The sequence below is a fragment of the Pteronotus mesoamericanus genome, unplaced genomic scaffold (assembly GCF_021234165.1).
Source record: "Pteronotus mesoamericanus isolate MK-2021 breed Mesoamerican mustached bat unplaced genomic scaffold, CSHL_Meso_final contig_230, whole genome shotgun sequence".
Taxonomy (NCBI): domain Eukaryota; kingdom Metazoa; phylum Chordata; class Mammalia; order Chiroptera; family Mormoopidae; genus Pteronotus; species Pteronotus mesoamericanus.
The window spans coordinates 1,205,972-1,782,687 of NW_026555096.1; the positions used below are offsets into that span (position 1 = coordinate 1,205,972).

A 576,716-nucleotide genomic window follows, 5' to 3' on the forward strand; every position below is an offset into this window, starting at 1 on the left:
AAAATGTTCAAATTAAAACTATAAATTATTACACCAATATTATTACCCTACCAACCACACTCAAGCAGGCGTTACTTCTGCTGGACTCTGTATAGAAGGGCAAATAGAAATGGAAGCTGTGAAGGATAACACATTGACTGGGGAATGTGATATCTCAAAGTGAGCCCAGGTAGGAAGCTCAGGGGTGGGGAAAAGACATGAGTCCCATCAAAGATGGTGGACTCCTGACTGGCATCCATGGGAGTCAGCAGCCTCTGAGTGCTCTGTAATGAATGCTGTTTAGAGCTGAATTGTGCCCTCCCCCCAACCATATATTGAAGCCCTAAACCCCAGGACCTCAGGATATGGCTGCTCTGGGACATGGGGCTCTTAATGAGGTAATTAAAGTAAAACAAGGTCATTACACTGGTCTCTAATCCAATATCTGGTGTCCTTATAAGAAAAGGAGATTAGGACACACACACACAAAAGGAAGACTGTGTGAAGGCACAGGAAGAAGATGGCCATCTACAAGCCAAGGAGAGGACTCAGAAGAAACCAGCCCTGCTGAGACCTTGATACCGAACTTTCAGCCTCCAGACTGAAACAATAAGTGTCTGCTCTCTAAGCATCCCCATCTGCAGGGTGTTGTTATGGAAGCCCTAGCAAATGAATTCAGCTGCTGGAGGGATGAACTGGAGGTAGGCAGGCAGCAGCCAGCAAGGCTGGAATGCATTCATGCTTTTGGTGAGGAGCCTTCCTGGCCTCTGATCCTTAAGACAGTGAGTACACAGTGAGTTCCCAAGTAATGTTTGTTGATTTAAATGCCTGGAAAGGCATAAGTACATTTGGGAACAAGCCCTGACTTTTGGCAAATACTGAGTCATCTATTGGCCCCGAGCACTCAGAGTGGTTTGGACAACTGTAGAGGAATCTGGTGTATGAGTTCATGATAGCATTGGGTTGGTTAAGAGAACACAGTATGTTCTCTTTGATTCTTTTCTAAGTCTCTAATGCTTGTCCTCCCAGTGAGACTGACCTGAAGGCCTCACTGAAAAATGAACTGACCACAGGGATAAGGAGAGCCTGGATTTTCTGAGTTGAAGGAAAAATGGTACAAGCAGTTCATGAAAATACCATGTCTAAAGGTCAAAGCCTGGCACCAGGAGCAGCCCCTGTGTGTACACACACACACACACACACACACACACACACACGTGTTTGTGAGTGCATCTAAGTGTGTGTGCATGTGTGGTACATGATGCTCTGCCCTGGATCCTGGCTTGGAGCAGAGAACAAAAATCTGGAGAGCAGGTCCATGAATGATGCTTGTGGATGCTCTGCTGTTGGATTTTCTCAGCCCTTCCCAGTGCACACTCAGGACCTGCCAAGCTGAGGTACCATCAGTCTCAGGAGAAGAGAGTGAGAATTCCCCATAGCAGTGTTTTGCAAACCTGAGTATTATCCTTTCAAAAGCCAAGAACATTCTTTTAGGGCTTGTGTTGACAAGTTAATGCTGATTAAACAAAGACTTAACACAAATACAAGCTTATAAGTTGTTTAATAAACATAAAATAAAAACAAATTTATAAATAAAATACAAACACAATTACAACAGCAATAAAACTTAAACTAACAACTTTGATTTTATATGACTATTGAGTCTGGTGTTTGGAAAACCAAGTTCTTGTCTAAGGGAATGTGGGACTAAATGTGAGGCAGATTCTTCTGGGCTGGTGGGTCCTCACTGCCCTGTGTGGAAATGACATAATCTCCCAGTATGGACAGTATGGGCGCATAAAGCCATACCAATTGAGGTTACCCTGATTGCTAACTGAAATTCAAACAAGGGCACAGAAATCAGGTGCCACCAGGGGTTTATATGGTGCATATCCAGGCAATTCATATACTTTAAAACTTTTTCCAGATCTTCCTAAAGGGTTAAGAATTCCATTAGGGAGTGTGAAGAGCTCTGGGGTTGCTCATGGGATCCCTGTTTGGGAAACATAACCTGGGAGCACCCATGTGGAACATCCTTCATTTTTTTCCACATTCACCTGCCACTTCCTCCATGCCCGGGGCCTGGGCTTAAGCAGGAGGGGCACAGAGATGACTGATAGCCCTGACCTTGGGGATCGGGCAGTAGGGGCATTTATTGAAGTTTCAACAATGCTGTATATAGAGGTTTGTATAGGAAACTGGGGAGGTGGGGCTCAGAAGAGGGGACATAACTCAGCCTTTTGGGGCCTGGAAGCCTTCCTGGGAGAGGTGATGTCTCTCTAAGATGAATCTTGAAGGATAGAAACCTACCAATCCCCTAGAGGGAGGGACAGTTAGCCTAGACATCACAATCTGAGCTAGGGCTGGGACTCTGCATTTTTAGAATAGAAGCTACACTTATGAGTAGGGGAAAGAAAATTTATTTGTCCTCTAGAGAGCTCACCCCATGTCACCACAATCTTTTCTTGAGTAGTTAATGGTTTGGCAATTCCATCATCACACAGCCATTTATTGACAAAAATTTGTCCTCTATTTTAATAATAATATCCTTGGGAAGTTCATATGATAAGACAATATCAAGATTTTCCATTTTAGCATGAATTAATTCATCTGTTAGATATAGGTTCAGAGAAAGTTCTCAAGGAAATGAAAACGGGTAGGATTACGAAAGAGAAGTTGGGCCAGATCGTGAAGCTTATCTTCCCAGGAGTGAGTGCCAAGAAGAGAGCAACATAATTGAAGATGTCTCATCCCTCATCCTTCCAGGTATAGAGTGAGTGCTTCTGTGTGTGTAAGTAGGGGAACAAGAGATTGGGTAGAATGAGATATTTTCCACTCACTGGGTACCTTCAGCTTTCTGTCCTACACAAAGGACTAGCTCCCTGCATCCTGCCCTTAACCAGCCCAGAAGGCTGGGAGGAGCAACCCATGATGGCGGCCTGAGCTTTGGCCTAGAAGCTGCCAGGACTCCGGAAGCCACCAGCCCAGCTTCCCCTTTGGCTTGCCCTGGCTGCATTTGGGCCAGTGTTTGTGAGGAGCCTGAACAGACCTCAATTTGATTTGATGTAGTCTCTCTCGGTCCCAGGTAGCTGAGAGCAGAACTCAGCTGGATCCAGAGGGAAAAGCAACCCCTGAAGCAACAGAGTAGATGCCAGAGGAAAGCCAAGCCAGCAGTGGGGGCCTCAGCCTGAAGATGCCTAATTTGAGAGCAGGGTAATGGCATGAAAGGGGCTCCCAGCTCCAGATCGCCCAGGCCCAATAAAGGTCTTTATTTAGAAATACCTGGAATGCATGGGAGAGGTGTCTCTTCCCAGAAATCTTTTCTGTTTTGCAATTTCAGTTCAGAATAAGAGAATTGGGAGTTTTATTGGTTCTCTTGTTGCATCATGTTTTGGGACTAGTCTTCTTTCTCTTTCTCTGTTTTGGTTTTGTTTATTTTAATTTTATTTTTTAAATACAGCTGACATTCAACATTATTCAATATTAATTTCAGATGCACGGCATAGGGGTTGGGCAATTTATCTAATTTACACAGTGACCCCCCCTGATAATTCAAGTACCTACCTGGCACCATGCCTAGTTATTATAATATTATTAACTATATTTCCTATGCTAACTTTACATCCCCGTGACTATTTTGTAACTACCAATTTGTAGTTCTTAATCCCTTTACCTTTTTCACCCAGCCCCCTAGAACTTCCTCCCCTCTGGGAACCATCAGTTTTTACTCTGCATCTATGAGTCTTTCTGTTTCATTTATTTTGATATTTAGATTTAACATATAAGTAATATAATATGGTATTTGTCTTTCTCTGTCCTATTAGAATAATATCATCTAGGTCCATCTATGCTGTTGCAAATGGTAAAATTTCATTCTTTTTTATGGCCAAGTGATATTCCATTATATATATGTACCAAAACTTTTTTATCCACTTGTCTATTGATACATGTTTCAGTTGCTTCCACATCTTGGTTAAAATAAATAACACTGCAATAAACACAGGAGTGCATATATCCTTCCAAATTAGAAGTGGAATTGCTGGGTCATAAAGCAGTCCAATTTCTAATTTTTTGAGGAAACTTCATACTGTTTTCCATAGTGGTTGCACCAATATGCATTCCCACCAATAGTTCACTAGTGTTCTCTTTTCTCCATATTTCATCAGGACTTGTTAGTTGATTTATTGATGATAGCCATTCTGACAGGTGTGAGATGATAGTGCTTTGTGGTTTTAATTTGCATTTCTCTGATTATTAGTGATGTAGAGCATCTTTTCATATGTCTATTGGCCATTTGTATGTCCTCTTTGGGCAAGTGTCTCTTTGGGTCCTCTGCCGATTTTTTAATTGGAGGGTTTGTTTTTTTTTTTGGTGTTGAGTTGTTTATAAAGTTTGAATATTAGCCCTTTATCATGTGTCATTGGCGAATATGTTCTTTCATTTAGTAGGTTTTCTTTGCATGTTGTTGATGGTTTCTTTTGTTGTGCAACAACTTTTTAATAAGATGCAGTCCCACTTATTTGTTTTTTCTTTCTTTTTTCTTTTTTTTTTGCCCAATGAGATGTATCTTAAAAAATATATTGCTAAGAGAAATGTCAGAGAGTTTAAGCCCTATGTCTTTTCTAGGAGTTTTACTTTTTGAGTCTTACCATGAAGTCTTTAATCCATTTTGAGTTCATTCTTGTTATATGGAATAAAAAGTGGTCTTGTTTCATTTTTTTTTCATGTATCTCTTCTATCTTCCCAAGATCAGTTATTGAATAGACTATCTTAACTTATTGTATGTTCTTGCCTTCTTTGTCATATATTAATTGGCCACAAAATAGTGGGGTTTTTAATAAGTTCCCTATTATGTTTCATAAGTTTGTGTGTCTGTTTTCATACCAGTACCATGCTGCTTTGATTAGTATAGACTTGTAGTATAGTTTGATATCAGGTAGTGTAATACTTTCAACTTTATTCTTTTCTCAAGATTACTGTTGCTACTCATGGTTTTATATGGGTCTGTATACATTTGGATTATTTGTTCTAGTTCTAGTCTTGTGAAAATTCCACTGGTATTTTGATGGGGATTGCATTGAATTGATAGATTTCTTAGGGTGGCATGGAGATTTTAATTATGTTAATTCTTCCTATGCATGAGCACAGTACATGCTTCCATTTATTTGTATCTTCTTTGATTTCCTTCTTTAGCACCATGCTATTCTAAGTAGAAGTCTTACCTTGGTGACATTTATTTCTAGGTATTTTATTTTTTATGCAATTTTAAATATAATTGTTTTTTTAGTTTCTCTTTCTGATAATTCATTATTGGTGTATAAAAATGCAACCAATTTATGAATATTTTTTTATGTCCTGCTATTTTTCTGAATTCATTTATTAGTTCTAGTGATTTCTTTTTGTGCAATCTTTAGGGTTCTCTATATTTAATAACATGGCATTTGCAAAAAATAGACAGTTTTAGTTCTTTCTTTCCAATTTGGGTGCTTTTCATTTCTTCTTGTCTGATTCCTGTGGCTAGGACTTCCAATACTGTGTTGAATATAATTTGTAAAATTAGGTATCCTTGTCTTGTTCTTAATCTCGAAGAAAACACTTTTAGCTTTTTCTCATTGAGTATGATGTTAGTTGTGGGTTGTCATGTATGGCCTTTATTACTTTGGGTTATCTGTCTTTTATTCCCACTGTCCTGAGAGTTTCTATGATAAATGGATACTGGTTGTTGTCAAAGGCTTTTTCTGAACCTCTCAATATTATCATATAATTTTTAGTCTTCATTTTGTTTGTAGTGTATCCCATTAATTGATTTGCAGATTTTAAATCAATCTTGCTTCCCAGAAATAAATTCCATTTGATCATAATCTTTTTAATGTATTGCTGAATTTAGTTTGCTAGTATTTTGTTGAGGATTTTGCATATGTGGCCTCATAAAATGAGCTTGAAAGCTTTCCCACCTCTTGATGTTTTGGGAAGTTTGAGAAAGACAGGTGCTAATTCTTGTTTAAATGTTTGGTAACATTCACCTGTGAAGCCATCTAGTCTAGGACTTTTGTTTTGGGAGAGTTTTTTGATAATTAAATAGATTTCATTGGTTGTAATTGGTCCATTCAGATTTTCTCTTTGTCTTGCTTTATTCTGGGAAGAGCGCACATTTCTAGCAATACCTCCAGCCTGTCCAATTTATTGGCATATAGTTGTTCTTAGTATTTTCTTATAATCCTTTGTACTCTTGTAGTATTAAATGTTACTTTCCCTCTTTTATTTCTGATTTTACCTATTTGGGTCCTTTCCCTTTTCTTTTGATGGGTCTGGTTAAAGGTTTATCAATCTTGTTTATTTTTTTTTTAAACCAATTCTTTGTTTCATTGAATGTTGTGGAGTTTTTTTTTTAGACTGTTTTATTTATCTCCACTCTGATCTCTATTATTTTTCTTTCTATTCATTTTGGGCTTTGTTTTTGTAGCTCTTTTAGGTATAAACTAAGATTATTTATTTGAAATTATTTTTGTTTCTTTTATTTATTTATTTTTATTTATTTTTTCAAATACATTTGTCTCTGCCTACCCCCCACTACTTTCCCTTGCCCCCTCTCTCCCTCTCTCCCTCTCTCCCTCAACTCTTCCCCTTTGGTTTTGTCCATGAGTCCTTGTTATATGTTCCTTGACTTTCCCCTTCCTTTCCTTTCCCCCCGGCCTCCTTCCTCCTTCCCTCTTGTCTCTGTTGGTTTCTTTTCCTTTCAGTGTTGCTGGTCTTATTTTCCTTGCATCTTTGTATTGTTGGTTAGGTTCCACTTATAGGTGAGATCATATGGTATTTGTCTCTCGTCCCCTGGCTTATTTCACTTAGCATAATGCTCTCTATGGAACTGCCTTTTGATCCAGTGATTCCCCTGCTGGGACTATACCCTAAGAATCCCAAAACGCCAATTCAAAAGAACCTATGCACCCCAATGTTCATAGCAGCACAATTTACAATAGCCAAGTGTTGGAAGCAACCTAAATGCCCATCAGTAGATGATTGGATCAAAAAACTATGGTACATTTACACAATGGAATACTACGTAGCAGAAAGAAAAAAAAGAACCACTAAACTTTGTGACAGCATGGATGGAACTAGAGAATATTTTTGTTTCTTGAAGTAGGCCTGTATTGCTGTGAATTTCTTCTTAGGTCTACTTTCACTTTGTCCCATACATTTTGAGTTGTTGTTTATTTATTTTAATTTGTCTCAAGGTATCTTTTGATTTCCTCCTCTATCTGTTGTTAACCCATTTATTGTTTTCTAACACATTATTTAGTCTTTATGTATTTGTATGTTTTTCAGTTATTTTCTAGTAATTGAGTCCTAGTTTCATAGCATTGTGGTTGGAGAAGATGCTTGATATTATTTCAATCTTCTTAAATTTATTGAGGTTGTTTTGTGACCTAACAGATGGTCTATCCTGAAAAACATTCCATGTGCACTTAAGAAGAATGTGTATTCTGCTGCTTTATAATGAAATGCTCTAAAAATTTTAGTTAAATTCATCTGGTCTAATTTGTCTTTTAAGACCACATTTTCCTTGATAATTTGTCTAAAAGGTCTACCCATTGATGTCAATGGGGTATTAAAGTTTCCTACTATGTGATATTATTGATTTCTCCCTTCATGTCCATATCAAGATTTACTTTAGCTCTGGCTGGCGCAGCTCAGTGGATTAAGTGCTGGCCTGCAAAGCAAAATGTTGCTGGTTCAATTCCTAGTCAAGGTTACAGACTGGGTTACAGACCAGTTCCCTAGTTAGGGGTGTGAGAAAGGCAACTTGTCAAGATATTTCTTGCACATTGAGGTTTCTCACCCTCTCTTTCTACGTCCCTTCCCATCTCTCTAAAAATAAATAAATAAAGTATTTAAAATAAGATTTACTTTATATATTTACATGCTCTTATGTTGACTACATAAATCTTCACAAGAATTATATTTTCTTGTTGAATTGATCTCATCATTATGTAATGTTGTTCTTTGTCTCTTATAATATACTTTGTTTTAAAGTCTATTTTGAGAATCAAGATAGCAGAGGAGTGAGTGGAAGTCACACAGACCTCCTCCCAGGACCAATCTGGAATTACAACTAAATTGTGGAGAAATCACTTGGAACAAACAACTGAACAGTAGCGAGAGAGGAGCCTTATAACCTAGGAGACAGAAGAATCAGCTTTGGTGCAATCTAACTGGTAAGCAGTGCACTAGAGACTCAAGAAGTTGGGCAGGGCACCCATGAATGGCAGCACCAGAAGGATATTGAAAAGGCCAGTTGGGTCCCCCTGAGAAAAGTGGGGTCTAAATCAAAAGTGGGGATCTCCAGCCTACAGCACCAGAGCCCAAAAAGTACACAGAAAACAGCCAGCTGCGAAAAGCGGCAGGGTTGCTCTCTAACAGAGACAGGCAGATGGAAATGCAAAGAGCCATTTAAAGGGCCAATGCATAAATTTTTATTTGCAGCCACTTACCCTGGTTTCCAGAAAAGGCGGGGGCAGAGTGGGCTAGAGATGCCTGAGGAGAGACTGGGGAAGGAGGCTTTGGGGAGAAAACAGAGAGAGTATCCAGCAGGATCTTGGTGCTGACTCCTCCTCCATATGGCACCAGCTGTCTTCCTCAGGCAGAGGCCATACCCCTGAGCAGTAGCAGTATGAGAGGACCCATAACCTTGCCCCCAAGAGGGACTCTGCCATTCCCTAGGCTGTCTAAGCCCGCCTGCAGAGTGCAGAGTGACTAGATTAACAGCTGAAGGAGACAGCCACAGACAGTAGATTCCTGGAAGTCTCAAACAGACTGCCTAAGGTCAGACAGGAATAACATTTGACAACATCAGAGGCAGATCTAGAAAGTAAAAACAGTGATTTCCTACCATATAAGTTCACACCACAAAGTCAGGAAATCAAGACAGATCAATTTGAGAAGTAGAAGCAAAAAAGAAGAGTCTCACACATAATGGGGAGACAAAGAAATACTCCCACCCCACTCGAAGGGAAATAAAGAATCCCTAAAAAGAGAACTAAATGAAATAGAAGCAAGTAAAGTGTGAGATTCTGAGTTCCAAACAATGGTTCTAAGGAAGCTCAATGAGTTCAGTGAGCTCAGAGTGAATTACAAAAAATACAGAGAAACTATGAGGAATTTACTGCAAACTACATCAGCATAAAAAAAGGACATAGAAACCATCAATAAGAGACAAGAGGAAATGAAGAATACAATTTCTGAATTGAAGAACACAATAGAAGGAATCAAAGGCAGGCTGAATGAAGCTGAGGAGCGAATCAGCGAGCAGGAGGACAAGGCAGAGAAAAGCTCCCAGAAAGAGCAAGAATATGAAAAAAGACTCAAAAAGAAAGAAGAGGCATTTAGGGAAATACAGGACAACCTGAAATGTAATTATAAATGTATAATAGGGATACCAGAAGGAGAAGAGGAGGATCAAGGGATAGAGAATCTGTTTGAAAAAGTCATGATGGAAAACTTCACTAATTGGAGGAGAGAAAAAGTCACTCAAGTCCAGGAAACACAGAGGGTCCCATTCAAGAGGAACCCAGTGAGACCCACTCCAAGACACATCATCATTAAAATGGCAAACGTCAAAGACAAACAGAGAATCCTAAAGCAAGCAAGACAGAAAGAGGTAGTAACATATAAGAGAGCTCCGATATAGCTAGCAGCTGACTTCTCAACAGAAACACTGCAAGCCAGAAGAGAGTGGCAAGAAATATTCCTAGTAATGAAAAGCAAAGGCCTGCAACCAAGACTGCTCTACCCAGCAAGACTCTCAATTAAAAGGGAAGACAAAATAAGGAGTTTCCCAGACAAAAGAAGGCTAAAAGAATACACCTCCACCAAACCAGCACTGCAAAATATGCTAAAGGGACTGCTTTAAGATGAAGAAAAAGAGTCTATGAATACCCAGTTCCTTTCAGAGTTGCCAATACTTGATATTACCAATATTTCTAAATTCAATTAATATGATTGTGACAATGATAGATTATTTTAATTGTTCCTTTATTATTTGTTGAAACAAAACCTGTTTTTGTCTATTTCTTGCCTATTTCTATTATTTTTAAAAAGCTTTAAATGACTTTTTGCTATTTATCCATTTATTGATTAAAGGTTTGTAGAATTTTTTTCCCTAAAAACAAGCAAACAAACAAAAAAAAACTATTAACCCTCTTTTAGATGTGTTCAAATACTTTTCCATTCTATTACTTGTCCTTTAACATGTTTATATGTATGTTACTATGTAGTCTTAAATATTTAATAAAGTCATATTGTCAATATTTTACTTTATAGCTTCTGGGGTGAATATTTTACATCAGGGTAAGAAAAACATTAGTTTGTATTTTCTCCTAAAACTTCTTGGATTCTACATATTGATTTTTAACTCACCTGAATATTTCTTGTATATTCTGTGAAATAGGGCTCTATATTTGTTTTATTTCAAGTAATAGTGGTCCATGTACCTTATTTGTTGAATAAGCCTTATTTTACCCATTGATTTGAAATATCAATTTAATCATAGATTACATTGTTAGATATATACATTTGTTTCTAGAATGCTGATTTTATTTCATTGATCTACTTGATTATTTCTGTGCTGTGCCATGTCGTTTTAATTGCTGAGAATTTATAATGGTTTTAAATTTTTAATATTTTATAATTGACTGACATTTAAAAAATAAATAAAATTAATCTGCATTAAAGAAAGAAAGAAAGGAAGGAAAGATGGAACTCCTACCTTTTGTGACAACTTGGATGGAACTGGAGTATATTATTCTAAGTGAAATAAGCCAGTTGGTGAAAGACAAATACCATATGATCTCACCTATAAGTGGAATCTATTCAACAAAATAAACTAATGAACAAAATAAACCACAGGCATGGAAACATGGAGCAGAGTGAAAGTGACCAGAGGGGAGGAGGAAAGAGGACAATGGTGGAAAGAAGGGCAAGGGACTAGACAAAGGACCTGCATGAATGACCCATGGACATGAACAACAGAGTGGGAATTGACTGTGGGAGCAGGGATGGGGTGGGGATGAGGGATGGGTGGAGGAGGGGAAAGGGGGAAAAATTGAGACAACTGTAGTAGAAATGTGACTTAAAAATTAAAAAAATAAAATTAAAAAAATTAAAAAATTTTGACATAGAAAGAAAATAAAGTTTATTTTGTTTAAACAGACTTTACCCCACTTTTTTGTTTGTTTCCTTTTGCATGAAATATTTTTTTCCATCCCTTTATCTTCAGTCTTTGTGTGTCTTTCAATCTGAATTTTGTCTCTTGTAGACAGAATATGCATGGGTCTTGTTTTTTAAAAATCCACTCAGCTACCCTATGTCTATTATTAGGAGGGTATGATTCATTTACATTTAAAGTGATTTATTGATAGGTGCATATTTATTGTCATTTTATATTCATATTTATGTTCCCTTTTTCATTCTTCTTCTTCTTAAAGAAGTCCCCATATAATTTCTTTTTTTAAATATTTTATTTATTTATTTTTAGAGAGAGGGAAGGGCAGGAGAAAAAGAGGGTGAGAAACATTGATGTGAGAGAGAAGCATTGATCAGTTCCCTTTTGTACACACCCTGACTGGGGACCAAACTGCAACCCAGGCATGTGCCCTGATTGTGAATTGAAACGGTGACCTTTCTTTTGTTGGGATGATGCCTAACCAACTGAGCCACACTGCTGATCTGGTGGTGATGAACTTTTATTTTTTTTCTTGTCTGGGAAGCTTTGTCTTGCCTTCAGTTTTGAATGATAACCTTACTGGGTAGTTTAGTCTGTGTTGTAAGCCCTTGATTTTCATCACTTTGAATATTTCATGCCAATCCCTTGTGGCCTGAAAAATTTCTGTTGAGAAAATCACTGAAAGTCTTATGGAGCTCTCTTGTAGGTAACTGTTTTTCTCTTGCTGCTTTTAAGGTTCTCTCTTATCTTTAGTCTTTGTATTTTAATTATGATATGTCTTGGTGTGGGTGTCTTTGGATTCATCTCTTTTGGGACTGTACGTTCCTGGATTTCTGTATCTTTTTCTTTTACCAAGTTAAGGAAGCTTTCCATCATTTTTTCTTCAAATAGGTTCCCAATACCTTGCTCTTTTTCTTCTTCTTCTGGTACTCCTGTGATGCAAATGTTGTTACTCTTCATGTTTTTGCTGATGTCCCTTAAACTTTCCTCATTTAAAAAAATTCACTTTTCTTTTTGTTGCTTCTATTTGGTGTTTACTGCTACCTTGTCTTTCAAATTGCTTATTAAATCTTCTGCTTCATTTAATCTGCTGTTGATTCCTTCTAGTGTATTCTTCCTTTCACTTAATGTATTTCTCATTTCTGACTGGTTCTTTTTTTATGGTTTCTGTGTCCTGTTATATGTGTAATATATTTTTGTTGAAATTCTCACTGAGTCCCTCTGTTCTTCCTCTAAGTTCCTTGAACATCCTTACAACTATTGTTTTGAACTCTGTATCTGGTAATTTGTCTCTGTTTTATTTAGTTCTTATTCTGGATGTTTCTCCTTTTTTTTTTCATTTGGGGCATGTTTGTTTGTCTTCCCATTTTGGCTGCCCCTCTGTGTTTATTTCTGTGTATTAGGTATACATACTATATCTCCCAGTCTTGATAAGGTAGACTCATGCAACAGGTGTCCTGTTGGGCCCAGGGCAGTCCCCCTGATCACCTGAGCCTAAACACAAAGGTGCCTCCAGAGTATCCCTCATGTTGGGTGCATGTGCCCTCTTGATTATTGTTGACATGTACACAGGTGGGTTTAACCCTCAGGCTGGCTGGTTGTGCAGACTGGCCACAATCACAGTGTATTAGTTTCTGTGCAGGGCTTACCCCCACATAGTAGAATTTTTCCCATCAGGTCTGATGCCTGCTAAGACCTCATTTTGTATGTGCTGCTTGTGAACTAATTGGGTGGTACTCTGTTGTTGCCTGAAACAAGCCCACAGGTGTGTTGATTCTATGGCTACTTGGGAGGGACTGCAGTACAGGTCAATGTCAGCCATTGCCTGTGACTGGCCATGGGCTACCTCTTAGGAGGTACAAAGATATACACCATTTTTTGCTGCCTCTGCTAGAGTGTACATTGGAGGGGACAAGCCGTGAACCTAGGCTGACTTCCACCAGTACCTGGCCTGGGGCAGGTCATCAAAGGCCCAAGGTGCCCCAAGACCTGCTGCCACCTTCCAGCTGCCTATTAAGTTCAGTTGCTGAAAGAGCTTCAGGTGGTATGTGAGTTGTATGAGGCAGGTAGGGGTGAATGGTATTTACCAGGTTAACACAGTTTCAATCTTAGCACTACTGTTGGGTCTAAGGCCACTCAGCAAAATTCTCAGAGTAAATGAAGGCCAGCTGCCATCTATCTGGGACCATTGTGGTGGGGCAGCTCTCAGGGAGTCATTAGGGCAAAGCTACTAGAGTTCAGCGGTGTAAAGCAGATTAAGATTTGGCAGTGTGAAGGAGGGCTTAACACAGTAAAATGGGCCATGCAGGAGGACAACACTCATCCTGATGCCACACAACTCAGTTTCTGCCTGTGTGTATCTGGCATCCCTCAAATTTGACCAGAATTTTTTGACAGCTTCTCAAAGACTACAATGTGGGCCCAGGCTGGCTGCTGCTGACAGAACCCCAGCCTTGTGTGAATCATCAAAACGAAGCTAGTGTATCTCACTAAGCTAATTCTGTGTGGGGAGTAGTACTTAACCCAGGAAAGACAATACCTGTAGGCTGTGCTGTAGGAGGACTCAACATAGAGGCATCAGAAGCTGTCCCTCCAGCCCTTGTTCTGAAGCCATATATCTCAGTCTCTCCCTTTATATGACTCTGGCACCCTCCAAACTGCTGTCCCTCCACTGTAGCCCAGACTGAGTGCCTGCGAGTGAGAATTTGTGCACTGACATTTTAAAAGAATGCCTGGGCTTCCAGCAGCCTCTGTCTCAACTGGGCAGATGGAATACCTGTTGATTTCCACAGCCAGATGTTATGTGGGCTCCTCTTCCTGGCACTGATGTTCTGTGCTAGGGAGCCCAGCCTGGGGCTGAGCCTCCTCACTTCCCTGAGGGACCTCTGCAGCTGAGATACCCTTCCATATTCCATATCCTTCCACATGTCGGTGTGAGGCCAGCCTGTTCAAATTTCCACTCCTCCTACCAGTCTCAATGTGACTTCTTCTGATTATTTCTCTTTAGCTAGTCTTCAGTTGCTTATCCAATTTGATTGTTCTATAATTTAGTTGTAATTTTGTTGTCGCCATAGGAGGAGGTGATCACAACTTCTACCTAATCTGCGATCTTGGACCTCTCCTTGCCCCTTTCTTTGATAGGTGACCTTGGTGACTTGGCCTCCAGGGGACAGCAGTCTCTTGGCTCCCCACCTACATCTCCATTTGCCAACTCCATATTAACTCTCAAATAATATCTGCCTTCTTTTTCCCTCCTCTCCCTTCCTTTTTCCCTCCAGTTGTGAACTGAATTGTGTCCCCATACGTTGAAGTCTTAATACCCACTGACTCAGAAAGTGACTATTTGGGGATGGGGCCTTCAACGAGATAATTAAGTTAAAGTGGGTTTGTTAGAGTGAGTCCTAATTTCATATGACCAGTGTCCTTACCAGAAGAAATTAGGACACAGACACCCACAGAAGTAAGACCATGTACAAATCCACGGAAAAGACAAGCATCCATACACCAGGGAAAGAGACACCAGAAGAAACCAACCCTAACATGAAGATCTTAGACTTCTAGTCTTCACAACTGTAAGAATATATTTCTGTTTTTAAGCACTCAGTTTGTGGTATCTTGTTATGGCAGCCCCGGCAAACTCATACACCTTCCTTTCTTTCTTCATTTACTAATTCACTGATACACTCCTGAAATATTTATTGATAACCTTATCATGTGCTGAGCACTGAGTAGGAATGGATTTTCTAGGGCTCAGTACTCAGCCTTTCTCTCATCTCAAAGGACTGGCTCTGGACAATAGCAATTGTTCTCATGGAATCCCATATAGGTTTGAGAATGAGCCAGTTGTCTTTCTCTGGCTCTGCCTCACAGACTTAAAAATTTGACATTGTAAATAGAAGTTTGTCCCACCGTACAGATGGGTCAAAAGAGATTATCTCTGATAATTTGTTGTCATGGGCAAGGCCCCTAATTCAAGTTTTTCCAGGTAGTAGAAGGGAGGAAAAGGAGTTTCTCTTGAGTTAAGTTGTCCATAACTCAAAATCAATCCACAGACCACTGAAACACATCTTAGGGCAACTAGCTCTGAATAGCACTTTGTGACATCGCCTCTCTTTCAGTGGCACCCACCCTCATTGGGATGAAGGGCAAACTTCTTGGTCAAGTATTTGAAGGCCTCTAGGAAAGAGACCCTTTGTTCATATTTGTCCCTCCATTCATTTTGTTACCAGTAAGTGGACCAGGCCTGGAGCACGTCTACCTAGGACCAGCCAGTAGTGTGTGGGTTCTTGACTTCATGCAGGAAAAATTTCACAACATGAGCCAGGTGATTTTGAGAAAAGTTTATTAAAACTGGAGATAGTGAAACAATGAAGGGCTCAGCATAGAAGAAGAAACAGGGAAGAGACTAGGCAAGGCTGCTTTGGCTCTCTAAAGATATTATGGGAAAGAAGGGAGCCAAGGTGTGGCTGCTGTCAGCTCACTGGGAAGTCAGACAAAAAGAGGCCCTCAGGGACAGGTTCAGGGGATTAGCCAGGGATGAGCGGGCACTGTCCATTGCTCCCCTTGTTGCAAGTCTCATGGGGTCCCTTAAAGTTTAAGAGATGCATGCCTGTGGGGGAAGAAGAGGGAGAAGGGAAAGGTGTGGGCATGGTTCCTCTGTTTTGAGAGTTTCAAAAGCTGGGCTTTAGGGGAGCTCTTAGGGTAGGATCTCAATAGAGTACTCACCAATTTTTCCAGGTGTGCCCTTTCAGGATAATGGGCTCCACTGATTTAGGTCGGTGCCAGGGCAGGGGATCCTTAGTCATTGCAACTGGTCTTGGCATTGCCCACCTGGTTTTGCTGCTTTTCTGGGCCTGGGACTAAAATACAACTGAGGCCTAGAAGTTACCCCTAAGAAGGAAAGGTCAGGGGGTCTAAACCTCTTGAGCAGTGATATGCCAGGGGAGGAAAGGCCATCCAGGGGATGAGGTTTAGCACCATTTTTGCCTCTTGCTAGGCACCTGGGGCTTTCCATCCTGGTGACTTTCTGTATCTGGCTATAAATTGCTTGGCCAGTTTTTTTAGTCAGCTATCTATTTCAGTTTCCCTATTCCACTTGCCAAAGAATTTTTCTAGCTTCTTATTTTCCTGCCTCAATTTCTACCCACTGAACACAACTGGTCTTCTAGGATCCCAGAAGCCACCCACAGGACTTGAAAGTCCTGCATCCTTTAGCCTCTGTGCTTTGATACATGCTACTTCCTTGCCTGGAACAAGCTCCTCACTCTGCTTTCAGGATTTCCCCAGTACCCTTTAAGGTTCTCTTCAAGGGCTATCTTCACTGCTAATGTTCCCATCATTAGGAAGAGGAAGTGGGCATGGCCTTCACTGTGGTCTCTGATTTAGATAACCTGTTCAGTTCTTAATTTCTCCCTCATTTTACACCCTTCCTTCTGCAGCCTTCTAGAATTTGGAGGCCATTTCTTTCTGCATCCAGCCAGCCTGCTGAGTCCCTGATACCAAGCTCACAATCACTGCAAAGTTTGTGGAATGACCCCAATTTATCAGGGTCACCAGTGTGGTTGGTTTGGAGAAGCTATTTCTATGTAGATATATGGGAAGGCTTATAGCTTCACATTTCCTTACCTATAAAGGAAAAACCAGTGCACTCTACTCACCTTCCCCAGTTGTGCATTAAAAAGATGCTGCAGGTTTTCAGGAAAGGTCTGCCACTGGTGGATCATGACTTTCCTAATTGGATGGGCATGTCCTCGGTAACTGTGATCTCTTCTTTCTCATCCTCCCCCATCAGTCAGAGCTGAAACCCCTTTTATCCAGAGTCACTCTTTGTTCAGTCTCTTTAGTGAAAACACAGGCGTACAACTAACTTATTTTCATGGTAAAATGCTTGTGAGCTGTATGGAGGAAGAAACCTTAATCATTACTTATATAAATCCAGATTGCAGAAGCAACACAGAAATGTACTGAACACCTTAGAAGAGAAGTTTTTACTTTCTCTTTGTGGTTTTAGTTTAGGAATCTATTTCCTGTACACAAAATCAAGCTAATTACAAAACTATGCCATACTTTCATCTTGGACCCAGGTTTTAGCAAACAACTGAATAATGAAAAAGGAAAAGGAGACTCCCACTTCCTAGCTGCCATGTGACAGCAGGATGCAGTTATTTTGAAGTAATTTGGATTTCTAAGATTCTTTCAGTGCTGACTGGTAGAATCCAGATTAGCTGAGTGGAGCCTGCATGCAGCTTAGTGTCCACAGGGATCTGGATCAACTTGAGAACAGTCTGAATGCTCTCCCAGAAACCCCAGACAGCGGGGTTTTTTTTAAGAGTTAAGTTTTAGAATATAAAATTAGATTGTGTTATTCTAATTCAGAACAAGTCAGCCCTGATAGAGGGGATAGACAAATAAGCCAGTGGAGGGTTTTCAAATCATCCTAAGCTTGTGTGTCAGGGCAGGGCAAAGCCCTTTGCCATTGCAGTTCACATCAACTAAAATACTGAGTCTCACCTTGCTCCTTGGATGTGTCTCCCCTGGGGACTGGGTATATTCTTCTGTTCCTGTGTCATGCAACAGAGGTCTTACCAATGTTTGGTAGATTATTTGGGAAGCTGAAGAGTACTGAGACTCTTCACGGCTACATATGAAGAGTATTGAGCTACAAACAGAACAATGTTCTGTATTGCAGAACTGCAAGAAAAACACTTTCCAGCCCCAAATCTTTAGCACTGCACCTGTTTGGCAAAGAAAAAAGCAAGGGAAAGGCTGAGTGTTTAGGTCCAATGCTGAGTTGAGTGTGTGCTCAGTTGTGCAAGGAGAGGTGGATATTAAGAAGTGACGCAATGGCCGAAGCAGGAATTCGCTCCTCAAAGTATGGCCAACATGTGTAAGGGGCCCCTTCTACTTTCTACCAACTAGGAGAGTAAACTATAAGCACAAGTGTTGAGGTGGGAGGTCATGAAGGACACCAAACAGCCCTGTCGTTTCCTTAGCTCCTTGCCCAGGTGTAGTTATTTTGATATTCCATTTTACACATTGTCACCTTAATCAGGAAAATAAAGTTTAGGAAAAACAGTTGACCTACAACTGTTCAGATGGGACACTAGCTTACTTTCAGAACCAGTGCTCCTCTTTTGCCACAAATCCCAGTTCCTAGTTCAGATACTCCTTGGCCCACAGAACCCTGAACGAGTCTCAGATCCTCTTCAATCCTGAGTTTACTGATCTGTAAACTGAAGCCTGGGACCTCACAGAATTAGTTGGTTTCCAGGCTCTGGTCTAGAAGTCTCCAAGGTATGTTCCATGTCCATACCTTGGATCCAGTTTAACTCTTGTCTTCACTTGTCCTTGCAGTCAGATCCAGGGACCTTGCAGCCAGCGTTCACCATGGACTCCTCAGGTCCTTTCACTAGCCTGGCTGAGTGGTGGGGCCACTCCCCAGTCTGATTGCCTTCTTGATCAGCCCAGTCCCTGCAGGACCCTGGTCCGTGTAAAGGTGTCTCAGCTAGAAGAGCCCTATAAGGACCACTGGCCCCCGGACCTCGGGAAGTGCCTGAGATTTGAAGAGATCACCAAGGCTTGCACCCATTGACCTGTGCTGCTGTGGTAGATGGTCCCTCTGGGACATGATAGTAGCCGTGGGCAAGACCACCTCTCTCTCTCTGTTTTCCCCACTCCCCTCACTGCCCTTAGGGAGAAGGACATGGGGGCCCTGTTTTCCTCCTTCTCCATGGACCCAGTCCCAAGCAGAGCCTACCACTTCTGGAACCCCTCAAAGACCTTCCCTTATACACACACACAAAATATACCTAACATACACTGTTCAGTCTCTGGAGATTCTGGACTAACATATCAGTTGGACTCAGACCCCAAGTTTGGAACCATGATGAAGAGACCAGGTGTTGACTCAGAGTCAACCTGTGCTGAGTGGCCTTGTCACCACTCCCTGGCTGTGTGACTTGGGTCAGTTCTTTCATCTCCCTGCCTCCATTTCCTTATCTATGATAATAATACTAAGGATAGCTGACAGTCATGGGCCTTAACTGGGGCTTTCTAACTTGATCCTCTTAAACACCTGGTGAGGAACATGTCTATTTCCCCATTGTACAGATGTAGGAAACTGAGACATATGGAGATTAAGGAGGTCTCCCAGGAGTCTCATGTTGCCAGGATTCAATGACATGGTACCAAGTGCCTAGCCTGGCTGTGGCTGAAGAAGGCCTATGTGGTCTTTATTTGTAATAGTGTCCATATGGACCCTCTCATTTTGCAAGGGTCCCCGTGCCTGACAGCCCCATACTCAGTTCAGGGGGGCAAAAGAGGGCTTCTCCCGCGGTGGCTCTGCTCCTCGGCTCACAAATGTTTCTGTGGAGCGTGGGCAGCAGGTTAGCCTCACATAGATGCATTTGGTACTTCTCCCTACCCCACCCCAGCTGCAAGCTCCAAGACTCCCTCCCTTAGAAATAACTGTCTGTGAAGCTAACAGACTGAGACTCCCATTGCAGCTGCATATTTCCTCTGTCCACCTGTCAGCTCTCAGAATCTCAGTTTTCTCGTCTGTGAAATGGGAGTACTGGAAACGAAACACTCATAGGTCTCCCCAGAGTGATTGCGGGGGGCTCGCCTCGCCCAGGGCGGCCCCAGGCACCCTGAAGCCTGGCCCAGCAGGGCGGGCCGCCCAGGGGCGGGCCGGGAATTGCCGGGGCTGGGACCAGGGTTGGGGGCGGGAGCGGGGCGGGCTAGGCGGCGAGGCCGGGCGGGCGGCGGCGCTGCTCCTCGTCATAGCGCGGGGCGGCGGCGGAGAGGAGATGCGGCTGCTGGCGCTGGCGGCGGCCGTGTTGCTGGCGCGGGCTCCGGCCCCGGGTAAGCACGGCGGACGGGAGGCGGCTTCGGGGCGGCCGGCAGCTTCGGGATGGCCGAGGATCGGGGCTCGGGCCTGGCGAGGAGGCGCTGCCGACTCCAGGCCTCCCCTTCCCTGTGCGCACTGGCGGCCGGGTCTGCGCTGTCCCTGTCGCTGCGCGGATGCCTGCCAGAGGGCACGGGTGGTGCTCTTCACCCCCCCCCACCCCCACCTTCCCTTTCATTCCCTCCTCAGCGAGGACCATGGCCCTCCACAGAGAGATTCAGAACAACCCCCTTCCAAGGGCCAGGTCTCCCAGTGGAAGATTTAAACCGGAAAGCGCGAGCCCTAGTTGTTGGTTTGTTTTCTTTTTTTCTCCACAGTCAGTACGGACAACTGTTAGCAGGTTAATCTGGGCAACAACTTCCCTTTAACTCTTTTTGGACGTTCCTTGGCAGGCCCAATCAAAAGGGGCTGGACCTCCCTAGTTGACATTGGGTCAGGGGACATGGCATACTTGGGCCATTTGCGATGACCAGACCTGGCGATATAGGGTATCCGCAGTTGGATGAAGTGGGGCTATTTACATAGCACCCTGCCTTAAGGGAATCCTCTACCTGCACTGCTGGCTTTCATTTTGGGGTCTGTGCCCTCCTAAGTTGATGAAGAATTTTCTCTCTTTATTCCTCAGGGCCCTGCCTGCGTGCCTCAGAGATGACAGAGCCATATTGGCTAGAATAATAGTAAAAAGTGTTTCAATGGCTGTCAGGTTTCCTGGGAGCCTACTGGGTTCCAAGTGTTGTGCTACACAGATATCTCACTTAATCACAGCACTACTTCAAAGTAATGACAGGAGCAAATATTTATATATCCAGGTACAAACGTTAACTCAGTTAAACTTACCAGTAATCTTTGAGGGAGGTGCTATTATTGTCCCCAGTTTGCAGATGAGGAAAGTGAGGCACAGGCCCCTGAGTTGACTTGCCTTAAGTCATAAGACTTGTAAGTGGTAGAGTTGAGTTTTGAACCCACGAAGCCAGGCTATAGACTCTGCTCATACTGGCTAACCTGTGCTGCCGTTGTTTTGTAAACAGGAAGGCTGATGCTCAGAGTTAAGTAATTTTCCAGGGGTGACCCAGCTACCAAGTGGTAGAGCTGGCCTTTGAGCTAGCCAGCACAGATCAGAATCTGAGGAGTGACTTGGATCATCCCAGTGGGAAGAAATTCACCCATTGTCCTCTAGCTACCAGAACAATGGGGTTTCTAGTGAACCTGAAATCAGCACTGTGGGAAATGTTCCTTTTAGGGCTGCCATCATCTTGACTGACAACAACTGCAGGTTTGACTGTGATGGTTGGGCCTGCCCAGCTCTGGTGGCCTGTGTGGAGTAGCCAGCAGCTAATGGGATGCAAGAGGGCACAGGGGTCTTTGTCCCCAGGCTCCATGACCACCTTCCTAATCTTGGGTGCTGTCAGAGAGGGCACCCCCCAGAGAGGTCTTTTGGGGGTCAAGGACATTCTCATGTTCCAGGAGACCTCAGCTGGAATTCAGGATTCTTTAGAGCCCACTCTGGCTGTAACCAACGCCAGATAACATAGCTCAAATAAGGATGATCGTGATGACAGCTACTGCTTGGCCGCACTCATCATGTGCTACCCACTCTTCTAAGTGTTTCACCCACGACTCCTTGTACCCGTTCCCGAAGGAAGAGCCTGTCAGAGCCACTTAATATGTAAGTCTGGACTCTTAACCCTTGAACTTTTCTACCTCTCTGTTTTTGGGCAGAGCAGGACCTTAGCAGTCACCTGGTCCCACCTTTTATTTTACAGCAAACCAAGGGGCAAAGTATTTTATTTAGTAGAAGCCAAGCTGTGGTGCACAGTGGTGGTTGAGAGTTGGCTCTGAAGCCAATGACCTAGGTTCATATTCTAGCTCCACCACGTTCTATGTGAATTTGAGCAAGCAGCTTAGCCTCTCTGGGCCTCACCCTTTTTGTCTGTAAAATGGGGATAAACATAGTATGAGGCTAAATTGGGAAAATACATCTGAAGTGCTTAGAGCAGTGCTTGGCATGGAGTTCACCTGCAGCAAATGTTATGTTAGCCTCTATTACTGGTCAAAGTCATATTTGACCTGGATCAGAGCTGTGGTAGGCTTATTATGAATGCATCAGCCTGTGCACCTGTGCTTGGTGCTCAGTAAGTGCTTCATCCTAGTGCCATGGGATTTCAAGGAATACAGTTGTATTGTTTTCAGAGATTTATTTGTCATGAATTCAGACAAACCATTTAATAAGAATGAGGTTTTTGCTGTTGAGTGGTACACACAATTTGCATTACTTATAAACATAGAGGCTCCTGGCTCTCTGGAATGAGTGGGGCAGTTCTCCTCAGGACAGAAAAGAAGTATAGGGCACAGAGCCACTAGCACATTGCTGGCAAACTCGGAAGAGAAGGACTCAGGCTATGCCCACCTCTGCTCCCAGTCAAGGCCAGCGCCCTGTTTCTGCCAGAAGTCATATATTCTCCTGTACCTGGAAGTTGCTATCCTCCCCTTATGAGGAGAGAGTGTGTGCTAGAAGAGTAGGTTGTGCACTGTTTGACACACTGGTGTCCTTTAGACTTTTTCTGAGCTGTTAGAAAACATTATCCAAACAGGAAGAAAAGGGTTAGACCCCATCAATCTTACCCACAGGAATTCAGTGTTTGCTTATAGCCAGAACCAGATAATTTGTGGGATCCAGTACAAAATGAAAATATGGGGCCCCTTACTAAAAAATTATTAAAACTTCCAGAGAATGACAGAAGAGATTAAACCAAATGGGGGGTGGGGGGCTCTCCCAGCATAGGGCCCTGTGTAACTGCAGGTCACACACCCAGGAAACCCACCCTTCTCATGGGTCAGCATGTGTGTCACTTTTTATTGTCTCCCCCTGTTCAGTTTTCAGGGCATGCAAACTATTATCAATATGTTAAAGTTAAGTTTCCCATTGAAGCTTTATACTCACCATATAAGGAATTATCTTCCCATTTTTCAGATGAAGAAATTGAGGTTCTGAGGGAATTACTCCTAATAGAACCAGGTTTCCAACTTGGCTTTGTTGAATGCCAACCCTAACCCTCTGCCCAGCCCCAGCAAGCCACTAGGAAGTCCCAGAGCCATGGGCAGCCTAGTGCCCAGACTACATGGGGTAACCGGGGCTCCCAAGTAATGGAGCCTGTGCTTATTGAAGGAACAAAGTTCCCTGCAGCAGTATGCTGCCCCTCTTTGTTTGTATCAGTCTCTTCCCTGCCCCCATTCAGAACTGGCCTTGGAGGTCCTGACTGCGGCGGGAAATCCTCTCTTGAAACCCATCTGCAGACACAAGTGGCCGCATGGGCCATGGGGCAGTGGACTTCACCAGAGGACGCTGGTCTTTCTATCTCCAGCTTGCTCTAGGTGGCTCCTGCCTCAGGGTCTTTGCACAGGTGGGGCCTTCTCCCAGGAAAGGGGTTCCTTCAGCTGCCCTGAATTTTGTGTCATTAAGTCCAACTCATCCTTCAGCTCATGGTCACCTTCTCAGGTTCTCTTCCCTGACCCCTAGACTATATCAGGATCATGCCCTGATTTGTGTAAGCTCGGGATATTGTCTCTGCAGTGTGTGATACTGTTTGTTGTCACATACTCCTGTGTTTTTCCTGATGACAGCAGCCTTTCCCACTGGACTGAAGGCTCCACGAAGTTAGGAATGCTATCTTCTTCACACAGTCCACTCAACACATACTTGCTGAGCACATGGCTGTTGCTCAGCAAAGATGAGTTGAGTGCTTAAGTGAACAAAGTATATTCTGGGGCATAGGCTAGGGGAAATGGGAACTCTGAATGTAGAGGTTACCCAGGGAGGGGGAACATGGGAGGGTCTTCCTGTCACCTCAGTTTCCTGCAATGCAGGGTCACAAAGCAAGAAATTTAGTTCGTAGTTCTTTCTGGGCCAGGCTTTGACAGTTCTCCCTCCTAGGCCAGAAAAGGGAGACTCTGCCCTGCCCAGGACTGCTCCCTTACCTTACTGGGTGGAGGAGGGTCTGGTGATGCCCATCCTCCCCTGTCCTATATCTGGCTTGGCCCAGGATTGCTGGGCTTGCTCCATGCGCTGCAGGGTGTGTATGCTCTGTTCTACAGACTGAGATCCAGAAGGGAAAGGCCTAGATTCCTGCAGACACTGCCTCACTCCGTATCAGTTTTGCCTTTGCTCCCTGTGGTCCTGCCCGCCGCTGCTGTGTTATTTCCTGAGCCAGACGAGTCCTTGTGACTGCGGTGGGGTAGAAACTGTGTATGGCTCTCACCTAGTATGTAACTAAGCATCCAGTTCAGCTAACCTTGGCCAGGCACCGGCTCCCCCCCTGCATCTTCTCGCCTCCTTCCTATGGTGCCTCCTGACAGCCACACACATGTGAGTTGTGTCTCCTGGGTTTAAGTGAAGCATTTCTGCACCTAGGGGAGCATGTGACCCTGGGGCACCTGGTCTTCTGAGCAAGCTGGTCCAAGGCTTGGGGTTCCCCCACAACCTGAGAGCCTGTGTTCTTTAGCAAAGCTTTAAGACTTGAAGGGCCTCTTGACCATCACAGTTTCAGTCACACCACCCAAACGTCTTATTGAGAGTGAGTGTCATTGTCCAGCTGGTGGCAAATAGGGCTGAAATGAGCCTTCCTGTGAACAAAGTTACATTGGTTTACTAGGGTGACCATAACAAAGTACCATAGAATGGTGGCTTAAACAACAGAAATGTATTTCTCATGGTCCTTGAGGGGAGGTCTGAAATCAAGGTGCTGGCAAAGGTGATTTCTTCTGAGGCCTTTCTCCCTGGTTTATAGATGATCACTTTCTCTCTGTCTCCACATGGTCTGCCCGCTGTGCGCGTCTGTGTCCTAATGTCCTCTTTCTATAAGGACACCAATCATGTAGGATTAGGGTCTACCCTAGTGGTCTCATTTTAACTTAATCACTTTTTAAAGACCCTTTCTCCAAGTACAATCACATTCTGAGGTCCTGGGATTCAGTATATGAATTTGGAGGGGACGCAATTCAGCCCATATCAGAAATCTTTGCACTTTGCTGGGAGAATTTTGCTTGAGCCATTTGTGAGAGAATATGGGGATGAATGAAGACAGAGAGACACACAGATAAAGAGCAGGGGAGGGCTCGTGTTGGGAAGATGGCTCAGTCCGTTCCATTCATGGGAGCTGCTGACTCCTAGCCTGAGCTGTGGAAGTGGAAGGGTTACTAGTTCTTCCAGGATGGAATCTGGCCTCCCTGGGGACCAGAGCACTTGGCACGTTCTCCTGGTTTCAGTCACCATAAAAATCCCTCCTTCATGCAGTGTTAACAGGAGGAGACTGGAGTGTGGGGGCCCCGCTTTGCCCTCATCCCACCCATATTGTTTCGATTTCCTGCCTTCCCCTTCTCCTTGCCTCTAGTGGGAAGCCTGCCCTTGGGGGCGGGTGGAGCTGGACTTCAAGTCTGGAAGTCAGCTGCTGCCTCTCTTCTGCTCTCTGCCTCTAGGACCCCCAAGTAGCTGTTGGAATGGGGGCAGTTTGGTGTTCTGGCTGTGTGGCTGCTCACCAGGAACTCCTAACATGGGGGTCTTTAGACAGGACCTTCGGAGTCAGGGGAAATGCTCTTGGACTAATTTAATATGGCATATGGGCAAGGTACAGGCCAGGTGGGTAAGATGCAGGGGAGACATTGGGGGCAGTTTCCCCCTTTTGTCCTGTGTCAGTGACTTTTGTCAGCAGTGAGATTATTAGAGATTGTTACTAGAGAGCACGTGCATTCCCCGAGTAACTCCCTGGGCTACTTTGTCCTTTGTCACTGTAGATACAGGTGACCTCATTCTTGTCTACAAGCTACTTGGAGTCCATCTGAACATCAGTCTTTTTCTTCTGAATTTACTTCCATCTATTTTTTAAGGTAACAAAAGATTATTATAGTGTGGTAAACCAAATAGCAACTCCCAAAAATGTCTGTGTCCTAACCCCTGAACCTGTGAATGTTACCTTATGTGGCAAAAGACACTTAATCATGTGTTTAAGTTAGGGGTCTTGAAGTATCCTGAAGTATCCTGGTGAGCCTAACTTCTAAGAGATGAGAAAGAAAATGAAAGAACACTGACCTTCAAGTCATATCTCTCAAAATGTTCAGTTTGTTAAATCAGTAATGGAAACCATACCAGAGGATGAACTTCTTGGCTGATTTTTACAATGAAGAATATGTATATAATTTTTAATCCTCACCCAAGAGTATATTTATTGATTTTAGAGAGAGATGAAGGGAAGGAGGGAGGGAGGGAGAGAGAGACAGCGAGAAACAAACATCGATGTGAGAGAAACATTGATTAGTTGCCTCCCATATGCTCCCTGATATCAAGCCTGCAACCTAGGTATGTGCCCTGACTGGGAATCAAACCTGGTGCATAGGATGACACTCCAAACAACTGAGCCATCTGGCCAGGGAAGGAATATTTTTTACATGACACCCCCAACCCACCCTGGCACACACAGGGGCCTCACCATGCTGACTCACAGCCTCTTCACAGCATAAGATTCAGATCTCTGATCTCTTTGTTATCCTTCCTCCTTGCCTACCTGCAGCACTGACCTGAGTTCAGAGATTTTGGTGATTCTGATCTCAGGGCCCTAACCCCTTCAGATGACCAGATAACATTGAGGGGGCATCTGTGGCTTAGGATGACCTGCTTAGGCAGTGGGTTGGGCAGGAAATGGTGTTTCCTGGAGCTGTGCACTGGGCTCCACAGGGGTGAGAACATATCTCCTGGGGAGAAAACAGCCCTACTTGGACAGAGGAGGTTCTGGGCACCCTTCATATTTTCTGGGTCCTGCTGGCCAGAGGAAGGGGCCACGCAGAAGCTTCATGGCAGCCGGCTCACCCTGCACAATCTGGAGGGGCAGTCCTTGAGGTGGATGTAACTAAGAAACCAAAGGACAGGAAGCAGTCGACCGGGCCTGCAATTCTGTAGCATCTTTTGGGAGACTGGGAGGTTCTCTCACCCCTCCTAGTTCCTGGGCTCATTCGTCTTTATTCCTTCATATGTCAGCTCTGAGTCCAAAGGGATTTAGAGCAAGAAATAGAGAAACCTCTGTGGTTCTAGCTCTTGGTACTAGTTTAATACATGCCTGACTGGTGCTGATAATCTGTCTTGGTGACAGTTGAAATGGACGGAACAGTGAAAGGTGCTCAGAAGGGCAGCCCCTGAACCCACAGCATCGCCCACTCATGCAGGTGGTGGAATGGGTCCAAGCAGGCCTTGGGGAGGTGAGTGGGGAGGGATTGATAAGGGCTGGAAATTTTTAAGAGATTCCAAAAATCCAAATTTGATGTGAAATACCATATTCTAAATTTTAAGCATCAGCAACTAATTTAAACAAATTAAAAAAAAAAAAACCCCACCAAAACCTTTGGTCCTGGTGGTCAGTGGCATTCTGTGTGGATGGGACCATCTCATAGAGGAGGACATGTGCTCCCACAGAGGGTGTCCCCAAAGGCCCTCTTTCTGGCCATCCTGGGGGCAAAAAGTGAGCACGGAGGGGCTGGGGCAGCCTAGCTCTGTCCATGCAGATCACATTGGCTCCTGGAGAAAAGACACACTGTGTCTGCCTGTGGAAACACAGTGGCCTTCCTCACTACCTTCCTTCCTTTTTTCTCTGCAGAGGTCTGTGGGGCCCTCAATGTTACTGTGTCTCCAGGGCCCGTGGTTAACTACTTGGAGGGGGAAAATGCCACTCTTCTCTGCCACATCTCCCAGAAGAGGCGGAAGGACAGCTTGTTGGCCGTGCGCTGGTTTTTTGCGCGTCCCAATTCCCAAGAGGCCTTGATGGTTAAGATGACCAAGCTCAGGATTGTGCAGTACTATGGGAATTTCAGCCGCAGCTCCTACAGGCAGCGGCTGCGCCTCCTGGAGGAGAGGCGCGGAGTGCTGTACAAGCTCTCTGTTTTGACTCTCCAACCAGCGGATCAAGGGCATTACGTCTGCAAAGTTCAGGAAATCAGTAAGTACAAGAATAAGTGGACAGCCTGGTCCAACGGCTCCTCAGAGACAGAAATGAGAGGTAAGCACATCCACTCTCTTAGGAGAGGCATGGGGGCAGGTCAGTGGTCCTCCCTGCAGGGGCCAGGCAGCTTCCAGGATGAGTTTGCTGGGCTAGAGCACATCTTCTCAGCCTCTAAGAGTTGCTGCCACAAGGAGCCAGATCATGCGCTGAGGTAGATTGTTTTGTGGGCTGATGTGTTTGGTAGATGTGAAAGCTAGGACGGAAAGAAGGAAGACCCCTACGCTGCTCAGCCTGCCCTGGAGGAAAACCTCCTTTACATTTAAAAGCTGGAACTGACTGGATGCTCTGCCTTAAGCTCAGGTCTGGAAGCCTGGGTTGTTTTGGCCTTTGAGTGCCAGGCATCCACAGAAGAGGCACATGTTGAGACGTCCTGATGTCAGTTGCCAGGCCTCAAAACAGGGAAGACTGGTGACTCTGATCTGTTGCCCAAAGCTCATTGAGAAATTCACCTGAAAGTGGGCAAAGGACCAGAGGTAGCCCTTCCTTCTGGAGACAGACTGTCTCCAGACAAGTGTGGGCCTTGTTCTTGCACATCTTAGCTGCCAAGTGCCATGCCGGAGGGTTATCATTTTTTTATCACAAATGTTCTATTCAAGACACCTTTCACAATTTTAATAAGATTTTCTATTGGTTGCTAAAATTACATCTTAGATTACTTTGAATTTGATCTAGCACAGGAGTAAGGGGATCATAAAGTAAAGCTGATAGTCCTGAATATGAAAAATGAATCTAATTTTATTATATACATGTAGTACAATATTAAAGGCATTAGTGATCTTTTGATAAGCTTTTTCAAGGGATAAAACTCAGTTGTGAAAGGTATTTTTACTATCCTATATGAATAAGGGGTATGTTAATGTAAATAATTTATGTGGATAGTCTTTAAACAGCCTACCTTTGTCCTTGGAAATGTTCTTAAGCACAGAATGATGTATTATCCAAAATGTTATCATTTTTTCTTTTAAGCAACTTAATTCAAGAGAATAAATGACTATTAGTATAAATATACTCATATATTTTGGCACAGAAAACAGAAGCCTGGGGAGGGAATCCACTCTGTATATAACTTGGCTCTGAAACATAAGATTGTATATATGTCCTTTTTATTTTTACATCATAGTGTATTCTGGAGCTGTATACTTAGTGTCCTGGCAGTAAGTCTGCTAATTAGAATAGATAAAAAGGTTCCTTACATTCAAGTGAGTGCAGTCACCTAGTTTACTAAAGTGAATCCACTTCCAGGGAGTGAAGTGGGTTCCTTTCAGAACATTTGCGTGTACTTGCCCCGAGGGAGTTCATAAGCGTTCAGGGGGATTAAAAATCTGCCCCTACTCCTTTTCTCCTCTCCACCTTATTCCCTTCTCTTTGCCCTTCCTCCATTTTCTTCATCTTCCCCCTTTCTCAAAATTCCCTTTCTCTTTTTACTTTTCTTTCCCTCCCATCCCCTGACCCTCCCCTTTCTCTCTTCCCTCCTCCTCTCCCTTCCCTCACTCACTGTCTCTTTCCCTCTTCCTCTTTCCTCTGTCTCTAGCTCAGACTCATTTCCCCAACCTGTTCTGGCTTTTCCACTGGAGGTGGTTCTAACTCTCCAAGGAGCTAAGCTTCCATTGCTGTACCTCCCCTGCCTCAGGGCTTCCTGTTTTTCACAATTCCTCAGCTTCTGGGCTGGGCCATGAGTTTCTGATGAGAAGGTTCAAAATTTAGGAATCAATGATCATACCTCTAGAAGGATCCACTTAGGCTTCCAGGAATCTACTATAAGGGATTAAGGAGCGGTAACTCCAAGTGAATGGCATGAAAGCAGACAGACTTGTTTAGATTGGAACCTGTCTGCACAGGGCTGAGGGGAGTGTGTGGAGTCTCGGCTCCGTCCTTTCTGAAACAGGCTGGGGAAAGGCCTATGGCCCCAACCTTCCAGGGTACCTTTCCCCAGGCTCTTTGCCTCACTCATCTCCAAGGGCCTTGTTTTCCTAAATCTGCAACTGAGTAGTTGTTACATGGAAAATAGGAGCAAAAAATAACAATACATGAAAAGTTCTGTGGGAAGATGCATTTGGCCTGGAATATTAAGTAGAAACTCTGAGCGTGAAACAGGAAAAGTTGGTGTTTGTGCTGCCTTTCCTACTAGAACTAGTAAGTAAAGACAGGAATTGAATCTTTAGGGGCACTTTATTCAAATAGTTGGCGCCCTGAGAAGACAGCGGGTTATGTTCTCTGAAAGACTGGCTTATATTTCATTTCAAACTGACCTTTTTTGTAAGTAGAAAAAGGTGTAGGTAAGGAAATTCAGGAAAAAGTTAATCAGATGAAAGCTGCAGTCCAGCAATTTTCCTAGCACCCTTTCGTTTGTTGACCTTGGTGGACATCTCTCCCTTGAGTACAATGGCTCAGATACCATCTTGATTGCTTGCAGTCCTCCTGGGCCACAAAGGTTGAATTGCTTGTGGTCTTCTGGAGTCAGGGTGGGTCAAACCTTCAAGCTCCTGAAACAATAGCTTTTTATATGCATTAATTACCAAGCTCATTAACTATAGAACTTAAAACTAAACTTTTTTCATAATCTTGAATCCCCCCATCAAGAGGTATTTCTGAATTGAATGCCTTTGCCCCTTGGGCCCCATGGCTCATCTTTTCTGCTTGCTCACTCTGCACTCCTTCCCACTCCTTAAGCCGTTCTCTGAGAGAGGAACTAGCTTTTCTTGGGAATTCTTTCTAACACTCCCCACCCCCTGCCCCTTGACCATGGACTATTCTGTTGTCCTTGCAATGTTCTTAATGTGAGGTCAAATTACTTGTCTTTCCCTATAAACTTCCAGAAAGACTGATGGTCTCTTTTGGCTGTTGCAAACAGAGGTTGACTCCTGCTGACTCAACTAAGTGATGGTTCTTGGCATGGCAAGTGTCAGAGGAGGGTTGGCTCTTCTGATTACCACATATTGATTGTTTTCTTATTGCAAAAATAATATAGTCCAATTAGAGAAAACATGGGGGAAAAAACGACTTGCAATATCTCCACCCAGTCATAATTTACCATTTCATTGTAAATCCTTTCAGACATTTTTATGCATATAAAAATTAAAAACCTAATTCCACTCATACCATAAATACTGTTTTGGGACTCCCTTTTCTCACATTACTGAATAATGTGCACATTTCCCTATGTTGTTAAATATGCTTCCATAACATTATTTTAATGGTGGAATAGTATTCCATGATGTAGATGTACCACAATTTAGCTTCCTAGTTACTGTCACTAAAGTAGTTGTACTACCTTGTCACTAAATCTATGCTAGCGTTTCTGTCCTTAGAATGAAGTCCTAGAAATAAGATTGCGGGGCAAATGGTATACTCAATTTAAAGGCTGATACAATTTAAAGAGTTGAATTGGCTTCTATAGTAGTTAATGAATTTATATCCCCACCAACATTGAAAATGCCTTTTTCACATGGATTGGTCTACACAATATATATTTTTGGGGGATGATGATGATGATGATAATGGTGACTATGAATGTCTGGAACCGTATCTGTACACAGCAGACTCTCAACAAATAGTCAACGAATAAATGAAATGCTCTTCACTTGGTGGATAACATCACCCTCTCTCGGAGACTATACCCCTTTTCCCCTTGGCCTATTCCGATTGTACATCTTATTCAAGGTCCCTTATCCACACTTCCTCTTTCATGAGGCCTTCTTGGTGTGTGCCAGCTCTTGGAGATCTCTTCCACCTACAGTATTGTGTAACTTCTATTTTTAGTACTGTTTACACAAAATTGTATAGTTACACCAATGTTTTTGTAATCTGCTATGACACAGGCATTATGTAAAAAAGTTATATGTACAAGATTCAAACACTGTCAAAACTAAAATGTGAGATTCTGTCTTTCCCCTGCTTATACCCTAATATCCCACTTCCACTGTCATCCCCAAAGATAATCATCGTCAGTTATTTAGTTTAGATCTTTCAAGTCCCTCTTCTATTGGCATCCATACACACCCACACATATATTTTAACGACCTACACTTAATGCTTTATAAGCATTGTTGAAGATACTATATGCACTTTTTTGTCATTGTTATTACATAGCGAAGCAATACCAAACTACATCCTGTCATTCCTCAGTGATGAAAACTTAGGAAAATTCCCATATTACATTAACACAACCGTGCTTCAGTGAACATCCTTATATACATTTCCAAGTGTTTCTGTTGGTTAGGTTTCTGGAAAGAGAATTGCTGGGCCTAAGGCTATGCATATTTAAATTTTTAATAGACAATGCCAAGATGCTTTCCTAAAAGACTTTATAAATTTATACTCTGACCATCAATGCATGATGTATCTGTTTCCCTGAAGCTTCATTAACAATGAATATTATTAATCTTTTCCATTATTTATCACAATGATGGAAAAATAATAGTTCATTGTTTTAATTTCAATTATTATACTCAATAACATACAATTTAATTTAAATTATTGTGTTCAGTTAGTAGTGAGGTTGTACATCTCATCATATGTTTATTGACTATTGTTTGGGGAAAGCCCCAAAAGTCTAAATTCAGGATCAATTCCAAATAAATGACACATAGCCTTATTCAAATTCATAAGAGCTTAATATGAGAACTTTATATATACAGACATAGCAGCTGCTTGCTCCCAGTGGTAGCTGGCTGAGAAGAAATCCACACCCTTGCTAGGATAGGGTCTCTGTTTTATAGGAGGTTAATAGAAAACCATATGGTGAGTACTCACATAAACCCGTAGTGCCTAACCTTTTTGGCATCAGGGACCAGTTTTGTGGAAGACAGTTTTTCTACAGATGGGGTTGAGGATAGGGTAGGGGGGACAGGAGGTGGAGCTCAGGCAGTAATGTGAGTGAAGCCTGCCACTTACCTCCTGTGCAGCCGGTGGGGGCGGGCGGGGGGAGTTGTGCCAGGGGTTGGAGACCCCTGACATAGACCACCAGAAAGAACAACGCATTTCTTTTAAAGAACATTTTTTATACTTATTGATTTGAGAGAGAGAGAGAGGAAAGGGGGGAGACAGAGAGAGAGGGAGGGAAACGTTGATTTGTTGTTCCGCTTATTGATGCATTCATTGGTTGCTTCTTGTACGTGCCCTCATTGGAGACTGAACTTGCAACCTTGGTATATCAGGACGATGCTCTAACCAACTGAGCTACCCAGCCAGGACAAGAGTGCATTTCTAAGGTAACAGATAACATCAGACAGTTATCCATACTCTATTCATTCATTAACCTCCTTCCTGTGGGTAAGACATTTATCTTTGGGTGGCATTCTGGTTTTCTGGGTATTTAGCCAAGCCTTAAGCTACAGAGGTTTAAACAGTCACAGAAGGTTAAACAGAGAGCCCAGCATTTCCCAGACACCATTACTCCTGAAGCAACATTGCATCTCTGAATTCCCCTACAGCTGTTTAAAATTTTTCTTCTGTCAACTTCCTGTCCATAACCTTTGCCTATTTTTCAACTGGTTGCTCTCTTTGTGTATATGTTTCTTTTCTGATTATTAATTTGTTAGCTGATACATATGGTGCAAAATTTTCTTATTTGTTACTTGTCTTTACACTTTATTTTTTGTCATGTAAGATATTTTACATTTTCAGGATATTTATGCAGTCAAATTTGCCATTTTTTATTATTTGCTATTCTTTTTTTTTTTCTAGTTGTATTTTATTATTGAGATGTAATTTATTTTCAACAAATTGCACATGGTACCTTGGTTTTATATCTTATCTAGGAGGGTATTTCCCACCAAACTTATAAAAGTTTTTCCATATTTATCTTTAATATTTTTAAAGGATTAAAAGAAAGTTCTACTCCTTTACCTATTTGGAGTCCATTTTTATATAAGACGTGGAGTAGCTGATTTACTTTTTGTTACCAAATGGCTGTTCTGTTGTTCCTATGTTAGCTATCGATCAAATATGATTTCCCTGTTTTGAAATGCTACATTCTTTGAAAGCTAAATTCCTGCATTCAAATGTAAACTCTGTCTACCTCACCAGTATAGCACTATTTTAATTATTATAGAATTGGACAAGTCTCATTATTATTCTTTAAATAAATGTCCTACCTATTCATATACATTTAATTTTTCCTTCATGTAATCTTACCTAGTTTTGTAAAAATCATGTTAGCATTTGATTTTATTGGGATTTAATTGACTTTATATATTACCTTGGGTAGATATATACATCTTATATATCTTTATGATTTTAAATGTTCCTATCCAGAGACCTGTTGTGTTCCTTCATGCATTCAGGGTTTTTTTGTTTTGTTTTATTTTCTGCAAATATATTTAAGTAAATATTTCTTCACATAAGCCTTACACATTTTTATTGTTTATTTCTAGTTTATTATACTTGTAATTAGGATCTATCCCTTCTCCTTACATACACACATGCACACACAGAAACACACACGTCTCTTTTAAATTGATTATTCCAGGTGTATAGAAAAGTTGTTGACTTTTATTTAGCAACATAATGAGTTATCTTACTTTTTAAAAAATTGAGCCCTGGCTGGTGTGGCTCAGTGGATTGAGCACCGGCCTGTGAACCAAAGGGTCACTGCTTTGATTTCCACTCAGGTCACATGCCTGGGTTGCAGGCCAGGTCCCCAGCAGGGGCATGCGACATGCAACCACACATTGATATTTCTCTCCCTCTCTTTCTCTCTCCCTTCCCTTCTCTAAAAGTAAATAAAATCTTTAAAAATATTTAATGTATTAGGATGACATTGGTTAATAAAATTATGTAGGTGAAACCCTTCTAATACATTATCTATATATTGTATTACATGTTCACCATCCTAAGTCGTGTCTTTCCATGACCATTTATTCTCCTTTTACCCTTTCCTACCTCCTCTTAACACCCTTTCCCTCCAATAATCACCATACTATCATCTTTGAGGATTTTTTTTTTTGCTTAATTCCTTCATCCTTTTTACCCAGCACCCCCCCTACACCCTCACCTCTTACAGCTGTCAGCCTGTTCATTTCCCTATGAGTCTTTCTATTTTGTTAGTTTATTTTATTCATTAGATTCCACATGTAAGTGAAACTATGCTACAATATTTGTCTTTCTCTGACTGGCTTACTGAGCATAATACTCTCCAGGTCCATCCATGCTGTCCCAAAAGTTAAGATTATCTTCTTTTTTACAGCTGACTAGGATTCCATTATGCAAATGTACTGCAGTTTTTTTATCCACTCATCTACTGATGGGCACATGGACTACTTCCAAATCTTGGCTATTGTAAATAAGGCTGCAGTGAACATAAGGGTGCATTTCTTTCAAATTAGTATTTTAGATTTCTTTGGATATACTCCCAGAAGTGGGATTGCTGGGTCACAAGGAAGTTCCATTTTTAGTTTTTTGAGGAAACTCCACAGTGGAGCTTTCCGCAGTGGCTGCACCGATCTGCATTCCCGCCAACAGTGAACTAGAGTTCCCTTGTCTCTATAACCTCACCAATACTTGATTTTTGATTTATTTGTGATAGCCATTCTGGCAGGTGTGAGATGATATCTCATTGTGGTTTATATTCACATTCCTCTGATGATTAGTGACATTGCACATCTTTTTATTTTTCTATTGGCCATCTATATGTCCCCTTTGGAGAAGTATGTGTTCAGGTTGTTTATCCATTTTAAAATTGGAATTGTTTTTAATTCTCACCCAAAGATATCTTTATTGATTTTAGGGCGAGAGGAAGAGAGACAGATAGAGACATAGAGAAAGAGAGAGAGATGCGAGAGACAAACATCCACTGGTTGCCTCCCATATACACCTCAACTGGGGATTGAATGCACAACCTAAGTGTGTGTCCTGACCAGGGATTGAACTCATAGCCTTGAGGTACACAGGACAATGCTTCAACGAACTTGAATCACTGGGCAGGGTGGATTGTTTGTTTTATTGGTGTTGAGTTTTATAAGTTCTACATAAATTTTGAATATTAAACCCATTTCAGATGTATCAGTGAATATGTTCTACCATTCAGTGTTGTCTTTTCATTGTGTTGATGGTTTTCTTTGCTGTACAAAAACTTTTTAGTTTGATGTAGTCCCATTTATTTTATTTTCTTTGGTTTTCCTTGCCCAAGGAGTTACATCAGAAAAAAATATTGCTATGAGAAATTCTGAGATTTTACTGCCTATGTTTTCTTCTAGGATTTTTATGGTTTTAAGTCTAATATTTAAATCTTTTTTTTGTTAAATTACTTTATTTATTTTTTCAAATACATTTCTCTCTGCCCACCCCCCACCACTTTCCCTTGCCCCCTCTCTCCCTCAACTCTTCCCCTTTGGTTTTGTCCATGAGTCCTTGTTATATGTTCCTTGACTTTCCCCTTCCCTTCCTTCCCCCCCGCCGGCCTCCTTCCTCCTTCCCTCTTGTCTCTGTTGGTTTCTTTTCCTTTCAGTGTTGCTGGTCTTATTTTCCTTGCATCTTTGTATTGTTGGTTAGGTTCCACTTATAGGTGAGATCATATGGTATTTGTCTTTTGCCCCCTGGCTTATTTTGCTTAGGCTGTTGTGGAGTTTAGTAGTTCTTTTTTTCTATCTGCTGTGTAGTATTCCACTGTGTAAATGTACCATAGTTTTTTGATCCAATCATCTACTGATGGGCATTTAGGTTGCTTCCAACACTTGGCTATTGTAAACTGTGCTGCTATGAACATTAGGGTGCATAGGTGCTTTTGAATTGGCGTTTTAGGATCCAGTGAGTCCCAGCAGGGGACTCACTGGATCAAAAGGCAGTCCCATTTTCAGCTTTTTGAGGAAATTCCACACTGCTTTCCACAATGGCTGCACCAGTCTGCATTCCCACCAACAGTGTACTAGTTTCCCTTTTCTCCACAGCCTCGCCAGCACCTGTTGTTTGTTGATCTGTTTATGATGGCCATTCTGACCGGTGTAAGGTGGTACCTCAAGGTGGTTTTGATCCGCATTTCTCTGATGGCTAGTGATGCCGAGCATCCTTTCAAATGTCTCTGGACCCTCTGTATCTCCTCCTTGGAAAAGCGTCTGCCCAGGTCCTTTGCCCATTTTTTGATTGGATCTTTTGTCTTCTTGGAGTGGAGTCGAGTGAGTTCTTTATATATCTTGGAGATCAAACCTCTATCTGATGTACCATTAGCAAACATATTTTCCCATAGAATTGGATCCCTTTGTATTTTGCAGATGTTTTCTTTAGCTGTGCAGAAGCTTCTTATTTTGATGAGGTCCCACTTGTTTATTCTTTCCTTTATGTCCCTTGCTTTAGGAGACATATCAGTGAAAAAATTGCTGCTTGGGATATCTGAGAGTTTCCTGCCAATGTTCTCCTCTAGGACTTTTATGGCGTTGCGACTTACATTTAAGTCTTTTATCCATCTTGAGTTTATTTTTGTGTGTTGTGTCAGCTGATGATCCAATTTTAATTTTTTGCATGTAGCCGTCCAGCTCTCCCAACAGCATTTGTTGAAGAGGCTCTTATTGCTCCATTTTATGCTTCTGCCCCCTTTGTCAAATATTATATGCCCATAGAGACCTGAGCTTATTTCTGGGCTTTCTATTCTGTTCCACTGGTCTATGGGTCTGTTCTTGTGCCAGTACCAGATTGTTTTGAGTATGGTGGCTTTGTAGTAGAGTTTGATGTCCCGTATTGTGATCCTTCCTACTTTGTGTTTCTTTCTCAAAATTGCTGTGGCTATTCGGGGTCATTTATGGTTCCATATAAATTTTTGAAATGTCTATTCTGTTTCTGTGAAATATGTCATTGGTATTTTAATAGGGATTGCGTTGAATCTATAAATTGCTTTGGGTAGTATGGACATTTTGAGGATATTAATTCTTCCAATCCATGAGCACGGTATACACTTCCATTTATTTGTGTCTTCCTTAATTTCTTTTTTCAATGTTGTATAGTTTTCTGCATACAGGTCTTTTACGTCTTTGGTTAAATTTAGGCCTAGGTACTTTATTTTTCTTCTTGCTATATCGAATGGTACTTTTTTTCTGATTTCTCTTCTTCTATTGCATTGCTGGTGTACAAAAATGCCTTTGATTTTTGAATATTGACTTTGTATCCTGCTGTTTTTCCAGATTCACTTATTAGGTTGAGGAGTTTTTTGGTAGAGTCTACAGGGTTTTCTATTTACAATATCATGTCATCTGCAAACAATGATAACTTTCCTTCCTCCTTTCCTATTTGGATGCCTTTTATCTCTTTCTCTTGTCTGACCGCTGTGGCTAGGACTTCCAATACGATGTTGAAAAGAAGCGGTGAGAGCGGACCTCCTTGTCGTGTTCCCGATCTTAGTGGGAAAGCTTTCAGTTTTTGCCCGTTGAGTATGATATTAGCTGTAGGTTTTTCATATATGGCCTTTATTACGCTGAGGAATGCCCCATTTATTCCCATTTTGCTGAGTGTTTTGATCATAAATGGGTGCTGTACCTTGTCAAATGCTTTTTCTGCATCTATCGAGATGATCATGTGGTTTTTGTCTTTTCTTTTATTTATGTGATATATCATGTTTACTGATTTGCGTATATTGAACCATCCCTGCATCCCTGGGATGAATCCCACTTGATCGTGGTGGATAATCTTTTTAATGTATTGCTGGATGCGGTTTGCCAATATTTTGTTGAGGATTTTAGCATCTATGTTCATCAGCGAAATTGGCCTGTAGTTTTCTTTCTTTGTAGGGTCTTTATCTGGTTTTGGGATTTGGCCTCATAGAAGGAGTCTGGGAGTCTTCCCTCCTCTTGGATTTTTTGGAATAGTCTGAGAAGCACAGGGGTTAGCTCTTCCTTAAATGTTTTGTAAAATTCTCCTGTGAAACCGTCCGGCCCTGGTCTTTTGTGTGCCGGGAGTTTCTTGATCACTGCTTCAACTTCCCCAGCTGTTAGCGGTCTGTTCAAGCTTTCTGTTTCTTCCTCCTTCAGTGTTGGAAGATTATACTTTTCTAAAAATTTGTCCATTTCATCAAGGTTTTCAAATTTCTTGGCATATAATTGTTCATAGTAGTTTCTGACAATCCTTTGTATTTCTGTGGTATCAGTTGTTATTTCTCCTCTTTCATTTCTGATATTATTAATTTGGGTCCTCTCCTTTTTTTTCTTGTTGAGTCTACTTAACAGCTTGTCAATTTTATTTATCTTTTCAAAGAACCAGCTTCTGGATTGGTTGATCCTTTGAATTGTTCTTTTTGTCTCTATGTCATTCATTTCTGCTCTAATCTTGACTATTTCCTTCTTTCTACTTGCTCTGGGATTTATTTGTTGTTGTTTCTCCAGTTCTTGAAGTTGTAGTGTTAGGTTTTTTATTTGAAATGTTTCTATCTTTTTTAGGTAGGCCTGTATTGCTATGAACTTCCCTCTCAGGACCACCTTTGCTGTGTCCCGTAGGTTTTGGACTGTTGTCTGTTCATTTTCATTTGTTTCCAGAAATTTTTTGATTTCTTCTCTTATCTCATTATTGGCCCATTCATTGTTTAATAGTGTACTGTTCAGTCTCCATGAGTTTGCAAGTTTTTGAAGTTTCTTTTTGAGGTCGATTTCCAGTTTCAAGCCCTTGTGGTCTGAGAAAAAGTTTGGTATTATTTCAATTTTCCTGAATTTGCTGAGGTTTGCTTTGTGTCCTATCATGCGGTCTATCTTTGAAAAACTGCCATGAGTATTTGAAAAGAATGTGTGTTTTTCTTCTTTGGGATGTAAGGTTCTATATATGTCAGTTAAGTTTATTTGATTCAGTGCTTCATTCAGCTCCACAATATCTTTATTAATGTTTCGTTTGGAAGATGTGTCCAGTTTTGACAGTGGGGTGTTGAAATCCCCTACTATCAGTGTGTTGCGTCTATATCTTTTTTGAAGTCGTCCAACAATTTCCTTGTATACTTGGGGGCTCCTATATTGGGAGCATATAAGTTTACAATGTTCATGTCTTCCTGATACAGTCTTCCTTTAAGTATTATAAAGTGTCATTATGGGTCTCTTTTTATGGCCTTTGTTTTGAAATCTACTTTGTCTGATACAAGTATGGCAACCCTGGCCTTTTTCTCTTGCCCATTTGCTTGAAATATTTTTTTCCATCCCTTTACTTTCAATATGTGTAGGTCTTTTGCTCTGAGGTGGGTCTCTTGTAGGCAGCATATATGTGGGTTATGTTTTCTTATCCATTCAGCTACCCTGTGTCTTTTGATTGGGGCATTTAGTCTATTTACATTGAGAGTTATTACTGATAGAAACTTATTCATTTTTTCTCTTTGTACCTGTGTTTTTCTCTTTATCACTCTTTTATTTCATCTTAAACCAGTCCCTTTAGCATATCTTGGAGTGCTGGTTTGGTAGATATTTATTCTTTTAGCCTTCTTTTGTCTGGGAAACTCCATATTTCCCCTTCTATTTTAATTGAGAGCCTTGCTGGGTAGAGCAGCCTTGCTTGTAGGCCTTGCTTTTCATGACTTGGAACATTTGTTGCCATTCCCTTCTGGCTTGTAGAGTTGCTGTGGAGAAGTCAGCTCCTAGGTGTATCGGGGCCCCCTTGTATGTTACTTTCTCCTTCTCCCTTGCTGCCTTGAGGATTCTCTCTTTGCCTTGATCGTTGCCATTTTAATGATGATGTGTCTTGGAGTGGAGCTCCTTGAGTCCCTCTTGAGTGGGGTCCTCTGTGCCTCCTGGATCCATGAGACCCTTTCTCTCCTCAAATTGGGGAAATTTTCCATCATTACTTTTTCAAGGATGTTCTCTATCCCTTGCTCCTCTTCTTCTCCTGGGATCCCTATTATGCGGATATTATTGCGTTTCAGGTTGTGCTGCATTTCCCTAAATGCCTCTTCATTCTTTTTGAGCCATTTTTCCATTTCTTGTTCTTTCTGGGAGCTTTTTTCTACCTTATCCTCCATCTCACTGATTCGATCCTTGGCTTCATCCAGCCTGCTTCGGATTCCTTCTACTGTGTTCTTCAATTCAGAAATGGTATTCTTCATATCCTCTTGTGTCTTCTTGATAGTTTCTATGTCCTTTTCCAGGTTGATATAGTTTGTTGTAAGATCCTGATAGTTTCTCTGCAGTTTCTCATAGTTATCTTTTAGCTCGCTGAGCTCATTGAGCTTCCTTAGAAACATTGTTTTGAATTCAATATCTGATAGTTCCCTTTCCTCTGTTTCATTTAGCTCTCTCTGTTGGGAGTCCCTTTTTCTACTCATTTGGGAGGAACTTCTTTTTCTTCCTATTTTTGTGAGAATCTGTTAAGTAATTTATTTATTTATTTATTTTTGCTTCTGCTTCAATTTGGCCGTCTAGATTTCCTGACTTTGTGGATTAAACTTCTATGGTAGTAGGCGGGTCTTTTTATTTATTTATTTATTTTTTAAATTTTTTCCCTTTACTTTTCTTTCTCGGCCTACCTCTGATGATGCCAGTTGTTTACCCTATATGACCTTGGGTTGTTTGTTTGAGCCTTCCACGAGTCTACTATATGTGTCTGACTCCTGCTTTAGGCAGCTCTGTGACCTCTTTGGCCAGGGATCCACTATTTCTGTGGATCACTCTGCTTTCCCCTGCTGGCTCCTTGAGCATGGTCCCCAGCCCCGTGGGATCCCCCGCCCACCTGGTCTCGTGTGTCTTGCCCCACCCCAGGGGGCTTATTTGCAAACTGGCGCACTCGTCTGGCCCCCCAGGCCGTTGGGCACCCCACACTGGTCCGTTTAGGGTCTTCTATTGTGTGCTTTCCCCGCTTTTGGCTCTTTGGATGTGTTGCCTGGCCTCCCCAAATGGAGACTACGGAAATGGGAGGCAGTTCAACTCCAGGACACTCGGGTTAATCCTGTCTCCAGTCTTTTCTCCAGGGACTCTGGGCAGCTCTGTGACCCCTTTGGCCGGTATCCACTATTTTTGCCGCCTGCTCTGCACTCGCGGCCCCCGTGGGTCGATTTACACCTGCCCTCGCCGATCTGCACAGTCCCTCGCAGGCCCAATGGTGCCAACCTGTGGGAGGCCTTGCCAGCCCGCGCGGGTTCACACACACGCTCGCCAACCCTCGCCGGCCACTTGGCTCAAGTGTGTGCACCTGCACTGGGTGGTTTTGGGGTGTCTATTGTGTGCTTTTTGGCCTTTGGCTCTTTGGGGGTGTGTCCTCTTCCCGCACTATGGAGACTAGGGCAAGGAGAAGGAGTCGGGACTCCCCGGTTCCTCCTCCCGTTCTTTCCCCAATGCCTCCGTTTCCAGTCTCTTCTCAGGGGTCTCTGGACAGTTCTGTGACCCCTTCGCCAAGGACCCACCACCTTTGCGGACTGCGTTTCAATCACGGGCAGTCTGGTTTGTCACATTTAAATCTTTATTTTGAGTGTATTTTTGTGTATGGTATATGAAAGTGGTCTAGTTTCAGTTTATTTTTTTTCAGTTTATTGTTTTTTGGTCCAATTTTCCCAACCCCATTTATTGAATAGGCAGTCTTTACCTTACTGTATGTTCTTGCCTCCTTTGCCAAATATTAATTCACCATAATCATGTCAATTTATTTCTGGGCTCTCTATTCTGTTCCATTGATCTTTATGTCTGTTTTTATGTCAATACCATGCTGCTTAGATTACTATAGGCTTGTAATTTAGTTTGATATCAGGTAGCATGATTTTTCCAACTTTGTTCTTCTTTCTCAAGATTACTATTGCTATTCGGGGCCTTTTGTGGTTCCATATACACTTTTTTGAATATCTCTTCTAGTACTGTGAAAAATACCATTGGTATCGTGATAGAAATTGCATTGAATCTATAGGTTACTTTGTGTAGGATGGACATTTTTAATGAGGCTAATTCTTCCTATCCATGAACACAGTATGTGCTTCCAGTTATTTGTATCTTGTTCAGTTTCTTTCCTCAGTGTCTTATAATTTTCTGAGTATAGTCCTTTTATATCTTCGGTTAAATTTATTCCCAGGGTTTTTCTTTTTTTGATGCAATTGTAAATGAAATTGTTTCCTTAGTTTTTCTTTCTGAGAGGGTCTCTGAATATAGTATTAGTCATTTGCAAATAATGACAGTCTTACTTCCTCCTTTCCATTTTGGATGCCTTTTATTTCTTCTTCTTGTCTGATTGCTGTGACTAGGACTTCCAGTACACTGTTGAATAAGAATGGTGAAAGCAGACATCCTTTTCTTTAGGGAAATGTTTGTAGTTTATGCCCACTGAGTATGATGTTGGCTTTGGGTTTGTCATAAGTGGCCTTTATTGTGTTGAGATACATTTCCGTTTATTCCCCGTTTGCTGAGAGTTTTTATCATAAATGGGTGCTGGATTTCATTGGATGTTTTTTCTGCATCTATTAATATAATCGTGTGATTTTTACCTTTCATTTTCTATATGGCACATCACATTTATTGATTTGTAGATATACCACCTTTGCTTACTGGGAATAAATTTCACCGGATCATAGTGTATGATCATTTTAGTGTATTACTAGACCTGGTGTGCTAATATTTTGTTGAGGATTTTAGCATATATGTTCAACAGGGATATTTATGACCTAATGTGTGATTTAAGGCTGCTTTTCCTTTGTTTATTTTCTGTCTGGAAGACCTATCCATTGATGACAATGGGGTGTTAGTTTCCTACTATGACAGTATTACTCTTGATCTCTCTCTTTATTTCCATCAAGATTTACTTTAGATATTTAGGTTCTCCTATGTTGGGTACATAAATGTTTACAAGGGTTATATCATCTTATTGGATTGCTCCTCTTATTATTATGTAGTGTCCTTCTTTATATCTTACTATAGCCTTGTTTTAAAGACTATTTTGTTAGATGTAAGCATTGTTACCCCAGCTTTTTAAAATTACTATTTGCATAAAATATCTTTTTCTATCCCTTTACTTTTGGTCTGTGTATATCTTTCATTCTGAGATAAGTCTCTTGTAGACAGCATGTGTATGGTTTTTGTTTTCTTATCCATTCTCATACCCTACGTCTTTTGATTGGAGCATTTATGCCATTTACATTTAAAGTGATTATTAATCGGTATGTATTTATTGCCATTTTATTCTTTTAACTCTGTTCCTCTGTTTTTTTCCTTCTTTCTTCTTAAAGCAGACCCTTTAACATTTCTCGTAATACTGGTTTGGTGGTAATGAACTCCTTCAACTTTTTCTTGTCTGGGAAGCTCTTTATTTCTTTTTCAGTTTTTGAATGGTAGCCTTGCTGGGTAAAGCAGTCTTAGTTGTAGGGCCTTACTTTTCATCTCTTTAAATATTTCATGCCAATTCCTTCTGGTGTGAAATGTTTCCACTGTGAAATCAACTGACCATCTTATGGGAGCTCCTTTTTAGGCAACTAACTGTTTTTCTCTTGCTGCTCTTACGATTCCCTCTGTGTCTTTAGCCTTTGTTATTTTAATTATGACGTGTCTTGGTGTGGGCCTCTTTGGGATCATCTTGTTTATGACTACTTGCTCTTCCTGGACTTGTGTGTCTTTTAGGGAAGTTTTTAGTCATTATTTCTTCAAATAGTTTCTTGATTGTTTGCTTGCTCTCTTCTCCTTCTGGTACCCCTATAATATGAATGTTGACTGACTTCATGTTGTCCTAAATGTCCTTAAACTGTCCTCATTTAAAAAAATTATTGTTTTTTTTTTTTTTGCTCCTCTGATTGGGTATTTTTTCTACTTTCTACATTGGTGACTCAGTCCTTTGCTTCACCCAACTTACTGTTTATTCCTTCTAGTACACTCTTCATTTCAGATATTGTATTATTAATTTTTGACTTTTTTAATGCTTTCTTTTTTCTTATTCATGTTGTAGTTCTCTAAGTTCCTTGTAGTTCTCACTAAATTCCTTGAGTATCGTTATAACCAATCTTACGAAAGCTTTGGTAAATTTTTGTCTTCATTTTATTTAGCTCTTTTTCTGGAGATTTTTCCTCTTAATTCCTTATGGGCATGTTTGTTTGTCTCCTTATTTAGGCTGCCTTTTGTTTCTATGTATTAGGTAGATCTGCTATGACTCCCATTCTTGGTATGGTGGCCTTATGTCATTGGTGTCCTGTGGGACCCGGTGATGCAATCTCCTTTATCACCTGTGCTGGTTGCTCCAGGGATGACATTTGTGTGGGTTATATGGGTCCTCTTGTTATAATTGAGTCCTAATTGCTATTTTTCTATTCCTGTGTGGTGTCAATCCTCAGGCTGTATGACTGTGAGCATCAATTTCAACCACACTGTACAAGCTACTGTACAGGTGTTTACCACAGGAGTAGAGTTCTCCTCAGCAGGGTCTGGTGCCTTCTGAGATCTTCCTTTGGATATGCTACTTGTGAAGCTTATTGAATCCTGCTCTGATTTTATCTGAAGCTGACCACGGGGTATAAGTTCTGGGGCTTTTGGGGAGGGACCTTTGTGTAGACCAATGTCAAAAGCTGCCTGTGACTGGCCCTGAGCAACCTGTTTGGAGCTACAAAGCAATCCACAGTTTATGGCTGCTTCTGCTGGGCCTGGGTATGTGTGGAAAGGATCTGGCTATGCACCAAAGCCAGCTTTTACCAGCACCAGGCCCTGGGGCAGGCCAGCAAAAGTCCCAAGAGTCCTGAGATCCAGCTTTACCTACCTCAATCTTCTGGCTGCTTGTTAGGCTCAGCCACTGAAAGGGCTTCTGGCAGTACTTGAGTTGCATGAGATAGGTTCTTAGTGAGTCAGCAGGTAGGGATGACTGGTTTTCTTCAGATTGACACAGGTTCACACTTGATGCCAGTGCTTGTTCTGGGACAAATCAGCAAATGTATCAGGATATAACAAGTATAGGTGCCACCTGCTGAGTGCTTGCATACCATTGTGGTATAGCAGGGTCTCAGGGAGTTGTCAGGGTAAAGCCAGCAGAGTTTATCAGTCCCTAACAGACCAAGATTTGGCTGTGCAAAGGGATGGCTCTGCATCTGTCTAAGATGTGGGGGGAAAATTTCTTCCATCCTAGAGCTATACTTCTCAGTATGTTCCAAAGTCTGTAAGGAACTTGATCTCCATAGGGAGTTCTGGGGGGTTGTTGATCAGGCTTGGGGCAATGTTGCAGGCGGAGAGGTGGCCCCAGCTCCAGAGCCACACAACCAAGTCTGTCCTGGGTTTTCCATGATTTTTGCAGGGCAGACCCACCAAGAATTGAGATGGTAGGACCTCCAGGAGTCCAGAGGGTATAGCTAGTGAATCTCCCATGATGGAGAGGTGCCAATCAGTTTCACAGGAAAGTTCGAGGGGAGAGCCTTCACTCCAAAGCCACACAGCTCAGTCACTGACACCTCCTGAGCCTTCCCAGAATTCTACACCTCAATCCAGGTAGCTGACTCCTCAGTAGGGTGAGGTGGTTGCTTTCCCCCAGACTGATGCCCTAGGAAGGGGAGTGCTCCACCCAAGAAAGATGGTGTCCATGGTGCAATAGAGTGACTCAGCACAGGGGGTGCTGGCATCTCTCCCTTCAGCTCTTTCCCCAGAGCCATAAACCCCATATACTCCTCACTCGATCTAGTCTACACCACCCTCCCTCTGCTGGACCCCAGGGTGAGTGGATGTGAATGAATTTTTTTTGTGATGGCCCTTAAAGAGGGCCCCCGAGTCTCTAGCAGACTCTTGACTGTTCCTGGTGGACAGAAACCCTACTAATTTTCACGTCCAGATGTTATGTGGGTGCCTTTTCCCAGCTCTGGTGCTTTGGGCTGGGGAACCTGGTTTGTGGTTGTGACCCCAACCTTCTTGGGGTGACCTTTACAGCTGATATATCCCTCCAGCAACTCAGCTGTCACCTGTGGGAGTGGAGTCAGTCCTTTTTGCATATCAGCTGTTCCTACCAGTCTCAATGCAAAGCTTCTTCTGCCAGTCCTTGGTGAGAAGACTCCTCTTTAGCCAGTTTTCAGGGTAATTACTTTATATTTTTGTTGTAATACCAGTTTTGTCTTGGGAGGAGGTGAGTATCTCTTCCACCTATTCTGAGGCCATCTTGGATCTCCTCTATCTTACTTTTTGGATATAGCCTTTTTTAATTGTTTCTCAATGATATCTGCAAATTTACATCTCATTACTTTTTCTTACCTTATTAAATTGGCTGGCACTTTAGAGGTAGTGAGTCATCTACTCATACTCTTCTTGTTGAAGTACTAGGAATTTTAACTTTAGCACTTGAGCTTTTATCTTGATCACATTTTTCCATCTAGCTCATGTGGCTACTGTTAGAAACTGTCAATTACTTTGCTAAAAAACCAGCTTTGAGATATCCATGACGTTTTCATGATCCCCACTAGTAAATCAGAAAAGCAATTGGGTTTGGCCTGACAATGTCTCTTAGTAATATACTTTTTCCTCTTTTTATTTCTTAAAACCTTTATTTAAAAATCTATTCTAAAGAAATGAACTATTGAGCCATAAAAAAGATATTGAGGAAACTTAAATGCATATTACTAAGTGAAAGAAGCCAAAGTGGAAAGGCTTTCATACTGCATGATAACAACTCTATGGCATTCTAGAAAAGGCAGAACTTTGGAGACAGTAAAAACATTAGTGGTTGCCATGGTTAGGTAGGAGGGAGAAATGAATAGGTGGGAAGCACAGATGATTTTTACAGCAGAGATAACACTCTGTATGGTACTATAATGGTGCACACATGTCATTATTAACTTGTCCAAATCCAGGGACTGTTCAACACAAAGAATGGACCCTATTGTAAACTATGGACCTTAAGTGATGTGGATGTGTTAGTGTAGGGTAATTGAGGATAACAGTTGTACCATTCTGGTGGGGGATGATGATAGTTGGGGGAGGCTATGCATTTTTAGGGTATATGGGATATCTCGGTACCTTTCCCTCAATTTTTCTCTGAACCTAAAACTGCTTTTAAAAAAATGAAGTCTTAATAATAAAGAAAATCCATTCTAGAAACCTGTCATAGATAGATGAAAAGTCCTATAGCCTATAGTTTTAAAACCTATTTTTCCACTTCTTTGTTAAATCAAGAAACTGGCATGCCTCTTGCTGTTTGGCACTTTTTGCATTTTCCAGGACATCCCACTTTTCTTTAGCTGGAGTTCTTTTTGACCTGTGAATGATCACTTCAGAAAGGTCACAAGTTCTTCTTCTCTGAGGAGGGAAGGGATGAGAATGTCAGTGAGCCCACCAACTGCAAAGGTCATTACTGGGAAAGCTCCCTTGCCTGGCTGTTGAGTGAATTAAACTCATGAATATTATTGGGGTGCCACAACTAAATTATCATGAACATTGATTACAGTTTAGCATCTTTAGATTGTTTGTATATATTACTATGGAGTCAAATCTATTACTATAACACCAGTCCATTTTACTTATACTTTGCTTTGCTCTTTGGGGTGGGAGGGAAAGGGACGAGTTAAAGGGGTGTCCAGGGATTTGAGCATAACCTGCAGCCTGTCACATTTGTGCTGCATACCTAACGTGCAGCCTGTTACATCCATGCTGTGTAACTCAGATGGTGGCTGCTAACAAATCCAGCTCATTAGTTCTATGTTTGTAAAATGCTTTGCCAACGTCATGCAAAGTAAAAGCAATGAACAAAAACCTAAGAACAAAACAAGTAAGTGGCCCACCCCAATATCAACAGTATTATTTGCTTTACTTTGCTCTTTAAATTTTTGAGTTTCCTCCCAAATAGGGTTAGACTTAAGCATGTGTGTACGGTGATAAAGGAAAATAAGTAACGAATTACTGGGGGAAAAACGTATACTAATAAATGAATTTGTCTTGGCTTTTTCCTGGGGATACCCCTGAAAGTGTTTGGCTAAGAAACACAGGCTGTATCAATTTGGAGTAAAACGTATATTGTCATTTTATGTGTTAAATACAAAAGTTATTAAAATATGATGGAAAATGGGGATGTATTAAATTGGGGTTCATCTGCAATCCATATATGTGTGAGATCGGGGCGGGAGAGTTTTGGCTACAGTTATTGGTGCTGGTTGTCATAAAATGAAATGACAAATAATGAAGAATGTAAATATATGACCTTCTAGATGACAATGGAGTCATATTTGCTTACTTTAGAGAGTCTGTCATGCCAAGTGAACTTGTCAATGTCATTTTTATTACTGAAAGTAGAGGAAAAGGCACAGAATGTCACACAGTTCTTTCTTTGCTTGTGCCATGCTTCTCTCACTGAGTGAAAGCTCTGCCTGCAGGGAAAATGGGTTGACATGTCCTAAGTGAGACATGGCATTGAACCCTCAGGAGAGATTTCCAGTGGAAACCAGGAAGGTCAATGTTGGGTTTGATTTCATTTAATTGTTTTATCAATGACATTGAAAAAGGAGCACATTGCACCCTAATGAACTTTACAGAAAATACAAAATTGGCAAATGTTCTTAATGTCAGTGAGTAGCAAAACATAATAAAAATGAATCCAGAGAGGTAAGAAATATGGGCAGGAAATAACAGAATGAGATTCAATTTGGAAAATGGCAAAGTAATACATGTGGGGAAAATGGATCACAGACACTGTAGGATAGTCAACAGGAGGCTAAGAGGCTGTCTCTGTGAAGGGACTTCGGTGATGATGATGGTGAATTAGATGTGTATCTGCAATGTGATATGGCAGCACAAACAGCCAGTGTCATTTCCTTCCATGTACAAATTGTCCTGGTGTCCCTGAGAAGAAAAGCAGTTGTGTCATGTGTACTGTGCTGGTGAGACTGTAATGCAGAATATACAGTCCGTTTTGGGAACCTCATTTCTAAAAAGATACATTCAAACTACAGAAGAATGGCAAAAATGGTAAGGAAATGAGTGGCAGCCTTCAGAGACATGATAAGTTCAGCCAAGGAAATTTTGCTGGGCTCAGTGAAGAAATTGCACTGGAAAACAATATTGCCTACAGAGTTCAGCAGTTCTTGGTAGATTCATTTGCTCCTTCAATCAGTGGGCATTTATCAAGCACCTGCTCTGCTCTGGCCCTTGCTATGCTGGAAACTTGGGGACATATGCACGGATTTGTCCGTAGAGGTAGCAGGTGCATAAACAGATATAATGTCACAGTGTAAGTGCAATGATAAATGTGCAAACATTGTGGGATCACATAGGAAGACCCCTAGGCTGAAGGAGAAGGCAGTGCTTACACTGACACTGGCTTTTACGTAGGGCAGGGAATGGGAAGGAGAGGCATCTCAGTATGCTCAGTATGTGGGGACCCTACAGCAGTGGGTCAAGACTCCTGGAGCCTAAGCTGGGGTTCAGGGACAGCTATGGATAACTAGGGGAAGGAGGCAGGGTTGATGGTGGAAGGGCTTGCACCAAATATGAAGGAATTTACACTGGAGTAGGTCAGTATTCTCAGCCTAGCCTACTGATAAGCATCACCAGGGCCACTGTAACATGAAGACTCCCAAACCTCTGCCCAAGAGATTCTGGTCTGTTTGGTCTAGGATGGAATTTGAATGTTTAACATGCAGTCCAGGTGATTTTATCATTAAGAAGTTTGAGGAATCTTTGCTTTAGGCTGCAAAGTATTTAAAGTCTTTGGCTAGATCCCTCTCTTGGCTGTGTGGAACATGGATTTGGAGGGACCAGACTAGGGGGTGAGGAGGGAATGTTTTTCGTAGTTGTTCAGGCTTGACATGATGGAGGACTAAATTTGGAGGTAGGAATAGAGACATTAAGAGGTCAAATGAGAAGACTTTAGAATTGACTGGATGTGGGAAAGGGAGAGAGATTTGGGATAACAGCCAGGGTGATACCCACAGCTGACAGAGGGACAACAAGAGATGGAGCTGCTCCAGAGGGGACGTTTAGGATTGAGAGTGACATGGCAGGAGGCCATCCTGCACTGATGTCTAGTTGGCACATAGACACATGGGATGATGCTTCTGTCTGATCTGGCTAGTGAGAGCTGATTTCTGAGTCAGAAAGATGAAAGCATGGGGCTGTGTGAGATCCCCAATGGGTGGGGCCAAGGAGGGAGCCCTGGGAAGCACCAACATTTGGGGCAGCAGGAGGAGTGACTCCTCCTGGCCAGCCCATTGACCATGTAGAGAAGGTGGAGTGTCCTCAGCAGAAGAGCATCCTTGGAGAGTGAGGATACAGCAGCTCTTTCCCAGGATCCCAGAAAGTCAATCTGTACAAAATCCAGAGTAGCATAGTGGTTCAGGTGGGAGTGAGGGGTACTCACCTCTATCTCAGTAGCCTAGTAGCCTAGTGAGCCCTGTGTCCTCAGCTCTAGTGCCAACCAACCTGAGGTAACTGCTTCTAGTTCCTTTTTCATGAGCAGGTGAGATGCAGGTATGGGCCTCACTGCAGGTAACACATGGTGAAGGAACCCACCCAATCCCATGAATAACAGGGAGGTGGGTCCTTAGTGCCCCGCACCCAACACTGGAGGCACAGCAAGGCTGGAGTTGGTGGAACAAGGAAGTCAGAATGGAAATAAGGGGAGTATGAACAGATATTTGTGTACTTTCCAACAGGGAGACGAAGCTGCTCAGAGAACTCTCTCTTTTTCAGGGTGACTTATTTGTTTTGGGAGTGTTCAGGAGTTTCTGAATTGAAGATATCATACATAGACTAGTGCAGAGATTTCCATGTGTTCTTGGTTCTTGGTAGCCTTAGGCCAAAAGAAATAGCTAACAAGTTTTGCTTTTTAAGTAGTGGGGTCCAACAACATAGTATGTGTTTCTGTCTTAAAATATGGGAGCATAATATGTCCCTAGAGACTGAGATAAGCTGTTCTCTTTTGAATAAATTCCAAGGTCACTTTGAAGTGAGGGAAAGATTTGACATGTAGGGACCCAAATCTCTCCAATAAGTGCAAAATAATGTATCACTAGGTGTGGTAATTTTTTTTTTGTAATTAATTGAAAATGGTTGTTATACTCTGTCCCTGCAAGCACATAGGAGTGTCCAACCTGTGGCTGTTCTCCACACTTAGTGTTGGCAGGTCACTTGCTGTGCATCTGTTGGTGTACAGATTATAAATGAAGCTGGCTGTCTTCCCATTACTGGGGATCAGGATCCCCATTGCCCTCTACATGCCTTTCCCCGTCTCCACTCAGTGTCCCTACATCCAGGCAGTTCTGTCTGTGTTCTGTCTCTGCTTTTTAGTAATCCCTTGACTCTGTTCCCTAAGCTTTGGAAGTCTTGTAGCCTGTGTGCCTTTTCCATTCTGCTTGATAGCCCAGTGATCCTTACTTGTGTTCTCCTTGTCTTCTCCTGTCTCCTGTGATTTAATCAGTATTTCAGTCTAACCCCAAATAACATTTTAATAAGCCAAATTGTTATTTGACTTACGATCATATAAGTAAGCTTTAAATATGAGGAGTAGACAAAGCAAATGGAAGACTGTTACCTAAAAATATTTGAGGGCAAAGATGAAATTATAAAATAAGATTAGAGAGAATTTAATAATTGGATCTGAAAGTACTACCACAGGGAACTGATGTTTCAAGTTTCAGTGGAAGAAAGTAAATAATTCCTTTCTCTCCAGAGACATGGAGGAGATAATTAGGAATGAGATTAACTAAACATTGAGTGATACTGCTTAATTAAACAAGTGCACATCATGATGTTTAAAGTGTCAACAGGTCCAAATACTCAAATGGAACAAATTGACAACTGGAGTGTAATTTAAATACCACTTAAAACCTTTCTTCATTGTACCTACCCCCATTCTAACTGCTGTTGTTTAGGAAGAACTGAAGAGATTGAAAATAAACTGAGCAAATGTTTGGTAACCTGCCCTGGTTGATAAGCCTGTGGGCACTGTGCCTTGCCCCAAAAGAGGTAAGAGTGAAGAGGTTCGGTTTCCGCCCTCCTGGGGTGCCAGCCTCACAGTCTAGAGGAGGACATGTATGTAAATATGGGTATAAACAGATTGGACAGACATTATCAAGGTAGTTAATAGAATAAGAGTGAGAAAGGACTGTATAAGAAGGTGACTCTGGCAAGAGAGTTAGAGAGACAAGGGTGCATTCTTGGGGGAATATGAGAAGGTCGCCTGGGAGGATGTGGGATTTTGTTGGGGCCCCAGGGCAAGAAGGGCTATGACAGTTATTGGCCATGCCATGTCAGGAAACCAACTAGCCTGAGCAAAGATGTGGACAGGGGAGAAGAGGAATTTGCAAATGACTGGATGGAGTTGGATACGTATTTGTGGTTACTGAAGGCCAGGGTAGACTATGATAAAAGGAAGTTTTGGCATGGTGGACCTGGCCAGGGAACTTGACTCCAGAGACCCTGCCAGATTCTTCTTAAATGCATCCTCACCCCTGACACAGTGCATGGCACACAAAAGAACTCAATAACAGTTTCTCTGGATGAAAGAATGAATGACTGATCTAAACCCTTTGGTAAAATACCATTTTAATTAATGGCAACAAGGAGTGGAAGGTAATAGCAAGGAAAAATATAGCCCCATCATGGAGTTGTATCTGGAGAGGGCCAGTTACCAAGCCCTAAGTATCAAGTTTCTTAACCACTGGTTGGGGACACACCAATGGCCTTGGTATTCTGTTGCTGATTGCACTTCAGAATGCAGATTTCTTTTGCAACTGTCTCATCACCGTGGGAAGTCTATTAAATCTGTTTTTTGTTTGTTCTTTTTGTTTGTTTTTTAGAATTTGTCTTAGAGTGAATGCAAAGGAAAGAATGTCTTGAAATAGACAAAGCTAGAGCTTTTCTGTTTCTCATCAGCTGCTCTATCAGTGCAGGACTTTGTTTGGGCCCCAAGAGAGAGCTGCCTTTGGCCTGAGTCTTGGAGAGCAAGAGTGAATGAAAGCTACAGGCAAACTTCCGAGAGCAGAAATAGAGAAGGTCTCTGTGTCTCTGGCGCTTCAGTTACCTTCCTGGAGAATGCTGTCCCAGTAAATAGTGGGGCTACAGCTACATTTGGTATTTTCCCTGGGAACCATCACTGAATAAGAAGGGCCAGTGAACTGAGTACATCAATTTTTTAAAAATTTGGAGCAAAGGTTTTGACTCATCTTTATTTTATTTAAGGGTCTTTCCCTGTGCATATTTCATGCCACCAACCTCTTCCGTTTCCCATAGATTTTTCTCTCCAATTGATCTGTGTAAAACACTGCCTGAGGAAACTGAGGCAGGATGGTGTTTACTCTCTAGATTTGTATATCCTTGGATGAAAATTAGCAAGATCTACAAGCCAGGGATTAGGGCCTTAAATTCTGCCTCTATCCTTTTAACTAGAAAGAATTTAAGAATCACCTTCTGCTTAAGGTTTGAGAAATTCCTCCATTCTGTAAGAAGCTAAGAACTCAGAGGCTATAAAGTGAATCATAACAGACTCAAAGCATGTAATGCCAAAGCTAAAACATTGCATAGAAAGCTATCTCAATGGCCTCGTGTGCTGATATGCCCCCATCACTACTGAGGCATGCCTTCCAAGGGAGGAAGGGTGGTTGGGTAGGATGGGGCTCCTTGCCCTGGCATCTCTTTCCTCTCCCAGAATGTCATAATGTCGTGGTTCCAGCACTTTGACCCACCAATATAGTATAATGTTCGTTCCATTCACTCTTTCATTCAAAGTAACTGTGACTTGTTATAGCTGGGAAGGATTCTAGGAAGTGAAGAAAAGATATAATCCCTACACTTCAACTGGAGAGGTAGGTAAGAAATAAGATAAATAAGTAAAACAGGGTGAGACATTCTAAGGCAACACATTGAGCAGAGAGGGAGTGTGTGAAGCATTATTAAGATGATAATTGGAGAAGACCTTTCTGACTCAGATTTTCTCCAGTTTCCCAGTTTGAGTCAGCTACATGGGAAGACACATGGATCCTTTATACATGCCTGCCCTTTTCAAAAGAATGTCTAAAGCCATGCTCTTTACTTTGTATTTGCTGCACTGAAATATTACTATTTAAAGGGGCCCTTTGGAGTTCTTTGTAAATGACACTTGTGTGATTGGCTTAGTGCTTAGGTTTTGTCGTTAGTCTTGTTTTTCCTGGATTGAACTGAAGAGGCATTGGTTTAGTTTCTAGCCCTGGACCCTGCCCTAGGCTGTACAGAAGATTGAGGCCCAGGGTCTTGCTCCTTATGACTCGAATTCCCTGTCCCATGTCTCTGTAGACATGGTGCCCACTTTCACTAGGAGTGTGTGACGCAGGGCTTCTCTAAGTAGGGCCCAGGGACCTCAAGTTTCAGAATTTTCTTAAAGGTGTGCTCCCTAAGTATACAGATTCCTGAGCTCTCCCCAGATTTCTCAGACCAGAAGCTCAGGGCAATGCTTGGAAATCTCCATTTTAACCAGAATCACAATTACTTCTCCTAACACTAAAATTTTAGAAATCTTAGGCTTTGGTCGCTAAATGAATATCTGGAGAATATGGAGAATACTTTAGCTCAGACTGGCCAGCAGTAAGAAGAGAAAAATGAAGGCATGTCTCCCAGTCTCTGGGTGTTCCCTCATATCTTTGCCACTGCTCCCTCGGGCCTCCTTACTCCTACATTTGTGCTGGGCCCTCTTTACTCTCCTCTCCATTAACACCTGCATTCTGGAAGGCTTTCTGTGTCAGAAATGTGCACCCAACTTTGGATATAACCTATGGATGCAAATTGAGCTTCTTTAATTGTAGGATTCTTTACGAAAGAAATTTGGGCATAGGTGAATAGGTGGGAAAGAATAGTAGGGAAAAAGAGAGCCTTCCCAGGGCTTCTAAAAATCATTGTCCATCTATTCCATGAATGACAAGGTCAGTCCTTCAACACAGGCCCAGACAAAGATGTCAGTATCATCAGTGAACAGAGGCCAGGAAGGGAAATGGAGGCCCCTTGGCCCTGGGCATTGTCATTGTCACAGGGTCTTGGCATGAATTCAGGGGACATAATCTTCCGCAGCCTGTGAAACATGACTTCCCCAAGAGATTCAGGAATTCTGTTCAAGTTAGGAATCAAGGCTCTCAGTTTTCACACCTCTCAGAATGATGGTGTTCCCATAGGCCCCATTAAAGGGGACTTGACTAAGAGTCTTTCTTTCTACTCTGCTTCCTCCAGACATAAGACTGATATGATCTGTGTGTCTCGCTACCTCTGCACTGCATTCTTCTAGACTGTTTGATCATGGGCCACTTTTAACCAGTTCTTCCCAGAGGAGGCAAGACGTGGTGTCTGTCACAGCATGGCTCTCCTCTTGGGGAGGGGCCCCAGCACTACCTTCAGCTCTGGTATCTGGGCCACTGCCTCACCAGAAGGGCAGATGGGCTATGCCCTGGGTGCCAGGGTCCCAAGGATATTACAAAGCCATCAGTAGATCAGTTGAAGACAGCTTTGGAGTGTTCTTTAGTCCCTTCCCCACTGTGAGCTCCATGCAATATTTAAGTGGGCATGGGAGTCAAACAGAAACCAAATGCCTACTCTATGTTTTGTAAAGTTGTACTGAGAAAAGTGGTTTGACACTGAGGCCAAATGAACTTCCTTCTGCTTCCCTGATCAGTTGCACTACCCTCCTCCCTACCCTCTTCCAGGCCCTGAACCTGTGGGAGGAGGGGTTCCCAATACTGCCCACCTTCCTGGGACCTCTGGATCCAGGAAGCATGGAAAAGAAGAGTGCACCTGAGTGGCCTCAAGTAGGGCTCCCTGGGAAACAGGGCTAGTGACTCTCCCAGCAACTGAGGTGATGAGACATTCCCAAGGGGCATACACTGTCCACTCCCATGTTAGTTATTTGCTGAAAGGCCCGTCTCAGAGCACATGGAAAGACAGAGGTCACCCGGAGCAGGATGTTGACCACATTCCTCTTACTTGGAGAGGGGCAACTTGTCAGAAGCTCTCCTGGATCAGGGGTAAGGAGGAGGGTGAGTGAAGATGCAAGTGGGGGAGAGTCATGCAGTTTACTCCTTCCTGTCCTGCCTGCTCTTGGCCAGGGACTTAAATCCCATTACTCCATTACACAAAGGGGTGTGGCTCCCACCCACCATCAAAACCTTATAATACAACTCATTGGTTAAAAAGGCTGGCAGCATATGACCCCTAATCTTAGAGGGATTAAGCTGAGAACTGCCCCAGTCATAGGTAGCTGCAGAAGGTAAGGACTTCCAGCTCACCTAAGCTTGTGCTTAGGAAGAACTAGGACTTGGGTTATGAAGGGCTGCTGTTGCCTTCTTCCCAATTGTCTAGAGAAGTCTGGCTATCTCACAAGGTGAGGCAAACACAGTTGAAAGTGATGGGCTGTCACCTACTGATGGCTAGTCATTATAAACCACGGCACATGCTCCTTGATCAAGAGATTGCATTTTATCTCATGGAGTTTTTGACCAACATTTGTAATCTGTGATTGGAAAATTTGCCAGTCTTTCCTTGGTCAAACAAAATGTTTCCTCAAAAGACTTCATTCTCTGCTGTCCCATCTAGTCTTCGGTGGCCTCTTCCACTCAGCTTCCAGGTTAAATGTGGAGGGAGGTCTGCTAATAAAGTCAGTGGACCCACTGCTTGTCCACTACAAAGCCCTGCTATTATGTCGGCCTAGCTCTATCCAGGTGTGCCCTCATGGTTTGTGGTCTCAGACACGTGGTTTGACTGTATCAAATTCACTCTGAGATAGCAGGGGATTAGCAGCTGAAACAAGACAGTTATACAGAAACTTGAGAAAATTTCTGAAACTCTGGCAGAGTTTATGCATTATTTTTCTTTCTTGTAGGAACAGATAAGAGTATGACCAATGTTACTGATCAAAGTTTCTGCACTGTCACATAAAGTAGCTGCCCTGGGGGAGATGAGCATCCCTGAATTCCTCTCTTAGAGCCCCATCAGCTTAGAACCCCATCAGCTTAGAACCCTGGCTTGCTGGCTCTTTCTGCACACATCTCCATGTGTCAATTACAGAGATCTTACCTTCTGTCCCAAATAAGGCAAAGAGAGTTGTAATTGGACTAGATAAAGGGCCAAAAAATTTGAAAAGGAAAAAATGAAAGATGAATAAAAAGTGGTGTAAAGGTACTTGCCTTTGCTAGAATGGTAACAGCCTGTTTGAGCTGCAGACATTTAGCTACAAGGACAGGGAGCTCTTTCTTATGGACCATTTGAACAATTGAAGATTCACAGTTTGAGGCAAAGGGCTGACAGCAAAGGTCCATGCTGGAATTAGGTGTGGGAGTTAGAGCCAGGGATAAAATAGACTAAAATCCTGGTCTTAGAGAGCTAATGTCCTTGTGAATAGAGATTGCTCACTAGCACTGTTCTGAGCACGTCATATGTTTTAATACATTTGATACTCACACCCTGAGAGTAAGGATTTATCCCTGCATAACAAGGGGAGAAACTAAAGCACTGGGAAGTAAAGTGACTTTACCAAAGTCATACAGCCAGCAAATGACAACCTAGTGTTTCAACCCAGTGTACATCAGTTCACATCAAACTTTAAAGTGCATATGATTCACCCAGGGAATCTGGGTTTAGAAGCAGATCCTGATCCAGTAGCTCTGGTTTAGAACCCTAGTGATTCTGCACTTTTGACCGGTCCCCAGTTAACACTGAAACTGCTAGTCCGTGGAGCACACTTGAAGTGGTGAGGCTCTGGACCATGATGGTCTGAAAATGTAAGCAACTTGGAGATACATTTCTTTCTCATTTCAGTATTGTCTTCATTAAGACTCTTTGTAGTTAGCCTAACCTAGCCTAGGCTGTATTAGTTGAAGCTATAAAAACCCATTCAAGCTAATTCAAAAGAGAGGAAGGGGTAGTATAAGTGCATAGAGCTCATGGAATGCAAGGATAGCAAATGCAATACATCAGCCCTGTTGGAACCCAAAGTGCCATCAAGATCAAGCCTCTCAGCCCCATAGGGCCACTCACCTCTGCCTTTCCCTTACAGGTTCTGCCTTCTACGCTTTTCTGCTTGGCTGTTTTTCAGACACAACTTCCTGCCTTGTAGTCCATAGGTTCTTTCAGCCCCAGGGTTCACACAACCATATGTACTCTGTTTTTCAGTTTAAATTCTTGAAGGGGGTCTGATTGGTTGCTCTGGTAGTCAATGATTACAGGGCCTGTGGGTGGGGCAAATTAAGTAGGGAAGATGGAGGATAAATTGTATCTAATATCTCATGCAAGACCAAATAGCCACTGAGTTCATTCCTAGACTTACAGATTGCTTACCTTGTGGCGCTGTTAGAAAGAAATAGATCATTTATTTACTAGACACCTACCAGCTGTGAGGCAGTGTGCCAAATGATGGGGATATAGAGGTAGAAGATATGGCTTATGGTTTTAGGGAATTTAGGTTCCAATGGGAGAGGAGTTCTTCTCCAGTAATGACAGACTAACATAGCAGACCAAAACCCTCCTTCTGAGAACAATTAGAAAAGCTGAAAACATCTGTATTTCAGCTTTCCTAATTATATATTTATATTTCATAAATATGTTTGTATTATATAATTATACAATTATATATGTGCATATATATTTCAGCTATCCTAATTATTCTCTGAAGACCAACATAGACGATAGATGATAGACAGATAAGGTAGGTAGACAGGTAGATAAAATAGGCAGATAGATAAGTAGATTTCTTTTTATTTGAGCCCTAAAGTCTCTTCTCTAGAGCTCTTCAATTTGGTAGCCACTGATCACATGTGGCTGTTTAAAATTAAATTAATGAAAATGAAATACATTTAAAAATTCACTTTCTCAGTTCCATGTAAAAGACTAGCTTCAAAGCCACATGTGGCCAGTGGCTGCTGCTGTATGCACAGTCTGTTTCCATGACTATTGAAAGCAGGTACAGTGAATTCAGTGATTAACCACTGATTGAAAAGTGACAAGACAATGTAATCTGAGAATCAGATTCCCGCTGCTTTGTGTGACTGTCTTGCATGGAGAATGGTGCTCAGAGCACTAACCCTGAGTCATCAGGTGATCTCAGGCTTCTCTGTCTTGGGATATCAAATGTAAAATAAATAATGTTTTGGTTCTTGGAATTCCCATTGGGGAACTCTTTATTTTGCAAAAATTTGGGGCAATTGGGACTTCTACTGAACTGTGTCCCAGCTTTGCCATTTAATGACTTTAAATAGAAATCTTAATACCCCTCCAGTGCATCAGCTCTTTTAGTTGTTACGTGTAAGTCATTGCACCTCTCCATGGCCGGTGAATCTTGACAATTAAATGTGGTTTTGCAAAAGTGAAAATTACTTATAAAAAGTGCCATATATGCCATATAGCATTGTTTTGGATTGCAATGTGGGCCTGGTCCATTGCTATTCTACTTCATGCTATGCTGTTTCTCTTTGTCTTACAGTGATTTCCCTCAAAGCTTCGGAAGATTCATCCTTTGAAAGGAAGAAAAAGACTTGGGCATTTTTTGAAGGTAAAACTTACTTTTTTTATTATAAGATGCTACCTCACTTTTAGATAATAGGAAAGGAATAGAATAGGAGGAACTTCTTAGTTTTGCCATGTCAAGTTGTTTGCTAGCCCTAAACTTACTCAAGAGTAGGACAGGGATTTCTGTGGGTATCAGCCAAAAGGTTTTGAAAAAGTAGAGGTAAAAGCTCCAAACTGCATAATTTGGGGTTGCTTTATTTGTTTTGCTCCAGAATTCCTAATCTCAGGTGATATTAGGGTGGGGTCTTAAAGTAATATAAAAATGGAAAGTACATCCACTGAACTAATTTTATCTCAGATTCTTAAGAAATTTGTGATTCTAGAAACAGTTTGAAACCCTTAAGCAAGTGATTTTTGACCCATTTTAGAATCACCAGGGGATCTTTGAAAACACTGCTGCCTGCACTACATTTCTGGAGATTCTGGTGGTGGTAGAACTTGTTGGAAACTCTCCAAGTGATTCCAGCTTGCAGTTGGGCCTCAGAACAATGGTTCTACGCTGGTCTTGGACTAGCAGCATAAGCATCAGTATCACTTGGGAGCCTGTTGCAGATGTAATTGTTGGGCACTGCCCTCACTGAATGAGGAACTCTGGGTTGGTGCCCAGCCATTGGTGGGAGGGGTTCTGATATAAGCTCCTGCTTGAGCCTTGGGGGCAATGATTCTCAACATGAGGAATTTTGTCTCTCCAGGGGACATTTGTCAACACATGAACCTATTTCTGATTGCCACAGCTAGCATTTTGGTGCTACTGGCATCTAGTGGGTCGGTGCACAGCCTACAGTGCACAGGGAAGCTTCCCGCAACAGAGTGATCTGGCCCATAATGACAAGCCTGTCAAGCTTGAGAAACCTTGCCTTCAAGTAAGGAAAGCCACAGAAATATCACAAAATGGTTGAGGACTGTGACCACAAACAACGAAAGAAAGGGTTTTGTGAGTTCTCAGGCAGAGGCTTTGATCAGTACAAAACTGATTAACATTAAGAGGTGATTAGGAAATTGAGAAGGAAATTGAGAGGTGAGAAGGATCTAGTGAATGCAGGGCAGTTATTGATGAGAATGACCTTGTGAAAAGGACCTTAGGAGATGTGTGTGCCTTGGGGCTTCACCATTCTCTTTTGTTAACAGGTGTGGTGGAAGCAAAGCTTGCCCTAGGAGAGAACACTTGGAGTTAAACCCACCTGCCAAAAGATAGATAAAAGCAGTGGATTGAGGTGCTTTCTCTTAGAAAAATGTAACCATAATTATGAAGTTAGTTTGCCAACCCTAAACTGTCACCCAGGTAGGCCAGGAGGATTTACTGTTTTGTGCTGAAGTCATAAATACACATTGTGTTCCTCAGATTGCACTTCACTGTCACAGTGATTCTTTGTATGCCCTGCTTTTCTTCTGCATGTACTGTAGTTGCCTTTCTTTATTTGATGACTTTCTGGAAAAATAACCCCAAATTTCCTCCCTTAGCCCTTCATTCAGTGTGAATGTCTGTCCATTAGCAAAAACACAAAAGTGACTTGACTCCTCACAGGAGAAAAAGCGATTGATTTAGCTCCTTTTTCTGTGATGCAGGCACTGCGATGGGGGGCAGTGTTGGAGGCCCTAAGGCAGGTCGCTGGCAGCCGTGAGGGGGGAGCCCTCTTTATCATCAGATATATAAGAATCTCTGTGGGTTTCTTAGTAGTAACCCAGACTCTGTGCTCCCTCCTGAGAGTCTGATTATTACATTTAGAAAGAGATCCAATAATTTCCACTTTATCAGGGCTGGAGGTATTTTCAAAGACCAACACTATATATTTGGAAGGATTGTAACAGTTTAGTCTCCATACACCTTGCCACATAATCAGCATCTCTAAAACACCTTGTCTGATTAATAATATTTGATAATTCATGTGTGGCTACAGAACCTTTACTCTCTACCTCTCTACACCATGTCCATAGCTCAGTATGCCCTCTCATCGTGACACAGAAAACTAGGTCCCTCTGAAAAGCAGACTAGGCATTCTCACTCTGCATGACGCGTCTGTGCAGCTGTTTCCACAGTGCTTTTTTCTGATGATTTCGGCATCACTTTCCCTGGGTTTTGCTTTTTGAACCCAGGCACAGTGTTGGTGAGGTCAGGGGCACAACTGAAGTTCCCTGGCGCCTGCTCCCAGCCCTTTGCCCTTTTGTTCCTGGACGGGAGAACTGCAGTAGGGCTTGTCGGAGGATATCCATCCATCCTCCTGGGCTTAGTTGGGCCAGGTTGTGCACCTCAGCACAAAGAAAGGCATTGTCAGGCCTCTCGGAAGTTTCTGGAGGGAGTTAAATTCCCTCTGGGCTGTTGCTCAGGTATTTTGCCCCAAGCAAGATGATATTATAGGCTGGATAAAAAATAGCAGAAGTACACAGTTTTCACCACAGAGCTGTGATCTCCTAGGCATTGGCATTTGCTCTGGAAATGTAGAGGACTGACATTAACTTTCTAGATTCAGAGGTTTGGGAGCATTGTGTTCCTTCATTGTGCTGAGGAATGCTGGGATCACCAGATTTCAGAGCAGCTCTGAATACCCCAGCAGGTCTCAGGTTGCCCAGCAACAGGTGCTGTCTGCCTTTTTGGGGGTGTACTCTTCCTGGCCTGTTGTGGCTTGGCTTTCTGGAAGGGTGGGAGTTGGCACACAGATACTGTGCACCCCATCTCAGCCTCCCAGCCTTGTGATCATCACTCTAGCCTGCCGGCCCCACCATCTGCTTCAGGGAGGCCTGTGCTGGGGGCTATGGGAGACATTTTCTGTGTGGCAGCTTGCAGTTGAGCCTAAAAATGACAGTGGTGCCTTTGGAAGTCCGATGGCAAAAAACAAATGTGCAAATGAATTTGGGGAATATAATAAGATTTTTAGAATTATTTTGAATATGCGGGTAGATGTGGTATTTTAAAGGGGAATCCCAGATATAGTTACATGCAGATGTTTTGTTAAATTTGGACCTGAAGGCTTGGATTCAATCTCTGGACAAGCATTGTTCGGCTGGGTCTCTTTGAAAACCTTTGAGCCAACATTTATAATTAGAGAGGTTTTTACCTAGAAGTTAAAGGCATCAGACTGGCTTTCCAGCCAAAGAATGGCTGCCTGTCAGGCAAGTCAGATTTGCCTGTCAAAATTGGCCCTGAAATCTTAGGAGATTGTGACACTGGCTTAAATGGCTCAGGACTTAACCTTTTTTTTTTTTTTTTTTTTTTTTTTTGCATAGTCTCTATGCAGCAAAAGGAAAGCTGGGAACAGAGGGGAAATAAGAACTTTTACAGAGGATAATGTTTGCTGCCCAACCTAGGGAAACTCAGGTTTTGGGTTTTATTATTTTTTTAAAATTTATTTTATTTTATTTTTTAGCTTTTCTTTTCCTGCAAGGCCACACTTTAAGGTTCACGTAGCTTCAAGAACACAACAGAGCACAGGCACAATTCATCTAAGGCCTGTGGGGACTCACACATGGACGGCTGGTGCCTGCTGGCCAGTGTCCACTGCCTGGACGGCCTATGTGCTTGGCGGTTAGCTGAGCCTTCCAGACTGGCCAGATGTTTTATGATTTTGTATCTACAGCTGCCTGTGGGGAGCCTCCTTTGTGCCACGTTGAGGAGGCTGTGATCTAAAACCCCAACATCGGCCTGTGGGAGCCTCTGGCCTCCTGCCACAGATGTCTGCATTATGCTTCTGGGGACACGTGGGAGATTCTCCCATGGCCTTGTCCCTTCTGGGTTTCTGCAGTCCCAGAACCAAGGAAAGAGTTTGGATGAGGTGAGCCTGTGGATCATGTCGTTCTGCTCCAGTGGCACAGAGTAGGACAGTTTTTCTCCATTCCAAGAATGAGACTGAAGCCAAATTTTCCTTCCTTTTAGTCTAGGGGCCTACCTCTCCAGAATTCTTTTGAGGCAGATGTTTGTCCACCTAGCCCACATCTGTCTGCCTGGCACTGTGAGAACACTCTTCCCCATCCTCTTGTTCCAAACATGACCCTACAACCCTGTTCCCAGAGAGTCTGTCCGATGGGGTAGAATCCAGGACTGGTCACATGTTCTGCATATTCTGGCCTAGCCTGTATCCTGTCATGTAGCCTGCTCTGTGACCTCTGCTCTGTCCCTCAGAGTTTCATGTGTTTAAATGGAGGCCCAAGCCTCCCTCCTAACTCTGACTACTTGCAAGGTGCTCTACCGTATTAATCTATAAATCTGAGACACAGGAATCTCTATGGAAAGGCTGTTTTAATTTTGATTATAGGAAAGAGTTTTCTCTCTTTCTGTCTCAAACTCCTCACATACCATCGACCAGTTTGAATCTTTTAATCTGTTTTTGCCCTTACTATCCCCTGAATTAGCTTTATCCCAGGACTTTTCTAGTAGCTTCCTAGTGGGAAAACCAATGGGTTTCTTCCTGTAGTTCCTAATGCTGTTAAAGAATCTCTACTCAACGTTCTACTCTCTTGGCTTCTAATATCTCACCCATCTCTGCTTCTAGGGCTGGCTCTCAGCTCCCTCTGTAGAAAACACTACCCTGCTCCCTTAAATATTAGTGCAGGTACTCTCTTCACTTGCAACCTTCTCCTGTTATGCTTTCCACTTTTTTTTTTTTTTTTGCCCAGGCCCCTAAGTTTCCAGGAACAGAACCCCACTCAAAGTAGCATAGGCAAAAAAAAAAAAAAAAAAAGCTGACTGAGCCTAATACCATGGGAGGTATTAGCTCAAGGCCTCAGTTGCACTGGGCTTTCCTGGGGCAGGAGCTGTGGAGGGAGAGTCAGAAGGAAGCTGAGATGTCTGATTCCATCCCATTCTCCCTCCTTCTTTCTCACTGACCATAGGAAGCCTTACCTGCTTCTCCAGGCTCACCATGGAAGCCTGCCATCCTGCCACTCCTAACATGCTTGCTTTTTTAGTTAAGCACTTACCTAACTGCTCCTCCAAGTCCCAAGGGCTTTGCAAAGGTGAGTTCCTGCTGACCAAGCAATTTTACTTCTAGGAACTTAATCTTAAGAATATGTGAGAGATGCATTACAATTTAAGCTTATAAATGCTAATCATAGAATCATTTCCTATATAGAACTGTTAGAAACACTTTGAGTAGCCAATAATGAAGATATCAAGTCACTCATATTAATATGATAAACTTTTATCATTTTTTAAAAAACAGTTCAGAATCATTTTTTGAAGAGAGCTTAATGAGAAAATGAGATTAAACAAAAATCAATATGTGAAACTATAGGATTTTAATTTACCATTATACACATATACATCTTAATGGACACCAAATGTTAGCAGTGCTTACTTCAGGGTGATGGAGGCTGAATACTTTTTTTCTCTCTCTCTATATTATTTTCTCTACATATTTCTGCATTTTTCTGTGATATTTTAAATATGATCAGAGCAGAATCCCAGTCCTCTGGGAATCCCGTCTCAGCCCTTGCAGACTGGGTTGTGTCCCTTCTCTGCCTGTTCCTAGTATTGGGCACACATTCCTATTGTTGTCGGTACCAAGTGGCCTCTGATTTCCTGATGAGAGGACCTCTGTATGTTCATTGTTATATTTCTCATATCTAGGATTGTGTTGAACATGGCTGATTAATGTCTATTGGCTAAAGAAATTTAAGTCAGCAGAGAAACATTTTTGCTACGTTCAGTCATTTTCCAAGTCTAACCATCTGTGGCATTTTGCTGAAAAGAAGGTTAAAATAAAGGTTTTGGCTTTCTTTTCCATTTTCTGAGCGTTTTATCAGTCAGATTGGTGATAAAGTTGATCATTGGAGTTTCAGAAATGGATATGTATTGTTATGGGCTGAATGTTTGTGTCATCCAAAATTCATGTTGAAATCCTATCCCGTAATATGATGGTGTTTGGATGTAGAACCTTTGGAAGGACATTGTCATGAGAAGGAAATGCCAAGTGTGACATTAGTCTCCTTATAAGAAGAGACCCCATGAGAGCTTGCTTGCTGTTGCTCTGTTCTCCACCATTTGAGGATACCAAGAGATGTTTCTAAATGAGGAAGAGAGCTCTCACCAGACAGCCAGTCTGCCAGCACCTTGATCTTCTGAGAAATAAGTGTCTGTCACTTAAGCCACCCAGTCTATATTTTGTTATAGTAGCCCAAACTGATTAAGACATATATGAACATGTTCTAACTATTTGAACTTAAAATTTATTTTGTTCATGATTAGCATGTATTTCTAAGAAATGATACAAACATAGATCTTTTGTATTGTTTTGTACTCTGTACCTAATTTCTCCCAATGGTAACATCTTGAAAAACTCTAGTACGATATCACAACCAGGATGTTGACATTGATACAGCCCAAACACAGAACATTCCCATCACTACAGGGCTCCTTGTAGCGAAACCCATTTTCCTCCCAATTCCTCCATAAAATCATACAGTATGTAACCTTTTGGGATTATTTTTTACTTAGCATAATTCTCTAGATATTCATCCAGGTAACTGCATGTGTCAGTGGTTTGTTCCTCTTTATTGCTGAGTAGTATTCCCTGGTGTGAATGCACCTTAGTTTGTTTAACCAGGCACCCACTGAAGGACCTCTGTACTGTTTTTCAGTTTTGGCTATTATGAATAAAGCTGCTATAAACATGCTTGTACAGGTTTCTGTGTGAAAGTAAATTTTCATTTCTCTGAAACAAATGCCCTGGAATATAACTACAAGGTCAAATTCTAGCTAGTTGTAGGTGTGTCTTTTAAGAGACTGTGGCGGTAGCATTTTATATTTTCACCAGCAATGACTGCCTGACCTAGTTTACCTATATCCTTGCTAGAATTTGGTATTGTCACTATATTTATTTTACCTGTTCTGATAGTTGTGGTATATTTCACTGAGGTTTAACTTTGCATTCTTCTAATGGCTAAGGAAGTTGAACGTCTTCCCATGTGCTTATTTGCCACTTGTATATTCTCTTTGGTTAAGTGTGTCTGTACGTTTCTGCCCATTTTCTAATAGGATTGTTTATTTTTTACTGTTGAGCTTTGAGTGTTCTTTATATTCTAGATACCAGTTCTTTGTTTAGTTTGTGGTTTGCAGATAGTTTCTCTCAGTCTGTAGCCTGTTTTTTCATTCTATTCATATGGGCTTTTATAAAGCAAAATATTATAATTTGATGAATCAAATGTAGTCACTTTTTCTTTTATGGATGATCCTTTTGGTGTCAAGTCTAAAAATTCTTTGCTTAGTCCTAGATCCCAAAGGTTTTTCTTCTAGGTTTTCTCCAAAAGTTTTCTAGTTTATATTTTACATTTGGGTTTGTGGTTCATTTTGATTTGATTTTTGTAAAGTATGTGAAGTTTATTTTATTTGGCACATCTCCTCTGATGCACATCATCTTGGTAATCACCACTGTGTCCTTGCTTTCAGATCTCTACGTGTATGCTGTGCTCGTGTGCTGCGTTGGGATCCTCAGTGTTCTGCTCTTCACCCTGACCATTGTCTGGCAGTCTGTGTTTAGCAAGAGGAAGTCCAGAGGTAATAGAACAGAAAGGTCATGTCTGGAATGAGAGCACAGCCAAACCACAGACAGCAGAAGAGCGCTGAGCAAAGTACCACCTTGGCTGAAAAAGGCATCATGAGTCAGGAATTATGTACCTATGGCTGGTGAGCCAAATGAGCAGGACTTGCCTCCCTTGCACTCTGCTAAAATCAACTGTGACCACTGTTGACATCTCTTAAATCCTCTTTTTTTCTTAAATCCCTTCCTTCTTCTGTTTTAAGGGCCCTTGCTTCTGCCATTCTCCCAGAAGAGGCTGCAGGTCAGATGAGCCTGGGTTTGATTCTGGCTCTGCCACTTAAGACAGTTTTGAGAACATTTTCTTAGCCACTCTCAACTTCAGATTCCTCATTATGATTTTTAGTGGGATTGATACCACCTTACTTAGTTTGAATGTTGTTGGAGTGTTTATAATTTAAGTATAATGCGTGGTGTTGTGCCTGACAAGTGGGTGGGATTATTAGAGCTTTCTCTTCCCTTTCGTCCCACCTAGTCTGAGGGTTTTCTTGTTCTTTTTGGTGTCCCTGTTCCCCTGGACTGTCCTTTCCCTTCTCTCTTCACTCTTTTTTCTTTGTGACTCTTTTTCTCCCCATGACTACTGTTTGCTTTCTGTCTCTAGCCTTCCTCTCACCAAGCCCCAGTATCACATTTCCACCAGCTCCTGTACCTTTCTTCTGAGGAACCCTCCCTGCAACCCCTTTTAGAATTTATGAAACAGATGAGGACCCTGTAGTTCCCCAAGATGATCTGGGTAAGAGCTGGGCTTGAACAATACACCATTTTGGTTCAAATGGTGACTCTTTACTTGGCAGCTGATGACTTACCCACCGTGCCTTACTCTTCCCATCTAAATAATGGGGAAAAGAGTAATATACCAGTCTCAGAGGATTATTGTGAGAATTAGGTTTAAAAACTAACAAAAAGAAACCCTTAACACATTCTGGCTCCTTGTAAGTGTCTTGTATTTATGATGACACATAGTTATAGTTATACATAGTTACTCTTAGCCTAAGGTCATAAAGTTGGGAAGCATTAGACTTGGTGATCATGGCTTAAGGGGACAGTCAAACAGGGAAACTGAATAGTGTTTCCAGAGGGAACTCTCCTTAGAGGTTCAAGCTGGGTTAAGGGAACCAGGGAGGGAGGGAGGGGCAGGCACTCATGGATCAGTGCCTGCAGGATGCTGTTTCTACCCTAGACCTCGGGGGATGTGGGAGTAGAGGTTTCTGGAACTTGTAATAACTGCAGCTGTGGAAGAAGAGTCACCAAGAGGAGCCTTAGAAGAGGCACTCAGGCAGTGACAAGCCAGGAGGCAGCAGGGAGGGAGCTAGCAGCATACATTCCTCAACCCCTCCCTATCTTTTCCTCCAGATGTTCCACTGTTGCTTCAGTCCCATCAACCAGAATCCATAGAGCGGTGCCTAGAAGACAGCCCCCAGGGGCCAGAGCATGGTGGAGAAGGGTGGACAGGGACCCAGAGAGGTGTCTCGGGACACCCAGCACACTGAGCACCTGTAGATGGAGTGAGGGCTGTAACCAGATCCTTCTCCTCCCCAGCCTGTGCCCTTCCCACCAGGCTCTGTGTGTGACTCTGCACTGTGCTCTGAGAGCTGTTCTCCATGGTATCTTCCCCCCTCACCAGCAATTCCCGAGCTTTCCACCTGCCCCAAACCCTTGACTCCTGAGAGCTCATGTCCCATGTTGTATATGTCCCTTCAGAAGGACTGTGTGTGAGGCACAGACCATGTGTCTGATCCATTTTCCTGTAAATTGGCTCATGACAGCTGCTCAACAAGTGGTGGACAAATGGGTTTGGTTTCCACGTGCTTGGCTCCGATCTCTGGGAGTTGGGAAGCCACACAGGCAGACTCCAAGTCTGTTTTGCTCTAAAGACATGCCCTCCTGGGCTCAAGGGCATGATAGAGTATCTGCTGTGAAGTGCAGGCCATATTAGTGCTTAGGTAGAAGGAGGAAAACAAAGCAAGGCAGTTCAGGAGACAACTTTCTCCTCCAAAGCCAGCAAGGGCAGATCAGGCCTCGCCCATAGCAACTGAGAACCCAGCTCCTAGCTGCCCTTGTCTATGCCCCATGAGTGGGCTCCAGATGGCTTTGTGTGCACAGTGCCCAAGGCCCCATGCTGCCTAGTGCTTTGCCTGAACAGCTGCTGTGGGCCAGATCCCTGGCTGGCTCCTCCACATTTTGTTCTCATGTAATCCTCACCACCAGTCTGAGATCACAGCCCAGATCACTTCCATTTGACAGACAACACAGCTGAGGAGCTTGAGGAAGTCTTGAAACAGGGAGTGCCCAAGCCTAAGCCAGCCTGCTCCCTAGCCCCCCACATTTCTATTTAAGAAAACCTCAGCCCTCTGGGGGCTTCCCTTGTGAAGGAGTTTACCTTCAGCCTTCCATGGTGATTGTTGCTGAGGTCCTTCCCAAAGAACAATTCATCGCTCCTGCAGTCCCTTGGCGGCTTGGCTTTGGTTTGGTGTAGCTGCCTCCAGCAGGCTGACATCCTGTAGCCCAAGCAGGATAGGTCCTGTCCCATGGACCTTTAAGAGCCAAGCCCTAGGTCCCAGCTACATCCTGGGTTCATGGACCGAGTGTGAACGGCGGCCCAGTATTCACCCCCACTACACCCCTTAAAGCAGCACGCTGTCCCAACGTTCAGAAGCAGCCCGTTCACCTGGGAACCTGCTCAAATGTAGATTCTGATTTGGTATGTCTGGGCAAGCCTCAGAGTCTCCATTTCCACTCAGATCCCAGGTGGTGCCACCACTGCTGGTTTGGGCCCGTACTTCGAGTGGCAAGACCTTAGAGCAAGTTCTTTGTAACTTTATGATGCCCAGAACTCCCTTTGTACCAAATATATTGAAATGATCCTATTGCTATTTTGAAATGAAAGTCATAGATAAGATATGCTACCTGTAGCCACAAAAATCAATTTAATGTTCTAACTATAACATTGGTTTGGCCAAAAGGTCTGTTCAGTTTTTTCCATAAAATAAAAAACATTTTTCATTTTCATCAAAAACTTTATTGATTTGGATATTTTGAGTATGTCAGCTATGTTCTGCTATTGGCTTCTAGTGGGTAGAAGCCAGGGGTGCTGCTAAACGTCTTCCAGTGGATAGGTCAGCCCCATAGCCAAGAATTATTTGGCCAAAATGTCAATAGTACCAAGAAACTTCACAAACCACTTTGGCAACTTTTGATCAGTCACAGTGCCTCTTCATACACAGCACAAATCTTTTTTTGTGTTTCAGTTGTATTTTTACCTTTCTTGAAATAATGAAGCATAATATGCCAAAAATGTTGCATATTTTCCATCTTTAATATTAAAATGGCTGCACAGAAATTCACCAATTTTGGTAAGTGCTTTTAAATGCATGCTGATATGACAACTGTCACAATACAATCTAACAAAATTGTTTCAAATGAAATTAAAGACAACTAAGCACTACTAGAGTCATCATACAGAAAAAACACGAACTTTTTGGCCAACCCAATATAAAGGAGAAATAAATGTAAAATAATTTATAGCACAATAAAACATTTTAGTGTTACGCCTCTTTTTTTGAATGTTGAAGACAATTATCTCCAATCCAGTTGCTTTCAGAGGCAGGACCTTGGATTTTGAGAAGGCTTTTCCCAGGTCTGATGCTTCATCCCTTTAGTTGAAAACGAGGCCTCCAGGAACCCCTGGGGACAGGCCCAGTGGAGGTCTGCCTTCCTCCTAATACTCTCTCTGGCATGGAAGTCATTTTATTAGGTCCCCTTTTCACATCTGAGAAATAGGGGCATGCAGAGCGCAGGTGAATTGCTCACATACTGCACAGAGCCCCAACACTGCCCTTTCCAGTTCCAAGTCATGTGCTGACCTCGGCAGGGCCTCTGCAGCAGCCACCCTCATGGAGATCGGTCCCCATTGCAGACAGGTGTGGGAAGGTGCGGATACCTTTGTGGTGCTCAGGATGGCAGCCCCCTGGCTCAGAATCTATCGAGTTTCAGGAGCGGTTTGGTAGGTAGATTTATAGTGAGGAGCCCCAAACCTCCTTTGAAGCCTGGATTATAGGACCCTTCACAGATGGTTTTCTCAATGAAATTTAAAAAGCAACAAAGTGATCTGGATGGAGGGAGGGGATCTGATAATTATGACCTTATTTCAGGTTGGTTCTAAAGATGTAACTAGAGCAGCTGCCTTTCTTGTCATTGAATGGGCTCTTACCCAGAGCACATACTCTGCTAATCCCAAAATGTTGCAGGTATCTATTGCTGCATAAGAAACCATCCCAAACACAGTGGCTTCAAACATTTATTTCCCGAAGATTCTGCTCTCTGAGCTGGGCTCAGCTAGGCAGTTCTGCTGGTAGTCACCTAGAGTTTTCAGGTGGCCTCAGTCATCTGGAGTGGAATGGGGCCGAGATCCAGGATGGTGCCCCCCTCATCCTTGGGACCCACCTCTGACACATAGGGGACAGCAGGGCCAATAACACTGCTCTTTCTCTCTGTCTCTCCCTCTGGTCTCACCAGCAGGGTGGGTGTCCAGATCACCCTACTTGGTGACTCTGGGGTCCCAATCATGTCTAGACTGGACCCTGGCACAGTGCTCACTCTGCCATATTCTTTTGGGTAAAGCAAGTCCTGATGGCAGCCCAGACTCAAGGGGATGAGAGTCCACAGTTTTGTGGGAAGGGCATCAAAGATTTTGTGGTCACCTTTAAATCACCACACAAGGAAAACTTGGTTGCTGTCTTTTGCACTGACAGACCCAGTGGGAAGCTCCCATCTCAGGATGAATAAGGGATACACCTCGGTCCCTCAGGTGGCCAGGGCACAACTGTGACCACTTTGGGCCCTGAGAGCTGGTGGTGCTTGGGCGTTCTCCAGGCGAGCAACTAGTTCCCTGGGAGCAGAGCAAGTAGAGAACTAGTGCCCAAGTATTTGTGCCCAAGTAGGGGAGGTCGGGGCAGCAAATCAAAAGTGGCAGATTCCAGCAGGTACTGGAGTAAGACCTGGGACAGGGTACATCTCTTATGCTGGGCTCTACCCCAGATGGCTGCTCCTTTTATTGGCTGTCTGTGGGTGATCATGGCTCTCATTGGGTCAGTTGTATATTTGTGGGCCAAACCACATGTGTCCCAATAAAAACTAATAACACTCTTATAACTCAGATACAGCATATTCTTACATTCAATGCATTATAACAAACTTGCATCATCTTGATTAAAACTATTAATATATATAAAGTGCTTAGAACAGTCTTTGACATGTGGAGGGCCCAGACCTTACTAGCAGTACAGACCCCCTTGTTATATTGGTGGTTTCTGAGGTTCCTATACAAGTGTGGGTTTGGTGGGCCTTCTGCATCCTGAACAGGAAAGCTGGCTCCTGCTGCCTATGTGGGAGCCACAGAGCTTCCAGGTTCTCAGGCTGCTCACATACCGCTGGAAAACAGAGGTGAACCCAGCAGTGGGTCTCCCACTCCCTCAGTAATATCAGTCTGGAAGGGGACATCAGAGTAGCTGTTGCCTCTCCTGCTGCAATCCCACCATTGAACGCTGAGATAAAGGAAGCCCATTCCAGAAGCCAGGCACTAGAGGGTGAGCCCCCTTCATTCTCAGCCTTCCTGCTTCTCTGCCCTCAGTCCTGGTCTTTCATTGGATTCTTTTCCTGGGGTGCCCATTGTTCCCAGGAGATGGAGTTAATGGCATCCCTGTGTTGCTTGCCAAGCACAAAGATGTTTTCTTCTCCCCTCCTGAGTTGTGACTCTGTCCCTGTTTTTCATTAGTGCCAGCAGCCTGGAACTGCATCATAGGGCCTTTGCAGCTTGGAGTCACCCGAAAACACCAGCCCTGCTGGCCTGGGGCTGAGCCCCAAGTTATTCTAGTAGTTCCCCAAGCACACTGTTTTCCAAAGGTCTTTCTTCCTTGGGAAATTAGTCCAGATTCACTGCTTTGGCGTGGTCCCAAAATCTGTCAACCTTTTGTATCTAAACTTTTAAAATAACTGTTTTAAAGGCACACTAGAACCACATAGGGAGCAGCCTAACCCCTTTGTCTCTATGCTCCATATTAACCTGGACTCCATGTGGCTTGTGTTAGCACCATAGCCAGGCCTTCCTAGGGCCTGCTAGACAGCCGCAGCCCCCTGCTGTAAGTGGCTTTCAGCTGCTCCTCCATGGCCATAGGATCAAAGGGCCTGTGATCTTTTCTCCCAGAGCTATGAAAAAGATGGAGCTGGGGAGCTCTCTCCCATTTACAGGCACACTCATGGGGTAAGGCTGCAAAACAAAGAACAGGGTGACTGTGGATGAAGAGTAGAAGGGTGACCCAGGCTTTGAGAAGAAGGAGAGCTCACCAGCCTGGAGTCAAGAGACACTCAGTGACCCAAGCAGGAGCTCTCCTCTCCAGGCACTCCTGCGATGAAAACTTGTCTGCAGAGAGTGTGAACAGGCTCTCTGGCTCTGCTGCCTTCAGTGTGGGGGCTTGTTTCCTCCCCAGGAGCGGAATAAACACAGTGCTAGACCTCAAGCCTGGATTCAAGCTCCTGCACTTAAAAACCCTGGCTTCTTTTTTTTTTTTAATTTAATTTTTAGGTGTATTTTATTGATTATGCTATTACAGTTGTCCCATTTTTTTTCTCCTCTTTATCCCCCCTCTGCTCTGCACCCACCCTCCCTCCCTCCAGCATTCCCCTACCTTAGTTCATGTCCATGGGTTTTTTGGCCTCTCCATATCCTATACTATTCTTAACCCCTCTCTCCCAGTCTACTTTGTACCTTCCAATTATGCTTCTTATTCCTTGTACCTTTTTTGCCCCATTCTTCTCCACCCCCTCTCTGCTGATAACCCTCCATTTGATCTCCATTTCTGTGATTCTGTTTCTGTTGTAATTGTTTGCTTAGTTTGTTTGTTTGTTTGTTTAGGTTTAATTGTTGATAGTTGTGAGTTTGTTGTCATTGTAATGTTCATAGTTTTGATTTTCTTTTTTTTTTAGATAAGTCCCTTTAACATTTCATATAATAAAGACTTGGTGATGATGAACTCCTTTAACTACCTTATCTGGAAAACACTTTATCTGCCCTTCCATTTTAAATGATAACTTTTCTGGATAGAGTAATTATGGATTTAGGTCCTTGCTTTTCATGACTTTGAATATTTCTTTCTAGCCCCTTCTTGCCTGTCAGGTTTCTTTTGAGAAAACAGCTGATAGCCTTATGGGAACTACTTTGTAGGTAACTGTCTCCTTTCTTCTTGCTGCTTTTAAGATTCTCTCTTTATCTTTAATATTGGGTAATTTAATTGTGATGTGTCTTGGTGTGTTCCTGCTTGGATCCAACTTTTTTGGGACTCTGAGCTTCCTACACTTGCATGTCTATTTCCTTTGCCAGATTGGAGAAGTTTTCCTTCATCATTTGTTCAAATAGGTTTTCAATTTCTTGTTCTTCCTCTTTTCTTTCTGGCACCCCTATGATTTGAATGTTGGAACATTAAAAGTTGTCCCCGAGGTTCCTCAGCCTCTCCTCACTTTTTTGAATTCTTGTTTCTTCATTCTGTTCTGGTTAAATGTTTATTTCTTCCTTCTGTTCCAAATCATTGATTTGAGTCTCAGTTTCCTTCTCTTCACTGTTGCTTCCCTGTGTATTTTTCTTTATTTCACTTTGTATAGCCTTCATGTCTTCCTTTGTTTTGAGAACATACTCAATCATTTCTGTGAGCATCCTGATTATCAGTGTTTTGAACTCTGCATTTGATAGGTTGGCTATCTCCTTGACACTTAGTTCCTTTTCTGGAGTTTTGATGTGTTCTTTCATTTGGGCCATATTTCTTTGTCTTGATGCTCCTGTTATGTGGTAAGGGGCGGAGCTTTAGGTATTTGCCAGGACTGGGCAACCCACTTTGCTGCATATATAGGAGAAGGTTCAGAGAGGGAATAACGGCATTTGCTTGGCTCTTGCTCTGCTTTCAGTCACTTTCCCCGTTTCCCACAAGTGGATTGTTCCCTTTCAGGTGCTGCCCTTGTGCTGATTCCCAGGTAGATGAGCTTGTATATGTTCTAGGATCCCATGGGCCCCTCCAGTGGACTCTTCTGTGGGACTGGGAGTTTCTTCCACTGCCACAATCCCCATAGGTTTTTATAGCCAGAGGTTTTGAGGCTTTGGTTTCTTGAACTGGAACCCTGTTGAGCAGTCTGTCTCACTCCCCATTTGTTCCTCCTGGCTTATCCTCATGCGAATGTGGGACTGCCCCATCTACCCACTGCCTCCTCGTGTGCCTGGTCTGCCAGCCTCTTTGCCATGGGTCTTCTCTGCCCTGGTTTCCTGTCTCCACCCCCTTACCAGTCTGGATCAGTGTCTCTTCTTTAACTCCTTGTTTGTCAGACTTCCATATAGTTTGATTTTCTTGTAGTTCTGGTTGTTTTATTGTTTAAAATTGGTTGTTATCCTCCTTTTGATTGCACGAGGAAGCAAAGCATATCTACATACACCTCCATCTTGGCCGGAAGCCTCCAAAGCATGGCTTCTCAGGCCACAGGTGTCCCCACTGTAAGATGGGGATGAGAGATCCTCTTACCTCACAGAGCTTTGGGCACACTTTTCCATGTGCCATGTGGTAGCCAGTCCTGGGCATTGGCGGCTCCAGGGAGCACCTTCTTCCACAGGCTGTTCACCTTTCCAGGTTGCAACCCTCTGTCCTGGGCACAAGGACTGTGGGATCAGTCATCCCTGCCACCATGGCAGATGAAATGTCTGGAGTGAGCCATGCGTGTAACTGGACATTTTTTTACTATTTCATTTAAAAAGGGATAAAGAAACAGGGAAATTAATTCTATTTAATCCAATATATCCAAAATATAATTTCAATAAGTAACAATATGAAGACTCCAGATGACATATTTTATGTCCCCTTCTTCACACTAATGCTGAAATTCAGCATGATCTGAAAGGGCAGAACCTTTTTTTGTGACATCTCATTTTGGATTAGTCATATTTTCAGTGCCTGATAGCCATGTGGGTTCATGACTCCATGTAGCACAGCATAACTTTAGATAGACAACTTTATGTGCTGGTACTTTTCACTGAATGACTGTGGTCACAAAGTGGCTCTTTGTACCAATAGGACAGGAGGTAGAAAGCTTAGCTCACCTCAGCTTTTCACTTGGTGACCTAGAGAGACAGTCCCACCTGTCCTTTTACCTGTGCTGGCCTGGAAACACTGCTGAGACAGGATGCTTCCAGAAGGGATCTAGGCTCCTGAGCATGGTGTGATAGAAGCCCGCTCCTTGGCAAGGGAAAGGGCTAACAGAAGGAAGGGCACACACAGGTCCTGTCTGTCCCTCCAGGCTGCAGGGCTCCCTGCCTGTACTGGGCTGGAAGAGGCCAGAGTTATGCAAATACCTAGGGCCCTGTGCTGGGCTGCCACAGTACTCACAATGAGTAAAGAACGTTCAAGTAAACAGAACACAAATATCCACAAGTCTTGTCTCAGGGTCACTGTAAGGCCAGAGGGTCTGCAGAGAATGCAGGTGGGGTGTGGGGAGAATGGTATGAGAATGTCAACCACCATTGGAGGCCCCAACACTGCTACAAGGCTGCTGCCACCCCAATCAGCTACTAGGGGGTGATTGTGATGATAGGGACATGCTCAGGTGGAGATGAGAAAGCCTTCAAGCCTAGACATGGCACCTGGGAGGTTGGCCATGCGGTGGGGGCTGGGAGCGGTGTGACCACAGCTGAGGAGGCAGAGATCAGATTGCCCATGGCCTGGGACTCACAGGTATCTTCCTCTCAGGGGAGGTGAGAACAACAGTCCTTCCTTTTAGAGTCTCCAAAGTCCTAAAGGTCATAAGATCACCATTACATGGAACTGCATCCTGCATGTTCATTTCTGTGCACAATGGTTCTTTTGCTTAGAGCCGAGGACTTTGGAGCCAAGTGCACTAGGTGCCAGGCTATGGGTTATGGTGAACACTGGCTCCAGGATCACCCCTTCATTGGCTTTCTTCTTCTTTTGGTCTCATCTCCCACTCTCCAGTGGGTTTCCTGGGATTGCCTCCTGCATAGATGGTTTGCACTTGAATCATGGTCCTGCGGGCTCTGCTTCTGGAGGAACCCAATCTAAGACAGGTTAATACATATATGTAATCAGCACTGATTATGCTGTGTATACCTAGGAGCAATTGTGGTCAAGGCCTATGGCTCAGATGCCTGAAAGTCTCACCTTTGGCATTCAGGATTACTTTTGGTCCTGTGAGCGGTCTTTTTCATTAAAGGCACAGACTCTACATTCATCTAGTTGAGAACTTAGGAGCAAGTTCAGGCGGAGGTGCATTTTCTGTGTCTGGCCCTGACTATCCTTACCAGGGTCATAGTCCTTCTGAGTCAGTCCCAAAGGCCAACTATTACGGGAACCCCTCTGTTGCTTCCTGGGTTCCTGCTCTGTATACTGCTCCTATCACAGCTGCTGTAGTGGCCTTCCCAAAACACAGGTCAGCCAGTGCATGGCATTCTGTGGGGTCCAGTCCCAGCTCCACTCTGTGCCAGCTGTGACAGAGTGGGCCAGCATTTCTCTGTGAGAGTCAGTTTCTTCATCTGGTGGAACCCTACCCCCAGCTACCCAGTGTCTCTGAGAACGGCGAGGAGTAGTTACAGGCTCTGGAGTCAGTTTTGTCCCATCCCAGGTGTGTTAGTTGCTCAGGCTGCCAATGCAAAGCTTATATGTGGCCATCCTCTTGTGTCTTCATGTGGTCTTTCTTCTGTGCATGTTTCCTTCTCAGTCTTCTCATAAGGACACCAGTCATATTGGATTAGGACCCATTTTAACTTCATCACATTTTTAAAGGCCCTATCTCCAAATGTAGTCACATTCTGAGGTATGAATTGAGGAATGGCATAGCTCAGCCCCTAACAGTAGCTATGTGACCTTGGGCAAGGTGGTAACCTCTCTGTACCTCAGTGTCTTGCTGTAAAACAGGTATAATGACAAGGTTATTGTGAATATTAGACTACAAAGTTGAGGTGTCAAACATTTTTGCTTGCCTAGTTCCTAAATCATTTAAAAAGCTGCACTCTTGAATGTGTTTTGTTGACATCTAAACTTTTTCATCATAAATGTAAAATATTGCAAAAGTTGTAATTTTCAGAGCATCACAAATATTGCCATCTTAAAATGAAATGGTTAAATCTTTCTTTTACATCTAAGTGTCATGAGCTTAGTAACTACCTATGTTGATTTTAAAAGATTCCATAAACAAGCTTTAGTTGTTAGAAATTTCATATTGTTCCTTTTTCTCCTTGAGCTTTTATATTCAAATCACTTATCCAACAAAATTTTATCCTATGTTAGTACAGTTTTTTTGTTTTGAAAGTCCTTTATTGATCACCCTGTTAATTCTCTGTGAAATAATGTGTACAAAATTTAAATTAAATTTTTTATTTTCTTATTTCATAAGTCTTTAGGTTTAAAATTTTTTTTGGATTAAGTCATCAATATTGTACAATTAGTAATATTTGGAAAATGGGTATAAAATTAATCAAAACCACATAAATATAAAATTTAGATAAATAATTAATAACCATATGAAATAAAATTTTATTAGAAATGTATTTTATTAAAATGGATTTTTATTTTACTTCATATACCCTTGTATAAATTTGATTAGTGATAGACTTCATCCTCACTTTTATTCCTATTTTTTCTAGTAGATGTTAGCTTTGAAACACCTTATCCAATATAAAAAGAGGCAGGGATGGATGAAGTTTTCTTATGCCACTCAGTACTTTAAACTGCTTCCAGTTATGAGCCAAAAGTCACAGAGTGATTTATTGTGGAAAATGATTTTTAATACTCTTACCAGCTGACACCTGGGTTAGGTTATGTTAAATCCCTGTTAAAAGCAAAATATTAGAAACCTCCTCCTCATGAAAAGTTTAGTGACCCAGTCATGTTATTCACCTTCTCAACACTGGCACCAATATTTCAAACCATCTCTTTTTTGGTGCCTACTGGTTTTTGTCCCCAGTACAGGTCTCCATATTATTGCTACAAGTCAGGGTATGTGAAGGCTATGCCTGAATTTTCTGAAGTTAAAAAGGGTGATGTGACAGGGGAGGGAGGAAAGGAATAGAGCCTGACCTCAGCTATGTTTCAGAAGAAGAATTCTTAGTAAAGAATACCATGGAAGGTGAAAATCTAGAAATAGATTTCCTTAAAACTGCCCTCTCTAAGAGTGCCTAAGGCCTGTAAGCCCCAGGATATGCAAAGCACTGATCTATATAATAAGCTTAGAATAGTGCCAGGAATTTAGGAAGTGCTCAACAAATATTAATTATGACTTTATTACTGTTGTACCTATAAACTCTCTGATACATAGTACTGGAATGGAATACTGTAAGTGAAATGTAGAGAGAGTTTAGGTACTAAGAGGTGGTTGGGCCAGATAAACTTCAAAAAAAGCTCCCTTTAAAGCTGAGATTATCTCATCCTGGTCTGGAACCTGAACTGGTCACCTGCTTGACAGATCACTCCAAATGTGTAGCTTGAAACATTCTATTTGCTCACAATTTTGCAAGTCAGCTATTTGGGCTGGGCTCAGCTGAGCATTTCTGGACTCAGCTGGAGCCACTCACTCATGCAGCTGCAGTCCAATGGTCAATAAGCTGGGGCCCATTTTGGGTCCTTAGCTGAGATGACTTGCAGCTGTTCCATGTGGTCTTATCTTCCAGTAGGCTAGCCAGGCTTGTGGTAGCAGAAGAATTCCTTACAAGAAGGGACAGAGAGAGGGAAGAAGAAGAGGAGGCGGAGGAAGGGGGGTGTTGGGAGTAGGGAGTGGAGGAAAAGGCAGGGCAGTGTTGGCGAGGAGAAGGGAAGGGGGAGAGAGAAAGAGTGCACACTTGTGGGCAAACCTCAGGACACAGGCACCTTTTATGTCTCTGCTTGGCTAATGTTTCATCGGCCACAGAATGCCATATGGCCAAGCCCAGAGTCAGTGTTATACGTGGATGTGGGTAGGTACAGGGAGATGTGATGACACAATGTATCACACAACTCTAGGGCCCTGTGGCTGCTTCAGTTCTACTTCTGTCTGAGGTGAACTCAACTGTGAGCTTAGATTGGGCACGTGTTAGGATAACTGCCTAGGTATTATTTTTCAACTGCAAGTAGAATCTTGTTTTTCTTAAGGAGACCTACTGTGGAGGGTATGTTGCCCTAAGACTGTTTTTCCAAGGGCATCTGTTAGTCCTGGAAGAGCATTGATCAGAGAATGGAAACCCATTTTAGAGAGAAGAGAGTCGAAGTGGAAACAGGTGATCCCAAGAAGGCTTTTTCAACATTAAGCCTGAATTCATAAGTTGCATGATTGTTACTCCTGGATCCTTCAAGTTAGAAGCCAACTCAACCTAGAAAAACAAACAAACAAACAAACAAACAAAAACAAAAACACACACACAGCCAAAAAACAACGAGTATTTTGGGTAATGTAACCAGGGAGTCTGGGGTGTATGGCTTCATACCTGGCTTGATGCAGGTGTGGAACAGTATCAAGTCCCTATGGTGTCCATGCTCTGGCTCTGCTGTCCTCATCCAAAGAGAAGTATGAAGCCCTGAGGGGTGGCTTAAACAAACATCTGGTCAACACCTGAGCACCTATGTCTCCTACTGGAGCATCTATGTCTAAAGTAGCATTTATTTACTATCTTTTATTTCTTTTTCCTTTCACAGCAAGACATTATTTGGTGAAATGCCCTCAGAACAGGTAGGAATATTTTTCCTCTTTCAAAAGAAACAATTTGGTATTTTACTTTCTTTTGATGTTACCAAGATATTGGTTACATTTGTATCTTTACTTAAAGGTCTGCACATTAGTCCACAAATTGACCTAAAAATGTGTGCTACTCTTGCATGCATTTTCATATATCCAGACTCCATGCTCTGGCTATCATCCCTAGAGGATCCAGAAAACATGTGGTTAATGCTGGCCCAACATGCATGCTGGAGGGGGCTTGGCACCTGCTCCTGGAGGACGGTTTCCCTTTTCAGAAAGGGGCTGGCAACTAGACTGAACCACTTTGATGCCTCGTGTCCACAATCACTCGCAATGTTTTCCCAGCAATGCTTGCTTATCCTATGCCCCTCTGCAAAATGCAGCCATTAGTAATATATGTGCTAAGATGCTAGCCTTTTAGCTCATAGGATATACCTCACAGGTAAAATAATAGTTATAGTAAATATTGAAAACTCATTGTGTTTAAAAATGTGAGACTTTTGATCCAGACAAGACAATTTAGGTCAGTTTGCTCTTCCCTGCTAAACACAACTATAAACCTTGGAAATAGTATAAGAGACAATGAAAGGAGGACTCTGAAAATTGGTTAACAGAAAATTATGAATGACAAAGACAAAGAAAAAAATCTCAAAAACAACCAAGGAGAAGCAATGTATTACCTACAGGGAAACACAAATTTGAATGACAGTGAATTTTTTATCTGAATTTATGGAGGGCAGAAAGAAATCGAACCACTTTTTCAAATAGAAAAAAAAGCCTTGCCAACCACAAATTCTTTATCCAGAAAAACTATCCTTTAAGAAAAAGTGGAAATAAAGACATTCTCAGATGAAGGGAAGATAAAAGAATTTGTCACTATCAGGTCTATTTTAAAATAAATTATTGAAATAACAGAGAAAACCCTGGCGCATTGGGGAGGAAAAAGGAATAATAGGACATAAATACGGGTACATAAGTAGACTATTCTTTTCCTCATGGGTTTAAAAAATATATATGATGATTGAAACAGAAATTATAGAATTATCTCATACTCAAGAAGAACATTGTTATTTAAAAGTGGGGAAGGTAAAGTAACCTACATAGGAGGTTTACACATTTCACTCAAAGTGATGAAATGTTAGTCACCAGTGGACTGTGTAAGGCACATACATATAAGGTGACTTGAATATCCCACTTCTTCAGAAAGATATGTCTGAAAGAGAACATCATAGTAGCTGTTCCTCCTCATGTGATCCCACATTGAACCCCAAGACAAGGAAAGCCCATCCCAGACACCAGGCATCAGAGAGTGAGCCCCCTTCTTTCTCTGCCTTTCTGATGCTTTGTCCCCACCCCTGGCCTTACATTGCCTTCTTTTCCTGGGATGCTCATTTTTCCTATGAGCTGGAGTTAATGGCACCCATATGTTGCTTGGTCATGGTTGGGGAAAGCATAATTCTGGCTGAGGCAACATGCATTTGCAATAAATGGACATCATCCAAAGGATAAAAAAAGATATATTGTGAAACAGTAATCATAAGAGAGGTTATAGCTAAATTATATAATTTAAGAAAAAATATTATAAGAGACAAAGAAGGAGATTTCATAATTATAAAGGGTCTAAATGTCAGGCAAATATAACAATTAAAAGTCTGTACGGACCTAACAGCAGAACCTCAGACACATGAAGCAAAAACAAAAAAACTGAAAGATAAAATAGGTGATTCTAGAATAATAGCTGATTTCAATGCTTCACTCTCAATTAATTGATAGAATACCTAGACAGAAAATCAATAAGGGGACAGGAGAAAAAGCAATTTAACCTGACACATAAGAATACTCCACCCAATGACTATATGAGACATTCTTTTCAAGTGTACTTGGAATATTCTCCAGGATAGACCATATGCTAGGCCATATGCTAAAAAAAAACTTAAGAATTTTATGTATGTAAGAAATCATATGAAGTCTGTTCTTTGACAACAGCAGAATTAAGTAGAAATTAATGACAGATAGGAGCCTGGGGAATTCCTACATGTTTTGAAATTTTGTACAACATACTTCTAAATAATACCTGGCTCAAAAAGAAATCACAAGAGAAATTAGAAAATATTTTTAATTAAATGAAAATAAACCGCAACATACCAAAACTTGAAGAATGCAGTTAAAGCAGTGCTTACAGAGGAAAAAAAATGTGGCTTTAAATGCCTATTTTAGACAAGAAGAAAGGTTTCAAATCAATAACCTAAGCTTTCACCATAAGAAAATAGAAAAAGAAGTGCAAGTGAAATCCAGAGTAAGCAACATAAAGGATATAATGAAGATCAGAATAGAAATCAATGATGTGGAAAACACACACACACATACAGAAATATAGTGAAGCCAAAAGTTGGTTCTTTGAAAAGATCAACCGAACTTATAAACCTTAAGTTAGACTGTCCATGAAAATGAAAAGAGAGAGAGAGAGAGAGAGAGAAATGCAATTACCAAAATTGGGAAGGAAAATGGAAACAGACTACAGAAATTAGAAGGATTATAAGGAAATGACAAAATTCCTAGAAAGACACAAATTACCAAAACTGATTTAAAAAGAGCTATAATTTGAGTAAATCTGTAGTAAGTCAAGAAATTGAATTGTTAGCTGAAAACTTTCCAACCAAGAGAAGCCCAAGTCCACATTGCGTTACTGGCGAAGTATATCAAGCATTAAAGAAAAGAAAACAGTAATGCCAACCCTTCACAAACTCTTTAAAAAAATTGAGAAAACATAGTCTATCTAGCAAATGGTGCTGGGACAAAATATATAAAGAACTCTTTACAACTCAATAATAAGAAGACAAATACAATTTAAAATGAACAAAATATTTGAATAGATATTTTCCAAAAGAATATAAACAAATTACTAACAAGTTCATGAAAATATGTTCAATATCATTAGTCATTAGAGAAATGCAAATAAAATGCCACTGTGTTGACACTACACACCCATTACGATGGCTATAATAGAAAAGACAGGCGTTGTCAAGTCTGAGCAAGAATATGGAAAACCAGGAGCTCTGTAGATTGCTGGTAGGAATGTTAAATGATGTAACCACTTTGGAAAACAGTTTGTTGGTTTCTCAAAACATTAAAGATAAACTTATCATATGACCTAGCAATTCCACTCAGAAATCTATCCCAGAGAAATGAGAGCATATGTCCGTATAAAGACATATGTGCAGTTGTTCATAGCTGCTTTATTCGTAATAACCAGAAGCTGGAAAATGCCTAAATATATTCATCAACTGATGTATAGATGAACAAAATTTAGTATATTCAGTCAATGACATACTATTTGATAATAAAAAGGAACAAACTGCTGATATGCTACACCCTGTGTTGACCTCAAAAACATGAAGCTAAGTGAAAGAATCCAGATGCAAAAAAGTACGTATTGTATGATTCTGTTTGTTTGAAATGTCCATAAAAGGTACATATGTAGAGACAGAAAGCAGATTAGTACTTGGTTAGGGCTGAAGGTGGAAATAGCGATTAACTATAAATGAGCAAGAGAGAACTTTTTGAGGATGACAGAAACATTCTAAAACTGTATCGTAGTGATGATTGCACAATTTTATAAATACACTAAAAAATTGAATACACTAATTCAAATTATTGAATTGTACACTTATGATCAGTCAATTTTATAGTAAATAAGTTATGCCCCAATAGAGCTACTTGTTTGCTTTTTAGAGCATATGCCCCCATAAGGCATTTCAGATGGGGGAAAGGTGATGGCTGTATGGTCAGAGGCTGTGAAGAGTCAGCCTGCACTGTTTCTCAGGATTTGCTTGCTGTGATCTAGTGTCTGGCCTCTCTACAGTAGCATGCAGTGCCAGGTGTTTGGGCCTGCTTCCCTCCCCTCCCAGGCTTTCCCTTCACTTGCCCTACTCTGAGCTGGTGCTGACCAAAGCTAGATGTACAGGAGATGGTGTCATCCCAGCCTGGAAGGCATTGGAGTTGGGTCTCCCCTAGTCCTGGGATGCCTAGCAGAGGTCAGATATGGCTGCGGTTCTGCTGAAGTGCTGCCCTCTCTGTGAGCTAGTGCTGTCAACAAGACTGGCTGGATTTCTGAATTGAGCTTTCCCTGTGGGCATGTCTTCTGTTGGGCCAGCCTATAGATCTGGCTCTGGAAAGCCTGCCTTTACTCCATGGTACCCAGAACCCTGAAGGGGCCAGGCCTGCTCCCACATACCTGGAAATGGTCAACTTGCTGACTTTCATTTATCTTTCAGAATAGAATCTCATGCCAGTTTGATTAGATGCAGCCCAGATTTCTTGTCATGGTACCTCACTAGTGAACACTAGACTATCCTTAGCCTTTGAACTATTTTTTATTTGTGTGCTCTGTCTCTGTAGCCAAGGCAGATCCTCCCATCCCTGTCCTGCCAGGGGGCTCCCAGATCCTGGCTCATTCATCTGTGCTACATCAGCGGGCAGCTGGGCCCCTGGAGTCCCAATGCATGGTGAAGAAAATTGTCCTCCTCTGTCCTCAGACCACTTCCTCCTGAGGAAGAATGGGCAAAGAGCACAGGACTAGGACAAGGTGCCAGGAATGGAAACAGGCAGGGGAGGGACCCTCATGAAGAAGTCACATGCTAGCACTGAGACTGCAGTCACTGAATGGGGATGTTGTCATATACCTCGGCAGGGCCTGAAGACTCTGGAGTATCCAATGACTTCTTGAGAGAAGTTCAAACAGAAGAAAACAAGTCTCATCTTGAACTTGTGTCATCCAATGAAGATGGAAATAACCCTGACCTTCAGGGATAGTATATTGATTTTTCTTCCCATGGCAAAGTGCTATTGTGGAGCAAAAAGCTGGACTCAAGCAGGCCTCTCAGGGTCCTGCAAGCTTTGAGACAGCCCTCCCGAGAGAAAACAGCTTTGAGAGCAGCTCAACTGCATGACATTTCTCCAAATGAAATGCCGCCAATTACATATAGGTGTGATGGGCTCCCACACCATGACACACCTCTTCAGTGAGTTCAGATGCCTTCCTTCCTGTAGGTCATGTTCAAGAAAGCTGCCAAGGAAATGGGCAAGGGCACAGGAAAGGTAGGCCCTGCCACTGATTGCTGTGTGCCTTTGAGTAGTTTTTCAATTTCTCTGTTAAGATGGGGACAATGACAGCCCTAGCACATAATGTTGTTGGAAGGATTGAACGAGTAAGTCTTTGGTAAATGGTGAGATCTATGCAAATGGTTCTATTATCATTCAGTCAATACTTATGAGTGAATCTTCTATGTAGAACAGTTTATAAGGCCCATAGAGCAAGGATGAAGTAACACAAAACCCATGCCTTTGAAGTCTGCATCAAATGGGAGACCCAGAGAGGCAAAATTGTGGCAGCACCCTTGGGATGCCTACAGAGCCGTTGCAGGCACCCAGCGGAAATGTTCCGAACTCTACCTTAGTGGTCTGTGGATGGTAGGGCAGGCTTACTGGAGGTGAATGTGGGCAAAGGCATGAAGGATGAGTAAGCATGTTCTAGGAAAAGATGACTGGGGAGGGCAGACACAGAAATGGGGGAAAGAAGCATAGCAGATAAAAGGCTGGGGGCTGGAGGTATTTGGTTCATGGAAATGAGGAGCCCTGGAGATTCAAGGTAATGTAAGCGTCACCTCACTTTTAGTTATGAAAGTGCGGTGTGGCTGGGTGGTGAGTTTTGGTTATCACGTATTCTTTGGTAGGATCAGCTCGTGTGTGCTGTCTTATTTATTTTTTTCTACTCCCCAACACTAAGCCCAACAAGAGTAGAGGCAGATTTCAACAAGGCTGGCCTGCCTTTGTCCACCTCCATTTTTGTCGCTGGCATCACTTATTCCAGAATTTCCAGCAACAGGAACATGCTCCCCTCCTCCTCAGCCCACTCTCAGGCCAGACTGTCCTATGGTCTTGGGCCGCAGCCATAGCTCCTGCCCCCAAGATTCCAACACTTGGGTTGGTTTCTTCTCCTCCTACCAGGGCAGGGGTTAGAGCAGCTGTAGTGGTCCCAGGAGCCCCCTACTCTGAATTTAGTACATACTTAAAATTCAGTGGGGTGCTGATATCTCCTTCCAGTACCTTCTCTTTAGGGAGCTGATTTAAGCATGGAGCAGATATTGTGAATCTGACTTGATTTCCATGCTTCCTGTACTAGTTTCCTTGTTCTCTGTAGTCTGGTCAGGGCCCAGAGTCCTTGCTTCAGGGCCAAAGAGGCAGGCTAACCTCCATCAGATCCTATGTCTCCTGCCCAGACCTCTAAGGCTTAGTTTCTCACATCTAGGGGAGAGACTGTGGGTATCAAGCACTTTCCACAGTGCCTTGCATTGGATAGAGACAAACATAGCTTTTGTCAACTTCAGCTTCTGCAAAATGTGGTTGCTCACAATTTAGTCAGTGCCTGGTGAGATCAAGTGTGCCTGCTTTACTTGATGTCCCAGGGCAGCTGTTCCTTGTTCAGGGTGCAGCCTCCCCCTCCTTCTTTCCTACCTGCTCTGTCCTATGCTGGTGTATGCATACTAACGGGAGGGCATTCTGTACTATCTTGAGCAGACTTTCTGATCAAGATTTAGGTTGAAACTTTCAGCCCTCCTCTCGGGGCCAAGACATCTCACCATGAGAGACCCAGGTAGCAACACTGTTCTCCCTGAGTAGCACCATTACATGCCCTGCCTGCACAGTACCCACATGACAGATTTGGGGATCAGTGCTATTTAGTCATTTCATGCTCCATATAATTAAGGCTATGCTATCTCATCTAACCCTCATAATAATCCTGTGAGATAGATAGCAAGGTTACATCTCCCCTTTTTATGGATTGTGAGATGAAGCTCAGTGAAGTGAGTAACTTGTCCAATGTCATCTCTCTGCCACTGGTCCAGTGCCCATTCACTAAATCTGGCCACCATGTGCCATGAAGCAGAGATGCCCAGCTGGTGTGGGGGAGGGGCTTCTATGAGAAACAGCCAGGCTGGAACATTATACATGTTCCATGCATGTGCCTCCTGCTCCACCCTTGTTTGAGCCAGAAAGACAGTGCTGTTTCCCACAAATAGTACTTCCCTTCAGTCACGCAACTCTCTAATTTAATCAGAGCTTCTGGCCTGTTTCCTATCTTCTTTGGTTTGACTGGCCCCAACAATACTCAATCCCTTGTGTCAGAGAAAAAATACTGTCCTGTTCCAACCAAGATAGAGAATAAGTCTCTTTTAAGTAAATTGTAAACTAGGCTCTCTTAGTCAAAAATTCTTACCAGCCTTGCTGGCTCAATGGGAGATGTAAGAATCTGAGGGAAATACTGTCTATCGCATGTCATTGTGGTATCCTATTGGGTGAGTTTTCATTGTTGAAACATGAATTAGAGCTAAATTTAGTTTAGTGCAGTTTGGAAGGAAAACAGTGATGACAAAGCAGATCTTTTCCAGTTTACTAAGCCCTGGGCATGACAGCCTAAGTTCACAGCAATGATGTCCTACAGCTTTCCTTTTTATTTTTTTAATTTATTTATTTTTTCAAATACATTTGTCTCCGCCTACCTCCCAAAGCTTTCCTTTTTATTAAAGAGCTAAAGAATTATAGCCAAGGGAAGAGAAGAGTAAGGGCAACTGTTTTGTATTCTGCAGGGTGTGAGGTGCAGTTGGGGAGGAAGATCTGACTCAGAGGTGATAGACAAAAAGAAAATATTGAATGATTTTGGCAAACAAGAACAAAATTATTGTGTGTTTAATAAAAAGCCAAAATTCAGAGGGAATTGGAGGAAATGTCTGAAATAAACATGTCAGACTGATGTGAAAGATGCATACAAATCTGTAAGAAAAACTTCAAGATCCTAATAAATAAGAGCAGAAGATGCCCATACATCATTCACAAATGAGGCTACACAATAGACAAACTAGAGAGTACTCATCCTCACTAGCAATCAGAGAAATGCAAGGAAAAGGGGAATTGTGTTTTTCTTCATGAAGTCAGTAATTTTTTAAGCTGATACACCTGGTTTTAATGAGGATGAAAACAAGAACAACAAGAAGAATGGGGTGAAAACATAAACAGCTTTGTCTGTTGACAGAGTGGCCATAAAGTAGTACCAACTTGACACAAGTCATTTTGACAGTAGCTATTAAAGAGAGTTGAAAATGGTCTGTGAACTGGTAAGTTCAGCTTTAATAATCCAACATAAAAACAAAAGTCTAAGAATGGAAAACAATTATGCACTAATACGTTTATAGCGTTATTATTTCTATGTCAAACTGGGAAACAAACTAGATGTTAAGAAGTCAGGGAATGGCTAAGTAAACTTCAGCATATCTTCTCACTGGAATAGTATGAGGATGTAACCATAAGAGAGATGTACATTAAATAAAAAGAAGGGTGCAAAATTGAAATACAGTATGATAAAAAAAAAAAAAAGTATGAAAACCAAGGAAGAGTTGGAGACTTCTGTCTACCCAAAAACCTGAATGTGGATGTTTATGGAAACTTTATTCTTAATTGCCAAAACTTGGAAGCGCACAAGATGTCCTTCAGTAGGTGAATGGACAAATAAACCCTGGTAGATCCAGATAATAGAATATTTTTCAGCACTAAAAATAAGTGAGCTAACAAGCCATGAAAAGACATGAAGGAAATTTAAATCCACATTACTAAGAGAAAGAAGCCAATCTGAAAAGGCTGTACACTGTATGATTCCAAACATATGACATTCTGGAAAAGGCAAAACTGTGGAGAGAATAAATAGACAAGTGATTGGCAGGAGTTGAGGTGCGATGGGATCTAAGCACAGAGGATTTTTGTGGCAGCGAAACTACTCTGTATAACGCTGTAGTAGTGGTCACATTATACTATATTTGTCTAAACTCAGAATTTACAATGCCAAGAATGAACCCTAAGGTAAATGTTGTACTTTAGGTGATAATGATGTGTCAATGTAGTTTTATCAATTGTAACAAATGTACCACTCTGGTGAAGGATATTGATAATGGGGGAGACTATGCATCTGGGAAGGTGGCAGGGGTATGTGGGAAATCTCTGTACCTTCCCCTCAACTTTGCTGTGAACCAAAATCTTCTCTAAAGAATGAAGTCTATTAGGAAAAATGCAAGAGGAAAAATACTGGAAATGAAGGTCTGTGTTATGTATTTATAAAGGTTATATTTTAGTTATGATAGACTTATTTTCTTTTGTCCCCATGCCTGTAATTGCCATTTTAAAACACGAACTTAAATTAATTTATAACTTAAAGTGGAAAGGAAAAAGTAAACATTTTTGGAGTTTAAAAACTATGAAATAAAGCTGGGCATGTGGTTGTATATTTAAGAGATTCTGAGAGTTTCTGATCACTTGTTTTTCTCTTAGCATTCAGAGCTTTGTAAATACACATTCTTTTTTTGGCTACTTGTGAATTTACATAATTGACCATGTACACTAAAAGGGTGGCCAGTTAGAATTTCTGCTCCCTGTAAAAAATAAGCTATCTTTGGGGAAACTCAGTGTGAACTGTATTCTTGGAATTTTTCCCACAATGTGTATGATTCAATCTTTGTTTATTTTTAAAATTTTAGGACTACATTAGAATAGCATATTTTCTTTTATTAAGTATATCTAGATATTTATTTGTGCTTAATTTACTGTTTTGCAAAGATTAAACAATCAAGTGGTTTAATAATTAAAATTAAAAAGCTAAATAATCTAAAATATATATAGTAACTACCCTCCCCATCCAGTTTCCTCTCTGTTTAGCTCCTAAGCACCCCCATTCTAAGGAACCACTATTTTTAAATTCTTATGAATGCTTCCATGGTTTCTTTATGCATGCATATAGAAATACTAATAAACAGATTTTTTTCTTATTTTCCCCTATTTTTATTCAGAAAGTTTCACATTTTACATTTTCCAACACCTAGATTTTTCACTTAACAATGTATCTTTTCTTATCAGTACACAGATAGATTCTTCATCTCTCTTTACAGCGGCAGAGGACTCCCTGTGTGGATTTACCATAATATCCTAAATCAGTTCCCTGCTGATGGACAGCTGGGTTGTTTTCCATCTATTGCTATTACCAATAGCACTGTAATGACTCATGCACACATTTTCATACACATGCAAGAATATCCACAGAATTAAGTTCCTGGAAATGAAATTGCCAGGTCAAAAAGAATAAGCCTCTGTAATTCTGATAGCCCAAGTTATTCTGATTTCCAGGTTTTTCTTCACCAGGAAGGGTTTGTACTCATACTGGCGATACATCTAAGTGCCTAATTCCTCACACATTTGTTAAAGAGTGTTTTGCCTTAAGTTTGATGGCTGCTATTCTGATATTCATCATATAATCACTAGATGGAGAAATGAAGAACAGTATGTTTTAATTTGGAGTCCTTGTATGAGAAGTTTTAGCATGTTTTAATAGGTAAGAGCCTTTCTTCTTGTGTGAAAACTATTTACCATCTTCATTCATTTCAATTACAAGGCAGGCAGTCATATTCTTATGGATTTCAAGAAATTCTTCATGTTTTAGGAAGAGAGTCTCTCTTGATACCTATCTCTCTGGCTGGAAAATGTGCCCAAAGACAAGAGATTCTAAAAGGGGCCTTTCCTCTTGGTTGCTGGAGCCAATAGGATGCATTTAAAAAAGTGTAATGGCCATTCAGGGAAGTATGTGGACTCCACCCCATATGTGGTATCAAGAACAGGTTTCACTTCAGGACAGTCTGTGTTTACAGCTTTCATGGAGGCTGCTTACTAACATTGTCACTTAGAGAAAGTTATTTAGTACCTTTAAGTCTTGGGTTTTTTTTACCTGTAATAAAAGGCTTATCAGCCTCATCACTTCGTGTTATTGTGGATAACACAAAGAAAGGATCTGACACTACAGTCAGTAATTGAGAACAACACTCCTGGAGTTGCACTCACTTAGCCTGTACTGAAGGTAAAGTTACAGCAGGAAAAGAAAGCATGAACAATCATGGGGACCTTTGGGACTTCCAGGTGCAACTCCCCAAGGTCCTTTCTCACTTGCACAGGAGCTGCTCTGTTTTCAGCTGTGAATCACAAAGATATGTGCAAAGAATCTTGGTTTTAGAAGAGCTCAAGCAGAAGTTTCTAGTGATATCTTAATACTCTACTGATATATAGGAAGCCAGACTGTGACCAATGAAACCTGGTATAAAACCATAAATCTATACATCCCTAGGAGATATAGATAGGCTGGCCCTGGGGGTCTCCAGGACTTTTAAACTTTGAACAACACATTGTAAGTCACTAACTAGCTCATCTAATTGGCCTTATCTCAGCCAAGTGTCAGTACCAGACGTCCAGACATCCTTGGAGATAAGCAAAGAGCAATCAATCCCAGTTCAGCTGTAAGGTAACCCTATCTTAAAAAGGGTACACAGGGAACAATTGGAAACTCTTGCTTCCTTTCCTTTTCCCTGGAACAAACCTGCTGTTCCTTCATCAGTACCCCTTTCTTCTACAGCTCAGGGGAGACTGTCACCAGCGTGACCAGCTTGGCCCCATTGCAGCCCAAGAAGGGCAAGCGGCGGAAGGAAAAGGCTGACGTTCCTCCTGCAGTCCCTGCCAAAGGTAGGAAGCCAGCCTGCAGTTATCCATGAGGAAAGCACCATGACTGCTCCAGAAGTGGACGAGGGGTTTGATGTGGAGTCAGGACAGGGGGAGCAGACAGATGGATGATGTGCCATCTAGTTGTCACATGGTCCAGAGAACCCCACCTAGTTTGTGGTCTAAACTGAGCCCCATTCCTGGGGTGCTGCTGGGGGTGGTGCCATTGGCCCAGCACGGCTTTAGCGGGGACATAGGAGGTTAACATCCCGGATTGATTTCATAGTATATTTTACTTTGAGCTATCAATATGCTCTGCACATAGTGGGGAGGGTCATGAGGATGTCACATCTTCTTGGTTCATTCAAGGGAAAGAAGGGTCTTTGCTTTTTCTATTAGATGTAAACCAGGTATGTAATTTATTTTATATTTGTTCTGAGGATAAAACCAGGGTTATCCTTTGATTCCAGTTATGACTTAGAGGAATGAAAATGAGGAGGAAGGGTATTTATGGAGGAGAGAACTGCACATGTCTTAGGAGAATTAAGACCATCTATAGATAGTTTCTAAAATAACTGTGGCCAATTTAAGAGAACGTCATACCTCAAAAATTTTAAATATAGTTGGAAGTACTAGGATTGTCCAGGCAAACAATTTAATAGTGAGGCAAAATACATTTTATCCCTCAATTAAGGCTTCACAGGATGTTCCCTAGGGATACTTGGAGCCCTGCAGTGAAGTCCAGTTGTGCTAAGGCTGAACATAGGTAGGGTGGGTAGGGGGGCTAGATGGCATGGTGTTCTGTGAGGTATGACAAGTGCAGATCTGGCTAGGAAATGGGGCAGAGAGCCCCTGCCTGGGTCAGACACATGCTGCTCTAATGTCCCATCAATCACAGTAGATAGTACCCTCCCTTCAAAAAGGTGAAAGTGCACCTCAGAGAGCTAAGTAGTAGAGCCTGGCTTTGAAGTAAGGTCTGTCTGACTTTCAAGGCCAAGTTCAAGTCTCAAATAATCTAAATACTAGTTATGTCATGTTAGGGGAAGGTCCTTAGTTTCCTTCTTTTTAAGGGCCTTGGTTTCTTTCTCAGTTTCCAGCCTCCCTGATGACCAATGAGGGCTGCTGTGAAGGTCAAAGGTCATTGATGTCAGCATTAGTGTGCAGTTAGGACCACAGGGAAGGTACCAGCCTCAGCCTTTACCAATCCCACCTGTTTCTTACCTGCACACCTGACCTCATTGCAGGGGACAGAGCTTTATACAGAGTGTTTTGTTGAACTTGATGAGGGCAGAGGCTGACACGTCCAAGGACTAAGATGGGCATCCACTGATACCTAGATGAGAAATGAGAGTTCTTCCATGGGGGTAGGAAGGAGTCCCTGCATCTCCATAGAGTATGTCTGTGATGCTCATGACATATGGGTGGTTGAGTCCTGGGGGGAATTACAAGCTGAACCCTTGACATATTTCCACAGCACCCATAGCCGCTACCTTCCACAAACCAAAGCTGCTGAAACCACAGAGGAAAGCCACCCTGGTGAGTAATTAAATTCTGTATCGTTGTCCCCTCACACCTTGAACATAATTCCAGGTCCAAGTGGTACTTTTATTGACTCAAAACATGATGAAGGTTCCTGGTGTTTTCATCCTACGCAGGGGCATTCTGTCTTCTTGGTGCAGCTTTTGAACGAACTTTTCTACATACTTAGTTCCGTCAAGGCTTTTCTACAATCCTAGTGGAATTCTTTTTCATTATAAATGCTGCTTTCAAAAAGAAGAAAAAAGTCACACTCAGGAATGTATAAAACAGAAAGTGGGCCTGCATGCATAAATTTATCTGATAATCACAGTGAAGAACTTTAAAAGAAATTCATTATAGCTTTTTATTTTGAAACAATTTTAGGTTTACAGAAGAGTTGTAAAGCTAGTATAGTTTCTGTTCACACTTCACCCAGCTTCTCCTAATGTTAACATCTTGTGTAGCCATGGAATATTGTCAAAACTAAGAAATTTCCATCAGCACATTAGTGTTAACTACACTTCTAACTTTGACCACATTTCAGCAGTTTTCCACTAACATTTTTTTTCTGTTTCAGGATTCCATCCAGGAGATCACTTTGCACTTAGTCTCTCAATCTGTAACAGTCCCTCCATCCTGTCATTTTCTTTCATGGCATTGAGATTTTCGAAAAGTAGGAGCCACTTATTTTTTAGAATATCCCTTAATTTGGGCTCCTCTGAGTTTTTCTGATTGGAGGGGTTATAGATTTGGGGGAAGAACAACACAAATTTGGCACTTCTTGTTGCATCGTATCAGAGGTACATGATGTCAGTATATCTGGTTATGGTGGTATGAATCTTTATTATTTGGTTAGGTGGTGTCTGCCAGACTTACTCAGTATCAAGGTACCATTTTTCCCTTGCCATACTCTACTCATTAGAAGTCAGTCTCTAAGTCCAGTTCACACTCAAGGCAGGAAGAATGGAGAATTTGTGGACATGGGTCAAAACCACATAGTAATTAATAGATACTTTAGGGAAGAAACATCAAGACTCTGCAAATATTCTGTTTTTTATTAAACTTTGCCTACTACTTTTACCATTCATCAGTGGATTTTGCTATGGTATATTAATAGTCATTTGTTATTTTCCTCAATCTGTCTACATTTACTATTTAAAGTTCTTTTGTAAGGAAAATATAGACCCCTTCCCTGAATTGTTTACTCACTAAATTTTTATATCAGTATGGATACATGGATATTTAATTTTTCTAGTTTCTAATCATATTGCTGCTTTTTTTGGTGTTAATATTGTTCATCAGTTGTGTGAGAGAGAGGGGGGAAAGAAACTGGCAAACTTATACTAAAATATACTAAAATGTGCCTGTACTAAGAAGGGCCAAAATATTCTTGAAGGAAAAGAACAAAGTGAAGACTTTATATACCAACTCCAGAGATTTACATTAATGCCACAGTAATTAATTCAGTATGGAAAGGGCACAAAGGTAAACAAATCGACCAAAGGAACAGAAAAAAACCCCCCGAACCAATCTACAAATGTATTGTCACTTGACTTATTACAAAAGTGACATTACAATGTAATGAAGAGCATATCTTTTCAATTTATGGTAATGGGTCTATTGCATATCCAGCTGAAAAACAATAATCCAGAACCCATACATCACACCACACACAAAAATTAGAGAAGGATCATAGACTGGAGTAGAAAAAGGTAAAAATAAAGCCTCCTAAAGATAGCATATCACCCTAATTTCAGGGTAGGTAAACATTTTCTTAAAAACAAGACGCAAAAAGTACCAACCATAAAAGAAAAGATTGAAAAATTTAGATGACATTGAAATTTAGAAGGTCTCTTCTGATTAAAGTTATCAATACAGGAATGAAAAGGCAGATCAGAAATTGGGTGAACATATCTGTCATGCATATATTTGACAAAGGATTATCTATATGAATATCTAGAAATCAATGAGAAATGACAACATTACAGAAAATGAGAAGATGTCTTAAACATGCACTTTATAAAAGAAGTAAGGTCATAAAAATTATTTAACCCCATCGGAATCATGGAAATGTAAGTTAAAAGCATAAAACCAGTTCACATCTACCAGGATGGCTAAAATACTTGTATGGGTTTTTTTAATGCCTTTTTTTCTCTGATCCATTTGAAATTTAGGTATAGATCCAGTTGTATCTGTTTGTCAGATTCTTTTTAATTTTATTTTGCTTTATATTTCAATAGACATTACTTCCATTTATCTTATCACTACATTCTCAATAATTATTTAAACTTAACTTTTACTAGTATTATTATATTTCTTAAGTTCATTGTCTTCCCCTTCAAATATCTTTTTTTATGAATTGCAAAAATGAAATATATGCTTGATGTTGGGGTGCTGCCCCATACTTCACCAGGAACATTACAATATGTAATATTTGTGCCAAATTTCTTTTCTGAAATCCCAAAATTTCTTTTTTTTAAATTAATTAATTTATTTTTCCAAATACATTTGTCTCTGCCTTCCAAATATCTTTATTTGCCTTTACATTTAAACAGTTTATCTATGAATGGAAATGTAGTTTAATAAACTTTCCCTGACTATGTTCTGGGAAGTATGCCACGAGCTTTATGTGCATATTTGTTTACTTTACATATTGTTCAAGTAAACACCCAGCTCCACACTGTGACCTATAACACCCAATATCATGCCAGCCACGTACGTCATTTAAATTTTTTAGCAGCCAGCATAAGGGTGTGAAAAAAAAAAACCAGATGAAACCAATTTAATAATATGGTTTATTTAACCCAATATATCAAAAATACTATTATGTAAACATATAATCAATATTAAATTATTAATGAAATATTTCACACGCTTTTGTTCTACTAAATCTTCAAAATCCAATATATCTGTTACTCTTACTGCACACTTCATTTCAGAACTACATCTCAAGCGCTTAAGAGCCACATTTGTCGGGTGGCTTCCACGTTGGACAGTACAGTCCTCTGTGGTCTAGACCCCAATATCTCTTTGACATCATTTTTACTGCCACCCCCATTTCTCCTTTCCCTCTGGCCACACTGGCCTCCCTGCCAGTCCTTAAACCAAAAGGTCTGCAGGGGTCTTTGCCCCAGCTGTCCAAACACATCCTGTGACTTATCACCTACCCACAGAGTCTGTATTCAAACATCGCCTCAATGTAGAAGCTTTCTGAAGTCCTACATAAAACATGCCCACCCTCTGATGGCACTCCCCATCAGAGGCACCTTCATATACTTTATATTCACCTATTAACCGCCTCTCTCTTATACCAGGATACCAGGTCTATGAAGGCAAGGAACGTGTCTGCTCTTGTCATGCCTGTATTCCCCTAGCCCAGATGAGAGTCTAGCGGGATGGAAATTTGTTAATGATTCCACATACCAGCTCTGTGGAGTAGGTTCTATCACTCTGCTTTTGCAGGTGGTGACAGTGAGACTGAGAGTCAGTAAGATGGGTGACTTATGCAAACAAGGTCAGGTAACTTGTGGGTTGCAGTCAGGACTTGAACAAGGGTCTTTCTGAACCAAAGCATAAAGTGTTAACCAGCTCATTCAAAAATTTGCCTCTGTGTGGAGCCTGGGTCTCTCTGAGCATAGTTCTAATGTCCTGTCATGGCTCAGCCTTGCCCTCATCCCTGCTGCTCTGTGCCCAGATTTCTTACCCTTGTGTTGGAAAGCTGGCTTATTTTTTTTCCAAAGGGAGCTTTCTTTTGCTACAGTGAATTGTGAATTCATATAGTGCGATTCCATTTAGTTCGTATCATCAAAAATTATTCATTAGTTCTGCTCTGTTGACTACACTCATCCTTAAATGCAACAGCAGAGTTAGTTTTTGCTGATTTGAATAGGTCTTTGGTCACTCAGGAGGTTTTTGGAAACTGAATTAAACACAAAAGCTAAAACCACCAATTTTCCATGCCTTTGAGCTTCCTGCATCCCACCTGTGAGACTCAGTCTCCCCATGCAGACAGGCTGGACTCACTTTCCTTTCAACTGTGCATTCCACTGCACATCAGCATGAGTATGTATGCATTGTGTTTAGATCCTTTTATCTTTAATTCTGATATTTATCAGCAACCTCAAGAGTAACTATGACTTGTAAATTTCTCCACCTTACATTCTCTCTAAGTTGTCCAAGGACCCATTGTTTCCAATCCATTCTCTTATCCCTGATATAACAGAAACAGCTACTTTTTGAAGTTCTGTTGATATACCAGGGGGATACAACTCAAAAAGTGCTTTTTGCACACCATCATATTTAATTCTCACAGTAAGCCCTTCTCCATCCCTACATTTGTATGTGAGAACATACTGTTTAAGAAAAGTGAGTTCCCATTACCCACAGGAATAAAATGCCTTCTCCTGTGCTGCCCCCTCTGTGAATGGCCCCTTCAAAGTGTCATCAGTCTTGAATGGATAAGTTTTTGTAGTCCACAGCCAGGTGGGCCCCACTTTTCATTTATCCATCAAATAAAAGTCAGCTGTACACCTACCTCTTGGGTACAAAATGCTGCCATAAGCAGTTTTGGCCGCCTACAAACCAGTCAACAGTGTCTTCAAAAATAGCTCCTGTCCTAATCACAAGTTTCTGTTGTTGACGTTTTTTGTTTGTGTGTGTGTTTGCTCTGGCATGCTCCTCCGTGTGGAGATTCAACACAGGAAATTCTTAATTTTCACAGAAAGTAAGTCCTGGGCAGTTACATGCATTTCAAAAGGATTCTTTGTTTTATGGAAGTACTCTTAATAATAGTTTTTTAAATACCAAATTGTCCCCTGATCATTTAAGGTATGAAAAAACTTGAAAATTTCTATACAAGCAAGAAACAAGTTAATTTGGAAACCAGTTAGTACAATACACAAAAAAGAAAAGAGCTGACTTGAAATGGGTCTCTGTCTGACTACCAGTTTAGAGTCAAAAATACCAGGCCTAATGTCTGCAGGTTTTATTTAATATTAAGATGTATTTTCCCAGGAGGCCAGTATTGACCTCAGTCTCAATTTGGTCAATATTTTTCTCTCAAATCAATAAGTCTTTATGGTCCCTGAATCTAAAGTCAATAGCTACTTGTTGGCTCACGTAATCTTTGGTAGGTAATTTAGAAAATAACTTGGAGACATCTTTTCTTTGGGGCCTGGTACCAGTTCAGGTGTTTAATTCTGTGATTTTTCAATTTTGCCACAATCTCTTTAAAACTAGGTCCTGGAGTAGTTGCAAGCCTCAGAGTTTCAGAGACCTTTTTTCCAGAGTGATGTTGACATGTGCTCACCCCAAGAAACCAACCTTCCTGCTCCCTCCACTGACTCATTGACCAGATGGGAGAATCTCCATCTGTTGAGCACCTGCTATGTGCCAGCACCTCTGCCTGGTGCTTTATGGGCTCTATTTCTCATCTGAACTGTATATATCAACTCTTGGTGATCCCTCCAGGCTCCAAGCAAAAATGACAAGTGTGTGTCCTTGTGTTTTCACCCTCAAAGCATTAACAAGTGAGCATCTTCTCTTTAGTTTCCAAGATAACATAGTGTTTTGCAAGAAGTATGTATACCAGAGACTAACAGTGGCTGGAAGATTTTTTTAAAAAATGAGAGTATTAAAGAAGAAAAAAAGAGGCAATAAAGACATTTTAAACATTTTATAATGAAGTCTTGAGAACTGCCCTCCCCTTTTTTTAACAACCATCAAACACAACCACCTGTTTTCAAAGTTAGCTAGTGAGATAATGAGTTCACAATGAGCATAGAGGTTCTTTCTGATGGAGAAAGTAATTAGTTTGTCTAATAACCTTTACACATTGACAATGAGTTACTATACCAATATACAAGTGGTTCTTCAACCTTTTGTGGGCCAAGGAGCACTTTCACAAAATTCAAAATGTGCGGTTTCCTTTAAATTGGGAGTGGGGATGGACACTGGCTCAAAGACCCTTTGGAGCCTCCTAGAGACCTGCATTTAATCCCCTTGGTTGTGACCCTGCTGCAGAGCTCCCAGCATCCTTTGAGCTAATTCACGAACTTCCAGGAAAAGCTGCCACTGCTTCCTTGTTTCAAAAGAAAAAGTGGAGCCAGGAGCGCATTAGATTTATTTTTATTGCATTAAGTCAGTTATTGATTTAGAGGCCCAGTGGAGGAGGAGAAAAACACAGTTTCTGTGACAGGGAGGCAAGACCTCAGTGTAGAAAGGAAAATAGCAACAGGAAGTGTGAGTTTAAGAGGATGGTAGCAGCATACCTAAACTGCCTAAAAGAGAAGAGAATATCACCCTCTAGGCTAAGTGAACTTTTATACCCTCCTCTGCCTCAGTCAGAGTCCACCCCTGCTCCGACCACCTCACCCTCTCTGCCATTAAGTCACTCATACATAGCACTCCATAGCTGGGAGGGGTCAGGCCACCCTTGTTCTCTAAGGAGAAGATGATTTTTTTGAGCAAAACAATGAAGACAGAAATTTCAGGAGCATCATGGGCTTAACTACCACATATTTCCATGGGGGCCCCTTGTGTCCTGTCTCCCTTGTTCCCATACATCTTCCACATTGCTACCTAAGGATTTATCTAAAACAATCCCACTTAGACTATTCCTGTCATTTCCCACTTAAAATACTCTCATGGATGAAGCACGGCTTCATGTGAGTGGCATGGGGCATGCAGGCAATTACCTTGTCTCCTGCTCCACCTGGTACCCCATTGATCTAGGCCCTTTTACCAGTGGCCCCATGGGCTCTACCCTGTCCACCCATAGAGCTGCCATGCACCTGCAAGATGAGGCTCACCACCTTCTTTTGGAGGCCTCCTGACCCTTCAGCCTCACTGTTTTACAAATCAAGGTTTTTTAGTGGCCTTCCCATTGTCAACTCTCATGGCACTTCTCAGTTAATCTGTTATTCCTCACCCCTGGATGCATCGATGCCCTTGTCCCTGGAGGCAGACATGAGTCACCTGCCATTGTGCCACCTAACTGCTTCGCTCCTGCTGTTGCTACTCTCCTATGGTCAGGCTGGCTTCCCTTCTCCACCTCTCCAGAGTGTTGGCTGGCTCTGGGCTTTTTTCCCTTGAACATATTGCGTGAGAGAGTCAGCACTCTCACAGGGGCAGCAGTCACCTGTGCAGTCCATTTTCCCCCCAACAGGTCTTCAAGCCAATTCCGGACTGCTCCTGACTATTTATAGGACATTACCCTAGAGGCTTCATACATACCCCAAATTTACCCCAGCACACAACAAATTCGTTCCCTTCTCCTAGTCCTGTTCCAACTGGGAAATCCCTGCCTCAGGGATTGGCTGTCTTATCCAGAGTCTAGGTGCCTCCTCCCCCACCCCCATGTCCACTGGTGACTTAAGCCTGGCGTTTACTTTTTGGTGTGCCCAGGCTTATCCCTTTCCTCCTACCTGCTGCCACAGCTGGCTCACACGCTGCTCACCACCTCCCTGTCCATCTGATATCAGGGCCTTTCCTTGGGGCTCCCCAGCACCTGGCCTTACCTGTATTTTTACACTTCCCACTCCACGTTCAAATCCTGTTTACTTGCTTGACTTGACTTTCTTCTCCACTGGAACCATGTGGTTCCTTCCTACAAAGTGACCTTTATGGTTCGTATACTATGAAGGCTATATACACTGTAGACACCTCAGGTAGTAGACAGTGGGAACTGTTCTCTTTTAGTTGTGCTAAAATACACATAACATTTACTATTCTATTTATCAGTGTACATTTCAGAAGTGTTAAGTATATTTACACCGTTGCGCAGTCTCCAGAAATATTCCATTATGCAAAATCTGTACTCATTAAACAACCCTTCATTCTCCCCTCCTCAGCCCTGCAAACCATCCTTGTACTTTGAGTCTCTAGGACTCTGACTACCCATGAGGTATATCATGTAAGTAGAATCATTCAGTATTTGTCTTTTCGTAACTCGTTTATTTCACTTAGCGTAATGTTGTCAAGGATCATCCATTTTGCAACATGTGTCAGAATTCCTTTCTTGTTAAAGCTGAGTAATATTTCATTGCAGGTGTACACCACATTTTGCTTATCCATTCATCTGTAGTGGACACTTGGGTTGCTTCCACATGTTAACTCTTGGGAATAATGCTGCTGTGAATATGAATGCACAAATGTCTTTTGAGTCCCTGCTTTCAATTCTTTTGTATATACACCTAGAAAAGAAATTGCTGAAGTGAAATCATCTGGTAATTCTATTTTTAATTTTTTGAGGAAATGAAATAATATTGTTTTCCATAGCAGCTCTATTTTTACATTCCCACCAACATGGGAATGTTGGTGCATACAGGTTCCAATTTTTCTACATTCTTTCCAACACTTATTTTCAGTTTTTTCATAATAGCCATGTTAATAGTTGTGGGGTGGTAAATCATTGTGATTTTGATTGGTGTTTCCGTGATGATCAGTGATGTTGTTTTTGTTGTTGAATTGTAAGAGGTCTTTATACATTGGACATTAACCTCATAAGATATATAACTTGCGAATATTTTCACCCATTCTGTAGGTTGCCTTCTTCCTCTCTTGATTATGTCCTTTGATGCACAGAAGTGAGAGTTTTTATTAGCACTAGTTTTAAAGACATTGAGGACCTGTCTTCCTCATTTATAGATGCCCAGTAGAGAGCCTGGGATTTGAGGATTGTATGGGAAGTAACTGAATGATCAAGGGCAGATATCTGAGATTGGAGCTCCAAGTCTTCACTGCTCCACGTGTGGTCCCTGGACCAGCAGCCTGGGAAGCACCTAGAAGCTGTAGGTCCGACCCTAAACTTACTGAATTCTAATCTGCAGTTCAACAAGATCCCAGATAAATCTGAGGAACGCTGAAGTGCAGAGAAGTACAGCTCTGAATAACTTACCCAACTGAATAGCCAGCTCTGTTCAGGTCACTGACAATAGGCCAGTCATTGCCGGTCACCTCCAGAGAGGACTGAAATCTTACTGAGAGTTCAGTCCACTTGGGGAAATGGTGGCTCTTCTTACTTCTTACCAATCAAAAAATAAAAACTTAAATGTGAGAAGGTGCTTCTAAAGGGTATTATGACTCTCTTTCCTTCCTGAAAACTTTTTTTGAGAGTTGTTCACATCTCAGCTGAGGATAGCTCTGTCCAGTGATCCCCTAGGTCTCTCACAGGTGGATTTCTGACTAGTAGGGAATGTGTGACCCAGACCTGCTTTTCTGGAATGCCCTTGGGTTTCAAGTCTTCACTGAAATGGTTGAAAGAATGGACATAAGAAAGGTGGTGTACTTTATGGTAATCGAGAGGGAGCCTGTCTTAGGAACCAGCCTTTGAGCTTGCGGTCAGCTCAGGACCAAGACGCCATGCTCTGTTCATTGTTGGCCTGAGTCAGAAAACAAGCCCCTGCTCTCAGCCCAGTTTTCATGATCAAGAATGTACTACCAAGACCAATGAGAGTGTTTTATCTGATTAGTAGCAGAGAAGGCTTTGAGGCACACTAGACACCAGTGATAGAATTCTGAGAGGATTTTAATAATAACCCAAATCCCAGCAAAATTATTTCCAGAGGACATGCATTTCAGGTTTCTTGAAGGATGTTTATAATAAGCCAGAGAATTTCTCTTGTTGTTGTTAATGTGCTAGATAGAACTAGTTTCAGTTAAATTTTACATGAAAAGGATATATTAACCTGCATAAAATATGTTCATAATCTCGATTTAAAATTAAAAAGAAGGAAAAAACCTACAACCACATGTACAATATATTGCCCCAAGTAAAAGCCTTGGGAAAAAAACAAAAACTTTGCTTATACCACGCTAGTGCCATTTTTACGGAGATAAAAATTCTATGCTCCCCTCGGTACACATGCACATCCCATTATTGTCACAGGGAGTTATGTATGTTGACTGGAGGGAAGAGTAGATGCTGAAGCTTTGGAAGGGATGCGAGGGGAAAACGGAAGTCATTGGTTTCATGAGCTTCCTGTGGTCTGGAGAAGTGGGGGCCCATTCATGAGTGAGATGCGGTCGTCAGGGAGAAGGGATCAGACCTCCAGAAGTGGAAGTCAAAACTTGTCTGAGGGACTTCTGCCAGCATTTCCTGGCTAGCAGGAGGTTGACACCAAGGGCCCTGAGGCCTCACACTGTCTTTAAATGGCTACCAGGCTGGATGCTTCTCGGCCATGTCAGAGGTCAGTGGGGCTTGGCTGAGGCTCCAATTTTATTAACAACAGGCCTAGTGAAGCCGTTATTTCCAGGTAGTCTTTTAACACTGGTAGTACCTTAATTAGTCATTAGGAACCCCTTTACAGAGATGACAGGAATCATACTGCCCACGGAGTTGCCTCACCCTGTTCTAGAAGGGTAGCATGGTGTTTTGCTATGAGGAGGAAGGCAACTTTGAAATTGGATACCTCAATATCATGGGGGAGTGCCATGCGGGGTGCTCCTGGATCTGAGAGTTACTGTCCAGAGTCAGCTGAGGAGGGAGCAGGGCTCTGAACAGATGCAGGGAATAAACATGAGTCATCGCAAACACCTCTGTTTGCCAGGAGAGGGGACATGGCTCTTCCCTCTAGTGGAGAAGGCCTCGAGCCCCCATGTCCAAAGGCTTTTACTGAGAACCATATGCACAGGGGTATGGATGCAAAGCTCATCAATCAATGTCAAAAGGCTATGTTTACAGAAAACAGATAGAGATCATAGATAACAATAAGGATCACAAGAGATCTGCCTCAGGTCAGGGTCTATGAATAATGTAAATCTCTTTCCCAGTATGAGCCGGTTACCAATAGCGTTTGAGGGAAGAACAAAGCATGCTTAGAGGAACTTACTTCTTGGCCTGATTGTCCCCAGGAACCTGCCTTTAGTATTGTTTCAAGCCTGAGCAGGTGGGCAGGGCAGAGCCACCAAGAGATAAGGAGACTTCTTTCTGATAGAATGAGGACTCTGGTCATGTCCAAGCTGAACTGAGGGGTGCAGGCCTTTTTGCCCTTTCTCCATGTCCCCCAAGTCCTTTTCCTGCTGCTCATACTGGCCAAGGTCTGTCTTAGGTAGTCTCTCCTCATGAAAGAAAAGAACTTACCTGTCATCAACAACCAACCATCACAGGGGCAAGCAGGGCGATGTGAGGGAGGCAGGGGCTGTGCTCCTGCCAGGGGTACAGGTTTTGTCTTTTCAGTGGCCTGTTTTCCCAAGGCCTCCTTAATTATTTCTGGCCTTGGGGCCCTCTTGCCTGTCAGCGAGGCTACAGTCCCTGAAACCAGGCGGGACAGTTCCCAACACCTCAAGACTGTGTTTCCCCTGTTCTGCATCGCTGATTCATGCCAACCATTTTCAGTCATCCACTTATTCCTTCTTCAGGCATTTACTGAGTGCCAGCAGGCAGTGTGCAAGGTGCTGCGGGGACAGGAGGAAGCATGATCCTTGCAGCTCCTAACAAATGTGAATAGGTAGCAGAGAGGCAAGCCAGGCCTGAAGGTCCAGCAGGCGCAGCCCCATGAGTGACCCACATGAGTGGCTGCACAGGCCTTCCCTGGGTCCCTGGGGGGGGCTCTGGTCTGGGCATGCTGTTCCCTGCGTGTCTGCGGGTGTTGTCCCTGTGGAGCAGTAGCTTTTTTTCCATCTCAGCTCAGCTGATTTGCTGTCTTTATTGGGCACCTCATTGCTGCAATCATTGCACTGCTGGGAAATTTTTTTTAACTTTTCACTCTATTTTATTTTAGTAATCTCAGAGAACAATATCATTTGTGCTAACATTTGATTTTAAAAAACTTATTTCATTTAAAACCTCAGTTTTGAATGCAGAGCACTTCAGAGGTGTTATTAAAAGACTTTTTCAATCTCAAATTGAGAATACTAGAAATGAAGTGCCATTTCTGAAAAAAAAGAAATTATCATTGTATTTGTTACATCAAGCTATGCATTTAAAATATCAAAAAGAAAATCTCTGTATAAAATTCTGAGTTTGTGACAAACTAATAATACATTTAAGGGGATTTGTTTCCTTGGCCAAATTCATTTCTAATTTATTACTATGACTTTCTCAAGCTGAATTTATAAATTCCAATGAGCACATGTGACATCCAAAAGACAAAAACAGCCTTATGAATTTATGATTAGAGCATGCATAGAAAGATGAAGAAAACAAAATATTAATTCAATCATATGTGCCCATTGCTCGCATTACATATGAATTCAACAAATGAGATAGCATAGCTACCGCTATTTATATCTGGTCTTTTTTATTGAATTTATTGGGGTGGCATCAGTCAAATAAACATAAAGACCCCAGGCACACAGTTCTATAATACATCATCACCGTTTATCCCCCAGCTTTCTACCTCTCCCCATCCCCCTCCTTCTGGCAATCACCACACTGTTGCCTGTGTCCATGAGTCTTTCTTTTTCTTTTTCTTTTTTTTTTTTTTTTCCTTAATCCATTCACCCTCTCCACCCTTTTTACCCAACCCCTAACCACTCCCCGTCACTGATAGCTGTCAGTCAGTTCTCTTGGTTTGGTCCCTGTACTTTGTCTATACCATAATGCTAGTGGTAATGATGGTGATAATGATGATGAAGATGATGATTGCAGTGATGGTGGTGATGATGGCACTTCCCTATGCAGGCACTGTCCCATTGTTCACATTGGGACAACCCTGACCTAAGCATTCTTAGTATCTCCATCTCATAGATAAAGCATGAAGGCATAGGGAGGAAGTACCAGCACAAGCTCCTGCACCAGAAAGTGGCAGATCTGGGTCTGGCCAGGCACTTGGCTCCAGGTTGCTGTTCCTCCCCACTGGATGCAGGCTCTGCTGCCTTTCATCAAAAACACTCAGTAAAGTCCTAGTCCTCTGAGTCTTAGGGTGCTTTCCATCCTGACTTTACTGCATGGATTTTTACATGATGAAAGCTACGGTGGTGACTCTTAAGTTGGGTGCAGGAGTGGGACTGGCAATTCAGAATCTCTACTTCTTAGAATACAAAGTGAAAGTCCTTCCATAGACTTACTTTGAGATAAGTTCTTAGGAATTTGGCTTATATTCTTCTGAGTATTTTTCTATATGTATACAAAACTATATCCATATCTATATGTATATTCCCAAAGTACACATCCAGCCAGCCCACAATCAGAATAGGTCATTTCTAGGTGCAGATTTCCCTAAAAATGAGAATGATGCTAAACAAAATGTTCACACATTGAATTGTTTTTCATTAATAATGTATCAGGCTCATATTTCTATATCAGTGTATATAGATCCCCCCATTCTTTTAATGGGTACTAAGTGTTATAGGTATCTATCTACCTATTTATCATATGTCTACATTTTAACCTGTTAAGTTGAAAGCCACATGTTGATTTTGCATGATTCCAAGCAGTAGAACCCAGGTAAGCTACTTCTCGGTAGAGTGTCCTTATGGAAACCCTAGACAGGCTGAAAGAGAAAAGGGTTCATGGTTTTTCTGCTCATGATTCCTGAGAGCATCCCCTTCCTACATTCTTAAGGCCAAGGATATCTACAAGAGGGTTTTTAATGACTGTGTCAGACTGTTTTTCTCCTATTTTGTCTTAAATTCACTCAAACATTTATTTTAAAATGTGTGCTATTTTTTACGTTCCAGGTCATATTTGAGCAAGTATCTTCCTAGGAGCTAAGTTATATCAATGATATGCTCCAACCCACTCCTCTCCAGTAGAGAGAGCAAATCTCTTGGCAACTTGAAATCAGCCATTGTGGGAGGATTTACATATGTAATCAGCAAATGCTGCAAATTAGAGCATTTTTTCTTGGAGAGCCATTTACTCAACAATTAGCAACACACCACTAGCTGCAGCAATGAATAAGTCTGACAAAGTCACTGCTTGTGTGGAGCTGAATGTTGTTAGAGTCCACCTCTAGCACCAGCTTTGCTACCTATTAGCTGGTGACATCAAGCTTATTTTTTCTGTGCCTTTGTTTCCATGTGTTCAAATAAGGATTACAATGAGAGTACTTTCTGCATAGAGTCCTTGGTACACTAAGTAAATATTAGGTGCTATAACTGCATTCCGTTGGGAGAAGGTAACGAAATGGACCATATATTACAATGCTGAGGTGTGATACATCCTCTGCAGGCCAACAGAGCAGAGTTAGGGAGCTCCAGAGGGACTGTGTTTGATGGAGAGGGAGTTGCCTTGGAGTAAAGGTCTGATAAAGTGAGGGGGCAAGCCACACTGCTATGTGGGGGAAGAACATTCCAGGCAGAGAGCACAGCCCAGTTAAACACTCTTAGGTGGGCCCTGAATAACAAATATTGTCCTGGTGTCTGGTCAGCAAGCGGATGTGTGGTGTGATCTGAGGTTGGAGGCGTGTCGTGGCAAGGTCATGATGGGTCAGGATCTTGATAGGGACTCTGGATTTAATTCTAAGGGTGATGAGAAACCACTGGAAGATTTGTGTAGAGCAGTGAGGGGCATGGTATGACCTATCTTTTTAGAAGAATTATCTTTCTCACTATCACTGGATTTTTTGGCACTGTCCTGAGGCCCAGTGGCATCCATCAGAGCCTGACACATGATATTTTCCAAATGATTTCTGAGTGTCTTTTTCTCTCTGCCTCTAAGTATTGCAATATTTCAAAGGGACTAATTGTCAAAACAACAATTAATTTTATTTTATAATAAATATTATAGTAATAATAATAGTAGTTTAACACTTATTTAGCATTTACTATTTGTTTACTAGGTAATTTTCTAATTACATTCCATGTGCGAATGCATTTCATCTTCAGAATAACCCTGTGAAATAGGTACTATTTTAAGTCTAACTTTACAATGTGACAGTAGAGGCACAGAGAGGCTAAGTAAGTTGCCCAAGATCACACAGCTTATAAATGTAAGCCTTTCTGTCTCTGAGAGTCCATGGTCTTTGGTACCACTAGACAGACCCTGGCACAATCCGATGAATCTAGGAGAGTGTTACAGTTTGCAGATGATTAGAGGAATGAGAGTGTTCAAGATTGAAGATTCTCAGAGTGAGCTCTTTTTCTAAGCATAAACATTCTCTTCAATAATACTGCCAGTAAAACTACTTTTGGAAGGTCCATGGGGAAGAGAAAATGAGTGACTGTATTTGATCATGAAGCGATCACTGTGCCACTATGAAAGTTTCATGTATCAGGATCCTCCCTAAGAGCATTATCTATAATAACATTTTAGCTTCCCAAACATACATTGGTTAAATCTAGAGACATTCATCTGTCTAATGATTTGCAAAGCCTCAGGCCTTTCTGTGCATGGCTTTAACAATTTCTGTGGGTCACCTCCTTCTGTCCTGAGAGCACTTAGCCAAGGGCATGTGACTTTCTGTCCTGTCAGATTCATTCTGGGAATGCCCTTTGCTAAGCATTCTTTGATTTTTCCAAACTTAAGAGCATGATGTGAATTTGCTCCGCTCAAGATTTCCAAGTGACTTCATGCAACCTAAGGTGCCAACAAGCCTGGATAAGTCTTTGAAATCTTCATCTGCATCCAAGACCTCTCCTGAATCCCAGATCCTTTCTAATCTATCCAAAGTCCTAGAGAGCACTAGGTTATTTATTGGCTATTAGTCACTGAATAACCATGTGGAAGCTGGATGTGGGGTAGGAGTCTGGGAAGATATAAACTAAGGTTTATAGATGTCTGAAGCAATGGAGAGATCGCATTTTGGGCCAGAGAGCACCTGTGTCCCCATGTGCAATGGCCAGGACTCCTGGTCTGTAGACCCTGGCTCAGATTGTCAAGTCATGCCTAGTCAGCAGTCAGTCTTAGTCACTTGTAAGGGCTGGACACCTGTGATGAGCAGAGTATGAATCCTGGTCAGGACTGCCTTATTCTGAGTCCAGACTCCAATGAGCAACAGCTGCATGAGCTCATTCACCTGTGAAGTGAGCAGGACCACTGGACCCACTTTGCAGGGTTGGTGAGAGATAATGAACATTAGGTAACATTTGTTGAGTTATGATCTCAGAAGGACTGATTCTCAACCACCATACACTGCCACCTCCCAAAGTCACTTTTGGATTGTGTCCTTTGTGTTACTATTTAACATCTCTGTCTGGGAAAGGTGTCTCTTTTGTTGATTTTGGTTCTATATTTTCCTTTAATTTGCCCCTCAGGAAACTCAACTTCTCTTTATAGTGTATTGAAACATAAAAAAGTATGCCAGTCAGCAAGCCTGTGGAACTCAAAATTAAGTCAAGTTCATATCCAAGGCATATTGATTCTAACAGGACCAATAGGGACCACAACATAGTTTTCTCTCCTGAGTTTGGGCCCGAATAGAGCCTCACTAAATACCCAGCCTCCCCCTTCTCAGTGGCCATAGTTCTATAGTTCATAGAACATAGTTCTCCTCATATAGTTGACATTGTGAGGAGAGTTTGTTTTACCAGGTACTACTCTGTTGAATAAAAAATGAGCACTTATCTTTAAAGGGGGAAGAGGAAGTCTGCCCTCACTCATATGTAACTCTCTCTTGGGTAAATAGATTCCTGATAGTGCAACTCTAGTAGAACTGCAATCACATTTTTTAATTCCAAGGTGATGTTAGCATAAACATCCCATGTCCTAGTTATTGATCTGTTGCTGTGATAATGGTATTACCCAATTGAACTTCTGACATTGGAGAACTTGCAGTGGCTGCAAATGCATTTTTCTTTTATTCCTGCAACTTAATTCAACTTGTGTATCTAGTTGTGATCCCTATGAAAACTGTTGTTTTTCTGGAGTCTGCATGGAATGTGAAATCTCTCTTTCTCTCCTGGTAGACACACAGCTACAAAATGAAATACTCAGAAGCTACTAGTTAAGAGCTTAAAAATGGGATGTTCCCAAGAGGTCCACAAATTCTGAATCTTTTGGGTTGACTTTTCTAGTTTTCGCCCCATGAAGTAAATCCTTCCTGTAGACATACTGTCCATACTCTAAACTGAGGGAAAGAAGAGTTTAAACTAGAAAAGGGAGGTCCAGTCCAGAGGCTGAAATCTGCTGCTGTATGTCTCATCTCTGGCAGAACAGGCACATGGGAGACAGAAGACATGGCATTCCCGAAACTTAGTAGGATCCAAAGGTTCCATTGCTACATTAGAAAACTCTTTATGATCACCTTTTCCTGATTCTTCTGAGAGGATGTTGTGCTTTGTGGGGATTTAATGTGACTCAGTGGCCATCAGTGAGCGCTTGAGTTTAAGTTTAAGACCAGTGATGTCCTTAAGGAAAATAAAAGATAATTTCTAGACTGCTAGCACCTACTAGAATAACCAAAATAAAAAATACTGACAATACCAGGTGCCTACAAGTACACAGAGCAATTAAAACTCTCAGACATTGCTGGTGAGAGGGAAGAATGGTGCATTACTGTGGACAAATAGTGTGGCAGTTTCTTATGAACTTAAACATATACTTTTCATATCACCCAGAAAATCCACTCCTGAGTATTTACCCCAAGTAATGAAAATGTCTGGTAAAAATCTACACATGATTATTTGTAGCAGTTCATTCACAACTGCCAAAAACTTGAAACAATCCAAATGACCTCAGCAGGTAAATGGATAAGCAAGCTGTATGAATGGTATACCACAGAATACTCTTTAACAATCAAAAGGAACAGACCATTAACGTACACAACAATTTGAATGAATTGAGGGAATTATGCTGAGAGAAAAAGCCAGTCTCAAAAGGTTATACACTGTATGATTCCATTCATATGACATCCTCTAAGAGACAAAACTATGGTGATAGAAAATAGATCGGGGGCCAAAAGGGGTAAAGGTGTAGGGAAGACATGACCACAGAGGGTAGCATGAGGGAGTGTGATGTAACTAACTGTTCTGTGCCCTGTCATGGAGGTGGCCAATAATCTGTGTGTTAAAATGCATTCACTGTCCACCTGAAAAAAATCACCTTTACTGCATGGCATTTAAGAAAATGAAATTTAAAAATTGTGAAAAATCCTCTTTGTGTTACTGGAAGACATAGCAGGAGGCTCTAGTAGAAGTGCAATCTTAGGGCTGTGGTGCAGAGTCAAGCCAAGCCGTGGGGGGACAGGGCAACTGCGGGTGAGAGGCGTATGTGTTGGAGGTTACTGTCTGAGAGCTCTTAGAGTGCTCTAGTCTCGATCCTTGCTGAATATGAGGGTAAGCGCATCAAACTATAGCCTTCTCCCTCTGGCGTTGACATAAAATGGGTTGATCTATTGTGTGCACCCATCCTGATCAGGTAGTTCATTTTCTCTTCCCCAAGGAAAGACTATTCCCTTTTCTTCCCTTCTCTTCTAATATATCAGTTTGTTCAAGCTGATACAACAAAATACCACAGGCTGGACAGCTCAAACAACAGGAATTTATTTCTCACAGTCCTGGAGACAAGAAGTCTGAGGTCAAGTGTTGGAAGGGTTGCCTTTTTTGATCCTTCTCCTTACCTTCTCCCTGTGTCCTTACATGGTCTTCTTTCTATATGTATCTGTGTCCTTAATGTCCTTTTTTTTATATGGGCACTAGTCATATTAGACTAGGTCTCACTCTAATGACCTCATTTTACCTTAATTACCTATTTAAAAAACTTGTCTCCAGATACAGTCATATTCTGAGGTTCTGGGAGTTAGGGTTTCCACATAAGAATTTTGCTGAGACACACTTTAGCCCATAACAACAAATTTTCCAAAATCTATTCCTTATCTGTCAAGAGCTATCCAGGGCTATTTAGTTCACGTATTATTGGTAACTCATACATAATTCAGAACATAGACAAATGGATGATATTTTAACTGACTCTAGTGAAAAAGTGATGACATCAAAACATTTATTTATTCAGCACACAGGTGTTTTAGCATCTTCTATAAGGTAGGCAGTGGGTACCAAAACCATTACATGCATCATTTCATTTAAATCCCAATTTACACGAACAAAATGGATCCCTGAAGGCCATTGATGGAGCTGGCCCAAGATCACACAGCTGACATTTGAATTGAGGTCAAAATTTCACTTGTACTGATTCTCTAAAGTCAGGTACAGGATGGTAGCCCCAGGGCCTCTCTCCTCACCTGCTCTTCATGAACACTTCATTGAACTGAGAGTTACAAAAACTTTCTTTTATTTCAGCCTTTCTCTGACACATCACCATGTGTCTATATCTGAGCTCCTACCCTCTCTTGCTCATAGAACCCCCTGCAAACTAAGGAGTGGGTTCTCCCTGGCCAGGAGGAAACATGAAAAGTGAGATTAAAGGTACATAAAACAGTGGGGTTTAAAATATATCAAGCAGTTGAACACAAATATCGGGCCTTTATTGGAGGGACAAAAAGAGAAACTGTCCAAGAATGTCTGCAGGATGGTAAAAAGGACAAGAAAGTAAACTGAACAGTCCTGGGAAAGAGAAAATGGCGCAGTTGCTTCTCACATGTTTAGGAAGTTCTAAGCTTGTTCTAAAGGACCCTACCAGGACTTCCAGCAGTTGGTCCATTTCTGCTGTCTGTTCCTCCTACCTCCTGCCTTCCAGTAAATATAACAACATCAACTACAGGTGTCAAAGTACAAGTACAGATCCTATTTTCAGCAGTTTCCTTTGTGTTTCAGTGGAACCTAAAGTGTGAATAACCAGTTCAAGAGTACTTAAGTTTATAGTCTTAAGTACTAATGCCCCATACACTTCTGTACTTCCTGCACCCCCAAAACAGGACAGGGGTTTGAAGAGAGTCATTTTGAGGGCTAGTAGATGGCAGGGAACTAACAAAAGAGCTTCTTGATTGATCTCTAGAGACTCGTTGCACTACAGTCTTTGAATTGCCATAGGCAGCAGTAGGGATTCTTTAGCTGAAACCCAGGACTGGCTTGAATTGGCAAGTTTGCATTCCTCACCTGAAATACATGCAGGGTTCTGCAGCAGGCTCTCACCCTGGCTCCGCCCCACTGCAATTACTTTGACATTTACATTCTGCTCCTGACTTCTGGCTTTATTACCAGCCCTAGAGTCTTACCCAGTATCTTATTGGTATGCTGATAATTTTCTTTAAGCTACTACTCAATCACCCAAACCCTCCACTGAAACATGGGTGTGAAGAAAGGTAGCATGGCAAAGACTCGTGAGGAGTCCACACTTGCCCCTTTCCCTGGCCTTCAGGAATTTATTTCCAGCTAAACAAGATGGGAGATGTAATTAACACATGGTTGATTGTGACAATCAAGAGTGCATGCCAGAAAAACAGTAGGTTCTTTAAAGGTGCCAAGGACTGATATTATGCATCTTTTGTTGGAAACTGTATACACTTCACAATTTGGAGCCTCCTGTGTGCTGCCTCATATCTTCAATCAAATTATTATATCCCAGAAATATGCATAAGGGAAATGATTCTACACACTTCATGGGGAGGGGGTTGGTGCTTGTAGCAGTAATTGAAGTACCTTTCCACTTATGAAAGTACTAATTTTATTTGTTTTTATTGCTTTTCTAGATGCAATTATTTATTTAGTGTGCTTTGGCTTTATTAAATTATGTTTACTATAGGAACATCATAAAAATGTATGAATACAACACACCAGCCAAGCCAGCCTGGTGACCTGTATTGAGAAAGCTAGTGTTATTTTTCATATCCAAACATAATGGAATAACTTAAGAATAAACAGATAATCTACACTAGAAAACAATGCAATTTCAAGGTAACATAATAAAACACCTGGACAATATGATTTCATAAATCTTGGTTCTAAAATTTACATGAGGTGGGTTTTGAGTGCTTATTTGAGGATACATGGCATTTCTAAATGGAATCATAATGTGAAATATAATTAAACCGAAGGCAAGATGTAAACAGGAGTTTTGTTGGCTTGTAAGATATGGACGACTTAAAAGCAATGTAGAGTTTTGGTGTCAAAAAACAAGCAGGAGGTTTTCATCCCTATAAATGTTCTTAACTTTGAAATTTAAAAATGTCCAATTTGTGGAGGTAACTTGGCAGTTGGCCCTGACCAGTACATACTGGCCGTAAGGAGTTCTTGACATACTCTCTTTGACCCTTGCTCCCTGTTTCTATTAATGTTTCATTGAGAAGAAAAGGGGCTTTCTGCTTTTGACATTCTTTTAAGAAACTTAAATTGTATGCAAACAGTTTATTTGTCCTGAATTTTGGCAAGATAAATGAGATCTAAGCGCAGAAGAACAAAAATCAAGACTAAACAACAGCACAACCAAAGCCAAAACCAAAAACAAAAATATGACTGCTTAAATGAGTCGTATGCCTTTTATGACTGTGAGTCAATGACATATTTCTCTAATTATGAGTTAAATTAATTAACATGTTTTTTGAATACATGTGCCTACCAGAAAATTCAAAAGGTATAAACAAATGTATGCAATAAAGGGGGGGTGTCCCTTTGGTCATCCAGTTTACTTCCTCAGAGAGAACCATGGATACCAGGTTCTTGATTTTTCAAGCAGGTTCCAAGGATTTTCTAAGCATATAAATATATGCACATACATTTACTCACTTACACACATATTTACACAAATAATAGTAGAACACACCGTACACATATAATTCCATTATTCCTCGTAAAGACTGCAGCATATACTCCATTGTAGGAATGCACCAGTCTTCTATTGATGTTCATGTAAATGTTTCCAGATTTTTGCTTGTATCAATAAGTACTTTCACCACCAACAACATACAAGAGGACTTGTTTCTTTCTGTTTCTTTTAGCAACCTATTGTTTATTTTATTTTTATTGTTACACTATTACATTATTGTTTACACTATTACATGGGGACAAAGGTGTCCCCATTTTATCCCCCTTCGCCCACCTCCTCCCTGTACTCACCCCCACCCCCTTCTCTGGCCATCACCACACTGTTGTCTGTGTTATGGTTTATGCATATATGTTCTTTGGCTAATCCTTTCACCTTCTTTTAATTTTATTAAAGTATAGGTGGCATGCATATTATATTAATGTCAGATATACAACATAGTGGTTCGATATATTTGTATTCCTTACAATACCATCACCACAATAAGTCTAGTAACCATCTGCCACCATGCAAAGTTATTACAAAATTATTGACTATGTTCCCTGTGCTGTACGTTACAACATTATGCCTTACTTATTTTATAACTGGAAGTTTGTACTTATGTTCCTTCACCTTTTTTACCCGTTCCCCCACCCCCTCCCTTCTGACAACATCAGTTTGTTCTCCTAAAATACAAAACTGATGTATAAGTGTGATTTTAAATCACACTTCTTTTATTAGGAGGGATATGGAATCTCATTTCATATGTGTGAGAGTCATTTGTATTTCCTCTCCTGTGGACTCTTGAGTCCTGTCTGTTATTCTTTGCTCAATTTTCTGAAGGACTGTTGGCCATTATCTGTGTTGAATTGTAAACCCCCTTGATATAAATTACAAATATTTCTCCCATTTTTAAAATTCTTCTTTGACTTTATTTAGAGAATATTTTGCCATATATAGCATGAAGACATCCATATCTTTTCTCTATTGCTTCTGGATTTTGTATCATACTTTAAAATACATTTCATATGCTGAGATTATTTACACATTCTTCTAGCACTTTTATGAGTTTATTTTCCACATTAAAAATGTTTAATTCATCTGGGATTTCTCTGGTATAAAGCCTGATATAGGGATATAATTATTTTTTCAAAAGTCTATCCAAGTATCCCCCCATCATTTATTGAAAATATTTGGGTCAATTTCTGGAACTTCTCACCTGTTCCATTGATATTATGTCTTTTCATTTGCCAGTACCACAGTATTTTAATGATGGCAGCTTTATATTTTAATATTGCTAGAGTTGGATCGCCAAGTATTTATTTCAATAATGTTCCTTAAACATGGTAAATACACACACACACCAGTGACTACTTCATTCAAAAATTGTTTTTAACAAAAATATTTCTAAATTTTATTAGATGACTTTCTAATATCTATAAAGATAACAAAGTGGTTTTTTATCTATTACTGTGAACTATATTAATAGATTTTTCTAATATTAAAGTATCTTTGCATTCCTGAAATAAAATCAACTTAACTTGATTATGTAACTTTTAATATACTTCTTCATTCTCTCTGAGTAAATTTTATTTAAAATTTATATCAATAAATGAGATTGTTCTAAAAATATGTGAATTTCTTTTTTTTTAATGCACTGGATCATTTTAATTACATTGGATTTATTTGTTTCATAAAGAAATTTTTTTTAAAGAAATTCTTGTATAAAACTGCCTGGACCTGGTGTTCTTGAGAGAGTTTTTGACAATGTTTTTTTTTTTTCTCCTTTCCTCCTTCCTTTTCTTCTTTCACTTTCTTTTCTATTTTTTTATGATAATTAGTACACTCATTTTTTTGGAGTTAATGCTTATAATTTATATTTTTCTAGAACATTACCCATTTTATCCTGTATTTCAAAAATTTCTTGCAATAAATTGAGAAGTCATTTTATTAATTTTAAAATGTTTCTTTATTTACATTATATACCCTTATTTCCTATTCTATTTATTTACATTTTTCCCTTTTTATCTTGATTAATGTATTTTTTCAGTTTGTTTATTTTATTGGTGTTTTCCAAACACAAGCTTTTGGATATTTTTATTAATTCTACTGGGTTTCTGTGTGTGTGTGTGTGTGTGTTTTATCTTCCTTTGGTTCACACAGTCTGGTTTTAATTTTGTTGGTCCTTCTTTCTGCTTTTCTTTCATTTATTTTGTTCTTTTTCCAACTTATTCGGTTGAAGGCTTAGTCCATTTAATTCATATTGTTTAATATAAATATTTAACTCTGTGATTTTTCTCTGACACTCTTTTTTTAGGTCCTGGCAAGTAATGTTTTCTTTATTATTTTAAAGATATTCTTAAATTTTAGTTTTATACAGTTTAAGTCATTTAAGAAAATTACTAGATGGTAACATTCTAGTTTTGTTATTAATTTCTAAGATTTTTGTTTCTGTCTCTATCTTTATTTTTTTATTTTGATCAGAGACTGTTAGTTATGTTACTTTTACTTTTCAGAATTAAAGTTTACTTTGGCCTAATGTTTAATTAGGCCAAACACAAAAAAAACACTTTTTTGTTACTGTTCTGTGTTGACTTGAAAACAAGTCACAGTGTTCTCTTTGCAGGGCATAGTGTTCTATATGAGACATGAGATCGATCTTATTATGTTATTTAGGTTTTATATATACTTCTTCGTATTTTTGTTCATTTGTTGCTCTTTGAATCCCCAAAATGCAATGAAAAAGCATGCCTGATGAACAAATGTATGATGTGAAACTTCCTGTGGTCAGCCAGAATTGTGTTGTGTTTTGTCTTACAGCCAAAGATTGCTGAGGAGAACTTGACCTATGCTGAGCTGGAGCTGATCAAGCCCCATCAGGCTGCCAGAGGCATCCCCACCAGCACTGTGTATGCCCAGATCCTCTTTGAGGAGAACAAGCTGTAATTCCATGTTCTGTCCCGTGGTCCTATTTAATACCTGCCACCCCAGTTATTTATGAAAACTTGGAAACAAAGTCCTTATTTTTGTATTTTCACTTGTGCCACTGTGTGGTGGGGAACCCCTTTCTTATGGTATGCCAGGTGCCTTTACAGAGGTACAAGATTCCTCTCCTCAAAGAGCAGGGGCCACTGCCCTTGGACAAATCTTCTGGGACAAGTTTTTTCTGGGTCTGAGCCCTGAGGGGTGAGGACTCTGTTTCTGAGAGCATCCAAGGAGATTCTCTGCTGAGCCAAACCCCTTCATGATTTCATCATCTTTCTCTGGATTTTAATCTTTTAATATTAATCTTCTATTCTTCCTGCATCCGTGATATCAAGCTCATAGTATATAGAGAAAGGAAAATGTCATTATAGGCCAAAGCATGAGATGATACATATGTACTAGTTGGTCTTGAAAAGATCAGATAACTTGCTAGGGCACTCAGAGCAGAGCAAACTGCTTATTACAAGCTGTACTCAAGATAGCATCTCTTGTTCTAAATAGATGCACTGACCCTGACAATTGAAGGGCAGAGAGGCCCATTGTAGGGAGGTCTGAGGCCTAACAGAAAATGAGCTGTCTCTGAGAACCCCAGTGCCCGTTACCCCATCCATGATCACCCACAACCACCATGCTAAAGGCTATCACCCCCTTGGCAGCATGGGCCTTTACCAATATAGAGACTTTATCTTCCAAGAAGTTCTTCATCATTTCCAGAGGAGTGGGAGAGTTTCCCATCAGTGACAAACTGGAAGAAGTGGACCTCTTGGAAGTGTGCCAAAGTTACCAAGTCTGATTGAATGTCTACTCATGTGAATGCAAAGCCTTTTACCTGAGGCCCCCAGACTGAGAGTAAGAAGTACAAGCCACACTGGAAAAGTGTGTCCTTAAGGACCCTACTGTTGGAAAGTGCCTTGCCCAATTCAATTTTGCATGCAGCTTCTGATAGGTTTGGGTGGGGGTCAGGCAGGAATGTGTGGCATATGCACACATGGGGAAGTTGCTCTGTAGACTCCCACAGCATCCAGGACCTCACTGAAGACAGATCCATTCTTGGAGAGGGCCATCCTGTCAACTGTGTTATTAAGGATACTTCTTTCTGTGTGAGTGCACTACAGAAATTGTTTGATTTTTGTAATGGACCATGTATATGTGGTAAAGTATATATTTTAAACACAGCCTTGAGTGTGATTTGTGCCCTTCTGTGTAATTATGTAATTTGAACTTGGTCAAGTTTCTTATCCTTTAATTGTCCCATACTCACATATATAAAGGTGACTTAATTCTCATAGAATTCTTAAAATGGGTTAATGAATATTGCAAGATTCTGGACACTAAATTGCTACACAAATACACTGTGTTAGCATTCATCCTGAAGCCAGTTTGCATTTTGAATATGAAATTTCCTGTACTATTTAAGGCTCTCATTGCAGTAACTTTAATGTAAATATTTGCCAATGAACTTAGTTCTACAGCGACAACCCCAAAGGCTCATAATGGCTTGTGAGTCCCTCTTGTGGTTTATTGGAAAGCGTCCGCACTGAGAGCAGGAAATGATTTTCCAGAAGCAAAGTAGCCTGACTTTACAAAGAGAAAGTCATTCTCTGTGGCTACAACTGCATCTTATTCCCTCCCTTTCTGCCAGATTCAAAGGTAGCGAATAGACCATGCATCTTTTGAGGAAGAAAGACCGTTTGGAAGAACTCACTGGAACTTCCTAGAGCATCTCATTAGGGAGAAGGATATATGATTAGCACATCATTCACATAATTATCATAGGCATCTATCATATTTCCTCATGGCAGTGTACCAGCAGAACAGGGCTATATAATGTTTTGTGGAAGTAAGGTGATTTCCTGATTTGCACAAAGAACCGTATGAGCTAATGGGGCCCTGGCAGTGCCAGGTGGGAGTGGCAAGTGGAGCATATGGAGAGGAAATGGTGGCAGAGGGCAATGGAGCAGGAATCCCCCAGGCCTCTGTAGAACTGAATTGCGCTTCAATCACCCCAAACCTAGCCCCTCAAATTTAGTAGGAGCTTAGGACTATCACACATGGAAATTAATATATCCTACCAGGAAGAACACAGCTTTTACAAGCTGGTAGGTGCAAGTTGGTCAAACAAGTCATTGTGATAAATTCAATTGAGGCTCTACCTCCAAAACTCTGGTCATAGCTGCACAAATGCACACTAACGTGTGCAATGGGGGACCTGCTACCATAGAGTATAACAGGCAGCTGTAAGACCATCTCCTACGGAAAATGCTTCTCAAGGGAACTGTAGAAGCTATTGGCAACATCTTAACAGAACTTGTCCCACTGTTATTGCCAGAAGCAAACCGTTCAAGTTCTGCTCAGACTGGAAGCAATGGATGATTTTACCTGGTGTTCCTTTAGAGTGAAAAATCTCAATGTTTCTGTCATAGTAAGCATAAAAAATAACTCCACTCATTCTCTATCAAATATACCACTAAACATGTGATAGCATTTCTAAGTAGACATAAGAAGAAACATGCAAATAGAAAGTAGGAAAAGTTCTTCAATTTGGTTTTTTTTTAATTTTTTTTTGTTCCAATACAGTTGTCTCCATTTAACTGCCACCGCTCTCCCCTGCTGCACCCAGCCACCCACCCACACCTCCTCCCTTCCCCACTTTGGCTTCTTCCATGTGTCCTTCACACCTGTTCCTTGATCTGACCCTTCCCCTTCCCCTCCCTGCTACCACTCTCCCTTCCTCCCTCCCATCCCCATTGGTTTCTTCTTTTTTTCAATGTTGATGGTCATATTTTCCTTGCCTGCTGGCTTTGATGATTAAGTTCCACATATAGGTGAGATCATATGGTATTTGTCTTTCACCGCCTGGCTTATGTCTCTTAGCATAATGTTCTCCAGTTCCATCCATGCTGTTTTACTATAAGACATCTATCAGAACAAATATATATAAGGAGTTTTCAACATGCACAATTGCTTGTACATTTAAGTGAAGTTACAACAAATAAGATGCTTTTGCTCAGAATGCAGTGGTTCTTGCAGGCAGAGTGCAGATACTTTCAGATTTGGTGGTGAGTTTTGGCCTAGGTCATGTGTGGCATGCAGTCATCATAGGAAGCAAGGAGGTAAAAAGAGGTTTCCCCAAACACTGAACTAAACATCTGTTAGAGGAAGGGGGTGGGGATTTTTTTAGGATCACCTCTTCATTAAAGCATCATGATGCTGTTAGCTTACAGGGCAAGTAACAATCAGCCTGACCTATGCACTCTTAATACTTGTTGGAATGACAATAACATGGGACACTATATTTTTAGTGCATAGTTACCTGGGTCATCGCACACATCAATAAGCCCCAAGACTCATTTGTGATGAGAACACTAAGTCACTTGATGCTCTTACAGACTATCAATGGGCTTCTTCATCACTTAGCCCTGAGATGCTTAGGTTAGCTGGACTGAGGATGGGGTTCATGCCACAAAAAATGGTCCAGAGTATGCATGAGACCCAGTCTGGCTAACCAGAGTACCTGGAAGAAAGCAAACTCTCTCCTACCTTGCATAGCTCAGCTGGAATGCCACATGTCAGATCTGGCTACAGCAATGTCCTTTGTGAAGTGGGAAGCCTGGGAGAGTAAAGGAGATTCTGAGAGAGAAGCAGGAAGGAGAATGTTCTGGAAGCACAGATTCAGCTCTCAGCTCCTGAAATCCCTCAGACTCCTCCCTCCTTCAGATCTTTTGAGTCAACAATCTATCCTATTTACCTATGACCTAATCCCTGGTTTTATTCAAGCTAGTCAGGTTGCAACAGAGAGACTTCTGCCTAATACAGTTTGCATCAGAGCCCACTTACATCATATCCAAGAGTTGAACTTGCAGCCATGAACCCAGCTACATCTGCACTTAATGGGCCTCTCAGGGTTCTGAAGGCACCTTGTTGATGAGCAGAGAGACCATCAAGCTTTGGAACTTATGCTCTCCCAACATAGGGCCCTCAGGTTTGGAGTAGGGACAGCAACAGGCCTGAGACAGTATCGAGCAGCTCTGGCCACAGCAGGGGAAGGCACCAGGTGGAGACTCAAATGAGCCCTGTCACAAGAATGTAGGGGCTTTCTGTCCTGGCCCTAACATTTAGGTTGCCTTCCACATAGAACATGATGTCTCCCCAGTATCCTGGCCGAGGAGACCAGGGTCTGGTGGCCCAGCTCTGGGACATTTGCAGCCTATTATAAGGTGTGGCAGCCATATGGTGGGAATATTGATTCCCCCAGCTCACATCCACCCTGTACACTAGACAGAAGCTGTTCACTGCGACGGAAAATGGAGAAGAAATCCATAGTTTGGAGAAAGGGTCTGCCTTCAGTGTGGACATGTTGAGCTTGAGCTATAGTGGGGTGCCCAGATGGCTAGAAGAGACCAGTGGTCCCTAACCTTCAGTGTGTACATGAATCACTGGCGTCTTATTAAAGTGGATTTTGGTTTAGGATGTCTGGGCCCTGGCAGTCTGTGTTTCTAATAAGCTCCCAGGCATTACCCATGCTATTAGTCCCTGGACCAGTTTGAATGGCAAGGATGTAAACTGTTGGGAAATGTGAAAATGGAACCCCTGGGAAAATGGGAGTGTCTTCAGAACATAGGTCACAGCTGAAGCCCTGACTGGGCAAAATCCCCAGGGAGAGGTGCCCCATAGATAGGAGGGTAGGTGCCTAGGTCTGCATGGTGGGGAGCACCCTGTTGGCAGATCCAGAAGCAGGTGGGGAGCCTAAGGACCAGAAGAGAAAGCGAGGACAAGAAGGTGGAGAGGCCCAGAGAAAGCTCCCATATTTGGGAGCTTCTCTAAGGAAGAAAAGTTCGGCTATGTGAACTGTGCAGAGGTCAAGTACAATAGAGGGTGAGCCTCTGCTTATTCTGAATTAATTATACATTTCACATTTTAAAAAATAGTTGGTTTTTGCTGGAGAAAACAATTCTCAAAGTGCGCAAGCCTAACTCTTCGGTGTTGAACCGTGGCTGCTCTGCTCAGCATATTTTCTTCAGAGCAATCAGTGTCTTTCCATAGGGTAGTGATTTGGAGGAGATTCTTAATTAATGCATAGGGCAGGATGTGACGGTGGCCAGGGTAGTTTCCTGCTCCTTCTGTTGTCGTTGATAAAAGATGACTTGGTGCCTGCATTCTAATAATCACAGCTCGATTAGCTTCACACCAATTTAGTGTGTGATTGTTAAATGTTAATGTACTGCACCCTATAGTTTTAAATAGAATTAGAGATGTTTACAGCTTTGGTTAAATGCACCTTGTTCTTCCACATTAAACTTTATTGCAAGTGTCCTCCATCATCAAATGGGAGAAAAACTCATTAGCAGCTGGCCTGTGTGGGGGCCGTGGCTGCTGCTGAAAGAACCTGCGTTCTAGTTTCCTTTATTACAGTTTTCCAGCTGATGGGGTGGATGGGAGTGATTGCTTCCTATTTATGAGTATGATTAGAACCTTGGAATCAAAAACGCATAGGAATTGTTCTGCAAAAGTTTGTGTTGTGTGTATGAGGGTCTGATGGTCACCTCAGTTTCCTAAAGATAGAAATTTTAGATACCTGTGCCAGAGTCCTAATTGCAAGGTCTTTTAGGAGCATCATGATGAAGACTGTGACTTTACTGTGGGGGAAACTAAGGAGATAGAAAGTGACCTGCTTCCCTTGGGTGCTGACCACATGGGGGCAGAACCCAGCTGGAACATGCTCTCAAACTCCCTGCCTGGTGGCTCTCCATGCATCCCAAATCTCATCCTCTCTCTTCTTCCCCTGGCTGTGTGAACCCTGGCCTTTTGGAGGCCTGATCTGTGACTGCAGGGAAAAGGACTAGAGGTTGCCTGGTAAGTGAGATGAGCCACGGGCCTTTTAACTGGGATTTCAACAGCAAACAAGCAGAGAGAGATTCTGGCCTCTCACACTTTTCCTTACCACCTGTGCTTGGGACTGCTTTATTTTATCATGAGGAAACTGAGGTTACTCAAAGTTAGGTGAAAAGTCGTAGTGAAAGAATCATTTAGTACGCTCAGCAGATGGCAGAGAGAACAAGATACATTGCAGAGAGAATTTTTTTTACCTTTAACTTTCTAAAATTCTGGAATTATTCTCACTCCCAGCCCCGATGAAGAGAGCTTGGTGGCTTGGTTATGTTGTCTGATTTTTCTCTCTTGATTTTGACAGATTGGGAATTTACGCAAATAACTGCCCACATGATTTATTCCAGATATGTTAGTAAAAAGGAGACCTCTGCTAATTTACACACTCCTGGTGAGAGCTGGCTTGACCACTGAGAGCATCTGACTAGCAAGAATGATTGCCAGTAGAGAATTCATCCAGGGTTTTAGACTTCCTAAGTTAACAGATAGAGTTATAGTGGCCACACACTGTTTTCTTGCCCCTCCCCAGTCCACTACCACTTCTGTCACCCTTTGGCCAACGCTGGACAGAAGCTCTACTACTCACAGTTGAAAGCACCCCCTGGTGGCCATCACCTAGAATTTGAGGACCTCTTTTGCTTCTACCCATCCTTCTTCACAGGGACCTCTCTCTTTCCCTCCCCCTCACAGCTAGTTCCTTCTGCCTTTTCTGTACATTCCCATACATTCTCTTCCCAATTCAATCGTGGTCCACATCTTATTCTTTCTCTTTTTGTATTCTCTCTCATTTCTTCTTTCCCTGTCCCTTTATTCCATTTGCTAGTAAAGTGGTTATTTGTACTGTGTGCCAAAAGCAGGGTACCAACTAAGCAAGTATTGGGTTGGCCAAAAAAGTCTTTTGGTTTATTCCATAAAGTGGCTCTAGTAGCGCTTAGTTGTCTTTAACTTTATTCAAAACAATTTTGTTAGACTGTATTGTGACAGCTGTCATATAAAGTGTGCATTAAAAAAATACATCAAAATTGATAAATTTTTGTGTAGCCCTTTTAATATTGCAGATGGAAGAAAATAAGCAACATTTTCAGTATATTATGCTTTATTATTTCAAGAAAGGTAAAACCACAAGTGAAACGTGAAAAAGCATTTGTGCAGCGTATGGAGAAGGTTCTGTGACTGATCAAATGTGTTGAAAGTGGTTAGTGAAGTTTCGTGCAGGGGATTTGTCTCTAGACAATGCTCCACAGTCGGGTAGATCAGTTGAAGTTGAGAGTGGTCAAATCAAGAGATTAATTGAGAATAATCAATGTTATACAGCACAGGAGATAGCTGACATACTCAAGATATCCAAAATCAATAAAGTTATTGGTGAAAATGAAATATGTGTCTTTTATTTTATGGAAAAAAACACATAAACTTCTTGGCCAACCCAATACATCCAAGCCATTCTCTCAGATACCAGAGTCAGGATCAGAGACTGGCATTATTTCTCTTTACATATAGTTTGTTTTCTTTTGCTGTTGTTCTGGTTTTTCTCATTCAGTAACATGAGCAAAAGGATTTAGAACCAGAATATCTGATCCAAATCCTGGGTCTGCCTTTTAATTGCTGTATGTCTCTGAGAAGCTCATTGAGCTCTCTGACCTGCAGTGTCCTCATGTGAAAAATGGCCAGTGCCAACAAGATTTAGAGTTACCTTCTTGTGTGGAGCCAGCTCCGCTTGTGGCATTAAGGGCAATGATGTGCTCCTAATTCCCAGCTCTGGACATGAGCCTCAGAAGAAATCAGGGGAGGAACAGGCATGTGGACAGCTTCCAGTATGGGGGGGTATGGTGCCCTGTCCCCCGCTCCTCTGGGAGGAGCCACCTCACAAGCTCAGGACTGAGAGAGCTTATGCTGAGAGGTCTAGCCCTCAGGACTGGCTCTCCCATAAGCTTGTTCTCAGCTTACCTGGGGATAAAACATCTGCTGGTATTTATATGGCCTTTGTGAACACATAGAGTGTTGAGCCTGGTGTAAAGAAAACTCCCTAGGACCTTCCCTGAGCCCTGCAACCAGTCTCCAGATCTGGTTCTTCTTCTCTAGCACGTGTCATCTCTTTCAGGCAGCTCTTTTTGGGGGAACAAGGCAATTAAATGATGAATTTGTTTTTCCATAGAGACAGTGAGTCTCACTGAGGGTAGAACCTTTTCAGCTTTGTCACCATGCTGTGCCTACAGACTGCCACACAGCCTAATACTCACCTGCTTCTCAATTCTTAGAACAAAAGTGAAGAAGGCTGGGAAGGTGCTTTGAAAACTGAAAAAACCCACAACCCACAACCCACATGGCAGGTATTTTTTTTCCTACAGATTTTGTCCCTCCCTAAAGGCTCCAAATCTTCTGCCTCAAACCACATTATCCAGAGCTTCCACAGACAGCAAAAAGACATTGCTGTATTTATCCTGTTGCCAGTCCCTCTGCCACTTTATATCAAAGACCAGCCTGAAATAACACCCTTGTCTGAGGGTGACAAGGCCACAGTGACTGGCAGCACCCTCTGGCTGTGGTCAGGCTTGGCAGGGAGGTTTGATGGGAATCATGGGATGTCTACCACTTCAGGGGCCTGCGGAGGTTCCTCTCTGGGGACAAGAAGGAGCAGTTCTGAGCAGCACTGTATGGTGGGACACCTGGATCCTGGCCAGGGCTGGCCTTACAGGCTCGAACTCACAACTGCATCTGAAACCACCACAGTCAGAAGACCACAGCTGAGGTCTGAGGTCTGCAGAACAGTTACTGACCTCCAAGAAAAGTACCTGAACACAGTATCTAGGCATTTCCAGGCCCATCTGTAGAAACTGAAACAATATTTTATTTCCCCAGGTAAATTCCCAGCTCTGGAATTGGTAGTTAGAGTGGCTTACATTTGTAAGTTGCTTACATGTTGCAATGGGTGTTTGTGGTGCATTATTTTTCTCCCCCTAATTCAATACATTTTTTCAGTACTCTCTGAGGAACAGCCACAGATCATTCTAATTTCCTACTACTTCAGCCTTTCCCCATTATTTAAGAAAATCAGGGTGTCTCCCACTGTCTCCCTGCACCCTCGACCCACTCATCTCTCTCATGTTCTTTGTCTTTGTCAAGTTGCCTTTCATACCCCAGTGATGCCACATCACCATCTACCGAGCTGCCTCTTGTGTTCAGCCAGGCTCGGTTCTCCTCGGAGTAGCTCAGTGTGACTCTACAGCTCACACAATGACATCTTGCAACAGAAAGAATAGAATATTTAGCCAAAGATAAGCCCAAGTGGACAAACATAAAATGAATTAGTTTGTGTCTCATCATTTGAGCTGTCATGTGTCATTTGCAGTATGGATCATCCCCAGTAGAATGCACATTTCTTTGCTTTTTACAATTGTGGTAAAATATGCATTACATAAAATATGCATAACATAAAATTTTAACCATAAAAAATGGTTAAAAACTTAACCATTTTTAAGTGTACATTTCAGTAGCATTAAGTAGATCACAGTGTTATGCAAACATCATCACTATCTCCAGAGCTTTTTCATCTTCCCAAACTGAAACTCTGTAATTGTTAAATAGTAACTCCCCAATACTCTCATCCTCCAGCCCCTTAGAAACCACCATTTTACTTTTTGTGTCTCTGAATTTGACTAGGTACATCACATAAATGGAATTATACAGTATTTGTCTTTTTGTGACTGTCTAACTGCACTTAGCATAATGTCCTCAAGTTTCACACATGTTGTAGCATATATCAAAATTTCTTTCCTTTTTGAGGCTGGTTAATATTCCATTGTATGTAGATATCCAATTTTGCTTATCCATATATCTGTCAATGGACGCTGGGTTGTTTTTACCTTTTGACTATTGTGAATAGTGCTGCAACGAATGTGGTGTGCAAATTCCTGTTGAAAAAGCATTTGATAAAATCAAGCGTCTATGATAAAAACTCTTAGCAAACTGGGAATAGAGGGAACATGCCCAAATATAATAAAGGCCATATGTGACAGACCCACTGCCAGCATCATTCTCAATGGGCAAAAACAACAAGAGTTCCCCTTAAGATCCGGAACAAGACAAGGGTGTCTGCTTTCACCTCTCTTCTTCAACATAGAATTAGAAGTCCTAGCCATAGTAATCAGACAAGAAGAAAAAATAAAAGACATCCAAATTGGAAAGAGAGAAGTAAAACTGTCTTTATTTACAGATGACATGATACTATACATAGAAAACCTTAAAAGTTTCCATGAAGAAGCTCTACTGGAGCTCATAAATGAATTCAGTGAAGTAGCAGGATACAAAATTAATATCCAGAAATCAGTTGCATTTTTATATGCCAATAATGAACTATCAGAAAGGGAGATTAAGAAAACAGTTCCATTCACAATTACTTCAAAAAGAATAAAATACTGAGGAATAAACCTAACCAACGATGGAAAAGACCTGTACTCAGAAATTTATAAGAAACTGAAGAAAGAAATTGAAGAAGTTACAAATAAGTGGAAGCACATACTGTGTTCATGGATGGGAAGAATTAACATCATTAAAATGTCCATACTACCCAAAGCAATTTATAGATTCAATGCAATTCCTATCAAGACACCAAAGACATATTCCACAGAACTAGAACTAATATTTCAAAAATTTATATGGAACCATTAAAGACCCCACATAGCAACAGCAGTCCTGAGAAAAAAAGAACAAAGTTGGACGAATCATGCTACCTAATATCAAACAATACTATAAATCCATAGTAATCTAAACAGTATGGTATTGGCATAAAAACAGGCACACTATCAATGGAAAAGAATAGAGAGCCCAGAAAAAAAACCCCACACATTTATAGCCAATTAATCTTTTACAGAGGAAACAAGCACATACAATGAACCAAAGATAGTTTTTTCAATAAACTGTGTTGGGAAAATTGGTCAAATGCATGGAGAAAAATGAAACTAGACCACCTTTTTATGCTGCATGCAAGAATAAATAAAAAAATAGATTAAAGACTTAAATGTTAGATCCAAAACCACAAAAATCCTAGAAGAAAACATAGGCAGTAAAATCTTGGGCATTGCTCATAGCAATATTTTTTTCCCCTCAGGCATAGAAACAAAAGAAAACATAAATAAATGGGACTATATCAAACTTAAAAGTTTTTTCCCGGTAAAGGAAACCATCAACAAAATCAAAAAAAAAAACCCATAGAATGAGAGAATATATTCACTGATATATCTGCTAAGGGGTTACTATCCAAAATTTATAAAGAACTAACAAAACTCAACACCAAAAAAAATCAAACAACCCAATTAAAAAATGAGCAAAGGACCTGAATAGATGCACTTCCTTTAAGGACATACAGATGGCCAAAAGACATATGAAAAGATGCTCAATGTCACTAATCATCAGAGAAAAGCAAATTAAAACCACAATGAGATACAATCTCACAACTGTCAGAATGTCTATCACCAATAAATCAACAAACAAAAAGTGCTGGTGAGGATGTGGAGAAAGAGGAACCCTAGTGCTCTGTTGATAGCAGTACACAGATTGGTGCAGGAACTATGGAAAGCAGTATGGAGATATCTCAAAAAACTAGAAGTGGAACTGCCTTATGACCTAGTGATTCCACTTTTGGGAATTTATCTGAAGAAACATGAAACACTAATTTAAAAGAATATAAGCACCCCTATGTTCATTGCAGTGTTATTTACAATCACCAAGATATGGAAGCAGCCCAAGTGTCCATGAGTAGATGAGTGGATAAAGCAAGTATGGGATATTTACACAATGGAATACTACTCGGCCATAAAAAAGAAGAAAATTTTAGTATGGATGGACCTGGAGAATATTATGCTAAGTGAAATAAACCAGTCAGAGAAAGACAAATGTTTTATGATTTCATTCGCGTGTAGAATCTAATGAGCAATCTGGACTAACAAGCAAAATAGAAACAGACTCAGACACCTCTGGCATGGGAGGGGGCAGTTAAGGGGTAGAAAAATAGAGCAAAAAAGGAAAAAGGACTCATGGACATGGACAACAGTGTGCTGATTGTGGGGCTGGAGGAAGTATATAAAGGGGACAAATGATAATGGAAAAAATACAATAAAAAAAGACTTTGCTTTCAAAGGAAGGTGGCCAGCCTTCCAGGCCCACCAGCCACAGCTCCTGCTCCTTCACTTCAGGTGGCCTCAGTTCTGCATCTTCAAGGTCCTGCCATCACTGGTGTCCTGGAAGACCTTTTGTGAAAATGAGACAAAATTGCGCAGAAAGCTGCTGTGCCAGGAAAGGTGGAAAGTAGGTGCCGAGTTTATGGTGATGGCTCTCTCAGGACTGGCAGTGATTATGGGTGACACAGGCTTTCCTTTGCTTTCCTCGCACTCCATGTGTCTTAATGGCTACCTTGGGCCTCTGGCGGGGGTTGCCGGTGGGAGTCCCCAGCAGGTCTCTGCTCAAGCGATACTAATTGTGCCAGGGAGAACGGCTCACTAGAGTGGAAAATAGTCCTCATATATCTAACTGAAGATGATAATGACCTTTTAAATAACAGAAGCAATTTTATTTCAATACCTCAATTACTCTGAACTCTCAAATGTCAAAGTGCTCGGCACTTTCAAAACAGCTTAATATAGACATTTATAGCACTTAGACACAGCTAGTTTCTTATCTAACCTAATTATGTGTTGTACAGGAAATAGCAAGTTTTGCCATCTGTGTGATTTCTCATAGTGAGCTCCACGCTTGGCCTGGAGCCTGGCAACTGGGATTTCTCCCCAGCTGAGGATGTGCTGTACTGGGAGAAGAAGAGTGGGTCCCTGTCAGGACCTGACTTCAGCCAAATGGGAAAGGAGGTTTGATGAGGGCCTCCCAGTTTGGTTCATGTCCACCGCACTGTGCCTGGACCTTGAGGACAGCTCCTGCATGTGTGAGATGCCAGGGCCACTGGGACTGGAAGGAATGGCCAAAACATGGGTCAGTGTGAGCTGTGGCAAGGGCAGCACTCTGCCTACTAGGGCGAAGCCAGGATGTGCGTGGTGTGAGGCCAGGATCACTTGGCTTGGTCAGACTGGTACATTCTGTTGCTATTTAGTATTTTTTATTGTTATTTTAAAAAATTTTATCCTCACCCAAGGACATGCCTATTGATTTTAGAGAGAGGGAAAGGGAGGGAGAGAGAAACATTGCTTGGTTACCTCCCACACGCACCTTGACTGGTGACCAAACTTACAACCTAGGCATGTGTCCTGACCAAGAATCGAACCCGTGACCTTGCAGTTTATAGGACAATGCTCCAACCAACTGAGTCACACCAACCAGGGCCTGTTGCTGTATTTTAGGAGTTGCCGTCCCTTCTCCATGCCTGCAGTTCGCAGACCCTGGGGCTCCCTATGATTCTCCTCCCATTTCTGCTCTGATCTTTCCCCTGCTCTTCTCCATCACTCTGCCCCACTCAGTCACCTCTCTGTTGTTTCTCAGGGCTGCATGCTCCTGCTTCAGGGACCTGCCCTTGGTCATACCTATGCTGGAATTTTCTGCCCTAACACCCACGTGGCTCACTCCCTCACATGCTTCAGCTCTCATGTCACCTTACTGGGGACGCTGTCCTGGGCACTCTGTCACACATTTCTCCTCCTCGTACGTTCTCATTTCCTCCCAGATTTTGTTTTGTGTTTTTTTTTTTCTTTTTTCTTTTTCTTTTCTTTCTCCTTAGAGTGGTACATTATTTGCTAGGTATTTTTTTCTTATGTATCTATTGTTTATCTCCTTTCATAGAATGCAAGCTTCTTACAGGCTGGGGTTTTTGTTTATTGGTCACCACCCTGTCTCCAGTGCCTTGATCAGGGCTGGACACACTCAATCACTTAATGAATGGTGTTCTACATATGATGAATGCATGAGTGAGTGGAGAGCCAGGTAGACAGGACCAGCTCCAGGTGAGAAGTCCATAGAGGGGGTGGGCTAGGCTGGTTGACAAGAATGCTCTGAAAGGCCAGCTTTGCCATTTAACACCATGCCAGGAGGCTGGTTAAGGGAATGCATGTTTTGTACATTATGCATTTTAACCCCCAACAGGATTGGTATGATCATTGACATTCTGCACATTTGGAAGTTAAGACTTTGAGAGGTTATGCGAGATTCCTGGCGTTCCTCAGATGGGCACAGAACTGGGGCGTGAGTCGCAACCTGTTCTACTCTAAAGACACACCTTGACCAGTTCAGCATCCCCACAGATGGCAGCTGCAATGAGACTTCAGAAGGTCCAACTCTGTTTAGCTGATTACCATGCATTCTGCTCCCTGTCCAGGCCCTGTCTCAAAGAGGGAGCCTGATGCATATGCCCAGTAGGCAACCCCACGCACCCAGTGTATCCTGTTTTGCTCTTTGTTTCTCCAAGTCTCCACTTTTCTTCTTTTTGCTTATGCATCTCTAGCTCCTGCTTTCTTAGTCACAAGCCAAGCACCTGCTGGCCCCAGGCGGGGCAACCCCAGGCGGGGCAGCACATGGAAGGCAGGCCGGCCATACTCTTGCCCTTCCACCACAGTGTGCTCTCTACACCGTTTATTATGCTCTTGGCAAGACATTCACGAAGCACCTTTGCAGATTTTTTGAGGTCTCCTTTCAGTTCATCCTTCCTTCATTTATCCACTTACTCACTCATTTGTCATGTCTTCATGGAGTACGCATGGGGGACCAGCTCCTCTAAGCAGTACAGAAAGACATAAATAAACAAAAACTTGTCTCTGATCTTGAAGTCCCCACAAGAGCTTAGGGGACTGTCTGGGAAATGGGAAATTTCCATTCAAAATGTTGGTCTGGCATAGGGGCAGCACAGGGTAAGAGGAGCCAGGAAGGAGTCTAGCCATGGGCTGGTTGGTACTTTGGCACAGGGTCTCCTCTTTCTGGAATCTTCTTATCTTGCAACCAAGACGGAATAAGAGTCGTCCTTGGGGTCCTCATAGGAAAAGGAGGGGCAGATTTATATGCTCCACCCCTGCTTAGAAGATGATGCCTCTCCCAGCTGACAAGGCACTCAGAGCAAGCCTGGGCCCTTTCACAGCAGGTCTTGCGCTGCAACAGGCTGTGGGCTTGGCACTAGTGCTCAGACAGGAAGTAGTAAGGATCTCCTGTCTTGTTGATTGCACAGAACAAGGGCAAGCAAACAGAAAATAAAAAGGTGTTCCCTGTTGGCAGGGCTCAGTGCTGTTGGCAGATTTATGGACAAGAGGTCCTGCAGCAATTCCTGTAGTGCAGTGTGGGGCAGTGAGAGAGACTCGGCTGAATCCTGCAGCTGGACTGGCCCTCAGCCTCTCTGAGCATTTCCTTAACGATAACACATGAGGATTACATTAGATAACATGGACCTGGATCCCTCTCAGCACTGATTCTCTGGAGTGTCCCTCACTACCGCTACCTCGAGCATCTCCTGATGTCCCATCTCACAGGACACAGCTCCTCGTCAGCTGTGGTCTTCTTATTTTTTGTTGCCTATCTCCATGAGTAGACTATAAAACTCCCTGAGGTCAGAGATCTTATCTGTCTCTTTCACTGTTGTATCCTGACACGTAGAAGTGTTATAAGTAAATGTGGAATGACTTGGAAGGTGCCTGGCAGAGAGAATTGCCCCGGAAAGCTGTTTAGAAATCCTTGCAAACCACTTAGTGACTTGAATAGGCTTGGCTCTGGGGGCAGTGGGCTGTGCACAGCAGGCTGGAGGCTCCTGCACATTTCCCAAGCCCTGGCTCTGCCCCACGATGCTGGCTCAGTGGCCATAAATTAAAATGAGTCTGGGACCCGTCTACAATGTGAATGTCTGAAGCAGCAGGCAAAACAAAACAATAGGACACAGTGGGGTCTGCTGCAAACTGAAAGGCTAAACCTGCCCCTCCAAGGCAGTCAAATGATTAGCAGTGCATGGCCTGAACAGAAGACACCTACAGGCTCTACCTGATCCCCTAAATCATCAGTCTGTGGCTCTATTTTGACCCCAGTGTAGAGACTAGGAGGTCAGATGCCCCCTCACCAAGACTGATGTAGGTAATCACAAGTCACTGAGGGACGAGGTGTACCACTAGCATGCCGTTTGATTATTACACATTCTTGAAGAGTTGAGGTCCCTAACACCGGAGAGGCAGGCTTTGCTCACTCTGCATCTTGGGACATGAATGTCCCCAGGTTTCTCCAGCCTGTGGTTCATGTGAAACGTAGCAATGCCCCATCTTTGTGGGCAGTGTTCCCCACTGCAAAATGGCAGGTCATTTAGATGAGAAACCTCAGGTATTTCAGGAAGTCACCCTAAGATACACCGTGCCCACAGGACTGGATCTCCCAGAAAGTCCCTGCTTCAGCTTCCCTGTGGTCACCTCCAACCCTTTGAGGGCTGCTTCCTTCCCTACTGGCCTTGCTGCCTGAATGCCCTGTGCTGTGCCCCTCTGCTTCTTGACCTCAATCACACTGAGTCTCATGCAGAAATAGGGAGAGGATGTCCTTCCAACTTGGGACCAGATTGCTGCCTTGGTCTCCCAGCAGGGGCCTTATGCTGAGGTCTCTCCTGCTCCTCACAAACTAACTGCCCCAGCTGCTTATCCAAGAGCAGAGCAGCAGACTGCAGGCTTGTTTTGTGCAGCCAGCAAGTTAAGAATGACTTGAATATCTTAAACTGTTTGAAAAAAATTGAAAGAAGAAAAATATTCTGTGATGTGAAAATTATATGAAACTGACATCTCAGTGTCCATAAATAAAGTTGTATTAGCACAAAGCCATACTATTCATTTTTGTATTTTTATATTGTACATGGCTGGTTTCACACTATAACTGAAAGTTTATATTTCTAGACAAGCCAAACTGTTTTCCAAATACTCAAAGATGTCTCAAAGGGTTTTGGCCTGAGCTACTAGTAGGATAGTGTCCCATCCATGATGCTGGCCAAGAAGAGACTTGTTGTTAATAAACATATAATGTTTTTTTTTTTATCACTATTATATTGCTGAGAACGTTCGATGTTCCAGGTACTGGATTTCTTACCTTGCATAAATACTTTTAAAAAATTCTTACAACAATCCTATGTGGTAGGTTCTATAACATGATTCCTATTTTAGAAGAAGACACCAAGATACGAGAGCATTAGCCAGCTTCTCCAAAGTTACCCAGAATGTGGAAGCCAGGCCTTGAACTCAGAGGTCTACCTGCAGATGGGAACCGCAGCCTTGTGCCTTCTCCTCTCAGGGTGCAATAAAAGGCACTCTTGGAGGGGATGAGAGTTGGGCCCTCTCCATTTTACTAACCCAGGGTGGGTGAGCATACCTAGGGCCTCTCTGGGCCAGCTACTCCCCAGGCAAAACACAGTGTCTGCCCCAGGACCTTGGGTAAGAACAGTGTCTCCTAAAATGTGACTCAGGGACCTCAGGACCATGAGGTGACTGTAGGGGGTGCAAGGACAGGAGCTGTTTTTTTCCATATATTTTTATGTACTTAGAAAAATAGAGACTGTACATCAAACCTGTGGTTTCAAAGGCATTACAACAAATGAGTGAAATGAAATACAATATTAAGATCCTTGTAATTGATACAAATGAGGTAGAAAAATCATGAAAGTGGTAAGGGATTGAGGAAACTCAGAAAATAAATGAATGAGAGGATAATTCCTCAGAGAGGAGAGCAGAGAAAAGAGAATGAAATTCATTATTCCCTTATCAGGTCCATTGTGAGAAACCACATTTTTATCATCATCATCATAATTAGCATTTGTGGAGCACCTGCTCTGTGCTAGGAACTGTGCACACATTATCTCATTTAATCTTCACAACAACCTGTGAGGTCAGTAGTTATTACTCCAATTTTACCAAGCAGCAGCAAGAAGATGTGAGAACAACTGAGGCTGACGGACAAAAGCCAGAGGCTGCAGAGGAGCGTCCTGAAGTGTGGACCTCTGCTCCAAGGAGCTCAGGGGCATCGCATGACCTGTGCTCCAAGGAGGAAGGATGATCCTCAAAGTCAGGGGGCGTTGCCTTCTGCAGCAGTGAGCTTCTTGTCACAGGAGGTACTTAAGCTAGTCTCCTCCAACACAAAGATGCTAACTCTTTTTTCTGTTTTTATTCCTCCAAAAGCATCCTTTGTGTTTTGTGGTGAGATGGGGGGGGAGCAGCTGCTCTTTGAAACCCAGGCATTGGTGAGCAGGGAAGGGCACTGAGACTCTAGGGCCTAAGAGGCAGGCTACTTAGACCTCAATCTGCCTGTGGAGCCCCAAGGAATATGAGGCTGCATTGTATTGCAGAGGGTGTGCTCTGGCCTAGAACTTCAACCAGGTTCTGTTGCTGACCTTAGACAAGTGCCTTTTCTGGGCTCCTATCTGTTACAAAGCTGATTTAGAGGGTATGTGTCCATGAGCTCTTAGGAGTTAAGTTTCAGACACCTGTGTCCAGGCTTAGCCTCTCTCCATCGAGCCCCAGCCTGGCTTGGAACATACACTCAGAGAACCTTGGGGCAATGCTAGTGAGTGAATGAATGAATGAATGAATGAACAAACAATTGCATGGATTGATAGTTAACATAAGCCATTCACTCTGATGTCAGTGCCTGACGCCACTGTGATGACAGCAGGGCTGCCATGTGTGCTCTGCACAGCACTGGGGTACTGAGCACTATGAGTCTTTTGCAGAGTGATTTATTTATGACAATGCATTTCTGGCAAGTGGTAGTGAAGGGTCTTTGACCAGAATTGTCTCTGTATCAACTAGTTTGGGGGCAGAAAAAGGTGTTAGTGTGAAGGACACACAGAGTATTCTCTGAGCTTTCAGAAATGTGGGGGAGGGGGGCAATTTGAAGAATACTGTTTATTAAAAATGGCTATAAAGGTGCTGCAGTAGCAGCCTGCAAGAGTGAAATGGAAACAACACACTCTTATGTGAGTGTGCGCGTGCACACACACACCCACACACACCCACATCCCAGCCTGTCATGTGTACCCAGAACTTACCAAAGCAAAACTGATTTGGACTTAGAGAGATTTGATTTTATGCTAAACAAATTTCATCAGGATTTTCATATGAAGAGTCTATTTCTCCCCAAATGTACTCTGCTTGGCTGCATGTTAATGTGCTCAAATTTAATCTCAAGTTCTCTGCGTCGTCCGGGGAGGCAGTTGTCCTGAGTGGCTTCCAGGGTCCTTGGTTTCTCTCCCTGGAGCTCAGAGCACAAAGAGAGGACAGGGTGAGCATTGCTATGATCAATGGGTGGGAAAGAAGCACTTGTTTGGATGAAGAGAGCTGAAACTTTCTCAGGGTAGAAGCAATATCTATGGCATTGCTGGTGGAGGCAGGAGTAGAGGCTCTCAGCAATCCCAGTGGTGGGGCTGGGATGGGGGCTGGCCTCACAGTTATTAAGAAGTTATGATGGGATAAGCTCAGCTGGGAGAGAGGTAGGCCCGGCTGCTGTCTCAGGCTGAGCTCGTAGAAGTGAGTGGAGTTGGGGATGCCTGTTCCTTGAAGCCAAGGAAGCCCCTCACAAGCGAGCTGAGACTGTAGGGCGAGCAGCAGTGGGCAAACACCTCCATCCTCACTCTGTCCTGTCACTGTCCACTCCAGAGTATCTCCAAGTGGGAACCCTGGAGCCCTGCATCAGCACCCCCTGGGAGATGGTTTAACATACAGACTGTGGCTTCTGCTCTTGCCAGGGGGTCCAGAGTCTGGGGGACCTGGAGTCTGAGGCCGGACGTGTATTCTAGATGTCCCCAAAGCAATGCCATCTCTGTGCGAACATTCCTGTTCCAGCCTTGTATAGGTCTGAGCACAAGAGCCTACCTACCTCCTGTCATGTTTTCTCTGCACCTCTCCCCAGCCCAGGCAGGGAACTTCTCCAGGCACAGGCACATGTTTCTCTGTCCCCAGGGCCTGCCACAGGGCTTGAATCAGCAAGAAAAAACACTGGCAAGTGAATGAGTAAGTAATATGTTGAAAGACTGCATCGTGTCAAGGATAGGCAGTTTGTCATTGGCTTTATCCCTCCATAAAATAAATAAGATAAATAAATAAATAAAGATATGATTTTAATCTTATGACAAGTCATCAGGTAGACACTGGGATCCAATTTTATGTAGAAACTGATTTTGGCAGGAAATAGGGACACTGGGAATGGGGCACAGGCTACCTGGCCCTCGGGCCCTGCTCTCATCCATAACCTTCACTGCACACACCTGTCTTGACATATGCTCTCTAGGTACCAAGCCATGGTTAGACAGCTTGGTACTGCTCCTGCTATAGGTTCTCCTTGTACCCACTGGATTTGGGATTCTGGCAGGGCTGGATTCACATGGCCCCTGTACCTTGGTCCAGGAAGCCAGAGCTCCTGGCCTTTTATCCAGTCTATTCTTTTGCTGGAGGCCTTGGTGTAGAGGCTGCTCTCTGCCTCCCCTCCGTAACCCTCAGGCCTCTGCCTTGGACTTCTCTCCATCACTGATAACCATCAAGGACTCCTGTCCTGGCTGGCCAGCTTCTGAAACACTGAGACCAGCAGGAACTAACTCTTCCCTTAGTTGCCAAGTGCCTTTAGTCTCTGGCTCTACCCCCGGGCCTTCTCTCTGTGCCCCCATCCCAGGCCTGTGCTGTTTGTCTCCCTAGCAGACTCTGTTTCTAACCCTGCTGGAGCCTAAGGTGTGACCAGGTCTGCAGTGAAGGTCCTGGGCATCCCTGTTCCCTCTGGATTTGTGTGTAAAGCAGCTTCCCTCCTCCAGGTATCAGAGAACTGGCCCTAGAGGAGTGCATCAGAAGCCCTAGTGAAATGCCAGGCTCTCACTTTAGTGCCATAAGGAAAGAGGCTACTCCCAGGCAGTCACCCGAATCTTACCTGACAGATGCAGCAGGTCCCTAACAGTGAGTCTGGCACTCTTCCTTTACCTCCTCCTTGGAGTACATTCTGCCCAATGCCTTCTCCTCTTCCCATGGGTGCCTATTCTGCTCCCAGCTCCACGGATGGAACTACAACATCCTGGTCCCAGACTGTGACATCCCACAAGTTCCCTTGAGTCTCTTCCTACCTCCTTCACTCCATTTTGCTCTACCCCACCTATGAAAGGGCTGCTCCCTGGAGCTACCATCACTCAGAGATACTTTTTTACTCCCAGAACCACCAGCTTTGAAATGTCTGCCACCATGGCTCATTCATTCATCTGCACGTTCATATACTTAAGCAATACTTGCGGAGCATTTTCTATGAGATGAGCACTGGGAATATAGCTCTATGGGGTGGATGGCCCATCTCTGCCCATCACTCCCACTCACCTGGCAGCCCCAGAGCAACAGACTCTCCTGCTCCCAGCTTCCACCTGGTCCTCCATCTTTGCTCATTTGTTCATTCTACCTCTAGCCCCTTGTGCCCTGTGTCTTTGTCAATGCTGTCCCTTCTTCCTGTAATACCCTACTCTTCATACCAACAAGGCCAAGTCATATCTGCCCTCCCAGATCTTACCCTAGGGCCACCTCCTTCAGCCAATGTTATAAAGTGAATTGTGTCCCACTAAAATTCCTATGTTGATGTCCTAATCCTCAATACCTCAGAATGTTGACTGTATTTGGAAATGTATCCTTATGGAGGTAAGTTAAAATGACATCATTATGGTGGGACTCAATCCATTCTGACTGGTGTCCTTATAAAAAGAAGAAATTTGGACACAGTTACAAAGGAAGACCATGTGAGGACACAGGGAAAAGACAAAGACAGAGAAAAAAATCAACCATGCTGACACCTTGATCTTAGGCATCTAGCCTCCAGAGTAGTGAGATAACTTTGTTGTTTAAACTACCCAGCCTGCAGTCTTTCATTATGGCAACGAAGTGAAGGAAGACAGCCAGAATGCCACCTGTGCCCTCTTAGGGCATCAGATATCTCTCCCTTTAGCTCTCCTGCCTCAAGTCAAGTCTGTTTGCACAGACCCCTACAAGACCCAACACTGTCGCCCCATTTTCCCCATGGCATTGGGAAGCAAAAGGCAGTGCTCAGGAAATGTTTGTTGAATGAATGTGCCCATGAGAAGCTTTGGATGAGCAGATCATTCAGCCTTGGACATATGCTAGGCATAGTGTTTTGAAACATGATAGTGGGCCCGGCCTTGATATTTATGACCCTGCTTCTTGGCCTTTCTGGGAGTTGTGCTCTCTACTCTTCAATTTTCGGACCTCCAGTGCAGTCCCAGATGGACAAGGGATTGCAAATGGCTTTTCAGCTAGTAATGCAGGTCGGCAGTGCAGGGGGTGGCTGTCCTAGGCCTGGGGTCAGCCCTTCTCACTCAGGGTAAGTGCCCTGAACCTGAGATGTGTCTCCTCCTCCACTTTCTCCTTTGAAAATACTTCAAAGTTTACAGATAGATCCCTATTTTCTAACCATCCCTTATTCACTATTTTAGACATAGTTACTTTCTATTTTTTCTGTAAATTAACCCCAGTCAAAGACACTGAGTCTATTTTTTTCCATCCCCAGGCCCATGCTAAATTGAGTGGTGTCAGCCTGTGGGACCTCTGCAAGGCTAGAGGAATATGGGAATGATTAGGATTCCCTAGAAGGAAAATCTCAGGGAGGGTAGATGACACTAAGGAGCTTAGCAGCCCAAGTCCCTATGCACCCACCTGGGCTTGATATTGAGGCAGGTGAATTTCCTCCAAGGAGTTCTGAGGGCTGGGTTGGGAAGAAGACATCAGAGTGAGGGTGAGGCCATAAATGCCCAGCAACTGAGCTGAGAGTGACCCAGACACCAGAAGATACTGAATTCTGCAGAGGGGCTAACTACCTGCCAAGTATTTACATGGAGAACAAAAGTCATATAGCTGTCAGATTTCCCCAGGATGAGCTCTAGCTCAAAATCAGCATGCGGACTGTGGGCCTTGATCTCCATGTAAGAATGGGACCTGGGAAGATCCTGCCAAGCCAGGGCCTGGCCAGGACCCACCACCTGTTGTGGGGTACAGATGAGGCAGGCAGGCCCAGGTGGGGTGTCCCTCCAGGCTGACTTCCCTATGCTTGCAGTGGGCAGCATCATGTCTGTGTCCTGTGTCTCAGTCACAGCAACCTGTTGAGTGTGGTCCATCACTCCCCATGAGGGTCTGCATGGCAGGCAAAGCCACAACGGAGGAGCCCAACTCCAAGGGGAGAGACAGGAGGACTGAAGAACACTGAAGAAGGGTCATGTTTCCCTGAGGCCTTCCTGTCTATCTCAGAATGGAGATGCAAATACCTAAGTGGAAAAGGGTGGCAACTTTAAGCTCAAAAGCTCTTTATATTGGAAAAGAGTTGTTTTAATAAAATAAAGACAATACAATATTTCTCCTTGGTTTCCAGTAAGCAACCCATTTTTTTTTCCGTGCACTAAGCTCTTTGAAAAGGTAAGACCTATGTGATTTGGTGTGCAGGTGACATCAGAGAGTGTGGGCTTCCAGTATGCAACTCCCAGGAACCCCATGTGAGCTCTCATGTGTTTGTAAAATCACATCCTGTGCCATACAAGGCCACAGTACACAGGCCCTTCCTCAGCGGCAGTGTGGAGTGAAAACCCTGAGGTTTTCCTTGAGCCCAGGCACTGCATCATCCCAGCAGCTGGGATGCCAGGGCTGCCAGGCCAGGGCCACCACCATCTCCTTCTTCTACCCTTCTGAAGACCAGCAGAATATTCTCCCCTTCTCGTCACCTACAAGGAGTTTGGTCTGGTTTCTGGGGAAGGAAAAGAAGAGGCAGGAGTGTTAGAGTCAAGCCTGTGGTCCCACTCATCCCAGTAGTCAATCAGGAAATTGCCAACATGAAGTTTTCAGTCAGGGACACCTGGAGCTTGCACCTGGCCTCCACCGGAGGCAGGGGAAGGAGTGGGAGGACTGGAGAATGTTTTGACCCTGGGGAGTCGGGGGGCATACTTTTGAACTATGAGGTTCTGGCTCTCAAAGCACTGGGAGATTTTACAAGAAGCCTGGGCCCCACGGAGCAGGGGGAGGCCCTGGCTTTTTCTTTCTAGCACTCCTAGCTGCCTCCAGTCCTATCCCATGAGAGGTGTAGCCAGGGCCCTGTGGAGCATCTGACATTGGCTGTCCTACATCTTTTTAGAGCCCCTGAAAGGCATTTTCTATAATGTAGGATAACCATCACCTCAAATATTACAAATGGTGACCCTCAGGAAAAAGTTTCTCTTTAGTATAAAATTACAAAGCTTCCATGTAAGCTTTGGATTTCTTTATGAATTCATGGATATTCAATGAGAGAGGACAGAAACAGGTGTATGTTAAGAAACAGTTCCTAGGGCCTTACATGGCCACCTGGCTTGAATCCCGTGCATGGTGGGCCCACCTGAGGGCCTGTCCTGTGGCTACTTCTCAGGGTTCAGCTCCTGAGCAGAGGCACAGACTTCCCTAGGGTGGCTACAGCACCCTCTGCTGGAGGCCTGGAGGAGCCAAGCTGTGGTTACCTGGACATGGCCAGAGCAGTCACTGCAGGGCTGGTCTTGCTGGGCTTCCCTGTCAAAGCAATGCTGACGTCCAGCTCTCTGCACAGGGCAAGATTCTTCTCCCACCTGTGGCCTGTGGGAAGCGTGTGAGAGTGTAGTTAGAAAACACAAGTGGCTTCACACACATGCGCATGTACATCCACACAGAGGACCATAAATACATACACACGTATTTATATTTGTGGTCAGCAACTTGTTAAATTGAGGGGGAAAATATACTTAATCTTGGCCTGTGCCGTTGCAGAAAGGGCCGCCCCAATTTAATTTGCAGGCTGTGATAGTTACATGTGCTGACGTGCTGCGGTATCCATTGTGTACCAAATTGGATTTGTGTATTATTGCTTTCTAAATTGCATGCCTAGTTCAGCAAAATTGTTCATCAGTGTTTACTGGCTTTATGCTTAATAACGTGCCCCACAATACCTTGCTGTCAGGAGGTAATGCAGCCCATAATTGCCTAGTAAAAATAAATTACATAAAGTTGGCTTTATCAACTTATCTAAATCTTCTCACACCACAACCAATAATTAAATGCTGAGAATGTTTTTTCAAAAATATAACTCAATGATTGTTACTTCACTCATTTTAATGACTGTATTTGGGGGCAGACAGTAATTCCTTCAATGTGGATGGTGAGATGGTGAGACAAGGGCTGGGTCTGTCCCTGTGAAGTCACTCTGCAGGAGTCAGGGAGGGACTGATGCAGCTGCCCCAGCTGTCCCCAGGGCGGGGTAGGGGTGGGAGCTCCTTGTGCAGGCAGACAGGCCTGTGTACTAGGAAATGCATATGTATTTTGTGTTTGTGGAAAAGTCCAAACAACAACCATCTCTCCCCAAGTGCTTTTTATATACCAGATTAAATCTAAATCTATGCGGTGATCCCTAAAATAAATTGTACTCAACTGGGTTGGTCCTGCTGCCAATGACAAAGAAATGAATTCCAGACAAAAGTTAGATTACATGTGCACATAAGTATAGTACCTCTAATATCTTCAAGGATCTCCTTTTTTTGTCCCTTATGACATTTGAGGAATGTAGTAATATATGCAACAAGATGACACATATGCAAATATCCATGTGTCATGCCCAGTACTGGTCCTTTCCAACAAAACAGTTTTTGAGCAATGTTATGAGAACAACAAGATCTCCATTGGCTTAGGTTTGTACATTTTCACATAGATATGCTAACTCTAAACTGTGGCTCAGCCTGATTTTTATGACTATTTCTGTGCCCTCCTGTCATTTTATCCTAATCCTCCTGTGAACTGTAACCACACCCTGGCACTTAAATCTATAAGGCAGTGCTGACCACAGGTCAAGACAAACAATAAGAAAAGGATGTGGACATGCTGGCCTGAGCCATCTTCCCTAATGTCACCAGCTAGTATATTATGGGAACAGTTTCTTAGAAGTTTGAGAAAATGATAGTAATTATCTACATGTTGTTGAGTAGATTCTTGTCTATGTCGATAATTTTTTTCTGTCATCAGCTCTATGCAAGTTAGAATATATAGAAAATACCCTACTTGACAGAGCGGGAAATTGAGGGCCAGAGAAAGCTAGGTCTAGAACCTTATTCCCTGCTTCTCCTCTCAGTAGACCTCACTACCAATGAACACAGCTTCACCACAGCTCTTGATCCTGAATAGAAACCTGTGAATCCACCAGCACTTCCCGAACCAACGTAGTGCCTCTGAGGTGCCTTTTGTTCATCTGTCCCTCCATGTATCCAGCAACTCATCCAGCCAGCATTCTTCTCAGACATCCATTTATCAACCATCAGCTGAGCTAATGCCTTTACCTTACTGGACCTTAATAGCTTCAGAAGAGGTCAGTTGAGCTCTAGACTAGAGTTATATGTTCTCATCCAGGTATACCACAGAACTGCTTCTTAAGCAGCCTGGAGAATAAGAACCCTGCACTCTATCTCTTCCAAACAGGTGGGAAAGCAGAGGGTGTTTGGTGCCTGCTCTTTAAAGAAGAGCAGTGAGTTCCTTGCATAAGCCTCACCTGCCTTTCTTGAGATAGGCTGATTCCTTGTGGCCCTAAATGGCTTTAGTGATACTAGGACTAGTGAACCAGATGTGGTTGTAGATCCTTGTGAGGTCACTGCTCTGGGTCAGCCCAGATTGTTGATGAGGGCTCCCATATGGTATTATTTTGAGGAAAGATTTCCCATGTACACCCTAGAATCTAGAAGGAGCTGAGCAGTATCTGTGAACTTGTGTGAAGAAAGAATTCATAAACCTATGACTAAATGAATCAAGGAGGTATGGAGTTCATTTTAGAAATAAGCTAACTGAATATGGCTATTCTTTTCCAAAGGCAGCCCTCAGCAATCTGAAAAATTCTCTCCAGTGGTTGATTATGGGTCTGGGGATGCAGAACAAACCAGCAGGCCTCATAATGACAGAATTCTCACTTGCTAGTAGAATGTCTCCTTCCATCACAGGCACCAAGAAATATGTCTCTGTTCTTGGCCAGAGTCTTTGATGAAGATGGTACTAGGAAAGGTAGGCTGCATTGGAGAAGGTGGTGGTAGAGCCATTGGGAGGTGAGAAAAGGAGGTGATAGCTGTGACAGTGAGGTCTGTGCCTGTGCTTCTGGTGGAGGAGATGGTCTGGTGGTGGTCATGATGGTGATTACGTGGTGCTCACTACCTGTGTTGAGGTTACCTGGCAGAGGCCACATCTGCTCTTGTGGCAGCACAAGTGAGAATGATAGCAGTCATATGCTTCTGGGTAACTTTAGGCAAGTTACTGAACCCCTCTCTGCCTCAGTTTCCTTATCTCTCATATGGCTGTCATAGTGATATCTGCCTCATAGGGCTGCCATGAGAAATGAGAGATTGCATGGCAAGTATGCACCATGGGACTGCTCACAGTCAGCTCTCTCTCTCATAGCTCTGTAATGATGGTGGCAACAGAGCCAGTGGTCATGACAGCAGAAGGCAGAGCAGATTTTCTTACTTCAGTCACCTCTACCACAACCCAAAGAGGTTCTCTCGCTTTGGTGCATTTTGGGGACTTAATAGATATGGAAATTCTAACTCCAATCTTTTCTCCCCAGGAGTTGGGTTGAGAACAGGACTTGGATCTACATTTTAATAAACCTCTTGGGCAATGTTGATGCAGATGACCCTCAGAGCCAAACTGAAGAATTTGCCACGTGGATCTGGGTGGGTTGAACCAGAATTAACAGGGCAGGCTGGGGCCTATGGAACCACTTCCTTTCCTTGTGGATAAGGCAAGGCTCCTCCCTGCTCCTCTCTGTAGCTTGGCTCTCCAGACAAGTAGCCAGCTAGACCCAGGCCCTGGCGGGGAGTTTGACTTTGAAGAGTCATCCAGGCACATGGAGATCATCAAATCAAGCTCTCCAAGTTGTGTCCCTCTCCTGATGCTCAGGAGGCCCTGACAACCACCACCACCACTGTTGACATGTCCAAGCAGCACCCCAGAGCTCACTGGTCCCCGCAGAATGATGCTGGAACTCAACAGAGGTCCTCCATGCAGCTCCACTTTCCACCAGCATCTCATAGTAAACTCTGCTTCTTTCACCCCAACACCTGGTAATGGATTCCCTGGGCTCTGAAAGCCTGACTGGAGCCACAGCCATTGGGCTGAGGAAGGGAGGGGAGAAGGATGCCTGAACAAGGCAAAGGCACCTTGCCTGCACCCATAGCAGGGCAGTTACCTCTCAGGCTGGCAGGCTGGGCCGAAGGCTCCTCTGCAGCTGCCAGCCCAGGAGCAGACATCTTCACATCCTCAGTCTTCCAGATCTGTCCAGAAAACAGAGAACACCATAAGCTGGGGAAATGATCCTGTCTGCAGGCTCAGGACTTATCCCATCTTCTCATACCTGGGGATCCCTCAGGGAAGGGGCAACAGCATGATGCATTTTAATATCTGATAGTAATGTATTCTTGGGGAAAAGGCTGCTTAGATTCCAGCTTCCTTGCGCAAAGGGTTAGCCAAACAGCTGCAGCCTGGACAATTTTACTCTCCACCTCCTGTGCATAGATATGTCTCCTCTCAACACTTTGCTTGCTGGGATGAGACTCAGCAACCAATTTATTGTCATTTTACTTAGTTAATGCCATCTTATCCCTCTGCCACTATCTCTGGGGTCCTCCTTCACCACTCAGCCACTGGGCTGTCCTCTGTGTCTGGTCCTTGGTCCCAAGGTGTGTTGCCTGACTCTTGGTTCCTCAGGCTGACCACATATGGCTCCTCATTTTGCTGAGTCTGGACTTTCTGTCCCTGAAGGACAAGGACCAGCTTCCATTTAAATGCTGCTGGGCCATACCAAGAGCTCAGTTACCAAGCTGAATGAGTGGTGGGCCCATGGAAGAAATGCATTTGATGCTCAACCAGCCAGGTTCCTCTGACTGGCCCATGGTGTGGACCATACTCTACTGCACATTCTAGCCAGCTCAGGACACCCTGCTTTCTGCAGAGACTGTGCCCCTCACAGCCCATAGGTGGAGTCCTATAGGGGGACTTCTCAAGGAGCCCTCCTCAGCCTTGTCTCCTGTTCATGCACGCTGGTCCCTCAGCCAGCATGGCTTTCTCCATATTCACTGACTTTTCCTTATCCTCAGAAATTGGTTGAAATGCCACCTTCTCTGATGTCTCTGTTGAAGATAAATCATTCTCCTCTTGGCATATACACCATATTATCCACTCTGCTTCTTGAAGCATCATCTCCATGATTACTCTGAGACTGAGTGTGGAGGGTCCTAGAGGGCAAGGTCAAGTTGGCACACAGCAAACTCTCATAAATGCTTGTAGAATTCAATGAGTATTTTGTTGAATACCTTGTAGTATTTGATTAATATTTCCTTTCATAAACTGTTAAATTAAATTGAGAGTTTTTTGAGTAAGCCTCTTAGTTGCTTATCTTTACTCATTTCTTCATCTTTCCTGTCAGTCTCAGAAAAATCACCTATATTTTGTTTTTCCCATCCTAATGTTTCCACCTTAATGTTTCTCTTTCCTTCTCTTCTTAGTTTCTTGATGGCCTCCCTCTTCATGACCCTCCTCAGAGGATCCACAGCATATTCTGATTATCCTAATCATAGGATGAACCACATACATGTATTTTTTTCCCTACTCTTCTAGAATATGAGTATTTTGAAGACAGTGACATGTTTAACAGTACTCTCTATGTGCCCTATGGCTTGCAATGGACCTAGAGCCAGAGTTCAGTGACTGTTATGTGGATGGATGGGTGGATGGATGGATGGATGACTAGTTGGACAAATAGTTGAGTGGGTAGATAGATTCATGGATGTATGGATGGAAGGCTAATTTGGAGGATACATGGATGGATAGAAAAAGAGATGGATGCAAGAAAGGAATGAAGGAAGGAAGGAAGGAAGGAAGGAAGGAAGGAAGGAGGGGAGAGATAAGTAGGTAGGTAGGTGGGTGGATCTTTTATTAGATGAATGGATGGATGGATAGATGGATAGATGGGTAAGTGGAGAGATAAATAGTTGGATGGGTTAGATGAATTAGTGTATGGATGGGCAACTGAGTAAATGGATTAATAGATAGTCCAATATCTCTTTTAAGCACTGGGCTTTGTTCTTGTGCACCTAACCATTCAACTTTAACATTTTGTATAAGAATTTTTGTATAAAAGTTGTATAAAAACTTAAAAAATTTATTTAACTTTTGGCCTGGAAAGAGCCTTGTCCTTGCCCTCACTTGCTACAGGGACCTGATCCAGAATGGTCTCAAATGCAGCCTGCAGATTCAGACCCTTGGAGGAAGTGAGCAGAATAAAGATGAACCCATTTCTTTTACCATGCCCTCATTCTTCCCAAGACACACCTACCCGGACTATGCCATCTCGACTTCCAGTGATGATAACATGGCTTGAGTCCCATGCTGGCCCCTCCACCATGCAGCAGCAGGTTATGGCTCCTTCTGGGCCCCAGGCTGTAGTGATGTTGGCCAGGGGCTGTCCATTGACATTCCACAGGGACAAATGGGCTCCAGCACAGGAGACAATGGTGCCCTGCAGCAGTGAGATCCTGATGTCACTCCAAGCTGGATTACTGCCTGCCCACCAGCCACTTGCTCAGCTGCTAGGTTTGTACACCCAAGCACTCTCACCCTGCTGTCCTCTGAAGACTAACCAAGGGACTCTAAGACCTGATAAGGCACTCACTTCTCCACAGTTGACTCACAGGCCTGTTCTGCTTTCACACAGGTATAAATTCCTAGTTTTTTACATACTGTAACCATATGATTGGGTAATGCCTTCCCTGCACCGCTGACTGGTTCACCCTTTGGGCTCCTCTCACAATGCTCTCCCTGGCAGTGTCTACCCCTGGCTCTGGACACAGGGCTTACACCTCATTGGCCATCCCTATCCCCAAGAAGCTTTGGACATTACCTGGGATAGGGCAGAATACAGATGTTCAAATTACTGCATGTGGCTCATAAAACTGAACAATATCCCTCTGGAGGGAATTTCTGAGGAGAAATTTTCTCATTGCCATTTCTAAAATGTTTCTTTCCAGAGTGTTTGCTCCTCCAGTTCTTGTCTACTTTTGTGTCCAGTACAGCAGTCACAGGAACTCAAAGAGTCATACTTTTGAGCCTTGCATTACCCACAGAAAGAATGCAGGCAGCTCTGTGCCCTCCATAGCCTTCCTGGGCTGGGCTCCATTGTGCCCCTGCTCAGTGGTTTGCTATACTCTGCCTGAGGCTAGGGGCCATGCATGCCCAGCATTGAGCAGTGGGACCAGCAGGTACTTAGTAAATTAAGTTGGCTCATGGACAAGTTAAGTTCAATAAGTTGTCCTGATAAGTCTTCTCTGATGTCTGGGACATCACTCGTTATGAGTTTTATGTTCTCAGAGATCCAGGCTTTGTGCCTTCCAAATACATCCACCCATTCAGCTATTCACCCAGTGTTCTTCCATCTTTCTATCCATCCATTCCATCCATTCCATCCATTCCTTCCATCCACCCATCCATCCATCCACCTGTCTATCCATCTGTCCATTCTCCATTCATCCATTCATCTATCCATCCTCCATCTGCCCATGTAACATTTATTTTGGATTCAAGCCTATTTGGAGCACCATTTTCAGCCAAAGTTGGCACCAGGAAGCTCCTCCAGCATCTCCCCTCCACTATGTTCTCCTTTCCTATTGTACCCATGTCCTGGGACCCTGGGGCTTTCTACAGTAGATGTAAAGCCTCTGTATTTTCAGGGAACTCCATACCCTATGATGGGACTTCTAGTTTGGGAGAAACTCCCCACTGAGATTTATATATGTATTTATCTAACTCTGTCACACACACACACACACACACACACATACACACACACACACACACACACACACACATAAGCTTCTGAGAGGCTTGTCTTGGTGGTCAGCATAGAGAGACAATCAGAAGCACTTCCTGCCACGGAGACCAGGGGCACCTGCTGAGTCAATACTGATCTTCGGTCGATAAGCTGAACTAGTTAAGCCCAGTGGATCCCTCACCAAAGGCAACTTCTTGCCCCAATTCCCTGGTGCTAATGCAAGAACAGAAACCTCCCAATACCCACACCATGCCGAGGGAGAAAAATAAGAAAGCAAAAATATAAACTCTAGACTCAGATGCTGCACACGTTAATGCTTCCATTTCTGCCTGTGTAGAGAATGTTCTACATATTTGGGGCCCTGTCAGCATTCTGGAGTGGTCAGCATCTCTCTGCCCCTGGGTTTTTTCTAGGGGAACCATCTTCCATGCAAGCACCCAGGCTCACAGACATGTCAAAGACAAAGGGCACAGACATTATGAAGGAGGGGTCTCACCGAGATGTCACTGATAGCCATGGCAGAAATGGCCTCCTGGTGGGCAGGCAGGCGGGTCACGTGGGTGAGGTGGTCTAGGTCCCACAGGATACAAGTGCAGTCTTGGGAGCCACTCACCAGGACACTGAAGGTGACTGATGCTGCCAAGCAAGTGACAGCCTGTGTGTGTCCGTATAATGCCTGGGGGCGCAAGGTAGAACCACAGATTATGAAAGGGACCAGCAATCCAGCTACTTGGTGAGATACTCCACGCTCTCTTTTACTATTGGGTCCTAGATAAGGAAACAGTTTTGTAATGATTTAGTGATTCCAAAGCCTGTAGGATGTGTGTGCATGTGTATACGTGTGTGCATGTGTGTGTGTGTGTGTATGTGTGTGTACATGCGTCCATGGCTGCCCTCTCAGTTCCATCCATCTCCAGGGTTGAAGTCCTGCCAGGAGGACTGGTGTCCTTTTATCATAACCCAAGCAGACACCAGCAGCACCCTTATTCTTTGTATCCCCTATATTTGTCTTTCATCTTGAAGCAGCACATGCTACTACTAACACATAAGGGTGCTGATATATAATGTGTGCATCCCAAACAGCAGCGTAAACATCACCTGGGAACTTGTTAGAAATGCAGATTCTTGGATCCTAACTCAGAACTACTGAATTAGAAAGTCTGGGGGTGGAGCCCCATTAACCCAGGTTTTAACAAACCTTCTGGGGAATTTTCACACATACTCAAGTTTGCATGGGAAAAAAAAGGGACCTCAGGAACACATGCAACCTTGGAAACTAAACTGAGAAGAAAGCAGGGAGCTCAGGTCATAGTTAAAAGGACATGACTTGTCAAGTTCAATGGATCCAGGTTCATAGCCAGTCTAGCCATGTGGCAGCAGATGACTCAGAGCCTCAATTTCAGCCCCTGAGGTTGGCCTGTGCAGGGTCTGGCCTGGATCATGGATGGTTTGTGTCCATATCTGGCCAGAGGGCTTGTTCCCTAAGAGACCCATTCCTGAGGGCTTGGAAGCTGCCACTGGCAATGGTGTGTTTGCCATCAGAACAATCCTAGAGGCTCCTGGTAAGCCTGATGTGAACTGTTTTTTACGCACATACCTTCTGCCCTCTAAAATCAGAGAAGTATGGAGATGGCCATCTGAAATATATTAAACCTCCATCTACTGAACAGACCACCACTCACTCACTCACTTGGATCAAAGCTGTCGCTTTGCCAGGTCACAACAATTACAAGTTCTGCTTCAGACTTCTGTTTGTCCTCAGTGGAACCTAACAAGGCACCAAACAGATGGTACTGGCAAGGTTTTGGGCATAACCCACAGAAGAAGATTTGGGTCATCTTGGGAAAATAGAAACTGTCTAAATGAACAGAGGAAAGCAGAGGGTTTGACAGAAGGTTTCTGGTTGTCTTTTCAGAATGAGCTAAATATGACTCAGTGTAACCACAGGGGACACAGTGACTCCAAAGAGTAAAGGCCATTAGGCCCCAGAATAAGGGCTGGGGATTCAGAGAGAGGAGCTATGAACCCCTGCGCCTATGCCTGCTGTTTGTTAATAGAGCCACATCTGCTGCTCTATGCAGGAAAGCTGTGGAGTGGAGGACCAGCCTGCATACAGGGGCACCACACACCTACACAAGGTTTGTTGCTTAAACTGAAACACCAGGAGGCGGCCAGCCTCCTGGAAAGGCCTGGGAAATCAGAAAAGGGGGACAGCAGTTTTAAACGTGTCCTCAGTAAGTTCTGTTATTCCTCAGAATAATACCTCTCTACATGGTCAGTTAAAATAACTTTATTATATCATCATATACAGAACTAAAGTAGCAAAAATTAAATAAAATAAAAACCTCTTAAAATAATTCTCCATGTTGGATTTTGTCTGGTGAGATGGGTCCTCCTAATTAAGGGTTGATGGCACCATAAATCTATAGAACCACTGTAGAAAGCCTTATGTTGCTGCTTACTAATTTTGCTTCTTAAAATTATTTTAAGGAAAAAATCAGAAGCAAATAGCAATCTACAAAGGATGTTTTCTGTGGCACTGTTCAAAATAGTTCAAAATAGTTAAAGGTTGGAAACAACGTAATTGTTAGTTTTAGAAGAAATGGTTTGTGGAACTATGATGCCACATTGACATAAAACAATTGAAATGTATTATGGAAATAAAGTAATATGGAATAAATGAAATGTAAATTATAGAGACTGTAGAAAAGCAGAAATGATTTGACAGGCTAGGTAAAAATGGAATAAACATAGCTACACAATGGTATACACAGAATGTTATGAATGTGTGTATCTGGGGTGGTAGTATGCAACAATGAAAGCTTTTACAGAGATTATAGAAAATTGTTCTACTTGGAAGTAAATTTGAAATTTATCTTTAATGGTGCAATATCTTTAAAATGAAACACTTTCAAAAACTGTTTATGAAGCTATTTAATGATGACTTCTCTGTTTATACATTGGGGACAGACCTCCACTGCTCAGCAGCTGGCAGTCTGGGGGATCCCTCATGACATGTCAGCTTCTGTAGGCAAATGATAAAGGGTTTTGTTTTGCCTGGGAAACAGGAGCATGCAGGATTCCCATAACTTTTTCTCTTGACTTAGGACATGGAGAGGATGATAAATTACATTTTATTCTGTCAATGCCAGGCTTTTACAGTGCATCTTCATTACTGAACAAGACCTCGGAGCAATGGTGGGAGGGAGGGTTCCTTCCTGGCTCCCAGGGCTCCACAGACTGATTCCTGGGAGAGGGGGACAGTCTACAAAGCGATGAATGCACAGTGTCTTTGCTTAGGTCTGGAATAAAAACCCAGACCTCTGACACAGCAGTTGATAGAAAGGAGTAACATGAAAACATGAAATGGCAGAAGCTCCAAGGTTGCCTTTGGGAGGTTCCTCTGAGAGTCAGGGGATGGTGACCTGCACTTGACCTGCACAGTTGTCTCTCAGCAGGTACTATCACCTCTGCAGGGCTGATTAACTCCCTTGTGGTTACTGCATGCCCACTGAGCCCCACACATGTGCTGAGGTGGCCTGAGAACACCCAGAGAAACCCAGGATTAGTTCCAGTGAAATGTTCACTTTAGGAAATCTAGCTAGTGGTCTGTTTTTTACGATTAATTTTGGTTTTTGTTACTTTAGGGCTATATGGCTACTACAAAACAGATGTCAAAAGACATTGCATTTTAGAGTTGGAAGTGTCCCCTAGTGATATTCTTGGGCAGGTTCAAGAGTACACAGGGAGAAAGCGTGGATTTAGAGTTAGACAAACCTAGATTAAAATGTAAAATTGACCTTTCTGAGTGTCAGTTCTGAAAGTAGAATAATAATACCTGCTTTACAAAACAGATTACTGTGTGGAGTCTTCGGTACACAGTGAGCAGAACTCTGCTTTTCACGAGGAGTAGTGTTGTTTGTGAGGTGAGACCCCCTGCCCCTGACTGCTTTGCTCTCCTCCAGCCACACCATTACTCTTGCTTTTCATTTCCTGGCTCTGTGATTTTGGATGAGTCATATCACTTCCTTGCACCAATTTTTTTCCCTGCTAGTAATGTAGGGATGATAACAGTACCTACTTTACAAAGCTGTTGAGAGGATAAACTGAGGCTACCAACATAAAAGTGCCCATGGCAAATGCTCAAACAGGTCCTCTAGTGCAAGGAAACCAATTTCACAGGCACTGAGGTATGGAGGCACCTGCCCTGTGCACTTGTCAAATCCACCCACGGGCATGAAATGGTGCTTCTGACAACACAGAGCTGTATGCCACCCTCAGCACCACACTATGTCCTCTGCTTTTGAGGTCAGGAAGTTGGGGCATGTGAGGACACTGCACCAGCCCAAGGTTCACTTGCCCTATGTACTACACTTGCACAAGCCACCACACCTGCCAAGGCACTGTACCTGCTTGAGGTTCAGGCCTCTTGGGCGGCCTTTGACCATACTGAGCTCCCATACACACACCACAGCATTGGCCCCCGAGGTGATGATTGTTGTGGGGGACGGGCACACCGCACACAGACAGCGGCCCCAGGCAGCCAGGTTCTCGAAAGTCATCAGGATCTGTGGAAGACAAGTACGATAGACTCCTTGGAATGGGGTTAGAGGCTCGGCCCATAGGGGCCCTTGTACGCTCTCACCCTCGGAGACAGAGCCACGTGGAAGATATGGGCCATGGGTGACTGTGCCCACTTTAGGCTCACCCATCTCCTGACCACCTCGGCCCCAACCAGAAGGAGACTGAAGCCTGCAGTTGCCGTGGTCCCCTGCCCTACTCACCTTGTCAGAGCCATAGTTCCCCAGGCAGCAGCTGAAGTCATCAAAGCCCCAGCTGAAGGTCCTGTTCCAGAGAGGAGGCAGCAGTATCTTGTTCTTCTCCACGGCCAGGATCGTCTTCTCAGTGGGGACAATGTAGCCAATGGCACCTTTGGGGGACTCAGAGCCTAGAGAGAAGAGGTACATATCTGCTCCCCAGTTAGTATAGTGGGGTTCACAGTCAAAGGACAACACTCCCTTTAGCTGGGCCCAGAAAGGAGCCAGGAACAGGCAACCTTGACTCAGCAAAGAAGAAACCTGGGCAGGAATGACTAGCCAAGGCACCTCATTCCCAGGCCTTGCTCAAGGGCCTATGTTAGACCCTGTCCCCCAGCAAGCCCCATGGCCCCAAGGCTATCCCCAACTCCAGGTTCCATCCTTGACTTAGCAAATATGTTCAATGTGTGGCCATGCAGGTCTTCAGTGTCTCTTAAAGGATGATGGTAGGGGAGGAGGAGCCAAGCTTATTGGGGCAGATGGCACAAAACCATAGGAGCCTTGGGGGGTTCTGTCCCTCCCGTCCTTTCCAGGTGCCATGTCTAGCAGGGCTGGATGTGCCAAGGACACTGTTCTTGGACTTCAAAGGCAAAAACTACAACAAGCCTGACCTTATACTCCTTGGGACCAGAATGTCCCATGCAGTGAGATTTCCCAAAATCAGTGTATGCCCCAGGGTGGCACAGACATCAGGCTTTACCCACACACAGCTTCTCTAGAAAGTGACAGGGCTGGAACTCACACCCAGGCCATCCGCCTAAGGGCACATGCTCTTGTTAACTGGCTACAGGCCCACCTGGGTGCTCAGGAGCAGAAGTGACTGCAGGTACCAAGGACAGGAGGCTGCAGCCCTCCCTCAATAAATATGGGGCTTGACCATTCAGCTTCAAAGGTGTGGAGGGGTGAATATGTGCATGAAATCGAGAAAAAGAGAGAGGGGGGTATGTGTGTGTACATGAAAGAGAGAGAGGTGTGTGTCTCAGATAGACAGACACACCGGGCCTGAGAGAGTTTGTCCTGGACACTGTCAGAGCAGAGGCCTCCCCAGATTCCTGCTATGACTTGAGACACAGTTGGACCCCAAGCCCCTGCCGAAGTCTGTGTCCCCAAATCTCCAGAGGAATGCCAGTCTCTGATGGGAAAACTCTGGAACAGAGAACCAAACTAAGCAGGGCCAGATATTCACCTTTGACTGTGACCTGGGAGGGCCGCAGTGACTGCAGGCTGTAGGAGAAGGGCTGTGGGTGGCCAGGCAGGCTCGAAGGAGTGGAGACATCCTTTCCAGATGAAGGCTTCCCTGCAGCTGTCCTGGCTGGGTGGGGTTTAGTAAAGAGCTGGAGAGACAAGGGGACAGGCTCACATGCACAGAGCGTTGGGGCAGACAGGCAGATATGCAGAGGAGAAGTTGTCTTGCGTACAAATTGCAGCTGTCCCTTTGCCCTGGGTGCTGCCTGGGCTGGGCTTGTTCCTGACATGGGTGGGCATAATTAGCATAAACAGAATCATCTGGTTAAACCCTCCTATGTTAGAGACAAAAGGGAGGGGCAACTACTTGCTGAAGGTCACAGTGTAGGACTGGCAGACATAACTTTCCTGGCTGCCAAATTTGTCTCCTTCACCAAGCTGCTGGGAAAAGGATGACCTCACTGAGGAGCCCCTGGTCCCGAGGACAGCTGCTTTTTATATTATGGGGTCAGAATGGCCCTCTCCCCATCCCAGATCAACGTCTCTCTTCATTTGCTGGTGCTGATCCTCCCATTTTCCCTTCTACACACTCTCTGCAGCTGTGTCCATCTGGACACAGTATTCTTTAATAGCTTCTATTCAAGTATTTCAAAGAGCACAGGCAAACCCCATTAAAGGCCTTTCTTATTTTTATTTTTCATAGATCTCTGTTGTCAGGTTGTCCCTAATGCCAAACTTTTTGCATAACCAGACAAAGGAGGAAGTGCAAGACTGTGCTGCCTGGCAGAATCCTTACTGCTGGGCTAGAGAGGGTGGCGGAGGCCAGCTCTAGACCTTCACATCCCCTCCCTCCATGGCTGAATTCCTGATGGGCTTCTTCTTCAGCCAGCAGGCACATGCCTGGGTGCCACAATGGAGGGGCTGACGTGGGAGCTGGCCTCAGCTGGGCACACAGGAAGAAGCGGGGCTCTGTGGGCAGCTGGGAGCCTCCGAGAAGCCTTGGCTCAGTTATAGCCCTCCATCACATGCTGACTACCTAGTAAAGCTAGGCAGGTAGCAATAAACACAGAAATCAGAGTGATGATTTTTAAATAAGCATTAGATAAAGAACACTCTTCCTTGCATAGCAGAATGACTAAAGCACCAGGTCACTGCCACAGCTTGGGCAAGAACAGCCCCTTGATGGAATAGTGCACAGTCTTGAACCATTTTAACCTTGTCTTCAGGCTGGGGCCACATGAAGAATTCTAATTCTGATAATTATTTATAAATATTTTAAAATAATTTTTAAGTGAAAGCTCACATGATATGTCATTACATAAAATCAGAATCTAAAATTGTGTGTACTTCATGGTCACATGATGTGAAAATATTTTTCCTTATGAACAAGGATTATGAGTACATAACACAGTACACAGATGGCGGTGACTATTGTTTTGAATTATTTAATTGCTTTATCTGTATTATTCTACTTTTTAAATGAAATAAATAAAACCATTAGGTTACCCAAGCTTCTTTCCTGAAATTCTCTCTTTGCTATCAAGCTTTCCCTGAGAAAATGTACATTTGGATGTGCCATCCATTCTTCAAGTCACCCTTAGGACTTGGACCTTCCATAGTCTACTTACTGAGAGCTAAGTAAACCAATCAGGTCACCTAAGACCAGGCAAAAAAGATGTTATTAATTTTGCATTAACTGAGTTGATCCCATCCACTTCTCATGCGAGGAAGGCTATTGCATAAGATGGTCCTGGAATTGGCTCGTTTTATGCATTCATTTCTCAGTGTGACTGACTCCTGATTGCCCAGGCTGGGACCCCAGCTGGGGGTCCATGGTTCTAAACCGAGATGGTTGCATCAGGGATAAAATTATTTTACACTGAACTAAAATGTGAGGATCAACAGAGACAAAATGAATTAAATAAACAACCAACTCCCCGGAACACCATTCATCAGAGTGTCAACATGCATGCACAGCCTCACATTGCCACATGACTATCCTAACAGGAGTAGAGCCAGCAGAGAAAAAGGCTCATGGGATATTCCTGCAATTTCACCAGGGGCCCTGAGGTCAGAACTGAGGTGCTCTCACATGGTGGCAACATGACATGGATTTGGGAATCAGACAGGTGAGGCTAGAGCTCTACCTCTGTCCCCTGCTAATGGTCAGGTTATTTATTGAGCTTCTTTGAGCCTCATTTATAAAAGAGTAATTCCTTTTACACAGAGTTTATGAGAGAATTCAATGAGGTAACCACACTAGTAACTAACATTTGTTGAGTGCTAGTCACATTTTCAGGTACTTTCAAGCACCTCATGTCTTAACACATTGGATCTCCACAACAACTCTAGAGGATGGATACATATAAAGAATTAAAACCTCTGGACTTATCATAGTGTCATCAAATACATCAGAGATAAATGTAATCTTTATCATTATCATTAATAATGTCATCAGTTTCTGCATTTAACCCTCAGATGGTATTTGAGGATTAGCCTTGATATTGAAGGCATAGATAGATGATCAGAGACCATTTTGCCTGTTCAGTCCTCTTGCTTGCTCCCATCCTAGGAGCAAGTGTTCTCTCTCTCTCTCCCACATCTCCCTCGCCACCTCCAGCTGCGCCCCTCCCCAACTTCTTGCTGTGCACACTTACTTGATAAAGGAAGAAAGAGGACATGGCATGCTGTACCTGTTTGGGAACCTGTCCAAAGTTGCTGACAAACCCCAAGATTGTGTTCCTGATCAAGGGGTCACCGATGCTGCTGAGGTCCATTTTGTCACCGTAGAAGTAGGGGTGGAAGGTATTAACAGCCTCCACTGCAGCTGACCCCTGCTGCTTGTAGCCAAAAATGAGATCTATCCAGTGGTGGAGGTTGGCACTGACGAAGTCACTTTCCAAAGCCTAGAACCAAAACCCAAAGAGCATGTCAAATGCAGGCCTCAGAGACTCACCGCCCACATCAGGAAGGGCAAATGGTTCCTCCTTCTGCACAGGAAATGAGTGAATACTCCCTGGACTTGATGAGTTCTAAGTGGGCAGATATGCAGGCCACACAAGGACCACCCAGTTCCTGCCTTCAGCTGAGTGTTCCCACCACCCTAGCTCATCTACTCCATAAAATAACCATGAGGACCAGAATATCTGAAAGTGACAGCCAAATGGAAGAGTGCAGACTGAAAATAAAGTCCTGGGGTCCTGTTGAGATTTGACACAAGAAAGGAGAGCTGACTCTGACCTGAGAATGTTGGCAGGCTGAGACAGTGTTACAGTTAGGAGAACATGCTCTGGAGAGGATTGGACTCCAGCACTGCCACTTATGTTCTTTAACATCTCTGTTCCTCAGTTTCTTCATCTGAGAACGAGGGACAATAATTGTATCTTCTTTATGGGTTTGCAGGCAGATTAGTTTGTGTTTGTGCCTGTTGCATGGTTATCTCCATGCAGTATTAGCTACGATGATTACACTGAGAACTCTCTAGGTACTGGGCATGGCTTGAGGTTTTATGTGTGCTATCTCTGCTCATTAGCACCACTTTTTGCTGGCATGAAAAATGCGACATTCTTAGTGATTTCAATCTCTCACTTCTCAGTTCCTCAAGCTTCATTTTTCCAATAACTTTTACCTCCATTCAACCTAGTTACCCACTCTCATAGACACACCTTAACCCATGCCAGTATCTGTAACTGCTCTATCTTCAAAATCACTCGTTCAGTCATCTTGTTGGTGAAAGTCACATCTTAACCTTGCTGGTTATTTAACTACTTTCTAAAGTTATTCTTATTCCACCTTGTCAGTACATATAGTCCCTTGCCCCTCTACTTATTTTAGTTGTTAACCTATCAACACTCTCCATTCTTTAGTCACATGTTGATCAGGCTCAAATTTAGTGGGACAATATTTCAATAACACTATGGCCAATATCTCCTGTTTTTTGAATCATATGTACTTCTGTTTTTTCATAGCAGTCTGAGTAAATTCAAATATTTTCTGTCTTCATGCCTAGATCAGAGTATCTGAAGAATATCAAGCAAATGGGAACATTGATCAACCTGTAATTGTTGCTCACCAATCTCAAATGGACAATGAGTATTTGCCAGATAACCCAGATATGTTTCTCTGCTCAACTCATGCTAAATCATTTCACATGACTATTTCCCATTTCCTGTAACCTCCACAGTTCTGACCCTCACAGCTGTCCGCTTTCAGCAGTTAACCATACCTCCCACTTTCCAGAGATAAATAGAAGCCAATTAGGAACCCATACATCTTCCTGAAATCACATAAATCTACCCTCATCTGCTACCTGCTGACTTCCATCCCTCCTGTTTAAGTCAAGAAGTGGTCCCACCCCTTACATAAAGCTAGCCCTCTACCTTTGATTTGAATTCCAAATCCTCCTGCTTTCTCATGAAGTTATTAATCCTTCTCTTTTATATTCAACATCCCTTTCCCACTGTCTCTTAAATATGCTTATTAAAAATTTAAATATAAAGCCTTAACATTTCCTTAAACTTTCATCTTATCCAGGTATTTTCTCTCCCTTTATTCTCTCCTTCACAACCAGAATTTTTGTTACCCATCTCCACCATCTCCATTTCCTTATCATCATTCACTTCCTTTATTTTTATATCTTTTTGACTTATTGTCTAGTGCCCTTTTATTTCAGGATGAATAGCTGCCTTTAATATTTCTCACATAGCAGGCCTGCTAGTGATGAATTCTCTGTTTTATTTATCTGGGAATGTCTTAATAAATTTCTTCTTCAGTTTTTGAAGAATATTTTTGCTGGATATAGAATTTATGTTTGAGTCTTTTAGCACTTTGAATATGTCATGCTACTGCCTTCTAGACTCCATGGTTTCTAAAACAATATTAACTCTTAATCTTATTGAAGATAAATCTTAGATGATGACTTCACTCTTGTTGCTTTCAAAATTCTTCTTTTGACTTTATCTCTTTTGAAATTTTATTTTTCAATTACAGATTACATTTAATATTATTTTATATTGCATTCATGTGTACAGCATATTGGTTAGACAATCATACCTTGCAAGGTATTCCCCCAATATTTCAAGTACCCACCTGGCATCACACATAGTTATTACAATACTATTGACTATATCCCCTCTGTTGTCTATACTTTACACCCCTGTGACTATTTTGTGACTATGAATTTTTAGTTCTTAATCCCTTCACCTTTGTCACCCAGCCTCCCAACCTCTCTCTCCTCTGGCAATCATCAAAATGTTCTCAGAATCTATGAGTCTGTTTTTATTTTGGTTTTTCATTTTGCTCTTTAGATTACACATACAGGGTCCATCACAAATGCCCATTTTTATTACAAACTCTTCTATTACAAAATCATAAGCATGTAATTCTGTAACATAACGATATCACACTCCAGCACACTATATGACATTTTAGGTGAAATGTTCAAATTAAAACTATAAATTGTTACACCCATATTATTACCCTACCAACCACATGCAAGCAGGTGTTACTTCTGCAGGAACTTGTATATTCAAAATCATGAGGTATTTGCCTTTTTCCATCTGACTTCATTCAGCCTGAAACACTCTAGGTCCATCCATACTGTTACAAATGGTAAAATTTCATTTTTTTTTATGGTGGAGTAATATCCCATTGTATATATGTACTACAGGGTTTTGGGGATTTTTTTCCCATTTGTCTATTGACAGGCATTTGGGTTGCTTCCATAATTTGGCTGTTGTAAATAACACTGCAGTGAACATAAGGGTGCATATACCCTTTCAAATTAGTGTTTTGGATTTCTTCAAATATATACCCAGAACTGGACTGCTGGTTTATAAGGAAGTTCTATTTTTAATTTTTTGAGGGACCTCCATATTGCTTTCCATAGTGGCTGCACCAATCCGTGTTATAACAGGGCACAAAGCTTCCCTTTTCGCTGCAGTATTGTAAACGTTTGTTGCTAGTTGATTTATTGATGATAGCCATTCTGACAGGTGTGAGGTTATATCTCAATGTGGCCTTAATTTGCATTTCTATGATGATTAGTGACTTTGAGCATCTTTCATATGTCTATTGGCCCATCTTTATGTCCTCTTTGGAGAAGGATCTATTCAAATTTTTGCCTACTTTTAAATTAGATTGTTTGCCTTTTGGTGTTGAATTGTTTATAAATTTTGGGTATTAACCTCCATTATCAGATGTATCATTATTGAATATGTTCTCCCATTCAGTAGGTTATCTTTTCATTTTGCTGATGGCTTCCTCTGTTGTGCAAAAATTTTTTAGTTTGAGTTCTGACTGATGTAGTTCAGTTGGTTGGGTGTCATCCTATAAAGTGAAAGGTCACTGGTTCAATTCCCATTCAGGTCATGGGCCTGGGTTGTGGGCCTGTTCCTCTGTCATGGCATGCGTGAGAGGCAAGCAAATGATGTTTCTCTCTCACACTGATGTTTCTCTCCCTCTCTTTCTCCCCACCTTCTCCTCTCTCTAAGTAAATTTTAGAAGTCTTTAAAAAATAAAATAAAACTTTTTAGTTTGTTATAGTCCCATATGTTTATCTTTTCTATTGTTTCCCATTCCCATGGGGATATTTCAGAAAAACATTGCTAAGAAAAATGTCAGAGATTTTACTACATAAGTTTTCTTGTAGGAGTTTTATAGTTCAAGTTGCTTACATGTAAGTTTTCTATTTATTTTGAGTTTAGTCTTGTGTATGGTATAAGAAGGTGGCCTAGTTTTACTTTTTGCATGTATGTGTCTAATTTTTCCCAACACCATTTATTGACTGGTCTATGTTTACCTCATTGTATGTCCTTGTCTCCTTTGTTATATATTAATTGACCAAATAGGTATGGATTTATTTCTGGGCTCTTTATTTTGTTCCATGGATCTGTGTGTCTGTTTTTATGCCAGAACCATGATGGTTTGCTTATTATAACCTTGTAGTATAGTTTGATATCAGGTAGCATGATACCTCCCAATTTGTACTTCTTCCTCAAGATTGCTATGGCCATTAGGGTCTTTTGTAATTCTCTATAAATTTATGGATTATTAGTTCCAGTTCTGTAAATAAAGCCTTTGGTATTTTAATTAGAATTTTGTTGAATCTATAGATTGCTTTGGGTAGTATGGACATTTTAATGATGTTAATTCTTCCTATTCATGAGCAAAGTATATGCTTTCTCTTATTTGTATCTTCTATAGTTTCTTTCTTCAGTGTTTTAATTTCCTGAGTACAGGTCTTTTAATTTGGTGAAATATATTCCTAGGTATTTTTTTGGATGCAATTTTAAAGGAGATTGTTTTCTTAGTTTCCCTTTCTGATGTTCATTATTGGTGTATAAAAGCACAACAGTTTCTGAATATTTATCCTGCTATTTTGAATTCATTTACCTATTCTAGTAATTTTTTGTGAACTCTTTAGGGCTCTCTATGTATGTCATCTGCAAGTAATGACAGTTTTACTTCTTTATTTCCAATTTAGATAATTTTTATTTCTTCTTATCTGATAGCTGTGGCTAGTACTTTCTGTTCTATGTTAAGAATGGTGAAAATGGACATCCCCGTATTGTTCCTTATCTTAAGGGAAACACTTTTAGTTTTTTCCCACTGAGTATGATGTTGGCTGTGGGTTTGTCACATATGGCCTTTATTATGTTAAGGGTTTTTCCTTTTATTCCTACTTTGCTACGAGTTTTTATCATAAATAGGTGCTTAATTTTGTCAAATGTTTTTTTCTGAATTGATTGATTTATCATATGATTTTTAGCCTTAATTTTGTGTATGTGGTGTATCACATAAAGTGATTTGCAGATATTGAAACAATGGTGCATCCCATGAATAAATTCCACCTGATCATGGTGTATAATCTTATTAATGCATTGGCGAATTTGGTTTTCTAATATTTTGCTGAGAATTTTTGCATCTATGTTCATCAGGGACACTGGCCTATAATTTCATTTGTTTGTGGTATCTTTATCTGGTTTGGTATCAGGATAATGCTGGCTTCATAAAATGATCTTGGAAGTTTTTCTTCCTCTTCACTTTTTAAGAAAGTCTTGAGAAAAATAGGTGCTTATTCTTCTTTGAACGCTTGGTAAAATTATCCATGTTAAACCATCTAATCCCAGACTTTTGTTCGATAGGAGTTTCTTCTTCTTCTTCTTCTTCTTTTTTTTTTTTTATTGTTCAACTACATTTGTCTCCATTTTTCTGCCACCATTTTCCCCTGCCACCCCCACCCCCACCTCCCACCCTCAATCCTTTCCCACTTCAGTTTTGTCCATGGGTCCTTCATACATGTTCCGTGATTTGACCCTTCCATTTCTTTTCCTCCTTGATGGGAATTTTTTGATTAGTGAACCAATTTCATTGGTTATAATTGGTATGTTAAGATTTTCTGTTTCTTCTTGATTCACTCTTGGAAGAGTATATGCTTCTATAAATGTATCCATTTCTTTAAGCTTTTCCAATTTGTTGGGTATAGTTCCTCATAATATTTTTTTATAATCCTGTGTATTTCTGTGGTGTCATTTGTTACTTCTTATCGTCATTTCTGATTTTATTTATTTGTGTCCTCTCTTGTTTTTTCTTGATGAGTCTGGATAAAGTTTTATCAATCTTGCTTATCTTTTCAAAAAACAAGCTCTTGGTTCAATTGAACTATGTGGGTTTTTTTGACTTTATTTATTTCTAATCTGATTTTATATTTCCTTTCTTCCACTCACTTTAGGCCTTTTGTAGTTGTTCTTTTTCTACGTCCTTGGGTATAAGGAAAGATTGTGTACTTGAGATTTTCCTCATGTCTTTTTTTAAATCAAAAAACAGGTTTAGTTTCAACAAATAATAAAGGAACAATTAAAATAATTAAAATAACACATCATTGTCACAATCAGATTAATATGTATTAAAAATATTGGTAATATCAAATATTGGCAACTCAGAAAGGAATTGAGTATTCATAGACTCTTTTTCTTCATCTTAAAGCAGTCCCTTTAACATATTTTGCAGTGCTGGTTTGGTGGAGGTGTATTCTTTTAGCCTTCTTTTGTCTGGGAAACTCTATATTTCGCCTTCCATTTTAATTGAGAGCTTTGCTGGGTCTTGGTTGCAGGCTTTTACTTTTCATGACTTGGAATATTTCTTGCCATTCCCTTCTGGCTTGCAGTGTTTTTGTTGAGAAGTCAGATGCTAGCCATATTGGGGCTCCCTTATATGTTACTACTTCTTTCTCTGTTGCTGTCTTTAGGATTCTCTGTTTGTCTTTGATATTTGCCATTTTAATGATGATGTGTCTTGGAGTGGGCCTCACTGGGTTCCTCTTGAATGGGACCCTCTGTGCTTCCTGGACTTGTGTGACTTTTTCTCTCCTCCAATTAGGGAAGTTTTCCATCCTTACTTTTTCAAACAAGTTCTCTATTCCTTCCTCATCGTCTTCTCCTTCTGGTATCCCTATTATATGGATTTTATTACGTTTCAGGTTGTCCTGCATTTCCCTAAATGCTTCTTCATTCTTTTTGAGTCTTTTTTCATTTTCTTGTTCTTTCTGGGAGCTTTTTTCTACCTTGTCCTCCAGCTCACTGATTTGATCCTTGGCTTCATCTGGCCTGCTTTTGATTCCTTCTACTGTGTTCTTCAATTCAGAAATTGTATTCTTCCTTTTTTCTTGTCTCTTATTGATGGTTTCTATATCCTTTTTCATGCTGATATAGTTTGCAGTAAGTTCCTCATAGTTTCCCTGTAGTTTTTTTGTAATTCTCTCTGAGCTCACTAAGCTCATTGAGCTTCCTTGGAACCATTGTTTGGAACTCAATATCTGGTAGTTTACCTGCCTCTATTTCATTTAATTTTCTTTCTGAGGATTCCTCTTTTCCCTTTGAGTAGGGGGTATTACTTTGTCTTCCCATTATTTGTGAGACTCTTCTTTTTTTCTTCTGATTCTTAAGTTGATGTGTCTTGATATCCTGACTTTGTGGTGTGAACTTCTATGGTTGGAGACTGCTGTTTTTACTTTCTGGATCTGCCCTCTGATGATGTCAGATGTTGACCCTGTTTGACCTTAGGCAATCTGTTTGAGACTTCTAGTAATCTACTGTCTGTGGCTGTCTCCTTCAGCTGTTAATCTATTCACTCTGCACTCGGCAGGCTGTCTTAGACAGCTCAGGGTGGGGCAGAGTCCCTCCTGGGGGCAGGGTTATTGGGTCCTCTGACTCTGGTGCATATGGGGGAGGAGTCCACACTGGGGTCCACTGGCTACTCTCTCCATTCTCTCCCCAAAGCCTCCATCCCCAGTCTCTCCTCAAGTGTTGCCAGATCTCTCTGTGCCCCCTTTAGCAAGGGATCTACTGTCTGTGGTTGCCTCTCTGCTCTCAGCAGGTAGCTTAGAACAGGGCAGGGTGGAATCCAACCTGGGGGTGGGGCTATTGGGTCCTTTGACACTGGTGGTGCTCAGGGGCATGGTCTCTGCCTGAGCAAGATGGCTGCTGCTGCATGGGGGGATGAGTCAGCACCAAGGTCCCGCTGGCTACTCCCTCAGTTCTCTCCCCAAAGCCTCCTTCCCCAGTCTCTCCTCAGGTGTCTCTAGCCTACTCTGCCTCCGACTTTGCTGGAGGCCAGGGTAGTGGCTGCAAATAAAAATTTATACGTTGGCCCTTTAAACAGTTCTTTGCTGTCTTCAGCTGTCTGTCTCTGGCAGAGAGCAACCCTGCTGCTTTTCTCAGCTGGCTGTATTCTGTGTACTTTTTGGGCTCTGGTGCTGTAGGCTAGAGATCACCACTTTTGTTTAGACCCCACTCTTCTCAGGGAGATCCAACTGGCTCTTTCAATATCCTTCTGATGCTGCCACCCATGGGTGCCCTACCTGCCTTCTCAAGTCTCTACTGCACTCCTTACCAATTAGATTGCACTAAAGCTGATTCTTCTGTCTCTGAGGTTACAAGACTTCTCTCTAGCTATTGTTCAGTTGTTTGTTCCAGGTGATTTCTCCCCAATAGTTGTAATTCCAAGTTGGTCTTAGGGGGAGGTCAGTGTGACTTCCACTCACTCCTCTGCCATCTTGATTCTCCTCATTTCTTGATGTAAGCCTGTATAGCATGAATCCCCCTCATAGGACTGCTTTCACTGTGTCCCATAGACTTTGGGGCTGTGTTTTCATTTTCATTTGTCCCATGGTATCTCTTGATTTCTATCTTGATATCATTGTTAACCTATTCATTGTTTTAGTAACATGTTTTTTAGCCTCTGTGTATTTAAAATTTTTTTTCTTATAAATGATTTTTTTGTTTCATATCATTATGGTCAGAGGAGATGTTTGATATTATTTCAGTCTTTTTAAATTCATTCATACATGTTCTATATTGGAAAGTGTTCTATGTGCACTTGAAAAGAATGTATATTTGCTGCTTTGGAGTGAAATGCTCTTAAAATATTAATGAAATCCATTGGTATAGCATGTCACTTAGGGCCACTGTTTCTTTGTTGATTTTCTGTCTAGAAATCCTATCCATTGATGTCAACAGAATGTTAAAGGCCTTTATTATGACTGTATTATTGTTGATCTCTCCCTTTATTAATATTTGCTTTTGTGTATTTAGGTGATTCTATCTTGGGTGCATAAATGTTTATGAGGGTTATGTTCTTTTGTTGAATTGGTCCCTTTATCATTATGTAATATTTTCTTCTCTTATTATAGTCTTTATTTTAAAGTTTATTTTGTCTGATTTAAGTATTGCTACCCCAGCATTTTTGTTTGTTTCCAATTCCATGAAATATCTTTTTCCATTCCTTTAACTTCAGTCTGTGTGTTTCTTTCGATCTGAATGGATCTGATCTTTTGTAGACAAAATAGTATATGGATCTTCTTTTCTTATATATTCAGCTATTATGCCTTTTGATCAGAACATTTAATCCTTTTACACTTAAAGTGATTATTGATTGGTACATATTTATTACCATTATATATTTTAGGTTTCTCTTTTTCTTATTTCTCCTCATTTTAATATTTCTTTTAATCCTGGGTTGGTGGTAATGAACTTCTTTAGTTTTTGTTACCTAGGAAGCTTTTTATTTCTCCTTTGATTTTAAATGGCAGCATTCCTGGTTAGAGTAGTCTTGGTTGTTTGTCCTTGATTTCATCACCTTGTAATTTTGTACCAGTCTCTTCTGGCCTGAAATGTTTCTGTTGAAAGTGAGTTGACTGTTTTATGTGATCTTCCTGTCTTTAACTAACCACCTTGCTCTTGCTGTTTAAGATTCTTTTTTTTTGGTTGTTGTTGTTGTTTTTGTTGTTGTTGTTTTTAACCATTGCCATTTTAATTACAACTTGTCTTAATGTGGGCCTCTTTGTGTTCATCTTCTTTGGGGCTATTGGTGCTTCCTGGACTTGTGTGTCTTTTTTCTTCACCAGGAAAGGAAGCTTTTCAGTCATTAGGTTCTCAATCTCTTGCTCTTTCTTTTCTCCTTGTACCTGTATGATGGGGATGTTGTTATGCTTGATGTGTCCCCCGAGACCCCTTAAACCATCCTTATTTTTTAAATTGTTTTCTCTTCTGCTGCTCTGATTGGGTGTTTTCTGCTATCTTGTCTTCTAAATCATTAATTTAATCATATGTTTTATCTAATTTATTTTGATTCCTTCTAGGGTATTCTTCACTTCAGGTATTGAATTTTTCATTTCTGATTAATTCTTTGTTATGATTTCTATGTCCTCCCTTATGTTTGCTATCTTTTTTTTTAAAGTTCTAAGTTCATGCACTCCTTTCTTAAGTTTCTTGAACTTCTTATGACCACTGTTCTGAACTCTCAATCTGGTAGATTCTTTGCCTTCATTTCACTGATTTCTTTTCTTTTTTTAATTTCTCCTGTTCTTCATTTGGAACCTGTTTCTTTGTCTTTCAACTTTGGCTGCCTTTCTGTATTTGTTTCTGAGTACTGGGTATATCTGCTATGTCTCCCAGTCTTGTTAAGACGGCCCTACGGCAACCTGTACTGTCCAGAGGAGCAGTTACCTGATCACCTGATTTAGGTGCTCCAGGAATGCCTCTTGTGTGGGTTATGTGAGCATGCACATTCTAGATGAATCTTGAATGCTGTTGGCCAATCCATGGATGGGATTGACTCTTAGACTGGCTGACTGTGAGAACTGCCCCCTACCACAGTGTAGAAGTTCTTATGCAGGGGCTGACCCCACAAAATGAAATTTCCCCTGAAAGGTCTGGTGTGTGCCAAAACCTCACTTGAGTATGCCATTTGGGGAGCTAATTGGGTCATGCTCTGATGTGGCCTGAACTCAGCCACCAGGTGTGTTGGTCCTAGAGCCTCTTGGAAGGGACTCTGGTGCAAATGAATGTCAGACACTGCCTGTGACTGGCCCTAGGCTACCTGTTAGGATCTATAAAGCAATCTATGCTTGGTGGCTGCCTCTGCTGAGCCTGGGTGTGTATGGGAGGAGCCAAGCTAGGTAACAAGCTCAGCTTCCACCAGTACCCAGCCTGGAGCAGTATAACAAAAGGCCCAAAATACACTGAGATCCATCTCTGCCTGCTGTCTCTCTGTTAGGCTTAGCCACTAAAAGTGTTACCTGAGGTAAGTTCTCAGTGTGTCATCTGGCAGGTGAGGGTGATGTTAATTAGACTGATACAGATTCAAACTTGGCACCAGTGCTGGATTTGAGGCCAATTAGCAAATGACTCAGAGTTAGTTCATCAGGGCCAGCTGTCACCTGCCTGGGGCCTGTGAAACTTTGAGGCTGGGTCTCAGTGAGTCATCAGGGTGAGGCCAATAAAATTCATCAAGCAAAAAAGATTAAGACTTGGCCTGGCCCTGTGAGCAGAGGGCTTTGCATAGGAATGGTTGTGCCAGTTGGGTCACACAGAGGAAAAATGGCCCTTGCCCAAAAGCCATACAACTCAGCCTCTCCTTTTGTGTCTTCCACAGCTCCTGAGTCTGCCCAGACTTCTTTGAGAGCCTTCTAAGAAAGACTGCCTGGGCCGTCTGGCTGCACTTGGGAGACTCCTCTGAATCGTGCAAGTTTGGCAAGGTGGAGCCACAGGTAGTAGCAAAGATGGGGCTAGCGCATCTCCCCAGGCCAGTACTGTGGGGAAGGGGGTATGGTGCCCACTGGGCACTGTGAAAGGAGGGGGAACAGCCCTCATCCAAAAGCCATTCCACTCAGTTTCTTCCTATGCATCTCTGAAAACCCCTGAGTCTTCTTGGACCTCCTCAAGAACATTCCAAGAAAGACTGCAGCAAGCCCAGCCTTGCTGCAACTAGCTGATTCCTCTGCAGGACACAAGTATTGCAGGCAGGGCAACTGGTAGTAAAGATGGTGGGGCTAGTGCATGCATGCTGAATTCATATAGAGGAGAGTGGACAACTCAGGATTGATGGTATCTGTGGGCAGTAAGGGAGAGGGTCTCAACACAGGGACAATGGTGGCTATCCTTCCAGCTCTACCTCCAGAGAAAACACTACCCATTCTTTTCCTGCATGACTCCAGTCTACTCTGAGCTTCCTTCCCTGGGCTGGGGCCCAGGATGAGTGCCTGCAAACACAGTTTTGTGTGTTAGGCTTTTAAAAGGGTGTCTGAGTTTCTAGCACTCTCTGCCTTACCCTGGCAGACAGAATCTTCACTCACACATTCAGACAGAATTTCCACAGCAAGATGTTATGTGTGCTTCTCTTCCTAGCACGGGTGTTTTGGTTTGGAGGACTCTGTATGGAGTTGAGGCATCTTGCTTCTTAGGGGCAATTTTTGTAGCTGAGATATTCCTACAGATTCTCAACTGCTGCATGTAATTGTGGGGCCAGCCCTTTTTGCATCTCTGCCTTTTCTATCAGTCTTGACATAGCTTCTTTTGTATATCTTTAGTTTTAAGACTTCTGTTCACCTAGTGTTTAGTTGGTTATTCAGGTAGATTGTTTTATCATTTAATTGTCATTCTGATTTTGTTCTGGGAGGAGGTGAGTATAACTTCCATCACCAGCTTGAATCTTTTGACTTTATCCTTTGACAGTTTATGTTACATCTGAGTGTGGATTTCTGACTTTATCCTTCTTGGAGTTTCTTTAGTGTCATGGATGTGTAAATAAATGCTTTGCAACAAATTTAGGATATTTTGGACATTATTTTTTCAAATATTTTTCTTGCCCCTTTCTCTCCTCTCTTTTTGGTACTTCCTTATGCGTATGCTTGATGGTGTTACACAGGTCTCTAGGCTCTGTTTATTTTTCTTCATTAATTTTTCTTTTTTTCCTTAGACTTGATCTTCTCAATTGATTTATCTTTCAAGTTAGCTGATTCTCTCTTCCACCTGCTCAAACCTGCTATTAATTTCCTTTACCAAATTTTTCATTTTCGTTACTGTACCTTTCAACTTCACAATTTCTGTTTGGCTCCTTTCTACAATTTTTATCTTTTTCTTGATGTTTTCTATTGGTGGCATGTAATTATCACACTGTCCTTTAATACTTTGGACATGGTTTTATTTAGTTCTTGAAAACATTTACAGTAGCTGTTATAAAGTCTTTGTCTAGCAAGTTTAGGCTTCCTCAGGTATAGTTTTTTTTGACTGCTTCCTTCCCCCCACACCCCTGTATGGTCCATACTTTCTTTTCCTTTGCATGCCTTATAACTTTTATGGAACATTGAGCATTTTAGGTAATATGATGTGGCAATTCTGGAAATCAGTTTCTTCCATCTCCCCAGGATTTGTTGTGGTTGTTTGTCTAGGTAACTTCTGAACTAGTTCTATAATGTCTGTATTTTTTGTTGTACATGGCCACTGAAGTCTCTGCTCTGTTAGCTTAATGATCAGCTGATAACTGGGTGAAGATTTCTTTGAATGCTTGAAACCATAAGTTTCTCAGTCTTTGCCAAACAGCTTTCTGTCCATGATAGGTCATAGTTTCTATGTTCAGCCAGGCAATTAGAAACTCTCCCTTTACCTTCAAATCATACCTGCCTTGAGCTTCAATGTCAGCTAAAAGTGAGAGCTTATGGCCTTTTTGTGTCTTTTGGGAGCATGAGCACAGCCTTGTACATAAAACAGCCCTTCAGATGTTTGTCCTTCTAGGTTCCCAGGAATATTTTTAAGTGTTCCAAAGACCACATTCCCCAGTTTTTCCTTAAGCTTTATAGTTAGCCAAAAAATATTGTTTGCCAATTATTATCTACTGCCTCTAGCAGCCACTGTGTTATCTTTTTCTGATTGTTTTTGACAAATTCTGCAAAAGGGTGGGCTGTTTGGACTGGGTAGGCTCAAAGTGAGGTCTTTCAGGGAACCACCAAACAAGTCAAATAATGACAGTTCTCTGGGTATGGGCCTTTGAAGAAGTTCCAACCCCATTCATCTCCCTCCAATGATTGCCAGGCTGTTGGTTTTTATGTGATTGTAGGCTGTTGGTTTTCAACACTACTGTGGAGCTGGAAAGAAGAATTGGAAATAGTGCAAATTAAAACACCACAAGTCTTGCAATTCTTACTAAGATTCAGCCATTTTCCTTGAAGGGACATTCCACTGTTATAAGACTTTGGCTAATTTCCAGTTCTGAAAAGTGTGTTATGACAATTTTTCCATTATTTTTATTGATTTCATGGAGTAGAGGATTTTCAGAAGTATATACTTTGATGTTTTCACCGACATTGCTCATCAACATCTTAATTCACTCCAATTCAATCTTCATTCCTCCAGAAAAGTTCTCCCCATTGTTATTATCACTACCCAGTTTCTTTGGATCACATCTCTAGCCTATATTTCATGGCACTCTCTGTCTAACCTTTGTAGCATTTTCAGATAGAGTTTCCCTATTATTTCTGTGGTTATTTGGTTACTTGGCTCCCCACTACCCCACTGGCATCTGCAGTCCTGCCTGTAGAGTGAGCTTTCTCACTCACCCCAGGCCAAGAACTTATCTGAGAACATCTGGGGAGAGGGCTGCTTCCACCTGAAGGTCAAGTTCTTCTCTGGACCAAGTGCTCAACACCAGTGGACTGTATGAAGGATGACTGCTGTTACTGGGTTTTCAGAGGCAAAGCAGAGGTAAACCAGGGAAGAATGTTCTTTTTGCAAAGAAATAAGGACAGAGAAAAGGTACTGCTTTGTTGTTAGTGGCCAGGCCTTCCCTAGCTTGTTTTTGAGATACGATACAATAAAATTCACCTTTATTAAATATACAGTTCAATGTATTCTGACAAATGTATGCAGTCATGTACCCAAGATCATAATCAAGATACAGGACATCTACATAAACTCAGAAGTTCTCCTGTACTCCTTTGCTGTCACTCCTACTCCAGACCTGAGTAACTACTGACCTGAGCTCTGTCTCTACAGTTTTACTTCTTACAGAATATCATAAATATAATTTCATAGAATGTAGCTTTGGTTTCATGCTTTTTTTTTATTTTTTATTTTTTTGCTTAAAACACTGCTTTTGAGAGTCATCATGTTGCTCCATGTATTAGTAATCTGCTCCTTTTTATTGTTAAGTACTGTTCCATTGGTGTATATGTATTATTTGTTTATCTTCTACCGGTTGATAAACATTTGTGTTGTGTTCAGTTTTTTGACTAATATGTATAAAACTGATGAATTTTTATGTACATACTTCCTATGGGCACATTTTCATTTCTCTTGGGAAAATAGTTAACAAGTGGAATTTCTGGGTGATACGGTAAATGCATCTTCAACTTTATACGAAACTACTAAGGTTTTGTTTTTGTTTTGTTTTTTTCAAAGTGGCCATGTTATTTTGCTTTTCCTGCCAGCAATATATGATGAATTCTGGTTGCTCCGTGTTCTTACTTACTCTTTGTTTTATTTATATTTTAAATTTTAGTCATTCTTTTTGAGTGTATAATAGCATTTCATTGTACTTTTAACGTATGTTTCCCTAATGACTCATGATATTGAACATATTTTCATGTGTTTGTGTTAACCCAGGTACTAGATCCAGCATATGTATCCAAACATGGATTCTGCTCTCCATCCACATGAGCCTTTCTGTGTAATAAGCCAAGTCTTCCCCAGGCCTGGTAAGTCCTTTGGCCACTGGGGACCTCTTGTGGGCTGGAGTCCAGGGTATGGCCCAGGGTATGGCCCAGGTTATGGCTCTGCCTGCAAGGCTGCCTTCAATTACACAGAAAGTCTCCCTGGAGATTGATGAGATGCTGAGGTCTTCACTTAGGATTCTAGGCACTTTGTCATGACTCTGTTCAACTTACCTGTCTGTGCAGGCTGATGAATTTTTGAGGGTCCCCATCAGCCCAGGGAGGGAGTTGCACGTCCCCCAATGCTGTCCCATCCTGCATGCAGCCTGAGAAGGGTAAGAAACAGCAGGGCTTTGGGTAAATGGAAGCCAAAACTGGGCTAGGAATTAGGGCATGTGACAATGTGCTGTCCAGGACTACTGATTCCATGCAGATCAGGCTGTGGGTTGCAACCTGCATGGGCCACATCCTGTGTGGGGCCTCACTGCTTCCTGCTTCCTATACCTGCAATGTCCTACCCTCTAAACCTCTAAGCTTCAGACCCCTCCATAAAGCACCCCCTTGCTTCCTAGGCCGTATCTGTGCTTGATTTGCAAGTTGTATAAAAATGATTGCAGTGTCATTATTGCTTATGCTTCTTCTTTCCCACCTCTCTATGCCTTCTTATCAAGGTGCTTTCCATACAGTGCTAAAAGAAGGAGATAATAACAATACCAATGAAAGCTATTGTGTTTTGAGCACTTAAATTTATGCCAGGTCACTATACTAGGTGCTTGGCACACACAGTCTTATTGAATCTTCATTCAATTCTATAATTTATGCATTCTCTCTCCGTTTTTAGAGTGAAGACAACTTGGTTTTCAGAGAAAAACTCCAGACGCAGAGGTATCCAATCTACGGCCCATGGGTCATATGTGGCCCAGAATGGCTATGACTGTGGCCCAATGAAAAATTGTAAATTTACTTAAAACATTATTAGATTTTTTTTTGTGATTACATGCTTCAATATATTTAATGTGTGGCCAAAGATATCTCTTCTTCCATTGTGGCCCAAAGTTGCCAAAATGTTGGACACCCCTGCTTAATAAGAGGAGGCTAGATTCAAGCCCTAGTCTCTCTCCTACCCATTAACTGCACAACGTTGAGCAAGTTACTTAATGATTTTGGGATTCACTTTCCTAACCTATTATCTCCCATGGCTGGTATAAGTATTAAGAGAGAAAAATACATATAACATGTTTAGAATAATTCCAGGCATATGAAAGTTGCTCAATAAACATCAGCTATAGTTTTGCTTAAACCTTCCAGTGCCTCCATGGTACAACTGAAGTAAACCCTTTCCTTTCTCTCTGTGGCCTACAGGGTTATGCCTGGCCTGGCTTTTCTTATCGTTCAGTCTCAGCTCTCCTGTCACCTCCTTAGGCAGGTCCTTCCTGGGAATCAGAGTTAACACAGGGCCCTCTGAGTGACTCTCAAACCATTTTCCTACCTTCTCAGCATCAAACAGCATTTAATTTATTTATTTGTATGTATTTTCTACCCCTTCCCCCCATTTCTGCACAGAATATAAACACCTTCAGGGAAATCTGTTCTAGGGGACCCAACTAAATCCCCAATGCCTTAAAAAGTTCCTTCATAAATTAGGTTCTCAATAACCCCTTGTTTCTTTGACCTTTCTGGGGTACCTGGTCTTTGGCATGTGCACCATTTTTGCAGATAAGTCCCTCCCATTTCTGCACAGAGCCCCACATTCATGGCAGAGTGGATACTCTCCCTCCAGCATCCCTATTATACTAGACTGGCAGGCTGCCCCTCTTTTGGCTTCTACCGTTTTCTGGTTCCCTTACTCTTTTCTTGGACCCCCGCCCCCCACCATGCCTCTTGGGAATTGGCCTTTGCATTTGTCCATTCTTATCCCTGGTGTACATGAATATCTGAGAACCTGAACATGGACAAGGGCACCAAGTTCCATGGGATCAGACTCAATGGGCATAGGCCTGGGAACAGGCATGTTCTAAATGTTCCACAGGTATTTTGGCTGCAAACAAGAGGTCAGTGCCTGGGGCAGGGGCTGGATCATCCCACCTGTGTCCCTTAGGCTTATATCTTGCCTTATTAGAGGTACATGACAAAATGTGCTATTTGGAGGAAGAATAACACTGAGAAAGCGGAGCTCTGGGGTCCCAGCTGTGTGCTGGCAACTCTCATGAGTGTCCTTTACAGGACAGGTGATCCCATCCCTCTGTCTTGGGTAGAGAGTGGCCCATGCCCTGCTTCGGGCTCTACCAATAACTCCTCCACAAGCCACCCTGGCATTTGCAGTTGAGGCTCCTGAGGTATACACACAGTCACCAGGGGAACTGCTCACTGGGCCTCCTATGATATGAGCCTCTAGCAATCAGTGAAAAGGTATGGTTCATTCTGGGATGAGGCCTGGAGAAAAAGGAGGAGTCACCAGGGTGCCCACACAACTGCCCTTGGATGCCACTTAGCAACCTATCTTGACAGCATCTCTGTGCCCCGCTCACTGAGTCCAAGTTAACCCATATGTGGGACATAGAAGAAAACGGGGCTGGAGATGGTCAGGGTCTTGCCCAAAGTCACACAGTAGAGCAGTGCCAGACCTGGCTGTTAGCAAGGTCTGCTGCTTTGCAACCACCCCTCACTTCAGATGAAGGCCTGGAGAGGTCATGGGTGGGACTGTGGCTCAGAGCAGTTCTAATAGCCTGGGCTCAGCCTCCTTCCTCAGCTCCCACCTTTTTGTTGGGTGCTGCCACCCAGTGGAGGCCTCTCACAACTGCACAGGTCTGGTGAGGTGCCTGTGTGATTGCTCAGCCAAGATACTGACAGTTAGTTCTCAACTGTGGGAAAGAGATCCCATGCTGGCCTCGCCCAGGGCTCCACTCACCAAACTCCACCGCATTGCAGTTGGTTAAGAACTCAGGCAGGTAGAAGAACTCCGGGGTCAGCTCCCTGACATCGCTCATGTTCTCTCTGGAGGCTGACTCCCATGCATTCTTCACGCTGTGGAACATTCTATCTGCCACATCGAAACTTCCACCCTGAGAGGAAAAAGGACCAATGTGATCAGCTGCACGTGGTGAGGACTCAGACTGTGTGGCACCTGAGTTCAGGCTTGTATGGACCTCCATTTGTTCATTCAGTCACTGAGAGAAGGGTCCTCCCATTAGGGTCTCTTCATTCATTCCCCCCCCCCACACACAGACACATGTTCATTCATCAGCACATGCATGCGTGTGATGGTTTCTTCACACATCTATTTGTTCACTCAACCATTCTCTGGAAACTTGCACTGGGAGCTTCCACAGAGGATGCATAAATAATCACTGCAATACAAGGGTCATATCAGAGAGAAAAGCCATGGTCATTTGTCTGACCACTCCCTACATTTGCTAAGGGCCAGCTCTGAATCAGGAACAAAGACAGGATCCAAAGAACCAACTGCAGGACCAAGAATGGCTCAAACATTCTATGTGGAGGTCAGAAGTTTCCTAAAGAAGTGGCCCCATGGTGAATCCGCAAGCCTGGTGGCAGAGAAGAAGGTAGAGTATTCTAAGCAGATGGCAAGGAAGAGAGGTGGAGGAAAGCAGGTTAGGTCAGGGTCATCTAACCTAGCATGGCGACACTTAACATAGCAGCCTTGAGAAGACAGGTCAGGGGACAGAGAGCTGGAGGCATGCCAGCCTTCCTGGGAAGGGGCGCTGTTGTATGAAGATGTCTATAGCACTAGCCAAGGGCAGACCTGGTTCCAATGACCATTTCCATATACCTTGATACAGTCCTAAATGTGGCAGCTTCAATTGGAACAGTAAGACAAGGCACATTTTTTGATTCCTTGCTCTACTCATTCATCAAGTGGTCTTGGGGATCAGAGGAGGCAGAGAGGTTCCAGTTGGAGTAAAGAAGATGCTGGGGGCAGAGCGGCTCCAGGAAAGAGTTTCTGAAACTGGGCTTGGGTCTACTTAAGCTCAGGAATACTCTTGGAAAACCTTCGTGTACCATGAAGGCTGGGCCTTTGTTCAACCAAGACTCGTTTTCCTTCTGTCCACTTCTGCAGAGTGCACATGTGGCTTTAAGAACGGAGGGGTAGAAGCCAGAAAGTCAGTCCCTCCTTTACTCCTCTCAGCTCCCTTCTCCTTTTAGTGGTCTGAGGTTTCCTCTCAGCGTACAGGGTGGGACAAAAGTAGGTTTACAGGTGTGAGTACACAAAACAGTTTATTCTGGTATTATTACTGATTAATTATTGTATTTTATTTTCCATATGAACAACTGTAAACCTACGTTTTCCTTGCCCTATATACCTAAGTAAAATGTGGGCACGCGCACATGGATGAAGGGTAAGGAAGGCAGGAGCCTTCTCTATGTTGACACATTGTACACAGAGAAATACTTCCTCTTAGTCCTCGCAGCAGGTGCCTTAGGAAAGAATTAATACTGTCATTTTGAGGACCAGAAAACAGGCTCCTCAAAGTTTACTGACAAAGCAGTGAGTGGCATAACTGGGGTTGAGTCCATGGTTGTAACTCGAAAGGCCATACTTTGCCTTGTTCCAGTTTATTGGAGGAACTCCTGAGCCTGGACAAACAATCTATTATATGTGGGTCAAGGGGACTCGGCTGCTTTTGAAAAGGGAGAATTTGCCACACACCTGAGGTGGGCCACTCCTGGGCATCATGGAGGCTGGTCAATTTTTCAAGTCAGACTTGAGGATCCAGTAAGATCCATGGGCACTCTCTGCATAGGGACAGGGACACCAAGAGACCCAGTTATCCCTCCCTGGTCTCCCAACCAAACGCAGTATGTGGGCAGCCTAAAGATGTGGCTTTTCTCTAAGATCACTTTGCTCTTGGTTGACATTAGAGGGATGGTGTCCACCATTTGATTCAAATTGAAATGGAAACAAAATGGAGGTAGAGTGTTTTAAAATAAATCTGCACCTAACAAGTCACTCATTGAAACATATTAAGAGCTTTGTGTATTTAATCTGCAGCTCAAGCCTCACATCGGCAGGAGATTGATGCCTCCTCGTCGTCCCATATTCCTTTTGCAGCTTTTATGAGTGCTGATGGTAATCTCCTGAGACACAATATGATTTGGTAATAAAAAGATTACCTGTATTAAATAAAAATAATATATACATAGGAAATATTGTTAGTGCTACAAATCTGGTTAAAGATATTACCACAAAGAAAAATGTTATTTTTTCACAGCTGTCTAATGCATTTTAGCAAAAGTAATATCTTTAAAACTTAAACCTGTATTATTTATAAAGGAAGCAATAACTGATTTTCCTATTTCCTATATTAATAAATGCATTTGCATACATCTGTTTCAAAATTAATGGGTTTTCTCACTTCTGCAATACAAAAGAAACACCAATTCCCTGGAACAAAAAAGTGGAGCTGCTTTGTTACGGGTATTGTAAGTCTGTGGGTTGACACAAACTCTGATGGCTGCTGGCAGTGAATCCCCACCAGGATTTGAGTCTGAGGAAGGGAAGAAAGAAAAAAGGGAGAGAAGGAGTGAGGCAGAGAAGCACAATGAAGGTTTATAAAGTGCTTTTGCACAGAAAGCCCAAAACAAAAGAAAATAAAACAGCAAAATGAAGTCTAGAGATTAGATGGAAACAAAATGATCAGAGAGAATTTCTGAACCAAGATCTACCCCTAAATCTATTCTGCAGATACTCTTGATTATCGAGAATAATGAAACCTATGTGTATCCAAATAGACCAAAAAAATAATAGCAAGATTATTTTCATCAGTAAAGGAACAGCTTGTTCTTAGCCACAGACTTTTCTCAAGTGACACTGAAACCAGGAGCCAAGGGAGCCAAGGCTGGAAGTTCCAAGGCAAAGGCCAGTGTGGATTGCATGGTTGTCTGGCTAAGACCTTGCTCATATGTGAAGACTCCAGAAACATATTTTGAATATTTAAGGGTTCAGATCTAGACCACCTTCTTATATAACACACAAGAATAAACTCGGAATGTACTAAAGGCTTAAATGTTAGACTCAGATCATAAAAATCCTAGAAGAAAACATAGGCAGTAAAATCTCAGACATTGCTCATAGCAATGTTTGTTTTTTTTTTTCCTGATATATCTCCTAGGGGAAGGGAAACAAAATAAAAAAATAAACAAATGGGACTACATCAAACTAAAATGTTTTTGTACAGAAGAGGAAACCATCAACAAAATGAAAAGGCAACCCACTGAATGGGAGAACATATTTACCAATGATACATCTGATAAGGGGTTAATATCCAAAATTTATAAAGAACATATAAAACTCAACACCAAAAACAACAAACAATCCAATTAAAAAATGGGCAAAGGCCATAAACAGATATCTTTCCAAAGAGGACATACAAATGGCCCATAAGCATATGAAAAGATGATCAACGTCACAGATATATCATTGGTGAATATGTTCTCCCATTCAGTGGGCTGTCTTCATTTTGTTGATGGTTTCCTCTGCTGTGCAATGTCATCAGAGAAATGCAATGAGATATTACCTCATACCCCTCAGAATAGCTATATCAATAAATCAACAAACAAATGTTGGCAAGGTTGTGGAGAAAAGGGGAGGAACCCTCATACACTGTTGGTAGGAATGCAGACTAGCACAGCCACTGTGGAAAGCAGTATTAGTTTCCTCAAAATTAAAAATGGAACTGCCTTATGACCCAGTGATGCCATTTCTGGGAATATAGGTGAAAAAACCTGAAACACTGTTTCAAAAGAATATATGCATACCTATGTTTATTGCAGTGTAATTTACAACAGCCAAGATTTGGAAACAGTCCAAGTGCCCATCAGTAGATGAGTGAATAAAAAAGCTCATTTTTGTGGTGAGCTTTTGCTGTGGTGCATTTACACAATGGAATACTACTCAACCACAAATAAGAATGAAATCTTATCTTTTGCGACAGCATGGATAGACCTGGAGAGCATTATGCTAAATGATATAATCCAGTCAAAGAAAGAAAAGTACCATTTGATTTCACTGGTATGTGGAATCTAATGAAAGAAATAAACTAACAAACAAAATAGAAACAGACTCATAGATAGAAGACAGGCTGACAGCTGTCAGAGTGGGGAAAGGTTGTAGGGCTGGGTGAAAAAGATGAAGGGATTAAGCAAGACAAAACAAACTCATAGGCACAGACAACGGCATGGTAGTTACAAGAGGGAAAGAGGGGTAGGCAGACAGGCATATAGAGGGGATAAAAATTTATGGAAAGAAACTTGACTTGGGGTGGTGAACACAATACAATATATAGATGATGAATTGTAGAATTGTACACCTAAAATCTACATAATTTTATCAACAAGTGTAACCCCAATACATTAAGAAAAAGCAATAATGTAACCCTAGGTATCCTCCCTCAATTAAAATACTTTAAGAGGTGCTTGATTTTACTAAGATGAAACAAAATTAAAAGCAAAATAATGACTGAAGATGTGACCAACAAAGTCTGTTGTTGAACATTGACTTTAGTTAAAAATCAGAGGACATTCTGTAATTATGGAACATTGATTAAAATAGGAAACATTCTTGAAATAAGTGTTTTATAAGAAAGACACTACTCTTATGTGGATAAAGTCTATGTGCACCTATGTCCCTGGGAAAGCATTTCAATTGTGACATTCTTAAACCCTGATCCAATACGGGTAGACAAACTATATTGAAAAAAAGACATTCAATTTTTAATCTATACGCACAAGAATATCATAACTTCATGTGCTGAGGACACTTAAACACACACATGTATTTTTATAATACATGCTGGAAAGTCTATTCCTTATTCCAGGTAGTATTGCCCAAATCAGCCCACTGCCACATCTACATAATGGGATTGCTTGTGTGAGATGGCTGACAGCCTGCTCTCTTACCAGGTATTTTTTCTAGCCATTTAAAAACACCCTGTGTGGACAATATACTTACAGCACTCTATGGGTACATCAGCCGATCTCAGCTGCCATTCTTTTTCCATAGAGACAGTGTGTGGTGGAAAGCACCTTAGCTTTGGAACCAAGCCAACTTGGGTGGGAATTTTAGCATTCACTACAGTGTAAATTTGAGGGAGTTCCTCAATCCCTTTATAATTTCCCATGGTCTCGTCTTCAAACCTGGATGATTGTTGCAGGTGTGAAAACAATGTGTGTGTGAATGTGTGAGAGTGTGAGTGAGTGAAAATGTCAGTGTGGGTGAGTGTCAGTGTATATCAGTGTGCAGGTCAGTGTAAAGTGTCTAAGAGTGAGCATGAGTGCATGTGTATGCCCATGTATGTGATGTACCTTAGGCAGTGCCAGGCTCGCAGGAGGAGGTGTGGGATGAGTCTAGCTCCTACGTTCCTTTCCCATCACAGACTAGAACTGGGGAGCAATCCTGAGCATGGGCTCCAATCTCACTGTACACAGGAAAGGTAACCAGAGGCTCAAAAAAGAAAAAGGACTAAGAAGTTTTTGAAAATAGAAGGTGGAGTGTGAGGGAAGTGAGGAGGGGTAGGGTCCTGGGTGGGGTTGGGGGCAGGGAAGACTAAATGCCTACGGGATGGGAATGGAAAATGGCTTATGCATCATCAGGGCAGTTTTGCAGCAAAGAGTAGGATTCGGCTTTCTGTCAGCTTTCTCAGAAAATGCAGGCTCCAATACCCCACTCAGGAAGCTAAGAGCTCTGGGTCCTACATCAGATCTTTGAAGCCCATGGACCAGTTCAGCTACCTTATCAGTCTTGCTCTTCTTGACTGAGGACAGCTGACTCCAGAGTAGCCATCAGCTTTCCTTCCTGTAGGGTATGGCCTTTTACTCAACGAATAAAACCCATAAAGGCACTTTGAAAAACTGCTACCTACTCTTAAGGGGCAGAGAGCAGACATAGATGGAGCACTTAAAAACAGCCAAGCAGTTCTCATGCTTTGTCTCACTTACCACTCACTGAGTCAGAAGAAACTGAGGATCAGTTATTCAACACTATACCAACTGGAAAATTCTAGAGCCAAGACTTCATCTCTGGTCTGCCTGACTCTACTACAGTGCATTTTCTAATACTTCTTATTAAGTCTAATTATTATTATACCTCTATTTTCGACATAACTCTGCCAAGACCCGGGGCCGGGACAACAAAGGCTCCCAGGTGAACAGCCTGGGCTGGCCAAGAGCTACCTGTGGCCATCAGCTTTCTCTGCAGCTAACATATGTCTTACGTAAAAAACAGCCACCTCACCTCAGGTGGTTCAAAAAACCCTTCCCCACTGCTGATAACAGCTGACTTCACACAGGCTGTGACTTAATTAACACAGCACTTTATTTCAGCTTCTTATTAAATGCAGCAGCACCGCCCCCACTGTGCCCTCACTGGAGCACTGGCTGCCTGACTCTGCCCTGCCCAGGCTGAGTCTGAGGTCAGGCCAGAAAGTATCTGGAGCTCTCACTGGGGCAGAAACAGGGATCCAGCAGCAGCATGGGCTCACAGTTGCTCCCAGACACCAGCTCTTCCAGGCAGGTGAGGTTCCCGAGGGTTAGAGTATCCTGCAGGCAAGCCCTCAGTCCAGCAGACAGTAGTCTCACACCTCCAAGGGAATGGGGCCAACAGAGCACAGATGACTCCTGCCTGGGTCACCCTGCCTGCATGTGTTACCTGCTCAGGTCACACTGCACATAACTGTATTTTCTAGATTTAAGAGTCTATCCTTATAATAACTGGTTTGGGGCAGAAAAACAAACACACACAGCATCAACTCTAGGACCTGCTCAAACTTAACAAGACATAAATGTGAAGGGAATAAAGCACAGCTGACACCCAGGAGTAAGAATATGCCTCACTGCAATTCTTAGGCTGCCTGTGATGGCCCTTGTGCTGGCCACATCTCTGCATGGTACCATTGGGCAGTGTTCTTTGAACACTGTGCCTGCCTCTCAGTGCATCAACCCACACTGGGTGTACTACCTAGGCACACAACTCTTCACATAGAAGGTACCTCCATGGCCAAGCCATTCTTCAGGGAAATAACTCTAGCTCACTCATAATAGTCAAGAGGCAGAGCTTGTTTACTGCAGAATGGAAAAGCAGGCACTTTCTTATGCTGATGCATGCAAGTACACCTGGCTGTAGAACCACCCGACATTCTCACTTTGCCACTCCCCAGATAAATGAGGAAGATCTCAATGCCTGGATTCAGCACCCTCTCTACCATTTTTATTCTTTCCTTCTCCACAATCCATGCTGAGATTGGAAGTACCAGGCTGCTGAGAACATAGAGGTTTTTTTCCTTATCACCACACAAGTGTGAAGCAAAGGTCTCTTGAAAAGAAATGGACCTGTCCACTAGAAGAGAAGACCCTGAGTTCAGGAAGATGCCAGAACATTCCTAAGGTCTGTGCAGTCCCCAGATCTTCAGAGGAGACCTGGGCATGTTCCCCCCAGATGTATCCTTTGTACCCATTCCCTTAGGAGCTAAAATTCATCTTTTATCTAAGCAAAAAAAGCAAATGGTTTTTTCTGCTAGTTCCAAAGGCTTGAACCAGTTATGACCCACTAGAAAAACCAGTTAAAAAATTTTGAAAGCAATTTAGAAGTACATGTGGAGAGCCCAGTGTGACTCAGATGGGTCAATATGCCACAGATAGATTTGAATCCAGAAAAACCAGAGTCACATCAGACTTCAACATGGGAGACAAAAGCTCAAGCTAATTAATGGCTCAAATGGGCCATTATAAAAGCATAGAATATTGGCTCTGACATTCTCATACTGGTTTATACCATCTCAAACAAGTTTGGTCTGGTCACCAGTGGACCAAACTGGCTAAAATAAGATCAAACTAGCTGTGACTAGCTTCAAAGTGGCCTTAACCCAATATCTTTCTGGATTCACAGCATACCTATTTCTTCTGGCTTAAGTGGCCTAGCAATGTTCTGACACCTTCTAGACTGTCTTGGATTTGCTTAAAAGGGGGTGGGGAGGGAGGGACAACTAGAACAAGTTTAGGCCTGCTCAGATTAGGCCTGCCCTGACTGCAGAGGGAAGAAGGAAACTAACAATGCTTGATCACTGTGTAACGTACAGCTCTCAGCTAGGGACTTTACCGACAATTTGTCATTTAATCTCAAAAGCCTGATGAGATGTGCATAAACTCCTATTTCCTGAAGTATTACAACAACTTACGGAATATTTTCTATCTATTGAGCAGCAGAGCTGGGGTGCAAATCTCATGGCTGACACTGTTTCTACTTCACTCTGCCCTCTCTCCATGTGAAAGACCTTGAGTAACAGGTAGAAATGGGCTTTAATGCATTAGATTGCAGGGCAAGGGGAAAACTTAAGGCTCCAGAACTCCCTAAATGGAAAGTCATAACAAAATGCATCACCCTCATCAACAGTGATCATCATTTCTTGTGGATTAATGAGCAAAAGTTGGATGGGATTCCTGGCATGGGGTATAGCTCTGGGACCAACTGTGTTCCAAAACAAACTTACTTAAAATGCTGGTTGCCTGAGAAAGGCTCAGGGGGAGCACACTTATTATTTTGGAGTGAATTTCCAGGGAGAGGGCTTATACAATGTCTAGACAAGCTTTTCTGTCAAGAAGGGAGAAGACTGCCACAAAACAGAACACAGAAAGGTTTTTGCCCATTGGAGAAAGCACCTTGACCTTGCCTACCCATTTCTGCCTGGGATAAAGGAAGTGGCTTCAGTGCTGATCTTGACTTACTCAGATGACTGACCACAAAGAGTGACCTTGCTGGTGAGGCAGACCAAAAAGCACAAATCCTGGGACACCCTTGCTTTCCTTTGGTGAGGCTTTGTTGTCAGAACAAGCCCATGCATGTTCCACAGCCTATTACTCACTGCAGTCATGCCTTGCTCTCCGCAGGACCCTGCCAAGGCCTGAATTGGGTCAGGTTCTAAACTGGGGCTTGCACTGTATTTGCTGTGGAGTTGGCCAAGCCTGTGGGCTACAGCTGGGCAACTCGATGATCCTCCCCAGTCAAAAGCTGTGCCCCTGGGACAACCAGAGAAACAGAATCCCAGTGATGAGGTCAGAAGGAGATGAGAGGAAAAAAAAATCTCTGCTTTTCCCAAGGGACTGTCCAGCAATCCCATGTGCCTTGGATACCATGGACCACTCAGACTTGCTCACTTCCTGCTCATATAAGATGGCCTAGGAAAACACAGGAGTCCAAGCTACCCTTGAATTTCAGATAAATATAATTTTTTAGTATAAATCATTGTTTATCTGAAATTCAAATGTACCTGAACAACCTGTAGTTTTATTTGCAAAACTTAGCAACCCTAAGATGGCATGTGGTCTGTTAGTTCATGGGTGAGCAAGGTGATTAGTTTCTTTATCTGGTTTAGCTGTTCATTTCAGTATCCAAATATTTTGCTTGTCCCTTTAATCCTCTAGGCTTGTATTTAATGTAGTTTTAAGCATTCTGATATCATGAGTGATATGTTTTTTAGTCTTCCTTCTTTGTGCTTATTTTAATAATCTTTGACCAACTACCTTTAAGAAAGTCTTTAAGCTTCGTGCTTTTCCTTTTCTATTAAAATCTGTTTAAATTTACCCCGCATATCTCTCATTCCTTATATTGCAGTCTCTTTGCGAGACTGTTGGGCAGACATACAAGTGCAACTGACAAAGAGTGGTGTACCTACCAGACAGCCAGGAGACTGAAACCAGTCAAGCAGGGATCACTGGCTGGAGACCAGAATTCTAGCGGAGTGGGTTCCTGCCCCATCCAAGCCCAGCTCTTAGTCCATGAGAATGACTCTGTGAGTATGTATGTGTGGAGGGGCATGGGGGAGCTCACCTGCAGAGAGCAAAAGGCCTGGGTAAAGGGTGGCATCCGGACCAGGTAGGAGGCAACGATGATGGCTGAGGAGTAGTGAGTACAGTAGTGGCACTGGACAGTCATGTCTCCTGCAATGAAAGGATATGCCTGGGTGTCTTTCCATCTGTGCTGCAGACACATAGACTGTATGGTGCTCAAGGATGAGCAGCAAACATGAGTCCTGCTTCAGAGAAAATCTTCAGCCCAATAGAGCCTTGGAGTTCTGCTCACAGATGCTATAATTTGGCCAGTGGCCACCACTGGTGAAAAGCACATTCAAGATTTGGCTGCATGATCCCCCATGTCAAACACATGATAGAAACGTTTATTATTAAAATATATTTATTAAAGTTTAAGTGAATAGACCTAAAAAAATAAAGGCAATAAAGTACAGTGGCACATGAATAGGCAAAATTTCTAAAGGTGGTGGGCAGATGACCAAGTTTGGGCCCTAACATTCAAAAGTTGAATGAGTTGCTTGAACTCTCTGAGTTTCAGTGTCTTTTTTGAAATGGTCCATTGTCTGCATGATTGCAGGTTGGCCTGTGCCTAGAATACAGAAAGCACTGCACAAATGTTCATTTCCTCTGCCATTCCCCCCCTTTGGATGGAGGTATGAGCTCTAAGCACAGTAGTTCTCAATCCTGGCTGCACTTCACCACAGACTTATTCCAATCAGAATTGCTAGAGATGGAGCCAGATCATCAGTATCTTTTAAAAGCTCTCCAAGTGATTCTTAAAGGCAGCCAGGGTGCAGACCACTATATTAAAGAGTTCTCTGGTCAAGTATAATTATTTGTAGGCTAAGTAATGGTCTAAATAATTATCAATCATCATTTTTTCAAGTCATTCAGATGAAGAACATTGCAGGAAAAAAAATCAAGCTGTTATCTACCTACCTTCAGTCTTCTCAACTTCTTTAAACCTCTGGATAAATTTCATCTTTCTTTCCTTGGTCTGGGCTCCCATGGGCTTTGAAAGGTCCCGAAAAGTCTTGGGATTTGTCAGGTTCAATGTCTAAAAGGCACATGTGCAGCTGGAGTTAACTCCCCTAGACCCTCATGTGCCCCAGTGAGACTGCAGGAGCCATACTCTTTAGTTTTATGGTTCTCTTTATTGGTTTAGTATCATTTGGTCTGACCCTTCTGGTGATTAGCAGGTGTGCTGGGGTTTTATGGCCCTAGACCCAGTGATCCACAAAGACTTCATAGGAGGGACACAGAAAATGAGAGGAGGGGAAGATTGAGTTCACACTGAACCTGTTCCAAGCTGACCCAAATCAGAACATCTCTACCAGTTACTGAAAAGATACGTTCAAAAGAATTCCTGTTGTCTATGAGGCACTTGACACAGCCCTCCTGGAGCAGTTTGCTTCCATAGTTGAAAGTCTTTGTTTAGAATTAAACTGATTTTCTAGGAAGTGAGAAATCATCTAGTTGGGGAGGAAACTAGAGGGGCAGCCTCATTTCTCAGGAAACCCACTACCTTCTGGGCAAAGAAGGCATAAAACGTCACCCCTTCCTCTACCCTTAGGAATACACAACAGTGGTGACCTGAAGAGTTTTCAGGCCAGGTGTCCTCAATGTTTTATTTTAGCAGAGATGTTCTGTGCATTGGCAGAGGGGCTGCATGCACCCCAGGTTTGCATGTCTGTACAGAAGGAGGTGTTTATACCCCACTTCCTTGTCACCAGCAATTCCCCAGGGGTAAGCTCCTGTTACCACTTCACACGTGCAGAAGCCAGGTGGGGGAAAGATGCAAGTAGGCTCTCTAAGACCCCCAGGTGCTGCCATACATGGATACCCACACTCAGCCACGGCCAGGGCAGAATGAGGCTTCACAGCTGCAAGATCTCCTGATTCTCCAAAAGATATTGGAAATCCAGATTTAGGGGAGAAATCTCTGTTTTTAAATGCCAATAAGTTATCAGAATTTGGGGCTAAACCAAAGAGGCCGGTAAGCCAGCACTTTGTAAAATGTGAGTTAAAGCTGCAATTTGCAAGTTTCATTTTTTAAATACCTCAGCCTCAGATGATCTTTAAGGCAATAAGAAGCAATATATGGCTGGTGAGAAAAGTTGTTGTGTTAACTGCCTTAAGTTGAGATGGGAGGTTGTAAAAACCTGAGGCCCCCTCTCCAAAATCCTGAGGGTTAGCCATCCAAACAGCCCCAAGCAGGACTGGCTGGGACTGGTCTGAACCAGGACCCAGACATCTTCTGCCCCATACACACACACCTTCTGACAGCCAGAGCCAGATGGCGGGGGCACTGCTCCACAGTCTGGTCTTCCCTGTGTGACACCAGCATGGTCCAACTGTGTCAACTCCCCTTCTTATCCCTCCCCTGCCTGCTGAGGTCCAGGACTAGAAATCAAAAAAGTAAATTTTCTGGTCTTGCCATCAGCATCTCCTATCACTACATGTCTCAGTCCAGACACTGAGTGAAGTGCACAGACCAATCAGCCAGGCTGAAGTTGGGCTACAGTAGAGTAGTTTGTTTTTTCTTTGTCTCTGTGTCTCTTTCTTGCTCTCTTCTTTCCTTTCCCCAACACCCCACCCCAACGCACACATACCATTGGTTTTAGGAACAAATTCCATGGCTCACTTCATGTGAAGGACCATGTTGGTCCACAACATTGCCTCAGCAGATGAGTGTCCTTTGCCCTCAGTGTAGTGAGTAAGCCAGGAAGTCCTCTGGGGTTGCTATTGTCCTAGTCATGTTGATAAGCTCACAGGTAGGGTCACCTTCCCATGGGTGAGGCTGGACAGGAACCCAGGCTGCTGGACTCACAGACCTCCCCTAGGGTAAGGGGCTGACACACAGCAGCCTTGGGCCCAGGTGGACTGAACCTTGCAGCTGTGTGCTGATTTAGGAAGCTTTGGGAGTCAGGGTCAGAAAGCCTCAGGAAACCTACACATGAATGCCATGTGAATGCCATACCTGTGAGGTGTAGTCAGCCAGGACCCAGGGAAACACTGGATACTGCATATAGTCATTGTAGGTCCTCCCAGCCAGAGTGTTGAGGTGCATGAGATACTCAAAATTGCTGATGTCCCTTTTCTACCAGAGGAGACAAAGAGAAGATAAAGCTAACACCGCTGGCATCTTCCTGAGGACCACAGGGTCTAACTCCCAGCCCTCTGCAGGAGACTCTTGCTGTGTAGGTGAGAGCGGGCAGCATGCACTGCCGTTGTTCACCATGCACCTATGCATTAGCCACATCAGCTCAGGGAGGCTATGATCATTCCAACATGAAGTGAAGCAAATATAGTCTGGAAGCAGAGCCTGTCCAAAAGGGGTTAGAGCTCAGCAGCCCAAAGCCAAGGATAAAGCATTCTTTTGCATTAACTGTTGAGTGGGATACTCAAAAGTTAGTTAAAATAATAGCATAAATGCTGTGTGTGTGGACTTACCGCTGACCTCATTATGATTTGAAAAATAAGTGGAGGGGACTTTGCAGTCACAGGGGAAGAGGATCTGACCAGTGGGCTAACTGATCTGTCCTTCTCTGGAACTTTCAAAACTTTCTTTTCCTTGTCCTTTGAGATAACATTCATTCTTAGGGCCCTAAGATGTATAGTCACAGATTGAGAATGGGGCTGCGTTTAGGAAAAGTTCACCAGGGGCCACTGGTGAATGAGCAGTCCATTATAGTTCTATATCATCTCTGACATGGAACCTGCATGCTGTGGCCTCTTTCCTTGGCCTGCTTCTGAGTGACAAAGAATTACTTTCTTGTTGCGATGTGACCTCTAGGGTGGGTCCTCTTGGGGTCTCTTCTTTTCACTGAGAACCCTAGGCTCAAGTCAACTCATCAAGGCTGGGAGTCATGTACAGTGCCCCAGGACAAGAAGTGAATGATGTGTGCTCCTGAGCTATGTCCATTGATACATTTATATACACCTTCATGGACAGAGTATACATGTGCACATAGGACATGTACATGTGCACACACATACAAAGCACACATAAACATACGCAATAGCTCTGACTCTAAGGCTCAAGAATCACCTTTAATCACTGAGATATTTTCAGGAAATTATTTGGAACACTTTGGTAAATTAGAAAAACAAGATCCCTTCTGATTCATCCACATACTTTTTCTGTCCATCACTGGGGCCTGAACTACTTTCTGATTTGCAGTCCTAGAGAGTTTACTTAAACCCAAAGTCCTCTGAGGGGGTCACTATACCTGCCACCTCTGCAGCATGGTCCTGTCAGAGCCAGGGTATCTCCTGTGGGACAGAAAACAATGGTGGTAACCAAATATCCTAAGGCATAAGCATCAGAAGAGGTAGGACTTCTGGGGTTTAGTGGGGCCAGGACATGCAGGAGAGGACAGACTTCTAGAGCACATAGCAGCTCTCCTGGCCAAGGCAACATGTTATTATCCAAACCCTTTATGGCATCAAAGGTAAGGTTCTTGCAGTCACTGTCACACTTATGTGGCACTTATGCCAGAATATGCCATTGCCTTAAGTGGCCCATGTAGAGTCCCAGGAACATGCAGAAGCAAGCTTGGGGCCTCGTGCCCCACATCAGTTTCCCACAGACACATCTCAGCCTTCTTTGCTGTTGTGAATATAACATAGATCACATATATTGTTTTCATAATATATGCAAGTGGTGAAAAATACAAACAATATAAAATATGAACATAAAATAAGAGTTTCCAAACTACCTCTCCCATTTAAGGAGTAGCCACAGTTAACAGTTTTTAGAAAAGTCTTTCCCACAGGCCTGTCTATATGCTCATGTAGTTTTTAACTGATGATGAATAGGGTTGTCTTGTCTGTGCAGGCCTCCACCTGCTTTATGGGCTAAGAGCACCATGGGGCATGTTGACTCCTCTAGCAGCAGATGCCACCATACAGGCAGATCAGAACTGGGTAAGTCTGCCTCTGTAATTGGCTTTGTCCTTGCAAATCATGTTTCCATGACCACTGTCTGAATACTTTGTGTCTCCATGAGATAAATTTCTGGCTAGGGTACCACTGGCCTAAAAAGTCTGAGCATTTTTGTTTTACACATATTGTCAAATTGTCATCTTGAAAGTCTCTACTGACTTATGTTTATACAAATACAATTAAGAAATACAAATTAAACCAAAGAAATACCACCTTTGACCAATCTGGCAGTGAAGATTTAGAAGTGTTTCGAGATCCAGTATTGGGAGCATGTGGGGAGGAACCTTCTACCTGTGAAGTGTCCCTCCTGCTCAGCAGGGACTTGTACAGCCCAGTTCCTTGGCCTCTATTTTGTCCTTTGGCTCCTTTTCCATTTTGCTTCTTTTCCCTCTATGTCCTTGAGACTCTCTTTATTCCCAAAACCAGGTCTTTGCTCAGATGTTCCACCAAACCAAACCAAACCAAACCAAAAACCAAATCATATCTCTTTCCAGCCATGTCCTCTGCCTCGGTGCTGTTCAGGCACCCATGGACCCCTCCCCATGTGAATTCTATGTCCACCCACATGGACTGAATCAGGATCCTCAGGCCTCTGCCTAGACAAGCCTGGCTGCCCAAGTTCCCCAGCAGGGGCAGTGCCTCATGTCCCCGCACAGCATGGCTGTCACATCACCCATCCTAGGCTCCCCAGCCTTCCTTATTCAGCTCTTCCTAACAGGTTTTCTAGAAACAGAAAGCAACTCTCAGGCTGGGATTCACCCTTTCCCCCCAAAATAGAAATGACCTATTTGGTCCTTCTTATCCAGGTAAAGAACAGAAGCAAAACTTTTTCTTCAGTTTGCAAAGGTTTGAGTAAACATCTGGTTCTCCTGCTCTGCTTGTGAGCATGCTTCCTATCCAATCCTGAATGGCAGGGCACTTTGAGGGCTATAAATAAGAGTAGAGTTGAGGCTGGAGGCAGTGGGTTCAACTCCTTAAAAAGGATGTGTGCTGAGCCTTCCCAAGGAGGTGGAGCTGAGCTCCAAGGAGGTGGAGCTGGTATGGCATATACTAACTGCTCATCTTGCTACTTTATTTTAGAAGTTTGAGAGTGGTGAGGGGGGAGGGGAATAAAATCTGCCTCTTAAGGTCCAAGAAATGAGAGATAGCTTCTGTCATTTTCCCTTTCAGAAAGGGTTCTAGAATTTTACTTGTGGTCTTTTGTGACACTGACACCAGGTGGAATGGTGTGCAGAAGATAAAGGCATTTTACCATCCCATTCCTCATTTCATTGGCTATGAGCTCCAAGGAAGATCTATCACTTCGTTACCATCAAAAAAAGGACGTCATTGCCAGCAGTGCCAAGACCCTTAACTGAAGGTGAGCTCAATTAAAAAAAAAATAATAATACTAATCTGAAGGCAATCACAGAACTATTAGGATGGTCTATGTAAATTTTGTAAATACCTGGTAATTAAAGTATTTCTTTAACAATGGCTAAACTACATTATTTCATCAATATAGTGTAAGTTTTAGATTAACCAAGGTGCCAAAGATGGCTCTTGACTTCTCAAAGCCCTCCTACAGTCCAGGGCAGGCAGTGTGGGAAAGAGCACTAGCTTTGGCATCAGCAGGACCTGGGCCCAAGTCCTGTCCCACCACTTCACTACTCTGAACTGCTTTTACCTGGTCCTTTGAACATGCAGATCACATCTGTCACACCTGAGTGTTGGGGATGGGGGTCAAGTGTGATCATGGCACTGGAAAAGACTATCACAAGTCACAAGTATGGGCACACCTCAATGGGCAGAGCTCCAGTGGCTATTGATGCTATTTCAGAGCAGGGTTAATCATTTCCTACTTTGGGAGGAAGAAGAGTGTGATGTAAGAGTGAAGACTTACGTCTAGTCAAGACCTGTCTGGTTCTGCCAATAGCTTTCTAAATGATCTTAGACTTATCGTGCCACCTGTAAATCAGATACTATTATGTGGCCTTGAGGCACTTCTTATTCCTGTGCCCATGGTTTGCCTCATCATCTTGCCACTGACTCCTCCACGCTGGAGTAGCTCCACCTGTCTCATATCTCCACTCCACCCTCCACTTCACTGTGAGCCTGACCCCCAGACAGAGACAGAGGTATGGCCCAAAAACTCACCTCCTCCCTAGAAAGGCTGGCAGAGAACCCTGGAGGGGCCTTCAGAGGGTGGGTTAGCCTAGGCCAAAGGGTCTCTGCCAAGGGATTCATCTGGTTGGAGACTATACCCTCTCAGTCCAGGAAGCGACAGGATCTGGGACCTCTGCTTATATTCCTTATCTCTGGGACTAGGGGACTAGGGGTAATCCTAAGGCACTGAGAAAAAATAACAACAACAACAGACCTTCAAAGAGGGCCCACCAGGTAACTGGGGCACCTGAGCTAAAGTGGACACATTTGAAATTCCTGCCTTCTCTCCAAATTTTTCTGTGTGTCTCCCATTTATGAGACAGCTATAAGGACACAGTGAAATGGACTAGTGAAGGACTGAAAGGGGTCAAGAAAACATAAACCATATGAGAAGAAGAGCCACTCAATTGGGCAAACTGGAAACACTTGCCTGCTAAGGGGTTTGGCTTCTGCCCCAGGACAGAACAAGAGTCTAGGGTGTTCTGTCCAGCCTATCACCTGCATAAGGATACAGGATAGGGAGCACATTTGCTTTGCTGAGTGATGCTGGGGAGGCAGTCTGTGGCACAAGAAAAGTTTTCCATTAGCAGTCAAAAGACTAGTCATGGAGATATACTCCTACTCTTCTTCTTCTGAGAAGCAAATGTGGGTTAGCCTAATTTTCAGATCCATGTTATAGGTCAATAGAAATCCATGAAAAGAAAGACATTTTTGCAAACCAGAGATTTTCCCTGGTATTCAAAGGATATTTATCCTTTCTGTTACAGCTTCCTAACTTTCTTCATTTCCCTAACATGCAGAAATCTTGCATACAATCCTAGACATAATAATAACAACAATTGTCTAACGCATTACAGATTGCAATCTCTTTTTGCTTGTTGTCTAAGTTTTACAAAGACCCATGCAGTAGCATTTTCCCCATTTACAGATGAGGAAATGGAACGAAGGCGAGGGAGTGTTGTGGACTAGGGAAGTCTGCGATGGCTGGCTGGAGCCACCCCAAAGCCTGGTGCAGAGCTGGTGCCCATAAACTCCCAACATCTCAGGCTGTGCAGGGCACCTGCTGGAACCAAACGTTGACCCAGGGCCCTGACTCCAAAGACAAGCTCTTTCCTCTGAAGAAGAAAAAGTAAATAAAAGCAAATAAAAAATGACAACACAAAAATCTGAATTTTAGAGTTACCTGACAAACTTTTAATTTGTGTATATTTGACCTTAAAAAACGTAACCAAATTATTATTGTACATCTGAGCCATAAACATGATATTGTGCATGAATTGAAAGTCTGGAAGGTTATACAACATGAAGTTTCCTCTAGATGCTAAAACTGAGTTGCTTTAATTTTTTATTAGGTTTTACATATCTTTAATTTAAAATGTATTTATTGTTTTATGTATTTTCTTCCTGAAAATATTAACTTATCTTTGGTTATCTGTGTTTTATAATCTTTATAATATTTATTTTCTAATTTAAATTATGTACTTTTATGAGTATTCTAATTAGAAATACACTATGTCTTAGGATTTCAGGTAATTAGAAATTATGTACTTATCTTAACTTGCTAATTATTTTAAATTCATTTATGGTTTAAATTAAGTGAACTATTTTATTTTAGTTTTGCATTAAACAAAACAGTAGTAGGGTCATATGCATAAATTTTTATGTATTTAAAATTCATGCTTTTAAAATTTTTGTTTAAAAATTTTCTGTATTTCTAATTTAATGATTTATTTTATTTTTTAATTTAAATGATTTCACTTGCTTTTTGTACACTTTAAAATTTTTATTGCTTAGATTAATTTTGCATTCCAAATTATTTATTTGATAATTGTTTTCCTAATTCTGTCTAGGTAGTATAATTTAGAGTATTTTTATTTTTATTTGTATATATGAATTTTCTAATATTTCTACAATGTTATTCTATTATTTGCATAATAATTTTCATATTTATCCTTTTAACCAATTTTCTCAATTTCTAGAAATTTAATTCAAAGAAAAAATCTGAACAGAAGACTATACATGCACAAATATATTCATTACAGCCTTAGTCATGGTAGCGTTAAACTGGAAACAACAAGGAAGCAAAATCCACCAGATTCTGTATTATACATTCATTCAAAATGTAGATTTCATGGTGTAAAAAGGGTGCAAAGAGGAACCAGCAAAAAATAATTAAATTTAAATAAATGCGCAGATAAAAGACACCTTTCTCAAAAACCAAAGAACAGAAAAAAAAAAAAAACTATCTGGACAAATTACAAGGAAGTGTGATGATATTTCATGGGACTCGATGCTATAGAAGTAAGCTACTTGTCCCTTAAAAGAGACAAATGTGTCTTTTTCCCTCTTTTAGCCACTCCCACTTGGGTTGTCACCATGGAAGGCTGCTCTGTCCTGGAGCTGTACACCTCCCACTGTACTGTGGGGTTGGGGCAGGAGTAACCCCATTGCGGGAATCCTTTCAGCCCCAGCCCTGGAAGGGAAGTTTGGGTGTCCTGGAGACCCTTTCTTTCAGCCATTGCATTCTTCCACTTTGCAGACTGGTGTCAAGACTATGCTAATTAACTTCAGAGGAGTGTCCTGTTGCCTGGTGATGAAGTTGCACAATTGAGGAGGAAGAACTGGGACAACAAGGTATGTTTATCTCTGGTAGTGGCCTTGCATTTATAGATTTACTTTACCAAAAGCTTCAAACTCCACTTTTTTTCTCCTTTGAGTAGTCAGCTTTGGAAATGCTGGTTTTCCCTGTGTGCTTTATTTACAAACCCGAGATGTGAGCTCATTTGTTATTTAGGAGATGGAGAAGCTAGCCCTGAACACTGGGCAGGCAAAGCAGCTAACTGAGGACCCAGCTGGGTTCTCAGGTGTCCATCTGTTGGGCTGGCTTGGGGAGGGTGGGATACGAGTCCATTGGGCTTTGGGGTCACGCCTGCTTCTTTTTCCAGTCAGTCTCCTTGAGCATTTTGTGGTTATACAAGCAGGTAGAGACTAGTGTTTGAACTGCGTCTTCCCCCAACCAGTTACCCCTTTAAGGAAACTGTAGTGTGGATATGGATTCACTCAGGAGGCTTGAGCCTGGTAAGGTAACTTTAGCAGACCTCACTTTATCACTTTATTGTGAGCTTTGGAGCACAATTCGTTTTTTAAGAAATCTGGAGGCAAACCCCTTCCACAAGCTATCCTGAACACTGGAACTTACTAACAAGTGGTTAGTCTGAGGCTTGGCCAGACCTTGCAAAGATAGACTCTTCATGGGACATAGTAGAACACACACCTCATGACCCTATTTCCACAGCAGGTAAAATGGGAAAAGGTAGGAGCCCCTCTTTCAAGTCTGCATGATTTGGGACACGCTACTTGGCCTCTCTGTGCCTATGTTGCTATATTTGGCCACTGGAGATGAAAATTAATACATCAGGTGGTTATGAGAATTACTTATAATATCTGGACCTGAGCCTCAGGCTGGAGGGGAAGAAGGGAGGTGCTAAGACTGCCACTGTCTTCTCTGCCGAGCGCCTGGACCTCACAGTTGTCTAAAGACTGATTTTTAGGGCCTAGTGCTTGATGGCTCCAGCTTTCTCTTATCCAATGCTCCACGACTGGCAATGCTGAGGAGAGGTGAGGGTGCCCATGCTCTTTTCTGCACTCATCATCTGGGTGATTGGAGAGTCAAAGATAGATGTTTCCTGGTCCCTGGTATCCTGAGAACACAAGGTGTGCAACTGAACCACACCTCCCCAAATGGGCATGGTGGGCTACTCTCCTGTACAGTCCATCGCCAGCTTTTAGTTCATTGCCAATTCAGTTCATTACCAATTTTCAATTTTCAAGCTCTCTACCAGTTTGACGTTAATAGAATTCATCTCAACCCCCAGAGATGAGTCTGATAACACATGAATGTTTTCTTTCCTGTGAGAAATGAGTCTTAAAAATGGGGCTTGACCTGGACCCCCTAAAGATTAGAGTTCCCTTAGGATCCAGCTCAGTTTAGGTTAGTGTTTAGAAAACATGATGAATCAGGAGCTTCCTTGTCAGCCCAGAGGGACAAATTTATCACAGGATTTGTAACGTCAAACTTTTACGGAAAAGCCCAATGGCAGTTAAACCCACAGACAAGGGAACTGAGCTGATGCTGGCTCTGCTTGTCTAGTGTGTGACTTTGACAAGGGACATGCTCTGGAGGCTTGGTGCTTTATCTGTAAAGTGAGCTTAATACAAAATATATAGATGACACCAGACCCACTAGAAATTGCCTGCTCTGGCATTTTGTCTGACCCATATATGCAACCAGAAGGCTGTTCAATCAATTCTGCTTCAGCCACATATCTTATGTACTATGGTCCTCTGCCTCCCTTGCCCCCTCCCCCCCACTGCTTAGTACATGCTCCCTTCCTTTCCTGCTTGAAACCAACCTGTCTTCATCTACCCTCCCCTCCCTATCTCTATTGCCTTAACTGCAGCCAGGGTAACCATTCTAAACTTCACCCCAACTCTCTGCCCACATCTTCTACCCTCTCTCTCCTTGCAGCCCCTGATCTAACCACCACCCAACACCTCATCTCCTTTTAAAAAAAAACACTTTAGGCATCTCCCCACTTTGAGGACTTTGCACTGGGTATGCCTCCTTCCTGGGGTGCTCTTCCCCAGATCCTCCTGTGTGGCTCAAAGGCCACCTCAGAGAGGACTTCCTCAACCATCTCAGGCTAAATTAGCTCCCCACAACTAGTTTCTTCCTGACACTTAATATTCTTTTCCATATTGCCAGATTCTATTTTCTGAAATTTTGAGTCTTTTTGTTTTGTTTTTATTGTTTTATTTGCTTTCTCCTAAAATAGGAGTTTCATGAGAAATATGACAATATTTGTGTTGTTCACTGCATATCTTCTGACTGAACCTGACCTACAGAATGACACAAATACCAATTGTTGAATGAATGCATGCATGAATGAGTGAATGAGCAAGTGAATAGCTTGGGCTGCAGCAAGCTTTAGAGGTTAAAAGTGAATAAAGGTATGAACATATCTACAAGTTATTATCATTATATTTATATTTATTATTATTAATCTTATAATAATTTGTGTTTAAAAGGTGGCAAAGACTTTTGTGCTTGGGAATCAGCAAAGGTTGTTCCACATACCCTACATCTGGGATTAATGGCCAGTGGGGAGTGTCCTGGGCTGCTAATTTGAGGGAGGCAATCAGTACAGTGTTGTTTGATGAATCTACCAGCATTATTTACCATCCAAAGGCAATGACCGCAGGAGCCAGATCACTGAGTACTCAGTACACACTAGTCGCTTAACACACAGTCATCACCTCAATTACTCTTCATAACAACTTGCAATTTCCTAACTCATTTTTCAGATCTGTAAATTGAGTCCATCATTAAAACCTGGTTGGCAGTGAATGTGGTGGTGAAGCACAGTTCCATTGGCCTCAAAAGCTGTTTGTTCCCTGCTGGCCGTGTGCTTGCCTTCTACTAAGCACTTTTATACACAACAGGAAATGAACCGACTTCACAGAATTCATCTAATCAAAAAGGAAATGGAACTGTGAGTGTGAATGCATGATTGTAACTAGGGGAGATCACCAAGGTATCAAGTGTAGATCAGCAAGGCAAGTATAGACAGAAGAGGGACAAGTGGGTTGGCCATGACCTCAGGGAGTACATGGCAGAGGCTATTTCCAATCCAGCCTGGTCTACTCCTTTGCATGTCTGGGCTACCTCCACTTCCACCAGGTACAGCCACTCAGTGGGCTGAATTAGGAGGCAAGCACATGGTAGCTTCCTGGTGGACTCCAGACCCTATTTGAGAGTGCACAGCTCAGAGAAGAGAAGGACCAGCCCAACACAATGCTATGGCTGATGCTAGCCTCAGGGCTGGGTTTTCTCCTACCTCAGGTAGAAATCAGAAGAGGGAGGTCGTAGTCCTCTCTATGATCACCTCGGGAGAAGTGTATGTGTTGGCCTTCTCTCCTTGCTTTGACATGTCCTGGGGATTCTTCTCATAACAGTTAGAGGATCACTTGAAAAATAAGCCAGACCATATCTGCCCTCATTTTGTTTTTCTAATTTGTGCTCTGGCCTTCCTTTCTTCCTCTCGTTATTCTTTACCTCCATCCTTCTCTCCTTCCTTCCATCTTCTTGCCTCCTTCTCCTCTTCTACTGGTTGTCTCTCCCTTCCTCTCTGCCTTTCCATCTGATGTTTCCTCTATCTGGAACACCCTCTCCAGCTCCCTGAATCTTTACTTCCTTTAGTCTGCTCAGCTGTCTTTCCTGATCAGCTTCCCCTAAGAAGCACATCACCCCAATGCCACTATTTCTTTTGTCTCCCTTCTTTCCCTAGTACTGATTGCCATCTGGCCTTATATATTTGTTGTTTTTGTTCATTTTCTTCCAGAATGTGAGCAGGGCCTTCATTTTCCAAAGAGCCATGGGAAGTTAAGTTGTTCTCTTATAGGCAATCCTCAGGGATTCCCTTCAGCTCTCTCTCAACTTTATCATCTCTCAACTTTACAGGTTGTTGGGTTTACAGAAAAGCCCTCCTCAGAGCTGGGAGCTACCTAACAGCAGAGGAGTACCACACCTGTGTACCTGCCAGTGTACACCAGGGTGTGTACCAGGTCTACCCTCAATAAGTTCTCAATGGGGTTAAATGGGGTTGTAGGCAGAATACTTATGCCTCAGGGCACTTGTAAAGAACTGCCCCCCACTCCCCTTGAGTGGCACAGGTGTCAAAGGACCCCGTAGCCCTGCCCCCAGGTGGGATTCCACCCCACCCTGTGCTGTCTAAGCTGCCTTCTGAGTGGCAGCCACAGACAGTAGATCCCTGCCTAAAAGGGGCGCAGAGAGGTCTGGCGACACTTGAGGAGAGACTGGGGATGGAGGTTGGGGAGAGAATTGAGAGTAGCTGGTGGGATCCCAGTGCAGACTCCTCCATCTTAAGGCAGCAGTACAAAAGGACCCAATGACCCTGCCCCCAGGAGGGATTCCTCCCCACTCAGAGCTGTATAAGGTCCCCTGCTGAGTGCAGAGTGAATAGATTAACAGCTAAAGGAGACAGACACAAACAGCAGATTCCTGGAAGTCTTGAACAAACTGCCTAAGGTCAGACAGGGTCAACATCTGACATCATCAGAGGCAGATCCAGAAAGTAAAAACAGTGGTCCCCAACCATAGAAGTTCACACCACAAAGTCAGGATATCAAGACAGATCAACTTAAGAAGCAGAAGCAAAAAAGAAGAGTCACAAATAATGGGAAGACAAAGAAATACACTCCACTCGAAGGAAAAGGAGGAATCCCCACAAAGAGAACTAAATGAAATAGAGGGAAATAAACTATCAGATACTGAGTTCCAAACAACGGTTGTAAGAAAGCTCAGTGAGCTCAGTGAGCTGAGAATTACCAAAAACTACAGGGAAACTATAAGGAACTTACTGCAAACTACATCAGCATGAAAAAGGACATAGAAACCATCAATAAGAGACAAGAGGAAATGAAGAATACAATTTCTGAATTGAAGAACACAGTAGAAGATATCAAAACCAGGCTAGATGAAGCTGAGGACCGAATCAGTGAGCTGGAGGACAAGGTAGAAAAAAGCTCCCAGAAAGAGCAAGAAAATGAAAAACAAAAGGCTGAAAAAGAATGAAGAGGAATTTAGGGAAATGCAGGACAACCTGAAATGTAATAATATTCATATAAAAGGGATACCAGAAGGAGAAGAAGATGAGGAAGGGATAGAGAACCTGTTTGAGAAAGTCATGATGGAAAACTTCCCTACTAGGAGGAGACAAAAAGTCACACGAGTCCAGGAAGCACAGAGGGTCCCATTCAAGAGGAACCCGTTGAGGCCCACTCCAAGACACATCATCATTAAAATGGCAAATATCAAAGACAGAGAATCCTGAAGGCAGCAAGGGAGAAAGTGGTAGTAACATATAAGGCAGCCCTGATACAGCTAGCATCTGACTTCTCAACAGAAACACTGCAAGCCAGAAGGGAATGGCAAGAAATATTCCAAGTCATGAAAAGCAAAGGCCTGCAACCAAGACTGCTCTACCCAGCAAGGCTCTCAATTAAAAGGGAAGACAAAATAAGGAGTTTCCCAGACAAAAGAAGGCTAAAAGAATATACCTCCACCAAACCAGCACTGCAAAGTATGCTAAAGGGACTGCTTTAAGATGAAGAAAAAGTGTCTAAGAATATCCAGTTCCTTTCAGAGTTGCCAATACTTGATATTACCAATATTTTTAATACTCATTAATCTGTGAAAATGATCTTATTTTTAATTGTTCCTTTACTATTTGTTGAAACTCAACCTGTTTTTGTATATTTCTTGCTTATTTCTATCATTTTTTTTTAAAAAAGCTTTAAATGCTTTTTTGGTATTCTTTATCCATTTATTGATTAAAAGTTTGTAGAACTTTTTTCCCTAAAAACAAACAAACAAAAAAAGAACAAAAGAACCCCTATGAACTATGTTTTAGATGTGTTGCAAATATTTTTCTATTCTATTCCCTGTCCTTTAACTTTTTTTATGTGTATATTACTATATAGTAAAATGTTTAATTTAGTCATATTGTCAATATTTACTTTATAGCTTCTGGGTTTGAATATTTTACTTCAGGTCATGAAAAATATTTGCTCTATTTTCTTCTAAAACTCCATAGATTCCACATATTGATTTTTAACTCACCTGAATATTTCTTGTACAATGTGTGAAATAGGGCTCTATATTTGTTTTATTTCAAGTAATAGTGGTCCATGCTCCTTATTTGTGGAATAAGCCTTACTTTCCCCATTGATTTGAAATGTCAACTTAATCATATATTATATTGTTAGATATATACATTTGTCTCTAGAATGCTCATTATATTTCATTGATCTACTTGATTGTTTCTGTGCTGGTGTCATGTTGGCTTAATTGCTGAGACTTTATAATGGTTTTAATTTTTTTTGAATATTTTATAATTAACTTTGACATTTAAAAAATAAATAAATAAAATTAATCTACATTTAAGAAAGAAAGATAGAAAGAGAGAGAGAGATGGTACTCCTGCTTTTTTGCGACAGCATGGATGGAACTGGAGAATATTAAGCTAAGTGAAACAAGCCAGTTGATGAAAGACAATTACCATAGGATCTCACCTATAAGTAGACTCTATTCAACAAATTAAACTAATGAACAAAATAAACCATAGGCATGGAAACATGGAGCAGATTGAAAGTGACCAGAGGGGAGGAGGAAAGAGGACTATGGTGGAAAGAAGGGGAAGGGACTAGACAAAGAACATGTATGAATGACCCATGGACATGGACAGCAGAGTGGGAGTTGACTGTGGGAACAGGGATGGGGGTGGGAAGGGTGGAGGGGGGTAAAGGAGGAAAAATTGAGACAACTATAATAGAATTAACATGATTTGTAAATAAAATAATAATAACAACAATAAAAAGAACTGCCCCCACTCTGAGATTCTAGGGGGCCTGTGCCTCAAAGAAGCTATGACCCCTTGTCCTCCAGGATAAAGTAATCCAAAGACTGCACAGAGGAGTGAGGGACACCCTGGTAAACAAGGACACAGGGCTGTGGAGTCTGAACCTTGTTTCTGTATGGTGGAATCCCTAAGTCTGGCTTCACTGTGGATCAGCTATGCCATAGCTCCTCCCCCACCTCCCCTAACACAAAGTCAAAACAGAGATTTCTGAGCCCCTCACTGACCCTCACCTTGCCCTTCAGAAGCAGCTGCTTCTAGTACCCTACCTACAGAAGTGGACCTGAAGCCCACTGAGGTCACAAGGCTGTCCAGGGTCCCCTGGATGGTGCTTAGGGAGCTGACAGCAACCCATGTGAGTCAAAACTCCATGCTTTCCCCCTGCCAGGCAGTTCTCTGAACTCCAGTTTCCTTATCTGTAAGAGAGGTCATGGCTGTGAGGAGAAAGTACAGTGATGTCTGTCTGGTTTAAGTACCAACACTTAAACCATGTTGTTGAAATTGGATGATTGCTCTCCTCATGGAGCTTAAAGATGCCAGGACTGACTGTGGTTTCTCCACTTTCCTCTGTGTCGAGGTTTGTTTGTGTGTTTTGAACATGCCAGTTGATGAACAGGACACTCCTAATCTGTTAAATTAATAATCTTAATATTTTATTTTAATTGCAAGGCACCTATTCCCTTTTGTTCCTTTATGAAATGCAATTAAAATAGAACACATTCAGAATTACAAAATGGATGCTATTAAACCAATAAGAAATTATCATATTTGTTATTGAGCCATGTGACCCCTGGGAACGTTTTTTCCAAATAAAAGTTACATTTTTATTCTCAGCTGGGGTGAAGGGGTAGTTCAACAGATAACAGCTTCCCTGGCAGCCCCTGTACAGCGCCCCACTGGTGATGGAAAAGTAAATAATGTTAGGGGTAGAAAAAGCTACACACAATATTCTCCAGGAAGGTGCTCAAGATCCATGTTGATCAAATTAGCCTGATAATTGCCAAAGGATGTGAACCCAACGATTTCCATATAGAGAGCCTGCTTGCTGAGGCAGTGATGCCTTGAGAAATGTTCTGTCCAGAAATTCTGGGACAAAGCAAGCTGTGTGAGTGCATAACTCGCTCTCCTCGCCACAGCACACCAGCCTCCTTATCTCTGTGTGGAGGAACTAGTACTGCCTCAAAGAAGAGCTGTGGTGACAGAATGAAATGGTAAGTGGGAGGTTGCCCTGTGAAGAGAAGGCTTGAGGTACCTCCAAGGGGTGGTGTTAAGAATGTGTGTGGGGGCAGAGGGCAAAAGGCAGGCAATAGCATCAAAGGACAGACACATGGAGGAGGCCATTGTTTAAGAATAATGGAAGTGTGTGGTGTAGCAGTTAGAATGTGAAGGGAGCCTACAAGGTGAATGTCGAACTTCTGGTGGCCTGCATGCAGCCTCTCAAGGCCACCACACAGCCCAAAGCTCCCCAGGGAAGAGGAGGGCCCTGCTGCTCTGTGCACCCAGTGGGCTAATGTTCCAAGCCAGGCTGCATGAAAAACCTATATCTTTACATTCACCGTGGGGCCCATGGGGACTGGAAGGGCTAAACAACAACAGACATCTGTCTCCATCACTGCCCACTTAAGGCAGGTGCCTATTTAATGAACTGACCAGTGGTATGATGTGATAATGTGTTCCTTTTAAACTATTTCCCCCTCTCTGCCTCGGTCTGTCTGTCTGTCTCTTTCTCTCCCCCTCCCTTACTCCCTTTCACTGGTGATCTCCAAGCTCTTACAGTTAAATGACTCTATTAATGCTATTAAAATATCTTTAAAATTCACATTATATAGATATATTTAAATATATGCATGCGTATATGTTTCTATAAAAACAAGCTCCCCACACATTGGCCCTTAGGCAGTGGAGCGAACAGGTAATGGGTCCAGCAGAAATTATTTCTTTGGGGACCCTGATTTTGATGTGGTCCCTTCAAAAAGCCAATGGGACATCTACATTTCTTACCCCTGCAGGGATTTTGGACAGAGATCACATATCCGTCTTCTCAGAGTCCATCAGGTTGGCCGGCTACTTCAACTGAGGACACTCCAGTTTCCTTTAGACAGTCTGTGGTGACCACCACCTCAGGTCCCTGGCTAGCCCATGCCAAACTACAATGGACCTGAGTGAGTGACTAGTCACTCAGAGAACTCGGTGATACTTCTTGGTTCCAATGTCAGAGAGCCCATGGGTGACCCAAAACAGGACACACCTTTTTAGGCATATGTGGTACAGGCAGCCATAATTTTTTGTTGGAGAGGTAGCACTTGCCCTGGGAGTACTATTGCTCCTGAATACTTGTGGCTCCTTGGAGTCCTGGGGGCCAGCATGATGTCCCTCAGGCTGAGGCATTTTCTACTGCTTGGGCAACAGCAACAGAAGGAAGAAAAGAGAGAGGTAGCAGAATGTATTGAAAGATCATAACTTTGGTATCAGACACATCCGTGGCTGTGCTGTGTTGTCTGTGTGACCTCCAGGAAGTCACTTGACTTCTCAGAGCCTCAATTCTCTTATTAAAAAAAAAGGATTAATGCTTGATATACTTGCTATGGAGATTAGAGATACAGGAGGAGCCCAGAAGCATGCTTGCAACAGTTACTTTGGTACATGTCACCTGACTGAGTGATGGTAAGTGGCTCTTGACATTAGGTAGCATATCTGAAATTGATGTTGGGAGACCCTTATCAGGTGTGGACTCCACTTCTGCTGTCTGCATCTCTTTCCAGCCCATTATTGTCATCTCCATCAATTCTGCCAAGTGTGTCTGGTGCAGCTATCCTGGGAGTGCCACAGAAATCTTTCTGCCTCTTGGCTGTCCCTGTCCTGGCAGTCTCTCCTTCTGACCACAGAAGGAGGGGCCTAACATAATACAGTGGGGCATAAGTAGAAAAAAAATAAAAATACTTCATGTTTACATTCCCAGTGAGTCTATATTCCAAACACCATATAACACCGCAAAGCAAGTTGCAGAGCACACAGCTCCTAGCCCAAAGTGGACACCAAATGGTCATTCTTTCCCTCCATGCAGGCTCTGCCTTAGTTAAACATTAATGCCTATTTTAGAGGCCTGGCCGGAGGTTCCAAATACACCCACTCCATAGATGGCCCCACAGTAACCATTCCACATCTCCACCTGCCACGTGGCTTCACGTGTGAGCATACAGCTCATTCCAGGGAGGGGTAGAGGACACAAGAAATGATGTGGAACCACAAGGGAAGTCACAGCAGAGGTGAGGCTGGCCTGTTACATGTCTAGTGAATGAATCTCTTGAGAGGTGTGGGAGAGAATAAATGCAATGACTTTTGAATGAGGGACTTCATAGAGGGAAGTTTGCATCATTTTCCTTTGAAGAATGGCCCAAAAGCAAAAGATATTTCTCATCCATATGGCATGAACCTTGCTATGAAGTTAGTCCCAAATATTGACCATGGAAAAAAAAGCTGTTTGGGGGTTTCACTTCTACAGTGTGTCTATTCTGTGCCTCAATGCATCAGTCGAAAGAATGAAATGATTATTTTGACATCATTTTAGCAAGATGTTTAAAATATTAGATATATCCAAAGTTGTTTTACTTAAAAATAAAAGATACATGAGCATAAAGTATCACATAAATTCTATTATCATAGTGATGATAATGATCTTACAACTGAAATGCTTGCAATATTTTGATGACATTAAAATATAGGTTTCTATTACATTTTTAATTTAGATATCCATGGGGTGTCCCACCATGCTGTTTGATTCACAATGACTAGATAAAAAAATTAATGAGAAATTAAAGTTAAACCAACTGGTTCAGTTTTTTCAAAGTATAAAAAAAAATGTACAAGACAAGAAGATGTAGTACATTTAGAAACTTCTCATATTTGGCCTCCTGAGCTGTTTATGTGAAATGTTACCTATTATTTGTCTATTCATCCTTTTAACTGTCCTTTGATCTGTCCATCCATTAATCTGGCAATCTGTTTACATCTCTTTCTGTTTATAATCACCAGCTTCCCTTGGGTGGGTTGGTCCCACTCTTAAGGGTTCTATAAATTGATAGCAGGCCATCTAACTAGTTTCAGTTGTATCAAAAGATCATTTATTTCATACTTCTTTTGCCAGCAGCCCTGTGCAGGATGCTGACCATTCAGAGTTGAATGAGAGAAGGGATGTCCTGCCAGTGGTCTGCTTCTCATAATGTTCAGTAGCTTAGGGGTCCAGGATGGACACTGAGCAACACAACATACCTTGCCCTCCATAACCCAAAGCAAGAGGCCCAGCCAGGTAAGGTGGCCCTTAGGAGAAGCATGGAGGGATGGGCACTGATCATGCTCTACCTGATCTGGGGCTTTCTGAAGACCCAAACACATTGGGGAGGAAGTAAAGTGCATTATCCTAGCCAGCCCTTACTTAGTTGTGCAAATGATTAATGAGCAGGCTCAGAGCCAAAGCTCTTGCGGGCGAGAAGCTCCTTAATGGAGAAGTACTCTGCAGATAGCTCCATGCTGCTTCCTCCCTATCATTCATCAGAGCTGGGAGGTCTTCTTATCATGGTGCTGATGGGCTGTGGGGAGCAGGCTCAGCTAGGCTAAACTGGCTGGATCTCCAGTCTCCTGGAAGCAGCCTTCCCATACATGGCCCCTCTAACCATTGCTTGGTGTGCGTGGCCTCCGTAATCTGAACTTTGGCTAAATGCAAGAGACACAAAAGACAGCCTAGCCTTTGAGTGCTCAGGGAATCTAATGGCCAGAATCAGTAACAATCTAGATTTTAGCTCTTTGAGCTTGGGGACTGGCCATGTTTATTGCCCACCTGTGCAACAGTCTTGATGCATAGTAGACTCTCCATATATTGACTGAATGGATGAACAAACAAAGGAATGCAGGAATAAGCATTGACTTGGCTTAAATTAGTTCCAAAGGACTAATTAGGATCATGGACAAAGGAAACTTTACCAGTTGTTCAGGCCTATGGGACAGAGTTGCCAAATATTGTAAAATATGGAGCTAAGCAATGTGTGGGACATATGCATACTAATAACTACCTACTGCTTATCTCGAGTTCAAATGTAACTGGAATTTTGTAATTTTATTTGCTAAATCTGGCAACCCACCATGAGGAGAAGTCGTTGATAAATATATGACCACAACACAGGCTCCCCCAATCAATCCATCTTATTTTAAATTAAATTTTAACTCAAGTGTAGTAGGATAGTTTTTCTGACACACCACGTGTGCAGCTGTTTCCTACAGCATGCACGTGTGCATACATTTGGTAGACATGCATACATACCATGGCAGAGTCCACATGGTGTACATTTGGATGACCTTTATAAGGCACAAACAGGGCTAAAGGAAATGGGCATAAAAAAGTCACAGACTTCCACATTGGGCTGACCAAGCAATTGAGGTATGAGAGACAGAAATAGAATATAGAGTTCCAAATATTTTTAAGTTTTTTTTAAAACTTAAATTTACTTACAATAAAATTGCCTTGTTTTATGTAGACAGTTCTTTGAGCTCTAACATATGTACAGCTTTGCCTACCCACCACCACAGTCAGGACATAGGTAGTACCAGCACTCCAGTTACTCACAATAGCTGCTTCCTTCCCCTCAAACCTTCCCCATCCCCATTCCTGACAACCACTCATCTGTCATCTGTATCTATAGTTGTGGCTTTTCCCTTGTCACATAAATACAATTATCTCTTATGTGCACTTTTGAGATTGGTTTCTTTGCCAAAGTGAAATGCTTTTCAGATTCATCCACGTTGTTGCATGTATCAGTAGATTTGTCCTGTTTATGCTTCATAGTATACCATTACAAGACGTGCCACAATTTCTTTATCCATCCATCCACTGAAAGATCTCTCAATTTTTTTCCTGTTTTTGCAATTATGACTGGAGCAGCTATAAACATAGATGAACACATTTTTGTGTGAACATAAGCTTTTGTTTTTCTAGGGTAAATACCTAGTTGGGGAAATGCTGGGTTTTAAGTATACGGTTAATTTTATAAGAAATTGCCACTGCTTTATCAAAGTGAATGTGCTGTTTCAAATTCTCAACAACAATCTATGAGCACTCTTAGTTGTTCTACATCCCTGTCAAATCTTTGTACCACTGGTCTTTATGTTTTTTTTTTTTAATTTTAGAAATTCTAATAACTATACTGGTATCTGATTGTGATTTTTAATTAGCACTTTCCTGGTAACTAATAAGGCTGCGCAACTCTCTGTGGGCTCATTTGCCAACCATATAACTTCTATGGTAAAATGTTTTATTAAATCTTTTGGGCATTTTTTAATTGCACTGTTTGCTTTTTTTACTGTTGACCTTGAGTTCTTATCGATTCTGAATACTAGTACTTTGTTGGATATGTGGTTTGCAAATATTTTCTTCTAGCCTATAGCTTGTTTTTCATTATCAACAGTTTTTTTAAATAGAGTAAAAATTTTAAATTTTGTTGACGTCCAGTTTGTAAATATTTCCTTCAAGAATTGTACTTTTGCCTAACTCAAAGTCATAAAGATCTTCGCCTACATTTTCTTTGAAAAGTTTTATGGTTTTAAATTTTACATTCATAACTATCATTAATTTTGAGTTAATCTCAGGTAATTTCACTAGGTTGAGATTCAATTTTGTTTGCATATGGGTAACCAATTGCCCCAGCAACATTTGTTGAAAGTTTATTGTTTCTCCATTGAATTTTCTCTGAACTTTTGTCAAAAACTGATAGACTATATTGGTCATAGTTATGTGGATCTATTTCTGGATTCTACTTTCTGTTTCACTGATCTAGATATCTGTCCCTTTGCCAATATCACATATTTTAATTACATGGTAAGTTTTAAAATTGGGAAGCATGAATCCTTCAATTTTTTCTTTTTAAAAGTTGTTATGGATTTATAGTCCCTTTCCTTTTCAATATAAATTTTAGAATCTGTTCATTCATATATATATACATAATCCTGTTGGAATTTTTATTGGAATTGCATTGATCTTTAGACCAATTTGGGATGAGCTGAAATCTTATCTATACTGACTCTTCCAACTCACGGTCACGGTATGTTTAACTATATTTTTACTTTCTTTCACCAATATTTTGTAACTTTTACCCTAGTAATCCTGCATATTTTTGTAACTTAGGTGAAATACACAAGTGTTTTAATTTCTAAATCGTTATCATTTTTCAAATTTCAGCTTTCAGTTCTTTATTACTAGGATACAAAAATTCAGTGGGGATTTTGTGTGTTAACGTTATGTTAACCAGCGACCTTGTTAAACCCATTAATTAGTTTCAAGAGTGTTTCTTTAAATTCTCTCTGTGGACAAACCAGGTCATCTGTGAGTAGGGTCAGTTTTATTTAATTTTTCTTATCTGTATGTCTTTTATTTTTCTTGCATTATTGCACTGGCTACAATTTCCATTATAATATTAAATAGGAATAGCAATAGTTTACCTTCTTGACTTGTTTCTAAACATAGAGGGAAAAGCATTTACTCTGTCTTCAAGTAAGATTTGGTTGTAGGGTGTGTGTGTGTGTGTGTGTGTGTGTGTGTGTGTGTGTGTGTGTGAAAGCCCTTTATCGGGTTAAGAAAAAGCCTTTATATTACTGGTTTGCTGAAAGTTTTTGTCATGAATAAATGTTAAATTTTGTCACGTTTTTCAGCATCAGTTGATATAATCATGTACTTTTTTCTTTTGAACCTAATATGCTATATTACATTGATCACTGAATAATCAATCAATTTGCATACCCACTTTGTTATTGTGGGGTTTTTTTTCAATATATTGCTGTATTCAATTTACCAATTTTGTTGAAGTGTTTTGTGTCTATGTTCATCAGGAATATTGACCTATAGTTTTCTTTCTTTACATTATCTATATGTTATTTTAGTATCAGGGTAAGCTGGTCTCAGAAAATAAGTTAGGAATTGCTCCTTCTTCTATTTCCTGGAAAAGGTCATGTAAAATTGTTATTGTCATCTTTAAATGTTTGGTAAAATTTGCCAATAAAACCATTTGGGCCTAGGGTTGTGGTGGGGGGAGCTCTTCAACTATAAATTCAGTCTTTTTAAAGTATAGGTCTTTATGGGTTGTCTATTTCTTCATGAGTGAGATTTTAGTTTGTGACAGCTTTATAGTTAGATAATCCCCACTCTCTTGGAACTCTATAAGAGGGGTGCTTCCACAAATGAGTAAACTAAAGCACTGAAAACCTAGAACATTGTGTGTGGTAGAGCTGGACTTCTAAGTCAGCATCTGAGGCCAAAATCCACCCCTCACTCTGTGCATTCTACTTCTTTGTATGGTAACAGCCATAACCATCAGCATACTTTCAGTGTACAGGTGTCTACAGTTAAATTTCACTGTGAAGAATGGGGCAGTGAAGGGGACAGGAGTTAAAAAGGGCAGTATTCTCTTTTAAGTTCTGCCAGTCACTTAAGTTCAGCCCTGGCCCCTTCTTGCTAACAGGAATGGTACAAGCAGATCCTCTTTCTTGTGGGCAGAGCAGAAGACTTTTCTGTGCCGTTCCCATTGCATGGCAGTTAGAGTAACCACAACTTGACTAGTTCCCCTGGGTACTTAAGGTGAAGAAAAGACATAAGTACAGAAACTGCAGGGCAGTTAAGTCATTCTTAACTCTCTCCTTATCCCCTCATATCCAGGCTATGATATCTCTGAGAACTCAGCAGTCCCACTCTAGGAATCTTGAGATAACTCTAAGTAAAGGCTAGATTTATATGAGGGTCTAGGAAATGGCAAATATCCAAGAAAGCACACATACACACATACATGTACCCTGAGCAGAGAGACAGGGGTTATTTGAAAGTTCAGGACAATAGAGAGATTCATAATAAATCAGGAAATAACACAGCCAAATGGGCACCGAGCATCTTTCAGGCCAACTTGCACCTCTCACTTTACATCTGGAAACACTGAAAAGAGGGCATTCAATTTGCTGAAGGTCTTTTTCTAGGTTACTTCTGTTGGTGCCCTATTCTCTCCACTCTCCTCTTTCTCTTATTTTAAGTTATTAGAGAGAAAAGCATTATGATTTGGGGGGAATCCAGTATCTTCATGTCATCTCCTAACTTGATATTTTTTCTTCTTATCAGAGTATATTTTCTAATAGTTTCATGTGATCTTTTCCTCAAACTGATCACCAACCAACCAGAACAAAACACTTCATACATGCTCCTTTACTAAAGAATATGGCCAAGAGTGGAAAAGGCCCCAAGGGCAAGAAGATCACCCTCAAGGTGGCTAAGAATTGTATCAAAATCACATTTGATGGGAGAAAACGTCTTGACTTGAGCAAAATGGGAATTACCAACTTCCCCAAGTGTATTCTGAGACTCAGTGATATAGATGAGCTTGATCTTAGCCGAAATTTGATCAAGAAGATCCCTGATTCAATCTCCAAGTTCCAGAACCTACGGTGGCTGGACCTGCACAGCAACTACATTGACAAGCTCCCTGAGTCCATTGGGCAGATGACTTCTCTGCTCTACCTCAATGTCAGCAACAACAGGCTGACCACCAACGGGCTGCCTGTGGAACTCAACCAACTCAAGAACATCCGCACTGTGAATTTAGGCTTAAACCACCTGGACAGTGTTCCGACCACGCTGGGTGCCTTGAAGGAGCTCCATGAGGTAGGACTCCATGACAACCTGCTCAACAGCATCCCCAACAGCATCTCCAAGCTGCCCAAGCTAAAAAAGCTCAACATAAAGCGAAACCCCTTCCCCATGGCAGAGGAGTCTGACATATTCATAGACTCCATCAAGAGGCTGGAAAACTTATATCTGGTGGAGGCCAAGGATCTGTGTGGGCCTTGCCTGAGAAAATGCCAACAGGCCCGAGACAAGCTGAACAGAATCAAGAGCATGGCTATGACACCAAGAAAGGCCATCTTCGGCAGTTTGGTCTCACCCAACTCCACGGCCAAGGAGTCCCAGGAAGATTGGAGGTGACCTTGGACCCTGACCCTGAGGCATAAAGGGGAAAGGGAGGGAGGGGAGATGGCAATGGGCTGTATCAACAGAAAATTGAGAGATTGCCCCATTAACTGCAATATTTCTTCCGGCCAAGCCCATAAAACACCTTTCCCTACCATCTTGGTTTGTGATTTTGTTGACCAAAGGGCTTTAGTTCTTTGCCATTGTCTCCTCTGCATGGCATGTGCACATTCACCCATACAGGTTCATGAGTAAGGAAAAGGCTTTTCATCTTCTGTTCCAGAACTCTCCTGCCTACTGTCGCATGGCCTGGGCAGCTAATGGTGGTAGCACACTCTCAGTGTCATTATCATAGAGTTCAGGACTACCCACCAGCTTCCGAATGCAGAGCTTGTTCTATGGAGCTGTTTTGGGTCAGAGCTTCAAACATCAGGGATCTCAGAGCATGGGTTGCTAGAAGCAGATGGACATTTAGCCTTGGAAGGGAACAAAACTAGGGCACAGAGATGGGCAGGTTTTATCATTTAGTACTGACTGATAATATCTTGGGCTCAAGGCAGTGTCATCTTTTTCTCTTATCTGTGTTTGCATAATTTGCTCTAGGAACTCTCTGTAGACTAAACCTCAAGCCCCTGACTATGAATGAAAGAGGTTTCACTCCCATCTTATTCTGTCCAGTTCTTTTCCAGGCTCTTGTGGAAGTAAGAAAAGAAAGGCTATATTTGGTGTATTCAACAAATAAGTAACCTTACTAGGCACTGTGTTTGGTGCAGGGTCTGTGTTCAATGGGGGAAAAGCTTGGCTTACCCTGTGCAACTTGTGCAACCTTTCAGTGGGAAAACCCACTGAAAGTGGACAGACAGAAATGCCATTAGCTGAGGAAGTTAGGAGAGCAAGACCATGTAGTATGCAGGGTTGGCTTGGCAGAGAGAAAGTCAAAGACTCAGCAGTTGGCCAGATCTAGGTTCTGGGAAGCTCTTCATCTTGCCATTTCCTTGGGCATCTTACTTAGATTTGGTTTCCTCATCTGCATGATGGGAATAATACGACCCCAGTTCCAAGGGTCGTTGTGCATCTAAAGCAAATAACACACAAAGTACTCAATAGAAGTCAGTTTTCTCTAAGAACTGAAGCTTTGTAAATCTCAAAACTGAAATACTGTTTTGGACACTGTCCCTCTCTATACTAGATCTTTTGGCAGAAATGACAGGGGTAGAGTCAGTCTTCACAATAGCAGAGAACTTTCGCTGCACCACTCACTCACACATTCATACTGCATAAAAGGATTAAGAAAGATATCTTTAGGAAAGCTTTCTTTAAAAAAAATTAATGAAGAATTTTCTGTGTTGGCACAAGTTCTGTCAAATGAAAGCACTGAGAGATATGCTGGGTTCAGTAGGACTAGCTTCTTTCTTTTTTCACATTATAAACCAGAGTAGACAGTGTACTTCATTTCTTCAACCCTCATTGCTTATTTTCCTTTATAATGCTTAGCCATTGCCTTTCTAAGACATAGATTAACAATTTCCTTTTCAGTGTTCCCTTTATTAAATATTTTCCATTATAAAAGTGAAAAACCACATCATAATTTTGAATGTAGCAGCTTTAAATTATATACAATTCTATAGTGTAAGCCAACAATATTATTGAGAGAGTTCCTTATTAGTTATTTTTCTGTGCATATTTTTATGTAGTTAAAATTACAGCATTCATCTTATTTTCATCTTTCTTTGAAACCTGTGTTGTTACATGGTCTTAATAACCATAACTTCAAATATCCACAAGATAAACATAGATACACATCATTATAAGTTACTGTTGAGCATTTAATTTGTTCCCAGTTTTTCACTAATAGAAACAGTTTTGTGATGAAAGCCTGAATGATTAAGATTTTTGAAATATGTTGCATTATTTCCTTGGTATAGCACCATTATTGCAAATATTGTGTTAAAGGGTGTGTTTTTAAAAATAATGTTTTATACATGATATCAACTACCTTATAAAAAGTTTATGTACATTCATGTATCTACCAGTAATATTTTAGAGAATCCATTTTACTGTATCCTTGCCAGCATTAAGTATCATCCTTTACATATTTCCCTTTGTTTAATGTTGGAAATAATTAGAAGCCCTTCTGAAGATGAATGAAGCAGTTGTGTCTATGATGTGCCTGGTGAGATGTCATGCCAGGAGCCACTACTAGTATGTTGGGCTTTGAACATGTCTTTAAGGTAGACTCCCTGCTATTTAAGCTATTTCATCTCTGAGCCAAGAAATATAGAATCACCTTAGAATTAGAGTTCCCTTCTTATTCATTCAAAAGGATCAACAAAGAACCAGGAATTTTAAAAAAAAAGATCTCCCTTTGCCCCTAGGAAGGATCTTGGCCTGCACCCTGGATTTGTCTCTCTACTCACTGACTCATCTTTGTTGATCTGCCTCATCATAGCACAGTTCTCTCACTTCAGCCATCCTCAAAATCTTTCTCCAAAGCAATGCTCCTGATTTTCTGCCAACTGAGTGGTTGGCATGCAAGATGACATTTATTTGCCAGCCTTGATCTAGGTGATTTTTTATGCTTTCTTCTTTTACAGCCATGTTTTAGGAAGGTTTTTTTTTCTTTAATTGTCATACAAGGATACATTTAGATTTTAGAGAGAGAGGGAGGATGAGACAGAAGGAAAGAGATAGAAACACCAATGTGAGAAACATCAATTAGTTGTCTCCCATACATATCCTGACCAGGGACTGAACCCACAAACCTAGGTATGTGCCCTGACTGGGAATTGAATTCATAACCTTTTGATGTATGAGACAACACTCCAACCTGGCTGAGCAACCCAGCCAGGGCAGGAAGGGGTTTTAAGTGCATTTAACTTCACCAGGATTGAGATATCAATGGGCAGAGGGCTTTGGTTTTCCATAGGGATATATTCACATAGATATCTTGTTAGCCAGGAAATTCTGGTAGTAAGGATGAAGCAAAGAATGGAGATAGAAATCATTTAGGAGTCATTTTTTATGTTTTGTTTCTTCTCTGTCAAAGAAAACATTTGGTGTTGAAGTTTCTTCATGCTCTAAAATACCTCGTGCATCTTTAGTTCCTGGAAATTGTGGTAAGCCTAAAAATACTTGCTAGGAAAACTGTGGGGTTTCACTTTCCTCAAAAAAAAAAATGAAACCCTATACTACTAACCCAGTCACCATCCTCTCTAAAAGCCAGGCATAACCTAGGTGACCCATGTGTGTGACCTCTGCCCTTGTGTTTTGCCTCTGTGATTTGGAGTAATTACCTCCACCTCTTGTGTCTCCATTCCCAGGGTAAGTTCAGCATCTCCTTAGAGTAGTTTATTGCAAAAACTTGAAGACTGATCAGCTACCAAGAATAATCAACTCTGAAGAAGAGCTCGCAGGAGGAGAGAGTGAAGGGGAACATTCTGGAAGCCAAGCTCCCCAGTGCTGGCCAAGCTACTGACTTGCTTCTTAAATTCATTTTGCCTCTTTTTACTTTAGATCATCTGTGTGTGAAAATGACTTCGGAAAATATTTTCCAAATATTTTTTTCATGTATATAAAGAAAATAATAGATATAAATCATAGACAATTAAAAATTTTAAAGATACTAAGACTTAAAAGGCTTATGGTCTCTACACTCACTCAGCCTGGTAAAATCTCAACACCAGTTGCCTGTCATGAGTTATGTGCATATAATGTAATACCCCAAGCAACTAAAATTATACAAAAAATTCATACAGATAAATATACTAAAATACTATAGATAAATCAAAGTAGAACTTTAACAAATATTTCAGTAATGCACAGGTAGGAAGGGAAAATAAAACATGAAAAACAGGGAAAAGAATAAGGTACAAAAAAATAAACGACAGACTTCTGTCCTAACATTTTAATAGTTACATTAAATATAAATAGTCTTCTTTATTTGTAATGGCTCCAAACTAGAAACAACTAAATTTCCCTGAATAGGCAAATGGTTAAACACTATGGTATATCCATACCATAGAATACTAGTCAGCAATAAAAAGGAATATAGTATTGACACATTCAAGAACTTGGATGGATCTCAATGACAGTATTCTGATGTAAAAAGGCCCACCTCCAGAAGTCACACATTCTATGATTCCATATGGAGAACATTTTCTAAATGACAAAAATGATAGATGAAAAACAAATCAGAGATTGCCAGGCTTTAGAGTTGATGAGGTATGGTAGAGGGTGGGCTTGACCACAAAATGATATTACAAGAGATAGCTTTACAGCAATAAAAATAATTGCATACATTGGGAGTGGTGGTGGTTACACAAAACTATACATATGATAAATGAAAAAAGAACTGTGCACACATATAGTACCAATGTCAATTTACCAGTTTTTAAATTGTACTATAGTTACAATATGCAACTATTGGCAGAAATCAAATGAAGGCTGCATAGGGACTCTAGGTATTATATTTGCAACTTCCTGTGAATCTGTAGTTAATTTAAAATAAAAAATAAAATCAATCTCATAACCTAGATGCAGAAATAAACAGGGCTTTGTACATGTGTCAAGTGCTAATTTATGAGTAACCATGGGGAAGATTAAAGCCCCCTAAGAGCATCCCAAAGAGTTAAGGCATTTCAGGACAAAGAGCACCTTCACTTCAGTTCACCAAACTAATCCAAATTATCCATCATCCATTGTGATTCCTGAGAAAGATGCCGAAATAAAAGAAAACACCTGGCTTCTTTACTCATGCTCCAGGCTTTTTGGAAGAGCTAGGGCCCAAAGATCAAGTGGGTGAGGGGACTTTGAACCAGTAAGTTTCTTTCTGCCTTCACAGTTCTGGGTTTCTGTACCCCTTTAGATAAGCTGTCATGGTCACTGGAATTCTAGACAAATCTCTGGTACTCAGAGGCTCTGGTTCTATGTGTGGGGGATGGCCTCCAGAGGGGCTAAATAAGTCACCACAAGCTGGAGGCTGGAGGTATGAAAACCTATAGAACAGGCCAAGCATCTTAGGCCAGTTGAAAACTCTCAGAATGGACCAGGTACCTTCTTCAGTGATGAGAAGCCAGTGGTCACTAGAGTGTCCAAAATACAGCTGGGCATTTCTAAAGACTAATTATATAGACTGGGTATTGCCCTTGAAAATTTTTAAAAAGTACAGGAACAATGTCCAACCTAAGGCTGGGAGCTACCATTGCCTCCTCGTCCTGAAGTCCTGAAGGCACACTGGGGCTGTTGAGTGAGGACAAGAAGGAGGAGGGCCAAAGAGGAAACAACATAAAAGCTGCCTTTTTTAAATTAATCACTCCATAAACATGCCCTCAAAAGACAGTGGGTGATTCTAAAGCTAAGCAAAGAAATTACAATTTATTAAGTACGTATTCTGAGCCAAAATTGGTTTGATCCCAAAGACCATGGCTGGCTGTTGCCGGACAGCCTCTCCATGTGCCCAGGTTGCCTGCATGGTCTCAGAGCCCAGCACCAATAATCTGGCTGGAGCTTCCTCATTTTGTCAAAGCTCCTCTTCTGTTAGCTTAGGAAGCATTTCTTGGAACACTACGCACTGTTCCCAAATGACCTCAGCAGCTTACCCATTTTATATTTTCCAAGGGTCTCCATGCTTGGAGCTGTGTTGTGGTTCTGCTAAGCAAGTACAGAATGGCCCTGAAACATCCTGTTCCAATGGGCTCAGGTGGCCATAATGGAAAAAAATTAACACAGTGGAAATAAAATCCACACACTGTCCAGCTGTCCTGCTGGTACAAAGTGGTACACAGGTTGTGTAGGGTTATCCCTATGGATGAGTGAGAAGTAATTTCTGCACATTTGACTCATCCCAAGGGCAAGAAAGATCTCTCTCCCTTGGCAGTCATTTTTGCACAGACAACCAACATAGTGGCCATAGCCACATTGGGCTCTTCTGCCCCTCATCTATCTATTCCCTGTCTACCTGAGGCAGAAATTTATATCCTTACCTGTGTGGATAAAGGTATATATTGCTGGGGCAAAGCACCTCTAAGACCCTGAGAACAATAAAATAGAAATAGATAGGGAACTGCTCACAGCCGTAGGGACAGCTAGATGATCACTGAGTGATATTACACATGTAATACATTTATAAGAAAATGAGCTGCAGAGACAAATGGGGTTCAGTGAAGTGACCTGTATCAAATTGATGCAAAAAGAGGGAAGTTTCAGGGAGTGAGAAAATGGACATCCAGCCCCTGAGTGCTGTGGTCCCTGGGGGAGCTTTCTGGCTGGAGCCGTGTACAGCCATCTGCTTTTGTTGACACTTCACTATTCACCCCTCTTGTGATAACAGAACCTGGATCTTCTTGGGAAGCTGCCATCTCCTCAGTGTGGTCTGTATTGTTGGTCAGGATTGACTCCCCAAGCTGAGTAGGCACAAGCTCCTGAACTGGCTCATGAAAGCACTTGATTAGTTCTGGAATGAGTGCTAACCTAACTTGGACAGATGAAAATCACTTTTGGGGATTTTTGCTAACATTACTAGTGCTGTTAGGGGAAGTGATGCCCTTCTGCTAAGAGAGCTTGTTGAGAACTGAGCCAACCCAGGGGAAATTCTCATTGTGAGATGGAGAGTCACAGTGTCCCTTAGGACTTATTTAGCCCAGAGAATTCACAAGCTTGGAGCCAGACCTATTTTGGCCTTGAGGTATGTGAAGTGATGAATCTTCTTTTTTGCTTCAGTTAGTTTGAAATGGCTTTCTAGCCCTTACATTGAAACACTGCAGAGTAATCCAAGTGTGGAGATTAAGGATTATACGAAATATAATATGAAATCACTAAGGCTAATATTCAATTCATATGTACAATTAGGGTTCTACTATTATTGAACTATTAAAATACATCCAGTCCAGTTAGTAAATAGCTACTCCACCCCTGGTGGACCCCTGCTATCCAGGCCTCCTAGACCATTGCAGGGTATGTCCTGGATTCCCCCGTAATCTACCAAGTAAAGGGGTATTGCCCAAAACAACAGGGAGCTTCTGCTGGCAGCCAAAAGATGATGACCATCTTTTGAAGGTCATCAATGACCCCATGTTGCAATCAATGGCCATTTCTCAGTTCTTATCTTACATGGCCTACCAACAACACTTGATGAACAGCACAGTTGATCACTCCGTCCTTGAAACACAACCTGACTCTCAGGACATATCCCGCACCTGCAGTTCTTCCTATCTTTCTGGCTGCACCTTCTCAGTTTCTCTGCTTATTCATCCCTAGGTTCTAAACTCCTAAAGGTTGATGTGCCCCAGGACACAATCATTAAACCTCTTGTCCATGTGCACTCATTCTCTTGGTGATCTTATCCAGTCTCATGTTTTAAATACTATTCCAAACTTACCTCTCACCTGGACCTCTTCATAAACTCCAAAGTCATTTATCCAATGGCCAACATGACATATCCGCCTGGATGTCTGGCACATATCTCAAGTTAATATGTCTAAAACAGGGCTCCTGAGGTTAAGTAGTTCTTCCTGTGTTCTTCCCTATCTCATTTTCCATCTCAAACCTAAATCTACGGGCTTATCCTTAAGTCCTTTCTCTCACAGACACACAGTCCACACTTGATTTGTCAACAAATGCCATCAGAGGTACCTTCAAATCATGTCAATAATCTGAGCACTTCACCTCATTTTTGTGGTCACCCCGTTTCCAAGCTATTGTCTCTCACCTGGATCATAGCAAAGTCTCTTAACTGGCCTCCCAGCTCTGCCTTTATACCACTGTGGTCTGTTCTCCACACAGCAGCCAGGTGAGTCTTTTAAAATGTAAGTTGGTCACACCATTCCTCCAATATGCCAATACCATTAATGTGAGCCCCAAGGTTGACATGAACCGGCTCTCCCCTCTCTTCCCACTGACTCCCTGCTGCCAACCCCTCTGGCCCCAGTCATGACACCATGCTGTCCCTGCTTGGCCCTTCCATTGGCCTGAAATGCTTTTTTCCCCAGTTATCTGCATACCTTGTTTCCCCACTTTGTGCAGGTCTTAATTTAAATATTGCTTCTTGCTGAGACCTTCCTTTACCACCCTAAGATTTCAATCCCTACTTCTATCTACTCTATATTTTATACTTATTCTTATTATCTAGTATGCTTTATATTTAATTTATTTAAATTATTTTCTGTCTATCTTCCTCAAGAAAGTTTAAGGACAGAGAAGATTTTGAGTATTTTGTTTGCTGTTCTCTCAAGCAGCAAACATCACACATAACAAACTATTGATAAATACTTTTGAATTACTTGGTGGTCCCCATTCCATAGTCAGTACAGATACTTTGAATACCACTTCTGGGGGCATCCCATCCCTCCCCTACCCCCACACACTCCTGAAGGAAACCAGCAACCAACTTCCTTTTTCTTTATTCTCATTCCTAAATGAAATAAAAGCACCCACTGATTCCCAGTTGGCTTTCTGGAAAACTGAGTACCTGTAAAGGGTGCTTTGGGAAGGGGATGTAAGCATTTCATTCCCTGGGAAAGATGCTCCCAACCATAGATTCGTAAATTAAATCTGATTCCCATACCAGCATATATTAATTTAGCTTCTGAGCTTTCTGAGGGTCTCATATAGAAGGGACAGACCTGGGTCTTCTCACAGCCCCACCTGAGAGCCTGACGCTAAAGCTGGCCTGGGTTGGCATCTCTGGGCAGGTTGCCCCCACCCAACACAGGCAGAGGTCTGTTTCCTGCCACTTTGGTCTGAAAAACCCACAGGGCACGCGGGACATCCCGTCTGTTTTTGAGGTTTAATTAGCAGAGGGAACTTCAGGAACAGGATAAGGGGGTGTGTGGTGGGAGAGAGAAAAATAGAGGGGAGGGAGGGTTGGCATGCTTTTTTGCATGACAACTTTACAGTAAGATCAGGCAAATGAAATCAAAGCAAGCCCAGCACCATGCCCAGAGAGCATAACTGGAACTCTCCCCACACCATTACCTTAGATTAAGGTGTTCCTCCATAATGCCTTTCCCCTTCAAGCTGGGTTGAAAAGAGCAGAAGCTAAACAAGCAAACAAACAAAAGGATCATTGTATGAGCAGAGGCGAGACCCTTCCACCACCAGGGAGACATTTTCAGAGCTAGGCAAGAGCTTGGGTGCTTGACCTTCCAGCCCCATCCTGCCTCCAGGTCGTGAGCACCAAGCACCAGACCTGAGTGTATCTCTGAAGCACCCAAGCACAGCACCTTCTGGCATTAATCTCACAAGTCTTGATAATACCAATCATAACAATAAAACAACAGTTGCAATTTAAAAAATACATGTTTTAGATACCTCCTCTGGTCCAGGCACTTTAGATTTCCATTGTCAATTTCACAAAACACTGCTGTGCTCTGGGGATAAGTGCAGTCTTCATTTAAAGCTCCTTGAGTAGGGTGGGGTGCAGGTGGGCAATATTCACTACCTGGTCTATGGATGCATGACTTCTGTACTAACTGTGAAAAACTTTAATATGCAGAAATCACAAGGGAAAATGAATGTGACATTGAACATCACATGTCTACTCCTTTAGTGTAGTCTAATATGTAACTTGAAGAAAATTTTATAAGGCAATACAACAGTAGTCCTTGGAAGAACCTCAAAGGGAGGTTCATAGCTAATGGAGATGTGCCCAGACTGGCACACACAGACTCTCTGCAGGAGTTTTCCCCACTGCGGTCCTGCCTTGTGCACACTGTCCTGTGCACTGGTCCTGTGGCCAGTGACTAGCCAGGGCCAATGAGAAGGCAAGGTTAGGACCTCTAAGCATAAAGTGGCCTGAGACATTGAGGTCAGTGATGACAAATTTCACCTCACAACTTCCAGCCCAAAATGGAGCCAAACGTCACCACCCCAACTTCTGTGTGGTCTGCTTATGGCTAGGAACCTACTTTCTCTTCTGTTCCTTCTGGATTCTTTCTACCAATCTCTATTTATGAATTCAAGAGTAATAAAAATAAGTAAATATTAGTATTAAATGTTTTAGCTTAAATTTCTTAAGATTGATTAATCTATTTGGAGAAAGAAAAACTAAACTAAAACAGCAGGCTTCTGTCTTTAAGAAAAAAGATATTTATGCAGAAGTGGAAAATCAGTACTTGGAATTCTTTCCAATGAAATATAAAGTTAGAACAACCTAAAATTGGCAACTGGAATCAAAAGAAAAATTAAGCCAAAAAAATTACTTGGAAAATTACAATACAAAGCCAGGAAATTCTGGAAGGCCCACTAAACAGCCAGTTTCTTAAATCTGTTGTGTCTGTACAATTTTTTTCTCTCTTTTGGGATTACTCTCCTAAAGTACTGTATTTTGTCATATATAACGTGCACTCAAGTTTTTGGCCCAAACTTTTAGGGAAAAAAATCTTTTGTTTTAATTTGATTATTTATTTATTTATATTTAGAACCAAAACCAATTATTGTATTTCAGGGTATTATTTTGCACACAGATATTATTGCTTTCTAGAGTTATACTTTCAATGAATTAACATAAATAAAAGAATTAAAACATTTTATATAGATACAGAATTAGTCCTACTGATGTATAATACACATCCTTATTTTTCCCTCAAAAATTTGAGCAAAAAAAGTGCACATTATACATGGCAAAATACTGTACTTCAGTCCATAAAATGGAGCCTGTTTCCCAGGACTCAGAAAAGGCAATTCTATAGCTTTCTATATACTTTGTTCCACAGTTCAAGAGTTCTGTGGGTTAGTAATTTCTTCCTTGTGTCTAAACTAAATCCCCCTTACTGTGGGTTCAAAGAGTTCTCCTGAGAATAGAGGCGAGTAAACTCTGTTCCTCTGCTTTCAGCTCTGGATCAGTTTCTGCAGAGGATTTTCAAAAACTTACCTTTTGAAGACTTTAATCCGATCACTGTTGTGGAAGACAAAAAACTTGGAATATCCATTTTGGAAAAAGATCTCCAGGGCAATGTCCTATAAAGAGAAACCCATTTACTGATCCTGAAGTTTCCTGAATGGTGATACCCCCTGTCAACAGAGTCACTGGCAATAGGTCATTTGGTCTCTGTGTCAGGTATAAAAAGATTTCAATCTAAAATGGAACCAGAGAATATGAAATGGAGACTCTCATGCATGCACCTTCAGAAAAATGGAACTTTAGAATTGAGAGACTGATTTCCCATAAATGCCTGATTTACAGAAAATTGAGACTTATCTCCTGAACACCCACCAGATGCAGTGGGACAGGGTCAGACTCAGAGATGGGGTGCTGCATCCAACAACACAGTCTGGTCCTGCCTCTGCCTGGCTGCAACTGAGTTCTCAAAGTTCAGCTCACTGGGCTCCTGAGCAGAGGGAAAATGTTTGTAATGATTAGGCAAACCCCTGTCCTCCTCAGGTGCACATAAGAGCCTTGGTTTTTGTTTTGTTTTGTTTTTTTCTGTAAACAGAAATATAAATAATGTGCAAATCAATGATGAATATAGAATCTCTAGAGGTCATAGCTTGCCCAGCATCTGGAAACAGTCACCGTTTACTCAGTGCAGGGGGGTGGGGGGGGGGGGGGGGCGGGGGGGAAGAAACTCACTTACTGATACCTATTTGCTCTATGTATTGCCTATAAGGTAGACAAATAGTCATTAAAAAATAATTTTGATACTTAGTATGTGACTCCAAAATGTGCTAGGTCCTATACAAATAATGGTAGAAAAGACAAGATATGGTCCCCTGCTTACTAGAGGGAAACAGGAGCCCAGAGAGCTGCCAAATTGTTCCAAGGTGACAGAGCTGTGGTCAGGACTAGGTCCATGCTGGCCTCACTGCCCACAGGACCTTCAGAGCTCATCCCCTTCTCATTCAACTCCTTGCAAAGAAGTGAAATATCAGGCAAAATAAGAACCAATCCTTTGTGGGCAAAAGCAGTGTAGTGGCAGGAGAGAGAGAGATGGCCAGATGCCAGCAGCTTGCTGGATCTTTGTCATTTCTGATACTTTTTTAAATGAGCCCAAAAGAAAGGCCTCCCTGAGTTGCAGCTTCAGAGAATAATAAGGATGCTTCAAGAGGATCACAGGCTAAATTACACAACCAAAGAAATTTATGAATGAAAGGCATTCTTATTCCATCCTTAGGGCAAAGCATTGGCCCTTGTTAGCCTTTGCAGAACAAACACCCACAGAGAGGGTAGGGGGTGAGGATCTGGTCCCTCTTCCCTTGAAGGGTGGATCCTGATCTTCCTCTGCCTGCTGCCTGGCAAACCCCTGGGCATGAGTGCAGCTTTGCTATTACACAGATTAGGCTGGTGAAGGTCAGAGTTCGTCCTCCCTTTGCCACTGAGCTGATGCTTCTAAACTTTCTAAACCAAGTGATTTATACTCTAGGTGGGTCCAGAACATAGGTTGTGACTAGCTGACAGCAGAGCTCTGCCTTTGGAAGGAATCTGCTCTGTTTAGTACCTAGATGAGACCTTCAAAGACCTGAGCAATGCTCTGGGACCCTTGCTGGAAGGGACAATCAGTAGATCTCTAAACCGATTGGTCAAGGAAATTAACAAGAGCTTATAGATAGGTGAGACTGTGGGGAGGGTGAACAGAGGGTGGCAGGCAGCTGAGGGAGGGGTCCATGGGATCAGAACAAGGCCAGACAGACTCAGTCAACTCTCAGGCACCAGCTCTGCCCTGGTGCAATGGAGCTGCCCTGTCCTGTATTCCCGAATGTCCCAGGGCATGTCAAGGGGAAAATAAAGCAAAGAGGCTGGATCCTAAATGACACAGAACAAGTATCTCCTGACAGCCAAATTTCAGGAACTGGAGAGAGAGTGAAGAAGTGAGAACCCTGAGCCAGGGGACCAGACTCAACACAAGCCAGGGGAATGAGCAGTTATATTCCATAGGTCACTGGGTTATGCCCAAGCAGGAACGGGGTCATGGGCATGTGTCCCTCACACTCAGATGGGGCATTGATGGCACCTGGACCACCAGTCTAATGACAAGATGGTCCTTCCCCTTTCCCCTCCCTGAGGCATACCTGCAGGAGAAAGCGTGCCTGCCGGAGCTCCCTGAGATCACCGTAGCTATGGCGCTGGCATGAGTAATGGTCAGAGGACCTGTCTTTGCTGCACAGGTTGAAAATGAATGGATCACTGACACTGAAAAGAAAATAAGACATGCAGTGAGAGGGTATCTAGTGGGATTGTCCCCGTTCTGTCCCACAGCCCTGCCTGAGTTTCTGGGACACACGGGGGGTGCTACAGTCACTGCCAACAAGGGTGTCAGCATCCACTGACCTGATAAACCCTGAGCACCTGCCCTCATTAGCCCTGCCCTCAGGAGTAGGATGGGGCATCAGCCTCACCAGGTAAGGGGACAGCAAGGGGGCAACCTCTAGGACTGATGGTAGCACTGAGTGAGAAGCATGCATGTAAGAAGTTTCTCTCAGTACAGTGGTCCAAGTGGATTGAGGGGGTGGGAGGAAGACTGAAGGAGGTACCCTAGTCATAATTTGGGAAAATTCAGGCTCTGGAAATAGGACAGAAAGAAGACAAAGCTACATAAGAAAGCCCAAGCTAGGCATGGCCTCAGGTGGTGTGGGGCCTGGGCAGGGGGACCACCACAGGGGGACGCCATCTAGTGTAGCATGGGAGAAAATGGCAGAGAACACCAAGGCTCCACAAGAGTGTGCAGCAGGTCTGAGATGCCAGTGGGCTGGGAAACAATGACCACGGCCTCAACAACGCCCTCCAGAGCACATGCCCAGAGCCAGGGAACAGGCACATGGCAGCAGAGGCCAGGCCAAGGCTGCTTCCAGAATTGAATGACTCCCCATGGAAAGAAAGGAAGAAGAGAGATAAGGAGAATCATAAGTTTGATTAGTATTTATTCCAAAGAGAACAATTTCTGTATTGGAAGTAACTGAAATGCCTTTATACAACCACACAAATCTTTTATCACCAATACAAAGGGGACTTGAGAAATAAAGTGATTTCAGTTATGGACAGTTTCCTTTCTGAACATCTGAGTTATGTGGTAAGTTTAGATTATGGACATGACCATAGAAACTCTGATAGAATGCTGTTTTAGAACCTGAGAAATGAAAGGCCTCTCAATCCCCTCAGCCCCCAAGAAGCATGTGTGCCAATCGCAGACCCAAAGAATCAAGAGCCGAAAGACCCCCACACCAATGTAGTGGCAAAATGGGTGAGAAGATTATGATTCACCCCTTCCCCATCCCAACTCCAACTGCAGCACTCACTGGCTAGCCTATAGGCCATACTTCCAGGGGAAACGGAGAAAAGGATCAGGCCCTCAGGCCAGGCCAGCAGGACTTCTTCACTCAGTGGTCAGGGGTGGTGGTCCAGTACTTGTCATGCTAAGAGCTTGGACTTACTACTGTGCTGAATGGTCACTGTTAGGCAGAAGGGAAGGCTGCCCTTCCCTTCTGAGCTATTGTTTAGCCTCCTGCACAGCCAAACCTCAAGGGTATGGATTCCAGCCCTCTGCAGCTACTCCTGCCTCTTATTGGAACAATCCTCTCAGGCCTCCAGCTCAGAGCCATGTTGTTATAGGACTGATCAAATACAAGTGTGGCTCTTATTCTGGATGCCTCTGCCTAAAGGCTTTAATTCAAACCTACTGCTGGTCGAGGCCCTTTGTTCACTTTCAATTTATCCATCTAGGGCTACTACGATCAGCTTCCCCTAAACTTATCTGACTCCAAATGAGGCCATCGAGGTAATTCTAGTTCCCACTCTTGGCTTAGGTCAAACAGCATCACAGGCCAATGCTTTGGTGAGAATGACAATGAAAACTCCATTATCCAATTATTATTATCATCCAACATTCAATTATTGTCAGAATGTATACCTAAAATTCATACCCAGAATCATTCACTAGATCACAAACTCTTTACCAGAGTCAGTGCACATCTGACTCACTTCTTTCTATCTTTGGAGTCTATCACAGTGCCTGGAACAAGACAGATTTTCAATAAATATTTGATGAATTGAACTAAACAGAGAAAAAATTCCTTAAACTGCTGACTGATAGAGAGGTATTATCTGATTAAAAGCATCCTCTTACAAAGAGCTAATTGGATAGTTTGAATATCCACCAAATGAACTTTTGAACTTGACTGACACTATTAAGGTTTAAATTGTTTTCCCCCAAAGAGGTAGGTTGAAGCCCTACCCCCCAAATACCTTACTATGATACTTTACTTAGAAATTGGTGAATACCAGAGGTAATAAAATTAAAGTGAAATTATTAAAATAGACCCTCATCCAACATGACTAGTCTCCTTATGAAAATGGGAAACTTGGACACAGAGATAGTCACACATGGAGGGAAGATCATGTGAAGACACACAGAGAGAAGACGGCCATGTGACTGGAATGATGTATCGACAAGCAAATGAACACCAAGCATGGCCTGGAAACACCAGAGGCTAGAAGAGGCAAGGAATGATCCTCCTCTAGAGCTGTAGAAGTAGAGTAGAGTTGTAGAAGCCCCGCCCACATCTCTAACCAACTTCTCACCTCCAGGACTCTGAGACAATAAATAAATATCTGTTTTTTTAAAGCCACACAGCTTTGGTACTTTGTTACAGTAGCACTAGAAACCTAGTGCAGCCACCTGATTCAGGTAAAAAGGGATACTATCAAAGCAAAATAAAACCTTCTAGAAAGGGTCTTAGTTTCTAAGAAAAGTTCCAAAGTACAAAGTCCAGCCTCTGCTGGAGGATGTGCAGTGTTCCTGAGTTTATTTCAATATTTTTATGGTACATCAGAGAGTCTCTTTCAAGGTCTAATGCTCAACTGCACTCAATTTGATGTAAGTGTTTTAGAGAAACATTTCAGGGTTGACTTAGCTTTATTTTTAACTGGCTAATTTATGTATCTTCTTTAGTCTCCATGGTCAAAACAAGACTTGATCCCCATTGATCTGACATGATCTAATAGCCTCTCTGTCTCTGAGAACTGCCTCTACATGAGTGCCAGCAGTTTCTTAGAGCAGTAACCAAGACCTCAGAGAGAAAGCACTGTCTGGTTAACAAATACTTCTTTGAGGTATGGTGACTAAAATTACCTATGAAATCCCCAAATGATATTCCAGGGCATAATTTGTTCTCACTATATTCCTACATGCATTCTAGAAAAGTACATTTCCAGACACAGGAGTCTCCCTTTTCATTCCAAATCAAGTGAGTATATACAATCTGACAACTGGGCTTCTATTAAAAGCACAGATAGAGTCAATTTGATCATTATTAGATGTACCTCATAAACACAATTTTCCCAATCAATAATATCTTCTCTAACACTGACTAGATATAAACCAGAGGTGAAGAGGGAAGCAATGGATTGTGCCAGTTATTACATGGGCACACCATGAATATAGGTACAGTAGAAAGCTTTCATCAGCTTTCAGAAAGGCAAGTCTGCGGACCCATTGTCCATATTGATTAGTATCAATAAAACATGAGCAATAAGATGAGATGTGTGTGCCAAGTATTAATTATGCGCTCCTGCTTTGGAAAAGCACAGAGGACTCCCAGCAATCGGTAAACGTTTGGTATGAATAAAAGATGAAAATTAGCAGAGAGAAAAATGCCAAGCATTTTAAAGCAAATCTAAATCAAAGAAGGGTGGGCTGACATCTACTTTTCCACACTCCTTAAACTTCCTGACATAGGCTGGAAATAATATGGCAACTGAGAATAAAAATTATTAGTTATTGGCAGGTAATATTCTGACTCCTCTGTCAATAGTCTAAAATATTTCTCCAAGTGTGGTCTCCAGACTAGTAGCATCATCATCAACAAAGAACTTGTTAAAATATCAGTCCCTACCCCAGGCCTGCCAAATTAGAAACTGGGGTAAAGGTGGGTCCCAAAAGTCTACTTTAACAAGCCTTCCAGGTGATTCAATGTAAGTTAATTTGAGAAACACTGGGCTAAGAGGTCATCATTTGAGCTTGGCTAAACAGAAAAGTCCAAGCTTACCTCTGGATGAAGAATTCCTCATCCAAATCCTTCCAAAAACAATGATCAACTGAAAACATACAACTGAACAACCAAACTTCTAGCAAAAGTGCAAATGGTTAATTTGATTTTGAATGGCTGTAAGCATAAGAGAATTAATCAACAAGGGCTTGATTGAACCAAATTAGACCAAATACATTTGATCCTAAAAAGGAACCTTGGAATTTCCTGCTAGAGACCTCTGGTATTATTTGCTATAAAGTGGCTCTTCAAATTTCTACCCAACTCTTTCAAGATCCAGATCTTAGCCCACTTCCTTATGCTCTCTCTCCAAGTGACAACTCTGAAGAATTCTCCCATAACACGTATTTTGCCCTATTATGCTAGTGTGCTCCAAACTCTTTCCAAAGGAACCTCTTAGGCTGCTTTTTGTACTTGCTGGGCATGGAAGGGCAGTGCCTGATGTCTTATGTAAGAATGAGTAATCAACAAGTCGTTGAATGAGTAAGCTGATGGGACTGGATTCTATTACCCAAATAACCTAAGGAGTGACCCCTTTGTCCTGTAGAGGACTCCACATCAGGAGAGGCACGAGGAGCTGCCACACTGTTATCCATTCCAGATTTTAGCTTTGGGGAACCAGAGTTAAGGGTGTCTGTGCCTTAAGGTTCCTCTGTTTTATTTCATGGTTCAGTTTCAGGCCCAAACCTAAGCTCACAGTATGAGCAAGGTGGGAAGGATAGGAGTGAAGGTAGCTAAGAAGGGAGATTGGGGCTCAGGGGAGAATCTTCTGGAGGAGGTGGAGACTTACTTGGATAAGCAGTGGCGGGTGCAGTAGATGTCACCCACAGGAGAGAGTGTGAAGTTCTCGCAGATGTAGAAGTGATGCTGGCCAAAGAGCAGGAGCCCTTCAGAGACTAGGTGGCCCTGCACAATCACCAGGGAGAACTTCTGTGTCACCTGGAGGGAGAGAACACCAGAGTCAGGCCATGGGCAAGTGAAGCATGTCTCATTTTTATGGAGGACAGCAGGGCAGTGACTGGTTGCCCACTGGGTTCTTGGAGTTAAGAGTAGCACCTGTAGAATAGCAGCCATTGCCCCAGAGCTGCACTGTTCTTCACAGGGTAAGTGGCATTTCTATACCCAACATCCTCTTTAGTTACTCTATCCACTACCTATGGCCACCCCCATCCTCATCAGAGACTTCTGCAGAGACTTTATCACAGCACCACCTCTCCCTCTGCCCAGTCCTATAACCCTAAATCTCAATAAGCTTCCTGGTTCAGAGTTGGCTTTCCAGGGAGCCTGACCTGGGACCATGTCTTAGTGTGACCCAAACATGAAGTAAAGATTTAGTGGGTCCTTACATGGAATAAATTTCTGAAAAAATAAGTGTGGAAATAAACAAATTCTGGATGATAGCCCAAGTGGACCAAGAATAGGGCAAAGGCCAACATTTTCTCAGGGTAATGATGAGCTAATTCCTGTTACACTAAAGAGGAAGTGACATTTTTTTGGCTAACTACCATATGATGACTGTAAACATTTTACAAATAAACCGATATAATTTTTACAATTGGACAAGGGAGGTTTTACTACTCTAATTTGAAAATAAAATTTAAAAAGAGGTCCCAGAGTAAGACTCTCACCAAAGATTGAAGCTGTTTTCTTCTCACTGTTGGGAGCAAGGATCGAGACACAGCAGTGAAACCTGGAGAGCAGGCTCCGAGTGAGCGGTCTAGCTTCCATGTCAAATGGGATTAGTCAAAGTGAGGGCCAGGGTCACCAAGGGTTTTTCCGAGATAAGCATTCACCCCTACTAGTCATTACAGAACTACTTTTTCTAATTATGGATAAGCCAATGGTCTTATTAGTTCCTATAACCCAACCTGCTGCAGGCATTAGGCTCCTTGGCCTCTCCTGGTATCTCCTGGTGCTGGTCCTAAAACCACCTTCAGGGCCACTTTCAACATGGACTCATTTACAATTTCATCCATTCAGTTAGAGGTTTATCAGTTCAACAGTTATGGATTCAGCACCTACTACATGCCAGGCCCTGAGCCAGGCTTTGGGGATAGAGGGAGGAACAAGGTAAGCAAGAATCCTACTCTCATGGGACTTAATGTCCAGTAGAGGTAGATGAATAGTAGGCAAACATGTCAATCAATAAATGATTATAAAGTGTGATGTGTGCTGAGAGGAAAAAGAAAAACAGGGTGATTATAAAGCAGAGAGAAACTTGGGGGCACTACTTTAGAAAACCCCTGAGAATTGAAGGGTGGAAATAGGGGAGCGTGGAAAACTGGGAGAAAAGATTCTAGGGAAAAGGAGATTGGTTTGAAGCCTAGAGGCAGGGAAGGCAGAGAAGAGATCAGTAGGGCTGACACAAAGTTGAAAAGTAGTAGTACTCAGAACAAGTAGTACCTTAGATGCCTTGGTAGGGCCTCTGGGTTTTATTCTGGTTACAACAGAAAGCAAAGTAAGGGTCATTTATGAAAGATGATACTGGCTGCTGACTGGAGAGCAGGTTAGAAAGAGCCAAGAGTGGGAGGAGGGTGATCAGTCATGTGGCCACGTCAGTGGTCCTGTCGAGTGGTGATGGCTTTAAAGGATGAGGTGGCAAAAGGAAGTAGGAGGACAGGGAGATATGGTTGAATCTAAACAAGAAGAGGTAGAATTGACAGGAACTACTACCAGACAAGCTGTGGAAAATAAAAATTTTTTTAAAAAGGAGAATCAAGATGGCAGAGGAATGAGTGGAAATCACACTGACCTCCTCCCAGCCAACCTGGAATTACACCTAAATTGTGGAGAAATCACCTGGAATGAACAACTGAACAATAGCGAGAGAGGAGTCTTGTAATCTCGGAGACAGAAGAATCAGCTTTAATGCAATTTAACTGGTAAGGAGTGTGGTACAGACTCGAGAAGGTGGGTGGGGTACGCATGGGCAGCAACACCAGAAAGATATTGAAACAGCCAGTTGGATCCCCCTGAGAAGAGTGGGGTCTAAACCAAAAGTGGGGATCTCCAGCCTACAGCATCAGAGCCCAAAAAGTACACAGAAAACAGTCAGCTGAGAAAGCAGCAGGGTTGCTCGCTGCCAGAGACAGGCGGCTGGAGACACAAAGAAATGTTAAAAGGGCCAATGCATAAATTTTTTTTCTGCATCCACTTACCCTGGTCTCTGGAAAAGTCGGGGGCAGAGTGGGCTAGAGACGCCTGAGGAAAGACTGGGAAAGGAGGCTTTGGGGAGAGAACTGAGAGAGTATCTAGCAGGATCTCGGTGCTGACTCATCCCCCATGTGGCAGCAGCCATCTCGCTCAGGCAGAGACCACTGCCCCTGAGCAGCACTAGCATCAGAGGACCCAATAGCTCCGCCCCCACGTGGTATTCCACTGCACCCTGTGCTGTCTAAGTTGCCTGCTGAGTGCAGAGTGGCAGCCACAGACAGTAGATCCTTGGCTAAAGTGGGTGCAGAGAGGTCTGGAGACACCTGAGGAGAGACTGGGGATGGAGGCTTTGGGGAGAGAACTGAGAGAGTAGCTGGTGGGATCCCAGTGCAGACTCCACCCCCATATGGCAGCAGCATGAGAGGACCCAATGACCCTGCCCCTAGGAGGTACTCTGCCCCACCCTGAGCTGTCTAAGATGGCCTGCTGAGTGCAGAGTGAATAGAGTAACAGGTGAAGGAGACAGCCACAAACAGCAGATTCCTGGAAGTCTCGAATAGACTGTGTAAGGTCAGACAGGGACGACATCTAACATCATCAGAGGCAGATCCAGAAAGTAAAAACAGCGGTCCCCAACCACAGAAGTTCACACCACAAAGTCAGGATATCAAGACAGATCAACTTAAGAAGCAGAATCAAAAAAGAAGAGTCACAAATAATGGGAAGACAAAGAAATACACTCCACTTGAAGGAAAAGGAGGAATCCCCACAAAGAGAACTAAATGAAATAGAGGGAAATAAACTATCAGATACTGAGTTCCAAACAATGGTCTAAGGAAGCTCGATGAACTCAGTGAGCTCACAGAGAATTACCAAAAACTACAAGGAAACTATGAGAAACTTACTGCAAACTACATCAGCATGAAAAAGGACATAGAAACTATCAATAAGAGACAAGAGGAAATGAAGAATACAATTTCCGAATTGAAGAACACAGTAGAAGATATCAAAACCGGGCTAGATGAAGCTGAGGACCGAATCAGCGTGCAGGAGGACAAGGTAGAAAAAGGCTCCCAGAAAGAGCAAGAAAATGAAAAAAGACTCAGAAAGAACCAAGAGGCATTTAGGGAAATGCAGGACAACCTGAAATGTAATAATATCTGTATAATAGGGATACCAGGAGAAGAGGATGAGGAAAGGATAGAGAACCTGTTTGAGAAAGTCATGATGGAAAACTTCCCTAATTGGAGGAGAGAAAAAGTCACACAAGTCCAGGAAGCACGGAGGGTCCCAGTCAAGAGGAACCCAATGAGGCCCACTTCAAGATACATCATCATTAAAATGGCAAGTATCAAAGATAAACAGAGAACCCTAAAGACAGCAAAGGAGAAAGCGATAGTAATATATAAGGCAGCCCCGATACAGTTAGCATCTGACTTCTCAACAGAAACACTGCAAGCCAGAAGGGAATGGCAAGAAATATTCCAAGTCATGAAAAGCAAAGGCCTGCAACCAAGACTGCTCTACCCAGCAAGGCTCTCAACTTAAAGGGAAGACAAAATAAGGAGTTTCCCAGACAAAAGAAGGCTAAAAGAACCAAGCCAAACCAGCACTGCAAAATATGCTAAAGGGACTGCTTTAAGATGAAGAAAAAGTGTCTAAGAATATACAGTTCCTTTCAGTTGCCAATACCTGATATTATCAATATTTTAATACTTATTAATCTGATTGTGAGAATGATGTTATTTTAATTGTTCCTTTACTATTTGTTGAAACTCAACCTGTTTTTGTATATTTCTTGCCTATTTCTATTATTTTTAAGAAGCTTTAAATGCCTTTTTTTGTATTCTTTATCCATTTATTGATTAAAGGTTTGTAAAACTTTTTCCCCTAAAAAAAAAAAAAAAAAAACAAAGTCCTATTAACCATTTTTTAGATGTGTTGCAAATACTTTCCTATTGTATTCCCTGTCGTTTAACTATTTTATATTTATATTACTATATACTCTTAAATGTTTAGTATAGTCTGATTGTCAATATTTACTTTATAGCTTCTGGGTTTGAATATTTTACTTCAGGTCATGAAAATATTACTTCTATTTTCTTCTAAAACTCCTTAGTTTCTACATATTGATTTTTTGTTTCGTATGGACCACATTTTCTTTTTTTTTAATTTTCTTAAATTTATTTTTTAAATACATTTCTCTCTGCGTGCCCCCCACCACTTTCCCTTGCCCCCTCCCTCTTCCCCTCCATCAGCTCTTCCCCTTTGGTTTTGTCCATGAGTCCTTGCTATATGTTCCTTGACTTTCCTCTTCCCTTCCCTTTCCCTGCCCCCCCTTCCCTCTTGTCTCTGTTGATTTCCTTTCAGCGTTGCTGGTCATATTTTCCTTGCATCTTTGTATTGTTGGTTAGGTTCCGCTTATAGGTGAGATCATATGGTATTTGTCTTTTGCCCCCTGGCTTATTTCGCTTAGCATAATGCTCTCCATTTCCACCCATGCTGTCGCGAAGTTTAGTAGTTTTTTTCTTTCTGCTGCGTAGTATTCCATTGTGTATATGTACCATTACTTTTTGATCCAATCATCTACTGGGCATTTAGGTTGTTTCCAACATTTGGCTATTGTAAATTGTGCTGCTATGAACATTGGGGTGCATAGGTTCTTTTGTATTGGCGTTTTGGTGTTCTCAGGGTATAGTCCCAGCAGGGGAATCGCTGGATCAAAAGGCAGTTCCATTTTCAGCTTTTTGAGGAAATTCCACACTGCTTTCCACAGTGGCTGCACCAGTCTGCATTCCCACCAACAGTGTACTAGGGTTCCCTTTTCTCCACAGCCTCACCAGCACCTGTTGTTTGTGGATCTGTTTATGATGGCCATTCTGACCGGTGTGAGGTGGCACCTCATGGTGGTTTTGATCTGCATTTCTCTGATGGCTAGTGATGCTGAGCATCTTTTCAAATGCCTCTGGGCCCTCTGTATCTCCTCCTTGGAAAAGCGTCTGCCCAGGTCCTTTGCCCATTTTTGGATTGGATCGTTTGTCTTCTTGGAGTGGAGTCGAGTGAGTTCTTTATATATCTTGGAGATCAAACCTCTATCTGATGTATCATTAGCGAATATATTTTCCCATATGGTTGGCTCCCTTTTCATTTTGCTGATGTTTTCTTTTGCCATGCAGAAGCTTTTATTTTGATGAGGTCCCACTTGTTTATTCTTTCTTATATGTCCCTTGCTTTAGGAGACATATCAGTGAAAAAATTACTGTGTGGGATATCTGAGAGTTTCCTGCCAATGTTCTCCTCTAGGACTTTTATGGCGTTGCGACTTATATTTAAGTCTTTTATCCATCTTGAGTTTATTTTTGTGTATGGTGTCAGCTGATGATCCAATTTCAATTTTTTTGCATGTAGCCATCCAGCTCTCCCAACACCATTTGTTGAAGAGGCTATTATTGCTCCATTTTATGCTTCTGCCCCCTTTGTCGAATATTATATGTCCATAGAGACCTGGGCTTATTTCTGGGCTTTCTATTCTGTTCCACTGGTCTATGGGTCTGTTCTTGTGCCAGTACCAGATTGTTTTGAGGATAGTGGCTTTGTAGTAGAGTTTGATGTCCAGTATTGTGATCCTTCCTACTTTGTGTTTCTTTCTCAAAATTGCTGCGGCTATTCGGGGTCGTTTATGGTTCCATATAAATTTTTGAAATGTCTGTTCTATTTCTGTGAAATACATCATTGGTATCTTAATAGGGATTGCGTTGAATCTATAAATTGCTTTGGGGAGTATGGCCATTTTGATGATATTAATTCTTCCAATCCATGAGCACGGTATATGCTTCCATTTACTTGTGTCTTCCTTAATTTCTTTTTTCAATGTTGTATAGATTTCTGCATACAGGTCTTTTACATCTTTGGTTAAATTTATGCCTAGGCACTTTATTTTTCTCCTTGCTATATCGAATGGTATTTTTTCTCTGATTTCTTCTTCTTCTATTGCATTGCTGGTGTACAAAATGCCTTTGATTTCTGAATGTTGACTTCGTATCCTGCTGTTTTGCGAAATTCACTGATTAGGTTGAGGAGTTTTTTGGTAGAGTCTACAGGGTTCTCTATGTACACTATCATGTCATCTGCAAACAATGATACCTTTACTTCCTCCTTTCCTATTTGGATGCCTTTTATCTCTTTCTCTTGTCTGACTGCTGTGGCTAGGACTTCCAATACGATGTTGAAAAGAAGCGGTGAGAGCGGACATCCTTGTCGTGTTCCCGATCGTAGTGGGAAAGCTTTCAGTTTTTGCCCGTTGAGTATGATATTGGCTGTAGGTTTTTCATATATGGCCTTTATTACATTGAAGAATGCCCCATTTATTCCCATTTTGCGAGTGTTTTTTATCGTAAATGGGTGCTGTACCTTATCGAATGCTTTTTCTGCATCTATCATGATGATCATGTGGTTTTTGTCTTTTCTTTTATTTATGTGATGTATCACGTTTACTGATTTGCATATATTGAACCATCACTGCATGCCAGGGATGAATCCCACTTGATGGTGGTGGATAATCTTTTTAATGTGTTGCTGGATGCAGTTTGCCAATATTTTTTTGAGGATTTTAGCATCTATGTTCATGAGCGAAATTGGTCTGTAGTTTTCTTTCTTTGTAGGGTCTTTATCTAGTTTTGGGATTAGGGTGATGCTGGCCTCATGAAACAAATCTGGGAGTCTTCCCTCCTCTTGATTTTTTGGAATAGTCTGAGAAGGACAGGGGTTAGCTCTTCCTTAAATGTTTTGTAAAATTCTCCTGGGAAACCATCCAGACCTGGCCTTTTGTGTGCTGGGAGTTTCTTGATGACTGCTTCAATTTCCCCAGCTGTTAGCGGTCTGTTCAAGCTTTCTGTTTCTTCCTCCTTCAGTGTTGGAAGATTATACCTTTCTAAAAATTTGTCCATTTCATCAAGATTTTCAAATTTCTTGGCATATAATTGTTCATAATAGTTTCTGATGATCATTTGTATTTCTGTGGTATCAGTTGTTATTTCTCCTCTTTCATTTCTGATATTATTAATTTGGGTCCTCTCCCTTTTTTTCTTGATGAATCTGCTTAAAGGCTTGTCGATTTTATTTATATTTTCAAAGAACCAGCTTCTGGATTGGTTGATCCTCTGAATTGTTCTTTTTGTCTCTATGTCATTCAGTTCTGCTCTAATCTTGACTATTTCCTTCCTTCTACTTGCCCTGGGATTTATTTGTTGTTGTTTCTCCATTTCTTGAAGTTGTAGTGTTAGGTCTTTTATTTGAAATGTTTCTATCTTTTTTAGGTAAGCCTGTATTGCTATGAACTTCCGTCTCAGGACTGCCTTTGCTGTGCCCCATAGGTTTTGGACTGTTGTCTGTTCATTTTCATTTGTTTCCACAAATTTTTTTATTCCTTCTCTTATCTCATTATTGACCTATTCATTGTTTAATAGTCTACACTTCAGTGTCCATGAGTTTGCACATTTTTGTAGTTTCTCTTTGAGGTTGATTTCGAGTTTCAAGGCATTTTGGTCTGGGAAAAAGTTTGGTATTATTTCAATTTTCCTGAATTTGCTGAGGCTTGCTTTGTGTCCTATCATGCGGTTTATCTTTGAAAAACTGCCATAAGCATTTGAAAAGAATGTGTATTTTTCTTCTTTGGGATGTAAGGTTCTATATATGTCAGTTAAGTCTATTTGATCCAGTGCGTCATTCAGCTCCACAATATCCTTATTGATGTTTTGTTTGGAAGATCTGTCCATTTTTGACAGTGGGGTGTTGAAATCCCCTACTATCAGTGTGTTGCTGTGTATATCTTTTTTGAAGTCAACCAACAATTTCCTTATACACTTGGGGGCTCCTATATTGGGAGCATATAAGTTTGCAATGTTGATGTCTTCTTGATAGGTTCTTCCTTTAAGTATTATAAAGTGCCCCTCTGGGTCTCTCTTTATGGAGTTTGTTTTGGAATCTACTTTGTCTGATATAAGTATGACAACCACGGCCTTTTTCTCATGCCCATTTGCTTGTAATATTTTTTACCATCCCTTTACTTTCAATCTGTGTAGGTCTCTGGCTCTGAGGTGGGTCTCTTGTAGGCAGCATATGTGTGGTCATGTTTTCTTATCCATTCAGCTACCCTGTGTCTTTTGATTGGGGCATTTAGTCCATTCACATTGAGAGATATTACTGATAGAAACTTACTCACCTTTTCTCTTTGTACCTGTGTTCCTCTCTCTCTCATTCTTTTCCTTCATCTGCTTAAACCAGTCCCCCTTAGCATATCTTGGAGTGCTGGTTTGGTAGAGATGTATTCTTTTAGTCTTCTCTTGTCTGGGAAACTCTATATTTCCCCTTCTATTTTAATGGAGAGCCTAGCTGGGTAGAGTAGTCTTGGCTGTAGGCCCTTGCTTTTCATGGCTTGGAATATTTGTTGCCATTCCCTTCTGGCTTGTAGTGTTTCTGTTGAGAAGTCAGCTCCTAGGCATATTGGGGCCACGTTGTATGTTACTTTCTCCTTCTCCCTTGCTGCCTTGAGGATTCTCTCTTTGTCTTTGACATTTGCCATTTTAATGATGATGTGTCTTGGAGTGGACCTCTTTGAGTCCCTCTTGAGTGGGGTCCTCTGTGCCTCCTGGATCCATGAGAGCCTTTTTTTCCTCAAATTAGGGAAATTTTCCATCATTACTTTTTTGAGGAGGTTCTCTATCCCTTGCTCCTCTTCTTCTCTTTCTGGTATCCCTATTATACAGATATTATTGCGTTTCAGGTTGTCCTGCATTTCCCTAAATGCTTCTTCATTCTTTTTGAGCCGTTTTTCCATTTCTTGTTCTTTCTGGGAGCTTCTTTTTACCTTGTCCTCCATCTCACTGATTCGATCCTTGGCTTCATCCAGGCTGCTTTGGATTCCTTCTACTGTGTTCTTCAATTCAGAAATGGTATTCTTCATATCCTCTTGTGTCTTCTTGATAGTTTCTATGTCCTTTTCCAGGCTGATATAGTTTATTGTAAGATCATGATAGTTTCTCTGCAGTTTCTCATAGTTATCTTTGAGCTGGCTGAGCTCATTGAGCTTCCTTAGAACCATTGCTTTGAATTCAGTATCTGATAGTTCCCTTGCTCTATTTCATTTAGCTCTCTGTGTGGGGAGTCCCCTTTTCCACTCATTTGGGGGGAACTTCTTTTTCTTCCCATTTTTGTGAGAGTCTGTTAAGTATTTTTGTCTTTTACTTTTCTTTCTGGGCCTGCCTCTGATGATGTCAGTTGTTGACCCTATAGGGCCTTGGGTTGTTTGTTTGAGCCTTCCAAGAGTGTAATGTCTGTGTCTGACTCCTGCTTGGAGCAGCTCTGTGACCCCTTCGGTCAGGGCTGGGCTATTTTTTGGGATCTCTCTACACTCTCATGGGGGCTCCTTGAGCGCTCCCAGCATGGCAGGATCCCGCGCCTGCCTGGGCTCGCATGTGCTTGCCCCAGACCAGGGGACTTATTTGCAACCTCGTGTACTCATCTGGCCCCCCCACCGACCGGAGAGCTCCGGGGCACTGGTCAGTTTAGAGTCTTCTATTGTGTATTTTCCCCGCTTTTGGCTCTTTGGGTGCGTTGCTTGCCCTCGCTAAATGGGGACTATGGAAATGGGAGGAAGTCAGCTCCAGGACTCTCCAGTTAATCCTCTCTCTGGTCTCTCCTCCAGGAACTCTGGGCAGCTCTACTAATTTTGTGGGCCGCTCCGCAATCGCGGGCGGGCGGGTCAATTTACACCTCCCCTTGCCGCTCTGAGCACTCCCTCGCAGGCTGTATTGGTTCCAGTCTGTGGGAGGCCTTGCTGGCTGGTGTAAGCGTTCTCCCTCCCGCGTGGGTTACATACACGCTCGCCAACCCTCGCTGGTCACTCGGCGCAAGTGTGCGCGCCTGCACTGGTTGTTTTGGGGGTGTCTATGTGTGTTTTTCGGCTTTGGCTCTTTGGGGGTGTGGCCTGTTCCCGCGCAATGGAGACTACGGCAAGGAGAAGGAGTCGGGACTCCCCGGTTCCTCCTCCCGTTCTTTCCCCAACGCCTCAGTTTCTATTCTCTCCTCAGGGGTCTCTGGGCAGTTCTGTGACCCCTTCGGCCAAGGATCCACCCCCTGTGCAGACTGCGTTTCAATCACAGGCAGTCTGTTTCATTCACGCCCAGCTTCTGCATCTTTGGGGTCGTGTCTTTCCAGCCCACAATGGAGACTACAGAAAGGGGAGGGAGTTGGGACTCCCCGGTTCCTCCTACCATTCTTTCCCCAACGCCTCCGTCTCCAGTCTCTCCTCAACGCCTCCGTCTCCAGTCTCTCCTCAAGTCTCTCCCAGCCAGTCTGCACTCAGCCCTGCAGCTCACATGCGTACAAGCTGTGTGCCAAGTGCACAGAAGGCAGGTTAATTGATTCCCTTATGCCTGAGCGAGATGGTAGCTGCAGAGTGGGAGGTGAGTTATCACCGGGGCTCCACGGGCTCCCCTCTGAGTTCTCTTCACAAAGTTTTCCTCACCAGTCTTTTCCCAGGCACCAGCCCACCCTGCTGCCGCCTCTACCCAGCAATCAAGGAGGGTGGCTGCCACTGCAGCTTTTGTGTTTGCCCTTTAAATGTCTCTTTGCATCCCCAGCCACCTCTCTCTGGCAGAGAGCGCCCCTATGCTTTTTGGGGTTGCGTTTTGTCTGTATTTTCTTGGTTTTAGCTGCTGTAGTTTAGGGGTCCCTGTTTATGATTCAGACCCCGTTCTTCTCAGGGGAAGCTAACTGGCCGTTTCAATGTCCCTCTGGTGCCAGTGCCTGTGGGCACCCAGCCCGCCCTCTCGAGCCTCCATCGCACTTCTCACCCGTTGGAATGTGTGAGAGTAGAATCCACTGTCCGTGGCACCAAGGCTCCTCTCCCACTATTGCTCCACTGCTTTCCAGGTGATTACTCCATTATTTAGTTGCAATTCCAGTTTGGTTTTGGGAGGAGGTCAGCGTGACTCCCATTCACTCCTCCGCCATCTTCTCTCCACATTTTCTTTATCTACATATTGATTTTTAACTCACCTGAATATTTCTTGTACAATGTGTGAAATAGGGCTCTATATTTGTTTTATTTCAAGTAATAGTGGTCCATGCTCCTTATTTGTTGAATAAGCCTATTTTACCCATTGATTTGAAGTATGAACTTAATCATATATTATATTGTTAGATATATATGTTTGTCTCTAGAATTCTCATTATATTTCATTGATCTATAGATTATTTCTGTTCTGGTGTCATGTTGGTTTAATTGCTGAGACTTTATAATGGTTTTAAATTTTTTAATATTTTCTAATTAACTTTGACATTTAAAAAATAAATAAAATCAATCTGCATTTAAAAAAGAAAGAAAGAAAGAAAGAAAGAAAGAAAGAAAGAAAGAAAGAAAGAAAGAAAGAAAGAAACAGATGGAACTCCTACCTTCTGTGACAACATGGATGGAACTGGAGAATATTAAGCTAAGTGAAATAAGCCAGTTGATGAAAGACAAATACCATATGATCTCACCTATAAGTGGACTTTATTCAACAAAATAAACTAATGAAAAAAATGAACCACAGGCACGGAAACATAGAGCAGACTGAAAGTGATCAGAGAGGATGGGGAAAGAGGACTATGGTGAAAAGAAGGGGAAGGGACTAGACAAAGAACATGTATGAATGACCCATGGACATGGACAACTGAGTGGGAACTGACTGTGGGAGCAGGGGGTGGGGGTGGGATGGGTAAAGGGGGGTAAAGGGGTAAAATTTGAGACAACTATAATAGAATAAACATAATTTATAAGTTTAAAAAATAAAAATGTAAAAAAGTTTTAAAAAAAGAAGCATTGAGGAAGCTGTGGAAAATTTTAGAAAAAAAAATTAAAAAGAAGCATTGAGGATAAAGGAAACATTAAACATTGAGAATGAGGCATTGAGTGAAGTCCCCCAGCTTCCCTAGAAGCTTTGCCCAGAGGCAACCACCATAGCTATGCTCTTGTATTGAGGGGTTCCAGATACACACTCCCAAACATGCCATCTTAGCATGGGAAGTATTTTGAGTTAAAGAAACTTGAAAAATAATGAAGAAGTAGGGTACTCTGCCCTTTCATTTTCTTTCTTAAAGCAGGATATAAAACTCCCACATGAAAGATGCCCACCCTATGTCAGGAGGAAAAGAACATTCTTATCACTATATATATGGAGTCAAGGCTGAGAAAAATCTGTACAAACAAACCTTAGTAAAGTAACCTTTATCTTCCTTTAGCTTCCCTATATATTTTAGTTCCTTTTTCATATTTACTACTCTTTGTTAAACCTAGTATATAAACACTTAAGCCTAACCACTTTTAAGGTCTTCATTTTCCTGTGAAGGCTACCATGTACATGTGAAAATAAAATCTGTTTGTTTTTTTCCTGTTAATTTGTATTCTGTCAACTCAATTCTCAGGCCTAGCTGGACATTCTAATAAGAGGGCAGAGGGGAAACTTTGCTTCTCCTATAATACATCCTTCTGAAGAGATTCTATGAATAATGCATAAGCATGTTTTATACATAGTCTCTTTTTTTTTACACAAACAGCATATTTATACACTGACAGTTCTGAATCTAGTGTTTTCCTTTAACAGTCTATCTTGAAGACCCTTCCAAGTCACTTCTTATAGAATTGTCCCACCTTTTTTAATAGATGCGACTGTTCACTTGCACAGTGTCACTATGAGTTCCCGGAGTAATCCCCTCTCAATCAGGATTGTTTTTAAATGTTTTGACATGACAAATGATGCTGCAGTGACCATCCTGGACGTATGTCTCTTTGAATACAGGAGTAAATCTATGAGTTAAATTTCTAGAAATAGAATTTCTAGTCCAGGGCATTTTAAACTTTGATGACTGTTGCCAGATTGCCCTCCCGCAGAGGGCAGCCGGTCACACTCTAAGCAGCACTGTCAGGAGGGCTACGCCAGGCTGTTTCAGGTACTTTTCAAGTCCACATGGTGAGATGTGGAACGGCAGCACCAGCCCTGGCCTATGTACCTTCAAAACCTCTCCCTCCACAGGGTGTCCCACCTTCACCCAACCCCTGGGGTCCCAACAGCAGGGGCTAGAGCACATTCCCAGAATGTTCTAGTGCTTTCCTTTGGGAAGAACTAAGTAACAATGAGAACAAACAAAACCACAAGAAAAATGTCTGGTGAAGGCAGCGTTAATATCTTAAACATGGATTCTGCTAGAAAAGAATGGCATTTTAAAAATTGGCAAATAAACCCAAGTGAACTACTACCTACTCTACCATCTAAATCAGCCCTGGGAAGGCCACACCCCTAGTTTACTCATGCTTAAGAAATCGCTTATGCTCTGAGTCTATTGATCATTTTAGAAAGAGTAGAATTTCTGCTTCACAAGTAGAATTTCTTTAAGATCAGCTAGATGAGACATTATCACTTCTGACTAGGAAAATAACTAAGTTGTGTCCACACCTGGTCCTATGTGTAAGGAACAGTTTGTCTGGAAATCCAAAATGCTAGAGCTGAAGTTAGAGGGGTGTTCCATGGAAGCCCATGGCAGCAGGTCCTGCAGGAGTCAGGCCTCGAGGTATACATCTGCAAAAGGGGGACGTCAGCTACAGGTGCTCAAAGTTTTTTCCCATGCTATTCACCTGCAAGTTAGTGCAACACCCTGATATCATTGGTGAGAATATGGAGATGCAGAGCTGTCATATGAGGTACCCAGGACAGAGTTAATATGTCCATTCACTTATATTTGTTTATTTGTGCAAAATCTACCACAGAGAATGCTTTAGCCTGCTCACATGTAGCATGTATGCCTTCTTGCATATCTCTTGCTTGCCTATACCTTGCTATCAATATAGTCTCCTACACTGGTATATGTAATGAGTATGCTTAATTTTTCAAAAAGGCACAGATTGCTGAGGAAAAGTTAGGTATCAAAAAGGAGAGAAACTATATGAATTACATTTATATTGGCTACCTATGCAGTGTGTCATCCACTCTTGCTACCTTGATTATTTTTAGATGAGGCATTCAGTCACACTAGTAATCAATGAAAGTATATTAAACCAATAAGGACACACTATGTTTTATATGCCAGTCTGACAAATCTGAGAAGAAATACAGTGTGAGGATCTCTTTGCATCGGCTCATCTCTTCCAACAGAGACAGAGCAGGAAAGCCCCCTGCCTGCCTGCTTGTGTCACTGCCACAAGCAAGCCCATGATCAGGCATGCCTCTCGCCCTGCCACGCAGAGGACACTAGGTGGGAAAAGGTGGGAACTACACTAGCTCACAGCGGATGTATTACAGGTTTTTTAAATTATTTTTTATTTTTTATTTTTTTATTGTTCAAATACATTTGCCTCCATTTTCCTGTATTACATTTTTGAAGACTGTTCAAAGCACAGTGTCTAACCCAAGTTGCATTTACTAAGGATTTGCTGGATGGTGACTAACTGAAACTGAAGCACGTTTCTAGCTGGGGCAGCTCTGAATATTGTAAAACTTGGACTTGTGGACCTCAGGTGCTTATTCAAAGAGTTGATATGTATAATAATCACCTGGATGTTTGTTGAAGTTCATATTCCCAGGCCACATCCCTAGAGGTTCCCATTTAACAGGTGCAGAGCAGGCCCGGGAATCTGCATTTTAATAAGCAGCCCAGATGATTTGGATCTTTTATCTTGGATGATTTATCTGACGACTATATTTTGAGAAACTGACCGATGGACACCCATGAAACCATAGTTCTCATAACTCGTTCATTTGTTCATGCACCCCTTTAACAGATAATTATTGAATATTTGCTGTGTGCCCCACACACTGTTAAGCATAAAGGGAGATAAAGCCTTCATGGTGCTCGTGGTGTAACAGGAGAGATGGAAGAGTATAGACTGTCCCGGCACAGCATGCCAGCGATGCTGTGGGTCCTCTGGGGATACAGAGAAGGGAGCGTGGTCGGACGAGGGTGAGAGAAGGGGCAGACATCAGAGAATTGGTTCCCAAGGTGGGGTAAGGAGCTAAGAAGACAAAAACAGGGAGAAGAAGTTCAAGCCATCAAGTCTAGAGCCAGTTGGACATGTTTGGAGATTACAAGTAATTTTGTATAGAGTATAAAACCTGGGTATGTGTATTTGTGTGCATGAGTACGTGAACAGGGCCAGTCCAGACAAGGGCAGGGCCAGCTCAGAAGTCGTCTTGTGCATAAAATATGCCAAAGAGAGTCTCAGAAGTTAAGTAGGGATGACATGTAGAGCTCTATGTTTTAGAAAGTCAGTCATGGCAATTCACACAGAGGGAAAGTAAAAACCTGGAAAGCTTAACAAACTTCTTTACCTGCTACACATGCTCTCCATGAAAAATGCCCGGGAAGAGTTTGGCATTGTGCTCTTCTGTCCAGAGCAAAACTCTCCTTTTGAGCTGATTCCTTTCCACCAAGGCCTAACTAATATTTTACACCAAGTTTGTATAAAAAATAATTACTGTTTAGTTTTTAATGTAATTAATGTGAACAGCAGTAGTGAAAACAACCCTTACTCAAGTTCGGACTAGACTGGGTCTGAGCCTTACCTTTCAGAGCCTCTGCATAGGAGGCACAAGGGACCTTCCCCAACAGCACAGTGGCTGACTCAGGCTCACCATGAACATGCATTAAATAAACCACTCTCCACATAAAGTGGAGCTGTTGGGAGAGAAATGTGTTTGCGGTTCTGGGAATCATTAATCAATGACACCAAGGTGACACAAAATAATTACTGTCCTAGGTACATCAATGGGGCAATCAGAGCGCCCCTGTGCACACAGAAAAGTGAGTTAAGCTACTGCCATCCTGCAGCTCCAGGCCCTGTTTCTGCCATCTTTGAAATGGAAATGGAAAACCACTCTCACAGGACCATGGTGAGGTAAAATGACATGCTGTACAAAGAGCACACAGAGCAGGGGCTCCAGGTGTCTGGCTATTGACATTTTTGCCAATGATGGCAACAAACAGAGCAGAATGATACTTTCAGTCTGTCTGAGCACCTTCCCAGTGCCAAGCCACCCCCTGGCACTAACTGCTGGCAACTGCCTCCCTGGTGGCAGTGGTGGTAAAGTTGCCATGGTGAACAGCCTTGGCCAAGCTATGTCCCACCTGCCCACAGAGAGGCTCCCTTTAGAGACAGGTCGACCCTGCCCAGTGCATTCTGCGCCTTGACCAGCGTCCCCAGGCACTCAAGGGAAGGCCCAGGTTGCAGCTGCAAGCAGGATGCCCACTCTTTGAGCCCCCACCCTGCCCCTCTGCAAACCCGCTGGCTCCCTGCACATGGCCTCCTGACCTGGTTACTCTTTCCAGAGGACAAATGCTATATGTCATGAAAAAGAGAGACAAGGATGAACTGAAGCCTGTCCCTGCCTTTAAAGAAATTATAAGCAGACTCGGAAATAATTACAGGGCCATGTGATGAGAGAGATGCTGGCAGCAGAGTGAGCAGCGCGCTGAGGGAGGTCCAGGGTTCTGTGAGCGGCCCAGGGCTCTGAGTGCATTGTGCCACCAGGAGAGGCTCACTCAGCAGGAGGCCTCAGCTTCAGGGGTGTGGTTAGCAGGTGGGCATCAGGCTGTGAGGAGATGTACAGGGCCTGGTCACAGAGGCCTCATCTACCCACCAGCCAGCTGGGGATGATCCACAAAGAGTTCTCTAGTCTAGATCTGACTCATCTCTTCTGACTCAAGGATGTTCTTGAGCTCTGGGGCCTACCTCCATGTGTTACTTCCTACCTTATCTTTTAAGTTGAAGAGCCTCCTCGGTTTAACCACACATCAGTCCAGGCCCGAAACCCAGCATCTTCCTTCTTTTCCACAAAATGTTGCATTTTGTAGGGAGCATAGAACTCCTACAAGGGCCCCATCCTTGCAGGTCAGGCCTCTCATGGGCTCTTCTCTGACCCACTGTCTCATCACCCACCATCTCAGAGGGACAACAGACCATTTAGATCCTCGAGTCCCCCATTCTGCCCAAGCTCTCACCACAGCATTTCCTTAACCCCTGAAGTTCCCTGCCTCACAGGAGCACCGAGAGCCTGGCTGGGGACAGGTTTGAATTAAAGCAATTCATTGTTTGCACTGACAAGTCTTTTCCTACTTTCTCAGAGCCATGGCCTAGATACCAGGGTTCATACCCCACTCCTCTTTCCTTCTTGGGGTGAGAGAACAAATCCTAAGGGACAATTAAAAGAAGAGCAACAACCACAGTGACAACAGCAGACACAACCCACTGAGCTCTCACCCAACACTGGGCAGAGTTTTGGACAGGAACATATAGCATCTCTTCACTCTTTGACACAAGCTGATGAGTCAAGGAATATAGTCCCGTTTTAAAGATAAATGAAATGAGACTCAGGAGTGGGTCTTTACTTACCCAAAGTCACTGGGCGTATTAGTGGCGGAGGTGCCATTAGGTAGGTGGGGTCTGTATAGCATTTGCCCATGGCATCTGCACACCCTACCCCTAGGGAACCTGTCCCCTGTGGCCCTGGCCTTTCTCTTTCCAAATATACTTCTTCAGGGAGCTGATGTATCTGGTGGTTTAGTTCCCCTGACACTGGAGGAACTCAGGCAGAATCAGGAAACAATCTCTCCTACAATTTACCAGGAAATCAGAGGTAACAAGTACAACCCAATGAAAGAAATGAAAACAACTCATGAAAAGAACACAGGTCCAGACAATAGCAAAACTCATCTTGCCCATACAGCAGAGATATTGGAAAGGTAAGGAGGACTCCACCTGCTGCAGCTGGCTTGGAACATGGAGGGAGGGGTCCACAAGGCAAGGGATGTGTGCAGCCTCTAGAACCTAAGCATGAGCTCGGTCTGGCAGCAGGCAAAGAAACTGGGAGCTCAGTCCTACAGAAATATGGACCTGAATTCTGTCAACACATAAATGAACTTGAAAACAAATTCATTCCCAGAGCCTCTAGAAAGAAGTGCATCCCTGCCAACACTTCAGCTTCAGCCCTGTAAGACCCTAAGCAGAGAACCAGCTGAGACATGTCGTGTCCAGACTTCTAAGACTATACATGTATGTTGTTTTAAGATATAATATTACTTCCATAATCAAAATAAAATGCATATGAATTTAATAAACCTTCATTCATTAGCATTAAATGACTTCTCCAGGCATTCCTGAGACTAGGCACCCATAGATCCCTCTGTTAAGGAGCATCAATGCAGTGAGAGAGGCAGACAGATGTAGTGATGGTTAGCCTATGTACTGAGATCATGGATAGGAGGTGATGCAGAAGGCAGTGGAGACAGCAACAGAGAGACCAGTTTTCCAGGTCTCAGAGCAGTCAGTGGTCAAGATCAACATCCCAAGTACCCATCGATAGATGAGTAGATAAAAAAGCTGTGGTACATATATACAATGAAATATTATTCGGCCATAAAAGAGTGAAATCTTACCATTTGTAACAGCATCAATGGACCTAGAGGGTATTATGCTAAGTGAATAAGTCAATCAGAGAAAGACAAATAGCATATGATTTTACTTTCATGTAGAGTCTAAATAAAAAAATAAATAAACAAACAAAATTGAAACAGACTCAGATACAGACAACATAGTGATGATAGCCATGGATAGGGGGAATTTGGGTGAAAATGATGAATGGATTAAAAAGTACAAATTGGTAGTTAATAAATAGTCATGTGGATGTAAAGTACAGTATATAATATAATCAATAATATTTTTTGGTAACTATGTATGGTGCCAAGTATGTCTGGAAATATCGAGGGGAACACTTAAAAAGTATATAGTTGTCTGACCACTATGTTGTACACCTTACGCCAATGCAAAATAATATGGAATGTAAATTGTAATTGAAAAATAAAATTTAAAAATATCAGCTTCATATTGTCAGATGCTGGGAGTCTAGTGGGAAGGGCACTATACATAGATGAACCAGTGTGAGCAAAGACATGGTGAAAGGTATGAGGAAGACCTGCCAATGTGCTCTATGCCTGAAAACTTTGGGTTAAGCAGGTATAAGAAGGACATGTTGTTGTCACAGGACTGTATTGCTTGAACTGTTATCAAAATCTGAAAGTAGCTAAGCAATTTGCTGAAAATTTTGCAGCAGTCCATTTGGCAAGTGTACTTTAGGCCAGCTCTTCTTTCCAACCCCTTCAAGCAGTAAGTCCCTGCTTAACACCCTCCAGGATTCTCTTCAAGAAAGCTGCCCCTAGAAAGGACATGCTTTAGTTTCTGTACCTTGCTCATGCTCATCACAGGCTCTCTGAGCTTGTGTCCTGCTCCTGGAAATCCAAGCTGCTTACTCTGTAGCCCTTAGTTCAGATCTAGTTCTATCCACCCTGAGGCCCAGCTGGCCCTCAGCTCTCAGGCACACACCTCTGTATGGCTACTGCATGGCTTGCTGATTTCTGTTTTACTGAGGCATCTCCTTCACCTATATTCCATACAGAGGAGTTGATGGATAAAACCCTAATGTCCACCTAGCCCTTAAAACCAATCAACCCTTGGAAAGGGAAGAGATAGCCTTCAATGGGCAACCTCACATGTGTCTAGCTTTGAGCTAGTCTCTTTATTCCATTTAAGCCTTACAAGAATCTTGTGATGTGGTTGGTATAAACTCCATATTGAAAATAAGAAAAATTAGGGCTCCCAAATGTTAGGAGATATGCCATGTATGTAGTATGTGGCTAATTTGGGATTTGAGCTCAGGTCTTTTCTGCTCTAAGCCACATGCTTCACAATTCCCCTACCTTTCTCAGACTTGGGAAAGAGGAACCCTGCACTGGGTCCACATTTCAGGGAGACCCCTCTGGCCCTCCTGCAGTCATACCAAAGAAACATGTCCCCCAAGCCAGCTCCAGGCATCCCAAATTGTAGACTTCCCTGCTAATTGCTCCAGCCTGCCTCCTGGCCCTGTGCATTGTATCTCCAAATTCACACTTCTGAGGGCTGACGGTGCCAGAAGTATCCTTATACCCTGAGGCCTGAGAGGTGCAGGGTGTGGGAGCAGCTGGGCATATGGGTCTGGGTGTCCAAAAGCCCCTCAAGATAGGAGCACTTATGGAAGCACTATTTTTTATTGTACTCCTCAGGGTGGTCAGGCTGCAGGCAGGAGCCGAGGTGTTGAACTACAAGAAGGTCAAGAATTCTACATTTAAAACTGGTCTCCCAGGTATTATAAAGGTTAGAGCATATTTCACTTAACAGTTTATTAACTTGATTTTCACCTTTAAAATATTTTGAGGCAGGGAGGGTAGTTCCATTTGCATGCCTGCCCTGGGCACATGCATTCAGGAGCATGTGTATTGATTTTTTTTTTTATAGTGGAGGGAGCTATTCCCTTCCTTATGAGTGAAGAAAGCTTAGGTGTCTCATATCTGATCACCCTGAAAAAACTGTCATGATGGGCTGCATTACCTTTTCATGATCAAGAAGCTCTTGTAAAATAACTTGTCTTTCCTGACACAGTTCCAAGAAATCTTCAGAATGCTGACTTTCATGTAAGGCAGGGAAGAAGGTAAGCTGGGTGCAGTCTGCTGCTACCTCGCCTCTCTCGCTCTCAGCTTCCTTCGGTGTCAGATCATCTGCAGTGGCATAAAGTGACACACAATTTTGGCACGCGTTACCTGACATCACAAAGGGTGGTGTGCAGTCTGGGCCTGAATCACTGTGGGGAACAACAAGATTTCAGGGAAGACATGAGTGGTGTGTATCTCAGCTTGTCCCTAGCTGTTTCTGAAAGTGTACACCACCCCTCTGACCCTGTGGTGTGGTCAACACACCCTCCAGTTGATTCCCTCTAGATGGCGTGTCCAGGCCTGGCTGCTCCACCAGGGTTTGCTTTATCTGAATTTCACTTTGTTCACTCTTTGAAAAGAATGTTTTTTGTTGTTTTTTTTTAAATTATGGAAACACTATCTTCTTATTGTACAATAAAAAAAAACTTGGAAAAACCATAAAATTGTGAAAAATAAAACAAATACTCATATACCCAGAGGTAGTGTTAATAATAGCAGATCCAATTTAGTAAGCACATTCTCTGTGCTGGGTACTTTTAATGACACTTTTATTCTAGTCCTATCAGTTGTAGATTCTACTTATCCTCAGTTTACAAATGGGAAAATTGAAAGCAGCTAAATACTTTGCTCAAGGTAATATGGCTGCTATAATAGAGGCAGAACCTGAACCATGTCCCTCTGAGTCCAGAGTCTGAGCTTTTCAGCTCTAAGCTGTTTGTCCTCACTGTCTACACCTCATTGTTTGTCCTCACTGTCCACCAATAAACCACTGTCCACTGGTTTATTTACTTCTGATATCTTCTCTGTATGTATATGTATAAGCACACACATATGTAATTTTTGACATTATAGGAATTATACTGCTTTTATAGTTTTTTCTAATTTTTTTTTTTTACTCAAGATTGTATCATGAGTACTCATCTAATCTATTAGAAGTTCTTTGAAAACAATATTCTATTGTGTGGATTTTTCATAATCGCCTAACCCATCTCTTATATTTTTGAGATACAGGTGGTTTGTGTTTCTGTACTTCCGTGAATGTACTATGCTGAAGTCATTTGTGTCCTAAGGACACATTCCTGGGCATGGGTGTTTGGGTACCAGTTAAGAACATACCTATGTGACTTTCTAGATTCTACTCCTCCACCCTTTCCTGGGTGTCCACCTGCCTGGAGCAGGCACACTCCACATGACTGTGAAGTCAAAGAGTTAGCAGATCTTTTTTTTTAATGCCAAGATGCTCACCTCTGTGACCTCATTCTCACCTGGGACTCTCACATATGGATAAACAAAAGTGTCTGCTTCAGGCTTTCCCCAGCAGGGAGAATGCTATGTAGTTACAGGTACCCAGAAAGTCATGGTGGAGACCCACAGGCCTTTTCTTCTCCACTGATTGAGCTCCCAAAGGACCAGAGGAGTCAGCAACCCACGACCATAGTTTAATAAATCAGTACATACTTTCCACAACTGCACTCTCTGTAGCCATCCCCTCTGAAAGAGAGAGCAGGCAGATTCTCATTCTGATCTTAAGTTGTGGGCCTTTAGGTGGAGGAAGAGAAACAAATGGATATTACAATGTTATCATAACATTGTAATCACAGTGGGGTCCCCATATCAAATTGGGATTCAGAGCCCAGGATCTCCACTTTTGGGAAATGCTACAGGCTGGCAAGATAGCCGGCTCAATAGAAAATCCAGCACTAAGATCTTAAATGGGACAACACGATCAACACTAAGAAGCTGTCATTTGGTTAAAACAATGACACTAGTTGCAGCCTAGGATACAGTGAAAGTCACAGACAGGGATGCCTGAGCAAAAGGCAGAGTCTGGTAGAACACACAAACCCTGAAATACAGTGTGTACATCTGTGTGTCCACGTGTATCAATGTGTTCTTGCCAAAATGACCTCTGAAAATAAAGCCTACATTTTCAGCAAATCAACTTAATCAAATTCCTCCATGAAAATGATAAAAATAAACAGTTAATATAAGCATAAAATATGATTCAAAGTATTTTTTAGCTTGGGAAGTACTAAACTTATCTGTGGTTTCACTTGCCCTGGTTTTAGTTCCCTGCAGTTAAACACAGTCCAAAAATATTAAATAGAAAATTCCATAAATAAACAATTCATAAGTTTTAAATTGTGTGCTGTTCTGAGTAGCATAATGAAACTCCAGCAATCCTGCTCCATCCCATCCAGAAAGTGCTTCTCCCTCCATCCAGTGTCTCCACTCCATGTATGGTCCCCATCTGTTAGTCACTTAGTGGCACCTCAGTTATCTGATTGACTGTCATGGTATCAGAGGGTTTGTGCTCATTTTACTTAATAATTATCCCAAAGCATCAGAGTGCTTCCTTTAAGTGGAGAGGGGTGAATGTATAGGAAAAACATAGCATATGGTCTTGCAATGTATCCCCCATGTATAAAGGGGGACTACTATAATAATGACTATTTTATCTGTCATATTTATAATCAGAGAGTTCAGTGTAAGGACTATTAAATATCTGTTCTACCCATGTTTACTCTAAAACAGTCTGTTTTTTTTTCTTCCTATGTGTTTTTTTTTAAGATTTTTAAATTTATTTTTAGAGAAGGGAAGGGAGGGAGAGAAACATCAATGTGTGGTTGCTACTCACAAGTCCCCTCCTGGGGACCTGGCCCACAACCCAGGCATTTGCCCTGACTGGGAATCGAACTGGCGATCCTTTGCTTTGCAGGCTGGCACTCAATCCACTGAGCCATACCAGCCAGGGCAACTTCCTATGTGTTTTGTGTCATATACTATTGAACATGTATTTGTACTGTTTGGGGCACTTTTAAGGCTTCCCTGATAGAGCAAATTGACAAGATAGTTTCCCTGAAAAAAATTTGTATTGTTTCAATGTTAATATAAAATTCTCCCCCTAAGAGGGTTCTGAGGTCTGGAGTAGGTTTCTCTTAATTCTGGGGAGCATAGTAATGAAGAGAGTCTTAGCACTATGTACCCTAGACCTGCAGTATTTTCTTACTCCAAAATATTGATTTCATCTCTTTAATGAGATATTAAATAAAACAAAAAATTAGTTTAATTTTTAAATAAAAAAAATAGGTAAATTGATAAACTAAATACCTTTGTTTTCAGCATTTGTTTGAGAAATATCACCATTTCTCTCTTGACTTTCCTGAAATAAAATGAGAGAAAAGAGAAATTAAATCTTGGGTACTGCCTATATGCAACCCCTCATTCCACAAATTCATATACACAAGCATGTGACTCCTTCAAATAAATCACATACTCCAGACTCAGACGCCAGGAGAGAAAATGCTAAATCCTAAAGGACCACAATAAAATGCAAGTATTAATGTTCTTGAGTCAAAGGGGAAAAACCCACTATCTTCCATTAAGTAGGATTACAGTAATCACCAAAAATGATGCCAAAATGAGATTAGATCACATCCTGGATCTGTGGTGTGGGCCCCCCTGAAGCGGGGTCAGGGTCAGAGACTTGGATTCGCAGCCAGCCTCTCTCTTGGTCACCAGCACAATGTGTGGGCTACTTATTTCTCCTGCCTCTATTTCCTAAGAAATATATTGAGGGAAATATACTATATACCACAAGATGTTCATTGACAATACATTAAAATTTAAAGTATATACTGAATAAATGAATTATAATTTTTCCATTAGGTTTTATAAAGGATTTAATGTGAATAAAAGATTCTGAGGTTACAGACTAGAAAATAGACAAACATTGTCTTGCATTGTCCTGCCCAGTGTTTGCAGGGCTTGCTTTTAGACTTTCTTAAATCATGAATTGTTCAATGAAGAAATAAAAAGCTATTAACAGATTTTTTTTTAGATCCACTACCAATCCAACTGGTTCTCAGCTCCTTAAAAAGTCAAAAGTGTAAGTCTGATGACACAGAGTTCAAGCTTCATTACAGTAAGCCCCTGAGGCCTGCCTAGATTCCATTGATTAGGAATTCAGTGCAGCTTCAATGTCACTTAAACTAAGTTGGTCACTGGCTTGAGCTTGCAGAAATAGCCGAATTCCAGATGTTCCCATTGTAAAACTTGCCATGGGATTTGCTTGTACAATTATGCCCAGAGCAGTGCTGGTCATGACTGCTCCACAACAAGTAACTTGGGCAAGCTGACAGTGATCACATGGCTCTTTCTCAACAATGGCAATCAGATTATTCCACTGGACTTTTGTGGATGTAAGTGTGGTTTGGGTCAGTGGTGTAGATATGAACCACTTACCTATTCATTCACTCACTCATTGGTTTGTTTATTTAGGCTGTGGTTATAGCATCCTTCCTCTCTTACCTGGGAGGGTTAGTGATTTTTTTTCTGTTAAACAGCATTGAGAATAGATTAGAGCAACCCTGCTTTAACTGCATACATTTTCTCTCCTACCTGCCTATATCAAAGCTCTTGCAAAGCACACCAGGAAGAGTCCTGATGAAAACAACATGAGATGCAAAAGCTAAGGAAACTATACCCTACTCTTCCTGCATTGAAGCATCATTGTCTTGCTGCATGGGACTCTTACCTTGAGTTTTTCTGCACCCAGGGCCTCCAGCAGAGAAAAGCATCTGAGGCGTTTCCTCATGCGAGCAGGTCCTTCTCTCCAGTCCAGTTCCCACCGGGAACAGGGTGTGGCTTGTGCTGGCTGGTGCCACAACCCCAGCTCCCCAAAAAGCTGCTCCTGGATCTGGGCCCAGGCTTTGGCTGCCTTGATATTGCCACATCTCCGTCTCTGGAAAACAGAAGTGTGGCATTACCCCTGGACATTTTACTCTCAAGCCTGACTCCAAACTTCTTGGGGCAAACAGACCAAGTCCCTCATGATTGAGAAAACTGTCCCTCTAACAGGTATCCCCAAGTGCCCACAGAGTGTTTAGTATATCTAAGACTTGTCCTGGAGAAGAAATTGGTTTCTCAGTTTTGAGACCATTTAATATTGGGTAGGGGAGGAAAAAACCATCAGCTGTTTGGAATTCAGAGCCATGTGACTGTTGGGTGTTGGATAGAGAGCAACAGGTCACAAAGGTCTTGCTGCTAATCATTAGAGTGGATTGGACAGCTACATTATAAAATGGATATAGAATTTTACCTGACCTCTATCATTCAAAATGGACAGGAAATTTTACCACAACTCTAGCCTTCTAAAACGATGCTGAAAATATTTCTTTTGGTCCTCTGGAGTGGCAGTGTGGTGGGAATTAGCCAACTAACCAGCAATGGGTTGAGTTAAGCAAGTTATTTCTGTCCCTGAACATCTCTAACTATGAAATGAGAGGTTTGGCCTGGGTGATATCAAAAGGTCTTTTAAATCCTAATATATGTTTCTAGAATGTTCAAGGATTCTAGAATGTTCTCAGAAGTTAAAACCTTTAATATTAATGAAACCCTCATAGTTTGTGCCTGTAGTACTTGACTATTACACTTTCTGCTAGGGTATAACTCAAACCTTCCACATCAACACCCTTAAACTGCTTTCATATGCTACATTCAAGTTTTGTACATCACCTGTCAAAGGAACATTTCAATTCAGTTTGGGCAGTAGAATCAACTTTGCCTGAAGGGCAAACTTTTACAATTATTCAAATAGTTTATGATATTTGCCCTAAATTTTAATTTTAATTTTTCAGAAATTGAAAGGTGAAACAAGAAGCACAGGTCACATAAACTTAATGTAAAAAGGAAAGAAACTCATTATCATGTGTTAAGCTGAGCCCCTCATGTACTATATCTCATTTCCTCTTCCCAGTGGCTCCATGAGTGAAACTTACACAAGTAAGGCTTCTATTATCCTCATAAGGAAACCAAGTCTAGGAGCGAAGAAGCAATTCCTCCAAGGACCTCCAGGTGACAGCTGAAATTTAAACCCACTCTGTCTGATTCGAGAGCCTTTGCTTGAGCCTGTGGAGTAGATTGTTTTCCTGGGAGCCAGGTTTCATTTTATTAATTCATGGTTTCTGCCAGTATTACTTCAAAGACCATTTTTAACAGGTCAATTATTCTCAGAACTTGAAAACTTGCATGAAAATATAAGAGACAGAATAATGTGTAGCACATGGTCTTCAGCATCAGATAAACCTGGGGTGTCATCATGTTTCTGCAATTCATGAGCTGTTTAACCTGAAGGAACTTTAGCTCCCTCATCAGTCAAATTTAGTTAATACTTTATCATAATAATAAAACCATGAAATTATGTAGGGAATAAATCAAAAGTTTTATATAGTGCCTCACCCATTTTAATCAGTTAGTATTATTGTGAATAAACCAAATCCTATTTTGAAACAAGATTATTTTGTTTCTCCACAGTTCTTACATTCATATCTAAAACAGTTTAAGTATTTTATACTATACTCCAACTACTTAATAAAGAACTCCAGAAAAATAATGACTATGCAAAGCCTTTTACAGGGATTTAGTTAAATGAAATGAACTCTTATTTGGGGAAAATATTTTAGCTCCCTGGAAATTTTTGCTGTGTTTGCAGTATCGTACTGCACTTCATAGAAGATGAACAATCCAGAGCTATTGCATTGTCTACCCTGGGCTTCGAATTAGTCTTTTAAGATCATCCTCTCTACCTCAAGCCTCCGCCAATGTAACTGTAGCTCCCTGAGTCTTCATCACAGGCAAACTGAATTGTCTTGAGTACCTGCAGTCACACAGCTGTGTGTCAGTGGTTAGACCCCTCAGAGATGAATGACTGCTAGACCACAATAGAAAGCTTCATGTGGTCCCGGGACAGAGGACATGAGGTAACTAAATAGCAAGAGCCCTGAGTTCCCACATCTGCAAAGTGCTCTGTCATGCCCATGTTTCTGTACAGTGCAAGGTTCTCTTTCAGTTCAAAGCTCAAGTGAGCCCAATGCCATACCAGAGACTCAAAGGCAGGGGTTCTGATATGTTAGAGGCAGCTATGAGTTTTAGCTGAAAAGAAACTCTTGGATAGCATCATTAAGACTTTCCTCTGGGCAACCTTCCCTGCTTTCAGTCTCCGGTGCTTTGGTAGGGCTGAATCTAGCCCTGGCTTTGGGGAATCCAAGTGGTGGTGAGTGGTTATTGATGGACTGGTGTGCATCATTCCCCAGGGTTGGCAATGGTGCCATGGAGCCCATACAGAGGAGACAGTGCAGACAGGTAAATGTGCAGGTACATATCTAGGGCCACTCACCACAGTCCCAGGACACCTTTATGTGCATCAGGAAAAGTGTCCCTCAGACAGATATAGCGTAGAGCCTTGCAACTTGGTAAGGATACAGTGGGCTTTGAACAAGTTATAAAATGGTTTTCCATGAACCCAGCTTCATTGTAGGATGTGCAGCCCAGGGAACAGAATGTGAGTTCTCTTCATACTCACATGCTCTCTCATTCATGTGCTCTGGTGCCTCAAAAACATTAGTAACTCATACATTTGCATGCATTTATGTGAACATGTGTGTGTAAGAGAGAGAGGGGAGAAAGGGAGAGAGAGAAAATAGATTCATTACAGTAGAGCTTGAATGCCTGGACCCTGAAGCCTGTGGTTCTCCTGGATTTTTAATAGCACAGAACATTTCATCTGTTGCCAAGTCACTTTGAGTTGACTAAATACTTACATCTGAAAGAGCTATGACAAAATTTAATGGACAAATAGACACTGAGCAAGAAATGGCAACAGCCTGTTGGTCCCTAGAGAGCCCAGAATTGAGTGCACAGTGCACCACACTACTGAAAGAAAGGCAATTCCTGGGGTGGGAGGCATATAGCAATGATCTTTAACTGGTGAAGATTTCGGTGTTATAAAACCAGCATAGGCATAAGGAGGCATTTCTGTAAATTATGATGAGGACATGATATAAGAAAGGATGGGCTGTGTACATAACGGAGTAGAACCAGAGCATCTGGACCACAGAGGAGGGAACAAATAGAATTTGAAAAGGCAAAGGGCCAGAGGACAAGCAGCTGTTTTTAGCCAGGACTTCTAGAATGATGAGAAATTTGGGAAATTAAATTTCAGAATTGCTCAATTTGCTGCTGAGATAATGATGGGGCATAATGATGCCTGGGTTAACTTCCAGAGCACTGAGTACTGGTCATGTTATCTTGTCATGTGGTGGGCTCCTACCATCTCCAATGACTTCTTAGTCATAGGTAAAATGTCATATTAGAAAAGTCTCGTGCAATCTATGGCTGAGAACCCTGTGGGCTTGGGCCCCTGAATCTCATTATCACCACCCTCTTGGGAGGACCTCACTGAGTGCACCTCAAAGAAGTAGTTCTTGAAGAACATGACAGTCTTCACAAGCTTTCTTTCTTTCTGGACTTTGGACTTGACTTTGCTGGAAGTGAGGTGGACCCTGCATTGGGAAAGTGTATTGCCCCTTAAAAAAATTTGGTGAATGCTCCAGACCCCATTATCTCTGGCAGAAAATGATTGCCTCTGTGTTCCTTTAAACATGGAAACAATCTGTCTGAAACATTTAAACACTTGGAAAGTATCCTTATGGATTAGCCTCAGAATGCTGACTTTCTTGAGTATACCTCAATCAACAGTGAAAGTCTGCACAACTTTTTCAACTCTTCAAGCCCCAGTCAGGCCTGCTGATAAAAATGAGCCAGACCACCATCTAGAAGGCTGGATCTTTTCTTTCTGGGCTTGGAGACTCTGCTGAGGTCTGTCCTTCCCAGATGCACTTAATACCCTAAAACTCCTCTCCTACCTGTGACACATCTGACAATCTGCTTACTCATAAGATAACCTGGGGGCTGTGTTTCCAGACTGTGTTTCTGCAGTGCAGGCTGCACGTCTCAAACCCGTATTTCCAGGGCACGTGGTAGACTCCCAAAGGAGCTTATATGGAGAGAATCAGACCAGGTTACTTGCCTTTTGTTGATCAGAACTTATTTTGTTTTCCCTGCCCTTAGGCACCACTGTATCACCATTCCTTGACCCCTCACCCCACCCCACAAGCTCCAATGTCTCCTCACCCCCCGCTGTTTCTCTCCTCACAGTAGAACATCCTGTTATTGGCCTCATCACTCTGTTTGTAGTTATTTCTTTACTTTGTCTGCCTAATAAGTTTTATGAACCCTCAATGTAGAGCACAAGCTTTGGAAGAGAGAAATTATAAAATAAATAATATAATTAGTAAGGTTCTAATATTATGTGTTGTGTCCTATTACTAGCAATCATTTAAAACAATTTTAACAAAACCAAATAAAAATAACTTCTTAGCCATTCCATCACCATATACGGGACACTTCCTGCCAGCCATTGCCTAGGTGCTTTCTAGTGGCTCTTTAGCCTTCACAGGAAGTATCATCTCGTGTTAAAGATTGGGAGCCTGAGGCTCAGACTGCAGGTTTTTGTAGAAGCAGACCCAAGATTTAAACAGCAGTCTTACTGGCTTAACAGCCAGTACTCTTTACCTAGACTGCACAGATTATCATGCCTAGAGAGGTGTTTTTAATATCTAAAACTACCCTCATCAGTGGCAACCCATTGTACTTAAAAAACAAACAAACAAACAAACAAATGGTAAAATCCCTAATGTGGTAACAAGTACTGGCTGCTCCCATCTTGTCTCATCCTCACCCTTCCCAGTTCAGGTCAGTCACTTCTCTTCCTTCCAGTTAATTGATGACGTTCAGCTTTTTCCTGACTCAGGATCTTCATGCATGCCCTCCCCTTAGCCAAAATCCCTTCTTCAAAAACACTTTAGTTCATATTCCTCCTTCTTCAGATCTCAACTTACAGGTTACTTCTTTTGAGAGAGCTCGTGATCTGCCCAAATTAAATTCTTTCTTCTGTTATAATAGCTCATTGTGTCTATTTTGTGTCTATTTTTCATCATAAGATATAATGATGTATTTATTTATGCAGTTATTTAATGTATATTCCTCCTTTATAGTAAAGCTATCTGAGAGTGAGGCCCATGCCTGCCGTGTTTACAAATGTGTCCCTAGCTCCTAGCAAAGGGGTCTGAGAACACCCTGAGAAGATGAATGGGTAGATACATTGTCTATCTCCTCAGTTGCTGGCAGTAGGGATTCAAATCCCCTTGCACAGTTCATGCAAGTCAGACTGACTTGATGATGATCATTGACTCAGACAGTCTAGAACTTAAACCAAAGGTCCTGTTGATTCTTTATTTCAGGTTCAAGGTGGATTCCAGACTATTGCATAGAGAAAGGACTTGTTTTGTTTTTTTACCTGTACATGATCTTTGTATAAAGATGCATAGAGCTCTTGTCCTCTTCTTCTGTAACTTTCAATACATGACACAAAATCCTAGAAAACAGAGACAAGTCACAGTTTAATGATAGTTGATTTTAGATAAGAATTTTACTCTGACCAATTACCAAAGGAAATAACATGGAATTTGTCAGTCAAGCTAATCACTTCATGAATAAAGATTTCATCTACGCTGATACACTCATAAACATACATTCATGTCTGTGGGTTACTTCCACTTCCAGCTTATAGCAGATAAATCTTCCTCCCAACAAAAACTAGAAGAGCTGGGTTTGAATTATCTAATTTAAGAAGTAGAGAGCTACCAAGAGAGCCAAGACTTAAGGAGCCAAGATATTGGAGAGAGAAAAAAAAACAAACCTCTTTGATATGTTCTCAGTGCCTAATTTCTGTGCTTTTTAATTTTCCTTGAGATACTTACACATTTGAAAATAGCACAAGAGGCTGAGAAGCTAAACAGAAAGTGGCAGCTAGGAAGCAGGGTAGCTTAACAGAGCTTTTGGAAGTCTCAGGTGACTAAGGAGACAAAAATTGGAGTTCAGACTTACCAAGGCACCCAGAACATAATGGAGCAAGAGCCCAAAATAAGACAATAAAGAAAAGTAAGCTCAGCTTTCTACAGTGATGATGCCCTTTAGGGAGTTGCCAATTCATAAGCAGTGTGGGGCTGAGAGGCTAAGAAAATAAGTACAATTTCCAGCAGTCTCAGTTTGTAGAAACCAGTGGGAATTTGGGCCTTAAGGTGAGATCTCTGAAGGGCAGCACCACAGGGATCGAGGCAGATTGGAAACAGACCAAATCTTACTAAGATGGAACCCAGGTCCTAAGACCTCAACCTCTGAGAACATTATGGTGATTGCCCCTACTGCAAATACATTCCAGAAGACAAAAGAAGCTCTCTTTGGATAAAGATCACGTCATCTGAGTTTCTAATAGGGAATTTTCATACAAGAGGTTCAGCAGTAAAGTAGAAACTACTAGATAGGCCCATAAAAATGACCAATAGAAAAATAAACAATAAAAATATACACACATGTATACAGATATTAGAGTTAACAGAACTTGACCTTAAAACAATGCAAGTAATATGGTGAAAAAAGCAATATGAAGAATTTCTCAAGAGGCATGGAATTTATGAAAAATAACCAAATAAAAATTTTAAGTCTGTAAAATGTACTATATGAAATAAGAAACTCCACATGTAAGTTTAACAGAATAGAGGATAAGTAAACTTGAAGAAATATCCTTGCTAAAATATAATGATATATAAGTATGGGAAATATAAAAAAGATAGAGATAGTTAGATACATGTGTAATATGGATAAAGCATCTAGCATATGTGGAATAGAGCCTCAAAAAGGGAGGAGAGAAAGACTGGATCAAAGGCAATATGAAAGGCTAATGAGAATTTTCTGAAATTGATGAATGGCAATAGCCATAGATTTGACAAATTCTACAAACCTAAAACAAGAAAAATGTTTTTAAAACCACATATGAGCCCATCACAGTAAAACTACCAAAATGATTTTAAAATATTGAAAAACACAGAGAAAAAAGTCATCTTATCTTTTAAAAATGAGAATAAGAGTGAGAATGGTAGACTCCAGAAGACAGTGAAACATGTTCATGTCCTGAAAGAAAATAACTGTCAAACTTAAATTCTCTATTCACTAAAAATCTTTCAAAGCTAAAACATTTCAGTTGAATAATACTGAGAGAATGCATCACCAACAGTAGCACAACACTAATTGAAACACTAAAGAGCTTTTTGGGTAAAATGAAAATGATTCCATAATGAAGCATGAAACTTTGGAATTAATAAAAACTATGGAAATAATAAATATGTTAGCATATATAAATGAATATTGGCTGCTGGAAAGTAATAATAACAACGGTAACTTCCTATAGAATTTGAAAAAATGAGGAATTAAAATACTTGAAAAAATAAAAGATGAGTGGGGTAAATTAAGTCAAGTATTCTAACTTTCTTTAAAATTTTGTAAAAAAAAATGGGGGGTACTTAAAATTTACATGTTACATTAGACTCTAATAGAGTAAGTGTGCCTGTTGTAATTTCTACAGTAACCACTGAAAACATAATAAAAGAATATGTAACATCCAACTAATAATAATAGAAGGGAAGTATAATAATTTAAAACAGTTGATAATATGCCAAAAGAGAAAAAGGGGAACAAACAACAGATACTACAAATGGAAAATAAACATTAAGGTGGATTTGAACTAAATATATCATTAATTACATTAAATGTAAATGGGCTATGCTCCAAATAAAAGATAAACATAGTCACACTGGATCAAAAAGGAAATCTAAGTAAATTCTGCATCTAAAAAACACTTGATGAAAATAAGGACACAGAAAGTTGAAAGCACAAGGCTGAAAAAAGATAAACTAACACTAACCAAAAGAAATCTTGTAAAGTTGTACAAATACTTAATAAAATAGTCATAATGCAAGAATTGTTACTAAACATAAAGAAAGATGTTTCATAATGACAAAAGGGTCAATATACCAATCAGGAAAGTGTAAGTTCTAAATGTGAAACACCTAAGAACTTAGCTTCAAAATATATAATATATAAAATCACAGAACTAAATGGAGAAACAAATACATAATAGTACAGGAAGATGGTAACTCATTTCTCAGTAACTAAATAGAACAATCTAACAAGAAAGATAGAGTTATAAAATATTTGAAGAACATAATAAGCAAACTTGACCTAATCAAATGTAAGCAAAATGCAGAAATCAAAAATTGCAGAATATACATTGAAATTAGCACTAAAATCTACTACATGATAAAACATGAAGCAAGTTTAAGGCAATTGCAAATAACTAAAATTATATTTTTTCTGAACATGGTGGCATGAAGCTTTAAGTAAGTATCAAAAAGAAAATCTGCAAATATTTATAAATTAAGCAATAATAGTCTAAGTAACCCATGAGTCAAAAAAGAAATCAAAATGGAGATTTAAAAATATTATATTATATTCTTGAAATTTGCTAAGGCAGATCTATGTGAGGTAATGGATATGTTAATTACCTTGACTGTGGTGATTATTTCACAATGTATATGTGCATTAAAATATCAAGCTGTTTCTTATATAGATGGTACATCTGCGGTTTTTAATCTGTGCTAGATTTCAAAACTGTGATCTCCTATTATTGTATGCAACTCTGAACTCCACCTCTGCAGGGGTTCTTCTGTGATTAAATAGGTTATAATTATAAGCAAAATTCAGAGCAACTGAGTACTTATCTGAAAAGATTATCTCTGGCTAGAAGTGAGCTGCACTGAAACTTGACAAAATGTCTCTGGACAAGTAGAGTGAGATAAGAGAAACAAAAGGACACTAATTCATCTGTAATTTACTGTTGGTAAGTCTAGCAGTTAAATGACATCGGTCAATTTTCTGACCCTAATGAATTTATAAACTGAGATCATTGCTGTTTATGCTTGCAGGTGTTAACTGGAAAAGTTATATATGCATAAACCTTTTTTCCTTGGAATTGACGGATGCATCTATTAAAATGGTTCTAGCACACAAAAAAAATCAAGCTGTGCATTTTAAATATAGATAATTTTACCTTAAAAATTATTTTTTTAATTTTAAAAAACTTAAATGAAGTAACTTTAAAATGTTTGTGTCATAGAGCATCTAATGAAAACGAAAAAGTAAAGTTCTCAAATCAGTAATCTAAACTCCCACTCAAGAAATTAGAAAAAATAAACTCAAGGCAAGCAAAAGGAAGGAAATTACAAAGAGAAGAAATCAATGAAATTTAAAACAGATGAACAGGGAGTAAATCATTGAAACTAGATGGTTCTTTGAAAAGATTGATGAAATTTACAAACTTGTAGAAACACTGACAAAGATAAAAAGAGGGAAGACACAAATTCCCAATATCAAGAATGAAACAGAGGCTCTCACTACATGATTACACAGTTAAAATTCTTAAATCTGTGTATTTGTTATTTGAACACTTTTTAAATGTATGTTATACATCAATAAAATAAAAAAGTATTAGCAAAGTTTCTAAAATGTGAATCTACTATTTTGGAATAGTGGGAATAGGGTGATTTTGATTTCTTTTTCTTTTCTTTCCTTTCCTTTTTTTGGTTGTTGTTTGCAAAATTTTCTTTAATATTGCCATCACATGCTTATATGCATTAATAAGTAAAGCAATCATAAGCATGGCAAGTGACATGAAATGCTGACAAATTTGACTAATTTTATATCTAAGGCAAGAGCCAAGTGTTCTTTCTAATATAATGCTTTGGAGATATGCAACAGGGGAACAGAACTGTTGGGGAGAACTTGAACCCAAAGCAGTTCCCATCAAAGAGCGAATGTGCCATCTTGCCCAAGAGGGATGAAAAGTAAAACCAGGGTAGGGAGTTTCAGGCAGGCAGACTTCAGCAAGATACAGGAAAAGATATTCAGGTGTCTGTGTTTTTCTGAGTGTTGCTGATTGAGAGTGTGGTAGGTAGAAAGAACAGATGTTCAGACAGCTTGGTTCTTGGCCTTTAATGGATACACCTCATGGGCAAATAACTTAATATTTCTGAAGTTTGATTTATCATCTATAACATGTACCTGCTTGGTTTACTCTGAAGAGATGTTATGAAGATATGATAAGATAGCAGGTTATTTTGTAAGTTGAAAAAGGTCACTTTTCAAAGAGACTATTTTTTGTGTAAGTCCAGGATAAGAATAATTGAAAACCATTGACCTTGATAGTTGCTTCAAAATAAATAGGGAAAGTACTATATGAGTTCAGTTATAAATCATCCTTACTTTATACATAAATAACCTGTCTATAATGGCTACAGCCCAAGGTTGTTGATACCTTTGCTCGGATATTCCATTCTTAGATTCAAATTTACCCTCTATTGTTAGTTCAGCAAACATTCATTGACCACCTATTATTTTTTAGCATTGGAGTACAAAGATGAACTTATATCTGATTTTATGAAGCCCAATGGAAGAGACAAATGGTTAAGAACTGACATGGCCAATGAGACAGATCTATGCACAGGGTAATCGCAGAACCCAGGACAAGGTGACAGAGGACCCAGCACAGGATGACACAGGACACAACATGGAAGAGGGGACCTTGACATGGATTATGTCCTGAAAAGTCTCCCTGAGCAAGAGGTTGCTTTAGCTGATTTTTAAGTGAGAGGTTTTAAATAGAAGCCTCACATGGTCCCATCAACATTGTTGATGACTCATTCTGGTAGCAATTTGAAGGATGGAATTAATAAAGCCAAGACTGGAAATAGATAATATAAAGGCAGTCAAATGAGAGTTCACACAGTGAATGAGTGAATTAGAAGTTAAATTCAAAACTATATGAAACATAAAATTGGTAAGAAATCGTGACTGTATGAGACGGTAAGAATACTCCAAAATTTCTGGTTTACCTAGTTGAGTGAATTAAATTAGGGAAACTGAAAAAAAAAAAAAAAAAGGAGAGATCACAAAAACAAGAGAAAGAGCAAGTTTAAGTGATATGAGGACCTGCTGATTTTGAAGTGTCAAAGGTACAGCTAGCCATCCTTAGAATAAAACTCAGATGAAAGGTCCAAGATCAACATACAGGTGTGAATCATGAGCAATCAGGTGATAGGATAAATCCTAAGAAATGTTAAGCTCTCCCATGAACAGTGAGTACCAAGAAGAGATTGAGAAAAGGTCAGAAACCTGAACACAGAGAAATTTAAGAAAGGAGAAAGCAAGCTAGGGAAGTTTAAGTAAAATCAGAAAAAGAAATGTCATGGAAACCAAGGGCCATTTTAACCACAGTGAATGCATCAGAAAAATCCTGTAAGATGAGATCTGAGAATGACCTTTGGTTTTGTCTGATGAAATTAGTCCTTGGTAATTTCTGCAAAAGTTATTTCACAGGAATGATTAAACAGCAATGATTTCTAGCAATTAGAAAATTAGAGGTAAGGAAATGGACGCAGTGAATATAGACAACTTATTTAAGAAACTTGATTCTGAAGAAGAGAAAAATAAAGTGATGGGAGCAGGGCCATATTGTGTAAGAGAAAGGATATAACTATGCTGTGTGGCCTGTATATGGCTAGGCTGAGGGCAGCATGGCAGTAGATGTAAGAAGGATGAAAGTAAATGAAAAAGAAATATCACTACTGGTGCAGATTCTATGGGATAATAGAAATAAGAATGGGATTGGCAGCCCATGTAGTGGTTGAAATGAGCAATGAAAAAAGTAGAGGTTCTTTGTGCTCTGAGGCTCAAGCGAGGGCTTGAGGGTGGTGCCAATGTGAAACACTGAGAAGTGAGGTTGTTCACACGTGGTAGGGGTAGGTTGGTCTGTTTCCCCTCAGAGCAGATCAGGGTCTGAACAGAATGGTGAAGGTTTAAATAGTAGACTAGGAAGATGGGAGAAGGGACTGACCAAGGGCACACTGATGGATTATCCAAAGGTATTGATCATCCAAACAGTTGTTATTCTTTGGCCTGTTCCCTCAACATTACATCCTGTTAACTAATATGAGCACAGCACTTTACAACTGACAAATGAGTTTCCATGTGCATTATTACATTTAATATTTAGCCTCCTGACAAATCTCTTAGTTATCCCCATTTTACAGAAGAGGAAACCAAGAACAAGGGATGATAAGTGATTCCAACAATACAGGAAGTGGCAGTGCCAGGAAGTGTTACCACGTGCTTCTCTCCTTTGTGCATTTCCACTTTGTATATCTCAGTGCAAAGCTAACACTACTCTCCTATTGACCTTTGGGACTTTTCATGCCCTGGAAACTTGTCATACTCAGGATATGGAGACAGGAGGAGGGCAACTTGTGTTGGCTCAAGGGCAGAGGCCCATCTGCCTAGGCAGCAGTGAATGTGACATATCGATTAGGGACAAATTCAGAGCAGAGCTCTCCATGGCTTATTGGAGCTAAATAGCCTTTGTTTAGCAACTGCCTGTGCATTAAAGAGTTTGAGAACCTTTGAAGTAGAACAAAGGGCCTACAAAGGCCATTTGGAGATTTGAGGAAAAGCAGATCTGCTTTAAAGTGCCTGTGCCCTGCTCTCCCAGTGCCTCCTTAGGGAAGGGTTTGGCTACAGGGTACAGGTCAGATCTGGGAATGGGGAATGGGGCACATCCCACCCAGAGGGTCACCGTTAAGTGAGCTGACCCCAACTTGGTCGTGCCCACCTTTGCCAGGGACACCCCTAGGTCAGGCCAGCTGTTGGTGACCCTCCTGCCCAAGCTGTCCCATAGGAAGCGCCTGCTGTCTATTGATGACAGTCATTATACTTGTTTGTTTAAAGCATCATTAGTCCTGTATTCACAGTTGTGTGGCCTTGCAAAAATGAGAAAGGCCAACATCTGAAGGCAGCCCATCAGATCCTGCTTAGACACTTGGTGCCAAGATTACAGTTATAAACCTCTCTGCCAAGCACCATACATGCCAGGTCTGGGACTAAACTCAATAGTGAGAAATGCCAAGTCTTTGTATGTACTTCATCCACCATGTGCTGATACCCCTGGCATTTCATTTTAATCTTTTGACTCACCATTTCACTGCTAGTAATTTATTCCAAGGAAATCATAAAATATATACACAGAAATTCCCTGGACAACATTGTCCACCATCCTATTTATAATAGCACAAAATGAAACAATTTAAATATGAGCACATACTTATCATAAAATATTATGCAGTCACCAACAGTTATCACAAAGGGCCACCACTAGCCATAAAGCAACTTTGTGTCCCTTTAGGCAGACACAGTCCTGGATCTGAATGGATTACTTCAATAGTGGAACAAAGGCTGGATTTAAGCTTCCTTTTGTCACTTTGGCCAGATGTCCTTGCACACAACCTATACAACTGTTTGCCAAAGCCTTGGTGTCATAAAGTATTTAAGGATATGAGACCAAGTTTATGTTCTATCAAGATTTTTTTAAGTGAGTTTAGAAAACAGTATGCTAACAATAACAACAATTAAATCTATATAGATTTACACAGAAAAAAAATATAGTGTGCTAGTCATTAGCACACTATTTGCCAAATATTTCTAGTTCTCACCTCCTGTAGGAACATAGTATTGGTCACTTTCCTGCCACCACAGAGTGAGGTGAGGCCAGGGAGAAGTAATGCAGAGGTTTACAGAAGTATGCAAAGGGCTCGTGAGCAATTTGTTAAGCTCTTTTTCAATTGTCACAGCAACACTCAATGTTCTGGACATGGTAGCTCCCTGAACCAGTGTTGCTGAATGAGGAAAAGACAGCAGCAGATTCCTTGCCAACTCACAATGCACTTGTAGCACAAGTGAGAAATAAATCTTTGATATTTTGGGGCAATTAGACTTGGGAGTATCTGTTACTGCAATATAACCTAACTTTTACTGAATAATACACACATAAAAAATGTTAGGAAGGGTTGTAGTGGAATTGCATTAAATCGCATAAAATTCATGTGAAATTATATTTGTGATCAGTGCAAAAATGAACAAGAGCACTACAGTGAAAGCAAGTTTGAGATCAATTAAATACTATGAGCAATGTGCTGAAACAATTTGAGTAAAAAAATAACAAGCTTAATAGATTATAGCCCAAATTATACATACAGATGTGTTCCTACTGGTATAAGTAACATTGAATAAATAAGTCGGTAGGGGGAAAAGAGAAACTTTCCTTACAGAAAACCTTCAAATAGTGTACGTACATTCGTCTCCCACCAGGAGGCAGAACTTAATTGCTTACCCCACTTAAGGCTGGGCTGCACTTACTGACTTGCTTCTAAAGAATCACGTATGGAAAGGGAAAAATACTAACTTTGTACTGGAGAAATCTGCCAGACACCACAGTGAACATATGATGAAGGCTTACATCATTAGGGATGATGCCGCACGGGTGCTGTGCAGCCCTGAGCTGATATGATGTGACAAGAAGGGCATTTCTCCTCATCTTTGTTCTGAAAATCCATAACCCCAGAATAATTATAAGAAAAATATTAAACCCAAATTGAGGCATGTTCTATAATATATCTGACTAGTACTTCTCAAAACTGTCAAGGTCATGAAAACAAGACAATTCTGCCCTGGCCAGAAGGCTCAGTTGGTTGGAGCTTCATCCCATAAGCCAAAACATTGTAGTTTCAATCCCTGGTCCGGGCACACATCTAGGCGGCAGGTTCAGTTCCCAACTGGGGCACGTATGGGAGGCAGCTGACTGATGTTTCTCTCTAAAGTCAATGTTTCTCTCTCATGTCAATGCCTCTCTCTCTCTCTCTCTCTCTCTCTCTCTCTCTCTCTCTCAATAAACATATCCTTGGGTGAGGATTTGAAAAAATTTTTAAGAAAACAAGATAAGTCTGAGAAATTGTCACAGAGTAGAAGAGACAAAGGAGATGTGATAACTAAATGTAATATGGTGCCTTGGACTGGATCCTGGGTTAATAAGAAAACTGGTGAAGAAAATTAAGTCTAGAGTTTAGTTGCTAGTAATGTACCAGTCAGTATTAGTTTCTTAGCTATGACAAATGCACATGGTAATGTAAGAGGTCAACCACATGGGAAATTGGGTAAAGAGTATATGGCAATAGTGAATATATGAGATCTGTCTGGAAAAAGTCCAACCATTGTTAATATAATGAGAATAGTTTGCATAATAGTGATGTAACCTGGCAGCTAAGGAGAGTGTACTAGAGTGCGCATGCATAAACAATGATGACTTCACTGTTTTAGTCAGTGGGTACAGTAGACTCCACTGAGTGAAAATGTATCTGTGTGCCCACTGTGTTCAAAGTGACTGAGCAAGTAGTGCAATGAATCTGTATCACATTTTGCATTAAGCTTGAACATTCCTCCACAGAAACTACTTGGATGATTCAGAAGACCATTATCTAGGGGCAACTGGTGATTGGCAGCTTTATCATGACAATGCACCCACTCATGCACCATGTCTGTCTCGGGCAAAGTTTTTTGTCAAACCATCAAATCACCCAGATTACTCAGTCCCCCTACAGCCCAGATTTGGCACCCTGTGACTCCTCGCTTTTCCCAAAACTAACATCACCTTTGAAAGGAAAGTGATTTCAGACAGTTGATGAGATTCAGGAAAATATGGTGGGGAAGCTGATGGCAACTGGGAGAACTGTGTGAGGTCTCTAGGTGCCTACTTTGAAAGGGACTGAGGCATCATTGTCTTATGTACAATGTTTCTTGTATCTTGTATCTTCTTCAATAAATGCTTCTATTTTGCATAGTGTGTTGCTGGATATTTTCTGGACAGATCTTGTAAATAAGAAAAGTATATAAAAGGTATTCCAAAATAAAAAGTATATTGAAAAATACAACAGAATTTTTGCAACCCTCCACCTAAGCCCCATCATGAAACTGAAATGGAAGATGTGAGTCACTGGTCTTGGTGGACAGTCTCATATTCCTCTTGGATGTAGACAATTCATTGGATAGAGTAAAATTCTCATGTTTAAAGACAAATAACTTTTGGTAAGTCTTGCTTTTCCAAATTGCACAAGCTAACCACTTCATCAGACACTTAACCTCTAAAGAAATAGTAATTAACCTCCAAATGGTGGAAAAGCTTCCTAGTGAGTGTTCAGAAGGATGGTATGGAGTTCACAAAACCACAAATGGAATCATTATTAATGAATAATTTAAGAGAATTTTAAGAGTATTGTTGACAACTTGATTTCCATTTTATGACTATATTTTAAAACCTAACACCATATAATATTACTTCACTATGGGCAATCTTTTTCATAATTTTTTTAAGTTTCTAAATATTCATTAATGTGTCCATAAAAAAATAACCATGCTTTTTGATTTTATTGAAAAATCTACATTTCTTTAACATCTGACTTTATTTGGCCAAAGAAACAAGTGACATGTTCAAGTTTAACTCAAGTGATCTCTCATTCATCAAGGCTGGAGTGGAACTTCCGATGTGGAGGAAATGCATGCCCCATGTGTCCCATCTTCTCACTGACCACTCTCATTGGCCACACTAGCCACTCGTTGGTCACCTCTTCTCCACTGGAGGGAGCTGAGAGGATGAGGCAGCTTAGTAACTGCCATGTTGCTGGGTGGCAGTAAGCAACAGAGTATGATATCTTTGTGAGCACTGTGGTTATTATGTGACCAGTGATTATTATTACTGCACTTCTCTTTTCAGCACCCCTCCTCAGGGTTCCCACCATACAGAGTAAATGCTCCATATTAGTGGCTGGGTTCCCCACCAGCTTTCCCCAACTATAAGCTCCTCAAGAATACCACCCATCTCTGTCCCCAGGGGCCTGAAAAATGGAGGCAACTATAAAAGTTTGAGATGCTGAAATGAAGCTCATAGGCCCTCTGCACTCCTCTGAGCCAAGTTGTCTGCAGTTGGTCATTCTCTATCCAGAGTAAAACATTCCCTGTGGTCAGGACTAATGAACCCTAGAGGGTCAGTTGACAACCCTTCCAGGTCTATGAAGGATGAGGATCAGGAGCTGGGGAAGTTCTGGCTCTCATTACCACTGCCTCATTTAAACCCATTTGAAATTCAGTATTTTCTTTGTTGCAAAACAGTCAACATGCAGATTACCTACACATTTTTTCTATTGTGTCTTCTCCATGTAAAGCTGATGTATCTGCCTTTGAACATAAGTCCTTAGTGGCAACCTGGTTTGGGTTAGATGATGAACAATGAGAAGACAATGAAATGCTTTCCCCATTTGTTGGAAAATCGCAAACAGTATCTACAAGTGCACCCACAAAATGAAGAAGATATAATATATGCCAGGTGACAGAACAGCCTGGGCTCTGAATCAAGCCACCGTCAGGTCATGGTCAAGGGGCCTTTGGGGATATCTGTTTGGATGACTCAGGCCAGGAAATGATTTTTTTCTCCAAGTGCTCAATAATTGCACTTTTCCCTGCTGTGGAGACATAGCCCCTGGATTCTTAATAATTGTCAAGCAATACCAGAGTAATCATCATATTTCCAGCAATAATGACAAACAACTGGGGCTTGGAGTGGGTGAAGAGGGACCGGATCACCACAGCACAATTCATCTCTTGTTAAATTCACTCACAGATTAATTTCTAAGATGAATGGTAGTTACTAATTTGTCTCTTTTGAACTGTGATGTTTTTATTAAATTCAATTGTCATGAGCATATGGAGAAAAATTACTTAAAAAAAACCCCACTTTGGTGAGGCCAAGGACAAAATCTTCAGAACTGCTGGTATAGGGCCTTCTCAAAGGGCCTCCCTTACCCATCCTGGTCTCTGTGCCTCTGTCTTGCACTTAGGGGCCTCCATTAGGCTCTGACAGATAGGAAGTGTTGCCACGCTGATCCTCCGTGAACTCAGCCTAGTCTTGCTGCATTTCTGTCAGCCTTGTTCTCACAGGTAAGGCTCATGGAGACACACACCTCCTCAAGCAGGGGCAGGAAATTAGGAATTATGGAAGGGGTCTGGATGGGAGATAAACATAAGGATCTACCCCAAGGGTTTGAAATCCATGGAAACACCTTCCCCTAAACACATATTGACACAAGGTGTTTTTATGAACAAAAATGTGTTCTCCAAAATGTATGTGTTGAAGCCCTAACTCCTCTTAATTCAGAATGTGACAGGCACTTTGAGATAGGGCTTTTAAAAAGGTGATTATATTAAATAAGGTCCTCAGAGTGGGCCTTAATCCAGTCTGGCTTGTACCTTCATAAAAGGAAGAGAAACCAGGGATGTTTGCAAAAAAGAAGATTGTTGTCTACAAGCCAAGGAGAGAGGCCTCCAGATAAATCAAACCTGCCAACACTTTGATCTCAGATTTCCAGTCTCTGGAACCGTGAACATAAATGTCTATGGGTGAAGCCCCCTACCTATGGGACTTTGTCATGGCAGCTCAAGCAAACTAATACAGCTCCTTTTACTCCAAATAATGCCTAGCAGTGAGATAGTCTAGACTCTGCCTCTGACATTTCAGAGAGATAACAAATGTTGACTAGAGTTTATGGGGAGAATTTCTTCTTTAGGTTGTATGGAGAGAGATAAGGCCACTTTGTTCAAGATCACCCTGTCACCACAGAACCATTGGTCCAAGCTCTCAGGACAGTGCTGGCAGCAATCTGGGCCCATAGCAGGGGTGCCTGGAGGGCAATCCTGACCACATCCTGTTCACCTGCTCACCTTTATGCTATTGGGAGCTACACCAGGACTTGCCAGGAGGTTCCTACAGTTGGGCTTCACATGGGTCACAGGCAATCTAATCAACACCAACCCCTCCCCTCTCTCTTAGGTTAGGCTCTCATAGATGTGGCCACTGTGGGTGAAAATAGGCCTTATTTCTTTCGTTAGTCTTTTCTCAGCCAACAATTCTCAGCAGCTGCTCCACTCTAGGCCCTGTGCTAGCCCTATGGCCTTAAAGATGATGAGGGCACACAGTTTGCACTCCAAGAACTTAAAAATATACCCAGAGAGATAAATAAGACAATTATGCTCCCATGGCAGGGGCCAGGCAGCTGTGGCCACTCAGGGTCATAGCCAGGCTGGGGAGAGATTGGCAGGCATTCAGAGGGGCAGTGTTCCTAAAGTACAGGAGAAAGCTCAAGAACCACATAGATGTTTGACTGTAAGTCTTTAGAGAACACACATTTATTATCTTAATTCCCCAGGAATTGACTTTCTCCTTTATTATTGTTCCTGATCTCATTTCTTTATTTTATTTCATGCATCCTTACCTAAAGTTATCATAAATCCCCTGGGGAATGAGTCAGATATAAATAAATACATGACATTAGGAGAAACTGGATATGATACTTCAGTAATACCAAGCCAGCAGCTGAACCACAGGTATATGGTTACAACTATCCCTTTGAACCCAAAAGGACTCCTCTCTTACCACCAATCTTTCCTCACATCCTCCTTCTCTTCCTCCTCTGAGTCTCAGCTCAAACTTCTCTGAGAAGCCTGACTTAGGCCTGCCTTATTCTGGGCCCTCTTTGAGCCTTACACCTCTTGTTATATTGTAGTTGTCTCACCAGCTTAGAAGGTGGGTCTGGCAGGCCACTGATTGTGACTTTTCTTGTCATTATCCCTTGGTCTTCACCAAAGGGTCTGGGATATGGTAGGAAATCAATGAATCAGTGTAGAATGCTGAAGGAAGGACTGTTCAGAGCAGAAATGGCATTTAGTAGATGAAAGATATAGATAGATAGATAGATAGATAGATAGATAGATAGATAGATATAGATATAGATATCTATATATATTCCAATGGAATCATAAACATAGGGGTATTTTTTGGTCTCTTAGAGAACTTTGATCATGCTTGACAGCTGGCTCTGTTCCCCCTCCTCCTGGACCACACTTCCATTTAATCTCTGCATTCCACCCACATGAGCCTCTCTTTCAGTTCTCAAATATACAAACTCATGACCATCCTCGAGACTTGACACAAGGTGGGCCTTTCTTAGGAGCTCTCACCCTCAGAGGCTGGATGACTGCTCCTCCCTCTCAGCTTCCTTGTCACTTCTTTGGAGAGGTCTTCTGTGACCTGCTGACTGAGAGTGGTCACAAGGTAGACTGCAGCCCATGTTCAATTTCCTTCAGATGATGTCACACTCTGATATTTTCTCCCCTAATCCCTTTGTTTACACTCTGTTTCCCCAGAGACCAGAGGCTTCATCTGCACTCCAGTCCATACATAGGTCCTAGCATGGAAGTCCAAGAGTCAGAGCCACTGCAGCAAGCACTTGGACACGTGCTTGTTGAATGGCACCTTTGTTACACAAGGACCTCAGCCACACCCTTTATTACTCCCAGTTACACTCATACATAAATTAGCACCCAAGGGCTCTGAGCTTTACCCTCAGGTCAGCCAAGACTGTGTCCCCACTCTTTCCCCTCCATAACCAGTCTCCCTTCTTTGTATGGACAAAGAGCAAAGATTTCACCAACCCCTATCAACAATAGCAAAGAGAAAGAAACTTCAGAACTTTCTGTTCTGAGACTTTGAAAGAATTTTTTAATTAACCAAAATTGTTTCTCATAATAGATGGGTCCCAGGGCGAGAGTGCACTGTAGCTTGCGCGGCAGGCGCCTGGCGGCCAAGTGGTGCAAGGGGGGCCTTGCGGGTTGTGAATGGCAGCAGCGCCTCAGGAGGGCCTCAGCCTGATTCTCCATGCCATGACCATCTGCCGTTTCATTATTTATGTAGTTGGGAACACTTCTGTCTGTGAACTCTAAAGCATTTTTTGCACTGATGAATATGTTAAGTATACAACTTTGGAGGAATAAACAAAAGTATGTTTCTTCCACCCATAAGTCATATCAAAAAAAATTTTTTAAGCATTTCCTGTGATGATGATACCTTCCCCTAATCACAAGGTTAGTTTTGAGAATGCAGGTATACCTAACATAATGAAATCTAATACGCAAAAATTTGAACCTCAAAAAAAAAATTCCTGGGTATAATTAGCCTTTAAAGTAAAGGACTATACTCAGTTTTCAAAAGGATTCAACCCAAGATTCATCTGTTTTAGCTTACAAAATCTTGATCATTTTTCAGAACCCCATTTACAGTGGTTCTTTTTATATTCTATCTAACTAGGGAGATAAATAACCAGACAACAAGGACTCTTTAAACATAAAGACCATGTGTTATTCATTTCTGTATTCTTATCAAGAAATGCTATGTCTAGTCAAAATTCATTTGTTGTTGAATTGCATATGATACAGTATTTCTATACATTAAAATATTGTAGGTTGTGCTGTAGACTTGAACCTTAGGTTACTTTGAAATATTCCCCAATGACAGTTATCATATATGGCATATAAACATAGTTTGCCTGATTTGTTAATAAAATAAAATAAAATATTATAGGATATAGAAGACAGAAAATCAGTAAAAAATTAACAGAAGGAAATGAGAAGTTCTAGTTAACCTTTTCAGACTAGACATTTCTATTGAGTAGAAGTCTTTGGGGAAGGAACTAAGCATCTATATCCCTAAGAAGTTTTGAAAACATGACTTAGATTCAATGTGTCTCTCAATGGACAGTGACTGTGACCTTACATTGAGAATATTGTATTGATGCATAGAACTTGCGTAACTTGATGCCTGTTCTCTTGGAGGGGATTCAAGCTATCATCTTGCTGCAAAAGAAAACAACTTTAATCTCATTTGTTATGAGGCCAAATGCTCAAAAGAATGTTCAAGGAGGTAGCTCTGAGCCGCTCTCCCAAGGCAGAGCTCATGGAGTCATGAACTTTTGTGAAGCACAGTGGTGGAGCCATGCCTTAGTGCCAGTTGTAGGTGAGGAAGTGTATAACTAGCAGGAGGAAAAACTACAAGCAACCCATGGGATGAAATGAGTTCTGTCAGTATTGACTATTCATTCCTTGTGTGGATTTTGCATTCTTGTAAGTGATGATATAGTAGACCACGTTTTAAGATAAGTTTTAAGAGTAAACAGTTGAGTGGAAAATTCTGGTAGAGGAAATCCCATCAACTAGCTAAGGTAGGTACTTGCTGTGTGTCAGAATAAGGTTGCCATCCTCTGATTTTATCAGCAGGATCCCTTGGTCAGTGAAGGGTATCTGCTAACCTAGCCATGGTCTTATGCATGAATTAGTAAAAGGAGCTTCTCTGATGGGAAAAATGAGAATAAGGAACCCTTCTTCTAGTGGATACAGACCGTACTACAACTCACTGCTTACTAGCAGAGCTCAGACAGAAGTCAGGAGGACCCAGACCATAAACTTCCCATCTCTGTGTGAGCCCTGTGCAGGGGCCCTTTCCTCTACATGAGGCCAGCAATCACTGAAGCCCAGCCAGCTCCACAACCACCACTAGTCACTGTGCAAAGATGCCTGCCCCCTGCTTAAACCAAGAGTCCAGCCTCTCTTTGGTTGGACTATGGGGATATCTGTCTATACCCACAGTGATAGGCAGTTAGTAGTTCAGTTGGCTCTAGGCAGGGCCAGAGCATAAGGAACAGGTTTTCTTAGGCTATTGTATTCTCTCTGTATTTATCTGAAATCTTGTTCACATAAAACTGGTAGGCCTAGAACTGGCACCACCTAAGTCCACCTTTGGAAAAATCGTCCAAGAAGAGGTTGAAGAGGTTCAATATCATGAGTAGAACCTTTCCTCCTTATGGGGCAGGTGACATCAGCACAATGCTCAAACGGCCCAGGGGTCTTCATGCCAGAAGATGGCAGAGGTGGGCATCACATCCACTGAGCTCTCACAACAAACTGTAAGCTGCCGTAGAAGATGGGCATCCGAGGATTCAGTTAGGATTGTTGGAAGAATAAAAATTCTGGGGCTTTGAGCACTGTGGTTTCTATCTTGGAAGCTCCTTTCCAGAAAATGTGATGTTTCATGAAAGATTCTAATCTGATGAGGTGATTATATTTAGCACTACAACATGCTCACCCAAGTTGTAGTATGTCATCAGAAATCAAGAGGCTACACTAAAAAAGGGGAAAAATGTGAACTTGCAACCAAGGACATTGGACCACAAGTTCGATCTTTGCAGCTTCTCTCTTTCCTGTGCGTGTCACCTGCTCTCAGCAAGTCATTGATTACATTCTCCAAACCTAACCTGACAGAAAGGACACATTAAAAGATTTTCCCTAAGATGCTTTTAAAGGGTAAACACACTTGAGAATTTAAGTTGCAGGATTTTGGGGGGAAAATATGTTATAACATGTTTAACACAAAGAATGTAAACATAAGTTAACATATTAAGTAAAATGATCAAATAATAACAAAAGCACAAAGCACAGTAGCAAATATACCAACTAAACACCCTGTGTCACATTGTGCCATAACCTTGCTATGATGCAAAAACATCAAACAACAGAATGGCAACTTTAATATACACCCCTAATAGCAAAATGTCTGGTGTTACTGAAGAAAAAAAAAACAAAAACTATATTGCTCTAAGCAGTTTTGAAATGAATATCTGATTCAAAACTTCCCCTGTGCATATAATTGCATGCTAATTTACATTTTAATTACTTCCTAAGAAATCAAAAGCATTTGTTGACAGTAGAACATAATGTCAACTTCACAGTGCACTGTTGGTGAATGCTTAATGAACTTAATTAGATAATTAGTGATGTTAATTATCCTTCTATTACAAAGATAAAGATGTCTCACAAATGATGCACTTGGTAAAGAAACATCACTAAAGGTATCAGTGTTTGCTTTGCTCATTTACTTCTATTTTTCAAATTCCTATAACTGGCACTTGTGATAGACTAGTAATATTTATACTTCCTTCAAATGAAAAAAGAAAGCCACTGGGTCCATCAGGCTGTAACTGTGCTTCCCCATTATTCTGAATACTAACACTGTGTTGGTAATGCTGCTTCTTCTTCAAATCTTCTGCTGTCAGGACCTATCGACTGTGTTCAGTTATGGTGTAGAGCTCCTTGTTCAAAGAAGCACCTTCCCACTCACTTCTCACTGATGTGATGGGCAGGTTCTAACATCAGTTGTTTGCCGAATGCTCTGTGTGTATGTGTGTGTGCATGCATCTGTGTGTGATCAAGGGAAGGGAGGAAATGAGAGAGGGCCCTGGTTGAGTGCCCAGACTACCAGAAGAAAGCCTTAAGGGCTAATGTACCCCTTTTTGCTGCCTGCCTCTCTGCATATCCCACCTCTGCCCCAGGATACCGCACTGCTGTGAGAAAGTCAATTCTGAGAGCAGTGTTGGAGCACAGCTGCCTGCAAGACCAACAGTTTAAGTGAGAAAGGAAACTTCAGAGGTTTAAGAAAAGATATTATTGGACTTAATAATTTTTCTCTTTCTTGCCCCCAAATCCCACCACAACCAAAGCATAATGAAAGTTCTTTCCGGAAATGACCCTAGTCCAGACACACCACAAAGAGCTGTAAGGCCAGGCTGAGCAGAATGGCATTATTTTTAGGGTCAGTTATCTCAGGAAAAGCACTAAGAGAAAAATAAGTCATTTGCAGCCTTGCTCACTACAATTAAGGAAACCATGACTACATCAGCAGGGTAGTTTACAGTTTTCAAAGTCTTTTGTTAAAATCACACTTTCATTTGTTTGTGAGTGTTTTATTCATCGAACAGCTAATTACTTGCTGGTGTTTAATTACTTGCTCACAAGACTTTTCCCACCACAGAACACAAATTGCGATTTTTCATACAGTTTGTGACTTCAGGTTTTCTGAATCACTCTTCTCTTTTCCATAGTTTTTAATTGTCTCGCCAGCCCACTTCTTGCCTGATTTGCTGACAGAGGTTGCCTTCTCTGCGCCTTTTCTGTGCCAGTGAGAACGGATTGTCAAGGTCTCACCTCTCTCAGTTCTCTTGCCCCTTCAATTTGAGAAGTCCTCATGTGTCTTAATTTCACCCAAACTTTAGCCACCTGCTTTGAAACATTTCTCTTACAGGCATATTCACCTCCTGTGAAATTTCTCTCCCTTGGCCACAAACAGCATGTTGAATTTACTACAAGTTTAAGTAAAAGTATTCCATGTGACAACCTTCTAAATTTCAGATTTTAAAAATTTCTACAACCTCTTATAGAAGTTCAACTCTGGCTCTTTTTACAGAACCTCTCTGAGAATTCTAACTTTTGTTTTCACAACTGTATTCTTACTTTTTCAGCTGTTACCCAAGGCTCTTTGGCTTACTTCCCTCCCATTCACTTCAAAGCCCTTTGCTTTCTATTTTCACATCTCCTCAGCCCAGGCTCTCCTGAGTCATGAGCTCTTTTCCCAGCCAAGCGCACTCTGAGGCTTCCTCCTCCAGTGCCGTTCACCCAGTGAACACTGAACTCACAAGCACCGGTGTCCCCCATCAGACCTCACCCTCCTTCCTGAAACAGGGGCATGAGTTTCAGTGAGGCTCCCCACACCTTCAGCCTCAGCAAGACCATCATCGTTCAGCAGCAGGGGACAAATACAAACACACTGAAAAGACTGACCAGAAATTGCTGGATCACCCCAACACAGTGACTGCCAAAGCCTTCTAATTCTGCCCATTTGTTTTCTTTCCTGCAATTTTTATTTGGGTTTCATGATTTCTTTAAAGAAAAAATCAAGTATTCAGAAACATTTGTGCATGTAATGATATGATGTCTGGGATGTTGCTTCAAAATTATTTTGTGCAGAGGAGAAAGTGGGTAGTGATGGGGATGAAACAAGATTGGTAATGAGTTGATAGTGTGGAAATGATGGATAGATATGTGGGAATTCGTTTTATTATTTTCTCTACTTCTGTATATATTTGAATTTTAAACAATGATTTTTAAAAGAGATAATGGGTAAAGTGCTCAGAATGAATGGTCAAAATGTCCTGTCCCTGCCAGGGACCCAAGCCAGTACTGCTCTTTATATAGCTATCACTCAGCTAGGCTAAGCCAACATCTCTGCCAGGGACATGGCAGGACACTGGCTGGGAGTGGGACACAGTGGGCTTGTGAACATGTTCAGAAAAGTAGCCAATAACAGATCTGCAGTCATCTGCCTGCAGAGGCGTCCAGTCTCAGAGATCTTCAAGGCCGCCATGTGCGGGTACTGCTGGCCTTACAGGTGTATGGGTGAGAAGGGGGCTTGCCCGAAAGCACCCTTTTGAGGGCCTTGGGGCAAATGTCCAGTGCTTTAGTGTCCCTGACCAGGCAGACATAGAATTCAGTGTGTCACTCTCTGGCTTTTAGTACCTTCCCATCTATTTCTGTTACTTCCCATATAGCCCTTGCTTCTCTACAGGGGCCATTTACACTTTGAAAACAGCAACTGAAATCTTGCTCAACTATCTCCAAAAGCCATGAAACATGAAAGACATGGCCTGGCCCTGTTCCACGAGGTTTGCTCCTCTATAAGCCCCTAATTTTTGCTCCAGTGGGGCCCACCTGGCCCCTGCATGAGACAATATTTAGTTGATCCTAGAAGAAAAGTTGGGTGAAATCCAACTGACATTTTGCCAGACAAGACATAGGTCAGGCAGCTGCACCCACCCAGAGGGGCTCCCACTGCACTCTCAACCTTCCCCCTTTGGCTTGTTCCTCTCTGTTCTCTGCTGAGCCAATGGAACCACCTCTCATGCCTGGACACCCCTAGATCTCACAGCCTAGTTCCTTTGTGTTTTGGGGCCCCCTTTTTCTCACCTCAGCCTTGGTTAAAAAGAATTCTCTGGTGTTTTCTGACCACTGCTCTGGTCACTGTTGCTGTGACCCCCATTGTGTCCTGCCTGAATGAAAATGCCCATAGTCCCCAGATTGGCTCCGATCTCAAGGTCCCTAACCTGCAATATAACCTGTACATACAGAAACATTACACTCTCCTGGCTCAGCCCCCACTTATGGGCCATGACACACCCAACCTGACCTCATGCTCATCCTGCCACTTACCACACCCCTGATCACCCATCACACCCTCAATCACCCCTCTGCTCTGTCAAGGCCCAGGAGCCACTCATCTGCTCAGCCTCATCCCAGCCAGTCCCCAGCTCCCACATCCAGCATATCCATTTCTATTTGCTAATGCTTTAAAGAAATATGATGACAGATACACTTTATATTTTGAAATAATTTTGGATTTACAGAAAAGTTCTAAAGATACTACAGAGAATTCTTGTCAAGCCCTTACCTGGTTTCTCATGTTAACATTATTTTAACTGACACCATCACCATGGTGTGTCTGTCAAAACTAAGAAACCAACATTGGATGTTGATGTTTATTCAACTTGGTTTTAAACGAAAAAGTCTGACACCAAGCAGGTAAGCAAAGACACAATGACTGCTGTGAAGAGAGAGGGCTGACCACATTGCGGGGGAAGGATGAAGTGGCTTCCAGGACACCCTGAGTTGGCTTGATGGCCTTGAGGGAGCCCAAGATCCCAACCTCTGTCCAACAGGCTGACACTACAGCCTTCACCCTAGTAGAGACCATGACTTTACAGCTGGATCCCAGAAGGGACTCTGAAGGATGTTAAGGGAAAGAAAAAGAAGAAACTGCACCTACCATATCATTCTTGCCTCAAAGTCTCGCCTGCCAAGAAGGAAACATTTTCTACTAAAGATGAAGGTAGGTAAAAGGAATTAGGACTTGTACACTGTGAGTCTGGCTCCAAGGAACAATTTATCAGTGCTGCAGAGCTGTCAGAGGCTGACATGATAAGGAATAACACCAAATGAATAATGTTTCCTCCAAAACCAACTCCTTTAATTACAAGCCTCTCCTTTCCAGAAGAGAGACAGAAGATGCAGAAACACCAATTTCATGCACTCGTGCCTGAATAATGTCTCCATGCTGCTCTTTCCAGATGGCGACCTTCTCACTGGAGGGACTAATGATGTGGGCATATTTAGGGGAAAACCAATAACGGAGTCTTTAACCTTCAACAACAAAAAGTGTGTTGTACAAAATGTTCCTTGGGATACATTAGAAAATATCAATTACATTGCTCACTGAGGTGTAATCAGCTGTAATAATCAAAATTAATTTTTAAAAATAATTAAACAGACCCCAGGGCAAATAGTTGATGCTCTTATCCTATGACATCACAGTATACATATGTACCTGAGAAGTTGTGCCTTCTGTCAGCAACAAAGGCATCTTGTGAGGATGCGTGATGGATGTGGGGTCTGAGGCTGGTGAGTTCTACCTCAGCCAAAGGATGGGGAGTTCCATGCAGTTTCCTATACATTCTTTAAGAAACTTCTATGTAACAGGGACTGTGTCCATCCCAGACTGAGGTACTGGAATAGGGTGCTGCTAAGCGAAGATGTAGTTAATTTTCAAAATTAAAACATAATCCACTTTGCTTCAAAAATAATTTGACTATAAAAATCCACAGGCTATTAGTTTGTAGAGAGGATAAACAAAACACATTTAAGAATAAACAAGTGGGGCTCAAATAGGAAGAAGAAGTCAGGGGCAAGGATACTTGCACATACATGTGTGTGTGCAAGTGTACATGTGTTTTGCAGAAGTTTATCCCACAAGGTATGTTCAGTTACAAGAATTGGGTTATGCATGTCTCTCCAAGCTCCTAAGTGCCCAGGTCAAAGAGGAAAACAGCAATGACAGAGTCCTGCTGGTCATAAATTGCTGTAGAAAAGCACAGATCTTCTAGAGAATAACAACTGAGGGTGCTGTCCCTGGTGGCTGTCCTCTCTCCACTTTAGTCCAGACACACTGGCTGTTGCTGCCCTAGGACATCCCCACACATGCCTGTCTTGGTGCCTTGGCCTGACAGTCCTCTATGCCTGACCACTCTTTCCTGGAGAGTAACAAGGCATATGTCCTTCCTTGTTTCTCTACTCCAATGACTCCTGTCAGAGAGGGCATCTGACCACCTCACGTAAATAGCCTGACACCTCTCTCGCCATCCTCTCCAGCCACCCTGTTCTATTTTTCCTCGTTGCAATTAGCATTTCCTATGTTTATTGTCAATCTTCACTCCCTAGAAAGCAGCCTCCATTAAATTAGAGAATAGATTAGTTTTCCTCTCTCCTATAACTTCAGTGCTTAGAGCAGGATGCAGAGTCAGCACTTAATGAGTGTTGAGTAAATGAATGAATGAATGATACCTCGGTTGACGTAGAAATGTCTTCAACAGCTTGCCTTCACCAAAAAACAGAATCAATTTCAAATATTCTTTTTTCCAGATCTCTCAATGAGTAAAGAGTGAACTGTGACAAGCCATTTATGAACCTATGTGATCCAAAAATTGCAGCCTATTCAAGCTTTATTCAGATGAGCTGGTTTCTCAACTCATCTCTCTAGGACTTGAAGGCATCTCAGCTGAGGCAATGACAGTGACCTGGAAGGGAGTGTGGCACTGGCAAGAGGCAGCATCAATAGCCTGTAAAGGTTCCCATAAAATTGATGTCCATACCCAGCATCCCAGCCATCCCTTCCTTAGCTCCAAGACAGACAGGCCTGACCTCCCATGGGCAGTGCTGACTTGGTCAAAGAGTAGAAGCTCCAGGGTGAAGCCAAAGGAAGAGGGGTGGGATACCTCCTGCCACAAATATCATTGGTCAAGCAAAAGTGCATAGGCAAGTAGGGATGCCCCAGCTACCAGGGATCAGTACAGTAACAGTCTGTGTGGAATGTTCATTCCCTTGGTATAGAAAGCTATACCATAAAAGAGATCCAAGATGGCTGCAGAGTAGCTGGAAGCTCCATTCTCTTGCTCCTTGACCTGGACTGGTCTTGCAGCTAAACTATAGGGCAATCAACTCTAAAATCCAGTGAAGAGTGAGTGGCAGCATGTGCAAGTGATTGCGTATGCAGATGAGAGTGTGGAGCATGTGCGTGAGTGGGCAAGAGCCTGCCCAACTGCAGGGCACTCAGAAGCAGGCAGCCCAGGCTCTCCTAGTGGAGCAACTGCTGCCACCACTGCCTAAACTGGCATTTCTGGCTGAGTAGGCTTGGGGAGGCTGCAGAATGGCTCAGGAGCTGCGAGCTCTGGGGACAGAGAGAGTCAGCCTGGGAGGTGCTAGCTACAGAAAGAGTGCAGTGGGAGTAGGCCCAGATGAAGTTGAGAACCTCTGGAGGGAGCAGGGACAGCACCTCACCATTGCCCCATGTTATAGTAATGCTGTAGGACTATTCCCAGAGCTACCTGGGAGAGAGCCACAGAGAAACTTTATCTAAAACTCTTGGAGGCTCTGGCAGGTGGTAGTCAGCCCTGACCTACAGAGACCATGATTTCTGGGGAGGGGGAGCATGTGGAGAACAGGCCACTCCAGGGCTTGGTGCTGCAGTATGCGGGCCACACAGAAACTCTTTTAAAAGGGGACCTGAGGCGAGATTTGAGACTCAGCAGGGACCTGGTGCTCATACATGCATGTGTGTGTAGCAGCTCTCCTAACAAAGAACTCTCAGAGGAATACAGTCACACTGAAGGGACTGTGGGACCCAACCCAGCATGACTGGCAGCAGCGGACTGGGCATGATTGAGAGTCTGGGCCCAAGCCTCCAGCAAGAGAGCCGCAGGCTAGGGGCTGGATGCCAGGACCTGATCAGCTGAGACTTGCTGCAGCCAGGCAGGTCCCCAGGCAGACAGACGAGCCCAACTCCGACCTGCAGGATTACATACTCTGCAGATCAGGGTGGCCTAGCTCAGGAGCACCCTGCTGGGTCCGTCTCCACAAGGGAAGGAATTAAAAGCAGGCTATATGAAGCAGAGGATCAAATCAGCGAGCTGGAGGACAAGGAGCCCAAAGAAAGCAACAAAATGAAAAAAGACGCAAAAGGAATGAAAAGGATTTAAAGGAGCTGCAGGACAACATGAAACATAATAATATTTGTATCATAGGGATACCAAAAGGAGAAGAGGAGGGGCAAGGGATAGAAAATCTATTTGAAAAAGAAATAACAGAAAACTTCCCTAAGTTATTGAGGGAAAAGTCATGCAAGTCCAGGAAGCACATAGGGTCCCAATCAAGTGAACCCAAATAGGCCCACTCCAAGACACATCATAATTAGAATGGCAAAATTCAAAGACAAAGAGAGAATCTTAAAAACAGAAATGGAGAAACAGCTAGCAACATACAAGGTAGCTCCCATAAGGATATCAGCTGATTTCTCAACAGAAATACCCCAAGCCAGAAGGGGATGGCAAGAAGTATTCCAAGTAGTGAAAAGCGAAGGCCTACAACCAAGACTACTCTACCCAGCAAGGCTCTCAATTAAAATGGAAGGCAAAATAAGGAATTCATCAGACAAAAAAAAAAAAGGCTAAAAGAATACATCACTACCAAGAGATGCTAAAAGGATTACTTTAGAGAGATGAAGAAAAAGAGAGAGAAAGGGAGAAAGAGAGGAACACAGAAACGAATGGGAAAAAAATGGCAATGACTAAGTACCTATCAATAGTAACCTTAAATATAAATGGATTAAATGCTCCAATCACAAGATATAGGGTAGCTAAATGAATAAGAAAACATGACCCACATAAATGCTGTCTACAAGAGACACGTATCAGAACAAAAGATCTACACAGACTGAAAGTGAAGGGATGGAAAAAAATATTCCAAGCAAATGAACATGAACAAAAAGCTGGGGCAACAGTACTTAATGTTAGATATATCAGACAAATATATTTCAAAACAAAGGCCAGAAAAAGAGACAAAGAAGGACACTACATAATACTTAAGGGAGTAATCCATCAAAAAGAGATAACCCTTGTAAACATATATGCACCAAACATAGTAGCTCATGAATATATAAGGGAAATCTTGGAGGACTTCAACAAAGATATCAACAGCAACACATTCATGATAGGGGATTTTAACTCTCCATTGTCAACAATGGATAGATCTTCCAATCAAAGAATCAAAAAGGGTAATGTGGCATTGAACAACACTCTAGATGAAATGGACCTAACTGATATATACTGAATCTTTCACCCCAAAGAAGCAAAATATACATTCTTTTCAAGTGCTCATGAAACATTTTCAAAGAAAGACCACACAGAAGGACACAAAACAAACCTCAACATATTCAAGAATTTTGAAATCATAACAAGCATCTTCTCAAATCACAATGGCTTGAAACTAGAACCAACCTCAAGGAAAATACTCAAAAACATTCAAATACATGGACTCTGAATAACATATTATTAAATAAGGAATGGGTAGACAATATGATCAAGAAGAAATCAAAAAGTATCTGGAACAAATGAAAATGAACACACAACAGCCCAAAACCTATGGGACACAGCGAAGGCAATGCTGAGAGCAAAGTTCATATAAATACAGGCCTATCTAGAGAAGATAGAAAATTCTCAAATAAACAACCTAACCCTGCATCTACAAGAACAACAAGAACAACAACAAACAAAGACCAGAGCAAGTAGAAGGAAGGAAACAATGAAGATCAGGGCAGCATTAAATGACATAGAGACTACAAGAACATTTCAAAGGATCAATAAATCCAGGATCTGGTTGTTTGAAAAGATAAACAAAATAGACAAGCTTTAAACAGACTCATCAAGAAAAAAAGAGAGGGGACCCAAATAAATAAAATGAGAAAAAAATGAGAAGTTACAACAAATACCACAGAATTACAAAGGATTTTAAGAAATTACTATGCACAACTAAATGCCAAGAAATTGGACAACCTGGGAAAAATAGAAAAATTTCTAGAAACATACAGTGTTCCAAAACTGAATCAAAAAGAAGCAGAAAGCCCGAATAAACCAAAAATAACTAGTGAAATTGAGGGAATAATCAACAAACTCCCAGCACACAAAAGCCCTGGGCCGGAGGGCTTCACAGGTGAATTTTACCAAACACTTAAGGAAAAACTAACTCCTCTCCCTCTCAAACTAGTCTAAAAATATTCAGGGAGAGGGAACACACCCAATCTCTTTTTAGGAGGCCAGTATCATCCTAATTCCAAAACCAGGTAAAGACACAACAAAGAAAGAAAACATAGGCCAATATCCCTGATGAACATAGATGCTAAAATCCTCAACAGAACACTAGCAATCCAGATTCAGACATACATTAAAAAGATCATACACAGTGATCAAGTTGAATTCATCCCAGGGATGCAAGGATGGTACGATTTTCACAAATCAAATCAATAAATATAATACACCACATTTAAAAAATGAAGGAAAATATCACATTATCATACCAATAGATGATGAAAAATCATTTGATATAATCCAGCACCCATTTATGATAAAAACACTCAGTAAAGTGGGAATAAAGGGAGCATACCTCAACGTAGTAACAGCCATATATGAAAAACCTAAAGCCAACATTATACTCAATAGGATAAAATTAAAAGCTTTCCCTTTAAGATCAGGAACAAGATAAGACTGCCCACTCTCACTACTCTTATTCAACATAGTACTGGAAGTCCTAGCCTCAGAAATCAGACAAGAAAAAGAAATAAAAGGCATCCAAATTGAAAAGAAGGAAATAAAACTGTCATTGTTTGCAGATAACATGATAGTGTACATAGAAAACCCTATAGCCCCCACCAAAAAACTACTTGACCTAATAAGAGTATTTGGCAAAACAGCACAATACAGAGTCAATATTCAGAAACTGACGGCATTTGTGTACACCAACAATGAAATATCAGAAAGAGAAACTAGGAAAAAAATTTCATTTACTATAGCAACAAGAAAAATAAAGTACCTAGGAATGAATTTAGCCAAGGAAGTAAAAGACCTGTACTCGGAAAACTATAGAATACTGAAGAAAGAAATTAAGGAAGATACAAATAAATGTAAGCATATACTGTGTTCATGGATTGGAAGAATTAACATCATTAAAATGCCCAAACAACCGAAAGCAATCTATAGATTCAATGCAATTCCTAGTAAAATACCAATGGCATATTTCACAGATCTAGCATAAATATTTCAAAAATTTATGTGGAACCAAAAAAGACTCTGGATAGCCTCAGGAATATTGAGAGAAAAGAACAAAAGAGGAAGGCTCACAAGGCCCCATATCAAACTATAGTACAAGGCCACTGTAATCAAAACAGTCTGGCATAACAACAGACACATAGATCAGTGGAACAGAATAGAGCGCCCAGAAATAAAGCCATGTCTCTATCATGGTCAATTAATATTTGACAAAGGAGGCATGAGCATAAAGATAGCCTCTTCAATAAATGGTGTGCGGAGGACTGGACTGATACCTGCAAAAAAAAAAAAAATGAAACTAGACCATCAACTTACACCATACTCCAGAATAAACTCAAAATAGATAAAATACTTAAATATAAGTCATGACACTATAAAAGTCCTAGAGGAGAACATAAGCAGGAAAATTTCAGATATCCCATGCAGCAATATTTTTGCTGATGTATCTCCTAGGACAAGAGAAATAAAGGAAAAAATAAACAAATGGGGTTATATCAAACTAAAATCCTTCTGCATGGCTAAAGAAACCATCATCAAAATGAAAAGGGAACCAACTGTATGGGAGAACATATTTGCCAATGATATATTGGACAAGGGTTTGATCTCCAAAGTACATAAAGAACTCATATGACACAGCACCAGGAAGACAAACAATCCGATTAAAAAAATAGGTAAAAGATACGAGTACACACTACTCCAGGGGGGTCATACAGATGGTCCATATACATATGAAAAAATGCTCAACATCAGTAGCCATTAGAGAGATAAAAATTAAAGTCACAATGAGGTATCACCTCACACAGGTCAGAATAGCCATCATAAACAAGTCAACAAACAACAAGTGCTGGTGAGGTTGTGGAGAAAGCGGACTCTAGTGCACTGTTGGTGGGAATGCAGACTGGTGCAGCCACTGTGTAAAACAGTATGGCATTTCCTCAAAAAATTAAAAATGGAACTGCCTTTTGACCTGGCAATTCCACTGTTTGGATTATACCCTAAGATTCCTGAAACACCAATTCAAAGAGTGTATGCATCCCAATGTTCACAGCAGCACTATTTACAATAAATAGCCAAGTGCTAGAAACAGCCGTGCCCAACAGTAAATGAGTGGATTAAAAACCTGTGGTATGTTAACACAATGGAATACTATGCAGCAGGAATAAAGAAGGAACTTCTACCTTTTACAATAGCATGGATGGAAGTGGAAAATATTATGCTAAGTGAAATAAGCCAGTTGGTAAAAGACAAATACCATATGATCTCACCTATAAGAGGAATCTAAAGAACAAAATAAACTAATGAACAAAATATAACCACAGGCATAGAAACATGGAACCAACTGAAAGTGATCAGAGGGAAAGGGGGAGAGGGATAATGGTAGAAAGAGGGGGAAGGGAGGAGGGGACCTGACAAAGAACATGTATGAATGACTCACGAACATGAACAGTGTGGGAATTAACTGTGGGAATGGGGAACGGGATCGGTGGAGGAGGGCAAAGGGGGAAAAATTGGGACAACTGAAACAGAATATTTCCATATATTCTAGTGTAAACAGAGCACATTCTCAGTTGTGTGCTCAGGAATTGAAGCTCTGAGAGGCTATGAAAGACATGGCAGTACAGAGGTAGGAAATAATACCTTCACTTTGCCACTTCCTGGCTGCAAATCCCTTGACATTTTTTTTTTTTTTTAGATTCAGTTTCCTCATCTATAAAATGGAGCTCATAATAGCTGTGTGATGCAGCTGATACAAAATCTAAGTTATTCACTCATTTGCTCAGCCAGCAAGTCTGTCTGCACACTTACCCAGCAGTGTCTTCCACAAAACCAAGTGCTCAGGACACAGCCTATGCTAATTCTGAACCAGGAGGCAAGCCAGACCAGGAAAGCTCATTTCCTGTCCTCCCTTCTGTGGTTAGGCTCTTTCTCCATATGTACTGAGGCCTCTGGTTTTGGAAGCTTAGAACAAAGAAATTCTCTTAACCTTAGTTGCCTGGGTGGTTGCAGGAAGCCCTTCATTCTTTTCTTCTTCCCAATATGTGATAACAGTGCATTAGTCATTGATCACAGTGGACACACAGGGACAGCAGGGCCCAGATTCTGAGCAGGTGATATTTGTTGAAGTCAAGCCCAATTTCCAAAGTTAAATGGGCAGAGAGCTCAAATCATGTTCTGTGTCTACCAACCAACTAATCTACCTCCCTGGGGAGCCCTTTCTCAGTTTCTCACAGTTATTTGTCCCAGTGTGGATGTAAAGAGATAAAGATTCAGGGAAGGTAAGTAAACTGCCCATAGCCTCCTGACCCTAAGGCTATATCCATTCAATGATCATAGTCTGCCTCTGAAGATAAGTCAGTGACCCACACATTAAAACATATGACAGATTGTGTTTTCCAAAAAGAGCCTACATGCTCTTGCAGAACCTTGCCAGGTCCTCCCCAAACAGAGTATATTTCCATGTCCTTGAACCTGGGCAGAACTTTGTGCCTATCTCAACCCAAAGAACACAGCAGAGGCAAGGTCATGGAAGGCAAGGCAATGTGGCTTCTGCCTAGTTCATTCTCATTCTCTCTCTCTCTCTCTCTAGCTCTCGCGCTCTCTCTCCTTTCCTCTCTCTGGGGAAACTGGTCTTTGAAACCCCATCACCAGGTTTTAAGGAAGCCCAGGACACATGGAGAAGCTATGTATAGGTGTTCCAACCAACAGTCTCAATAAGGTATCAGACAAGAGTCAGCAGAAACCACCAGATGTGTGAGTAAAGAGTCTTCCACTGATTCTAGAACAGGCCCAGACATCTTGGAGTAAAGACACACTCCCAAACCTGCTATGCTCCAAATTCCTTACCACAGTATCCATGATCACAAAAAAATCATTGTTGGTGCCACTGAGTTTTAGGATCATTATGCAGCTTTAGGGAAATTAATTAGAAAACCCCAACATCTCAGCCCCATGTAGTCAAGAGGCTGTAACACTGCATCTCCCAATAACAGCACCAACAAAATAGCACAAGGGGAAGAAATCCCCCCTTTGCTGAGCCCACACACCCTGCTCTTAGTGAGGTACGGGCCAGTGCTCTCTGAACATATCTGACTCAAAAAGAGAATGGGTCAAGGACTGGTTTGGCTTTTAATGCCGTAATGATCACCTACTCTTGGCACTCAAGGGGAACCCATATTCACATTAAGTTAAAGCTAGCTGAAGACCTTGCTCCTCTAGATGTAGCCTCAACTGGGAAGCCACATGCATATCCTTGAAAGCTCAGAAAAACATGGAACTGGATTTGTCTAGTGACAAGAGAGAGATAAGACATGACTCAAGGGGTTTGAAGAAAATGGCTGATGCTTCTCTAAGGAAAAGGGTTCTGGGCTCACCTCTGTCTTATACTCAGGGTCCTTGGTCTGCCGCCCAGGGATCAACCTCATGGCTGAAGACAAACTTCCACTCCATGAAGTGACTTTGCTGTGGTGTCCGACATTCAAGCGACTGGCCAGAGATTTCTTCTCAGATGCTGGGGACAGAAAAACAATGACTATTAGATGAAAAAGTGAGAAAAGAACACTCACTATTTCTACAGCTGGTTTGGCTTTCAAATGGCTAGCCAGAGGCTTGAGCCTGGTGTGCCTGCCTTCAAAACGGGGAACAGCCCAGGCTACCAGCTCCTGGCTTACACTCCTAGCTCCACAGTTCACTAACTGTTGGGCAGTTAGCTAAAGTTCCTAAACCTCAGTGTTTTCATACAATAAAATGGGAATAACAGTATCTAACCTCATTGTGGTGTCATGAAAAGTAAATAAGATTATGTGTTTAAAACATAGGCCCTGAAATATAGAAAGTTTGCAAAATGTGTTTTTTTGCAAAAAGAGAGCCATTTGTAAGCTTAAGATCCATCTCACCATTTTATTTCACTATATGTATATATGAGGAGGGATCTGCCCAAAACAGAATTATCTTCTGGAGGGTGGGCCCCTTGTAGTGTAAGTTTCCCCCACTAGGTGAGTATTCTAGGAACCCATCTGTATCAGTGTATCAGCTGGTATTGTTGTTAGAGGCTGTGTTTGGCTTCAGTGAACTTTTTTTAAGACTCTTTCATTGTGTTGGCCCATTTCATGATGGGTGATATGCAAGCGCACCTGCCCACACAGCACTGAGTGTTCAGCAGTTTTTGACCAAAAATGGCATGACCCTCATGCCCCATAATCCCTATTCACCTGATCTTTCCCCGAGTGACTTTTTTGTTTGTTTCCCCAGATGAAATAAAGGGAAACATTTTGCCAATGTAGAAGTGAAACAAAAAATGGCAGAAGCACTAAAAAGTATCAAAATTGACAAGTTCAAAAATTATTTTGAGCAGTGGAAAAAAATACCTTAATAGGTGTATTGCATCAAATGGAGAGTACTTCGAAGGTGACTGAAGTTTAAACATGTAAGAATATACAATTTTTTATAAATAAATTCCAGGTTTTTGGGGGTCTCCCCTTGTATATGGGTATATATGTCCTATATTATTGAACTTTTCCCTGAAATGGAATATGACATCTTAAATTCAAATTGGTCACATATGCAGATACATATTTGTGAGGGCTAATTTGGGAAACCAAGAAAGTAAAAGATGTTATACCACTGAGTAGATGGAAATAACTGTCAACTAACTGCGAATTTTGTGATGCTGAGACTTACAAGTATATGAACAATAATTTGACAGAAATTACCTCTTTAAAAACAAAATTAAAACATCATTTTCACAGCTGCACTGATAATATGGTGGTAAAAATGTTGAGTCACTAAGAGAATGCAAGAGACATTAATATTTTGGGGGTGAAGACTTTTGCTTGGAACATGAAGAAACTGAAGCTCTGGGTCACTACATAAAGTGGTGTGAGGCTTTGAAGCTAATAGGTGAATATCAGGGCAGGACCTTGAGCCCCAAGCTCCAGAGTCCAGGTTGGGGTTCTGACTTGGTGGCCCTTCAATCTAAGAAGTTTCTAAAATCTGCTTGCTCGGTTCACACCTCTGGGCCTTCCTTTCACCTAAGATGCAAAGCAGTATTTATTCTTTATGAGCAAAGATTCATGAGGTTTCAGTGATATAAATCCCACCCCAAAGAATGAGAGAGAAGTTTTTGGTCGAAAGTCTCTGGGCCCCATGCAAAATCCTGGGAAAATCTGGCTCTATGAGACCCAGAAGTTCTGTTCTCTGGAGCCAAGTGGACAGAGACCTAGGTAATGCTGCCAGGCCTTGAGCATCGTCTCCTCCCAGAGTGGGGTGACCTCTTCAATCTTCACTTCTCTTTCCCCAGGTTTTACAGAGAGATCAATCTTGAAGGTGTCCTCTAGCTCCTGCCGCCTCTGTGCCATGAGCTGCTGCCAGAGTGTCTGCACTGTCTTCTGGATGCTGTGCTGGACTGAGAGGAAGAGCACATCACATGGTCAGGACAGCCTCTGTGCTCCTCCCAAAAAGACTAGGAGATGGCATGTCGTGGCTGCTTTCATTGACATCCATTTTGAACATCACCCTAGCTTTGCAATGCTACCAGCACCTATTGTGAGCTGGCTTTTGCCCTGCTTCTAACTTCCCACCATGAAATCCTGCCTGTCTCACATGTCCAGAGTTGGAAATCATGATTGGTGGGGTTCGCGGACTTCTTTCCCTCACCTCCCAATTCTATTAGATGCCACACAGAGGGATACTTGTGAGAGCTCTAGGTAACCAAATAGCTTTCCCCCAAAAGCTCCTTCCAAGCTATCTTTTATATTAGCCCCTCAGAGGAATGGACCAAAACTAAGTCTGTGGCCATGGGACCAGGACCTAAGCCAGTCCTCTTTCCTGGCAGTAGATCAAGCTTCCTACCAGCCACCTAGCTCAGTGCCTTATATTTGCCCAGATATGGACAAATCTACCAAGCCATTCTATCTGCTGTACCCCACAACTATAATTCCATGGCCAGTGCCTAAATTCCCTTTGATCTTTGGCCACTGGGCCCCCCCTTTGGTACCAGCCTCTACAGTCTGTTTTATCACCCTAGCGGGATGGACATTGCTCGGTCCACTCTACCGCCAAGTCCCCAGATGATAATGTTCATGTTGTAATCAATTCTGTCAGAGTAAAATTTAAATTCACAAGATTTTTGAGCACTGGCTTTGAGCACCTATCTGACCAGAAAGCAAGCTCTTGTGCCTATCATCTAGTATCACAAAATCTCGTATGGTGTCAGCAAAAGGAGGTGGTCTTCTGAGGCCTCCTGGACTGAGAAAGAGCAATCTCTCAAACACACGGATCTAAATGCTTTTTATTTTGCTTAACAAATTGTCAGTCCCCTTTAACTTGACTTGATATTAACAAATCTAAGAATAAACTCTATTAAGCTAAATATTTTATAAAAATGAATGGTTTGTTAACTCCATTCCTGCTTTCTAGGAAAGAAAGCTAATGGACATCTATATAATGGCTTAAACTGAGATATCTTTTGGTCCAAAGGAAAATTCAAGAGACCAACTGAGAAGTAAAATTGACTTACAGCAAAGTCCTCTAGAATTTTGGTAAAAATACCAAGTTCTTAGTCTAACCAAGTCCCTCAGAGCTCCCTCTTCTTCCATCCATCCATACATCATCCCACTCCATGTTTGATATGCAAAGGTCACTCCAATTTTATTTTCATTTTAGTTATCTTGTACTTCTATATTATTCTGGGATTTTCTAGGGCTTCTGCCCTTTGAATAGCTCCTCAGTAGTATTTGTTTCCTCATCTTGGGAAAGATAAACTGAAGAATGCAACCCTAGCAATTATCACTTCACTACCCATCTACTCTCCCAAAATATACAACAAATAAAATGTACCATCACTCAAACTTGGGAAGTCATCCACTCTTTTTTCTCTCACTTCTTCATTTGGAGAAAGAAACACTTGATGATAAGGAGTCATTCTAGGCTTGGGTTCCAATCCAAATCCTTCTGGATAACTAGTAGACAAGAGATTTTTCACTATAAAATCCATTTTCTTTGTGAGTATGCCATTGTTCTTTATTATAGATGATTATCCTCCAAACTCAGTACTCAATATGAAAGAACTGACTAATCAAGTTCAAGCAAACAGCTTATGACAACTTCCATGACGGATATTATATAATAGCATTCTGGAAAATAGACAAAACACCTTTTTTTTTGGTTCCTATCTTATTAAATCCAACCCATGCTCCCAGTCCCAGACCCCCTGAACCCTCTCCTTGTTTCTCCACCATTAGAATTGGTCATTTCTTTTTGTGGACTTCCAAAGCATTGAACTCTGCCTTTGTTTGGCATGAATCTCACCCTGCCTGGAATGGGGCTAAGGCCAGTGCCATGGGCCTGTGACATGTGCAATATTACAGGGTCCATTTTCAGAAAGGCCCCATGCTTGGGATCTTCTGTTATCATCTTGAAATTCACAGGGAGGTTTGAACAAGAGACCCTCATTTGTACTTTGCTGGGGCCTGCGCCTCCTGTAGTTGATTCTAAGTGGGGTGGAGTGGTCTACATCTTAGGTTCCCCGTGAACTGTGTGCTCCAGGGCTCCTAGACATGTTAATATATATGTTCCCTCTTCTCTGGGCCCCCTCAGCCAACCAAGCAGAATATACACTCTTTACATATTTGCAATTAAACAAAAAAAATGACAAACAAAAAAATGAAAAAATATAGCAGCATAGTAGTATATCCATTCTTGAAATTTCTAGCATAGAGTGCCTTTGGATTTTGGAGTCCATTTCCTAAGCAGAGGAATATGATGAGGGTGGAACTTTAAGCTCACAAACCAGTTGGCATTCCGCTCTCCTTACTTTTGCCTTCATATGGATTGGACATAATTCTTGAAATACAGAAAAGAAAGGCCCCCCCAATTTAATCCATGCACTGAAAATGGATTCTTTTATTTCAGACAAAAAGGCAAGTGCCTACTCTGGGTTAGGGGGCTAGGAGTATTTTTCTGGTACATCCCAGAGAATTACTCTAGTGTTTTATAATGTGTTGGGGACTACTTTGTGTAATATCAGGAACTGTAGCCCAATGCAAGCCAGGCCTTGAAAAAGGGCCTGTAACTCTTGACCAGACAGACATAGCACTGAGGGTTCCTGTGGGAGATCTGGCTTAAAGAGTGCATTATATTTACTGAAGCTTGCTCTGTTTTGCGCTGCCCTAATAAGGAAAAACTAAGTGTTTAGTCTCAAAGCAAGGGAGAAGATCCTTGAGCCCCTTGAACCTTAGCTTAATAATCATCTAGCGTCATTATGTCTGACAGACCCTAACCCAAGGCTGATGATCTACATGTTCCTTTTATTGTTATCTACAGTCCTCTGATGTGGATTGATAAGCTTTGCATGTATGTTATCTACTCCGGCACAAATCATTCTCAATAAAAGCCATTTCAGAAAAGGGCTCAGGTCATTCCCTATTAGAGGCCAACCCCCTCTCTTGACAGGCAAAGGTGTCTGGAACGACCCGTTATTTCATCTGTGGCAAATAGGGGGACTCTGTGGGATAGGGTCCCCCATATCTGGTGCTCGAACAGGGACCCCACAGTAATGCTTAATAGTCAACTCAACATGATTTGGAGGAATTTTTTTCCCAGGAATCAAACAATTTGTACTAGGATAAATAAAATCATCCCATAGGCCTTTCTTCCTCTCCATTCAGCATGCCTCTTTATTAACAATATTCACAGGCAGTATGATATGAAGACCCTGGTGACACATGATGTAAACACACCGTCACACCCAGACAGGGAGCGTATACACATGCAGAGAAATGTAACATATTTTCAAACTTGAACTTCAGGAAAATTATTGAAATAGAATTAATTTTTTTCTCATTAGTATTTCTTACACAAGTGTACTTATGGATATTATTTTATATTATAAATTGTCTATATTTTCTTCTGTAAGCAAAATTATTCCTGGCTTACATAATATAATTTACTTTACATGTTTTTCCATTCTGTGGTTGTATTTATCAAAGGTTAATATTTCTGAAGTTGGTTTATATCATAAAATCAATGTGCATATTTAATGTTGGAGTTTTCTACTTCCAAAATTAAATCAATGAAGAATCTTAACTGAGAATTGCGGAAACTGGGTAAAATATTATTTTATGATGATTCTAGATGCTCAGTCACATGGACAGGTTTGAGGAAGACCTATCATATTACCAAACATTGTACATAATTTATAAAAACAGATTAAAAAAAGGATTCTATCATTTACATTGACCTCAGTCAAGTGTACCTCTGAATGGTTCCACTCTGCATCAACTACTTGTGGGCAAGAAAACAGACAAGGGAGCAGCTCTTACCTCCTCGCACTGAGCAGAAACAGACAATGCATGAGACACAGTAGGAAGCTGGAGTTGGAGTTATAGGTGGCAAAGATAATGTCCCAGTGTTCTTGCAGGAAGTTCAGGATGCCGAGAAGGCTAAGGCATTCAGAGAGAGACTGCTGGGGCTTGGAGAGGCAATAAAGAATGACTTTATTTAAACTGCTGTATAAAGCACTGATGACAGTGTCCCTTTGTGAAGAGGCATTCTCGATGACCTGTGTCATAAAATAAACACATACATAAAGAAACATAATTGTGAACACTTTACAATCTTAGAACTGACCCAGTTAACTGTGAAAGTGATACAGTCTCAGTATTTTCTGTATTTAAAAAAGTGGGATGATCTAAAATTCAAACAGGACAATTCTCTCTACCTTTGAGCTTCTATTTAAGTGAATGGTCAATAAATGTAATTCAAATTGTTGGATTTACCAAAAATTATTGTAAAAAATTTTAAATTTGCCATAGTCATATTATAAAAAGTAGGCAGAGGAACCAGAGATTTCTGAAATATAGGTAGGATAGTTGACCTTCAGTGTATAAGAACATGCTGTTCATAGTGTCTAATTAAAATATGTTATGGTACATATTTTTACTGTACATATTAGTTATCAGGCACAGAGTATTTACTATATTACAGGTATCATGCTAAGCATTTTTGCATGAAATTACATATATTGTCTCACTTAGGCATCCTAACAACATGAGGAAGTAAGCACTAAGGTTATTCCACTTTAGAGATAAGGAGAATGAAGGTCAAAGAGGTTAACTGATCAGCAAGGGTTGAACCCACACCAGACACTTGAGCTCTGCTCTTAACCACCATAGCCTCTAAAGGAAAAGGGAATCCAATGAATTTTAGCGCATGAGAAACTTAGGTGGGGAAGGCAAAAGGTCCTGATCTGTAGCCTTAACACTAATCAATCCATCTATTAATTTGGCTTCATCCAAAAAAATCCACAGAACAAGAATTACATGCAACATTTTTCAATCTAATAGAAAGGTCATTTATTAGTTATAGATTATTCCTTTAGAATTTTATGGGTACTGCAAGTATTTATACCAATGAAGTTAGTTTTATTTAAGTCTGCTGTAGTTTGGAACTTGTTTTTGTTTTTTTTTTTCTCACTGTCTTCTCCTCAGATCAATCAAATCTTTCAAACTGAGGTTAAGAGTTATGAGTCACAAGCAGGAGAGAAGGATAGCAAATGTGGGTACAACTGAGAATCCTTGGGTGTGGCATCCCTGAAGGCACATCAGGCCCAACAGGCACCCACTTTTTAGTCTTAGCTCTGAGTTTTTGCTTTGACCATTGGAAGCTGCGATGGTTTAATGTATGTGTTCTCTCCCAAATTTCATATGTTGAAACTCTAATCCACAATGCAATGGTATTTGGAGATGGGGCCTTTGGGAAGTGATTAGGTCACGAGGATAGAGCCCTCATGATGGGATTCTTATAAAGATAGGAAGAGACCAGGGAGAGAATTTTTCCTCTCTCCATCACATGAAGATACAGTAAGAAGATGGCCATCTGCAAACCAGGAACAGAGCCTTCCACAGACACTAGATCTGCTAGTACCTTGATCTTGGACTTCCCAGACTCCAGTACTATGAAAAGCAAATATTTGTTTTTAAGCTCCCCAGTCCATGGCATTCTGTGACAGCAGCCTGAATGACATCAGGATGTCAGCAGTTACTTTCATTCTCAATATAGCTTCCCAGGAATCTGAATTTAATCTTACAAGAGCTTACAGGGAACATTTCTCTCCTCTTAAAGATTTTATTGAAAGCCTCTGCGGGGGTAATCAAGATGGCAGAGGAGTGAGTGGAAGTCACACTGACCTCCTCCCGGGACCAACCTGGAATTACAACTAAATTGGGGAGAAATCACCTGGAACAAACAACTGAACAACAGTGAGAGAGGAGCTTTATAACCTTGGCGACAGAAGAATCGGCTTTAACACAATCTAACTGGTAAGGAGTGAGGTAGAGACCTGAGAAGGTGGGTGAGGTGCCCATGGGCGGCAGCACCAGGATATTGAAATGGCCAGTTGGATCCCCCTCAGGAGTGGGGTCTAAACCAAAAGTGGGGATCTCCAGCCCACAGCACCAGAGCCCAAAAAGTGCAAGGAAAACAGCCAGCTTCGAAAAGCAGCAGGGTTGCACTCTGCCAGAGACATGCAACTGGAGGCACAAAGAACTGTTTAAAGGGCCAATGCATAAATTGTTATTTGCAGCCACTTACCCTGGTCTCCAGCAAAACCTGAGGACAGACTGGGGAAAGAGGCTTTGGGGAGAGAACTGAGGGAGTAGCTAGAGGGATCTCGGCGCTGACTCATCCCACATGTGTCAGCAGCTATCTTGCTCAGGAAGAGACCATTCCCCCTGAGCTGTACCAGTGTCAAAACCCAATAGCCCCACCCCCAGGTGGGATTCTACCTTGCCCTGTGCTGTCTAAGCTGCCTGCTGAGTGCAGACTGGCAGCCACAGACAGTAGATCCCTGGCAAAAAGGCGGGCAGAGAGGTCTGGAATTACTTGAAAGACTGGGAGTGGAGGCTTTGTGGAGAGAACAGAGAGAGTAGCTGGCAGGATCCTAGTGCAGACTCCTCCCTGATACACACCAGCATCAGAGGACCCAAAACCCCACCCCCAGGAGGGACTCCGCCCCACTCAGAGCTGTATAAGGCAGCCTGCTGAGTGCAGAGTGAGTAGATTAACAGGTGAAGGAGACAGCCACAAAGAGTAGATTACTAGAAGTCTCGAACAGACTGCCTAAGGTCAGACAGGGTCAACATCTGACATGATCAGAGGCAGATCCAGAAAGTAAAAAAAAACAGCACTCTCCAACCATAGAAGTTCACACCACAAAGTCAGGAAATCAAGACAGATCAACTTAAGATCAGAAGCAAAAGAGAAGAGTCTCACAAATAATGGGAAGACAAAGAAGTACGCCCCACCAGAAGGTAAAGGAGGAATCCCCACAAAGAGAACTAAATGAAATAGAGGCAAGTAAACTATCAAGTATTGAGTTTCAAAGAACAGTTCTAATGAAGCTCAATGAGCTCAGTGACCTCAGAGAGAATTACAAAAAAAAACTACAGGGAAACTATGAGGAACTTACTGCAAACTTATATCAGCATGAAAAAGGACATAGAAACTATCAATAAGAGACAAAAGGAAATGAAGAATACCATTTCTGAATTGAAGAACATAGTGGAAGGAATCAAAAGCAGCCTAGATGAAGCTGAGGACTGAATCAGTGAGCTGGAGGACAAGGTAGAAAAAAGCTCCCAGAAAGAGCAAGAAAATGAAAAAAGACTTAAAAAGAATGAAGAGGCATTTAGGGAAATGCAGGACAACCTGAAATGTAATAATATCCATATAATAGGGATACCAGAAGGAGAAGAAGATGAGGAAGGGATAGAGGACCTGTTTGGAAAAGTAAGGATGGAAAACTTCCCTAATTGGAGGAGAGAAAAAGTCACACAAGTCCAGGAAGTACAGAGGTCCCATTCAAGAGGAACCCAGTGAGGCCCACTCCAAGACACACCATCATTAAAATGGCAAATATCAAAGACAAACAGAGAATCCTAAAGCAAGCAAGAGAGAAAGAGGTAACAACATATAAGGGAGCCCCAAGACGGCTAGCGTCTGACTTCTCAACAGAAACACTGCAAGCTAGAAGGGAATGGCAAGAAATATTCCAAGTAATGAAAAGCAAAGGCCTGCAACCAAGACTGCTCTTCTCTGCAAGGCTCTCTATTAAAAGGGAAGGAGAAATAAGGAGCTTCCCAGGCAAAAGAAGGCTGAAAGAATACACCTTCACTAAACCAGCACTGCAAAATATGCTAAAGGAACTGCTTTAAAATGAAAAAAAAAGTTTCTAAGAATACCCATTTCCTTTCAGAGTTGCCAATACTTGATATTACCAATATATTTAATACTCATTAATCTGATTGTGACAATTACATTATTTTAATAGTTCCTTTACCATTTGTTGAAACTAAACCTGTTTAGTATATTTCTTGTCTATTTCTATTATTTTTTTACAAAACTTTAAATGACTTTTTGGTAGTCTTATCCATTTATTGATTAAAGGCTTGTAGAGCTTTCTTCCCTCCAAAAAAACAAAAGACAAAAAACCTATTAACCATGATTTAGATGTGTTGCAAATACTTTTCTATTATATCCCTTGTCCTTTAACTTTTTTATATGTATATTACTATATAGTTAAATGTTTAATATAGGCATATTGTTAATATTTACTTTATAGCTTCTGGGTTTGAATATTTTACTTCAGGTCATGAAAAATATTAGTTCTATTTTCTTCTAGAACTCCTTAGATTCTACATATTGATTTTTAACCCACCTGAATATTTCTTGTATAATGTGTGAAATGTGGCTCTATATTTGTTTTATTTCAAGTAATAGTGGTCTATGCACCTTATTTGTTGAATAAGCCTTATTTTACCCATTGATCTGAAATATCAACTTAATCATTTATCGTTAGATATATATGTTTGTCTCTAGAATACACATTATATTTCATTGATCTACTTGATTATTTCTGTGCTGGTGTCATGTTGATTTAATTGCTGAGACTTTATAATGGTTTTAAATTTTTTAATATTTTCTAATTAACTTTTACATTTAAAAAATAAATAAAATCAATCTGCATTTAAGAAATAAAGAAAGAGTGAGAGATGGAACTCCTCCCTTTTGTGACAACATGGGTGGAACTGGAGAATATTATGCTAAGTGAAATAAGCCAGTTGATGAAAGACAAATACCATATGACCTCACCTATAAGTGGACACTATTCAACAAAATAAATTAACAAACAAAATAAACCACAGGCACAGAAACATGGAACAGACTGAAAGTGACCAGAGGGGAGGGGGAAAGAGGACAATGGTTGAAAGAAGGGGAAGGGACTAGACAAAGAACATGTATGAATGACCCAAGGACATGGACAACAGAGTGGGACTTGACTGTGGGAGTGGTGGGAGGGGGGTAAAGGGGTAAAAACTGAGACAACTGTAATAGAATAAACATGATTTATAAATTTAAAAATAAATAAATAAATAAAAATTAAGAAAAAAAGAAAGAAAGCCTCTGACCACATTATTTTCAGGCTTGTCTGGAACTGTGTATCAGCCAGACTGACTATTATCTGAAGAATTGCCCTGTGGTCTACAGTAACTCCACAGACAGAAGGGTGCTTGGGGTGCCTATGTCACTTTCCCTATGAAGCATGAAGAGGAGGGGAAGTGGCTCTCCTGAGTACTGCTGCAGAGGTCATGCCAAGAGCAGCTGGCAGGAGTTGCTGGAGGCAGAGTTCAGCTGAGTAAGAGAAAGTGCTCTCTAACAATTACAAGTGTCTCAGTGGCTGGGACCACCTTGTCCCATAGTGAGCCCCTCATGCAGGAAAGTTTCAAGGAAAGGGAAAATGGCCACTTGATAGAAAAGGTTTCCAGAATAAAATGAAAGACAAGGATCAGAAAAAAAAAAGTTCAACTCTAGAATTTTGAGATTCTATGATTGTGTGTGTGTGTATATACATTTACAATAAAGAATCTGTACACATGTACACACTCTTATACCTAAGGGTGTATCTGTAGGCATGCATTTGCATGTATGGGTATGTCTGTGGATCTATCTGAAGAGGGAGAGCACATGCAAGAATAATAGGACTAGCCCAAACATGACAAATGGAGGTGAACACTAAAGAAGACAATGAAATAGGTCTTTTGGAGATAAAGTTCTTTTGACCCTTCATTGGTGAAGAACAACAATAATTAGGATTAAACCAACAATCACAATAAAAACCCAAAGGAGGTGTATAGAGTCTAAAGGGGACAAAGTTCAAATGCTGGCACAGGGGACTGTGTCTTGACTCCTGAAGTGGATCTCAGGTGGCCTGAGGTGAGAGCTCTGAAGAGTACTCAACAGCACCAGGTGTTGCCTGGGCCATAACAGTCCTCCTCCTTCCACCCACCCATCTCAGACCCTGTTTCCAGAAAGGAGAGCTGGTCAATCTGGACCAACTGCGTAGCCAGCAGCATGTCATACAGACACCTGGTCAATCAGCAAGACTTTCCATACAACCATGGCCAGCCTAGGGTTCTTACCACCATGATGTGTTCCATGATGAAGAGAAGGATGTGTTTAGGGTCCGCTGAGAACATGCCACTATACAGCTTCTCTACCAGCTTCTGGGTAAAGTGGAAGATGTTTGTGAGTGAAGAAGCAGCAGCAGCTTCTGTGTTTGGCTGAGGCTCTTTACTGCCTAAGGTGGAGTGAGGAGACAGATTGAGTTTGAGAAATCTTCAGAGTCTGAATGGCCTTCTTTCCACAACAGCCTCCAATCTCTCTTGGTAACCAACTACATTTCACTCACCTGTTTATACCCCATTGTAACCCTCTGTATTCCCTATTTCTCTGAAGATGGGGTCTTAACACACACATGCCCAATGAAGACTCATGTATTCAAAATAAATTGGCCTTGAGCAATCTAGTCAGTGACATAAACCAAGTGAAGAGGAATCAAGTGTGGGGCACTACTTCTTCCAGTGGCCATTTGAAATGAGGGTGGAGGAAAATTTAGGCATAAAATAAATAGGAAGACTTTCATGGTGACCTGAGGCCCTTCTGCGAAGCCAGGCAGAGGATAAAGCTGTAATGTGGATTATCTGTCCCTGACAAGGATGCTATGATTTCAGCTAATTCTATTAACTTCTGAGTTAGCCAAGATTGTTTCCCTCACTCCCAGGTTCAGGCACATGTCCAGAGTCATACCACTATCCAGTGGCAGAGCCAAGACCAGAACTGGGACTCTCATGCTCATACTTTCCACCATGCCGCTCTACCATATTTCATATAGTCCAATAGCCAGGGTTTCTATGTAGCAGGGCAAGGAGGAGTCCAGAAGATGAGTCATATCACCAAAGATTTCATGGCTCAGAAACCACAAAAAAGAACTTTAACTTTGTCTGGAAGGTACAGTTGCCCTGGAACTAAGTCTTCTGAATGAAGCATCAATCTGAACTTCTTAGGAACAATGGCAGCGCCTTCATCCAGGTTCATTTGTTTAAGAAACATTTGTTGTGTCCAGGCATAGGTGTAAAGAATAAGATGCTGAGCAGAAGAATGCTGAATTCTAGTTGACATCTTGAATTCCCTCATGGAAAGAGGACACAATTCTACTGAAGGTAGAGGAGAACTGGTTTTAGCTCAGAGGGCAGAAGGACTTTCTGTCTCCAAGTGGCCCAATGACAGCAGAGGTGTCATGGAAAGCCTCCCTGGGGTCTCCAGACAGAGCCAGTGAGCTCTTACTGCAGATTTGTTGAGAGCATCCTCCCAAGGCTCCCAGAGCAACCTTGCAGCACTAATACCCAGACCTCCTCTAGGAGACTGGGGTCCATGGATGGTGGGCATGCTGGCCTTCCTGCACAGCTCTCAGCAGCTGTGTGTTATAACAGTGAGAAGCAAGTCACCTCCACTCACCTCTGAGCATTGACATGTCACCTCCACTCATGTGAAATATTTCCATGGCAGAGAGCAGGATCTCAGACTGGAAGTCTCGCTTCTGTTGGCTGGTAGCATTGTCTGGAGAAGCCTGGAAGCACACCCAGAATCCAAACAGTAGCCATATAACCACCGTATCCACTCAGTGCCTACTGGGTCCCCTTGCTTGGCTTGTATGCTGATACCACAGCTCCTGGAAGTGTGGGCAGTCAACAGCTCATATCTACCCCTTCTTCAAAGCATTGCCTTCTGCTGACCAAGTTGCCCACTTCCTGGGTCAAGAAAGAAAGTCAGGGGTGGCCCACAGACAATAGCCACCTGGCAGGTGCCTTAAGGTGGGGCCAACTCTGGGATACAGATAGCATATCTGTGCTCCCCTTGGGACCAGGCTGTGGCAGAGATCATTTTCTGGTGAGCTTCTCCTTCATCCTCCTTGCATCCCTTCTCTGCCTCCTCTGAGAACATAGCCTTTAATACATCAGTTCGCTACAATCCCTGTATCAGCTTCTGCTTCTAGGAACCTGGCTAAGACTTGCCCTCATTCTTCTCTTCACTCACTGCTGGTATGGTCCCTGCTCTGCCAGGGCCTGTTATTCCTGGATGACCCCCTCCCACCACATCGCTAAAGTTCCAGGAGATGTTCTAGACTATGAGCCAGCTCTTGCGAGAGATCACCCCTGAGGTCTCCCTGCACATACCCTACACTTGCAGTGCCCATGCCCTCCTGCAGCAGATGGCCCAGCAGCCCCTGTGCACTTACCTCCAGCAGCACCTCCAAAGGCAGCCACTGCTTGGGGCTGGGAGCTGCAATCAAGAGTTCCCTCAATAGTAGCTGCAGAAACACCCTTAGCTGTTTCCGTGTGGGATGTGATTTGGCAGGAGCCTGCAGACCCTCCACAATGCTGTCACCTTCAGCCTCGGCCCCAGGACTGCTGGCATTCTGCATAGACTCAGTCAGGGCCCCCTCAAAGACAAGAGAATGCTGCTGAGTGGCCTGCACTGCTTCAAAGTGTACTCCTATTTACTGCTGAGGTGTGCCTAGGTGAAATTCTGATCAAAGCCATTAATGTGTAAGAAAATTGAGGATCCTCAGAGGTAGGTGACTTGCCAAGAGTCTCACAGCTCATAAAGGTGCCTGTTATGGTCCCTAAACCCAAGATAGGCAGAAGTCTTGGAAAGAAGCTGAGCATGGAGCAAGAGAGGCCTACAGCACTTGGTAGGGAAGTCCAAGAGCATGACCTGGGCAAGTTGTTTCCTCCTCAGAACTACAGCTCTCATCAGTCAAATGGAGATATAGAAAGGGACATCACAGAGATGTGTGAGAAAAAAAGAAAGAACAACACACACCACAGTGCCGGGCCCTCATATATGGTCAAGAAAAATGGTTCCTGGCTTCTGGAGGAACCCTTACATTTACTGCCTCCCAGACTTTGCTGATGTTGACAAGTAGGATCCTCAAGTGAAAAGGAGCTAGGACTATAGCAAGTCCTGGCATCCAAGTCCCTGAAACACTGTGAACTTCACATTCTCATTTTTATATTTGTAAAAATATAGGGAGATAAATGAGACAGGCATCATTAGCCCCGCTATGTCCAGAAAATCACAGAGATGCTAGGGGGCCAAATGATGTGCCCAAGGACATACGGCCAGAGACTCCTAACTCCCAGCCAGTGAAATGTCCATGGACATTCATTGGTTGGCACTTCCCTTTGCTTATTCATAAAATTAATGCAGCTGTTTTTAATTAAGCCATAAAATGAATTTAATGGCCCCTAGGGAGGTGGTGACTGCATTAATTAGCTCTTTGTGGCCTTGACTGGAAAGATGCCATATAAATTCACAGCAAACAAAAGCCTTCTGGCCACCAGCTTTCTGCATGTAGATGATCTGTCATGTTTTCTGTGCAACAAAGGCCTTTTGGAGCTGACTTGAAATTGGGACAAGGCAAGGAGGTGTGGGGATAAGTGCTTTGGAACTAGAGCCAGGGGCCCCAAGGCAGGGCCTGGCTCATTTGAGTTCAGCTTGGAGGTGACTTTGGGCCCAACCCTTCCCTGAGCAGGAACTGTTGAGTGTGGGAAGAGACCTGGGTCGGTGTGCTCCTGTTGCCTTCAAGCAGGATGCTAGAACCCCAACTCAGCAAACGGTGAGCCTGGCCCACTATGTAGGGGCTCAGGTAGGGATGTAGGCTAAAAATGTCAGGATTTCAGGGTTCTGACCACCTTCAGAGGATCTGCTTGGAGGGAGGATAAGGGTCTGCTTGTGAGATTGTCTTTCCTCGCTGCTCGCCATCTGTGCATGGGATGCCATCTCCCAACCCATCCAGTGCATCCTTTTCCTTATTCTTATTTTTCTAGCATGTTACTTTAGTTAATATTAGCCCAACAGACTGTTTTATATTTTTGCAAATCTTTAGTCTTTATACTTAGTCTTTTTATTTAAACAAATTAATCTTAAATTTTATTTGGCCATTTGATTTTATTTTAAACTGACAGTATAGAAAGGATATGGATCTTAGGGTGAAAGCATTGGGAGTAGGGAGGGGCAATGGGAAGAGACGGGTAAGTTTTAAATTTTGGCTCTGTCACTTATTAATCACATAAACCTGGGTGTGTTTTACACGCTCAATCATTTTGTAAGATAGGTCTTAGGCCCCCACTAAATCCAGAGGACACTGGGCAGTGCCATTCACTGCTGTGGGTCTCCCTTTCCCCAACTAACACGCACCACCTGTGCAGGGTGCCAATTATAGTGACAGGAAGCACCAGGCTCAGGTCTGCTGTAGGCATTCAGTAGATGGAGGCTGTCATCATGAATACACTTCTAGAAAAGGTTAGCTGAAAGAGCATATCAGTCATTCATTCGGTCATTTAGCAGATAATTATGGAGTCTGCACTGTGCTTGACCTGGATTCTAAACCTTCTCCTCATCATTCTTTGTCTTTAGCTGCAGTTACAGATTTGCAGACAGGTGTCACTAGCTCATGTTCCCTGTCCTGGTCTGAGTTTCCTACCCTACCGAGGAGGGATGACACTCAAGTTTACCAGACAGTTTTTGCCCTTCACACTCACTGAGTCCCCTTTACCTGCTGGGACTGGATCTCAGGCTCAAACCCGTTCATCTCTCTTCCCAAAGCCCCTTCTCTACTCCACACTGACACCTTGCCCTCAAGACCCAGCTGGTTCCTCTGCTCTCCCAGCTACCCTCTGACTTCAAGGAGTCTGAGTCATGGCCTACAAACAGGAGTAGGATTCTGAGAACAAAAAACAGAGCAAGACAGTCTTCCAGCTCTCCCCCACCTACCCATCCACCTCAGTCAGGATCACAGCCACAGGTATCCTAGGGTGAAATTTGTTGGGAACTTGTTTCACATTATCAGTGGGAGGAGATTCCCACTGTACTTGTACCATATAGAATTGGACTTGAACTCAAAAAAATTACTGAATCTAAGTTGAAAATGACCTCAAGCTGCATCTAAGCTGACAAATTACCCAAGTTGTTTACTTACTGTTTCAGCCAGGTTGCCTTAAAATGTATTGTAATGGGAGGTGGGAGGTGCAGCAGAGAGGAATTTTGCCCTTTGCTCTTGAAGAATGACACCATTTGCCCTGCTTCATTGCGGCAGGGTTGTGGCATGTCCTACCTTGTGGGTTTGCAGGGGGAAGGTGATGGCGGCCAAGGTCTGGAGGAACTCTGGGGCCCGCCAGGCTGGATCCTGTGGGTAGTTGCTGTGCACAAGGCTGAGGAACTGCAGCACACTGGCCGGGAAGGTTTGCTCCCAGGCGCCATCTCCACACCCTGCTGAGGGCTGAGAGCACATGATGAGAGGGGTGCATGGAAGCCAGAGGATTTGAAATCTAGGAAGAAGAGCTCCTTTCTGTGACTCTCAACCAGACATTTCATTTCAAGATCTCTGAGACTGTGGATTGGCTCAGGATACTGGTCATCAGCTGCAGAAAGGTTTCACACATATAGGCATTGTTCTAAGGGCTTCACACATAATCCTCTTTCTACCTCATAAAAACCCTCTGAGGTAGGTCCTACATTTACCCTTATTTTACAGATGGGAAGACAGACACACAGGGAGGTTAAATAGCTTGCCAAAGATCACCCAGTGAGTAAGGAACAGAGCCAGAAGTTGACTGACTCCAGGCAATCTGGCTATAAAGTCTGCCTATCTTTCCCATATTCTCGTATTGCCTTTGTATGATTTGACATGGCCCTTGTGGAACTTGCAAATCAGAGTCGATCCCAGTGTTTCACAGTCCAGTGCTTTTGCTTCCAGCTTTAGGCCCTGCCTTGGCTTATGTATCCAGGGCTCTCAGAACTTGAGGAACTCCATCCCTACCAGCCAGGGATCTGGAATGGATCACATTGTACTGAGCTAATACTCAGTACCCTGAGGAGACCTGGGCAAATGTCTACCCCATACCATAACCTGGCCTCAGTCACATGGCTGAGTCTCCACTCTGGCTGCACGCTAGTGTCCCCCTGGAGTTAGCTCCCTTAATTAGCTGCGCCAAGTCACTTTTGCTGGAGATTGACTATAGCTCCAATGTGTCCAGCTGCTGCCTGAGATTGTGCTCTGTCTGATGGACAGCCAGGAACTTGAAAATTGGATCAACCCTGTATAGCCACACCGACAGCTAGATAGAGTGATGCTCTAACTACTCTGATGAGATGAATGTCACCTCAAGTGAATAACATCTACAAAGGTCTTCCTTTGGCCAATTACCATATTTTGGCATGTATAATGAGCACCCACATTTTTGGCCCAAACTTTCAGGAAAAAAATATTTTGTTTTAATTGTTAATTAAATGTTTTATTTATTTGTTTGTTTATTTATTTACTTATATTTAGATACTTGTTTTTTGTATCATAAAGGGATTTTAGCATTCATTTTTTAACATATTATGGTACAAGAAATTTTATATAACAAATAATTACAGAACACAAGAACAGATACAAGATGTTTCAGCTACTACCTGTGTATGATATGCACCCTTATTTTTCCCTTAAATATTTGGGCAAAAAGTTGCACATCATACATGGAAAAGTATGGTATTCAGCCAGAGCCCCTCCTATCCATGATTTCCTCATTCCCCCACAAGTCTGCTTCAAGTCCTGGCCCCATGTTCCTGAGCCAGTCATCCTGTTTACTAAGCAGATACCGAGTGCCTGGAACTGAGCCTCATACTAGAACACTCAAACCTATATATAGAAAGAAGGGCATTGTGCACAGAACAGGTACAGAGCAGATTTTAAACTGGATCCTGCAAAGGTTTTAGTATGAGCTGAGCAGGCAGGCAGGGAGAAACTGCTTCTGGCTTCCCTACCAGATCCTTACAGCACAAGATTAGATTTCAAGGAGAGTACCAGAGGCTGGAGTTCAGAGGGTGTTGTTTGGCGTTAGCCTTCCTGGTTTGAACCCTGCCTCTGCCTCTTACTGACCACGTAGCTGTCAGGATGTTAGGCCAGTTTCTTAATCCCCTCACACCCCCAGTCCCAACTCTGTAAAACAAGGATTGTAATATGATTTATTTCATTTGGTTTTTGTGAGGACTAAATGAGACATTTTAGTCCTTCAGCTTATTTTCACTGTGACTAGCACAGGGTAAATATAGAAAAAGCTGGAAGGCAGGATCAGATAGAAAGGAGTTGAACTATTAGAAGAGAAACTTGGATTTTATGCATTGAGTCACAAGAACCCCCTGAAGATTTTTAAGCATGGCAGTGATTAGTGTAAGGCTGATGGCTGGACACAGGTACATCCACTATGTTCTTGTTCTGTGATCTTGCCTAAGTGAGTTAACCTTCATAGCAACAATTTCCACATTTGCACAATGGAGATAATGCTGTCTGACTCAAAGGACTGTTGAACACAATGTAATATCTAACATCTACAAGACCAACAATGCAATACATTGGAAAGAACTTGGAGCAATTAGAACCTTCCACCTAGAACAGGAGCTTGTGACAGTGTAAGTTGCACTTTGCTTTGAAGAACTATTTGGTGATATCTACTAAAGCAAGTTACGTGTATAAATTATGACCCACAATTTCACTCCTAGGGATATTTCTTTATACAGAAAAAAAATATGTATGCCCACCCAAAAATATGTACAAAGCAGCTTTATTCAAAATATTTCCAAGTGGAGACAACCAAGGATTATTGATAAGTTATCACAATAAAATACTACTCAATAACAAGAAAACATCAATTATTGACATATACGACATGAGTGAATTCCACAAACATAAGGGCAAGTGAAAGAAGCCAGATGTGATAGATTACATACTGTATAATTCCATTTATATCAGGTTCACAAACAAGCAAACTAATCTGTGGCAGGTTAGTTACCACTGGGCAAGGGAATAACATCAAACCAAGTAAGTTCCAAGCAAACAGTAATATAAGTAAGATAAGATAAAAGAAAATAAATGATTTGAGAAAGATATCTTAGAGTTATTTGCTACAATTAACTTTCTGGTCTTTTTATCTTATTTTTCCAGTTTTTGTTTTTGCTTTTTATATTTTGATACTTGTCGACTGCATATGGTAAATGATACTTTTATGACAGATATCTTCAAAGTCAGCACAACCTTTAAGTGACTTTGCTTTTATTATATTAGATGTCAGAAGGTTATGCCTTCTTTATTGACCAGTCTAAGAGTCCCACCTGGAATATACCAGTTAACCATTGTATGTTTAATATTATAATGTAAATGTTTGGTTTTATTTTTTATTTCTCTCAGCATACTACATATTTTCTTTATTTTAAATAGTTTCATGTTATTCTTTTTGCTTTTCAAAAAATAACAATTTGTTAGAGAGGTAACAGACTCCTTATGCTACAAACAGAAAAATGTATAATTTTGGGGGTACCCCAAAATTAATTGCAACATTAGGTCTATGATGGAACCATGAATAAGCTCCTCAAAGGTGTAAAGTGTACAGATCACATGCTCTAAGACAAAACAAAACTGAAAATGAATAACAATAAAACAATAAACAATAAAAGAAACAAAAAATGTTACCACATGGACACTGAAAAATATTAATCAGAAGAGGTTTAAAACTGCAAGTAGAAAGATGGCAGAGGAGTGAATGGAAGTCACACTGGCCTCCTCCCAGGACCAATCTGGAACTACAACTAAATTGTGGAGAAATCACCTGGAACTAACAACTGAACAATAGCAAGAGGGGAGCCTTATAACCTTGGACAGACAGAAGAATCAGCTTTAGTACAACCTAACTGGTAAGGCGTGCAGTAGAGACTCGAGAAGGCGGGTAGGGAGTCCATGGACAGCAGCACCAGAAGGATATTGAAATGGCCAGTTGAATCCCACTGAGAACAGTGGGGTCTAAACCATAAGCAGTATGTCCAGCCTACAGCACCAGAGCCTAAGAAGTACACAGATAACAGCCAGCTGCAAAAAGTGGCAGGGTTGCTCTCTGCCAGAGATGCAGCTGGAGACACAAAGAGGGTTTTAAAGGGCCAACATATAAATTTTTATCTGCAGCCACTTACCCTGGGCTCTGGCAAAGGCAAGGGCAGAGTGGGCTAGAGACAGCTGAGGAGAGACTGGGGAAGGAGGCTTTGGGGAGAGAACTGAGAGAGTAGCTGGCAGGATCCTGGTGCTGACTCATCCCCCATATGGCAGCAGCCATCTGGCTCAGGCAAACCACTCTTATAAGTAGCATTGGAAGAGGACCCAATAGCCCCACCCCAAGGAGGGACTTGGCCACTTCCTGTGATGTCTAAGCCTGACTGCTGAGTGCAGAGTGAATAGACTAACAACTGAAGGAGAAAGCCACAGTAGATTCCTGGAAGTCTCGAATAGACTGCTTAAGGTCAGACAGGGTTAACATCTGACATCATCAGAGGCAGATACAGAAAGAAAAAACAGTGGTATCCTACCACAAAGTCAGGAAGTTCACACCACAAAGTCCACACCACAAAGTCAGGAAATCAGGACAGATCAATTTAAAAAGCAGAAGCAGAGAGAAAATATGGCAGAGGAGTGAATGGGAGTCATGCGGACCTCCTCCCAAGACCAAATGGGAATGGAATTGTGACTAAATAGTGGAGAACTTGCCAGGAAAACAACGGAATGATAGAGGGAGAGGAGCCTTGGAACTGCGGACAGACAGTGGAACCAACTTTCACACATCCTAACAGGTGAGAAGTGTGGTAGAGGCTTGAGAGGGTGGGCTAGGTGCCCACAGGCACCAGCACCAGAGGGACATTGGAATGGCCAGTTGGATCCCCCTGAGAAGAACAGAGTCTGAATCATAAACAGGGACCCCTAGACTACAGCAGCTGAAACCAGGAAAACACACAGGCAAAATGCACAGGCAAAACGTAACCCCGAAAAGCTTAGGGGTGCTCTCTACCAGAGACAGGTGGCTGGAGAGGCAAAGAGACATTTAAAGGGCCAACACAAAAATTTGCAGTGGCAGCCACTTTCCTTGATCTCTAGGTAGAGGTGGCAGCAGAGTGGGCTGGTGCCTGAGGAAATATTGGTGAGGAAAACTTTGTGAAGAGAACTGAGACAGTGGCCAGCGGAGCCCCGGTGATAACTCACCTCCCACTCTGCAGCTACCATATCGCTCAGGCATAAGTGAATTAATAAACCAACCTTTTGTGTGCTCCACTCACAGCTTGTGCACAGGTGAGCTGGGGGCTGAGTGCAGACTGGCTGGAAGAAATAGAGGATCCCTGGCCAAAGGGGACACACACCTGTACAGAGACCCTCGAAGAGAGACTGGAGAGAAGCACTGGGGAAAGAACAGGCAGAGGAACCGGGGAGTCCCCACTCCTTCCCCTTTCCCTAATCTCCATTGTGAGCGGGCTGGCCATGCCCCCAAAGAGCCAAAAATGGAAAAGCACACAATAGACGGCCCAAAATCATCCAGTGCAGGGGTGCACACGCCAGTGGTCGGCGAGGGGGTGTGTGGACCCACGACCGCGCAGGCCGGCAAGGGCTTGGGTGAGCCAGCATCCACGAGGTCGGGGAGGGCCCGCAAGGACCAGCGTCCATGGGGCCTGCGACGGAGCACACGGACCGGTGCCTGCACGGCCCCACAAGGGCGCGAACAGACCTCTGAGTACCCACAAAGCAGGCGAGGGCTCGGGTTGGCCGGGGCCCGTGCAGGCCCACAAGTGCAGAGCAGTCCGCAAAAATAGTGGATCCCTGGTGGAAGGGGTCACAGAGCTGCACAAAGACCCTTGAGGAGAGACTGGAGACAGAGGCATTGGATGTCCCGGTGCTCACTCTTCCCCAGTCCACGATATACATCTTGCTCAGGTGGACTACACCCCTGAGTGACAGATGCCTATAAGGGCACAATAGTCCCGCCATCAGGAAGCGCTGCTCCGACCTGTGGTGCCTAAGCCTGGCAGATGAGGACAAAGTGACTAGACTGAAAATAACAGAAGACAGATACAGACAGCATATTCCTGGAAGTCTCAAACAAATGGCCCAAGGTCATACAGGGTCAACAACTGAACACATCAGAGGAAGGAAGGAAGGAAGGAAGGAAGGAAGGAAGGAAGGAAGGAAGGAAGGAAGGAAGGAAGGAAGGAAGAAAAAGACCTGCCTACTACCATAGAAGTTTAATCCACAATGTCTGGAACTCTAAACATATCAGTTGAAGCAGAAGCAAAAAAATAAAAAAAATAGACTCTCACAAAAATGGGAAGAAAAAGAAGTTCCACCCAAATGAAGAGAAAGAAGGAATCCCCACAGAGAGAGCTAAATGAAATAGAGGCAAGTAACTATCAGATATTGAATTAGAAACAAGGCTGTAAGGAAGCTCAATGAGCTCAGCAAGCTCAAAGATAACTATGAGAAATTGCAAAGAAACTACCAGGAACTTATGGCAACCTATATCAACCTGGAAAAAGACATAGAAACTATCAAGAAGACACAAAAGGATATGAAGAATACCATTTCTGAATTGAAGAACACAGTAGAAGGAATCCAAAGCAGGCTGGATGAAGCTGAGGATCGAATCAGTGAGATGGAAGATAAGAGAAAAAAGCTCCCAGAAAGAACAAGAAATGGAAAAAAGACTCAAAAAGAATGAAGAGGCATTTAGGGAAATGCAAGAAAACCTGAAAAGCAATAATATCCACATAATAGAGATACCAGAAGGAGAAGAAGAGGAGCAAGGGATAGAGAACCTCCTCGAAAAAGTAACGATGGAAAATTTCCCCAATTTGAGGAGAGGAAAGGTCTCATGGATCAAGGAGGTACAGAGGGCCCCACTCAAGAGGGACCCAAGGAGGTTCACTCCAAGACACACCATCAGTAAAATGGCAAATATCAAAGACAAACAAAGAATCCTCCAGGCAGCAAGGGAGAAGGAGAAAGGAACATACAAGGGAGCCCCGGTACAGCTAGGAGCTGACTTCTCCAAAGAAACTCTACAAGCCAGAAGGGAATGGCAAGAAATATTCCAAGTCATGGAAAGCAAAGGCCTGCAACCAAGGCTGCTCTACCCAGCAAGGCTCTCAATTAAAATAGAAGGAGAAATAAGGAGTTTCCCAGACAAAAGAAGGCTAAATGAATACATCTCCACCTAAACCAGCACTACAAGATATGCTGAAGGGACTGGTTTAAGAAGATGAAGGAAAAGAGTAAGAAAGAGAAAAACACAGGTACAGAGAAAAAATGAATAAGTTTCTATCAATAATAACTCTCAATGTAAGTGGACTAAATGCCCCAATCAAGAGACACAGGGTAGCTGAATGGATAAGAAAACATGACCCACACATATGCTGCCTAAAAGAGACCCACCTTTGAGCAAAAGACCTACACATATTGAAAGTAAAGGGATGGAAAAAATATTCCAAGCAATGGGCAAGAGAAGAAAGCAGAGGTTGCAATACTTATATCAGTCAAAATAGATTTCAAAAAAAAGGCCATAAAAAGACACGAGGAGGGACATTTTATGATACTTAAAGGAAGAATCGATCAAGAAGACACAAACATTGTAAACTTACATGCACCCAAGCTAGTAGCACCCAAATATATAAGGAAAATCTTGGACAACTTCAGAAGAGATATGATAGAGACACACTGATAGCAGAGGATTTCAATACCCCACTGTCAACAATGGACAGATCTTCCAAACAAAACATCAACAAGGATATTGTGAAGCTCAATGACGCACTGAATCAAATAGACTTAACTGACATATATAGAACCTTACATCCCAAAGAAGCAAAATACACATTCTTTTCAAATGCTCATGGAAGTTTTTCAAAGATCCACGTGATAGGACACAAAGCAATCCTCAGCAAATTCAGGAAAATTGAAATAATACCCAACTTTTTCTCAGACCACAAGAGCTTGCAACTGGAAATAAACCTCAAAGAGAAACCTCAAAAATGTGCAAACTTGTGCAGACTGAACAGTAGAATATTAAACAATGAATGGGTCAATAATGAGGTATGAGAAGAAATCAAGAAGTTTCTGGAAGCAAATGAAAAGGAACATACAACAGTCCAAAACCTATGGGACACAACAAAGGCGGCGCTGTGAGGGCAGTTCATAGAAATACAGGCTTATCCAAACAAGATAGAAACATTTCAAATAAAAGATCTAACACTACAACATCAAGAACTGGAGAAACAACAACAAATAAATCCCAGAGCAAGTAGAAAGAAGGAAATAGTCAAAATTAGAGCAGAACTGAATGACATAGAAACAAAAAGAACAATTCAGAGGATCAACCAATCCAGAAGCTGGTTCTTTGAAATGATAAATAAAATTGACAAGCCTTTAAGCAGACTCATCAAGGAAATAAAGGGAGAGGACCCAAATTAATAATATCAGAAATGAAAGAGGAGAAATAACAACTGATACCACAGAAATACAAAGGATTGTCAGAAACTACTATGAACAATTATATGCCAAGAAATTTGAAAATCTTGATGAAATGGACAAATTTTTAGAAAAGTATAATCTTCCAACACTGAAGGAGGAAGAAACAGAAAGCTTGAACAGACCGCTAACAGCTGGGGAAATTGAAGCAGTCATCAAGAAACTCCCAACACCCAAAAGCCCTGGACCGGATGGTTTCACAGGAGAATTTTACAAAACATTTAAGGAAGAGCTAACCCCTGTCCTTCTCAGACTATTCCAAAAAATCAAGAGGAGGGAAGACTCCCAGATTCTTTTCATGAGGCCAGCATCACCCTAATCCCAAAACTAGATAAAGACCCTACAAAGAAAGAAAACTACAGACCAATTTCGCTCATGAACATAGATGCTAAAATCCTCAATAAAATATTGGCAAACCGCATCCACCAATACATTAAAAAGATTATCCACCATGACCAAGTGGGATTCATCCCAGGGATACAGGGATGGTTTAACACACGCAAATCAATAAATGAAATCCATCACATAAACAAAAGGAAAGACAAAAACCAAATGATCATGTCGATGGATGCAGAAAAAGCATTCGATAAGGTACAGCAGCCATTTATGATCAAAACACTCAGCAAAATGGGAATAAATGCGACATTCCTCAACGTAATAAAGGCCATATATGAAAAACCTACAGCCAACATCATGCTCAATGGGCAAAAACTGAAAGCTTTCCCACTAAGATCGGGAACACTACAAGGATGTCCGCTTTCACTGCTTCTTTTCAACATCTTATTGGAAGTCCTAGCCATGGCGGTCAGACAAGAAAAAGAAATAAAAGGTATCTAAATGGAAAAGGAGGAAGTAAAACTGTCATTGTTTGCAGATGACATGATAGTGTGCATAGAGAACCCTGCAGACTGTACCAAAAAACTACTCAACCTAATAAGTGAATTTGGCAAAACAGTAAGATACAAAGTCAATATTCAGAAATCAAAGGCATTTTTGTACACCAGCAATGAAAGAGAGGAAGAAATCAGAAAAAAAATACCATTCGATATAGCAAGAAGAAAAATAAAGTACCTAGGAATAAATTTAACCAAGGAGGTAAAAGACCTGTACTCAGAAAACTATACAACATTAAAGAAAGAAATTAAGGAAGACACAAATAAATGGAAGCACATACCATGCTCATGGATTGGAAGAATTAATATCATCAAAATGTCCATACTACCCAAAGCAATTTATAGATTCAATGCAATCCCTATTAAGATACCAATGATGTATTTCACAGAAATAGAACAGACATTTCAAAAATTTATATGGAACCATAAATGACCCCGAATCGCCACAGCAATTGTGAGAAAGAAACACAAAGTAGGAGGGGTCACAATACCGGACATCAATTCTACTACAAAGCCACTATACTCAAAACAATCTGGTACTGGCACAAGAACAGACCCATAGACCAGTGGAACAGAATAGAAAGCCCAGAAATAACCCCAGGTCTATATAGGCAACTAATATTTCACAAAGTGGGCAGAAGCATAAAGTGGAGTAATAATAGCCTCTTCAACAAATGATATTGGGAGAGCTGGACGGCTACATGCCAAAAATTCAAATTGGATCATCAACTGACACCATACACAAAAATAAACTCCAGATGGATAAAAGACTCAAATATAAGTCACAACACCATAAAAGTCCTAGAGGAGAACATTGGCAGGAAACTCTCCAATATCCCATGCAGCAATTTTTCTACCAATATGTCTCCTAAAGCAAGGGACATAAAGGAAAGAATAAACAAGTGGGACTTCATCAAACTAAGAAGCTTCTGCACAGCTAAAGAAAACATCAGCAAAATGAAAAGGGAGCCAACCATATGGGAAAATATATTTGCTAATGATACATCAGATAGAGGCTTGATCTCCAAAATATATAAAGAATTCACACGACTCCACTCCAAGAAGACAAAAGATCCAATCAGAAAATTGGCAAAGGACTTGGGCAGACGCCTTTCCAAGGAAGAGATAAAGAGGACCCAGAGACATTTGAGAGGATACTCAGCATCACTAGCCATCAAAGAAATGCAAATCAAAACCACCATGAGATCCCACCTCACACTGGTCAGAATGGCCATCATAAACAGATCAACAAACAACAGGTGCTGGCGAGGCTGTGGAGAAAAAGGAACCCTAGTACACTGTTGGTGTGAATGCAGACTGGTGCAGCCATTGTGGAAAGCAGTGTGGAATTTCCTCAAAAAGCTGAAAATGGAACTGCCTTTTGATCCAGTGATTCCCCTGCTAGGACTATACCCTAAGAATCCCAAAACACCAATTCAAAAGAACCTATGCATCCCATTGTTCACAGCAGCACAATTTACAATAGCCAAGTACTGGAAGCAGCCTCAATGCCCTTCAGTACATGATTGGATCAAAAAACTATGGTACATTTACACAATGGAATACTATGCAGTAGAAAGAACTACTACCCTTTGCAACAGCATGGATGGAACTAGAGAGGATTATGCTAAGCGAAATAAGCCAGGAGGCGAAAGACAAATACCATATGATCTCACCTATAAGCAGAACCTAACCAACAAAACAAAGATGCAAGGAAAATAAGAGCAGCCACACTGGATAAAAGAAAAAGAAAAGAAACCAACAGAGACAAGAGGGAAAGAGGGAGGGGTGGGTGGGGGAAAAGGAAAGGAATGGGCAAATCAAGGAATATATACCAAGGACTCATGGACAAAGCCATAGTGGGGAAAGATTGAGGGAGGGAGGAGAGGAGGGGAGAGTGTTCGGGGGAAGGTGGGGACAAATGTATTTGAAAAAATAAATTGATTAATTTTAAAAAAGAAAAAATTAAATAGAATTCTGCAATATATCGTCCAATTAAAAACTTACTTTCTCCTCAAAAATAAAAAATAAAAAAATTAAAAGCAGAAGCAGAAAAGAAGAATCTCACAAATAGTGGGAAGACAAAGAAACACCCCTCAATCAAAGAAAAAGGTGGAGTCCCCAGAAAGAGAAGTAAATGAAATAGAGGCAAGCAAACTATTAGATACTGAGTTCCAAAGAATTGTTCTAAGAAAGCTCAATGAGCTCAGTGAGTTCAGAGAGGGACAAAAAACTACAGGGAAACTATGAGGCACTTACTGTAAACTATATCAGCATGAAAAAGGAAATACAAAATATCAATAAGAGGAAAGAAGAAATGAATAATATAATTTCTGAAGTGACGAACACAGCAGAAGGAATCAAAAGCAGGCTAGATGAAGCTAAGGACCTAATCAGCGAGCTGGAGCATAAGGTAGAAAAAAGCTCCCAAAAAGAGCAATAAAATGAAAAAAAGGTTCAAGAAGAATGAAGAGTCATTTAGGGAAATGCAGGACAACCTGAAACATAATAATATCCCTATAATAGGGATACCAGAAGGAGAAGAAGGAGGAGTAAGGGATAGAGAAAAAGTAAGGATGGAAAACTTCCCTAATTGGAGGAGAGAAAAAGTCACACAAGTCCAGGAAGCACAGAGGGCCCCATTCAAGAGGAACCCAATGAGGCCCACTCCAAGACACATCATCATTAAAATGGCAAATATCAAAGACAAACAGAGAGTCCTAAAGGCAGCAACTGAGAAACAGTAATAACATAAAAGGGAGCCCCAATATGGCTAGCGTCTGACTTCTCAACGGAAACACTGCAAGCCAGAGGGAATGGCAAGGAATATTCCAATTCATGAAAAGCAAAGGCCTGCAACCAAGACTGCTCTACTTAGCAAGGCTCTCAATTAAAAGGGAAAGAGAAATAAGGAGTTTCTCAGACAAAAGAAGGCTAAAAGAATACACCTCCAGCATTGCAAGATATACTAGAGGGACTGCTTTAAGAAGAAGAAGAAAAAGAGCCTATGAATATCCAGTTCCTTTCACAGTCACCGATACTTGATATTACCAATATATTTAATACTTATTAATCTGATTGTGACAGTGATGTCATATTTTAATTGTTACTTTATGAAACTAAACCTGTTTTTGTATATTTCTTGCCTATTTCTATTATTTTTTAAAAAGGCTTTGAATGACATCTTGGTATTCCTTATTGATTTTTTCACTAAATGTTTGTTGAATTTTTTTCCCTATAAAAACCTATTAACTCTTTTTTAGATGTGTTGCAAATATTTTCTTATTCTATTACTTGTCCTTTAACTTTTTTATATGAATATTACTGTATAGTCTTACATGTTTAATACAGCCATATTGTCAATATTTTAATTTATAGCTTCTGGGTGTGAATATGTTACTTCAGTGTAAGAAAAATATTATTTTGTATTTTCTCTTAAAACACCTTTGATTTTTACATATTGATTTTTAACTCACTTGAATATTTTTTGTATAATGCATGAAATAGGGCTCTATACTTGTTTTATTTCGAGTAATAGTGGTCCAGGCACTTTATTTGTTGAATAAGCTTTATTTTCCCCAATGATTTGAAATATCAATTTAATCATATATTACACTGTTAGACAGATATATACATTTGTTTCTGGAATGCTCACTTTATTTCATTGATCTACTTTATTATTTCTGTGCTGGTGTCATGTTCACAAAATAAGAAACTTCTGCATGGCTAAAGAAAACATCGGCAAAATGAAAAGGGAACCAACTGTATGGGAAAATATATTTGCCAATGAAACCTCAGACAAGGGTTTTATTTCCAAAATATGTAAAGAACTCACACAACTCCACTCCAGGAAGATAAATAATCCAATTAAAAAATGGGCAAAGGACCTTAACAGACATTTCTCTAAGGACATACACAGGGCCCAAAGACATATAAAAGGATGCTCACCATCATGGGCTATCAAAGAAATGCAAAATAAAATGACAACGAGATGTGACTTCACACCAGTCAGGATGGCCATCATAAACAAATCAACAAACATCAAGTGCTGGCAAAGTTGTGGAGAAACAGGAACCCTAGTACACAGTGGGAATGCAGACTGCTGCAGCCACTGTGGAAAACAGTTTGGAATTTCCTCAAAAAGCTAAAAATGGAACTACTTTTTAACCCAGCAATTCCACTGCTGGGATTATACCCTAAGAATCCCAAAACACCAATTCACAAGAATCTATGCACCCCAATGTCCATAGTGGCACAATTAACAATAACCAAGTGCTGGAAGCAACATAAGTACCCATCAATAAATGAATGGATCAAAAAACTATGGTGTATTTACACAATGGAGTACTACTCAGTAGAAAAAAGAAAGAGCTACTACCTTTCAACAGCATGGATGGAACTGGAGAGCGTTATGCTAAGTGAAATAAGCCAGGGAATGAAGACAAATACTATATGATCCCACCTATAAGTGGAACTTAATCATTAAAACAAACAAGCAAGAAAAATATAACCAGCAACATTGAAAGAAAAAAAAAACTGACAGTAATGAAAGGGAAGGAGGGAGTTAATGGGGAAAAGGAGGGGGAGGGTCAAGTCAAGGAACATGTATGAAGGACCCATGGTCAAAGCCAAAGTGGGGAAGGATTGAGGGTGGGAGGTGGGTGTGGGTGGGGCAGTGGACTGTGGTAGCAGGAAAATGGAGACAAATTTATTTGAACAATGAAAAAGAAAGAATTAAAAAATCTGCAATCACAGAAACTCTAGAAGACAAAACAAAAAAGATGAAGATGTCAAATATCAAAATCTTAGAACTAGCTAGAAAAAAGAAATCAGGAGAATGATAAATATATCCCAAGGTGGTTCTTTAAATAAATCTGTAAGTTCTGAGCTTTTTAAATAATGGGAGGGGTGGGGCAAAAAGAGAGTATAAACTTATAAATTAAGAATAAAAAGAGAAAATAATCACAAAAATTAAATAATTTAAAAGAGATCAGTTGTGCAAATTAAATAAGTGGGAAGATTTTTAAAAATATGTTACTTCAACTAGGTCAAAGAGACATTGAAAAGCTTAAAAGGGGCAATAATGGAAAAAATTCAGACCCAAGAAGTTTCATAGGAAAATTATAATATGAAAACTATAGATTTAATATCTTCTTAAATATAAAGAGCCTTTTAAAAATAAAGCTAGCATAATACTGATATAAAAACCTGACCCTTGCCTTCATGTCTAAAGCAACTTCTTTATCCACATATGGTGGACCTGGATGGCCTTAACTGAAGGCTCTCCACGAAGCCTCTCTATGTCATGTCATCAGCGGGTAGACATGTCTTCTCTAAAACACATCTCATTGGAAGTGAGGCCCACTTGTCCTGGCAGAGGTGAGTTCTTTCAGGAGAGAAGCCCTTTTTTCCCCATTCACAGGGTCCCAAAACTCTTGACCTAAAGTAATTGCTCAGAAATGTTGTCTTTGACTGAATGTATAAATCTCTTGGTGAAGAAAGTCAAGTGATTAAGCAAATGGGAAATATGGTCAATTAATATTTGACAAAGGGAGCAGGACATAAAATACAGTAAAATTATCGTTTTCAATAAATGGTGTTGGGAGATCTGGACAGCTACAGGCAAAAAAAAAAAAAAAAAGAAGAAGAAGAAGAAGAAAAGAAACTAGACCAGCAACTTACACCATACACCAAAATAAACTCAAAATGGATAAAGTACTTATTTATAAATCATGACACCATAAAAGTCTTAGGGTAGAACATAGGCAGGATAATTTCAGATATCCTACACAGCAATATTTTCATCAATGTGTCCCCTAGGGCAAGGGATATAAAGCAAAGTATAGACAAATGGGACTACATCAAATTAAAGAGCTGCTGCATGGCTAAAGAAAACATCAGCAAATTAAAAAGGGAACTAACTGTATGAGAAGATATATTTACCAATGGTACCTTGGACAAGGGTTTGATCTCCAAAATATATAAAGAACTCACATGATTCCACTCCAGGAACACAACCAATCCAGTTAAAAAATGGGCAAAGGACTTGGACAGACACTTCTACAAAGAAGAGATACAGAGGACCCAGAGACATATGAAAGGGTACTCAACATCACTAGACATCAGAGAGATGCAAATTGAAACTACAATGAAATAGCACCTCACACTGGTCAGAATGGCCATCATAAGTAAATCAACAAACAAGTGCTGGCAAGGTTATGGAGAAAACAGACTCTAGTGCACTGTTGGTGGGAACGCAGATGGTGCAGCCACTGTGGAAAACAGTATGGAATTTCCTCAAAAAGCTAAAAATGGAACTGCTTTTTGACCCAGCAATTCCACTGCTGGGATTATACCCTAAGAATCCGAAAACATCAATTCACAAGAACCTATGCACCCCAATGTTTATAGCAGCACAATTTACAATAGTCAAGTGCTGGAAACAGCCTAAATGACCATCAGTAAATGAGTGGAACAAAAAACTGTGGTGCATTTATACAATGGAATACTATGTAGCAGAAAAAAAGAAGTAACTCCTTCTCTTCACAACAGCATGGATGGAACTGAGAGTATTATACTAAGTGAAATAATCCAGTTGGTGAAAGACAAATACCATATGATCTCACCTAGAAGTGGAACCTAATCAACAAAGCAAACAAATGAGCAAAAAGGAACCAGAGACATGGAAATAAAGAAAAAACTGACAGGGACCAGAGAGGAGCGGGGAGGTGTATAATGGGAAAGAAAGGAAACATGTACAAAGACCCATGGACGAGGACAATGGGGAGAGTATTGTCTTTGGAGGCGGGGGCTGGATGGGGCAGGGGAGAACAACAGGTGGGAGGGGGAAATGGGGACAATGTTAACTGAACAACAATTTTTAAAAAACAGTAGCAACTGCAGTAAGAAGAGTAAACTACAGATAAGAGATTTGGAAATTACATCAAATCATATCACTGAAACTTCAGCTTGAAACCCTGAGCAGAAAAGTCCTAAAATAACTTTTAAAGGCATTCTTTTTCCATTTTAAGTTATTTAAAATTTAAAGTGTATTTACTTCTGACTTTGCCATTTCTGGCAGTCTGAAATCATTAAAAAGGATACAAGAATTCAAACTTACATTAGGGGTCATATATTTTGACCCAGATTTAATGTTTTTCATCATTCAACAGATAAAATTTTATTAATGTGTTAGAGTGATTTTTTTTTCAATTTTTATACTATCTAGAATTATAGCTTCCTAGAGGCAGAGGGAATCTTTTGTATAAGGGACAGTCCCAACTGTACATGCAGATTAAATATTACACATATAAGTTGTAACCTAAACTTTCAAAATATGGAATTACAGAAGACAAAATGGAACCAAAGCATTAGCAACAATGAAAGAGAGAAAGGAGGGAGAGAGAGAGTGGGAGGGAGAAAGAGAGGAAGGAAGGAGGGAGGGAGGGAGAAAATCTAAGTCTGTTGGCAAGAGCAGATAAACTGCACTAGAAACATTTAGGCTGGCTTTCCCTTTTGTGCAACTAAGTTATTGCCAGGAACCTGCCTTGCCTCTTTTACCAAGGATTCTAAATAACACTTGCTAATTACCTGCATTACCTGGAAACTGCTGGGAAAAGTCAAGGTAACCCTTCCACACTTGTCTGACCCTTCTCATGGCATTGGGGAATGGAACTCACCTGGCTCATGGTGGCTTTCAGCAACTGCAGGAGCAGCAGGGCACCCTCAGTGCACAGTCCGGCCCGGAGGACTTCTTCGGTGTGGTGCTTCTGCAAGAGCCACTGCAGTGAGGCATCCAGGCTGTCCTGAAAGAGGAGGCTGGGGTTGCAGTGAATCCTGCACCTGGCAACATACTGGGATGGCTGCCTTTTCAGCCAGGATGTTGAGATTCCCCAAAGGACCCCATTTGGAAAGGCAGAACAGCACAGTAACAGCCTGGCTGGCTGGGCCATATGGGGAATTTCAGCCCCCATAAGGGCAATATAATCCTCCAGGAAGGCACTGGAGACCCCACTAACAACTTGGGTCGAGTTTAGTCCTTGTAGTCTGACATCACAAATACTGTCCCAATTAACTTTAATGAATCTTTGTGAATGGTATTATAGAAGACATGATAAATTCCTTTCAGAGAAACTTCAGACTGCAGTGGACAGAGCACTGGTTGACAAGCAAGATGATCTGACTTTGCCTCTTTAAAAGCTGGGTTTAAGCATGCTAGTCAGCCTCTTGGCAGTTTAATTTCCCTCTCTGTGAAATAAAAATTGCATTGTCTACTCCATAGGGTTGTTATAAATATCAAGTGAAATGAAATATGTAAAATATTTATCATGGGTCCTGGCACTCAGCAGATATATGGTTCCTAGGTACATTCTTAGAGAAATAAAAATACAGGATTTTGATGAACTCAGCCCAGCATACAGAACTTTATTTTGAAGTGGGATTTATAAAACTTCAATTATATATCGAGATTTAGATCTGTCAAATATAATGATGTGCAGCCCTGACCAGTGTGGCTCAGTGGGTTGTGTGTCATACTGCAAACCAAAGAGTAACCAGTTCAATTTCTGATCAAGGCACATGCCTGGGTTGCAGGCCAGGTCCCCAGTTAGGGGTGTGCTAGAAGTAACCAATTGCACATTGAAGTTTCTCTCCTTCCCTTTTTCCCCTCCCTTTCCCTCTCTCTAAGCATAAATAAATAAAATCTTTTTAACAACTACATAATGATATGCAAAAGAAGTGTACTTTTTAGCCCTCTATTTGCAAACTGTGACCCCCCAATTCAGTGCAATTTAACACAACTCAATTAAGACCAAAAAAACAGCTTAACAATAACCCACAGAAGGAGAAAATCAAGGAACATATAGCAAGGTCTCATGGACAAAACCAAAGGGGAAGAGCTGAGGGAGGGAAGGAGAGAGGGGGCAAGGGAAAGTGGTGGGGGGTTGGCAGAGACAAATGTATTTGAAAAAATAAAATTAAAATAAAATTAAAAAAAAAATAAAAAGCCTGAAAAAAAAAAGACCAAAAAAACAATTTTTGATTCAGCTATTTGTCAGGTGCCCAAGAAGGTAAGTAAAAGGTAGGTCTCTTCTTGAGGTGCTCATTACCTAAAGAGAAAGGCAAATATGTAAGTCTGTCTGTGCCACATAAGGCAAAGGTATGCTGAGGCACAAAGGAAGGATGGCTCCTTCTGTCCAGGGGGTCTGAGCAGGAAGTGGCATCTGAGGCAGCTGACGGTGAGAGAAAGAGATCATAAAGGGCACAGGGTGGCCAAGCACACCATGTGGAGGTGACTCAGGGAGATCACAGCATGAAGGGCAGGCAAGTGAACAGATAGTTAGTACCTACAACCTTCCGCAAAGTAACTTTGTCATAGGTAACAAGGACATAATACCCCACAAAATGTACAGAACCCCAGCCCCTCCCCAAGTGTATAACAATACTGGAATGAACACACATGAAGCAATTAAATATCAACTAAATATATGCTTGTGATAAGCACTATAAAGGACAATAAAAGGAACAAAGAGAGTATAATAGAGGAGCCCTAATTCAAGTGGGACCCTCTTCTCCTAGAGAAAGAGATCACAGCATGAAGGGCAGACAAGTGAAGAAGCTGGGCACAACTCAGCACATATAAGGTTTATATAAGAATATAGGGGAATTACTAAGGTGAAGGTCTAAGCTGAGGCTCTCAGTCTATGGTGACAGCTATTCACCTCCCCACACCACCCACCACCACCACAGACTTCTCTGCTGTGTTCAAAAGGAGAAAAATCTCTAAAAGTGGGACTGACAAAAATGGAGAGTTGCTAGGGAGGATGATGGAAGACAGTAGTGGAGGAAGTCAAGGGTGTTTGAAGAGCCACCCAAGGTGTGTGGACTGCTAGAGAAAGAAATGGGTCAGGACAATAGACACTAGAAGAAGTGGATCAGGGTAAGGTGGAGAGTCTTAGGGAACTGCTTCAGTGAAGTGGAATCAGAAGACTAAGTGTGGCACTCCATCGCTGGGGTATCCCCAGAACCTACCTTGGGCCCGCCCATCAGCTCTGTAAGTGGCATCTGCAGGAAGAAGGTGGACACAATGAGGTAGACTTCCGGAATATGAACATGGTGGGCCAGAAAGTCATTCAGAACACGGAATCCAGGAAGAAGGCAGGGGCTCTGGTCAGGTGTGGGAGCATGGCTCTTCAGGTTATCTATTGATGAGGAAGGGGCACGAAATCTGGTTAAGAACAACTGCAACTGATTCTGGCCAAGGTGAGGATTGGACACATGAGGGAATTCCCTGCCCCTCATTCATCCTATGGAAATTCTGGATAGAAATATATGTCATACACACATGAGCACAAGAAAATGCTCAACAATAATTCCTTTCCCTATTTCTGATATGCTCATTCATTTATTCAAAAACAGATATTTAGTACCTACAACCTTAGAGTTCACAAAGTAACTTTGTCTTAGGCAACAAGGACATAATGTCCTCACAAAATGTACAGAACTCCAGGCCTTCACCAAGTGTATAACAATACTGGAAGGAACACACATGAAGCAATTAAATACCAACTAAATATATGCTTGTGATAAGCACTATAAAGGACAGTAATAGGGGCAAAGAGAGTATAATAGAGGAGCCCTAATTCAAGCAGGACCCTCCTCTCCTAGAGAAAGTGGCGCTTGAACTGAGACCTTGAGGATGAATCCACATCAGTCAGGAGATACCTGCTGGTATTCTGGGTTGGGAGAAACATCCCAAGAACAGGGAAAGAGAAGTGGAGGGAAGGCCCCAGTATATGAAGAGAAGTGAGGTTCTTGAGGATCCTAAAAGGGAAATCAGAGAGGGTAGGGCTGATTGGGAACCAGGGGTCAAGGTGATACTACTGCCCAGGAGTCCTGAAGGTCCCAAACAGGGAGCAGGAGACAGGCAGGCCGCACCCCGCCTTGATGAGATGATGCCCAGCCCCCCGGAGATAGCTGCACACTCACCCATCATGATGTCCATGCCTTTGGAGCTGCATTCCACCCAGGATCCTGCGGACAGGCCGTCTTTGAAACGTGTGAGGAGGTTAGGGCTTGACAGAAAGTGCAGCAGCAGCTTCAGTCCCAGCACAATGGTGCTGGGGTGCAGGTGGCCTTGCAGGAGCAGCAGAAACCAGTCGGGCCCTAGGCTCAGGAACACCTCCTCCTTCGTCCTAGGGGGTCAGTAAATGCAATGAATTATCCTGTTCCATGAGCAAATGGCATATTCAGAAAATATGAATAATGACCAGCCTTGCTAGTCACCTACAAAAGGCAAACTAAGGTTAACATCCGGATATCACTTAAAAAAATACATATCACATTTTTAAAAGAATGGTGAACAAAATGCTAGCAAAGTTGCTGCAAAATAGATGAATTTGTCTATTAATGCCTGAAGTTTAAGTTGGCAGAAGGTTTTCAAAACAATTGGAAACTATGTATCAATTGCTATAAAACATGCAGGCCCCTTGATAGCCCTGCTCACTGATACTCACACTTCCACAGTGTCTGATAGCCATCCACCCAATTTCAACAACATAGCCATATAAAGCACATAACGATTATTTACCTCCTTTTTAAAATATACTGGTCAAAACTAATCTAAATGGAATAGACTAAAGTTTCTGCATCTTTATTGGTTTAGGAAAAAAAACATGATTTACTGTCATTTTCAAAAATAAACTTTAAAATGATGAGTCAGAGAATACAGACTTGCTAGAGGGAACTGGAGGACAGGGAGGTGGGCAGCCAGTTCTCAACAGGCAATGGCTCAAGGAAGAATCCAGCCTCCTGGAAGCCAGGGAAGGATGTGCCTGTCCTAGGCAGTGTTCTCGGTGTCAGCTGAAAACCTATGCATGGTGAGGGTGTAGCCACTGGACTAGGAATCAAGAGACTGTCAAGTCTTCTAGTCGTGCCTCTGAATTGACAGACTGGATGACTTTGTCAGAACGCTTGCTGTACTCTGCCCATTTTCTTTGATGATAGTGGTGTGGTGGTGATGGTGAAGATGATGACAGCAGTTAGCTTATAAAGTATTCATATTATCTTAGGCATCATGCTCCAAGCTAACCACATATTAACTTTCATCTATGGCAAGTACTCTTTTTATTCTCACATAGATGAGTAGAAGAGGGCATTCAGAGTTTGTTACCTCCCCTGGGGACAGAGCTGGGATTTGAACCCAGCTGTTCTAACATCTGAGCCCAGGTGCTTAAGCACTACACCACATTCTCTTTCAAAAATAATGAAAAGCAAAGGTTGAGACTAGCATATCTCCAAGTTTTCCAGTTTTACCATGTTTAGAGTCTAGCAAGGTGAAGACTTAAGGATTGGCAAATTTTTAAGCACTATTTGCAAAGCTGTTTTACAGAGGGGTAACCCCCACTCCTTCTCCAAACACACATAAACACTAAAATGTCAACTTGGCAAGAGCAAGGATCTGGACTGACTTGCTCAACACCACATTCTCACATCAAGGAACAGTGTCTGGCACATCACAGGTGTTCAACAAATAGCTGTTAACTAACTGATTCCAGGGTTGGATGTCAAGCAGACAGTCAGTGGGAGAGTTAATAGAATTTTATGATTACACATGGTTTTGAAAATTGATTGAAGGCAGGTTATTTCTTTTTCCAAATTGGGATAATAACTAAGCAACTAACTGTAAATAGCAGAAGAATTTGGCAAGTCTTTGCCTTAATAGATGTCATTTAAGCTAACTATTCCTCCCTTCTATTGTCTGCCAAGTAAAGGACATCAAAATCGGTAATTGTCACAACTGCCGAAACAATGACAATTATACTAGAGCTATGGTGACAAAAGGAGCTTATTGTAATTATACCAAATCTGTTTCCAGTTACTATGGCCATTAAACATTTTCATTGGAATATCTTGGGGCAAAGTCTGCTTTATTGTATGGAGAAAATATAATTTTCTTTCTGACTAGTACAGGAAACATACTGCAGAAAGCCAACTCTGAGATACTAAACTTTTCATTAGGAAAAGGTTTTAACACCACACCCTGTATGAGGCAGCCTCATGCCAAATCGTTCTTCCTGGAGCTACTTACTCAGAGGACAGATGAAGTTGGGAGGACGATATTACTCTGAGCAGCATCTCCAGCAACTGGTTTCTGAGCCAGATTGTCTTTCCAGATGTTTGGCTTCCAGCTACAAAAGAGAAAATTTAGATTTGAAAGTAAATGCTGTAAAGAGACATATTTTCTGCAGTAAGCAATCATATTCACCAAATGTTTATTTCACTGAGGACTTGGGGCATGGACGGGACTCCAAATTTTGTCGTTCAATTCTAGACTTCAATACAATGCTTTAAAAATTTTCAGGAAATATTCTTAAAGTTCTCTTTAACTAGAGATGTTTTCAATCTCCCGACCTTCAGAAAAATTTATCTTCCAATAGAATATTTTTTTAATTATCATAGGCTGCAGTATTTCTTGAGCATCCACTAACTGTTGGATATCATGTAAGACATTGGGGGTAGAGGGTGAAGACTATGGTTCTCAGTGTTGATTCCTGCTCTAAACTAGCATCTAGCCTAGGCTTTTGGCATATCGATGCTGCAATAAAAATAGAGTTTAAGTTATAGCAAGAGGTATATAGATCCAGTGTAAAAAGAAACTTTACTTCTGAATGTTATCATGGTATTGAAGAACATCTGAACACTGTCAGCAAAAGACGTTCTTACAAAAGTTTCAGAATGGAACCCATATAAGAAGGGTTGACTAAGTAAACTCACTGTTGGCCCATTATCCATTCATTCATTCCTTTGGTTAGCCAGTTATTTTACAACCAACTCAGGGTGCAGAGACCAAGTTGTAGAATTAGAACTGATGAAAGCAGCTTGAGAAAATGGAGTCAGATTCTCCTCTTTTAAAATTCTGGCCCAATTTCTTATTAAAGTCCTAATATCTCTGAGTCTCAGTTTCCTCATCTGTAAAATGGGAATGGTAATTTCTACTTTTAAGTCCCACTCTAAGGAGAAGAGAGAATTAATTTAGATTTAGTAACAGTGTCCAGGAGAATCTTCTGCAATAAGAATGTTCTATGTCTGCCCTGTTCATGTGGTGACCACTAGCCTCTTGTGGTTATCAAGCACTTGCAATGTGGCTAGTGAGACTGAGGAATGGAATTTTTAATTGCATTTCATTTCAATTAATTATAATAAAATGGCCTCATATGGTTTGAGGTTCCCATCTTGGACAGCACAGATCTGGAGGGCCCAGGAAAAAGCGGACAGTAACTGTTCTCTCACACTGACCCTAGCAGAGGGAATATGGAACATGACATAACTATTGTTCTGCCTGGTTAGGGAGAGAGACATTCAAAGAAACCAGTCACAAACCTTTGCATTAGAGTAAGCCCAAGGGCTTTAGAAGCCTAGAGGGGGTTACTTAATATGGCTTGGTGGGACTAGGAATGGCTAGTCTAGTGGGATATGGTAGGGAGCAGGAATAGGGGAGGGCAGATATTCCTGCAGAGGAAACAGCATGTGCAAAGCACGGACAGAGGGCAGTCCATTACACATTAGGACCTGCAAGGGCTTCAGAGTGCTGAAGTTGGGGCTCATCAGAGGAGCAAGAGTGGGAAGATTCAACCAGGAAGGCAGGTATGGAATGGGCATTGAAGGAGCCTACCTGCCAATCTATAGAAAACTGAATTTTATCCTGGAGGCCATTCCAGGTTGTAAAGAAAGAGTATATAGTTTAATTTGGTTTGTGACCTTAATCATAAAATTATGACCCCATAAGTCACTATCTGGAAAAATTTCTCAGGTGTGGATGCCTTCTCCTTCCTTTGTCTCAGCCTTTCCCTCTGGAAAATGTCCCACAATGTGTGGCTCTCAGGTATGCTGTTATGGTCATCCTTCTGCCTCAGGCTGCCTTCTGGGAAAGGTCTTCTTACCAGGCACAGATTGCCCTGGGACTCCATCCATGCAGATCTGCCTCTCATCCACCGATGAAGGCTTGAGAGTATACATGACAAACAGTGCAACCCTTAATGTAGAGAAAGAAGGACACATTCAACATGGGGCTTAGTCATGTCTGCTGAACACATATTAAGGTTTTCTATATAGAGCCTCTGAAATGCTGCTCCAAGGAAGGGTTCAAAGGGAATCACTTCATTCTGATCTTTTCAGAGACTTCTAATCTGCCAGGATTCATCAGAGCAGTTAGCTCTGGCTCTGCCAGGTCACTAGAACAGATGATGATGATGATGGACAAGGTTAAATGTCACACCAGCTGGGACTGCTCTTTGGGAAGTCTGCAAAAGGCAGACATGTTGGGTAATAGCTGTGCTGATGGCTGTGCTCATGGAAAGCCTTAAATTCTTGGCACAATAGGTGTGTCTGAGCACCAGGGAGCAGTGAACACACAGCCTTGCTGGGGAGTCTCACACATTTACCCCTTTCTTCAACTCTTGGCCCTGATCAGAAATCTTCTAGAAGGTTCCAAAGAATAGAACCTGACACTGCATTGAAGGGTAGCAATGCTGGTTTAAGTGTGGTCAGGAGAGAGCTGGGGCCTAAATTCCCTCATGAAACAGTCCAAGGCTCTGCCCTTTCCCCTGGGAAGTGTGGTACCTGAGCAAGTCCTGTATACTGAAGTGGCCCCTCAGCTGACAGTCCAGGATGGCAGTGATGGTTGGGATCTTGGAGGGGGCAAGGCCTGGATCATTGAAGAGGAAGATGAGCTTGGGTATAAGCTGGGCCTGGTGAGCAACTTCAGCATTCCGGGGTCCTTCCCTGGTGAGCCCAGGAGAGAAGCAGTAAAAGCTTTTACTGGAATGAACCAAATTTGCTGTATTTCTGCTAAAAAGGTTTTCCAGGCTGGGCTTGTTCTATGGCCCTCTAACTCCAATGTTCACTTGGCAACTAATCAAAATGCTGTCAGACACCCATTGAATAAGTGTCTGCCAAGTGCCAGAGCCACTTGGGATGAGGCTCCTGTACCTTTCCACACACCCCCCACCGAAAATGCCTTCAAAGACAACCCCCAATTATTGATGTTTAAATTCCAAACCTCAGGGAAAACTAATGGTGGTCTCAGAAAACTCAGAACAAGACAGCAGACTTGAGAGTGACCGTGAGCACTTTGCAACAGGCAGGGGCATGGGGCCCTGGCGAGCCTGTCTGGTGTGCACTCTTCCTGCAGCCCCAAACCACAAAGTGGATGAACACGCCGCTGAGAGTCAAAGGGGAACCAGACAGAATTCAAGCATCCACATTCCCCTCCTTGGGCTAATCACAATGCAATTTCCAGTAAATTCTACTCCCCCCACCCAAGAAAGCAGCTACCAGAGTAAATACCCACCTCTTTGAAAATAACAAGTACAGAGAAAAAGTAGAAAATGGGAAAGACAAAGAGGTGGAGGGTGAATTTGGGTAAATTCCTCCTTCTTGAACTGTCATTTACTTCTAACATGTTAATCTGCCAGGTTCCACATCCCTGGTACACAAAAAGCATAGCAGCCCAGTTCTGTTTTTCTGTATTTCTTCTCCCCAGGGCTGTGTCTTATTCTTCTCTGAACTTGCAGCGCCAAGGAGCCATGTGCAATGGAATATTCATATATTTGCTTCCCTGCCTCTCTTCTCCCTTATTCTGATCACAGCCCTTGGTTTTCTTTGGGAAACACCTTTCTAACTCCCCTCCACCTACCCCAGAGATGAAGTCATGCTCCAAGCTGGGCTGAGTAACCCAAGGTGGCCCCATGAAACTTCATCCTATTGCTAGGACAATGGAGCAAAAAGTAGCCCTCTCTGGGACTGTGCTGAACAGAGGATATGCTCTGAGGAGCCAGCAGCCAACTTCCCACAAAAGGCCTTCTGAAATTACACCAGCAAGGAAGAAAGCTATTACAAAATCAGTGACAGATCTCAGATAAAGTGCTCTGAGTGCCACGCAGCCATAGCTGAAGATCTGCCCCATTCAATTGTATATGCGATAAATTTCCTCTTTCTCCACTTCCTTTCTCTCCCCCTTCCTTTCCTCTTTCTTTCTTCTAAGTTATTTGGAGTATAGTTCTGCCACTTGCAACCAAAAGAGCCCTGACTAATTCAGAAAGTTACATGAGAGGTCATTTAGAGGGACAGTGGGTCAGGAGGCATATGTATTCTCTTTTACTGAGCCCTGAGATGGTGCTAGTTGCCAGGGCTAGAAAATTGCCTTGCGAGGCCCCAAAACAGCAGGACAGACATGCCCCACATATGTGAGCTACTGGGAAGGGTGCTGCTATAGGTTGAATGTTTGTGACATTCCTTGCATAGAAACCTAACCCTTAGTGGTGAGGTTTTGGGAGTGCCATGATGCCCCACGAATGGGATTAGCACTGTCAAAAAGGAGGCACCAGAGAGCTCCCATGCCTGTTTTACCAGGTTGAAGTTACAGTGAGAAGATAGACATATATGAACCAGGAAGTGCAGTCCTCACCAGACACTGAATCTATCGGCCTCCAGAACTATGAGAAATAAAGTTTTGTTGTTTATAAGCCACCCTGTCCATGATATTTTTGTTATAGAAGCCTGGATAGTCTAAGACAGATATGCTGCCATCAGGGGACTCAGTGCTCTGGGAGTGGGCAAGGGCCACAGTTACTCAGCCACTGGCCATCTTGCCCTCTTAGTCCCTTTTCTTGGCATGAAGTCTTTGGCTTTAAGGTCTAGGCTGCCAAAGCCCAGCCTACCTTGGTGATTGAAGGATTTCCACAAGATGGGAAAAGAGGGAGAGCTCCAGATTGTCCACAGCATTCATCCAGAGCTAGAAGACAGAAAACACACAATGAAACCAAGGCATGTGTGGGGGGAAAAAAAAGTGTTTCCAGGCAGTCTGAATAGATAGGGTGCTAGACATAGTCTCCTTTGGCTTGGAGTCACTAACATAATTTTCCACCTCTGGAATCCAACCAAATCTCTTGTTGACAGAACGTAAAGGGCTCCAGCTCTGGGGGACAGCTCAAATATCATTATTCTCCTCTTCTCTGTTGCTACTTGGCACTTCACTATGAGTCTAGATTCCAACCAAGGACACCTGTGCTAACCAGTGTCTGCCCCGCCCTGGGCCCTGCAGCCCATGTGTCCACATACCCAAACTTATCTCATCCTGCAAGGCAAGTGCGAGTGTTCCCACTTTAGAGATGAGAAAATAGAGGCTGAGACAGAGCAGCTGAGTGACAAGTCCCACTCACCACCAGCAAGTGGTAGGACTGGAATTAGGAGCTGGGTATCACCTTTCTGGTTTTATGCTATAGCAACTATACACCCAGTTTGTGCATGCAACACTTTCTTCATAAAAACAGCAGCACAACCTGTATTCCCTTCTCTTGTGCAACATAACTATGGCTGACACAGATGTGAAATGCACTGAGATTTCCAGAGTGAAGATTATCATTCAGGTTGTTTTCATTCATAGTAAACAAAATGCAGCTGCTAACTATCCTCTAGGACCTAGTTGATGGTGAGCCTTCATGTCTCATTTCTACATCCCTTTAGAGATCTCAATTATTTCTTATCTCTAAATACTAAAGACTTCCTAAGGCCCCAAATGTAGAAGATTCAGCTGTACAGTTATAATAAGGCATTCATCTAACACCAAAAAAGAGCTCACACTTTGCAATTATACCATTTGGGGGTGGTAAGAAGTACCATGCAAAGTCCTAAAATAATATCTGCATTTAGTAGATGAGAAGATTGAGGCTCAGAGACACTAGTAACTTACCCGGCAACCATTTATTAATAGGCACATTTATCAAAGCCTGGTCTGTCAAACCATGGAGCCCATCTTCTTGCCCCCTTGCTGTGTTCCCCAACAGGCCATCTGTAGAGTATGACCCATAGGATCAATAACCAACCTTATTTGAATGAAGCAGGCAGCCATGGCTATGCTCTTAGGAGAGAAAGCAGAAGAGTCCCAGTTTACCCAAGTTTATCAGAAGGCCCAAGAAAGCAAACCAGGGCCTAGTATCACACCTACCTTACAGTGGGCACTTAATAAGAACCTATTTTTTTTAAGAATGAATGCAAAGAAAATCATGGTGAAGTAAGTTTGCTGCTCTAAGCCAGAAATAGGCTGACAGATTTCCAGCCCCTGTAAGCACAGTCCCTGCTCAAAGCACACAGAGGTAAAGCAACAGCCATGGGAGAGTTGGTGTGGTTGACATGGCTCCAGTGGGGGAGGAGTGGCAGCCATGGTACCTCAAGGTACCCATCAGTAGGATGCCAAGAGCCCTGCATACTTGTCATATTCATTCACAAAGGCAGTCATGGAACACATGACACATCAGGCTCTGTTTTGGGAGCTGAGAGATAGAAAGACAGGAACCTACCAATCTAGTATGCTGCTGGGCCCCTTCCCCTCCCCACCACAGCACAGCCTTGATTTCCTTTCTAGAGCATTAGAACGCTAAGACATTGCCACAGCACATCTGATGCTGCTGGCTCTTTTCGAAATTACTTTAAATGATACCAAGAATCTAAATGATGGGAAACGGAGATAATTGAATCTTTTGCTTGTTTTCCTGTCATATCACCCATATACTAAGGACTTCATTGAGATGTTTGATGTATTTAAGTATCAAATAAGTAATGTTTCAAACTGTGCCCTCATTCCACCCCTGAGATCACCTCACAGGCCAGAATGAGCCATCCTGTCCCTTCTTCAAAGAACCAAAAGCCTAAGACTTAACTGCTCTCAACTTCATGAGTCCCCTCAGCTGTCGGTCCCTAACATCAAGGATCCCACCCTTTCTCTTGTAACCCCTTTGCTTCTCTCCAAACCCTCTTCCTTCTTTAAGACTTGTGCCATCAATAGTTGTTTTTCCCGTTGGTATTTTAATCACCCCTTTCTCACTGCTTCCTCCTTCTCAGCCTACAACCAGACCCGGTTCCAATCTCAAGTCCTGAAACTCCTCCCCTCTATTTTCTTTTCTCTTCTTCAAAATACTGTCTAATTCCATCCTCCTCCCCACTCTTCACCTGACTTCTGAACCTATTATTTCCTTTTCCTCAGGCCTGTCAGTGACCTTCAAATGCAATGTACACATCTCTGGCCTCATTTTACTTGATGTAGGCAGATATTTGGGAAACTCGTTTTTGATATTTTCTCCATGTAATCTCAAAATTTTATTTTACTTGACTTCATTTTGTTTTACTTGGTTTTCTTGGCTTTGTTTTTTATTGGTCACTTGTTTTCTTAACCTCAGCTTTAAAGGCACTGGCTCACCTGAGGAAAGTTTACTCAGGGAGGGTGGTGCCTATTGCCATTTCAGGAGTGGGCAGTGGGAGCCCCAGGGGTTCCTCCATGGGTCATTTCTGGGCCAGGTTGGTGGCAGGGACACCATGCTGCCTGAGCATGAATGCATGGACACAGCATTTTGGACAGGGCATGCTGTCTGCTGTAGCAAAGCCACTTGTGCACGTCTCCTTTCCTGTTGTGCACAGGGAGTCTATCTATCAGGCCCTGTTGGCTTCCCTCACAATCCTAAATTTATCTTCAGATCTAGGGCCAGTATAGCTCCTCTATAGACAACTGGTCCTAGACTTTCCTTGTGGATATTGTTTGTAAGATTTTAAACCTGTGATTACATTTATTTGATGGTTACAGGACTATTTGAGTTTTTTTATTTCCTTTTGAGCGAGTTTTGGGAACTTATTTTCTTCCAGATCATTCAAATGAGCTAAATGTTCACATTTATTGGCACAAGGGTACTGATCCTACTTTCTTGTTACCCTTCAAATTGCTCATTCCTCCAAGGTGATTATTTCCTTTTCCTTCCTAAAACTATTGAGTGCTTCCTGTCTTCTTTCCTTTTTTTTAAGATTTTATTTCTTTATTTTTAGAGAGAGAGGAAGGGAGGGAAAAAGAGGGGGAGAGAAACATCAGTGTGTGGTTGCTTCTCACACACCCCCAACTGGGGACCTGGCCCATAACCAGGCATATGTCCTGACTCAGAATCAAACCTGTGATCCTTTGGTTCACAGGCCAGCATTCAATCCACTGAGCCACACCAGACAGAGGTTCTAGTTACTGGCTTCAGTGATCCTTTCTATGTTTGTTTTTTTTTTTTTTCTGTTTAAATAATTGATGTTCTCATCTTTATTTTTCCTTCTTTCTTGGAATTCTGTTTTTGTTTGTTTGGGGTTTTTGTATTTTTCTTTTTGTTTTGTTTTGTTTTTTGCTTGCTTTTCAGTTGTTCTACTTCTTGATAGAAAGCCTCTGTTCATTAATTTACAATGTTCTTTTCTAATATGCACATTGATGACTATAAATTTTCTTCTATCTCCAGCTTCCAGCAGTGCCCCCACAGGGTTTTGATACATAGTATTTTCCTTGTTATTCAGTTCCATACAAATAAATTCTAATTTGAATTATGATCTTCATTGATCCTCTTTATCTTACTGTTTTTGTGGCAAATTCAGGTTTCAAAATCATCCACCTGGGTTTCTGTACCAATCTAATGACCCATCTCCCTGCCTGGGGTTCTTCCCACCTGAGTGATAGACCTAACATTAAATTTTGATTCTCTAAATAACATCCATAGGTATCTGCAGTTTACCAAACTTATCAACAATCTCTAATTTGTTATATTTATGAAATAAGCTAGGGAGTGAAAGACAAATACCATATGATCTCACCTAAAGTGGAACCTAATCAACAAAATAAACAAGGGAGCAAAATAGAACCAGAGACATGGAAATAAAAAAACAAACCAACAGTGACCAGAGGAGATGGGAGACGGGCATAACAAGGGAAAGATGGGGAAGTGACAAATCAAGGAATATGCATTAAGGACCCATGGACAATGATAATGTAGGGGAGGATTGAATGTGGGGGGTGGGGCATAGACAGAACAGGGGAGAACAATGGGGGAAAAATGGGGACAACTATGATTGAACAATAAACAAATTTTAATAAAAGCCTTTATCCTAGTAATTCTAAGGAACTTTTAAGTAGGGGGAATGTGTACACGAAAGTATTATGTATAACAGCATTCAATCATAACAATATATAGAAATGGTCTAAGAATTTGACAATAGGGGAATGATGAAGAAACCAGACACAACACAGATTATATTGTAACCTCAGGAAAATGCTTGTAAAAGTTTGTAATATAATTTTTAAAGTTTATGTTATGTGGAAAAAGGTAGGATTAATAATATCTACACTAAGATTATGACTATGATAAAAATATAATAGTATGCATAGAGAGTTTAACAAAAGATGCATCCAAGGTTGACAACAGTTGTCTAGGTCTCAGAAATAGGAGTTTCCTCCCACACACACTTTTCTCTAACTTAAAGTATTCTGTAATAAGCATACTTGATTTTTAACTTAGAAAACAGTTTTTAAAATACTTCCATGGACTCCAGCATATTCTCATATATTGATTAAAATGCACGTCCTGCAGCTTAGCATCTTCAGCCTGTCTTTTCTCTCTCCCACTCTAGCCTCATGTCTATTTGCAACAACTCCCTGACAGGTGCTGTTCAAGCCATTTGCTCTCAGTCCCCCTGGCTGCTTTCATCCCTGCATGTGTGCAAATAACATACACGGTGCCTGGAATGTCCCCCACTGCATGCACTCTGCCAGACTCAGCCCCAGAGTCCCCAATCTGTAAAGCTGACTGAGTGTTCTCCCACTCCCACCTTCCGGGCCTCCTTCACATCCAGCACATTGCATGTCACCTTTGTTGTGTCCCAAGCCCAGGTGACTGTATGGAGGTGCTGCATCCTGGTTATCACCATGACTCCAGCATACCTCCATGCCTGACCCCAGTATGTACTCAGTAAATGATGCTTCCTAAATGGATCATGGATCTATCCACCCAAAGTTTTGTGCAAAACTCCTCTCTGAGCCTCAGGCATGCCCTAATCATTTCTCAGTCATTCTTTAAAGGAGTGCTTGTGAAGAGTGAGACATCTCTTCAAAGGAATATATATATATATATAAAACTCCTCACCTGAAGATAGGTCTTATTTTTTTATTGATTTTAGAAAGAGGAAGGGAGAAAGAGAGAAACATAGATTGCTTGCCTCCTGTGCACATGCAACTGGGGATCAAATCTGCAGCCCTTTGGTGTAAGGGATTACTCTCCAACCAACTGAGCCACCTGGCCAGGGAAGCATATTTTTTTTAACATATATATTGTCCTACAGTTCTAAAATTGTTTCCCAGATACTGTCTGGTTTGACATGCGCACCAGCCTGTTAAGGAAGATGATGGTTTTTATTTCATACTTGAGAAAACTGTAACTCAGAGAAGTCAAGAGACTTTCCAAGGCCACACAGCCCATTGGTATTAGGATTTCATTATAAACCAGGCCATCTATGCTCCAAAGTCTTTGAGGCTTTCCCTCTTATAACTATCATAACTATTTAAGAAGCCAACCCGCTGGGTTTAGAGGAAGCTCCAGACTTTCTTTTAACCATCTTACATTTTTATAGGGCTTAAATCCCATCTCCAGTTTACCTCAAAATCACAGATAACATGCTGAAAGACACCAACGTTGGTGACAGCAGATGACCCAAAGCCCAGTTCTGCGGTGCCAGCAATGGAGAGGATCAGCTGAAAAACTCGATGGTTTAGGAGAGAGGTCTTCTTCCTCAGGAGGAATGCCAGTATCTGGAAAGGTTAAAACATGAAGCAGTCTCCACATGAGTGCACTATCAGGACTCTGACCCTCACCTTCTCATCCCATTGTCTTTGGTCATCCCAGTCTGAGCTCCTCAGCTCTCCAGGCTACCTCCTTGTTCCTGTGGGCTCAGAAGAATAAACATACACCAGCTCCTGTGGCTACTTCCCCACCAGTGTCCACCATTCTGTACTTGTGTGACTTGACCTCTCAATAGGGGCCTATGCTCCTTCCTGAATCTCTTCCTCTGTGTTCCAGAATGTCTGTCTGTATGTCTGTCTCTCTCTCTTTCTTTTGATCTCTCTCTCTCTCTCTCTCTCTCATTTTTCTTCCTCATTTCTCAGTGTTCCTTCTCATGTACCCTACTGGATCCTACATCCATAGCCATCCCATAAGTGCTGCTATATCACCAGAAAGGCGCCAATGACCCATAAATCCAGTTATGCCCAATATCACTCCAGCTGCAGACACCAGGTGTGCCATTCTGCTGTGCAGACCCTGGGAAACCAGCACCATGCAGGCGTCCATACAGGAGGGAGGCTCTGGAATCCCAGAAGCTCAGACCCACCTCAGAGACTAATAAGGTGGATCATTCTGGGCCTCATATTTCTGTTGGCCTCAGTCACAAAAGTCAGGCTATGTAGCCATCTGTTAGTAACTGCGTTCTCATCCATCCCATCTGGATTCTCAGCTCAGCTTTCCCACAGCTCAGTTCCCTCTGTGCATGGGTGTGACACCGCCCACCCTTCTCCTCATCCTCTCAGGCACATTCTTTCAATGTTCCATTGGTAAGTCCTGCTTGTTGTCATGGACTGAATGTTTGCATCCTCCCAAACCCTCCAGTTTGAAAGCTTTATCCCACAACATGAGGATATTTGGAGGTGGGTCCTTTGTGATATAGTTAGGATTAGATGAAGTCAGAAGGGTAGGGCCCTTACAAGTTGGATTAGTGTCCTAACTAGGGGCACAAGAGGCCTTGCTCCCTCTCTCTCTCTCTGCCATGTGAGGACCCAATGAGAAACTGGCCATCTGAAATCCAGAAGAGGGCCCTTGCCCGACCTGACCATGCTGGCACCCTGATCTTGAACTTCCCAGCCTCTACAACTATGAGAAAATTAATTTCTCTTGTTCATAAGCTATCCAGTCTATGGTATTCTGTTATAGCAGTCCAAACTGGCTAAGATAATTGTGATCATCAAATACTCAATATCTTTTTATATTGTTCTTGTCAACTCTTTGGCATATCCGAAAACTGACCACTCCCTCCTCCCCCACCAGGACATAATTAGGATGGCTGAAAGTTGCTTGAGAAAAATCACATTCAGGCTGGCTGGTTTCATTTTACATTATTAATGTCAAATATCAAATTGGTACTCAATTTGGCCTGGCAGTCTAAATCTGTCTTTCTAGCAAGCTGGTCTTCCCTGTCCTAAAGGCAATGATTTCATCTCTTCTTCTTCCTCCCCAAACTTTCCTTCCTTTCTACCACTCCACCTCATACTCTGCTGGGGAGATGGAACCATCAGACATAATCACTCTCACCTTCCCAAAACCATATCAATAAAGGGCTGTATTTCATTCCTTCCTCTCACAAGCAAGGTTTCTTACCTGGCCTCTGGACTCTGCTCCTCACTTTCTCAAAGACACTGTTTCTTGAGATAACTCTCCTCTTTTAACTCTACCCATCTCTCTCTCTCTCTCTCTCTCTCTCTCTGTCACTCCCACCAACAAATATGTACTATTATTTCTCTTCTTAAAATACTTCTACCTTGACCCCTAATCCCTCTAGCTCTCACCTCATTTTGCTACTCCTCTTCATTAGCAAATTTCTAGAAAACACTATGGGCACACTGTCTCCACATCCTCACCTTACATTCTCTCTTCAACCTCCTTCACCTGGTTGCTGCCTCCAGCTGTCCACCTGCCTTAGAAAGGTCACCAATGACTTTCAGGTGCCAAATCCAATGGAAACATCTCTGTCCTTAGTTTGCTTCATTCTGAGCATTGCTTAACCACATTGGCTTTCTCAAAATACATTCTTCCTTCAGGTTCTTTCACAAAATTTTCTTTAGCTTCTCTTCCCTCTTTCTTCTCAATCTCTTTTGTTGGGTTTTAATCATTTCTAACCTCTATGTGGTTAGTTCCTGGTTTCTTCCTCTGTCATCTTCTTCTCTATTCTCTCTACTCCTCTTTGACTATTTCATTAATTTTCTTGAATTAAAGAGTGTCATGATGATATTGATGACTCACATTCATACCTCCAACCCAGGTTACCCCTCTGAGCTTGAGCCATCTATCCCACTTGCTACTTTACTTTTGATGCCTCACATAGCCCCAGCTGCTCCCCTGTGCTGTATTCCCAGACTCTCTCAGGGTCCCAATCTCTTCAGGATGCAGTTTCATAGCATACAGCATTCTCTCTCAGTCTCCTGCTCAAACCTCCCCCTCTGGCCTATCCTCCACACTGGTGTCAAAAGTCATTCTAAAGCATTAATCATTCCATTTCCCTATCCCAAGCCTTCCTATAATTACTCATCATTTCCCAGTTAAAAATATCTGCTCCTGTAGTCGCAGGTTTCCAGTCCTTCTCTCCCTCTCCACCCAGCCATGAGGAAGAACTTCAAGTGTGTGTGTGTGTATGTTGTTGTTGTTGTTGTTGTTGTTGTTGTTGTTGTTTATGTGAGTCTGGAATGCCAGTCTTCTTCTTTGCCATGCTATGAAAATCCATCCTATGAAACTCAAGATGTCACCTCGTCTGAGAAAAGGATAATAAATAAGTTTGATAGAAATAACAAATAGAAAGATTTATGCTCTCATTGTGCTCTCACATCCAATCAAATGAGCAAATAAATACAGAGTAAAAATCTAAAAAATTATTAAATTCACTCCCGAGCAAGCTGTTTAATTGAAGACCCGTATTAAAATTCTCTGATTAATTCCACAAATCTTTATTAAAATCTGCTGCCTACCATGTGCCCTTAGGGTACAACAATGAGCAAGCAGACCCATCCTGCTCTCAGGGAATGCATCTCTATGGGGCAAAACAGACCACAAGTACATACAGATCATGCCAACTGGGCATTCATGTTACGAAGAAAATGTGTCTAAAAAAGGATGAGGTAGGATGGGGGCCCTGTTTTATAAAGAGGCAAGAGACACAAAAAATAACAGTAATCTTGTTTTTTTTATAAATGTGCCATTCCCTCCACCACCTCTGCCTAGCCTCTCCTTCTGATTTTCCATGAAGACATAAATATTTGAAATGTTTCTTTTTTAGGCCATAAGAATATTTTATAAATTTATTTCCCCTGCACCATGTGTAAAGGTACAATAAATACCTTAATCTTATGGGTTCTTTACTCAAACGAAGTATTCAGAAGTCTTTGTTTCATAATAATACTTTTCTGTCTGTCCCATTAGGCAGGACTGTAAAATGAATGTTTATATTCCTCCAGAATTCATTTGTTGAAACCTAATCCCCAATGTGATGGTTTAGGAGGTGGGATCTTTGGGAGGTGATTAGATCATGAGGGTGGAGACTTTAGTGGGTTTAGTGTCCTTATAAAGAGCTCTCTAGTCTCTTTCACCTTGTGATGCCATCTATGAACCAAGAAGTGGATTCTCACTAGACACTGAATTTGCCAGCACCTTGATCTTGGACTTTCCAGCCTATAGAACTGTGAGAAACAAATTTCCATTTTTTATAAACCACACAGTTTATGGTGATTTTGTTATAGCAGCCTGAGCAGACTAAAAGAGTAAGTTCCACAGAAGGAGAAACTAAACCCATGGTCAGTCAACATGAGCTGAGTAGGTAGATCCATGTCTGCTTCCTTGCCTCTACCATCTCCTCCATAAACTCAGCCAAGCCAGTGTCCTGTTCCTCCTCCAACTGCCTTTCTTTTTAATGAAGATCTTTTGACTGCCCACCGTCACGTGATGTCGGCCACCTTTGCAGCTCTGTGCACATTCTCTCTCTCAAGGCACTGTGTTCCTGTAACAAGCACTGTGATCATGTGACAAGCGCTTATGAAGAATTCACAATAAGTCAGGTTCTACACTTGACAGTAAGGAGACAATGGTGAGCACTAGGGTCCCAGGTCTCTACAGAGTTCAAACTTTCTGGGAAGATGGCTGGGTAACCACTGAGTGACAAAGTATAGTGGACTAGAAGACACTCTCTGACACTGCATTCAATTTATACTAAAATTATCTTGGTATTTGTCCTATTTCATCCTTCATGATATACCCATGACAGCAGAAATTGCTTTGTAACTTTTTGGAAATGCTCACGGTAATTATTAAAATCCCAAGCCACAGTAGATAGCTAAGTGCTAAATTGGGTCAAATCCCACTATTGCCTTTAGCAATTAAAAAAAAGTTGCATATACCAAAAGTCCCAATTCTTGAGTTTTACTATAAACCTAGATATTCCCATTTACTTATTACCAAAATATTTACCGAGTGTCTGTTTGGTCTCAGTAATACATTGACAACAAGTAAGAAATGCCCAGGACTTTAGATGATTATAGTCTAGTGTATATGAGCAGATGATCATTACAGCACTGTGTGAGCACGGTTAGCACTGGGCATTGCACAGTGCCATGGGAGGCTGGAGATGGCCATGCACTCAGCTCAGGGGCTGGGAAGCCTGGCCTGGGAAGATACGAAGCAGTGTACCTGGGAAAGAGAATGAGGTGGCACTCCAAACCCAGGGCACAGGTACACCAGGCCACAAAGTATGTTTAGCTAACTGTAATTGTGCAGGATTTGGAAGGTAGGGTGGGAAATGTTGGCAGGGCGGAGAGTGGGGTTGACAAGCAGTTTTGAAGGCCTTTAGGAACTAATCTTGAGTCTGGAATGTTGTGGTAGTTGTTGATGCCTGTGAATACTGCATGCAGGGGAGAGGTATCACCAGGTCTGTCTGCAGCTCAGACTGTGCCTGGTGTCAGTGGCTTTGAGGAGTGGCAGGAAAAGGGGACTCCATCCAGCTATGCAGAAGTCCAGGCAAGAGGGGTGTGCCTGAAATGACATCACACTGATTTCTTCTGCTCAGACCCTGGCTAAGGAGCCAAAAATCAGGGATGTTCTTTCCCAGCACACCCTGCACCATCAGGAACCACTGCAGCCTTTGTAAGTCTGACTTTGTCTAGACTTACACCCTAGGTCTGCCTCTACTGATTCCTTTCATGACTGCCTCTCAGACACACAGGAAGGTGCTCCAGGGCTGTGACCAGTGTCATCTGACTTTGTGAACAGTAAATAACAATAACACTGAACATAGACAGACAGGAAACACTCTGAGAAGGTACTTTTCTAAGCACTCAGCATGTATTAACTCACTTAATCATCACAATCCTACACAATAGGTGCTATTGTTATCCCCATTTTACACATGGGAGAACTGAGAAACAGAGAAATTAAGGACTAAAGGTGGTGAACATTTACAGGGCACTTATTCTGGGCCAGACATAATTCTAAGCCCTCCGCCTGTATTAAATTATCTAGTCCTCCCTGCAACCCCATGATAGGGCAGTCATGAGAGCCTGTATAATACCAGTGGGGAAATAGAGAGAGAAAGAGGCTGAGTAACTCATCCAGGATTAAATAGCAAGTTAGAGGGAGACGTGGGATTCAAACATCACACTTTGGCTCCATGGCCTAGCCTCTTTGGCCATCATGCTAGACACAGTGGAGGACAATGAATGATTCTTGGATTAATTAGTGAAGTTGCTGGTAGCCACAGATAGGTGAGTACCCCCATCCAGATCAAAGTGTCCCCCTGGCTGTCTGTCACCTGGCCCTCTGCTGTGGGCCAGAGTCTCCAGAGTACCAGGACCCGAGGGCTTTAGGTTTTCCTTCTCCAGAAGTCACTGTGGAGAGAATGTCCACTGGGGCCAGAGAAGCTCCTCCCTGTTCCTTGGGGAGTCAGAGACTCAGATGGAAGGGTGGGATTACCTGGTACCCAAAGATGTGCTGCATCAGGCGGTCACACATGACGTTGCTGGTCAAGACCAAGTGCAGGACTTTCACAGCTGCGTACATGGTATGGTCATCTGTTGCTAAGGAAATGAGGCCCAGGAGGATAGCAGGCCCGCCAATGAAGTCCAGACTGCTGGCAGCAGGGCTGGAGTGGAACACCCTTACCCCTGTGTGGGACAAAGGGTCATTCCATTAGTAGTCAGTGTTTCATTGCAATGAAAAGTCCCCAACAGCATGCTGGAGTAAATGAGCTGCCAAAGCCGCTAGCCACTCATGGCAGAGGAGCCTGTGCACATGGGACAGGCTGGAGCAAGGCAGAGGGCTACACTGAGTCCTTCCTCTGTCACCCATGGCTGAAACACCCCAGGGGATTTAAGATCACCGCCCTCCATCTCAGTCCAAAGTGCCAGAGGAGTCAGATGCCTTAGTTGCCATCTCACTCTCAGTCTCTGCTGGCTCTTCTGACACCTTTTGTTCCCTCAATCCTGTGGAGCTATTTACTTCCACCAACTCGCTGCTTTGATAGTTGCTGGCTATGTTTCACTCCAACAACCACAACAAATGCCTCTGTACAAGGCCACACTGTGCTCACTAGATGGATTCTGTTGTACATAGATGCCAGCCTGGTTAGCAGTTCAGTTCATCACCAACTGTCAGAGGCAGTGAAGTAAGCTGATCTCATTCAACGTGGGAGGCCCACTCTCCTTCAGGGTTAACTCGTCACCTCTGGCCTCACCATCCAACAAGCTCTGTCCTGACTGCCCCTCAGCATTCCAGACTGCTCAAGTGGTGACATCCTCAAACGCTTCTTCCCAAATAGCAGTAAAAGTTCATGGCCTGACGTACCCAACTGGCCCACAGCCACAGCTCCAATGGTTCGAAGAGAACCCGAGAGATGGCCAGCACAGTTTCTTAGCAAGAACACAGGCATGGCATTGTCACGGGATGAAATGTTCATCTAGAGAAATTGACAACAATTAGTCTTAAAGTTCTTTCCTAGAAAAGAAGAAGTCTTATTCACAAGTTCCTGGAGGGTAGGCACCCTGAGTCCTGGCCCAGCGCTGGTGCTCAGTAAATGAATAATAATAGAATCAACATCAGGCAGACTGAAACCAGAGTTCAGGTTCTCGTGTCTTGTCTCCTAAGCTGTCACTTAATCAAGGGATCAGTTTTGGTTATACAGTTGTGCCATTAATGTCCCACACACTCATAGTGAGGAGCTAACAAGGGCAAGAAGGATCCTAGGACACCTGGCAGTGGATAGTTCTACAAAAGCCAGCATTGTCTTGTTCCCAGGCTAGGGTTGCCCAGTCTCTAAAAGTCCAAGCCTCTGGTTTCAGAGAACCAGGGAAATGGGAATCCTAGTTTCTTCCATCAGAAGGAATGCTGCTTAGAAGGCACTTCTTTGGTGCTCAACAGGACTTAACCTTGGCCCCTTGTCTTCAGTAAAGGGAGGGGGCCTTCTCTCCGTGAAGGTAGAGAGAATGGAAACACATCAGCCCAAATTCATCAGCAGTAGACAAAGGGTTCTTATACAGGAATTAGAAAATAATAAATCTAACAGCATCTTCACCTACAGACATGTCTGCTTGCTGTTCCACAAGTTCATTGTTTAAAATAAACACAGCAATTCACAGAACAGTCTGTAGTGAATTGAGGGGGTTTGGTAGCACTCTGAAAAGGGAAGCTCCATAGTGCTTTCCATATCACAAAGGTTTTAAATATTCTGTTTGTTCTAGCTCTAGCTCATGAAGAATGAAGAGCATCTACTTTCTTCTCTGGGCAATTAGAAACAAAAGGGTTAGTCTTGGGGTAAGTTAATGGGTGGGGAGTCATAGAATATTTGAGCAAATCAAGTGGGAAGCACTCCTGTATGTATCAACCTCCACATGTACAAACATGAATTATCATTCACTCAGTCATGAAAAACTGAAGCCAGCCATGAGATCATGATTTTGGAGGGGAGCAAGTGATGTAGAAGGCGTACCTCTTTGGCAATCAGGCGGCTGTCCACCTCATTGTACATGTTTCTGATGTCCACAGCGCTGGTGGTAGAGGAGCTGGCTACATGAAGGCTAAAGGAAACCCTTTCCTCTGCAATCAGAGGCACCGCTTCTGTACCAGGGTCCTCTCCTAAAACAACACATCTTCAATCATTTTTACTCTCACTGTACAGAAAAGAAAATTAATCCTCAGAAAAGTAAATATCTACTGTTACATGGCAAAGTAATCACCCAGAGAATGTTGGTGTCTTGTTACATTGTTTGTTTCTATGTTGTTACTTTGTATGCTTATATGTTGTTCATATGTCTTGTGTTTTGCCCCTACTTGTGCTTCTTTGACACTTATAAAAAGTCATGGAGAAATCTCACAATGCTAACCCTCCCATAATAGAGAGGCATTCCAGGTTTGAAATTACTAAGCTTGAAACACCTATCAAGGGTGTAAACTCATTCCCCCAAAATGAAAATGGCAAGTGATAAGAAAGCTTACTTATAAAAAAATGAGATACGGGTTGAGCTGAAAGCCTTAAGATTTTCAGTAAGCTACATGTCTGTGGGAAACATCCCACGTGGGATTAGCACCCTGGTCCCTGCATCAAGGAGAGCCACATATGTAACTTGAGAAGTATGGTAAGAGCAGAGTTAGTGAAACTTTGGCTGTAGACTTCACCCATCACATTGTTCTGACCACTGCCATTTGCCAGAGGAAATGAAGTTTGAAAAAGACCTGGAACCTAGAGACACTCAGAAGCACTCAGCAGCTCTTTATCACTCTTCATCACACACAAGTCTTCTGTACATAGATGCATTTATCATTCCTCCCACATGGGCACTGACCCCTTAACTTGATGGAGCACAGAGAGCAATGCTCCCTGCTTGAACAGCCAAAAATCAATAATGAAAATGTGGATGTTTTTGTCTGCCTGTTTAATAATTGAAAACAATGGTATACTTTAGTTAAAAAGCTCCTTCATTAAAAGGAATGTAACTTATTTATCTCATTCTCTTCTTTCTTTGCTGATGGTATTACCCACTCACACTTATGTGTTTTGGAGCTGAAATATGAAGGATATTGTCATTTCCTTTTTTTGTGACATTTTCTGTTGGGTTGTAAATATATAATTAACCAGTTATAGAGGTCTTCCCTAATGACTGACCTGTACTGAGTTTATTCTTTATAAATGTAATATAAATAAATGAATGTTGAGTTTTAAAATAAAATCAGCAACATAATTATAAATCAAAACATCCACACCTTGGACATGCACAGCTTGGAAGTTGCCACAGTATCTTGGGCCAAGTTTGTTAATAACTTCCAGAGTTTCCATTGAGATGGCTTCTTCAAAAAGGTATGTAGGGCCAAGACGCCATATTAATGATGACTTCTGTTTCCAAACTCGAGGGGTAGCAACATATCCATAAACATCTACAAATGACGATGGATCCATTGAAAGGAAAGGTCCTGGTAAGGCCTGAATGTATAACATCTGTTAAAATAAAAAGGATGGAAGGTGGCTAAATTTGGAATTAATCAAATAAATACATATGGGTATAATACGATGTACTTTATTTTTTCCTCAGAGTAAAAACTTACTGTACCTAAAAAAATTTAAAAGATGAGTCTCAAAGCTGAGAAAAATGTAGCAAAAGTAGTTATAAAATGCTTGTGGGAGTAAAAGAGTGATACTAAGCCTTTGGGAACAAATTTGAAAAGAACATTGAGAGCCCCTGAAATATTCACTTTTTGTCCCAGTCATCCCACTAAGAACCTACATTCCAGCACTGACACATTAATTTCATGCACTAAAAATAATTACAGATATAAAGATTGGAAATAAATAAATAAAACTCTCTCTTTGCAAATGATATATCCATGTAGAAAATGCCAAGAATCTAACAAAAAAAAGAAAAAGAAAGAAAAGAAACAAAAAACCAAACTCCCAGAACTAATAAGTGAATTCAGCAAGGTTACAGGATACATGGTCAACACATAAAAGTCAGCCACATTCTAACAATAAACATGAAGAAACTAAAATTAAAAACAATACCATTTTCAACTGCTCAAAAGAAAATGAAATACTTAACAAGATTTGTATCCTGAATATTCCAAAAGAATGATAAAATAAATCAAAGAAGTCCTATATAAATGAAGAGACATACCATGTTCCTGGATAAGAAGACTCAATATAGTAAAGATGTCATTTCTCCCCAAAGTGATCTATAGGTTTAATGCAAACCTATCAAAACCTCAGAAGACTTTTTGTTGACAGGCAAGCTAATTCTAAAATTTATATGAAAAGACACAAGCTCTAGAATGGCTCAAACAAATAGATTAATTCTTCTTTTTTGAAAAAGAACTAAGTGATGGATACCACTCTACCCAATATTAAGGCTTATTATACAGCTACAATAGTTAAGAGAGTATGGTATTGGTAGGAGGCTAGTCATGCAGATCAATGGAATAATATAGAGAATCCAGAAATGAATCCATAGAAATATGGCTAACTGATTTTTAACAAAAATCCAAAGGTAATTTAATGGTGAAAGAGTGGCACCTTTAGAAAACAGTGCTGGAAAAAAACTGGACATTCATAGGGAAAGAAATAAACATCAACCTAACTCACATGCCTTACACAAAAATTAATGAAAAATTGATCAGAAACTTAAATGTAAAATTTAAAATTAGAAAATGCTTTTAAAAGGCATAGGAGAAAATCTTCAGGCTCTAATAATAGGCAGAGTTCTTAGACTTGACACCAAAAGAAAGAACTGTAAGAGAAAAATTGATAAATTACACTTGATTAAAATAAAGCTTTGGCTTTGAAAAATTCAATGTGAAAGAAAATAAAAAACAACAAGCTATATACATCAGCAAAAATTATTTGCAAATTATTTAGTATACAAAGGACTAGTATATCTAGAATACATATTTTTAAAAACCCTTAAACCTCAGCAGTAAAAATCAAACAATCCAGTTAGAAAGTGGGCAAAAGACTTGAACAGACATCACTGAAGAGCATATGCAGATGGCAAAGAAGCATGTGAGAAGATGTTCAATCTCATTAGCCATTAAGGAAATGTAAATTAAAAACACTTCAGGAAAAGTTAACATTGTTAAAATGTTCATACTACCCTAAGAAATCTGTACATTTAATGCAATCCTTATCAAAATACCAATGATGCATTTCACAAAACTAGAACAAATAATATAACCATTTATATGGAGCCACAAAAAACTCCAAATAGCCACAGCAATCTTGAGAAAGAAGAACAAAGTTGAAAGAATCATGCTACTGATATCAAACTATACTATAAACCCACAGTAATCAAAACAATGTGATACTAGCATGAAAACAGACATATAGATTAATGGAACGGAATAGAGAACTCAAAAATAAATCTATGATTATATTATTAATTAATATTTGACAAAGGAAACAAGAACATAAAATGGGGTAAAGCGTGTCTATTCAATAAATGATTTTGGGAAAATTGGACAGATACTTGCAAAAGAGTGAAACTAGACCACCTTCTTACACCACAAAGACTTAAATGTAAAACTTGATACCATTAAAATCCTAGAAGAAAACATAGGGTCTAAAAATCTCTGACATTTCTCTTCATAATATGTTTTTTCAGGTATATATCCTCAGGCAGAAGCAACAGAAGAAAAAATAAACAAACAAGACTACATCAAACTAAAAAGTTTTTGCACAACAAAAAACAAGTTTCCTATCATCAAAATGAAAAGATAACCCACTGAATCACAGAACATATTCACCAATGGTACATATGATAAGCGGTTAATATCCAAAATTTATTAGGAACTCATATAACTCAATACCAAAAAAACTCCAAACAATTTAATTTAAAAATGGGCAAAGGACCTAAATAGACACTTCTCAAAGGAAGACATACAGATGGTTGGTCAATAGACATATGAAAAGATGCTCAATGTCACTAATCACCAGAGAAATGCAATTTAAACCACAATGAGATATCACTTCACACCTGTCAGAATGGCTATCATCAATAAACAAACAAAGGTGGAGACAAATGCATTTGAACAAAAAAATTAAAATTAAAAGGAAAAAATAAAATAAACCAAAAAACAAGCGTTGGCAAGTAGAATAAAGGGAACCCTCATACACTATTGGTAAGTCACTATGAAAAACAGTATGGAGGTGGTTCAAAAAATTAAAAATAAAACTGCCTAATGACCCAGGAATTCTATTTCTTTGTACATATTCAAAGTAACCCAAAACACTAATTTGAAAGAATATATTGTCCTCTATGTTCATTGCAGCGTTATTTACAACAGCCAACCTATGGAAGCAACCCAACTGCTCATCAGTAAATGAGGAGATAAAAAAGCTGTGGCACATAGATACAATGGAATATTACTCAGCCAAAAAAAGGATAAAATCTTACCATTTGCAACAGCATGGACGGACCTAGAGAGTATTATGCTAAGTGAAATAAGTCAGTCAGAGAAAGACAAATAACATATGGTTTCATTTATATGTGAAATCTAAAGAATAATATAAATAAACAAAACAGAAGCATACTCATAGATACAGGGAACAGACGAATGGTTACCAGAGGGGAGGGTGGTTGGGGGATTGGGTAAAAAAGATAAAGGGTTGAGAAGTACAGATAGGTAGTTATAAAATAGTCATGGAGATGTAAAGTACAGTATAGGAAATTATTATAGTAACTATGTATAGTGCCAGTTGAGTACTGGAAATACCAGCAGGAACACTGTATAAAGTATATGGTTGTCTAACCACTATGCTGTTCACCTGAAACTAATACAAAATAATATGTAATGTAAACTTTAATTGAAAAAAATGTTAAATTAAAGAACACATCACTACACACTTATCAGTCTAATTAAAAAATAATGACACCAAATGCAGAGAAACTCAATCACTTATTTATTGCTGGTGGGGACGTAAAATGGTACAGCTACTCCTGTAAACAGTTTCACAGTTTCTTATAAAACTAAATATAATTACCATAGAACCCAGCAATTGGACTCTTAAATATTATTCATTTCAGAGAAAATGAAGACTTAAGTTCATTAAAAAAAAAACTGTACACAAATGTTCATAGTAGCTTTATTGTAACAGCCAAAAACTGGAAACAATAAAGATGTTCTTCAATGGTTATATATCTATATTATGGAATACTAACTACTCAGCAATAAAAAGAAATGAACAGTTGACACATGCAAAAACTTGGATGAATTTCCACAGAGTTATGCTGAATGAAATATCTAATCCTAAAAGGTCATTACTATATGATCCCATAAATATAACACCTTGAATATGACAAAGTTTTAGATATTGGTTGCCAAGGTTAGAAACAGGGATAGAGCAAGGGGTATGTGTGGAATGTGACTGTGGTTATAACTTAAGAAAGGGCAACATCAGGAACCCATGTGGTGACAATTATTCTGTATTTTGGCAATAGTGGTGGATGTAGGAACCTATACATAAGATAAAATTGTGTGGTACTAAATATACAGACCCAATACAAGTAGAATTGGTGAAATATGAATAAATTAGTAGGGTATAGCTATGTCAATATTTTGGTTGTCACTAATCACCAGAGAAATGCAATTTAAACCACAATGAGATATCACTTCACACCTGTCAGTTTTGCAAAGTGTTACCATTGGATGAAATTGGGTAAAAGGCACCAAGATTGCTATCATTTGTTACTTTTTAGCTTACAGTTATCTCAATAAAAATTTCAATAAAATAGAAAAAAATAATTAACTCATTATCACAAATTAAAAAATAATAACTCAAAGTCCATGTGAATAATTTTTTAAATAATAGTGTAAGTTAACTAAGTAGTACACAAAATATTCTGTATAATAGTTACAACTATTTTTTAAAGTGAAAAAGCTGAAAGAAACTACAAACAATAGTAAAGTAGAAGGAATTTAGGTAATTTTTTTCTTTATCTTTCAGTTATTTTAAAATATGTTGATATTTTTATGTGGACTATAAAATCACTATATCTATGAACATGTATATAAATAGATATTTTTCTAAATGAGAGCTGATATATTTTCAGAAATTCATTTCCCTACTGAAAAAATGAGGTTTTCAAATAAAACAAACCAAGTTTCCAGCCAGAAGACCTGCCTAGAGGTCCATTGTGCTCCCCTCCCACTTTCCCATCCTCCCAGGCAGAGGCTTCTCTGTCTCCTACACTGAAGCTCTGCCCCACCCCTCCAATCCAGCTTGCCCCTTTCTTCCTAAATGCCTACTGTGTATTCTTATTGCACCATTCAGAATAATTTATAAACTTAAGATATTTAAAATTGCTCCCACACTTTTTTGTTCAATTCAGACTGTTAAAACATTCCCCACCCTTCTAAATTTAGCTTATGTTCCCTTGGAAATTAAATCAGAGGCTCTTATATTTGAGAACAATTGTTAATCTCGGTCAATCCCAATCCAAGTTCTCCCATATTATCCTTGTCCAGCAGATACTTGCATCTAAACACAGCCCTTTATATTTATCCCAGTTAAATATCACTACCAACTTGTTGAGATCACCTTGGAAAGTTAATTCTGTCTGCCTTGGGCCTTGGCCATTCTCCATAAAATATTTTGGCACATTTGGCATATACCATGGTGACAGATCTCTCCCAATCACGCTGCTGACTGACTCTGGTCCAGCTTGTGCTGTGGGGTCTGGTGTTCATCTATGTACCAATTCAGTCAACTACACTATCAGGGTGTCCATGCTATTCCTTATGGCTGTAAATTCAGTGCAATTCACCATTTATTGCATGTTTGCCAGCCTCTGGCGAGGTGCAAGTCAGGTCCAAATATCAATAGGATATGGCTCCTAGACTCAAGGTACATGAGCTATTTCATAGAATAACAACATATCTGTGAAGAAAAAAAAAAAGACAAAACAAGCCCATTCTGTAATCATGCCTAAACAGATAAACACAAAGACACCATGCTGGCTAACATGAATGTCTATAGCTTCCTCTGCAATAACAGCTCTAATCCTGCTCCATTTCTCCAACTTCCTGGGTAAAGTGCTGAACATACACAGATACCAAATTGCCTTTCTTTCTGACAGCACACAATTCAGAACCATCCCAAAAAATCATCTAAAAGAAGCCAAAACCCTATGTAAGCCCCTTTTATCTCGTTTTTTTAAATTTTATTTTAATTTATTTTTTCAAATACATTTGTCTCTGCCTACCCCCCACCACTTTCCCTTGCCCCCTCCTACCTTCCCTCCCTCAGCTCTTCCCCTTTGGTTTTGTCCATGAGTCCTTGCTATATGTTCCTTGACTTTCCCCTTCCCTTCCTTTTCCCCGCTCCCCGGTCCCTCCTTCCCTCTTGTCTCTGTTGATTTCTTTTCCTTTCAGTGTTGTTGGTCTTATTTTCGTTGCATCTTTGTATTGTTTATAGGTGAGATCATATGGTATTTGTCTTTCGTCCCCTGGCTTATTTCATTTAGCATAATGCTCTCCAGTTCCATCCACGCTGTCGCGAAGTTTAGTAGTTCTTTTTTTCTTTCTGCTGCACAGTATTCCATTGTGTATATATACCATAATTTTTTGATCCAATCATCTACTGATGGGCATTTAGGTTGCTTCCAACACTTGGCTATTGTATCTCCTTGTTAATCTGTGAGGTAAGGAATCTCTTGCTACAGCAAGGTTCATAACTCTTTTTGTTTTGTACTGTATGCATACTCTTGGAGATATTTGCCTGGTGGGCATGGACAGTTCCCAGAACCTAAAACAGTACTTAACACATAATAAGTGCTCAAGAAATATGTAATGAGTGAGGAAAGGAAGGAAGGACTAGCACTGTTAATGACTGGGGAAAAAAAGTTACCTTTATCTTTTGGAGAACTGTTTTGCTTATTCTCTTGCCAAATCATTCCAATTACCAGTGGCATTTATTTTTATAATTTTAGCAAAAGATAACATCAAATTCATCTTCAGGTGTTCTATAGAATTCAGGCTGTTGTAACTTAACGAGTCTCAGCCTGGGAGATAATGCCCCACCCGCTGGCCCCCCAGCACTCCCATCCCCACAGCAGATATTTGGAAATGTCTGGAAGTATTTTTTTATGATCACAACTGGGAAGAGGGGCATGGTACGGCATCTTGGGTTATATATAAAATGGGACCCCACAACAAAAAAATTATCTGTCCCCATATGTCAATACTGTTAATATAGATAAATCTTATTAATCTAAGGTTCTCTGTTCAGGCTGCATATTAGAATCACCCAGGGAACTTTGAAAACATTACAACATTACTCCACCCACAGAGGTTCTGCAGTAACAGATCTGGGATGAAGCCTGCAAGACTTTCCATATGACTTGAAAATGCAGCCTAGGTTAAGATGTTCTTTCTGGAATCTGCCCTCTGTGGTCTTCTGTGCCCTTACCTCCCTGGCTTCTTTAGGGACTTCTGTCAGTGGCTATGGGAACACAACTGTCAGGCCCCTCACCTCCTGGCTTCCTCTCCCTTATACCTCAGAACTTAAAGTGTCTCTAAATGCTAGTGATGAGACACTCCCTCCAAGTATGTGTTCACATTCCATTACCTTCTCTAAGCAGAGGATTTGTCCTTTCCTAACCATTCTTTCTCTAAATCTGGCCAGATGTGTCAGTGTCTTTACACCTTGCTTTTACATGTAGTGCATAATCCAGACCAGCTGCATTAAATTTACCAGGAAATGTCTTAGAAAAGTAGACCTTTGGCAACGCTCAGACCTCCCTGGGGAATTCATACCTTAACATGTAAAAAATCTGTGTTTTTTTGTCTTTTGTTTTTTGATATTTCTGGAGACATATCATCTTATGACTATTCTTAGAGTCATAACAGTCATGACTATTCTTGTTTCCACATTTTAACTTCTGTCCTGGTTGTATGACCTTTATTCCATTTTCTAAAGATTCCCTTTTTATGCCTGAGCTCAGACCAGTGTTCTGGGCAATGAGGGGTTTTCACTGGATGCAATCCCCACTGTCAAAACAAACAAACAATCAAACAAAACAAACACAGAGCTGAAGTGAGGCCGCCTACGGTGGCGTGGCCCAGAGGTGTGGCGGAGGAGCAAGCACAGCTGGGGAACCATCTCACCTTGGCCGAACCAACAACCTGCCCATCCAGATAGGTGGAAACGGTACAATTCCTTTTTATTTCCTTGGTGACAACCACAACCAGGTGATGCCACTGACCACAAGCCAAGAGGTGGCCACACCTGACCCGAAGCTGGCGTCCTGCAGAGGGCTCAGAATCATCCTCAGGTTCCATGACATCTGAAAGAGAGAAAAAACACCAGACTTGCATGTGGCAACATACTGCGGCAACCAGGAGAATGGGGCTTCATGCCAGAGGAGCCACTGCTATGCCCCCTCTTACACCAGTTATCATTGCTGAGGTCATGCTTTGTCCCCAAAATTGTTTTAAGGACTGTTAGAAATATTAGCTCATTTCACTTCCATGACAACCCTGAGTCACAGAGAGGCTAAGTAACTCGCCCAAGGTCACACAGTCAGGGTTCAAACCCAAGAGTCAGATTCCACATCTACCCCACACCAGATTGCCTCCACAGTGATACAAATTTGCTGGCAAAATCCTTAGAGGGAGCAAGGAAAAGATAGTTGTGCTGTGTGTCAAGAATGCCAAGCCATCCTCTAGGCCTTCTCATATTTCGCTGTGAAACAGTGATACTTTTAGGGCCCATAAGAAGGACAGGTGTGGCCAGGATACACTGAGCTTGGCCATCTCAGGCCACTTAGGACCATCACAGGCAAGTAAACTTAGAGAGCCAGGCTAAAACAACAGAGCTGGGGCCTGCTCCCAACACTACTAAGGAGGGTAAGGCTCCTAGGCTCTCATGCCAAGAGCTGCTGATTCAGCCTCATGTCCCCAAGTATAGGAGATACCAGCTTTGGTTCCCAACAACCTACCCAGTTGCTGAAACTCTTTCTCTTCCGTAGAAACAACCAAGGAGAGATCTTCTGGGCAGAGGCTGACAGAGAAGCAGACAAAGGGTTGTTCTGTCCTGGCCAGGTGGCGCACCAGGGTCAGGAAGCGCAGTGGGTGGCCCTCGGTGACCCTGCTGTGCCTGCTGATAAGGAACCAGCAGGAGAAGGTCAGGCCCCCAGGTGGAGGGAAGGACCTGGCAGCACCTGTGGTCAGAACACAAGCACACCCTTAAGTTTTGTCCTGTTGTAAAAACTTGTCTAGACCTGCTGTGGCTCTGATTTCACCCAGGCGTGGGCCTACTATGCTTCTCTGACTTATGCCCATTTTATATTGACTGCACCCAGCAGGATGCTCTTGTCTCATTACCTATACTCTCAGTAAAAGTTCTTTTCTCACCAGGATATGAGCCTAGATCCTCAAACATTCTTTCCAGCTGTCTCCTATCCATTATTCCATGCTGCCTCACCAAGGGAGTGGAGAGTGGACACAACCCTGAGGCCTTCCACCATTTGGCCCACTGTTCAGCTGATCTAAAGTGTGCTAAATGGGGCAGAGAGCTGAACTTTGCAGGGAAAATGCTCTGCTCTAAGGAAATCCATGCCCTCCCACCTAAGAAAAGGGTTGGCAGTACAGGCAGGGCCAGCTGTCCTCAATGAACGAGCAGAATCAGACTTGGTTCCCCCACACTGATGGGCCCTGAATAGAATGGCTTCTCAGCACCCACCTTTCCATAGAAACCCTGGTTCTCCTAACAGAGGGTTCCTGGTTGTCAGCTAAAGGCAACCCTGTAAAGCATACCAAGGCCTGTGCTGATCCTTATATGAGCCAAGGACAAGCTTATTCCTGAATGGCCATCAATATAGAACTCATGTTTATCTCCTGAGAGATTTACACGAAGGGGTGAGGTGTCCATTTCAGCCTTTGTCAGTCACCGGAAAAATTAATCAAACCCAGGCTCAGTCATCAGGTACCTACTGAACACATCAGTGTTAACTGAGCCCCTGCTATATGCAGGACCTTAGCTGGGCCCTTGGGAAGCACAATGAACAGGACACCCTGCCCTGAGAAAGGCATAGCAAACTAGAAAAATAACTCATCTACAGATACACAGGACCAAAAGGAATACTCATGCTTTCCTGATATGCCAAGTGGAAACCTGACAACAAGGCTTCCTAAGGACTTACTGCTCCCCTGGCAGAAGTGAGGAGAGCTCAGCTGAGCTAAACCCCTGGGAAGTACCCACCTGTCCCAATCCCTCCAGAGACTGAGTACTCAGTGCTGGTTCCCATAACCATAGACAGCGTCGGAATAAACAAACACCTAGAAACAGGAAAGTGTCTCAGATTATTGATGCTCTAGCCAACATCTGTTTGTGACAAAGCCTCTCTGTCTTTTTGCAGGGGTCTAACTTGCTCTTGGACCATGAGATTCCAGTGACAGGAAGTGGCTGATATTGGTACCATGGCCTCAGAAAAGGAATCCAAATCAGAGACTGGAAGAAAGAACATTCCAGGATGCAGATATTCCAGGGAGAGGAGAGGGTCCTGGCCCTATGCAGCTGAGGACACTGCCCCTGAGAAGTCACTGAGTAGATGGGGTATGCATGACCCAGATGTAGTTCACCACTGAGTTTTGAGAGCTGATGGGAACTACAATTTTATAAGCAATGTAACTCATCTGAGGCATTGGGAAATTAAGTGTGTGTATATATGTATATATGTATGTATATATAAATATATATATATATTTCAAATACATTTGTCTCCATTTACCCTCCACCACCTTCCCCTGCCCTACCCACTCCCACCTCCCTCCCTCAATCCTTCCCCACTTTGGTTTTGTCCATGGGTCCTTAAAATATACAAAGCTTGTCATACCCATAGCCTTCCACGGACATGTCAAATTCCATGAATGATGGAGCCAGGGCAGCCCTGTGAGGCTGCAGGTTGCGCGGGGAGGTCATGGAGATGAGACTCAGCGCTGTCTGAAGGGCAGTGGTAGAGCTCTGGGCCTGTGTGACCGCTGGACATGGGTTGGCATCCTGGGAAGATCCTGCAGGACCCTCAGCAGTCACTCGTGCCACTGTCTGTGACCCTAAGGCAGCAAGCCAGAGAAGAGAGGTGTCTTTGTTCAAAGCATTTTGTACCCGTCTTCTGCCAACAGCCTGACACTTCTGTGATGGGGAAGGAGGGCGCGGCAGAGTTATCATGCATTTATTTCCTAGCCACTCGGAAGGGAGCTCTCTCCCAGGCCCTCCCACCTGGGCTCTGTGCTGATTCTGATAATGCTGAACTAAGGTGATAACGTACTTCTAGAAACTTCTCCCTTTAATTCCATTATGTCCCCTCTTTCTGTTGCTGTGATTGGCTTGTTCCAATGGCAATCACTCACTGAAGTTTTGTCCTGGCTCACCGATTTCCACACTCTTTTTCACAATAGGTTGTTCTCCTTGAAAGTTCTTGTCTCCCACCTCTGGCTGACAGCCCAAGCCTCACTCTATTCTCACTCTCCAGTTGGGACTCCTTGCCTTAATGTTCTAAATAGCCCTACATTTAGTGTGTGCACAGCTTTCTTTTCTCCAAGCCAGCTCCGTAGTCTGACATCCTCCCAGGTGCCCGGCCTAAAACTAGGGGATGCACCCAATGCTTTGGCCTCCTGACCTCCATACCCTCTGAGCTGTGAGCTGTGTAGAAAGCCATTGCTGTTCACCTCCACCCAGAAGCAGCACTGGGTACTTCAGCTGTTCTGTGATCTTGGCCCAAAGGTCTCAAGTGCATGCTCACCCTCACTGATCTTATATAGGGGTGAGGGTCATCCTTCTCCTTAAAGATCTGGTCTCTTTCCGGAGACCTCTATTTTTTCTCACTTGCTGCATTGAGCAGCAAGGCAAAATCATTTTTAAAATTTGTCTGCTTCACATTTGTTGTAAAAGAGCCCTTACAAGGAATGCATATGTTCTTTCAATTCCCATTAAACTTCCCCTGTTCTTTGTACTCACCTGAACATCCAGACTCCCCTCCATGTACACAAGATGAATTGGGGATTTTCATCGCGGCTGATGGAGGTGGGGGAATTCCAAGACCTAGAAACTGTCTGAATACCATAGCATATGAGAGAAGCAAATGAAGAAGAGATTTCATCGGCAGTTTTCTCCAGCTTTATCTAGCACTTTCCTCTATCCAAGTGCTCCTGATCCTCCTCCCAGCTTTCTTCTCTCTGCCTGGAAACCCTTCCTCAAGTAATGCAGAAACAGGCCATTCCTCTCCCAGTACCCAGTCAAAAGGACTGATGAGTTTTAAATTTTTAGATGCTATTGACATAGCAGTGATCAGCTAAGCGCCTCAAACTAGACCTTGAGAGGAAAAGAAATTTGTTGGAAAATAACTTAGTCAAACATTCATACAAGTTTCTAATGGAGTTTACCAAAGAGCTGAATTAAACACAGTGGCACTGCCTGGCAGCAGGCCTATCAGGGGCAGAAAGAGGCTTGCCTGGCCCCTTTGTCCCATGTCTCTCAGCTAAAAGAGCTGTCTTCCATCCCTTCTGCATTTGGTCCTGTGTGCCAGTAGAGTCCCAGCAGGCATGTGACCCTTAAATACTGTCCTTCCTCCACCATGGTGCCTGGGTGGGACGGCCCTGACACAGGTAGTTGGGAGACTCTTGACCTCCCTCCTGTAGCCTTTCTTTTCTCTGCCTTTTTGTCCTGTGTCTGCTCTGCCCTGTGCCTCTTCCCTCCCTACTTTGGCTCTTCTGGAAAGCTGTGGTTTCCTGGAGGGGCTGACAGCAGGAAGGCCTCTATAGGCTACAGTAGCATAGCCTCTCTCATCCTCCTTATCATGATCCTGGCTGCTGCCCCTCATACCAGCTGAATTCCCTGCAATCTAGCCCCTTGGCACAGTCAGGCCTCTCAGCCCTACCCCCTCACAGAATGTTTTCCCATGCTGGGTTTCCTTCTTTCCTGGTCTGGTGAACTTCCACAGGCATGGGCTTCCAGGCTCACAAGCTGGCTTCCTTGAATCCCCACCTCTTTACTCCTAATCTCCCAACAATGGTTCTCCCAGCTCCAGGCAGCTCCAGCATCCTCTGCCAACACTTCCCGCAGCACTACTCTGTATTGTCACAGGACCCTTTCACCACTGTCCCCTCTCCCCAAGACCAGAAGCTCATGGGAGGGCCTCTGTATGCTTTGTAGGCCCTTATATTGCCTGCATGGTCCCAAGGCTCCTCCCTGGATGGTGGAGGGGTATGGGGACACCTGTTCTGGTCACGCTTCCTGCCGACTGTGTGTGAGCACAGCCATCACTGTCTCAGCAGTATTTTATGTGCAGCAAATGATACCTTAACACATCTGGTTCGATTGCCTGAGAAGCAAGCTTTTCAAAAATTCTGATGAGGCCCGAGTGCAGGGAGCTGGTGCTGGTGATCAGGGCCTGGTGGCAGGAGGTCATGAGGGTCCTGAGCATCCCCGCCTCACACATGACCTGACGGTTCTTCTCTGATTTCACCAGGGACTGGACGTGACTGGCCATGGAGCACTGGATTTCCTTGGAAAGCTAAGAAGTAACCAAAGCCCATGTTAAGTCTTTGAAGTCAGAATGTTTTGTGGGCAACTTTGATAGGCTCCCAGATAGGCCTTGAATTGATCATGAGGCCCAGAGACTGCATCCATCACAGCCTTTTTTCACTCTACTCTTGTCTGTCTTGAGTGTCCTCTGATGTGACCTCCTCACATGCAGCAGTATGCCCTGCACCCTGGACACAAGTTTATGGGAGGACAGGAGCTACCTGCATCAGATACCACAGAGGCAGATGGCCAAAAACAGAGGCTGAAAATAGGCAGGTGAGTTGCACATTTACCCCAGAGATGGATGGTTGTCAACCCACATAATGTTGAAGTAATTTCTGAATTCATTGCTAAAATTTATGTGAAGTCTGGAGATTTCACATAAAAGTCCAGACATGTGGCCTCTCCCAAAAGTCAGAAAGAATCCTGTGGGGCAGTTTGGTAGTCCTGTGTCTGTCAAGAAATAGTGGAGCTGGGCAGTGGCTGTGCCCTCTGGTGGGTCCTGCATCCCTACCCCCAGCTGGCTTGCCTCACTAAATAGCCTTGCATTTGAGTTTGCACCCCCTGGCCATGGAAATGGAATTAGCCTGGGAGTGCAGGTCTCAGGAAATATCACCCACACCCTGCTGGCCATGGTGGACCAGCCTTCTTTATCTTCACATATGGAAACATGCACAGCGTGCGCAGGCCAGCTGGAGTCACAGCCCCTGGGGAAACCATTGGCAACAACCATAAATAACCCCCTGGGTGTCATCTCTCTCTCTACCAGCTTCCAAATATCCTTTGTCCTGCTCTCCATTTTAAGCACTTTCTGATACACAGACAGGCCTGTTCTTATCTCCCCCCCGTTAGATTTCAAGTCACTTTACTATCTTTATGTCCTAGAAGATCACAGAATAGAGTGCTGGAGTCAGCTCAGTAAACATTTGAACCAAATAGAATACATTGTTTGACAATCTTCATTCATGAAAAGATAAACATCTGGAATTCCCAGCCTTCCTTAGATATACAAACCATGACGGTGGGGAGGGCAGGAATTTTCCTTATAAAATCTCTGAGGACATCCACATTCCCTTTTACTGTTGTATAAAATATTGTCTGAAGAAGAAGCAACTTCCGGCCAAGATGGAGGCATAGGTATATGCACTTTGCCTCTTCGCAAAACCAAAATGACAACAAAGTTAAAAGCAAAAAATAACCAGACTGCCAGAAAATCAAACTGTATGGAAGTCAGACAACCAAGGAGTTAAAGAAGAAACATTCATCCAGACCAGTAGGAGGGGCTGAGACAGGCTGTCAGGGCAAACCAGACACATGGCTAGGCTGTGGCTGGAGGACCAGGTGGGCAAGGCCACAGCTGGCAAACCAGACAGTCCCACATTTGCGTGCCGATAAACTGGGAAGAACAGCTGGAGAACAAGACAGGGTTCCAGTGTGGGAAAAGAAAGCCTCAAAACCTCTGGCTGTAAAAATCTATGGGGATTGCAGTAGCAGGAGAAATTTCTAGCCTTACAGGAGAGTCCATTGGAGAGACCCACGGAGTCCTAGAATGTACACAAACCCACCCACACATGAATCAACACCAGAAGAGCTCAATTTACTTGTGGGTATCAGGGGAAGCCACTGAAAGCTGGCCAAGCAAGGAGCCAAGGAGCCAAGCAAAGGGGCATTGTTCCCTCTCAGACCCCTCCCCCACAGTTAGCATCACAACCCAGCAACCCGGGTTGCCCCGCCCTGGTGAATATCTAAGACTCCTCCCCTTTCAACATAACAGGCATGCTGAGACAAAGAAATATGGCCCAAATAAAAAAAAATAGATCAAAGCTCCAAAAATAGAACTAAGTGATGAACAGACAGTCAGCCTATCAGGTGCACAGTCCAAAACACTGATAATCAGGGTGCTTACAGAATTGGTTGAGCATGGTCACAAAATGGAGGAAAAAGTGGAGGTTGTGCAAAGTGAAACAAAGAAAAATTTACAAGGAAGCACCAGTAAAAGGAAGGAAACTGGTACTCAAATCAACAACTGGGAGCAGAAGGAAGAGATAAACATTCAACCAGAACAGAACGAAGAAGCAAGAATTCAAAAAAATGAGGAGAGGCTTAGGAACCTCTGGGACAACTTTAAACATTCCAACCTCCGAATCATAGGGATGCCCGAAGGGGAAGAGGAAGAGCAAGAAATCGAAAATTTATTTGAACAAATAATGAAGGAGAACTTCCCCAATCTGGCCAAGGAAATAGACTTCCAGGCAATCCAGGAAGCTCAGAGAGTCCCAAACAAGTGGGGCCCAAGGAAGCACACATCAAGGCACATCATAATTACATTACCCAAGATTAAAGATAAGGAGAGAATCTTAAAAGCAGCAAGAGAAAAGGAGCCAGTTGCCTAGAAAGGAGTTCCCATAGGACTATCAGCTGATTTCTCAAAAGACACCTTGCAGGCAAGAAGGGGCTGGAAAGAAGTATTCAAAGTCGTGAAAGACAAGGACCTACATCCAAGATCACTCTATCCAGTAAAGCTATTGTTTAGAATGGAAGGGCAGATAAAGTGCTTCCCAGTTAAGGTAAAGTTAAAGGAGTTCATCATCACGAAGCCCATATTATATAAAATGTTAAAGGGACTTATCTAAGAAAAAGATGAAGATCAGAAACTATGAACAGTAAAATGAAAACAAACTCACAACTATCAAAAACTGAACCTAAAAAGCAAAAACAAACTAAGCAAACAACTAGAACAGGATTAGAATCACAGAAATAGAGATCAGAGGAGAGGGGGAAGGGGGAGAATGGGGGAAAAGGTATAGAGAATAAGAAGCATAAATAGTAGGTACAAAATAGACAGGGGGAGATTAAGAATAGTAGCCAAAGAAATTATATGTACAACCCATGGACATAAACTAAGTGGGTGGAGGTAATGATGGTGGGAGGGAGGTGAAGGGTGGAGGGGAATAAAGAGGAGGAATAATGGGATAACTGTAATAGCATAATCAATAAAACATATATTTAAAAAATAAAAAACAATATTGTCTGAAGTGAGAGTGATATCAGTTAGATCTTAATGGAATTTTCCTGCAGTAGATGCTATGGGGGTCCCACCCAGACCCCCTTTCTGGGTAAGCATCCCATTCCCAGCTGGACCTTTTCTGCAGGAATGCCTTCCCCTCAGTGAGAGCTGCCCTGCCCATGGGCTATGTATTCCCCCCATACATATGTTCATACATGCACACAAACACACGCATACAAGCATGCATGCCTCAGACTATAGCCAATGAGTTTGTGCCCTTTAGCCTCTGTGGTGTAATTCATTTTCAGAACCTCCATGGGCACAAGCTGAAACTAGATTTCAGCTGACAGCACATCCTCACCCAACTCTTTCCCCTGCACTATCCTGTTTTCCTCCCTTCCCCTGTATCCCTTCTTCGGTGAATCTCATCACATGCACCCCTGTCTTAGGTTCCACTTCCAATGAACTCAAAGTGAAGCACTAGCATGCTTTTCATACTGCACAACTTTGTCCTGGATTGTGGTTTCAAGAAAAAAGATCTAGGACAATGTAGATGATTTCTAGGTTAATCCACCAAAGTAAAGCCAGAAATAACCATAAAGGTGTTTATTGAATAATTTATATCTAATGAGGACTGGTTTCTGGTCCCACTGAATCTCAGATCATTTTTCACCCACATGTGTTCCCCATGAAAACTTTCTTGAAGTCCTTCCCTGCTTCCTTTTCTTCCTCCAACAAGCATTAATTGCCTCTTCAATGTCACACCTGGGAAAAGTTTTAAGCATTTCATGATGAATATGTCTCTGCTCTCAAGGAAATCGTGGACCAAAGACAAGACAGGTAAGAAGATAATCTCAGCCCAGTGAGAGACATGTTCTAGCAGAGAATTTATGGAGCCTTGGAGGCAAGGGGTTCCCCGACATTTCAAGGAGTTCTTAGAGTCATAAGGAACTGTGGGCCTGGCACCTACTTTGGCAGCCAAATTTAACCCTGTAATGGAAATATTCAAGATAGGCCAGGCCCTAGATGAAGCATGTTGTCATGTATACATTAGACAATCACTGTAAGGAACCCTATAAGGAAGATATTATATTATTACTATACCCATTTTAGAGATGAGAAAACTGAGCCAGATAAGTCAATTGCCCAGGCCACACAGTAAGGGCAAAACCTGACTCAGAATCACCTCACTCCACCATCTCTGGGGGCACCCTTCCCAGAGATGATCAAGAAAAAATATCACTAAGGGATAGAAATTAATAAAATGGCATTCTTCCATAGGCTGTGAACACAGTTTTATAGTATGTATGTTTCAAGGATTATATTGTATGATGAAACATATTTATAATGTTGATCATCAGTTTCTAGATTTTTTTTAAATGAATGTCATCCAGCTCACCCTTCTGTCTTTCCACCTTCCTTCCAGAAGCACAGCACCCACAGCTCCTGCCTTAGACTGATGGCATTCAGTGAAATTCCATCTTTACCTTACTTTCAGTAAAATTTCAGATTTAAACCTTTATTTAATTTTAGTTTAAAATTTAACTAAATTAGAATGGTTTTTCAGGGGAAATGCCTCCAAGCAGGATTTTGCCATTCTGAAATGTCATCATTTTGCCAACATTACTGATATGAATGAGAAATCTATTCACTCAAAGATGATAGCCCGTGCAACAGACTGAATGTTTGTTCCCCCAAATATATATGTTGAAACCTAACCCCTGATATGATGATATTAGAAGGTGGGGCATTTGGGAAATGATTATTAGGTCATGAAAGTGGAGCTCTCATGAATGGGATTAGTGCCCTTATGACAGAGACCCCAGAGAGCTCCCTCTCCCCTATACCATTTGAGGACGGTGTAAGAAGAGGATCATCAATGTCTTACCAGATACCGAATCTACCAGTATTGTGATCCTCAACTTCCCAGCCTCTAAAACTGTGAGAAATAATTTCCTGTTGTTCATAAGCCACCTAGTCTGTGGTATTTTGTCATAGCAGCCTGAGTGGACAGAGACAACCCCTTCCCTGTCATTGTGGTGTGTACACGGGCAGCCTGACCTGGTAAAGGGACATGTGTAACCAGCGTGGACCAGAAACAGAAGGTAGAAATACCAAAACTCATCTGCCATAAATACTCCCATAATTTTTACTTTGAGGAGCCCTTCCATGTGGAAACCTTCCCAACATTCTTGACTGCCTTCCCCACCTCATTCTTTTGATGCTCAGAATGTCTCTTCCTGCATCCAACAGAACCTGCCCCCCTGCCTTCATCTCCATTCTTCTCAAAGTGGAAAAGGAGCTTCCACCCTCTGGACTTGAACTTTCCATCACCCAGAACTTGGTATTTGGTAACTGCAATCTTTTAATTTGCAGGAAGAGTTGGGGAGTCTTGGGGTAAGTGGAAGAATTATATGAAGCAAGATGCAAAAGTAATATCACAATGTATTATTACTGATAATTAAAAAGATATGTCTATAATATCCTGTTTTTATTACCAGCACTTCATTTATTGTTTTGGGTACTTTCTGGGGGGTTTGGTTTATTAGTTTTGCTTCCTTCCCCCCACCCCACCATCCCAATCCCAACCCCTGCCAGCAAGAATACTTAAAATCTAAATAAACAAAAAAAGAAAGAAAAAAAGAAAAAGTTTTCAAAAAGGAGAAATGCTGATCTTGCCTAATGATACCACAAGTTTACTCCAAAATTGCTCAATACCCCATAATGGAGGAGGGAAAATTGATCGTCCTCATTATCACTGCAGTTCTGTCAATATCAATATTGCCTTGTTTTGAATAAAATGTGCTGTTTTTTTCAGTGTTGGTTCCAGTAAAATGGGGTTTTAGTGAAAATATGAGCACTAGCAGGAAACCAGTCTCCCCCTACAAATGGATTGATTTTCCTAACACATATTACTTTCAACACAGGAAAGGGGATGATGGTTCAATTAGGACTCAGTGGTAAACATGCAGGGTCACCAGACTGGCTGACAGGCTGGACTTTCAAGGTAAATTATCACAGAGAAATTTGTAAGGTGGCCTTTTATGGAGTTTCTGCTTTCTCTACTTAATGGTTGAACTTTCAAGTCTGTCCTTGTCCAGCCATGGACAAGGATGTTTATTCTTCCTTATTTCTCTCTTCCCCACTTTATTTCCTTGTCCAGATTAATATGGTCCCAGAACCCATATGATACCAGTAGGGTGAGTTCATCCAAGAAGGCATGGGCTTTAGGTACTACATCAGTCCACATTGTGTCTTCTGGACATGAACCACTTTGTCCTGACATAGATGTAAAAACCATCAGATGACCAGCACCTGCTTCCCCCAGACACTTAAAAAGAACTGGAAATTTCTATTGACCTACTGAAATTTGTAATAGTTGTTCCAATTTGGTTGACATATTCTTTATCTGATGATTTCAGGAGAGCGATGGTACCATTTAAGTGACTTCAGTTCAAAGATCAAAGATTGTAAGTGGGATGCGCACAGACTCGTTTATTTGACAAGCTATTTTAGTTTTCATCTTTGCTTACTTTAGTTGTCTCTTTGTAAGGGTATAAACTTTCCATTTTGCCATAGTCTCCAGAAGCATGATATACTCATTTGTGGTGCCCATATGGCCCTGTAGGCATGGCAGTGTGTGATCTTGGTTTAAGTGTAAGAGGGTCTAAATCCCATGGCTTCCTTGATGCACTTGCACAGATTTGCAATGAAGACCAAGATGCATGTGAGTTCCCACTCCAAATCTTCTGCATTTTTTTAAAAGAAATTACACATATATCATGGCCAATGCTTCCTGGTAACTGAAGCTGAGGATCATCTATTTATAAAGTATTTGTCTTTTTCCAACTTTACTTCCCATCCTTCCCTTGGTCTACCCAGTACTCCAGCCCTAGTAACATGCTCACCCTTTGCTTAATATACCATGACATTCTTGACTAATGCCCAAAGTTGGGAAAGGACTTTTCAATCCTATCCTTTGGTGAACATCTATTTGTTAGTCAAGATGTAATTTACATGTTTTCTCATCTAAGAAAACTTTGACTTTCCCAACCAACTTGCACTCTCTCTCTTGCTCTCACTCTCGCTCTCTCCTCCACATCCCACTCCATACCTATTACACTGTGAGCTGCTTCCTGAGTCAAGAACTCTTCCCCCTTGTTTCCCTAGCACCTATCTCTGTGCTTCAGATGCAATAGCTGCCTAGGAAGTGTAAGAACAAGGCCCAAGCTATTCTAGGACACAGTAGGTGCACCTAACTCAGAGGGCTGATAGGAAAGACAGAAAAAGTGATGTGCCAATGAAGTGTTAAAGGATAACGAAGCCAGGCCAGCAGGGGAAACAATCTTTCTGGGAGAGGGCACTGTAGCATACAAAGGCAAACATCAGGGTGTGAGAGTGAGCATGGGAAAGATGGGGGTCATGGGCCGTTGTCAGCCTGGTTCATTCACCCCAGCACCCAAACCCCTTCTCTGCAATGAGCCTGTGGTCAGCCCTGAGGTGGAACACGAGAACATTACCAGGGCTTGAGACATCCAGCCAGGAGGATGCTTGTGCACCCTGAAACCTGAAATATCTGTGGAGAGTTTCCATCACTTTGGACACACTCTTCACTCTGACCGAACTGATCAGGTAAGCAGTATAGCCCAGTGGAGGGCTCCCAGAGACCCATCACCATCCTCCAGCCTCTAGCCACAACCCTTCCTACCTGTGGTGGGGGCATTCTCCAGCAGCACAGGAAGAGAGGCATTCACTTACTCCGAGTTTCTCTATTGCTCTGGTACAAAGTAAACTGCTGACACAACTCTTTTGTTAAGAAATATTTTAAAAACAAAGTTGTTATGTTATTAACATTTCCATACATGATTGTATGGAAGATGTTCCTTGAACAAGACTGTATAGAACACAGCTTCTTGCAGAAAAGGGAGATCTATCCACAAGCAAACTGTCTCAAGGGCTAGTGTGCTGCTTCCAAGCTTCCAAATAGACATTCTCCGCCCTTCATCTTTTAGGCACAAGGAACACAGCATACAAATATCTATTCAGAAATAGGTTCTCATGTTAATTTGACACTAACTAATAGGCAAACTTGGATTAGTAACTTTCTCTAAGCCTGTCTCCTTAGTTTTAAAAATGAGAATAATGAAAATATCTATCTTGCAGCATGTTGTACTTTTGTATGTGTGTGGAAGTTAACAGAAACAGCATGTATGAGAGCACCTCTGCTTGTAGGATGCAAGTGTTTGGAGGATATTGCTCCCCCACCCCAATTACAGTTTTTTCTCACTTACTGTCAATGAGATTCTTTCCAACTGAGCGGCCAGTGTGCACAGTCACTGCACAGTGTGCCAGCTCAGACCAGGAGAAGTACATGCCTGCCTTGTCCTTAGGTCCCATCACTGGTGATGGCAGCTAAAGTCACTGTGTGCTTATTATTTGTAAGCACTCTTCTAAGTGTTTTTGTGTACTACCTCATTTAAACCTCAGGTAAGCACCATGTGCTAGGTGCTATTACTGCCCATTTTATAGATAAGGGAACTGAGGCCCAAAGAGATTATGGCTTGCTGAGGTTACCTGGTGAGAGAGACAGGAATTCAAAACAGGAGGTCCAGTCCAGAGGCCACTTCATTGCTGCAATCACTGCCTCTCAGTCTGCTGAGTGCTGAAGCTCACAGAGCACCAGCTAGTTAGTTCCAGGTTTCAGGGCTGCCTTTACCTTGCAGGTTCTGTGAGCAGCAGCACCCTCAACCTCTTGTAGGTCATGGATGTTGTGGAAACTGAATCAGCCTGAGCTGAGTCCAGGCAAAGCCAACTGAATCTATTGACACTTTAGATTGGGCACTAGGAACCCATCCCATCATGTTTAAGGCCAACCCGTCAAAACATGGGAAAAACTAAGTACTCATGGCTCTACCTCACACAAAAGTTACCTAAATTTAGTAACAGGCACACAGAATTGGCCATAAAGCACACCTAAACAGGTGTGGCTGTTTCCACCATCTTGAGAGGTCAGATGGGTATCTAAAATAAATACAAGCTCCTCAGCCACATTCCCAGGCCATGGGCTTGCAGAGTCAGGCAGGATTGTAGGGTCATCAAGTCCAACTCTGGTTCAGGGTCTGGATTCTCTCCATTCTCAAGCCTAACAGCCTGCTTGGAATGCCCAGTGCAAAGTTGCTCACTACCTCCACAGCCATGCATCAAGTTTCTGCAAGTGTCTCCTTATATTGAGCCTAAATCTTTCACTGTTTAAGTAACTGGTCCTTGTCTGTCTTTTAGTGTTCTACCATGAAACAATCAGCAAGTATTTTCCCAACTCTCATTATCCCAGAGTCTTTTCTTTCTAGGCTACACACCCTGAGTTCTGTTTGCTATTCCTCCCATGACCAGGGAGGTTTTTCAGGCTCCTCATAATCCTGGTTTCTTGCCTCTGGATAAACACAGGTGTGGCGTGTTTAAGACATCAGTGGGACCATTACCTCCCTTTGGTTGGACACTACACTTCTATACATATAGCTGAAAATAAAATCCAAGATAGTGGTGTCCTCACCCCATTTGGTGTTATTATTAACCTTGCACTAAACCCCCTAGCACTCTCTCACATATGCTCTTCTCTTCCTCCTTACCCAGTATGTATACATCTGTGTGTATTAAAGTGTGAGCACAAACATAATTATCTCTGCTAAATTTTGATTCAGTAGATTCCGATCCATTGCTTAAGCTTAGAGAGATCTTTCATATCCCCCTTCCACCATCTTCCATTTGAGCCTCACTCAAATCACTGATCAAATGCAGGAAAGGCAGAGGAGAGAACCTGTCTTTTGATTCATAAGGAGGTATTAACACATAGTTCAATATCAATTCTCTGTTATTAATTTATCAATAGTATAATGCGAGTTGGAAATATACCTAAAGTATATTAGCTTTCACTTAAAATTTCCAAAAGTATGTGTATCATGTCCTAGGGTCCTAGGAACATAGAGTGCCAAAGCTGGAAGAAAAGGTGGGAGCATGATGGACCCAGCGTCTGATGAGCACATGCTGTATGCCAGGCACTGAACAAAGTATTTTACAACTATATTCTCCACTGCTCTTATAAATAGGAAAATAATATGAGATACTGAAGCTTGAAAAGATTACATCATTTCATAAGGTCACACAGATATGGAGTGGCAGAACTGGTACCCCAACCCCGGTTTTACTCGAAGGTCATAATTTTAACACTGTATCATGCACTCATAAGGAAGGGAATTTGGTATTTCATAAGGGTCATAAACAGATGGTCTATAGAAGTGTTTTATTTGGTGAGCATAGTTTGGCTTTGTTTTTGTTTTATTTCCTTGTAGTTAATGTGAATACTTTGGGCAGCACAAGTACCCTTCTCTATAGCCACAGGCCTTACCACTCCTTACTGTTGATACCTGGCTTAATGTATGCATTTCCTTTACCTCTCTGGCCCCAAGAAATTGAGTCTGCAACTCCTGTAACCTAGGCCAAATGTGAGTAGCTGAATTTGAGATGGTAAAAGGAACTAGAAGGAAGGTCATCTAATCATTGTACCAGAGCTCATCCTATCCAACTTTAATTTTCACTTCATTATTCTATGCCCATTGTAGCTTGCTTTTGATCCTCTTCGTCTCCATGCAAGATTACTTCTATTTGCTCCATTTAAGAGGCTTAGAAGTCACCTGGAGTCTGACTAGGAGCTGAGATTTTCCATTTTGAAACAATAAAAATATTTTGGGGATAGGGTTCAGAATGAAAAAGCATGAGGAACCTAGAAACTCAACATATTTGGAATTTCTAATGTGTTATAATTTAACAAGGCAAAACTCCTACTTTACCAATTTCCTTTTTGGAGGAAGTCGCTTTTTTTAAAAAGCCTGCCCTTACATAGTGCTATCCAGGACTATTAATGCTGTCAATATTTTAGTTATTTGAAACTGATATGAGTAGTTCAATGTGTTGTGTTTGAAATGCAGGCTAATTCCAGAAAATGGCATCCATTTCCAAATTGAAGGACAAATGAGTTGACAGACAAATGCAGCTCCCAGCCCTACTTCTTTCTGTCCCATCAGACTGTACAGGAGGTTCCGGTAGAATCTGGAATGTACCCAACAATGACATGAGGGCAGAACGATCATGTCGTTGCTTCTAATAAACTCTCATGGTTACCACTTCTTTACAGGAAAGGCAATTTGGCACAGAGGCAGAAGGTCTGGGAGCCTTCCATCAGGGACACCTACCACATGGCTATGATATTAACTCTGTCATTTAATTACTACAGGTTTCAAGTATTCATCTGCCAAGTGAGAATATTGATATCCACCTTGTAGACTTCTTATAAAGATTACATGACAAAATAATAATACTTGTAGAGTTTTGAACTACTGAAGCAGTAGCTACACCATTTAGCAAGTGCATCCGATGCTATAGTATATGTCTGCTCACCCTGCGAAGCATCCATGCTTTGCTTCATTTACTTCTTATGACAATGCCTCGAGGAAGATGATTTTACCCTCATATTACAACAAAGAAAGCCTAAGGATCAAAGAGGTTACATAACTTTCCATGGTTCTGTGACTGTTAAGTTGCAGAGCTGAGTGAGATGTGACAAAAATCTGCTCTGTTCAGAGTCTGAACTCTGCTTTCACATAGTGGATGCTCATTAAACATCATGGTGGTGGTGGTGGTGGTGGTGGTGGTGGTGGTGGTGGTGGTGGTGGTGGTGGTGGTGGTGAAGATGATGATGATAACAAAGGATGATAACCCAATGAAGTTCAGTTCTCTTAACACAGTATTCAAGGCCTTTGCTAATGTGGCCTCCACTAGCCTATTCATCCCCAGTCACTGCTTTCCTACCCAGATGGTCTATCCTAGTGGACATCTTCCTTTGTGCCTCTCTCTGTGTCTGAGCTTTATTGCCTTCCTTCTCTACCTAATGTGGCATGGGTACATCTTTTCTTTAAAGCTTAACTTCAGTGTCCCCATCTCTCTGGCTTTCCCTTCGTTCTGCCCCATGATCTGTGGACAAACACTAGTTATAGCCATTAGAATGTTGTCTTACTGTTTTCTACATCCTCTGCCTACCCATTCTCAAACTCAGGCTGTGAATTCCTATAGCATTCAACTCTGAATCCCCAGTGGCACCTCATAGGGGTTTACTAATTATTCCTAGAATCAAACATATTTAAGGCAAGACCCATGTGGTTGCAGAGCATTCTGGAAAGGGAAAATGTCTTTGTTCCCAATTAGTTATTTGTTCCTGGAGCCAACACAGCTTCAAGAGAACTTGAGCTAAACTCCATTTTTGCCTTGTGCTTGGGACAGCAACATTCACAGTAAAATTCCCACAGTCCAACTTTAATACTGGTGGTGACACAAGAGGAAAACAAAACCAGCTGTATTATCTGTTTCCAAGAGCATCTTGCAGTGCTAGTATTTTGGAAAGGAAAAAAAAAAACCCTCTTGGTTTTGAACAGGGCTAATTTAATGTGGCTACAATTTGAAACAAATCTGATAACCCATATATGCAGTTATTTACATTGTTCCTTCTGAAATGGTATCTGGACCTGGGAAAGCCATCAATTTTTCATGTGTAAGGTAGAAAGAGCATCTGGGAGTGTAAAGTGTGTAAGAGCTTAGGGAAGCTGGGAGCCATCTGATCTAAAGGGAGAGGAGTGGGAGCTCACATACTATTTTTTTAATAATACTGCCCTCTACTGAAACTTGCTGCTCCTTTTTCTGCAACAGAATACACATCAGTGCAGTCGGTTTCCTTCCAGCATTTTCTTGGGTGGTCATAGTTCTCATTTTATTTACTATTCTATTTGTTGTTTTGAGGTTTACAACCCCTCTTTCAGAAATTAATTACTTCAACTATCCAACTTTGAATAGCTGCTAATTTGGCATCTGCAGGAAAAAAAATGAGAAAAAAAATGCACCACTACCTTTCATTTGCATATTTGAGAGATAGGAGAAATTAGACTTTTCCTAAATTACTTATTGTGATCTGAATAGAGAAAAAGAATTCCAAATGGGATTCCCATTTTCATACTTAATTTGTCTAATTACCATCACAGAATACGAGGAAGTTCTCCTCCTTGTACTAATGTGACTGCTCATGGAGTTTTTCTCAGGTTCATCCACAGTTTACCTCCCTGCACTGGGAGCGGGAAGGACAGGCCACTCTGTCTGCTGTGAGTCACTGCATCTGTCAGTGTCATGGTGAAGTTTTTTGCACAATACAAACAGCCATTTGAGTGCTAAAACCATCCAAATCATTGGCTTAATCTTCATTCTAAGTCCATTGCATGGTACAAAATAGTCAATGAAGCCAGACATCCTCACAATGAGGCAGCTTCAGCTGGAAAATGTGCAATGTCCAAACTGAATGATTTGCATCCTTCAAGAGCTGCAAAGATGAGAGACCTGTTCATCAAATACGTTTTGATCTTGGGCCTGGGAAAGTTTCACATCTCTCCTCACCAATCCCAAGACCTTAGGAAATTATACAACTTTTCTCAGCCTCAAACATCTGCAAAATGGGGAGATTCTTATGTACTTTACAATGAACTGTTATGAATGTTAATAAAATAACATTTATGGCATAGAAGAATGTGTATTTGTTTCCAATATGCTACAGATAGACCCTGTCTTGAATACCAGGATAAAGAAATAAGAGTCCCGGGCTTTACATAGCTATATAATTAGGAGACATTTGGGTTAGGAGTCAAATATTTTTATCCATCAGAGGGATACTTATGGTAAGTATGGCAGCTGGTGTTTAATGATGGCCCCAAACAGTTCCCTCTCTCCTGTACACACAAAGCTACCTCACACATCAGTAGGGAAGAGGCATATGTCCCTTCCAATTGAGTCTGAGCTGAACCTGTGACTTGCTTGAATGAACAGAAGACCATAGAAGCAATGCTGGCTTGCTCCTGGCCTAGGCTTTAGAAGGCCTGGCAGCTTCTGCTTTTGTGTCTTTGGGAGCTCTGAGTTGCTATGTGGCTTATTGGAGAGTCCACTTGGAGGGACACTGATCCAGTTGGCCAACCCAGGAGCCCTGGACCATTTGAGCAGCATTGTGAGGTGACAGCTCTGTTAGCAAAGAAGCCAATTTGGATTCTGCAGTCCAGCCAGTACCACATGCACAGGGATGAGCCATCTCTCCTGTCCCTATCTAGTCCTGACCACAGAACAATGAGAAAGGATGAATGGGCATTGTTAACTTAGCAGCAGTTTGTTACACAGTAATGGATACCTCAAGGAGCAATCTAATACATCTTATCTCAGTCTACTGCTTTTCCATAAATGTTGAAGACCATAAGATGCATTCACATCACTATCACATGTATCCCTATTCATTGGTTTGAACATCACCTTATTGTCACTTGTCAGCAGAGGCACCGGAAACAGAAAAAGGATTCCAGTTACAAAGGGACATGTAGATATGAGAACGTGTTAGTCCATTTTTAAATTCCTGTACCAAATACTACAGAGTTTCTTTAGTGAAAACAATTCCATTCTCTACACATCAAGGCTTTTTCTTCTCCACTCCACTTCTCTAACTGGTTTCAGAGGATTTGTAATATTTTTATTAAGTCATTGTTATTTTTCATGCTGTGATTAATTATGCCCCTAGTTGTCATTTCTTCCTAAAATATATCACCTCCTTTTAAATGTCCAAAAGTGCCTCCCACCCCCATTCTTCCTCTAGAAGCCACTGCTGTGCAAGGTAAAGACCATGAGACTTGCCTGCAGGTAGGGCCATATTCAATGCTAGGTCCACCAACTGGAAATCTTTAAAAATTATTTAAATTATATGAGCCTCCATTTCCCCACTGGTTAAAATGGAGATAATAACTCCCAAACTGCTAGTCCCCCAAAACTGCTAGGAAGATGAATAAATAGCAGAATGGCCAGCACCATGCCAGGCACACAGCAGCTGCTCAGTTCAATTTATTGCCTTTCTCTGCTGCTGATATATCTAAAGTGTTCATTTTCCAAGTCTTCTTCAACGCTTCCAGCTTCTTCCTCAAAACTTCTAAAGTACTGACTTTTCAAGTTGAAAGTACTTTCTCAGAATTTGCCTCATTTTCTCACTCAGTGGTGTCACCCATTCAAGTTTGTCACCTTGCAGTGGAGGTCTTCATTTCACCCTCTACCCACTACCTGTACCCTGTTCATCTCAGGGCCTGTGATTCTCTCTGATTGGTCTCTTGACTCCTTTTTCTTCACATTTTCCAACAAACACTGTAATCAAATAATACCATGTGTCACCTGTATACATGGCTTCCTAACCACTCCCCTTGCCTCTTCCACATGTCCCCATCCCAAGACTGTCCTCCATAAAACACCCATAGAGATATTTTTAATACAAAAAACCTGATAATGTCATCTCCCACTCACTTGAGAGAATTTCTTGTTTCCCAGGAATAACTCCACACTGTGGGTAGGGCTCCTGCTTTCCTCTGCCTGCCCCACTGCACACATTTCCTACTCTCTCCCTGGCTGCCCCTGCACCAGCCACCTGCAGCAGGTGACTGCCCAGCTGATTAATTTACACAGATCTTTCAGGGTTCTGCTTAAATGTCACTAAGAGATGGCTTCCCTGAAATTCTGCCCTTCATCTAAATTAGATTTAATTATGTCTTCTCCCCACCTCTAATCCCATTATTCTCTCTTAGCACACTGTATTTTTTCCCTTGATATCACTTGCCATGATTTGTAATTGGATATTCATTTCTGAGCTAATTTATTTAGTCTGTCTACACTGTCATCACCTCCTGGTCCCCACCATAGATGCAGGTTCCATGGACAGTGTCCATCTTGTTACCCCAGCACATCCCGCACAGAGCACAGAGCTAGGATGGTGGCCACATCCATGAGATGGATGAATACACAGGAAGTGAAGAACTTCTGGTCCCACCAATTCCCAGTGTTGTCCTTTGCACCCGGACTTGCTTCATGAAGGTGAAATCATTTCAGTTTAGTTTTGTTTGGATGTTGTTTTTTACAAGGTCACTATGCCAACAGAAGTGGTCTGTTTTCAATGGTCTTGGGAGATGGGCAGAACTCTGTCAAGGGTCTCAGATACATTAATATTACCCTGCAGAAGGCACTTGGCAAGAGCGGCTCTGCTCAACTGAGAGCAAAGACAAAAGGGAAAACCAAGTCTCCCATCAAAAGGAGCTTAAAAGATCAGACATGTAAAAAAAAAAAAAAAAGGACAAATATGTGTTGTCACCAGTAAGTACCTGGGGGTGATCTTCATGGTACAACCGAGGAAGCAGCCTAACCATGATGCACAGGATCCCAGGATTCATGATCATGGCATCACCTTCATCCATCCTGCAGACAGAGGGGAAGCAGGATATCAGTCTTCTAGTCTCCTCTGTTTTTCACAGACCTTTCTGGATCTTTCTAAGAGAGGCCATTATTCACATCCCCAGTCTTCCATCTATTATCTATATGACCTTGAATTTCTTCATATGAGCCTAATTCTCCCCAACTATACAATGAAGCTAACAACATTATGCTTTCCTCAAAGAGGTATAGATGATGGTTTTGTGCTCTAAGGCACAAAGACTGGCACATAGGTGGTGTTCAATGGAAGTCAGTTCCCTAGTCCTCACCCCCTCTCTCCAGATATGTGAGAAATGGCAAAGTTCTTGTTTTATGTTAAATACTCCCACACATGTGCACACACAGGCACAAACACATGCATGAACTTCTAGATCTCTTCAAGATGGTATAAGCAGAGTCTACTCTGTTCTATCCACTGAATACAAATAAAAACCCAGTGAGAATACATGTGCAGCTTCCTAAGAACTCTGAAAAGTAAATGATAGCAAAGAAAGAAACCAAATCCAAAGCACCATGCAACTGGCAATGAGTTTCCTGGGCTTTCCCCAAAGCATCCCCAGGTATAGGATCACAGGAAGCCTGAAACCCAGAACTGTGCACCAAGTGTAGAGAGGACACATGAGATCCAAGAGAAGTCCTTTATTTCTGATCTGAGGAACAGGAAAGGAGGGGCCTACAGAGAATGGAGGAGAACCCCAGGGACTCATTTTTTGGATTTTTCCGTTCTTTCTCACCACAGTCATCAGGCAACCTCACAGGAAAAGCAGTGGCCAGGCAGGCATCTGAAACTCATGGGGAGGAGAATCATTTTCCTCTGACTACAGGTCCCAAAAGTGTAGGCAAAATCCCCATCGTTTTTGTCTCTCTTTTTCCTCTACTTGTTTGGCCCCCGAGACAGGTGCCACTATAGGAAGTGTGTGGCAGAGCAGGGAAACAAAAGCCATGGCTTTCTAGATAGAAGAGAAGGAAGGGGGCTCTGGGAGCCATAAAGTGCTGGGGAGAAGGTAAAGAGGAAAAGGCTTAAGAAAATGAGACCATTGAGTTCTGTATCAAATTCTGGGCTAAATTCTGAGCTGCACATGTGCAGGTCTGACCCTAAACCACATTCTAAAGGCTTTGAGAACTGAACTTGGTAGCAGACCACCATCCAATACTGGGTACCACATGGGGCAAGTACAGAATAGATCAAAATACCCTTTAAAGTCTTTTAAAACTGAACTCATATAGAAGCTGGGTAAAAACTTGTGGCCTGAACCCCAAATTGGTCAAATGCCTGTCAAAAGAAAATAATTAACATTCTCCAGAAGATGTTATCAAGAGCCAGAGTTCATGATATTCACAATATCCAGGATAGAAACTGAAATTACTCAGCATAGAATTAAACAGGTAAATTTCAATATCTCACCTAGAAAAATATAATCAACAGATGCTAAGTCTGAGATGACACAGATGTTGAATTATTAAAAACAACTTTCAAGCAACTATTATTTATAAAACTCCAAGAAATAAGGGTTAGAATTATTGAAATGAGTGAAAAACTAGGAAATCTCAGTAAAGAAATGGAATCAGTAGAAAAGAATAAAAAATTTAAGAACTGAAAATTACAATAACTAAAATTTTACAATCTCACTGAATGATAACAATAGTTGAGATAAGTAAAGAAAGAGTGCATGAATTTGAAGATAGATTAGTAGAAACTGCCCAATTCGAACAAAAAAATGAAGAAAGCCTCAAGGTCATGTCATGATACCAAAGAATCTGTTGGAGTTACAGAAAGAGAGGATTTTTTATTTTATGTGGTATAAAAATAAAAAGTGTTCAGCAAGCTTTTAGCCAGTATTTCTTCAAATCTGGTGAAATACAGAACCTTAAAGATTCAAGAAACTTACCTAAACCCAAAGAAAGTTAACAACAACAAAAACAAAATCTATGCTCAGACACATTATAATCAACTGTTGAATACTGAAGACAATTAAAAAATCTTGAAAACAGCCAGAGAAAAACAACAAATACATATATAGAGGAACAACACATATATAGGGAAACACTATGAATGAATGTAGATTTTCTCATGAGAAATCGAGAGGCGAACAATGTTTCTAAATTACTGAAAAGAAACTCACAGAATTTCCTATCTAGCAAAAATATCTTTCAGGAATGAAGGCAAAAATCAATATATTCCCAGAGGAAGGGAAACAAGGAGAATTTGTCATCAGGTGTTCTCTAAAAAAAAATACTAAAAGGAGTTTTTCAGATGAAAAGGAAAAAACAATAGAAGGGAACTTGGGTATTCAGTAATGATGAGAGAACAACAGAAATAGTAAATGTTTGGATAAATATAATAGATTATTTTACCTCTTAAGTTCTTAAAACACGTATAATGGTTGAAAGCAAATTGTAGATGTAATGCATATGACAGCTATAACAGAAATAGGGGAAGACCAATGGACCTGTTCAGAGTCAAGTTTTCTATATTTCATTCAAAGTAGCAAAACATGAATTCTAAGTAGGCTGTTAAAAAGTAAGGATGTATATTGTAATCATTAGAGCAAGCACAAAAGAAGCTTAACAAAGAAATAGTCAAAAATTCAATAGATAAATTTAAATGGAATAATAAAATATGGTATATTCAAATAATCCACAAAAAAAGGTAGGAAAAAAGAAATAAAGGAGCAAAAAAGAGGGAATGATTAGAAAACAAATAAGATGATACACCTAGAGTCAAACACATCAAAAATTATACTGAATAAAAATGGTTTACATACACCAATTAATAGATACATATCATCAGAGTGGAAAAAGAAAAAGATCCAACTATAGGACACTTACAAGAAACCCACTTCAAATATAATTATATAGATAAGTTAAAAGAAAAGAGAGAGAAAATTTATACCATGCTAACATTAATCCAAAGAAAGCTGGTTGTGACCCTATTAATTTTAGAGAAAGAGAAATTCAGAGCAAGGAATATTGCCTGGAATAAACAGATTATATTGCATAATAATTAAAGGAGGCATAATATCCAAAATGTGTAGGCACTTCACAAAAGAGCATAAAAATTCATTAAGAAAAACTAGTAAAAGTAAAAGGAGAAATGCAAAAATCCTCAATTATATATAATTCAACACTTTTTTCTCACAACTGATTAAAAAGTAGAGAGAAAATCATCAAAGATATAGAACTGAACACCATAAACCAACTGATGTAAATGACATTTATAGAACACTCCACCAGCCAACTCCAGAGTACACACTATTTTCAAGTTTTCATAGAACACTTGTCAAAATCATATGTATTCTGGGTCATAAAACAACCCTTAAAACATTTCAAATGAATACGTTCATACAAGGTGTGTTCTCTAAACATGACATAAAAGTAAATAATAGAAAGAACACAGGGCTTCCAGCCAAGATGGAGGCATAGGAGGATACACTTCACTTTCCTCGCAAACCAAAAGGAGGATAACAACCAATTTAAAAGCAAAAAACAACCAGAACTGCCAGAATATCAAACTGTATGGAAGTCCAAAAATCAAGGAGTTAAAGAAACATTCATCCAGACTGGTAGGAGGGGCAGAGATGGGAATCTGGGGTGGCACGGATGTGCAGTAATGCAGCAGGGAGTGGACTGGGTGGTCCCACATTCACATGTGTATAAGCTGGGAGAACAACTGGAAAATGAGACAGTCCGTGCAACCCAGGGTTCCAGCATGGGTAAATAAAGCCTCAAAATCTCCAGCTCTAAAAACCTCTGGGGGTTGCAGTGTTGGGAAAAACTCCCAGCATCACAGGAGAGTCTGTTGGAATGGCCCACAGGATCCTAGAACATACACAAGCCCACCCACCTGGGAATCAGCACCTGAAAGGGCACAGTCCACTTGTGGGAAGGGAGGGAAGTGACTGAAAGTGGGGCAAGAGACAAGCAAGCAGCATTGTTCCCTCTCTGACCCCTCCCCCACATACAGAACAACAACGCAACAAAGTGGGTTGCCCCACCTTAGTGAATACCTAAGGCTCCAACTCTTACAATCTAACAGGTGTGCTGAAACAAAGAAATGTGGACCAAATGAAAGAAGAGATTGAAACTCCAGAAAAAGAACTAAGTGATGAGGAGATAGCCAACCAATCAGATGCAGAGTTCAAAACACTGGTTATCAGGATGAACACAGAAATGACTGAGTACAGTCACAAAGTAAAGGAAGAAGTGAAGGCTATGCAAAGGGAAATAAAGAAAAATATACAGCAAAGCAACAATGAAGGGAAGGAAACTTGGACTTAAATCAACAACTTGGAACAGAAGGAAGAAATAAATGTTCAACTCAAACAAAATGAAAAACAAAAATTTGAAAAAATTATGGTACATTTCCACAATGGAATACTATGCAGCAGAAAGAAAAAAAGAACTACTAAACTTCGCGACAGCATGGATGGAACTGGAGAGCATTATGCTAAGTGAAATAAGCCAGGGGGTGAAAGACAAATACCATATGATCTCACCTATAAGTGGAACCTAACCAACAATACAAAGATGCAAGGAAAATAAGACCAGCAACACTGAAAGGAAAAGAAATCAACAGAGACAAGAGGGAAGGAGGGAGGGGGTGCGCAGAAAAGGAAGGGAAGGGGAAAGTCAAGGAACATATAGCAAGGACTCATGGACAAAACCAAAGGGGAAGAGCTGAGGGAGGGAAGGAGGGAGGGGGCAAGGGAAAGTGGTTGGGGGAGGCAGAGACAAATGTATTTGAAAAAATAAATTAAAATAAAATTTAAAAAAAAATAAAAAAAATTAGAGGCTTAGAAACCTCTGAGGCAACTTTAAACATTCCAACATCTGAATCATAGGGGTGCCAGAAGGAGAAGAGGAAGAGCAAGGAATTGAAAACTTATTTGAACAAATAATGAAGGAGAACTTCCCCCATCTGGCCAAGGAAATAGACTTCCAGGAGATCCAGGAAGCTCAGAGAGGCCCAAAGAAGTTGGGCCCACGGAAGCACACACTAAGGCACATCATAATTACATTACCCAAGATTAAAGATAAGGAGGGGATCTTAAAAAAAGCAAGAGAAAAGGAGACAGTTACCTATAAAGGAGTTCCCATAAGATTGCTGATTTCTCAAAAGACACCTTGCAGGCAAGAAGGGGCTGGAAAGAAGTATTCAAAGTAATGAAAGACAAGGACCTACATCCAATATCACTCCATCCAGCAAAGCTATCATTTAGAATAAAGGGCAGATAAAGTACTTCCCAGATAAGGTCAAGTTAAAGGAGTTCATCATCACGAAGCCCATATTATATGAAATGTTAAAGGGACTCACCTAAGAAAAAGAAGATCAAAACTATGAACAGTAAAATGACCACAAACACAACTATCAACAACTGAACCTAAAAAAAAAAATAAAACAAAAACAAAACTAAGCAAACAACTAGAACAGGAACAGAATCACAGAAATGGAGATCACATGGAGGGTTATCAGCAGGGAGAGGGAGAGGGGAGAATGGGGAAAAAAGGTATAGGGAAAAAGAAGCATAATGAGTAGGTACAAAATAGACCGGGGAGGTTAAGAATAGTAAAGGAATGGAGAAGCCGAAGAACTTATATGTATGACCCATGGACATGAACTAAGGTGTGGGAATGGAGGGGGGATGTTGGAGGGAGGTGGGTGCTAGGCAGAGGGGGATAAAGGAGGGGAAAAAATGGGTCAACTGTAATAGCATAATCAAAGAAATATACTTAAAAAAACAGAAAAATCTTCTAGTACTTGGGAATTGGACAACATACTTAACTTTTTTACTGTGGTAAAATACACATAAAACTTGTTATCTTAACCATTTTAAGTGTACAGTTCAGTGGTATTAAGTACACACATATTATAATCAACATATTTCTAAATAGTTTATGAGGCAAAGAGAAAGTTTCAAGAAAATTGTTAATATATCTTGAACTTAAATGAAAATGACATACACCATAGAAAAATTTGTGATGTGCTGCTAAAGCAGTGCTTAGAATAAAATATATAGATTGAAATGTTTACATAACAGCAGAATGAAGGTCTCCAATTAAATATCTAAGTTTTGTCCTGGCTGGGAGGCTCAGTTGTTTGGAGTATCATCCCATTCAATGAAAGTTGTGGGTTCGATCTCCAGACAGGGCACATACCTAGGCTGCAGGTTCAATCCCCAACCAGGGTACACATGAGGGGAGGAACCCACCCCCAAAAATTCGTATTATCTTCTGGAAGGCAGGCCCCTTGTAATATAGGCTTCCCCCACTAGATGAGTGTTCTAGAAACCCAACTGTATTGGTGTACCATCTGGCATGGTTTTGAGAGGCTGCGCTCGACTTCAATGACTTTTTTTTTTTAAGACTCTTTCAATACATTTGCCCATTTCACAACGGGTGATTTATGAGTGCACCTGCCCACACTGCACTGAGTGTTCAGCAGTTTTTGACCAAGAATGTCATAACTTCTGTGCTCTACCCTCTCTATTCAGCCAATCTCACCCTGAGAGACTTTTTTTTGTTTCCCCTCATGAAAAAATTCCTCAAAAGGAAACATTTTGCTGATGTGAAAGAAGTAAAACAAAAGATGGCAGAAGCACTAAAAGGCATCAAAATCAACGACTTCAAAAACTGTTTTCAGCAGTGAAAGAAATGTCTCAATAGCTATATTGCATCAAATCAACAGTATTGGGTTGACCAAAATGTGTTTGGTTTTTTCCTTAAGATGGCTTTAGTGACACTTAATTGCCCTTAACTTCATTTTAAACAATTCTGTTAGATTGTATTGTGACAGATGTCATATCAGTGTGCATATAAAAAAACTTATTAAAATTGGTGCATTTTTGTGTAGCCATTTTAATATTGAAGGTGGAAGAAAATAAGCAACATTTTTGGCTTATTATGCTTTATTATCTCAAGAAAGCTAAAATTGCAACTGAAACACACAAAAAAAGATTTGTGCAGTGCATGGAGAAGTTGCTGTGACTGATCGAATGTGTCATGTTAATAGTGGTTTGAGAAGTTTCGTGCTGGAGATTTCTGACTGGAAGATGCTCCACAGCTGGGTATATCAGTTGAAGTTGGTAGCAATAAAATTGAGATATTGATTGAAAACAAATGTTATACCATGTGGGAGATAGCCAACATAGTCAAGATATCCAAATCAATAAAGTTATTGGTGAAAATGTAAAATATGTCTTTTATTTTATGGAAAAAAACTAAACAGACTTTTTGGCCAACCCAATACATAACTATCAGTATCTGTGGGAGCCCAGAGAGGAGAATGGGGAAAGGGGAATGCTTGGCCAAATTTTGCAAAGTGAGAGTGATGTTATCTCATTAGAAGAACCCTAGAGGCCTGTGGGAAGATCTGAATTAAGGAGGCCTTGTCACCTCACACAGTGCCTACACTTGGCTGTCACAGCCTGACCTCCTTCCTGTCACGACGGCAGCCCACCATCACTGAATGGCAGCTCAGAACCTGGCATTTTTCCTGTTTAGATATGGAAGTCAGACTAGGCCCTATCTGAACTCTATCCAAATCTGGGGACAGGGTTAAGATACTGTGTCCCCTCTTACAAAGGCCTGTGGATTCCCAAGTGACTAATTAAAAAATTAAAAGTAATATGGATTCATTTTGGCAATTCACATCACTTGTTCTAGAAAGCCACTTCTTTCAAACCACACCTTCCTCTAATGCCTCTCTTAGAGCCTAGGGCCAGCCACTCCCACTTCCAGCTTCATCCAATTCGTTAGGAAGGCCTGGAAATGCTATTTCCTAAATATGTCTTAAAATGTTCTACCAGCAGTGCCACTGTCTTATTCAAGCCATTGCCATCTCTAGGACAGACTAACACCTCCTGTACTCCTCCTCCCCATTCTTGTTTCTACCCATCCATCCTCCCAACACACATTCATACAGTAGTGTGGCTTCTAACATGCCCACCTGCTCCCCTGAGCCTTCTCCTCAAGGGATAACAAAGACAGGGCCATTCATGCCTGAATACCCACTTCTGGGCTCAGGCCCCCATGCTGGGCTCCGGTCAGAGGCTCTAAGTCTCAGAAATTCCTACCAAAGGCCAGAGCTTTCCTTACTCAGCATGATTTATTTATTTTTTTTAGTCTCTCCTCCAGGCCTTAGAATGCCCTCCCCAACCCATCTTAACTCAAATCACAGTTAACTCTTTTATTAACTCTTTTATCACAGTTCAATTCCAGGATCCCCATGTCCTGGAAGGCCTTGTCAGCTCACCCTGAGACTGCATCGGATGGACTGCTCTACTTCTCCTTAATTTCTGTGGCTTCCCTATCATGGCACTCAAATTTTTTTTACTGAAAAATCCCAGACCTAACCTGTCAGGGTTCAGATGGCTCAACTGGGAAGGAGGCTGAAAGAAAGGTGCAGGCAGGGGCAGCCACCTCTGAGGAGCAGGAGGACCAGTACACACTGGACAGCTTAAACACATCAGCTGGAGTGGTCACTCTGCAGCAGGGAAAAGACTGGCTCCATATTGAGCTATGTGGCAGTTACAAGTCTGAGCTCTACTAATCACAAAACCCACCACAGGGTAACTGCCATCTCAGAGAAAGGGCTCTGCAAGGCCAGGACTCCACAGATGGAGGACAGAAGTGAAGCAGATGCTTCCTGCTCAGCGGGATCCTCACACCTTAGATGCACATTCAACTGCCAATATACTAAACACACTAGCACTAGCACACCCAAGTACCCACACACGTGCACACAGACCTACACGCACACCCTATACTCAGTCTATGGTCATCCAGAGGAACATGGAAAAGCCAGCCCAATATGAAGGTAAGATATGACAAAGCAAGATCCACATGGGAGATGACTGCTCAGGGAAGTGTGGCCTACTCAGCAGGAAGGTAGCTAGAACACCCTCCAAGAACATCTAAGGTCCAGATCCAGGGCTGCTCTAGGCATAGATTCTTAGAGAATGGGATGATGAGTGGGGGCCCAGACTCAGAGGGACACCCTCCAATCTGCCTCAATCCCAGCACCCACGGGCCTCAGAGGGAGCTGCAAAAAGTCAGACATAAATGCAGCCTGATGTGTGGAGCTTCTAATTCCAACAAATGTCTAGACTACCCTAGAGGTATGGACATGTGGCAATGTTTGCACCTAAGCTACTGTGCAAAAGGCAAAAGGTTCAAGTGCTTTAACTGCACAGTTTACCAAGCACCTTTGCTGGGTCCTTAAAATTGACAGCATAGTATATATGCATCCAGAAAGTCCAATCTTATCAGGTTATGAACCTGTGATATTTCTTGAGTGATTACTAGGTCCTATTCCAGATGTTTTATAATACTCAAGCCATTAAGTTCCTAAACAACATGGATGTTGATTCTCCCATTGTACAGAAAACTGAGCTTCAGAGAGCTTAAGTAAATTGTTTAATGTCATTTAAAGTTAAGGGAAGTCTCTGTCTCTGAGAGGCTCCATTGTTTGTCTGACCCATGCTGTCCCTGTCTAGGCTACAGATCTGCACTTTTGGAATCAGCACTGTCAGCACAAATGATGGCTTCACAGAGGCCAGCATGAAGCTGGCTGACCCAAGTGTCAGTGGAGGGCAGACCTGAGCACCATGTCATCCTCTCCCAGCCCACTGCCTTGCCCTTTACCCCACTCTCTCAGGACAGGCCAAGTTTCACTTCTCTAACCATTAGGGAATGTCAAGGGTGACATATTTCCTTTAATGGGGAAAAAAAGCTCTATTTATAAAATCTAACTCTTACACGTTTAAAAATCCTCGTTGTGAAACCAGGATGACATTTGACCCAGGAATTATCAGTAAAGAATTAGGTTGACGCTGTCTATAGGTTACAAACCAAACTTTAAATTACTGTGTCACAACATTTGGCAAATCTTCACCATTACTTGGGAGTATCCAGAAAAAGCAGGAAGAACACTCACATATGTGCATGCATACACACACAGGCTTTGGTAGGTAAACCTCAGTTCAAAGCCTGGATCTATCATTTACTAAATGTGTGACCTTTGGCCATGTTATTTTTCTTTTCTCAGGCTTGGTTCTTTATTAGTAATATTCTAGGACTGAAGAGGAAATTAAGTGAAAGTAAGTGTTTAGTGCTCAGACCCCAGAGATATTCATTGCCCAGTATAAATGTCCTTTGGAGCTGACAAATACTTCTTTGCCCTCTAGAAACTTGTAGAACAAGTTGAACAAGGTTCAACAACAAGATTCCAAATTAATCTTCATATGTTCAGGTGGTCAGAGTTGAGGCTTCCTCAGGCACGTATCCCACACACACATACCTCTCACCAGAACAGACAAATCAGGGGAATGGAATTCTTTCCAAAGACAAAGAAAGAAGAAAAAGGCCTGGAATTTGGCCAAGGCTTAGTTTACATAGGTAGCTATAGATTCACTAAGTTTAGAAAGCTTGATCAGAATAAGAAGGATGGGCTGCATGGAGCCTGGGAAAGGGAAAGTTTTAGAGCAATAATCACAAACAACAATCATAAATCACACAAAGAAACAAGAATCAGGCTCTCAAAAGACAGAAAAAAAAGAATTATGATTCATGTGTTTGAAGAAATAAAGAAAAAAATGGGTAAGGGAAAAAAAGCTAAAAAAATCATCAAGTTCATTTGAAAAAGACCCAAACAGTATCTGGAAGCATAAAATATGACCATTAAAAGTAAAAATTCAAAATCCAAATGGCTGAATTAAGTATTGCCTTAGACCCTGCTAATAGGAGATTCAGTGAATTGGAAAAGAGATCAAAGGATATTGTACAGAACACAGCACAAAGAGACAAAGACATAGAAAATGTGAAAGAGAAATAGAAGATAAAAAAAATGGAAGACAATAAAAAAGTAAAGCACACATATCATTTGAGTTCTAGAACACTATAATACAAAAATGATGGAGAAGCAGTAGTAGTAAATTAAGGAGAATATCCAGAACTGATGAAAAACACCTGATATCAAATTCAGGAATTCCAAAAAATTTCAAGCAGAATAAATTTCAAAAATAATCCAAATAAAGACACAATATAGTAAAACTCTAAAACAAGAATGTGGACCATCTTAAAAGCTGCCAGAAAAAAATGACAGATTACCTTCAAAGGAAGAGCAATAAAAATGTAGATTATTTCTCAATGTCAACAGCAGAAGCTCTTGACTCCTATTCTATGCAGTCAGAAAATAACTGTCAATCAAGAATGTATACCCAGAACAAATATCTTACAGTAGTTAGGGAAGGAATAAAGACATTTTTAGAAAAAAAAAAAACCAAGACGGTTTACCACAAACAGACCTCAGTAAAAAAGGTCTAACACAGGTATTTCTTGCAGATAGAAAATAACCCCACACAGAAGGTTTGAGATTTGAGGATGATGAGGCAGATATTGAAAAACATGTATGCAAATTTAAATATACATGGTTTAAAGCAACAATAATAAATTTCTTATTTGATAGATATACTAAAATTAGAATTAAAATATTGGAAAACAGTACTATATATGTTTAGAAACAGTAACGATATTCAGTGTCTATGGTCCTTACATATTAACTGGAAGGAAAATAAATATAAACACTAAAGAGCACAGTAAATAGTTAAGCATGAAGATGCCCATTAAATTATTTTAGGGTAAATACTAAAAGACTAATCAGAGAGTATAAGTTACAAACTAGTACATAGAAAAAATTAAATTAAAAGAACTCAATTCAAAAGAAAGAAGAAAAAAGATCAAAAGATACAGAGACAAATAGCAAACAAAACAGAAAAGTAGAAATCATACCAAATATATTAATAATTATTAAAATGTAAACAAAGCACAGTAAAATAACAAAAAACACTAGTTTAAAAAAACAAAACATAACAAAGATAGCTCTTTAGTGTTTGTTTACAACAGAAACATCTAAAACATAAGGATATGGAAAGCTTAAGATAAAAGAATAAAAAAATTCCAGGCATGCACTAATGTAGAGAAAGCTGTTAAGCTCTATTATTATTAGATATAATTATTATGGCAAAAAATAAGGGCCACTATATAACAAAAATTTTGATCTCACCAGATGATGTAAAAATTATAAATTTGTGTGATTCTAATAGGTTCAGATATATGTAAGGCAAAAATTAACAGAAATTGACAAATTTACCAGTGTTATAGAAGATATTTAACATACTTAGTAACTGATATGCCAAGCAGATTAAGAAATTGTATGATTTGAACATGACAATTGATACATTTGATCTAAAAGAGATAAATAAAACAATGAACTTAACTAGAAAATATGCATTTCTTTAAGTACACACAAAACATCTATGAAAATTTACCACATTTGGGCACCAAGTCAAATTCAATTTCAAAAGACTAGAATCATAAGTCTACCTTGTCTTATTATGATAAAATTAGAAGTCAATGACAAAAAGATGACTAAAAATACTCCATAACTTTGGAAATTTACAATTCAAATAAGGTTCAAGAATAAAACTGTAAGTCATAAGGGAAACTAGGAAATATGTAGTACTAAATTATATTGAAAGTACAGTGTAAAATTTATGTGATACAGCTAAAGTAGTAATTACAGAGAAATTTATATTTTAAAAAGAGGACTGAAAATTAATCTCCCAATCAATTAAATTAAGAAAAAGAATACCAGAATAAATGCACTAAAAAAAAAAGGAAAAGGAAATAATAAGGACTAAAAAAAAGACATAGAAATTTATCTATGAGTGACAGAAAATGCCGAAAGTTGGTTCATAGAACACACTAATTAATAAACCTCTGTCAAAAATGTTGGGATACTGGGAGACAGACAGAAGACACAAATCAAAATGTTAGGAATAAAAAGTAAAAACAATGTTGTAAATAGCCTTATGCCAATCAATTAAAACTTAGATGGAATGAGAAAATAAACTTGCAAAATAACTTACTAAGAATGATTCGAGAATAAATTTTCTCACAAGAAAACATCAGGCTCATGAGGTTTTACTGGCAAGGCCTATCCGGTAGCTGATAAAAAATGAAGGGACACTGTCCAGCTCATACTATGAGGCTAGCATAAATTTGATAGTCAAGAAAGGGATATAAAAAGTCAAATGTTCCCATAAACAAAAATCCTTTTAAAAATTTAGCAAATCAAATCCAGCAATAATTATATAATGAGAAAATTGTGCAGGAATGCAAGATTAGAACAATTAATTTACCAGATTAACCAATCAAACAGGAACAATCATAGTAGCTGAAGATTTGACATCCATCCCCCTCACAACCAATAGCCAACATTAACTTCTGGACAACAAGAAGTTTCTTCAGATAAAAATGTGTAATGTCTTCTATAAACAATCCAATTAAAAAATGGATAAAGGACCTGAACAGATACTTCTCCAAGGAGGCCATACAGAGGGTCTATAGGCATATGAAAGGATGCTCAACATCACTAGCCATCAGAGAGATGCAAATTAAAACCACAATGAGGTGCCCCTTCACACCAGTCAGAATGGCCATCATAAACAGAAGAACAAACAAGTGCTGGAGAGGTTGTAGAGAAAAGGGAACCCTAGTACACTGTTGGTGGGAATGCAGACTGGTGCAGCCACTATGGAAAACTGTTTGGAATTTCCTCAAAAAATTAAACATGGAACTGCCTTTTGATCTGGCAATTCCACTGCTGAGATTATTCACTAAGAACCCTGAAACACTAATTCAAAAGAATCTATGTACCCCAAGGTTCATAGCATCAGAATTTACAATAGTCAAGTGCTGGAAATAGCCCAAGTGGCCATCAGTAAATGGGTGGATCAAAAACCTGTGGTACATTTACAGAATCAAATACTATGCAGCAGAAAGAAAGAAAGAACTCCTACCCTTTGCTACAGCATGGTTGTAAATGGAGAGCATATGTTAAGCAAAATAAGCCAGGTGGTGAAAGAAAAATACCATATGACCTCACCTACAAGTGGAACCTAATCAACAAAACAAGCAAGTGAGCAAAATAGAACCAGAGACATGGAAATAAAGAACAGACAGACAGTAACCAGAGGGGAGAGGGAAGGAGGATAACAGAAAAAAAGAAGGAGAAAGGTCATCAAGGAACATATATAAAGGACCTATGGACAAAGACAAGGAGAGGTTTGAATGCGGGAGGTGGGGGTGGGTGGGGGGGAGAGTAATGAGAGAAAAATGGGGACAACTATAATTGAAAAAAATTCTAAAAAATAGTGTAATGTCTTCCAGAAGCGTGCCATATAACATTAAGGCAAAATGACATAGAGAGGTAGTAGGCAGGATGGTTCATCAAAATGTTGATTTGTGTCATTGCTGCTTTGAAGGAATGAAGAAAGATACCAACTATTGTTGTTTTCTTCTTTTGTTTTTCCCCTCTGGTTCCAAGGGACATGGGGGTGGGGCATAAGTGTCTTTGCCCTCCTTTGCTCTAGTGAGATTCTGTGTTACAGGAATGAAAGTAAAAAGTGGTTTAGGGAAGCCTGACTCATTGAAGAGACTGGCCTACAGGTGTTAAGAGGAGCAATTGTCCTTGCTAGGAGAATTGGAAACAGCAGGTAAGAACAGGAAGCAGCCCATGATTGGGAAGAATAATGTAGTTTGTGATGTCAAAGGACCTTACCATCACCTGGCAGTGCTCTGAGGGGCAGAGAAGACAAAGCAAGGGCTTCCAGCACACAAAGGAAGCTGGGCACAGGCACCAAAGCTTCGAGGAGCAGCAAAGATGCCAAAGGAGAAGGTGAGCCTATCTACAGAGTTCTGCACCCAGTTTCTAAGACTAGAAAGCTTCCCTGGTTCTTGTGAGACCCAACAACAATGCTCAACCCTGAACTGACTCAGACTGGTTTCCTCTTAGCTCCCATAGGAGGGAACGCTTGGAGTCAGAGTTAACTTGATTTAAAGAAAAGGAATTCATGTGACATTTCTGCACACTCAGCTTGTAGCGTAGGTTTTCCACCCACTACACATGCCAGATGTTTGGGTAGGAAATTGGAGACAGGCACACTGATGACCCCACACAGAAGCAGACAGCAAAGCTCTACCTCTCCTCCAGGTCTGGCCACTGCTCAAAGTTGCCTTGGGGGTCACTGGTAGCTTCTCCCTTCTGGGCACCCACAAGTCCTTCCTGCCCAGCTTCCAGGGGCTTTTTCAGGTCCTTGTGCAGGTGAAGGGTGCCACTGGCCATGTTGTCCAGGAAGCTGAGAATCTGGAGGCAGCTCTGTATCTTGGGTGGGAACGGGCTGGCTGAGGAAAAGGCCAGACTCAGTAAATCAGCAAATGGCCTGGCCTTCATGTTCTCCCAGGAGTGCAGAATGGTTCCTTCTTCCTCAGTGGCCCCAAAACAGCCCAACAAGCAGAGGTCTTCAGCCAGCTTCTCAAAGAGCCCATTCTTCCTGAAGAAGTCACCATTAACAGGGTCCAGGTGCAACGCTGCAGACACAGCACAGAGGGTGTGCAGGACTAGGTCCAGGGTCTGGCTGTGGGACACTGGCCTCCATGTCTGCAGTGGGGGATCCTGGAGAGAACCCTCCATGTCAGAGAGCAGGGACAGCAGCCCATTGAACCCACTGGAGACTCTGAAAGCAGAACGGCCTTTGGGGGTCTCCAGGATCCGGAGTAGAGACTGAAACACCAACAAGATGAACATGAGTAAAGTCCAGGAGGCAGAATTTTAATACCAAGCTCCTGCACATTCTGACAAAGCACTTGGGCTGTTCTTCCTTGATCAAACATAGGAACAGCCAGCAACCTAAAGGGCAATTCTGAAATATCAGGAGCTCAATACTGTCCCTCTCAATTTTAGTTTTAGGTTGCTCCTCAGAGCCTTCTTTCAAATGGCCTCTTTTAAGGAGTATGCTAATTTATAGGGTTGATTTACTGCCCTGTATCTTTACTTACATGCATCTCCTTCCAGAAAGCTTTTCCTGACCCCTAGTTCATATGTATCTCGGGCTGAGTGCTCACACAGCTCCCTGTAACTCCCTGATCAAAACTCTCATCAACTGGATTGCAGTTACTGGACAACTGGCTCAGCGCTCCACAAGACCAAGTGCCATGCAATCAGGCTCACCCACTGCTGTGGAACACAGAACTTAATAAATATTCACTAAACAAATGAAATTAACCATTTCTTCTATTGCAAAGGTGACTCATAATGTAACCTATATAAAGCAACTTATTATTATTAAACTCTCTCTGTGCAAGCATAGGTACCACTATTAAATAGGGAATTATAGTAAAATAAATCTGCTTAAAATCTGGTGTAAGCATATGAGGGAATCAAGGTAGAGAAGAGAAACTTTTAATAAAAGGAGAATATAGGTGTAGCATATAGAAGGAACTATGTTGAAGTTTAGGCTACCATACTCAGTAAAATCTACCTTTTCCATATTACTGAGAATTTTACTGGACACCCAAACTTTTAATTCCTTCTATATCAAAATTTATTGAGCACTTACATTGTGCCATTAATTGATCTCAGTTCATGGTATACACTTAATAAGTTGTATATATTTAATAAATGTTTTGGAAGGAAGGACTGCATTTAAGAAGCTCTCATTATGTGCTGAAGCTTCATGTCTAAAATAGAGGAATGTGTGGATAATATTTAGTTATTTATTCTTTACAAAAATTGCATGGGACTCCATCAAAGACCCAGGGTTCTTATGCATATTTCCCAGAGAATGGCCAGTCAGTGCAATCTAGTTAGTAGGCTCTGGAGGGAAATTTGAATTGTTTTGTCCTTTCAGATATTTAATATTCTACTGACACAGGGAAGACAGGTTTCTGGGCAGGCCCAATATAGAGTCAATTCCAGGATGCCTGAAACAAGGTTCAAAGAGAAAAAAATAAATTCCCAGTTTGGGAGGAAGAGGTTATATTTTCTCTTAAATGCCTAGTTAGGATAACAATCAATGGCATAATGCTGCAAGTTACTACATGAAGAGAAATTGTCAGGTTTTTTAAAAGGAGGGAAGGCTAGATAAAAACTCATCTAGAGAAAATCAAATAGATACTCAGTAAAATAACAGGTAACTATAAACTATGAAGTCATGCACTTTGGAAGAATAAAGGTAGTTTTTCAGCTTTATCCTTAAAATGCTAGTAATCCTAACCTAACACTAGTGTTTACCTGAAATGATATAATGCGTGCCCCTAACACAGGAATTTTGTTGTCTAATATATTTTCTACAAGAAACCTGAGCTGCTTGGTGGGGAGTCAATCCCCTGCTTGGCTAGGAGAACACAGAATGAGCCAGGAAAAAGTGAATGGGCACAGGTGAGGACTCTCAAAATGACAAGATATGGTTACCAAGGAACAGCTGAAAGGGCTGCCCCATCAATGACATTTTGATGTCATTGGTGGCCTTCTGAATCATCTGAATAGTTTCCACAGAGGAATATTCAAGCTTCATGCAAAATCTGATGCAGATCCTTTGCTCTATTCACTCAGTCATTTTGAATGTGATGGCCACACAGTACACCCTCTCACTCAACAGCATCTACCACCCCCACTGACTAGTGCACTGAAGTCATCATTGTTCATGCATGCACATTCCAGTCCACTCTCCTTGGCTGCCAGGTTACATTGATATCATGGAAATCGTTCTCATTAAATTAACAATAGCTGGGCTTTTCCCACACAGACCTTGTATATGCCAACACATTGGGCAATCTGAAAGAAATAGATAATTTCCTAGAAATATACAATCTCCCAGAACTCAATCAAGAAGAGAAAATATGAACAGACCAATTCAAACCAATGAAATAGATGCAGTAATCAAAATATATTCAACAAACAAAAGTCCTGGACTGGATAAATTCACAGGTAAGTTTTACTAAACATTGAGGGAAGAGCTAACACCCATATACTCAAATGATTCCAAAAAATTTAAGAGAAGGGAAGACTCCCAAGGTCATTTTACAAGGCCAGCATTATCTTAATTCAGAAACCAGATAACTACACTACAAAGAAAGAAAATTATAGACCCATATTCCTGATGAACATAGATGCTATAGTCCTCAACAAAATATCAACAACTTGAATCAGCAATACATTAAGAAGATCATACTCCATGATTAAGTGAGATTTATTCCTAGGATGCAAGGCTGATACAATACCAATCAATTAATATGATCTACCACATAAACAAATAAGGGATAAAAATCATATCATAGTATCAATAAATACAAAAAAAAAGCATTTGACACAATCTAGCACCTATTTATGATAACTTCTGTCAGCAAAGTGGGAATAGAGAAAACATACCACAACATAATAAACACCATTGTATGACAAACCCATAACCAACATCATACTCAATGGGAAAAGTAAAAGCATTTCCCTTAAGATCAGGAAAAAAAACCAACAGGGATGTCTTACTTCACCACTTTTATTAAACATAGCACTATAAGTCTAGCCACAGCAGTCAGACAAATAGAAGAAATGAAAGGCATCCAAATTTACAAGGAAGAAGTAAAACTGTCCTTACTTGCAGATGACATGATACTCTCCATAGAGAAGCCTATAGATTCCACAAAATAACTATTAGTACTGATAAATGAATTCAGTAAAGTAGCAGGTTACAGAATAAAGATTCAGAAATCAATTGTATTTCTATACACCAAAAATGAATTATCAGAAAGAAAATCTAATAAAACTATCCCATTTACAACTGCATCAAAAAATAACTGAGAATAAGTTTAACCAATGAAATAAAAGACCTATACTCAGAAAATTATAAGATAATGACTAAAGAAATTGAGGAAGATACAAATATATAGAAGCATATACTGTGCTCATAAATAGGAATTAACATCACTAAAATGTTCATACTCCCCAAAGCAATCTATAGAATTGAAGCAATTCCTATAGAAATACCAATGGCAATTTTTTTACAGAACTAAATTAAATAATCCCAAAATTTATATACAACCACAAAAGACACTGAAGAGCCTCCCCAATGCTGAGAAAGAACAAAGTTGGAGGTATCATACTACCTGTTACCAAAGTATACTACAAGGCCATAGTAATCAAATGTAGCATATTACTGGTATAAAAACAGGCACATAGATCAATGAAACAGAATAGAGAGCCTGAAATAACATACATCTCTGTCATCAAACTATACTACAAGGCCATAGTAATCAAAACAGCATGATACTAATATAAAAACAAACATACATATCAATGAAATAGAATAGAGATCCAGAAATAACCTACAGTTATATGGTCAATTATTGCAGTATATGACAAAGGAGGCAAGAACATACAATGAGGTAAAGACAGTCTATTCAATAAATGATATTGGGAAAATTAGACAGATACATACATGCAAATAATGAAACTAGAGTACTTTTTTACATTATATAAAAGAATAAACTCAAAATGGATTAAAGACAACTGTAAGACTTGTAAACCTCCTAGAATAAAACATGGGATGTAAAATTCCTGACATTTCTCTTAGCAATATTTTTTTTCTGATATCTCCTTGGGCAAGGGAAACAAAAAAAAAAAAAGAGAAAGAAAGAAACAAGTAGGACTACATCAAACTAAAAAGTTTTTGCACAGCAAAGGAAACCATCAATAAAATGAAAATACAACCTACCCAGTAGGAGAAGATATTTGCCAATGATATATTCAAATGGAGTTAATATCCAAAATTTATAAAATACTCATACAGCCAATACCAAAAACACAAACAATCCAATTAAAAAATGAGCAGAGGACCTTCACTGACATTTCTCCGTAGAGGACATGCAGATGGCTAATGGACATATGAAGAGATGTCCAATGTCACTAATCATCAGAGGAATGCAATTAAAACCACAATAAGATATTACCTCACACCTGTCAGAATGGTTGTCATCATTTGTCAAGATGGAGGCATAGATAAACACATTTCGCCTCCTTGTGCAACCACAGAAAAAAAGACAATTAGATCTTTCAACAAATAACACCCAGAACCATCAAAAAATCAAGCTGTATGGAAGTCTGACAACCAAGGATTTAAAGAAGCCACATTGATCCAGACGGGTAGGAGGGGCAGAGACAAAGAGATGCATGGAGAGGCGCAGAGTTGTGGTGTGGTGCACAGAGGCGGCAGTGGCAGAATGGGCACTCCCATGTTCACATGTGGTGGGTAAAAATTGGGAGAGATACCTTGGGAACAAGCGATCCCAGCCCCAGGCCTGACTGCACAGCCCAGAATTCCAGCACCAGGAAAATAATTCCCCTTAACTTCTGGCTGTAAAACTCAGTGGGGTTTGGGGTAGTGGAAAAACCTGCCAGGTTTTCAGGACATGCCACTTAAAGGGCCCACAAGTACTTAAAAGGTATACAGACTCACCCACCCTGGGACTCAGCACCAGGGCAACAGCTGGAAGGGCACCAGTCACACAGGTTGAGTGCTGGGCAAACCTCCAGAAGCCAGGCAGGGACAATGTCCCCTCTGCGAGCTCTACCCCCACAGAGAGTCACAAAGCAGTGAAGCTGGTTGTCTTGCCCTGGCGATTACCTAAGGCTCTACCCCACACAATTTACAGGTGCCTTTTCTACAATAGACCATGCTATTAAGACAGGGAGTCAAAGAAGCTCTTTCCTAATACATGGAAACAAACACAGGGAGGCTGCCAAATTGAAAAGACAGGGAAATATGGCCCAAATGAAAGAACAGAACAAAACCCCAGAAGAAAAACTAAATGAAATGGAGATAATCAACCTATCAGATGCAAAGTTCAAAACACTGGTAATCAGGATGCTCAAAGAACTCACTGAGCACAGCAAAAGCATAAAAAAAACCCAGGAAGAAATGAAGGTTACACTAAGTGAAATAAAGAAAAATCTACAGGGAACTAACAGTGGAGGGGATGAAGCCAGGATTCAAATCCATGGTATAGAACATAAGGAATAAATAAGCATTCAACCAGAACAGCAAGAAGTAAAAAATAATTTAAAAAAACAAGGATAGTATATAAGTGCCTCTGGGACACCTCCAAACATACCAACATCTTAATCATAGGGATGCCAGAAGAAGAGGAAGAGCAAGAAATTGAAAACTTAGTGTAAAAAATAATGAAAGAAAACTTCCCTAATTTGGTGAAGGAAATAGACATACAAGTCCAGGAAGCACTGAGAGCCCCAAAGAAGTTGGACACAAAAAGGACCACACCAAGACATATATATCATAATTAAATTTCCAAAGGTTAAAGACAAAGAGAGAATCTTAAAAGCAGCAAAAGAAAAGCAGAGAGTTACCTACAAAGGAGTTTGCATAAGGCTGTCAATTGATTTCTCAAAAGATACTTAGCAGGAAAGAAGAGACTGGCAAAAAGTATTCAAAGTGATGAAAAAGCAAAGACCTACAACCTAGATTACTCTATCCAGCAAAGCTATCATTTAGAATGGAAGGGCAGATAAAGTGCTTTCTAGACAAGGTAAAGCTAAAGGAATTCATCATCACCACTCCATTATTACATAAAATGTTAAGGGACTTATTTAAGAAAAAGAAGGTCAAAACTATAAATATTAAAATAGCAACAAATTCACAACTGTCATCAACTGAATCTAAAAAACAAACTAAGCAAATCACCAGAACAGGAACAGAATCATAGGTATAGAAGTCGTTTTGAAGGATTATCAGCGAGTGAGAAGGGGGAGAATGGGGTAAAATATACAGGGATTAAGCATAATTGGTAGGTACAAAATAGACAAGGGGAGGTTAAGAATAGTATTGGAAAGGAGAAGCCAAAGAACTTATATGTATGACCTATGGACATGAACTAAGGGGGGTTGCTGGAAGGAATGGGGGTATTGGGCAGAGGGGAGCAAAGTGGGGAGCTTGGGACAACTTTAATAGCATAATAAATAAAATATATTTAAAAAAATTAAAGATCAGTAAATATCCTTGGGTGAGGATTAAAAAATTAGAATGGTTATCATCAATAAGTCAACAAACAATGAGTGCTGGCAAGGTTCTAGACAAAGGGGAACCCTTGTGCACTATTGCTGAAAATGCAGATTGATGCAGTCACAAAACAGTATGGAGGTACCTCAAAAGAATTAAAAATTAAACTGCCTATCACCCAGTGATTCTACTCTGGGTATATACCTGAAAAAATCAAAAACACTAATTTGAAAGGATATATGCACCCCTGTGTTCATTGCAGTGTTATTTTTAATAGCCAAGATATGGAAGCAAGCCAAGTACTGATCAATAGACAAGTGAATTAAAAAAGTTGTGTTATGGTACATATGTACAATGGAATATTAGCTGGCCAAAAAAAAAAAGAAATCATCATTTGTGACAACATGGATCAACCTAGAGGGTAGTATGCTGAGTAAAGTAAGTCAATCAAAGAAAGACAAATACCACGTTATTTTACTTATATGAGGGATCTAAAGAGCAAAAGAAATGAACAAAAAAAAATCAAAACAGACTCATAGATACAGAGAATGGACTGATTGATGGTAGCCAGAGCCAAGGGTGGTTAGGGAACAGGAAAAAGGTGAAGGGATTAAGAAGTGCACATTGGTAGTTACAAAATAGTTATGAAATGTAAAGTAGGGAATATAGTCAACAATACTGCAATAACTATGTATGGTACCAGGAGGATCCTGGAAATGTTGTGGGAATGCTTTGTAAAGTATATCATTGTCTAATCATTATGCTGTACACCTAAAACACACACAAAATAATGTTGAATGTAAACTGTAATTGAAATATGAAGTTTTTAGATGCAAAAAAAAGAGAAAGGAAAATACCACCAAATGCAATGGCCACAATGAATTTTAGATGGAAAAAAAATGCTAGGAAAAAAAGGTGATTACACCTGGCCCATTGAAATACACAATATGAGGCAATTTAGAGAGCAAAATTAGATCAACTTCATGAAACTGCAACAGTGAAGGAGTCATCTTCTTTGATAAATCTAGTTATTTCTAAACCAGGCAATGTACTCAGCATGTACCTAGCTTAGCTCTCCAAATGCCAGTGACATGGGACACTACAAGAAAATGTATTCCATGAGATTGCTTATTTGAGATTTTTCTTGTTTTATTTATTTATTTATTTATTTATTTATTTATTTATTTATTTATTTTTTAGGTAGACCTGTATTACTTTAAATTTCCCTCTTAGGACTGCTTTTGCTGGCTTCCACTGATTTGGCATCATTGTGTTTTCATTTTCATTTATGTCAAGATATGTTTTCATTTCTTCCTTAATCTTACTGTTAACCCATTCATTGTTTAGTAACATGTTACTTAGACTCCATGTGGTTTTGTGTTTTTCAGGGGGTTTTTTTCTTATACTTGATTTCTGGTTTCATACCATTGGGGTCAGACAAGATGCCTGATATTATTTCAATCTTAAATTTATTAAGACTTGTTTTGTGTTCTAACATGTTATCTAGCCTAGAAAATGTTCCATGTGCAATTTGAACAGAATGTATATTCTGCTGCTTTGGGATGAAATGCTTTAAAAATATCCGTTAAATTTATCTGGTCTAGGGTGTCGTGTAAGGCCACTTGTTTCCTTGTTGATTTTCTGTCTAGAAAATCTTTCTATTGATATTAATGAGGTGCCAGAGTACCCTGCTATGAGTTTACTACTGCCTGTCTCTCCTATTATGTCCACCAATATTTGCTTTATATATGTAGGTGCTTCTATGTTGGGTGCATAATTGTTTACAAGGGTAATATCCTCTTGTTGGATTGGTCCCTCTATCATTATGAAATGTCCTTTCCTTCTTTTTATAGCCTTTGTTTTAAAGTCTATTTTGTGTGATATAAGTATGGTTACCCAGCTTTTTTTTTTCTATTTACACAAAATATTTTTTCCATCCCTTTATTTTCAGTCTGTCTTTCAATCTGAAGTTGGTTTCTTGTAGAAAGCAGTTGTATTGATCTTTTTTTCTTATCCATTCAGCTACCCTATATCTTTAATTAGAACATTTATATCCATTTACATTTAATGTGATTACTTAATAAGAACATAGTTATCACCATTTTATTATTCATATTTATGTTCTTTTTTTCTTCTGCTACTTCTTAAAGAAGTTCCTTTAACATTTCTTGTAATACTGATTTAATGATGATAAACTCCTTTACCTTTTTCTTGTCTTGGAAGCTCGTTATTCCTCCTTCAAGTTTAAATTATAACCTTGTGGTTAGTGTAGTCTTGGTTGTAGGTCCTTGGTTTTCATCACTTTGAGTATTTTGTGCCAATCCCTGCTGGCCTGAAAAGTTTCTGTTGAGAAATCATCTGACAATCTTATGGGAACTCCTGTGTAGGTAATTTGTCTTGCTGCATTTAAGATGCTCTCTTTGTCTTTAACCTCTGTCGTTTTGATTATGATGTGTTTTGGGGTGGACTTCTTTGGGCTCATCTTGTTTACGGCTCTGCACTTCATAGACTTGCATATCTATTTCTTTCAACAAGTTAGGGCAGTTTTCAGTCATTATTTCTTCAAACAGGTTTTCAATCCTTTGTTCTCTCTTTTCCCTCTGGCACCCCTATAATGCAAGTGTTATGTTTGATGTTATCCCAAAGGTCCTTTAAACCATTTGTATTTTTTATTCTTTTTTTTCTTTTTGCTCTTTCAACTAAGTATTCAACTAAGTATCTGCTACCTTGTCTTCCAAATTGTTGATTCATTCCTCTGCTTCATCTCACCTGCTATTGATTCCTTCTAGCATATTTTTCATTTCAGTTATTGTATTATTCATTTCTGACTGGTTATTTTTCATGGTTTCTAGGTCCTATTTTTTTTAAATGATCATCGCAATAAGTTTAATTAACATCTGTCACTGTACATAAATTTTTTTTCTTGTGATGAGAAATTTTAAGGTATACTCTCTTAGCTACTTTCTCTTTATATAAATATATATATAATTTTATATTTTGACTTTTTAAATTTTTTAAATTTATAAATCATGTTTATTCTATTACAGTTGTCTTAATATTTCCCCCTTTACCCTTCTCCACCCATCCCAACCCCAACCCCCACAGTCAATTCCCACTCTGTTGTCCATGTCCATGGGTCATTCATACATGTTCTTTGTTTAGTCTCTTCTCCTTCTTTCCACCACTGTCCTCTTTCCCCATCCTCTCTGGTCACTTTCAGTCTGCTCCATGTTTCTGTGCCTGTGGTTTATTTTGTTCATTAGTTTATTTTGTTGAACAGAGTCCACTTATAGGTGAGATCACATGATAATTGTCCTTTATCAACTGGCTTATTTCACTTAGCTTAATATTCTCCAGTTTCACCCATGTTGTCACAAAGGTACCAGTTCCATCTCTCTCTCTTTCTTTCTTTCTTTCTTTTTTTTAAATTTTATTTTAATTTATTTTTTCAAATACATTTGTCTCCGCCTACCCCCCACCACTTTCCCTTGCCCCCTCCCTCCTTCTTTCCCTCAGCTCTTCCCCTTTGGTTTTGTCCATGAGTCCTTGCTATATGTTCCTTGACTTTCCCCTTCCCTTCCTTTTCCCCGCCCCCCCCTCCTTCCCTCTTGTCTCTGTTGATATTTTTTCCTTCAGTGTTGCTGGTCTTATTTCTTAAATGCAGATTGATTTTATTTATTATTTTTAAATGTCAAAGTTAATTATATTAAAAAAATTTAAAACCCTTATAAAGTCTCAGCAACTAAACCAACATGACACCAGCACAGAAATAATCAAGTAGATCAATGAAATATAATGAACATTCTAGAGACAAACATATATATATGTCTAACAATACAATATATGATTAAGTTGATATTTCAAATCAATGGGTAAAATAAGCCTTATTCAACAAATAAAGTGCATGGACCATTATTACTTGAAGTAAAACAAATATAGAGCCCTATTTCACACATTATACAAGACATATTCAGGTGAATTAAATATCAATATGTAGACTCTATGAAGTTTTAGAAGAAAATAGAACTAATATTTTTCATGACCTGAAATAAAATATTCAAACCCAGAAGGTATCAAGTAAATATTGACATTATGACTATATTAAACATTTAATATAGTCATATACATATAAAAAAAGTTAAAGGACAGGGAATAGAATAGAAAAGTATTTGCAACACATCTAAAACATGGTTAATAGGTTTTAATTAAAAAAAAAGTTCTACAAACCTTTAATCAATAAATGGATAAGACTACCAAAAAGTCATTTAAAGCTTTTTTTTAAATAATAGGAATAGTCAAGAAATACACTAAAACAGGTTTAGTTTCAACAAATAATGAAGGAACAATTAAAATAACATCATTGTCACAATCAGATTAATGAGTATTAAAAATATTGGTAATATCAAGTATTAGCAACTCTGAAAGGAACTCGGTATTCTTAGAAACTTTTTTTCATCTTAAAGCAGTCCCTTTAGCATATTTTGCAGTGCTGGTTTGGTAGAGGTATAGTCTTTTAGCCTTCTTTTGTCTGGGAAACTCCTTATTTCCCCTTCTATTTTAATTGAGAGCCTTGCAGGTAGAGCAGTCTTGGTTGCAGGCCTTTGCTTTTCATGACTTGGAATATTTCTTGCCATTCCCTTCTGGCTTGCAGTGTTTCTGTTGAGAAGTCAGATGCTAGCCATATTGGGGCTGCCTTATATGTTACTACTGCCTTCTCCCTTGCTTGCTTCAGGATTCTCTGTTTGCCTTTGCTATTTGCCATTTTAATGATGATGCGTCTTGGAGTGAGCCCCATTGGGTTCCTCTTGAATGGGATCCTCTGTGCTTCCTGGATTTGTGTTGCTTTTTCTCTCCTCCAATTGGGGAAGTTTTCCATCATTACTTTTTCAAACAGGTTCTCTATCCCTTCCTCATCCTCTTCTCCTTCTGGTATCCTTATTATACGGATATTATTACGTTTCAGGTTGCCCTGCATTTCCCTCAATGCCTCTTCATTCTTTTTGAGTCTTTTTTCATTTTCTTGCTCTTTCTGGGAGCTTTGTTCTACCTTGTCCTCCAGCTCGTTAATTCGGTCATCAGCTTCATCTAGCCTGCTTTTGATTCCTTCTATGTGTTCTTCAATTCAGAAATTGTATTCTTCATTTCCTTTTGTCTCTTACTGATGGTTTCTATGTCCTTTTTCATGCTGATATAGTTTGCAGTAAGTTCCTCATAGTTTCCATGTAGTTTTTGGTAATTCTCTCTGAGCTCACTGAGCTCATTGAGCTTCCTTAGAACCATTGTTTGGAACTCAATATCTGATAGTTTGCTTGCCTCTATTTCATTTAGTTCTCTTTGTGGGGATTCCTCCTTTACCTTCTAGTGGGGCATATTTCTCTCTTTCCATTATTTATGAGACTCTTCTTTTCTGCTTCTGATCTTAAGTTGATCTGTCTTGATATCCTGACTTTGTGGTGTGAACATCTATGGTTGGAGACTGCTGTTTTTTTTACTTTCTGGATCTGCCTCTGATGATGTCAGATGTTGACCCTTTCCAACTTTAGGCACCCTGTTCAAGACTTCCAGTAATCTACTGTTTGTGGCTGTCTACTTCAGCTGTTATTCTATTCACTCTGCACTCAGCAGTCCAGCTTAGACAGCTCAGGGCTGGGTGGAGTCCCTCCTGGGGGTGGGGTTATTGGGTCCTTTCTCACTGCTGATGTATGGGGGAGGAGTCTGCACTGGGATCCCGCCAACTACTCTCTCTGTTCTCTCCCCAACCTCCATCCCCAGTCTCTCCTTAAGTGTCGCCAAATCTCTCTGCGTCCCCTTTTGCCAGGGATTTACTGTCTGTGGCTCCCACTCTGCACACAGCAGGCAACTTAGACAGCATGGGGCGGGGTGGAATCCCACCTGGGGGTGGGGCTATTGGGCCCTTTGACACAGGTGCTGCTCAGGGGACATGGCCTCTGCCTGAGCAAGATGGCCGCTGCTGCATGGGAGATGAGTCAGTACCAAGATCCCGCTGGCTACTATCTCGGTTCTCTCCCCAAAACCTCCTTCCTCAGTCTCTCCCCAGGTGTCTCTACCCCAGTTTGCCCCCGCCTTTGCTGGAGACCAGGGTAAGTGGCTGCAAATAAAAATTTTGCATTGGCCCTTTAAACGGTTCTTTGCATCTCCAGCTGCCTGTCTCTGGCAGAGAGCAACCCTGCCGCTTTTCATAGCTGGCTGTTTTCTGTGTACTTTTTGGGCTCTGGTGCTATGGGCTAGAGATCCCCACTTTTGGTTTAGACCCCGCTCTTCTCAAGTGGATCCAACTGGCCATTTCAATATCCTTCTGGCGCTGCCCTCTCTGGACACCTCACCTGCCTTCTTGAGTCTCTACCGCACTCCTTACCAGTTAGAAAGCTGATTCCTCTTTCTCCGAGGATACGAGGCTTCTCTGTTGCCATTGTTCAGTTGTTTGTTCCAGGTGATTACTCCACAATTTAGTTGTAATTCCAGGTTGGTCCTGGGAGGAGGTCAGTGTGACTTCCACTCACTCCTCTGCCATCTTGCTTCTCTCTAGGTCCTATTTTTATGTTTAGTATTTTTTTGTTGAAGTCCTCACTAAGTTTCCTGGGCATCCTTATAACCACTGTTTTTGAACTCTGTATCTGGTAGATTGCTGCCTACATTTTGTTTAATTTTTTTTCTGGAGTTTTCTTGTGTTCTTTCATTTGAGACATGTTTTTTTGTTTCCTCATTTTGGCTGCTTCTATGAATATTAGGTAGGTTTGCTACATCTCCCAGTCTTCACCAGGTGGCCTTACGTAGCAGGTGGCCTGTGTGCCCAGTGGTACTGTTTCCCTCATTATTTGGCCTGTGTGCTACAGAAATATCCTTTCTGTGGGTTGTCTGTGTCCTCCTGTTGTAGTTGAGCCTTAACTGGTGTTGTCATATCAATGGGTAGAATTGACCTTCAGACTGAGTGGCTGCAAGTATTGGCCATGATCACAACATGTAAGCCGCAGTACTGGGCAGAACCCTATGGAGTGGGATTTGCCCCAGCAAGCTTTGTTGTCTTCCAACACCACCCTTTGGGTATGCCACTTGAAGATCTAATCTGGCGATGCTTGTTTTGGTCTGAAGTGGCTACTAGCTTTGTTGGTTTTTAGTCTCTCTTGAGAGGGGCTTTGATGCAGACCATGGTCAACTACTGCCTGTTACTGGCTCACGGCTACTTGTTAAAAGTCATCCATGGTTGGTAACTGCCTTTTCTGGGCCTGGATGTCTGTGGGAAACCATGAACTGAGGCCATTTGCCTCCAGTACCTGGCCTGGGAACAGGCCAACCACCCCATGGCCTGCCACCACCTGCCAGCTGCCACCATACGCCTCAGCTCCTGAAAGAACCTCAGACTACATGCAAGTTGGGTGAGGCAGGGTCTCATAGAGTCACTAGAGTGGGGAAAATGTTCATAAGGTCAGTGCAGGTTCAGACTTGGCTCCAGTGCCAAGCCTGGGGCCACTTGGCAAAGGCACAGGGTACAGTGAGGCCAGCTTCTGTCTCTCTGCGGAACTTTCAGAAATTTTAATAAATATTGTAGCTAAGCCTAGACCAGCTTCCTGCTGCTAAAAGAGCATCTAGCAGTATGGGAGTTGTTGGGGTGGGTCCTCAGGGGGTCATTGGGGTGGGGCGAGTGGTGTTCACAAGTCTAATGCAGATTCAGATTTGGCAATTCAGTAGAAGGGCTCAACACAGAAAAGATGGTGCCCATCTGTCAGCTGAGTGGGAGAAAAAAGCTTAATACAAGAACAATGACAACTGTCCCTCCAGCCCTTACCCTGAAGCCACGTAATTCAGTTTCTCCCTCTATGACTCTGGCAATCTCTGAGTTGTCCCTTCACCCAACCCAGAGTGAGTGACTGTGAAAGAGTGAGTCTGTGCATGGGACCTTTAAGAGGATGCCGAGGTTTCCAGCAGCCTTTCATCTCACCCAGACTAACAGACTCCCCAGAGATTTTCATAGCCAGGTGTTGTGGGGCCTTCTCTTCCCAGCACTGGTGCTCTGGCCTGGGAAGCCTGATATGGAGCTGGGATCTCTCACTCCTCAGGGGGTCAACTGCAGCTGAAATATTCCTCCCAATCCTCAACTGCCACACATGACTATGGGGCAAGCCCAATTCTCATCTCCTCCCCTCCTACCAGTCACTACATGGCTTCTTTTTATCCGTAGTTATAGAACTTCTGTACAGCCAGTCTTAAGATGGATCTCCAGGCTGATTGTTCTATGATTTAGTGGCAATTTTCAGAGGGTCATGGGAGGAAGCAAGCACAGCATTTACCTACCCCATCATTTTGACCTAACTACTTATGAATTTGGCTCAAAACCAGGAAAGGGCAATATTTGTAGTCATGTCCTTAAAGAGAAGCATATTAACTGTTAGAGCAGGTTCTCTAGACTACTGATGTTCAGTGAATGTGAAAGTTTGGCATAGCAACACTGAGCTGTCTTAACTGGGTAAGGCCGTTCTCTGTGTAGCCATCACTGGAGCTGCCTGTCCCTACCACCAACTCTGGGGACTCTGGGGTCAAGAGAAGCTACAGACAGAGATATGCATTGTCTATGTCTGCCTCGTGTAAGAAACTCCCTCCTGACAATATTATTTCTTTGTCCAAGTTAGGAATGTACTACAATCTTGAAGTATGTGTGGTGGGGCTTTTTTCCTGCCACTGACAATCCACAGGAAAGACTGAACACTGGTATGTGTTACAACATACACTGCATAGTCAAAACCTGACCTCCTTGTTCTTGGTCACATGATTCCTGCCCTGAAAAACAAATAAATCATAAGACATCGGGAAATCTCATGCTCTAGGGTGTTGAGTCATTCAAACTAATGTAAGAAATTTCAATGGTTCCTAAACCATAGAAGGTTGTTGAAGAAAAGTGGAACGAATGAAACTCCTCTGTTTGTCACACAATAGAACAAACACCAAAAGAGAAAATGATTTAAAAACAAAACTAATCAGATTATAGGTAATTGTCTGAACACTAGATGGTCACTAAAATTATTTCTTCCCTCAAAAAACCACCTTCCACTTTTGTCTAATTTGACACCAGCTATTGCTCAAAAGGATTCCATCATTCAAGATGGAAAGAGACATGACTTGGGGTGGTGAACAAACACCCCAATATAAATACAATATAAAGATGATGTATTATAAAATTGTATACCTGCAACCTATATAATTTTATTAACCAATGTAACCCTGATAAATTCAATTAAAAATTGTCATTCCTCACATAAAAAATATAGAGTAATTACAACAATATTCTATAACAAAAAAAAAAAACAAAGAGCATTTAGAACAGATATTTTTAAAAGAGAAGCAATCCAATAATACTTCTCCTTATGATCTCTGTCTGTCAGAATGTCTATTCCCTGAAATTCCTAGATGGCTCTTTTCTGCTCCTGTTAGGAAGGGGGAGGAGAAAAGGATTGCTGTCCTTAATTGTTGCTTTGTTTGATTTATTAAATTCAGAGTCATTATCTAAAATGGGGGTAATCTCATTAGAACTTAGACTGCTCTATTATTTCTTGGGATGGGGTTAATTTCATATTTGCAGAGTCATAAAGTAAAGAGTTCAAAATCCAATTACAAAGGCTTAATTTCATAGCAACTAAAAAGAAACATTTCTATCATAAAGGAAAATAAATACTGTGCTACTTCAGGAAATGATTTGTCAGGAACTGGGGGCCTAGGAGAAGGGTCTCCATTACTGTCATTCAACTCTGTGTGATAATGCATCACCAAGGCTGGCGAGTCTGTGGAAGGGAGTAAATTTAATCAGCTAAAGTCAAAGTAATCAGGCTAGGGTTGACACATTTCAAGAAAGGTCAGTGTTAAGCCCATTTTCTCCTCCTTAACTTAGTTACCATGTCATCGTCGCTGAGTTAGTATTCCTCCAGCTTGAATCTATAAAATGGATGTCTGCTGCAAAGCGCTAACTATGTTAGGACTAACAGGATTTATTTCACATTCTATTATTTGTTATTCCTCATAATTTTCCATGTGTCATGCTGGAAGACTGGTGAGGTAATATGATTAAGCTCCGAGTTGAATAGCTAAATGTATATTAGCAAATCAATCTGAATTTGTGCATAACCCAATCATGGTCCCACCTGCTATGGAGGGGAAATTCATTTGCTTACATTACTCTTTAACTCAGTTATCATTTGCCAGAATTAGGTGGTGAAGTTACATGTGCTTCTGTATCGGTATGGAAGCACCATTGTGTTTTAGAAACAACTGCTCTAGTGGGTGTTTCTGTCTGGTTCTGCTTCAGGGAAGGGAGGTGAGGGTAATGCTATCATGTGAATGCACTTCAGAGATGGAAAACCTTTATGGGTGGCAGGGAGAACTGCCTTTGAAGTCCCCCCACTCCATGACTTCCCCCTCATTCTACATCTGACCCATTCTGCAGGCATGGTGCGTCAGGCAGCGTCCACTCACAAATTCTGAAAAGGGAGTCCAGCCAGAAAGAGCTAATTTTATATCTTTGTTTCTCACATTCTAAGGGGTTCCCAAGATGACTGAGAAGAAATATAAATCCCACATCAAATTTTAGCAAACGTTGGATAGGTGGTCTCATGATTCAGTGGTGGCTGAATCTAGAACAGACTCCTGAGCCCCATCCCCTCCCCACCACCCACTGGGACAGCAATATGTTGACAGCCCTGGCCCTGGGAGAGCAATCGCAGCTGCAGGCACTCGCCTGACCACCCAGAGAGAAGATAGCACATCAAGCCCAGGGTTTGACTTTGTTAAATAAGCTTACACAGTATTTATCCCTGATGTGCTCTCTTGATAGTGTGATTCTGAAATAATATTGAATCTGTAAAACACCATAATGGCTTTACATTGCTAATTTTAGAAATTCAGTACTATTACCCAAGGGCCAGCACTCCAATAAGGTGCCTCTGGGCCATAGAGTAAATAATGAACCTTCCATGAGCAAAGCAGAACTCTCTTTTCTACAATGAACACAGAAACATTCATACTCCCCCAGCAAAGTAAAACCAAAACCTGTTTTGGTGGTGTTTGTAGACCTGTTTGACTTTCCGTATAAGAAACAAATGGAGATTCCAATTATTCACCTAGGAGAGAACCAAAGTCCTCACTGTTTTGGCCTATGCCTTCCCTGGTCCTTATCACAATAAGGGGCATACAAATCAAGTGGAACACAGACATATAGGGAAAAAAATTCAACAAAAAGTATAGTGAAGAGAAAAGATCACTAGATTTTAAGTCACTAGTCTTAGGTTCAAGCTCAACTTTACCATTTAGTAATAGAAGCTCTTAGACATGTCTCTGCTGAAATATTAAGACTGGACCACATGAAGCTAAAGTCCTTCCCAGCTGTAAATTGTCACTGATTCTTGATATCTCTCTCCCTTACTCTCTCCATTACATTCTCCCTTCAGTCCCTTCAATTCACATAATCATGAGACTCTAGTGTCCTCTAAATTGTATTTAACTTTCATTTTTTGTCCACATAAATCATTGTCAATGATTTTTTGGCCCTATAGTTAAATGACTGTTTTGGTTCTTGTCATCTGTGAAATACATAATAGTTTTGGGCATAATGTCACTTTCAGATGTGCCTCTCATGATGCTTTGGCCATGTCTACCACCATAGCCTTAGACCACGTGATGACAGTAACACAGCTACTTCAGTGCCTGATATGGGCTCTGCAGAGAGAGAAAGTAGATATAATAAACCAAACACCATGCTCTAGGTTTTTTTGTAAACAGTCATTAATAAGTAAGGTTGATGGTTTAATTTCGGAAGTCAGAGCAACTTTGTATTTTCTTTAGTTCTCCAGTGTGGTGTGTTACTGACACATGAGCATGTGTTTTACATGGGGCTGTGTTGCACACATTCATGAGGGGCCCTGAGCTCAGCTTCCTGGGGAATATTTGAATTTACATCTGTTCTTTTAAACAGCATATAACAAAAGAAAGAAGATATTTTTAAAGGCATAAACCCACAGAGACAAAAGGAATAAAAAAGCAGGAATAGCAACAAAATTGTGAAAGGTATGAGGCAGGAGAGATGATGACAGTGATGCTTATTATCTTTAACTGTTTTAAGATAATTTGATTAAAAAAAAGTATACTCGTCTTTGCTACCCAAAGGTGATACCTGAGTTTTACTTCTGACTGCCCTTGTTCTCCTTTGTCCACCTCAGATGCTCTCTGTGCACCTTCCCAAACCATGGCCAGCAGCTCACAGTTGGCAAGGGTTGTGTCTCACCCAATGAGTGTCACAAGCACTGTGCCTCACGCCTGGTAACTGCTAGATGCTCACTGAATGTTGGCCCAGTAAATGAGGCTATTTGGGCACAACTGATTAAGGTTCCTCTTCTGTAGTTTATAGGATTACTGTGAAGTAACTGTCCAGCCAGGGACTACATGGCCTGGCACTTGTGTCCAACATGAGTCCTGTTCAAAGTTGTGCCCAAAGAAAATTGCACAAAAGCTACCGTATGCCAGTTGTAGATCTGACAAGGATGCATAGTGTAACTCTCCATGTTTTCCATTCCTCTGTCTTCTGGCTGGATTAGATGCCCAGGTGACAGCTGTCCCTGAAGGACACCCTTCCCTAATCATTGATTTGCCTTTTACGCAAGAAAGAAATTTCTGTGTCATGCTGCTGAGGATGTGGAATTTATTTGTTGTTGCAACTCATACTACCCTATCTGTATAATATAGTGACCAAATGAATAAATGAATGCATGGGCCAATGTTGATCACTTTCTATGTGTCCATGGACAAACCCATCACAAAGAGGACTTGACATCACCTTTAGGAGATCCAGTTTCAGATGCAGCTCCCCTTGAGTGGATGAGCACAAAGCGCCTACAATGATGCTCATGTACTCCTCAGTGTTGATTACTGAGAGCTGTTCCAAGATGCTGAGTGAGGCACCCCGGTACCATTCGTCGTCCAGGAAGATCTTGATGAAGGGCACCATGCCATGGTCTTTCAGGACAACTGCAGACCAGACGGACAGTATGAGCTAGAGTGATAGGAGCCGCCGCACCTCACTTCCAATTACAAGAAAGATTTTCCTTATAATATCCAAGTTTGTTTGCTGCATTTTTATGTGTCTCTTTTGGCCATTATAATTTTTTTTTCAAAATCTATACATACTGTTAAAATGCGAAGAGGAAAAGAGAAACTGTACAGCAGAGAATTAAAAAGAAAAACTTCTTTTTCTCCAGTGAGAATTCTGTTTGGGGTTGGGGAACTTTTTTTTTTTTTTAATTTAGAAATGTAAGTAGTACAAACTTTAACTAGATATACCTCTGCCATTTATTTCCACATAATTCCCTAATCCAGGGCTGATGGCAATTCTCTCTCTGCCAAAATTCTCAGTGAAAGCAAACTAGAATTGAAGTTAAGAACATATTTAATTCCTTGGTAGTTTCTTGGAAAGGAGGGATATTAGAGAAATTTGGCTGGTAGTATTATTTTTTAAGTAATTCTAAGAATTTCTTCTCCAGAATCAATATTTGGAGTGATCATGTGGAATGAGAATTAGTAAGTAACTGGATCATTCAAATGGCATGATGTGGATTTGACTACCAATTCCATAAGCAGGAGTGCTCCAATTAGGGGCCAGGTGTACCCTACATGGAAATCACCTGGAGGCCTTTTGAAAAGTAGATTTCTGAGCTCTACATTGGCCTGATGCTAATTAAATCTCTGGGAGAGAGCCTAGGAATATGCATTTTAACCAGCACATCCAGGGAATTTTTTATAGCCCAACATTAGAAACCCTCTACTATAGGAAATTATCATTCACATTTGGCATAGTTGATCTATGAGGCCTTCAGATAAGGACACTCCAAATCACCAAACCCACTGATGTCACTTTGTCAAGGCACTGCTTCATAGTATAATATATATGCATGCATATTCTTTGCACATATTTAAAAAAAACATAGAAGCTGCATAATTTTAGGAAGCTAAAAAAATTTTTGGATGGATGAAAGTACTAAATCCATCATAGGCTGGAAGTACAACAAATTAGCTCTCTAAAAAATGAAAAGCTTTCTTTGCCTCTGTTTTACAGTTTGGATTTCTTTAAAGCATACAGTCAGTGCAGCAATATATTAATGGATTTTACATGAAAGTATGAGGTGGGGGGATACTCTTTGGTCATATAAATTTAGGATATACCTTTTCTTCATAACCTTATTTATCAATTTTAAAAGTAAAAAGTGTCAACCGAGGTGTCTACCAATTTACTCATAAACATTGAATAGAAATCAGCAAATAGATATTAACCACATGTTAGTGCTGGTCATTCTTTGTATATAACCTCTGACCATTAATATAAATCACATAAAACAGGTAATGTTTTCCCCAGCAGTGACAAGGCAAATTTGGTGCATCTTTACCCGCATTCCGAACTGAGCCCTTCAGAAGCATGACTACGGTTTTCAGCATCACACAGGTCAATTCTCTTTCTGGATCCTGAACACCAGCAGAGGACTCTTTGTTTCCTGCCACATTTAAGAAGCAATAAAAAATTTTTAAATGTACATAGTATGATCCAAAATCTCTGATTCCATTAGTTTTCTGTCACCTTAAGGAAATATGAACATAATGCTTCCATTATAAGAGAGTGTGCATCCCAATTTACAACTCTACTACCCTGTAGAGCATTGGTTCTCTAACTTAACCACATCAGAGCCTCCCAGAAGGCTCATTGTTGAAATCCAGAAGCTGGTCCCCTTCCCCAGAGTTTTTGACTTAGGAGGTCTTGGGTGGAGTCCCTATAATTGCACTTCTAACAAGTTTTCATTTGATGCTGACAGGCAAGTTTAAGGGCCACACTTGGAGACCCACTCTTCTACATGATCCCTGAAGCCCTGTCTTCTTGACTTTCTTTGGACACTTGGCAAGTTGGACATTCACACTGCAGGGTGAGGACTACCAGCTCACACCATAGGCACGAGATGCTTGAGAGATTACAGAGTAGGCAGATATCCCCATCAGATCCATGAGGGCAAACCAGGCCTATGTATTCACCATTGAATTCCCAGTACCAGAAAGTACCTGACAATTTCAGTAAGTTCAGTACATATTTGAGGAAAGAGTGAATGAGTGAGGAAAGGTAGAGTTTATTAATCAGAAGACGAAGTATCCAAGAAGCAGCAAGAAACACTTAATAATAGAGGCATAAGGATCAGACATATCAGTTCACCCAAAAAAGCTCCAATTCTCCTAGGAATGGTTATAGGTGTTGGACTGGGTTTAAGAATAAATTCAACATCAGGCTGCTGAAAAGCAGTATACAGCTAAGATAAGATAAATATTAAACAAAAAGACTGTGCAAAGAACAATAGAAAGCAACACATAAAAAGGACTCTTTAAGACCTGGCTTGGGGCCCAGCTATGCCAAGATGAGAGCACCTAATCCTCAGCCCTAATGCTCCCATAGAGGCAGGGCTCCTTCCTGTACTGAAACAGGGGTGTGAGAGCTCCTCCTCAAGTATTTATCTCAGTCTTCCATGCTGTCGTCCAGGCTACATAGGGATAAGATGATTAACATTCTTGAGCACCTATTATGCACCAATCACAACGATGGATCCTTTTCAGATATTTCCTCATTGAATTTTCACAACAGCCATATGTAGTCCCTTTTACAGAAGAGGAAAGAGGCTCATAAAAATGAAGCAATTTGCTTGGGATCACTCCGCTGGTAAGCAGCACAGCCAGGATTCGGCCCAAAGCTGGTTGGCCTCAATGGCCATGCTCACCCTTTTGGCTTCTTCCCCTCATAGAGGTCCAAGATTCAGGTAGAGTGATGGCTTTGGCTTGAGACTGAGCAGAATATAAAATGGGCCAATGGCTAGAGAGCCCATGCTCCCTCTCGGCCAATATAGTGGGAGAAGGGGAAGAGGCCAAAAGGTGGAAATAGGTAAGTAACTGAGTCTTGTGTCCTAGTGTCCCTCCAGTCTGAAGTCCCAGAGGGGCAGGTGTGGGCAGACTGAGGGAAAGCCAGGAGAAATGGAAAGGAGTTTTAAGCTCTGATCCTATTTGAAAGTTGGTGGAGGTGGAGTTGCAGATTACCACACAGAGTAGCCCCAGCAAAGTATGTTTATGGGTATGGCCAGGCAGTGAGAGAACCCAGGCCAGCATTCCTGAGTGTACTCCCACTGGACAAAGGGACCCTGAAGTCCATGGGGGAGTGCAGAGGCTAGTGATGTTGACAGTGCAGGGGCTGAGGCAGGGGTGAGGGGACAATGACAGGGAGCCATAGGTATATGTACCAGCAGGCTACACAAAAGTGTGGCCAATATTCAGAGGGGACAATCTGACAGCGATGATCCCTGCTTCAAATGGGAAACCACTGGGTCCAACAGCAATGAGTGAGCAAGACGGCCATATCCCAAATTACCAAGAGAGGTGCACCATCAGAGCCTCAAGCCTCTCTGAGCTCCCTTTCCCCTTTGTATTACTAAAGACCTGTTCTTCCCCCTGCTGTTGCCCCATATACATACTCAGGCAATATTTAAGGCAGGATCTACCTGAAAGCTGAGAATTCATTGGCCTGAATTAGCTCCCTGAGTCTTTAAAATGACATCTATTCCCCCTCATCTTTCCATGGGGAAGATCAGGCCAGTTATAGAAAGTAAGGAGGCTGCTATTCTGTGAAGTCATATACCCCAGGGATACCTTGCCTGGCCCTAGTGGGACAGAGTGACATGGGCACACTCACTCTCTCTGTTATGTTGATGAGTGGCAGAGTGGGCTCGCAGGACAGGCTCAGCAAACACACAGACCTACCCTATCCCCCCGACCACCTCCAAGGCTTAAGCGCACCTGACTTCCTTAGGATCTTGGCCTGCTTCCGCAGTTGGGCTAGCAGCAGGCCCAGGAGCCCCGAATCCCTGAAAATGTCTGTGAAGAGTGGATCTGCACCAGCTATCCTGAGGACACTCTGCAGGGCCACAAGGGTGCAGAGTGGCTCAGGACTCTCCTTGATCAGGCGCTGCACCTTCCCCAGGATCTCATGGGGCACATAATGCAGTTCAAACACCAGGGCCTCCAGCAGCTGGAAGAAATGCACCTGCACTTGGGCTGGCTTTAGGGGTATGATCTCCACAAACTGCGATATGGGCTGCAGGGTCCATTCCAGCAGGAAGAAGTTGCGAGCATTCCAGTCCCACATGGTCCTGATAGCCAAGAGGACTTGTGTGCAGAGGACGGAGTTGCTGGCTTTGTAGAAAACATTTTGCAGGACTTGGAAGGCCTGAAGATTCTTAATGGTCACTCCTGAAAATGAAAGAAGAAATAACCCTACAAGTCATTTTTCCTGCTTATGCCTAGAAATAGTGATTGCATTATCAAGAAATATCATTTAAAGTCTCTATTTTCTAACTCCTATGGGTAAATATCTATCAGAAGTTCAGAAATCCTGCTGCCTCGAATGTAAGACCAGAACTGCATTGTCCAAGATGTGGTAGCTAATTAAGCCCTCAAAATGTCACTCTGCACTGATATGCTTCATGAGTGTAAAAATGCACACTGGATTTCCAAGATGTAGCACAAAGAAAATAATGACCAAAAAAAGTCATTAACAATTATTTGCAATGACCATACGTTGAGACAGTGATAGCTTAGATATTCAATAGCATATTGGGTTAAGAAGAATATGTTATGAAAAATAATTTAAGCTGCTTTTTAAAATATGGCTTCTAGAACATTTAACATTAGGTAATGTGACTCATATTTCCATTGGGTAGCACTGGGCTGAAGAATTGGTTTCAATCAATTAAAATAAAATTATTTTAAAGATTACTAAGCCAAGTCCATTTCATTTATAAACAAGTTGTTAAATAAAGATACCTTCCAAATCCCTCCCTCCTGTCTCTCCAGCTTGAAGGTTAAGTCTCATTCTCTCTTGCCCAGGAGACACTTCATCTGAAAACTCCCTGCCTCCAGCCCTCTCTGCCTCATTCATCAGATATGTTTCTGGAAATTCTCTCTGATTTAGACACTTCATCGTAAGATTGCTGGAGTCCTGTTCAATGGCTCTTCCTAGATTGGCCCCCAAGCTCTGAAGCCTCTGGATTCTGGTCTACTCAGGTCTCTGTGCCCATTTCCCCAGATTCACCCGGATGTTTTTAGTCACTATTTATTTCCCCAGGCTGTACTTTCTGCCTTTAAACTTCTTCTTCCTTTCTACCTGAACAACCCACACCTGGCCTTGGAACCCCACATTTTGTGCAGAGTTTCCCTTCTGACACAACTAGCCTGCCTGCCTAGTGTCATCACTGTGTCTGATGCTTTTATCAGTCAGGTTATGCATATTATTTTACAGAGTAGATTATGGCTCAGTGTATGTGTGACAGTCTCTTCAGAGAATCTTCAGGAGCAGACACCTGGTGCCCAGCATGGGACAGAGTGGCTGTTGCCCAGTGCACCAGTGCATGTTGATCAAGTTCATTAATAAAATAATCATTATCTCAAAGAAATGGAGAGGCACTAATTCTAAGCCTGGGGGACTGTTTCAGGGCTATCTTCCCATTATAGAAGTAAATGTCACAGGGCACATCGCATCAGAGATGATGGTGGAGAACTGAGGCTCTCTCCATACTTTGAGTCTTCGCCTTTATTAAGCAAACATTTACTCTAATTCCCATCTCAGACATCTAGAAAAATCTATGAAGGAGAGATTTTAAATCCATAAGCAATTTCCCTAAAGGCATGACAGAATTGGACCCTACTATGTCACTGACAGGTGCCCAGTGTTTGTTTCTTTACAAAGAATTAGGGGAAAACTTGTGTAGCCTTATCAGGGCACAGCACTGACTACTGTCAGGCCCCCAGAGACACAGGATGACCCACCAGAAGCCTCATGATGGAACTTGAAGCCTTCCAGCTGAGGGTAAGTGACGCTGTCAAACACCTTCAGCTCTGACCTCCCACAGGTCGTCAGCCACACCACCAGCCTGAGGAGCTCCTCCAGGTGGGGATCCACTTCACTCTGGGTCAGCCCATCATACCTGCAGGAACAGATGAGTCCTGGAATATTGGACAAAGCAGCCACATTTGTTTGTGGTGCTCCTCACTGGGGTTTGGAGACAATGCAGACTGAGGTTCTGGGAAGGATCCCAAGGGTCTCCACTGACAAGCACTAAAAGGCAATGTAAGTGCTCTGGGTAAAAGTCACTGTGCTTGCAAATACAAGTCTTAGATCTAAATGTGCAATCAGAATACAGAGAAACCTGGGAAGAGCAACAGCATCTGCTCACGAAAAGGCTGCTTTCCATGGTTGCACCCCCCAAAAGGCATGTACTTTGGGCAGGGGCACCCCCAAAATGAGAGATTTAACATTTCCAAAGAGCAACAACAACAACAAAAAAATCATGGGTCCTGGCTGGTGTGGCTCAGTGGATTGAGTGCCGGCCTGTGAACCAAAGGGTGGCCAGTTTGATTCCCAGTCAGGGTACATGCCTGCATTGCAGGCTAGGTCTCCCTGGTGGGGGTCACATGAGAGGCAACCACACATTGACATTTCTCTCCCTCTCTCTCCTTCCATTCCCCTCTCTAAAAATAAATAAGTAAAACCTTTACAAAAAAAAGCCAGGGGAAATAATCCTAACTTATTAGACTTCCTTATGCTATTACAAAGTTGAATATTGTTTGTTTTTTGCTATTTATACGTACGTGGGCTACCTTGCTCTTCTTGTGGAGAAGAGTCTCTCAAGTCTTATTCCAGCTCTGCCATGTTAAAAGTGTTTGCACTGTGACTTTACTTAAAGCAGAAAGGAAAACCAATGAACTGCAATGAATCCTTCCTGACACTCTCTGGAACAGGCTCATTTCCCTCTCCTGTCTCCCACAAGGAGTCTGAGAAAACCAATCACCCATTTAACCAAAAATACATTCAAGAATTACTATGCCATAGACCTTTATGGTAGCAATAGCCAGTTGGTCATAGTTCAGACTAATGTAAAATGTGGCATCACCATGAAGACACCTACTGATAGTCCTTTCAGAGCAAGACACTCAGGGTTGTCATTTAATCACATCTTTACCTCCTCACCCAAGTCACCCATCTAGACTGGAACACTGGCTTGTAGTGAAGTCCATGAAGCACAGTGCAAGCTGCATCCCACAGGGAAAAGGGCTTCTTCTATTCAGAGCAAAGCTCAAGGAAATATATATGGCCTAGCCCTGAAGCAGCTTCCCTAAGGTCAGTGGAAGAGTTTAGAAAATCCAGAAATTTCTTTGATTTCTATCTCTTGGCTTTTTCAATTCCTGGACCCAACCTGAAGATGACATGGCAAGTCATAATAGAACAAGTCAGACAAATCAGTCTTGACCCAGCTGCACAGTGTCTACATTTGTGTTCCCATGGGTCAAGTTTTTGAGGGAGAGTCATTTGTTGAGAGCTGATCTGGAAAAAACAGTAGGGGAGAGGCTCTGTGAGACAGAGAAGGGAAAGGAGCCAGTACGGTGCATTATCTGGCATGTGCCTCATCAGGCAACTGGAGCTAAATCCTTCTAGGGACTCTGAGAGGCTGGTAAAGTTCACCTCTCCCCCAACCCACAAGAGGCAACTTTCTGGGTATTTATCCATATGCTGCTGCCAATCATTTGTTGAGGACTGCTCCTATAGGTTGTTGATTTCTTCACACTCCCAGTCCTCAAGCATACAGGCAGAGCCCATTACATCAGTTCCAGAAAGCCCTCCAACACATCAATGTGGACTCTGATTGGTGTCTGCCAGGCTGTCAGGCATGAGTGATGCCTGCCACCAAAGGGACACAGTAAAATTTGTATCACAACCACCCACTGGTTCTCTAACGGAGTGGCTCTGGTGCCCAAGCCCCATGCACATTGAATTTCCTTTGCAATAGAAGTGTCTCTGTCCATGGTCTACATACAGAGATTGGTATTTCAGAAGACACTCTGAGAAGCCTCCACATGTGCCTTCTTCCAAAGTACCCCAAATGATTCTGAGGAGGACCTAGATTTAGAGAATTCTCCGCCACCAAACACAGCCACTTACCGGAGTAACACTTTGAGAAGCAGAGGGTAGCCCTCCCCATTCTCAAACTCCAGGAGCAGAGCCGAAGAGACAGAGTAGGAGTCCTTCACAAAGCCCAAGATGAGGCTCACAGCCTCACCCAGCTCTGGAGCAGAGAGAGAGTCTGCAAGCCGGGAGAGGTTCTGGAGGGAGATCTTGACACAATCCATGGCTGCAGGGAAAAGTACACCACTGTTTGCTCAGAAGCAATAGCTTTTCTACCACAATCATTCCCACCCACCACACCCCCTTTAAATTTGGATCAAGAAAATGACTCCCCCTTGGAAATGCCATCCTGAGAGCCACATTCAGCAGGCTCAGATGGAGAGCAGGTAAACCAGGAAGAAGAAAGCCTCTCAGCCCTCTCCTCCTAATTCCCAGCACGTGGAGCATTTCAGTCCACCAAGTAACGAGATACATGACCTAAGGCCTGAGTACTGTGGAAGGTTTTAACGAAACAGCACTGGAGATGAGCAGAAATTAGCTTGATGAAAAGTGTAGGGAAGAATACATGAGTATGTGTGAAGGTGAGGGGACAAAAAGATGCTGCATCTCAGCTACTAAAGAATCAGGGGTCTGGAGCCCTTCTGTGGGACACAGAAAGGTGGGGGAAAGCAGGTTCCATTCATGTGAGGGCCAGCCATAGTTGTCTACCAGAGCTGTGAGAAGAGAGGGGAAATTTGAGTCAGAAGAGAAATGTCATTGTATTTGCATTTTGATTGATGGCCATTTTTAGGGTTTTGATTGGGAAAAGTCTCTTCTGAGTGCTGAGGAAGCCAGGAAAGGTGCCTGCTGAGAATCTGAAATAACTATACCCAGTCCCTCAATGATGAGGCTCAGATGTGCGGAGTCTGCATGCCTGACAGGGCAGCCCCTTACTTTCCAACCTTTCCTCCTCAGGCTATATGCTCACAGAGACTACCCATTTATCTAAGGGGGCACAGTGTTCAGGGGCAGGCTTCTCAGGGAGGTAGAATTTTTCATTTCCAGTTGGGAATAATGACATAGTAAGGGCCCTTCACCACCAATGCAAGCAGCATTTTCTTAGGGTCTCCAACTCTAGCCTGTGAGCAGTGGCAGAGAGTGGAGGAGACCTGGGCTGTAAAATGCCTCAGGCACAGTCAGCCCTGGACTACTAATGCTTGGCCCTTGCTTCTCCGGGAATTTAACTCCCTCAACTGGGGCTTCTACTTCATCTGGGCTCCATTGCAATAACAAGGTGGGCTGGTCGCCCTGGCCAGTATGGTTCAGTTGGCTGGAGCATTGTCCTGTAAACTGGAAGGTTGTGGGTTCAATCTCCAGTCAGGGCACATGCCTAGGTTTCAGGTATGATCCCCGATTGGGAGCATTCGAGAGGCAACCGATTGATGTTTCTCTGTCACATCAATGTTTCTTTTCCTCTCTTCCCCCTGCCACTTTCTTTATCTCTACAAAAGCAATGAAAACATCTTCTCAGGTGAGGATTAAAAAAAAAAATAGAGGGTGGGCTCACTGAGAGTTCCCAGTTCTCACCCTCTGATTCCCTCTGCTATACAAGGCTCCAGAAAGAAGACAGATCACAGGGCCAGTGTTTGTGGACAAGCAGGTCGCATTGGCAGGCTCTGACCTACTCCCCAAAAGACTCCATACCTTGGGGTCAGTCCAAGGGATGGACAGCTGTGCTCCCAAGAGGCACTTTAGCTATGGAGCTAAGGAAATGCCACAGAGTGGGTAAGGCAGTCAACTATAGTGAATCTCTGTCAGAATGCTCTCCTGGAATCAGTCTTGCACAGTCTCCCTTATGGCCTCATGGTGGCCCAGCTGCTGAGAGGAGGCCAACACAGTTTCCCAAGACTGTGTGAGCCACAGCGGTGTCCACATTACCCAGTGTGATCTGTGTTCTCAGGAAGAGGCAAGAGCGGCTGATGGAACCCCTGGTCCTGCCAATGGAATTGACACCCTCAGCACCCTGGCTTCATCCCACAAGGTAGTGACACTGTGATGCTAATGGCTGTGGAGAGTCCACTGTGTACCAGGCACTGTCTAAGCACTTCAAATATGACAACTTACCAAAGTCCCACATCAGTCCAATGAGATCAACAGGATTCTTATCCCCATTTTACAGACAAAAAAAGCGGGCCACCCACTTTTTTAAGCGGGTGACCTTAAATGCCCAAGGTCACTCAACCATAAGGGCTGAACTGGTCCAGAACTAATGACCTTAATCCCTACACGTGCTGCCCAGAGCAGAATCTAAGGCACTAGGACCAGGCATCTCCAAGTTTAAATTTGATTCTCTTCTTAGAAAGCTGGAGAGCCTTGGCAAATTCTTCAGCACACACAAATCTGTTTCCCAAAATGGTAATAATCATTAATATTATCGCAAAGAAACAAATGAGATAACATACAAATGGGCCTAGCATAGTTTTTGTTTAACAGTATGCAGCAGTAAATAGGTTCCCCCTTCCCTCTCTCTTTCAATGGAGCATCAAAATGAACAATAAAAGCACTTTAATGAATGGAACCAAGCAATATAGAGTCATCTACTGGGCATACCTGGGCCTCGATGAAAACCTTGTTTGTCCATCTCTTTTTTGGTCCCAGGAGTCTATCCTGATGCTGCAAGAGCATGACAGGGTCTTTTTGTAGAAACAAGCCCACCCCTGGTCCCCTGACAACTTACCTTGCAGGTATTGGATGATGCTGAGGTTCTGGGCCTTGGAGATTGCCTTCAGCACACAGAAGGTGGGCTCCTTCCAAAAGCAGCAGCTGTGTTCCCGAAGACAGGTTGTGGCAATCACTAAAGACTGGAGCTCATTCCCTGAGAGAAGTCCCTCTAGCCCCTGAGGCTCACTGCAAATGTTGAGCAACATCTGAAAAAGAGAGAAAGAGAGAGAGGAAGGAAGGAAGAGCCAAGAAGACTCTAATTAAGAAGCCTCCTTCCTGCAATAGATTCTTTTTCCCTACCTTTCCAGAGCACTGCTGGACATGTGTCAGCACAAAAGATGGGGTTGTGCATTGTCACCCTCTGCCCCAGACCAGCATGATCAACAGTGCCACATAAAAAAAGGCTAAGAGGCTTGAGCTGTCTGAACTCATAACCCCTATAAAAGCAGTAGTTACCCCTTCCAAGTCAGAATAACAAGTATTTGACTTGGGGGTCTTTGACTTGGGTGTCTTTTTTTATAGAAATGCCAGGAAAAAGTCATCAACTGTTCAAGCATAGAATTAATAGGACTCAGTACTACTTAAAAAGCAAAATGTATTCTTGAATCCCTGGTTAGCATTCAAACTCTACTTCTCTGTAAGATCAAGCATGCTGTCTTGTAACCTCCTAACTGAGGCCATCATTTCCACCAATTTAGTCTCCCTGTGGACTTCAGACACAGTCTATCCACTTGGGGTGAATTATGGTACACAGAGCTCTGCAGGAACTTGCCCTGCCTCTTCTCTCTTTGGCTCTTGGTGGTTTAACTGGGCCTTCCTCCAGTTTGGGTAGAAGGAGCATTCCAGTGGAAAATATGGAACACTCCTTCTGCCCAAACCCATTAGCCCTCCAGCACAGTGACAGAGTCCCAGCTGGACAGCCCTGGGACTGGCTCCAGATCCTGCATGAGGATGTGGCCGCGTGACCCTTGGCTCAGATGGCCATTTCTGCTCCTGGCCCCACTCCTCTCCATCCCAGCTCCACCCCAACCTTCAGCCCTGGTTCAATGCCATCTCTTCAGAACAGCTTCTTTTATGCTCTACTGCAAACCAGGTCCCCTGTCCTCATTTTCTGGCACTCCTTTGACTTTTACTTCAGAGCACTTAAAAATTGGACATGCTAATATATTTATGTGATGGTTCCCCCATTTGGCTTCCACATCTTCTAACTGTCACCTATATGAGAAAGGGGACTGTGCTCGCAGAAAGAACTGTCAGTCTGGCATAAAGCCATACCCAGGAGGAAGTTCATATTTTTTGTGGAATGAAATAAGAAAAACCCTAGTGAACACAGATGTGTTCTATCACTGTGGTGTGCACTCTGTCAATCCTTGGAGAAAACTGTAAAGACAGGGCTGCACTCACTCCCTTTAGAGCATGTAAAAAACACAGGATAAATATTTGTTCACATGCGCATAACTGCATCCTGGCCACGATTTGGAATATGATTATATACAGGCAAATGAGGCCTAAGTTACCAACAAATGCAGTTTAAGGGATAACCCACCACAAGTGAAAAATGCCAGAACTTGTTTGATATCCTCTGGTAATGATGAATCTGGCTTGAGAATTAGTCTAAAATGGATGCCCATCTGAATGCAGATGTTCAATAGACAGCTGCACTTGGAAATTCCCAAATGGTCCCGAGTACCTGTTCTGTGTGAGACACTGCCCAGGCCCTGGACATATAGACATGGATAAGGCACACAACCCTCCTCACCCTCCCTCACCCTCCAAAGTCAGAAAGAAGCAGGAGGGGTTTTATGTAGACCTCGCCCTCCCAGAAGATAGGAAAGAGGAACGTGTCAGTAAGGGGTAGGAGAAGGAGTAAGAAGTTATGTTAAAAGTTGCTGTTGTCTGTCAGAGGGATGGGAGAGATGGGGAATGACATGAGGAAACCACATATGGTGCTCAGTGGTCTGAGATGGTTAAAAGCTTGCCTGTGAGTGAGCTGGGAACCAGATTCCCAGAGCTCCAACCAGCCCCCGACCTGTGACCCTCAGCTCCTATTTACTCACTGTGCCTTAGTTTGCCTAGAATTAGGAACACAATCCTACATGTGCCCCAAGATGGAAAAGAGGACTTTTGGAGGTGACAGAGGAGAGGCCATGTAGCATGGTGTATAGCAAATACTTAGAAAACAAGGGCCACAATTATGCAAGTGGAGTTAGACACTTGTTCTCAGAGGGAAAGTGGCCAGAGACAGAAGTCTCCCCACGCTGGAGAGGGCCAGTAGAGCCTGGCAACACAGACTGGAGAAGGAGCTGGTGGGGCCAAGGAGAAAAGCAGGAGCTCACCTTTCTTGGGGGTAACAAAAACAAGGGGAGTACTGATACAGAGATACAGTGAGATAGAAGAGAAGAAGAAAATCCATTTTCCCACTGCACAGGCTTCCCAGTGTTGGCAAAACATAGAGACGGAGCGGTGAGCTGGGACCTCATGGAGAACAGAGAAGCTCCACAACCAGGGCCAAGAAAGATGAGAGCATCTCTGAGGAGCAGTGTGTGGCCCTGGCCCAGAGGAGTTCAGCTTCTCCTCTCACTCACCTGCACAAACATCCTCTGAACTTGAAGGTCACTCTCAAAAAGCTCATCCTTTTCCAGAGGAAAGACAAAAAAGAGGTAGAGGCACTTCAGGAGCAGGGCTGGGAGCCCAGATTCGGCAACTCTGCCCAGCGTCTCCTGCAAGGCAAGAGCAGAGGTGAAGTGACTCAAGGGCAGAGCTGGCCCATCCTGGTTCAGACCCACACTGTTGACCTGTGCAGCTGTTGTAGTTCGAACATGGGTAAGTCACTGCCTCTCTCTGAGCAACATGCTCTTCAGTAAGAATGGAGACAATCATAGGACTCACCTAGGGTGAATGTGCAGTTTTAGTTTAGATAAAGTGTATGCTGTGTGCTCAAGAAATGTTATGTCTTTTATAAGACAGATAGTTGATAGGAAGGGAAGGAGGGAGGGAAGGAATGAAGGAGGTAGTGATGCAGAGCAAAAAACAAGGGCTTCCCTAGGCAACTACACCACTAACTAGGTAGGTTGCCTCCTGATTAGAACACAGGGATCTCAGTCAGGAGGGGATAGTTGATAACAAGTGCAAACAGCTGAGTTAAGGATCTGATCACCACACTTCCCATCTCCTCATTCAGATCTAAAACCTCACTGTGACCTATAAGCGAAGACCAGTAACCAGAGCTACCAGACAGAGGAGAGAAGACAGGGAGCTGGAGGAGAGACCCACCTGAGTGCAGAGCTCCTAGGGGCCTCTCTTCCATAGACTCTGCCTGCAGCTACACCAGTATTACTATGGCAACCCTCTTTGGGGGGGGGCGCATGTGTATGTGTGTGTGCATGCATGTGAGCACATGTGGGGTTCATCTAAAATATATTGTCCACACAATCTCCACCTGATTGACTAATCTGACAGACATGGTGGATAAATTCAAAAAACAAAATGGAAGAATGCACAGTCAAGACCAGACCAGGAATATCACGCAGTACGCTGGTTCTACCCTGCCTGTAAAAGTTCCGACTGCCAGTAACACCCATCCCTTTTCTTGACACCTGGCTCTGTGGTGACCCTGCTAGGGGCAGCTCTCCTTGTCCCCCATGCTACACTGGCTCCAGTGAAAGCCAGCTGCTTACCTTTCTCACTGCTTTTGGGTCTGGCTGCTCACAGTGGAAAACCACTCCGTAGGTTAATGTTCTACTACTCAGACTGAAAACAGTCCTTTCCCAGGAGCATAAGAGCCCTGCTCTGTGCTTCAGGCTGCTGAGCCTGTCGGTGGTCCAGGCAGTTTACACAGAGGAAAAGGCAGGTGGTCCTCCCTCTGGCTGACACCTGCAGCTCTGCTCCACCCACCCCCATATACTGTCTCCAAAGGCTTGTCTGATGTCAGTGTCACCATTAGACTGCTGTCTGCTAGTCCCATCATGGTTGACACTTCCTATAGATGACAGACAGATGAGTCTCTGGGCCTGCCCTGCATATGGTCTCTGGCCATTTCTGCTGATGACCACAGATGCCAGGACCGCTTCTAAGAGGACATCAGCCATCAGCAAACCATTCAAAGGAAAGCACTAAGCCCCCTCTTCACAGTGGGAGGACATGACTGCAGCTAGGAAGGGGTGCAGGTAGGAAGAAATGGGGGAGAGGCCTCATTTGAACATTGTCTCTGGACTGGCATGCACAGACAGGCGACTACAAGTGTGGCTCCTTCAGCCTGAGTTTGAGAGAAGGCAAAAAAAGAGAAGTTACTTAGAGCACGGGCCCTGGAGTCAGACAGATTGCAGTTACACAGCATGGGTGAGCCTGATTGCTTACCACTAATGTGACATCACCATAATGGGACTCCTAAGGTTTGGGAGGATTAATGAACAGTGCATGGGGCACACCCCGCCCTGCCCTGACACACAGGGACATCAGCTATTTTCAATCTTCACAATAACCCTAGAACTGAGGCATTATTATCCCCAGTTCTAAAATTAGCAACACAACAGAGTCACAGAGAAGTAGTGCAATTTGTCTGAGGTTACACACAGCTTGTCAACTGAAAAGGCAGGATTCAAACCCAGATTTCAGAATTGCAGAAGTCCATGTTCTAAATCAAAAGGAAAATAAGAAAGGGAAACAAGAAATCAGTTTCATGGAAAGAAAGACTCTTGAGACACAGCCACTGCCCTGTGCTGAGACTTCCCTGTGTACATGAGTGAAGAATGTCAGGGAAGGGCCAGTGGGTCCTGGCACTTACCAAGTCTGTCCCCGTAAGCACGAACACTGACTTCAGGAGCAGGTAGCCATCCTGATCTGCATCCCCCTTCCACCGCAGGAACTGCCCAGCTGCTGCCCGTGCTTGCTCTGAAAACAACACAAGAGGGAAGTGTTACCAGCAGAATGATGCAGTGACTTGCTCACCTGGTTTCCTGTCCACTTGTGATCCTCGTCCTGGGAGGTGAACCTCAGCATCTTTATGGGACTCCTGCCTTCTGCCTTCCCCAGAAAGCCACCTGAATCTATGCCAAACTTTCACAATCAACCAAACTAATCTCCTTGGAGGACAGTTGTTAGCATGCAATTATTCCTGTTCAACAACCATCAATGGCTTCCTTTTGCCAAATAAGAGCAAGTTCCCCAGCGATAAACTTCCCACAATCCAGAGTCTTCACCTCACTTTCTGTATCATACAGCCCTTTATACTGCAGGGATTCCTGAAATCTACACCATGCTCACACTTTTCCTTCCTCCTAGAATTCCCTCTATAGACCAGCCACCAAGAGTCCAGCTCCATGAGTGGAAACATGAAAGCCAGGAACCCCACAACAAAAAATATGGTTTGACCTCTATGTCTTTTCTGCATCAAGCTCTCTATTAAATACTCAGGTGCACCTTTTATCCAAGCACTTCCTCCTAGAGCCCCTGGTTGTGTTTGTGTATGTGTGTCTGTCCCTCCCAGGACCGCAGAGTTCCCTTAAGTCCCCTTTCCCTGCTGCTCTGCTAGCTTTTCCTTTTTTTCCCAGGGTACTCAGTGGCAGAACTGGGCCCACTGGTCTCTTTGGAAGGCACTACATGAACTCCAATACAAAGGAGAGAGGGACAGAGCAGGAGGCCTGGGAGGAGTCTTCAGAGCTGTTTTGTTCTCCCATAAGTTTTCTCCAGGATGTCTCTTCTCTTACCTGCCGGCTTTCCCACAAGCACCTTCTGTATTTCTTGGGCTAGCTGGTTAGAAACCTCTTCAGCCAGCCTTTGGAGACTGGGAAAGCAGATGATACCCACAGAGTGTTCCCAGGCCTGAATACAAACAACAGGATTTGGTGAGAGATGTCACAGCGACAAAGCAAGGCCAGAGAATCAGCTCTGTCTCTCCTTGTCAAGCCAAATCAATGGGCTCAACTCACTTTCTCTGGTGCATCCCAAAGGCCACTACATCACCTACCCTCAAGCTTCCACTCTTTCCCTAACCTCTTGCCTGTGAATTCTGCTGAGCTCTAAACCCACAGCTGCCTGGGCCCTGGACATCTCCCCTCTCTTGCCCCTGAAACATCAAACACAAATAACTGAATCAATTGCCTTCCCCCTAAACCTGTTGCATCTTATCTTAGCGAGTGGCCTTTCCAAGCACCCAGTTGCCCTAGTGGGAAATTCCAAGAGTGATTCACTAGGTCTCTCTCTCCCTCACTTCCTTTATCCCACCAATTGATGTCTCGCTGATTCTCCTCTTTTCAGAATTTCTCCTGGTTTCTGTAGTAATCTTAATCCTAGTTCTGCTTTTAATCTGAGTCTTTTCCCTCTGTTCTACTGTGCAGTCACAGGCTAAGTTCACTAGGATGAGGAGAGGTCTCTCCAGACCAACAGTCAGAGTAGAGTGACTAGCCCTGGCCCAGGATTTGAATTTCCAGGAATTTCCTATCCCAGGTTCTCGCCAGAAAGGTAAGCTGCTATGCACATTCCTGGCCACTCGTGGTCTCTATGAAATGCAGTTTTGCTGGACTCCCATCCCCTCAATCCATTCACTAGCCTTATAAATTATATTCTTGCCCAAAGATCTGACTAGGTTTTTTAAACTCAGATCCTCCTTCTAGGGAAGGTACGAAAGGCATCAAATTCCAAAGAGAAATAATTTCAGTGTGTTTCCTTGCTACAGATACTGTATTTGTTAAAGAGTAAAAACCTTTTAAAAATCTTCTTTAAAGATGCTATATACAAAATGAAGAGGCAAGCCACAGATTTGTAGAAAATATTTGCAAATATTGCATATAACTGACAAAGGAATTATACCAAGACTGCTACCAATTCATAAGATAAAGACAAACAACTTGATTTTTTTAGAACAGGCAAATTAAACAAGTAACGAATAACAGATAAAATAAATAGCAAATTACTGATAATAAGGAAATTTCAAATTAAAACCATAAATATTTTGTGCCATTCAAGCTGGTAAAAATGAAAAACCTGACAACATGTGAGGGACTGTGAGGGACTCTGTAACCACCATGCTCTATTGATGGCGTATCACTTGGAAGAGCCTCTTTGAAGAGTATTTAACCAGTCCAAGAATGCTAAAGGGGCACATGTGCTACAGCCCAGCAATTCCACTCCTAGGTTCCCTAAGGAAAGGCTGGGACACATGCACATGGGGACAAGAAATATGTCTGCAGCATTATTTGTGATTATGAAAAATTGGAATAACTTAATGTTCATTAATAAGACCACTAATAAATAATTTGTGGCATATTTATATAAGGATACCATATAGAACTGAAAAAGAAATAGAGCTATGGATTAACTGGAGAAATAAAATGTTGAGTGAAAAAAGCAAGTTGCAGAAGTATATTACAATATGAGCCTATGGAAACCTGTGGAACTATATATGTGGGTGTATGTATACATATGCCTGATAATTCAGCAGGATAGGAGTTACCAGTGGAGGAGGGTGGAAGGAATGCATGCATAGGTGGCTTTAGTTTATATGAAATGCGTAATTTATTTTATATGAGTGGGGAGTACTTGGGCATTTACTTTGTCTTGAAAAAACAAAACAAAAACAAAAACAAACTAAGCAAACAGCTAGAACAGGAACAGAATCATAGTAATGGAGATCGGGGTGGGAGGAAGAACGGGGGAAAAGGTACAGGGAATAAGAAGCATAAATAGTAGGTACAAAATAGGCAGGGGGAGGTTAAGAATGGCATCTGAAATTTGTATAATATTCAGAACTCTGTATCTGAAAATTGTTTTTATTTTCTGCCCTATAAACAGAGTTGCCCCTTTCCTTCATATATAAAAAAGCAGTGCTTCAGAACTTTGCTAAAACTTCAAAAATGCTAGATAAATTTTAAACGCTATTGCACATAGTAGACCTTCAACAAATATTTGATAGGTGAGCACATGATCATGAAACCCACAATATGCAGGATAATGGCCAAGTGTATTTTGTGCTGGTCTTGAGCTAAACACTGGGCCAAATACGTACATGCATTGTTCCCATTAATCCTCACAACGACTGGTATTAATATTATTCCCACTTTACAGAAACTGAAGCTGAGCCAGAGGGTAAGCCCAGAGAATAAGTTAAGCCACAGAGTGAGGAGTTGTATTACCTCACGTATACCTAAATAGCATGTGCATGTCTAAGAAATTCATGGCAACCACCTGGAAACTAGCTATCACTCGGAAACTTTAATCTCTGGAAAGAAAAAGTCAGTCCTTTGGCTGGAAAGTTCTGTGGTAAAATTATTTCTCTCCCCAGGAATGAGAACTCTGCTATGACGTCCTCCTAACAAATTCCTATGCCTCCTCACTGCACTGGCAAACCCCTCAAGGACCAATTTGCAGGCAATTGACTCAGAAGCATCTAGATCGTCTTTGAGCAGTGGGACTCCAAGAGGCACTCTACAATAAAGCAAATTGGGCCACTGTGAGTTGAACAGTAATTGTACACTCAGCCAGATCCTCCCAAGGCTCACACTCCTTCCTGGGACCTCAATGGGCACTTCTGGAAGCCGCGTTAACTCTTTCAGGCCACTGGGGTGCTGTTTGATGCACAGAGGCATTCATTTACAGAATGATACCATGGAGACCCCAAAGAGTTAAGGCAACTTCCAAAAGGACCTAATTTTTTTCCCAAACTGGGACTTGCATGCTGGAAGAATATTGCTCAATATTTTTAAAAACTCTTATTTACTCACATTATCTAAGCTGCACCATCATGCCTTGTGGCTGTCCCCTCACACGGAAGAGAGAGAGAGAAAATGATGCTGTGGTCTCCAGTGGAAAATAAGGAATGACAAAAGCTCTTGAGGAGATGAGAGAAAACCCTCGCTTTTGAATGACAGAGAATCTGGTTCATTTCCAAGTATGACAACAATATTACTATTTCTTCATTACTGCAGAGTTTGGTGGTTTGGTCTTTAAGTGAACTCAAAATATTTTTGAGACTTTATATGAATTTCCCCTGGTAGTGTAACAGTTGATTCTCTCCTTTGTAAATAAAAAAGTGATGCATCAAAATTTTGTTAGCACAACAAAAATATCTTTTTTTCCCAAAATGGGAATAAATCATGTTGCAGCGCCACTCTGAGGGGATAGCGTCAAGGAGGACAAGGAAGGGTGTTGACCCTCACTCACCATCTTCTCTGGACACCACACTTACAAATAGTCGTTGGTTATCTTTGTTATTATACTTCATGTTATTTTCTTATCCCCTATACCATCCAAAGACAACTGTTAACATTTTGCTTTACTTCCTTCTAGTTTTATTTCTAAACATATTTTAACTTAAAAATATACTAACAAAAATATACAAAAATTATATATTTGTAGAAAAGTTAGAAAATAAATACCACTTAAACTACAATTTAGAAAGAACCACTGTTTACATTTCAGCATATAAACTTTGAATGCTTCTCTGCAACGTTTTCTTTAGGAAGTGATATTTGGCATATTTTAACACCATTCTTTCTTTTTTAAAATATATTTTATTGATTATGCTATTACAATTGTCCCATTTTTTCCTCCCCTTTATTCCCCTTCACCCTGCACCCCCCCCACCAGCATTCCCACCCCTTCCCTTAGTTCATGTTCATGGGTCATAAGTATAAGTTCTTTGGCTTCTCCATTTCCTATGCCATTCTTAACCTCCCCCTGCCTATTTTGTACCTACTATTTATGCTTCTTATTCCCTGTACCTTTTCCCCCATTCTTCCTCCCACCCCGATCTCCATTACTATGATTCTGTTCCTGTTCTAGCTGTTTGCTTAGTTTGTTTTTGTTTTTAGGTTCAGTTGTTGACAGTTGTGAGTTTGTTTTCATTTTACTGTTCATAGTTTCTGATCTTCATCTTTTTCTTAGATAAGTCCCTTTAACATTTCGTATCATAAGGGCTTGGTGATAATTAACTCATTTAACTTGACCTTATCTGGGAAGCACTTTATCTGCCCTTCCTTTCTAAATGATAGTTTTGCTGGATAGAGTAATCTTGGTGTAGGTCCTTGCTTTTCATGACTTTGAATACTTCTTTGCAGCCCCTTCTGTCCTGCAAGGTTTCTTTTGAGAAATCAGCTGATAGTCTTATGGGAACTCCTTTGTAGACAACTGTCTCCTTTTCTTTTGCTACTTTTAATATTCTCTCCTTATCTTTAATCTTGGGTACTGTAATTATGATGTGCCTTGGTGTGTGCTTCCTTGGGCCCAACTTCTTTGGGCCTGTCTGAGCTTCCTGGATCTCCTGGAAATCTATTTCCTTGGCCAGACTGGGAAAGTTCTCCTTCATTATTTTTTCAAATAAGTTTTTAATTTCTTATTCTTCCTCTTCCACTTCTGGCACCCCTATGATTCAGATGCTGGAATGGTTAAAGTTGTCCCAGCGGTTCCTCAGCCTCTCCTCATTTTTTTGAATTCTTGTTTCTTCATTCTGTTCTGGCTGAATGTTCATCTCTTCCTTCTGCTCCCAATCGTTGGTTTGAGTCCCGGTTTTCTTCTCTTTACTGTTGGTTCCCTTTATATTTTTCTTTGTTTCACTTTATGTAGCCTTCAATTTTCCCTTCATTTTGTGACCATACTCAATCAATTCAGTGAGCATCCAGATTACCAGCATTTTGACCTCTGCACCTGATATGTTGGCTATCTGTTCATCTCTTAGTTCTATTTTTGAATCTTTGATCTGTTCTTTCATTTAGGCCATATTTCATTGTCTCAGCATGCCTGTTATAATGGGAGGGACAGAACCTTAGGTATTCACCAGGGTGGGATAGCACAGGTCACTACGTTGTGATGCTGTGTGGGGGGAGGGGCCTGAGAGGGAACAATGCTGCTTGCTCGGCTCTCAGTCGCCTTTCAGTCACTTCTCCCACTACCCACAAGAAAATTGGGCCCTTCTGGTACTGATTTCCAGGTGGGTGGGTTTGTGTACATGCTAGAACCCTGTGGGTTTCTCCAATGGACTCTCCTGTGATGCCGGGAGTTTCTCCTGCCATTGCAACCCCCACAGATTTTTACTGCCAGGGGTTCTGAGGCTTTCTTTTCCTGCACTGGAACCCTGGGTTGCCCGATCTGTCTCGCTCCCCAGCTGTTCCTTATGGTTCATCTGCTCTCTCTGCCCCAGCTGCCCATCTCCTCCCCTCCTACTGTTCTGGATGAATGTTTCTTCTTCAGCTCCTTGGCTGTTGGACTTCCATACAGTTCTATTTTCTGGCAGTTCTGGTTATTTTTTGCTTTTAAATTTGTTGTCCTTCTTTTGGTTGTGTGAGGAGGCAAAGTATATCTACCTATGCCTCCATCTTGGCTGGAAGTTACTTAATGTTATTTATCGCTCATCCCTTGTCAGTTGAGCCCCTTCATTGTTTTTACAAGAATGATAAGCCATGTTCGATAGCGTGAACTCTGCACCACTGGCCAGGCACTTAGCCTAAAAGTACATGCCTGTGTACATGTACATGTGTGCACACACATACACGCATGCACATAGACAAACACACTTCCAAGTACAACTGATTGAGTGTTCATTTCAATCTCTCCGCACAAGGAAATTAGTAAATTTCTCCCCATGTTACGCACTGTTCTGGTTACCTGTTACTATATAACAAGCCACCCCAAAAATGAGTGGCTTAAAATAATGGCAATCATTTATTTTTTTTTTCATGGACCTGAAATTTGGGCAGAGCTCAGCAGGCAGAGATTTCTCTGCATCACTCAGCTGGGACAGCTAATGGGAGCTAAGATATCCATTTCCAAAATAGTGCACTCATGTGGCTGGCGAGTCAGTGCTGGCCGTCAGCAGTACATGCATCTGCAAAATCAGGGGCCTTCGTTCCCCTCCACATAGGCTTTTACATAGAGCTGCTTGGTATTCTTCACAACATGGCAGCAGCATGCTAAGGGTGAATGTGCCAAAGGACAAGACGAAGCTACAAGTCTCTGGAGGCCTGGGCATGGAAATGTCACTTCTGCCTTATTCCATTAGCCAAGCCATCACAAACCCATTCAAACTCAAAGGAAGGGAACATAGATACTACCTCTCAAAGGCAGCAGTGTGAACTCATTTGCAGCATCTCTAATCTACTGCTTCCACATATTTTTTCCCCACATTTTCCCACCCTCTGTTTGTCTGTCCCAGATGGCGAGGAATTTTATACTAATTGCTGGGGATTCCCTACCTCACTTCTTGCTTTCTCTCAAAGCATATATCCTAAGAACAATCTTCAATAACTACATCTATAGCTCTAGGTTCCCCCATGTCTACTATCATGGAATATCTCTATGCAATTTGAGAACCTGAAGTGGTTCCCCTTGCCTCAAAGCAAACTCAACTGAAAGCCAGCAGGATGCCCATGCTTGCTAGAGGAACACCTTCTCCTCTTGCTGCGAAATCCTGATAGGAAAAGTTCTAGGAAGAAAATAACCCAAGGTGCTTGGTAGGAAAATAATAACAGTCAATTGAGTCCTTCCTGAAAGCACTGCTCTGCACACTGAGAAGTCATTGGCTCTCTGCCTTTTCCTCTGTGATACAATAAAACCTCCTCTATGTCTAAAACCTTTTGGAGTCAACTATCAAAAGGTACCATCTATTTGTACCCAAAGGGCATGTAGGTACTAGCCAGGCAAAGCCATTGTCCAGTGAATCATGGAGTAACACAAAAACAGATGTGCTCCGCTCCACGAACTCCAAAACTGTCTGAGGGAGCCCAGTAGCTAATGACACAAGCCTGGGCAGACTGCCTGGGTTAAGTTCTGCTTTCCACTAGCAACTTGGTAACCTTGGCCAAGTTTTATAACATCTCTAAACCTCTCCTTCCTCATTTATATAGCTGGGATAAAAATAGCACTCACTTCACAGGGTTATTGTAAGGGCTTGTATAAACTAAACGAAATGCCTTGGTTAGTTAGTTAGAGCATGGTGAATATTACTATCTATCAGCAGTGAAAATAACCACTTGTCCTGGCTAAGATTACTTCTCTTTGACTTATGACAGAGAGTGATGGAGCCTGGTGGAGAAGGACAGCCTGTAGTTCTGAATGAGAACTTTGTTTCTGACTCATCACCTAGGCGCAGCTCCCTGGGAGGGCACCAATGCCCAGAGACTTCATTAGGCAATTCATTCTTCCCAAAACAACACCAAAATGTTGAGTAGGTTCACTCCTTGACACCCTACAGTTGTGCTTTAACTCTGGAGATGAGACAATGGGGCTAGAATTTAATATGGAGCCAACCATGTTCAATTTTGGACTTGCCTAGCAGTTAATGTAGATGTAGGTATAAACAATGACAGGGATGACAGGAAAATGTGTCATGTGCTGTGCGTTTGGAGGAATCAGATATGACAGAAAGCCAAAGAGGAAGTTCTCTGTGGAGAAGATGCAAAAGAAGCCCTTTTTGCATCTGAGGGAGTCGGCTACACAAAACAACATTGATTATCAAATCTCAAGACTAACTGGTGTCAAGCACACACTGTCATCAACCTTTGCCAAAGCCCTAACTACACATGGACCAGTCCTTCTGTGCTGGGTCTCACTGATAGAGTCTGGCCCACTTGTGTAATATTCCACTACCCAGGGATATAACCCTTTCCAAGCAGGGGCCACATTTCAAAATCTCTGTGTTTAATATCTTAAAACAAAGAATATTTCAGATCATCTTAATTTTCTTTGAGCCCCAAATGCAAAAAGTCAGGTATAGAGAATTGAGATCTACCAAATAAAGCATTCCAGGACTCTTAAATGCACTCAAGAGTCTCTGAGCCCAATGGGGCCATGGTTTCCATGACTACCAATACAAGAATGAGGCTTTAATGTTAAAGGTCACTTTCCACAGGACATAGTATAACTTTTTAAGTCCTGATATTGCCAAGGGGGTTCTTTATATGTGACCTTGAATAACACTGTTTTATGGTTATAAAACCCAGAACAGAGTGGTTACAAGCTTCATGTCTTACTCAAGGACAATATTCCAATGGATGTGTTCAGTCTTCATCTACAGCTCAGATTTTATCTTCACTACATGTGAGGAAGAAACCTCCTACTTTCCACATGTTTCTTTCCAACACCAAGTTTTAAGAATAAGACTGAGAGCTCTGGCTCTGGCAGAGTCTTATTAGTCAGAACTTAATAGAAATAACATGTTTATAGACATCTAGGACTTAATAAAAGAATGTAGATTTTAAAAAATGATTAAAAGCCTGTAATATTCTACTTCTCCAGGGTCATCAGAGGTGGACCCAGGGATCCAAAACATAGCAGGTTGTGTTAGTATTTTGGGGAATCGTGGTGACAGGATCTCAAACTGCGTATGTGTGGTTAGTATCCTGTAAGCTGATGGGAAGGTTATAGGAATGTCTGCTCTCCATGTGTCCTCAATTTCATAATAATCACCTTATCTCACCCTCCCAGTATCCCAGAAAAGCGTTATTGATTATATTTTGCAAATGAGAAACTGAGGTTCAGTAATGTTTAGTAACTTGCTCAAGGACACACAGCTAGTAAGCAATGGATCCAGCACTTAAGCCCTGCTGTCTTTGACTTGAAAGCCCATGGACCATTATGCCTTCAATCACCATGACTAGGCTGAGGACACAGGGGCCAATATCAAGGTTCACTTACAATAGGAACTGCATGCTACCCATGAGGTCACAACCTCAGATGCCTATAGGGTCAAAAAATATAAATGAGCAAGGTGCATGCAGTAAAAGATATTAGGGAGTAGGGGACTGGGTTAAAATAAGAGATCAAGACCATCTTCTGTCTAAAAAGTGTGTCCTTAAACATTTTCACACAATTGTTGGCATTACAGCTACCAAATTTTTCAAGAAACTGGAAATCTCATCTTCAAGTGAAAGCTTTTAATTTAAAAAAAAATGGCCAGTGACTCATTTTTAACCCCTATATGACAAATAAAACACATTCTGAGTACTATTCAACATCCTCTGCTTTGGACTGAACTGTCCACAAGGAAAAAACCTCTGTCTTCTTTATACTTACAGTGCCAGGCACTAGAACAGAGAATAGACACTTAATAAATTTTTGTACAAATGAAGAAATTCTCAAAACAATGCTCTGGAGAAAGGTGAAGAAGTAAAGAGCCCTGGCTCTCAGATGCAGAGTACTTTCATCAGAGCCAGGATTCCCAGGTTGGTGGGGAAGATACAACACAGCAGATGAGCCCATACATATTCCTGGTGAATTTCAGTCAGGGCAGGAAACAGCTCACATTTTTCCTTTGGGAAGCACAAAGTTGACCTGAGAACTGGGTGAGACTTAGCTAGCTCCCAAACACTGGGGTTGTCAGGGGAGGGAGGCTAGAAATAAAATCTTGAACCATCTCTCCTAACCTCATTCTTCTTTTGTGGTATATTCCCTGTGTCCCCGTTACCTAGTCTGTGAAATAGAATGAACAAGGTATACAAGTCCAAATCATGAAGGAAAATAATGAGTTAGTGAACAATAAGTTATTTGGTTTCTTTTAACAGAAAAACATGCCTAAGTATTCAATGACTCATAAATATGATCCCAAGAAGATTCTGAGTCATCTTTGAAAATCCATAAATACTCTGTTAGATGAAAGGTTAACAAAGGGGTGTTCAAATAAAAAACCTGCCTAAGCCTCCATCTGTCTTCATCTATATTCAATGTGAAAAGTATCTCATATTCTCTGTTCTCTGATGCTGCATATATCTTTGGAATAATAACTCAAAATTAATAGTCAAGCAAAAACTAAGTCCTCATAAAAAAGATGTGTTTCCAACTAGCCTTCAATATATTCAACTCTAAGGCAGACCTCACTCTCAGGAGCTTTGTTCCAAGACAGCAAGGAAGATCCCTCATACCCATGCTGTCACCAGCTGCCACTAGCCAGAGTGTTGGCCCAGTGGACAGGCTAGACTTCTCCCATATGTCTGTAAGCAGGGAAGGGAGCACTGCTTTGGTGCTCCTCCCTGATTATACCTCAGTTTGCAATACTGGTGCAATTTGATGCTCTGGCTCTCCCAGGCCCTGGTGTTGGCATAACCGGTGCCTGAGATTACCAGACACCCCTGGTGACTCATGTCTCAAGACACATACTCCTTTCCTAGCTCCCAAATGAGCTGGTCTCTTACCTAGCTTTTAAGCTAGAATTGTGGCTAACTGACATAACTTTTTAAACTAAAAAGACAATATTTCTCCAGAGTCAATTTTTCATTCATTCCAAACCCTTCCTCATCATGGAGATTAGCTTTGCTTGACATCTTTATTAAATAACACAACATTCTCCTCTAAGCAACCAGAGACCACTTGTGATGATATTAAAACCAACCAATGCCAGCTTCCAATCATTACAGAAGTATCCCCAGAGCTCTGTGTGATACAACTTCAAAAATAAGAATACCAACCTTTAGGAACAATGGGAGAAGACTCAACAGGCTCCTCTGACGCTCGGCTGGGCTCCTATGATCCAACTGCTGATATTCCAGAAACTTCCTTTCTACCTTCTCCCAGAGAGCTGTGGGGCCCTGGGATTGACCTCCATGTTGGAAGTCAGACTGAGCAACATCAGGCTGGGCTTCATTTTTGGAACCTGGATCCTTAGCTCTGTCTTCAGCCTTTGAAACATCTTCTGCCTCCATGTCTTAGCAAAGCAGCTCTGAATTCAGAACAAAAAACAAAAATGAAAAGTCTTATCACAGCACTTCCTGATGAAGCTGGTTGTGGGACAAGGTACTGTATGCACTCAGTCCAGTTCCTACTGAAAATGGTTCCTCTAAGAATCTGAAACCAACTAAAATAGGAAGACTTTTTAAAAAAGAGATTCAGATTTACAGTGACTCACAGATATTGACAATCTAACATGTGCTGGGCTTTTTACACAGACTCTCATGAGAGAGATGGGTATTCCAAATTTCCCTATAGGGTAAGGAAACCAACCAGACCAAAGCCATAAGAGCAGCTAGATGACCAGCTGAAATGCAAATCTTTAATACCAAAGTTTTCTTTTTTCCCAATGCTGTACCTCTTTTAAAAGACTGTTAATAGGTGTGTGTCAAATTATCTTACCAATATTTGTAGAAGCAAATAATTCTGTATCTTCAATTATAACTTCCTTCTACCCCATGAGTCTAAAGATTGAAGGTTTTTCATTCTCAGAATTATTTGATTCACACTTAATATTTTTAGGGGAGTTTGTCCTCAGAATGAGTTCCTAGCCCCCACGCTAACTTGGAAGTGCTTCTCTATTAGTGTAATCAGGAGCAATTTGTGCAGGCTAGAGGTCTCAGGTCAGTAGGCATAAGGACAAAAAAATGTATGCCATTAAAATAGCCAAAGACTGATGCCAGATAGGTAACCTTGAGAATATGCCATTATCTGTGTCCTTGACTTTTCAATTGCCATAATCTTTAGGTAGGTCATGACTGACTCCACACAAGAAAGGTTTGTTTATTGTTTATTTGTCAAGAGTGCTGGAAGCTGCAAGTAGGGACCAGACTATCCCAGCTTCCTGAAAGAAGTCCTCCAGCCCAACCAAAATGTCATCAGGTAGCAATCCATCCTGGAATCTGGCCAGCAAACAACAATCGCTAATCACAGGGTAGCAACCAAGCAGATAGGCACACACAGTGGGTTTAAAGGTGTTGTACTCTGAGCTGCAGCAATGGAGAGGGTGCACCCTGCTTTACTTTTAGCCCAAACACACGCACACCCTTTGCAGGCTGGAATGGGAATTAACTAAGGATCATGTGGCCAGACTAACTATCCCCTCTTTGGAACTTTCTCACTCTTTATGTGCATGCCTCCCTGGCTCTTCTTCTATCATGTATACTTATTACTCAAATTCCATTTTCAGGAATCATTTTGTTTTTTAAAAAGCCACATAAGTGCAGTATTGAAAAGTGGGAAGGTATCAGGAAGAATATCAAGCTTGCCCATACCTAGAGAAATGACTGCTGATATCCCTGCTTCCATCTATGAATATACAGTTTAATAAAAACACACTAATGATATTGTTAAAGCAAACTTTTTGTTTACACTTTTTCTTCTTTTATTTGGTTGGCTGGAGGTTGACAGGTGGTTTATTTGTTTCCTTTTGGAGGTTGACTCATAGGGGCAGGTGGTGGGGTACCTCACATTCCTCAGTCTCAGCACAGCATCTTCCCTGAGCTGGGCCAGTCTTCCCTCTGGCTTTGTTAGTTTATTCATCTATTCCTCGGACCTCCATTGCCACTGCCATTCCCTTCATCACCCCCGATTATAAGGACCTGCTGTAACTACTTGATAGCATGGGTTCTTATAAAATATGGCCCAAGTGTGAGACTTCCAAATGCCTGCCATTGGAAGGTGCCTGAATGACCTTCTGCATCTTTTCTACAGCTCACTTTTTGACTCAGCATTATGTCTGCAGACCTAACCATGCAGCTCTTTGTCAACTTCATTTTCTCTAACTGCGATCCCCTGTTACCAAATGGGCAGGCATCAGGTGCTATCTGACTTACTTGCTCTGCAATGGCAATGGCTAGTTACCCACAACTACCTGTACTGCTCTTGATCCTGTCCTGACATTCCCAAGCAGGTCTCCCATGGATTGCACATTTCTGAATCTGTGTATGAACACAGGAGCAGAAATGCTAAACAAGGGTATATGCCTGTTCAATTCAACTACATACCAGCAGCTAAGATGCCTCCGGAAACCTGGCAGCAGACCACATTCCACCCACAGAGCACATGAAGGTTCCTCTACCATCTCATCCATACCCTTACTTGGCATCACCCAGCTTTCTAATGTTTGCCAGTCTGACTGAAGAAAAGCAATCCCTTGTTGTCCCTTTAATCTGTATTTCTTTCTCTAACCTAATAATGAGTCTGAGCATCTCTGTATGCCTGTTAGCCTTTTGGATTTTGTCCTCTGCAAACTGACTATTCATAACCTTTATTTATTTTTCCTTTCCTATTATTTTCTTGTTGCTTTGCAAGAGTTCATTCTAGAAACTGTTCCTTTCTTGGTTTTAAAAATTACAAATACCTTCTCTCAATCCATTTTTTAATAAATTAGTTCACAATTTTCTTTTTGTCACAAAAACTTTATCATGGATATATTTTCTATGTTTCTAAAGATCTCCATTTTTAATGGCTGTATGGTGACTGTAGAGCCATGTTGATCATTAATTTAACTAACCTTCTACACTTACACATTCAAGTGGATTCCAATTATTCACGGCTATCAGCAACACTATAACATCAGGCTTTGTGTATATGGCTGTCCACATATTCATGATTAAATAACAAATTATAATGCATTCTTAAATTCCTGAAAGATAATAGCTGAACCTAAAGTCAGGTAAATTTGATAGGAAAGGCGAGAGGAGGAAGATGGTGGAGGAGTGAATGGGAGTCACGCTGACCTCCTCCTCCCAAGACCAAACTGAAATTGCGATTAAATAGTGGAGAAATCACCTGGAAAACAATGGAACAATAGAGGGAGAGGAGCCTTGGAGCCACAGACAAACAGTGGATTCAACTCTCACACATCCCAATGGGTGAGAAGTGCAGTGGAGGCTGAAGAGGGTGGTCCCTTGGGCACCAGCACCAGAGGGACATTGAAATGGCCAGTTGGATCCCCCTGGGAAGAACAGGGTCTGAACCATAAACAGGGACCCCTAGACTACAGCAGCTGAAACCAGTAAAACACAGAGACAAAATGCAACCCTGAAAAGCTTAAGGGCGCTCTCTGCCAGAGACAGGCAGCTGGGGATGCAAAGAGACATTTAAAGGGCCAACGCAAAAATTTGCAGTGGCAGCCGCCCTCCTTGATCTCTGGGTAGATGCGGCAGCAGAGTGGGCTGGTGGCTGGAAAAAGATTGGTGAGGAAAACTTTGTGAAGAGAACAGAGACGGTGGCTGGAGGAGCCCCTGTAATAACTCACCTCCCACTCTGCAGCTACCATCTCGCTCAGGCATAAGGGAATCAATTAACCTGCCTTTTGCGCGCTCCGCACACAGCTTGTGTGCGTGTGAGCTGGGGGGCTAAATGCAGACAAGCTGGAAGAAATAGAGGATCCCTGGCCAAAGGAGTCACACAGCTGCATAGAGAGCCTTGAGGGGAGACTAGAGGCGGAGGTGTTGGGGAAAGAACGGGAGGAGGAACCGGGGAGTCCCGACGTCTTCTCCTTTTCCTAGTCTCCATTGTGCGGGAACAGGCCACACCCCCAAAGAGCCAAAAGCTGAAAAGCACACAATAGAGAGCCCAAAACCACACAGTGCAGGCGCGCACACTCATGCTGAGTGGCCGGGGAGGGTTGGCCAGCGCATGTGTGGACCCGCGTAGGCTGGAAAGGACTTGCACAGGTTGGCACCGCTGGGGCCTCCGAGGGAGAGCGCAGATTCGCAAGGGCAGCTGTAAACCCACCTGCTCAGGCCCGCGAGTGCAGAGCAGGCCGCAGAAATAGTCGATCCTGGGCTGAAGGGGTCACAGAGCTGCCCAGAGTCCCTGGAGGAGAGACTCGAGACAGGATTAACTTGAGCATCCTGGAGTTGATTTCCTCCCATCTCCATAGTCTCCATTTGGCGGGGGCAGGCAACGCACCCAAAGAGCCAAAAGCGGGGAAAGCACACAATAGAAGACCCTAAACTGACCAGTGCCGGGGTGCACGCCGGCCTGGGGGGCCAGACGAGTACGCAAAGTCACGAATAAGCCCCCTGCTCTGGGGCAAGCACGAGCGAGCCCAGGTGGGCGGAGGATCCTGTCAGGCCAGGGATCCTGTAGGGCCAGGGAGCGCGCTCATGGCGGGGGGCGGCACAGGGGGCAGGGGGAGTGCAAAGCTATCCACAGAAATAGTGGATCCCTTGCTGAAGAGGTCACAGAGCTGCCCAAAGCAGGAGTCAGACACAGACAATAGACTCCTGGAAAGCTCAAACAAATGACCCAAGGACATATAGGGTCAACAACTGACATCATCAGAGGCAGGCCCAGAAAGAAAAGCAAAGAAAAATAAATAAATAAATAAATAAATAAATAGACCCACCTACTAACATAGAAGTTTAATTCACAAAGTTAGGAAATCTAGACACCTCAATTGAAGCAGAAGGAAATATAAATAAACAAATAAATAAATTACTTAACAGACTCTCACAAAAATGGGAAGAAAAAGAAGTTCCCCCTAAATGAGTGGAAAAAGGGGACTCCCCACAGAGAGAGCTAAATGAAATAGAGGCAAGGGAACTATCAGATACTGAATTCAAAACAATGGTTCTAAGAAAGCTCAATGAGCTCAGCCAGCTCAAAGATAACTATGAGAAACTGCAGAAAAACTATCAAGATCTTACAATAAACTACATCAACCTGGAAAAGGACATAGAAACTATCAAGAAGACACAAGAGGATATGAAGAATACCATTTCTGAATTGAAGAACACAGTAGAAGGAATCAAAAGCAGGCTGGATGAAGCTGAGGATCAAATCAGTGAGATGGAGGATAAGGTAGAAAAAAGCTCCCAGAAAGAACAAGAAATGGAAAAATGGCTCAAAAAGAATGAAGAGGCATTTAGGGAAATGCAGCACAACCTGAAACACAATAATATCCATATAATAGGGATACCAGAAGGAGAAGAAGAGGAGCAAGGGATAAAGAACCTCTTCAAAAAACTAATGATGGAAAATTAACCCAATTTGAGGAGAGAAAATGTCTCATGGATCCAGGAGGCACAGAAGGCCCACTCAAGAGGGACCCAAGGAGATCCACTCCAAGACACATCATCATTAAAATGGCAATGATCAAAGACAAAGAGAGAATCCTCAAGGCAGCAAGGGAGAAGGAGAAAGTAACATACAAGGGGGCCCCGATACGCCTAGGAGCTGACTTCTCAACAGAAACACTACGAGCCAGAAGGGAATGGCAGGAAATACTCCAAATAATGAAAAGCAAGGGCCTACAGCCAAGGCTGCTCTACCCAGTAAGGCTCTCAATTAAAATATAAGGGGAAATAAGGAGTTTTCCAGACAAAAGAAGGCTAAAAGAATACATCTCTACCAAACCAGCTCTACAAGATATGCTCAAGGGGCTGGTTTAAGAAGATGAAGGAAAAGAGTAAGAAAGAGAAAAACACAGGTACAAAGAGAAAAAATGAATAGGTTTCTATCAGTAATAACTCTCAATGTAAATGAACTAAATGCCCCAATCAAAAGACACAGGATAGCTGAATGGGTAAGAAAACATGACCCACACATATGCTGCCTACAAGAGACCCACCTTGAGCAAAAGACCTACACGGATTGAAAGTAAAGGGATGGAAAAAAACATTCCAAGCAAACGGGCAAGAGAAGAAAGCAGGGGTTGCAATACTTATATCAGACAAAATAGATTTCAAAACAAAGGCCATAAAAAGAGACCCAGAGGGACACTTTATAATACTTAAAGGAAGTATATATCAAGGAAACATAAACATTGTAAACTTATATGTCCCCAATATATGAGCACCGAAATATATAAGGAAAATCTTGGATGACTTTAAAAAAGATATAGACAGCAACACACTGATAGTTGGGGATTTCAACACCCCACTGTCAAAAATGGACAGATCTTCCAAACAAAACATCAATAAGGATATTGTGGAGCTGAATGACGCACTGAATCAAATAGAATTAACTGACATATATAGAACCTTACATCCCAAAGAAGAAAAATACACATTCTTTTCAAATGCTCATGGCAGTTTTTCAAAGATAGACCACATGATAGGACACAAAGCAAACCTCAGCAAAGTCAGGAAAATTGAAATAATACCAAACTTTTTCTCGGACCACAAGGGCTTGAAACTGGAAATCAACCTCAAAGAGAAACCTCAAAAATGTGCAAACTCAAGGAGACTGAACAGTAGACTCTTAAACAATGAATGGGCCAATAATGAGATAAGAGAAGAAATCAAAAAAAATTCTGGAAACAAATGAAAATGAACATACAACAGTCCAAAACCTATGGGACACAGCAAAGGTGGTCCTGAGAGGGAAGTTCATAGCAATACAGGCTTACCTTAAAAAGATAGAAACATTTCAAATAAAAGACCTAACACTACAACTTCAAGAAATGGAGAAACAACAACAAATAAGTCCCAGAGCAAGTAGAAGGAAGGAAATAGTCAAGATTAGAGCAGAACTGAATGACATAGAGACGAAAAGAACAATTCAAAGGATCAACCAATCCAGAAGCTGGTTCTTTGAAAAGATAAATAAAATTGACAAGCTGTTAAGTAGACTCATCAGGAAAAAAAGGGAGAGGACCCAAATTAATAATATCAGAAATGAAAGAGGAGAAATAACAACTGATACCACAGAAATACAAATGATTGTCAGAAACTACTATGAACAATTATATGCCAAGAAACTTGAAAACCTTGATGAAATGGACAAATTTCTAGAAAAGTATAATCTTCCAACACTGAAGGAGGAAGAAACAGAAAGCTTGAACAGACCGCTAACAGCTGGGGAAATTGAAGCAGTAATCAAGAAACTCTTGGCACACAAAAGCCCAGGGCCGGACAATTTCACAAGAGATTTTACAAAACACCTAAGGAAGAGCTAACCCCTGTCTTTCTCAGACTATTCCAAAAATTCCAAGAGGAGGAAAGACTCCCAGACTCTTTTCATGAGGCCAGCATCACCCTAATCCCAAAACCAGATAAAGGCCCTACAAAGAAAGAAAACTATAGGCCAATTCCGCTGATAAACATACATGCCAAAATCCTCAACAAAATATTGGCAAACCACATCCAGCAATACATTAAGGAGATTATCCACCATGATCAAGTGAGATTCATCCCAGGGATGCAGGGATGGTTCAATATACACAAGTCAATAAATGTAAATACATCACATAAATAAAAGGAAAGACAAAAACCACATGATCACATCGATAGACGCAGAAAAAGCATTCGATAAGGTACAGTACCCATTTACGATCAAAACACTCAGCAAAATGAGAATAAATGGGGCATTCCTCAACGTAATAAAGGCCATATATGAAAAATCTACAGCTAACATCATACTCAATGGGCAGAAACTGAAAGCTTCCCCACTAAGGTCAGGAACACAACAAGGATGTCCGCTTTGACCGCTACTTTTCAACATCATATTGGAAGTCCTAGCCACAGGGATCAGATAAGAAAAAGAAATAAAAGGCATCCGAATAAGAAAGAAGGAAGTAAAGCTATCATTGTTTGCAGATGATATGATAGTGTACATAGAAAACCCTGTAGACTCTACCAAAAAACTCCTCCAGCTAATAAGTGAATTTGGCAAAACAGCTGGATACAAAGTCAATATTCAGATCAAAGGCATTTTTGTACACCAGTAATGAAAGAGAAGAAGAAGAAATCAGAAAAAAAAAATACCATTCGATATAGCAACAAGAAAAATAAAGTACCTAGGAATAATTTAACCAAGGAAGTAAAAGACCTGTACGCAGAAAACTATACAACATTGAAGAAAGAAATTAAGGAACAACAAAAATAAGTGGAAGCATATACCATGCTCATGGATTTGAAGAATTAATATCATCAAAATGTCCATACTACCCAAAGCCATTTATAGATTCAACACAATCCCTATTAAGATACCAATGATGTATTTCACAGAAATAGAACAGACATTTCAAAAATTTATATGGAACCATAAATGACCCCAAATAGCTGCAGCAATTTTGAGAAAGAACAACAAAGTACGAGGGATCACAATACCAGATATAAAATTATATTACAAAGACACTATACTCAAAACAATCTGGTACTGGCACAAGAACAACCCATAGACCAGCAGAGCAGAATAGAAAACCCATCAAGGAACATACAGCAAGGACTCATGGACAAAACCAAAGGAGAAGAATTGAGGGAGGGTGGGAGGGAGAGGTCAAAGGAAAGTGGTGGGGAGTAGGCAGAGACAAATGTATTTGAAAAAATTAATTAATTAATTTAAAAAAAAAAGAAAGCCCAGAAATAAGCTCAGGTCTATATGGGCACCTAATATTTGACAAAAGGGGCAGAAGCATAAAATGGAACAATAATAGCCTCTTTAACAAATGGTGTTGGGAGAGCTGGATGGCTACATGCAAAAAATTAAAGTTGGATTATCAGCTGACACCATACACAAAAATAAACTCAAGATGGATAAAAGACTTAAATATAAGTCGCAACACCATCAAAGTCATAGAGGAGAACACTGGCAAGAAACTCTCAGATATCCCATGCAGTGAATTTTTTCACTGATATGTCTCCTAAAGCAAGGGACATAAAGGAAAGAATAAACAAGTGGGACCTCATCAAAATAAGAAGCTTCTGCAAGGCTAAAGAACACATCAGCAAAATGAAAAGGGAGACAACTCTATGGGAAAATATATTTGCTAATGATACATCAGATAGAGGTTTGATCTCCAAGATATATAAAGAACTCACTCGACTCCACTCCAAGAAGACAAACGATCCAATCAAAAAATGGTCAAAGGACCTGGGCAGACGCTTTTCCAAGGAGGAGATACAGAGGGCCCAGAGGCATTTGAAGGGATGCTCGGCATCACTAGCCATCAGAGAAATGCAGATCAAAACCACCATGAGGTACCACCTCACACCGGTCAGAATGGCCATCATAAACAGATCCACAAACAACAGGTGCTGGCGAGGCTGTGGAGAAAAGGGAACCCTAGTACACTATTGGTGGGAATGCAGACTGGTACAGCCATTGTGGAAAGCAGTGCGGAATTTCCTCAAAAAGCTGAAAATGGTACTGCCTCTTGATCCAGTGATTCCCCTGCTGGGACTATACCGTAAGAACCCCAAAACGTCAATTCAAAAGAACCTATGCACCCTAATGTTCATAGCAGCACAATTTACAATAGCCAAGTGTTGGAAGCAACCTAAATGCCCATCAGTAGATGATTGAATCAAAAAACTATGGTACATTTACACAATGGAATACTACGCAGCAGAAAGAAGAAAAGAACTACTAAACTTCGCGACAGCGCTGGATGGAACTAGAGAGCATTATGCTAAGCGAAATAAGCCAGGGGGTGAAAAACAAATACCATATGACCTATAAGTGGAACCTAACCAACAATACAAAGATGCAAGGAAAATAAGACCAGCAACACTGAAAGGAAAGGAAACCAAGAGAGACAAGAGGGAAGGAGGGGGGAGGTGCGGGGGGAGGGGAAGGAAGGGAAAGGGCAAGTCGAGGAACATATAGCAAGGACTAATGGACAAAACCAAAAGGAAAGGGTTGAGGGAAGAAGGGAGGGAGGGGGCAAGGGAAAGTAGTGGGGAAAGGCAGAGACAAATGTATTTGCAAAAAAGAAATTAATTATTAAAAAAAATAAAATAAAGGCAGGTAAATTTTCCAGGCTCTTGACACATTTCCAAATAGTTTCTCCCAAAACACCCTATCAGTGTACAGTCCTACCAAGAGTGTATAAAAGTTTACAGTTACTCTTGTTTTTTTTTTTTAACCTTGCTGATCTGGTAGATAAAAAATAAATGCATCTCTGTTGTTTCTCACTGCGTGTTTTGTGATAATGTGAGGAGCTGAGCATGCTTCTGTCTGCCTTCTGCTCCATCTCCTTCAGGATGCCCGGCAATAGCTTTCTGGGTCAGATTCTGCTTGACTCTGTGAGTTCCTTGTAGAAGAGCTCAGCTCCTCCATATGCCTTTAATTGCCCCTGGGAGCCACATATCCACTACATATTAGCTCTGTGAAGGAAAACCTTTGTGCCTATATCAGCAGTTGACACAGTGTAGATGCTCAATAAAATGTTACTGAATAAGTAAACATGTATGCTGATGGCACCCAAATCTCTCTCTGTAGCCCAACCCCCTCTTCTAAACAAATCCTTTTTTCTCATTCCAAGATTTCTACTTGGATATCCTGCATATTCTGAAAGTAACTGTGTCCCAATCAAACTGCCACCCCCATCACCCACAGAACGAGCCTTGTCAGGCTGGGTGTCCCCACTCACAGATGGCTGTTACAGCCACACTAAGAGCCATCTTTTATCATATAAACGTCATTTTGTGACCACACATGCAGGTGCTCCCAACCAATTCATTCAATGAACCAGGCCCAAGGCCTTGCCAATACACCACATTTTTAGGATAAGCAGGTAAGAGGACAAGCTCAGCATCAGGTCAGGATGTGAAAATATTGTCCTGGGGACCACAGCTGGGTATCCATGAGAAATAACAGGAACAGCCTCAGATCTGAAGTTAAGAAGCCTTGTTTACTGAAGTGGAAAGATTGAATAGACAGATTTTTTTTTTTTAGAAACAAGAATTTGTAACAAGTGGGGAATCTGTGGAATCCCATGGAAGAATGGTCTGACTCCAATGTTAAGCTATGTCCCCCTCCTATGCTCTCCCCATCATCTTGGCCTACTTGGGTTTTATTTGTAAAAGTAATAAAACAGGGAGTAGGCTCTCAAGAGTTTTGTGAAGAACAGCAAGGAGAAATTATCCTAACCCACTTCATTGTCAAAAGTGTCCTCTATAAGTGCCAGCACCTTCTTCTCATCTACTGTAAAAAGGAACAAGTTGGAGGAGGGTTGCTGGGAGTCTAGGGTGGGGCTGGAATTAGAGTGAAGCAAGTGGGGCACTCACCTCAGGCACAAGATTTAAGGTGGGGTCACAAAAATCTCAGTAAGCAAGTTAAATAACATTGTAATGCAATATTTTTAAAAATCAAAATTAATGCCAAGAAATGCAGAAAGAACAAAATATCAAAATTTTAAAAGCCACATCCTGGCCTAGACTCCTGCAGATTCTACGTTAATTCACAGGATAGTGACCACAAGCCCAGCCTTTGGGCCAAATCTAATGGGCTCTGACCATAAGACCAAGGGATTGAACTCATTCCTGCTTCAGTGTCCTCATCTGTAAATGGGACAATAACAGATCCCTCAGGGGGTACTGTGTTGATTGAGTCAATGCCCCCCAGCCCGTGTCATTTTTAGGACTGAGGGATGGGTATTTTTTGCCTCCTTAGTGCATTTACATGTGTGACTTCACTTAGCCTTCTTACCATCCAGCCATGTCAAAGCCATTGGCCTTCATCCACAAATGGTACTGAGTCTAGGAGCAGAGAAGTGACTTACAGCAGGGTCCCATTGCCATTCAGTGGCCAAAGAGAGTCCATCACAGTCTGTCTAAGCTTTTGCAGCCTCAGAGCATCACTCAAAACACACACTAGAGGCTGAGCTCCCATACGGACTCATCTGCCAGAATGGAGAGAAAACTTGAGACCTGTTTGACCCAATAACACAGGCCAAGGGAAGGCTTGCCACGAAGAGGTGAAAGTCTGGGGTGGGGTGGGGAGGTGGAGGAGAAGATGGCTTTGGCAGGACTGAGGACTAGAGGCTGCAGAGGGTCCCAAGTCTCCAGAAAAAGACAAAGCCCTCCCCTCTGCCAGTAAGCTATTTCCCAGTTTGGGTCAAGCTCGAGGCAGACTAGCACCCCTGCTTTCCTGCAGCCTGCCAGCCATGCAGGAACCAGCCAACCCATGCAACTCTGGGGCAGAGAGGAGGCGTGGGCCAGGGTGACAGTCACAGGACAGGGTCCAAGCCCAGCTTGGCTGCTTTGATGCCTTAACCAAGTTACTTCCCCTCTAAGAAACTAGGTTTCCCCCTCCCCAGAACAGCCCTGGTTAGCTCAGCTCAACTCTCTGTCCTCTATGCATTGACATTGGGAGAGACGCATGACAGTGAGTCAGGTCAGGATGGCTGGAGATACCTGAGTGGGCAGAGAGCCTGTGAGTTGTATTTTTTGAGGGGCATTGTGTACAAGGAACCAGATATGTCTGACCCATAGGGGGTTTCCTGTGACCTCAGTGGCACCAGAGCTAGGAGTGGCCATGTGGGCCCCAGCCTTCTGGTGTCACAGCCCTTACTTGCTCTGGCCTCCGCCCCACACCTAACCCCTGTACAAATCTGTAGTATCTACATGGCTCTGCTTCTGAATGGTTCAGAGCACCCAGAGCATCCTGCTTGCAGCTGCCACACTGGAGGGTGATTTCTGGAGCCTGAGAAAAGGCTGAGTTGCTGATGTTTGGGCTGCTAAGCCAACATTCTTATTGACTGTTTCATCACTGAATTTTTGTGGAGCTTGTTGCTGCTGAGGAATTGCTATGATAAAAGTCAAGATGGAAGTCACCTCCTCCTTTCTTGTCACCATGTGTGGCTGTTTCCCTTTCTGGATTGCACACCCTGGTGCAGAGGCAGACCTGTTTGCCATCTAAGTCACAGGCAGCAGTCCCCAGACCCCAGGGCTGGGGGAGCCTCAAAACCAGATGATACAGAACAGAACAGCAACTTCCTCTGTTTCCCTTTCCATTCTAAAGCCAGTTCCTCGCTGGACATCAGCAGATCCATACACTCTTGCTCCTGTGTCAGCAAAGACCTAGCCTTGACCAGAAGCTCTCAGAAAAAAACAACACAGCACTCTTGTTCCAAAAATATGTGCAGGGTGTGGTCATGTCTTCCTGCTCTCTTGCCCACCATTTCCTATTAATAGGAGAGCTTACAAGTTGAAAGTAAGTTGAAAAGAAGGAGTCAGGTGAAGACAGAAGCTGTAGTAACATGGAAGCTTTGTTCACATCTCTACTCCAAAGCCCACTGTAGTTAATCAGAAATACTGAGGGGATAGCAGCATTCTCATTAAGGAAATGCAGATTAAATCCACACTGAGATACCAGGACATGTCTATTAGAATGTCTTTAAAAACAAACAAACAAAACCCAGGAAACATTGGCAAGATGCAGAGCAACTACAACTCTCACCCTGGATGGTGGAAATGTGAGCGATACAGCCACTCGGGAAGACAGCTGGGCACTTTCTAAGAAAGTTAAGCATATATCCAGCAATTCTGCTCCAAGGTATTATTTACCATAGAGAAAGGAAAACTTATGCTCCTACAAAAACCTATGTGTGAATGTTTATATTAGGTCTATTCACAACTGCCAAAACCTGGGAACAACCCAAATGTGCCTCAAGGGGTGAATGGGACACTCCCTTGCAGAAAGGAGCACTACTGACCCACACAGAAACATGGATGGATCTCAAAGTCCTTAGGACAAGTGACAGGAGCCAGTTTCAATGGCTACATGCTGTCTCAGTCTGTTTATATGATGTTCTGGAAAAGGAAAAATTACAGGGAGAGAAAATAGATCAGTGGTTGCCAGGGATTGGGGATAGGAGGGTGGCCACAAAAAGATAAAAGGTACATTTTCCATATAAAAAACAAACATTCTGAGGTAGAGAGAGAAAGTGCCAATAGAAAAGCTAGAGGCAGAGGTTTTAGTCCCTTCACCTGTTTTTATTCAGTACAAAGAGGATGTAACTACACAGTGAACTACAGTAGTAACTCCACCTGATGAAAGCATACTTTATTGTGGCTCTACATACTTATTTCTGTATCATCTCATTTCATCTTCACAACACTCCACAAGGAAGCAAACAACAGAAGTATTTTACAGGTGCTGAAAGCAAGGTTCAGAGAGGTTCAATCTTCCCAAAATGGCCACAATGTAAGTTCTGTGTATTTGACTCTAAAACTCACATGCTCCTCCTTAACTGCACCCCCGCCTTCCTAGGAATGTCACAAGTTAGGGAGAGAATCAAAGCTCCTATGAACATAAGGCACTCTAGGGGCTCACTTAGTGGCCCTCTTATCCTCAGCCTTTGTGTTGGTCAAGTGTGAAGACTACTCCCCAAGTTCAAGTTCACTTTTCCATCCTACTAAAAAAATAATATTTATAAATAATCATTTTGTCAAGTTGGCTGAACCAATGGACAAGGTGAGTTAATTATAAAAAGTAAAATGATAACCAAAAAAATTAAAAGCAGAAGATCAACAGATTATTAACAACAGCAAAAATGTGGAAATAAAATAAATGGATAAACAAAATGTAATCTGTCCATACAGTGGAATATTATTCAACCTTAAGAAGGAAGGAAATTCTGACACATGCTACAACATGGATGAAACTTGAGGACATTATGCTAAGTGAAATAGGCCAGTCACAAAAGGACAAATAATGTAGTATTGCACTTATATGAGTTACCTAGAATAATCAAGTTCATTCAGACAAAAAGTTGATTAGTGATTGCCAAGAGTTAGAGGGAGGTAAGAATAAGGAGTTAATGTGTAATGGGGACAGAGTTCCAGTTTTGCAAAATAAAAAGAGTTCTGGAGGCCAATAGTTGCACAGCAATTTGAATGTATTTAATGCCACTAGACTGCACACTTAAAAATGGAAAATTTTATGTTATGTATATTTTATCACAAGTAGATAGACAAATGTATGTTAAAAGAAGAGGATGTAATTCCTCCAGTTTGATGACTATAACAAAATAATAAAAAATAATAGCATCTATTGAATTCATACTGTGCCTTGGGCCCAGTGCAGAGTGCTTCACATACATAACTAATTTAATTCTCCCTGAGTCCCATGGCACAGGGACTCTAGTGACTGTTCTGGCATCCCTTGCAGATGAGGAAACAGTCACCACTGAGTTTCAGCAGCATCCCCAGTGTAACACACCTCGTGTTTTCAAAGGTGGGATAGGAATGCCCCTCTGGCCCAAGATATCAGTAAACATTTGCTATACACACAGCTGCATTGGAAGGAGAAAGAAGAATCAATTACGGAGGCTATGTGTCCACACACCTGAATTAGCTCTGGGCAGAGAGGGCTGACATAAAGGGAGATGGAAATGAGACAGCAACAAGATGAGAGGAGATAGGACATTGGAGTGGCTTAGACAACATAGGCCCCAAGTATTTACAGAAAGCAGGCAAGAGCATTGAATTCCTGTAGAATGGACCCAAGAGCACAATCCATAGAATGCTCAAAGGAAAGGAGTAGAGGGTAAAGTTGGAGGCTAACATGAGAGTCTTGAGGTTTCCATGGAGCTCTGTGAGGAGGTGACAGGAGGTCAATATAGTTTGAGACTTTGCTTTGACAGGCCTTGCTTAGTTTGGCGGCCAGCCTTCAGGAGGTGCTGGGAGGCCAACAGTCAAGACCTTCAGCCTACAACCTGCCCTCTAGGAGAAGGAGTTTCCGAAAGCAGTGGTCTTGACATTTTGACATGTTTTATCAGCCATGCCTAAAAAGACTATTAAAACCCATATTTCTGGACCCTGCCCTCAGAATTTCTGATTCAGTAGATCTGGGGTAAGGTCCAAGAATTTACATCTCTAATAAATTTCTAGGTGGTACCAAACCATCTAGTACAAGGGTCACACCATAAGGACCACCAGGACCATGCATTAAGGACCACCAAGGGCCACATCTTGGGGACCACCAGGAGCCATAGCTTGAGCACTACCGGGAGCCATAACTTGAGGACCACTAGCAATCGTGCCCTGAGAACAACCAAGGAACACACCTTGAGGGCCCCCTGGGGACACACCTTGAGGAACTACCAGGGGCCACACCTGGGAGACCACCAGCCCCTGAACACCACCAGGGGCCATGCTTTGAGGACCACCACCCAAAGAGATGCCTTGGAGAGAGCCTTGGGAATCAGAAATGTCTTGTCATCTAGTTCTTATCTAGCATTGCTGCAAGCCCCAAGCAAGCATGTTGATCTCAGGAGCTAGGCTCCAGGGCAAGAACAAGGGCATGCAGGGGACAGTATGGCAGGGGCGGGCAGGAGAACAGCAGCCCTGCAGACAGAGTCTGGGAGGGAAGAGGCATGGTCAGCGCCAGAGGTGCCCTGAAGGCTCCAATGCATGGCTCGAGGACAAGAACCAGGGCTTGACCGGAAATCACCTTCGTATTGTTCCAAACCCACTCCAGTTAGAAGTGTCCCCACCTCCTGCATCAGCCAAGGGCTGAGTGTCTGCAGGCAGACAACAGCAGAGCCCAGTGCCCCACATCCTGCCTGAAATGACTCAAGACAGAAAGAGACAGCTCAGGTTTTTTCCAGAAGCTCAGGAATTCCCCTGAAGACTAAGATGGGGACTGCAATTGTTAGGAACTAGGTAGGTTAAGCAACACCTCCCATGGCCCTCAACACTTCCTTTTTCTGATTCCCATCCATGGACTCCTGGCCGGCACACACCTCTGTGGTTTTTGCAACATTAACAGAATGTAGGAACTCACAGTGTCCTGAGGAAGAGGCCCAGTTTTGATCTCAGTATGTGTACCGAACTCCCCATTGCCAAAAATATTCAGGGAGTTCCCTTGAGCAGATACTTGAAGTTCAGCTGCAACTGTTTTATTACCATCAACATTAGGACATGGCCTTGTGACAGCACAGGTAACAAGAAACCCAACCCTCTTAACCTGAGACTGTCAAGCGTGGGAGCCAATCCATGGCTCAGTCTCCAGTAAGGAAATGCTGCTTATGTAAGAATGACCATAACCACTTTGTAAAGTATATGATTGTCTACCATGCTATGCACCCAAATTTAATACTAAATAACATTGAATGTAAACTGTAATAAAAAAAATTTTAATTAAAAAAACAATGGCCATAACTGAATGAGAATCTACTGGCGTAGCCATCAATGTTTTGTAATCTTACAAAACTTACACAGCAGGCATCACTGTTCCCATTATACAGACAAGGAAAGCAAGACTCAAAGAAACTGAGATTCAGAAAAAATAGGTAACTTATCTGAAATCAAACTGCTAATAAGCCTCAGGATCAAGGTCAAACCCAGACTTTTCTGATTCCAAATCCCCATACCCCCTTCACAACTTCTGTTTGGCTTGATACATGTGCTAAGAATAAACCCCAGAAAGCACTGTAGGGGGCCCTGGCTAGTCTTGCAAAGTTATTGCTGACCCCTGGCAATAGGAAGTCAAGAGCCAGACCTACTTTCTGGTTCCTAGTTCATACCACCAACAAGCAGGAATAGAACAGGACCCTGTGGTCTTGTCATTCCCCCAAGGAGGAGCTGATACCTGAGGGCCACCAGGCAAAGGGTTTGTTAGTCCAGGCACAAAGTACACATCAGCTGACCAGTCACTCCCTAGCTGACACCAGCAGCACACCCGGCATTAGTCACTCATCCTCCAGGCTCCTCACTCTTCAATCCTAGGAGGACTGAAACCACTGGGAACTTTGCTGCATCCTTTACACTTCTCAGGCCACTTGTTAAAACGTGAGAAATGAAAAAGATTTACAGGATTAGTTAGCTGACACAGTTGTCTTGTTTAGCTTATTAAATTTCAAGTATAATTTGGTCAGAAAATATACACAAAAATCACTAAACCTTAAATTGTATCTAGAAGAATGTATTCCTGGCTTTTAAGGAATTAAGCACCTATTAATTCTCATGGAATTAATTACTATATTAAAGAATCAACTCTTAATTCTCATAGATCAAAGAAAGCCTACCAAAGTGAGAGCACAAACCACCTGTATTAACAGAGAGTTAATAGTCTTCTTGCACTACTCTCCAATCCAGGCAGAGGTAGGTCCAGAAAACTCTGCTTTTAGGTTAACGAGAAAAGAGACACTTTGAGGTGCAACTTGGCACATGGTGCTTTTTCACAAACTTGCAGAGCAAGGAAACAGTGCTGGCAGCAGGAGGCAGGTACATTAGTCCCTGGGCTGAGTCCCTTTGCCTCTCTGTGACTCAGTCCCCACCTGTAACATGAGGCTCTTTAAAGGGTCTGTCCACCATTGAAGGTCTGCTTTTCAAATTAGACTCATGTTCAGAGTCTTCAAGCTTCTCCCCTGAAACCTAGATATTTGTTTAACCAGAATGAGTCTTGGCAAAATTCTTGATGTGTCAGGAATATTTTTAACCCAGACCTAATTAACCCTGTATGCCCAGGAGAAGGGAAGCAGCACCTGAGGAAACTCAAAAAGAAGCAAGGAGCCTCAGCATACCACACAAGTGAGGCAGGTTCTCTAGGTACCTGCCCTCTGTAGGGGTAGGACAAGTGCCACCCCTGCTGCTTCTTCATCTCTCTCCCAGCCCTGCCATGCAAGCCTCTCTGCCTTCAGTCTACACTGCCTCCCACTGCCCTCCCCTCACTTGCAAGCACAGCTCTATCATCTCACTCCCTTGTTCAAATGTCTTCAATGGCTCCCCATGTTCTTGAGGAATATTCCCAAGCTTTTGGCCCTGGACGATATTCCCCCCTCTCCCTCGCTTAACCTCCCACTGCAGCCCCAGTGGTGTCTGGCAAAATAAACAGTTCACTCATGTTGTGACCCTTTGCCTTTACTCAGGTGACTCTTCCGGCTGAGATGCCCTCATTCAACTCCACATGTCCAAATCCTGCTGTCTTCAGAATACAGCTCTAGGCTGCCTTCTCTGCATGGCTTCCCTTATGCCTCAACCAAAAAGGTGATGCTCCTCTCTCCAGCTCCCAAATTCCCACCACCACTCACCCCATCTGTGATTAGAAAGCAGCCACCAGCGGCGTGTGACAGCACTTTGCAATTTTCAAAGGTGCATCTACATTTAATCTCAGTAATTACACCAGGGTGCACGGGGTTCCGATCACCCCCATGTGCTGGTGAAGAGGAGAGCCTGGGAGTGAAAGTCACTGCTGCTCCTACGCTGTCTATCTGTTGAGTCAGGCAGAGTAAAAGTATTTTGTAATTCCCAAATTTACCATCTTCCCCCAGTAGCTGCCCTATAACTGTGACAGTTCTCACTTTCATGCTATTATTAATCATGAATATGCTTTTTCTTTCTCATTCCTGTATTTCCTCAGTTCCACGTTTTGATCAATTATAAAATGCTACAACTATTTAATAAAGTGTTGGGGCGAGGGGCAGGGGAGGGGGGAGTATCGTTACCTTAAAGATACGTCAAAAATGAAACTATTCCGACACTTTAAAATGTGTGACGAAATAAGCATTTCTTGGAACGAAGGTGATATTTTATATGTGTGATGGCAGGGGGACCCCTTTTTGAAAAAGGAAGCAGTAGAATAACTGAAGGGTAACTGCCCCTCTCTTCTACTGTCCCAAGACAACTATGGCCCCATTTCAGTTACCCAGATGTGTCATTTAAATAATGAAACGTTTCCTGGAGACCGGCACGTGAGAGGAAAAACTACGATAAACTAATACTCTGTGTTTATTCTCGTTTAGGGGCAGTGCCCCGGTGTGCGGGATTTTTTTTTTCTTTCTTGAGTATCTGGACATTTGCTCACCCCGAGGCTCCCAGCTCTTTCCTCACTCAGGCCGCGCCCGGGGCAGCTGCCGCACGCGCTGGATGCACTGCAGCGCGGTGGGAGACTCTGGCGCCTGCGGAGGACGAGGGGAGCGGGCTCCTCCCCGTTTAGGGCTCAGCACCCTCTTCGTCGCTGCCCTCCCGCTTCTGCAGGATCCGTACTCTCAAGGCCAAGACAATGTTTTACACAGTTCCCAACCCACTGCCTTTTGCACACGAGGCCACTTTCTCCTTGATCTAGTTCACACTCAAGAGGCCCAGGGGAAAGCCCTACATTAACTTCCGGTATGCTCAGATCAAGTGCATAACTCAATTTCTTCATGTGTACATATTTGTATTCATCTTTGTATTTATATTACAACATGTGCATATCCTTTGAAAAGCTGATATTGGAGCATTACTTGGAAAATTTTATTAAATTAAAATCACAAAATCAAAAAAGTACCCCCCTTTTTTGCATACTACTTTTCACATCCAAGCATATTTTACTTTTAATTGATATATAAACAATTTTGATTGCATGAATAACCCATTATAATATCATAAACATACCCCTTGTTGTCCTTAACCTTAAATTATCAGATTTAATAATCATAAAGCATCCCCTTGGTCCAACATAATTGACTAACTCCCTAATAACTGGATGCTAAGGGTGTCTCCATTGCTCTTATGGGTGATGCTGGGGAAAGGACACCTACCGACCTACTCAATCATTTAGTTTCCTGTGAATTATCTGTGAAGATGAATTCTCAAAAGAAAGATTAATCATTGGGCTGCAAGGACAGTTTCCACACTTGTGCCAAACATTGATTATTGATATCCAAAAGTAGTTCCTCAATGCTTTAGCCAAAGTATTGCCAGTTGGAAAGGGCACAGACTTTAACATCGGGTGGAACTAGATTCAAATCTCAGGTTACTTGTTTTCTGAGGGAATAAGGACCTTAACTCTCTGAACCTCCATGATATCACCTGTAAAATGGGAGTAATGAAACTGAGGAGATCAAATGAGCTTGCAGTGCCCTACCCAGTGCCTGATTTATTGTAGGGACTAAACCCATTCTTCTTGCCCTCTGTGCTTGCTTTCTCCTTGAAATTATTTGAGACATGAAGCTTTTTACTTCTCTAACTTCCCATCCTTCTTGAACCATGTTCCCCACAAAAGCCTCTGGCTATAATACAAGACATCTTCATCTGAAGTGTGTTGCCCAACAAAAATATAAAGCCACATGTGTAATTTTAAATTTTCTGGTAGCCACTTTTAAAAAGTAAAAATAAATAGGCTAAATTAATTAAGCCTATTTATTTAAATATATTTTTAAATATTTTACTTAACCCAATATATCTCAAATACTATCTTTTCAATATCCAATGTTCTTTATTATTGAGATATTTCATATTTCTTTTTATTGTTTGTAATATCTTCAAAATCAGATGTACATTTTACACTCACAGCACATCTCAGTTCAGACTATTCACATTTCAGGTTAGGCTACAGGTTACTACACTGTGGAGCCCAGGTCTAGACCTTAATACTTAAGCTTTCAGCAAATGTGTGGATTCTTCAAATGGGACCATCAGCTAAACATTTAGGAACGTTATCTGGAGACATCATTTCAGATGCAAAATGCAGGAGCATTTTGATGGTTTGCAGCATTTGGAGGGAGATAACTGCAAGGCCCTACTTGTAAATAAAATGGGTAGCAGCTCTGTAGTGTGGCTCAAGGAACTCTGAGGAGCCCATCTTCCTCCTCTCCCTCCTGAACAGGATGCCTCCCCTCTCTCTCCCTGATGGCCAAGCTGCCTTCTTTTCTATCATGAAGGTACCTTGGGAGCATGAAGAAGCCAAGATTTCACTTCTCCACCTAATATCTAACACATATCACCAGCTTTGTGTGTTCAAACCTATATTCTGTAATAACCACCACCTTGCATATGTGTTCCTTCCACACTTGACCTAGCTTAGCAAATTTCAGCTCTATTCTCTTTATTGCTCTAGAGTCATTTTCAACTTTTCTTTCCCACGACCTACACTGAAAACATCATCAAATCTGATTATCAGAAAGTATCTAGAATCTCTTCACTCTGACCACAGGTCTCATTATCTCTATTACTATCACTTATCCCTAGCCTAGATTATTACAACAGCCTCTTGACTGATAGTCTTGCTTCTTCCTTTGCTACCCATTGGGAAGCCAGAATGATTCTTTTTTAAAATGTAACTATAAATCAGAAAGAGTAAAAAATATATATTTTAATACATATTGAAAATATATATATAATACAAAATATATATTGTTAATATATATTGACAATTGAAAAGATATAAAAACTTAAAATTCTTAGTAATAAATCTAGGCAAAATATATACTACTTTTATGAAGAAAATTATTAAATTTTATGTAAATACTTTAAAGAGGACCTAAATAAGTATGGAGACAAACCTTGCTCATAAATTGGAGGAGTCATTTTCACATTTCATCGCCTCTTTCCAAATTATATTTCCAATCAAACCTGAACATATCTTTTTTGTTGAACCTGAAAAGCTGATTCTAAAATTCATATGAAGGAAGAAAGTACCAAGAATGTCAAAACATAATGAAAGAGGGAAAAAAAAGAGAAGACTTTCTCAGATATCAAAATTTATTATAAGCCTATAGTTAATACTATTATGTAGTATTGGCAAACGGATAAACAAATTGACAGCTTAGAGAAACAGACCCAAATATACATAACAATCTGATTTACAACAGAACTGTTGTAGATACATGGGTAAAGAATGGTTCATGGTTATCCACATAGGAAAAACAGAATAAAATAGAATGTCTCCCCATACCACACCACACAGAAAAATTATTTCCAGGTGAGACTAAAGTCTTAAATGTGGAAACCAAAATTATTTCTAAATTTTTTAAATAATGTAAGAAAATAATTTTGTAACTTTACAGTGAATGATTTCTTAGACAACACATAACAAGTATACATCATAAAGGAATATATGGATAAATTAAGCTCATTTAGAATAAAGATACTTGCTCATTAATAGAAATCACAAAGAATGTAAGAATACAAGGCACAAACAAGAAAAAAAATATTTACAATATACATAAATGATAAAGGATTAATACCAAATATGTATTGAGTTACAATAAATCAGCAGGATAAAAGACAGATGACCCCATAAAGAAATGAGAAAAAATTTGAACAAAAAAAAATAAAAGGAACACAGAATGACCAATAAACATATAAAAGATGTTCGACCTTAGCAACTGAGGAAATGCAAATTTAAACATAGTTTGATAGTTTTTCATTTTCACTGGATTGGCAAAAATAAAACCTCTAACAACATCAAATGTTGGTGAAGATGTGGAGCAATGAAAACTTTTACACATTGCTGATAGGTGGGGAGAAAGATATGATGCTGGTATTATCCAGTCAGGTTGAAAGTATATATATATATGTGCGTATGGGTGTGGGTGTGGGTGTGTGTGTATGTGTGTGCATATAGTATGTGTGTGTATATACACACACACACACACCCCAACACCCATACACACATATATATGACCCGCCAATTCCATTCCACTTCCAGGGCATGTACCTGGGGAATTCTTGTACGTGTAGCCCAGGATACATGTGCAAGGAGAGTCCTAGCAGCACCTACAAATTCTAGAGCACCTAGAAGTTTATAATAGGAAAATATATAGAAGTTTAAAATAGGATAAGTTCCCATCAGCAGTATCTTGGAGTATACTGAGACATATTGCTATGTAATAGAATACTATACAGCCGTAAACATCGATGAATTAGAGGCTCATGAACAATATGAAGGAATTTCAGAAACATAATTTTGAGCAAATTAAACATCTTAAAAGAATATTTAATTCCTATTTACAAAATTCAAAAATATGCAAAATGAAAGAACATATATTTAGCAATTTAAATACATGACGTAAGTCTATAAAAAAAAATCAAGGGAATAAGCCCCACATTTAGGACAATTGTTTTCTGTGACAAGAGAGGGAGAGGGACAAGTAAGGGAGTATGTCAAAGGTGCTGACAATCTCCAGAAATACACAAAGGACAAAGGTGGCAGCCCACAGGATCCATGACATGTTTATTCTTTACACCCTATATATACTTTTCCTAAATTTTCTTTTCTAGTACTCAACATTTAAAAGCTTCCCAACACAGGCAGAATACAGCCCAAGTCCTCATACTGAACACAAAGGCCCTTCCTGACCTCATCCCAGTCCACCCCTCTCTGGCTGGTCACCTTCATGCCACACACCCCTCTGCTATGCTGGTTTCCACCAGGCCTCCACCTCTGCATCTGGGCCTTCTCCATTCCCCTGCCAGAGATTGCTTTTCAGAAACCCTCAGGGCTCAGGCCCTCTCTTCCTTCCAGTCTCCACCCAGATGGCACACACAGTCCCAGCCTCCTGACCACCACTCCCCACCTCCTGCTCTCCATCCCCCTGCAGTCCATGGCACCAAGCTTCTCTGGCCCGTCACTGACCCTGTTTGCTTTTAACAGTGCCTGGCAGGAGGTAGTTTTTAGTAAATATTTGTTGAACAACTGAATGGATGACTACACAGAAAATCATATTAAAATTAAAGTGCTCCATGGAAAGGGTAATAATACATAAAATCCTTAGTAACCAGATTAGCTGCTCATCATTTCAGAGATGTTGGTACAAAGATTTGGTTCAGTGTTCTCAAAGGTGGGGATTCAGGGGAGAGGAGGAGAGTGAATTCTCAATCCACAAGACGGTCCTGCTTATTCACACAATGTTGGCATTTCTAAGGTTTAAGTGGTAATTCAGATGAGGAAAGGGAGGCCCAAAGAGGCACCTACTTACCAAAACCCTGGGAGTAACCACAGGGCCAGGACAGAACCAGCTCTCTGGTGACCAGTGTGAAGTGACCCCTACGGCAAGTCACCCTTCAGAGGCCTATATGGGGGCTGGGCGAGGGAGTCTCACAGTCAGCCTTCCTCTCCACCCCTGGAAGGTTGGAACAGACAGGCCCAGGTACCACCTCCCTAAGTGTGGCAGGCCTTCCTCATGAGCGGAATCATGAAGCAGGGCCTGACCTGTTGTCAAAGGGTGAGCAGTGGTGCTGGAGCCTGGCCTGTCCTGGCAAATCCCAGCAGTGACAGACACCCTAGTAGACCCAGGCATCAGAGTAGCCCTGACCATAGGTGCCTCCCACACTACAGAAACTTCCTGCTCCTAACCTTACCTCCTCTCCCACATCCACAAACCCAGACCAGGCACTGGTGGCCACATGTGCTCCCCTGCTTAGCTTTTCAGGAGGCAGCCAGTAGGCCCTACCCTGACAGAAACCCTATGCCCACCTCTGCATTAACCTGGCCTGGCCAAGAGCAAGGTAACCTACCCAGAGGTGGTCGGTCAGGGCCTGCACACATCAGATGGCATGGGCGCCCCCATATCCAGCCAGATCACCCCAGGCTTGACGGAAGAGGACCCAGCCCAGCATCGTCAGCTTTCAATGGCGTTTCACTATGAATCACTCAAGCTAGGCCTCTGCTCATTTCCTGGAGAAAGCAGAAGTGAGGAGTCCACAAATGCCTGATTCTGCCCACTCCCCAGACATCAACAAAGCTGCCTGAGTTCTTGCAGGCAACTCAGGCCCTGCAGAGAGGGCCCTTAGAGCAGTATTTCTCAGTGGTCAGGCAGTGCTAAGTGGGGACAAGGACAAAGAGTAAAATCTTGTGAATGGTGGGCAAAGACTTCAGTTCAGTGCTATCAGGTTGGACTTCTCTTCCTCAGCCCCACCTATGCCTCCAGTAAAATGAGAATGATGAGAGTGTTTAAGTGAATTTAATTAGAGGTATACCTAAAGTGCCTCCATGGACACTACATGGGCCTCCTCTTTGCCAGCCCAGAGAGAGCTGTACACTTGCATCCCTTTCTCCATCCTCAGACCTAACTTGCACAAGTGATCAAGAGAATCTAAAGTCATATGGCCAGCGATGGGTAACATTGAAGTGATGATGAAAGAAAAGTTTAAATAATAGGATGAAGTTCTCTGAGTCTCAGTATCAATATTCTTCTTCCTTTGGGTTTATTATGTTGAATAATTTCCTATCATCTATTCATAATATCATCTATATAGGACGAGCCAGCATATCCACTCAAATGCAGTGCCTCTCTGTGCCACATGAGCATAAGCAGTTGTTGGAATAATTGCCTAACACTTAAAGCTAGCTCCTCGCCTGTTTCTACTCACAACCAACTGACCATTTATAGGTAACTATTAATGAAAGTCAACATCCCCTGTTATGGGAGGCAAAAAAAGCTGATTGGTTTAAAGATGAAAACAACATCGGTAATGGAACTTCAACTCTTGCCAATGCAAACTTGGCAGTAAACAGCAACCAAAATAGAAGACCTGTCTGGTTGAAGACCTGGGCTCACACTGACTCCATAGGCAGAAGTTCCAATATTTCTGCTCAAATTTTCATTTCTCATTCCACTTTCCATAGGTAGAAAGGAAGTGAGAAGGGAAGGTGGAAGTGTACACAGCACAATAGAGCACTATGGAGCATTCTGAGACATGCAATGAGTATGTGCAGCAGTACAAATATTACCTTGTCAAGCCAGAATGGCCTCCAATATATTTAAAGCAACAAATTAAAACCTATGGTTATACTATTTCCAGGATCTACTGTGCTACAGTGTGTACCATTATGGGAAAATGTTAATTTTCTTGGCAGTTGGTGTAAGACTATACTCTATAAAGAGACCTGCTTTTGTTGACTAAAGATAATAGGTTAGTAGAGGCTAGAATCTTAGGTTGAAAATCTGGGTTGAAGTTTTCACTACTATGTTAAGACAATTAACATCTTTCAGTCTGTTTCTTATTTGTGGAATGGAACTACTGTGTTTTGCCATGCATAACGTGCACTTTTCTGCCCAAATTTTTGAGGAGAAAAATAAGGATGCACATTTTACATGGGTAGTACCTGAAAAACCTTGTCTCTGTTCTTGTTTTGTAATTATTTGTTACACAAAATTTCTTGTACCATAATATGTTCAAAAATAAGTGCTAAAATTCCTTTATAATACAAAAAAACAAGTATCTATAAATAAACAAAAAACTGAGTTAAAAAATTAAAATGCCATATTTTTCATCCCAAAAGTATGAGCCACAAACATAGGTGCACATTACACTTGGCAAAATGCAGGGTAATGCAATGTAAGAATTGAATCAAGCAATATTTGCAAGAGGATGTTTAAACACTAAAAAGGTCTATACAAATATGACTTATTATTCAGAGAGTTATCCATGCTAAGACACTGAAGCAGCCAGGACAACTATGAACTGCTCGAGTACATGTGCATTTTTATTGAGTGGAAATGTGAAATACTGTGATTTTTTTTCTTTTTTTTTTCTTTTTTTTGCTGTCCAAAAATAACAGCTATACTTCTGCTTCCGGTTATGATAGGGCATACCCTCCCACTGAAAGCAACTCTAATACAGAACAAATATTATGAGAAAACTGTTTTCAGGCATTTAATATCAGGCAGCATAAGACTATGATCTTTGAGATAAGAAAAACACACAAGGTTAAGTTCCACAATTGCCCTGGCTTTCTTCATACTGGAGCTTTTCTGCCATACTGCAAGGGTGGGACCGCAGGGTCAGTAACCTCCCACACTAAAAAGGTTTAAGTCAAGCACTTCCAGGCTTCTGAAGGGGCTTGAATTTTCAGGACAGGGTCCTGAGAAGAGTGTGTTCTGTGGGAATTCATTGTGTATCTTTAGCTGAGGGTTGCCTGTATTTGCAATGTGTGAGACTCTAAGAGACCAAAGAGAGATCCTCTGCTCCAAGGCTGAGAACTGAATGGAGATAACAAAGATTGAAGAATGTTAGGAAAGTTGGAGTTTGACCTCCTTCAGCGTGGAAAGACTTCACTGGCTATCTTGGGATTTCATTTTGTACCCCAGAAAGGCCACACCTAAGACACAAGGACAATACCCTAGATCAAGAGCCAGAAACTACAAACAAGTTACAAATTTAAATAGACTAGCCCTAACAAAGAATAAAAGCAAGCCTGGCAGAACCAAAGGAATATTCCATAATTTAAATGCCAATCAGAACAAAAATCATCATTCTTTAAAGAGAGAAAACATAATGCAGCATCCCTTCCATGTAATACCTATGACTGTTCAGCTTGCAACTAAAATTAGTGGAAATATGAAGAAACAGAAACATGCATAAGAAGGAAAATAACTATCAATAGAAACAGATTCCAAAATTAACCAGATGTTGGAATTATCACACAAAGGTTTTAAAACAGCTTTTGAAATATTTTCAAAGATTTAAAAAATATTTATAATAATTGAAAGGTGGTAAATTTCAGCAAATAAGTTGAAAGTATAAGAAGATTTGAGTGTGGGAAGGGATGGGAGGATTGAATGAAAAGGTGAAGGCATTAAGAAGTACAAACTGTTGTTAGAGAAGAGCCATCAGGATGTAAAGTATAGCATGGGAAATACAGTCAATAATATTGTAATACTGATATTTATGTATGGTGCCAGGTGGGCACTGGAAATGTCAGGGGGAACATTTTGTAAAGTATATGATTGTATAAGCACTACGTTAGACACCTGAAACCAATACAAAACAATATTAGATGTGAAAGGTAATGGAAAAAAATTTTTTAAGGTTAGAATAAATTCTAGAACTGAAATGAGTATCTGCAATGAAAATTTCCTAGTGAGCTGACAGCAGATTATTGATCTCCAAAAAAAAAAAAAAAACAAACAAAACGCTAATGATGCTTGAGAGCCAATCAATAGAAATTATTCAATCTGCAGGACAGAGAGAAAGAAAATTGAACAAAAATAAACATGCACTCAATTGCATTTGGAACAATGTCAAATGATATACTCTGTGTGTAACAGGTGTCACAGGGAGATAAAAGAGAAAGAAGAGGGCAGGAAAAAGTATTTAAAGAAGTAATGTTAAATTCCTAAAGTTTGCTGAAAAACAGCATATTGCAGATACAATAAGCATAGTTAACCCCAAGAAGAACAAAATGGGAAGAAAATCAGACTTAGGTACATCATAGTCAAATTCATGAACATCAGAAATGAAAAGATAATCTTTTTATTTTATTCTTTTATTTTTTAAAGTTATTTTAATTTTTTATTGTTCAGATACATTTGTCTCCATTTTCCTGCCACCATTTTCCCCTGCCCCACCCACACCCACCTCCCATCCTCAATCCTTCCCCACTTTGGCTTTGTCCATGGGTCCTTTATACATGTTCCTTGAATTGACCCTTCCCCTTCTCTTTCCCGTTACCCTCTCCCTACTTCCCCCTCGTTACTGTTGGTTTGTTTTTTCTTTCAATGTTGCTGGTTATATTTTCCTTGCTTGTTTCTTTGGTTTATTAGGTTCCACTTATAGGTGAGATCATATGGTATTCGTCTTTAACCCCCTGGCTTATTTTGCTTAGCGTAATGCTTTCCAGTTCCATCCATGCTGTAACAAAGGGTAGTAGCTCTTTCTTTCTTTCAGCTGCATAGTATCCCACTGTGTAAATGTACCACAGTTTTTTGATCCACTCATTTATCGATGGGCGCTTAGGTTGCTTCCAGCACTTGGTTATTGTAAATTGTGCTGCTATGAACATTGGAGTGCATAGGTTCTTTTGAATTGATGTTCCAGAGTTCTTAGGGTACAATCCCACCAGTGAAATTGCTGAGTCAAAAGACAGTTCCATTCTTAGCTTTTTGAGGAAACTCCAAACTGTTTTCCACAGTGGCTGCACCAGCCTGCACTCCCACCAACAGTGTACTAGTGTTCCCTTTTCTCCACAACCTCACCAGCACTTGTTTGTTGATTTGTTTATGATGGCCATTCTGAGCAGTGTGAAGTGGTATCTCATTGTGGTTTTAATTTGCATTTCTCTGATGGCTAGTGATGCTGAGCATCCTTTCATAAGTCTCTGGGCCCTGTGTATGTCCTCCTTGGAGAAGTGCCTGTTCAGGTCCTTTGCCCATTTTTTAAATGAATTGTTTGTCTTCCTGGAGGGGAGTTGTGTACATTCTTTATATATTTTGGAGATCAAACTCTTATTCAAGGCATCATTAGCAAGCATATTTTCCCATATAGGAAAAAGATGGGTTCCCTTTTCATTTTGCTGATGTTTTCCTTAGCTGTGAAGAAGCTTCTTATTTTGATGAAGTCCCGTTTGTTTATTTTTTCCTTTATGTCCCTTGCTCTAGGGGTCATATCAGTGAAAATATTGCTGCATGGTATATCTGAGAGTTTCCTGCCTATGTTCTCCTCTAGGATTCTTATGGTGTCACAATTTATATTTAAGTCTTTTATCCACCTTGACTTTATTTTTGTGTATGGTGTGAGTTGGTGGTCAAATTTCATTTTTTTTCATGTAGCTGTCCAGATCTCCTAAGATTTGTTGAAGAGACCTTTTTTACTCCATGTTTTGATTTTCCCTCCTTTGTTGAATATTAATTGACCATAGACACATGGGCTGATTCCTGGGCTCTTTATTCTGTTCCATTGATCTAGGTGTCTGTTCTTATGGCAGTACCAGACTGTTTTGATTATAGTGCCCTTGTAATATAGTTTGATGTCAGGTATTGTGATCCCTCCTACTTTGTTCTTCTTTCTCAAAATTGCTGCTGCTATTTGGGGTCCTTTATGGTTCCATATAAATTTTTGAAACGTTTATTCTATGTCCGTGAAATATGTTATTGGTATATTAATAGGGATTGTGTTGAATCTACAAATGGATTTGGGTAGTATGGATATTTTGATGATGTTAATTCTTCCAATCCATGAACACAGTATATGCTTCCATTTATTTGTGTCTTCCTTTATTTCTTTCTTAAGTATTGTGTAGTTTTCTGACTACAGTTCTTTTACCTCCTTGGTTAAATTTATTCCTAAGTACTTTATTTTTCTTGTTGCTATAACAAAGGGAATTTTTTTCCTGATTTCTGCTTCTGATATTTAATTGTTGGTTACAAAAAGGCCTTCAATTTCTGAACATTGACTTTGTATCCTGCTGTTTTGCCAAATTCACTTCCTAGGTCGAGCAGTTTTTTGATGGAGTCTAAAGGGATTTCTATGTACACTATCATGTCCTCTGCAAACAATAATAGTTTTACTTCCTCCTTTCCAATTTGGATGCCTTTTATTTCTTCTTCTTGTCTGATCGTTGTGGCTAAGACTTCCAATACTATGTAAAATAGAAGTGGTGAAAGCAGACAATCTTATTTTGTTCCTGATCTTAGTGGGAAAGCTTTTAGTATTTACCCACTGAGTATGATTTTGGCTGTAGACTTCTCATATATGGCCTTGATTATGTTGAGGTATGTCTCCATTACTCCCACTTTGCTGAGTGTTTTTATCATAAATGGATGCTGTACCTTATCAAATGCTTTTTCTGAATCTATTGTTATGATCACGTGATTTTTGTCTTTCCTTTTGTTTATGTGATGCATTACATTTATTGATTTGCAAATATTGAACCATCCTTGCATCCCTGCAATGAATCCCACTTGATCATGCTGGATGATCTTTTTAATGCATTGCTGGATGCAGTTTGCCAATATTTTGTTGAGGACTTTAGCGTCTATGTTCATCAGCGATATTGGCCTGTAGTTTTCTTTCTTGGTTGTGCCTTTATCTCGTGTTCGGATTAGGATGCTGATGGCCCATTAAAAGAGTTTGGGAGTCTTCCCTCTTCTTGGATTTTTTTTTTTAAATAGTCTGAAAAGGACATGGGTTAGCTCTTCTTTAAATGTTTTGTAAAATTCTCCTGTGAAACACTCCGATCCAGGGATTTTGTATACCAGAAGTTTTTTTATTACTCCTTCAATTTCACCAGCTATTATCAGTCTGTTCAGGCTTTCTGCTTCTTCTTCATTTAGTGTTGGAAGATTACATTGTTTTAGAAATTTGTCCATTTCACAAAGGTTTGCAAATTTCTTGGCATCATTGTTCATAGTAATTTCTTTTAATCCTTAGTATTTCTGTGGTATCAGTTGTATTTCTCCTCTTTTATTTCTGATATTATTTATTTGGGTTGTCTTCCCTTTTTTCTTGATGAGTCTGCTTAAAGGCTTGTCGATTTTGTTTATCTTTTCAAAGAACCAGCTCCTGGATTTATTGATTTTTTGATTTGTTCTCTTACTGTATGCCATTCAGTTCTACTCTGATCTTGATTATTTCCTTTCTTCTACTTGTTTTAGGGTCCCTTTGCTGTTGTCTCTCAACTTCTTAAAGATGTAGGGTTAGGTTGTTTATTTGAAATGTTTCTATCTTTTCCAGGTAGGCCTGTAGTGCTATGAATTTCCCTATCAGGAGAGCCTTCACTGGGTCCCATAGGTTTCAGTCTGTTGTGTGTTCATTTTCATTTGTTTCCAGAAAATTTTGATTTCTTCCTTGATCTCGTTATTGACCCATTCATTGTTTAATAGCATGCTATTGAGTCTCCATGAGTTGGAATGTTTTTGAGTTTTTTCCTTGAGATTGGTGTCTAGTTGCAAGCTCGTTTGGTCCAGGAAAGTGCTTGTTGTATAATTTCAATTTCCTTGAATTTGTTGAGGCTTGTTTTGTGTCCTAGCATGTTGTCTATCTTTGCAAATGTTTCATGTGCACTTGAAAAGAATATGTATTTTGCTTCTTTGGGATGAAAGCATATATATATGTGTATGTGTATCTCAGTTAAGTCCATTTGATCTATTGCATTGTTCAGTTCCATAGTATTCTTCGTGATATTTTGTTTGGAAGATCTTTCCATTGTTGACAGTGGGGTGTTGAAATCCCCTACTCTCAGTCTTTATCTCTCTTGAAGTCCTTCAAGATTTTCCTTATATATTTGGGTGCTCCTATGTTGGGTGCACATAGCTTTACAATGTTTCTGTCTTCTTGATGGATTCTTCCAATGAACATTATGAGTGTTCTTCTGTGTCTCTTTATGGCCTTTGTTTTGAAACCTATTTTGTCTGATATATGTATCACTACCCCGGCTTTTTATTTTTTCCTGTCCACTTGCTTGGAATGTTTTTTTCCATCCCTTTACTTTCAGTGTGTGTAGGTCTTTTGTTCTGAGGTGGGTCTCTTGTAGGCAGCATATGTGGGAGTTATGTTTTCTAATCTATTTAGCCACTGTATATCTCTGGATTGGAGCATTTAATCGATTTACATTTAAAGTTATTATTGATAGGTACTTATTCATTTTTTCCCCTTTGTACCTGTGTTCCTCTCTTTCTCATTTTTCCTCACCTTCTTCTTAAAGCAGTCTCTTTAGTATATCATGCAATGCTGGTTTGTTGGAGGTGTACTCTTTTAGCCTTCTTTTGTCTGGGAAACTCCTTATTTTGCCTTCCATTTTATTTGAGAGCCTTGCTGAGCAGAGCAGTCTTGGTTGCAGGCCTTTCCTTTTCATCACCTGGAATATTTCTTGCCATTCCCTCCTAGCTTGCAGTGTTTCTGTTGAGAAGTCAACTGGTAGCCATGTCAGGGCTAACCTGTTTCTCCCTTGCTGCCTTTAAGATTCTCTGTTTGTCTTTGATATTTGCCATTTTAATGATGTTGTGTCTTGGAGTGGGCCTCACTGGGTTCCTCTTCATTGGGACCCTCTATGCTTCCTAGGCTTCTGTGACTTTTTCTTTCCTCAAATTAGGGAATTTTTCCATCATTATTTTTCAAACAGGTTCTCTATCTCTTGCTCCTGTTCTTCTCCTTCTGGTATCCCTACTATACAGATATTATTATGTTTCAGGTAGTCCTGCATTTCCCTAGTCATCTCTTCATTCTTTTTGCTCTTTTCTTGCTTTTCACTTTTTCATTTTCTTGCTCTTTCTGGGAGCTTCTTTCTACCTTGTCTTCCAGCTCACTGACTCGGTCCTCTGCTGCATCTGGCCTGCATTTGATTCCTTCTTCTGTGTTCTTCAATTCAGAAATTGTATTCTTCATATCCTCTTGCCTCTTTTTGATAGTCTCCAGGTCCTTTTTCATGTGGATATCATTTGAAGTAAGCTCCTCATAGCTTCCGGCAATTCTCTCTGAGCTCGCCGAGCTCATTGAGCTTCCTTAGAACCATTGTTTTGAACCCAATATCTGATAGTTGACTAGCCTCTATCTCATTTAGTTCTCTTTCTGGGGATTCCTTCTTTCCCTTTGATTGGGGTGGTGGGTGTTTCTTTCGCTTCTTAAATTGATCTGTCTTGACTTCATGACTTTGTGGTGTGAAATTCTATGGTAGGAAACCTGTGAGATTCAGTGGTGCAGTTTCCTTGATACCTGAACTTGCTGCTCTTTGGATATCTTTTATGCCATTTATGCTGGCTCTCTGGAAGTAACTGGGTTTTGATTGCTGTTTGTTCATTCTTCAGTGGGTCCCACCCTCTTGCTGGTTGGCTGAGGGTCGCTCTGACCACCACTGTCTTGTGTGTTTTTGTGTAGGTGCTGACAGGACAAAACCACAAAGCCCAGGAAACAGGCCCACATCCACAAAAATGACTCCTCCTGCAATCCCACTGTCAACAGCAAATGGACCAGTATTAATAAGGCTGTAAGGAGATTAATACTATTATAAAAAATGAGAGAAATAAACTACTAGTATAAAATCTAATGACTTAGTATGCACAAAGTTGATGGACCCAAAATGAACGTTAAAAAGCTATGTAGTAAAGAAAATATTGAAAATCATGGAGAAGACCAGAGTGCATTTCATCTCAGTAGCCACTAGTATTTACCGCTGGTTTTTCTTTCTGGATCGGCCTCTGATGATATCATATGTTGACCCTGTCTGATCTTAGGCTGTCTGAGGCTTCCAAGAATCTACTGACTGTGGTTATCTCTTTCGGTTGTTCATCCAGTCCCTCTGCACTCAGCAGTCAGGCTTAGGCACCACAGGCGGGGCAGAGTACCTCCTTCGGGCGGGGCTACTGTTTCCTCTCATGTGGTTGAGGCTCAGGGGAGTGGCCTGCCTGATCAAGATGGCTGCTGCCCTATGGGGGATGACTCAGCACCGCGATTCCACTGGCTACTCTCTCAGTTCTCCCCCCAATGCCTCCATCCCCAGTCTCTCCTCAGGTGTCTCTAGCCCACTCTGCCTCCACCATTGCCTTTGCCGGAGCCCAGGGTCAGTGGCTGCAAATAAAAGATTTATGCGTCGGCCCTTTAAACGGCTCTTTACGTGTCTAGCTACCCATCTCTGGCCAAGAGCAACCCTGCCGCTTTTCACAGCTACTGGTTATCTGTGCGCTTTGAGGGCTCTGGTGGGGTAGGCTAGGGATCGCTGCTCATGGTTTAGACGCCCCACTCTTCTCCGGGGGATCCAACTGGCCGCTTAAATATCCTTCTGGTGCTGCTGCCTGTGGGCAACCAGCCAGCCTCCTCAAGTCTCCACCTCACTCTTTACCAGTCAGGTTGTGCTGAAGCTGATTCTTTGTCTGTTCGAGGTTATAACGCTTCTCTCTTGCTATTGTTCAGTTGTTATTCCAGTTGATTTCTCCAGTCTAGTTGTACTTCCAGACTGGTCCAGGGAGGAGGTCAGTGTGACTTCCACTCACTCCTCCACCATCTTGCCTACCTCCTGGATGAGTCTTTTTAAAGAGAATTAAACTAGGTGATGTATGAAAAGTACGTGACACACAAAAAATGTCAATGACTCTCTCCCCTTTATTTTTTCCCTTTTTCTTTCCATCCTTCTTTCTATTTCTCATTAACCAAATGGTCTTCTAAAAGTTACTCAACCCCTTCAGGATTTCACATTCCTAGTTATTCGGCCTCCTAAATCCTTTGATTCTATACTTCTGTGATTCAGGAATATAATAACTTAGTTTTTCTTTGTATCATGAAAATCCACCTTACTGAGAGGTAATCTTGAAATGAGGCTTCTCTGGTTCGTATGGTTGATTAAGTTGCTTTGTTTTTTCCAAAATATCCCATCACTCAGTATTTGGTTTAGAGGCACTTGAGTTAAATAGGGAAAAAAACTTGGCTTATATTTAAATAGTATTACAGCAACAATATATATTAATTGCTCTACTAGTAGCCACCTCTTCCAAAGGATTTATCTCTTTCTTCCATCAGGTACTATGAAGGAAACCTGAAAGCTAAGTCATCAAATTATAAAACTCTAGATTTAATTCACACAGCCACAAAAGGGTTAATAAGATCTAGTATATATGGTAGAATAAATTCTGTGATGGAATAGAAAGTGGAGGAAGTGCTGAGCTGGATGAACACACTGAATTCTGATGAGGAAATACATGTGGCTCTTGGGAAACAAGGGCAGGCATCATATTTTTCTTTCTAATATTTTCCACTCCCATGTAGAATCTAAGGCTCACAACATAATCTTCCTCCCTCAGATGGGTGTTTATTATCTGTCTAAAAAGAAAGAAGAAGAAATGAGGGAGAAAGATATAAAGGGGGTAATCTAAAAGTAGAAAAAATAAAACTAGACAGGTATTCTTTATTGTCAGACTTTATTCTTATGCCTTAGTCTACTAAATCTGCTTTATTTCTCACTTGGGGATTTAGAAACAAAGCTAAGGACATGAAATTAATAATACAAAAATAATACAAAGAATTAATAATACAAAGATTTAATTTATAGTCCTTAATCTTCCCATGTGTGACATTACAAAGTTATAGTTTTTCAGTGACTATGGCCTTTGGAAAACACTTTTAGGATTCTTTTGTGGTGGAAATTTTTAAATATTTAATGTAACAATCAGAAAAATTCTAGTTAAGATCACAATGAGATTCTCCTTCAGACCCATTAAGATGGCTATAATTAAGAAGACAGATAGTAATGTGTTGGTAAGGAGGTGGAAGAATTGGAACCCTTATATCCTTGCCAGTGGAAATGTACAATGGTGGAGCTATTTTGGAAAACAACCTGACAGTTTCTCAAATGGTTCAACATGAAGTTACCATATGATCAAGCAATTTCAATACCCAGTATATATGTACAAGAAAACTTAAAACATGTCCATGCAAAAACATAGATAAATGTTCATAGCAGCATTATTCATAATATAATCAAAAAGCAGAAACAACCCAAATGCACATCTACTGATGGATGGATAAATAAAATGTGTTATATTTGTACAATGGAATATTATTCTGCAATATAAAGTAATGCTAAAAGATGCTGCAATATTGATGAATCTGCTAAGTGGAAGAAACCAATCAAAAAGAACCACATATTGTACAGTTGCACTGTACACTGTAAGATGTCTCTGACATGCTAAAAAATAGAACAAAAACTATTAACCCATAATGCTTTAGGCAATGATGTCCTTGAAAAAATAAAGATGAAATAAAGTTATTTCTAGATAATCACAGCTGAAACCATTAATCTCCAGAAGACTTGCACTACAGGATATTGTAAAGAAAATTTTTGTACTTTAAGGGAAAAGACTTCAGGTAGAAACTCGGATCTACAGAAAGGATAGGAAAGTACTATTAATGGCAAATGAATAACATGAAATATGAACAAACTATGTTTTTTTCTTATTTTAATTTTTTTAAAAAGACTATGGCTACTTAAATAAAAAAACTTTGGAGTTTATACCATATGTAGATAAAATATGTATGACAATAATTGAACCAAAGATGAGGGAATAAATGGAAGCACACTGTTGCAAGCTTCTCACATTTTACATGAAATTGTATTTTATTAACTCTAATAATAAAATTATAAGTTAATGATACATGTTATTTATAGCTTTGTGAAAAATGTATCAGTAAAAGTCAAAGATCAGTTCTAATAAACAAACCCACACTAAGCATCTATTCTGTGACAGATTCCAGCTAGACCCTAGAGAAAAAGAAATGAATAAGGCATATCATCTAGGTTACTTCCTACAAGAGTTTTTTAAAGTGTGCAGGTGGCTCTCACTTATACAGTCATTTAGAAACACAAACTCCTTTGTCCCTTAGAGTCTAGTTGTTAACTGCATCCAATCAGCAGAAGGAAAAAGAGAGTACAAGGAAGAATTCCACTCATAAAAGCCCAGCCTATAAGTGGCATACATCAGTTTGGTTCACATTCCATTGTAATTGCATGGCCGTATCTAATGGCATAGAAGGCAGGGAAGTACAGTCCAGCCATGTGCCAGCCTTAGACCTGTAATTAGGAGAGAATGCATTGTGGTAGGCTGTCAGTCTCTGCCATGTTCTCTTCAGAGAGCTTACAATCTAAACAAAGGACCATATATTAAGAAGTTAATAATATTTTCCTGGCATTTAAAATAAATTATTTTAATTCTGTACATGATGCAAAAAATATAAATAAAAAAATGAAAATCATTAATATTCTAACAGCTAAACAATAGCCATGTGAAAATACAATTTCATTCTTTTTTCCATGTTTACCAAAGTATATTTTTGGTCTTATTTTTTTAACAAATTTAGAATCATACCATAAATTTTGCTTCATAACCTGTTGGGTTTTTTTTTTCACTGACTTCATCATTTTTCTCTAGACCCTAGAGAAAAAGAAATGAATAAGGCATATCATCTATTTTATTTTTCCATTTTATTTTTATAGTGTATTTTAATACCAATTGGGATCAAGAAGAAGGAATGTTGTTTACACATCAATAGAATATTGTTTTTAAAACCTGGAGAGAAAGCAACTTCCTTGGAGCTAATTGTATTTCCACATTTCCTCTGGAGATCATGATGAACTCCAAGAAAAAAGAATAAATCCAACCAGCAGATTGTTCTTCCTTGGAGATGAAAGACTGAATATTGGTACAACTGGAAAGTAACTCCACAGAACACCTGAAATCTGCAGGAATAATGATAGATACTAATGGTGACATGAGGAGACTTGGAGAATGAAGTGGGATTGGAAAACAATGCATTGGAAAATACTTTCCTAATTTTCAAAAATAGTTGAAAGGTAGAATCTACCACTTTACATTGGTAGTATTGACTCAAAAATGAAAAGGAGCACATCGAGAAGGTAAAAAAGAATGTAGGCTATTCATCCCACTTCAATCAGCATAACAGGTTGCGAAAACCAAGTCCTACACTGAGCTCTGCAAACACAAATAATAAATAAGAATGCCTTCCTCAAGGAGACCTCAACCTAAGAAAAAGTCCTTTAGGCTATGATCTTTGGTGGATAAGAAGATACTGGCATCATTATAGATATAAGTGTAGTAAGACATTGAACAAGTCCTCTCATAATTTACACTTCCATTTATTTCAGTGCCATCTCTTCAATACCCCATGTGGCAGACACAGACTATGCAAGATGCCTGGGGTGGTAAGATCCAGTCTGCCTTTGGGGAGTTCAGGGACATCACACACACCATTCATAGCTCAGCCACTGTGCACGGCCACACATCTGCCATGCCAAATGGTTTTATTTGGGGGAAGTAAGACTACACAGCTGCAACTTCAATTTAATTCTGAGTGCTTTTATGCCCTCACACATCTGATGTGGCATTGGCAGAACTTAGGTCCTCCCTAGAGTTTCAACTTTGGGTGAGACCTCATGGAACCAAAGTGAGGACGTCAGTGTGCAGCAGTCTCTTGCAACAAGGAAGGTGAGGAAATGTTTTGAAAAAAGATCCATGGGAAACAAAAGCCTTCTGAAGAAACAGTGATGGAACAACACAGTTATCCAGGAAGAAAATAAATCAATCCCAACCTCTACCTACCTCACACCATACAACAAAAAACCTACATGTTTCTCAGACCAAAATGAAAAAGTTAAAGCTATAATGCTCCTAGGAGAAGGCTAAGTTAGCTCTTTACCATCATTTTTATTTATACTTTTTGCATAGAACACCTAGGCAACTTGAAAGTAAGAAAAGCTTTCTTGGACAGAACTCAGAAAGCAATAAGCATTTCAGAAACTGATTAAATTAGACTCTATCAAAATTTAAAAACTTCAGATTTTCCTAAAAGACACTATTAGAAAATAAAAGACAAGTCAAAAAACAGTCATGAAGTGTGTGTGTGTGTGTGTGTGTGTGTGTGTGTATGACCAAGGAAGTATTTAAAACATATAAAGATCACCAGTAAATCAATAATTAAAAGATAAACAACCTAAAAAGAAATGGACTTAGACACCAAAAAACAAAATACACACACACACACACACACACACACACACACATTATTGAGCACCTTTTGGCCATTGCATATATATGTGTGTGTATATATACATATACATATATACCTATATATAAAATAGCCATATGTGTATGTATATGTGTGTGTATATATACACACATATACAAATGGCCAAAAAGTACATAAAAGTGTGGTTGATATTGTTAATTATCAGGTAAAAACAAATTAAAACCCTTTGCAATACCTTAGCACACCCACTAGAATGGATAAAATTTAAAAGATTATCAATGCCATATAGTGAGGATGTAAAGCCACTGGAATGCTCCTACATTGCTGGTAAGAATGTGTCATGACAGAACTACTTTTGAAAACAGTTTAGCAGTTTCTTACAGAGTTAGGCATAGATATCATGTGCCCCAGCAATTCCACTCCCATGTCCTTAAAAAAAGATAAATAAAAACACATGTCCACACAAAGCTTATACATGAATATTCATAACAGCTTTATTCATGACAATTAAAAAACAGAAATATACCAAATGTCATCAACTGGATAATGAATAAACAAATCATGGTATATATACACACACAATGGAATTCTATTCAGCAATAAAAAAATTCAACTATTGATACACCCTTCAACATGAATAAATCTCATAGACATTACTACTGAGAGAAGCTGCACACAACAACTGCATTCTAAGTTTCCATTTATAAACAAAATTAATCTATAGTGGAAAAAAATTAGAACAGTGCTGGCCTCTGGGGAAGAGGTAATGTAGTGACTGGAAAGGGGCAGAAAGGAGCTTTATGAGATGATGTATTTTATTTCTTGATAGAGGTATGGGTTACACAGGTGGGACAATTTTATTAAATCATGTAGTTAAGATTTGTACATTTAAATATACATATATAACACTTTACATTAAAAATCTATAGAAATAATTAAGTAGGGGATGGGTGGAGATATAAATGAAACAAAAATGGCAAGATGTTGATCAAGGTTGAAGGTGGACCATGGGTACACAGGTTCATTGTATCATTATATTTACTTCATATATGTTCAGATTCTTCCCTAATAAAAAATTTAAAAAATTAAGAGTAAAAAGGGAAAGCTACATTTCCCAGAGATTAAAATATATTCTAAATCTTTTGTCATGGAAACAGTACTCACATAGATAAACAAAACAATTGAACAATATAGAATATCAAGAAATAATCTCAATTACATATACAAATTTAGTATACTCAAAGGTAACATCTCAAATCTGTAGGGAAAGAAAGACAGATTAATAATAAGTAGTGTTAAGATAATCGGGTGGAGATTATATATATATATATATATATATATATATATGAAAAATAAAATTGAATCATATCTCACACTCAGTAAAATCCAAATGAATGCATTGTTTACATGTCAAGAGTAAAATTAAACAAATGCTAGAGGGAAAAAATAAAGAATTCACATAGCATCTGACAGGCACTATTAGGGACATGGTTCTGCAGAAGTAGCCACCAAGTAGGTCAGCCCCAAGGAGATGCAGGCTCAGGGGCCAGGGCACCAGACTATGAGTGAGAGCCTGAGGGTGGACAGCTGGGAGCAAGGGTGGGTGGCTCCAGCAGGAAAAGACACAGCTAAGCACTGGGGCATGTGGCCCCAGAGGCTGCTTACAGGCCCAGGGAAATGAAACCAAACCACGAGTTCATTTCACAAGTGCATGGGCTTTGCCATAAAAGGATTGGGCTAGTCACCACACCATGTCAACCATATCTGCAGCAGCTGCCTTGTTAGGAGTGGGGGAAGGAAAGGAAGTGTGGACACAGCATACTGCATGTGTAGTGCCAAGAACAACCATGGCAGGCCCCAGTGGAGTCTTGGACAAACATGGCAGCAGAAGGATGCCATCCATGGCAAGGCTGCAGAGGAGATGAGTCAAGACTTTCGGTGAGCCTCTAAGATTCTTCCTAACCCAAGAGAGGTTGCTTCTCCCTTTCCAAAGGTGACATTCAGCACATAAGAGGTACAGAGAACTCTCCCACAGGGACAGCCTGAGAAGAATTTATCTCCAAATGGGAGAAAAGAATCACTAACAGCATCAAGAATCTTGAAGACAATTGGCAGCACCTTCCCACACCACAGAGAATGGTAAGAGCTGAGAGATGGCTCCTGGGAGCACAGAAGTCAGAGGGCCACAGAGATATCTGAGGAAGCCTGCTGGAGGCCAGCCTGAAGCATAGGCAAGGTGACACAAGGAATGGAAAGTGCTGTATGGTGATGCTCAGCTCTCCCAAGTTGTAGTCAGAAAGACAAAGCAGAGAAAGTGGCCCTGAAAGGCCTGCTATGCATCCTCAGAGGCCTGCCTGAGAAGTACAATTGAGTCCCTGGGCAAGCATCGAATGAGCACACCCACAGAAGATGCTATTCCTCTTGTCCATGAATCCCACTATCTGCATCATCCTAAGTGTGGGTCTCTCCCGGCACCTCCCTGGTTCACAGCACTCATGGCAGAGCACAGCCAGCCTGGCTCCTGAGAGTCCCCTCTCACATGAGTTTTAGTCTCCCAGAGAAAGTTGCTTTCTACTCTCATACCTCCATTGGATCAGTGAACACCTGAACCCAGCAAATGTGGCCTAGATGGGAAGTGGCTATAACTTGGTCACTCTGGGTCAGTATGGGTCGGTCCCCCAATCAGAACAATCACAGGTGGCAGGATGCTCACATGGCTCATATTGAGCAAAACTGGCTCTTCTGACTGCAACTACTTGAGGGGTTGGGGGTGGAAGAGACACAAGGAAGAGTGTCTTGTCCTCTGACCTGGCCAGGTGTTCATGCTTCAAAGAGGTCATCTTGCAGTAGGCATTGACTGAGAGCTAGGCATATCCTCTCCTTGAGCTGAAGGAGACAAAATGAATGAGGACATGTTGAGAGATGTTTTCATTCTTGATTCTGGAGGAGGGCAGAGGAAACCAAAGGCCTGGGAGCCTGGGGTTGGTGTGTTCAAAATGCTGAGAGGGTTTGGTAGGCCTCCCATGGGAACTGCACAAAGAGGCAGGGCATTGGAGCAGAAAGAGAAGAGTGGCCTAGCTTTCATTCTTGGATGCATGAGCTTGGCCAAGGTTAGCTGCATCTCGGTGGAGAAGCCTCCCTCTCAACTCCTACCGAGATGGACTGAAATGCTATAAATAAAGGAAAATACCTTTTTCCTTGTCCCAGGCCATTCACAGGTGCAGGCTCCTCCTCAGCCATCCTGGGAGCCACTTTGCTTTCACACAACTCCCTCCGGACAGCAGCTTTTAGTTATAAGGGAAGTGGGAGGGGGAACTGCAGGTGGGGTTGGCTCCACACTTCAGTAGCCATCTTGATATCTGGCCTATGGCCCCTGTGGGCCTCCGCTCAGCCATGGTTCCTGGACATGCCCTGCCAAAAGAGATAGTGCCAGAGATCAATGTAAGCTCTGAACATCAATAGCAACAGGGTCACCCTGGTTCCCGCCAGAGACACTGAGCCCATATCATCAGAGAGGAGGCTACGGGGCTTTGCTATCTACCCTCCTGAGAGCGCTATTTCCAGCAGCCATAAGGCCTGACAGAACAGCTGGAGGACCAGCCACATCTTGCTGGAGGGCAAGTGGAGGGGGGAAGGTTTGGGAAGGTAGGGAGAGCAGAAGGAAAAGGGTAATCTTGGGTACATTTCACAGGGATTTTTGTTTTAATGAGAATTAAAGCTGGCATGTTAGGGGGACTTCTTCTTCTCATCACAGCCCTGCTTGGAGGCACAGCAGTGACTTTCTGCAGTCTGAGGGACCTCCAGGAGCAGACAACGTAGTGCCTTCCCACCCTGTTCTGCCCCTGAACTGCTGAAAAGGAAACTCCCCTCTGCAGGCTGCAGACTCCCCCTCTACTCTGAAGGGGTATGAGACATGAGGATCTATATGGCGGGAGCCTTAGGCATTGACTTCTTACTTCAGAGGGGCGGCCCACATTTCCTGGCGGGATGATGCCCTGGCCAATATTGGTTTAACTGTCTTTGCTACAGAGAACAGGACCTGCCAAATTAAGCTTCTACACTGTAGGACTCTGAGGATGTCATCTAGCCACGCTGAGCCTTCCTTTTCATATAGATAAATTTAGGATAATGAGGATTAAATAAGAAGAGTATACTGTGGACTCCGAGAAAGAAGATACTTGCAGAAAAGGGCTCCCGGTGGCTAACTGGTCTCAAATTTGAAAACCAGAACCTAGCAGCCATTTCTGAACAGATCCACTTACACAAACTGTACTTCAGGGAGAAGCCTGAACTAAGCCCGCCTCCTGCATTGCCTGCCTGCACTGTGTTCCTGTCAGCTCAACCAGCCCTTATAAAGAGGTTTCCAGATTAATATTTTAATCAAGAGGACTGAGGCTTTCCTGTCCAATTGGAGTTACACAAGTATATCCCCATCAGTATCTTCACCAACCAATCAGGTAAGTACTTTTTGGAAAAATCAAACTTCGAAAATGTGGAGTCCTCATTTGCATGAGCACAGACCAATCAGGGGTCCGGGGTGAGGACTTCTCTCTATATAAAGCAGCTCTCCACTGACTCAGAGTACACTTTCCCTTTCCACCAAAGGCTGAAGACCATTTCTCCAGCTAGAGCTGAAACATGGATGTCTGCCAGCCAACCAGTGCAGGGCAGAGCACAGCTGTCCAGAGAGAGAGAAGACTGGCCCCAGGGCTACCTCACAGTCATGCTGTACTGCTTCATAATTGAGCTGTGATATTGAGCTGTTCCACAACAGTGCCATGCTGTATCACACCTTAGCTATTTGCACTTAAAAATGTTTTTTTCCTTCCCTGATCCCCAAACTGAGGATTCCTGCTGGCATCAAATTGATGCCAACAACCATCAGCTGGCAGTACCATATGGCAGAGGGCAATGTTCAGGACATTGTGAATGTTGGTGGTGTAAACAAGCAGAAAATATGACCACTCCCACTGTAACTGGAGAATTCCCCTGGCTAGCAGAGGCAAGATGGAGGGCCATGGGAACTAGAAATAGGAATTAAATGTGACTTTAGGCCTTTCAGGATGTTCGTACATGTGGTCAAAAGCATATACTGTAAAGGGATTACTGCAAAGTATATGGGGTCTGGGCAATAGGAAGCAGAAGTTGCTGTTTAATAGGGGGTTTTTTAAAATCTTAGAATATTATACCTGCATAGATGTATAATTCAATGTATAGGAACATAAAAAGTAGTTTCCCTTTTGGCAATGGTCATTTCCTTTTTGGCCAAATAATCACTAAGGATGATTATTTTTAGATCTTCTGGTGCTTACAATTAAAGTTGTACTTTAATACTTCTATTTTAGGATTAATTTGAAATAGTACCTTTAGACCTTCAGAAAGGAAAAATAAAAATAATTACTGTTTACACTATTTTCTTCTTCCTCTCCCATACTCCTTTCTGATTTGTAATTATATTTTATTTTTTTAAATGTTACCTTTCCAATTTTGTTCATGATATTTTTATGCTTTCTTCTAGTAACTGCTTTATGGCTTTAAATAGTATATTCACTCAAATATGTATTAAATTAAGGTAATATTTTCTGCTATAAAAGATAAGGATAGTAGTGTAGTTATTCATCCTTTCTCTCTCCTCACCCTGTTTTTGTTTTTTATATTATCGTTCACACATCATTGTGGTTTAAAATATTTTTGTTAGCAAACTAAAAGTCCCTTACTTGCTTTGTCAATAGGTTAACTACAAAAACAAACAAGCAAGGAAAATATAACCAGCAACACTGAAAGAAAAAGAAACCAGCAGCAATGTGAGGGAAGGAGGGAGGAGGATAACAGGGAAAGGAAGGGGAGGAGTCAAGTCAAGGAGCATATATGAAGGACCCATGGACAAAGCCAAAGTGGGGAAGGACTGAGGGAGGGAAGTGGGGGTGGGTGATGCAGGAGAAAGTGGTGGCAGGAAAACGGAGACAAGTGTACTTGAAAAATTTTTTTTAAACATGAAAAAAATAAATAAAAACTAGAAAATTAATAAATGGCATTGACAATATTGTGGTCTCAAAGATAATATTCACTGTAGAACCAAGAAACATGACTGAACCAGAGAAAAGAAAAATACTGCTGTGTCATTAAAACTTTAAAATTAAATTATATGAATTTATCCTTAAGTAAACTGTATTAAAACAAGGTAATAAATGCTCGAAAATTATTGTTTTGTTACATTTACTCTTGTGTCCTTGAGGTTACGAAGACCTATTGTGTCTGTGTGGTGGAAACACTACATAATGATGCACTACTGCACATCTGCCAACTTTGCGTTTAGTGAAGGCATGCTGGTAGTTTAAAAATGGCCATGTCAAAATTGGTGGGAGAATTTCTTACACTATAGAAAATGAAAAAGCTACAAAAAGGGCTTAAGTGATGGAGAAATTGTTTGTAATGTAGATTATACTGAAGCTGTGCTGTGTCTACAGCCATTACGTTGTATTAGCACAAAAGTATTGAGGAAATGTCTTTCCAGTGTTTGACAATGATAATAAAATTCAACAAAGTTACTCACACCACTGAAAACTAAGTAAAGTTCTGACATCCAGGGTGTGAAAACTGAAAATGGTTTCAGTTTAATGGATATCACCTGTATGAGGATCAGAAACACTTTAAACAGTAGACTACAAATTAGATTTAATGACTAGAAATTATTGGGTAAAGTATTATGGATCAGGATGCAACTCTATCTGTCAAACTTGAGACTATAGGATGGCTTAGGATTCAAGAATTTGGCTAAAGGTAAGAAAAACATTCTGTAAGAATCAATTATACATATACGCTATATAATGACATGCAGACATGCAATAGTGTGTCATTATATAGTGTCTCCACCACACAGGGAGGGAAAGAGAGAGGGAGCGGGGGGCTGCGAGGGGGAGGGTAGATGCATTTTTGAAAGCCAATTGTTAAGCACTTATCAGCACACCATTGTCTCAGAGGCATGCTGTCCTTACCATGACATCACATAAGGAATTAGGAGAAAATGGGCTGTTAGAAGAGAAACAGGGCTGTTAGACACATCAGGTGGATCATTAGGACTCATCATCAAGAAAGTAGAAGCAAAAGCTAGGAAACAGTATGGCCAACAGCACAGGTCACTCCTCTGAGCCTTCTCACACACATCTAAAAAGGAGGCTACTGATTCCATCTTCCATCCTCATGGGGACAGTTGCAAGGCTGGAGTCCACATCATGGCTACAGGCCCATGGCAATACTTGCTCTGAAAGAGAGGCGCCCCATCCCCACCACCAATTTCCAACAGAACCAGTGCTCAAACAAAGTATAGTGACCCACTGTCAGGCTTACCCAGAGACCCTAGGAACTGTCAGCACAGGAGCCATTGTAGTAAGGGGAAGGGGCAGGGAGGTGAGGCCACTTCTGCTTTCTGCTCACATCCGCTGAGGTACCAGCCCAGGGAGCACATGTGAATCCTAAAACCACAGCCACAGGCTCACTTCAAGTTTTGAGGGAAAATGTGCAGGCACTTTCACTATAACTCAGTATGGGCTGGCTCCTTTACAAAAGTATCTCTCTGTGCTTCAGGGGAACTATGAAATGCGGGAATAATTGCTCTAAATATGGGTGGATGTGACTTTCACCCACAGAGATTGATTGCTTTTTTGTTTCAGACATATTTTGTAGTAAACCCTAAATTTAAAGTATTTATTCACCATTCTGTGACTCTATCCTAAGAAAATGAGCCAGAAGCTGGGTGAAAAAGGTGAAGGGATTAAGAAGTACAGAATAGTAGTTCCAAAATAGTCACAGGGATGTGAAGTACGGCATAGGAAATGTCAATACTACTGCAAAAACTGTATGTGGTGCCTGGTGGGTACTAGATTTATCAGGCTGATCACTTAATAATTATATAAATGTCTAACCACTACACTGTACACCTGAAACTAATACAAAATAACACTGAATATCAACTGTACTTCAAAAATTTAAAAGAAACTAACCCAATATTCACAAAAGGTTTTTTACATATCTGCCCCAAATTCTTTTCTTAGATAATAGAATGGGGGGAAACAAATAAATACAAAAGTAAGCCTTAATGTGAAAAGTTGTTCTCTGAATGCTAGAAATATGATGTGTTAAATGTTAGGAGACTTTAAAATAAAATGTTATACAGTCATTACCATGCCATTTCAGAAGTCACTTTTAACATTGTGACGAAGTGCTTGGTTTATAATGTTAACTTAAAACGCATATTACTTCAAACCAAAAAAAAAAAAATGCAGGTGAGCAGTGTTGTGGTTGCAAGCTCCTGCTCTGGGGTTAGAGACCCTTAAAGTTTGAGTCTTGCCTCTGTCCCTTATTAACTGCCTGACCTTAAGCAAGTCTCTTCAGGTCCTCGATCCTCAGGTTTTTTCATCGATACAATGGGATCTTATAATACACTTCTTCTGTGGCTGGTTGTGGACAAAACAATATGATTTGCAGCACCTGGCATATGGTAAGTCTTTGTCATCATCTGTAACCGGCATCTTTATTGCCTTTATGGCAAAATCCATCCACATGAACTCCTGGAGAGAAATGTCACAAACTGGTGGTTTATGTGCAGTAGAACTTGGGGACATGCCTCACCTTATTCCTGACTTCCTGGAATAGAGTCTCTCTCCCCTCTGCTCCCTATAGCACCTTCCACTTTCCTTACTGCTCATCCACTAGGCAAATCACTTCGTTAGAGTTGTCTTCTTCCAACTGTGAGCTCTTGAATCAAGGGTCCTTTCTTGTTTATTTCTGTAGCCCCAGCTCCAAGCAGGGAACCTAGTAAGCAGTAGGTACGCAGTCAAACATTTGACCACCCAGTATTTCCATGTTTTATTGGAGAGTGTTGCAGCTATCTACTGCTGTTTAACAAAACACAGTGGCTTAAAATAACAGCTATTTATTGTTTGTCATGGTTCTGTGGGACAGTAAACAGGCAGAGCTCAGCTGGGCGGTTCCTCAGCTCCACAGAGTACATGCTGGAGGCTGCGAGCTGCACTCCCTCCAGAGCCAAGAGGGGCTGGCAGATTCATGGGGCTTTACTCACATGCCTGGTACCTGGGCTCCCGGTGCCCTTTACCCCACTTGGCCTCTCATCATTCCTTAAACTAGTGCAATCCTTTAACAGTGTAGCAGTTGACTTTCAGAGAGAGAAAGTGAAGCTTCCAGGCTTCTTAGGGGCTATGTGCAGAACTGTCACAGCATCAGGTCCACCTCATGGGAGTAGAGGCATATGCACGTGGAGAAGAGAAGAATCAGGAGTGTCATCTTTGTAGCATCTGATGTTGGTGAAGAGAAAAAAAGAAAACATTTTTTTTAAGTAATACTAGTTCAAGCTGGTCTGGAGAAGCATTAGATGAGGTTTTGGTTGTTTCTTTCCAGAGTGGCACTGAGTCCTCAGCATTACTGCAGCTGCACCTCCCTGGCCCAGGAGCAGCAAGCCCAGACATCTCCCTGCAGGGAGGCTGTGCTCTTCTTCACTGCGAGTGACCACAGGCTCAGCACCCAGTGGACACTTAGAGAATCCTACCCAGCTTGTTCCCCCAAAGCCCCTGAGCCCCACCACCTATGTGCTGTGTCTTGTGAGGGAAGACTCGGGTAAGCAGGGCAGCCTCCAGGTCCTGTGACAGCCAGTCTCTACAGGAGGAGAAGGAGTGACCCTGACAACACATTGCCATAGGAACAGGCACTAAAGTACCCACATGACCACTCACAGAATGTGCTCCATGTCCCGAAAGAAAGGGAGCCCTTGCCTTGAGTCCCATGCTTTGTGGGCCCACAATACCACAAACATACAAAACTACATCTATTAAAAAAATACATGGGTGTCTCTGTGCTTTGTGTTTTGCACTTAGCAGATAGGTAGCCAGTGAACCTGCTCCCTTAGCCTAATAAGTCCAGTGTCACAGTCACAGCCAACTCTCTGCCCCTGGAGCCAGGGTCCAGCCATGCCTGCCAGCTCCACCTCTGCCCCAGCTGTCACATTTCATCATATTTCTGCCACCTCCCCCAAACATCCAGCACCTCCTAGCTCCCTCTGTCACATGTCTGTTCCCCCACAAAAGTCATGGTCATAAAAAACCATCCAACCTGAAATGCTTATTACAAAGTGAAAGAAGCCAATCTGAAAAGGCTGCATCCTGTGTGCTTCCAAGTCGGTGATATTCTGGAAAAGTCAAAACTATGGAGACAGTAAAAAAATCAGTGGTTGCCAGTGGTTAGTGGGGAAGGAGAGATGAATAGGCAGAGCATGGACATTCTCAGGGCAGTGTAACTATTCTGTATGATATTACAGTGGTGGAGACATGCCATTACACATCTGTCAAAACCCATAGAATAAACATCACTGAAAGTGAACCCAAATGCAACTGGAGACTTTGGGTGATAATGATGTGTCAGTGTAGGTTTATCATTGTAATAAATGACCCACTCTGGTGAAGGATTTTGATGGTGGAGGAGGCTTTGCATGCAGAAATAAGGGGTATAGGAGAAATCTCCATACTTACTATTCTATTTTTACTATGAATCTAAAAGTGCTCTAAAAAATATAAGGAAAAAATATGACCTTCCCTTACTCTGCCAGTAGTGGAGAATGTCAGCAAGGATATCGACCTTTCAGCAAAAAATGGTAAGGGCCTCCTTCCAGAAGAGCACCTCCATATCCTCAGCTGGTCATGGCCTGACAGGGGCTTTGGGGCCTTTACAGAAAGAAGTATGAAAGACAGTGGGAGCTGAGCAATCACTGGTGAATAGTTATTTCTGGGCCTCCTCAGTGCCAGGACACACTTGCCCTACCCCTCCTACCCACACACTTCCATATAGAGCTGAGAATAGGGTTCCCATAAATGGGCCTCCCACTGCTGTCCTGCACAGGTATCTCAGATACGCCTTGACAAGGGGGTTCTCCAGTGCCTAATTCTGCAGCATTCACTTGGGGGCACCCTGGCAATGGTCCTTCTGGCCAACACTCCCACACACAGTCACTGTTCAGATGATGGGGTAGTAAAGATAATCCCCGCGCTGACCCCCACTCCCATAGAAAACAGCCTGTGTGTTTCACGTTCCCAGGCCACACCCAGGAGATCAGCCAGCTTTCTCCAAGGTGCGCTGCCTACTGCATGTGGCAGCTCCCCTGGCACCCCGCCCCACTTCTGCAGACCCAATGCCTCATGCATGAGGAATGCACACACACTGTCCAGCATACCTAGATTCTCTGGAAGGCTGCCCAGACTTTGGGTGTCTGGGCAACTGTAGGAAAGTAAAAAATGAAATTCCATTATGGTTGCTTAAACCATACACAGCTTGAACCAGTGCAGGTCTGGAGCATAGCAGGTGCCCAATAAATGACGGTTATGGTTATTATTAGGGGTTGTTATCATTATAGGGCTCACTGGGTTAGAAATTAGGAGGTACCATTTCATTTCCAAGCACAGCACTACACTGTACTGACATGTGTATCCTGGCATCTTGCAGGGTGGTTCTGAACCGCTTAGAGGTACTGATGATAGCTGAGAATACCCTCTCCACACAGCAAGTACAAAGTGTTTGTACAATTTCAGGGCTTTGTACACCCTTAAAGTAGAAATCTCTGATCTGGCAGACACCTGGCACACAGTAGGTTCCCAGGAAGCACCAGGGATCACAACCAGGCACAGAGCACAAGAGTGGATATGTCCACTGGTAGAGCCGAGATCCAACGTCAGGTACCCTCATTCTTTCAAGGTGGACATTTGTGCCTTGTCTGCCAGGCTTCCACCTCCCTGTGTGGTCCTTTCACCCTGACTCTCTTATGGGTCCCCTGCCTTGCTCTCAGAGCTGACTCCACACTTTGCCTCTCAAGCTGGACCAATCAGGGCACTCCAACCCGCAGTGATTGGCACAAAAGCAGCACATGACCCAGGCTGATCCAATGAGACCTCATCCTAAGACTTTTGCTAGAACCATGGGAAGGGGAAGCTCTCTTTCTGTTGTGAGGCCAAGCTGGTAGATTGTGTCCTGAGGGCTACTGAGCAACACTCTACCTCCCCACAGAGAGAGGCAGAGTATAAATCTAGTATGAGAAAGCCTGCACAGAGAGAGGGAGAGAGACAGGACTCCTAATGATATCACTGGGCCCCATACATAGAGCAGTACCTGAAGCTGGACTCACTTTGAACTACCCAAATCCTTGAACCAATAAGTCCATTTTTTTTAGTGTCTTTTCCTTTTCACTTTATGTGAATATATTTATTTATTGTTCTAGCTGCTTTTGTGAGCAAGTTATTATCCAACTTGAAATGGATGGAGCTCACTAAAATATCCTGTTCTGCTGCTTCTTAGCTGTGGGACCTTGGTCCAGTTTCCTCACCCCTCTGAGCTTCAATTTCTTCATCAGTAAAGAGGAGTTGTTATTTGTACCTGCTCTATAGAAAGACTATTTGTGAATTAAGTGAGACAGAGTAAAGCACTTAGAGCAGTGTTTAATAAATGGCACTTGCTATAATTCTAATTTACTAATTAAACATAATCTACTATATAATAATTTTAAAAGAATTCCTTCAGTGCTCAAGTATCTCAAAGTCTCTTGAACTTTCAGGATTTCAGTTATCTCATTTTTAAATGGGGTCTTACTGCAAAAGGACCTATTGCTGTCCTTTATAAACAATGATGTGATATATAGAAACTTACATCACAAAAAAGAAAACTACACATTCTTTTAAAATGCTCATGGCAGTTTTTCAAAGATAGAACACATGATAGGACATAAAGCAAACCTCAGCAAAGTCAGGAAAACTGAAATAATACCAAACTTTTTCTCGGACCACAAGGGCTTGAAACTGGAAATCAATCTCAAAGAGAAACTTCAAAAACTTGCAAACTCATGGAGACTGAACAGTACACTATTAAACAATGAATGGGTCAATAATGAGATAAGAGAAGAAATCAAAAAATTTCTGGAAACAAATGAAAATAAACAGACAACAATCCAAAACCTATGGGACACAGCAAAGGCGGTCCTGACAGGGAAGTTCATAGCAATACAGGCTTACCTTAAAAAGATAGAAACATTTCAAATAAAAGACCTAACACTACAACTTCAAGAACTGGAGAAACAACAACAAATAAATCCCAGAGCAAGTAGAAGGAAGGAAATAGTCAAGATTAGAGCAGAACTGAATGACATAGAGACGAAAAGAACAATTCAAAGGATCAACCAATCCAGAAGCTGGTTCTTTGAAAGATAAATAAAATTGATAAGCCGTTAAGCAGACTCATCAAGAAAAAGAGAGAGAGGACCCAAATTAATAATATCAGAAACGAAAGGGGAGAAATAACAACTGATACCACAGAAATACAAAGGATTGTCAGAAACTATGAACAATTATATGCCAAGAAATTTGAAAACCTTGATGAAATGGACAAATTTTTAGAAAAGTATAATCTTCCAACACTGAAGGAGGAAGAAACAGAAAGCTTGAACAGACCGCTAACAGCTGGGGAAATTGAAGCAGTAATCAAGAAACTCTTGGCACACAAAAGCCCAGGGCCGGAAGATTTCACAGGAGAATTTTACAAAACACCTAAGGAAGAGTTAACCCCTGTCCTTCTCACACTACTCCAAAAAATCCAAGATGAGGGAAGACTCCCAGACTCTTTCTATGAGGCCAGCATCACCCTAATCCCAAAACCAGATAAAGACCCTACAAAGAAAGAAAACTACAGGCCAATTTTGCTGATGAACATAGATGCTAATATCCTCAACAAAATATTGGCAAACCGCATCCAGCAATACATTAAAAAGATTATCCACCACGATCAAGTGGGATTCATCCCAGGGATGCAGGGATGGTTCAATATATGCAAGTCAATAAACGTGATACATCACATAAATAAAAGGAAAGACAAAAACCACATGTCACATCGATGGACGCAGAAAAAGCCTTCTATAAGGTACAGCACCCATTTATGATCAAAACACTCAGCAAAATGAGAATAAGTGGGGCATTCCTCAACGTAATAAGGCCATATATGAAAAACCTACAGCCAACATCATACTCAACGGGCAAAAACTGAAAGCTTTCCCACTAAGATCAGGAACACAACAAGGATGTCTGCTTTCATCACTTCTTCTCAACATCATATTGGAAGCCACAAAGTCACAGTGCAGAAGCCACAGCGGTCAGACAAGAAAAAGAAATAAAAGGCTTCCAAATAGGAAAGGAGGAAGTAAAGCTATCATTGTTTGCAGATGACATGATAGTGTACATAGAGAACCGTGTAGACTCTACCAAAAAACTCCCAACCTAATAAGTGAATTTGGCAAAACCACAGGGTACAAAGTCAATATTCAGAAATCAAAGGCATTTTTGTACACCAGCAATGAAATAGAGGAAGAAGAAATCAGAAAAAAAATACCATTCGATATAGCAACAAGAAAAATAAAGTACCTAGGGACAAATTTAACCAAAGAGGTAAAAGAACTGTATGCAGAAAACTATACAACATTGAAGAAAGAAATTAAGGAAGACACAAATAAATGAAAGCATATACCGTGCTCATGGGTTGGAAGAATTTATATCATCAAAATGTCCATACTACCCAAAGCAATTTACAGATTCAACGCAATCCCTATTAAGATGCCAATGATGTATTTCACAGAAATAGACAGACATTTCAAAAATTTATATGGAACCATAAATGACCCTGAATAGCTGCAACAATTTTGAGACAGAAACACAAAGTAGGAGGGATCACAATACTGGACATCAAACTATACTACAAAACCACTATACTCAAAACAATCTGGTACTGGCACAAGAACAGACCCATAGACCAGTGGAACAGAATAGAAAGCCCAGAAATAAGCCCAGGTCCCTATGGACATCTAATATTTGACAAAGGGGGCAGAAGCATAAAATGGAGCAATAACAGCCTCTTCAACAAATGGTGTTGGGAGAGCTGGACGGCTACATGCAAAAAATTGAAATTGGATCATCAGCCAACACCATACACAAAAATAAACTCAAGATGGATGAAATACTTAAATGTAAGTCGCAACACCATTAAAGTCCTAGAGGAGAACACTGGCAGGAAACTCTCAGATATCCCACGCAGCAATTTTTTCACTGATATGTCTCCTAAAGCAAGGGACATAAAGGAAAGAATAAACAAGTGGGACCTCATCAAAATAAGAAGCTTCTGCATGGTGAAAGAAAACATCAGCAAAATGAAAAGGGAGCCAACCGTATGGGAAAATATATTTGCTAATGATACATCAGATAGAGGTTTGATCTCCACAATATATAAGGAACTCACTCGACTCCACTCCAAGATGACAAACGATCCAATCAAAAAATGGTCAAAGGACCTGGGCAGACGCTTTTCCAAGGAGGAGATACAGAGGGCCTAGAGACATGTGAAAGGATGCTCAGCATCACTAGCCATTAGAGAAATGAAGATCAAAACCACAATGAGGTACCACCTCACACCGGTCAGAATGGCCATCATAAACAGATCCACAAACAACAGGTGCTGGTGAGGCTGTGGAGAAAAGGGAACCCTAGTCCACTGTTGGTGGGAATGCAGACTGGTGAAGCCATTGTGGAAAGCAGTGTGGAATTTCCTCAAAAAGCTGAAAATGAAACTGCCTTTTTATCCAGTGGTTCCCCTGCTGGGACTATACCCTAAGAACACCAAAATGCCAATTCAAAAGAACCTATGCACCCTAATGTTCATAGCAGCACAGTTTACAATAGCCAAGTGTTGAAAGCAACCTAAATGCCCATCAGTAGATGATTGGATCAAAAAATCATGGTACATATACACAATGGAATACTACGCAGCAGAAAGAAAAAAAGAACAACTAAATTTCGCGACAGCATGGATGGAACTGGAGAGCATTATGCTAAGCGAAATAAGCCAAGGGGAGAAAGACAAATACCATACGTCTCACCTATAAGTGGAACCTAACCAACAATACAAAGATGCAAGGAAAATAAGACCAGCAACACTGAAAGGAAAAGAAACCAACAGAGACAAGAGGGAAGGGGGGGGCAGGGAAAAGGAAGGGAATGGGAAAGTCAAGGAACATATAGCAAGGACTCATGGACAAAACCAAAGGGGAAGAGCTGAGGGAGGGAAGAAGGGAAGGGGCAAGGGAAAGTAGTGGGGGGTAGGCAGAGACAAATGTATTTGAAAAAATACATTTAAAAAAAATTAAAAAAAAAAAAAACAATGATGTGCGTTCCTTCAAGATTTTGCAAAGAAAAGGCACAAAAATCTATTCATCTCCTATCTTCTTGTGCTACCAAGACAAAGAAAACTACACTGCTTCCCACGGTAGCTCAGTCACTCTTAGCCGTCTCACCCAGGGGCTCCTAGAAGTGAAGTGGTGGGGCCAGGAGAGCCTCTGAAGTCCTTAAGCTGAGGGATTACCCCAAGGGGCAAATGAACAAACCGGCCCAGAGGGAAGATCTGGCTCCCCACCTATGGAGAGCCGTACAGCCAGTCAAGACTCAGCCCTACCTTGGAACCCGTACATACTCCTTTCCAGGTTAGGGCACTGCTCCTGTGGCCACAGTTTACCCAGAGAGAATGAGATCTCACGCTAAGCACCAGCAACTTCAGATGGGACCAGGAAAGGGCAGCAAAATGTTCTTATGGAAATGAGTCTATCTGGCTCCCAGCTGGATGAGCTAAGCACAAGTGCCTGGCTCCCCCATAAATACTGTGGATTGCCTGGCTAGCAGGGATGGTATAACAGCACTGCTGCACAATAGATGATGCACTCGCTGTTGGATACATGAGGAAACTGAAGCCAGAGAGGTTCATGAAGCTACTAAATGGCAGGGCCGCAAACTAAACTCAGAACTGTCCAGTTCCAAAGATTGGCTCATTCCCCAATTCCGTGTTCTCAGCATAGCTCATAACCCATGTGGGTTCACTGATTTGGTCTCCAGAGTAATGAAAAGCAGGGTTCTGGAGCCCGACCTCCAAGCTGTACCCACTGAAAATTTCCATGCCCTTAAGCAAGTTACTTGCCATCTCTGTGCCTCAACTTCCTTATCTATAAGGGATAATGTCCACACAGCAAGGTGGAGCTTTGGAATAATGAGGTTATCCATACAAAATGCTCAATAAATGCTATTCAAAAAAAAATCTTTATCACATTAGAATGGCTTTACTTGAGACCTTGGTTTCCTTATGTGGAGTAAAGGCTCCCAAAAAGTCTTATCAGCTACTGAGTTTTAATAACTCTTAAACAGAGATGGCAAATTCAGAGGACAGAAAATATCAGGGAGACCTTGTTCTCAGAGAGTGATGTCAGCCAAATTAGATGACTCAAGGTTCTCAGAATCCTGGAGCTTGTCCAACCTCATCCACTTAAAAAGCAAGAGAATGAGACAGAGAGAGGGGACCTACTAGGAGGCCACAGGTAGTTAGTTAGGAGCAGAGTTAGGACAAGGACTCAGGTGTCCTAGCTTCCTGTGCTGATGACAAAAGTACCCTTCCTACCTGCCAACTAGCAATAAATGTTACCACTCTCTCCCAGGGCCCCTCATGAGGTAATTACAGTGGAGACCCAGACAGACTGCACAAAAGACAGAACTAAGCAGGAAAGCCAGGGCCCTCGCTGCCACCCTCATCACATTGAGCCAGGGGGCTGAAGTCCAAGCCATCACTATCAGAGGCTCCCAGAAGCTGGCATTGTCACAGGCCTAAAAAAAGCATCAAAATGCACTGAAAGATATGACTGCTGTCTTAATCCCGAAAGTATGACACACAGAAACTGTGTGAGTTAACCCAGCCAGCATCAGAGAGCCCCAAAATATGCCATCCAGAATGTCTGGATTCATTCTGCAAGCATTTTTAGAGACCCTACTTGTGCCAGCAGGTGATTAAGCGGAGGGGGGGGGGGCGGCTGTGATTTCCAGCCCAAGAATTAAAAGCTCAAAGAACAAGATAGAAGTTTCCTCTCTTGCCTAATGACTTTCACCCCACCCCCCATTATCACCTATATTTACTGCTTTTTCTGTAGCCTGAGCAGTCCACAACACAGGTGACTTCACGTTCCCCTCTTGCTCAAAACCCCCTCATTGTTCCTATGTCACTCAGAGTAAAAGCCAAAGCTTCCAAGGGATGATCAGCCTCCTGTTCCTTCTCTGACTGCATCTCCTCCTCCTCCATTCTTGTTTGCTTCTCTTCAAACTATTTACTGTTCCCAAGTCAAGGCCCTTGCATATGCTGTTCCCTCTGTCAGTAACACCCTTCCTGCAGTCATCTGCCGGGCTTCCTCCTTTCCTTCAGGTCTCTGCTCAAATGTCACCCTATCAGAGAGACCATCTCTGACCACCCTCTGGAGAGCCCTTCCCACAACTCTCCAGCCCTTTCCAGCTTTTCTTTTACTCATAGCCTTTGTCACTCCTAATATATATTGGGGTAGGCAAAAGTAGATACATAATTGTAACACAAATAAATAAAACAATAATTAATAAATAATAATATAAGAATAAACTCTGTGTTTTGTGTACTCACAACTGTAAACCCATTTTTCCCACCCTTGTATTTATTGCTTATCTATCTGTCCCCAACTAGACTTATGCTTCATGGGACAAAATGTGAGTAGGGATGTTGCTTGGCTTTCTTCTGAATCCAAAGTTCCTAGAACAGTGCTAGTACATACTAAATGCTCAATAAATATTTGTGGAGAAAATGGAGGGAAGAAGGGGAAAGAGGAGGGAAGAGAAAGGGAGGATGTGAGGATGGGAGAAAAGAAGAGGAAAAAGAAAGGAGAAAGGAAGAAAAAAGGAAAAATGTTTTCTTCTAAGAACTGGCAGAAAGGATCCACCCTGGCCCTTGCCATCAGCTGAAACTTCCTGAAGTACAAATCCAAACAAGGCTCTCACTCATAAAGCATCCATGGCTCCCCACTATCTGATGGAGCAAACAGTGCAGCCTGTCATTCACAGCCACTTCACAAGCTAAAACTAATGGAATTTTCCTGCCTAATCTCCTTTCCCTACACACAGCTGACCCCAAACTCTGTTTCCGGGGAGTCTGCTGAAGCTCACAGCTTCCTACCACTGCCCTCTGTGTATCAGGGTCATGAGGCTACCCTTCAGATCCTGACAAAGTGGGATTTGATTCCTGGCGTCTCCATGGACTGACTGCCTGCATGACCTTAAAGCGAGCTGCTTAATGTCCCTGTCCCTCTGGTTCCTCATCGGTCAAGTGAAGACAATTATTCTCCCTCTTAGGGCTCTCCTGCCTAAGGAGGAGGAGATGCTTCAGGAGCACTTGGGACAGTGCCCAGCAAAGAGGCTTCTCAACTTCAACAGCAGTGCCATTATATGATGGATATTTCTTTGTGGTGGCGGTATCCTGTGCTTTGTAGGAAGTTGGTCATCATCCCTGGCCTCTTCCTACTAGATTCTAACAGCAATCATAGTGGTGACAACCAAAATGTCTCTACACATTGCCAAGTGTCCCCTGGGGAAGGGATGCCAGATTTAGCAACACATACTTACACTAAAAATTATTCATTATCTGAAATTCAAATTTAATTTTCTAACCTGTATGTTACTTGGCAATCCTACCTTGGGGGTGGTAAAATTAAGAACCTTCATTAAGAACCACTGGGTTAAGGTAGAACCACTATGGGGTCCCAGTAGTAACCTCAGTTGTTTCTCTCACCTTCCTCCAACCTTCTTAAGCATGTCCTTCCCACCTCCCCATCCCACTGCCTTCTACTCAGGAGAAGGGAGAGTCAGCTCCCCAAAGAAGCCCAGCTCAGCCCTTGTGAAGATGGCTCCCCTAATAGCCCTTCCACCAGCCCTAGTCTACAGTGTTAAAGTAGGTTCCTGTCTAGCACTCATTTTGTCCCCCTGCCTCCTTCCTGGGGTCTCTCCTCCTCCCAGCAAGCGCCAGCTTTCTCCCCTCCACTTAAGAGGCCTCCCAGGCCCAGTCTGGAGGCAGGAAAACAAGGCAGTCACTTTGCTTCCCTTATCGACTCAGAGTCACATGGCTGGCTCCTTTAATGGCGATCATCACAGCAATAGAAAGTCAGCCCCTACTCTCTGTGGAAACCAAAACAAAATTAAGTGGTGGAAGAGAGTGACATCAGAAGAACGGTAGCATCACTCCCCTTTAAGCTTCAACAATTTGAACAGCTATAACTCAACAAAGGATTCCTTGCTCAACACACAGACACACTCGAATGATCTGCACATTGAAACCTCTAAAGGTGGGCAAATGAAAGCAAAAGAGTGAGGGGAGAAGGGAGCAAAGCTGAGACAAACCAAGAGACCTGGAAAGGACAGAACACGAAGGTGCAGCCACGGTTGTCAGGCAGTCAGCTTTCCAGGAAGAAAAACAAAGCCATGGAGCCCTGCCACCCTGTAGCCTCCCAGAGCTCGCCTCCTTTTGCCCTTGGTGTTGGGTTGCAGAGCACACTATTTGCAAACCAAAGAACCGGTACTACAGAATCACTTCTTTCCCTAAGCAAACAATGCCCACTGTGACCAGTCCCAGCATCAGGGTGAAGGGGGTTCCCCACGGATGTCTGAGGTTGGCATTACCAGGTGGACAAAACAACAAGGAAGCTGCCAATTCCTTCCCCCAGCCCACCCCACTCCCACACATCACAGCTACACTGAAGGCTCTGTGGGAATTTCACAGAGCTAAAAAAGTTGTGATTCAGCGCCATCTGCTGGAAAATAAGAGAATAACCTCTTCATATTAATCTTTCAGAGAAGTGCCACTCATACAGAGACGCCTAGACAGAGAAGCAAACCATCAAATACCATGAATAACCAAGGTAGCAAATCAGCTAAGAAAGAAAATAAAAAAATATCAAGAAAACAAACTTAAAAACATGGAAAATATGTGATGTAAATGACAGAGAATTCAAGACTGCAGTTCTGAAAATACTCAACAAGACGAGAGAAAATACAAAGAGGCAACTTAACATGATTGGAAAACAAATCGGCAAAATGAGTAGCTAACCAGAAACTAAAACTTTAAAAAAGAACCAAACAGAAATTATGGATATGAATAATTCAATAAAATAGAGATCAAGAATAAACTAACAAGCATAGGAAACAGAGCTGACCAAATGGAGAAAAGGATTAATGATATTGAAGTTAGAAATCTAGAAATGACACAGAGGGAAGAATAGAGATAGTTGAGCATAAAAAGAAGTGAAAGAACTCTACAGGACCTATCTTACTCCACCAGAAAGAGCAATACAAAAATAATAGGCATACCAGAAGAAAAAGAGAAAGAGAAAAGAACAGAATTTATTCAAAAACATGGTAGATAACGATCTCCCAAACCTATGGAAAGAACTAAATCCTCAAAAACAGAATGCCTATTTACCTCAATTTAAAAAGTTCTTCTCCAAGGCACATTGTATTAAATTGCCAAAAATTAATGACAAAGAAAGAATTCTTAAGGCAGCCAGGAAAAAGAAAAAAAGTAACCTATAAAGAAAAATGTACTATGTTATCATGGGACTTCTCAGAAGAAACTGTACAAGCCAGAAGAGAGTATAACGAAATATTCAAATTGCTGAAAGAAAGAATTACCAGCCAAGAATAATATATCCAGTAAAGTCATCCTTTAAATATAAAGGAGAAATAAAGACTTTTCCACACATACAGAAGCTGTGGAAATTTATCAGCAGAAAGCCTCCACTGTAGGGAATACTCTTCAGGGGTCGTTGTATCTAAAACAAAGAACAAAGATCACAAATCGAGGAGTAAAGATCACTAACACATAGCATAAACAGGGATAACTTGTGACAAAAAAGGCAGGGAGGGTAAAGGTCTGAATTTGTAAAGAAGGATGGAGATCAGATGCATTCAAAAAGAAAGGACTATTGTGTATATAAAACTTTCTTTTTCATAAACCTAATGATAACTACACACACACACACACACAAACCAAAACTGAAACATATACCTTTAAAAATAAGGAAACAGAGGAAAGAAGTATGGAATACCAGCCAAACAAAAACAACAGACAGAAACACAAAGGGAAAATAACAATGGAGGCACAGAACTACAAGAAAGCTAAAGGTAAAATGGCTATAGGAAATCCTGATACATCAATAATTACCCTAAATATAAATAGACTGATTCACCAATAAAGGGGCAAAGAGTAGCAGACTGGATCAAAACAAAACCCAACTATATGTTGCCTTCAGAAGACTCATCTAAACTGCAAAGACAAAATTAGAAGCAAAGTGAAAGGGTGGAAAATGATTCTCCAAGCAAATGGCACCCACAGAAAAGAAGGTGTAGCCATACTTACATTTGACAAAACAGTTTTCAAGATAACAAAGGTAACAAGAGGCAAATATGGACATTTTATAACATAGGGGACACTACATCAAGAAGATGTAATGCTTCTTAATATATATGCACCCAATAAGGGAGCGCTAAAATATATAAAGCAACTATTAACAGAATTAAAGGGAAAAACAGGCAAAAACACAAAATCATAGTTGGGGACCTTAATGCTCCATTGATAGCTCTGGATAGATCATCCAAACAGATAATCAATAAAGAAACATTGGATATTACTATATAGTTAAATGTTTAATATAGTCATATTGTCAATATTTATAACTTCTGGGTTTGAATATTTTACTTCAGGTCATGAAAAATATTAGTTCTATTTTCTTCTAAAACTCCTTAGATCCTACATACTGATTTTTAACTCCCCTGAATATTTCTTGTACAATGTGTGAAATAGGGCTCTATATTTGTTTTATTTCAAGTAATAGTGGTCCATGCACCTTATTTGTTGAATAAGCCTTACTTTACCCATTGATTTGAAATGTCAACTTAATCATATATTATACTGTTAGACAGATATATACATTTGTTTCTAGAATGCTCATTATATTTCATTGGTCTACTTGATTATTTCTGTGCTGGTGTCATGTTGGTTTAATTGCTGAGACTTTATAATGGTTTTAAATTTTTTTAATATTTTATAATTAACTTTGACATTTAAAAAATAAATAAAATCAAGCTGCATTTAAGAAAGAAAGAAAGAGAGAGAGAGATGGAACTCCTACCTTTTGTGACATCATGGATGGAACTGGAGGATATTAAACTAAGTGAAATAAGCCAGTTGATGAAAGACAAATACCATATGATCTCACCTATAAGTGGAATCTATTCAACAAAATAAACTAATGAACAAAATAAACCACAGGCATGGAAACATGGAGCAGACTGAAAGTGACCAGAGGGGATGGGGAAAGAGGACTAGACAAAGAACATGTATGAATGACCAATGGACATGGACAACAGAGTGGAAATTGACGGTGGGAGTGGGGGGTGAGGGTGGGGTGGGATGGGTAGAGGGCAGTAAAGGGGTAAAAATTGAGACAACTGTAATAGAATAAACATGATGCATAAATAAATAAATAAAAATATGTTTACCAAAAAAAGGAACATTGGCCTTAAATGACACATTATACCAAATGGACATAACTGACATTTTACAGAGCATTTCATCCTAAAACATTCTTCTTAAGTGCACATGGAACACACTCAAGGATTGGTCATAGGTTGGATCACATAATTAGCCTCAACAAATTCAACAAGAATGAAATTATATAAAGCATATTCTCTGACAAAAATGCTTAGAAATTAGATATCAACAGAAAAAAGTGAAGAAACTCACAAATACGTGGAGATTAAACAATACACTACTAAAAATGGGTTAAAAAATAAAAGGTGTGATCAAAAGAGATATAGAGGCAAACAAGAATGACAACTCAACATATCAAAACTTCTGAAATGAAGCAAAAGCAGTAATAAGGGAATTTTATATTGTCACAGGCCTATCTCAAGAAACAACAGAAATCCCAAGTAAACAACATAACATTACATCTTAAAGAACTAGGAAAAGATCAAAAGCAACCCAAAGTTAGAGGGAAAAAAAGGAAACAATAAAAATTAGAGTAGAATTAAATGAAATAGAGACCAAAAAGACCATACAAAAAATTAATACAACAAAAAGCTGTTTCTTTGAAAAGATTGAAAAAATTGACAGACCCCTGGCTAGATTCACTGAGGAAAAAAGAGAAAACACTCACACAGACAAAATCAGAAATGAAAGAGGAGATGTTACCACAGACATCACAGATATGCCAAGGATCACACTAGAATACTATGAAAGACTATATGCCACCAAATTCAATAACCTTGAAAAAATCATATGTTTCTAGAAATACGTAACCTTCCTAGACTGAATCATGAAGAACTGAAAAATCTAAAAAGACCAATAAACAGTGAGGAAACTGAAACAACCATCGAAAACCTCCCAAATAATAAAAGTCCAGGTCAGATGGCTTCACTAGTGAGTTCTACTAAACATTCAAAGAAGATTTGATACTTATCCTTCTCAAACTCTTCCAAACAAATTGAAGAAGGGGCAATAATTCCTAACACATTTTATGAGACAAACAAAACTTGGCAAGGATAACACACAAAAAAGAAAACTACAAGCCAATATCTCTGATGAATACAGATGCAAAAATCTATATATTTTTATATAGATTTTTAACAAAATACTAGCAAATTGCACACAACAATAAATTTTTAAAAATAATACATCATGATCAAGTGGGGTTCACTCCAGGGGCACAAGGATAGTTCAACATCTGCGAACTGACAGATGTAATACACCACATTAACAAAAAAAAAAAAACAGGATAAAAATCATATGATCTTATCAACAGATACATAAAAAGCATTTGATAAGTTACAATATCCATTTATAATTAAAACACTCAATAAAATGGACATAGAAGGATATTACCTCAACATAATAAAGTCTATATGTGACAAATCCTCAGCCAATATCATACTCAATAATGAAGATCTGAAAGCTTTTCCTCTAAAATCAGGCATAAGGATACCCACTCTCACCACTCATATTCAACATAGTTCTAGAAGTCCTAGCCAGACCAGTCAGGCAAGAGAAAAAAATAAAAGGCATCCAAAACTGGTAATGAAGAAGTAAAAGTGTCACCTTTTGTAGATGACATGATTCTGTATATAGAAAACCCTAAAGCCTCCACCAAAAAACTATTAAAAACAATAAACAAACAGAGCAAATTTGCAGGATACAAAATCAATGTACAATCCACTGCTTTCCTGAATACTAACAATGAAACGTCACAAAAAGAAATGAAAAAAATTCCTTTTGCAATTGCAACCAAAAATGAAATAAAACCCCTATGAATAAACTTAACAAGGGATGTGAAGAAACCTAAAACTACAAAGCATTATTAAAACAGATTGAAAAAGACACAATGAAATGGTAAGATATTCTGTGTTCATGGATTGGAAGAATCAATATCTTCAAATGGCCATATTACCCAAAGTAATATACAGATTTAATGTAATCCCTATTAAAATACTGATGTAATTTCTTTTTAAAAATAGAACCAAAAATGTCATTAGATTTATATGGAACCACAAAAGACATCAAATATCCAAAGCAATCCTGAGAAAAAAAGAACAAAGCTGGAGGTACCACTCTACCTACTTCAAATTATACTACAGAGCTACAATAATCAGAACAGCATGGTATTGGCAGAAAAACAGACACACAGACCAATGGAACAGAATTGGGGGCCCAGAAGTAAAATCACATATACATAGGCCAATAATTTTTGACAAAGGAGCCAAAAACACTGAATGGAGAAAAGAACCCCTCTTCAATAAATGGTGCTGGGAAAATTGGGAAGCCATATGCAAAAGAATGAAACTAGATTACAGGTTGTCCCCATGTACAAAAATTAATTCCAAATGGATCAAAGAACTAAATATAAGATTTGAAATAATAAATAAGAGAAAACATAGGTACTACATTTATGGACTTTGGTCACAGAGAACATTTTATGAATTCGATCCCAAAGGCAAAGGAAGTAAAGGCAAAAATAAATGAATGGGACCTGAGTAGTCACCTCTCCCAAGAACACATACAAATGGTCGAAGGTATATGATGAAAAGATATTCAACTTCACAGTTTCACTAGCTATTAAGGAAATGCAGATCAAAACTACAATGAGATATCAAATGACAACTGTTAGAATGGCTATTAGCAACAAAACAGGTAATAAGTGTTGGAGAGGTTGTGGAGAAAAAGGAATCCTCATTCACTGCTGGTGAGAATGTAAACTGGTACAGCAACTATGGAAAAAGTATAAAGGCTCATCAAGAATAGCTACCACATGACCCAGCAACCCCTCTTCTGGGTATTTACCAAAAAAACTTAAAAACATTTATTTGCAAAGATATATGCATCCCTATGGTCACTACAGCATTATTCACAGTGGCCAAAACATGGAAACAACCAAAGTGTCCTTCAATAGAGGACTAGATAAAGAAGATGTGGTACATATATACAATGGAATATTACTCAGTTATAAGAGAAGGTGAAATATTGCCATCTGTGACAACATGAATGGGCCTTGAGAATATTACACTAAGGGAAATAAGTCAGACAGAAAAAGCTAAAAATCATAGGATTTCACTCATACATGGGATTCAAAACTGAAACTCACAGACATAGACAATAGTATGGTGGTTACCATAGGGAAGGGAATGGGGTTAGTAAAAGGTAAAGGGGGCCTAATATATAGTGAGGGAAAATGATATGACTTTGGGTGGTGGGCACACAATGCAATATACAGATCATGTATCATAGAAATGTAAACCTGAAACCTATATGATCCTATTAGCCAATGTCACCCAAATAAATTCAATTAAAAAGAAGAAAACAAAATGAAGTGATGGAGATGGGGAGGGAAAAGCAAGGGAGGACAGAGCGACCCAGGCAGGAATCAGGTTAGAGCTGGCTGGATTTAACTGGAGGAAATCATGCTGAGGCCACCCTGTCTCCAGCTTTCCCTTGGTGGCACTAGGGAGACAGAAAAAAATAAGACACCTGTTCTGGAGAAGTTCAGGCTAACATGGTGAGTGTTTTCACATTGTTTATCCTGACAATTGAGTAATTTTCACTCCCATTTTGAATAAACTGAAACCCAGATAGGACTGTGAAAATTATAAGCCATATCAGCTCCTCCCTCTTCTTTCCATCAATAGCACCAGGTGCTCTGTCCCCAACTGCCTCCAGGACTCTCCTCCTTCCTCTTGGGACTTCCCCTACTTCCTGAGTCCCCACATTCCTCAAGTTCACCAGTACTCCCTCTGGCCATAGCGTTTGCTTGTGCGGTTCCTTCTTCCAAGAATGGTTTTCCTCTGTCTCTTCCCACCTCATAACTTTACCTAAAAGGCTTACTCATCCTTCACATATCTTCTTAGACATGAGATATGTTTAAGATACATGACTGCATGCGGTTACTTTTCTGTTGCCTGTTCTTGTCATACAGAGTGTCTCTCGAGATCTTGGTGCACAGCCTGTAATTATCTTTTTAATTACATTCAGACTGTCTTTCGGGGTCTGTGGGGTCAGGGGACATGGTGCTTCCCCCTCCCATGACTGAGTGGTGGTCAGGCAGCCACTGGTCAGAATAAATGTGTATTGCTTTGGGAATGGATTGTAATTCCCTTTTTATCTCCTGAGAGCAGCTTCTTGTCCTGTGACTGCTTCTTGACACTTTTATACACTGAGGTAATATAGTTTAGAGTCATGTGTAGGACACATGCCTCCTTTGTTTGAGACCCCTTGTAACAAGCCTCAGACTGGAGGAGGTGCAGTCTCTCTTGCACCGACCTGCCACCGTCTATGCACTCCCCTATAATGTGAGTAGTAACTGGCATGCCCAGATCGGCTAGTCTACTGGGTGGTTTTTTCAGAATATTACGAACACTTAAGCAGCTTCATGGTTTGGGGCTCCTGTGCTACAGGGTCTATCTAACATACTGGTATGTCAGGCCCAAGAGGGCAGGCCCTATTTTGTTCACAGCTACATCCATAGAGTCTAGCCCAGCCTCTGACACACAGATGCCCCCTCAGTAAATAAATGTACTGGTATTTAAACTTAGCTCTGGTTGATCCCAAAGCTCCTTCTTGACTTCATGGTGCTGAGTCACAATGGCTCAGCACTGGACAGAACCTCCAGCCCCACAATCTCTGCTGGCCTTTAGGGCTTCAGTGGCTCAGGCAAAGCTTGTAGACCTGCCTGGATTGTTAAGCCACCTCTTCCAGAAAAAAAAGAATGGAAGGTGTCTCTGGGCAAGGCTGTGACAAGCACAGATGTAACTCCTCTGAACCCCGACATGAAGAGAGGGAACATCAGACCTGACTCCCAAATTTGTATGCATTCCACTGGAGACTGGCTATTTGATATGAGAGGGAGATGCTCCCCAAAAAGGACATAAGAGAGAGGTCTGCTTTGGGGGAATCTTGCTGCCATGCCCTTAAGGATATCCATGCTGAATGGGGTGGGGCTCACAGACACAAAACTAGAGCCTGTTCCCTTTCAGTCATGTGTACCATTGAAACATCACTTATTCTCTCTGGGCCAGTATTCTAATTTGTACAATGGAAATTATACCACCTACATATGCCAAAATTATGGTGCTATGCAGATATGGATGGGCATGTTTGTGATATATGGGGGAAGAGCTTGGCTCTTTTGTCAGAAAAAAGATATATGGGGGGTTATGTACCCAATTCTGCCCCTTCTTGGCTGTGTGCTCTTGAGCAACTCACTCTTCCTCTCTGAGCCCAATTTCTTCTCTGCAGAATGGTAACAACCTCACTCACCTCATAAAGTTACTGTGCACACAAGTGACTGGTAGGGCACAGAGTAGCCCCCAATAAATGGAAGCTCTTATTACTAATACAATGTGCCCCAAGATATGCAGATTTTAGAAATGGCCATGAACTTGTTACTGTTAAGTCCTGCCTTCTAATTGCAGATCTGCGGTCTATGGGTGTTTGACCAAAATAACCCCTTTAGACCGTTGGTCTAAACTTGCAAGGTTCTGCCCTTTCCCCCCTCAGGAACCATACAGAATGCCAGGAGGTCCCTCTGATCAGAAGATGATCTTGGCCTGGAGCCAGGAAGAAAGCTCATTCCAGGCCCCAAACCCTGCCCCTTTGGGGAGAGAGGGTGCAGGCCTGACCACTGGCTACCAAGAACAAAGTGCTTCCCCCAGCCTCACCCTTAACCCACATTAGACTGATATGATGGGACCTCCAAGGGCACTGAACAATGCTTCCTTCTCCAGATATGGAAACTGAGTCCTTGAGAGGGAAAGGAACTTGTCCAGGGCACCAAGGGAGCTGGTGGCAGAGCGGAGACCAGGGTGCCAACTGGAGCCTGCCCTCCCCAGATACCTTGCTGACATGCTCTTCTGCCTGCAGCCCCTCCCATTTCCTTAACCACAGAGTCATTCCAGGTGAAAACATCTAGGAAGTACATACTACATCTAGGTTTGGTTAAACAATGAACAAAAAGACTACAGGTTTTTAACATTAATGCTTTGGGGGGAGGGTCTATGGCACACCCTCCCCTGAAATAGTCATCAGAATGAGTAGGTCTACAGGTTTTGTTGGAAAGAGTCTTCAGGTCCCCAAGGGGGGTCTCTTTGAGAGCTGAGCTGAAAAGTTCTAGGCCTTTCTGAGAGACCTCATGTATCCTGTATGTTTCCTTATTCAGAAAGGCCAGAAAGTGCAACCAGCCCTGGAACTGCTTCTTGAGACAACATGGGGCATGCCACACACATACATACACACAGACACATACCTACACTCTCCGAGGAGGGCTGCCCTTCATGGCTGGCTACCACCAAATCAAGGACTTCTTGGTGCTCAGCGCTGACACCCCAAACACACAAACAAAGCCACAGGGATCAGGCCAGCCTCCTAGGTCTGCAGGCTGAGGCCTGGAGATATACCAGTGATGCCAGCTCAGCAGGAATAGGGTCCCAGGCTGAGAGGTGTGGGTGACATGAGGGCAATACACATACACACATAGTCACAGCCTCACTCATCACACAGATTCTTGCATCACTCAAGATACACATCATATTCAAATATACAGATAAACACATAGACATACAGATACATGTACACACAATACACAGAGATAACACTAAGCTCCAGACAGCACAGACATTCTCAGATACACAGTCACAGTCACATGTCCTTACCCACACAGGTGAGTATATACATACATACTAACAGTCCAGGCATCTAATTGCTTTCCCAGACACCCATTGCTATAGATCCTACCCCTCTGCGGGAAGTTATGAGCTATTAAGTCTCAAGGGTAGACTGGGCTCCTTGCTGAACCCAAGGAGAGAAGGACAGGGGGGCAGCTGAACCCTGTCTGATTCTCATCCTCCTTCACGGATGGGACCCTGCCTGCCAGGAGAGTGCGAGCACATGACCGGAAATGGAGTGACCCACTGACCAGAGACTCTCGGAGAGGGAGTCCCTTGGCTCCTGGGGATGTCTCGAAGGACTGAGAATTTGGAAGGGAGGGCATGGGGATGTGCGGGGGAGGCTTTATTTGCTCAAAGGCTTATCTTCCCTTTTCTTAAGTCTGGTCCTCCTCCAGCATGCCCATCTAGACCCCCGCCCCATGTTTGTTTCATAGTCCTACCTAGCCACACGCAGGAGTGCCCCACAGATGGAGAGCCCTCATGCCGCATATGCCCACGCACACAGCGGAAAAACATCCAGGGCTCCTCCCCCACACCTGAAGCCCCTGCTCCCAAACTCACCAGCCTCCAGTCCTGCGGAAGGTGACTACTCATCCAGCTGAGCACCGCAACCGAGGTGGCCGCCCCCTTCCGCCAGTGGCCACCCCACCTTTGAGACCCTTTCCTGGGGAGGGGGCGGTTACGACTGTCCATCCCTCCTTAGGTTGCGTACCCCCGCAACTCCCATACCCTCATGGACCCCACTTCCTCATCTCACCACTTACCTCCTAGGCTGTGCGGAGAGCTTCTGCGGGGTCTCCGCCCCTCTGGCACAGAATAGGAAGGCGGCTTTCAGCCCGGAGCTGGGCCGGGGCTCGGGGCTGCCCTCCCGCCACCAACCCTTGAGGCCCGAATCCATCGCTGGGCACACCACACGCGGAGCCCCAGGCGACAGCGTGTCCCGGCGGTGTGGCTCCGGAGCTAGCGGCCCAGGGGGCGGGGCCGGGCTTCGAGGGACGACAGCACCGGTCGGTCACGCGGCCCCGCCCCCTACCCTGGAAATTCGTCTTCCAGGCCCCTTGTTTTCCGTGCGAACAGCCTCCCAGCCAGAAGCACACCCTCACTCTCGCACCTTCAGCACCTGGACTCCCCACTGAACCACCACCTTCCTGTCCTACGTCAATGCCCCGCCCACTCTTATGTGGGACAGGGAAGGACAGCATCATTTATTCAATGTCTGCCATGTACCAGGCTCGAGAAAGTGGCATGTGATGGTGGGGCACACTCTCCAAAACTGTTTTCTCAGAGTCTGATAAGATTACCTCATGGGAATGGTGTGAGACCTAAATGGGATACTGAATGTAAAATTCTAAACACGAACCCTGGATAAAAAAAAAGGCCAGCACTCGTAAAAGATTACTGAAGCTTCTGTTTTTACCATTATTATTATTAATTATTATTGCTGACAATCTTGCAAGACATATTGACTCTCCTTCCAGGAGAGGCCAGGCCTTAAGCATCCCCCTCCCCTCACCACATGCAGGTCATTGGGAGAGTGGGCTCCTCCCAGGAGCCTGGCCGCAGTGGGGTACACCTCCTGGCCAGGACCTCCAGGGCTGTGCGGACAATGGGTTCTGTGAGACCAAACCATGTTCCGCCAAGTTTCTGACTGACTGCACCCAGAATGCAACTCGGGTCAACAAAGATTTATTGAAAACCTATTGTGTGCCAGGTTACTGTGCATGCTGGGGACACTGAAGTGAGCAAGACAGACAAAAAGCCCTGCCCTGTGGAGCTTAGGAGGTAGACAACAAAATAAATGAACAAATAAATGATATATTATGTTGGAAGATTCTGAAGAAAAACTAGGCAAGGGAGACAGGGCAGGCCCTGATGGTGGGGTTTGTATTTTGATGCAGGGTTGTTGAGAGAGGCCCCACTGAAAAGATGACAGTTGAGCAAATAGGAATAGGAGTAGGCTGTGGAGGTTTTTGAGGGAAGAGTATTTCAGGCAAAGGGAGTAAGGGCAAAGGCCCTGGAGTGGGAGATGCCCACCGACTGTGCCAAATTGCAAGGAGGCCAGTGTGGCTGTAGTGGCATGAACAAGTCCACTTTAAGGACTTGCCATTCTGCTCCCAAAGCCACCCCTCCCGACACCTGTATTCAATCTCCTTTCAGGACTGAGAACAACTCAGAGTGTGCCCTCTCTCCGCAGTCCCCTCTTTTCCCTTTGTCAGTGTCTGGGGTCTTTGCTCATAAGCCACAGAAGCTGACTTTGGCTAACTTGGACAAAAGGGGATAAACTGGAAGGCTAATGGGTATTTAATGGGTATTCGTAGAATCCATGGGAGCCTGGAAAACTGGGAAATGGGATGAAACCAAGGCAGCTCTGGCAGGTCAGAAAGGGAAGCTCTCGGGAATAATCACCTGGGGGAGAGCATGATTAGGTGTCCAGTTGGCCTGGCTTGGGACACATCCCTGCTTCTTTCTGCAGGAGGGGAATCTCAATCACAACCTCACCACCCCACTGTCTCCATTGAGGGTGTGGTGAATCCTCCAGGAGCCCAGAGAATGCAAAATGGTTGATTTGTAGGAAACAAAACAAAGCAAACAACAACAACAAAAAGTGTATCATAACCATATATCAAGGGCCTAATATTTGCCAGGCACTGTGCTAAGTAAGGTCTTTGGGCTTTGCTTGTTTGATCTGGTTGACCCATCCCACTGCCCTAGAATTTTTTTTTTTTTTTTTATCACCATGAAGACCAAGTCTAGAGAGGGCTTTGTCCAAGTTCACACAGCAATGAGCAACAGCCAAAATAACGACCGCAGGGCCAAAGAGATTGATCCACTGCTTCTCCCCCTAAGGTAACTCGGGTACTTTAAAGAAGTGGGGTGCCTAAGCCTCAACCTGGGGAGCCATTTTTCAAAACTCACATCTTTTTCTTCCCAGCTAAGCACTAAGTCTGGAAAGTTGACCTGTGCTGGTCCTTCCTTGAACACCTGGAGCTTTTCTTCCAAGATAAAGGACTTGATGATATTTGATTTAACAGCAACAGGAATGTAGGCATTGATAGGACCAGAGATTGCTTGGGTTTCTGAACCAGCAGTTTAGCTCCCTGTGCTGCAGTTGGCTCACTCACCACTACAGGCACCTTCACCTAAAATCAGCTTGGGAAGAGTTGGACTCACTGAGGCCAGAGAAAACTTTCTTGGGTCCCAAAGCCTTCCCCAGATTCTGAGAATTCCATCACTTGACCCATGCTACCCAGGCTGCTCCTCATACATGCTGTGCTGACTGATGGTGCAGCAGCCAGAATGAGTGAGAAAAGCCTTTTTCTGCAGTGCCTTCTGCGCCCTCTACTGAGAAAGCTCAGCATTGTGCTCAGAATGAATGAGAAATGCTTTCAAAGTCCTGTTTAATTTCGAGCTGAGAGGCAGTACAGTGATAACTGGTACAATGCATGACCTCACAATTCATAATATAATAATAATGATAATAACAGCATAATCGAACACTTAAATGTGTCTGTAACTGTGCTATGAACATCCCACATATTATGTTACTTAATTCACCAAACAAACCTATGATATATGTTCCATTATCTGCATTTTATAATGAAAGCTGAGAGAAGTTTAATAGTTTAACCAAAGGCATGTTGCTAGAACACAAGACCGGCTGGATTCAAACCAAGAAGCTCTTAACCAGCTTACACACAGAAATCCTAGTTAGCACTGTGTTGCACGCCTTGTGCAGCAGATGCCTTTCATTGCTGTGATGGTTCATTTCGTATGTTACATCGACTGGGCCACAGGGTGCCCAGATATTTGGTGATGTATTGTCCTGGGTCTGTCTGAAAGGGCTGGTTGAGACTAACATGTAACTAAAGCAGATTGTCCTCCTTAATGTGGTGGGCCTTGTCTAATTAGTTGATGACCTGGATAGAACATAGAAGGCTGAGTAAGAGCCTGAGTGCATGAGTTCATGTCCAACTTGATGGTCAACAGGCATTCTCTCTCTCTCTCTCTCTCTCTCTCTCTCTCTCTCTCTCTCACCTCTTCCAACAAAGTCTTGTTGACCTGAACTGGGTTTCATGGTCATTTTTGCTGGACAAATGAGTATCTGCCAAAGGGGAAGGAGACTATATTTGTTATATTTAATCATTTGCTGTTCAGCAGGTGGGGGTGGGCCATATCTGCCTACATAAAATGCAGAAATAAACATTTGAGAAACATCCCGAGATCTCATGGCAGGCCAGGCAGCTAATTCATTAACCTTGGCTCTCATGGAGCTCATACCGCTGAGGTATGGACACCAGGGGGAGCCAGAAGAGAGAAGAGTCAACACAGCACACCCTCAGAGGTGACTGTAGCCACAGGTTAAGTTTGTAAGTCTCTTCTCGGGGGACAGCCAAGTATTGGAGCAAGAAGATTTCTACAGGATAAATGGAAATGCTGTGTGAACAGATGAAAGGAATAGAAATGGTGAATTAATGTGAATGTCACTTTGCAGGCTGTCAAGACCTGGACACTTACAGGTCATGGTGAGTAGTATCTGTGGCATCTGAGATTGTGAAGCCACCTTGGAGTGAGACATGAAGGTGGGAGGCTCAGGGAATTTTAAGAGGAAAGCTGACAGTTCCCTTTGATGGATAGTCCTGGGGGGTAACAGGTTTATGGATGAGATGATCTTACCATAATAAATTTCCAAGTCTAAAATTGAGACAAAAAGAAATATCTCACTTCCCCCTATAGACAGGTAATATCGGCAGCTATCAACTTTGCTGTACTTGAATCCACTTAAACGAGACTGGATTTTTTTCTGATTTTTCCTGGTGAGTTTAATTCATTCATTTGTTCAACAAGTCTTTACTGAAAGCACACCATGTGCTCAACATCAAGGATGTGGTGTGAATAAGTCATGTTATTTTTCACATGGAATAAACATTTGAACTAGAGGGAGAAAGACAATAAACAAGTGATCAAATCAAGAAAATATGAGGTTGTTATCAATGTTCTGAAGCATGTAGATTGGTTGGCATGACAGAGAGTGTCCACAGGTTGGGGACCCCAAGGAGGTGAAGAAGGGCCAAACAGTATTATAGAAGAGTGTTTGAGGAGGTAATCAGCACACCTGAGATGTGAATGGAGAGGGTGGCAGTCAGGCTAAGAATTGGAGGAAACTTATTCCAGGCACATAGAAGAGCAGGTGCAAAGGCCCTGGGGTGAGAATAAGCATTCACGGATGAAAAAGAGAAAGGGTACAGTGGAACCTGAAACACAGTGAGTGCTTAAAGCCCCTGCAGTCTGTAACTCCCAAAAAAATACTCAGAAGATTCCCTTTCACACTCTCATCCCACATTCTATACATCTGCAAGCCTTTCTTATTATTATGGTAACATTCATAGAATATTCACCATTTTAAAGTACACAATTCAGTGGCATTTAGTACATTCACAATGTGAAACCATCACCACTGTCTAGAACACTTTCTCACTTCAAAAGGAAACCCTGTCCCATTAAGCAGACAGCCCCCATTTTGGCTTCTCCCCAGTCCCTAGCAACCACTAATTTGCTTCCTGTGTTTATGAGTTTGTCTATTCTGCCCATGTAAATGGAATAATATACTGTGTAGCCTTTGTGCCTGGCTTCTTTCACATACCATAATATTTTGGAGATTCATCCATGTTGTAGCATGTATCAGTATTTCATTTTTAGTTATGGCTAAATAATATCCCATTATAAGGATACACTTGTTTACCTATATATCAAGTGATAGACATTTGGATTGTTTGAACCTCTTGGCTGTTGTGAATAGTGCTGCTATGAACATTGTGTACACGTTTTTGTGTGGACATATATTTTATGTTACTTGGGTATACACCAAGGAATGGAATGGCTGGGAGCCACAGAGTAAATGTTTGTTTCCCCAAATAACTCATATGTTGACACATAATCCCCAATGTAATGGTATTTGGAGGTGGGGACTTTTGAAGATGATTAGGGCATAAGGGTAGAGTCCTCGTGAATGGGATTAGTGCCTTAAATAAGAGACCCCAGACAGTTTACTCATTCCTTCCGCCATGTATGGACACAGCAAAAAGACAATCACCTATGAATCAAGAAACAGGTTCTCACCAGACACAGAATGTGTCAGTGCCTTGATCTCTTAGACTCCCTGTCCTCCAGAACTGAGAAATAAATTTCTTTTGTTTGTTAGCCACCCAGTCTAGGGTTCTTTGTTATATAGCAGCCTGAAATGAGACACAGGTCATCCAGTCATTCTATGTTATACATTTTGAGGGACCTCCAAATGATTTTCCATAGTGATTGTACCATTTTGCATTCCCACAAGTGATGTATGAGGACTTCAATTTTCCACATCATTGCCAAAAGTTATTTTCATTTTTTAAAATTATAGTCATCCTAGCAGGTGCAAAGTGGTGTCTCGTTGTAATTTTGATTTGCATTTCCTAAGACTAATTAAGTTGAACAAATATGCCTGTGAATCATTTGTATAACTTTTTTGAGAAGTTCTATTCCAGTCCTTTTCTCTTTTATAAATTGGATTATTTGTCCTTTTGCAGGTAAGTTGTAAAATTTCTTCATAAAACCTGGAGACTAGGTTCTTATTGTATAAATGATTCGCAAGTATTTTCTCCCATTATAGGGGCATCTTTCCTAATTTTTTATTGTGATCTACTGAGATAGTATACAAAGTTTTAAAATTTTATGAAATCAAATTTATATATGTTTTGTTTTTGGTGCTTGAGCTTTTGGTGTCATAACCCAAGGTTATGACTATTTGCCCCTTTGTTTTCTTCTAAGAGATTTATGTTTATAGCTTTTATATTTGGGTCTCCATTCACCTCTCTGGGTCCCTTTGGTTTCAGTAATGCTGTTGTATCATCATATTGGGTGGCATCATGGTGTTGGTCCACTAAGATGGCATCACCCTCACCACCTTGCTGTGACCCATCTGAGGCAAAATCCACAGCAGCACTGTCCCTTCCTGCCTTGGCTGGTTGACTTTTACTCCTGAAAACAACAGTAATTGAATAACATACTAGTAACCACCTACAGCAGCTAGGAACAGTGCAGTGGCTCCATCATAAATCTACTCAGGGATGCTGCCTCCATGCTTCAGCAAGGTACCAACCACTTGCATGTGCTCATACTGACTTGTGGCTAATAGGGCAGCACTCCTGTCTTTGGTCCTAACTTCAGCAGATGTTCCAAAATCAAAGCGAAATCTCACAACGTCATTATGGTCTTGCTGGGCAGCAAAGAACAAAACAGTTTTACATGAAGAATTATATCTATTTCCTTGAAAAATGAGTTCCTTCGCATCATCTCTATGGCCATCTTAGGAGGTGACATGAGGAGCATGATGCCATCACTGTCCCTGTAGTCCACATCCACCCAACCACTATACGGCAACAGCCTGAGCAGAGCCAGGTTTCTTCTTCTCGCTGACCAGAATGTAGCCTTGGCAAGTGGAGTTTCTTTCTCTAAGGACATCCTGCACATGTCCATGGCTGTCCCAGCAGGACTTGTAAAATTCCAGCTGGGGTCGCAGACCAAACAGCATACTTCTAAGTAATCCCTCAGTCAAAGAAATCACAAGAGAAGTTTGAAAATATTTTTGACTTAATCAAATGAAAAATACAACATATCAAATTTGGAGAGCACATACCTAGGTTGTGCGTTTGATTCCTGGTCAAGGTGCATCTAGGAGGCAGCTGGTCGATATTTCTCTCTCACATCAATTTCTCTTTCTCTCTCTCTCTCTCTCTCTCTCTTTCTCTCCCTGCCTACACACCATCTTTCTCTCCCTCCCTCTCTCTTTTCCTCTCTCTCTAAAATCAATAAAGGTATCCTCGGGTTAGGATTTAAAAAATTAAATAACAGGAGAAACCAATGACATTGTAAACAGAAAACCATCAGAGAAAAATCAATGAAATCCAAACTTATTTCCTTTGAAAAGAGCAATGCAATTTATAAATCTGTTGATAAATTTTTAAAAAGAGAGAACACATGCAAATCAGAAACTTCAGAAATGAAACTTCAGAGATGTCACTATAAATCTTACAAAAACAGAGGCATGGACATGTGGAATGGACAGACAGCTGTAGGAGGGGAGAGAGAAGGTGAGGATTGGATGAAAGAAGGTGAAGGGATTAGCTGAAGAACATATATACATAATTCATGGACATGAACAACAATGTAGTGACAGCAGGAGGGAAGGGGTCAGGGAGGAGCAGAGAGAGAGGGAATGGGGACAACATTCCCATTCCCTGTATTGTTGACACTACTGTAATAGTGTCAACATAAAAAAAAGAAAATACAGATATATTACAAACAACTTAATGCCCATAAATTTAAGTGAAAGATAATTCATTGAAAGATGTTAAACAAGCTCACTCAAAAACAAATATAATAAGAATAGTCTTATATCTATTAAAGGATTTTAACTTGTAGTTTAAAAAAAATTTCCACAAAGGAAAATTAAGGCCCAAATAGATTTGCTGGTGAATTCTAGCAAGGATTTAAAACAGACATGGTACAAATTCTACACAGAAATTTTCAGAAAAAGGAGGGAACATTTCCCAACAATTTCTATAAGGTATTACCAAATATAAAACCAGGCTTATATGAATAAAAAGATATTGTAAGAAAACAATAAACAATAGCTCTCATGAACATAGATACAAGAGAATAAATAACATATGGAGTTTACCCAAGAATACAAAGTTGGCTTAATATTTGGAAACCAGTCAGTTCAATTCACCATGTTAACAGACTTAAAAAGAAACTTAGGTGTAATTGTTTTAATAGATACAGAAAAAGTACTTACAAAAATCCAACAATCATTCATAATAAAAACTCTTGGCAAACTAGGAGTAAAAGAGAGAACCTCCTCAACCTGAGAAAGGGCATCTATAAAAAACCTATAGTTAAGATTAAACTTAATGGTGAAAGACTGACTGCTTTCTCTCTAAAATGAGAAATGAGGCAAGGATGTCTGTTCTCACCATTTCTTTACAGCATTGCACTGGAAGTCACAGTCAGTAAAATAAGGCAAGAAAGGAAGGAAATAGATACTGAAATTGGAAAGAAAGAACTAAAACACTCTTTATTCACAGTCGATGTGATTGTCTAGGTACAGATATAAGCTATTGTAACTAGTAATGAGCTTATCAAGGTTGTGAGATACAGAAAGTAATTGTACTGCCGTATTCCAGCAAAAAAGAGAGTTAGAAATTTAATTCTTTTTAAATATCATTTACATTAGTATCAAAAAGTTTGGAACATCTAGGAATAAATTGAGGAAACAGTCTTTGTGACCTGTACACTGAAAACTACTAAACATCGCTAAGAAAACTTAGGGAAGACATAAATAAATACAGGGATGTAAGGTATTCATAGATCAGAAGACTCAATATTGTTACGATGTCAATTGTCTCCAAATTGATCTATACATTCAATGCAGTCACAATCAAAAGCTTCAGCAGTGTGTGTGTGAGTGTGTGTGTGTGTGTGTGTGTGTGGAAAATGACAAGTTGATTTGAAAATGCATATGGAAGCAAACAAAGAAAAACTAAAATAGCCAAAACAATTTTGGAAAAATAAAATTTGTAGAACTTATACTATTTGATTTCAAGACATTATGAAGCTACTGTAATCAACACATCGTAGTATGTCTCAAAGATAGACATATAGTTCAATGGAGCAGAATAGAGAGTTGAGAAATAGACCCACGCTTATATAGTTAATTGAGTTTCAACACAAATGCCAAAGCAGTGTAATTGCAAAAAGATATTCTGTTCAACAAACTATATATTCAAACACAGAAAAATGAAGCTTGACCTTGATCTCACACCATATATAAAATTAACTCGAAGAGATCATAGATCTAAATATAAGGCCATAAAATATCTAATGTATGCAAAGGAGAAAACCTTAGTCACATTGGTTTTGGCAAAGATTTCTTAAATAGGACACAGAGACATGAAATATAGAAGAAAAATGCTAAATTTCCCTTCCTCAAAGTTAAAAGCTTTTGCTCTCTGAAAAACACTATTATAAAAATAAATGAACACATGTAGAGGGTCTCATCCCTGGATTGTTGATATGTACTAACTTTAAAATGTTATTATTCAAAAGACTGCATACTCTACATTGAACAATTATTACCTTATAGTTTAGGCATATGATACACATAGCCATTTCTGCTACAAATTTTATCTTCTATGACAATAAAAACTACAGATGTAAAAAATATATATAAGAATAAAAATAAAAAGGCAAGCCAAAGGCAAGAAGAAAACATTTGCAAAAATATATATGATAAAAGTCTTATATTCAGGATTTTTTTTAACTCTCAAAACTCAGTGATAAGACTACCTGATTTAAAAATGGGCAAAGATTTGAACAAACACTCTACCAATGAAGATATATGGATAGTAAATAAGTACAAGTTAGCTAATGACTATCAGCATTAATCCTTAGGGACTTGCAAACCAAAGCTATAATGAAATATCTCATACCTGCTAGAATAGCTAAAATAGTCTGACATACTAATAGTTGGTACAGATAGAGAGCCAATGCAAACAGTACATCCACATTAGGGAACAGTTTAGCAATTTTTCTCATAGGTTAAGTAGTATCTTACAAGTAAAATGCTAGGACATACCTACCATTCAACTAATCCATTTCACTCTTAGGTATTTATCCAAGAGAAATAAAACATATGTCCACAGAAAGATTATATGTGAGTGTTCATGACAGCTTTATTTAAAATAGCCAAAAAACAGAAACAACTCAAATGTCCATCAACCCAAGTGTCAATGGATAAACAATTATGGTATACCTGCACAAAGGAATACCACTCAGCAATACAAAGGAATGAACTATTAATACATGGATGAATCTCAAAATAATGGTGCTGAATGAATGAAACCAGTCAAAAAAAGAGAACACACAATAATATCTAATTTACACAAAATTCTACAAAATGCAAACAAATCTAGGGTGACAGAAAGCAGATCAACGGTTGTCTAGAGACAAGAGAGGAAGAAAAGGAGGGAGGGAAGGCTTACTAAGGTATACAAGGAATTTTGGGTGGTGAGGGTATGTTCTTTTTTTATTGTAGTGATAGATTTACAGGTGTATACTTGTGTGAAAGATCCTTAAGTTTATCCAGTTTAAATAGGTGTGTTTACTGCATATCAATTATACCCAAATAAAGTTGTAAAAAATTTTAAATAACATGTGCGGAACATCACAAGATCTTCACGAAGTAGTCCTTCATCTTCTGTAGTTGCAGGGTGAGTTGGGGGCAACCCAGTGGCTGATTGAGGGAACCAGCCCTTCCCTGCATTAAAGACTTTCAATTGACCGCACCTGGTGCATTTCCTACACACACACACACACACACACACACACACACACACACACACACACACAGAGATTCTCCCTAGGGTTCCCCAACAACCATTTCTCATTGCCTGCAGCCCACAATGAGAGTTATAGCTCTGAACAGCCCAGACAGAGATGTACAAGTTCTACTCCAGGAGGAGATGGCTTACAAACCAGAAGAGTTACAAGAATTTACCCATCAATCTTACAGGAGCCTCATAAGCATGTGTGAGGGTGGGTTCTTTTTTCCTTTATCTTTTTTATTATACTATTGTTCTATTACAGCAGTCCCAATTTTCCCCCATTTCTCTCCACTGTCCTGCCCACATCTCACTCCCACACTCAAATCCCTACCCTGTTGTCCATGTTCATGGATCATTTATACATGTTCCTTGATTAAAACCTTCTTCTTTCTTCACACCTTCTCCCCCACACCCCTCCCTTCTGATCACTGTCATTCTGTTCCTTGTCTCCATGCCTCTGGTGCTATTTTTCTCACTTGTTTCTTTTTTTCATTAGGTCACTCTTATAGGTGATATCATATGGTACTTGTCTTTCACTGCCTGGCTGACTTCACTTAGCATAATACTCTCCAGTTCCATGCATGCTGTCGCAAAAGGTAGGAGTTACTTCTTTCTTTCTGCTCTGTAGTATTCCGTTGTGTAAATGTACCACAGTTTTTTGATCCACTCATTTACTGATGGGCACTTAAGCTATTTCCAACACTTGGCTATTGTAAATAACACTGCTATGAACATAGGAATGCATAAGTTCTTTTGAATTGGTTTTCCAGTATTCTTAGGGTATAATCCCAGCGGTGGAATTGCTGGGTCAAAGGCACCTCCAGTTTTAGGTTTTTGAAGAAATTCCATACTGTCTTCAACAGTGGCTGCACCAGTCTGCATTTTTCTTTCTTTTTTTTTTGCTGTCTGGGAATTTTTTTCTACCTTGTCCTCCAACTTGCTGTTTTGATCCTCTCTTCATTTAGCCCGCTTTTAATTCTTTCTGCTGTGTTCTTCATTTCAAATATTGTATTCTTCATTTCCTCCTGGCTCTTATTGATAGTTTCTATGTCCTTTTACATGCTGGTATAGTTTACAGTAAGTTCCTTGTAGCTTCCCTAGAGTCCCTTGTAGTTCTCACTGAGCTCCTTGAGCATTCTTATACTCATTATTTTGAACTTGGTGTCTGAAAGATTGCTTGCCTCAATTTCATTTAGCAGTCTTTCTGGGGATACCTCCTTTTCTTTTCCATTGGGGATTGTTTCTTTGTCTTCCCATTTTAGATGACTCTTCTTGTTTGTTTCTGCATATTAGATTATTCTCTTCTGAGTCCCTGTCTTTGTGTCTTTACCTTCTGTGGTAGGAGACCTGTGGTAGTCAGTGGTGACGTCTCCTTGGTCCCCTGAGTTGGATGCTCTTGGGATTCCCTTTATGCCATTTGTGTAGGCTCCCTGGTTGTAATTGGATTTGGTTATTGTTGAGTCATTCTTTGGTGGGTCCTTCATTCTGGCTAGCTGACTGAGAGTCATATCACACACCACATCTTGCATGCTATTGTACAGGTGCTGTCAGAACAAAACTAAGCCCAGGTAACACACCCACAACCACACTATCAACAGCAAATGAGGAAATATTAATAAAGGTATAAAGAGATTAAGACTATTATAAGAAAGAAAAAACAAATATGAGATGAATAACTGAAATAAAAATGATTTTGAAAGGGTAGAGGGAGGAGAAATAATAGGAGTAAAGAATAGAAACAAAGCAAAGAGAGAGAAAATAAAATTCACATCATAAATAAAAAAGGGAGAATCAAGAAGGTGGAGGAGTGAGTGGAAGTTACACTGACATCCTCCCAGGACCAACTTGGAATTACAACTAAATTGCGGAGAAATCACCTGGAACAAACAACTGAACAACAGCGAAACATAGTTCTGAGGAGCCCTGTAACCTCGGAGACAGAAGAATTGGCTTTAGCGCAACCTAACTGGTAAGGTGTCCGTTACAGACCTGAGAAGGAGGGTGGGGTGCCCACGGGCAGTAGCACCAGAAGGATATTGAAATGACCAGTTGGATCCTCCATGAGAAGAGCGGGGTCTAGACTAAAAATGGGGATGTCTAGCGCACAGCACCAGAGCCCAAACAGTACACAGAAAACAGTCAGCTGAGAAAAGAGGCAGGGTTGTTCTCTACCAAAGACAGGTACTGGAGACACAAAGAGCCTTCTAAAGAGCCAATGCAAAATTTTTATTTGCAGCCACTTACCCTGGTCTCTGGCAAAGGCGGGGACAGAGTGGGCTAGAGATGCCTGAGAGACTGGCGAAGGAGGCTTTGGAGAGAGAACTGAGAGAATAGCTGGTGGGATCTCAGTGCTAACTCATTCCCTATGAGGCAGCAGCCATCTTGCTCAGGCAGAGACAACTTCTTCTGAGCAGCACCAGCATCAAAGGACCCAATAGCCCCATCTCCAGGTAGGACTCCGCCCCACCCTGAGCTGTCTATGGCACCCTGCTGAGTGCAGAGTGAATAGAGTAACAGCTGAAGGAGACAGCCACAAACAGTAGATTACTGGAAGTCTCAAACAGACTGCCTAAGGTCAGACAGGGTCAACGTCTGACATCATCAGGGGCAGATTCAGAAAGTAGAAATAGTGGTCTCCAACCATAGACGTTCACACCACAAAGTCAGGAAATCAAGACAGATCAACTTAAGATCAGAAGCAAAAGAGAAGAGTCTCACAAATAATGGGAAGACAAAGAAGTATGCCCCACTAGAAGGTAAAGGAGGAATCCCCACAAAGACAACTAAATGAAATAGAGGCAAGTAAACTATCAGATATTGAGTTCAAAACAACAGTTCTAAGGAAGCTCAACGAGCTCAGAGAGAATTACCAAAAACTACAGGGAAACTACGAGGAACTTACTGCAAACTATATCAGCATGAAAAAGGACATAGAAACTATCAATAAGAGACAAGAGGAAATGAAGAATACAATTTCTGAATTGAAGAACACAGTAGAAGGAATCAAAAGCAGGCTCAGTGAAGCTGAGGACCGAATCAGCAAGCTGGAGGACAAGGTAGAAAGAAGCTCCCAGAAAGAGCAAGAAAATGAAAAAAGGCTCAGAAAGAATGAAGAGGCATTGAGAGAAATTCAGGACAACCTGAAACGTAATAATATCCACATAATAGGGATACCAGAAGGAGAAGAGGAGGAGGAAGTGATAGAGGACCTGTTTGGAAAAGTAAGGATGGAAAACTTCCCTAACTGGAGGAGGGAAAAAGTCACACAAGTCCAGGAAGCACAGAGGGTCCCATTCAAGAGGAACCCAATGAGGCCCACTCCAAGATACATCATCGTTAAAATGGCAAATAGCAAAGACAAACAGAAAATCCTAAAACAAGCAAGAGACAAGGAGGTAGTAACATATAAAGAAGCCCTGATATGGCTAGTATCTGACTTCTCAACAGAAACAATACAAGCCAGAAGGGAGTGGCAAGAAATATTCCAAGTCATGAAAAGCAAAGGCCTGCAACCAAGACTGCTCTACCCAGCAAGGCTCTCAATTAAAATGGAAGGCGAAATAAGGAGTTTCCTCGACAAAAGAAGGCTAAAAGACTACACCTCCACCAAACCAGCACTGCAAAATATGCTAAAGGGACTGCTTTAAGATGAAGAAAAAGTTTCTATGAATACCCAGTTCCTTTCAGAGTTGCCAATACTTGATATTATCAATATTTTTAATACTCATTAATCTGATTGTGACAACGATGTTATTTTAATTGTTGCTTTATTATTTGTTGAAACTAATCCTGTTTTAGTATATTTCTTGACTATTTCTATTATTTAAAAAAAAGCTTTAAATGACTTTTTGGTATTCTTTATCCATTTATTGATTAAAGGTTTGTAGAACTTTTTTGCCTAAAACACAAAAACCTATTAACCATGTTTTAGATGTGTTGCAAATATTTTTCTATTCTATTCCTTGTCCTTTAAATTTTTTATATGTATATTACTATATAGTTAAATGTTAATATAGTCATATTGTCAATATTTACTTTATAGCTTCAGGGTTTGAATATTTTACTTCAGGTCATGAAAAATATTAGTTCTATTTTCTTCTAAAACTCCTTAGATTCTACATACTGATTTTTAACTCACCTGAATATTTCTTATACAATGTGTGAAATAGGGCTCTATATTTGTTTCATTTCAAGTAACAGTGGTCCATGCACCTTATTTGTTGAATAAGCCTTACTTTATCCATTGATTTGAAATGTCAACTTAATCATATATTATACTGTTAGACAGATATATACATTTGTTTCTAGAATGCTCATTATATTTCATTGGTCTACTTGATTATTTCTGTGCTGGTGTCATGTTGGTTTAATTGCTGAGACTTTATAATGGTTTTAAATTTTTTTAATATTTTATAATTAACTTTGACATTTAAAAAATAAATAAATAAATAAAATCAGCATTTAAGAAAGAAAAAAAAAGGAGAGAGAGGTGGAACTCCTACCTTTTGTGACAACATGGATGGAACTGGAGTGAAAGCTAAGTGAAATAAGCCAGTTGATGAAAGACAAATACCATATGACCTCACTTATAAGTGGACTCTACTCAACAAATTAAACTAATAAACAAAATAAACCACAGGCACAGAAACATGTAGCAGACTGAAAGTGACCAGAGGGGATAGGGAAAAAGGACAATGGTGGAAAGAAGGGGAAGGGACTAGACAAAGAACATAGATGAATGACTTATGGACATGGACAACAGAATGAGAATTGACTGTGGAAGCGGGGATGGGAGTGGGATGGGTGGAGGGGGGTAAAGGGGGAAAAATTGAGACAACTGTAATAGAATAAACATGATTTATAAATTCAAAATAAATAAATAAAAAGGGGGTAAGAAGGCAGAATTGAGTAAGAGATGGGAAGTATATAGTATTAGGTTTAAACAAAAATTTTAAAAAATATATAGTGAAGAAAATATGAACCGAATTGGAGAAAAGATCCACCACAGCAATATCAACAACAAGTGAGCAAAGATTATTATAGGTGGGATGGGAGTAAGAGAGAAAAAAATAAAGGAAAGCTTAAGAGATGTCTAGGGGAAGAAGTGATTTTGAGAGGATAGAGGGAGAAGGAATACCTATGAGTGAGGAATGAGAACAAGGCTAAGATGGGAAAAAATTGAAATTTAAAATAACAAAAAGAAAAGGCAGGAGGAAGGCAAAGTGGAGTAGGAGAGGGAAATGGTAAAATTTGAGATATGAAACACAAAAATAGTGAAGATCTCGAAATAAAATTGAGGAACTGCAACAACAACCACTATATCCAGAACCAACAAGCAAAGGCTGATAAAGGTGGAGAGAGAATAAGGGCATTTAAGAATGGGAAAAAGAATGTGAGATGACTAATGATCAAAAAAATCATTTTTAGAGGCTGGAGTGGGGAGAGATAGTAAGAATGCAGAATAGGAACGAGTCATAGCAACAGAGAAAATAAAATGTAAAACAAAAATTAGAAGAGGAAGCAGGAAGGTAAAATGGAGTATGAAAAGGAAGGAGCAAAATATGAGCTTTGAAATAAACTATAATTTAAATGCTAATGAAATAATAGGCACAAACTTGAAGGAAAATGAATGAATGTTAAAAAGCTATGCAAGAGAGAAAATAATTAAAATCATGAAGAAGACAACAGTGGAATTCGTCTCAGTAGAATCCAGTGTTTACCACTGTTTTCTCTTTCTGGATCTGCCCCTGATAATGTCAGATGGTGTCACAGTCTGGTCCTAGGCAGCCTTTTCTACGCTGCAAGTGATCCACAGTCTGTGGCTGTCTCCTTCAGATTTGGCTTGTCCCCACTGTTCTGTCCTGCAGGGTTTCCAACAGTCCTGGGACCAGGAGTGATTCCTTTAATGACCAGAGAGGGCTGTCAGTACCTTCTCCATCTGCCTCCAGAGGGGGCTTCTGGTGTGATAAGATGGGTGGGAACTCTGGGTTACCGGCAGAGGTCGGGGGCAGTATTCAGTCTTCAGAGAAGATGGTGGGAATGTTTCCCCATCCCCTCTCCACATGTCTTGCTCTATCTCAGATTCTTTCCAATAATGTATGGCTTTTGGTAAATTTACTGATCATTTCTTGTAAGGGACCAATCTGTATAAAAGGGGCAGCTCTTTCTTGCTTGGCTCAGGCAGTGGCTATGTTTGGATGCTGAGGGTGGGTGAGGCTCTAAAACCCCCCATGTTGCACTTGTCTCTATTCTCTCTGCTCTACTGGGTTTAATGGATCAGGGCCCAAGGATTAGTGTAGCTTGTAGTGTCTGGTTAAGGGCCCTTTCAGAGCTTTTTCTTCTTTCCCTTGTGGAAATGTGCTTAGCAGAATGCTCCTGAACCTGGCCTCATTGACCTGGAGATCCTGTAATCTTACCAGTGCAGGTTGGACCTGTTTGTCTGTGAGAGGATCTGGCTGGCTGCAGCAAATCACAGGTGTTCATGTTTTGGACTTTCCAGGCCCCAGCTGCTCAGTCACAGGAGGATCAGGCCCAAGTTTCCACTCTGAACAGCTCCCTTGTCACCAGCCATACTGAGTGGGACTCAGACCCTTCAGTGTGACTCTATCCCTCTGAGTTCTCTGTTAGCAGAGCCACTGCACCCATGTGCATGTGAGCTCTGGGTCCCTGCCAAGTCTTGGGTCTCATCTCTGCTCCCCTTTTAAATGAGTTTCTCTGTGGCCCACAGAATGCAGTACAGAGTGCTGGGGGGCCTGTTCTCCTTGTGTGCCCCCTCACCAAAAATGGCAGCATCTATTATGGTTGGACCTGGCCACTACCTGTCAGATCCCCATCAGTTTTAGATAAAGTTTCTCTCCGGATCTTTCCCAGATGCCATTGGGAAGAGCCCTGCAGATATACTATAACACAGGGTGGTGACTGGGTGCTGTCTCTGCTCCCTCCAGAGATTTTCAGCTAGGCAATCCTGCTCCCACCAAGCTGTGTCTGGAGCCAGCACCTCTCAGCCATCTCTCTCCACTACAGGTGTCTGTGGTTCCTGCGCCGATCCACAGGCACCATGGCTCTGCACCACCAAAAGTGCTGGTTTGGGCCACAGTGGCGGCAGTTGCTCTGCTTGGAAAGCCCAGGCCACATACTCCAAGGTGCCCTGCAGGGCAGGCAGTTAGGCTCTTGCCCACTCCCACACACTCCCCACACTCTTGTCTGCATACACACCCACTCTCTCATGCTCTCATTTAATCTCTGCTGGATTTTCAAGTTGAATACTCTATGGTTAGCCTGAAAGACCAGTGTGGGTCTGAGAGCAAGTGGACGGTGCTCCCAGCCACTCTGCAGCCATCTTGGGTATCCTAGTACATGATTTTGAGAATAGGTTCTAAACTTTTTAGATCAAGAGTTAATTGGGGATTGACAAGATGGTGACATAGTAAGTGGAAGCTACACTAGCCTCCTCCCAGGCTCAAACTGGAATTATGACTAAATGAAAGAAAAATCATCTTGAATAACCAACTGAGCACTAGTTAGAGAGAACCTTTATAACCTAGGACATACAGAAGAAACAGCTTCATCACAATGAGACTGGAAGGTGGTGCAGAGGAGGCACAAGAGGGCTGGTTGAGCTCCCACAGGTAGCAACTGAAGACCCAGAGAGATATGTCAGAGGCCAGGGTTCCCCTCTGAGAAGTGTGGGTCTAAACCCTAAGCTACACTCACCATCCTACAGCACCAGAGCCATAAAGGAACCCAGATAACATTCAACTTTGAAAAGCAGTGGGGTTTCTGTCTGCTAGAGAGAGATGGCTAGAGACATGGAGGGCCTCTTGAAAAGCCAATGCACAAAATTCCCTTTGTAGCTACATACCCTGGGCTCCAGCAAAGGAAGGGTTGAGTGAACTGGAGATGCATGAGGAGACCCTGGGTTTGGTGGCTATGGGAAGACAACTGAAGGAACAGCCACAAGGATCTCTATGCTGAGTCATTCCCCATACTTCAGGAGCCATCTTTATCAGGCAGAGCATTTCTCTCCAAATGGTATCAGCCTGAAGGAAAGCAATAGTCCTGCCTGTAGGAATTAATCTGCCCCACCATGTGGAGCTTAAAGTGCACTGCTGAGTACAGCTAGAGGTTGTTATCTCAATGATTAAGTCTAACAGCAAAATCTAATCTCAGGGAGTTTTGAAACTTTAGCTGACTCTCCCACAGGCCTGGTGCTAATAAAAGCCAGCTGTAGTGCCCAGCATGGTTCTATCTGCACATAAACAAATCCAACAGAGGGAGCTTGAGGCTGTGGATTGTTCATACCTCCAAACCGATTGCCTGGGGCCAGTGCATGAAGTGTCTAACATAGGTCTGCATCAGAGTCTGTGAAGATCTACCTAATATATAGAAACAAACACTAAGAAGCAGCCAAAATGGGAACACACAGAATCAGATCCCAAATTTAAAAACAAGAGAATTCTCAAGAAGAAAAACTAAATGATATGCAAGCAAGCAATTTTATCAGATAGAGAGTTTAGAGTAATGATTATAAGTATATTCGACAGTGTGAAAAAAGACATAGAAACCATAAAAAAAGGACCAGTCAGAAATAAAGAATGAAGTACCTGAAATAAATAATATGCTGGAATGAATAAACAGTAGGTTAGATAAAGCAGAGGATCAAATCAGAGATTTGGAAGCCAAAGTAGGAAAAAAAAAAACCAGCAGAGCAGCAAAAAGAAAAAAAGAATTAAAAGAAATGAGGAGAGCTTAAGATACCTTTGGGGCAATATGAAGTGTAACAACATCCACATTATAGGACTACCAGGAGGAGAGGAGAGAGAGAAATTGATTTGAAGAAATAATGGCCAAAAACTTCCTAGTCTGGTGAAGAAAAAAGACACACAAGTCCAGGAAGCACAGAGGGTCCCTAATTAGATGGACGAAAAGAGGCCTACCAAAGACACATCATAATTAAAATGGTAAAGTTTAAAGGCAAGGAGAGAATCTTAAATCTGCAAGAGAAACGCATGTAGTTATCTACAAGGAAGCTCAAATTAGACTGTCATCTGGTTTTTCAACAAAAACATTTCAGGCCAGAAAAGATGGGCATGAAATATTCAAGGCGATGTAAAGCAAGGACCCACAACCAAGACTACTTTACCCAGTAAGGCTATCATTTAAAATTGAAGAAGAAATGAAGAACTTCTCAAACCAGGGAAAGCTGAAGGAGTTTGTAACTTCAAATCAGTACTGCAACAAATGTTAAAAGTCTTTCTGAAGAAGGAGGAGGGGGAGGGAGAGAGGAGGGGAGGAAGAAGGGGAGAAGGAGAAGGGAAAACAGTATAAAAATAAAATGGCAAAACATACATATCTATCAATAATCACCTTAAATGTAAATGGCTTTAATGCTCCAACCAAAAGACATGGGATAGCTGAATGGATAAGAAAACAAGACCCCTATATATGCTCCCTCCATGAGACCCACTTCAGATCAAAAGATACACATAGAAGGGTAGGAGTCCGTTCTTTCTTTCTACTGGGTAGTATTCCATTGTGTAAATGTACCAGTTTTTTGATCCACTTACTTAGTGATGGGCACTTAAGCTGTTTCTAGCATTTGGCTATTGTAAATAACATTGCTATGAACATAGAGGTGCATAGGTTTTTTTAAATTGGTGTTTCAGGGTTCTTAGGGTATAATCCAAGCAGTGAAATTGCTGCATCAAAAGACACTTCCATTTTTAGTTTTTTTATGTAATTCCATAATGTTTTTCACAGTGGCTGCACCAGTCTTCATTCCCACCAACAGTGCACTAAGGTTTCCTTATATCCACATCCTCACCAGCACTTGTCGTTTGTTGATTTGTTAATGATGGCCATTCTGATGGTGGATGAGGTGGTATCTCATTGTGGATTTAATTTTCATCTCTCTGATGGCTAGAGATGTTGAACATCCTTTCATGTGTTTATGGGCCTTCTGTGTTCCCTCCTTGGAGAAGTGCCTACTCAGTCAGAGCCTTTGCCCATTTTTTAATTGGATTGTTGGTCTTCCTGGTATTGAGTAATATGAGTTCTTCATATATTTTGGAGATCAAAACCTTGTCCAATGTATCATTGGCAAAATGTTTTCCATAGAATCAGTTCCCTTTCCATTTTGATGATGGTTTTTTTAGCCATGAAGAAGATTTTAAGTTGATGTAGTCCCATTTGGTTATTTTTTTCTTTTATTTCTTTTTTGCCCAAGGAGAAATATCAGCAAAAATATTGCTGCAAAGAAATATTAGAAATTTTACTGCCTATATTATCCTCTAGAATTATTATGGTGTCCTGACTTATATTTATGTATTTTATCCATCTTGAGTTTATTTTCATGTATAGTATAAGCTGGTGGTCTAGTTTCATTTATTGCATATACTAGTCAGTTCTCCCAACACCATTTGTTGAAGAGGCTATTATTGCTCCATTGAATGCCCCTGCTCCCTTTCCCAAATATTAACTGACCATAGAGACATGGGTTTATTCCAGGGCTCTTTATTCCATTCCATTGATCTATGTGTCTGTTCTTATGCCAGTACCACACTGTTTTGATTACAGTGGTCTTGCAGTATAATTTGATATCAGGTACTGGGATCCCTCCTACCTTGTTATTCTTTCTCAAAATTGCTGAGGCTATCCAGGGTCATTTTTTGTTCCATATACACTTTTGAAATATTTTTTCTAGATCTGTGAAATATGTCACTGGTATTTTATTAGAGATTGCAGTAAATCTATAGATTGTTTTGGGCATTATAGGCATTTTAATGATGTTAATTCTTCCACTACCTGAGCATGACATATGCTCCCATTTATTTGTATCTTCCTTAGTCTTTTCAGTGTTCTGTAGTTTTCTGAGTGCAGGTCTTTTACCTCTTTGGTTAAGTTTATTCCTAGGTACTTTATTTTTCTTGCCACTTAGCAAATGGATTTTTTCCTAATTTCTATTTCTGATATTTTGTTGCTGGTGTACAAAAATGCATTTGATTTCTGAATATTGACTGTGTATCCCTCTATTTTGCCAAATTCAATTATTAGTTTGAGTTGTTTCTTGGTGGAGACTATAGGGTTTTCTATGTACACTAACAGGTCTTCTGCAAATAATGACAATTTTATACCCTTCATTCCATTTGGATCCGTCTTATTTCTTTTTCTTGTCTGGCCCCTGTGGCTAGATCTTCTAATACTATGTTGAATAAAAATGGTTAAAGTGGACTCCCTTGTCTTGTTCTTGATCTTAAGTGGAAAGATTTTAGTTATTGCCCATTGAGTATGATGTTGGCTATAGGTTTCTCATGTGACTTTCATTATGTTGACATATTCTCTCTCTATTCCCACTTTGGTGAGTGTGTTTGATCATAAATGGGTGCTGTACTTTATCAAATGCTTTCTCAGCATCTATCTATTGATATGATCATGTGATTTTTCCCTTTCATTTTGTTTATGTGATGTATAACATCTATTGATTTGCATATAGTCTACCATCCTTGCATCCCTGAGATGAAGCCCACTTGATCACTGTGTATGATCTTTTTAATGTATTGCTGGAACCAGTTTACCAATACTTTATAGAGGATTTTAGCATCTATGTTCATCAATAATATTGGCCTGTAGTTTTATTTCTTTGTTGTGTCTTTACTTGGTTTTGGAATTAGGATAATACTGGCTTTGCAAAAAGAGTTTGGGAGGCTTCCCTCTTCTTGAATTTTTTGGAATAGTTTGAGAATGAGTTTTTAGTTTTTCTTGAAATGTTTGGTAAAATTCACCTGTGAAGTCATCCAGTCCAGGGTTATTGTGTGCTGCGAATATTTTGATTACTGCTCCAATTTGTTATCAGTCTATTCATACTTTCTGCTTCTTCTTCTTCTTGGCTTTGTTTTGGAAGATTGTATGTTTCTCCCAAGTTGTCCAATTTCTCGGCATATAGCTGTTCATAGTAATTTCTTACAATCCTTTGTATTTCTGTGGCATAGTTTGTAACTTCTCTTTCATTTCTGATTGTATTTATTTGGGTCTTTTCCCTTTTTTCTTGATTAGTCTGGTTAAACATTTGTCAACTGTGTATAACTTTTCAAAGAACCCAGCTCCTGGATTTATTGATCTTTGAATTGTTCTTTTCATCTCTATGTTATTTAATTCTGCTCTGATCTTGATAATTTGCTTCCTTTTACTCACTCTGGGCTTTGTTTGTTGTTCCTCTGGTTCTTTTAGATGTAGGGTTAGGTTGTTTATTTGAGAGTTGTTTTTTTCTTTTCCTGTCCTTTTTAGAAAGGCCTGTATTGCTAGGAACTTCCCTCTCAGGACTGCCTTTACTGTGTCCCATAGGTTTTGAGCTGTTGTGTGTTCATTTTCATTTGTTTACAGATACTTTTTTGATTTTTTCCCTTAATTTCATTGTTAACCCATTCATTATTTAATAACATGTTATTCACTCTCCATGTATTTGAATGTTTTTGAGTTTTTTCCTTGATGTTGGCTTCTGGTTTTAATCCATTGTGACCTGAGAAAATGCTTGTTATGATTTCAAATTTCTTGAATTTATTGAAGCTAGTTTTGTGTCCTATCATGTGATCTGTCTTTGAAAATGTTCCATGTGCATTTGAAAAGAATGCATATTTGGGGGAGGGGGAGCATGGAAGTTTCTGTATATACCAATTAAGTGCATGTGATCTAGAGTTTTGTTCAATGCCACAATATCCTTGTTAATTCTTTTCTCGGTAGACCTGTCCATTGCTAACAATGTTTTGTTATGATTCTCTACAATGAGTGTGTTGCTGTCAATATTTTCTTGAAGTCCTCTAAGATTTTCCTTATATATTCAGGTGCTCCTATGTTGGGTACGCATATGTTTATGAGGGTTATATCTTCTTGATGGACTGTTTCCTTAAGTATTATGTAATGACCTTCTTTTTCTCTTTTTCTGGCCTTTGTTTTTAAGTCTCTCTTGTCTGATAAAAATATTGTTATCCCTGCTTCTTTTTCATGTCCATTTCATTGAAATATTTTTTACCATCTGTTCACTTTTGATCTGTGTAAATCTTTTGAATCTTTTGTTCTGAGGTGGGTCTCTTGTAGACAGGAGATATGTGGGTCATGTTTTCTTATCCATTCCTCTACTCTTTGATTGAAATATTTAACCCATTTACATTTATGATTATTATTGGTAGTTAATTATTCATTGCCATTTTTTCCCTTCATACCTGTGTCCCCACCTCTCTTATTTTCATCTTTTTAAAGCAGTCCCTTTAGCATCTCTTGCAATGCTGGTTTGGTGGAGATGTACTTTTTACCCATGTTCTGTCTGAGAAATGCCTTATTTCATCTTTCATTTTAAATGAGAGCTTTGCCAGGTAGAAGAGTCTTGGTTGCTGGCCTTTGCTTTTCATTACTTAGAGTACCTCTTGCCATTCCCTCCTGGTTTGTAATGTTTCTGTTGAGAAATCAGCATATAGCCTTATCAGAGTGCCCTTGTATGTTACTAGCTGTTTCTCCTTTGTTGTCCTTGACATTCTCTCTTTGTCCTTAAATTGTGCCATTTTAATTATGATGTGTCTTGGAGTGGGCATCTTTGGGTTCATCTTGATTGGGACCCTCTGTGTTTCATGGACTTGTGTGGCTTTTTACTTCATCAAGTTAGGAATTTTTGTGCTATTATTTTTTCAAATAGGTTTTTTTAATCACTTGTTATTTTTCTTCTCCTTTTGGTATCCCTATGATATGAATATTATGTTTCATGTTGTCCTGCAACTCCCTTAAACCCCTTTCATTCTTTCTGAGTTTTTTTTTCATTTTGTTGCTCTGTCTGGGAGGTTTATTTTTCCACCTTGTCCTCCAGCTCACTGATTTGATCCTCTGTTTCATCCCGCTTGCTTTTAATTCTTTCTACTGTATCCTTCACCTCAGATATTATATTCTTCATTTACCCCAGGCTGTTATTGATAGTTTCTATGTCCTTTTTCATACTGGTATAGTTTCTAGTAAGTTTCTTGTAGTTTTCACTGAGTTCTTTAAGCATCCTTATAATCATTATTTTGAACTCAATGTCTGATAGAGTGCTTCCCAAAATTTCATTTAGCACTCTTTCTGGGAACCCTCTTTTCCTTTCAGTTGGGCGTGGTTTCTTTGTCTCCACATTTTAGGTGACTCTTCTTGTTTGTTTCTGCATTTAGATTAATCTGCTTTGACTGCTTGTCTTTATGGTACAACCTTCTGTGGTAGGAGACCTGTAGGACTCAGTGGTGCAATCTCCTTGGTCTCCTGACCTGGATGCTATTGGGATTCCTTTTCTGCCATTTGTGTGAGCTCCCTTGTAATTTGTTTTTGGCTGTGTTGGGGCATTTTTGCTGGGTTATTCCTTCTGGCTGGCTGACTGAGAGTCACACCACCCACCACATCTTGTATGCCATTGTACAGGTGCTTTCAGAACAAAACAGAACAATCCAGAAAACAAAAATACCACTTGCTATAATAACCCCCACCCACAAGCACACTATCAACAGCAAATGAGGAAATATTAATAAAGGTATGAAGAGATTAAGATTATTATAAGAAAGGACAAAAAATGAGATGACTAACTAAAATAAAAATGATTTTGAGAGGGTAGAAGTAGGAGAAATAATAAGAATAAAAAATAGAAACAAAGCAGAGAGTGAGAGAAAATAAATTTTACATCATAAATAAAAAAAGGGAGGGAAGAAGGCAAAATGGAGTAAGAAAAGTGATGATTTTAGTATGTTTTAAATAAAATTTTTAACAATAGTGACAAAATCATGAACCAAATTGGAGAAAAATATCCAACACAGTAATATCAACAAGTTAGCAAAAATTAATATTGGTGGACTGGGAATAAGAAGGAAAAAAGAAAGGAAAAAAGCTTATGAGACGTCTAGAGGAAAGAAAAGTGATTTTGAGAGGACAGAGAGAGAAGAAATACTAGGAGTAAGGAATGAAAACTAGGATTAGACAGGGGAAAATAAAATTTAAAATGAAAAAAGGAAAGGCAAAATGGAGTAGGGGAGGGAAACAGTAAAATTTTAGATTTTAAATACAAAAATAGTGAAGACCTAGGAATAAAATTGAAGAAATGCAACAACAGCCACCATAACAACAACCAATGAGCAAACAATGATAAAGGATAAGATAAAGGATAAAGGAGAGAGAATAAGGATATTTTAAGAACAGGAAAAAGAATGTAAGATGGCTATTGACAAGAAAAGTGGTTTTGAGAGGCTAAAGGAGGGAGAAATAGTAAAGTGTAGAATAGAAACAAGTCATAGCCAGAGAAAAAAATGAAATTCCAAGCATAAATAAGAAGAGGAAGGAAGAAGGTAAAATTGAGTTAGAGAAGTGAGGAGCAAAATATGAGATTTGAAATAAATTAAAATTTTAAAAAACTAGTGAAATAATACACAGAAACTTGAAGGACATGAACGTTTAAAAGCTATGCAGGAGAGAAAATAACACAAATAATGCTGAAGACTGTGGTGGAATTCATCTCTGTAGAATCCAGCATTTGCTACTGTCCTCTTTCTGGATCCACCCCTGATAATGTCAGATGATGTCCCAGTCTGGCCCAGGCAGCCTGTTCAAGAATACAAGTGATCCACCTTTTGCGGCTGTCACCTTTAGATTTGGCTGGTCTCCATTGTTATGTCCTGCCAGGTTTCCATCAGCCCAGGGCCCAAGAGTGGTTCCTTTAATGACCCAAGAGCACTGCCAGTACCTTATCCACCTGTGTCCAGACAGGGCCTCAGGTGCCATCAGGAGGGTGGGAACTTTGGCTCACTGCTGCAGGGGGGTGTTCAGCTTTCAGGGGAGGTGGGAGTGTTTTCTCACTCCCTTCCCATACAACTTGTTCTGTCCCATATTCTTTCCCATATTGTATGGTTTATGGTGAATTAGTTGTCTGTTTTCTGTGAGGGACAAATCTATGTAAAAGGGACAGCTTTTTTTAGCTTGCAGGGACAGCAGTGCTGCCTATGCATAGAGGATGGGCAGGGTCCTGAACCCCTCTTTGTTGTGCCTGTCTGTAATCTCTCTGCTCTGCTGATTTCAGTTAATCAAGGTCTGAGGAATAGTACAGCTTATAATGTCTGTTTTAAAGGGCCCTTTCAGAGCTCTTAGCTTTCCCGTGCAGATATGCATCCAGCAGGAGACTCCTGAGTCTGGCCTCGCTGATCTACAGAGCCTAATCCTGGAGGTGGTGGTTGGGTATGCCTGCCTGAGAGGGTCCTGCCTGGCTGCAGCAAATCTCAGGTGTTCAGCTCCTGGTACGTGCATGTGAACACCGGGTCCCTGCTGAGTCTCAAGCCATGCCTCAGTTCCTGTTTGAAAGAATTTCTGTGTGATCCCCTCACAGCACCACGAAGGATTGGGGACCTGTTCTCCTCATGCTCCCTCTCCCCAAAGAGCACAAAGTCTCTCTTGGTCAGGGCTGGCCACACAGCCTGCCAGAGCTTCCAACCGTTTGAGATAAAGTTTCTCTCTGGATCTCTCCCAGATGGTTCTGGGAAGAGTCCTGCAATGATACTATAACGCAGGGTGATGGCAGGGTGCTCTTACCATACCCTCCACGGAGTCTCAGCCTTGGACAGGTCTGCTCCTGCCACACTGTTTCTGCAGCCAGCACCACTCTTGCCATTTCTCTCCACCCCCAGAGCTAGTGGCTCCTGAACCAAACTGCAGTCTCTTCAGTTACATTCTGTCCTGTTCATGTTCCCATGGCACCTAGGATCAGGGAGGCAACAGTTCCTTCCCCATTACTTACCACATCCCCCATATCCTGGATCCTGACAGCCACAGGTTGAATGACCCTGCTGGGGCCAAGATCACAGGGACACGTCTGGGTGTCAATGTGCAGGCACTCCAGCCACTTCTTCCCAGGGAGGATATTTTAAATTCCGCAAAATGGCTCCCACCCCAATTCTGCACAGCCATAAATGACAGGTTAGTCAGCAGTGGCAGCAGCCACCCTGCTAGGAGAGCCCAGGCTGCCAGCTCCATGTGCCCTGCTGCAGCAAGCTCTTGCCCACTCATGTACACGCTCCACTCACGCATCTGTGTACACACTCACTCCCACATGCTCTCACTCACTGTCAGTTAGATGTTTGAGTTGATTGCTCTGTGGTTTAGCTGCAGGACCAGTCTGAGTCTGGGAGCAAGTGGATGGAGCTTACTGCTCTGCATCCATCTTGAATCTCTACACTGTGTGCTCTTACTAACCAATATAAATCAAGGGGCATGTTCCTGCTTCTAAAAATCCATCAGCCCTCATAGGTTAGTATCCATTTAAAGTCTGACAAAGCAGAAACTTCATGTGGGCAGGGATATATCTGTCACTATCACATCTTTTGCCATCCAGGGTTGTGTAAGTCTTTTTTTATTGAATGTGAACTGTGTCAGTGGTTGTAAATACTTTACAGAGATTTTCACTTTAAACCTCTCAGGAAGGCTAGCAAGAAAAAGAATAATGCTTACCATTTTAAAGAAGAGGACACAGAATCCCAGAAAAGCTAGATTATTTGGAAAAGATTAAATACAAAGTAAAACACAGAAGCAAAATTCAAAGCCAGATAGTTCAATACCAAATCCTAGGTTTACACAATCACTGTGCTAATTCCTAATAAATGAGTGTCAAATTAATAAGTAAATACAATGTCACAATAGGTTAACCTTTAAAATGGAATATTAATACAATTCTTAAGATCAAAAATTATTAAAATGCTATATTGTAATAGTCTTGATAAGGACAACTTGTTTCTGTCTACTCTGTTCATATTTGGTGGATATATTAATTTATGTTCTCAGACTAATGTGAGAGAATGGTACTACAGAAGTCTAGGCTTGGAGTCAGATTTAAATACTAGCTCATATATATATATATATGTATATATGTAATCTATATATTACATTCATGATCTTGAACAATTTCTTGATTTCTCTAAGTTTTACTTTCCTGTTCCATAAATTAGGAATAAAAATATGCAGCTGTCATAAATGGCTGTGTCTTTCTTTATATTTAATAGTTATTTTATATTAAACATACTTCAATCAAAATGAAAATATAAAAACTTATAATTACAATGGATTGTTGTTATAATATCTATTTCTTTGAAAACAGGACATACTGCATTAAATATGTTCAAATGCATTTGTCTCCATTTTCCTGCCACCACTTTCCCCTGCCCCACCCACCCCCACCTCCCTCCCTCAATCCTTCCCCACTTTGGCTTTGTCCATGGGTCCTTTATACATGTTCCTTGACTTGACCCTTCCCTTCCTTTTCCCTTTTACCACCTCTTGCCTCCCCTCTAGTTACTGTCAGTTTCTATTTTCTTTCAATGTCACTGGTCATATTTTCCTCTCATCGTAGTTTTGTTGTTTAGGTTCCACTTATAGGTGAGATCATATGGTATTTGTCTTTCAGCCCCTGGCTTATTTCACTTAGCATAATGTTCTCCAGTTCCATCCATGCTGTCACAAAGGATAGAAGTTCCTTCTTTCTTTCTGCTGCATACTATTCCATTGAATAAATGTAGCATGGTTCTTTGATCCAATCATTTATTTATGGGCACTTAGGTTGATTCTAATACTAGGCTATTGTAAATTGTGCTGCTATGAACATTGGGGTGCATAGATTCATTTGAATTGGTTTTTTGGGATTCTTAGGGTATAATCCCAGCAGTGAATCGCTGGGTCAAAAGGCAGTTCCATTTTTATCTTTTAGAAGAAATTCCAAACTGTTTCCCACAGTGGCTGCACCAGTCTGCATTCCCAACAACAATGTACTATGGTTCCCTTTTCTCCACAGCCTCGCCAGCACCTGTTGTTTGTTGATCTGTTTATGATGACCATTCTGACTGGTGTGAGCTGGTATCTCATTGTGGTTTTAACTTGCATTTCTCTGATAGCTAGTGACACTGAGCATCCTTTCATAAGTCTCTGGTCCCTGTGTATGTCCTTCTTGGAGAACTGTCTATTCAGTTCCCTTGCCCATTTTTTAATTGGATTTTTTGTCTTCCTGGAGTGGAGTCACATGAATTCCTTATATATTTTAGAGATTAAACCTTTGTCCAAGGTATAATTGGCAAATATATCACTGCCTTTGCTTTGTCCCATAGGTTTTGGTCCATTGTGTGTTCATTTTCATTTGTCCCAGAAAATTTTTGAATTCTTCCTTGATCTCATTATTGACCCATTCATTGTTTAATAGCATGCTATTGAGTCTCCATGAGTTGGAATGTTTTTGAGTTTTTTCCTTGAGATTGGTGTCTAGTTGCAAGCTCGTTTGGTCCAGGAAAGTGCTTGTTGTATAATTTCAATTTCCTTGAATTTGTTGAGGCTTGTTTTGTGTCCTAGCATGTTGTCTATCTTTGCAAATGTTTCATGTGCACTTGAAAAGAATATGTATTTTGCTTCTTTGGGATGAAAGCATATATATATGTGTATGTGTATCTCAGTTAAGTCCATTTGATCTATTGCATTGTTCAGTTCCATAGTATTCTTCGTGATATTTTGTTTGGAAGATCTTTCCATTGTTGACAGTGGGGTGTTGAAATCCCCTACTCTCAGTCTTTATCTCTCTTGAAGTCCTTCAAGATTTTCCTTATATATTTGGGTGCTCCTATGTTGGGTGCACATAGCTTTACAATGTTTCTGTCTTCTTGATGGATTCTTCCAATGAACATTATGAGTGTTCTTCTGTGTCTCTTTATGGCCTTTGTTTTGAAACCTATTTTGTCTGATATATGTATCACTACCCCGGCTTTTTATTTTTTCCTGTCCACTTGCTTGGAATGTTTTTTTCCATCCCTTTACTTTCAGTGTGTGTAGGTCTTTTGTTCTGAGGTGGGTCTCTTGTAGGCAGCATATGTGGGAGTTATGTTTTCTAATCTATTTAGCCACTGTATATCTCTGGATTGGAGCATTTAATCGATTTACATTTAAAGTTATTATTGATAGGTACTTATTCATTTTTTCCCCTTTGTACCTGTGTTCCTCTCTTTCTCATTTTTCCTCACCTTCTTCTTAAAGCAGTCTCTTTAGTATATCATGCAATGCTGGTTTGTTGGAGGTGTACTCTTTTAGCCTTCTTTTGTCTGGGAAACTCCTTATTTTGCCTTCCATTTTATTTGAGAGCCTTGCTGAGCAGAGCAGTCTTGGTTGCAGGCCTTTCCTTTTCATCACCTGGAATATTTCTTGCCATTCCCTCCTAGCTTGCAGTGTTTCTGTTGAGAAGTCAACTGGTAGCCATGTCAGGGCTAACCTGTTTCTCCCTTGCTGCCTTTAAGATTCTCTGTTTGTCTTTGATATTTGCCATTTTAATGATGTTGTGTCTTGGAGTGGGCCTCACTGGGTTCCTCTTCATTGGGACCCTCTATGCTTCCTAGGCTTCTGTGACTTTTTCTTTCCTCAAATTAGGGAATTTTTCCATCATTATTTTTCAAACAGGTTCTCTATCTCTTGCTCCTGTTCTTCTCCTTCTGGTATCCCTACTATACAGATATTATTATGTTTCAGGTAGTCCTGCATTTCCCTAGTCATCTCTTCATTCTTTTTGCTCTTTTCTTGCTTTTCACTTTTTCATTTTCTTGCTCTTTCTGGGAGCTTCTTTCTACCTTGTCTTCCAGCTCACTGACTCGGTCCTCTGCTGCATCTGGCCTGCATTTGATTCCTTCTTCTGTGTTCTTCAATTCAGAAATTGTATTCTTCATATCCTCTTGCCTCTTTTTGATAGTCTCCAGGTCCTTTTTCATGTGGATATCATTTGAAGTAAGCTCCTCATAGCTTCCGGCAATTCTCTCTGAGCTCGCCGAGCTCATTGAGCTTCCTTAGAACCATTGTTTTGAACCCAATATCTGATAGTTGACTAGCCTCTATCTCATTTAGTTCTCTTTCTGGGGATTCCTTCTTTCCCTTTGATTGGGGTGGTGGGTGTTTCTTTCGCTTCTTAAATTGATCTGTCTTGACTTCATGACTTTGTGGTGTGAAATTCTATGGTAGGAAACCTGTGAGATTCAGTGGTGCAGTTTCCTTGATACCTGAACTTGCTGCTCTTTGGATATCTTTTATGCCATTTATGCTGGCTCTCTGGAAGTAACTGGGTTTTGATTGCTGTTTGTTCATTCTTCAGTGGGTCCCACCCTCTAGCTGGTTGGCTGAGGGTCGCTCTGACCACCACTGTCTTGTGTGTTTTTGTGTAGGTGCTGACAGGACAAAACCACAAAGCCCAGGAAACAGGCCCACATCCACAAAAATGACTCCTCCTGCAATCCCACTGTCAACAGCAAATGGACCAGTATTAATAAGGCTGTAAGGAGATTAATACTATTATAAAAAATGAGAGAAATAAACTACTAGTATAAAATCTAATGACTTAGTATGCACAAAGTTGATGGACCCAAAATGAACGTTAAAAAGCTATGTAGTAAAGAAAATATTGAAAATCATGGAGAAGACCAGAGTGCATTTCATCTCAGTAGCCACTAGTATTTACCGCTGGTTTTTCTTTCTGGATCGGCCTCTGATGATATCATATGTTGACCCTGTCTGATCTTAGGCTGTCTGAGGCTTCCAAGAATCTACTGACTGTGGTTATCTCTTTCGGTTGTTCATCCAGTCCCTCTGCACTCAGCAGTCAGGCTTAGGCACCACAGGCGGGGCAGAGTACCTCCTTCGGGCGGGGCTACTGTTTCCTCTCATGTGGTTGAGGCTCAGGGGAGTGGCCTGCCTGATCAAGATGGCTGCTGCCCTATGGGGGATGACTCAGCACCGCGATTCCACTGGCTACTCTCTCAGTTCTCCCCCCAATGCCTCCATCCCCAGTCTCTCCTCAGGTGTCTCTAGCCCACTCTGCCTCCACCATTGCCTTTGCCGGAGCCCAGGGTCAGTGGCTGCAAATAAAAGATTTATGCGTCGGCCCTTTAAACGGCTCTTTACGTGTCTAGCTACCCATCTCTGGCCAAGAGCAACCCTGCCGCTTTTCACAGCTACTGGTTATCTGTGCGCTTTGAGGGCTCTGGTGGGGTAGGCTAGGGATCGCTGCTCATGGTTTAGACGCCCCACTCTTCTCCGGGGGATCCAACTGGCCGCTTAAATATCCTTCTGGTGCTGCTGCCTGTGGGCAACCAGCCAGCCTCCTCAAGTCTCCACCTCACTCTTTACCAGTCAGGTTGTGCTGAAGCTGATTCTTTGTCTGTTCGAGGTTATAACGCTTCTCTCTTGCTATTGTTCAGTTGTTATTCCAGTTGATTTCTCCAGTCTAGTTGTACTTCCAGACTGGTCCAGGGAGGAGGTCAGTGTGACTTCCACTCACTCCTCCACCATCTTGCCTACCTCCTGGATGAGTCTTTTTAAAGAGAATTAAACTAGGTGATGTATGAAAAGTACGTGACACACAAAAAATGTCAATGACTCTCTCCCCTTTATTTTTTCCCTTTTTCTTTCCATCCTTCTTTCTATTTCTCATTAACCAAATGGTCTTCTAAAAGTTACTCAACCCCTTCAGGATTTCACATTCCTAGTTATTCGGCCTCCTAAATCCTTTGATTCTATACTTCTGTGATTCAGGAATATAATAACTTAGTTTTTCTTTGTATCATGAAAATCCACCTTACTGAGAGGTAATCTTGAAATGAGGCTTCTCTGGTTCGTATGGTTGATTAAGTTGCTTTGTTTTTTCCAAAATATCCCATCACTCAGTATTTGGTTTAGAGGCACTTGAGTTAAATAGGGAAAAAAACTTGGCTTATATTTAAATAGTATTACAGCAACAATATATATTAATTGCTCTACTAGTAGCCACCTCTTCCAAAGGATTTATCTCTTTCTTCCATCAGGTACTATGAAGGAAACCTGAAAGCTAAGTCATCAAATTATAAAACTCTAGATTTAATTCACACAGCCACAAAAGGGTTAATAAGATCTAGTATATATGGTAGAATAAATTCTGTGATGGAATAGAAAGTGGAGGAAGTGCTGAGCTGGATGAACACACTGAATTCTGATGAGGAAATACATGTGGCTCTTGGGAAACAAGGGCAGGCATCATATTTTTCTTTCTAATATTTTCCACTCCCATGTAGAATCTAAGGCTCACAACATAATCTTCCTCCCTCAGATGGGTGTTTATTACCTGTCTAAAAAGAAAGAAGAAGAAATGAGGGAGAAAGATATAAAAGGGGTAATCTAAAAGTAGAAAAAATAAAACTAGACAGGTATTCTTTATTGTCAGATTTTATTCTTATGCCTTAGTCTACTAAATCTGCTTTATTTCTCACTTGGGGATTTAGAAACAAGGGTAAGGACATGAAGTTAATAATACAAAGAATTTCCTTAATTTATTGTCCTTAATCTTCCCATGTGTGATGTTACAAAGTTATAGTTTTTCAGTGACTATGGCCTTTGGAAAACACTTAGGATTTTTTTGCGGTGGAAATTTTTAAATATTTAATGTAACGTTAGAAAAATTCTAGTTAAGATCACAATGAGATTCTGCTTCAGACCCATTAAGATGGCTATTATTAAGAAGACAGATAGTAATGTGTTGGTAAGGAGGTGGAGGAATTGGAACCCTTATATCCTTGCCAGTGCAAATGTACAATGGTGGAACTATTTTGGAAAACAACCTGACAGTTTCTCAAATGGTTCAACATGAAGTTACCATATGATCAAGCAATTTCAATACCCAGTATATATGTACAAGAAAAATTAAAACATGTCCATGCAAAAACATAGGTAAATGTTCATAGCAGCATTATTCATAATATAATCAAAAAGCAAAAACAACCCAAATGCACATCCACTGATGGATGGATAAATAAAACGTGGTATATTTGTACAATGGAGTATTATTCTGCAATATAAAGGAATGCTAAAAGATGCTGCAATATTGATGAATCTGCTAAGTGGAAGAAACCAATAAAAAAGAACCACATATTATACAATTCCATTATCTGAACAGATAATGTTCAGAATAGGCAAATCTATAGAGACAGAAAGTAGATCACTGGTTGCCTAGGGCTGGGAGACTTATGGGGATTTGGAGGTGATGGCTAAGTGGTACAGTTTCTTCTTAGAAAAATTATGAAGTCCTAAAATTGTTTGTGATGATAGATACACAACTCTGTGGGTACACTAAAAGCCACTGAATTATACATTTTAAATGGGTGGATTGTATGGTATGTGAATTAGATCTCAAAAAGCTTTTAAATATATTAAATATTTACTCAGCTACAATAATGAATACAAACATTGCATGAATGAAAAGGCAGAAAAATTAAAATGAAGATGGTGTAAATAAAGAAACATAAGAAAAAAAAGAAATTAGGAAGAGAGATAAAAAATGTGATATGAAAAATAAACATGTCAGTGAACAATAGAACAGGAAAAAGAAAAACTGAGGAGATTCAGGAAAAAAGAATCATGAAATAAAGAATGATGAGAAAAGAAGAAAAATGAAGACTAAGAAAAAATAGAAAAACAAGAATAAAATAAAAAAGATATTGATGGGAAGAATATATTAGAAAATAAATTTTGCATAGTAGAAGATGCTCTAAAATATTTGTAATAAGTAAATAGTAAAAAGAGATTATTATGATTCATTAACCCTAGTATCTTGTCCTGACTATATAATATTGGGGTTCCCTATAGACAAAATGTCTGTGATTTTTGGGATACAGAGTAAATGTAGATGTTAATAATGCAAGAAATGACATCCAAAGAAAGGCACTGTAATGTTATATTCCTTTTTTAATGGAAAGTATATTTATTTATTTTTGATTATATTTTATTGATTATGCTATTACACTTGTCCTCATTTTTCCCCCTTTGCCCTTGTCCGCCCAGTACCCCTCACTTCCTCAGGCTATCCCCCCATTATTTTTCATGCCCATGGGTCATACATATTAAGATTTTGGCTATTCTATTTCCTATAATCTACTTTACATGCCCATGGCTATTCTGTAACTATCTATTTGTACTTGTTAATTCCCTGACTTCTTCCCCCATTCTTCCCCTCCCCCTTATCATCTGGCAACCTTCTAGTAAATAACTTCTTTTCTCTTGCTTTTAAGAGTCTTAATAATGATGTGTCTTAGAGTGAGTCTCTTTGCATCCATCATAACTATGACTCTGCACTTCTTGGACTTGCGTGTCTGTTTCCTTCACAAAATTAGGGAAGTTTTCTTTCACTATTTCTTCAGATATATTTCCAATCTCTTGCTCTTTCTATTTTCCTTCTGGCACTCCTATGAGTTTGGACCCCTTAAAGTTGTCCCAGAGACTGTTAATACTATCCTCACTTTTGGGGGGGGATTTTTTTTTCTTCTTCTTATTCCAGTTGGTTGTTTTTTGCTTGTGTCTGTTCCAAATCATTAATCTGATTCTCAGCTTCCTCAATTCTACTGTTGTTTCCCCTGCAAATTGTTCTTTATTTAAATTAGTATACCCTTAGTTTCTGACTGGGAGAGAGCAATAGGTGAGGATCACTTTGAATGAGCTTCTGCGGCAGGATAGAGAATTTTCTCAGATGGTATTTTTAAATCCTGATTTGTCTTTTCCTTGTGCTAATTTAAGCAAAAAGCCAGCACACTTTAGTGAAAGATTACCCCAACATCCACACCCAATATCCTATATTCCATCACTATTGGAACACAAAAAGAATTATACAATTGAGTTCAAAGGGAGGAAATAAATAAGCTTCTCAGTCTGCTGTCATACACCATACCCTTCTCTGTAGATGATTTACTTTTTAATGGTCACTTTATAGAAGAAAGGATAAAAACAACAAAGCAGTAAGACCTGCAGTGTTTTATTGTATCATATACTCTGCGTGGGATGGGATGGATACATCTGGCTTTGACATGATAAGGCTTAAATGAAAATTTCCATTTTTTTTTTTAATGCAGATACCTCCTGTTTCCAAATTTTGTACAATTTCATTGGTTTATTTTTTTAATTCATTAATTTATTTTTTCAAATGCATTTGTCTCTGCCTTCCCCCCACCACTTTCCCTTGCTCCCTCCCCCTTCTCCCTCCTTCAATCCTTCCCCTTTGGTTTAGTCCAAGAGTACTTGCTATATGTTCCTTGACTTGGTCCTTCCGTTCCTTTTCCCCCACCCACCCCTCCCTCCTTCCCTCTTGTCTCTGTTGGTTTCCTTTCCTTTCAGTGTTGCTGGTCTTATTTTCCTTGCATCTTTGTATTGTTGGTTATGTCCCACTTATAGGTGAGATCATATGGTATTTGTCTTTCCACTTAAGCTTATTTCACTTAGCATAATGCTTTCTAGTTCCATCCATGCTGTCGCGAAGGATAGTAGTTCATTTTTCTTTGTGCTGTGTACTATTTCATTGTGTAAATATACCATAGTTTTTTGATCCAATCATCGAGTGATGGGCATTTAGGTTGCTTCCAACACTTGGCTATTGTAAATTGTGCTTCTATGAACATTGGGGTGCTAGGGTCTTTTGAATTGGCATTTTGGGATTCATAGGGTATAGTCGCAGTAGGGGAATTACGGATCAAAAGGCAGTTCCATTTTCAGCTTTTTGAGGAAATTACTACTGCTTTCCACAATGGCTGCACCAGTCTGCATTCCCACCAACAGTGTACTAGCTTTTGCTAATGTTTTCTTTAGCCATGAAGAATCTTCTAATTTTGATGAGGTCCCACTAGTTTATTCCTTTCTTTATGTCCCTTGCTTTAGGAGACATGTCAGTAAAAAAATTGCTGTGTGGGATATCTGAGAGTTTCCTGCCAATGTTCTCTATGTTCTCAATGTTCTCAATGTTTTTGATTGGATCGTTTGTCTTTTTGGCGTGGAGTTGAGGAAGTTCTTTATATATCTTAGAAATCAAATCTCTATCTGATGTATCATTAGCGAATATATTTTCCCATAGGGTTGGCTCCCTTTTCATTTTGCTGATGTTTTCTTTAGCAGTGCAGAAGCTTCTTATTTTGGTGAGGTCCCACTTGTTTATTCTTTCCTTTATGTCCCATGCTTTAGAGGACATATCAGTGAAAAAATTGCTGCGTGGGGTACCTGAGAGTTTCCTGCCAAAGTTCTCCTCTAGGACTTTTATGGTGTTGCGACTTCTATTTAAGTCTTTTATCCATCTTGAGTTTCTTTTTGTGTATGGTGTCAGCTGATGATCCAATTTCAATTTTTTGCATGGAGCCATCGAGATGTCCCGACACCATTTGTTGAAGAGGCTATTATTGCTCCATTTTATGCTTCTGCCCCCTTTGTCAAATATTAGATGCCCATAGGGACCTGGGCTTATTTCTGGGCTTTCTATTCTGTTCCACTGGTCTATGGGTCTGTTCTTGTGCCAGTACCAGATTGTTTTGAGGATAGTGGTTTTGCAGTATAGTTTGATGTCCGGTATTATTATCCCTCCTACTTTGTTGTTCTTTCTCAAAATTGCTGCGGCTATTCGGGGTCGTTTATAGTTCCATATAAATTTTTGAAATGTCTGTTCTATTTCTGTGAAATACGTCATTGGTATCTTAATAGGGATTGTGTTGAATCTATAAATTGCTTTGGGTAGTATGGACATTTTGATGATGTTAATTCTTCCAATCCAGGAACATGATATATGCTTTCATTTATTTGTGTCTTCCTTAATTTCTTTCTTCAATGTTGTATAGTTTTCTGCATAGAGGTCCTTTTACTCCTTGGTTAAATTTATGCCTAGGTACTTTATTTTTCTTCTTGCAATATGACATGTTGGTTTTTTTTTTTCTGATTTCTTCTTCTATTTCATTGCTGGTATACAAAAATGCCTTTGATTTCTGAATATTGACTTTCTATCCTGCTTTTTTGCCAAATTCACTTATTGATTGAGTAGCTTTTTGGTGGAGTCTACAGGGTTTTCTATGTACATTATCATGTCATTTACAAACAATGATAGTTTTACTTCCTTCTTTCCTATTTGGATGCCTTTTATTTCTTCTTCTTGTCTGACCGCTGTGGCTAGGACTTCCAATGCGATTGTTGAAAAGAAGTGGTGAAAGCAGACATCCTTGTCGTGTTCCTGATCTTAGTGGGAAAGCTTTCAGTTTTTGCCCGTTGAGTATGATGTTGGCTATAGGTTTTTCATATATGGCCTTTATTACGTAGAGGAATGCCCCATTTATTCCCATTTTGCTGAATGTTTTGATCATAAATGGGTGCCGTACCTTATCGAAGGCTTTTTCTGTGTCTATCAATGTGATCATGTGGTTTTTTACTTTCATTTATGTGATGTATTACGTTTATTGACTTGCATATATTGAACCATCCCTGCATCCCTGGGATGAATCCCACATGATCATGGTGGATAATCTTTTTAATGTATTTCTGAATATGGTTTGCCAATATTTTGTTGAGGATTTTAGCGTCTATCTTCATCAGCAAAATTGGCCAATAGTTTTCTTTCTTTGTAGGGTCTTTATCTGGTTTGGGGAATAGGATGACACTGGCCTCATAAAAAGAGTTTGAGAGTCTTCCCTCATCTTGGATTTTTTGGAATAGTGTGAGAAGGACAGGGGTTAGCTCTTCCTTAAATGTTTTGTGAAATTCTCCTGGGAAACAGTCTGGCTCTGGGCTATTGTGTGCTGGGAGTTTCTTGATTACTGCTTCAATTTCCCCAGCTGTTAGCAGTCTGTTCAAGCTTTCTGTTTCTTCCTCCTTCAGTGTTGGAAGATTATAGTTTTCTAGAAATTTGTCCATTTCATCAAGGTTTTCAAATTTCTTGGCATATAATTGTTCATAGTAGTTTCTTACAATCCTTTGTATTTCTGCAATATCCATTGTTATTTCTCCTCTTTCATTTCTGATATTATTTATTTGGGTCCTCTCCCTTTTTTCCTTGATGAGTCTGCTTAACAGCTTGTCAATTTTATTTATCTTTTCAAAGAACCAGCTTCTGGATTGGTTGATCCTTTGAATTGTTCTTTTCGTCTCTATGTCATTCAGTTCTGCTCTAATCTTGACTATTTCCTTCCTTCTACTTGCTCTGGGATTTATTTATTGCTGTTTCTCCAGTTCTTGAAGTTGTCATGTTAGGTCTTTTATTTGAAATGTTTCTATCTTTTTTAGGTAAGCCTGTATTGCTATGAACTTCCCTGTCAGGACCGCCTTTGCTGTGTCCCATAGGTTTTGGACTGTTGTCTGTTCATTTTCATTTGTTTCCAGAAATTTTTTGATTTCTTCTCTTATCTCATTATTGACTCATTCATTGTTTAATATTCTACAGTTCAGTCTCCATGAGTTTGCAAGTTTTTGAAATTTCTCTTTGAGGTTGATTTCCAGTTTCAAGCCCTTGCAGTCCGAAAAAAAGTTTGGTATTATTTCAATTTTCCTGAATTTGCTGAGGCTTGCTTTGTGTCCTATCATGTGGTCTATCTTTGAAAAACTTCCATGAACCTTTGCAAAGAATGTGTATTTGCTTCTTTGGGATATAAGGTTCTATATATGTCAGTTAAGTCTATTTGATTCAGTGCATCATTCAGCTCCACAATATCCTTTATTGATGTTTTGTTTGGAATATCTGTTATTTCTGATAGTGAGGTGTTGAAATCCCCTACTATCAGTGTGTTGCTGTCTATATCTTCTTAAAGTCATCCAAGATTTTCCTTATATATTTCAGTGCTCTTATATTGGGTGCATATAAGTTTACAATGTTTATGTCTTCTTGATGGATTCTTCCTTTGAGTATTATAAAATGTCCCTCTGGGTCTCTTTTTATGGCCTTTGTTTTGAAATCTATTTTGTCTGATATAAGTATTGTAACCCTTGCTTTTTTCTCTTGCCCATTTGCTTGGAATATTTTTTTCCATCCCTGTACTTTCAAACTGTATAAGTCTTTGGCTCTGAGGTGGGTCTCTTGTAGGCAGTATATGTATGGGTCATGTTTTCTTATCCATTCAGCTATCCTGTGTCTTTGATTGGGCCATTTAGTCCATTTACATTGAGAGTTATTACTGATAGAAACTTATTCATTTTTTCTCTTTGTACCTGTGTTTTTCTCTTTCTTACTCTTTTCCTTCATCTTCTTAAACCAGTTCCTTTAGCATATCTTGGAGTGCTGGTTTGGTATAGATGTATTCTTTTAGCCTTCTTTTGCCTGGGAAACTCCTTATTTCACCTTCTATTTTAATTGAGAGCCTTGCTCGTAGAGCAGCCTTGGTTGTAGGCCCTTGCTTTTCATGACTTGGAATATTTGTTGCCATTCCCTTCTGGCTTCTAGTGTTTCTGTTGAAAAGTCAGCTTCTAGTCATATTTGGGCCCCCTTGTAATTTACTTTCTCCTTCTCCCTTGCTGCTTTTAGGATTATTTCTTTGTCTTTGATAGTTGCCATTTTAATGATGATGTGTCTTGGAGTGGACCTCCTTGAGTCCCTCTTGAGTGGTGTCCTCTGTGCCTTCTGGATCCATGAGACCTTTTCTCTCCTCAAATTTGGGGAATTTTCCATCATTAGTTTTTCAAAGAGGTTCTCTATCCCTTGCTCCTCTTCTTCTCATTCTGGAATCCCTATTATGCTGATATTATTGCTTTTCAGGTTTTCTTGCATTTCCCTAAATGCTTCTTCATTCTTTTTGAGTCTTTTTTCCATTTCTTGTTCTTTCTGGGAGCTTTTTTCTACCTTATCCTTCATCTCACTGATTCGATCATTGGCTTCATCCAGCCTGCTTTGGATTCCTTCTACTGTCGTCTTCAGTTTAGAAATGGTTTTCTTTGTATCCTCTTGTGTCTTCTTGATAGTTTCTATGTCATTTTCCAGGTTGATATCGTTTGCTGTAAGATCCTGATAGCTTCTCTGCAGTTTCTCATAGTTATCTTTGAGCTGGCTGAGCTCATTGAGCTCCTTAGAACCATCATTTTGAATTCAATATCTCATAATTCCCTTGCCTCTATTTCATTTAGCTCTCTCTGTGGGAGTCCCCTTTTCCACTCATTTGGGGGGAACTTCTTTTTCTTCCCATTTTTGTGAGAGTCTGTTAAGTAATTTATTTATTTACTTATTTATTTTTGCTTCTGCTTCAATCGGGCCGTCCAGATTTCCTAACTTTGTGAATTAAACTTTTATGCTAGTAGGCATGTCCTTTTTTCTATTTATTTATTTATTCATTCATTCTTTAGTTTTCTTTCTGGGCCTGCCTCTGATGATAGTTGTCAACCCTATATGACCTTGGGTCATTTGTTTGAGCTTTCCAGGAATCTATTGTCTGTGTCTGACTCCTGCTTTGGGCAGCTCTGTGATCCCTTCAGTCAGGGATCCACTATTTCTGTGGATAGCTTTACACTCTCCCGCAGACTCCTTGAGCGCACTCCCCAGCCCGACAGGATCTCCAGCCCGCCTGAGCGCTTATTCGCCTAACCTTGGGCACTGGTCTGGTGCCCATGCCCAGTGGGTACCCTGGGACTGATCAGTTTAGGGTCTTCTATTGTGTGCTTTCCCTGTTTTTGGCTCTTTGGGGGCATTGCCTGCCCTCACCCAATGGAGACTACGGAAATGGGAGGTAGTCAGCTCCAGGACTCTCCAGTTAATCCTGTCTCCAGTCTCTTCTCCAGGGTGTCTGGGCAGCTCTGTGATCCCTTCTGCCCGGGATCCACTATTTCCATGGACTTCTCTGCACTCACGGGGCCATGCGGGTCGGTTTACGCCTGCCCTTCCCGATCTGTGAACTCCCTCGCAAGCCCCATCTGCACCAACCTGCGGGAGCCCTCACCAGCCCCTGCAGGTCCACACACATGCTTTCCAACCCTCGCCAGCCACTCGGTGTGAGTGTGCGCGCCTGCAAGGGATGGTTTTGGGCTCTCTATTGTGTGCTTTTCAGCTTTTGCTCTTTGGAGGTGTGGCCTGTTCCCACACAATGGAGACTAGGGAAAGGAGAAGGCATCGGGACTCCCCGGTTCCTCCTCCCATTCTTTCCCCAACACCTCTCTCTCCAAGCTCTCCTCAGGGGTCTCTGGGAAGTTCTGCAACCCCTTCGGCCAGGGATCCACTATTTCTGTGGACCACGTTGTAATTTCGGGCCATCTGGCTCATCTGAGCCCTGCTTCTGCCTCTTTGGGGGCGCTTTCTCCCAGCTCCAAATGGAGACTATGAAATCGTCAGGGAGTCGGGACTCCCCAGTTCCTCCTCCCATTCTTTCCCCAATGCCTCTGCCTCTAGTCTCTCCTCAAAGCTCTCTATGCAGCTGTGTGACCCCTTCAGCCAGGGATCCTCTATTTCTTCCAGCTTGTGTGCACTTAGCCCCCCAGCTCAAATTCACACAAGCTGTGTGTGCGGTGCACACAAAAGGCAGGTTAATTGATTCCCTTATGCCTGAGCAAGATGGTAGCTGCAGAGTGGGAGGTGAGTTTTCTCTGGGGCTCCGCTGGCTACTGTCTCAGTTCTCTTCACAAAGTTTTCCTCACCAATCTTTTCCCAGCCACCATCCCACTCTGCTGCTGCCTCTACCCAGAGATCAAGAAGGGCAGCTGCCACTGCACATTTTTGCATTGGCCCTTTAAATGTCTCTTTGCATCCCCAGCCACCTGTCTCTGGCAGAGAGCTCCCCTAAGCTTTTCGAGGTTGTGTTTTGTCTGTGTGTTTTCCTGGTTTTAGCTGCTGTAGTCTAGGGGTCCCTGTTTGTGGTTCAGACCCTGTTCTTCTCAGTGGGATCCAACTGGCCATTTCAATGTCCCTCTGGTGCTGGTGCCTGAGGGCGCCCAGCCCCCCTCTTGAGCCTCCACCGCACTTCTCACCCGTTGGGATGTGTGAGAGTTGAATCTGCTGTCTGTGTGTGGCTGCAAGGCTCCTCTCCCTCTATCATTCCATTGTTTTCCCGGTGATTTCTCCACTATTTAGTCACAATTCCAGTTTGGTCTTGGGAGGAGGTCAGTATGACTCCCATTCACTCCTCCGCCATCTTCCTCTGCCTCGAATTCCCCTTAGTTCTAAAGGCAATAACCATTTCCTTTTAGGCAGTCAAGGCACTAGAATTATAAACTGTTCATCTTTCTGGCTTAAAAAAAAAAAAAGAAAAGCTTATAAAAACTTCCTACATTTGGAGAATAAAAGAAGAGAGAAACTGAAGAGATGAATTGTTTACAACTCAACCTTGCAACTGTCATGAGTAGTTCTTTTTAAATAATTGTCCTAATATCTGGTAAAACTGGGTCAGTAATCAGCCTTAATCAAATATGATGTATGTTTGTACCCCAGACTATCAGATGTCCTTGAAGGTGGAATGAAAACCTTTGAGTGTATAAATCCAAGAAAGTGGGGTAATAGACACCCAATTCTGCATAGTGATTCTAAATAGCACAAAGTTTGCCTAACGTTAAAATCAAGCCAGATGGAACTGTCTGCTAAGAGATCATGGGAGGAGGTTTACACTGCCTGCTGCTATCCTGCATCTTTTCATTTAACAACTATTCAGCAATATCCCCTTGAAGGCTAGAGAATAAAATTCTTGGAGCAAAATGAGGTAAGAGTAACAAAATGGAGTCAAATTTAGATACAGCACTGTCAATATTTAAATATTATAGGATAATATGTACCTTCCTAAAACAAACAAAAAAAACTTCAGGAACACAACATTAATAAGAGTAATTCAATGTAATAAATGAATACTTGGAAAATCATTTTTTACATGACAATTCTAATCCTCTTCAGCTCCCTTTCAACGTCTACTTTAACCAATTCCTTACCTGATTTCTTGGGTGCAGTTGGAAGAAAAGAGGCTTGGGAAGGGGCACACAGCCTAAAATGAAATGGAAAAGTTTTCCAAGAGGAAACCTGCCTCTTGGAGCATTTCCTCATCTTCATAGCTCACCAGACCTTGTCCTTCCCTATTGTGCCCCTTCTGGGGCTATCCTGGTCTCCCTATTTCACTCTCTGCTTAGTGAACTGAGGTGGCAGCTGCATGTGCCCTACTTGGATGCAATCTCTAAGGTTCACTGCACACTGCAAAGACAGCACCATTTTTCTACTAAGATAATAAACCACGTGCTTTAAATTTCTATTAACATGTCAGAGACAGTGGGTCTGGCAATCCAGAACCAAGGAGAAAGTTTTTTGTTGTTGTTTTCCCCTTTTTCCCTCTCAGAGTTTTCTGTACATACTGTTAATTTAGATGTTAACTAACATCTTAGTAGGTATTCAACTGAGAACATGAATAAAACAAGATGAAGAGGTGTCCTGAGGGAGAACAAAGGGCAATAACATGGTAGATGGTGGGCACCACTTTTATACTTCCTGCAACTCCTCATCCTAAGTGTAGTCTTAGATGCATGAGAGCTACTCAGAAAGTCATAAGAACTAAACACTTGGACTAGTGAATTTGTTGCCATTAACCTAGGATTTCATAGAGAAAGTAGAATTGCAGAAGTAGCCTACACATACACTAATGAATCAATTCATTACTTAATAATAAACAAATTTTATTTAATTTAATGAATATCTATATATGGTGCTTAGATATGTTGCCAACTAGAAGGAAATTGCTACAAGAAACTGCTCCAGAAGGAAATTGCTCCAGCTAATTTCTAAAGTAGGTAATTTTTAGCAATACTTTATGGGAAATTCTTGTGAACAAAACTGTACATTCAACACATGTACACATTTCTTAGCACCTAAAATTTCAGTGCCCTGCACAGGATGTACATAAATTTGCCAAGTCATTCTTACTTTGTAGGTTAGACTGTTCTTTGAAAATAGAAGGAAATATTCTATTTTATATAAAGTTGGATAGTTTTTTTAATGAATTCTTTTTTAAAATTTGCATATTTCATGGTTTAGTAATAATTTTTAATGAGTGAACTTCACTTAGCTAAATAAATGCCTCAAAATATTAGATGTATATTTTTAGATTCTATGCCACTGTAGTCCCTCAAGTTGTCCCTATTACTGAGAAGCTGAAAGCAATTGCATATTGAAAAATCATATATTTTCACAAAAAAAATCGTATATTGAAAAAGCATGTCATTACACCCTAGAAATATCAGTAATTCTAACATAACCAAAGTCTAATTGTGGTGATTGTATAATCTGAGTGGATGAGTTTTGTCCTGCTGTCATTCGTGGGAGGCAGTAAAAGAGAGGCCACGATTGCGGGGTATAGATTGAGACTGTCTGGTTTTGGTTTTTGGCTCTACTATTTACTGACTGTGATCTTGGGCAAGTTACTAGCTCAGTTTCCTCCTCTGTAAAATGAGAATAACAACAGCACTAAGCTCATAGGTTGTTGGGAAGTACTAAGAGGTAAAACATGTAAAGAGCTTAGATTAGTGCCTGGACTAGTAAAGAGCTTAGACATAATTCATACTCTGTAAATGTTAACTATCATTAACCTTAACCTATCTGCTTATGTCCTGCTCATTGCCACCACCACAGTCCAGGCTGCCATCATCCCTCCACAGGCTTCTGCCATTGTCACCAAACTGAGAGATGCTCCTCCAGTCCATTCTACACACAACAGATAATGATCTTTTGCAAATTTAAATAAATGCAATTGGAACACTTAAGCTCTTCTTTAGCAATTACAGTGTGGAAGTACTATCTTAAAGTGCTTTATAATATTAACTCATTTGACCTTCAGACCAACCCAATGAGTCAGGTTCTATTATCTGCATTTCACGGACCAGCAAGCAAAAAGATTGGTCGTGTGCTCAATGTTTCACAGTAAGTTCCTGTGAGGGCCAAGGTTGAATTGAGGCAGGCTAGCTCCAGAACCCATGTTCCCAATGATGACTAACTATTTCTGCTGCCTCTCATAGTTTTTCTCTGTGCCTGGAGTAAAATCCTGACTTTAGGATGCCTTCCCACCCTTATCATGTCCCACACTCCCCTTCACTCACAATCCCACCATCACTGGCTTCTTGCCTGTTCCTCGAAAAGTCTGTGGTTTCCACTTTGGGGTTTAATGGAGTTGATGGCCTTCTACAGAACAGTTATAAGTACCTATCTTCACTTAAGGGCCAGGGGTTGTGTGTTCTCTTTGCTACTGAATCCCCAATGTGTAGCACATCATAAGTTTGCAATGGCAGATAAAAGAATATAGAGGAATGACAGCATAAAAATTAAAGCATAGAATATAAAATTCTGAGTTAAAAGAGATTGTATGCAAACCTTGGAGATATGGCATGTTAAGTTCCAGACCACCTCAGTAAACCAAGTATTTCAATAAAGCGAGTCATAATGTTTTGCTGGTGGAAGGTCTTGCCTTCCATTTGTAAAAAAAAAAAAAAAAAAAAAGATATCCGTGAGGCACAGTAAAGTGAAGCACAGTAAAATGAGATCTGCCTCTACTTCAAGATGATGGAAAGATGTAGCATGATAATTGGAAGGAGCACAAGAGCAAGTGAAAATTGCTGTAAGTAGTGGAGGTTTGCATTAAAGCTCAAGTCAGTGGAAGGTGATACAGAAGGTGTTCAAATTGGAGAACAGGAGAGAATGTGCACCACCTCTTCACGAAGCACAAGAAAATCTAATCCAGAGAGAGCTCCTATTCATTTTGAATAAAAAACTGTAAGCTAATAGTTAATTATGAAGCACCAACTAAATGCCAAACTAAATGCTAAGTCCTTTACATACATGATTACACTTAATTTTCACAAAAAAATAATAATTAGGTATGTGCTGCTACTATCCCCATTTTATAAACGAGGACACTGAGACCTAGAGGTTAACTCACTTACCCGAATTACATAGCTAATTAGTAGTAGATCAAACCTCAAACCCAAGTCCTACAGAGCTTTTCGTGAAGATGGACACCAAAATATGATAGTGAAAAGTAGGGCAAACTCAGAAATTTGGGACATTTATGGCTTCAGTTAAATAGATATAAAGACAGCTGTGGTGAAAAAGAATGTGGAAGAGGCCTTAACCTGGCACATTGAGTCTATATCTTATCTCATCTGGCATCTTTCTAAATATTTGCCATTCCTTTCCAGGTTTCAGGTTTGATCAAGAACAGAAAAAAAATTGTGACTATACAGCTATATCAGAGGACATGGGAACACCATAAAATACATCGTATGAAAATATTTATGAAGGACCAAATTTTACTAGACTAACACCTGATTCTACTTATGGAATATAAATGTGAATTCTTATCTTATTCTTTTTTTTTTCTTTTGGGCTATAGCCCTTCAAACTCTGATTCCATCAGCTATAGTCAAGAGATAGTTTATTCTTACTGGAATGATTTGTATATTCTTGGCACAGAATCTGACCAATTAAATAAGGAAAACTAAACAGAAATAGAACATCTGGCTGAATAACGTAGTTATAAAAGATGTAGAAATTTTTCCTGGTATTCTGAAAAGCTGTAATATTCTAACAGTCACACTTAAGTAAAGATATTATGTTTAGCATAAAAAAACTTCAGCTTGTTTTGCTTTCTTTTAAAGCATCTTTTACTTGAACACTCATGTCAGGCAGAACTCCTTTCCCATTAGAAAAAGAAAAGGGGCAAAATAAAAGGAAAAAGGACAATATAACAATTCCCTTTTCTTTTGGGTAAGAAAAATATATTCTTTTTATTAGGAAACCAATAGGCTCACCAGAAACCCCAGTCCTAGTCATCTTAAACATCCTTGAACAAAACTGGGTCACTGGGGATCCCTTAGCTAAAAAAGGCTAAAAAGGGAAAATCTGTCAGCTTCCACAGTGGGAAGAATAGGGGACTGGAGATGACTGTTGAGTCAGGTACAGAGTCCATCACACCCTCCAAGTCTAAGCACCTTCTACTGCTACCTGTCATCACATTTATCACACTGTATCTTTAAAAATCTGTCTACAATCTTAATGGAACAGAGGCCTACAAACCCAACTATAAAAAAAAATAATGAGTAGTTAGAGACCTAATGTATATTTAAGAAATAAAAAAGATTTTTCAGATGTAATTTACAAATTCACCCATTTTGAGTATTCAGTTGAATTTTGGTTAATGTAATTTTAACTATAATGAAGACATAAAACATTTCCATCACCCCCAAATTGTGCATTGTTGCAGCCAATCCAACTCATTCCACCCTAAGGCCCCAGAAACCACCAATCCCTTTTCAATCACTACAGTTCTCTTTTCTAAAATGCCATATAAATGGAATAATATTATATGTAGTCTTTTTTGGTCCTTTTCCATTTAGCATAATGTTTTCATTACTAGTCAATCTGTTTTTGCTTGTATCAGTAGTTCATTCCTTTTTACATTACCATTGTATTGTTAAACCACAATCTGTAAAACCCTTCAACAGTTGAGGGACATTTAGTTGTTTCCAGTTTGGGATCACTTAGAATAATGGGGCTATGAATATTCCTGTCCAGGTCTTTATGGGGACATAAATGTTTTCTTTTCTCTTAGGAAATATGAGGGAATGAAACTGCTAAAGCAAGGGATAACTGTATATTTAACTATTTTATAAGAATGTTTTTCTAAAGTAACTGTACCATCTTGCATTTCCACCAGCAATGAATCAGTTTCAGATGCTCCACTTAGTTTTTTCACTTTGGGTTGACAGAAGTCTTAATTCTAGCTGTTGTAGTGGATGTATATTGAATGATCTCATTAAAACTTTTCCAAATTCCTTAAGATATTGAAAACCTTTAAAGTGGTTATTTGTCTTTGGATATCTTATTTGGCAAAGTGTCTGTTGAAATCACTTGCCCATTTTTAATTAGTTAAATGTTTTCCTCTTATTTTGTTAAAAGATTTTAAAAATATATTCTTTAAAAAATCCTTAGCAAATAATGTTTTTCCATTCTGTGGCTGGTGTTTCCATTTTCTTTCTCTCTCTCTTTCTTTCTTTCTTTCTTTCTTTCTTTCTTTCTTTTCATTTTCTTAACAAGGTCTTTTCAGGAGAAAAGTTTTTAATTTTCATAAAGCCTAGTTATCACTTTTTTTTAGGGTTCATACATTTAGTGTCTTGTCTAAAAAAATCTTTGCTTAAACCAAGGTCGCAAAGGAAGAAATCAAGATGGTGGAGGAGTGAGTGGAAGTCACACTGACCTCCTCCCAGGACTAATCTAGACTTACAACTAAATTGTGGAGAAATCACCTGGAACAAACAACTGAACAATAGCGAAACAGGAGCCTTATATCCTAGAACAGACAGAAGAACCAGCTTTAGCACAAACTAAGTGGTAAGGAGTGTGGTAGAGACTCAAGAAGGTGGGCAAGGCACCCACAGGCAGCAGCGACAGAAGGATATTGAGGTGGCCAGTTAGATCCTCCTGAGATGAGCCGGATCTAAACCATACGTGGGGATCTCCAGCCCACAGCACAAGAGCCTAAGAAGTCTACAAATAACAGCCAGCTGCAAAAAGGAGCAGGGATGCTCTCTGCCAGAGATGGGTGGCTGGACACACAAAGAGCTGTTTAAAGGGCCAATGAATACATTTTTATTTGCAGCCACTTACCCTGGGCTCTGGCAAAGGCAGGGAGAGAGTGGGCTAGAGACAGCTGAGGAGAGACTGGGGAAGGAGGCTTTGGGGAGAGAACAGAAAGAGTAGCTGGCAGGATCCTGGTGCTGACTCACCCCCATATGGCAGCAGCCATCTTGCTCAGGCAGACCACTCCCCTGGGTGGCAGCAGCCTCTAAGGACATGATAGCCCCTCCCTCAGGAGGCACCACCCTACCCTGTGGTGCCTAAGTCTGATAGCTGAGGGCAGAGTAACTAGATTAACAATTGCAGAAGATAGACACAAACACTAGATTACAGGAAGTCTGAAACAGACAGCCTAAGGTCAGAGAGGGTCAACAACTGACATCATAGAGATAGACCCAGAAAGAAAGGAAAAAGAAAAGGCCCAATCTACTCCCATTGAAGTTCACATCATGAAGTCAGGAAATCAAGGTAGATCGATGTAAGTAGCAGAAGAAGAAAGAAGAGTCCAACAAATAATGGGAAGGAAAAGAAAAATCCACCAAATGAGTGGAAAGGAGGAATCCCCACAGAGAGAACTAAATGAAATAGAGGCAAGTAAATGATCAGATATTGAATTCAAAACAATGGTTCTAAGGAAGCTCAATGAGTTCAGTGAGCTCAAAGAGAATTATGAGAGACTACAGGGAAACTATGAAGAACTTACTACAAACTATGTCAACATGAAAAAGGACATAGAAGCTATCAATAAGAGAAAAGAGGAAATGAAGAATACCATTTCTGAATTGAATAACACAGTAGAAGGAATCAAAAGCAGGCTAGATGAAGCCGAGGAACAAATCAGTGAGCTGGAGGACAAGGTAGAAAAAAGCTCCCAGAAAGAGCAAGAAATGGAAAGATGACTCAGAATGAATGAGGAGGCATTTAGGGAAATGCAGGACAACCTGAAACGCAATAATATCCACATAATAGGGATACCAGAAGGAGAAGAAGATGAGCAAGGGATAGAGAACATGATGAAAAAAGTAAGGATGGAAAACTTCCTTAATTGGAGGAGAGAAAAAGTCTCACAAGTCCAGGAAACACAAAGAGCCCCATTCAAGAAGAACCCAATGAGGCCCACTCCAAGGCACATCATCATTAAAATGGCAAATATCAAAGACAAAGAAATAATCCTAAAGGCAGCAAGGGAGCAACAATTGGTAACATACAAGGGAGCCCAAATACGGCTAGCAGCTGACTTCTCAACAGAAACACTACGAGCCAGAAGGGAATGGTTGGAAATATTCCAAGTAATGAAAAGCAAAGGCCTACAACCAAGACTGTTCTGCTCAGCTATGATCTCAATTAAAATAGAAGGTGAAATAAGCAGTTTCCCAGACTAAAGAAGGCTGAAAGAATACATCTCCACCAAACCAGGAGTACAGGATATGCTAAAGGGACTGGTTTAAGATAAAGAAAAAGAGTGAGAAAGAGAAGAACACAGGTACACAGGGAAAAAATGAATAAGTACCTATCAATAATAACCCTAAATGTAAGTGGACTAAATGCTCCAATCAAAAAACATAGGATAGCTGAATGGATAAAACATGACCCACACATACGCTGCCTACAAGAGACCCACCTCAGAGCCAAAGACTTACACAGTTTGAAAGTACAGGGATGGAAAAAAATATTCCAAGCAAATGGGCAAGAGAAAAAAGCAAGGGTTACAATACTTATATCAGACAAAATAGATTTCAAAACAAAGGCCATAAAAAGAGACCCAGAGGGACATTTTATAATACTCAAAGGAAGAATCCATCAAGAAGACATAAACATTGTAAACTTATATGCACCCAACATAGGAGCACCCAAATATATAAGTAAAGTCTCGGAGGACTTCAAGAAAGATATCGATAGCAACACACTGATAGCAGGGGATTTTATCACTCCCCCAGTCAAAAATGGATAGATCTTCGAAACAAAACATCAACATGGATATTGTGGAACTGAATGAGGCATTAGATCAAATGGACTTAACTGACATATATAGAACCTTTCATCCCAAAGAAGCAAAATACACATTCTTTTCAAATTTGCATGAAACTATTTCAAAGGTAGACTACAAGGTGGGACATAAAGCAAGCCTTAACAAATTCAGGAAAACTGAAATAATAACAAGCATTTTCTCAGACCACAAGGGCTTGAAACTAGAAACCAACTTCAAGGAAAAAACTTAAAAATTTTCAAACTCATGGATACTGAATAGCACACTATTAAACAATGAATGGATCAATATTGAAATAAGAGATGAAATCAAAAAGTTTCTGGAAACAAATGAAAATTAACACACAACAGTCCAAAACCTATGGGACACAGCAAAGGCAGTCCTGAGAGGGAAGTTAATAGCAACACAGGCCTATCTAAATAATATAGAAACATTTCAAATAAATGACCTAAACTTACAAGTTCAAGAACTTGAGAAACAACAACAAATAAATCCCAGAGTGAGTAGAAAGAAGGAAATAATCAAGATCAGAACAGAACTGAATGACAGAGAGACTAAAAGAACAGTTCACAGTATCAACCAATACAGAAACTGGTTCTTCGAAAAGATAAACAAAATCGACAAGCCTTTAAGCACACTCATCAAGAAAAAAAGGGAGAGGACCCAAATTAATAATATCAGAAATGAAAGAAGAGAAGTAACAACTGATACCACAGAAATACAAAGGATTGCAAGAAATTACTATGCACAATTATATGCCAAGAAATTTGAAAACCTCGATGACATGGACAAATTTCTAGAAAAGTATAATCTTCCAACACTGAATGAAGAAGAAGCAGAAGACTTGAAGAGACCACTAACAGCTGGGGAAATTAAAGCAGTAATCAAAAAACTCCCGGCACACAAAAGCCCAGGGCCAGACGGTTTCACAGGAGAATTTTACAAAACATTTAAGGAAGAGCTAACCCCTGTCCTTCATAGACTATTCCAAAATATCCAAGAAGAAGGACTCCCAAACTTTTTTTATTAGGCCAACATCATCCTAATCCCAAAACCAGATAGAGACCCTACAAAGAAAGAAAACTACAGGCCAATATCGCTGACGAAGATAGACACTAAAATCCTTGATGAAATATTGGCAAACAGCATCCAGCAATACATTAAAAAGATTATCCACCACAATCAAGTGGGATTCATCCCAGGGATACAAGGATGGTTCAATATACGCAAATCAATAAACGAAATACACCACATAAACAAAAGGAAAGACAAAAACAACACGATAATCTCAATAGACGGAGAAAAAGCATTCGATAAGGTACAGCACCCATTTATGATAAAAACACTCAGCAAAATAGGAATAAAGGGGGCATACCTTAACATAATAAAGGCCATATATGAAAAACCTACAGCCAACATCATACTCAACAGGCAAAAACTGAAAGCTTTCCCACTAAGGTTGGGAACAAGACAAGGTTGTCTGTTCTCACCACTTTTATTCAACATAGCATTGGAAGTCCTAGCCACAGCGGTCAGACAAGAAGAAGAAATAAAAGGCATCCAAATGGGAAAAAAGGAAGTAAAACTACCATTGTGTGCAGATGATTTGATAGTGTACATAGAAAACCCTGTAGACTCCACCAAAAAACTACTCAACCTAATAAGTGAATTTGGCAAAACAGCAGGATAGAAAGTCAATATTCAGAATTGAAGGCCTTTTTGTACACCAACAATGAAATATTAGAAACAGAAATAAGAAAAAAATACCATTTGCTATAGTAACAAGAAAAATAAAGTACCTAGGAATAAATTTAACCAAGGAGGTAAAAGACCTGTATGCAGAAAACTATACAACACTGAAGAATGAAACTAAGGAAGACACAAATAAATGGAAGCATACCCCATGCTCATGGATTGGAAGAATTAACATCATCAAAATGTCCATACTACCCAAAGTTATTTATAGATTCAATGCAATCCCTATTAAAATACCAATAACTTATTTCACAGACATAGAACAGACATTTCAAAAATTTATATGGAACCATAAATAATCACGAATAGCCGCAGCAATTTTTAGAAAGAAAAACAAAGCAGGAAGAATCACTCTATCAGACATCAAAGTATATTACAAGGCCACTGTAATCAAAACAGTCTGGTACTGGCACAAGAACAGACACATAGATCAGTGGAAGAGAATAGAAAGCCCAGAAATAAACCCATGTCTCTATGGTCAATTTATATTTGACAATATAAATTTGACTTGATTCGCAGTTGTCTTTTGCCTGTGTGCTTTTCTGGGTTCAGATGTTGCAGTTTAGAGATTCCCACTTCTGATTCAGACCCTGTTCTTAGGGGGAGCCAACTGGCCGTTTCAATATCCCTCTGGTGCTGGTGCCCGTGGGTGCCCAGCCCACCCTCTAGAGCCTCCACCACACATCTCACCTGTTAGGATGTGCGAAAGTCCATTCCATTGTCTGTCTGAGGCTCCAAGCCTCCTCTCTCACAATCGTTCCTTTGTTTTCCAGGTGATTTCTCCACAATTTAACTGGAATTTACAATTCCAGTTTGGTCCTGGGAGTAGGCCAATGTGATTTCCTCTCACTCCTCTGCCATATTCTCTCCTAATGTCCTATTGTTGAACATGGAAACTTGAGGATAAAAAAATAAACTTTATTTGTATCCAAAAAATGAAAAATAAAATAAAATCCTTGATCTTTATTTAATGGAATTCATTTTTACTGTATTTTAGTCAACCACTTATGTGGATTACACTGTACTATTTTTTAATTTCCTAAAACTGTACCTTCTTAGGATCTTAAATTCTACATTCTAATCAAAACCTCTTTTCCTTCTGTACACTTATTTTATGAAATAGTCTTCAAACTCATTGTGATTTCTAGTCTATTATCCTCTCTCCCTTCCCTATTCAGCAGTCTATACTCAGCTCAGAGTATAGACTGCAAAGTTGGTTACTTTCATTGTACCTCAAATCTCCTTGCCGCACCATACCTACCGTACCAAACTAAAATATAAACTGTAGTCCTGAATATGAAATATGTTCAGGACTGCTGGGAGGAATCACATGATGACACTATTGGCTCTCCTACAAATTTAGGATTATCACTTTAGACAAGGGATCCTTAAACTGCTTTGCATGTTTTATTATTTATCCCTTTCTATAATTCTTGGTCACAATTCTGTGCTATCACTTTTAGAATTTTATTGTTCTTTAAAGGCTGATTACCATCCCTCCAATTCTTAGTAATTTAATATGATTCATATTTCTCAGAAATAACAGAACAGCAAATATAATTTCCTTCAAGTTCTTCCCCCTCTAGCTTTAGACTTTCCTATTAGTGCTTACCATTTCCTCCTCTCTTAGAAGAAGAGCTGACATGCCTCCAATGTAAAGCCAACTCTACCCCCTTATGTCCTTTATAATTCCTTTGCTCTTTTAATTATCTGTCTCTATCCTCTATCTTATCAGTATCTGATATGTCCATGTCTCTCTCATCAAAAACAAACCAACAAACAAAAACCCTCAAAACCAAAATAAAAGGACCAAATGCATCTGATCTCTGATCTCTGTAGCAAATTTTTCTTCCACCCTTCCCTTCCCTTCTAAACTTCTTGCAGAACAGGTCCATATTTTTAGTCTATACATCTCTAACTTCCATTCAGTCCTTGCCTTTTCACAATCTCCCTTCATCCATTATATAGAACAGATACTTCCTAGGCCTCTAAGAATAATTAACTGTTAAATGCCAAGTTGTATTTTCAGCATTCATCTTATTTGAGCTTTCTGTATAAGATATTACTGGGCACTTCTTCCTTCATAGAAATTTTTCTTCCCTTGGTTTCCAGGATAGCTCTACCTCCTATTTTCCATGACTTGTTGATTATTCCTAAGTTTTTCTTCTGAATCAGCCTTTTCAATGTTGGAATTCCTTGTGATTTCATCCTTAGTCTTCTTTGTCAAAGCTGATGCATGAGATCAGAACCTCCTTCAGCACAATGGCTTCAACTGAAATCTCTTTGCTGAAAGTTCTACATGTTATTATGCTAAATTTCTTTGCTCTCATATACATTAAACTGCCTATCCACCTAGGAATCCCATAAGTACCTCAAAACAATGTGCAAAACTAAACTCATTTCTTCCTTATTCTTTACAAAACCTGCCATGTTTCTTAGAAATTTCAGTTATTCTGGTCCCTTCTCCCACTGTTTCCACATCTAATGTCATTTGTGCCGGTTACTACAAAAATGCCCTTCAAATCCAATCCCCTGGTCTTTACAAATGTAGTCCAAATCTTCATCCTCTCATGTCTACACTTTTTTTCTTTAAGATTTTATTTATTTTTAGAGAGGGGAAGAGGAACATCAACGTGTGGTTACATCTCATGCACCCTCTGCTGAGGACATGGTCTGCAACCCAGGCATGTGCCCTAAACTGGGAATCAAACAGAGGACCCTTTGGTTTGAAGGCTGGCAGTCAATCCACTGAGCCACACCTGCTCGGGCTCTTGTTTAAACTCTTATAATACCCACTAACTTGTCTCCTGCTGCCAATATTGCTTCCCAATTATCTTTCCAATTATCAAATGCAATCATGTCCTGCTTAAATATATCTTCATTTACTTCCCATTGTTTAACAGATAAGAGCTGAAACTTCTTAGTCTAGATTTTTCAGCCTAGCAGCAATCTATTTCTCAAGGTATTTAATTACATGCAAGCTTTACTCCAGGTACATTGAATATCTCCCCCATTTTTATAACCTGTTACATCTTCATTAATCCTCATTTCACATTTGCTCTATCTTCTGTTCAGATAATCCTTCCTTTCTTTAAGACCTGGCTTAAATATCACATCTTCTCATAAGTTTCACTCATTATTCCAGACAGAGTTAGCCACTCACTCCAGCATCGCTGTGTTTCTGCTTTAAAAAAAAAAAATCATTACTTTGATGTATTTTTCTCCCTCATACTTGTAATATCCTGGTATGATAATAACATTTCTTGATGAGTAAATATCTTTATTCCCTAACTAAATCTATATGTACAAATTCTGCTAATTGCTCATTTGTTAAAATATTCTGTACATGTCTACAACCAAGTCCAAGTAAGTAAAGAACTGGGGAAAAGAAAAACATGAAATCACTGATATTATCTATTTCTAATAACATTGTTAGTCATAATATTAACTATTATCACTGACTCTATGTAATTTTTAAATAGCTTAAGCTTTTTAGCATACCTAAAGAAAATCATGCACATAACTGGCCATTTTGAACTTAGGTCTTATCTTGCCAGCTATTTTATTTTAAACTGCATTTTATAAACCTTGGATGATTTGCTAAAATGTTTTCCCTTTACTAATAAAGCACACATTTTAAAATATTAGTACTTCAAAATTGGTGTGGTTAAAGTAGGGACCGTTATTGACAAGGACCAAAGCAATGCATTATATGCATTCAAATATTTATTGAGTAACAACTTATGAGTAAATTCTTCATTCTTCAGTGAAAATTCCTTCTGCTTGAATTAATTTAAATTAAAATTAATTTAATTGAATTTTAATTTGTAAAATAAGTTAATTTAATTTGTATTAATTTAATACAAATAAATCATTAATTTATTTCAGTGGGTATATAGCAGAAGAAAATTGCATTTCTATTTTTAAGACAGATTATGACATGTCTCAAAGTACTTTTAACCTAATGAAAGACACTACATGGTGTTACAGAAAAGACACCAAATAGGGAGTCAGGATGCCTGAGTGCCTGGCTAGCTCTGTCATTAACTGGGCCTATTTTCTTGTTTATACATTAAATTAATTGAATCATATTAATGATTGCTAATGTGGAAAAGAAGAGGATTTCATAATTACCTACAACTTTTTAAAAACATACATGCCTTGCCTTCCTGGGGTATGGTACCTAAGTGATGGAGGAAGTGGTCTTTAGTTAAAAAAAACAACAGATTTAAAAGACCTCTGACATTCCTGTTTGTTCTCAAACTAATATTTTGTTAATTGACCTATCTAGCTATTCCAATATCTTAGAAATTTAAAAAAAAGTCAAAATATATGTTGAGTTGTACATTGAATATTTAAATATATATCATTACTTCTATTCCAAAACAAAATTCTATTAAACAGAATCAATAATAGAGTGATAGTATTAAGGTATCATAGAAGTTCTGTGTAAAAGAACAATAATCTAATGAAATAGCTTACATGCAGTTATCATGGTTTTTATTTTTTTCCAAAGAAAATCTCAGAAAATAATATAGTGAATTCAGGAAGATAAAGTAAGCCATATTCACTATTAAACAAAAAAGAATAAACAGTCTTATTTCCCTACCTTGGGGTAGGAAAATTCTCTCCTGCAAAAGCTAAGAAGAACTACAATAAGAAACTAAGAATCAGGATGAACAAGAAACTCAATAATCTAATAATGAAGACAATTTGGTTGACAGCCACCATCAACACCATCATCCCCTGCAACTAAGAATGTAGGAAGTGCTGAATCTACTAAAAATGTGTAAGATTACCAATAGAAGTGGCAGCTACACTGTGAGTATAGGTCAATCATTTCTCAAACCAAACAGCTAGGTCCAAGACTTTTTCCATACAGAAGTAATAGAAAACTGGTTGAAAATTCTGACAAATATCATATTTTCTTCATAAGGCTTCTTTTGCACATCCTTTAAATCACATCTGTGTCTCAATACTGTGTTCAACTCACTTAATTCTGCTAAAAAGTGTCTATAGGGAAAATAATATGATACACATAGAGGCGATAAAAAGATAAACAAGATATCTCTACTTACAAGAAGCTAACAGTCTGGTCAGGAAAGCAATTAATAACAAGTTCTAATCCTTTTATGGTTTTCAGTTTAATATTAGTGGAAGGAGGCACACAAACAGTGACTGTTTTAAGTCGATTCTAATTTGTGTGATCCTGTAATTTATGAGGAAATAAACACAAAAATGACAAAGGTTTGATATTACACAAATTAAAAACCCTCATTTTTTACTCTCACACCCTTTTATTCTGGTGAGCTTACTTTCTTTTATTTAGTATCATTAACAATTATCTGTTGAAATTAAAACTTCTTGTCTTCTATAATATTTGGTAGCTGTCAGCTTCAATAAGCTATTAAATAACCTTGCAGTAACTCAAACTTTTTAGTGTCACCATTTTCTCCTGGCAATCAAAGGACTGATATCCTTTGGCAGGTATCTTTCTTAAGCACCATTCACACTGTTAACAAAAAAAATTCATTAGTAGGGAGAGATCCCATGAAGCATTCAAGAATATCACTTCTCTGAGAGAGGGAAATCACCTGAAGTTAAACATTAAATTCCTTTTGATTATAGAAGGGCATTACATAGCATGTGACGATCATTCAACTATTAGAGTCAGTGTGAAGGAAGCATTTTTCCAAAGTTGTATTTCTCTGTCCATAGGACACAAAGCTATTTAAGGAAAGCAACCAACAATATACTTAAGCTCAAATAGTAAGATTTTTCTAGCCTGCTGCTTAGATTCTAAGAACCTACCCATCTCAGTCTCCATGATTCCTTTGAGAAGTCCACCCTGTTAATAATTTCATCACCTGTGACTGTGTCATGCTTCGTTTGTTCCATTTGGAAGAGGAATTAACCCTGCTTTCCTTATACTTTTAATATCAAACAAATTTGAAGAATTTCACTTTGGAAAGTATAGAATATAGTCTCAGTTTTAGAATATCTGTAGTAATTGCAAGTATATGTATTTTTGCTTTATAGTCATGTTAGTTTCACCAAGAGGAAATATATTCCTAAACATAAAATCAGTACTTTTATTGAGAACATTAA

At 41.4% G+C, this 576,716-nt stretch overlaps 3 protein-coding genes and 1 pseudogene across 3 annotated transcripts; 2 read left to right on the forward strand and 2 right to left on the reverse strand.

Annotated features, from left to right (window-relative positions):
• Positions 1-19,983: 19,983 nt before the first annotated feature.
• Positions 19,984-119,356, forward strand: VSTM4 (V-set and transmembrane domain containing 4). Its single transcript, XM_054572377.1, has 8 exons — positions 19,984-20,059; positions 27,740-28,138; positions 60,377-60,445; positions 67,841-67,948; positions 81,695-81,728; positions 93,235-93,341; positions 94,792-94,853; positions 119,173-119,356. Exons 1-8 carry the CDS (start codon positions 20,005-20,007, stop codon positions 119,296-119,298), a joined length of 960 nt encoding a protein of 319 aa, XP_054428352.1. The 5' UTR covers positions 19,984-20,004; the 3' UTR covers positions 119,299-119,356.
• A 23,245-nt stretch (positions 119,357-142,601) lies between these two features.
• On the reverse strand, positions 142,602-471,239 carry WDFY4 (WDFY family member 4). The gene is made up of 62 exons (XM_054572378.1): positions 471,159-471,239; positions 445,992-446,242; positions 435,309-435,423; positions 434,387-434,493; positions 432,189-432,323; positions 429,620-429,809; positions 426,940-427,129; positions 424,770-424,927; positions 422,742-423,194; positions 420,311-420,415; positions 418,708-418,898; positions 399,012-399,592; positions 383,862-383,955; positions 367,367-367,581; positions 366,027-366,121; positions 364,906-365,122; positions 364,272-364,348; positions 363,010-363,231; positions 362,177-362,355; positions 354,290-354,521; positions 353,019-353,164; positions 351,878-351,989; positions 351,008-351,198; positions 344,887-345,039; positions 339,107-339,180; positions 337,008-337,169; positions 336,329-336,420; positions 334,477-334,576; positions 332,376-332,581; positions 331,419-331,588; positions 329,069-329,194; positions 312,244-312,408; positions 309,364-309,567; positions 308,583-308,694; positions 307,208-307,365; positions 301,052-301,290; positions 298,569-298,690; positions 296,950-297,135; positions 295,106-295,242; positions 263,288-263,365; positions 257,627-257,833; positions 256,201-256,252; positions 252,989-253,155; positions 232,178-232,326; positions 227,416-227,536; positions 225,281-225,366; positions 223,384-223,446; positions 192,066-192,108; positions 190,814-190,933; positions 188,773-188,890; positions 187,853-187,962; positions 177,923-178,076; positions 175,249-175,340; positions 159,725-159,937; positions 157,033-157,180; positions 155,814-155,998; positions 155,439-155,597; positions 151,526-151,705; positions 149,539-149,721; positions 147,394-147,478; positions 143,663-143,774; positions 142,602-142,920 (listed from the first exon to the last, which is right to left on the reverse strand). The coding sequence occupies exons 2-62, from the start codon at positions 446,223-446,225 to the stop codon at positions 142,854-142,856; spliced, it is 9,537 nt and encodes a 3,178-aa protein (XP_054428353.1). The 5' UTR covers positions 446,226-446,242; positions 471,159-471,239; the 3' UTR covers positions 142,602-142,853.
• LRRC18 (leucine rich repeat containing 18) lies at positions 213,664-214,428 on the forward strand. Its single transcript, XM_054572380.1, has one exon. It carries the CDS (start codon positions 213,664-213,666, stop codon positions 214,426-214,428), a length of 765 nt encoding a protein of 254 aa, XP_054428355.1.
• A 51,589-nt stretch (positions 471,240-522,828) lies between the features above and the next one.
• LOC129069693 (ankyrin repeat domain-containing protein 29-like) lies at positions 522,829-523,576 on the reverse strand (annotated as a pseudogene).
• Positions 523,577-576,716: the final 53,140 nt, after the last annotated feature.

Bases quoted from the DNA above. Each gene is read 5' to 3' on its own strand.
- WDFY4 (XM_054572378.1), bottom strand. From the start codon at position 446,225: ATGGAGGCAGAAGATGTTTCAAAGGCTGAAGACAGAGCTAAGGATCCA. The intron at 339,181-344,886 runs GTAAACTGGAGA...TCTGTCTTCTAG, and splicing joins ATGTTATCTGTGATTTTGAG to CTCTGGATGAATGCTGTGGA. The intron at 190,934-192,065 runs GTATAGTGACCC...CTCCTCTGGTAG, and splicing joins CCATGCTGCAGAGGTGGCAG to AAAAGGGACATCAGCAATTT.
- VSTM4 (XM_054572377.1), top strand. From the start codon at position 20,005: ATGCGGCTGCTGGCGCTGGCGGCGGCCGTGTTGCTGGCGCGGGCTCCG. The intron at 60,446-67,840 runs GTAAAACTTACT...CCTTGCTTTCAG, and splicing joins GACTTGGGCATTTTTTGAAG to ATCTCTACGTGTATGCTGTG. The intron at 67,949-81,694 runs GTAATAGAACAG...TTCCTTTCACAG, and splicing joins TAGCAAGAGGAAGTCCAGAG to CAAGACATTATTTGGTGAAA.
- LRRC18 (XM_054572380.1), top strand. From the start codon at position 213,664: ATGGCCAAGAGTGGAAAAGGCCCCAAGGGCAAGAAGATCACCCTCAAG.